Source organism: Chionomys nivalis, chromosome 1 (assembly GCF_950005125.1).
Source record: "Chionomys nivalis chromosome 1, mChiNiv1.1, whole genome shotgun sequence".
Lineage (NCBI taxonomy): Eukaryota > Metazoa > Chordata > Mammalia > Rodentia > Cricetidae > Chionomys > Chionomys nivalis.
In genome coordinates this window covers 142,794,861-143,371,576 of record NC_080086.1, presented here as the reverse complement: position 1 = coordinate 143,371,576, position 576,716 = coordinate 142,794,861, and the positions used below count along the sequence as shown (strand labels likewise).

General features: G+C 44.2%; 1 protein-coding gene and 1 pseudogene across 2 annotated transcripts; one reads left to right on the top strand and one right to left on the bottom strand.

Annotated features, from left to right (window-relative positions):
- Positions 1-66,352: 66,352 nt before the first annotated feature.
- LOC130883440 (60S ribosomal protein L7a-like) lies at positions 66,353-67,196 on the bottom strand (annotated as a pseudogene).
- A 114,735-nt stretch (positions 67,197-181,931) lies between these two features.
- Positions 181,932-497,677, top strand: Creb5 (cAMP responsive element binding protein 5). Of its 2 annotated transcripts, XM_057777595.1 has the most exons (10): positions 181,932-182,003; positions 188,357-188,450; positions 202,493-202,614; positions 253,695-253,867; positions 400,758-400,884; positions 407,012-407,122; positions 478,068-478,391; positions 482,663-482,890; positions 490,260-490,368; positions 491,266-497,677. In XM_057777595.1, the coding sequence occupies exons 1-10, from the start codon at positions 181,950-181,952 to the stop codon at positions 491,427-491,429; spliced, it is 1,506 nt and encodes a 501-aa protein (XP_057633578.1). In that variant the 5' UTR covers positions 181,932-181,949; the 3' UTR covers positions 491,430-497,677. The 2 variants fall into 2 exon arrangements, with proteins under 2 accessions (XP_057633578.1, XP_057633571.1); XM_057777588.1 differs by lacking the exons at positions 181,932-182,003; positions 188,357-188,450; positions 202,493-202,614; positions 253,695-253,867 and adding an exon at positions 371,496-371,557.
- The last annotated feature ends 79,039 nt before the right edge of the window (positions 497,678-576,716 follow it).

Below are 576,716 nucleotides of genomic sequence, written 5' to 3'. Positions count from 1 at the left end.
GGTGTGTTTGGAGAGAGGAAATGGAAGGGGGAAATGATGTACAAAGATTATTATCTCAAAACAAACAAACAACAATAACAAAAACCTTAGGTCTGCTGAATCAGTACTTGCATTTAAGAGAGCTCTACTGTTCAGAGGTGATTTATGCTCCTGATAGAGGAAAGAAAGTATCTAAGTTTCCAGATGACACAGATTTATGTGAATTTTGGCTGACCACAGGTACGTTTTATATAGTTCAGAAGAAGACAATACAGACGGCACATTATTGAACTTGTAAATATGACACAATTGTTAAGAAATGCTTTAGGGGCTGGGGAGATGGCTCAGTCTGTAACATGCCTGCTGGAGAAGCGTGAGGAACCTGTGTTTAAATCCCCAGCACCCATGTAAAAGCCCCGTGTGTTGGCACTTGTATCCATCTAATCCTAGCACTGTAAGCAGGCAGATATAAGGGACAGGAGGATTCTTGGAGCTTACTGGCCACCCAACTTGCCTAGTGATCTCTGGACTGAGTGAGAGACTCTGCCTCAAAACTAAGGTGGAGAGTGATAGAAGTCACCAATGTCAGCCTCTGGTACACACACGCACGCACGCACGCACGCACATGCGCATGCACACGCATAGAGAGAGACAGAGAAATAGGGACAGAGACACACAGATACATAGATACAGGGAGAGGATCTGTTTAGATTTAGCACTTGTTCTTAAAACCTATTACCTTAAGACAAAATATTTTTACTCATTTTCTAAACAGACAAAGTGAGTGAAGACAGAGTTTCGATCATTTCCTAAGGAATTATATTGTAGCTACTTCAGAAAACACTGAGTGGCTGAGTTGGAAAAACTTTTAATTGACCCATTAAGAATGTATATAAATTATTGCTGCGTCAATGAGAAAATTAATTTGATAATAAATGTGATGTATTGTTTAAACTAAATACAGTGAAGTGTGGCTGACATTTCAGCCTCCCAATGTACCACGTTAAAACATTACTTCTCAAGTTTTGAAGCAGCAAATCAAAAGAAGTTGCTCATGTCTCATCCCATGATGGATTTCATTAATAACTTGAGGATTGGTGACTCGAATTTTAGTTTCTATTCAGAAAAAATGCAAACTTCAATTATTCAAAAAAAACCCAGCATATAATTCTCTTTTGTGGACAACACACATTAAAAACTGTTGTAGTTTGAATGTCTCATATGTTAAAGCAAAATAATCTATAACCTTTAATGGTCTTTCGTTTGTGTTTATTATGAACCTATCAAACTATGTAGAATACGATTACAACAGCGCGATTTTAATGAATTCACGGAACTCCTAGCTGGAAGGGATAGTGGATTCTGAATCCAGTCATTTCACTTAATAGAGGAGGAAACAGCCAGAGAGACGTCGAGCTTCTTCCAAAGCCAGTGAGCAGGCTTTGGCTCCTGATGGGCTGGGGCCAAGAGGGGCAGACAGAGGCTTGGAAGTCCTGCTCCCCAGTCTGTGGGGCCCCCGGGATTGGGGGGGCGTTTCTCACCTTCCACGGAGCCCGTCCTCTCTCCAGTGCAGATGAGAGCCTTCAAAACCCTTTTAAAGCCCAGTGTGGAAAACAACTTTAGGAGTTCTGAAAACCACATCTGTTTGGCTTTGGACCCACAAGAATTACAGAAATCACCTCTTCTTTGCCCACCAATTATGGTGATTAAATTACTAGAAAAATCAAACTTGAAAGAGAAGGCGGTTCCACCAGATGATGGCAGGGTACGGGGCTGCCCCCCAGCTCCCCCATAGTTCTGAACGGCTCGTCCCAGTCCTAGAAAGAATTGCAGCTTGCCTTTGTGTTTAGTAAGCAGACCTACGAAAGTCCTTACTGGTTTCGGTAAGTGCCATTAGACTAGCCTGTTGTGCTAAGAGCGGCGGGGCTGCATCCCGGCTCCCAGCAGCCCGCGTGGCTAGCTTAGGCCCTGAAATAATTACACGGAAACTGTATTCTTTTAAACACTGCTTGGCCCATTAGTTTTAACCTCTTATTGGCTAGCTCTTACATATTGATCTAACCCATTTCTAATATTCTGTGTAGCACCACGAGCTGGCTTACCAGGGAGATCTTAACCTGTGTCTGTCTGGAGTGGGAGAATCATGGTGACTGCCTAACTCGGCTTCTTTCTCCCAGCATTCTGTTCTGTTTACTCTGCCTATCTAAATTCTACCCTATCAGAGGCCAAGCAGTTTCTTTATTAATTAACCAATGAAAGCAACAGATAGAAAGGTGACCCTCCTCCATCACTAGCCCAGTTCATAAGTCTGACTTTCGAGGTCACATGAAATTTAGGTCCTCAGATTTTGGCATGCTAGCCAAAACACAACAGAAAAACAAAAGTAGCATGCCATTGTAATTTCGTTTCCCTACCAGAAAGAAGCCATTAAACATTCTTCTAAAATACTGTACCGGTAAATCAAAAGCAGGGAAGTATCCAGCCTTGTTCTAGTAAATGTTCAAACACCTTAATGCTCAGAGCTAGTACCCCAAGGGTTTCCAGCTTGGCGGTATGTAAGAATACACTGACACCCTATAAACGCTCCTCTTCAGATTAGGTCATTTGACACAAATATTTGCATGCTCGCGGAAGCTGAATGGGAATTGTATACTGTGTTGGGGCTTCTATGAGTCTGTAAAAGAATAGGCTTGGTATAAATATCCAATTTGCCTCCAACAGCTAATTTCTCACTGTCTAAAATCTTATGGACAAACTCCAACACACACACACACACACACACACAAATGTGTTTGAATTTAACTTAAGATTATTGAGAATAAGAACCTGAGAAATATGGACCCGATAAATGTTAGCTACATTTTATAATCTTTTTACACAAGTGCTCAAAATAAAATTTAAACATATGTAAAGAAATTACCCATTTAATTTTCATTGATAGTGGAAAGAAATAAACATAGTTCAGAAAATTTATTAAAAATCAGACAATACTGCTAAGCAGCCATTTTTGACCCACCCCTATGTTAATATTCAGAATGGCATAGCAGCTCAAATATATAAGCCGTCTTTTTACAGGTAAGGAAAGCTGAGGAAGACCCAGACTGCAGACTGTTCCCTGCGCTCTGCTTTAATCTTGAAGTCTTCCACGAAAGATGCGAGCACATCCCTTGCTGAGCCAGTGTCAGAGAGGCTTCCTCCAGTAAGAGATGGGAACACATACAGAGACCCACAGCTGGACACTGTGCAGAGAGGGAGAGAGCTTGGGTGTCTCTATCAAATCCTTCCCCTCAGGACTCGGGGAACGAATACTCTGGAAGAGGAGCAGATGGAGCGTAAGAACTGGAAGGATGAAGAACACCGGAAATAAGGCCCTCTAATCAACATGATCAGTACTCGTATGAACTCAGGGACTGGGGCAGCATGCACAGAGACTGCACAGGTCTGCGCTAAGCCCTCTGTGTATTTATTATGGCTTCAAGTTTAGTGTTTTTCTGGAATTCCTGAGTGTTTGAAGGAGTGGGTCTCTGATTCTTGTGCCTTCTTTGGGGCTCTCTTTTCCTTCTGTTTGTTTGTTTTGTCCAATTTGGATGAGTTAGCTTTTGCTTTATTCTATTACAGCTTGTTTACATTTTTATTTTATTATTAGAAAATATGTGATGTGAACACAGGGTTAAGTAAAAAAATAAGTGAAAATCCTAATATTTTTATTACTAGAGTACGGAAACTCTTTATGGTTTAAACACGCATCAAAATAACAGATTTATGAGGAATGAAAATGGCTCTATTTGGCTCCAATCGTGGGTTTATAGCATAAGAGGATGTGTCTAATGACAGCAGGTGAAAACGCTCACCTTCACGAGTACTCAAAGAAAGTTGACTTGAAGAGGATGTTTTCCCTAGGGGAAGACCAAGGGCACTGCTCTGCTAAAGGAGTGTAACAATAAAATGAATCCTTAATGACACTCAGCTTTACTCACAGACCAGTACTGCGCCTTGCTCAGCTTCCTCCTGCAGCCAATGGGAGCAAACACAGAGACCCTCGGCTGGACAGTAGGCAGAGAGTGAGAGGCTGTGCAGAAGCCTGACCCTGTGCAAGTTCCTGAACTTGGTGGCACTTCAATCTTGAGTTTTCTGGTCTCCGAACCCATTTCTACTCTTTAATAAATAATAAATTCCTCTTTAATAATATCAGTCAAAAGGAGTCGCTCAGCCACTGCGTGGCCGTTGCAGAATCCCAACCCAACATTTCTGGCAGTGGGGCTCAGCTGAGGTAGACAGAGTCTGTCATCTTTAGAGCTAAGTTGTGTCCACACGCACAGCTTGAGTTCTGTGTGGCTGGAACCCTTGCGACTCCAAGGTTGTAAGGTTGGTTCCTGATCTCGGAGGCTCACTGAGTGAGGAAGAAGGCAGGCAATGGTGGGACATTTAATTACAGTTCTGTTGACTTGTTCACAGATGGGAGTATGGACTCCCGGGGCATGGGTTAGGAAGACATTGCTTTTGTCGTTCCAGTGCTGGGAATGGGAACCAGCGTCCTAGACAAGTGCTGTGTCACTACCCAAGGACAGCTGCTCTACGCACAGGGACGGTCCCACAGAGGCTCTGAGTCAGGTCAGAGATGTGGGCAAGCTGGCAAGCTTAGGGTCTGGGGGACTCTTAGAGGTAGCTACCAGGTGAGTCTATGCTGAGACCTATTCAGAATAAGTCAGGATACCTTACAGGCCATGGCATGGGTTTGGGGCTCTTTCCTAAGGTAACAAGAGCCCTTAGGTGAGTTTCAACTGGGCAACTGAAGTAGTTTTATTTTGTAAAACCCTGGGCCTGAAGGGTAATTCGGAGTCCTTATACAGTTGGTCCCTTCTTATGTTTCAGTATTTGAAGAAAAATTCAAGTTGAACTTTCTGGAATGCTGAGAGCACAGAACAGAGCTGTTATCGTCCTTAAACAAACACCAACAACCAGTTCCCCAGCACTGACTTGGCGCCAGCCTCACCAGATCTGCCCTGTGCTGGCCAGCCTTTGGCCTGTGGACTGGAGATGTTGCTCTGGCTTTAGATGTTGATATTTGTCTCATCTTAAAGAGGAGGAAAGTGGGGTGCCAGGAGAGGAAGTGGCTCATTCAAATTTATAAACGGTGGGCCTAGACTGAAACCAGGCTGTCTGGCTCCAGGATTTGGACTGTAGTGATTGGCATAAAAGGTCACCCCTCCTTCTTTTGCGTGAAGTGGTTCACCTCTCCTCAGGTCACCAGCACACCTTGTCCAGTCCAGTCCCCCAAGTTCCTGCCAATTCTCTCCTGCCCATTGCAAAAATCCCACCAGGATGAGGACAAGCCTTTTTTCCATTTCTGCAGCTAACAGACACATTTTTAATGTTAACTTGACTGGGCTAGGGGCTCTCTGGTCTTTGGTTAGATATCACGCTGTGGCTTTCTACGAGTTATTCACTCAGCCAGCTTGTGGGGTTGGACCAGACAGGGTCGCTGACAGCCTGAGTAGAGGTCACTTGTGAAGAAGGAGGAGTGGCCTATTATGCTAATCACTGCTCATTTACCAAGACTGAGGCATTTCTATTAAATCAAACTTTCTGTAATCACATTTGTGGGAGAGATTAACACAAGCTGCTTTCCATAATGCAGGTGGGCCTTATCCAATGGGTAGAAGAACTGAACAGAACAAAAGGCTCAGCTTCCCCTGAGCAAGAGAGAACGCTATAGCTGACTATATATTTACGCTGGAATATCAGTTCTCCTGAGACTACTATCCACCTTAGGGATGTTTGGACTTGCCAGATGCCATAGCTCCATAGTTCAGTGAGTCAATTTCTTTCTTTTCTTCTTTTTCTTTTTTTGGTTTTTCGAGACAGGGTTTCTCAGTAGCTATGAAGCCAGTCCTGGAATTTGTTCTGTAGACTGGCCTCGAATTCACAGAGATCTGCCTGTCTCTGCCTTCCGAGTGCTGGGATGAAAGGTGTGTATCACTGCCACCTGCAAGTCAATTTCTTATAGTCCCTATATCTATCTATCTATCTATCTATCTATCTATCTATCTATCTATCTATCTATCTATCTATCTATTCATCCATCCATCTATCTATCCGTCCATCCATTCATCCATTCATACTATTGGTTTGATTCCTCTGTGTATCCCTAAAATACCTCTGCATTCCTTCCATTTTGTCTCAGAGTCCGTACTTGGTAAATATGAGGGGATTAGCCCACCTGGGACACTCCCATACACTGCTGGCCTCTCTCTCCTCTTCTCTCCAGGTCTATCTACACACACACCTGGCTTGCCTGGTGTTATGAAGATCATCTGTCCCAGATTGAAACAATCTCACCAGGCAGGAGGAAGGAAACTCCTAGAACCCAGGAAGCCATGAAACTTACATAGCTTAGGAAGCTGTCAATGAGAGAAGACTCGCAGCCTCAGGCAAGTAGAGATGCTTTGGTGGTGGTGTTGACTGCAAGTTGCATGGTGCTTATGGGCACTTTGGTGATAACTACTGTTTGGGGGTTACCCAGACCCCTGTATGTATCCCTTCACCTATGCTCCTCAAAGTATCCCCAGGAAACTCCTTGGCTCACCACCAGTGATTTTTGTGGACTTAATTCTTTGGTTTAACATCGGTGCTTTGGTGGAGAGGAGCACACATTTGTTCAGAACTCCCTGGAAAAAAGCACACAAAACTTGGGTTTTGGTGTGCACCTGAGGATACATGCTCCCTTTTGTCTGCTGTGGTAGAGGTCTGCACTGGTCCCTGGTTCTGGGCTGACATCCTACTTGTCTCTCATCATCTGTCCATTTGAGGTCCTACTTGGCCATGCCATATCCCCTTTCCCGACCTGACTCAGGTCAGACCAGTTCCCATGTAGCCTTCCCCCTCATAGGCTGATTCTCTGAGATCCTGATTCTCCCAGCAGGAAGAAGGTCAGATTTCTTCTTATACTTGTGAAGCATGCTCGACTTTGAGCTTAGCATCCTGATTTCCTCCTTTACCCCTCACAGAACTGACCGCATGCCCCGTAACAGATCCTGGCTTTGAGTGGGCCTTTTTGGCCTCAGCATCTCCCTATCTCTTCCTGTTCCTCCTTGATGTCTTAGCAATGCTGACATGGAGTTAGGTGTCTGATTATAAAGAAGGGAGGAGGTAAAAGCTAGGCCATAATGAGGCTCAAAATGAGCTGGAGTATCCAGAGAGGAATGAAAACATTTTCTGCTAGAGAAGAGGGGGATTGTCCTATTGTGTTAGACTTTGAAGTTAAATGACGTTTACAGAGGAACTTGAGGTAGACATCAGAGAATGGTGTGGAATGAAGACCTGGACCTATGAAGACTGCTGGGAGCCTGGGGCATGAAACCCTTGGGTGTAGGGAAAGAAATGGAAGAAAGTGAGGGAAGAGGATGAAACTGGAGAGACTGGGGAGAATCATCTAATGCAAACATCTGTCCAGGATGAGTTAATGAGCTGTTAGCTTCTGTAAGATAACCATGGGTGAGCCTGCCTATGCATATTATGTATAGATTTATAGCTATCTAGCATAACATAGGGGCCAAAGAGCAGCATGCTTATGCTTTTTCTGGCTACGATTTGGGGTAGGAGCTCAGACTGGGTCACTTGAAAGAGCTTGAGAGAATCAGGGGCTTCATCTGGGACACAAAGATGGATGTGGTGTACTGGATATTGTCTAATATTCTGTCCAGCCATACAACTTTTGATGGAAATTTTTTGAGTTTGATAAAAAATTTTTTCTCTCTATAATAGTTCAAATAACAGAGTTACATACTTATGATTATTTGTAGGAGAAAATTTTTAATTATAAATTTTCAAGCATACACAAAGTATATCTATCCCCATTGTTAATGTCTTGCCACATCTAACTAGTCTTTTCTTTAGATTGAAATATTTTAATGTATTAAAATGCCATTTTGCCTCTACCTCTTGCAGTGTTCTAAAATAGGAAAATGTTACAAAAATTTCTCAAGTTCTTTATTATGCTTCACAGAAACAACTTTGATCTATTGTGCAGATCAAGATAATATTTTTCCAGTTGTCTTAAGGCTGGTTTTCGACAGCTGTCTGAATCAGGGTCTAGAAAAGGTTCACATGTGTCTTGTTTTATCTTTTTCATCTCTTTTAAAGAACAGATATCTTAAATGCAAACACAATTTTGCTTTTGTGGAACCAGCAAGGTTCAACCTTAGGAGAGTTTAAGAAGACAATGCAGAGGACCTACTGTCTCTCTGCCCCTTGGCTGCCTCCCTTCAGAAGACACAACTTCTATCAGCTTGGATTTTGGTTTATTTCTTATTTGTCCTTTTCTGTAATCATGGCTAGCCTAGAACTTACAATGTAGACTAGACTGGACTTACACTCACAGATAAGGGCTGGCCTCTACCTCCCAAGTGCCAGGATTAAAGATGTATGTCATCACATCCAGCAGGACCTCCTTTCGAATAGCTATGCAGAGCTTAAACGGTAGCTGTTTCATTAAAACAGAAGACACGGGGCAGCTGAAACTCTCTGTAGGACCTTGAATGCACGAGCCTCTCAAGGATTAGTGACTGGTAACCAGAAACAGGCCTTTGGAGCTTTCCTTCTTTTATGAATTTTAAGGCTCCCCCCTGTTGGGGACTGTGGACCCCCAGACCCTGAATTTCCTGTGATCCCCTGCCTATCAGAGCAAACAACTTGTTTTCCTATGTTTGCAGCTGCTCTGAGCAAATAACTTGTTTTGTAGCTGCTCTGAGCACTAGACCCTCAAGAGTTCCTGATGACAGGGGGGTGGTTTCTGGTGGGCTTGCAGCTGAGAGTTAAGGCATGGCCATTAGTCAAGGAGACCCCATATAAGCTTCCCTGGAACACAATAAAGAGAGCATTCTTGGGGCATTATTGGAGGTCTCTCTCTCTCTCTCTCTCTCTCTCTCTCTCTCTCTCTCTCTCTCTCTCTCTCTCTCCAGTACCATAGCACACAGTGTGTAGAGCAGGTGTTGTTGCGCTACAGCCCCTCCCCCAGTGGAATAGCCACTTGATCTCTTTTCACCAATTTCCTGTTGACTTTGATATAATTCCAAGTTAAGACACATGGCTGTAGGAAAACAGGAAGCTAGGAGTCATGGGAGCTGGCCCTGGTTCTGCCAATGCCTAGTCAACGTTTGCTAACCTGTCTGGATTTCTACTGATAGTAGTTGAAGACCTTGACTAAACCAACCAGAGCACAGAGCAACTGATCAGAACCTTCCAAATAAGACTAGATTCCTTGACTCTGGCAGAAGAAAAGCAGGGAGTAGGATTGCACGCTGGAACAGGAGACTTTCTGAGAAAGACACCAAGAGCCCAATAGCATAGGTGTTAGGATCAACAGTTAAAAAACAGGACTTCATGAAACTGAAAAACTCTGTACCACAAAAAACACCATCATTCAAGCAAAGTGACAGCCACAGAATGGTTATAAAAAAGAGAGAGAGAGAGAGAGAGAGAGAGGGAGGGAGGGAGGGAGGGAGGGAGGGAGGGAGGAAGGAAGGAAGGAAGGAAGAAAGAAAGAAAGAAAGAAAGAAAGAAAGAAAGAAAGAAAGAAAGAAAGAAAGAAAGGTCATATATCCGATAGAGGGTTAGTATCTAGACTATACAGAGAACTAAAAAACTGAACATCAAGAAACAAACAACCCAATTTTAAAAAATGAAATATGGAACTAAGCAGAAAATTCTGAAATACGAATGACTGAGAAACACTTAAAGAAGCGTTCAACATCCTTAGCCATGAAGGAAATGCAAATTAATACTACTAAAGATTTCACCTTACCCAGTCAAGAAAACAGGTGAGAGCCCATGCCTCCCCAGAGGAGCCTCTTCTTGTGGTCGGTGGTGACTAACAAAGAGCCACAGCTAGACAAATGCAGAAAGTGGGCGTCTCTGGAGCACTCAGCCCTAAATGGAATATCTTTATCAACCTTCTTCCCTTAAGGCTCATGTGTATGTGCAGAAGGGGAGCTGACTCCATGGAAACCATGTCATCTAGATACAACACGACTGGAACACATATGCACCAAAAGCATGAATAAACCACTCAAGTTCAAGCCAGACACATCCCAGTACTGAGAAGGAGAGGGAGGCATAGAGTTTCACTTCTAATCAAGAAGCTATAGCCATTAGTACCTTCTGGGGAAGGGAATATTGGCTTTCCTCAGTGCTGGTGGCACCAGGGTAGACCCCACGTCAACACAAAGTGGATTCTATAATGTTTTGTGGATTTTTGTTTAAGTAATTTTTTTTTTATTTTTGGGTTTGTTTGTTTCTTTGGTCTTTTTTGGGAGAAAGGGAGAGAGATAGCATTAAGTTAGGTGGGTAGGGAAGTAGGGATCTGGCAGGAGTTGGGGGAGGGAAAGAGTATGATCAAAATATATGGAAAAAAAGGAATTTCTAGAAAATGTGGGTGGTAATCATGTCTCTATCAGAAGACCATTATGACAAATAAATGATAAAATTAACACGATACAACTGATAAAAGGCAGATGGAAACTCTCTTTCAGAAACCTCGGTGAATTCCAGTTTTTTTATTTTTAAGCTCTGTAGGTAATGGCCTGTTTTACAACAGCTGTGAGTACATTTTAGTTTTCTCTGTGAAATTTACAGTGTTGCCTGGGTCAGGACTGAGTGCTGATAAAGCATTTTTAAAGACAAAAAAAAAATGTAGAACAAGACTCCTCTTAGGCTCATGGACTTTCAGGGATGAATGGCCTACCCGTTGGACCCCCATTTGTTGGTTGAATTCTTGTCAAGTTGTAGTTTAGATCACAGCTTCTCCAATGTTTGTAGGTACCAGAAACCCCTAAAGACTTGTTGATGTCCAGACTGCTCATCCTCAGCCCCAGGCTATTTGAATTAGAAGTCTGGGTGGATCCTGAGAATTTTGATTTCTAACCTGGCCCCAGGTATTGTTGCTGTGTGTCTGAGAACCATGCTTGAAGAACATTTGACCTAGGCAAGCCCTAGTATACATCCAGAGGGAGAGAGCGCTCTACCTACTAATCCTTCTTAACCCAACTTTCAAGAGCCTGACACATTCATACATGGAATTAGAGGAAACATTTTTTTTCTTCATATTAGTCTGAAATCTGTATCCCTACCCCGTGGGCTCAGAGGCTCTTTGCCATTACTCTTCGACAACAGAGTTAAGAAATCATTCATCATAGCTTTAAGGAAAAGCATTTTTATTAGATTTGGTTTGTGAGTCACTCCTCTCCCAGCAAAACGGAGACTGACTATAATTGGCACTAAGAAAATATGGCAAAAACCTTAAGCCTTTCTAAGGAGAAAATAAAATGATCTACTTCTGAGATAACAACGTCAATCAAACAAATTCATTTAAGGTGGCTCCATGTGTTTGGGGATGGAGATACACTAGCAACTGTTTCCTTCAGGAATTCCTGGAAAAATTACAGCAGCTTCTCTCCACTTAAAGGACACAGCTATTAAGCAATGGACGAGTCAGTGATCTTCCATGGTTTTACCAAAGCTTTGTGGACCCGTGACCAACGCAGCAGTGAGATGCATATTTTGGCACAGGAGGCACTTGCTGAAGAAATAAAAATTTAATGGACATATATCTGAAAGTTCCTAACACTTTGGGGAGATTTTTGAGATTTATTCTAGCATGCCATACAATGAGTTTTATTGGGAACGGCTAAAATATATAACTTTAATAGGGATAGGTAAGCACAAAACGTTGACACCACTGAGAAAATATTGTCCATGCCAAAGTAACTGCCGTAAAAGTTCTCAGAACATTTCAGAAAAGAACCAGAGACTTTAATAGGGGTTGGTGTTGTGGTGGAGCTACAGCCAGGGTCTCATTGTAAGGAAATACATGTAGGTTTCCAAGGAAAAGCATGCAGTTACTGTCTCCGAAGGGGTTGATCCTGCTTATTTTCGTATGCACACAAGGGAGGATCGTGACTATTTCACCATAAATACTTGATGAGACCTCCCTAATTAACAGTTAGCATGACAACAGCCATATTAAATCAGGTGTGGCTTAGGAAAATACTTTGAGGGGAAACGTAGTTCTCTTCTGCACTCAAAGGCAACAAATCTAAGTATAGTCATATCACTTACTAGTTAGGGTATGTTTTAGAGGTTGTATCATGTATCATGTGTGGTTCTATTGTCATGCAAACAGAGGTAAGACGGCTGCATCACTGAGACCTTCAGCATATGTGCAGCACATCACTGACTGAAATCTCATGGTACATTACACAACTCTGCATTTTCTCCTTGGAGATGGAACTGTCCCCGTTACCCATCATTACCATTCTTTCTAAGCTAAGATACTTGATTTATTTTTATTTTTTTCATATTGATTGTAGGGTACAAATCCTGGAGCTTTAAACCACCACTGCTTTTCCTGGCATTAATATTTTTTTGAGCTTCAATTTCATTGTCTGATCTAAAATGGAAGAGCAGTATCTGCCCCCTAGACCACTGTGATATATAGGATAATAGATAGAACACACTCAGCCCAGAGCCAGCTGAATAACGCCTGTCCCTGTAATGGAGCATGGTGTGGAGAGATGGCTCAGAAGGCAAGGAGCTTCTCGTGCAAGTATGGCAACCTGCAGGTGCTGTTGAGAGGGGCACATTAAAAGCTGTGAACTGACAATCTTTCAGGAAACACATTTAATTTCATTTAACACAGCATTTTCTAACCTTAGTCCAGCAAAAGGTGTTTTTTGTTTTCCTGATGAGACCTTCACGAGGCGTGGGGCATCGGTATGTTCATGGCTCAGCACACAGGCTCGGAGCTGTCGAACTATAGTACCCATTAAACCCTCAGAGACATTTTGACCTTGGTGCTTGGTGTGGTCCCAGCCACCAGAATACAGGGTTGAATATAGGACTCACTATTTATGCCAGCTTCCAGATGCCTCTTACCCAAACAATGACTTCCTGTGGGAGCAGTTTACGCTCAATTCATCACCACAAGCAAGAACTACAGCACAAGCTTTTCACCCATAATCTCCTGTTCCATGTATGTCTGAGCGGACAAATCTGAGGGGTCTCTCTGGAGAAACCACATCCCTGCTGGCTGGCAGCACTCAGGAGCAGAGGCTGCTTCCTCTTTATTTCTCCGATTGGCCAAACCTGAGTACTGGGCAGTTGCCAAGGACCCCGGGGAAGATGCTGCCAGCGAGGGTCCTCTGAGAACTGGGGCTCCAAGGGCCCGCGAAAGGCACTGAATATGAATGCAGGGCCCCCTTCTCCACAGCAGATTTCATCTCCCGTGTGCTTGAATTCCCCGACCTGGCCCCCGGCCCCACACTTTTGACCCTCTTTCTTTTCAGAAAAGGGTACTTTGCCTTTGACCCTCTCCCAATGCTTTGGTAAACTTCCTGCCACACCAGCTCCAGATTCACCTTCCTGCACTGACTTGCCTGGGCAGTGAGGCCACATTCATTTGCAAGCTTTTCTTCCCAGGTCTGCATATGGTGGGCGAGCTATGCATCTCCAAAAGTGTTTCCTTTTGTAGGAAAAAAACGCGCTCTTTCGACAGAGCCGGCTCGGGACACCGAGGGCTGGCTCCTTGGCGGGCTGCCCCAGTGAGATAATCTGGAAGCAATCAGTGGAAGAAAAAGATAACACAGCTGTGATTTTCAGGGAGACAGGTCCTGGTTTTTCTACCTGCCAACCACGTTTCCTCTAAGGAGTTTTTTAGCAAACGCTGTAAAAGAGACCTTTTAATCTTGTTTCAAAAGCCTGGAATCCCAAGTCGTTCCAGATCCTGGGTAGAAAACAGGCCAGAAAGACATAAGAGGCTGAAGAGCTCAGGGTTTGTAAAGAGGAGGAGTGAAGGCCGGCCTGGTGCCACCGCAGAGTCCACATCTTAGCTCTGCCTGTACTTGAGAGGACTTGGTGAACTTGGCTTCCAATGCTCTCGCCCACAAGTAGGATATGGTTTGGGATGGGGGCGGAGGGTGTTGCAGAGGTTGACAGGCATAAATCTGTCAGCGGATGATTTTCAGACATCTGCCTGAAGCCCTTGGAACCAGGCAGATACCTGCCCATGCCTGGGAAAAGCTGAGCAGAATGGTTGCCCTGGAGACTGCTAGGCTAGGGAAGAGGATGTGCCAGTAATGACTAAGTAATTAGTTTATTGTTTAAATGCGGAGCAGAGGGGAAAGGAGAAGAGAGAGAAGAAGGAAGAGGATAGGAGGGGAGAGAGGAGAGGCTATGTTAGGATCTGCAGGGCTGGACAACTAAGGAGTAATTTTTTGTTAGGAGTAATGGAAGCAGCAGAGGCATCCTCCCAGGCCCTGGTAGTGCCTGCTGACTTGCAGGGCATCTCTGATAATTGTTGCTGTCATCTTGAATGTAGCTGAGTGGTGAGGCCTGTGAAGTCCCCAGCATGTAGCTCCAGAAATGTGCATAATGAGTGCAGGTCCTTTAATCTTTCTTCCTATGTCACTGGCAGGCACTTCCTGGTCCAAAGCAGGCAATTTTTGCAGCGAGTGCTGCAACTGACACCACGGTTACATTTAAGAATATTTGCGAAGTTCCCTTGCTAATAGTGTAGAAAGGCCTGGAGTAGAAGACAACCTGATGCCAAGGGTCTCTCCAAACCTCAGGACCTTGGTCTTTACAATGCAATAGCTCGGGGCTGGAGGAATGGATCAGTAGAAGAAAGTGTTTGCTTTCCAAGTATAAAGACCTGAGCTCAGATCTCAGCAGCCCGTGAAAAGCTGGGCGGTGCCATACGCCTGCCTGTAACCCTATCTCTGTGATGAGCAGAGATAAGAAACTTACTGAGACTTTCTGAGTGCCGATGTAGCTCCAGGTTCCCTTGACCCTGCCTCAAGGCAATAAAGGTAGGGGCCCAGCTGGGTCAGCAGTAAACACAGCTCTACCTCTCATGAGGTGCCAGCTCCTCAGACTGGAATCTCACTCAAGAGCTGTGTCTCTGGCCAGCATTGAGGGACATGACCTCTACAGTGATGCTTAGCAAAAGTATGCAAGGGGCCTGGCGTTTGGAAAGGCCCATGCTATCTCCCCTGAGCAGCTTTCTCTGGTGACCATTCACTTCTTGCTGCCTGGGCCTGTGTTGCCGTTTCTCTCAATGGCAGTGTAAATTGGCATGTTATGCAGAAGACATTAAGAGATGCTGTAGAGCATTCAGATGACCCCACTGTCATGTGACCTGGAGAAACCTCTACTGCATCAACCCAGAGCAGGCACAAACCCTGGTCGCTTTTTGACACGGTAGACTTTTGACAGCGGCTTCCCATGTGGCAAAGAACAAATGGCTGCTTGTTTTGCCTGCTGCATCCCATAAACTTCAAATTTCAGAATACAAAATTTCAAACATGAAAACATAGTTGAATTTGGAGGGAAAGATAACTGGTACTAACATTTCTTGGGGTTTCTAGGGGAGCAAGCATGTTGATATGTTACCTGCATTCCTAGAAACGCTGTGGAGCAGAACGTGGGGGCTGAAAAGTTACTCCCCCAAAGACTGGAAGTTTAGCTCGCATTTAACAATGGTGTGGTTTATAGTTAATTGTTAATTTCTTCTTCTTCTTCTTCTTCTTCTTCTTCTTCTTCTTCTTCTTCTTCTTCTTCTTCTTCTTCTTCTTCCTCCTCCTCCTCCTCCTCCTCCTCCTCCTCCTCCTCCTCCTCCTTCTTGGTGTTAGAAATTAACCCATGGCTTAGCTCAAGCACTGAGTGTTTTCTTTTAATTCCTGGCTTATCTTCCTCCTTTACTAAGGTGTCAAAAGAATTAAATAATATATAAAAATATTTAGCATAGTGCTTGGCACATTAGTAAGCACCAATAGATGTTTGTGTCAGTACTAACATATAGGGTCTTTCGTATTCTTGTGCTGTGGGCACCATCCTAGACTTCAGTTCAGCTCCAGCATAAGTAGAAGGGCTGGGTCTCTGTTTATTGAGCTTCACATAGGATTCCTGCATCTAACAGGACACGCACAGTTGATGGCCACTCCATATTGCAAACATTAGTCTCTCATGACAAGGCAAAGTCAACCATTAGCAGAGGAAGAATGGATATAGAATTTACTTAAGGTTCTTTAGGTCATTTTTTAAAAAAAAAAAAAACTTTCAAATACATTTCTGGAACTTTCCAGTAATAACATAAGAGTATTTTAAAGATTCCAATAAATACATATATTTCTAGTGAATTGTTTTCCAGACATATGAAGTTATCTAGTTTTAAAACCTGCCAAGAATTCTTAGTATTTATTCCTAGGATTTTTTTTAAAGGTTGGAATGACTCTGAAATTCCAACCTACCACAGCCTGTGGTTCTTTGCTCTAAGTTCTCAAGGATAAGCCCATTCCCTCAGCTTACGTTACCACAGAGATACTTCCAGTTTGATACATGAATGCTGTACTTTCGATGTAACCAACGTGCAATGTATTGGTCCAAGAACAAACAGCAATAATGCTGCATCAGCAAACAAGATGCAGATGTTCTAGAAACATCCATGCCAGAGAAAAGTGTATTTCAAAACTGAATAGGCACTATTTGCAAGATTGTCAGAAGTTCTAAGTCTCAGAATATGCTCACTGTACTCCTTAAGAAGTCTGTAGATAACATGGAAAGTATAGGTATGTTGATTTTAAAAAAATATGTAGTTACAGACCCATGTCATCAACCTCACAAACTCTGATCCTGTTCCCTTTTTCCAAGAACTAGACTCCACGGCCACACTGAGGGGGTCATGCTCTGGTAGAGCCCCAGAGTCCGTTAGTCCTTGGTTCAGGACTGTGCCATTAATCTCAGAGCTTAATATTGCGCTCTTAGAGGCACAAGACACTATCCAAAATTCGAAGCAGCTCTATTGAAGAGAGGGGCATTTCAAGGTTCACCAAAGTCCATTTACAGCTTTTTTTTATTTTGTTTTTTGCAGATTGATAACACCTTGAAACCATTATGTGGGGAAGAAAAATGAAAAGTACCAGACGTGTTCTCCAAACATCCTCCACTCAACAGATTCCGCTTCTTCCTAACATTCTTATCTGTGACATTTCATCAGTGTAACTGAGGGACGCCAACACATCTGCATGGTTAATATGCTAATTCAGTTGGTGAAGAGACACGTGACTGCATTCCAGCCCTCTCTTCTAAGAAGTTTCCTTTTGGTCGGGGCCTGAACGTACTTCAAACCCTGGTCCTCAGCTTGAGAACGGCTGAGACTATGGTTAGGTCTGTCATACTATGGAGAGAAAGACAGCAAGTCAAAGGGCAACTGGACTGAGGGACTAACTTCTAGACGCAAATGAACTTGGTTTATTCGTTAATCCCCATACGCTTTGTTACTTTTTTTTTTTTAAAGATTTATTTATTACGTATACAACATTCTTTCCATGTATGCTTGCAGGCCAGAAGAGGGCACCAGATCTCATTAGAGATGGTTGTGAGCCACCATGTGGTTGCTGGGAATTGAACTCAGGACCTCTGGAAGAGCAGTCAGTGCTCTTAACCTCTGAGCCACCTCTCCAGCCCGCTTTGTTACTTTTTAAAAAATCTATACACTCACATATACTCACATCAGACTATGCTCAGCCTTCCATGCTGGGAAGTTGCAAGCCAGCTTAACGTGAGAGAGAGCAGAAGAACGCTATCCTGTGAACCCCAGACTCAGTACAAGATTCCCGTGCTAACTCTCTGACTGAAAGAAAAGAAAAGCCTGGACTTCCGAGTATTCATGAAGATGCCATTTCTCATTCTGGCTCTGTTTGTAGCCCCTCCTGTGACCTTTAGGAATTGATGAAAGGGGGTGTGTTTGAGCCCTTCCTCCCACACATCCCCATACCCACCCCAGTCTCCTCAGGAATTCCCACGTTTCCCTGAAAGTACAAAGCCAGCACCATGAAGGTTGGAATGCCCATCCCCAGCGTTTGCTTTCCCATCATCCCACAGACAACCCTTTCAGGTGTCAACCCCTGTGTTTGGGAGTAGGGTTAGTTTATGGGAGTCTCTGGGTTTAAGAGCTAGCAAGGCAGATAGACTGCGTAAATTTTTATTCTCACAGGGAAAATCCTTTTATAAATGGTTTTTACTGGAAATTACATTCTTCTCTTTAAGTAATTTTGGGGGCAATGTATGTGTGTATATAATGTATGTGTATGGCTGCATGTCTGCATGTGTGTTGGCTCACATATGTGTGGAGGCCAGAGGGTGGCACTGAATCTCTTCCTTGATGACTCTTGAGCCCTGAGCTCACCAATTAGTCTAGCTAGCTAGCTTTTCCCAGAGTCTCCCTGTCTCCACCTCCCCAGTGAGGTACTGCCTGGAAGCTGGTGATTTGAACTCAGGCCCTCGTACTTTCATGGTTGGTGAACACTTGACCCACTGAGTCATGTCCTCAGCCCTTTTTAAATTTTGACACGAAATCAAGTTCCTGTACTCAACACAGTCTATAAAGGCTATACATTGCACGAGGAATAAATATTTTCCTTGTTAAAGATGAGGAAATTCTATAGCTGGGACTTTAAAGACTCCTGTAAGGGGTCCTCATTCAGTGGAGCTGGTGGCTACAATATTGAAAGCCAACAGTTGAGAAGAAAATTCTAAAAGGGCACAGGCACTGCAGGAATCTAACTCTGCTTTCTTCCCCACCAAACCTCCCTCCCTGTAAGCTACAGTCCTATCCGTGTCCTGGTGGCCTGTCTGCAAAGCAGATCCCTTTCCAGATTATAGGAAGACTGTTCTCCATGCAGGTTGCAGTCCAAGCACAGGCCCCTGTCCTCAGCCAAGCCAATTAGAGGTGGTGAATAACTTACGCTTGCTTATACTTGCTGCCTGGTGAAGCAGAGACATTTTAAATATCAGCATGCTCTCTTCCCTCCACAGTCAGGTTTGTTCAGCGTTTCTATTAGTTGTGGGTCATTGAAGCAGACACAATCCTTAAATTAAAAAAAATATGAGTGAGAAGGAAAACATAAGCAACAAAACTCATATTATAAAAGCTCTCCATGGAAACAAAGACCCAAGTACCAGTTCCTGTAGTTGAGACACGACACTGAGACATGGTGTGCTAAGCAGTGATGGCCATGGACTCTCCAGGGAAATAGACCTTAGCATCACTACACAACCCTTGAGCAAGTACCTAACCCTGGTGATCCTCACTCTGCCTTTTGTATGATGGTGAGAACAGGAGCACCAGTGATCTGAAAAAAATGGTGGAGACGATTAAGAGTGGGCCACTCATTTTAGTGTCGTAAGCATCTTTATCCATTGCTGGAATCCATCTTCTTCTCAATCACCATTCTCCTCTTTAGCGTTGCCATGATAGTAAATAGGCAGGGCTGGCTACATGGGTAATTCCCCACCCTCTTTCTTCCTCTTCATCTTTCTGGCTTCTTCCCTTCATCCTTTCTTCCTTCCCTCTATTTTCTACTGCCAACCCTCAACCCATCACGAAGTTCTTTGTCATTTGTTGAAATTCTCTTCCAATCAGAGTTATTCCTAGGTGAATGTAGACCTTTACACGTATGTGACTCTCTCCCGGCAGCACAGTCCACTGTGTGTGTGCACACTCAACTCTGTTTATGTCTAGCCTCTTGCCAAGAGTACAGGATGACAGAGATTAATGGGCAGAGGCCACTGAACCCAGTCAGTGAGGCAAGCTTTCACAACTGAAATAAGTCTCTGTGTCATGATTTGGGAGCTGGTTGGTAGCCTAAGGCCTGAGAAAGCTGAAGAGAGGGAGGGAGGGAGCAAGAGAGGGAGGGAGGGAGGGAGGGAGGGAGGGAGGGAGGGAGAGAGAGAGAGAGAGAGAGAGAGAGAGAGAGAGAGAGAGAGAGAGAGACTCTGCCATATAACAAGCACTTGAGTAGCCGGCAAGTTAAGTAAAAACGCCTGAAATCATGTGGGCGCCAGCTTTCTATAACTGGGGTACTGAATGCAACTCTTGGTTAGATGCAGCTCCCAGGTGAATGTCGCTCTCACCAGGCCTGTGGGATGTAAACCTCAACTTTCACAGACCCAGCCAGCACCAAGCTGCTTAGTAGTTTGAGGCTTAGCATACAAGGTCAGAAAAGGCTAGAGACACACAGTAAAGGCAGGTCCAGATGAAAAAACCCACTAAATATGTTACAGTGTGTTTAAAAATCTGCATAGTTTTTGGTTGTGAGCCTAGCCTTTGACAGCTGAGCCATTTGAAAAAGCTGTCTCAAAAAAACCAAAAAAAAAAAAAAAAAGAAAGAAAGAAAAGAAAACCAAAAAGAAAAAGAAAAAGTGCATAGTTAGCTTAAGGAAGAGAAGAAAAGAATGGGGTATAGACAGTCATAGGAAAAAGTGAATAGTTTTAACATAGTAATAAAATCTTTAAAGAGGGAGTAAAGTAATATGAAGGAGAAAAAGCCTTGTAAGGATGGGAAATACACAGGGAGTCTGGATTCTGTATGGTGTTGTGTTGACTTTGAACTTTTTGAATGCTGCTAAGTGAATGACAACTGCTGGGACATGGGATTGATAAAGGGACTGCTTAATTAAACCAGCCTAGATACACTAGGGATGACTTAACTTCAAAATGGATATCAGAAGATGTTTTGCAATGGGGAAGAAATTATGCTTTTGTTTACACAGGAAACAAAAGGCTGTGGATTTCTTCAAGGTTAATAGAGATCAGACTTGTCAGGGGAGACCTGAAAATCCTGACTGCAGACATAAAAAGATAAACCAGGAAAAACCACAAGACAGGTGGCATAAATGCCGATCTGTCTGCGGGGACTGTTGTGAGAGACTCCAGATCTGTAGGGCAAAGGTTGATGTGTCAACATTGCAAAGGAACCTTGGGTGACTGTCCAGGCTGCCAGGTGTCTCTGTCACTTCTATAGTTTCGGAAGTGGCTTGGACTACACTTCCTGTTTACTCAGGTAATATTACATCCTTCTGGGCTTTTGATGGATTTGAAGACTAGACAGTTATAGGAACAGTTTTCCTTAGTTATGACAGAAGGTAAATTAGGTACAAAACTTTGAACTCACCAAGATAGGATAGATAATAGAATAAGTTCTCTGAATTTGCCAAATACAAATGGACTGGATATTACAAATACAATTCTTAACTGTTCTTATTATATGTAGTTTTACCATATTAAAGTTAAAACCCTTTCTTTTTATTTAGACAAAAAGAGGGACATATCAGAGCTCAAAATATGTGGAATTAGTTATTAGTAGGTTCTAACCCGATTTTGGTTGTCAAACAATTCTTCAGTGGGAGGGATATAAGTTAGATTTCATTCTGTTTTGACAGAACCCATGTAAACTGGATAAATTTATTTGCTAGTCTACTTATGTGTAAAAACTGGGGGGAAGGGGAGTCTATCTTAATCAGTTGGTGAACCCCACGGTGCATTTATAAGGCAGATTTTTCATACTCTAAGTGCTCTTCAGACCAAAAGTATTAGACTAGCATTCCTCAAGCATATTGCTTGAGGTAGGGATTCTATGAGGGAAAATTGGGATTCTATGTAAAACCAATTAGTACGTTAAACTCAGTACTAACCTTCATAGAACTAATTTTTCATGTAGAACTAACTTTTCTCTTAACTATAACTTTGTATATTATAATTTTCTAATTAGTTTTCTTAACCTTTGGAGCGAGAGGAAAACTAAGAAAAAGAGATGCTACAAAGTTGAAATTTAATTTCGTAATTAAAGTCAGCTTCACATTTGCTCCAATGAACTAGCCTCTTCCTTCTGCGGCCATCCACTCCCCAGACCACATTTTTTTTGTTGTTGTTTTTAAGCAGTGGCTGTCCTGGAGTTGACTCTGTAGACCAGGCTGGCCTTGGACTCAGAGATCTGCCTGCCTCTGCCTCCCAAGGGCTGGCACTGAAGGTGTGCACCACCACTGCCTGGCTCCAAACCTCATTCTTGATCTCCTCTGCCTTTTAGTTGATCTGAATGCATCCCTAAAATGTCCATTTCTCCCACCTCTAATACTGTCTCTCTCACACATGGTCATCATTTTCTTCAGTCTTATCAACTACGATGGCCTTCCTGACTAACACACTTGCCTCTGTTGTTCCTTATAATCCTTTCTCTACACAGTAGCCAGAGAGCTATTGAAAATGCTAGTCCAACTTTTCCGAAGGCTTCTGATGATATGAGATATAAAACTCAATTTCCTTCAGGTCATAAACTCTCAGTGGTGCAGGCCCTGTAACTTCTCTCTCCATCTCTATCTCACATGCTTCTTCCTGTGTGCACTATAAACATTTCATCCACATCCCTTTATGTCTCCATGTAATTAAACCAAGTCCCACGTAGGTAGAAACAGATGAACACACAGGCACTGAGTCCAGCCAATTGTATCTGGCTTTGATTCTGAAATGCAGAGTGGACATAACCAAGCAAGCCATGCTTATTTCTTACAAATATGCTATGCATTAGCCTTACTCAAGAGTTATAAATTTTGGCTCCAAGAAATATTTCAAACCCAAGAATCTGCATTTTGTCACGTACCTCCGAACAACTTGATGACCTGATTTATAGGCTGCAGTAAAGCACAACGGGCAGCTATGAAGGGAAGGGGACTGAACTGTATAGACCCAGTGTTTGCCTTCGGGCCAGGAATGCTCCCTGCACACAGTAGGTGTTTGGTAACAAATCATTATTCGAACTAAAAGTTTGCTGCCATGGAAATTTTGCATCGCTGTAGCCTGTGTTAAGATGCATTTATCACCTGCATCTCTTTGTTCATCTCCGCCCTCCCCACGTCTACCACAATCTGACAATTCTGTTGCCCTTGCAATTGGATCCCCTGAGAGCTTTTCATTCCTTCTTTCATTTTTCTATTCACTGTGACCACACATCCTGCTGAACGGGCTTGGTGTAAGTATTTTTCCAATACTTTTACCATCTGTAAACATGGGCTCTCAAAAATTTCAGTGGAGTCGTTTTCACACCTCCTCCTGAGAGGGAAAATGCAGGCAGAGATCTGAAAATTGCTTGCTAGTCCTACTTGGGGCAGATAAGAAGGTTCTTTGAGAACTAGTTTGGACATAAATGGGTTTATATTCCATTTCCCCTTAAAGAGAATTCTAGTTTTGTTTAGACCCTATATTAAATTTAGCATCTCTTCTCATGATCCATCAAACTTATTAGCCAAGAGATCAAAATATCAAAATAGATATTCCTGTTTGAAGGCATACTGTTTAAACAACGGTGCACCCTTCCCGCCTGTGGGCCCATCCAGTGTCTGCTTCTGGGGTTTCCTGAAAACCAATCAGATATCCCCCACGTCCAGTGAGCCCCAAGGTGTATAAGGGAGCGAGACACATATGGGGAACGGCCTTCCATGGCCGCTTCACCTTAGCCTGGTGGCTCCCCTGCTTTTGACCTTTCTTTTAATAAACTCCAACTGATAAACTGTTTTCGTAGTCCATCCTGCTGGTGGCTGACCACAGGAAAGAACTGAGAACCACAGTGCAATCAAGGCATTCCCCAAAAAAAGGGATCTGGTTACATTTCATTTGTTATTTTTTGAGTGAGGGACAGGCTCCCCTCTTGAAGAGTTTCAGACATCCTTGACAAGAAAACAGTTTCTAAAGGACATGAATGAGTCAATGAGTAAACACTCCGCATTTTTAAGGTGTGGTCAAGCGTCCATCTGTTTTTCCTCTTTTCCATCAGGGTTGCCTGACTATCTAAATAAGCCTTTTGAGCGTCATTCCGATCAGCAATAACAGCAGAGTGATAGGTGCTGAGTACTTACTATCGTCCACACCCTTCCACTGGTCACCTTTCGCCGCGAGGAGACACTTTACCATGGTGGGGAAGCTGTTCTCCAACATTCTCAGAATTAAGCATCTAGGGGGAGTCTCCTGAATGCACATTGCTTCAGGGATCGGGATGTGTTTAGGAAGGGTTAGGCATTTGATGTTATCACAAGCTCCTGGTATGATTCAGCTGTGATATGCCATCCTTTGAAAGTCACCTTTTAGAATATTGCTACGGGGGAGGGGGAGCTCTTAGATATCATTGTATATCTTGTGGTGTAGGTAATATTCTAGGATATTCATATGCAAATACATCTATCTAAAGGTACTCATGACTTGTTTTTGAACCTTAGAGTTGTGTCCCTGTTCTTCAGCTATTGCAAGTGGCAGGCCTCTGTGAGCAGTACTGATCTAGCCGTGAAGTCACCAGTTCTGGGGAGGACAGTGATTCCGGCAACTCTCCGAGCCATTAATCTGTGTTAGCATACTGGGCAATTTCCTCTCTAGAAAGGAATGCCCATTCGCATCTCACAGAGCAACAACAACTCCAAGTCTTTTGGCTGAAGTCACGTGTCCCTGCATTGCTGGCCCATCCTCACTGTGGATCAGGTTATAATTGTGTTGGTGCAGGGTCACAACCTAGGGGATCTGCTGGTGATTAGCTTTCTACCCTCGCCCTGGCCTTCCAGCTGCTGTGGAGTGGCACTGGCGAACAAAGTCTTTGGATTAAGTCTGTTCCTCTGGGGCTGGCGCTCTGCCCAAAGCTCCGGCACTGAGAAAACAGACCCAGATTCAAAGTTAAACATTCATAAAAATCGGAACCGCGGCAATTTTGACATGTTGCCAACTTGTTTAACCCCCTGATCTCTGTCTCTCTGTCTCTCTCTCTCTGAAAAAGGCTCCCTAGAGTTAGATGTTTCATATACAGTTGGAGCCTTGGGGTGGGCCTCTTTGCTAATGATAGAATTTCAGACCCCTGCCCCGTGGTCATTTCTACCCTTGGCACCGCACCATATGGGGCTAACAGGAGAAGGGGCATAAATTCTTCTAACGTACCTTCAGAAATAGGGCTCCCACTTTGTCAGGCCAGGGCTTCCCATGTGGCTCTATTCTGGGTGAGCAGATGCTTAAGAGTTCTGGAAAGGATGGCTTTGCCAAGCTGTGGTGTCTTCAGGACGCAATTCCATGAAGCGGGTTTCCCGCCCCTTCCCCTGACTGGGCCGCAGCTGCGCAGTGAAGTGGGACCTCCCTCTAGTACCGGCGAAGTTAGGACCACTGAAGAGTGAGTGTGGCCCACCGTGCCCTCGCTTGCCCACAGTTTTCTGAGGACATCTGTAAATCATTGTGTTAAATCCAAAAGCACACTTATCACAGCCAGCCTCTTGTTGAGTCTATTTCCTGTTGTGAAGGTTTTCTTAGCATCACACATTGTTGATGAAATACCAGCTGCTAAGTGGCTCAGAGTTATAGACCCTTGGACCAATTATCTTGCCATTTTACCCAATTTCTACATAATTGAGGTTACACCACCTCCTATGTAAACTCAAGGCTTAATTTTTACCCCTGTTTTGCATATTTAATTTGTTTTTCCAGTGGGACTGTTGATCTCTAAGGCTATTAAACTTCATCAAGCTTTGTAACTGGACCAACCTAGAAATATTGTTGATGACAGACAGAAAGTAAATATGAATTACCCGAGACTCACACTCGATGATAATTCGTTTAATTTTTAGTACTCCTAGCCTCTTTAAAAGCAAGGTAGAGGAGGTCAAAGGACAAAAGTGAGCAAGCAAAATCGGCACTGTACATGATGTGACAGCCCCCGATGATGGGTGGGGTGACGGGACAGGAACAGCAGCTTCCTGAGTGTGTGTGGGTGCCTGTGTGGGTGTCTGCGTGTGGGTGTCTGTGTGTGTATCTATGTAGGTGTATGTCTGTGTGTGTATCCGCGTGTGGGTGTCTGTGTGTGTATCTATATAGGTGTATCTCTGTGTGTGTATCTGTGTGTGTGTCTGTGTATATCTGTGTGTGTGTGTTTATGTGTGAGTGTGTGTATCTCTGTGTGTCTGTGTATATCTGTGTGTGTGTCTGTGTGTATATGTGTGAGTGTGTGTATCTGTGTATCTGTGTATATCTGTGTGTGTGTCTGTGTGTGTATGTGTGAGTGTGTGTATCTGTGTGTGTCTATGTGGGTGTGTCTATGTGGGTGTCTGTGTGTGTATGTGTGAGTGTGTGTATCTGTGTGTGTATGTGTGAATCTGTGTAGGTGTGTATCTGTGTGTGTCTGTCTGTATATGTGTGTATGTATGTGTGTATATGTATGAGTGTGTGTATCTGTGTAGGTGTGTATTTGTGTGTGACTCTGTATCTGTGTGTGTGTGTGTGTGTTTTTTTTATCTTTTTAACTAAGAGTGCCACCATGATAAGCGCTTTCCTGTCTGAGCTACTTCCAACGGGTGGCAGTAGAAAGTCTAGTGATGGTTGAGAGACACTCAGACCCGCAAATGACTGAACTGGTTTGTCTGTCTAAACAGCAAAGCAGCTAGACCAATGTCCAAGAGCGTTCATGGCACAGTGACCTCTGTGTGTCCTGTACTGATCCAACAGAACAAATATTTCTGCCCTAGTCCTGGCTTACTCCTGGAGAAACTCCGCCTCGCTGTTTCTGCCTGAGTGCCTCGCTGTTTCTGCCTGAGTGCCAGGAGACAGGCTGCTCCCTACCTTGCGGGCTGACCTAGTGCTTCCTTGGCAAAGGGCCCAGTCTGTCTCCCTGAAATTTCACCCATTTCCTTAATTACTGAATCAGCACTCGCGGAGCACTTTGCCCACACTGTGCTGACTACACGTGGTTCTTGTTGCGGGGGTCTGGGCTACTCCACTGTTCCCCAGCCACTTTTATTAGTCTTCCTTAAGTGAGCTTTATTGTTTTTCTCCCCCTAACCACCTTTCTATTCCATGAAAACACAAGACCATAGATACACTCTCTATCCATCTATGTGGTGCATGCACTTGTGCTCAGCTTGTATGTGTGTGTGTGCATACGTGTTTTTACATTAAAGGTGTTATACCAAGCCAGGCTAGGTGCTCATACCTGTAATACCAGCACCCAGGAGGCTGAGGAGGGTCACGAGTTAAAAGTCTGCCTATATTTACAGCTGGGGCTACATAGTGAGATTCTGTCCCTAACGAAACAAAACAAGTGTTATTTTATAAAATGATGTCTCAATTTTACGGGGCCAGAGGCAGCATTCTTGCTGTTAATGCATTGTCTAGTTGGGACCTCAGACACAAGCAGTTCATTAGATCTTGGTGTGGATGCCACATGTGTTCTGCCCTACTTCTGTTGTTCCCGCTCACTACACATACATCCAGGGAGATGATGCTTCACGTCTACCTCATTGTCACCTCAGCCATTTACAGTGGGAATGATGGACTGCAATGGGAAAGTCATTGCAGACATCCTTAAGGATCTTGAGGCAATGCTGTCCTGGATTATTCAAATATAACCTAAGTCTTCTGAACAGGCATTCGTATAAGAGGAAGGCAGAGGGAGGTTGATTGGGTCAGACACAGGCAAAGGCCATGTGAAGACAGAGATAGAGACTGGAAACACGTACTGAAGTTAAAGGGTACTGTGAAATGCCAAGCGATGCCCAGTGCTACCACTCCAGTGGGGAGGTTCTCCCTTAGAGCCCCTGCTCCAAGCTCTGATGTGGACATCCAACCTCCAAAGGCTCAGCGTCTGCCTTCCGAGCAGGGAGGATGATATCACGTTGGTAGTGGCTGCATATCTGCCTGGCAAGAATGACTTAGCTTGCCCCCTCTCTGGCTAGGTGGAGAGGAAGCTTGAAAGCCCCTAAGCATGGACAACCATGTGGGCGTCCCTCTTTCCTTTCTCTCCACACCTCCACCTCCTACTGAATCCTCCTACGCCATCCAACCCATTTCTGTGTCCTGAGTCTCAGCTTGGCAATAATCTTCCTTCCCTTCCTTCCTTCCTTCCTTCCTTCCTTCCTTCCTTCCTTCCTTCCTTCCTTCCTTCCTTCCTTCCTCCCTCCGTTCATCCCTCCCTCCCTCTCTCTCTCTCTTTCTCTTTCTTTCTTTCTTTCTTTCTTTCTTTCTTTCTTTCTTTCTTTCTTTCTTTCTTTCTTTCTTTTCTTTTAAGAATTGAGTCTGTGAATGTGCATGCTTTGGTATGTATTCAGAAGTCAGAAGACAATGGCCAGGAGCCAGTTCTTTTACCATGAATTCAGATCACCAAACACCTTGGTTGACTGAGCCAACTTTTGTCCTAAAGCAAGCATTTTCGAAACATTAAAACTTACAGATTCGTGACTTTGTACTAACTGGGTCGAATCCTACAGGCCACTCAGAAACCTACTTGCTTTCTTCATTAACTACCTTGTCCCAGACATTTCTCCACGTCAATAAAAGTAGCTACACATCATCATTTTAATAGCTGCCTGGTTTCCATTGTGTGGATTACTGTAATTTATTTAACCAATCTCCTATTGATGGATGCTAATGTCCCTCTTAAAGTGGGATAGCCATTTTGACACACGGACCCATAAATCTGGCCTTGCCGATACCGTGAGCCTGTTACAGCTTTTGACTTGAATGCTGCTCTTATTTTAACGTGGCTGACATTTTGTAAGCTTTGCAAGTTAGTTGTTATCTTTTTATTTTTAATAGCAGACTGCTAGCTTTAATTTTGACTCTGCCATTAATGTAAACTCCACTCTTAACTTGCAGTCTAACTTGTCACTAGCTACGTGTATTCTTGAAAGGATTCACTTGGGATTTTTACACCAGTGATTGCCATCAGAGGTGGGAGTGACCTTGGTCTGCTTCGACACTGAACTTCCTCATAAATACTTTTCCTATACTGTCGAGTTTCCTTTAATTTTTTGAGATTTTAATATTTCACATTTATCCCTGATATCATTAGGAAGATTAGATTTTCTCCCCTCGTTTTAATTCAGTGAGTGATTCCAGGACTAACCTCTATACTGTACCATAGTGTCATTCAGGCCCAACATACAGACCTTTTGTTTTCTTCTCAGTCAGAGTGCCGTGTTGACTATTTAAGGAGACAGATGCACTTGAGTTGTCAGGATGCCTGCTTCCTGGTAGATACTGTATTCCCTGGAGACATCTTGTCTTCATCTCCCACGTAAAACACCTCTATAAAGGCAGGGATTTTGAGGGCCATTTTGGAAAGGGTTTGTGCCTTCTTTTGTCTCACATCCCTGTTATAGTTAGTACAGTGCCTAGTGTGCATATAATTGGTGCCCCACAGCTCTTTGCTATTTCACATTGAATTGTCCCCAAGAATACAACTTATGCATGGGAGACCCACGTGTCATTGCAACAATGAACCCTTAACCACTGGTGGTTTAGTCAACGCTCTGCTCTGGAAGTCATGAGGGAACAGGAGTCACCCTCACCATACTGTGTCTGAGGATAAACAGTTGGGACGGGAAATCTATGCGTAGGAAGTGGACTTTGAGTTGGCATTGATGGAGGGACATGATGTTGAGGGGAGGAAGGGATGGATCAGGTCGATTAGTCAGTACAGTTGGGGGCAGAGTTGTCCACAGACCCTAGCTTGGACATAGCTTACGTGCGAGGGCTCACAAAAGTCAAGCAGGTGAGGAGCAGCGGGGGAGCTGGTCCTGCTCTTTGCAGAGATTCAACCCAGTGAGAATGAGGCACTCTACTCAATGGCAAAAGATAGCAGTGGTGTGGCCTAGTCTCGCACATGGCTGGCCCACAGGAGCGAGAAAGGAGCACGAGACTGATAATGCTTGTTGAACAGGGCCTAGAGCAAGGCTCTACCACATCCTCAGCCAGCAGCCAGGACCCTGTGCATAGGTGACATGGTCCAACAACGCTGAAGGAGGCATCGTGGCTGGGGCTGGTCTTCACCGGGGTAGTTGTGGTGATGTAGATTATTCTAGTATGTTGGTTCAAGCAGAAACCCAGCCCTGTAACAGCAGAACCGAGCCTCTGGTTAAACTCTGGTCAGATCCAGGCCAGACCTGGCATGACCAGAAGGGGGCACTAGAGGGCTGGGTGAGTGGCACAGCAGATTCTGAGATGGAAGCTGTACACAGGAAAGAAAGCTCTTGAGAAGGAATGGAGAGATGGAGCCCAGCTTTCTTAATCTGCTTGGGTTGCTGTAGCAAAGTGCCTTAAACTGGGAAACTTATAAACAACATATATTTTTTAACACTTCTGGAAACTGAGAATTTCAAGACCCATGGGCTTCCAAGGCTAGCTCCTAAAACCATCACCTTAGGAATTAGGACTACATCGTAGGAACTGGAGGATGGCGGGATAGTGGCGCACAGCCAAACCATAGTGCTGTCTCTTCAAAGGCCTTAGCTGATGCCGTGAGAAAACACAAGTGAGTTCATCTGAACAGTGTGTGTTGGATGTCGGGCAGTGGTAAGGACTTCAGGTCTTTACCCTGTATTACTCAGGCTTGGATGCCAGTGGCTGCTAGATGCACACGAACAGGAGCAACTCTCAAAGATGGTGAGCAGCCGAGGGCCATTTTCTAGCAGCCAGAGAAAATGGGATCTAGGAAGAGCGTTCCCCTACAGTGGACTACCACAAGCCAGGACTGGGGTGTCAGTGCAGGGAGGGTATTCCCCTACAGCAGAACACCACAAGCCAGGACTGGGGGTGTCAGTGCAGGGAGGGTGTTCCCCTACAGCAGAACACCACAAGCCAGGACTGGGGGTGTCAGTGCAGGGAGGGTGTTCCCCTACAGCAGAACACCACAAGCCAGGACTGGGGGTGTCAGTGCAGGGAGGGTGTTCCCCTACAGTGGACTACCACAAGCCAGGACTGGGAGTATCAGTGCCAAATGGCCATGAGTGATTGGGCTTGGAAACCAGAAGGTTGGTCCATCTAAAAGGGGAAGAAAATGATCATATTACATTCCCTAGCATGGGCCTTGAAGGACAGATAAGACGGGGACTGGCCAAGGACATTTTTAAAATGGGAATGAATATTTCCCATTTTAGAAACAAGTTACCCCTAGATTCTGTGGTGGGGGAGAGGGGCTGGGGCTTCATAGGCAAGAGGCTCGGTGAGCGCAGGTGTGAGAGCTGAGGAGGACAGGCAGGGGAGTGTTAAAAAAGGGCCTCTGGGGACATCTGTGGCTTGTTTCTCTCTGCTCATTCTAGCAAAGCCTGTGCATCCCGGCCTTGGAGCCTCATAACACCATAAAAGTAGTCAAACAACCAAATCAACTCAGAATGTGCAAACATGCAATTTTAATTTTGGGGGGAAAAAAGTTCTCAAGGCATTCTGTGCAGTTTGGGCCCTTCAGTTAGTGTTCTTTTATTGGGCTATTGGCCATATCGCTCCATCCATTTTGCATCTCAAGGCTGGAGCAGATGCGTTTACTAATTGATTTGCAAAGTGACCAGCCCCCTTCTGCAGAGCTCAGAGGCCTTTGATTTAACTCCAATTCGAAAGGAAGGTGAAAGGGGGTGCTTACATTGAGTCTGAGACTAGAACATTCTCACACCCCTAAAGCTCCCCCTATAGAAAGAACCAGAGTGAGCCAGTAGTGGGAACACCTATCTGACCTTGCCTCGCTGTCAGCTTCCACGGTGTCCTCACATTTGGCCGAAACTGTGGGATTTCTCTAATTCTTACCAATCTTTAGACAGCTGTTGTTCCTTTTCTGGATAACCCCAATCTTCCTCATCTACACGCCGGCCAGCCCAGGTTTCCAGCGTGACACTTCCATGCAATGGCTTCCACCGGGCTGCAGAATCCCTTCCCCTGTTAGGCATGTCCACTCTGCCTGTGGGGTGTGACTCCGCATGAAATGGCCAGACGTCTGTTGCTTATGAAAAGACTCAGCTGTGATGGCATATGGACAACACACTTTAAAAAATGGGGTTATTTCATAATTGCATCAACTCAGTCCAAGACAAGGGAACACGTTCAAATTCCCTGTAATTCAAACCGTTTGTTAGCAGAGCCTTCCACCCTGAGCTCGGGAGGACTGCGATCCGTGAGGGAATGTTCTGTTCCAAACTGCCCACCTGGCTTGGAAGCTCCTCTTGGACCCAGTGCTCTGACTAGGGGGGCCCTGGTCAGGGGGGTTGTGGGAAGGCAGTGTCCACTGCAGTAGGAAGTGTTGCCCTAGTTTGGGGAAAGGGCTGTCTCACAAGTTGAGACTCCTTGGTCTCTTTTCTAGCACTGGTCAGGTTCAAGGTTTGATCTGGGTAGGACTGCCGGCTACCCATGCAGCTTCTCACGGCACAGGGCAGGAGGAGGGTATGGCTGTAGATAGTGTCACTGAGGCAGAAGGACACAGACTCAGCGCTGGGGAGGACTGAGCCACTAGTTCGGTGATTCTCAACCTGTGGGTCGAGACACCTTCGGGGGTCCAATGACCCTTTCACAGAGGTCGCCTAACACCACTGGACAACACAGACACTTGCATTATAAATCACAACAGTAGGAAAATTATAGTTACAAAGTAGCAAAGAAAATAATTTTATGATTGGGGGTCACCACAACACGAGGAACTGTATGAAAAGGTCATGGCATTAAGAAGATTGAGAACTCTAGTTCATTGCCAGTGCAACCCTAGGTTCAGACAAATCAGATGTTTTCTCTGAACATCAGTTTTCCTTGTTTATAAAGTGATCTTTCTTTGTCTTATTCTCTCTCTCTCTCTCTCTCTCTCTCTCTCTCTCTCTCTCTCTCACACACACACACACACACACACACTCACACCCTCTTGCATGGTGGTAATAAAACCACCCCTTTCTTTTCTGATAGTTTTGAATCTGCAAGATCAACAATAAATAAAAACATTTGCTGAAAATCATGTCTTGATTGAACATGGATGGACTTTTCTTTTAGTGAGTCCTTAAACAATTTAGTGTAGTATAAGAATGTTGGCCTTGAACTGGGTATTATCAATCGGTAATCTAGAGAAAACTCAAAGTACATAGGGGGATGTCATGTGTTATATGCTAATATTATGTCATTTTATATGAGGGACGTGTGCACTTTAGCATTTATGTATCTGAGGGGGTCCTGGAACTAATCCCCCTGGATGCCGAGGGACCAATGTCTCTGTAGGCTGTAAATGTGAGTCAGCATCCTTCTTGGCCCATTATAAGCATACAATACTGGAAGCTATCGTTATTGTTAGCTATTACTAAATGAGGTCCATGAAAAAGGTCTTTCTGTATAATCTAAATTCCCATTATGCTCGTCTTAAGCCCAATCTGGCAGCAAAACTGCTTGCTGACAGCATCCATCTTTCCATTCACAAATCACATGAAATATATGGCTTTTCTCTTAAAGGGCTCCCAATGGTCCGCTCGGTTTCCTGGCAAGAAGACAGTGATTCAAGCTGGTCCAGGTAAAAAAACAAACCTGTGCCAACAGCCACATTCTTTGTGCAGAATGCTCCCTCCCCGGGCCACGCACACGGTGGCGAGTGTGCCAGTCTCTTGGCTGGCTCACCAGGCGGCTGCCTACATTGCCATGAGCATGGAGTTAGGGCAGACCCAGCCTGACTTTGGCTCAGCTCTTGTTCTTATTTCTTAAATGCTAGTAATAGTGCTGGAGAAAGACGTGTGCTCCAGGAAACTGAACTCCACAGACAAACGTTGCCAGCTGCAGGCTCGCTGTGTCATGGCGGCACTGGGCCTCCTGGTTTATCATCAGCTCCGTGATCCCAGTGCCTGGAGTTAATTGCTACTTCACCAGGAGAATGCCATCTTCCACATAGCAACCGCAGCTGACCAGAGAGGAAGGGCTCGATTTTTCCTGTGATTTTATTGTTTTGAGAGTTCTCTGTGGAGTCCTTGAATGGTTTTTAACCTCAGAAGGCTGCAATAGAAAAATGTACCTTTGCCTATTTCCAGTTTCTGCTTCTTGATTTGCTTAACCTCTGAAGACACTGGGGCGGCGGGAGGACACTTTTACTCTTAGCTTCCCTTATTTGCAAGCCAAATTAGCAGTACATTATAAGGCACAACTGAAGTACAATGGGTTTTCTAGCCTTCTGTCCTGAGCTGGAGTCAGGAGCTGGTGTCAAAGAAGAGGGAAAAAGAGAATGAAAATCTTGGTGTTGATGTTTGGAGCCAGAGCCAATAAAATAATTTTGTAATTTTTTGTTTTATCAGAGTCCTTATGCCCCACGAGCCAAGTGAGAAAATCAACCCAGAAGCAGCCAAGTGCCATTATTTTCTCAAGTCAAGTCAGCATGGATGATATTCTGCTCAACTAGGGACCTTAGTTCTAATGGAGGGCATGGGAGGTGCTATATAACTAGGGTATGCTGCACGGTCATTTTTCCTCTTCCCTTTGATCCCGGTGTTTGTCTGTCCTTCATCCATTTGATCCGATTAATGCAATTTACATAGTTTTTCTACTGACTGTATATTAAACACTAGAGAGAGAGTACTATGGATTTTTTTCTAGAGACTCAGGAAAGTCTTCCTGCCCATTGTGAACATATCAATTCTTATTTTACTTACAGGTAAATAGTACGTCTTATTTGCTGTTGATTCTAATCAAGACCTTCTAAGTGACAACTGGGTGCCAGGGAGCAATAGAAAGACAAATGGAAGCATTTTCTTCACAGACAGAGGTGTTAAAAAATCTCTTACTGCTTGTGGTCCTGTGCTAGTTTTGTCTTTCAGAGCCCATGTGGGAAAGCCTACCCTGAAGAAGTAGACTGAGCCCTCTGTGTGAGTATGCATCTATATATGTATCTGCGTCTGTTTACAAAGGGTCGTTATTCACTCCTCTCCTCCCCTCCAGGGTGCCCCATTCCATGTGCACCTGAGAAATGAGAGGCCACCCACTGGGACCAAACAACCTCAGACAACCTCAGTCAAGGAAGCCTTGCTGTCTCCTGCTCAGCACACCTTTCCTTTCCTCTTGTTTATACGCCTTCCTGTTTCCTCTTCCATTTTTATCAGATGGTGAGGAAGGTAGGCTTTTCACCCCTGTTTTCTTAAACGAGAGAGAGAGAGAGAGAGAGAGAGAGAGAGAGAGAGAGAGAGAGAGAGAGAGAGAGAGAGAGAGAGACAACTGGGTGTGGTACCACACCTGTAATCCCAGCACTTGAATCCAGTAATAAGGAAAAATTCTTGCTAGTTTCTGGACATAGATTCCTCTCTCTGGCCATAGAAGCTAGACTGTCTGGTGTGAGAGCGTAAGAACGTAAACCGGATATTTGCTTTATGATCCTAAGAATGCTGAGCTTCAGTGGTGGTGCAAGACGCAGAGGGCATTATGGTAGGATGGAGACAGACTACAGAAGGAAGGCGGAGAGATAGAGGGCGGCTAGATCCCTGCTAATGCTGTTGGAGATGCTCATGCAAGCTTCTATCTGAAGCAAACCTTAACTTGGGATTTCCCAGTTATGTGACATAATCTTTTTCTCAGTTTCTTTTTCTTTTCTTTCTTCTTCTCCTTCTCCCTCTCCTTCTCCTTTTTCTTTCTTTTTTTTTTGTTTTGTTTTGTTTTGTTTTTCTTTTGAAGGCAGGGTTTCTCTGTGTGGCCTTAGCTGTCTTGGAACCCACTTTGTAGACCAGGCTGGCCTTGAACTCACAGAGATCTGCTTGCCTCTGTCTCCGGAGTGCTGGGATTAAAGGTGCATGCCACCACTACCTGGCTCTTTCTTTTATTTTAATTTAGTTTTTATTTAATGTTTTCTGATGGAATACAAAGTTATGGGTTTCACCGTGATGTATTTGTACATATATATTATGCTTGTTATTAATTCACCAATGCCTGCCTTTGTTCCTTCTTCTTTTCTAATAGAGCCCCCCCTCCCCGAGCTTTCATGTCATAAATATTCTGTTACCCTCCTTAGCCCCTGCTTCCCTTAGGCAATCTCCTCACCTCTCCAGTCCCCTTTCTACTTTCATAACATAAACATTCTATATTCATTAAACTTCAGATAACACGTATCTAGGACTGCCTTATTCCACATGACATAAGGGTCTTAGCCGAAATTGAGATTTGCCTGCCTCAACCTCTGAAGTGTGGTGATTACAGCTGAGTGGCACTATGCCTGGTAAACAGGCCCTGTGTTAGCTCCAGCCTGCTTGTGTTCGGTTTTACAGAAGCCCTGGCACAAAAGAGTGCCCAAAGTTACCGTTTACATAATGCCCTCACAAATCTCCATTAGGACCTTCCTGCTTTGTTTTGTGGCGCTGGCGGTTGAACCAGGGCCATTGCTCGTGCTAAATGAGCGCTCTACCACTGAGCTGCGTCTCACCTCCCAGAAAACCCTTTACTGTGACAGTGGAAGGAAAATGGATTCCAAGGTGTACTATGCACATCTCTGCTAAAGTTAACAAACTCTAAAAACTTAAAAGTAGAACTGTGATCAGTGGCTGGAATGCCAAAGGACAAGAACGGAGTGGATGCATGAGTGAAGAAGGCATTTTGGAGTTTCGACATGCAACGCGTGAGTTTTGGAGTCTCTGCCGCTCTCTTTCTGTGTAAATTCATAAAATGATTCAACGCAATCATGTGCGTCCGTACAGAATGGACACACACACACGTACACGCATGTTTTCAAAGTTTTCCACTCACATGGGGTAGTTTCAACTCACACCCAGAGGCTGCCCATCACCTGCCTGTCACCTGCTGGACTACACGAAAGAGAAAGAAAGATGGCCAAGAAGCCAGAGGTCAGCAGGTTGCCATGCCAAGAGCAGGATCTTTTATGTTCTTTGATAACTTTGCAAGTTCCCGTTCCTATTCCTTCCATCTATTAATGAACAAGAACTACATCCTGGCCTTTAATCATCGATATCATTTCATAGAGCCTTTCATATGAGCCTCCCCTCACCCTGGCTCCTCAGAACATCTGTTTCCCAGACCTTCTCTGGAGAATGAGTGTATACATGGCAGCTTTCCCCTTCTCTGGGCCACGGAGCTGCATTTCCTATGCACCTTCAAGCATTAAATAGAAAATTAAGCTAAATGTACCATATTTTGTTATAATTACAGATTCGGGGGAAAATCCTTGTTAATTAGTTATCCAAGAAAGTTATGTGGCCCATATGCTGTGGGGAAATGTAGAGTTCACAGTCATAAGTTTGATAATGAATGAATAGTGATGACTGAAAGGAACAAATGGAAATTAACATCCTCCAAATAAATCAAACAGTTTGGATAATTGGACCACTCGCGGAAACCACGTGCAGCCAGTTCTGGCTGCCACTTTTAAGGTGTCTGATTGTAGTTCAGTTAAAATCATTTTTTAATAAACAAGAGTAATTAGAGGGGTAAATATTCTGGTGCCGTATGATAGGTATAGAATTACCATGTTTGCAATGTGGTAATAACAACACTCTTCTGATTATTCGTCATGAAGTCTTTGGCTTTGGGCTGAATGATGATAGATTTTAAGGAGGTCTTGCTCAGATAAGGTCCCTTTCTTTCAGGAATTTTTTTCTCTATAGCTATGCACCCTGGCTGAGCCACATGGACGACAACCTCATTGCTGACCTGGGAGAATCTCCTGGTTATTAATATGGATCTATACCACATAACCAGGGCTTCTTCTGAGCTGGGTCTGCTTTGCATACCTAGTTCCTCTCATTCTTACAGTCCTCACCACAGTGCATCGCCTAAGATAGTACTGGGATCTACAACTGGAAACCATCAGCCAGGGATGGCTGCCTTGTCTTTGGTACTATAAGATCTGTAACTTGAAAAGGAGCAAGCGTGTATATTCATCATTCGTCACTGTTTCGTCACCTGGCTCAGCTTTGTCCTTTTGTTGAGACATGCTGTATGAGTTTATCTTTGGGTTGGCTCCCTTCAAGGAGGCACGATAGCTTACCCAACCCCAGGGTTGACAGTCTTCATGACAACCCCAGCGGAAGCAGAGGGGATCAAGTTTTTCTTAGCAATTCCCTTTTTATTGTGATGAGGAAGGTTTTTTCTCGGTGGTGTCTCACTGTAGCCAGGAGACAGACATTGCGATGTTGAGTAGGAAGCCAACCTCATCCAGTATAGATAGCTAACACCAAGATCCCATCATGCAGCTGAAGAAACTGGGAATGAGAAGAGCAGTTCTAGCCCAGAGCCTTTCACTTAGGAAGCAGCGAAGTACCTTTAAACAAGGCACTGGGACGCTTACCGCGGCAATAAAAGGCGGCTTGCAGCAAACGTCTTGCTACCCCCAAGTAAAGCTTCAGAGTCAGACAAAGCAGCAGAAATCAACCAAAGCTGTCTTTGATTTTTCCCATTTTCATTTTTATTTTCATAACACTACCTCAATTTCTTCACAAACCCCTGCAATGATTTTGCCCTGGAAAGGTACATACAGGACTGTAAGAGGCACTAAGTGCAGGGGCACCGAACTCCACCTTGGTGCCGGCTTCCGTGATGGTGAATGTTGATCCTAAACTTGACAGAGCTAGCATGAGCTAAAGCACAGGTTATCCTCTGGGGATGCCTGTAAACAGTGATTTAGATTAGGTTAACCCAGGTGGGATGACTCACCCACTGTGCGCTGCGCCTTTCCCTGAGCTAGGATCCTGTACAGAAGGGGCTGAGCACTAATATTCACCGTCCTGTGCTTTCCTGACTGTAGACACAATGTGACCACCCACATTAAGCTCCTGCTGCCACACCTTCTGTAGGCCACACCATGAGACTGTGTCCTCAAACTGCGAGCCAAATAAACCCTTCTTTCCTTAAGTTAATTTTGTCTGGTTATTTATCACAACACAGGGAAAGCAGCTAGTACAGCTTCCCAGAGAAAGTGAATTACATTCTCTACACTGAGAACTCAAAATCAAAGATAATTAGTACGATGAATGAGTGTGTTGCACACATGTGGGCTAGTGTGTTGACAGAGGTGTCCATCACATCCAGTCCTGCAGTCATTCAGTCATTTAGTCATTCAGTTATAAACTGGTTGGCCTATTAGTTCAGGCTCCTTATTAACTCTTACATCTTACATTAACCCATAATTCTTGTCTGTGTTAGCCACGTGGCTTGGTACATTTCGTCAGTGAGGCATTCTCATCTTATGTCCTCTGTGTCTGGGTGACAACCACAGACTTAGCCTTTCTTCTTCCCAGAATTCTCCTGTTCTGGTTGCCCCTCCTATACTTCCTGCCTGGCTACTGGCCAATCAGCATTTTATTAAACCAATACAACTGACCAATCTTTACAGGATACAAGACCATTGTCCCATAGCACTGGTGTTTCAGTGAGGGTTTACCATGCAAACATGGGGGAATTGAATATATTTGAAAAACTGAAAGTAGCCAAATGTCAGTCACAGAGAGAATTAGAATAAGAGTTCTAGAGATAATAAGTGCCAGGGGTTGGGACCATTTCCTGAGACCAGTGTGAGGTCATTCTGGCTTTTTCAGCAGATGAAGGATTTGGTCAGGACGTAATCATAGAGATTTCTGATTGTAGGCTAGAGAATAGGCTCCTGCAGAGTAAAGCTGTGCTGGCATGTCCAGAGGAAGAGGAGGAGGAAGAAGAGAGGGAGGAGGAGGGGAACGGCTCCTCTCTAGTTAATGCTTTCATCCTCACTGCCTTGCAGGGGCTGCCCTGCAATAGATTTTGTTGGTTAGCTCACTGGCCAGTTCCTATTCATTTTCCGTTTACCCACATCAAACTTAAGACGTTGAAAAGTTGATATGCTTGTTTCCCAGCCATTTTTTTGGGATGATCATGTGACAGGAGGACTGTGGACTTCTGGGAAAGAATTTAGCCTGTAAACAGGAGAGATGCACTCAGATACCATGTCAGAATCTGACAACTGGAACCGTTTTTTACCTCAAAGGGTCATTGTGCCTAAGAAGGCTTACCTGCTGAGCAAAGGATGGAAGGACTCCCTGTCCTGGATAACAGCCTGAGTTCCACAGACCATCAGAACCCCAGGGCATCACCAATACTGAGTATCTCCTTAAGCAAGCATTTGTTCTTCTGTTTTATTTCATCATACCCTCCCATGTCAAAATCCATCATTAAAGGAATTCAAGGCAGGAACCATGGAGGAATGCTGACCTCTGATTTGCTTCCATGGCTTGCTTATACCACTTGTTTGGGGACGGCACTGCCCACAGAGGGCTGAGCCCTTCCATATCAATCAATAATCAAGAAAAGGTTCCGCCGGGCAGTGGTGGCGCACACCTTTAATCCCAGCACTTGGGAGGCAAGCGGATCTCTGTGAGTTCGAGACCAGCCTGGTCTACAAGAGCTAGTTCCAGGACAGGCTCCAAAACCAAGCCCATAGATCTGTCTGAGGGATACAATTCTTTAATTGAGGTGTCCTCTTCCTAGGTGACTCTAGTGTGTGTCAATGAGAAAAACTAACACTGAAAGCCCTGATTCACTTCAGAACCATCTTTGCACACTGTAAATATGTATTCTTCTCATTGGTTAATAAAGAACTGATTGGCCTATAGCTGGACAGAAAGAGATTGGGTGGGAGAACCAGACCAGGAGGACTCTGGGAAGAAGATGGTAGAGTCTCCGGGATCTGGAACAAGAAACAGGATTTATAAAAGAATGAGGCAAAAATCCATGAGTCATGTGGCAACATGCAAATTAATAAATATGGGTTCATTTAAAATTTAAGAGCTAGTTATTAACACACCTAAGCTACTGGCCGAGCATTTGTAATGAATAAATAGATCTCTGTTATTTGGGAGTGGCTGGCGGGACAGAGCTGACCAGTGGTCCTGACACAAACTTCCACCTCCACTGATGGTTTAAGCCTGACTTGGTAGTGTTTTCTGTTATGTAAGAGGCATCTGTAGGATAACAGAAGTTCATTCAAGAAGCTGCCATCAGCTACTATATTTTGACTGGGTACAGACTGCTTGGATTCTCGACAAGAGAAGGAAGTGTCTTTATTCCCTACACTATATCGATGGTGGGAGGACAGAGTTCTGATGATTCTGTCCTTTTGGGATGACATTATTTTAGCACCTTCTCTGACACCATAGAAAGAGTCTGGCCAATTCCTTCACCCTCAGCTCATTTGCTTGCTTCGGTCACTTGACATAGCACGGACAAAATCTACTTGGCCTGCAAATACATCAGAAGTACTAAAAGCAATAGGGAGAGCCAGGGTAGTTATTTTTAAAAAGTGTTTTGAAGTTTCAATAACACTTCATATTTGGAGAAAATATTACCTCTACTATGATTTTCTTCAAGCAATAAATGGTAATAGAGTAGTGTCCCAGAGAAAAATTAAACATCAGTGGAACATCTTGTTTTTCTCAAATAGACACAATCCTTTTACTGGAACTTGAATGAAATATATACTCATAAGAATACTCCGGAATCCCTCAGCTCCCACCTCTTGAACATACTCATTGGCATTCACATGTATGGGATACCCAAGCCAACAGCCCCCAATTAATGTGTCATCTGAGATCTGCCATCTCCTGAGAGGATCAAGTTAACCCAACATGACTGCCGGCCTTATTTTTATGTCACAGCACTATTGAAAAGAAAGACATACCTATCAGAAATGTGATAGGGGGGGTTCTCTCGGACCATGGGGCTGTCACCCACCGGGATCCCTGGAGTGGCTTCCCTGAGAGCCTGGCCACTGCAATAACACCTTTTATGTCGCTTTCTGAAGAAATGGGTGGCTGAAGTGTTCCATCCGTGCAATTCCTTCAGGAGGGAGGGTGACAGCTGTGGCGGGTATGAAACAGAGACTCCTTGTTCCACTGAGTGACACTAATTACAGGGAAGAGCTTTGTAAACACTCCTCTCAGTTCAGGGGAAGTGAACAACATATAGTAAAGAGCCGGCACAACTCCAATGACATCTATAAATAAATAGCAAACAAGAGCACTTTTCTAATTGAATGCAGGTAAGTAAATAAATCAGGAGACACTTAAGCCTATGCTGGAGACGACTCATTTTCTACTCCTTTGACTAAATGAAAGAGGGATTGGCTCTTGGAGTTTGCCCAGATGTGGCATGCTGGGAAGATTGCGCTCCACCTAGCCAGCTGCTGCCACGAAGCAAAGTGGTTATATATCATGAGTGTGTCCAGGGCCTTCTTAATTTAGAAATGGGGCTTATTTTACAGCTTCGTTTTCGGCAATGGTGGGTCACTGTAGAAGTAATGTACATGTTAGCTTTTCATTCAAAGCAAAATGTATAAACAAGAGCCCATAGAGACCCCTGGGAAACCAATACACGTTGGGGTATTAACCTGCTATCTTACCTACATTCATCTATTGTGCTAGGATTGCATCCTGTTGATAAAGGAAACAGCTTGGACGAGGTGGAAATTAATTTATGTATCATATAGAGGGACAGACGCGTGGTCCAGAGCTGATATGGTTTTCATGGATCAGGAAACTAGGCGACCTCTCCTGTGTTTCTTCTATGGTTTGAGTGCCCCTCACTCAAAGGTACTTTATTTCTATTTCTGGGAGAGTGGTTGGTGCTTCGTTTGAAAATAGGTAGAGCAGAGCCATGAGAAGGCACAAGCACACTGTTTCGCAAAGTGGTAGGTGACACTTGTTGGCCAGGTTGAGTCTGCCCACACCTCGCCGAAGAGGACTCTGTCAGCCATTCTCCACTCTTAACTTGACTGGGTTTGAAATCATCTGTGAGACACATCTCTGGGTGTATATTTGAGAGATCAAAGGAGGCTGAAACTATAAAGTGGAGACCCACCTTGAATGTGGGTAAAACCATCCTTGTACTTGTTGCTCAGACTAAAACAAAAGGGAAAAAGAAGAGAGCCAAAAGCATCTTGGCGTTCTCCCTTCTCTGCTTCCTGGTCTGCTGGTATGAACTCTGACATGCCTTCTTTGCTGTCATGAACTCTATTTGCTCAGACCATGAGTCCAGATAAAACCTTTCCAAGTTGCTTTTTGTCAAGTATTTGGTCACACCCATCAGAGAAGTAATCAATACAAGGGCTTAGGATGTACCATTCCTGCAGTAAAGAATGCCATCATCATTAGGAAGGTAGCGTGGTTGCCAGGACATCTAGCCACCCTGTCACTTGTCCATGGAGAGGAAGTAGGCTGTTTGCAACATATGCGAGAAGCGTTCCTACTGAATCTCCCACAAAAGCCACAGGAAGACATTCGATGCCCGTCAAGAGCAAACCCCAAGTTGAAGGATATCTCCCCTTTGCAGAGCTGGGTATCAGGAGGGCTGCTCTGCTGGCTGCTTCCCTTCTAAACTTCACTTTGTTGAGGGTCCCACTGACAGCCCAGCTGTCATTTCTTCAGCATCCAGTCTTCTTCAGCGTTTCTTGCAGCTGTCATTGGCTGCAGCGTCCTTCAGCATGGTTATAGAGCCCGGCATGCCCAGCCCTGTGACGTCATAACACAGCAGCATCACCTACAAAGCTTACATCTGGAACTGCTGTTGAGCTACAAAACAAACAAACAAACAGATGGAAATTCTCCCCTGAATAATGTCTCATAATATTTAAAAGAAGTTTATAGTTTTGTGTTGGGTCACAATCAAAACTGTCCTGTGTTCATGAGGCCCGTGGGCCACAGGTTAGACAAGCTTTCCTGCCACATTCTTCTGGGAAAAGCAGTTTCCTCTAGAAACAACTTTAAGTGCCCAGAAACTTTTTATACTTCAACTTGAAATGTTTGACTTTTCTTTAGTTCCTTTTTTAAAAAAGTTATCTGTGTGTGAGCGCGCAGTTGCGTGGGCCGTTGCCCTCATGCTGAGGTCAGAAAAGACCTTTGTGGGGGCCGTGTTGTCCTTTCATTTTGATGTGTCTTCCAGGGACTGAATTCTACTGACTAGGCTTGCACAGCAAGTGCCTTTATCATCTGATCTATATTCTGGACTCAAATTTTCTATTTTTCTGGACCTAAATTTCCTATCATTTCGTGAGAGATGTTTTTATGGGTAAGGAATAAAGGTGGGCCTGCCCTTATAATTGGTTGGCGTGAAGGGAGGCATAACAGATCTATCTGGCTCTCTGGCTCTCTGGCTATCTGGCTATCTGGCTATCTGGCTATCTGGCTCTCTGGCTATCTGGCTATCTGGCTATCTGGCTATCTATCTGGCTCTCTGGCTATGTGTATGGTTTTGTTAGTAGTTTTGCTGTGTTCAGCTACTGGTTAAGAATTCTAGTAATCTGGAGTTTTTAAGGGAGATTTTTTTTTCCATGGGATCCTTTTTTTTTCCATCAAGAAACTAAGAAAAGGGAATCTTTTCCAGCTAAGCTTTTATCTCTCATGAGTTCATACGCATGAATGAATATCAGTAAGCATGTGTTCTCAGAGAGTAAGGGGTGTGTGCTTAGAATTACTCTGTGCAACTGAGCTAAATAAATACAGCCCTGTGCCAGGAGTCTGCTGTGGGAGCAATTGCTTGGAAGAGCATTTAGGACCACTCTCTCCAGTGCTTTAAGTAAAGCTTTCTCGGAAGTGAACGTGGTTCATGAAAGGAAGGAGAGATTCCTTAAAGTTAAAAGAAAGGATATTATGGAGGATTCTGAGCTGAGTGAGATGGGGAGGGGGATTAAACTGACATCACTGCATTTGATACATGCTCACTGACAACAGAGAAGGCAGCTGTGACTGGGGAATAGAGGCTAAGAGGCTGGGGGTTTGGGGTTGATTTTTTTTTCATTCTGCCGTGAATGACTTCGTGGCCATTTGTGTACGTAAGTGTCTTCCATACACACCACTGTCTAGTCTTCACAATAACCTTGGGGAAGCAGATATGATCATTCCCATTTTATAGATGAGGAAACTTAAGTCAAAAATAAACAAAGGGCTATAGCCAAGGTGTACCCACTGAAAGAGTTGAGGGGGGATACAGTAAGCTGATTTACAAGCTCTGTCTACCTCACAGCAGCAGGCTTTGCTCTCAAGGAGACAGAAGAGCTGGGATGTGGTTTAACATGATCACACCATCCTTAGATCTACACCCACAAGTCTGTCCCCCAAAAGTTGCACATTCACTAAAGCTGGGGCAGCTGCTGAGTCTTGACACGGCCTCTTGTGGCTGGATAGGTCAGCGATGATGACTGATTGTCAGCGTCAGGCATGTTAGTGATTCTTGAACGTCATTACTGGTCTCCACTTACTCACAGATGGGACAAGATTGGGAGGTCTAGTGAACAGCCAAAGCGTGTTGTTGTCTATTTAGGCATCTCCTTGGTTCCTGATTAGCCAGGAATTTTGTTTGTATTTTAAGTCACGAAGGTCCCAGCTGTCAAAGCCTTTCTTTCTTGAGCATCTGCAGCCATTCTGCTGTGGACCATGAGCTCATTCTGATCCCTCACTCCAAGCTGCTTTGGATTTGACCTGGTCTTGGCCAGGAGACCTTCAGTGAAAGGCTAAGTGGTAAAGTGGCATTTGTGACTCAGTTTTCCCAATGAGTCAGAAATAAAACGATGCTTCAGCATGCTAGAAGCCATCCTGGGATGAAACCCAAAGGATGTTTCCGCTTTAGTTCTTTCGGGATGCAAATGGCCTTGTTATATATAGGGGGGTCCATTAGTGAGGGTGGAGAGACAGGCTCAGAGCACCCAGATGCTCTTGTTTCCTTCTTTCTGTCTCCCTCTCCCTTGTTCCTTTCCTTTGACTTTTAAAAACTTATTTTAAAATAGTATGACCTAATCATTCAGGGGTAATTTATATTTCTTATTAATATTTTGATCAAGGAATTTATGTCAAAATTTAATTCTACCAGTTAGTAAAATTTGGGAAAAATACCAGGAACCAACTAAAATAAAACAAATAAAAATCAAAGATCAAAAAAACCAAACACAAATTTTTGAGCGCTTTCTTAAAAACCTGAGAATGAAGTGTTATTGGGCCAGTCCAATACTCAGTGAAACTTATTTCATCAGAGAAATGAGAAATTTACCAAATGCTGTGCCCCCCCCAGAAGTGTTGTCTGATAGAGTGACTATCTGTTCTGTGCACACCCACACTGTCATGGTGAATTGGCTTCTGACGACTGTGCCAAACTCACACTGGGAGAAGAACCACTTATTTACTAAAGGATGCTGGGAAAACAGGATGACCACCTGCAAAGGAATGAAACTGGACCCTTATCTCACATGTAATCAACTCGGGAAGAACAGAACACTGGAGTGTACGACATAAAACTGCAAAACTAGCTAGAAGCCAGTATAGGGGGAATGTGATACAGCAATGGAGCAGGCAATGATCGGTAGATTTGACTCCAAAAGCTCAGAAATCAGTAGCAGACGAAGACAAATATGATTGTACCTAGCTTTTAGAAAAGGCTTAGCACAGTAAAGAAAGCAAGAGGGCAATAACAATCCTCAGACAGGAGAAGATGTTTGCAAACCAAGCATCTGATAATTAATATCCAAAATATAGAAGGAACTCAATAGTAAGAAAACAACCTTACTAAACAACTTTTATAAAAGACTAGAAGAAACATTTCTCTAAAGACAACATTCGAATGGCTACAAACACATGGAAAACACCCATCTTTGCTAATTATCAAAAAACTAAAAATTTAAGTCACATTGACGTATCTCCTCCTACCTGTCTATTGCCAACTAGATGAAGCGAAGGGTGAGGACACTCTTGAACATTGTTGGGGGGATTTGAATTAGTCATTGTGTAAAATGGTATGGAAGTTTCTCAGAAAAAACTGAAAGTGGAATTAACAAATGCTCCACTAATCCACTCCTGCATAGGCAGGCGAGGCAGTATGTCAGAGGGACAGTTGTGAGTTCCTGCCTATCGAAGCTAATCCACTCCTGGGTAGGCAGGCGAGGCAGTATGTCAGAGGGACAGTTGTGAGTTCTTGTCTATCGAAGGTTTATGCACAAGAGCGAAGCTTTGTTTACCCCCCCCATCTACGCACGATAAAGAAATATGGTATATGTACACACTATGGAATATTACTCAGTCCTTAAAATAAGAGACGTTTTGCTATTGGTGGCTACATGGATAGACCCGGAGGACATGCAAAGCAAAATAAGCCAGGCACAGTGCCAAGGTTGAAAACCATGCTTAATCTTGACAAGTCTCTGGGTTTGGTTTTTTTAATTGCCTCAAGATAGAAATAATAATATTAGTCCTTATAACCTAGGTTTGCTGCACTATCAAAAAAAAATAATAATAATAACTTGAGTAAACCAGAGCCCTGTGCCTGCCTGACTGTGTAATGTTCCTATGCCTGTTTTAGCTCAGGGTCCTTATACTGGGCCTCTCCAGATTGCTACCAACATGTTTGCAATCAGTGATCACCAGTCTTTCCTAAGTTTACATAGAAGTGTTTATAGCCTTGTCTCCCTGGCATTCCTTCCCCACTTCAGCAGACCCTAAGAAATCCCCCTCCAAAAAATTAGATAAGGTCTTGGTGACAATATAAATCTATACACCCAAGGAATCTGATGGGCCTTTCTTCACCCTCACCCAGTCTGAGAGTGGCCTGTGTTCTGACCTTGCCCCATGGAAAAATCTCTTCCAGTGTTGATTCCTGTGCAGGAGAAGACGTGGGAAAAACAATGCAATATGCTGTCTGGGGTCAACCTGCCGAGTCTGACGCTTGGGGCCCTCTTCCCAGTGACACGCAGTGCTTGGTTGGTTCCTGTCTCCTCAGGCATGTGTTTCAAACACCACCCAAACTCTGTGAACTGGGGGGACTGTACAGCACCTTCACATTTCCAGGATTGGTTCCGTTGACCGCAGTGAACACTCTTAACATGTGACTTAGCTCTGACCTGGTGAGTGGAGCCAGCGCTGTGTGGATGCTGTCTCGTTAGAGGCAGAGTCCAGGACATCTAGCCTAGACAGTAGCAGAACAGGAGATAGCTTCTGGCTGTGTTTCCGAGCCAGCATTGCAGCAGCATTAAATCCCAGACTCTGAGGCCAGTTTCTTTATTGAAGCAAAAGCTGAGTGTTCCTGTTCCAGCCAAGTCCTTATCAATAAATGTAAATTAGTGGAGTGTTTTAGCTCTATCCTGCAGTGAACTCTCTGCATTTGCCTAATAGCATTGAGCAACAATCAGACTTAAAATATTGATTTAAGCAAATTCTCAGAAGTACATGGCATATTTATTGTAAAATATGAAGCCATCTTTTTCTCCCCTCATTTTATCTGCACTATTTGCCAGACCCTGTTTTAATATCTCTGTAGAATGGAAACACGTTTTGTTCCCCATCTGGGAGTAGTCTAGTCAAACAATGACACCAGCTTCTGATAAACACAAAGAACGGTCTCCAAGTTCATTAACTGTTATCTTTAATTTAGCAGATTTCTCCGGAGTGCAGGAGGGCGACTTGTGGAGGAAAGAAATCTGATAAGCTTCGGTTTCTGTTTTGAAATAATAGCTTAATAACAAATTGAATTTGTTTAGTGGCTGAAGAGCGGCCAATTATTTTTAATGTTGCCGACAATGCTGCAGACTTAACTTCTCTCCTTATAGATACAACCTATACAACTCAAGTGTGAGGGAGGCCTTTCTTTCCTAAGGATGGGAAAGACGGTGCTCCAAGTAGGAATGCAGAACGGTCGTTCCTGTTCTTGAGCGTTGTTCTCAGCTGGTAACGTTCACACTCATTCTACGCTTGGATACAAAAATGTTGTCTGTAATAAATATGCATTTGTAAATTCAGATTATGCATTTAAGGGTGGTAGCAGTTACCATCCGTACAGGAACTGAAAAGCACTTAAAAAAAATAGAGAAAGAAGCAAGTTTGGCAAATATTTTAGAAATAAAACTGTTAACTCTCCTGGGAAGCTGAGTAAAAAGTTCAATGTCTCAGGCTCAGTTTTCTCATCTTGAAAGTGGAGATAATAGTTACTTCAATTGATTCTCTCTCTCTCTCTCTCTCTCCCTCCCTCCCTCCCTCCCTCCCTCCCTCCCTCCCTCCCTCCCTCCCTCCCTCCTTCCTTCCTTCCTTCCTTCCTTCCTTCCTTCCTTCCTTCCTTCCTTCTTTTTTTCAACTTGAGAATGACTCCCCAGGCCCTGTACACCCTAAGCAAGTTTTCTATTACCAAACAACATACTTTACCCTCAGCTTGCTGTGTCAATGACTAAATGCACCTATAAGTTTCACATTTGCTTGAAGAAAGGAAGGAAAGATGACTCAGTGATTAAGAGCACTTGCTGCTTTTGCAGAAGACACGGGTTTGGTTCCCAGCACACCCATAGTGGCTCACAATTCTGTAACTTCACTTCCAGGGGATCCGATACCCTCTTCTGGCCTCTACAGGTACCAGAACATGTGGCAGACATATATACATACATGCAGGCGGAACACTCATACACATAAAAAATGAATATAATTGAAGGGCTCTGAAGGGCTCTTTTCCACACTGGGATTTTTCTTTCTTTCTAATGTCTAGGGAAGAAATAAAATTTCAGTGACTGTTCTTCCCCAAGAAAAAACTCAGCTAAACCCTAACAGCAGCCTCTGGTTGTCACTGTGTCAAGTTACGAAGGAAAGTCCTCCTAAATGAGGTCACTAGAACAGTGCACTTTAGGAAGCCATCTGGGACCAAAGAGGCCACTGTCTTTTCCTTCTTTTGTGATATCCTGGCAACTCGCCTCTCCCGGTCACTGCATCTTATTTGCGGTAACACTAAGCAGATGTCCTCGCTCCTGCGATGTGAAGAAAGCAAACACAACCACCCCTTAGTGAGGTCAGACTCAAGGAAATGATCTAAGAGTCACCTTAAGTGACCTAAGTCTGGGCTACTGACCCCAAAGGGAGTGAGAACTACTGAGAACAGAGTTGTGACTGAAGATGTGTCTTCCTGCTGAACTCCTGCTCATCCCTCAAAACCCCTGCCAAAGAGCCACTCTTCTACTTGTCTTTTCCAGGACCTTTGATCATGGATTGACTTTCGCTCACAAGGATTACTGCGAGTGTCAATTCTCTACTAGGATGTAAACGCCTTGAGGATGAGGACATATCATAGCCATAATTTTCAATTCTCTCCATTATCTCTGATGTCCTATACAGGGTAGCTGTGGAGACCAGCAGAATTGGTAGAATCTTGGCATCCTACCGTCTAGTTCCTCAATTTCCCTCAACTCCTTTCTATTTTCTGTGAAATAAGGGAACAATCCTGATGTAAGAGTTGATGACTCTTGTATAACCATTGTCAAACATTGGTTTCTTCTTTGTATATCCTTGGTACACATTGTTTCTGAGTTAACAGGAATCACCTGCATGAAAGATTTCACCTCCATATCCAGAAGAGTGGTGTTGGTGATAATGCTGTCTGATCAAAGCCTGGGAATCTGATTAGGTAGAGATGGAGAGCTGAGGCTAGTTCAAGTGGATACGCAAAGATCCAAGAGCCTCTACTTCTTACGTCTTCTCCATTAATAGCTCAATAGTAAATCCATGCTCCGGTTGACTGTTTAGTTTTCTGTGGGTGGCCTGGAGAGATGGTTCAGTTTGCAGTTAAGTGTTCTTGCTTCTTCTGAGCTCAGTATCCTGCATCCCTGTCAGGCAGCTCAGAACCATCTGTAAATTTGGGCTCCAGGAGATCTAATGCCCGCTTCTGCCCCCGTAGGTACCCACATGTACATTCATACACACAGATATATAAATCAAAAAGTGTCTACTGTAAGTGCAGAGAAGCAATGGCAAGGATGATCGCTATAGTAAAAGACAAAAGTCAGCCTTAGCTCACGATGGTGCTGCCTCTGCTCCCTAGTGGCAGCATACCCAAATTGCAGAAACGTTAAAACAAAAACAAGCCCACATCCCTTTGGAGATGAATTATGAAGATGATAATTCAAAAGTATAATTTCTCTTTGTACACTCCACCACATCTACTGCCTGTTTCTTTCTTATCTCAATGACATGGAACTCCCATACTTAAGCAACCCTCAGTCACCTGGGCAGATAGAGGTACAAGTGCATGCCTCATTGCTGGGTGTTATTGATTTTCTATCAGCGAAAAATGAAGAGGCTAAGAGTTGTGAGAATTTGCCTACATATTCCTTAGATCCCGTGGTGTACTGATGGCATATTGAGGCTGTCAGAGAAAATTCATTCATGAGTGACATCACCACCAGAAACCCAAGCCTCCTGGACCATCACCACCTAGATCCTTCCCCCCTGGGGGATGCTCGTGCTGAGATATTTTGGTGAAGAAAGTGGCTGCTTTCTGCCCTTGTCCAAAAAAATCTGCCTGATGTTAAATTGACTAGCAGCTTTGGTAGAGGAGATTTCCCTATGGTCTAGTTCTGACTGTGTTATCTGGTTATTAGTGACCATGCATGTGCAGATCTGTATGAACTGAAAAAGAACAAGCCACACAAGGAAAAACACAAAACAGACAGTTTGAGGAGGAGCAGGACAGCGGGAAATGTAAGTGGATTAAAGAAAAGCCCGACGCTAAGTGAAATAAAGGAAGTGATGACTTCAGAGAAAGACCCCACTCAGCAAAGTTTCCCACTTAATAAAGAGGAATTAAAGAAAAGTTTAGGGCCTGAAGAGGTGGTGCACACCTTCAATCCTGGTACTCTAGAGCCCAGGAGGGCAGATCTCTGAGTTCAAGGCCAACCTGGTCTACAGAGTGAGTCTCAGGACAGCCAAATTTAGTCAGGGAAGGGAACTGTTGAAAACAGTTAATGCAGATGCAATCAAAGGAAGGGGCCATGTTCCGGGCCCAGCAAGCAGCTTCAGCCATATGGTTCTGGCTTTAGAGTCAAGGATACAAGAAAAGGGTTATGGAATCTCCCTCTGAGACTAAGGAAAGCTCATGAGGACAGGTGTACCCCAGGGGTATCCATGCATGGAAACCTAGAGAACCCATTTTATGAAGCTGTGAAGGTGAAAAGTAGATTGCTTAGGAGCCCCTAGGATGTTGGAGATGCTAGAGCCATGGGATACCTGCCAAGGAGATCTGCTAACAGGAAGTAGAACCAGCCTAAGAGAAAGAAGTGTGATGCAGCCAACAAACCTGAGAGGAGCTGGAGATCTGAAGAGCACTTTGACATCGGACATGGAGGCACAGGGTTTGGACTTTGCCTAACTGTTTTCCATTCTTGTTTTGGTCCAGTATTTCCTCAGTACGCTCCTTCTCTTCCCTTTTGGAATGGTAATGCCATTGTGTATTGGAAGAATGTAGTCTGCTTTTTTATTTTGGTTTTTCAGGGGTTATAGTTGAGAGATTGCCATGAGTCTTCAAAGAGACTTTGGACTCTGAACTTTTAAATGGGGTTGAGACTGAAAGATAGAATATGGGACTTTTGAAACTGAATGTATTTCTGCATTATGATATGACTGTAAGCTATGTGACTGTATGGGGGCCAGGAAGTGGAATGTGGTGGTTTGGATGAAAATGGTCCCCATAGGCTCATAGAGAACGGTATTATGAGGAGGCATGGCCTTGTTGGGTGTGGCTTTGTTGGAATTAATATGACCTTGTTGGAGGAAGTATGTCACTGGGGGTGGGCTTTGAGGTTTCAGATGCTCTAACCAGACCCAGTGTGGCTTTCTCTTCCTGCTGCCTATAGATCCAGATGCAAAACTCTCAGCTACCTCTCCAGCACCATGTCTGCCTGCATTCCCCATGCTTCCCTCCATGATGATAATGGACTAAACCCTTGCACTGTAAGTCAGCCCTAACTAAATGTTTTCCTTATAAGAGTTGCTGTGGTCATGGTGTCTCTTCTCAGCAATGCAAACCCTACCTAACATAGACACCTCTCATTCCTTCCTTCTTATTACAGTGGAAGATACGTCCACAGTCACCTGACCTCCTCACTCTTTCCTAGTAATGCCCCCTTTCTCTCACGCATGCTCAGTTTCACCTTCTGTGGGTCTTGCCTTGAGTAGTCAACGTGCTCTCTCTTTCCTTTGTTGACCTCTGGATCTCAACTGATGCTCTAACTACTACCTTCATCATGCTCATCCCATAGTGAAAGGCACCAAAGACATATTTAATTAACCCTTTGCTCCCCACCTATCATTTTGTTCAAGCCAATCTTACAAGAACCTGGCCTCTGTACTGAAGCGTCTCTCACCAGCATCATGAGTGACAGCCCCGTCCCAATCCCATTGTATTCTTGCCCCTGGCAGTTTTCATTGTGGTCCACTACACTGTCTCCAAAACCAGCTCGTTTTTGCCTTACGCATTTTATTTTCAAACATGTTTGCTCATATCACCCCTAAAAGAATTTATAGAATTTTGTAGACCTTTATACAGTTTTAGAATTGACATCTAAAGTTTTCATTATAAATTTAAGTAGTTTCTAGGGATAGAGTTTCCAGCATTTTATAAATATTGACATTTTAAAAGAAAGCTGTTACAATGCTCTTTCTAACATGCCCAGTGGATTTTAAACACCACAGAAATGTGATACTTACTGTAATCCATTTAGAAAATGCAAACTTCTTTAACGGAATATTTACATTATATCCTTTTTTGTAGAAATAGTGTCTCCATTCTGCGCTGTTCACAGGCATTTTTCCCCTGCTATATTTTATTCTTCTACTGACTTCTCTGCAACTAAATTAAGTTTTTAAATCAAAATTAAAATTTGAAGAATTTATATACGGTTTTATAAGTTAAAACACATCTTTTAAATCAGAATCACCCCAGTTTATAAAAAATGATTTATACACTTGACCATAGCAACACATTGTAAACAACTAATTTTGTTGAAAATTATTTATCTTAAAAGAAGATTTTATTATCAATAAGTTCTTCTGAGTTGGTTAGAGGTCCGATGAGCTCCCTCAGCTGTGGGTACTGATACTGTTGGAGATTGAGTTCTATATCAGTTCTATCCTTTGTTGTCTTAAAGGAAAACATGGTGTTTGTATTTATAGAGCCTTTTATTTCTACATACAACACAAACAAGTTAAAGCAAAAGAAGAAGAGAAGGGTGGACCTAACTATGGCACACTTGGACTGGAACAAAGTTTTACAGAAAATGAATCCTAAAAGATTGGGGGGGGGGCGGACAGTAAGATTAAAAGGAGGGGGCATTTCTCTTCTTGGGAGTTATAAACTTTGAAAACCATCTTTTTAAAAAAAAAAGAAAAGAAAAAAGAAAAAACACTGGCCATAGTCTGTAGTATTTGGAGGTCTATGGGATCTCCCTGGCCAACAGCTTCAAAAGGAATGACCCACTTTTGGCATTGGGATTACAGTCTTGTGTGTAGCAGGGGCGTTGCAGCCTTACTATAAGCTAACTCACTTGTATTCCTTTGTGTATGCACACATTTTAGGAAGCTTCTTTTGTAGTTTCTAAATGTCTTTAGTACTGGTGATCCCTCTCTCTATTCCCTTCTCTACCCTGCCTTCTCATCCTCACTTAACACTTCCTGTTCCATTCTTCCCCTTTAAACTTTACACCACGGATTCTCTCTCTTCTCTCGAAACCCAACTCCCAAGGCCTCTTACCAATTTCCTGACTTCCATGATATTCCAAATGAAACACAAATAATGGATATTGGAAGTTAACATCCACAAAGAACTCCAACTATTACAGGCTGCCAACAATGGTCTTGATCACCCCTCAGAACTAGAGAGGAAGACCCTATTGCTGAAGATCCCACACACTTGAGTTAAAGAGCATGGATTAGCCGATTGGTATGTATAGAAGCTTATTCCCCATTTGAATGTAATTGACCCCCATAATCTCATAGAAAGTGGTACTTTTAGGAGGCGTGGCTTTGTGGAACTGGGCATGGTCTTGTCGGGGGGGGGGGAGTGTGTCACTGTGTGGGTGGGCTTTGAGGTTCCCTATGCTCAGGATAAGGCCCAGTATCTTAATTGACTTCCTGTTGCCTGCAAGATGTACCACATTCAGCTCTAGCTCCACATCTGCCTGCATGCTGCCATGCTCCCCACCATGATGATAATGGACCGAATCTCTGAAACTGTAAGCTGCCATCTCAATTAAATGTTTTCCTTGTAAGAGTTGCTGTAGGCAAAGCTGTGGTGGCTCATGCCTTTAATCCCAGCAATTGTGAGGCAGAGGCAGGCAATCTCTGTGATTTTGAGGCCAGCCTGGTCCACAAAGGGAGTTCCAGGATTGCCCTGACTACACACAGAGAAACCTTGTCTTGAAAAAGCAACAACAACAAAAACGTTGCCGTGGTCTTAGTGTCTCTTCACAGCAATAGGAAACCCTAACTAAGACAATAAATCAAGTTGGTGTACAGTTGGAAGCTTCTTCTCCACTAGATGACTTTCATAATGCTTAAAGGTTCTATGTATGCTACCAGAGGAGAAAATGAATCACATCACTAATCTTATTGAGATGTAAGCCCTCTAGTGCACAACAATGAGCAGCCTGGAAAGACAGGTCCACTGATGCAACAGTGGCATGGCTATCATGGAAGTAACCAACCACTTTCTAATCAGGATTTAAGGCCTGTTCTGTAAATTGAAACTCATACCTGGCACTGTTGCTGGGGCAAGAACCATAGGCCTTAGTGGAGAACTTACTACTACGACTTTGCTAAATAGGCACAATATTAAAACAGATCCTAATGGCTTATTGTTATACCCATAGATTAGTGCATCTGTCAGTCTTCATCAGAGAAGTTTCCTTTTGCAGAAAATGGTGATTAACGTAGAGGCCCACAGCAGAGAATCAGAGACTGAGATTGTTCATGCCTGAGTGATATCTATATCTATATCACAACTGCTCCTCCCAAGGCTCAAGAATCATTGTAAAAAGTAGGAGGGGGGCAGAAAGATACTAAGAGGCAGAAGTGACTATATGATCACAAGATGAATATAAAAATAGCAGCGTTCTTTTGGATGCAACAGAGAAGTTGTACATATGAATTTATAACAGTTCAGAGTGCATCCAACCTGATTAGGCTCAAGTCAGACAAAATTTTTGTATGGAAAGGGGAGATGGGCATAGATTCCCACCCCTAGATAAGGAACTGCTGACAGTGCATAGGTGCTAGGTGGGAGAGAAAGAGCCCGTTTCCTTTAAGGATGCAGTTCCGGATGGTTTGGTCACTCTCTAGTAAAGGCCACCTAACTAAAAGAATAGGAGCAGCACAAGCTGCACTTGTTGGGTGAGCTGGGAAGAGACAATGAATCTGGAAAGAGTCAGTATGATGAAAATTCATCATACAAATTTCCTAGCAAACTAATAAAAAAGGAGAACTGAAAACAATCATTCTGAGTGAGGTAACTCAGATCCAGAAAGAAAAAGCACGTATTTTCTCTCATATGTGGATGTTAGCGTTTAAGTTTTAGATATGTGTATTTCATCTGGACTACCTACAAAGGTTAGGTAGTCAGTTGGTAAGGGGTCATGGAGGAGGTTGTCATCTTTTGAGGAAGAGGAAATAGAATGCAGTGTTATAAATTAGCAAAGTGGAAAAATGGGACAGAAAGAAATAAATGGGATCTGGGAGATCAAGACAGAGGAGGAAATATGGGGGGAGTGATAAGAACACTAAAGACCTTTTGAAAAATTATTATGGAAACCTACAGCTGTAGAAACTTTCTACAATGTGTACAAACACACATATAAAAAGAGTCCGAATGGACTTGTTCCATAATGGGGAGAAAGCATCCCAGCTAAATACCACACCCTATGAAATAAAACCCTCAGTACCAGGGATAGATTACCTCTTTATGATGGGTTCAAAATAGACTTCTCACAAACATTACGAGTTGTTGCCAATGCCCTTGGTTACTCTCTAGAACTTGGCATTAATATCTTATTACTAAAGACTCACATGCTTGAGCCATAAAACATGAGGGAAATCTAGCTGGTGTTTAACCAGAAGTTTTATCCCTCCTGGTAGCTTTCATAGTGTTAGAAAGGAGTGTGCCTGCTATTGCAGAAAAGAAGTAATCACCAATCTTACCCAGCTCTGAACCTTTTCAGCTACCATGACAACCTACCTGAAAACATATACCTATCAGTGCAGTTCTGAACAAAACGGTGCTAACTCAGACTAGACAAAATCCTAAACCCGGCAAGCTCCGACTAGACAAAATCCAAGTGTGGAGGAGGGAAGCAGATATGATCTCCCATCCCTAGCCGAGGAGCTGCTGGCATTTCATTGCTGCTGGAAGAAGTCAGTTTTCTTTAATAGTGTGATAGCTGGTGGATCGACCCAGGAGTCAATAAAACCCAAATTCAGTGGGAGAGAAAGAAAGACAGACAGACTGATAGACACAGAGTTGGAAGGGGGACAAAAAGGAGAGGGAAGATGCAAGGGATCATAAAGTTGGATGGGGGAGATCTGGAAGGAGTTGGGAGAAGGAAAAAGAAGAAGAAGAAAGCCCTAACTTTATAGGCGCCCGGTGGACCCACTTCCCATCAGTGAAGAAAATGACTTCCCGTCCACTACAGCTGCCAAGGCCACAGCTCTTTTAAAGACTCCAGGCCCTAAATCCAGGCATGGTGGTGCACTTGGGAAACTGTGCAGGGAGAATTATCAGTTACATAGTAAGACACTCTTCAAAAGAAAAGGAAGGAAGAGGGGGAAGGGAAAGGGGGAGGAAAGAGGAAAGAAAAGCAACTTGTCAGGAACCCCATTTACACAAGTGAGGAGACAGACTCAGAACCAGAAAGGGCGGGCCATTCTTCCATTTGCTTCTAAATGATGTGTCTCAAATCATAGGCTAATTGATCATATACATCCAAGCCTTTTCCACAGATCTAGCCCAGTCATCAGCCTGTGAGACTCCTAACAGCTCTTAGAAAGAAAAACCCTGGGAATCTTATGGTGCCCACAGCAAGTGCTACCTAAATATTACACTGTTTGTCTTATTAAATGGATATCTGTATTTCTGATAGTTTTTCTTCTTGTGTGCCTAGTACATTTTTTCCCTTTCATTGTGGGGCATAGCACAAAGACTTCCGCTGTTCTGTGGCTCCAGCTTCCGTCTTGTGGCAATGCCTAGCCATGAACTTCCCTCTTCATCTTACTGTTGAGCATTGGCGTAGAAGTGAGGCTGAAGCCACTGGCTAGGGCAAGTCTTAGGTTGTGGAGTCAGTTTATAAGGATTTAATGCTGCCTTGCCACTGCCCAGCTCTAGGGGTTACCCCAGAGCGAGTCAGCTTTCTTCTGGTTCATTTCCACCCCCACCCCTACTAATTGAATTAGTTTCTTTTTCTGTTAGTATAGCAAAATATTGTCAAAAGCAACTCATAGAATAAAGGTTGTCTTGGCACACAGTATCGGGGTGATGTTTCTTGTAATGGGGTGGTCAAGGCCGTGGGAACTTGAAGCAGCTGGTCACATCCCACTCACAGTCAGGAGGCAGAGAGGGGTGAATGAAGGTGTGCTCCCTTTCCTTAATCTGTTTTATGTTGTCCAGGATTTCCTGCCAACAGGATGGTGCTGCTACAGCGAGAGGGTCTTCTCGTCTGAGTTAATACAATCAGGATAATTCCCCATGTGCCTGCCCAGAAACCTGGCTTCTGAGTGCTGCAAGTCAGAAATCAGCACTTGCTATCACACTCAAGCATAAAATGAAAGGGATGTGTAGGCGGTTGTGGTGGCTTGGAAGAGAATGGTCTCCAAAGTGTGTGACGCTATTAGGAGGTGTGACTTTGTTGTGGCCTTGTTGGAGGGAGGATGTCACGGTGGAGGCAGGTTCTAGGGTCTTTTGATTAAGCTCTGCTCAGTGTCTCCATCGACTTCCTATTGCCTGCAAGATGTAGCTAAGAGTTACCAAGACGAGATTGGAGAGATGGCTCAGAGATTAAGAGCAGTGGCTGCTCTTCCAGAGGTCCTGAGTTCAATTCCCGACAACCACATGGTAGTTTACAACCATCTATTATGAGGTCTGGTGCCCTCTTCTGTCAGGGCAGGCATACATAAAGGCAGAACATTGTATATGTAATTAATAAGTACATTTAAAAAATGACCAGGTTGGGGGCTGCAGAGATGGCTCAGAGGTTAAGAGCATTGCCCGCTCTTCCAAAGGTCCTGAGTTCAATTCCCAGCAACCACATGGTGGCTCACAGCCATCTATAACGGGGTCTGGTGCCCTCTTCTGGCCTGCAGGCATACACACAGACAGAATATTGTATAATAAATAAATTAATTGATTAATTAATTAATTAATGACCAGGTTACCTTTGGGGGGAAAAAAGAGTTTCCATGGTCATGGTATCTCTTCACAGCAATAGAAATCCAAATTAAGATGGTGTTACATAGCTCTTCCCTCCAAATTGAAATATTTCCTGCTGGAGGGAGAGGGAGTCTTTTAAGACTCAAGAGGCTAACATAACACAAGGCTTAGGAGGCCCTAAAACTTACAGGATTCACAGGACCCCTCTCTGAGGCTAACAACTGATAGGCAGAGGAGGAGTTGCCAACTAGAATAACTGACCCCAAGTTGTGCCAGGAGCTTTCTGGTGCCTTTGTCACGAGTTGTCACCAGGCTGGGGTGGGCTGTCTGGTGCTGCAGCAGCCCCTGAATCATCCACATTCTGTAAGTAACCTTTCGTCCTGCTCCCGCAAGTCACTTAATACACTCATTGGTCTGCCATGCTGTAGAGAGTGTTCTTGTGTCTTTGGCCTATTGTGGTGCCTTTGGGGATGGAGAGATGTTTGTTCATGTCTGCTCAGGAAGCTAAGCTCAGTAGGATTGTTTTAAGAATTGGGAACAAAGGCTGGATGTGGCCACTTACACCTTTAATCTCAGCACTTAGGAGGCAGGGGCAGGTGAGCATGGGTTTGAGACCAACCAAGGCTGTATAATAAGAACCTTCTTCTCTCTCAAAAAAAAAAAAAATCCACACACCGGGCGGTGGTGGTTCACACCTTTATTCCGGGCATTTGGGAGGCAGAGGCAGCAGATCTCTGTGATTTTGAGGCCATCCTGGTCTACAACAGCTAGTTCCAGGACAGGCTCCAAAGCTACAGAGAAAACCTTTCTCGAAAAACAAAACAACAACAACAACAAAACCCACAAATAAATAACAGCCCCTCCTACCAGAAAAAGAAAGAAAGAAAAAGCAAAGAAAAAGTTAGACTATTTCGTTATCAGTAAGTGTCAGTTATCATTCTACTGGTGGTACTTGTAGCAGATGCCATATGGGTGTCCCATCCAGTTCCCTGGGCATTCAATTGACCGGTCTGTCCCATGGCCTGTGGGTTACAAAGCCTCCTCATTTGTCTCAAGGATAACTCGAGGGAGTCCTGCCGCAGTGGAAGGAGTCTATCTGCCAATGTGTCTATACGGTCAGGCTAATGCTGATATTCACATATTCTACCCTCTTCTCTCTCCTCAGCACCCCTTCTTCATGGGCTTTCTCTGGGGTAATAGATGAATCATAGGGGACAGACTCTTACCATATAACTGCAGAGGGCATTGAAGGCACGGTGGTCCTTTTGCCTCTGCTTTGGAGTACTCGGATAGGAGATGTGCACCATGCCACCTCGCTTTACCTTCTACGCACAAGGCTTGTGACCCTGGAAAAGGAGCTCAATTTTTCCTGTTGGTTCTGTTAAGACCATTAGTGAGACTTGCTTGCTCATACTAAGGAGCACAGGAAGGAATGAAAATTCCATGTCTTTGTATACATACACACACACACACCCCAAACCGAACCCCCCAAAAAATCTAAACAAAGAAAGAAACAAACAATGGAAGAAGTGGCTACATCTATGATTGGAGGAAAATGGGACGTAGTCTAGCAGGTGTTCTAAGGGACTCTTCTGTCCCCTGCTGGCATAAGGCCACAGCAGGGTGCACTTCCTTCTTAGTGACCCTCTAATCAGGTGGTTGCTCCCAGCTGGACAGAAACACCCAGTGTCTCCCTGGCTCGTTTTTGTCATTTTATAAAATGAGAAAATTTACCCAGAGCTGTTGAGTCAATGAAATCTTATATGTGGAAGAACGTGATAATCGTAAAACAGCTCATAAAGGTGAGGTGTGGGGTATAAATGTGACATTCTGGCTAGGTCAGAAACAGAGGGTAAAGGCATTAGGATAATGTACAAAATTATAAGCTACTTTAAATGTGTTGACATAGGGACAGTTGTGTCAAGATGGTCATGTATTTTGTTTATCTAAATTTAAATTCAATTTTAGTGGATAAAAAACCTGGACATATTTATGAGGCACCTTGTGGTACTGGGACATATGTATTCACTGTGTAGTGTTCAAATTTGAGTAAATATGGCTGTCTCTTCAAACATGCGTTGTTTATTTATGGAAAGACGTTCAGATTATTAAATTATTTTCCTCTAGTTCTTTGAAAAACATAGAACATTATTGTTGTCGATGTTACCCTAGGTGCCACAGTAAGCCTACTACTCTCTGACTACAGGAAATTACACTTGTGGAAACCATTTTGTGTTTAAGTAATAACAGAGCGATGCTGAAGCACTGTGTAAAGGTTACACACACGCACACGCACACACACACAGACACACGCACACAGACACACACACACACACTGTTAGAAGGACAAATGCATTACAGCTCCGGTGACCTATGAGAATGCAGGAAAGTTGAAGGAACAGTGTCTCACTGATTTTCTTAACAGTAGAAAATAGACGTGCAACGCGTTCAACCTGTAGTAGGGGCCCCCGGCACTGCCTACATAAGGCTTTAATTCCTTAAAGATTATGCTTTGGCACCCCAAACATGGCCAAATCCAGAAACAAGGGAAGCCAACATGTTTACAGCACTACAGAACATTACGTGCAGGAAACGGCAGGGGCAGGAGCTTTCCAAACACCGGGGGACTCACCGCCCCATTGCGACCTAGCGCTTGGAGACCCACTCCTTCTCCTGAGTGGACAATACTTTCAGAGGACAGAGCAAAGTTAAGTAGGAGCAGGGGAGACAGACAGAGGGGAGGCGGGAGGAGGGAGGAGGGGCTTGGTGGGGAGAGGAGAGATAGAAAAGGCAAAATGGCAGCCCTGGTAGGCACGGAAGTGGACACCCTGCCTGGAAGCAGAATGCTCCAACAAAGTCCTGAGGCTGACTGCCAGTCAACCAAGGGTCACACACTCACTAGTGTCCCCTACGTACAACCAAAGCGTGTCTCTAGAGTCCTTTTGTGTTCTCCTTTCTTATTTCCCTATGTCTAACACCTAGGACCAAGGTTATTACTTCAAAATGCCTTTTCAGGTCCTCCAACTAGCTGCAGGTTCCTCCACCCTGTTCCCTTCTCTTCTGGTAAGTGTTCAGGGTTTGCTGGTCCCCATGAGTTTCTCTAAGACTGGAATGAGAGGGCCTGGGAACTAGGCTGGCTATCCAACTTTAGTGCTCAGGTTTGGTCTAGTATATGCCATCCTCCCAACGGTTAAGGAGAAGAAGGCAGGAAAAACTTTCATCTAGAATTGCCGCGTTTAAAGGACTCAGTACTCAGATGTTTAAAATACCAGAGCTGCAAAGGACCCCCATCTGCATGTGTTGGGAGCCTTTTCCTGGGTGATCTAGTTCTGTTTAGTTCAGAGAGGGAGCGAAATGACAGTCCAAAGGAATGAGTCCGCCGAAGTCCAGCATGGTGAACCAAGATGTTCAGCTGCAATCACTCACAGGAGCTCCATCAGCTTGTAGCTAGATAGCCTTACTGCAGAGGAGGCTGCCCTCGCCCTAGCAATTGCTAAACACTGCGTACCTTAAAGAGGGAAGTGTGGCTTTGTGCACCTGTGAGCCTTCCTCTGGTTCCCCGGGGAATGCTAGTGGGCTCAGTCTTGCGAGGCTCTCTGGGGGGTAATCACAACTGTTCTAATTTAAAGTTGACAGTGGCTGTGCTATACCCGAGGAGCAGAGTTCCACAACAGCATCTGTGTTTGAGTGTGCCAGAGTCATCTCTGGGCAGTTGCAAGCCTGGGGCCGATCAGTTTAGGCTACACAGCTGAGCACGTCAGGGTCATCCCCGCTCCAGGCCTTACAGACGCCATCATGGATTCTTTCCGAGAATGTCATTCTAAAGAAAGCAGGGCAATAGTCAGTAACTGAATGAGAGAGGCAATGGATGCATTTCTAAAAGATGGCAAAGGAGCTATCCTACACTGCAGCCAGGGCCGGGAGAGCATGGAACCAGGGGCTGGACGTAAGTACATTTTCTTTGCTGTATTTGGGGGTGCCCCTTAAATTCTTTTCTCAAGGAGAAAGTAGTCTAAACTAGAGCAGAAAAAATAATCCTTGAATTCCAGCCTCACAAAAAATAAACTAGAGCTTAACCATGTACTTATTCCACTGGAAAAAAAAAAAAAAAACAACAAAAAAACAAAAAAAACTCCAAAGCTCATATTAGTCTTATTCTTCGGGCAGGATGTATCGATTGTTTAGAGGTGGAGGCATTATTTACGTTGCTTATGTTGGAGTAGGGACCATGGCAGGCTTACTCTCGTTTCTCCGGTTCATTGTAGGTGGATAGTAAGGCACAACTATAAAGCTCTTTGAATAAATCATTTTAATTGCCTGGGAAGATGAGTGTTCATGTTAATTAGGCAGATATTCTGCACATGACAGGGAGAAGTCTTTCAAGGTTTTCCTTTGAGAAGGCAATTTTATAAGGTGCCTTTTGTGGAGTAAATGACATTTCTATTATCAAACCGAGGACCTTCCAGCTACTGAGGAGAGTTATGTGGGAGCAGTTAATTTAAAATGCAGAGTTGCCCCTCTGAAAGGGGGCTCTGAATGAGCTGGGTGCATGGCTCACTTACCCTGTAGTAAGCTATGGGCCATGTGCGAAGGGTGCTCACGTGGGGAAGGGGGCTGTGTTGAATTCTCATGTGATTTAACTCCGCAAAGCCACTTTGGGTCTCAGTTTTCTGTGAACTTTGCTCCTCAGTTTTCTCCCCTGCTGGGGGAAGCATTTGGAGCCTTGCTTCTCTCTCTTGTCACATCCTGACTGAGGACCTGGGTGCTAGAGCCCCACTTGGAATAGCAGACTCACATCCCTCCTGATGGAGCATCAAAAGGAACACAGCCCTCTGGCCTTAAGCCCTGTCAGTAGGAGAGGCACAACTTCAGAGATCCCAAAGCCAAAATTTTTCTTTACTCTGGAACCTAGAAAAGTTTTAGAAATTATGTAATTTTTTTAAAAAAAATTGATGCACATTGTATTTAAAATATTCAGAAGTGACAAAGAGTTTTTTATTTATTTATTTATTTATTTATTTATTTATTTATTTATTTATTTGATTTTCGAGACAGGGTTTCTCTGTAGTTTTTGATGCCTGTCCTGGAACTAGCTCTTGTAGACCAGGCTGGCCTCAAACTCACAGAGATCTACCTGCCTCTGCCTCCCGAATGCTGGGATTAAAGGCCTGCACCACCACCGCCCGGCTGGCATTTCAGCTTTTTATGCTTTGTATAATGTCCACGCTTTCTCTAACGAATGGATGCAAGATGCTCGTTCACATCCGTGTGTAGCGTGTCTATTTAGGTGAAAGCACACTTTTAGGAGGAGCACTGGGAGTCTGTGACGTGCCCTGGGAAACCTGGCCTCCACCAATACACCACTGTTTCTTCTTGCTTTGTGATTCCTGCCTTCATAAATGCTCATGTAAGTCATGGTGACAACTGGGTTCTTCAAGGAAAGGGTGACTCAGTAGTTTCTAAGTTCGCTAGATCATTTCTGATCAGGATGCCAGGGATTGACCCAAGATAGGTATATCCCAAACCCTTCAAAAATCACCAAGTCTCCTGAAGTTGCTAGAACTGGCCTTGAACCTGCTCTGTAGCCTAGGCAGTCTTTGTATTTTCTAGATTCCTGCTTCAACCTCCCCACAGAGCTGGAATTGTAGCCTGTGTATTTCAGGTCTGGCTCAGGCTCAGGCTCAGGCTTTGACTTTAATGTCTGTACCACAGTACATTTGAATGGACTCTATTAAAGAGGTGAGTAAGTATGTAGGAAGGTGTTCAAAACTGTGAGTCCTTAAGGAAATGCAAATTAAAACCACAGTGAGATACTGGCAGCATTCAGACACTCCCTTTGGGTATATACACCAGCCTTGATCACAGGCAGTGCCATGTTCCCACTGGGTATATCCACTAGCATGGTCACGGGCAGTGCCATGTTCCCACTGGGTATATCTACTAGTCCCGATCACGGGCAGTGCCATGTTCCCACTGGGTATATACACCAGCCCTGATCACGGGCAGTGCCATGTTCCCACTGGGTATATCTACTAGCATGGTCACTGACTGGGCCATGGTCTGGAATGAACACACAAAAGTAGACACTCTATACTGCTGATACGAACACCAAATGTGCTATGGCTTTGGGAAAATATGGCTGCTATGTGCATGACCCAGACACCTCTATAAGTTCCTCTGTGTAAATGTCCTGAGAGGAATAATTGGCAGTAGCTCTAAACTGGAAACTAACCAACAAGTTAGGGAAAAATAAATGTATTCATATCCATACAAAGTAAGAAACTATTAGCAGGTACAAGAACACAAACAAACTTCAAAAGGCCTGCTCTTCGTGAGGAAACTGTCTCCCCTAAGAGGACACATGACTCGATTTGTGTGGAGTTTGAAAAGGCATATATCTACATGGTTAGTGGTTGGCTGTCTAAGTATCAAATTAGCTTTGACTGTTTAAAACATTTTCAGCTTTAGTCCTAATGTTATAACCTCGGAGAGAGGACATTTTCACGATTGTCCTTCCAAGCCATGAGAAAGTAGGGCTAACGGTGAGATGCTGATGAGGGAGGCCGTGACTCTGTGCTGGACACACTCTCAGACTCAGCCTGGCTCAGTGGTGTGATACCAGACTCTTCGCAACTGCACGTCAGAGCCCAAGTCAGGGTTTCTGAAGGCTGCCTTAAGAGATGGCAGGGGACATTTGGCTCCCGTGCTTTCACAACTTTTGTCCTCCAAATTGCTTTTGGTATCGGTGTTTATCACACTGATAGGAAAGCAAGCTAGAGTAGCATGTTAATCAAAGCATGTCAGTTCATCCTAATATAGAATTACAGCCTAGGGATGAGAGTGGACAAGATAATCTGTTTCTGCCCACACCTAGGTGGGCACCTTTAAATCACCCTTGACACATGGTTACCTAGCCTCAGTGAGAACATATCCAGGGACAGATTGGCTCACTCTGCAAGGAGGTCCACCTGCTTTTGAGTTCTTCCCTCATGCTCATCAATTCTGCCCCTTCTACCCTGGGCAGCTAGAAAGCCGAATTCTCCAGCGCAGCAGCCACTAGCCACAGGTAGTCAGTCGTAAGGCACTTGATGTGTGGGTGGTTTATATGCATGGGAGCTAGTTTGGGATAATTGCAGTGTGATAAAGCGAATTTCACACATATATGTATGAAAATGTGTGAGAGCCCACAGAGTTGTGAGCCTGTTCCACCTTGACTGGAAGTCAGAGAGTTTGATCTTATTTTTGCGCTCTCAAAGTTGTTGACAACAGGTGTGGCTATAAACGAGAGATTCTGACCTAGGGTGTGGTTAACTGGTATTTTGGGTGTAGATGGATCCACTCCACTTGGACTGAAGGTTGGAGAATTCAAGTCTATTCCTTATATCACGCTAAGGAAGTCTATTGCCTCCCCCTTCCCCTTTTGGAGTACAGTATATAAGTGTGTGAAAAATAAACAAGACGGACTCAGTATTCACTGAATGTCCCTCCTGATGCTGTTCTGTGTTTCTGTTTCTTATTTATCTTATACTTCTGTTCCTTTTGCTTAATAATTCTTTTTTTAGATGGAAGTTTTATGATTATATTTATGTACAGAAAACTCAGCAGTACATTTAACCCAGTTTAGTGGCGAGTTCTTTGGCCTTTGCCTTTTCCAGCTTGGCAATTCGAGCCACAGATTTAGAACCCAGGACGTTGCCTCCCCAGTGGCGGCGGATCTCATCATATCTGTAGTTGTAATTGGTCCTGATAGCTTCCACCAGCTTGGCCAGAGCACCCTTGTCTTCCGAGTTAACCTGTGTGAAGGCAACAGTGGTGCATGTCTTCCTGCGGACCAGACGTCCCAGCCTGGCCTTTCCCTTGATGATGCAGTAGGACCCCCGTCTTGCGACACAGGGCAGGCAGGAAGACCACCAGCTCAATGGGGTCTACGTCGTGGGCAATCACCACCAGCTGAGCCTTCTTGTTCTCTACCAAAGTGGTGACTGTATTGACTCCCGCTCGAAGGACAGGTGGTCTCTTAGTTGGGACATCCCCTTTGCCGGCAGCTTTCTTCTCAGCATGGGCCAGCAGCCTCTGCTTCTTCTCCTGCTTGGTCTCTGGCCTGTACTTGTAGGCAAGTTTAAGCAACTGGGTAGCTGTTTGCCGGTCCAGGGCCTGGGTGAACTGGTTAATGGCAGGAGGAACTTTGAGGCGCTTATAGAGGATGGCCCTCTGCCGCTGCAGCCTAATGCAGTCGGGCCATTTGACGAAGCATGTGAGATCTCTCTTGGGCTGGATGTCCTGCCCAATGCCGAAGTTCTTAGGCCTCTTCTCAAACAAAGGATTCACCACCTTCTTCGCCTCCTGCTTCTTCACGACGGCGGGGGCCAGGGCCACCTTCTTCCCCTTGGCCTTCTTTCCCTTGGGCATCTTGCCGGGCTGGAGGAGAGAGAAAGAAAAAGGGGATTGTGGGTAATGTGTAAGCAGCTTTGGAGATCGCGAGTTGCTTAATAATTCTAATCCTCATGCTCTTACCCTGGAATGTGAGAGTTTTGTTGAAGCTGGTTTCTGACAAAATACCATAATTAAATTCATCGTTTTATACAATTACAATACAATTTTCAGCTTTATTTGTGGCAAGTACAAAATGTTTAATGACAGGCAGCCAGCGGATTTCCATTTGGTAATGTTGCTATGCAGGCCATTGCTACCTTACCTCAAGAGGCAGGCTTCAGACGTTTGGAGGATACAAGTTTCTCATCCAGGTTTTTTTGTTTTGTTTTAAGGCAATGCCTTGGTTTCCTTTAAATAGTCTTTATTTAAAACCATCTCCATCACTATTAAGTTCCCAGTTTTTAATCTCTATCTAGTTAAGCTGAACACTGTAGACTTCAGATCATCATTAAGATGTCCCAAGTCCTGTTAGGCTATTATCTCTTATCGTTACATTCTTTAAAATGGCTCATTTCCTGTAGTTTGCATGCCAGCGACTACACTGTTCAAAGATCCTAAGTGAGATGTGTGTGAGCCCTGAGTGAGATGGACCCAGAGGTCCACAATCCACTTGAGACAGCAAACAGTTCCTGACTATGAGAAGGACCGAGATGGTTGCAAAGAGACCTATGAGTTGAAAAGAGTAAGGTCTCTTCCATTGTATAGAGGCTTTAATCACGTAAAGGTCCTGGGATTTCTTTCTACTTCTTAGAATTTTGTTTGGGAGGCTTGTTAAGGGGGTGACGCAGCCCGTGGAGCGCCCCCTGGAGGTTCTACCTGGAAGTCGACTGTAAGTCTGGGCTGAGGAGGTGGCTCAGTCCGCAAAGAGCTTGCTGCTCAGTGAGGAGTGAGAACCTGAGTTTGATGCTCAGCACTTACCTAAAAGTTTTGAACCTTAGCGCTGGGAAGCAGGGACAGGAGGATCCCTGGGCCTTGCTGGCCAGCCACATTAGTCAAATAAGCTCATATTTGGGAGATGGTGTCTCAAAAACAAAACAACAAAAAACAAGGAAGGTGGTTCTTGGAGAGTGACACCTGGGGTTGACCTCTGGCCTTCATGTGCACGCACGCACGCACACGCACGCACACATGCACAGCACACACACACACATATCCATTCTCTAGTTCTTTTTGCTTACCTTGGTGTTTTAGGTCAAATGTACTTTTCTAATTTCATGAGATAATGTCACTGATTTTGTGCTAGAAGGGATTCCCGCTCTGCTTCTTTAACTTACAAGCTGTGTGAACCTGGAAAAGGCCTACGTACCCTGGGCTTTAGTGACTTTTGTCTTCAGAGTAGGATAGCTCTAATAGCCATCTCCCATTGTTTCTCCAACTCTCTCCAGTGGTTGCCTACAACTGGAGAGCACCTGATCTTACATACGTTTCTGTGCTGTACATATGTAAGAAAGTTGTCTTTATAAGTTAAGCACAGTAAGTATAACATAATGAAATTACTGGAATAATATGCCATAGCAAGTTATTTGGATGTGCTCTGTCTCTGAACTGCCGAGGAGTGGCTGGTGCTCACAGTGTGGGGGCCACGAGCACACGGATAATTAGTGCTTTGGATGGGCACTAATTCATCATGTAGGTTGACAATATAAAATTATGCATTAGTTATGTAATTTTCATGAATATTTCTGGAAAGTGGTTACCTATGAATTATTGAAAGATGAGGGGGTGATATAGACTAGCCTTTGTGTTTTCTACTTTATTTAATGTGTGTGTGTGTGTGTGTCTTACAAAGTTGTTTTCAACCTCGATCCTCCATCCTTTTATATTTAACTTTAAGTAGATGATTTTATCTATTCCCTTTAAGCTCGCTCATTTTCACGTCAGCCTGTTAGACACTCTGCCTCTTCATTCATCTGACAGTTAATGAGTTAAATTTCTGTACCGGCTTTGTCCGTCACACCTGAAATTTGGATAGAAACATCTTGCATGTCTTCATCCATCACTCGTTGATGTTTGGGACTGGAAAAGCCCCTGATAATACTTGGGAGGCTGCCATAGTCCCTGCTGCTCAGATAGGCAGTGATTCATCAAACAGTCAACATTCCTAGAGCAGACTGTCCAGCCAGCTACAAATTCACTCATCTCCACTGTCATTCATGTGTTCAGCTTGTCCACAGGATGTCAGATTCTTTGTTAAAATTAAGATAGATTTTGGCCTGTCCTGTTTCCCTGACTCCCAACTTGCGAGCCTGTCAAGGGTGAAAAATCCAACTTGTTTAGTGAAGGAGTGATTTCTCGGATCAGGGCTGGCCCCCAGAAATCTGCAGGGTTTCTCAGGTAGTTCTTTAGAAGATATCTCTGGGAGGCTGACATCAAATTTGCTACATGACAGTTTCTAGAATTTACTTCTCCCATGTTCTTATGTCTTTTGGAAAACCCAAAACAGTTTTCTTGGTAAAGAGTAAGTTAAAAAATTAAATGTACACTGACTAAAAAATGAGAAATAATAATAGGCTTTCAAATGAGCTGAACTAGGATAATAACATGATGATGATGATGATGATGATGATGATGATGATGATGATTGATGTGATGATGACACAGGCCCTATATACTGATCTCACTTGTCAATCCTCCAGGGTCAAGCCTCTTGCCCTCTGAACTGATCAGTTTATCGCAATTTGTTCTGTTCCACTACTTCAAACGAAACACCCGGAGGAACAGTGTAAGGGGGAAAACCCATGAATTCAGCAGGCTCGGTCCACAGTCACTTGTGTGAGCAGAGCATCATGGCAAAGAGAATGTGTGGAAAGGGCTGTTCGGGACATAGCTGACCAAGACAGAATAAGGCAGGAAGCAGTTAGGGATAGTAGGAACCCCATAAGCCTGCTTTCTCTAGCTCAAACCCATCTGCTTAGTTCCTAGAGGCTCCTAAAACTGCCATCACCTTCAGAAAACCAAACCCTGGCACCATGGGAGCCATGGGAGCCATGGGAGATATTGCATGTTCAAACTATGACTTTAATTTTTCTAAGAGTCTGAAAGCCATCTTTGAAAAAAATCTTACATATATATATATATGTATTCTACTAAAAGTCAAACATACTATTTACATATTAAAAAACAGATATTATGAGGCTTGTTCTACTCGGTTATGGAGAAAGCCCAGGCTCCATTCCAAAGCATCTGCTTTCAGTAGTTCCTAATCTTGGGTGCTTAGTAAAGTCACTTGGCACCTTTAGGTTTCCTAAGCCTGGGTCACACCTGGAGGTCCAGACTGAATTGGCCAGGGAGTGGCTGGCCTCAGAAGTGTGGACTCTGTAGAGGATTCTAATGAACAACCTCGGTCACTCTAGTCAATGCCAGCAGCTCCCAAAGTAGACTCCACACCACCAGCAGCAGCACCCGGAGCACAATAGAAATGTGTGGCCACAGACATTCGCAGGGTAGGGAGCTCCAGACATCAGCGTCCTTGCAAACTGAGGTCTGAAAGCCATGCTGCAAGCTTGCTTTCTCCTTGGAAATGGTTGCCCCATCAAGCGACTTTGGAGATGCATCTACTCATTAAAGCCCTGTAGTCGTGAAGGAAGCTCTAGAGCCGTTTTTCTCCCAGTTAGGGAGCTGGCCCCAGAGAGGGCTCTATGGTCTCTCTCACCTAGTATTTCACCTGTTGTTTGTACATCATGCTCCTGGGTCGAGTTGAGGATAACCTTCGACAGAAGCGTTTTCTCCTCCCTTTGCCTGACTTCGTTCCCTTTTAGATAGCCGGTTTTGACTTATGATGGCTGGTGTATGCTCTTCTGAAACAGGACTAGATTACTGCAGACACCATCAAAGCACTTAAAATACAAGTTTTACAGCCATCGGAGGCACTTTGAGGAGTGAACATCAGCAAGGAATTAGAGACGGCTGAGATTGGCTTCACGCCGAGGGTGAGAAAGGGAAGTGGCTGGAGGAATCGCTGGCCCGGACCTGTGACAGTCTGGGGCCGCAGAACCTAAGCCATGCTACAGATCTAGCATCTAGAAAGGCACCGGAGGAACACGGAGGCATTTTTGTCTCCCTTCTGATAGCATGCCCTTGGGTGGCTCACATGGGTTCTTTTCTGGTTACCTCACACGTGAAAACTAAGAAGAACGACACCTAGTTTTCAGGGTTGCCATGAACACTGAAACATTACAGCCTATAGTAGTAGATAACAGAATCTGAACTTCAAATCTTGTCCCGATGCTCTTTTGCACCCAGGCTTCCAGCCACCACAGGTTGCAACAGGAAGCAGCTGATGCATTACTCTGTGGTATGTATGGCGCTAAGCTAAGTTGCTTGGGTTAGAAGCATGACATACATTTTAGACTTAATTTCCCCTTCACAATGGGTTATCAAGTTACAACCCCGTATTCAGCCCAGGCACGTCACACCAGTGAAGGTGTCCAGCTTTTCAGAATGAGGGTTCACTAAAATTTAGCCTTACTGGATTCTAGTTCCAGAAGCTTCCCTTTTCCCCTCAATCTGGGACCTTCACCTCTGTTTTCTTCCAGAACACCTTTCTGTTAACAGTCAGTGGGAAAACAGCGAAGGTCCTAGAGATGACCAAAGCATACATCCTAGAACTGCTCCATGTCCTCCTTTTGTTCATTATGAGGCAATTTAATAGAACTCCAGTCTTTGTGGGCGTTTATGTGTGTGTGTGTTCATAGGTATACTCGTATGTATGTCCCTGGGTATGCACACAGGTATGTGGAGACTAGAGGACAACCTTGAGTGTCATTCCCCAGTAATGTCATCTACGTCCTTTGAGATAGGGTTTCTCATTGCCCAAGAGTCCGCCCATGAGGCTATGGCTGGCCAGGGAGCTTACTGAAGCATTCCCTGGATATAGCCCATGCAGTGACTAAGCATAAACTCTGCTTTGTCACCGGAATGTTTCCTAACCTAGTCAAATTAACAGAAAAATCAACCAGTTCATACCACAGAGATTATGGTTGGTGGTAGAATGTTCTAGAAAATAGTAAGTTTGCACAGTGTCAACTTATCTTTCTTATCCATAAGCTCCTCCTCCTAAATCTTTTCTCCCACTTTTGCCAGGAGAAGCAGTCCCCTGCTCGGGTTCCTTTTGCAAGGTGCTCATTTATAATCTCATTGAACGCCGATTAGCTTGCCTGGCTCCACCCGCCCCACATCTTCTCACCGTGCTTAGCTTTATCTCTTTCTCGTGAATGAGCAGAAGAAAATAATAAATGTAACTTAATGAAGATTGACTACCTGGCTGAAAGAGGGAAGAGGTCCTGAAGAGGGGTGAGGAAAGGGCTTTGAGGCTAGGAGTCAGCCGTGAAGCCGGAGCAGCGTGAAGCCAGAGCAGAAGGATGATGCTTGAGGCTGAAGCACCAGGAACCAGTGTGAGCACTGAGTGAGGCAGAGATAAGGGGGGAAAAAGGTGCAGCCTGCGTCATCTGGACGTGGGGGCATGCAGGCGTGCAAGCAGATACAGATACAGGGCAATCAGTGGGGTCAGGTGTAATGCATGTTAGTGCCGAGAAAGAAAGACTCGGAGGGGCTGAGAGCGTGGCAAGAGCTTCTTTGAGGCTTAAATCATAGGGAGGAGCAACAGGCTCCAAACCCTTTCAAACTAGAAAGGCAGGAGTGGAAACATTAGCTGCCAAAGGCCCTTCATTGGGGCTGGAGAGATGGTTCAGTGGTTAAGATACTTGTTGCAGGTGCAGACCCTGCATTCAGTTCCAGCACCTATAGGGTGGCTTACAACCATCCCTAAGTCTGGTTTTAGGGGATTCGAGGCCCTTTTCTGACCCCCATATATAGGCATGCATGTCTATATACAGGCAGACAAATACACATACAAGTAAAAATAAAAATAAATAAATACACATTTTTTTTTAAAAAAAAAAGAGCTGTCAATTTGGTGAATGCAGACGCTGGTGAGGAGGAATTACAGCACATTTTATGGGTGAATTTTTACCTTTAGAGTGTCAAATGGGCATATAGGTCTCTTAAGTATTTAAATCTTGCCTTTTTCTAATAGCACAAGGAAGGGGTGAACTAACCTGGTCACTCCACATTTTAAGGAGCTCCTATTTTATATGCTATCAATGTGGGCTTTCATTCTCTGTGGAAAATGAATACTCTTCCGGGTCCCATGGGAGCTGTTCCTTGTAGCATTTGCGCAGGCAACCATCTGAGCCAAGGGCTTATTAGATTGGATGAAGTATCACCAAAGGTTAGCAGCCAGACAGCACAGGCCACCCACTGGACATGCTGGGAATGAGAAAGAGGCCAAGGGCCAAGTGTCTTGAACTGGAAAAGTACAGTGTAAAATTAACAGTGGCAACCCCAGTTGGCACCGCTGCCGGAGGGAAACAGCCTATGATATCATAACGGAGTCGAGAGGCGGCACGCTTCCTCTCGACACTCCCAGGGAGACAGCTTTACAGTCGTCTTTCCAGTGTGCTGGCATTAGTCCCCAGTGCCAGTGTTGCAACCGACTATCAGAAACCGAGGGCTCCTATTTCGACCCACACGAGAGTGGGCAGTGAGGCTCTGCCAATGCCCACAGAAGCGCATGCTAGAACTTCACACTTGAAAACTTCATTTCAGTTTTTTAGAAACTGAATCGTGGCAGTGGAAGCAGCTGCCTCCTCCAAACTTAAAAACAAAAATATGTTATTGGTCTCCTGGTTTCTCAGGAGCGGAAGAATAAACGCGTGTGGTGTTGCTAGCTGCAGCCGATAGGGAGGTGTGTTTAACGCCATGCAGAAGAAATCAGGGCTGAAAGCTTGCTGTACCCATGGAAAAGCATGGCTTGAAAAAAAAAAGTCTAGAGAGAAAGAATTTCCCAGTTTTTATTTTTCCCATTGAAATAAAACAAGTGCTAGTCTGAGTTCTGGTGAAACCTTTCATTATTTATTGGAAGCTTTAACAAATTTAAATCCAACTTTGCAAGCATATCCTACTTCTTAAAACTCAAAGAATATATCTAAAAGATTCATTTTCCCTTTTCTTTATATTAATTCAAAAATCTTTAGTCATTGGAAAATATCTGTCAAAGTTTATATATTTGAGTTCTCTTAAAGTGGGTGTGTTCCTGTGACTCCAACCCCAGTGAGCATGGAGAGATTCGAGACCCATCTGGGCTAACAAGTCACCAGCAACGATGTAGCCAAGCCCTTGACTTAAAACAGAAACAAACAAACAGAAAAGTTGTCTCTTTTCTTTTTAAGAAAAACTATGAGAGCATTAACATGAGCTATGTTTATATGTCTATGTATTTTTAATGCATAAGTAAGCGTATATAACAGAGCTCAGAAGAAATCAGATAGGGCCTGGGTGTAGATAATAGCACAGTCCTTGTCAAGTGTGCATATGGCCCTGGGTTCAAGCCACAGTTAAAAGAATCTCTAAATACACAAACATTGTGTTCATTTGTGTAACGGTTAAGTTTTCTGTACTAAAATTGTGAAAGCAGAATTGTGCTTTTGAAGTCATATTTTTTAATCCCCAGGGGTTGAGGAGATGGCTCAGTGGGTAAGTGATTGCTGGGTAAACATGAGAACCTGAGTTTCATCCACAGAACCCAATTTTTTTTTAAAGTCACACGCTTTTGCTCTCAGGTCTGGGGAGGCAGAGACTGGAGGATCCCTGGCTTGCTGGCCAGCCAGCCTCAGCTATGTGGGGAGTTCCAATCCACTGAGAGATTTTATTTCAAAGAAAAAGATGAATGGCACCTGAGGAACAACATTTGGAGGTATCCTCTGGTGTCCACATGCGTGCACACATATGCACATCGGAGCAGCTGAACACACACAGACAGACAGACACACAGACAGACACACAGACACACAGGCACACAATACTGTTAGGAATGGTGCCATAGACTGTATTCCTAGCACTTTGGAAGTTGGGACAGGAGGTTAGGGAGTTCCAGGCTATCCCTGGACACACATCAATACCCTGTTTAAAGAAAAACATCACAATTCAGTCTTGCTCATGAGTGTGCCATTTACTGGCTAACACAGCAGCTACCGGCATGATTAATGGCTTGGCTTTGAAGTTGACCGAAGAACCTGTGTGCGCATGAGACTGAAAGAAGTTGTATGTGGCTTTGTACAGTCCCTTTTTGGAATAAGAATAGAAATATCACTGAGACACAGTGACAGGGATACAGTGTAAGGTTCTTCAGGTAGCAGAGTCTAGTGAGCCCCGCAGATTTCTGGTTACCGCACATGGGTGAGCCAGCTCATAGGAGTCATGGTTTCTTGTTGGAGTTACTCTCAATACCGGAGTAACTCCATTTTATCTGATTTACATATTAACACAAGTATATTTACATCTTTATATGCGTGCCTCCTCCATCGTTCACAGGGCATCACCTTCCTAGGTTGTCACCCCCAGCCTAAAAGTGTAATATACTTAAGCACTACTTTCTTACGGTGTTTGTGTTCCTTTAGACACTGCCATCTGCTTACTCACATGACCTGGGCTGTCTTTTTATAATCCCTATCCCTTCTGAAACCCTCCTTCAACCCCCTCCTCGGAGGCTCCTTTAAGGCCACCTCAGTTTGTGCAGAACATCTTTACTTCATTCCTGTCCCTTTGCTGGATATAAAATGCCAGGTGAACAGAACGGGTTCTGCCAACGTTTTGTAGGCTCCCCCACTACAGGCAGGCTTTTGCTGCTGCTGTCGAGACGTTTGCTGCTGGAATTAAATAGCCATCTTTCATGGATAAACTCCTCCCACCCCCCATAGTTTTACCTCATCGTTATTTTATATTTCTGGTGGTTCTGGGGATTGAACCCAGGACCTAGCACGGGCCAGGCAAGTGCTCTATCACTGAACTCCAGAGCAGTCTCTTTGGGGTTTTGTTTTGAAGTAGTGTCTCACTAACTCACTGAGCATGCTCACTATAGTCCAGGCAGGCCTTGGACCTAAAATTCTCCAGTAGCCGTAGATCCCGCCGACACTGCAGTTGTGGGATCCTGGGTACCGTGCCACACCCGGGGTCTCATTCACGTGAGTGAGACCAGCACCCTGTCACTGAGCTGCATTCTCTGCCCAGCATCATCTTTGGTTTGGTATTTTGCAGCTCCATGGTACTTGGTCTAAGTCTTAGTTTCTTATTATTTATTTTCCTCCAAACTTGTGCCCCTTGACTCTGAAAATTTATATCTTCTGCTTTCAAAACATGTATCCTTACCACTGTATATTACCTAAAATATTTCTTAAGCTCCAATGGGACCTGTATTAATTTACTGCCTGCCCTCTTTTTCTATTGTGGTCTGTCCTTACTATTATTTCTGTTTTGTTCCCACTAGTTTGGTTTACTCCTTCAATGCCATCTCCCAAATTTTACCAATTCTTTCTTTAGTTTTTATGATCTATTAAGCTATCCTGTTTTAAAAACTTTGTTTTTAGTTTTTTAAATATCTGGCATTTTGGAAATATCTTACTTGTTTTTAAAGTATTGGACAACATTCTCATTAAAAAAAAATCTCATTATAATTGCACTAACACTTTATACCTGGTGACTTTGTCTCTCCCATCCCAATATTTAAAATTCCTGATGGCCATGCGCAGCTGCTGTTGTCCCAGCTGACTTGCTCACGTGACCTGATCCTCGTGTATTTTGTGCTTTAACATTTCAAGTTTTTCTTCCACTTCTTGTGGAGAAATCCTCCAAGACCTGCATTGAAGGTGAGTCTCTATGACAGAGTTTGTCTACGTCCAGGTCCTATATGTAGTTCCCTTCTCACCAAGGGCTTTTCTCGGTTAATATCTTGCTTGTGTTTTCTGGGATTGCACAGGTAGTATCAATTTGACCCTAGACTTTTCTAACCAAGACTTCAGGAGAAGTGGAAACATTCTGACACAGAATACAGGAAGATGCCCCTGTTATTTCTATGTAGTTTCTATGGAAGATATGCCCCTTCATTATTCTGGATTTCTGGGAGGTCTCAGTTCCAATTCCCTAGATTGCTTAGGTCCAAACGTGGGCCTTTAAGCCCAAGCGTCTTAGTCATCAAGACTGTCAAAGGCCCACAGGGCAGGGCATCGATGATGCATCTCATCACCAGATTCCCAGCTCTTAACAGCTCAACCATTTGCTTACCCTCCCTTTTTATAAGCTTAGCGATTAAAAAGATGTATATTGTGTTTCATCTAGTCCTGCCAGGCGCCTATGTCTAAGTCTTTTTTCAAACACGAGTTTATCACTAATTGTGGTGATGAAGAAACCAAGGCCCAGAAAGTTGATTATAGAAGGACAGAGCGAAGTGGGGGTCAGCTGGGCATGGAACGCCTTCGCTCACTTCATCCATCACACTGAATGATAATGCTTCACTTCTGGGAACTGGCGTGTGTTCTGTCGCTCCTAATAACTCTTGAGGCATTTCTGAAATTGGAAGTAAATTTTCTCCCAAATCCTGATAACTTGCTAAAAATAAGGTGAGATTAAATCACTGCTACAAGGCCATTTGGTGTGTTACGGCCGTGAGGCCAGAAGCCGGCATCTTTGATTCTCAAGGCTGTGGTGACAAGGGGCAAAAATTTAGTATGGACTATTTCTTCGAGGACCTTCTGGCTTCTGCATCTGGATTTGTAAGTGTGGAGCAGGGAGGGAAACTACCTGTAGAGATGACTTCAGCGTGACAAGTTCCAGGATCTTCTCACCAGCAAACGCCTCAAATCCCGCACATCTACTGCACGCGGGAAAACAGCGGAGACCTGCCCACGCTCAAAACAGTGAGCCCGTTTGTGTTTTAAAGAGAAGTGCCGGGTGCTGTCGTAATTAGGGAACCCTTAGGTCAGGTGAAGCAACGCAATGTTTTAGATACTATATTTAAAAACAAATTAGGAAGTTCAATATTTCTCTCTCAACCCAGTATTAACAGACCAAATACTAACCGCCACCGTACCACCCCCCCACCCCCCACCCCGCAAATGTACATGCACAAACTGTACCCAGGGTTCTTGTGAAACACCGGGGAATTCTAAGCTCCTTGTGAAACTGAGCTATCATTAGCCTTCCAGATATTTCTTCAATTTAATTAATTAATTGTGTTTTCAGATTGTAGTTCACTAGTCATAGCGCCCCGCCCACGCACTTAAGCAAGGCCTAGGTTTCCAACATCCTGAAGAGGGCGCTATTGACATGGTCAACCATTCTAACCCTCGCGAAGAGGGTTCATAAAAAAGGCTTCTGCTTAGGGGTCTTTAGGTGGATATTTGGGAGTTGAATTTAAACCTAAACTCCAAGCAGACTCATAAGTGTTAAACTATTTCATACTTTTAAAACCAGCGTCTCGCTGCCAGCTTGTTTAACAGAGAAGTCTACTGACTCTCCCGCCCTCCCCCTTTTATTATTTAATGAACAATTCCTCTTCTGGTCTGTATTAACAATGGTGCTTGGAACATGACATCGATAGCACACTGTATGCCCCGTTGTGCTGCATGGTGAATGATTTGTGTGTCTTTGAGAAAGTCCAGCTACTCGTCTTAATCTGGTATCCCGGAGGCTTCTGTAATTTACTCCCATAGTTCCTTGCCATAACATATTTCATGTCAAGGAGGGTCTTTTTTTTTTTTAACTCTTAATAGAGATATTTTCAAACAAAGACAAAGGGCAAAGAGGACCTTCCCTAGGATATTAAGTGAGAACATAACCGTAGCTTATTTTTTTCTTTTGTGTTATTATGAGGCAATTGATGATTGCCTGGGGCTTTGCTGATGATGAACCAGGCTTTTAATAAGTTTCGGTGAGAACAGAGTTCGTGCGGATAAGTTAATTAATTGCTCTGTTGTGTGGAAGCTTGGGGGAGATGGCGCTTTAGTCTACTGTGCCGTGTGATCATAAAACAGCACATAATTCTATACCACACTAGTGCTTACCGGGAAACCCATGCAGAGACATTTCACCCTTCTTAAACAGACAGCGTTAATAACCTAGCTAAGCCAGAAGTGAAATACGCCGCTGATTGCTTCCCAAAAACGGCAGAGAAAAGAAATCTGTCCTTTGGGCAGCTCTACCGTCCTGCATCTACTATTGCTTACAAATTCTTTCAGATAACTGGCAGACACCTCCCTCTTGATTACCTTTAATCTCGGGGTTGGCAAAGGGTTCTTTATTCTCTCTGTCACTTGGTTGATTTCAAGCCAGAGTTCTCCATCCCTCCGGACTCTGCCCATGTGGGAAAATGAAAGCATCACTTCAGAGTAGAGTGGGGTTTTCTCCTGATGGCTACAATTTACATGCCAGGAGCCCTCTAAGCCCTCCAGCACTTTCTTGATGCTAGGAAGGGAGGGAAAAAAATCAAACAGTTTCTTAGAGTCTGGAATGCTTTCCCTGGCAATTGACAACAGAGTTCAAGTCAAGTTTGCGATTTGGACTCAGGCTTCAGTTTTCCTTATGCATTTTTAACTCTTTGAAAGATGGGTTGGAGACAACGTGCCAAGTCCTTCCTGCTCTGTTCGCTTTAGGCTGACTGAATTTTGAAGACTCTTCACTGTTAACATGGATTTGTAGGCTTGTTTTAAATATTCGGCAAATAAAACTACTCCCAAAGAGTCTTGCTGCTCTTAAACATTTGTTACAAGTTGCCTTTGCAATTAAACATTATTCGTAGTAAAACAACTACCTTTGTGTGATTAACCAGCTTCCTATTTTATTTCAAATTTAGCATTATGTTTTTATATGTGTCATAGCGTGGACTTCACACCCCCTGCAGACTGTGTGAAGCAGTCGTGTGATCACCCAGAAATTAGGCCTCTCCTTCATTTCTAAGGAGTAAACAAGCACCCTTTAGAGGTGATTTCCATCTGAGGGGCCCAGTGCAATATCTGGCACATGGGCACTCATTAGATGTTTCATTTTTCTCCCTGGATTTCACTTGATTTGATTTGTCATTACTAATCAATCCATCTTCTGCCATAGGATGAATCTATTGGAAAATAATCACACGAATAAATAAGATTAGTATTCAAAATATTCATGTGCTTTCCAATATCATTATAGCTTGTGATAAATAAGAATAGGTCAAGTTGTCACTGAAGATTAACTTGGTGAAGCCTTTGTTTCCAGGATTTTTGCTTCTCTCTCTCTCTCTCTCTCTCTCTCTCTCTCTCTCTCTCTCTCTCTCTCTCTCTCCCTCCCTCCCTCTCTCCCTCTCTCTCTCTCTCTGCAGGAAAAGGAGGGCTTGAAGACTAAAGAGATCTCCTGTGGACACAACACCTCAGCCACACAACTTAGACCTTGTCTGCTACATGTTGCAGATCAACCATAGTAAGGTCAGGTTTAATTCCACGTCAGGACTTCCTTGTTGAAGAACTTGCCATTCTCAGCTAAAGCCATCTCAGCCCACAAAGCAGAAATGTGTTTTGTTAGCCATGAAGCTTATACTGTTTCTGTTGTGTCTGAGTGTCCCTTCAGAGCAACTATTTCCCTAGATCCTGCACTTCATACAGCGGCTACTTAAGGTTTTAAGTTGTCAATCCTCCTTCCTCTCTTCCTTCCAAATCCCCTCTCCTATCAACTGTTTTGGTCACTTCAACAATCTAGTAATTGATCAGGAATTCTGGTAGACTTTATTTACACAGTCTGAGCTGTCCCTTAGTCTCACTGTGGTGGAAATGAAAGCTGACATTTGCTTTCAGTCTGACATGGCTTCGCCCTCATTGGGGCTGAAAGTTAAGAGCTATTGAATAGACAAGAGTTTGTTCAAAATCATGGTAGCAGCAATGCATCAGGTGGTTTGAGCTTTCAAAAAGATGTAGGATCAAAAGAGGTGAGAGCAAGGGACTGACATTCTGTTAGGAGGACCTGGACTTCTTTTGAAATGGTATAGCCTTAAGGTAGATTTATCATAAATCTATAATGTGGACTCCAAGGCAACCGCGAAAGAGTTTTTCAAAGTGTAATCTATTCGTTAAGAAAAAATGTTGGACAATATTACATGTTCCATCAGAAGAAAGGAAGGCAGAGGATGAGGGAGTCAACGAAAAGGAAAAACCAAGAACAAGAGCAATGGGTGTAGAGCATTTTAGAGGTGATATTAATACAATTGTATCAGCCATCACTTTAGTGTGTTGTCTAAATATACTGGTTAAAAACAAGGACTGACAACTGAATTAGAGAGGTAAAATCCATTTCATCCTAAAGTTGTGTGTAGATTAAAGTGAGAGGAAAAGAGCAAAGCTAAGAGACTGCATCGGTTCCAGGCTTCAGACAATGTCACCCTGCGGAGGGTCACAGATCCCGAGCGAGCTTTCTCCTTCTTTGACTTTCCGCTAAGAGGGAGCCGGCCATCTTCCAATGTTACAGCCAGTGGTCCCTCATATGCTGCTGTACTTGTTTGGATTCAGCAATATGTCGTCTCTCTTGACTCTTCAGGTCTGGTTTGTTTCTTCTGAAATAATGTCTCTCCAAAGCCCTTTTGTTTTATCTACCTATATTTTTTGTACAGGAAATATAAAATTGCCACCGTTTTTCTGTTTTACTCCACCGCGTTGTTGGTTGCGGGGCCTTCTTTGTATTGGATTGACTTCCGAGGCTTTGTAAGTGTTCATAACATCTGCCCTTCTGGTTTGAAGGGAAGGAACGCCTCTCTCTGGCAGGGGAAAAAGAGCTTCGGGTACCCTCTGGAGAAGGAAGGAAAATATCTGGAAGTGTGCAGACGAAACTCGCTATGATGCATAACATCTCCATTTCTGGGGGAAAAGACTCTAGACAAAGGCTTCTTTTATACATGAAGCTCTCTGGATGCGATCTGTGGATTCCTTTATCATCTCAGATGGTCTAGCCTGGAGTGTTTGGACCATGGAGTGTTTACTAGGAGGCAGTGGATCCATGTCTGTGCCGCAGAGAGCCACTCCCCTTAGCAGTTGAGGGCGATTTCCTTCTGTTCCAGCTCTGCAGTATGAACTTCCCCTTTGCGCAGTCTCCTCTCCAGCGACATGATTTAGAGTGGGTGAGGATGAACGTTTGTTGGGAACAAAGCTAAGGAAGAAAGAGAGGCCCTGCCTCCTCACTGCCTTCCTGATGTTTCTGTTTTCAATTTCCCTTCACGCTACAATCTTGGTGCATGTCAGGACAAGGCTGGTGTTAACCCAAGTTCCCTCACCCCACCCCCCTTTCTTTTTCCAACAGTCTAGGTTGAGCAGCAAATATCTGACTCCTGCTCTTCTCCACGTTGCAACAGGTTGGTTTACATTACGTTTTACATGCAGTGGGGTGTGCTCCAATTATAGAGGACATCCTAAAGAGGCCTTCACTTTAATAAAGGTAAAGAGTAAACCCTTTTACCTTAGTGGGGCCAAACATCCTAAGCTAAAGAGTGTATTCTATAAAATGGTGGTTTGTAAAATAGGGGGAGGAATTCCTTTCCCTTGGGTTCTTTTCTTTCTCCCTCCCTTGCAACAACTCTAGGCAAATTCCTCAGAAATCAGATTGGCAGAGGAAAAGATAGAGTGGGCTGGACCCTGGAATTTAGGCTTGCTGAATGCTTGCCAGTCCCTTGCCACATAGCACAAATGGGTGCCAACTGCAGAAATCAAGACCTAAGTCAGAAGTGCAATGCAGACACAAGACAATCATCAGCTCAATTACACTGGTTATTCCACAGATAAATTATAAACAGCAGGATTGCCCAATGTCCTCCAACCCTGAAATCTTTGCAAAGGAAAGGTAACTGGGCTTTTCTCTCTTCGTAGCCATACAATGTCACATTTTAATGATGGGTTGTAGATATGGGACTTGGGCTTTATACTGCAACAAACATGATTCTACACTTACTTTTTTAATAAAAAATACAAAAGTTTATATCTGTGTCCAAGAGATAAAGGTCACCAAAGAAACATGTAGGTAGCAATTTCTCTACACTTTTCTTTCCTTTGGGATACAGGGCACATATGCATTAATTGCCATAATAGTCGCTGTCTTTTGTTGGGTTTTAGATGTATTATTGTACCTTTTGGGTATGTTTATAATGAAGTATAAGACTGCCTGGCATAAGTATCTACTTCTATAACATACCCCAATCTCTATCAGTGTCATTTTTAAAAAATTGCAAATTAAACGTATTATTTCATAAGCTAGTAGTACAATCTCTTGGTGTCATAAATATGAAGGTAACATGTTATTTATATAGTCATGATGTCAGGAAGATATTATTTAAGTGCTTAATGGGATCAGAGGCTTAGCACACAGGAAATATATTTTTTTCTGTATGTTTCCGGTGTCTGTTTTACTTAGTTTAATCATTTTAATTACAATTTCTTTTTATTTTTAAAACAGGACTGTAACTCTTAGATGCTATTAATATTTTTTATCTTGGCAAGTTAAGGAATAACAGGTAAGTTTGTAAGAATGAAGTCATCAGTTCTATATTCTTTGTCCCTGTCCTCATCCATCTTTCTCTTTCCTTTGCCCCTCTTTTTCCCCTTTGCTCTATAGTCTGGGCTGTTTAGTCTTTATTCATTTCACTGAGGTTTGAATACCAAGACAGAGGAAAAAGCATGATCCTGATCATGTTGGATACCGATTACTTTTCAAAACAGTTTAAATGCCGCAAGATTCTACAGAACAAATATTTTTCTAAAGTTTTCTTGCTGTGGCAATGAGTTGAAGTATTAAATGAAACATTGAAGACTAATTTCTCAAGAAAAATTTATTCTAAAATAGCAGCATGGTGAGTTGGAAACAGAGAAGAGAGATGCCCACATGAGGACTGGAATGCTGGCCAGTGCTTCGCTTTGGGTACCATATGTGTGGATCTGTAACATCCCTCACTGGGATAAATGGGATAATTTACAGAGTGCAGTTTCTCTCCAAGAAGGCAGCCATGCACCCTTTGAGTGAGTGATGGCAGCTGCAGTCTAGAAGGGGAAAACGAGAATAGGGGTTGGGTGGGCTGCATAAAAAGCTAAGGAGCTGCGAGGGTTCCATCTGCCTGGCGCTCTTAGGCCGGAGCAGCTTCTGGAGTGCTCTGTATCTTCTTCCAGAATGGGGCCCGGAGGGTGTGCAACACACCAGTCCCAGCTCCCTCTTAACCATGTGATTCGGGAGAGTGAATCACTGGTGTCTTCTCAGAGTGGAGCTTTACTGAGATTTCAGACAGATTGAAAAGAGAAGTCATCTCATACATGAGTGGTTTGTATGTTAAAGACTACAACCAGAAGCCTAGTCCACACACAAATCTTGAATTACGGAATTCACACTCATAGACCAGTGTAATGATGGCCTTCCTTGGTCACTGTGACACCTAGTGACATCACCTCTTCCATGCCAGAGATGAGTGAGCTGAAGTGAGTGTGAGGGTGGGGATGGGGGTGGGGATGTAGGTGAGCTAGGAAGAAGTAGAACTGGGTCTCTCTCTCTCTCTCTCTCTCTGTGTGTGTGTGTGTGTGTGTCTGTGTGCGCGCGTGCGTGTATGTGTCTATCTGTCTGTCTCCTTTTCTTTTTTGTGGCAAAACATTCATAATACAGTTTACAATTTCAACAATTCTTAGTGTACAATTCAGTTTGCTAAGTTCATTCACAATTTTACCTAGCTATCACGACTATTAGTTTTTCATAGTTTTTGCTTGTTTATTTATTTATTTTTCATCATCCTAAACAGGAAATCTCCACCCATAAAAAAATAACTCTCTTCTCCCCTTTAGACAGAGGCTTGAACTTGTGTAGCCTGAGGAAAAAGTCCCAGGTTAAACTCCAAGCTCCCCAGGTTTAAACTCTCCAATAGGGAAACCAATTTCTCCTTCACTGCACATTTGAATTAAATCTAGGTCTTGTTGCTTTCTTCTTATATTGGGCTCTATGAATAGGGCCCCTGAATGTTGAGGGAAAAGCAGCCATAGACTATTTCCAGAGCATCAGGGGCATCATTGGCAAAGGGGTGCGAGCTGAGCTCAAATACGGCTCCCAGACGAGCAAGCGCCTGTGACTGACCCAGCAGTGATGCACAATGGCCAAGTTTTTATGTCGCCATGATGAATCAGTTTCTAAAACATGAAACTTTGTTGTTTTAAGATTTATTTTATTTTGTGAATGAGTGTTTGCCTGTTGTATACGTGTGCACTGTGTACACGCCTAGTGTTCACAGAAGCCAGGAGAGGACATTAGATTCCAGAGACAGAAGGTCTGTGAACTGATGTGTGGTTCTCGGAAACGAACTTGGATCCTCTGTGAGAGTAGCAAATGCTTTTAACCACTGAGTTATCTCTTCAGCCCCTAACAGTGAAACCTTTTTTTACCCCAACCCATGGGATCACCATGAACTCCAAGTTTAAAAGCCTTTTGCTGCTCTTATCATAGCCAACATGGAGAAAATATATTACTTTATATTACCTAACACCCTGGGCTTGTCATTGTGCAAGTTTTATTTCTTACCTTTTATTGAAACAGTAGAAGTCTTCATGCCAGTAATGTAAAAAGAATACTTACAAGGTAAACCAACAAAAGAAGAAAATAGAGAAGAAGAAGGAATGAACACAGGCACGAAAAGATGCTCATTGTGATCTCATTTCAGCTAGAATCAGTAAGAGGGGACAATTCACACCAAGGAGACATTCTTTCAGTGATGCCTGATTGGAAAGAGGATGTGGGCAGGAGGATGCTCACTGTAGACTGGGAGTTATTTAGTCTGTCACTCAGAAAAGCAGCAACGCAAGTGCAACAACGTCTAAGACTCAGGCGTTCCTGGATTCAGGAAGAGATTCTGTCCCAGTAAGCCACCATACGTTAGTAATCCACATAGAAGTGCGGTTAAGGGGTTGGCCCGTGGAGCATCCCAGCTGAGAGCACAGCACAGCACAGCAGAGGGGTGGCTAGTGTGCTTGTGAGAGCGATGTTACCTAGAAGCACCGATTTGCTAGCCCAGGCAGATATCAGACTTTCCAGTTTCTACTGAGCGCATATTGCTTCTTCATCATCTTTAATTCCGAAAACCATGCCCAGCCTCTGAAGTGGAAAACAGCTTTATGTCTGTGGTCCAGCATCTCTCTCTGTGAAAGCAGTCTCACTTCTTAGGTACAAGCCCGTGAATAGTTGCCCATTGTGACACTAATTATAATAGCAAAAAATGAAAATCACATGAATATTCATTAGTAATGAATTAATTAAACCCAAACAATGGAAACTTATATAATCATGAGAAAGTGTGATGTCATATTATTGTACACAGATGTCCACAATAAAGTGTAGAAAGGAAAGGGCACTTTGGGAAGAAAATATGTAGTTTAATCACACTTGTGCAGTGTGTGTTTATATGTGCAGTGTGTGTTTATATGTTGTGCAGTGCGTGTTTATATGATGTGCAGTGCGTGTTTATATGATTACAGTATGTGTTTATATGATGTGCAGTGTGTGTTTATATGATGTACAGTGTGTGTTTATATGATGTGCCGTGTGTGTTTATATGATGTACAGTGTGTGTTAATATGATGTGCCATGTGTGTTTATGTGCCGTGTGTGTTTATATGATGTGCTGTGTGTGTTTATATGATGTGCCGTGTGTGTTTATGTGCAGTGTGTGTTTATATGATGTGCAGTGTGTGTTTATATGATGTGCAGTGCGTGTTTATATGATGTGCCGTGTGTGTGTATGTGCCATGTGTGTTCATATAATGTGCAGTGTATGTGTATATATATGTGCAGTGTTATTTCAGGAATGACATTTTTCAAATTGCTAACAGCAGTTCTATATGGGGATGTATGGAGAAATTAGTTTCCTGTTCTACACATTTATTTGTCTCTTGAGGTTTTTAAGCACACTTTTCTTTTATAATCTGTAGAAACAATAGAAACATTCAAAGAATAAAAGGGGGCTGGAGAGATGGTTTAGAGGTTAAGAGCACTGGCTACTCTTTCAGAGGATCCTGGTTCAATTCCCAACACCCACATGGCAGCTCACAACTGTCTGTAACTCCAATACCCTCACATAGACATACATGCAAGCAAAACACCAATGTACATAAAAAGAGGAATCACCACAATTTAAAAAAATAAAAGTGACCATAAAGAGCCCCTTGGCTAACAGAGTGTATCATTGCTTGCTTCCTGTGGCTGTGATAACACTATGACCAGAGCACCTTGGGAAGGAAAGAGCTTACCCCACTTTCCCCTTTCTAGACCATCAGGAGGGAAATCTGGGCAGGACCCTGGAGGCAGAACTGAGGAAGAGAGCCTTCAGGAGTGCTACTTACTGGTTTGCCCTGGGCCGCTCAGCTACTTTTTTTGCATAGCCCACACTGCCTAGGGATGTTACTGCCCACCCTGGGCTGGATCTCCATCAATTAGCAATTCAGAAAATGCCCTATAGACTTGCACCCAGGTCAGTCTGATGGAGATACTTCCTAGTTGTGTCAAGGTGAGACTATCTAAACAGCACAGAGAGGAAGAGCAGGCCCTTGACCTTGCATTACCCTCATATTTATGAAGCTCTGACCAATGCCTGTTATCACAAAGGGGATAAATGGGATCCTCAGGTTCCAGCTTCCTGGTGATAAGTACAGTGTGTCTGTCCTTCCAGGCTCCAGCCCAGGCACTTCCATCTCCTCTGCCTTTGTCCTCTTGTGGACCTTGAGGAGGTCAGTGAAATGACCATCCCACATCCATAACCCCTGATGCCAGGAGGTGGTAATATGCCCAAGTTCCCCAGGATGGCCAGGATCTTGCTCTGTAGGATCCTCAGAGCTGTATCCAGCAGGTCTGCTCCTCCTGGATTCATACAAGCCTACTAATGGATCCAACTCCTAGAAAATGGTTGCAAAGAGATGCCACAGCTTCCTACCTTTGAGTCTACTCATGCTTACAAAATAAGTAACTAACACCCTCCAGGAGTGCATTGAAATAAGAATCACAGCAGGCTGAAGACGGACTACTGGAGTCTGGAGCCCTCATGAGCTTTGGAGTCTCAGCCGGGCTTACTAGCTCTGTGACATTCATCAGTGACCTCGGTTCTGACCTTAATAAAGCAGGGAGGATGACACCTTTCACCTGGGGTTGTTAGGATTAGAGGAGAGAGAACATAGACAGCATGACCCAGAGCCGGTCTTCATAAACAGTGCTGTGCTCTCCTTCCCTTCCGACGTGGCCACGGCATCGAGCAGCCGCAGCAGTTCAGAAAATAGACGGTTTTGCTAAACTACGCAGCAACCTGTGTGTTGTTTACACTGCAGCCTCTGTGTCAAGTGGGCCACTCTTGTGAAAGCCGTGGATAGAAGATTCTAAAAGCAGGCTGGGGGAAGAGATTGGGGGGGGGGGTGCTTTATATTTCCCATCTTCCCCAGTGAGTAACAGCTACGATTCAAAAGAGGTTCAGAGTAACTCTCCAGCTTTAAAACATTCTGTGTCTTGTAAGCATAAGGAGGCACGTGGCTCCATTAGGTTTAAAAGCTATTGAAATTCCCAGGGATCGTTGAAATCAGGTACTTATAAACGACCCTAAAGAGACGGGGCTAACCTTCCACATCAACGGTACATGAGTTAAACATGTGGTTAACTCCGGAAAGAGGGGTGGCACATGAGATATCAGTTCATGGGGGACGATGCTCCATATTAATTTATGGGACATCAATAATGTTTTAGTCTAAATGAACCTCCCTATATATAAAACATTCTTAATTATTGTTAAACCGTTACTTTCCACTTACCATCGATCTTAAGGAAATGACTGGGAGTTTCGGAGTGTGCTGACACAGCGCTGTTCATCGGGGGTCATCATTCAGAGCAGGTGTCAATCTCCTTCACTTAATCTCAAATAGAGCTGATAAAAGATTGAGTGGTTTTCCCTTTAATCAACTCCCTCTTTAAAAAAAAAGAAGAAGAAGGAGCCCATTAAGATAGGCCGCTTTTACAGGGACGTTAGCACTCTAATCCTCTTCGGGATAGTGAAACCTTTGGTTTCCCGCCTGCTTCAGGGGCAAATGTTACATTTTATAAGGTAACAGATGTAACAATTCTAAAAGGATAGGTCAGGACATCAGCGTGAGATGGCCTTCTAGCTGGGGTCCCTGGAGGTTGAACCAAGTGGCCTGTTCCCTTGCAAATCAATATTTGGAGCTGTCATGCACGCTGAGCACTAAGGCAGGAGCAGATTGTCTTCCGGTTGCACCTGTTAGGATTCCTGAAGTGCCTCTCGGAACTCTAGAAGACACAGGAATTAATAGTTACCCAGCCTCCTGCGTGAAATGCATTTCTTCGTCAAGACCAGAAGGGTAAATTTGATGACATTAGCTGGATCATAAGCCTGGAGAAAGCTGCTGTGGTGTCCACAGCCTCAGTAAAGATTACTTTTCTGAAGGCAATGTCTCCTTCCAGCACGGGCAGTTCATACTAAGACTCTGAAATTGCGGTATAAGTAGATCAACTCCATCGTTCGAAACTACGGAGCTTCAACCGTGCATTCACGTGAAGCACCACATAGACAATACTCACTGAATACATCCTAGAAGGCAAGCAGCATGCTAAGTCCTTAAGGGGAATTCATTTATTAAATTCTCCTCCCAAAGCCTTGGGAAGCATGACAGTATCCGTCTTAGTTACAGTTACTTTTGCTGGGATGAAACACATGACCCAAAGCAACGTGGGAAAGACAGACAGGCAGGCTTCATTCCACTTCCACATCCAGATCACAGTCCATCGCAGAGAGAAATCAGGACAGGGAGTCAAGGCAGGAACCCGGAGGCAGTAGCTGATGCAGAGGCCATGGAGAATTGTTGCTTAGTGGCTTACTCTTCATGGCTTGGTCAGCCGGGTTTCTTATAGAACCCAGGACCACACTGCCTCCCCCATCAATCACTAAGTAAGAAAATGCCCTATAGGCTTCCCTACAGCCTAATCAAAGGGAGGCATTTTCTCAACTGAAGTTCCATCCTCACAAATGATTTCAGCTTGCATTAAGTTGGCATAAAATTAGTCACCACAGTATCGAATACTTCTTCCATTGATTCCCATGTGCCACACTTGGCTCTACATATCCTATGCATTGGACCTTGCAAGGGCTTGCAAACGTACAGGCTGATGTTCTAGGTGAAGAACCTGGAGTTCAGGGACATTGAAGAACTGGGGAGCATAGATTAAAGTAAGGCCATGTGTAGTGCTTTAACTAAAAATGACCCCCATAGGCTCACAGATTTGCATGCATTGTTGTTGAATTAAGGAGCAGCAGGCTGCGTTCCTGGCACCTGGCCGCCCGCATGGCTAGCGTTATACGAAATAATTACACGGAAACTGTATTCTTTTAAACACTGCCTGGTCCATTAGTTCCAGCCTCTTATTGGCTAGCTCTTACATATTGATCTAACCCATTTCTAATATTCTGTGTAGCACCACGAGCTGGCTTACCAGGAAAGATCTTAACCTGTGTCTGTCTGGAGTGGGAGAATCATGGCGACTCCTGACTAGGCTTCTTTCTCCCAGCATTCTGTTCTGTTTACTCCACCCACCTAAGGGTTGGCCTATCAAATGGGCCAAGGCAGTTTTTTTATTAACAAATGAAATTAACTCCTCCATCACTTTGTCACCAGGGAGTGACACTATTAGGTATGGCTTCATTGGAATAGGTGTGGCCTTGTTGGAGGAAGTTTGTCACTGGCTGTGGGTTTTGAGGTTTCAAAAGCACAAGCCAGGCCCTGTAACTTGCCATCTTCCTGCTGCCTGTGGATGCTTATGTAGAAGAACTCATCATCTTTCCTGCCATGCTGATACTGGAGCAAACCTCTAAAATTGTAACCAAGTCCCAATTAAATGTCTTCTTTATAGGAATTGCTGTGCTCATGGTGTCTCTTCACAGCAACAGAACACTGACTAAGACACCATGTTATATGCTTTGTGGACCCCATATTAACTAAAAGTTCAGGGTCCCTTTTAAAAATTCAGAAAAGATGTCACTAACACTATGAAACAGAAGGTTTGTTTCTCTCTTCCAGAGCCAATCTCTTGACTATCACAGCATTTTTACTTGCTGCCTAATATCAATCAAGGTAACAAAAAGTCATAATGTTAAATGATTAGCATTAGTTTTGCTATTTACCTTTGTACTGTACAACATATAACTGTACAATGACAGTTTTACTATTAATAGTGTGAGATTATTTAATTTGTATATTAAGTCACTTAAACCAAGCCCTTCTCATTTCATTGCTGTGATGTGCACACTCTATTCTTAGCATGGTGGAAAGGCTCTACCAAGTGAACGCAACCATTTTTTTGTGACTCAGGTTCTGACCACTCTCGGCCCTGTCCACTCGTGGGTGGGTAAAGACAACAAGGGACATGAACGATGGGCTTTCCTAATTTTCTCTTTCTTTCTGTGTCATGGTGCAGTGAACCTAGTTGCCTAGCTTAGAGCCCCAGTACAAGCAAACTGGGGTTCAGCTATTTGTGTTTCTTGGAATGCCCTTGTTTTGTCAGTGGGTCCTAGTGGAGATCTGTCTTGAAAGCCCAGACTCTGAGTGTGGTCAGTAACCCACCTCTTCCCTATCCCATTTAATCACACATGTCAGGAGATCATGGAGCTCTTGATATGAGTCTGGTGGAACTCCTGAGCATCTTGTCTCCCTGGTACTTCGTGTCTATGTGGCATCATGAGCTTGACACACATACTGGGATAGCAAAGACTAAGATGGACATCAAGTATAAACCTCTTCTAGTCATGCATGTGTGCCTTGTGCCAGCAGGCTTAATGTACAAAGCTCAAGTTTAAAAGATGAACGCATGGGGATTTCAAGAGCCTGCAATGAAGGGTGGTGGGTCTGAGCACAAGGTCTCGGGAAACCCAGGCGTTCACTGTTAAGCCAGGAAGATAGCTCTGTCTGAATGGTTTATGGTTAGCCAGTAGAATTTAGGGGGAGCCTGATGCCTTTTCCTCATCCACTCCCTGTTTCTGGCTCATTTTCAACCCTCCTGTTTCTGGAGTCCTCAGGCTGACTTGGGTTCTTGAGTCTCGGGTCAGGCTCCAAGCCAGGTACCAGTGGATGAGATGACTCTCTCCACTCATCCATATTCCAGATCTACAGTCCCAGGAAAGCAATCCTCCTCCCTAAGACTCAATTTCTTACTGCAAAATGAGAATAGTTTGTTGGGAGGGTTAGCTCTTTGCGCGCACATGTAGGCTTTAGTCCAGGACTCAACCAGCAGTCTTGACAAACCGTAGACAACTATGGCATATGGTTAGTATTCTTTACGTTAGTTACTTTTTCCTGGTGCTGTGGCAAAGTACTTGACACAGACAATAGAGAAGAAAGCTTTATTTTGGGGTCACAGTTTCAGAGGCTTCCATCCGAGGTCAGGCGTGTATTGCTTTGCATCTGAGGTAAGCAGAGCACTCCAGTGATGGGAGCATGAAGCAGGGGCTGTTCATCTCATGGCAGACAGAACCCAGAGAGAGCGAGACTGAGGATCCAAGTCCCTCCAGGGCATGTCTTTGGTTAGGAAGAGACAATGGGGAGCTAGGTGATGATGGCCCAGACCTTTAATGCTAGCACTTGGGAGGCAGAGGCAGGTCGATCTCTGAGTTTGAGACCAGCCTGGTCCACAGAGTGAGTTCCGGACAGCCAAAGCCACACAGAGAAACCCTGTGTTGAAAATAAACAAAGAACAAACAAGCAGACAACAACAAAATGAAACAACCTGGTGGAGGAAAAGCGGCTCACCTTGTGGCAGGCTTTAAGGGAAGAAAAGGGTAGAGAGAGGGCGGGAGCAGAGAGGAGAGAGAGTGGAGGAACACTAGGGATGAGCACTGATAATCAAAGACAAAGAGCTTGAGAGTGGAGGGGCATGGGAGGAGTTGGAGCGAAGATACCTAAGCGCTGAGTGGAGGAAAGGTATGGGAGACGTGATGTATTCTATTTTGATTAAGTTATATTTAAAAAATAAACCTATGGGGCAACTGTGGCACAAAAGGTATGGGGCAGCGAATACATTCTGATGTGTCTTAGGGCTCTATCCATAGACAGGGTACTGTAAGTCTGGTCAAGGACTCCCGGCTGTGGCGCTCACATATGAGCAAATCTACTACTACCATTTTGCTAAATGGACATAGTATCAAATTGCCCTCTAAATTTGTATTTTTATAGCCATAGATCAATGCAACTCTCAGACCACATCAGAGAAGTTTCCTCCTACAGTGGATGGTGGTCAACATGAGAAACTCACCACTGGTGAAGTACAGACAGTAAGTGAGCATGGAGTGCTCAGAAATAAGTGGGACATCCTTATCATACCCCGCGTCTCAAGGTTCAGAGACCATCAAAGAAAAGGGGAAAGGAAGAGGGTATGAGCCTGAGGTCAGGGTTGACCAGACCGAAACGGCATCTTTTGGACATGACAGCTGCTGTGGCTGCCTAGCCAAGACCAAACCAGTCAACACTGCAGCACGGAGGAGAGAGGGATCCCGAGACCCACCCTTGGTTGAAGACTTACTGACAACTGATGGCTGTTGGGAGGTGGGGAGTCATTTTCCTTTAACAGTGCGTCCTCTCATAGGTCCATCTCCAGTGAATGGCCCACACCCGTGACTATATGAGTAGTGGAAATTGGACTCATTGGGTTATAAAAACGGCCATAAAACCACAATGTTTGGGGGTATGGGGCGCAGAGGAGGAGTTAGAAAAAGCTAGGAATATGATCAAAATACATTGCATGTGTACATGCGGTTCTCAAGAAGCTAGTAAAAACATTATGATGAAAATTATTAATCCATGTGCTGTTGAAGCCACCGATGAAGTCAGAACCTCTTGATCCAGTCACACTAAAGCCTGTAATCTTTGACAAACCCTTGAGCCTTTGGTGGGCTATTTTCAGACTCAGACTATAGCATTGTCTTCATCAACATTTTTTGGTTTCTCGGTTGGGAATCTTTGTTCTTTCCAGAGAGATAATAAAGATGCCTTGTGATGATCCATTTTAGAAGGGATAGACTTCCCAAGTGGAGCCATAGCTGGGGAGTATTCGGAGTTGATACCAGCAGTGACTTTTATACCACTGTTGCTAGAATAGCTAAGAAAGGCCCATGCAACACCAAGTCTCCAGTAGCAGCAGCACCAACTAGTCTCCGATGAAGCCTTGAAGCACGCCTTGAGATGTGTACACAGTGTGACGAGGTGAGCTGCGTTCTTCTTCATAGGAAGATGCCTGTGTATTGGTGTGGAGCATAGGCGCTCTGGGTCAAGATTTCAGTGTTGCAAAAATAATAATCATAATCATAAACGAAGAACAGCAATAACCAAAACTTCAAAAAGAAAGACTGCATTGGAAAGGAAAGTCATGATGCAAGCACGCCCTTTTCCTGGTCCCTCGTCAGCTCCCTCCCAGTCACTTGTCATGTAAGAACTCTAAAGTACTGTCACTCAATGCGAAAGTTCCAAGGTACTGGTGTGAAAGCCATGATGTAGACTCCTGGGCCCCTTGAACTGAAAGCTTTGTGAGATCAGAACCAAGAAGCTACCTTTGGCATGTTTTCTAAGTTCTTACTGCTTAGTCCCCAAAGTCTGAGGACTTCTGTAGGAACCTAGATACAGGGAAGGAGAGCCTTTTTATTTTAAAGGTTTTATAATTTGGGTATGAGTGCTTTGCCTGTGTGTATGCCTGTGCACCACATGTGTGCCTGGTATCCATGGAGACCAAAAGAGTGCACTGAACCTGGACGTGGAGTTACAGACAGTTGTGAGCTACCACATGGTACTTGGAATTGAATGCATCCTCCCAAACAGCCAGTGCTCTTAACCACTGAGCTATCTCGCCAGCCCCGATCTAATGAAATCTCAGCACCAGGCAGGTTTCCCAACATTCATTTTAAGTTGGACAGATAACTGAACCCAAAATACAGGGCCAAAGAATTTCTTTCAAGGGACTGGGGAGGGGGATGGCTTGTTTTGTAAAGTACTATGTAAGCATGAGAGCCTGAGCATAGAACACTCGGGTTTAAAAAAATACAGGCACACAGCTTGCACCTGTAATGCTAACATTCGGGTGCATAGACAAGAGGATTCTTGGGGTGCACTGACCAGCCAGTCTAGCTGAATCAGTAGGGTCCAAGTGAAAAACCTTGCCTTAAAGACTAAAGTGAATAGAGATTGAGGAAGAATTTGATATTGACCTTGGGCCTACACATCCTGTCTTCGCACACACACACACACACACACACACACACACACACACACTCACTTGTATGAGTGTTCAGTTTCTTCCCAGATGAATCCCTTGGCATTGTTTATGCCTAATATTCAGTGCGTATCAGCAAAACTGTCAATATGTTAAACATGGATTTTCTTTAGGCCTGGGTGTAGGCAAATCCATCACTCAGATCCTAAGATTCTTCCCTTCATGGCCCAGCAACTAAGGGACAACCTCTGGTCTGTCATATGGTCATTTGTCAGTGTACATAACTCTCCTCGCTCCACAGGTCCAACTTTGGCACTAGGCTGGTTTATGTGAGGGGTGTCCTTAGGTGGGTGCTATCCCAGCCAGTTTGGCTTGATTTTAGTGTCAAGGCGCCTGTTTCCACATGTCCCACCAGAGGCCCGGAGGTGAGATGGCATTGTTGGTTGGGTGCTGGCACCTTTGTAGGCAAATGCCATAGGCTGTACAACCACTGCTGAGTTACTCCTAGAGCCCCCCAAGCCCTGCAGTGTTACCTTTATGGTACTTCAGTTCTGAGAAATCATGCAAGAGACTGGATAGAGTGGCATAAGCAGGCAGAAACGCAAGCCACAGCCATGAGGGCTGTTGGTAAAGTCTGATCGATAAGAGGCTGCTTGCGACCCATGTGCCCGTGGCACACACGGAAGGCAGTGTGGGCTGGGGAATGATCGGGGAAACTCTCTTTTCCAGTTACTGGCTAAGTTTACTAGCATCAGTGAATGCCTGCTGACAGCCTTAGCCCCATTACTTTCATTTATAGAAAAAGCGTGGGGCTTTCAGAGTACTCGCCCGAGGCCAGACACATTTGTTAATGCAAGCGATATAATTCTTGAGCTACTGTAAATATTACCACTGTCACATTAAGAAACCTGGATGGTGCTTTCACGAAAACCCATTTGTTCACGCTTCTGTTCATGAAGACTGTGAACCAAATCGGTTAACTCCTTGCAGGTTTGTGAAGCTTTGGGTGATCATCCTGTCTTCGTTTATTTAATTCTTCATTCTTCCAGGAGAAACATCAGCTCTCAGCTTGAACTCCGGGATGTTAACTCTATTCCTCCGGGATCTGAGGACGGGGGAGGTTGGACCCTGCTGTAGGTGAGCAAGCTGTACTGGTAAGTGAGATGGGATGTGGGCACAGAAGTCGTTGCTGAGTGGACTATTGCTTCCTTCCGTAAGCCCAGATAATTGAGCTGTCACAGTCGGCATTTTATTGGTTCAGATTCAGGTTAGGACTGGAGTTTTCCTTCCAGGTCCTTCGGTGCTCCGTGGAGAGAAGAACAAGGGGGGAAATTCACTGTTTTTAGGAAGGCTGCAAAGAAAAGGCAGCTGTCAGCCCCTGTGGTTTCAGGGAACCCGGAAGAGGAGAGGGCCACTTAAACACTTCAAACCAGAAAGGAAATAGAAAGCTCTTGCACTTACTATGTCAAAACCAGCTCAGAAGTGTGACAATACAGGCAAAGCATTATAATTCCTAGCTAGTCTGGTCATGATCCTCTGGCAGACTGCACAGTCACGGCTGTGAGAAATGGGGATGAGAGGTACTATATAAATGTCATATGTTACATAAATGTCAGAAACCATTATTGTTTGTTAATGGGGGCTAAACTGTTCCTAAGCAAAGATCCAGCTCCCAGCCAGGAAGTTCTCGTCCAAGTTCTAACCACCAGTCACCCACCAGAAGAGAAAGAACATCCCTGGTTCTACCAAAGAGCTCAGGTGGGATCTGAAGTTGGACGTGAACTCGAGGGCCTCTCTGCTCACCAGGTGAGCTCCTAGCCTTCTGGAGTCTGCCTTAGCTCGGCCGGGAAATGGGGCTAATGACAACACTGCCACGGGTCTTATTGTGCCAAGGTCTGATGAGGAAGAAGGACATGACCACGGCGGGGCTTCAAGTGCTTAGCAAAGTGTGAGCTGTTGCAGGATGACAGTGGTCATCAGGAACAGGTTTTCAATGCTCCCGAAGGGAGAGCTTCCAAAAGGAAAACTAGCCTTTGGCGGGGATGAGGAAGGTGATAGTGGTGGCAAGTGGCCCACGCTGAAAATGGCAGTCTTCCTTTCCTGCTGCAGACCTGGCCCTAGATTCTGTATTCTAGCCCTGACTCGGCTGCTTCCCAGCGGGTGATCTTGGGCCAGTAACAGAGGCTCTGGAAGTAATGGCCAGGGCCCTTCCGGCGCTGACGCGGAGTCTAAATCCGGCTCATCACTTGGATCTTGGCTGAGATTCACCTTTCGCCTTCAGTAGCTACTCTCTCACAGCTACTTGCTCGCACCATGAGGGTCTAGGGAAGACTGGGGGCTGTGTGTAGCTCTAGTGAGTGTGCCCAAGAAAGAAGTTATGCCCTTGAGAATGATGTGGAGAGGGGCGGCGAAGTGTAGCTATAATGCTGAGAAGCCAGCATGCCGAGAACACTGCAATGAGGTCACAGCTGTCGCAGGCAAAGGAGCTGAGTATCTTCTGGGGGCGGAAAGTCCTGCATTTATAAGTGCAAAAGTCTTTCCTCCATCTCCTTTAGCATACGACTGTCACCTCTCTTGCTCACACCCCAAACCTTACTCTTTCCGCCTGTTCAGGCTCTCCTTGCTGGAGAGCTCTTGTTCTTGTCTCCTGCGTTGTCCTGTCTGAAACCATCAGGATTGTTTCCAAGCTGACTCACACCACTAAAGTCGGGGAGCCGTGTTACTCGGCGCTGGGCTGTGCAAGCTGTTGCTTGCGCGGTCGCGGGCGCCGCCGCCGCGTGCACCCAGGTCCGCTCGAGGGGCGGGGTTTGGGCGGGGCGGGAGCCACCCCCTCGGCGTGTGGGCCCCGCCCATCTTTCCCTCCTTCCCCAGCGGACCGCAATGATTTAGAAGTTCAGGAATCCCACGTGACGTCACCGGGGGGGTGATGTAATGCACTCTAAATAGAATGTATTGTAATCTTTGCTCAGTCCAACGTGGTCCCTTCACCCGGGCTCGGCTCTTGCCTTCTCCACACTTGTTTGGTAAGTTCCTAAAAATACGGCGCGGCCACTTCTGGGGCTTTTGCATTTAGCCACTTTTGCTGCACTTGCCGCGCGAGCCGACTTCGGAGCGTCCTTGTTTGCAGGGGTTGGTTCTCCACTGCAGCCGCGAGGTTACTTGGTCCAATGGGCAGGTCACAGGGCAAGGAGTAGGGAGGATGCGATGCATTTCCCCCCCTTGATTTGTGTTTGTAAACACTTTGGCGGATCAGAGGGAAGTCCGGTCCCAATTGCTGGTGGACTGTGGAGTTGTGTTGTGTCCTGTAGCCACCCAGAGACCCCACGCCGTGTCTGTCCCGGAGCGCGTCTCGGTGGTTGCTGCGCCGTGCGACTGGAGGGATGCTGAGTGGAGCCAGCGCCGTGTCCGACCCCGTGTGCGTGCGTGTATGGGAGCGCGCGTGAGTTTCCCTGATACGGGGAACAGTTATGAATCGGGGGTGTATGTTTGCCTCCAGAGCCCTGGCAAGGTGCGGAATCCTCCAGAAGTGTGGTCAAGCGGCGGCGGCGGCGGCGGCAACAGCAGCAGCAGCAACAGAGACTACGAACCAGGAGCTTCCCCCGCGTCCCCAGTTTCTCAGTGATGCAGCGGAACCCCGGAGAAAGTTTGCCAACTTCCAACCGGTGCGGCAAAGACACCGGGTCACCTAGGGGCGGCCAGGCGAGTGCGCAGGGGGCTCGCTCTCCCCGGGGTGCCTAGCGGCCGCCGCCACCTCTGAAGACCAACTGCCGGCTGCAGCTGGTGGGCGCGCGCCCGGGTAGGGGCGGTTGCCCTTGAAGGGCACTTGACTTTCGCTCCAGGCGCTCCAGCTCGAGAGTGCTCCAGGCCCCTTGCCTTCATGCCTGCAGCCGCCTCCCGCCTCCGGTCCCCTTCGAGCTGGCGCTGTTACCTCTTCCGGGCTGCCACCCCAAATGACAGCTGGGGCCCGAGCCGCGCTACACGCAGGCGGTTCTCAGCACCCTGCGATGGATTTGCCTTTGAGCCAAATTCTCCACCGAACCGCTTAAACTTTACACAAAGTTCTTAGAGGGTCGAGACAAGAAAGAGCCAAGAGAGTTCCCTCCCTCCCACTCCGCCACTTCGGGGGGGGGGACGACTATATCCCCTATATTCCGCTTTTGTGGGGAGGGTTGTCATAGATTTATTTTCAGGAGGTGTCTAGTAGAAAAAGCTCCAACTTTCCCTGAACGAGTGCCGCCCCCACTTGATGCTGGTTCAAGGCCGGGAACTGGAGTGAGCTGCTTGTACATTTCCTTGTCAGAGTCTGCAAAGCTTGTTTGGTTTTTTATTTTTCCCTCTCCCTGACATGTGTCAAAGAATAAAGGCTAGCTACAGGTCCATTACGTCATTCTACTGGCCAGTAAGTGTTTGATTAAGGGCTTCAGATACTCAAGGGTCCAGGGGCTCAGAATGCTGACAAAGCAACTCTGCTTTCGCCCCCCACCCCCAGCCCCGAGCAACTGAGGGTTCCCTGGACACCGTTATTGCCTGCTCTTTCCCGACCCCTCCTTCTCCATCTCTCCCCCGCCCACCTCGTTATCACTGGGCCTGCCCCCGCCTTTTACAGTTTCCCTCAGGGGGAATGCCGTCCCTGGAGTGAGCTGAAGAGCTTCTGGTGTCTGAATGCAGTACCTGATGAGCGCTCAAGCTGCCCTTTTCTATTTATTATTTAAGAAAGGCACTAGCCAGGACCCTTTTCCCGGGCGAGAATGCTCAGCTTAGACAGAAAAACCCGTGGAAAGGTTTAGATACCTTATATGCTAATACTGTGTCCCTGTGGTGACTTAGGACAGCAACACACCCACAGCTAAGAGCCCAGAGTCCGGTGAATGACACAGCCCTAGGGGAAAGATGAAGGAGCTGACAAAATAAGATTTAGCGGAAAGGATCTAGATTAGACGTTTAATATCCAAAGCGAGGAGACATGTCTGGGAGCTGAAGACACCATACAATACATTGCTGCGTGCGGTACTTTCTTGCTCCCAGCCTTGAGTTTCTATGTTTACAGAGGAAGTTAAATGCCCAATTTATAGAACTGGGTTAAAATCTTCCCCACTTGCCCTTTAAATCTACACCGCCTGCGACAACACCACTGTGTGCAGCTTGTTCAGGGGACAGAGAGTGAAAACTTTTGGGGTGACTGAAGGATAGAGGGGAATCAAGCATAAGCAAACTCAGGCACAAGCTTTCGGCTGGAAGGGGTTAGAGACTTGAGTACTCTTTGATTTTGAGATGGAAGAAACTAAATAAAGGAAATTTTATATTCTGAATAGGTGGCATTACTTGAAGAGCACGTGTTTTGTTATAATTAGATCTACTTTCCCCAACGCGCTCTAGCTGTGGAGCAGGCTTTGTGAACTCCTGACTGGAGGCTGATTGACACCCCCTTCCTCAAGTTCGTGGCGGTATTTATTATTTATTCACGTCTAGAGATGAAATAGTATAACTCCCCATGCAATGCACGGGCATTGAAAATGTTAAACTTCTTGTTTGTGAGGCAGAGACCTAAGGGGAAAATGGCCGGGTCATGGGCCCTGGAGAGTGTGATTAATGATCAGTGATTTAGTGATCGGTGATTAGTGGTTTTATTCAAACTGTTACCTCTGACCAGAAGCACACATCAGAGGATTAACAGGCTCTTTAGATAAATGCTCATTAGTGGAAAGGGGCAAAGCAAAGATAATAGGCATGCACCCAGGGACAACTTTCCAAGAAAATCATTCCCGTCTTCAGAATAATAAGCTCTCTTAACAGAAAGCCCTTTTAATTTAAAACTTGCTTTTATCTTGTAAATCAAAGTTAGATGTAAAAGTTTGTGGTGCCATTATAACCTAAATTTTCCCATATCCACTAGATGTGGATTATCCCAGTAGTGATATTTTTTTTATTTAAATAAACAATTGGACCTTTAGAGTTGCTGAACCCTGACAAGCTTGGCTCCCAGGGTTGGAAGGTGTCCCCCCTTTAGGGATGGAGATTGCACTTTGCTAACTAGATGGCGCACTGTTATTTGGTGTTCTGTGCTGCAGAGCACAGGGAGCAGAAACTGAGCATGTAGCTGCTTGTGAGGTGTTCTTCAACACAACCAAGTTCACTCTGTGTAGGATTGGAGGCTAGACAGGGCTACAAGTTCACTCAGTCACATTTTCCATGTCAGTTAAATCTGGGGAGTTGAAGGCTACTGGAAAAATTAGTCTCATTACTAAAGAAATGTAAAGGAGGAGGAAAGAAGGCACCAGCGTGCATGAGCGGCCTCTGAGCTGCCGAGTGATTGGAGTATCAGGTCTGCTCTCTTTTAAGCGGAGAGCTAGCCCACAATCTTCTGGTCTGAAGTACTGAGGCAAGCACTCAAAGATGTGTTTCCTTTCTGATCTTGCTGGCTAAAAGAAGGTTCAAGAAAGAAGGGAAATTTTTGATCTGGTGACTGCAGAAGGCAACACGTCGCGGTTTTACTCTACCAGCCATGGTAAGAGCACGCTCATGTTTGCGGAGCAGAGAAAGCATTTCCCATCAGTCGAGATCAGCCTTATATTTTCCCAGATAGGAGTTAGTAGTGGATTTTTATTTTGCATTTGTATGTGTTTTTTGTTCGTTTGCTGGGATTGGTAGGATTTTGTATAGCTGTGTGTGTGTGTGTGTGTGTGTGTGTGTGTATGTGTGTGTATGTGACCTTTATTTCTGGAATAAAATATGTTCATGAGCCTGTAAACTGCTGTTGGACAGCTATGAAGAACAGCAAGCAAGGTGTCAGGTAAAAAAATCCTCTCCAGAAAGCTTTCATTAGTCACTTTAATAAGTGCTTGAGTTTTAGCAAGACAGCATTCTTTTTAAAGAAACCTAAAGATGAAAGACAAAGCAAAATATTTGCTTCCACATTCAAACTTAGATACAGTCTTCCCCACAGAAGGATGCTGTTCATTAAATATTATTAGTTTATTAGTTCTACTTTAGTTCTATAGTTCTAGGCTAACTCACTGCCTTCTCATACACTTTCTCGGTTTGGGTCGCGGTTATCATTTTTATATCAATAATTCCTTATGTTTGTATCAACTTTTATTGCCAACTTGGCTCAGTAAATACATTGATTCAACTGATAATCTCTCCAAGTCAGACTTTTTTTTTTTTTTTAATTACCTGTCAGTCAGAAGTCATTTGTGAACTTCTGCCTTTTTATACTGATCAGTCAGCTTATTAGATTGATCCCGGGGAAATGATGAAATCTGTGCTTTTATTTCTATCTTGCTTTGATGTTTCAGCTCTTGAATAGGCGGTGAAGTAAATGGTAGGGCTGTTAGAGGTGTCTCCTGTACAGCTTTTCAGTTGTAGAATATTTTTATTGTAACTCTTTGCCTGCTTCTCACACCTGCGTGCCCCCACGCTTGAGAGGTTTTGCACTGAGAACTGAACTGATGTCACAGCCCCAGTGTCCCCACTTCCTACGGTGATTTACTTTTTACAAAGCATAAATCACTGGAGTGTCTGTCTTGAGTTAAAAATGATTTTGTTGGAGTCTGATGGTCCCTGCACCCTCCAGATGTGAGCTTCATCCGTGCAGTTCGCTTTCTCCTGGTCACACTGTTAGACTGAACTTAGGATTTGCGTGGTCTTACTATTTCAGTCTTCTTTTTCTTTTCCCTTTCAAAGCAATGCTGTTAGTCACAAAATTAATGTGATCAAGGCTGGTGTTTCCCATCTATATGCTGCTTTTGCTGCCTGCAAATTGGATTTCTAAGGCAATTTAAGATCCTTTTTTTTTTTTTTTTTAGAGGCTGCTTTCTTGGATGAAGCTGGACAATGATCTCAGTCAATTTATTATCTTGTCCAGTTTGACTGCCGCTGTGTTATGGGAATCAACTAAGGGTTTTAGAAATTAGTGCTTAAACCTTTAAGTTGAGGACTATTTCCAAATTCTGTTTAAGGAAAATGATACCATTGAGATAAGGAGATGAACAGAGAGCAGTAGCTTTGAATATTTAAGTCTGGGAGATAGAACCTCACAAAGGACCTCTTCCTGCTGCTGTGTGAAATGAACGGACTGTTTTGTCACCATGCTTTGTGCAGGAAGCCTGGTACTTTAAAGATGACAGCATGTAACGTTTTTACTACAGGATTATTAGATTTAGTGATAAGGAAAAATTAACAATTAATATGTTTGTTAAATACCCATTAATTCAGTGGTTCGGAATCACAAATGAGAAATTCAACATAAAAGAGCTTTCAGAAAGATGGAAGGCTTCTTAGGGTTTCCCAGGTAGTGATAACACTCTTCCAAACACACCAGGAAAATTTCTGAGAAAAGTTTCTGAGACTTTCAAAGAATTCTCAGAGTTCAGGGAAAATTGCCAAATCCCTGTGATGGGATGCAAGGGGCCAGTTTACTTTTCCTACAGGTTCAATCTATGGTCTCCTCTGCCTTTTAATCTGAACATTAGTCAGGAATAAGTACACTGATTGGAAATAGAATATTTAAATTGACTTCTATTTTCCTAAGGTTCACATTTCTAGTCTCTGCCCCCCCCCCCCCAAATTAACAAGTATGGAAAACTACCGTGTTGGTGTTTGACTTGACCGGATCCTGGAGGGAGTAAAAGGTTCTTTTTACTCAGCCTAGAGACTTTGATGGTGGGTAGGAATACGGATGCTGGAGCCAGGAAAGAGCCTCCTGGTCAACCTCTCCAGTGAGCAGAAGAGCCCCTGAAGCTGGTTATAGTTGTTAGCTTACCCAAGGTCCATGCCAGAGGGTGGGAACCAGGTCTGAATGCCTGGCCTCTGTCTTCAGCTCAGAATTCTGTTGCTGTCAGGCAGGCTACCTAAATGCCCCTATCAGGGACACATGCATCAAAAGCCAAGGCTTTGGAAACTTTCCTCTTTTCAAGCCTTTTCGCCGACAGCCTTTCAAAGATAAGTTTTTAAAACTGACTTGACTGCCTTGACCAAACTGTAGCTTCTAGTCTATATTTGCATGCATATATATATGTGTGTATATATATATATATATACACACATATATATATGAAACGCTCAATTTCCTAATACTGATGTTTTCAAATTTTTTTGTCTGAAAATATTCTTCATGATGATATTAAGCCTTACAAATCTATACTATTGAGACTTCATTTGAGAATACAAACTGGGTGGAACAGAAATGGTTGAAAAGGCCATCTCAGAGTGAAGCAATGATTCTCTTTAATTGTCTTCGTCATCTTTAAGGACAGGGCCGAGAAAAGTCTTAAAGTTTATATTAATTACCATTCTCTTGAAGAGATCAAGTGTTGGGCTCACTCTGGCCATTCGATTTTGCCGGACACCCATCTGCAATATATTATGTTTTCCAAGTCAGCGTAGGAGTGAGTTTGGAGGTAAAAGCTATTCTGTGCAAAATGAGTTGTCTGGAAGTGTGCTCTTTGGGTTTCATTGGCAAAACTTGACAACTTATAGCTAACAGGAATAATTTAGTAGCACAGAGGGCTCCAGAGCCCTGGGCATTTTCTTTCTGATTTAGGCTCTACCCACACTGGATTGGAGAACAAGAGTATCTAAACAGAAACCTTGAATGCTTGCACTGTGTGCGCCGGTTGGCTTGACCCACAGCTTTCCTTTCCAGGCCTTTGCAGTCTACATCAGAATCCAGTCCTCTTTCAATCTTTTATTACAGCGAGGAGCCCCTATGTTGCAAGCGTGATTTCTCAAATGTAACACATTTTGGCTAATTTTATGCCTCTCTCTCTCTCTCTCTCTCTCTCTCTCTCTCTCTCTCTCTCTCTCTCTCTCTCTCTCCTCTCTCTCTCTCTCTTTGCCCAAGGGGGAAAACAGGCAATAATAGCAACAAAAATCTTTGTTTTTCTTTAAATCAGCTGACTATTAGAAGACAGGCGTTTCATTTCCATTTGGTCAGTTTGGTAGGACCATGTCACTTTATTAACAGTGGATTTTTCTCTTTGAGTTAAGCCTGGCTTCTAAAGCTTGAGTTTCAACTTTTGCAACCCAGAGAGTAGAAGGCACCGGGGAGAGAGTTCATTTCTAGCAGAGCACTGAGGTGTGACATGGTGAAGTTTGGAAGAACCCGGTTTGCCTCGTTGCAAGGACAGCCCTGTGACTCCTCACAGTGGAAAGGAGCAGTGTTGTAGTTCTGAGTCAGAAGCAGCTCTCAGGATGCCGGCAACCTCCAGTGTCAGTAGGTCTGGACTGTCTGGTCTGGTCTGGTCTAGTCTGGTTTGTCTTTCTCCCAGGGCCCCATGAATGGTAAGCACGCATCTTTTACTACCCGAGTTATATCCCTAGGCCCAGGGTTATTTCTCTGCAGAAACGTGGCAAAAGCTGTCTCCCTCCATTCTTTGCATTGACTTCATGTTAGTGTTTTGCAAATTCCTCTTTCATAGTCAGCCTTCCGGACTACTTCGCACTCAGGCACAGTCCTACAAGGCTGCAGCACAAATGCAAGCACGCCAGAGACAGGGCTCTTTCTCCATATCTGACCTTTGGAGAGACAATTAGGGAGACAAGATAGAGAAAACCACCCAGCACTCGGGAGGCAGAGGCAGGTGGATCTCTGTGAGTTCGAGACCAGCCTGGTCTACAAGAGCTAGTTCCAGGACAGGCTCCAAAACCACAGAGAAACCCTGTCTCGAAAAACCAAAAAAAAAAAAACAAAAAAAAAAAAAAAAAAAAAAAGATAGATAGAGAAAACCAATCGGCAGTCTCTGGTTCTCCCCACCATTTCTGGTTCCACAGTGACGTGCTCTCTATACCAACAAGCAAAGCGAGGCTAGAAAGACCCCCCAGGTTTTACCCATCTCTGCTGTCTCTGTTTCTTCTGTTCTGAGACAGGGGCTCATTGTGAAGCTCAGGGTGACCTCCAACTCCAGATCCTCATGCCTCAGTTTCCCGCATTCTGAGATTCAGGCTTGGGCTACCTAATCTGGCCAATTTCCTCATTTATGCTAAAAAAGCACTAGCTAAAGGAGGGCGTTGCAATAGAAGAGGCAACTGATGTCATTTGTCGTTTACAGGAGCCACAGTAAGAAGAAACAGAAGTTCATTTTAATAGCTGTTTGGCCCAGTATATCCCAAATATTATCATTGCAAATTTCAACATATAACCAAAAACATCAATGTAATAGTTTATATTCTTTTACTTTTTTTGGTAATGAAATCCTTTAAATCTGGGGTGTATTTTACTATATCAATTTTGGATAGCCACATGTCAAGTGATCAATAGCCATGTGTGGCCGGTGACTACCATGTCCGACAATGCAAGTCTGCACGTGGCTCTTAATCATAGCAACCCAAGGGAAACCACCTTTGACACTTATAAAAAGTAATCAACAGGCTTCCCGTAGACTATTCCTACTTGATGGACGTGGGGTGGGGTTGGGGTCCTGTGTGCTTATAAAGACCCTCAATGTGCAGCAAAACTAGAGAGCCTGAGTTCTAACTGATCATTAAGGTATTTTCTCTACGATTCCATGATTTTTCTTAAGGGAAGTGATTGCAAGGAAGTCTTCATTCAGAGTTTGGGTGCAGCAAGAAATGGGTACATTAATGCTGCACTTTACAAAACCCGTCTAGGAAAACACAATTAGGGAATGTTGAGATGGCTCGGTCCGTCAAGGAACTTGCCACCAGTCCTGATCACCTAATTCTGGTCCCCAGAGTGTGTGTAACAGAAGGAAAGAATTGATTTTGCAGGCTGAACCCCCCCACATACGTGCTATAGCGTGTGCACAGCTATAAATACAACAAAATAAATGAACAAATAAATGCAAAAAATTAAATTGGAAACACGGTGAATGAAAATAAAACATTACAGAGTGACTTGTTTAGCTCTGATTCTAAGGGTCAGACGTGAGCTCTGTTATATGTAAGCTCTGAACATGGCTGTCTAGAGAAACGTGCTTCCCGATGCCTTAGCCTTAGCTTTAAGATGTGTTTACATGCCACTCGCAGAAATTCTCCATTTGGGAAAAGGTCAAGAACCCCACAGTTTGCTTATTTTGCCAGCTTACTTTCCTGCCCCTGGTACTACTTGCCTGTAACTATTTTGGGAGGGAAAATCTTACTTCACTGGAGACATCTGGATCCCCTAGAGTTTCTTCTCTTCAAACACAAGCTTTGTGTCACTGCCTAGGCCAAAGTCACTTAGGGCAAGACATCAGTTGTCAACCCCTGAACTGAAGGCAATCATCCTGTTTGTCAGCCTTAAAAACATTTTAAAGCCCAGTATTTCTCAAGGAACATTAGAACATTTGCTGATATATATCTGTGTGTGTTTTCATACCTGTGGGGTTCCATATGATTTCAGTACATGAATCCACTATAGGATGCAAAGGATAAACAGAAGGATTCCCAAGCTCTTCCTGTATCTGTCTTGTGGAGTCCACAAGCAGCGTTGCCTATGGGAAGGAGGAGAGACCTCATTGTCCATTCTTTGTGACTTGATACTGATGAGAACCTCTGCCTTTCAACTTCCCGGGTCACTTCACCCAGACCCTCTCCTTACCTCCTGTGGGGCAATCTATATCAAAATTCATGTCTATTGGATCACTTGTTTTTAAAACATGTCTTGAAGCCATTAGAGAATTCAGTCTCTAATTATGAACACATAGTTTCAAACCCATTTTATTGATGGAGAAACTGAGGAATGGATAAGGTGAGCACTTTTTTGCTCATTGTTTAAATGGGTGAACAGGACAGGAAACAACCTTAGATTTGTGAGTGCCATGTTGCTTAAATATAAGCCTTTTTTTTTTTTTTAAAGATTTATTTATTTATTATGTATACAACTTTCTGCCTCCATTTATACCCACACGCCAGAGGAGGGCGCCAGATCTCTTTACAGATGGTTTGGAGCCACCATGTGGTTGCTGGGAATTGAACTCAGGACCTCTGGAAGAGCAGGCAATGCTCTTAACCACTGAGCCAGCTCTCCAGCCCCTAAATATAAGCCTTACTCTGCATGACCTGTAGGTGTAGATCTTCCATTTGTTTTTGGCCATTGCCATTGTTCATGTCTCTGCCTTAATACTGTGATGCACCCCCCTACCTTTTATTGCACTTCAGTGGTTTCTATGATTGTAAGCTCCCTAGCTTCGGGCTACGTGTACCTGGATTGATTAACAAACATATAAATGTATACTAACTTCCTGGCACAGGATCTATTCTAAACATTGCAATGAGGCACCTGTTGCAAACTTGTTCTGGTTAGTTTCTAGGGCAAACTTTCTTTAGGCTACTTTGTGATTCACAGAAGTGTGGGTGTGGCTAGGCACTGAGATTAACGATGCAAGTGGCTCATCTGTAAGGAGGAGGGAAGGTAAAGGTCTCTAGCTATTTATTCATTGAGTAAGATAGACTTGGTCTGGTTCCCTAACAATGCTTGACAAAACACTTTAACTCTCGCCCTGTCGATGTGCCATCTTCACACTTGGTCTGGAGTGACCTGCTTTTGAGATCTGGGTTTTGTTTCCTCTTAATAATGGCAGTAGGTAGGGTGTGACCATGGCAGATTTTGTGTGTCTGTATCATCAATGGATGCAGCATACATTGTACTTAGCACTGGGTTTGGTGATCGATGCCAGGGAGCAGTTATCCTGTATCTTCTGCTAAGCATTACGTTAAAAGTTAAAGTAAAGCAACTTTGATCTCTTTCTCTCTCTCTTTTCTCTCTCTCTCCCCTATGTGTGTATGTAGTTATGTTTCTATAAAAACTATATATGAATAAAACCCTTAGGTACTGAGGACTAACATGTTACTAGGGAACATGCTTGCTTGTGAATACAGTCAATCATCTCTTGGCTTTTGTTCCTGTTTTCTTTATCTGGGACAGGGTCTGACTGCATAGCCCAGGCTGGCCTTAAAACTCCCTTGAATTTGGCTTCCCCTGTTTCAACATCCCCCTCCCCATAAGTACTGGGGCTGCAAGCCTACACCATCAAGCCCGACATCATCATCTCTTGCTAGGATGCCCATGAATAAATTGTCCCACATTTTAGGGCAAGTCTATTTGTAATGTTGGTTTAGGTACATACTGTTGACCAAAAGACATTGCTACACCAAAAGAATTAAGATTGCGATGAAAACATCCTCCTTCTTAAAGGCAGCCTGCCTAAGCACACACTGTTTACAGTTTCGTCTTCTCATTTGCAAAGCCAGTGACTAACAACCACCATTCTTAGTGCTGGGCTCCATGGACGTCATAGGGTTGATGGTGTGCGGAATTTTGACACCATGAAGCAGCGTATAATTTGAAGTTGTACTTTTTGCTAAATACCCATGCTAATCTCCAAGCCATTCAAAACATTAAAAAAAAAAAACCAAACAGCAATGTCTGCTGCTTGGGTGGAGACAGTGCTGAGAGATAAGTACACTGGTTTTGTTGTTGTTGTTGTTTGTTTTTCGTGTATTTAGAATCACTTTCAAAAACCAGGAGAAAAACAACAACAACAACAACAATAAAAAAAAAACAAAAAACAAAAACATAACTCAACATGCCCTCTGGAGTGGACCCTTTTAAGGCAGACAACTTAACCGTTAAAAACTGGCTTCATTTTTATTCTTTCCAGAGAAAAAAACCACCTTTTTAAAAGCATAAAAACTCATGTATCTTTAAAAGGAAGGCTGTAAAGTGAATTGTGTGAGTGGTTTATATTTAATGCTTGACACATATTTGAAAAACTCTATTTGGGAAGTCTTATATTATTTTGATTAGTTTTAGTTATTTATGTATATTTTAAAAATAGAAGCTTTTGAGGCTATCACAACACTGGTAGGACAGCACACTTAAAATGCTTAAGGTTTGTTTCAGGTGTGTTCTACCCCAGTTATATAAAAGAGGGGACAAAGTTTGTTTGTACCTGTCACATAGATAGGGTAGCAGAATGTATAGAACATTTGGTCCATGCTAGCTAGGTGTGCTTTGGTGTTTCTACAGGAAGGTAAAGTAAAAAAAAAAAAAAAAAAAAAAAAAAAAAGAGAGGATTTTTGTCATTTCAGACTAATACAGAGAGGTGACATTGGAGATTGTGTGTGTGTGTGTGTGTGTGTGTGCATGTCTTGCAATTTGGAAATGTAGGATATCTCAGCAGTCAAGACTTGGACACAGCATCAGATGCCTGCTTCCTGGAGACTGGCTTGAATCAGGGTATGCCCTGTGCCCTGTGCATTGAGAGCTCGGTCATTCAATTTGGAAAATAACCTTTCGTCTTACTTGGTCACTTTTGTTTGGGTTACTTGATTACTTTTCTTAGCATAAGGATCAATGAGAAAAGTCAGATGTGGTGCTTTTGTGGGCTATGAAAGGGACCAGAACCTCATTCCTCCCAGGGACACTGGCCCGTGAGAAGATTCTCCAGGGACAGTGTGGAAATTGAAAGTTCTGAAAGCTGAGCCTCTGGGGAATGGTCCAGGAAACTGGAGCCGTTTGCCAGGGAAAAGAGAGGCCACAGGCTGGTGTGGGATACCATGAGCATGAGGAGGACCATTTCCCGGCTTCAGAAGACAGTGGGGACGGCAGAAGGGAAGTTGGTCATTGCTGACCTTTAAACACTCAGCCAGACCTTGCAGCCAGCTTCAGGAACATGGCTTGCTGGCATCTGCTCAGAAGGAACCTTGTGGATCCAGAAGCCACAGGCTCTAAAATGGAAACCTCTGGGCTCAGTGACTCGTTAGCATCTTCATAACACTCCAGTCATAGGAATGCATCTGTCTGAAATTGCCATGATCAAATATGAGCAGCTTCATGAGGCCCAACCATGTATGTTTGTAAATATATTACATCTATGGTGGGTTCTTTATCTTTACATTGATTTGATCCTGAGAGGATCAGACATATTTGAAAAAAATGTGCATCAGTACCAAACATGTGAATATTTTCTCTTGCCTTTAATCCTTAAAAAAAAAAAATACAGTTGCTATGATTTGGATCTTGAATGTCAACCAAAGGCCATGGATTAAAAGCATGGTCCCAGCCTGCGCTAGTATTGGGGGTAATGGACACATTAAGAGGTGGGCCTAGTAGAAGGAAGTTAGGTCACTAGGAGAGCCATGACATAAACAGCTTTGCTCCGCCACATGCTTCAGACGTGACTGATGGACTGTCCTACCTCGGGCCCCACAGCGCTGGAACCAGCTGGTCTAGGACTGAAGTCTCTGGAACTAGGAGCCAAACCCCCTTTCTCATCTGAAGATGTTTGCTTTGGGTCTTTTGTCATAGGAACAAAAAAGTGAGGAACGTGGGAGTATAACTATGGCTTACATAGTGTTTGCTTTGTGTTAAGAATTATGAGTAGCCTAGAGGCAGAGTGAAGAATATGAGGACCATAGACTGCATGCACAGACTCTGACGATTCGGGTGTTTACAGGGGGTCTTGATACCATAGAGTCTCCTATGTATATCAAGAAATGGCTGTTAAGTTAAAGGCATAGTGAGTCAATGAACATATGCTTGCGTGTATAGTCAAGAAGGACTATTTACCAGTACTTAGAACTATTAGCATCTAAGTGCTTCTTTGTAAGATCAACTGTCTGTTTACCCAAGAACCTATGCCCAGGCAGCAACTAAGAAGACTTTGGAAATTGCTTTATTTATTTACTAATTTGTGTGTGTGTGTGTGTGTGTGCATTTGTGCATGTGTAGTAACACACGTCACAGGAGAAGAGTGGGAGTCAGAAGACATTTTGCAGGAGGTGGTTTTCTCCTACCCTGTGGGTCCCAGGGAATCTAACTTACGTCATTTAGGCTTGGCAACATCTTTTACTGGCTGAGCCAGTAAAGTCCCCCATTTTTAGGACTTTTAAAGAAATTTCATGCAAAATATCTTATTAGGGTGACATACTGCTGCATGGTGGAACCTGCAGAGTGATATTTCCTTTCCCAGCCCATGGGTAAAGAAGCCAAAATACACAGTGCTTAAGTGGTACGTGGCGTTCTAGACAACACACATACACATTACCGTAATCCCTCGCTGTCCTCCTGGCCTTTCTCTTCTCTGTATCCTTCCTCTTTGCCTGTGTGCTGCACTTGAAATCACAGCAGGTGTGCCCCAAAGAAGAGCCTGAACCCATGCGAGAGACACTGGGAGTTTGCATGTGCTAAAAATAAGTTTATGTTGTCTCCCAGAAAATCTCGGAACAAGTTGTGAAAAGATCGGAGTCCACGTCCTGCAGGCTAAGGACAAAGCGTGTGGAGCATGTTGTTGCCGTCTTTATGTTGTCCTTGCAGTTGTCTCCAGGATTTGTGGAGAGACAGTGACTAAAGGCAGCACCAAGTTTCCACCCGGTGAAGACTATGCTAGTTTTTCACTCTGGCAGGCTTAGCAGCTATTGTTTTCCTATACTAACAGTAACTGACAAGGACAAAATCCGCCAGTCTTCATAAATCACACATATATACCGGACTGGCCATAGCTGTCTCAGAGGGAGAAGAAAAAATTCAAATTTTCTGGCTGTCGATGGACAATTCGCAGCGTGCAGGTAGTACCTCTATTTTTCATAGTAGGAGGAAGATCAGATTCGGAATTTTTGGAATTATATCATGGCAAAAGTTAAATAACAATGAAAACATTTCAAGAGTTGAGTCTGTGTTCCATTGGTAGAGTACTTGCCTCGTGTATTTGATGCCCTGAGTTTGATCCCTAGAAATAAAAATATAAGAAGGTGAAATGCCCCAAGGGGACATTCTGTGGTTACGAGAGGTAAGTAACTGGGTACCTAAGGCTGCAGTGGTGTTGGGAGATTGTAGGTGACAGATAAGTGGTACATGGTTTCTTTAGGGGTTGATAAAAGTGTTCTGGGGTAATTGTGATGGTTGCACACATTTGTGAACCTTAAGGTTATTGGAGTATGTACTTTAAATCAATGAATTTCATGATTTATGAGTAATATTTCAATAAACTTGTTAAAGAATGGCAGCACATCACGGAGGAAGGTCCTGGATGCTAAATTCAGTTGGACTGTACCCTAAGTAGGGTATTTTGGGGTTAGCACTTCTTATATTTTGACAAGAATATATCAAGATGAGGAATGGATAAAGGTTTTCAGATCACACCCTGCCACATGCATTTCAGTGATTCTGCTATTGTTCTCTCCATCTCCAGCTTCTTCTCCATCAGTGATATTGTCCCTTTCCCTGGCAGACATCAAGTTTTCTAGACTTCACTCTCAATGTTCTTTGTCCTTCTATTCTCTCTCTCTCTCTCTCTCTCTCTCTCTCTCTCTCTTTCTCTCTCTCATCAACTGCTCTTATGCACTAAGAATTAATGGGAATGGGATTATTTATCAAGTCTTTCTTGAATAAACTTTCTCATTCCCTCTACCATGTCATCCTTCACAACAAAGCTACCAAGGAGCCAGAATGACCCACTGCATAGATGAAGAAAGTGAGACTCATCAGTCAGGGAGCTTACACTACATAACCTAACCAGTAAATGAACAAGTTGGAGTCTGGAGCCAGTCGTGTCCCTGAGGATATCCTTTATCCAATCTGGTTACCCGGTGAATCTCCCCACTGAAGGATTCAGTGCATCTCAAGTCCCTGATCAAAACCACATTCGGTTTTAAGGACCCTAGGCCAGCCTAGCTTCATCCCTGTAGCTTCTTCCCAGATTCAAGTCAGGCTCATAATAAGCTGTGCTTTCTGTTGGACAACACTTGCTCTATTCAAACTAACCTCTTTCCTTAGCACCCGGTACCCTCTTCAGGACCCTCCAACATACAATGCACACACACACACACCACCTGCTTGGAGAAGCACTTTTCTTCAAGGACATTAACCATTATTCTTTCCTGATCTCCCAAGTGTAAATCTGATACTTACTTAGTTCCTTACTGTTCTTTTCTGCTTGTTTGTTTATATACACAGGATTTCACATAGTCTGGGCTGTCCTTGGGCTCACTAGGCAAGCATTGCGATCCTCCTCCTTCAACTCCTCAAGTTCTGCGACTATAGGTGTGTACTACCACACATGGCTTCCTATGAGCCAAAACATGTGTGTTTTATTAAACTTATTTTTGTGTTTGCAGTATATTCCTTCCCTTAGATTTTGAGTTTAATATGGATACCAGCTGAATCTCTCAGATTAGGTTTTCTCACAAGTTTCTGCATGCAGAGAATGGTTACCCAGAACATGGAGTAGGTAGTTCATTCACGTTGAGTGAATTGATTAAACAGACACTTATATATTATTGTCCTGAATTTCCTTCCACTAACAGGCATAGGAGACTCTTTAGTCCTGTTGACAAAGGTTCTTTCCTCTATGCTTAAAGAAGCATTGAACTAGAGAAGCAACAGCTTTTGCTTAGCATGCACAAGGCCCCAGATTCTAACCCCAACAGAGCAACAAAAGCAGGGGAGGTAGACAGACAGATGGGGGGGTCAGAGATCTAAATTAGGGGCACAGTGTTGATCACATCAACTCTCACCACCCTCTGGAAACATGGGTCTCTCTGTCTCACATTTCCTTGGATGTCTTACCCAGCACAGAACCCAATATTTGAACAGTTTTAATCACAATACGGAGACATTTAAAATGCTGTTTTCTTCACTTAAAAATATACCGCAGACATTTTCCATGTTGTTACACTGTTTGGAAAACTGTGATTAGCACCCTTATCCCAGAGAGTTACCTTACCATAATTTCTTAACCATCCCCTACTTACTGTCAAGTTGGTTGTGGATTTTTTTTTTTTTAACAATTCTTTAAAAAAAAAATACAGGATCAGTCTTTTGGGAGATGCGTGCTCTGAAGATTTTCATCTCTTTCTCTTAAGCTGATTGAACAAACAAACTTCTTTTAGAATTGAGCTTAGACAATTCTGGTCACACAGTGACCAAGTGTGTACTGGGCACCTCTCTACATCTCTTATCCCTTCTGTCTTGCCCTTTCCTATTGGTACATTCTGTTCCCCCAGAGTGATGGGCTGGGCAGCCTCTCCCAGGAATAGGTCTGCCTGCTGCAAAGCCTTTTCTCTTCCCCTGAGTCCCCTTTCTCTCAGTTGGGACTCTAGCTCATGTCTCCTCAGACTGCCAATGAATCTTAGTAAAATATCCAGTGCTCAATGTCTTTGTGTGTTTGTGTGTGTGTGTGTGTAGGCTGTGGGACTGACACAGAAGGATTGTACATTTTTTTTTAGAAGACTTCAGAGATGGGCCCAACAAAGCCCAGTATTAAAGATATCCAGGTTCTAAGCACGTAGCAGTCAGCCAAACACCCAACATCTTTGAACAAGTATTTATAAGTGTATCATGTCACACAACATGTAATCATTGAAAAGAAAGACAAAGCTGGTCACGAGGACAATGTGGACTCCATGGCCTCTCTTATGGGGTAGTCCAGGACATAGAGACCTACTGACCAGAGTCACAATTCCTGAGAGGCAGGGACTGTGGAGTATTCTAGGCTACTGTCACAAAGGCCCCTGTGTATTTCCTCTGTTTGAGGAACTGCAAGGAAGGTGTGTTGAGACTGTGTGAAAAAGTGCCAAATCTACTCCATGCTACAGGCACTGGGCATTCGTCTCAGCAGTCTGAGAAACCTTATACAGCTGCATGTAGAGAATCATTAAGTCCAGTTTCCCTAGAAACTGAAGAATTTTTGCAATGGAGCAGATAACCGCTTTCAAATGATGCAGTTGGTTGAGTTGTCTCCTGGTCATAAGACCTCTCTCATGGGACTGAAGACCAGACTACTCAGGAACAAGGGTGACGGCATGGACTGGGGATTTGTAGGGACGATAGTAAGAGTTGGATTCTGGCTGATAGTAGAACGGACAGGATTTGCTGATGCATTGGCGTAAGAACGAGTCAAAGAAGATAGCAAGGCTTCCAGCCTGAGGCTGGAAGAAGGGAGCTGCCATTGGCCGAGAAGGGGAAGATGTGGGTGAAACAAGCTGAGAGGCGGGGAGACCAACACCTCAGTTCTTCCTGCTTCCTGAAGATTCTTGAAAATAATTCCCCAGGGAAAAGAACTGACTTACAAAGAGAGGGTTGTTATATTGGGAAAAGAGCCCTGGTCCTTTGTCTTTGCCAAAATGGAACTATCTATAAAAGACAGCATTATGTATGAGATGCTGTGTGTAGAGCTCAAGGAGAGGGCTTGCATTGTGGACAAAGGTAAAATTGGAATCACTGTCTTAGGTACCCAGAGCCCAACCTCACCAGACAGCACGTGGACCTTCACTCGACAGGCGACAGGCGTTGCCATGCCCGAGTGCCAGGTCCTAGACAGCCAGGCCTTTCTCAGCACAGGGCCCTTGTACATGTTGTTCCTGTTACCTGTACTTCTGCCTGGAAAACTCCCCATTTCCCACCTTTAATTTAACTTGGGTCACTGCTACTATGCCCTTTTGACCTTACAGCATTTCTCAGTTGTCTGTTTTATATTGTTTTGTATGGTTTTTTAAGTAAATTAAATTATTAAATAAATGCATAAAGCAATTAAAGCTCAAGTTTCCCTAGGATCTGCATTCTACAGTGTTAGGGATCAGACATGTTTTGTTTAGCGTTATTGGGCCAGTATCTGACAAATGAGTGGATGTCTGTTCTTGCATCTCAATCTTTCTTATCTTCCTGCAGTGCACACTGGGGACTCCTTAATGCCTCATGTGCCTGTCCGTGTGAGCAAAGGCTTCTTTTCTGGGGATGGCTGAGGGGGACAGAGTCACCCACAAAGGTTGAGTGATCACTTGGCTGTGACACTTTGCGAAGGAAAAAACTGAAGGAATGTGCCAACGTCTATCAATATCCTTCCTCCTTTTCTCCTGTGGGCGTCTTCATCACCTTTCTCTGGACACCTCTCGCCAGCCTCCCTGGGTACTTCAGAGTGACCTCTGACATACCTATCCCTTACTGCTTGCTTCTGAGCTGGGGCCAATGAGGCCAGACCTGACAGGCAGCCTGGATGGGGGGGATTTCTGTGAGAGCTGAGGGGATCTGGGTCACAGCTGAGGACTTGCATTGTGAGACTTAGAAAGCTCTTTCTCCCTGCATCCTGAAGATTATTGAAAATAATTCCCCAGGGAAGAGAACTGATTGACCAAGACAGGGTTGTTAGATTAGGAAAAGCACCCAAGTCCTTTGTTTTTACCAAAATGGAACTATATATAAAGGAGAGGGTTAAATTTGGAAATGGATTCCTTATGTCATTAAAAAGCCAGTATGAGCACCTCTGTTGTTTGGGAACACAGGCGCTGTTTCCATGAAAACACGTTTGTACATGTTTACACATGTGCATGAGCAGATTGTTGATTGGTTCATGTATAAGGCTGTATCTGTTGGGGATGCTTTATGAAAAAGGTTCAGTGATGTGTGGGAGACATCCGCCAGGCAAGCAGACCTTGAGGGAGGTTCCTGGGAAGCAGTGGTGAGGAGGAGAGAAAAGGTTGTTGTTAGGAGGGAGCTTCTTTGTTCCTGGCTGCCCAGAACCAAAATAATCACACAGAAACTGTTTTTAATTAAATTACTGCTTGACCAATCACTATAGCATATTCCTAGCAAGCTCTTACATATTAAATTGACCCATTTTTATTATTTTATATTTTATTATGAGGTTCTTGGCCTACCGGCAAGGTTCCAGCCCACAGCTTGTGTCTTTCTCCTCTGGTGGCTCCATGGTGTCTGGATGATTCCATCTTCTTTCTCCCAGCATTCAGTTTAGTTTTCCCTGCCTATCTCTATTCTGCCCAGTGTAGGCCCAAGACAGTCCTTTATTAACCAATGGTATTCACAGCATACAGAAGGGAATCCCACATCAGAAGGTCCTTGCACTCATGAAACATAATCCATCTCCTCATCAACAACTGTTTACACACTTCACAGCCTTTGTGAAAGAAATGGTTATGAATGTGGGTACCAGTTAGACTTGTTGAGTGGCTACTATGACTACTGCATCAATATTACTACCGTTCCATTGACAATAAATCCTGCATAAATTATTACTAATTGTGAATATATTCTAGTCTTATACTGTGAAAATGTTACATTTTAGGCAGGCAGATTGCCTTCACTATAATCCTGAAGAGAAGAGAAGAAACTGTCATGTGTATAGTTTGGGTTATAAGCAATTGTTTCAGTTAGCTGTTGCTGTGTAACAAATTACCCCTTTCTGCCCTGCAGATGGCATATGATTACCTCAGAGTTTCTGTGAGTCACGAATCTGAGTGTGTCAGGGTCTCACAGGGCTGCAAACCAGTTATCTGCCAGAACTATAGATCTCTTTTAGCCAGAACTAGGCATGAGCTACTGGTCAACTCAAGTGTGTGCTGCAGGCCGTGGATAATCAGAACCAGACTTACTTGTCTGGCAGTCGTAAGCCTTCACATCCTTACTAGCAGTGGGTGTGTGGCATTATTTCCTTACTTCTGGTGTCTTTCCACAGAGGAGGTCATATTGGCAGTTGGTTTCCCTAAGAAAAAGCAATGGTCCAAAGAAGACAACAGGGGTGGTAGAACTCTTAGTCTCCTTTTGTCATTAAATCTCAGAAGCAAAATCTTATTTCATTACCCATAGTCTTGTTCAGTGGAACCAGGATAATAGGTCTAGCCTGTGCTCAAGGGGAGGAGATGTTGTAAGGAGTGACCAGAAGACAGAGATAGTGAGGAGACAGATGTCTGTCCCAGCAGGCTTGCAATAAGCATCTCAAGCTGATACGTCAGTAACTAGTGTAACACGCTAGTGTAAATTCATGAAACAAACAAAGTCAGCATGAAGATGTACCTAAGTCATGAGTGTAAACAGACAAGGGAAGCTGGGGGGAGGGCCATGTTGATATTCATTTGGAACCAGTAGGGAATCCTGATTCATTCTTAGACTTCTGTCCCCGACTCAGGTTTGGACATCCACAATGTCTCTGTTGAACAGAGTATTTTTAAAACACTTTTCCAATAGCAAAGTGAGCACCGGTCAGTTTTTCCTGAGCAGGAGTAGCAAGGGTGGGAAATTTACAACATGTTTCGGTCACTAGTTCAGGTCAACATCCAGGCAGTATTTTCCATGCATACATGAAAGCAAAGCTGATGTCAATTTAAATATAATGAGGAGGAATATTCCAGGTACAAGACATCCTAGCAGTATGCAAATGAGATATTTTGCAGTGGTTTAAAGGAAAATGGGGCTGACTGACCATAGAGATGGCTCAGCCATTAAGAGCACGTGGCCTTTTCTGCCTCTGTGGGCACCCGCAGAGACATGGTGCACATAAACACGTAGGATTGCACACATATACAGCATCTGAAAGAATTAAAAAGAAACAGAAAAAAGGACCAGGGATCCAGGGACAAATGCCTGGAGACCTGGGCAAACATGTAGTCATGTGAGGGCTGGTGAACCTCGTGAGGTATATAGGTTTCAACCTAAGTGCAGCAGCCAACCGCTGCAGGGGCTGAGGTGGCTGCGGATAGCTGCTCATTTTCTTTACTTTGATTTTGCTGTGGTTCTGATTGCATTAGCTATATTTCATCTGGGGAGCTGTTTTGTTTAACATTGGGTGCGGTAATTACACCACGCACTTTACGCAGCCGAAGTGCTGCGTGCTGCAACCAGCCAACGGCCAGGACCACGTGGTCAATGCGTTTGGAATGAGACTCCCATATTACAAGATTCCCATTATTACGTTAGTTCCCATGACAGAACTTAAAAGAAGTTCATTCAGAAAAACACGGAGTGTAGGCGTCTCTTGGCAGATTCTGTGCATATTTCCTTAAACAAGCAATACCTTCTGGGTTATGTCATTGATGGCTGTGGCCTGCATGCCATCCTGCAGCTCCTTGGCAAGCCAGCAGGCATTTAGGTGATTTGGCTGTGGTCTCCGGGGATTTTTAAAAGAGTGTGCTCCATGTAAAACATTGTCGGACCTTTCCCGTTCCTTCAGATCCTGCCCCTCAAGCATACCCTGAAAAGAAACAACAGGGGATCTACTTTCTCTGAAAGAGTAAAGGGGCAAGGAATGTCCCAAAGTTCTAAACACTGGGAAGAACGGGTCTTTCCCCAAACCTACATCCTGGCGTAGTCTCCTCTGGGTCAAGATATAGGTTTAGGAGCCACCTGTGGTGGTACACACCTCTCCTCCTGGGATGGAGTGGCATAGTGGGGTGTAGGGTAGGGGGAAGGGAAACCATTTTTGCTTCTCTTTTCCTGATCAGTAAAGGTGTGAGGACCCTGCAGAGCGTCCCTCATCTGTCTCTTTCTCCAACTTGCTCCAACAAGTGGATCTTGATGTCTTCATAGCTCATTGCCTCACGAAGTGAAGGCTTTGCCATAGTGTATCTTAGCCCCTGACCCTGAGCCAAGACTTGGAGATTGTTATTAAAAGGGGAAAAATGTCAATTTGTTAGGTCAAACATTGTTTTAATTTAGCTTTTATTTGATTAAAAGGCGAACCAAATACTGTTTCCTGTAATTGTCCATGTCTGTTCGTGTAGTTTTGGGCTGTTTCCCTTCAGAGTATTACTATCTCATGGACATTTACTTTTTGAACTATGGGAAGGTTATACACAGTTAATCTTCAAATTTTAAAAGCAAAAATATAGCACTATGTGTGTGCATGTTTGTGTACATGTTCATGTGTGTATGTGTGTGTCTTTTTTCATTAACCAATGAAAGCAATGCATGAACAGAAGAACCTCCTACACCATGATAGGGGGGAAAGGGGGAGAGAGAGAGCCCTGTGTGGAGGTCAGAGGTCAACTTCGATGATGTTTCTCAGGCATAACCTGGCTTATTTTTGGGGATTGTTTCTCACTGGCCTGGAACTGTGTACGATGACTGTCCTCCATGACCCAGGGATGTGTCTTTCTCTACCTTTCCATCCTTGGGTTAAATGCACACCACCATGCCTGGCGTTTAAAGTGTGGGTTCTGGGGACTGAACCCATGTCTTCCCGCTTGCAAAGCAAGCACTCCCCAAATGAGCTACCTCTCCAGCCCCAACCCTACGCTTTTAGCATTAAAGGGTATTTCGAAGCTTGTTTGTGGTTCTCAAGACCCCGTCTAGGGCTTTATTTGTGACTCTGCATGTACGTCTTTATGTCTTCAGCTTGCTAAAGCTGCAGCACCGTTACTCTCCCTTCTATTTTTCTATCCTTCCTACTACAATAAAAGTTTAGAAAGATCCAGACCTCGACTTATCTCACTTCACTCAACTCCACTGTCTTGTGGCAGCCCGCCAGGGAAACCACAGTCTGAGAAGGCTCGCCTATGAAAAGCGGAAGGGGGCCAATAGCGCCAGTTGGGAGGGACAGTTGGCAGACAAAAAGGACAGCTTCTGGCTTCTGCCACATAAGGCATGACCTTGTCCTGCCAGCCGGGAATGAGTGGGAGGTGCTGGAGCAAGGATCCCAGGCGCCTCCCCTTCTGCCCCTCAGGCCCATCTTAACCTCATCTCAGCTACCTTGTTTTATGATGGAGATAATTGTGCCTCAAAGGTATGCACTAATTAATTATCCTTAGAAACCGAGAATAGAATTACTAATTATAATGATTAGGGCATTAATTTATTCAGTTTTATAGGATTTTAATCAAATTCAGCACCCAGATCCGATTTTTTTTTTTTGTAGAAACTTTTGTTTTCTTTTATCTCCATAGCTTCTTGGCAGTGTTTATTTTACCCCATGTTGGGTGAATTCCTTAAAATACAGAAATTTGAAAATTGTTGGGGGTATTGGGGAATGTTTTGGAATTCTAAGATGAGGGACTGGCAAAATGAATACAGTTTAGGTTCACAATAAGTCGCTGTAACAATAATAAAATCGCTAAATATTTGATTTCATTGTCATTTGATAATGAAAGAGCTAATATCCTAGACAGTTGATTTTTAAACCCCAGTAAGTTCTTGTTCTTCAGTGTGAACCATATAATCAGGGGTAGCTGTTTTGCTGGTAAATAATTATACCTGGCCCTTCCAGCTGACTTAGATATTCACCAGGAAAAAACTGTGAATGGCATGTTCTGATGGAGGCCTGTCTGCTATTGTACTGTTTTAAGTTTGGGACTATGGGTTAATTTGTTAAGATTCTTCTTGTAATCCCACAAAATAACAGAATTAATGTGGCTCTGACGTGGTCATAGTTGAAGAATATATATTTAGCATCTGTGATGCTTCTGGGATACTGCTACCTGATATTTAATTTAGTGTTTGAGTGTCTTATTTTTCTCAATTGGTCATACATGTCTTATAAAGGTAGGAACAAAGTGCCGAGGGCCATAATTCCCCTAAAACCAAGAGGACTGAATGCATGAAAATATTGGAATTATTACCTAGGCCCCTTAGCCTCTCCTCTCCTCTCCTCTCCTCTCCTCTCCTCTCCTCTCCTCTCCTCTCTTCTTCTCCTTTCCCCTTCTCTCCACTCCCCTCTCTTTTTACCCTCCCTCGTTCCTTCTTTTCTTTTCTCTGTGCACCCTGCCTCAACCCATAACTACCTATCTCTTTAGACACTCAGATAGCTGTAAGCTACCTCAGTTGTTCAGTCTGCAAACAGAAGGATAATACCTTCTGTCTGAATTCTCAAACAATAGGAACTCACTAGGATGGAGTGTGTAGTTAAAAAGCCTTGTGTAAGCCAGTAAAAAATTCAGTGTCATTCTGCAAGGATGCCTTTTTTTCCTGGTGCTTGATTGTCAGTGGAGATGTGTTTTGACCTTCCCCCCTCAATTTTTGCGAGGGAGATTTTGCATACTGATAATAGGCAAGAGTTGACTTAACAGAGTTATTATTGGATGTTTCGAGTTTCTCCTGGGCTGGCATTCGTATGAAAAAGGAATGCATGACTACTTTCTTAAATTTAAGTGTCCATAGTATCATCCTCATCAGGAGAAATAATTCAAACATTTATTTCTTGTGCAAAAGGCAAGTTTCAGTACTTGGTTCAATTTATGTCTGAAACGATCTCATTTGCCTGAATGAGGAACAGATATTTATTTTCAGGGTAAGTGGTGGGGTCCTATAATTCTCCCGTGACAGATGAACCAAACACCGGGCTGTAAATTATACTTGGCTGGAAGAGGATGCTGGGGATGAAGCGATGTTTTGGTTGCCGCTGGTTCCTCTTGGGTTGATGCTGAGAGCTGGAAGATTGGTGACTCTGGGATTTACCTAGAAAATGAAAACTATTCTTGATAGAAACCAGAAAGGGGTGAGTAATACCTTATATGTGTGTTTTTGTAAGGAAGAAGAGAGCAGATGGAACCTGGATCTAACATTTCCCTGGATCAGGGACTAAAAGTATCACACAACATGTCAGCGTGGCCTGTGGCATTTCGGTTTATTTTCAAAGACCTTTTGATAACACCATTAAGTTCTTTCCCTTTGTCTTATTTTAAAGTGGCCCTTCACTGGGCTTCATTAATGTGTCACACAGTGGGATTTTTAGTTGTTGTTTCTGTGAGCTTTCAGTCTCATAAAAATTAAATGTGTGCATTCCTGTAACCTGATATTCCCTCTCCAGTAAAAATCAATGCTTCTTGCCCTTGCAGCTTGGCATGCTGAGGTCTGATGCAGCCTGTGTCTGAGGTGCACATTTGCACAGATGGCTTTTCACTGCCCATATTTTCTGATGTTTCTTACACATATTTGAGATGTTGGCACCAGCCATAAACAATCTGTTGACTGTGTTTAGCCTCTGTATGTATTTGCTAAAAAAACAAGGAAGCGTGCTCACGCCCCTACCTTGCCCCGTAGAATGGGTACGAAAGGGCTCAGGTTATTACTTGTGAGTATATTATTCTTTTTATTGCGTGACAAGGACATCTGAAGATGGGTTTCTGCAGAGGCAGCAACATTTAAAACAAGTTAGTTTGTTTCAAACTGATTTGCACATGTTTAGATTCAGTTGCCATCCATCAATCAGATAGAATTCCTATTGTATATATTTTTTATAAATATAATATGAAGTTGACTTTTAGAATTAGGTTCCTAAGTGGATCAAGGAGTGTAATTCTTGAAGATTCCATGTGGGCCAGTCATTGTTTCTGATGGGTGAGACCAGATCAGCCTTCTATATAGTATTTGCTCGTGAGGTTTCAGAATGTGCTATCAGTGTTATGGGAACTGGGTAAACCGTTGATTTTTACTTCCCTAGATACATTATTGAAACTGGAGTTAGGTACTGTGCTCAAAAGACTTTAACTTTTCATGATATTATAATGTATGATTCTTACTACCTATACTCCCAAATCTGCTCCAGAACAGAAAAGAGAATAGGGATATGTATGTATGTAATTCAAACTTGATAACTTTAAGGGTCAGAGTAAATTTACAAAGCACCGATCAACCACCCCCATGTGAGATTGCCCCATTAGTCAGGAGCCGTTTGTGGTCAGGATGCAACGGGAGGCATCATTCATGCAGCAACTTAAGTGCCTCCTGGAGTCATGAGGGACAAAGCATGTGGAGTCTGGCCCAGGACACCCGCTTCAGAGATGCTGTGTTCTCCAATAAGGTTTCCTCTGAGAGGAGATATGGTAAAGCTCTTTCAGCTCATGAGAGCTAACATTTAGAGGTTTTTTGTTTTGTTTTGTTCTTTGACACACAGAAACCTCAAATTAGAGATCTTTATTGTCATTTCAACTAGACATTTTCCCCTAAGAGTCTACTGTCTACCCTAAAGATGGCCAGGGCTGAAATGTGAGTAAGGTGTGTACTGTGTCAGTCAGAAAACGACTTTCTATGTGGGTATGGAGGTGGGGGATGGGTCATTGAGGAGACACCCATCCCAGCTTCGCATCAGCAACCGACTTTGCTTGACCTTGCTTTTTATGTGCCTTCCCCCGCTACTTGATACATTTTAACTTTTTCTTTTCATATCATTGGCTCTTGTAATCATCAATAAGGATCTATGGAAAACATGAGATGGCAATGTTAGCATATAAAACTAAATAATGGCAGCCAACGGTTTAAAAGCTCGGCATTGCATTGGCAAGGGAAGCTTTGTTGTGAGGATGAGGAACTATTTAAATACATGCTAAGCTTTTTGTAAATACTAAAAATGGAACCCATCTTAGTCATTACTTTCACAGACCTCCTTGGAATCCAGAGACCCCCAAGTGGGGAACAACTGAATTTAGTGATTGCTGTAAATTCCCTCGGACTCCTAGCATTCCGTGATTCGTGAACCCCCATTAAAACAATAAAACTGAGCACTTAAAAATGGACTCCCGACAGTGAACTAGGAAATCTAGTTTCAAAGTTTGTGGGCTGGGAAGAGAGAACTACTCCCAAGACTTGGTGAGTTGGGCAAGGACTAGTCAACCTTTGTACGCCCCACAGTTTCTCTGGTGAACAACCAAACACAGGAATGTTCGCTTCTTAACCTTGACCACAAACAGCCCTGGTTACCCGTGAGTCTTTTTAAGCTCAGATTTAAAAGCGAACCCTGCGTTTGATGTTTTCTCTGAATCCACGTGGGGTTTATGCCACCCTTCTGAACCCACTGAGGGCAGAATGAACAGAAAACCTAAGTATGAACATCTCAAACCTCTGATTTCAGCTGCTTGTGGAATAAAGTCTTCTTTGGACTGATATAGAGGTTTTTTCATAATACGACCCCAATCTTCACTCGGTGCTGCTCTGTGTCTGCTTTGGGAAGCTACCTACCATGATGAATTGTTCACGATGGTCGTCAACGACCCCGGATTTGCACGAGCGCGTCTAACTATCTAAAAATGTTCTAGGTTTATCTGTGTTAAACATGTAGTACCTAGTTAAGGTTCAAGTGTGGACGACATCTAGATGCTTAAATAATCTGTCTATAAGGCCCTATTATGAAAAGGAGAAAGCTGGCTCAGAAAGGGCACACAGATTTCCCGAGGTCACAAAGTCCATGAAAGAGCAAGCCTAGATTCCAACTTGTTACTTTAGGCTCCATAGTCTATGCTACACCACATCTCTTAAGATGGCTCGGCCAAAGACAAAACGGTCTCCAAGTCCTCACGCAGCAATGGCTTTAGCCCTCCAGTTCTTAAGATTCTTCATGGTCTAAGGCATCTCAGTAACAGAATTTAGTAAACTACCCTGATTTCCTTGTCCACATCGGAGTGATCTTGGAGTAGTTTTGGGAGGGGAGTCTTCAGCTCTGATTGCCTAGGACCTTGCAAAATGCCTGGGACCTGGCTTATCTTGAGTAGAGACTTCTCCAAAGAGTCAGTGAACAGACCCAGAAGCACTGAACTGTATTGTGGGGGCCTGGGATTATCTTTCTCTTTTGTACTTTTGGGAAATCAATTGGAAGCTACTTCCTTCCTGCACACTTTACCTGTCTCAGGGGTACAGAACAGTCTGACCAGGAAACCTGGTGCTCTCAGCTGTCATCTCCACGTGACAGTAAATCATTGTCAAATCTTGCAAAGGTGCTGGTGAATTCTGCTGAGTAGCCATGTAGCGCGGCAGTCCGACAACATTGATTTATTTAAGTATAGGTTTGGTGCTCCGTGAGAGCTCACCATCTGTTTAAGTTGTGTTTACTTGAAGTAGCAGTCAGCGTTTTCCTGAAGGGTTGTAGAAAAATGGTAGTTCAACTTAATTTTTAAGCAAGGCCTGTTTAAGAATAATTTGTTAATTACTAGTTGGTTGATTCCGTTTCCTTAAATTAAGGGCTTCAGTTAATATCACATGCTCATTGCCAGCTTGCTGGGATCCGCTGCAGGGGTGTGCACAGCCTGGTTTCGTCCATTGCCAACCCCTACCCCTGCCTCAGGTTTTGTGGATTTTGTAAGCCTGGAAAGTAGCTTGATATTTTACAAGCTTTCGAACTGCAGAGTGGACGCTTAATTTAATAACCACATGCAAAACCAGGTTTTGACAGACTGTAGATATTAGCTCTTCAGTATGAGGGGGCTACCGAGTCTCGGGAGCAAGGGTCACTTCTTTGAAATGTAGGGCCACTGGAGTTTACACAGCTTGGGCTGAAGGTGTTTCATCAACTGTACACAAGATGGAATCCAAGGACTGCGGGGTGGCTTGGAAGCCAGCAATTTTTTTTTTTTTTTTTTGCAAGGAAGAAAATATAGGGAACCTATTATTAAGAAGACCCAATGATACAGGCCATGGCCAGCAGAAGAGAGCATGCTGAGATTGGGTACATCAAGATATATAATGACTTTGTGAATGTTTTGGTTTCAAAAAAATCCTAAATGTTTTTATCAATGCGTTTCTCCTTAATTTTTAAACCCTTGTGTATTTCAAAGGATATTTAGTCCATATGTTTTTTTATTCGTTTATTCTTAACTCATCAAATGTTGTTTTCAAGACATTAGAGCTTGATTTAAATCCCTTCCAAAGTGTTTCTCCTTATCTCCTTCTTAAAACTAGAAAGCCATCTACTTCTGGCAGAAACCTGAATGTGAACACACCAGAATTTTGCACTTGGTTGAAAACTCCATGCCCATGAGGCAGATATAAAGATGCAAGGACATCATCCACTCCTGGTCATTTTGAGCAGACACACACGCCAAGAGAGATTGTCCCAAACTGACAACATGGAATGAAGCTTTTGAGACATAGTGCCAGCCAATTATTCTTAATTTTATAATTATTATTACAATTTAATTTATCTTTATAATTTAGGCTCATATTTATCTTGCTTACCTTAAATTATTGGGAAGATCATTGAGAAAAATAGGAAAATACCTTGGAATATACAAATAATCTCACAATTCTTTTTTTATGTAATTATTTTTTGAATGAAATAATCCTCAACTTTTAGTTTTAAAGAATTTTTTTTATTTTGTACATATGAATGTTTTGCTTGGATGTATGTATATGTACCATGTATGTGCCTGGTGCCCAGGAAGGCCAGACTTGTGTGTCAGGTCCCCTGGAACTGGAGTTAAGGACAGCTGTGAGCCACCATGTGGGTGCTAGGAGCTGAATTCAGGTTCTCTGCAAGAGAAGTAAGTTTTCTTAATTGCTCTGCCATTGTTCCAGCCCTTATTTATTTATTTCTCTGAGACAAGGTCTTAACTATATAGTCTCAGCTGACTAGAAATCACTGTGTATCCTAGACTGGCCTCAAACTCAAGAGATCCACCTGTCTGCTTCTGTTTCCCAAATGCTGGGAGTAAAGGCATGTACCATCACTCATGACTATTTTTTTAAAATCAGAATTTCATATAGCTGGAGCTAGCTTCAAACTTGCTATATAGCAGAGGGCAGCTTTGAATTCCCGATCGTCTGGCCTCTATCTCTCAATCCTAAAATTTTAGGCTTTATTTGACTTTAGGTAAATGTTTGTCAGATGTGGGTCATTATGTTAAACACGGGACAAGTTACTGTCTAACCCACACAGTGGCCAAATAGATTCTTTTAATTTCTACATTTTGGACAATAAAACCTTATATAATTTTCCCAAGGTTATATTGTTTATGGATGAGGAACTAGAGTATAAAACCAGTCCTTCCTGGTGTCTGGCCATTGAGTTGAAGTATGAGCTGTGCTTTAATATTAAGAGTTTATCTTGAGCCAGTATCACTCATGACTTTGCTTTCTTCACATCATTAAGATTTCTTAAGTACACTTTCTATTCCATTTCTTATTGAGGAATCAAGGTGGATACATATAGAAATGTGCGCTCTTCAAATATATGCAGATTCGAGATCATTGCATAGAACCATAAGAGAAGCCAACTTTAATTGCACACTTCCTTTGGCCCAGACAGCCCAGAACTTTCTAACTGCTTCACCTCTCCTAATCCTTACAATAATCCTGCAAGGAGGACTCTTGTCAGGAAGTGAGAAAAGGCTGAAGCCAACCTGACTTGCCAGCTAATCAGCCTTCCTCTTTCACAGTGGCAGAAGACAATGAGAGATTCCAGGAGAGCAAGAAAGTTCTCAGATACTCAGGCTGGCAGGCTGGGTCAGCGGCGCATTCTTATCACATCCTCATTTCCTGCTCCTTGAGGGTGATGCGCTGTGTGGGGCCCCGGTGCATGCTGAGCATGTAGAAGATTTGTCTCACTGCCAAGGGGTCCCACTCATGGAAATCTCTTGCTTGCCTTGCAGGAAGCAACATTGTCAGACTTTTACTCCAGAGGGGGATAAGATCTTGGTGAAAGTGGACAGACCGTAACAGTCATCTAAACTGTCCTGCGTTCCCAGGGGACAAGGATGTCTGTCTTCTAAGATGTTTCCTCACACGTCATGTTTGAGAGTGCAGAGCGGGGACTTCCCTTGTGTCGGCTTCTAAGCTGTGCGTGGTGCTGCACACCCAGGGAGGGCCCAACAGTTGTTATCTCTGTCTTGCAAAGGAGTCTGGGTTTAGAGGGATGAAGTCATTTGTTTGGGGAATATATGTTGTGCTCCAGCGAAGGTAAAGGCCATAGAGCTAAAAAAACCGAAGCTTTCGGCCACTCTTTATCTCCTCAGCCATTCAGTCCTTTTCCTCCTCAGCCGTTGTCCCGTTTTGCCTCTCCACCTTGCACCTGCCACAGAAAACAATAATCTGCTACTGATGATCTTCATTCACTACTGAGTTCTCCCTCTGCATCTTGACCCAGTCTTAGATGCCAAAACACTATAGGGCACTTGCCCAAGATATAGAAATAATGTTGATGGAACCTGGTAGAAATCAGAATGTTTTTCAACCACATGGAAGCTGATGGTGCAAGTGATTTAACGATTAGGTTACCCATGAACAGTTTGTTATGGGGAATTTAGTTTTGTTCTCACAAGGCAGCACATGCCTATGGTCCCAGCATTGGTAGATGTAAGGGAACGAGCAGACATCACAAACATTAGTGCTATAGTGCCATAGCTTGGGTGCCATGCTAGCCCGGGGGACTTCCCTTGCCATGAAGTGGAGTCAATTTGTTCCAACATGTTCAGTGATTGTGAAGTTAGAATTTGGGGAGGAACCAATCTAGGCAACAACAAGACTAGAATCATCCTTCCCAAGGTGGCCCTGGCCTCCCACCTGCACTTTCTCTCCGCTTTCTCCATGTGCCCATTCGAGGGAGCCGTGTGGCTAGTTTTCCTGGGAGAGGAAGGCAGAGGTTAGCTTGTGAAGAAGGTCAGCGCCTAGAAGATCAGTCTCTCAGCTGCCGAGAGGCAACAGTGGAACATGGCTGTCCGACTGCTGGCCCTCTCACCCATGTCTGGAAGGGGATAAACTTCTGCCGGCACTTCTCCATCATCGGAGGAGCTGTCTTTATAAATACTGGAGGCTAGATGCATGGCCTGGTGGTATTTGCTTTGCTACTGTGTGTATAGGTTAGCATAACACAGTGAGAAATTCCTGCTGACCCTCACCTCTGTCCCTGAAGAACCTAACGCTATTAGCTGTGTTTCCTGAGCTCATTTCAACTTCTCCTGGTGCCAGAGAAAATCTAATTACCTAAGAATGTAAAGGAAGGCGTCTGAGAGAAAACTCTCCTGTCCTAAATTACCAGAGTGGAGAGGGCCTCCTCCTATGACCATAGTGTCAAGGGGGGTTCTTCCTAGTCACACACATTTACACAAGGAAGTTCCCAGCATCCTTATGTAACAGCCTCTGGCAGAGTAGATGGTTCTGGAATATCCTCGGGTAATTTATCTTCAGTCAGGCTCTCCCTAAGTTGCTAACCAACTAGACTGGACAAGGAGGACTTTTGCTCCTTAGCGTGAAGTCTAGAAGAGCAAGATAATGATAGAAATAAGAATAAGGCTTTACTTAAGAGTGAAACTGGGACCCAGGTTCCAAAACCCCCACAATGTACTTGAGAGAGGAATGGAAGGATTGCTCTTGCTCAGCATGTCCAAACCTGTTGGTGGCAGTGATAACAATCAAAATGAAAATCTAGTGGGCAACCTGTGAAGCGGTATTTTCATAATCCCTTGGTCTCCCCCATCTCCCTCCCACCGCATTTCTAGTAGGAATCCTTGGGACAGACTGGATACCTTTCCTGGGGATGAGCTGAGTAAGATTGCCACAAACATACACTCCAAAGGAACCTGTGGGGCACATACCTTCACCTCACATTCTGCTATCTGCTGTCTCCTTGTATTCAGCTGGTCTGTTTTTTTTTTTTTTTTTTTTTTTTTTTTGAGTTTTCCCTCCCTTCCCAGACCCAGCTCCGATACGCTGTGCAAAAACTGGAGCATTTGGGGCTAACTTGGCAGGATGCTGTGGCTGCTGGCAGCTTCCAAAATATGACACCAGCGAAAACACAAACCAAATGTTCTTCACGCACGAGGGTGTGAAGACTCTGCTGTCCTCCTCTCTGACAGCAGACACATGAAAGTTCCCAGCCATTTGGAGTTTCGGCCTTGGCTTTGCTCCTTATCAGCTGGGTGACATCTTTGAGACTGATGGTTAGACAAGAGTCATCATCTTCACACGTTACACTGCGCTGCTAGAGCCGAAGTGCTCAGGGCACGGCTGTCTGTCAAACAGAGGGTGCTGAAGTAGCAGCTCTGCTCCTGAGGCACGAGCATTTGACCAGCAGGGCTCAGATCTTAGCTTTGTCCCTTGCCAGCCTTAAATTGGCTACTAGACTCTCACCTGGAAAGTGATGATCGGGACAACATGGACATCACCAAATCCTTGGAGAAACCAAGAAAGGTGCTTCAGGCAGCACAGGGCTTAGCAGGCACTCCATGGATGTTAGAAATACTCTCTAAGCTTGCAGCGCAGTGCTGGTAAACACAATCAGACACATGTGGGGGGAATGTATACATACAGAACATGCACAGCATTTTTCTCGTTATACTCTAGACAACAACAATGTATGGAGTACTTACAGCGTGTATGGAATCATAGGCAATCACAAAACAATAGATGGCTGTATCCATGCAAATGCCACAGCTTTATTGTATGAAGGACTTGAGTTTCTAAAGACCAAAGATTCCATTGAAGGGTTTGGAGTTGATCCCCTGTAGACACTGAGGGGTGGGTGACTCTTTTTTCTTTTTCTTTCTTTTCTTCTTCTTCTTCTTCTTCTTCTTCTTCTTCTTCTTCTTCTTCTTCTTCTTCTTCTTCTTCTTCTTCTTCTTCTTCTTCTTCTTCTTCTTCTTCTTCTTCTATATGGTAAGGAATAGTTATCCAGCTGCATATAATTCTATTTCTCCCAGATCTTCTTTAGTCTTTGGATTCACTAACTCATTTTCGCCAGTTTCTAGTGGTCAATTTTGTCAGAACTGGTCCTGGTTTGTGTTTTGTTCTGTGACAAACACCATGACCAAAAACAGCATGGAGAAGAAAGAGGTTATTTGGCTTATAAATCCCAGGCTTAGTCCATCATGGTGCAAAATCAGGCAGGAACTCAAGCAGGAACAGAGGCAGGCGCCATGCGAGGGAACACAGCTCACTGCCTTGCCCTCCTGGCTTACTCAACCTGCTTTCTTATACAACCGTGGATCCCCTGTCCAGGGTTGGCATCACCCACAGTGAACTAGGCCCTCCCACATTCATCATTGATGAAGAAAATGTCCCCACGGATATGCCTATAGCCTGCAGTACTAGTGAAGGGATGGATGTGCTAAGTCCAAGGCAGGGAGGAAAGGAACAAAAAGCTTCCTTCTTTCACGCCTTTATACACACTTCCAGAAGAAGGTATGACCTCATTTTAAAGGTATATCTTCTTACCTCAAGATTTGGATTAAAGGTCTGTGCTTTCTAGGCTTAAGATCCGAAGCAAAGGTACGTGTCTTCCTACCTCAAAGATCTGGACTAGAAGTAGAGTTATATCTACTTCAAACCAGGTAGACAATCCCTCACAGGTGCGCCCTCCACTTCTGGACTGTGGTTCATTCCAGATATAGTCAAGCTGACCATCAAGGATAGTCATCACACAAACTATATCTCAAGTTGCTAGTAGAACTTGGAAGCATCCTCCATGTAGTGCTGGTTTGGCAGACATGCAATGCTAGACTCTAAAGGTCATGAAATCTTTAGCCAAGCATCCAGAAAGCTGCTGAGGAGCGGCAAGGATGGATTCTTAGCAAAGAAACCCGATCCTGAGAGATATTCTGCCTGGACTTATAAAGAAGAGGCCTAGATGTCAGGAGAGTTGCAGATATTAAGTGGAACTGCCCAAGAGAGGTTACATGCGCTGCCAGGCACTAATGCCAAAGGCTGTTGGAGCCCTGCTGATGTCAAGAACCCCAGGTTCTGGGGATGTAGCTGCAGGGTTTGATGGTTGCCCTGCGGTTTTCAGTCTTGCTTTGTTCTTGTGGGGGACTTTCTCGACCCTGAAGTGAGTCTTTTATCTTGACCTCTTCAAGTAGCTTTTCTGATTATCATCTGTGCCTCAAAGAATGAAGGAGCTGAGCTGTCTGGGAAGGGGCCTGGATGAGCCATAAGAAGGATTCCTGATAAGCAAACCTAGACTAGGACTGCATGTGATTTGGTCTTCTCGTTTTACACACTTGGAAAATTGAGGCCCAGAGGGATTCTATGATGGCTTGACGGTCACATCAGTAGGATCAGGGCTGTAACTGGAAGGCAGGCCTTGTGAATCCTTCAAGATTTCCTTTCGTATGGCCACACACTAGCCTTGACTTGGGAAGAATTAAAACCATGACTTCTCAACCAATTCCTAATCATTATCAGCACGTGGTTTCTTTTTTAAAATGAGATTTTCCTGTTTCATGTAGGCCAAGTTTCTTCTCCTTGCCTCTGCTTCTTTTTTATTCTAGATGGTGTGTGTGTGTGTGTGTGTGTGTATGAGTGAGAGAGAGAGAGAGAGAGAGAGAGAGAGAGAGAGAGAGAGAGAGAGAGAGAGAGCACTCAAATAAACCAGATGCCTAAGAACTTAGGGTAAAACACTTCTTGTTGAAAGTTACTGCTCAGCCCTAAGTCATATGCCCGCACCTGTTTGCAGTTAGTACTTCTGCATTGGAGGACAGGGACTCAGCCCAGTCACTCTGCTCTATCTCTGCCCCTGCTGTTCTTGAACGCTCCTTCTTTACTTTGGTCCTCACTGGCTGTAAATTTTATCTTTTCCTTTCTATGATGTGTATGTGTTTTGTCCCAACCCAAACTTTTCATTGTGCTTGCTCTCCAGTCTTATGGTATCAGAAAGAGAAAGGATCATCTCTAGGTTGTGTCTTCAACCTGGAAGGGATCAATGTTAGTCTGTGAAGAAAGTTGGTTTGGTCTCACTGGATTGGATAGGTGGCATCAAGAGGGGTTGTTCCAAAGTGACTTTGGCTTTTATTGCCTCTCATGGCATATGATCTCTCTCGAATGTATTTTAACCGCGTCCAACTATTCTATATAAAGGACCCAGTCTTGGCTAGTTTGTTGTAGCGACACAACATAGACTAACACATCCATCAGTGTCAATTCTATTGCATAAGATGCCATTTCTAGCCCTCGTGAGATGTTTTTCTTACCTGATCATGGCCCTACATTGTGCCGTCTCTGAGCTTCCAGAATGACTCACTCTTCGGGTAATTTGCCTTCACATTCGTTTTGCAACCACAACTAAGTCTTCTGGGCTTTGGGTAAATTTGGAAGTTTGAAATCAGTAAATAGCATTGGTATGTAAAGAACAGATACATTTGTTCCTTGGCCAAATATTGTATTAGGATTCTAATGTCACGACTTGGGGGCCTTTCAAAGAGGAGAATTCCAAACAGCAAAATAGAGCTGACTGACTTTTACAAAGCATTATTGCTTGCTTAAAATCATTCAACTGACATTGATAACTCTATTTCCCATTAGGATTTCTTGTGTGGTCTCCCTTCTGTCTCTCTTATCTCCTCAGCCTTCTTGTCACAGAGAATCAAATTCTGTCACTTACCTGGACTTAGGAATGGCGAGACTTGAAAAGTCTAGTTAGTGAAGTGGGCTGACTCAATAATCGTTTTAATATTTGGATTGCTTTGGAATGTAGGGATGAAATCATACATTCCAGCTAACCAGTAAGAGAAATTATTACTCTGAAGAGTCAGTTCACATTACTGATGAGTTTTAATTTTTTTAACTGTATCTGTTTGTTTTGGGTCTGTCTTTACCAAGGAGAATGCCAGTATAATAGATAACAGATGTTTGATTGATGGCTTGAGACTGATGATAATAATTCTGATGCTTTCTGTTGGACGAAGATAATAAAATGACCACGGGTGTCTATAATATGCTGAATGGGTTTGAAGTCTTCAAGTTTTACATGATGCGTGGCTGGGGACAAATACTGAAGATATAGGAAATCCTGAAATTACCCAGAGTCCCCACTGCTCTAACCTGCCTTTCTAACGCTTGAGTTGTATATCAAGCAGCGATACTAAAAGAGATTATTTACCAGGCTTGTAATTTCTCATGCTGGAGAGAATATGCAAATAGGCAATGCCCAACGTAGACTTAGAAGTGGCTGATGTCAAGCCATAATTTCACCCAGGTAATGCACCACCGCAGGAGTTTGACCTGCGTGGTAGATGTGCCAGGGTCTAGCCTTGTGCATTTTTTATCGTAAGCTGTGACTTTTGCATAATAAAGAGAAACATGGAGTACAGGAGAGCAACATTGCTGTCTACATTATCCTAAGTCTTGGCAGGATATAGACAGAGAATTGTTCTTGCGATCTCTGCAATAAACTATTTTTGAAATGGTAGCTTTTTGTGATGTGGTGAGGAGTTTGGAGTCACTAATAAAGAAACAGAGGAATGGCCCCAATGTACGATAAGCCAGGGGTAGCTTATTCACTGTTTATAGATCTGTAAGAAATTCCAGGGCTGTTAGGAGGAACCAAGGTCTTCCTGGCAACTTGATTTGGACAAAAGTGTCATTGACTTTGCTCAGGGGTACCGCAGGGAGCCTTGTGTTGGAGACAGCCTAGAAAACTCTACAGGGCTGGAGAGATGGCTCAGCAGGTAAAATTTCTGGCTGCTCTTTTAGAGGACCCAAGTTCAATTTCTAACACCCACATGGCCACTCACAATATTCTGTGTCTAGTCCCATGGGATCTGACACCCTCTTGTGACCTCTGTAGACACTGCATGCAAGCGGTGCACGGACGTACATGCAAGCAAAACACCCATACACAAAAACTAGATAAACACATATTTTAAAGAAAGCATTTTAGGGATCTGCAGTGTGTGTGTGTGTGTGTGTGTGTGTGTGTGTGTGCGCGTGTGTCTGTGTCTGCAAGTGTGTGTGTGTGTGAGAGAGAGAGTGGATGGATAAAAGAAAACAGAAGTAAACTTAGGATAGGAGGTGCTTGAAATTTTGTCAGCAGGGTACAAACTAGAGACACCCAGGAATAGGGAACACAAGATTGGCCTGTGGGAAAGTGTGGAGCATTTTCTTGATTGCTAATTGATGGCAGAGGGCCTAGCGTGCTGTGGATGGCAACACCCCTGCCCAGGGTGTCTTAGGTTATATAAGAAAGGGAGCTGAACTTAAGTCGTAAGTTATGCATTAAACATCATTCCACTATGGAGTCTGCTTCGGTTCCTGAATCTGGGTTTGTACTTGAGCTCTCGCTATGCCTTCGCTCAGCAGTGGACTGTGATATGGAAGTATAAAGTGAATAAACCCGTTTTGGCCAGGGTTTTATGGAAGCATCAGAAAGCAAGCTCGAGTGGAGGGCTCCTTTCCTTTGCGTGATCATTACACAGATATTAGTGGAGAGTGACTGTTCTATGTAATGGCATCTGACAGTCTACAGACCCAGACACACCAGCTGCATGGCTCTGTGTCTTTCTGTGGCTTGGGCATAAACAGGCTGTTCCAACAGTTCCAGTCTTGTATAGCTGATCTGGATTCTCATCACTATTCTGAATGCCATTCTGTCATTTTGCCAAAGTGTGTGTGTGTGTGTGTGTGTGTGTGTGCATGTGTTCATGCACTTCCTTATATATGGGAAAATCAGTCCCAAATGGGTGTGGTTTGGGGAGGTACAGCTTAAATAGTTAGATCTATATATAGCTAGAAGTTTCATGGTGTGAATGGTGAGTGTGCACACACACATGCACAGATGCTACTATGTGTATCCAGGGTCAGCAAGAATAGCTTGCTAAATGTTTTGTTTGTAGAGAAGTGTGACCGTCCTATGGGAGCATCATTAGGTGAGCATTGCTATAGAACAGTGGTTCTCAACCTGAGTCATGACCCTTAGGGGTGTCAAATCGTCCTTCACAGGGGTCACCTAGGGTCATTGGAAAACACAGATAGTTACTTGATGATTTCTAACAGTAGCAAAATTACAGTTATGAAGTAATAACAGATTAATTTTATGGTTGGGGTTCGCCACACCTTGAGAAGCTGTATTAAAGGGTCTCAGCCTCAGGAAGGTTGAGACCCACTGATCTAGAACATGTTGCTAACATGGTTTTCCTATTTGGAGTCCAGGACACTTGAAGGTTATACGTGTTTGTTTTTTGTGAAGTTCAGTTGCCCAACTTTAAAAGTAGCCAATGCATGACTAGGGGATCTCTGAGCAATACAAGCATTGTTGAATAAGCTCCACTGAGTTTTCCCGAAGGATAATGTATTTTAAAGTGCATGCATATGTGACGTACGGCGATTTATGGTCATATAAAGGGGCATGAAGGTGTTGCTCCTGCATCTTTCTGATATTACCTGTCAGCGGCTCAGAGCCAGAAAAATCAGCTGCAGCCAGGGTTCTCAGCCTTCCTGCATCATCTGCTGGTATCCAGAGGAACCTCCTTAGCTCATCGCAGACTGGTGATCCTGTTGTGTGTGTTAGACTCACTATGGATCCTCAGCTCTTTGCCAACCGAAAGTTACGCTTTTCTATACTGCGCCTTGATCCTCTCATATTCAAATGAGTCCTCTGTGACAAATGTTTTATAGCAAATATTTATAATGTCACAAGGAATTTTCCAGATAAAGGTAAATGCTAGACACATCATTCTAAAATATGTGATAAAGAAATAGAAGAAATGCAGCTCAAATGGAATTATACGTTTATTTAGCCCTGTGTAGCCACAGATCTTAAACCTGCAGACTCAACTATGCATAGTTTGAAAGTGTTTGAGAAAATAACTGCAGTTGTACAACTCCCTTCCCTAAGTGATGCTGCATACTGTCAATTTTCATGCTGTTGGCATTGCATTAGCCATTATAAGCAATGTACAGGTTTCTTAAAGTATACGAGAAAATGTATGTAGGTTATATGAAATCACTCTGCCATGTATTTAAAATAGGGCACTGGAATTTCACAGATTTGGCAGCCAAGGAGTATTCTGGACTCAACTCCCTGTCAATACTGAAAGAAAACTACATTTATATCAATCAGTATCCTGAAGGGAGCTAACACAGTACAAGAGTTTAGTCAAAAGACTTGAAGGTAAAAGGAGCCAGTGATCTGGGACCAATCAAGGACAGGGGCATCCAGGAAGGAGCAGAAGCTGGAAGTTCTTATCCCTTATGCCTGCAAGAATAAGGAGGCGGGGAGATGGCGAGCCCAGATTTCCATTCTAAGAAGTGGAAGAGACAGGGGAGTACCAGAGACTCTCTCTCCTCATAGCCTTACACCTCTTGCTACTGCCCTTCTCTGGCTGAGCAGGAGTAGCCTGGCAGATACAGTCTACAGCACTCAGCCTCATACAGAGATCAAGACAGGGAAGCCAGAGAATGGATTAGGTTGGCCAGAGCAAATGAAGAAATCAGCACAGTGTGGTGGTCCCTCTTGTCTGAGTGTTCCAGTGAAGAGCTGGAAACAGAGTTAGTACTAAACCCTATAAATACAAGGTTTTCCCCTGCTTGTGTCTACAATAAAGCTTAATAACTTGGGGATTGTGAAAAATTAACTAATAATGAGACTCATAGCAGTAGAATATGAGCTATGTGAACTGGATATTTTAATATCTTATTGTACTATATCATTGCTCTTGTGACTATCTGAGATGGTACAATGTCTACAGGCCAGTACTCTAGGCATTGCAATACAGTATTAATCTGCTACCTGAGGGCTATTTGTCTATAGACACTAATATACTATGACAATTGGTCTGATAACCACAATGGCTATAAGTAATTAATAGGTGGGTGTTGCAAGGAACTACTTATTTGTCCCAGCCACCCAGAACTGAAATAGTCACACAGAAACTGTATTAATTAAATCACTGCTTGGCCCATTAGCTCTAGCTTCTTATTGGCTAACTCTTACATCTCAATTTAACCCTTTTCTATTAATCTGTGTATCTCCACAAGGTCGTGGTCTACCAGCAAAGTTTCATTACATCTATCTCCAGTGGTAGATCCATGGCATCCCCCCAACTCCACCCTTCTGTCTCCCAGCATTCAATTCAGTCCTCCCCACCTACCTAAGTTCTGCCCTATCTATAGGCCAAGGCAGTTTCTGTGTTCATTAATGGTAATCACAGCACACAGAGGGGACTCCCACATCAGGTGGGTAGTATGTATAGCATGGATACACTGGGAAGAAAAAGAGTGATTATGTCCTAAATGGGATAGAGTAGATGGTCAGCTATTTCATCATGCTAGGCACATTGGTTCATATACATACAACTTAGGACTATCGGACACGTGAGATGTCTCAGCAAATAAAGGCGTTTACTGCCAAGGCTGAGGATCTGAGTTCAATCCCTGGGATCCACTTGGTGGAAGGAGAGCGCCTACTCCTGCAAGTTCTGTTTGTGTGCATGCACACACACAATAAGTTAATGTAAAAAAATTAAAAAACAGTTGCATTGTTTATTTCTAGAATGTTTCATTTTCAGACCATAGTTAACTAAAATCATGCAAAGTAAAATCAAAATGATTTTACACAGCAGCTAGGAGCTGCACTACTGGAAGATTTAATAAAAGGTTCCATTCTTGGGCTTCAGTTGAGGGCCATCCTGTGACATCAGACTTCTGTTCCTACCAGTGAACCAGCTCCGAGTGGGTAACTTGTGACGGCAGCAGTGGCTTTTCCTGGGTGGTGAACAACCCTGGGAAAGGTCCCAAATTATACAAAATGCTCTCTTTCCCTCACTGCCAGGTTGCATTTCTAAGTATTTTAGCATATATTAAAAACTATGTAAAAATCTGTTCAGTTCATACTAATAAAAATGAGCTAATTCCTTACATGATTCTCACGTTTCTACATGAATGACATTCTAGAGTCACTAAGAAGGTGCAGGAGTGTCTGCTGAGTCAAGTGTCTTATCTATGTCAAGACAATTGGTATCTCTTGTGCCCACTCACTGTGTGCCATAGCATGCTTCTAAATCACGCTAAAAAGCCAAAAGGTAGAAGTACGGAGACTCTACACAAGCTTCAGGGTAGGCCTGGCCTGCCGTGCATCTGCTGCTCTAGATGCGTCTGGTGGCCTTTGACATCACTAGATGTCCCAGTTAGCTCCACTACAGTTGAATTAATGTGAGCAAAAACCTGACTAGTAAAATGCTGCCATCGCTGCCTTGTTGAATGGAGAGGTTTTTTCCCTTTTATTTAAAATAGATCTTTATCTCATATATCCTAATTGTGGTTTCCCCTCTCTCTATTCCCCCAAGTTTCTTTCTATTTCCCCTCTCATCCAGATCTACTCCCTTTCTGTCTCTCATTAGAAAACTGTTGTAGAAGGCCGCTTATTTGTTCCTGGCTGCTCAGTCCCAAAATAATCACTCAGAAACTATATTATTTAAATCACTGCTTGGCCAATTACTTAAGTGTATTAAGCATATTGCTAGCTAGCTCTTCTCTGAGGGATAAAAATAAAATAAGCTAAAGCAAAAACTAACACAATCAAATTTGGACAAAACAACAGAGGGAAAATCCAAGAGAAGGCACAGAATCAGAGCCTCACTTGTTCACACTCAGTGATCCCATAAAAGCACTAAACTTGAAGCCATAATATATGGCAAAGGCCCTATGTATGCTGTCTCAATCTCTGTGAGTTTATATGTGAGTTGATCTTGATTTAGAGGGCCTTGTTTCCTTGGGGTCCTCTATCTCCCTTTGGCTCTTACACTCATCCTCCTCTTTCAGTGATTTCTGTGCTTCTATGGGCAGTAGCTTGCTTATCACTGACTTTACAGCTAATGTCTACATATAAGCAAATACATACCATATTTGTCTGAGTTCAGGTTACCTCACTCAGGATGATTTTATCTAGTTCCACCTATTTACCTACAAATTTCATGATTTAATTTTTTTACATTTTCCTTATCTATTTTCTGGAAGGAAATATAGGTTATCTTCAGTTTCTGGCTATTACAAACAGAGCAGCAATGAATATGGCTGAGCAGTTATCTCTGTGGAAGGATAAAATACCTTTTGTCTTTTGAGTATATGTCCAAGGTTGGTATAGCTGGATTTGGGGCTAAATCTATTATTCCTGTCTTCCTGAAGAACCACCACACTGATTTCCAAAGTGCTTGAACAAATTTGCACTCCCACCAGCAGTGTTCTTCTTGCTCCATGTCCTTCCCAGCATGAGCTGTCATTTGTTTCGTTGATCTTAGCCATTCTGACAGGGATATGATGAAGCCTCAAAGTAGTTTTGATTTGCATTTTCCTGATGGCTAAGGATGTTGAACATTTCTTTAAGTATTTCTCAGCCATTTGAGTTTCATCTTATAATAATTCTGTTTAGATCTGTACCCCATATTTTAATTGGGTTATTGTCTCCTTGATATATAGATTTTTGGAGTACTTTATATATTTTGGATATTATTCATCTATCAAATGTGTAGGTGATAGAAATCTTTACAGCTATTATCTGCATACATTCTCTGGGCTGCTGCTTTATCCTATTGGCAGTCACCTTTGCTTTCCACTTTCATGATGTCACATTTATTAATTGTTGATCTTAGTGCCTGTGCTGATGATGTTCTGTTTGGGAAGTCTTCTGTGCCAACGAGTTCAAGGCCATTCCCAGTTTCTCTTCTTTCAGGTTCATTGTGCCTGTTTTTTTTTTTTTTTTTTAAGGTCTTTAATCTATTTCTAGTTGAGTTTTGTACAGGGTGACAAGCATGGATCTAGTTGTATTCTTCTGCATGCAGCCATCCAGTTTGACCAAAACTATTTGTTCAAGATGTTATCGTTTTGTTTCTAGTACGTGCAACAGAGATTTATAAATGATTTTGCTGAAGAGGGTCCAGGCCAGGTGGATAACTATAAGAGAGTGGCCTGCAGCTCCTGTTCCTCTGAGCTTCTCTCTCATAGATTCCCCTTCAGCATTTTGTGTTAACCAGTTACAATGGCCCAAGAATGATTAATGTGTATCAGGTTGACCTGAACGTACTCCCTGGGGACTCTAGCAGTGTCTGACTCCTGGCTGCTCTGTTGACATATGGCTCTTTTCCCAGGACTTCCCCTTCTCAGGATTCTTTCTCCCTAGTGGGGACCAAATTGTCCCTTAGTATTATCCACAGTATCTGTATATGCTGCATTTCTGCCTGCGACAAAAGAACTGCTTATATCATGGTTCGTCTACCTGTGGCTTCATCCTTTCTGTGGGGCTAATCTGTCAGCAAGGCAGGTGCTAATGCAGAACACCAGATCCCATTAGAGCGAGGATTCTTTCTAGGGATGGTATACTTTTGTGACGTTTACCAACTTGCTGGGGTTTATAATCCTTGTGGCAGGGAGCCTTTGAGAATGTCTGTGAGTGGTTTCCAGACTGGGTTAATGATGTGGGAAGACCCACCTTAAATGCTGGTATCACCCTTCTGTGGGCTGGGGACCCGGAACAACAAGGAGGAAGGAAACTGAGGAGCATTCATCACTCTGTTTCTGGGCTGTGGATGCAATGTGAATAGAAGCCTGATGCTGCTGCGGCCGTGACTTCCTTGCCAGGATGGACTACCTCCCTTTAGACTGTAAGCCGAAACAAACCTGTGTTCCTCTAAGTTGCTCCTGTCGGGTACCTTGTCTTGGTAAAAAGAAGAGAGTAACTGTGACAGCTTTCTAAAGGACTGAGAACACAGTAGGCACATAATATTTAAAATACAGATGGGTTGATGCGGGTCCTGCTCCCAAGGGTCCTTCATCAATTGGAAGATCTGTCCTACTGTGATGGAGCATATTCAGTGTGGTGCTGGTGCAGCGGCAGTCAGAGGTTTGTGAGCCTGTGGTCCTGGAGCAGGGATCTTGGAGTGCCCTTGACACGCCCACCCCGTGTCGTTGTATGTTGACTCACCTGTGACCGAAGTGTGGGATCTGACTCCCTCTGTGCATATACCAACTTCAGCTCTTGTAGTCAAATGAAGGACAGGAGATTTCCACCTAACATCCAGTGATGTGGGCGGGGCTAGAACCACTTGTGGCGTGTCCGCTAGTCGTCTGCCACATGCTTACTTCCGAGGATTTGAGATTACTCACTTAGCACAGGGCAGGAGGGGTCAGTCAGCTCCAGGAACACTCTGAAAGGTGTCTGACTCCTGGGGCTAACCCCCGGGACTGCAAGATGGGCAAGGCCTCCACAAGCTGCTGCCTGTTGGAATTAGACACATAAAAGTCCTTACATTTAGGACACAGATGGGAAGAGGGGTCAAACAGTCCTTGTAGTGGTGTTTGAACTAAGTCTTGCGGTCATCAGGTACAAAAGGTACCCCATTCCCCCCACAAAATGGCAGTTTCACTGACTTGGTCCAAGATTGACTATAGACCCAGCTCAACCTGGATTATGGGAGGATTTCTGGCAGTTAGATAAAGGCCAGCATTCCTCAGGAACTTGTGAAACTGGTTCCCATCTGCCTAAAGGAGACATTTTCCTTATCCCTAGCAGAAGGGACCTATGGCTCTCCATTGACATGTACCTATGGCTGCATATCAAAGCCCATGCTGACTTTCAGGCTCCTATAGTACCTGTTCATAAATACCTGCTATACATTTCAAAGTCCTCCTGGTCCTTTCCTCTCCACTAGATAATCACCCTCCTTATAACCCTCTATTCTCTACTAACTACATACTCTCTCTTCTCTGCCTAGCTCCCTCTCTTGTTAGCCTCTTGCTGCCTTTTCTCTTTTGCTATCTCTTTCTCTCTCTTGCTCTTCTCCTCTCTCTCTCGCAGAAAGCCCTGCCATATCCAGTCTGCTTTCTTTTCTCTCTGCTCTGGACTCTTACAGATACCTCAGTCTGTTCCCTCTCTTATTCAAAATAAAAACCTTCGCCTTAACCACACCACAGAGCCAGCAGCTTTTTTTAACACTCCCCTTTCATATCGTGATATAACTGGCTTTAATAAACTTGGAAGGGCACTGTTGACGTAGGTAAGAAAAATGCCATTTGTAAATTAATTGCCAAAAGGGTGGCATTGGAGGATGGAAGATGGAGGCTTTTGTATCTGTGAGCCTGGCAGGGAACAAATCAGAGCTGGATCAGAGAGTGTGCCTTGACAGCCTAGGTTGGAAGTCTTGAAAACCAGGCTTTGTGGATCTGAGGCTTCGGTGAGCATTGAGAGGAAGGAGAAAGAGCATACCAGGGCTTTAAGAGATGGACTGGGGTACCATGTAGCTAGCTGGAAATCAGAAAGCAGGGAAGAGATTGGCAGCTCTGGCTAAGAAGTTGTGGCAGAAGACTGGTATGTGCTTGTCAGTTACCAGAGGAGGGAACGTGTGTTTTATTCCTTGGTAAGGACAGAGTATATCTCCATCTCTCACTCTCTTCCTCTCTCCCTCTCTCCCTTTCTCCTTCTTCCTCTCTCCCCACTCTCCCACACTCCATGCTATGCGTGTTACTGATCTCGCCATCTTAATAACCCTGCATTCTCTGTCACTGAGGCAGGGCCACCGAAGGGAGGGGGTGTTGGGGAAGAAGACGCAGTGTAATCTGTTAGAGTGGAATCACAAATGGACTTCAGGTCATTCTTCAGCAGGCTTCTGTTGTAGTCCTCGAGCTATAATTATTGTTCGACTGTGGATGCGTTCGTAGTTTGTGTTGACTTCATTTTCCTAAGCGATAAGCTACAGTTTACATCCCTATATCTAGAAGGAAAAAAAAAAAGATGTTCTCTCTGAAGCATATACTTTTTTTTATTATTTTTATATATTTATTTATTAAAGTTTTCTGCCTTCTCCCTGCCACCACCTCCCATTTCCCTCCCCCTCCCCCATCAAGTCCCCCTCCCTCATCATCCCTAAGAGTAATCCGGGTTCCCTGCCCTGTGGGAAGTCCAAGGACCACCCAGCTCCATCCAGGTCTAGTAAGGTGAGCATCCAAACTGCCTAGGCTCCCACAAAGCCAGTACGTGCAGTAGGATTAAAAACCCATTGCCATTGTTCTTGAGTTCTCAGTAGTCCTCATTGTCTATTATGTTCAGCAAGTCTGGTTTTATCCCATGCTTTTTCAGACCCAGGCCAGCTGGCCTTGGTGAGTTCCTGATAGAACATCTCCATTGTCTCAGTGTGTGGGTGCACCCCTCGCGGTCCTGAGTTCCTTGCTCGTGCTCTGTCTCCTGCTCTTGATTTGGACCTTGAGATTTCAGTCCGGTGATCCAATGTGGGTCTTTGTCTCTGTCTCCTTTCATCGCCTAAATGTTGTGGCGGTTTCTCAGGAATTTCGGGATCCACCTACCCCTGGACCCAGCAATACCACTCTTGGGAATATACCCAAGAAATGCCCTATCATACAACAAAGTATATGCTCAACTATGTTCATAGCAGCATTGTTTGTAATAGCCAGAACCTGGAAACAACCTAGATGCCCTTCAATGGAAGAATGGATGAAGAAAGTATGGAATATATACATATTAGAGTATTACTTAGCAGTAAAATCAATGACTTCCTGAATTTTGCAGGCAAATGGACGGAAATAGAAAACAGTATCCTGAGTGAGGTGAGCCAGACCCAAAAAGAGGAACATGGGATGTACTCACTCATATTTGGTTTCTAGCCATGAATAGGAGACGTTGAGCCTATTATGCGTGATCCTAGAGAAGCTAATTAAGAAGGTGAACCCAAAGAAAAACATTTAGGCGATGAAGCATATACTAAAGAGAAAGGCAGAAAGGATTGATCCCCCCTCAAGGAATCCATAAATATTTACATAAGTGCAAGTTACAAATCTATGGCTTTGAGCTCATCTAATTTCACTGCTTTTACACCTGTGGCACATAAATATCCAGCAGGCACTGTTTGGGCGAGAATGTTCTGCCTTTGGAGCCTTGTCTTCTAGTTTGTTTCTTTCACTCCTGAAAAACCAATCTCCCTTGTGCTGTTGGGCATGGGCTGCCCTTGTTATGGATTGGGAGCTGTCAGCCATGTGACAATGGTCCTTGGTCAGGGCACTTCACCATGATAGACGGCTTGCTAATGGGGGCACTAAGTCTCAGCCCACAGCCTGCTTTTAAGAGCTTTTGGCAGTATAATACATCTCCTCTTGATGCTGCTCTTCTGAAATGGAGGTTTTAGTTAAGGGAGAATAAGGAGAAGAAGGGGAAGAAGAGGAAGAAGGGGAAGAGGAGGAGGAGGAAGAGGAAGAGGAAGAGGAAGAGGAAGAAGAAGAAGAAGAAGAAGAAGAAGAAGAAGAAGAAGAAGAAGAAGAAGAAGAAGAAGAGTAAATCCCTCGTCCCTTGGCTATGAAGATTATATGCTTTCATCATGGGGGTAGGTAAACAAGCTACCTTTAAATATGGTTGTGCATATGTGCTATTTTGCATATGGACAGACCTCACCTATTTGCTATTGTCCTCTCCTTACAGGTTTATGCCTAGGTACATTGGTTAGTCTTTCATTACTGTAATGAAATAATTGACACAAGTTGCTCAGGAAGATGAGGTTTATTTGGCTCACAGCTTCGAAAGGTCAAAGCTATGACCCTGATATCAGCTCAGCGTCATGTCATGGGAACTAAGGACGGTGGGAATGACATGGGAACAAGCAAGTGATTCCATCTGGAAGCAAGATCGGAGAAAGACCAAAGACCAAGCTCTACAAGGCCCTCTGTCAAGGGCAAGGCTGCATGACATGAAGAACCTCCACAAGCCCTACTGTATAAAATGAGAGTTTGGACACCAGGTATATAAACTGAGGGCATGGCTCCTCCAAAGTATGGTTGAGGGGAAAGTTTTCATTGTAGATCTGAGGGAGGGTATAGCCAGTGACATTCAGAAGAGTCTGCAGGGAAAGGAAGCAGCAGGCAGAACATGACCAGGAGACTGAACCAGACTATGAGGCGAGAGAGAGAGAGAGAGAGAGAGAGAGAGAGAGAGAGAGAGAGAGAGAGAGAGAAAGACTGAGAGAGGAAGCTAAAGAGAGAGTGCTGGCTAGAAATGGCAATGTTATATGGGAATCAGAAGCTGAGGAAGGGACGTTCATGAGCTGGAGGTCTTAACGGTAGATGCTGAGGTGAGAAGAGCCGAGAGGTGCCCAGTGCTGAGACCATGCACTGTAGCATGCTCATAGACACCACAGATAGACTTTTGTCCCTTCTGACAGGTAAGGAATTGGCTTATTTGGTAGAGGGCAACAACCCCAGAATTGTTTTTTGGGTTTGGTTTGGTTTTGTTTTGTTTTTTGGCAGGGGTGGGAGTGGGGTTCCTTTGGACCTAACACCTACCTCCTGAGTTTTCTATAACCTCTCAGTAAAGCTACCACATGACCTAGGTTTCAGTGGCAATCTGGCCAAAATGCCATGGGCAAGCCTGGCACACTCAGCAGCTCTTGTTTAGCTATGGGCAAAATAGTTAGTGATGAGTAAAACTTTTGCTAAAATTTTGAATTTTGCCACTTCTAGACTTTGGGCCATCCTGCTGCTTATGCTGAGTGACTTAATGAGAAAGACAAGGGGCCCCACAGGACAGGCAGTAGTTTCTTATTTGCGGATCTAATATAGTTCTTCTCTGTCTTCTTTCAAATTGTTTTCCAACTTGACAAGGTTCTTTACACGGATTGAAAAACTGGGGGGGAGGCTGGGTATATAGATGAGTTTGTGAAGTGCTTGCTACATAAAGAACTGATGTCACCTCCCCAAGCCCATGCCAAAGCCAGGCATGGTGGGGTACACTTGTGATCACAGTGCTGGGGAGTCAAAGATATGGGAGTCTCCTGCTGGCCAGACGGCCTAGCCTGATTTGCTAGTTCCACGCGAGTAAGAGATACTTTCTGAAAAAAAATTAAGGTGGATGGGACCCGAGGAATGCATTTGAGACTGACATCTGGCTTCTACATGCGCACACACTGGCACCCCCTGAAAAACATGCACCCCAACATGCACACACCCTTTTTCTTAGTTCAGTTCCTATTGCTGTGGCAAAACACCATGATCACAAGTTAACTGGGTTTGTTTTCTGCTTACAGTTCCACAGCACAGTTTGTCACTGAGGGAAGACAGTGCAGGAACTCAAGGCAGGAACCTGGACACAGGGGCTGATGGGAATGAAGGGTCCTGCTTATTAGCTTGTTCTCATGGCTTTCTCAGCCTGCTTTCTTACTATACTCAGGACCACCACCCACAGTGAGTTAGGCCCTCTCACATTAATTGTTAATTGAGAAAATGCCCTCCGCAGGCCAATCTTAAGGGGGTATTCTCAACTGAGGCTCCCTCTTCCAATACGGCTCTAGGTTGTGTGACATAAAAAATAACAATATATCCTTGTATGCACATGCATGTGCTTGCGCGCACACACACACGTACACACAAATAAAAATAAAGTGAATTTAAAATCCTGGTGGCAGACAATGCCAACTGACGTGGTTGGGTATGTTAGATGCAGAAGAACTTCAGTGAACAGGAAACTGTCTCTTAGAGAAATGGGTGGTGATTTCTGTCTCGTCATGAGACTCAGTGAGGTATGCCTGGATCACTGCAGAAGTTGAATTGGCGGAAGGTTTGCCCTTTTCTCAGAACAGCATCTTTGGTTAGTTAGGTGGAGTGAAGGCAAGTCAGGTAACTTTGACCTTAATTCATTTGCTATCCAATGTGGGTCCCAATGTCTAGACCACCTCAGACCATGTGGCGGCTGTTAACTGCCACATCAGATTTCCTGCTTTGAGCAGGACTCTAGGCATAGAAAGCAGAGCAGCAAGAGAATATTGTGATACTGATATCCTGACGAGAGAAGAGCCTGTGCTCACTGAATGACTGGACACACAGTTTACACCAGGAGTCGAGACAAAACCTGACATCAGAAACTAAGAGTGGAAGACAGGCTTAGTTTGTGCTTGGGAAATCTTGAGACAGTGTTCATTTTATGGCTGCCATGTCCAGCAAGATGGCTTGGTAATGTAATGTTTCCCAACTCGTATTTTCTGACTGGATGAATCAAAAAGGGTGCGTGCAGGAGTAAGTAGACATTGATAAAAAATGCCAACAGGCTTGGTTGTGTCTGATAACGTCGCTGTGATTTCCAGTGTCACGTGGAAGGTTTCTGAAAGAGGTGGACGGGCAGAACCAGGGCCTTGCTTCCTGGACTGCTGAGCGGATGTGACACGGAGGGGTAGGGCTTTGGAAACATGACCATGCAACACAACTTACAACAAGGTGCATTTTAACTTCACAGAATAATGTAAAAGAGGCTTATCACCACTATCATATGGTTCCCAATATAGGCAGTTAGGAAAAGGCTGTGTCAAAATGAGTCTTTGAGAGAATATGGAGTCCCATCACACAACACAGAGGCTTTTAGCTACAGATGGGTCTCGGCTTGGATCCCAGCTTTGCCAAACACTGGCTATGTGCTCATGGTCAATGACTTCACCTCCTCGAGCCCAACTTAAGTCACTAATAAAATATGGATGTGATTGCATTCTTGGAAGGGATGTTGAGGGAATTAAATACACGAACATAAATTAAACACCCAGGTGGTGCCTGAGATGTGGTGGACCATGGGAGTGGCAATTCCCATTGAGTCCGGAAAGAGCAGGGCAGGGGAGAGGCAACAGCTTGTAATGCCTTGCTGTGGGATGTGCTGGCCCTGCTGCCCTGGCCTTCACTTCTCCCCGAGGGATGTGATTCCTGCTGATGTAATGGGTTGGGCCAATGTCATGCAGATCTGATGACAGGACACCCACACCCTATCGCTCTGCCTGCCAAGAAGAATGTAACCACAGAGTCTCCGCCGCACTGCCCACACCCCTCCACATTAACGCCCCCATGCAACTGGCCTTCCTCCTCGTCCTCTGGGAAAAATCAACACGAGTGTCTCGTGGCGGTCACGTTCTCAGCGAGGGAGTGCAACTCCAGAGCTGGCACGGGGCCACCTCTGCACATCCCACCCTTCCTTTCTTTTGTCCAGTTAATTCGCATTTCCATTTGTCCGTCAGAATTCACATGTGTATGCTGAGTGTCTTTACTGTGTACTGAAGGCAAGACTCGGACCAAGGGCCCTTTTCCTATGCAGAGATTCCCCTAAGAAAATGAGGCTTGCAGCTGACACAGGACTGTGCTTCCCGTTAGGTTTCCGGGGATGATGGGACTAGTCTTAAGTTCTGGAATCCTATCTTAAAGGATTATTTTAAATTCTCTTTCTGCATTTTCCCCATGGCACTCCTTTCCTCCATTGGGAGGCACTGATTCATACCTGATTGGCTGCCACGTGCTGCCGAGAACTTGACCTGGCTGTGTGCCAGGGGGCAGCACTATGAGCAGTGGGCTTGTAGTCCAACTTGTCTAGAGAGCTCCCATCACCGGACCCATGCTTCCAATACATTGTCTTCTTTAACTCTCTGGGCAAACTCCCAGTGTCTGTTCCATCATTCCCATCTGGTAGATGTGGACAGTGAGGCTGGAGTAGACTCGTTAAGTGCATCGTTTAGATTCTGCAGCTAGCTTTCGCCAAAGCTGCACTTCCTATCACTGCTGTCCTGTTTTCCACTGTCACTGCTCGAATAGACTTGTTATCTGCTCATTGTGACTGCCCCGTTAGAGTCATGTGACATCTGCACAGGAGAAATTCTGGAATTAGGTATTTTATAAATGTATATAATTGAGTTTATAAGAAGGAAGCAAAAGTTTACAAGAATAGCAGGGGTATAGGTGAAAAGCATTGCAGAGGAAAAATGAAATGGGAAGTGTTTATCTAGAAATATAGACATGCGTACCATATCTCATTTTATTACTTCTGTTGCTCTATACTTCACAGAAGCTCAGTAAGATGCATATCGCATTAGCATTTCCTCTGATTCACCTGGAGGGACCTGACATACAAGGAGGTGAAGCGGGTATCCATCCTATAGCGTGGTCGTCCTGAACTCCTACTCCAGAGCCTGACGCCTTAATTCTAATGAGATCAGGCTTTGCCGTCCAAAGGATTCCATGGGGTGAGGGGAGAACCAGGACCTATTAGGCCCCACAGAGTGCTCCTAAGTCATTTACAGGTAGAGTGCCCACTATCAAGATAGTGATAGCAAATATTATTTCTAAAGGACAAAGGATGGTCAATAAACAAGACTGGAGGGTCCGGGAAGACGACAGCGGCAGCCCCTTGACACATAGGCAGCTTTCAGTGTGTGCCTCAGCCGGTGTGGGAGCTCTGGAGTTGAGGCAGAGTGGCAGGGAGAGTCAGACTGAAGATCTCGGAGTCTAGCAGACTCAACTGGGCCAGGGGACTTATTCTGCCAGACTTTTATATTCATTAAAAAACAAAAACAAAAACAAAAATCCCTAAGAATAATGATAGCACCTACTTAGTGGGGCTCCACTGAGGACAGGAAGAAATCCAGTTCCTGCAGGGAGTGATACATAAATATTGGCCAACACAGCTTGCGTTGATCTAGGAGCACAGTTAAGCTTGAGAGCTAGGTTTGAAAGGAGAGAAGCAGAGGAGGAGCAAAGGGGTAAATCTAGAGTAGTAGAATTGAGAGGGTCCATCCAATTAGAGGGGGAGGAGAAAGATGGTCTGAGAAGAAGCTAAGCATCAGGAGAGAAGAAGAAAGGATGAGGGGGACTGACGGAGGAAAGAGTAGTAAACCGAGGCTTCAGCACAGTCGCTATCACAGGAAAGGGTTTCCAAAGGCCAAAGAAACATGCACCTGTGCGCTCAATAAATGTTTGTATTGCGCCAGCTAGCGTTAAAATAAGCCATAGTCTCCAGTATTTTCTGAGGGTCATTTTTTGTTATTCAATGTAGAAAGCAGATGAGAGTTGTTTTCCTGCATACAAGTGTGTAAGGAGTCATCATTTCCCAGCACCTCATCATGGCTAGTCTGGAAATCTGGATGTGTCTTTCGAGTAATAAAATGCTTGTATTTGAAGTGAATTGATGGCTGGCATATGTGAGGCTAGGCCTCTAGTATCTTTTGTAGCAGCTACCCCTTCCTATCATTGTAACACTTTCCAAACAGATGCTTTGTAAAATAGCTTAATATGGTTCTGTAGGTAGGCTTTTAATTTAAATAAACAAAAATACAGAAAACTCATGTTAAAACATGTCCTGATTTTTGTGTCATAAGAGGTTATACCTATAGAAATGATCTAGAAAGATCTTTGTAGAATTTATAGAAAAAAATATCAACTTGTAAATCCGTTGCCATTGCCTGAGATAGAATGTCTGGGGTAGAATGTAATGAAACTACTTACATGACTTTCTAATCTCTGTAGATGCTCATATATGCTTTATCGAGGTATAATTTATGCACCATAAATTCTCCCCCATGAACTTCGTAACCCAATGTTATATCATTATACAACTATTACCACTATCTTAATTTTGTGTAATGGTTAATCTTCATTGTCAACTTGCATGTAGGTTATCGTCAAAATACAACTGTGCAGAGATGTTTCCAGGAAGGTTTTACTGAGAAAGGAAGACTCACTCTGAATGTGGCCAATATCATCCCATGGGCTAGGTCACAGATGGAATAAAAAGGGGAAAGTGAGCTGAGCACTTCTTCCTAATGTAACACGAATAGTTGCCTCATGTTCCGGCCATCTTGCCTTCCCTGCCATGATAGACTATATCTTCAAATGCTAAGACAAGATGACCCTTCTTTTCGAGGATTTGTCATAGTGATGATAAAAGTAAATCCTGCAGGAAGTTAGTACTAAGAGTTAGCAGCAGCGAGTGGTATTTGGTGCGATAATCCTGACCACATTGTTCTTAGGCCTTTGCTTTGCAGGAGAAGTGGAGAGGAGTTTGGAACTGTGGGCTAGAGAGGCCCTAGGATGCTGTAAGCAGAGCTTAAAAACCGGGCATTCTGGTGGGAATATATAAGACCAGAAAGTGGAGAGAAGTGCAGACAGTGGAAACCCAGCAAGAAAGTTTTGGAGGGAACAAGATACTCTATTGAGAACTTGGCTAGAGGCTGCTTATGTGACATTCTAGCTGAGAATCTGACTGTATTCTGCCCTTGGCCTGAGAAGCCAAGAAAGGCTGAATTTTTAAAAGTCATAGATCAGCTTGTTTGGTGGAGGAGATTTCAAGATAGCATGGCAGTCAGGTAGTGGTACAATTGAGGATCACTGTTATTATCCAGGTCTATACTGAGAGGGAGACATACAGGGAGCAGAAACATATGAAACACATACAGTTTGCAGAGGAAAGAGAACTCACACATTCAAAGTTTCAGACAAAGCACAGGAGAGAGTAGCTATGATTGAGAGATCAGAATTGTTAAAGAGAGTCCAGTGCTCTGGACTGAAACAATAGGAAGGTTCCTAGGGGCAAGACCCCACCATGAAATTTTCCAATCTGTGAAACTACAGAGCCACCTAAGAGAGAGGGCCTGAACTGAGTGACACTGGCTGAGGGGTTCCCTGCTTCAAAACAACCACCCAGGAAGGTGCTCTTTCAGTTCAGCCTTGAACACACGCAGCGGCCACTGAAGCCATGGACCAGAAGAGCCAGAATACAACTCCAGGCAGCAGCCGATCTTGGCAGTATTGCCCATGTGGTACTGTTTTTTCATTAGAGACACAACATCGAGGGTGTTATGGAGATATATATCAAAATACCATAAAGGTACTGAGGCCAAGTGGTATGTGGCATAACTTTCCCTGTGAGAAGGTCCCAAGAGACTACTGCCTGGGGTAAAAATGAAGCTGAAACTGTAACAGAGACTTCATGATTCTAGAGATGCTCAGACTATAAGACCACCCCTGGGGAATGCTGTAAACTCATGAGAGAGGCCACAAATTCTCTAAGTGGCAGAACTGGAGAGGTGGTGATATCCAAGGTTGTTAGATGAGTCCACTGAGAGCTCCAGATGGAGGTACAGTATTTGATGTTTGCTTTGTTGGGCTTTGGTTTTGTGTGGTCCTGTCTTTTCTTGACATCCTTCCATCCTTTCCTTTTGGATTGTAAATTGGAAGCATACAGCTTGTTTGTTGCTTGCTTTAATGTTATGGAATTCACAGTTAAAAGATTGTCTTGACTCTCGGAAGAGACTTGCAGTGTTGGGACAGTTAAAGGCTGTGGGGACTTTGGAGATACACATTTTATATTATTAGAATGAAATTTTAGGGGTCATGTGTTTGGATGCCAAGTTGTCAAGGGTTTTGTCATGATGGCTCATCTTCATTGATAAGTTGACCTGATTTAGAATCACCGTAGTAACATATCTCTAGATGTGACTATGCAGGTGCAATTTACCTGATTGTAGGTGGTAGCATCTCCTGGGTGGAGGTCATAGATTGAAAAGGAAAACGTGAGGTGAATACCAGCGTTCATTTCTGTCTGCTTCCTGGCCATGAACATACCGTGATCGCCAACCTCAGGTTGACACGCCTTCCACCATGAGAGACTTTATCTCTTCGAACTGTGAGCCAAACAAAAACTCAAAACTGTGAGCCACTCCTTTCTGTACTGGCTAGTTTTATGTTATCTTGACCCAAGCTATAGTCATCTGGAAGGAGAGGGCCTCGGTTGAGAAAAATACCTCTTCAAGATTGGACTGTAGGCAAGCCTATAGTACATTTTTTTGACTAGTGACTGACATAGGAGGGCCTAGTCCATCATTGGGGTTCCACCCCTGGGCTAGTGACCCTGGGTTCTATAAGAAAGCAGGCTGAGAAGACTCAGTAAGTGACACTCCTCTATGCCTCTTCATCAGCTTTGGCCTCCAGGTTCCTACCCTGTTTAGGTTCCTGTCTTGATGTCTTTCTATAGTGGTCAATGATGTGGAAGTGTAAGCCAAATAAATTGCCTCCTATCCAACTCTTTGGTCATAGTGTTTCATCATAACATTAGAAACCTTGACTAAGACACTTCCTTACCTTACTTTGGTCAGGTTTTTGCTATAGCAGTGAATATATATATGGGATCAGCAGCAGCCGCTCTGAATTTTCCCCTCTCCCACACATGAAAAACATCCATCTATTTACTGTCCTTATGTATTTGCTAATTCTGAACATTTCATAAGGTCACACATATATGGTCTTTTATGTCTTCATTCTGTCAATCAGAACACTATTTCCACAACTTCTGTGTTGTAGCCTGCATCAACATGGTTCCATAGGATTTGATATATGAATATACATATTGCCTCCACAATCGTTAGTTGGTAGACAACTGAGTTGTCTCCACCTTTGGTCATTATGAACAATGATGCCATGCATGTATCCATGTTCAAGTTAACAGTTTATGGGATGAAAATAAGTTTTAATTTCAAAAGGGTATAAAGTTAGAGGCACTATTAAAGAGTGCTGGAAATATATACATATATAGTATAATAGTAATTTGATATGTGCATATATATGCATATGTATTAGATGACATCATCGTGAAAATCAAGGACTTGGTCATATAGTGACATAGTCATAAGAAGCGCCAGACCATTGTCCACAGCCATTGCCCCATTTTTTAGCGGCTCCATTTTCTAATCTCACCAACAGTTTCTCTAAAAGCTTTGCTCTCTCTGCATCCTCACCAACATATATCCTGATTTTGACTCATGTGGTGGGCATAAAGTGGCTTTCGGTTTGAATTTTCTTAAAGACTTAATGTTGGTCATTGTATCATGTGCTTATTGTCTTCTTCATAGAAACTTTTATTGGAGCAGTTAGTCCCCCTGTTATTTGTGTTATTTGTCTTATACATTCTGGATACTAGAGCCTTATCATATATAATTTGAATTTTTCTTGTTTTCTGGGTTGATTTTTACTTTCTTGATGGTGTTCTTCAAAGTACAAAAGCTTTTAAATGAGTCAAATTGATGCCATTTTTAAAAGTTCATCTTATTTCTTCTTTGAAAACAACATACGTGCATTCAATTTTTTTTAACTTGCAAGCCCCACTACCTCCCTCATATTTCCCCTAGGATCCACTAATTTGTCTTCCTCATAATTTCATGTCCTTTTATTACAATCTTTACAATTATTATTATTAACAATAACCCACTACTGAGTTCAATTAGGGTTGCCTTATGCAACCTACCAGTGTTTATATTCAAAGAAAAGTGACTTTTCTCCCTCAGCATCCATGAGCTGCTTACAGCTTCTCGGCTTAGGGTGGGTCTCAGGAGGCCCTCCCGCATTCGGGCTAGAAGTTTGGCTGGCTTGATTTTGTTCCGGTTTTGATCAGCATCCACAGCTGTGGCGAGAAGATGTGCACATCGGCTGTGCGTTTCCGGTGCACAGTGTTTCACAGCTTTCTTCCTCATCTTCTGACTCTTATGCCCTTTCCACCCACTCTTCTGTGATGCTCCCTGAGCCCGGGAGGGAGGCCGTCCTTATAGACGACTGGGGATGGAGGCCATGATATAGACGTCCCAGTAACAAGAAACACTCACAGTCATTATTCTCAACACTTGGGCCAGACATGAGTTTCTGCTTTCACCAGTACGCAGGAAGCTTCTCTGATCAAGGATGAAGTTAGCACAACTCTCTGGGTATAAACAAAAACACTGAGACAGCAGTTTGACAATGTGTCCATTTATTGAAACACCACCCGTAGGTTCCCTACTTGGCCCTCTGATCTCCCTAGTCATGGGCTAGTTGTGTGTTATTTTCATTGCTGGTACTTTCAGTGTCATAAGAATTTATTACCCAAGCCGGGGTCACAGAGATTTATGTTATGATTTCATCTGTGAGTTTAACAGCTTCACTGGTTACATTTAGTTCCATGATTGATTAAATTAATTTTTTTTGCGTGCATACATGGGAAGTAGAGATCTAGTTGCATTATTTTACATGTGGCTATACACTTTCCCAAATACTCTGCATTGAAAATATTTTTTCTTCTTTTGAGTGATCTTGACACCCTTCCTGAGCACCAAATGATGGTAAATACAGGTTTATTCCTGGATTCTCAGCTCTACCCCAACACATCTGTCAGCATTCCCTTGTCTTGCTTACTGTTTTTTTTTTTTTTTTTAATGTATTTGGAAAGAAGAACCTACGAATCCCCCCACTTTGTTCTTTTTAAAGCTTGTTTTGTCTATTCTTGTACTCTTGCTTTGCCATATGAATTTTAGGATTCAGCTTGCCAACTTCAGCAGAAAAGGCAGCTGGAATCTGGTTGGGGTTGAATTGGCTCACACATCAGCTGGAGGAGTATCGCTGTCTAGCAATGCTAACCCTTCCCGTTTGCAAGCCTTTCTCCGCATATTTAGCTATTCTTTATTTATTTTGGTGGTGTTTTGTTGTCTTCACAGTACTGCTCAGTGGCAGGATACTTGTCTGGGATAAACAGGGCCCTGGTATTCAAGTATAAAAAAAGAAAGAAAAATATACTTTTTTGTTGTTAAATGTATCCCCAAGTGTTTATGATTTGATTTCGATCATGAATTTCATTTCACAGTGTTCTCACTAGCTCACAGTACCACAGTTGAGTTTTCTGTGTTGGCTTCTATTTTATGAGTTTGCTGAGTATGTTCTTCACTCCCAATGATTTCTTTCATTTCATTGGCTGATTTCTCAGTATTTTCTGAGTTTTGTCATTTGTGATTAGAGGTCATTGTACTTATTGCTGTGGTGGGTCCTCTGACACCTAGCTGCCTTTGCTTTCTCTTCCTCGCCCGGTTGCCCAGGTTAGACCCTCAAGTGAGTGGTAGTGAGAACGGACATAATTTTGTTTGTTTCTTTGTTTCTGACCCCAGGTTAAATCATTTAGTCTTTTACTAGTACATATGTTGTTGGCAGTGGGGTTTTGTTTTATTTTTTTTGTTTCAGGTAGCTCTTGGCTTGAAAAATTCTTTACTTTCTTGGGTTTTTAAATATATTACTAGAAAAAGCTGTGGCGTTTCGCCAGTGATTTGTGTGTGCCTGTGAAGAGTGTATAATGTGGCTTTGTGATTTTATATTAATCCACACTACTTTATTGATTGCTTTATAAGTGTTAAATCGACCTTGCAATCCCGAGATAAAGCCCATTTAGTCATGGTGTATATTCCTTTTTATATGTGGTTGGATTTGGTTTGCCAGTATTTTGTTGAAGGAATTTGTATTTATATTCATAAGAAATATTTATGTGCAGTTTTCTTGGGATGCTTTTGGCTTTTATATCAGAGGATAATGACTCCAAGGAGTAAGTTGGAAAGTGTTTTCCCTGTTTGTTTGGAGAGGGGAGGCACTTGGGAAGAGTTTCTGAATTGGTGTTATTGCCCTTGAATTTTTTTTTTTTTTTAGTTGAATTCATTAGTGAAGTCATGTACATGGGTCTGAGCTTTTCTTTATGAGAAGTAATTTGTGTGTATGGATATGTGTGTGTATGTGTGTGTGTACATAAGCATATTTCTGTGGGGGCACACATATTTGAGTGTTGCATGTATCTGCGTTCATGTTTGTGTGTATGTTTGTGCATAAATGTGTGTTATGAGTACATGTGACTGTGCGAACTTCTATGTACATGACTGTGCATATGTGTGAGTGTGTGCATACATGGGTATGTAGGAATATATGTGTGTGCATATATGTATGTGGGGGTATGTGTGCATGTGACTGCATACACCTTTTTATGTGCGTATGAGTGTGTGCATGTGCATATGTGTTATTAATCCAACCTCTACTTGTTATAAATTATTATTCTCATCATCTGGGAGCAGTTTATATCTTTTCAGGAGTTCTTCTGTTTCATACTGATTATTTGACCTGTTTACATGCAGTTGTTCATCCTATGTGTTTTGATTTTTATGAAGACAAGATTGTTACACGTTTTTAAATACTGTGAGGCCTCTGCAGGACATGGCCCAGCAGTTCTTGTTGAAGCCCATGAAGACCATTGCTCCTAAATGGAGGGCTAGCCGAGTGTTTGATGTGTGTGGTTTGTATCCCAGCAGCCTGTTTAGTTCAATTGCTGTGCTGTTTCAGAAACAGGCGCATAGCAGTCACACAGCTGGAGTGTGACGACAGCAGGCACAGCTCTCAGATAGCCCGGCTGTTTCATCGCTATGATGGTCTCAGTGCCATCCTGTCTAGGCCTGATTGTGGGAAAGGAGGGAAGGAACCTCAAGGTTGCCTCTGCATTTCCTAAAATACAGGAGACCCTGAAGGCAGGCTGCTAAGTGAGAAATGTCTGAACCCTGTAGCTGCAGTCTCCCACGAGTGGCTGGTATTTTAGGAGCTTAAGCAAGAGCGCCATGCCAAACATCTTGCTGCTTGAGTTGTGCGGGAGGTGCTGTCTAGGAACTGGCTGCAGATCTCCAGCCCCCAAGGTGAGAGGACAGTCTGCATCCTTCTTTGAAAGCATCCTGGAGGAGCAGAGCTTTCTAGGACGACAATGTTGTATTGAATACTCAAATTACTTAGATTAATTCTTCCAGGTCTAGAAACACCCCCAACCTGTTGAAATGGCTCTCACTTCTGTGTTGAGAAGATTCAAGTGACTAGGAGCAGAGAGCCCGACTTCAAGTCGTAGCTCTGCCTTTTACGGGTAATAGTGTGACTTCAACCATATGACTCTCCCTCTGAATGTCAGGCTTGTCATCTGCAAAATAATAAGAAAAATACAGTCATCCCATAAATCATTCTAAGAACCAAATTAAATTAATGTATGGAAAATGGCTTTGTAAACTGTTAAGCTCTGTTAAGGTCCACTAATGGCTGTTTCTTTCCCATATGGAAAAGTCACAGGATGAATAATGCTTCTTGTGAGTGTCCATTTATGTCACCCTACTGAGGTCATTCCATGTGGCTTTGAAGTATAGAAGGTGTGACTGTCAGGCTTTCAAAAGGAAGCAGAGAGCCTGACTTTCCCTGGCCTTGGCAGTGGAGCAAGCACAGGTGCAAGGTGGTGACTTCATAGGACCTGTGGCCCCTTGCTGGGACTGAAACAACCCAACAGGGGCAGCCAAGATGCCAAACCCAGGCACACGTAGAAATGAACAAAAACAACCCTAAAGGGTAAAATAGCACCTTCTTTGGAAAAAAAAAAAAAGGTGTCATTAACATAAGTAGGGTCTTAGGTTTTGCTTGTGGTCTTTCTAGTAAATTCCATCTAATTGTCACTCTTGTCTTGCACACGTGAAGGTATAGTACATTGTAAGTTTGGTACAGCCAGTGTAGCCCAAGAGTGTGTTTGTTGCCACAAGGGAATTGACCCTGATTAGTCTGTTGGTGGAGCATTTCAGTAAGAATGAACAGAAAACCATGTTTGGGGTGAGGAGGAACCAGAGGCCTCTGGACTTTGTAGATTCCTTTTCTTCCTACATCTCTCTTTCAAACTGGGTCCTTGGAGAAGTTGTTTTTTTCCTCTTCTCTCCTCTGTACACTGCGAACACCCTTCAGAGGGTTGTGGTGATGGCTAAGTAACCAGTAGTAAGTCTTAGATGCCCTCCCTTCTGTCTTTCAGCTTGAGCTTTTCATGCTGCAAGCCAGCTTTGCTGCACAGAGTATTTCCCAGCATGCCCCTTCCCATATGTAAATATGGCTGTCTGGCCTGGCTCTCCTCTGTCTGTGAGTCCTGGGATGAGAGAGCCACTAGAACAGCTGTCAAAGCACATCTGCACAGTCTTTCAGTTCCTCCACGGGACCCCGGATACCTCCTCGCTTCCAGGAGCAGGCTGTGAAAATCTACGCCATTGTCTGGAAGGTTTAGTATGACACCGATTCCAAGCATTAGAGTATGGCGAATATTTCTGAGATACAGACCACCAGATTTGTCAGTCAGTCTCTTCACCTTGGAAAGGATTGTGAGAGAAAAATGCCCTGAATGAACTTGGCCCAGAGTTGTGATGAGACAGAACAGGGCTGGCCCCTGGTCGAGATTCATTTCAACCCCGGGGGGCTGCAACAGGAGGAGGCTATGGGAAGAGTCAGCCAGGGAAGGTGGTAGTTGTAAGAAGGGAGTTACTTGCTGTGTGTGGCGGCATAGCCAGGGTTACCCAAGTGCCAGCAGGCAGTGCAGAGCCTTTTTAGTCCACCAAGCAAAGAAGTACAGGGATGGCGGTGGATAGAGAGTGACCTTGGAGGAGGAGAGGAGCAGAGAGCAATTTGGAATGGTCTGTGATTATCCAGGAGAACTCACTTCTTGGTGGGCTACCCTTAGGCTCAGCTATGGCATTGCACATACTTCTCTCGACCCCTGGAGCTTCAGAGTAAACCCCACCTTCCACACACAGAGCCATTTCCTCCAGCCTTTTGTTTACTCTCCCAATCTCTTTGAACAGCTACAGTGGAGAAGGTAAGATCACGTACAGTTCACAGACCCTGTTGGCAGTGTTAATTCTGCTATAGGCAGAAGGAGAAGGCGCTTGCAGGGGTGAGGGAGTCACATCACAGCTCCCTACCCAATTTGTTGGAATCTATCTCCCACATGGCTAGCTTCTTGAGGCTAAATGTAAATATTCCCTGGGACCGAAACCTCAGGAAAGCATCACCATCCTAATGTCCTTACTGATCAGGGTCGCTTTGGGAAAGGTGAGGTTCACGAGAGAGTATCCTAAGGGAAGTCCCAGAAGGAGCCTGAAGATGTTGGGGTGTTGGGGGCAGCCTGCAGCATCTAATCTCTGCCATATTGAAGGTGGTGTCTCTTGAAGATGGTCCCAGGGTAGGAATGAGCCTAGTGACTGAAAGTTGAAGGTGGGTGTGAGTCCCTGTGTGCCTAAAGTAAGAAGCTGTAAAGGACCAGTGTGGTGGCGCCTTCTGGTAATCTCAGCATTGGAGAGGTGGAGGTGGAAGGATTCTGGATTTGGGTTGCATAGTGAGCTCCAGGTCAGCTTGAGTATGATGGATAATCGTGATTGTCACCGTCATGGAATCACCTGTGACACATCTTTCTGGGTGTGTCTTTGTGGATGTGCTCAGAGAGGTTTACCTGAAGAGGAAGGACCCAGCCTGAATGTGGGCTGCTGGGATCAGGGAGTACAGCAGGGGAAGAAGACAGGAAGCGGGGTACCTTTCTCTATCTGCTCCCACCACAGTGGGCATTGTGATCGCCTACCCCATGAGCCTGTCACCAAGACAGGCTGTGCCCTCGAACCAGGAGTCTGAGTCCATCCTGTCTGCAGTCTGCTGCTCTTCTGGGGCATTTGCGGCAATGTTTAGGAAATTAGCTGATACACTGGCATGGAGGGCAAGACTCTTACCTCAAAAAACCAGCCCAAACCAAATTAAACCAGTGAGAGCCGATGATGAGTAGCGAGGGGTCTTCGAAGGAACTTAATGAAAGGCTAATGGGGAGTATGAGGGCCGGCACTGCAGCAGTGCCTACTCTCTAAGAGCTCCTGAGTGGCAGAGCTTGCTACCAGAACAAAGATGAGGTCCAAGAGCTACTGCAGACATGCATGAGCACAAGCATTGGGCTCTTTGGTGAGATGGAGTCTACCTGTCTCAGGATGCCTCCAAAGATTCAGCAAGGTCTGGAAGCCGGTGCTGCTGAGCAATCAGAGATGCTTCTGTTGGCGAGCCCCTCCCCCCCCCCCACCACTGCAGATCTCTCGGCTATACCCAGAGTAGGAGTTCTTGTGAAGTTGTTGGTGAACTCAAGCGTTAGCTGTGGGGTTGAGCAATATAACCTTGGACTTCTCATTTAATCAATGACAGCAAGGTTTGGTTGGATCTGGGACTTGGAAGCCCAGGATTTTGCAGACCTAAGGTAAGGCAGATCTACCAGACCAAGGATGCCAGGCAGTGTGGATGGGGCAGACACCAGAAAAGAACAGAAGGTACTAGCTTATTCCACTTTCAGAAGGCCTGAGCACGCTCTCCTCTGTTTTCTTATAGTCTCTTAAAACTTGACCTTGTTCTCCTCCACATGGACCGTAGCTACCAGTTCATAACCACCTCGCCTTGCACCCACAGGGGAGTGTCGACCGTTATTGAGTCAACTCCTTGACAGCTAATTTCTCACTCAGTCCTCACGGGCCATCTATACAGTGATTGTTATTTTCTCTTTCCTAGAGCAGACTAGAGAACTGAACTTCAGAGAAGTTAGTTAATGTGTCCAAACACATTGAGGTCTTAACAGCAAGGAGCAGAGACTTTGGGCAGAGGTCAGTTCTGAATTACTCCAAAGTCCTTGTCTGTGGCTGTCATCCACTTCTTGAAAATGATGACCTTCATTCCAGGAGACATGACCTTAACAAAAGTGTGCTTGATAACCAAATGGAGCACCCTGGGCCCTGTGTGTGTCTGCTGTGGGGTATGGTTGTACAAAGCTCACAGACAGACCCTCATAGAGTCATAGAATTCTTCCAGGCCCTGGAGAAAGAATGGAGAAGCAAAATGATGGCAGAGAAAATGCACACTGAAGAAATGAGCCCAGGAGATTGCGAGTTTGCTACACGGTCTTGAAATTGCAGCTTGTGTTGAACTATATGCAAACAAATCCAAAGATTAGAACCTTCGCTTTTTTGTCCACAGAAACATAACAAGTTCATACATGAGTAAAAGTTAATGTCTGCCAGCAAATGACACTGGCGTGCCGTGTTCTTCCTGCTGGTGATTTTTGTCCCCAGAAAATAAACCACATCACCGTGATTAGGGGGCCATGTGCTTCTCAGAAGTTTTAGATTCCAATTGCAAAGCAGCAGTAAGAACTGGCAGTTACACGCTGCTTACCACGTGTCGGACACTGTTTGAAATCGTCTACAGATGTTGACTTCTCTAATCTCTGCATCCTAATCATCCTCATGAGGTAGGTACTATTCTTATAGGATGTAAGGAAGTAGGCACAGAGAGGTTCGACGAGTTCCCCAAAGCCACACAGCTGGCTATTGAGAGTCAAGATCTGCACACTTCAATACTGCAGACAACGGCTGAGCTATGGTTTACTGAAGACCAGTGATCAAGTTCCTCCCACCTCCACCACAGCCCCTGTGACCAAGAATGGCTTGGCGCATTTCACTGTTGTGAAAACTGGAATTTAAAGGGATTAAGACATTTGTTCAGAGATCAGCTGTGAAGGACAGAACCAGCCCTCTGGACTCTAAGAGGTTCCTCACCATCAGTACACAGAGAAGTGAGGTTCCCTCTCGCAGTTACTGAGTCATGCTTCAAAATGGCAGTGTGGTCAATCGGATGTTGTATCTACAGTGGTGGCTAAAAGGAACTGCCTCCATGGCACCCTCAACTCCCTGGATTACTAGCCTGCATATTCCTTCCTCTCCATCCCTCACCCGAGGACGGACAGCATCCTCACCTTTCAGGAAGTCTGGGTAGGCTATGCGCCTGGTTCATAACAGGGTAAGAGGCTGGTCCCATGGTGAACTGTGACCAGGTCACAGCCCCAGAGTGAGGTACTGTGGCCCTCACAGTTCACCTGAGGATGTAGATCAGCTGTCCTCTTTCAGCCCAGTGTCTCCAGGTGTCTCTTCCTAGAATCACTTTTTCTGAAGACCAACGGCCTTCCTGTTTCCACCCTTGTGCCGGTACACACATGACCTCGGCTTTCCTTCAGTTCCCCAACCACACCAAGCTCTCTACTTCCGCAGCTCTGCCCAGGACAAGCTCCATCTTCTAAAGTTTCATTTGCATACAGCAAATCTCGCTCACAGTCCTTGGAGAGGCGAGCCCCACCTGCTTTGGAAAGCGTCCCCCTCACCCTGTCACCTGTGTTGCTTGTGTGTGCACTTCTGTGACCAACCAGAGCACCTGACGGAAGCAAACGAGGACAGATTGGCTTTGGTTGCCTGTTTCAGGAGCCTTCAGAGAGTGTGGCAGGGAATACAGTGGCTGTCCCTGGGTGGGAAGGTGAGGCAGCGACTGTTCCCACAGCAGTGGGCCAGGAAACAGGGAGTAGACCAAAACCAAGGGCTGACCTCTGACCTTAAGAGGTTCACCTCTAGAGACCCACCTCCTAAAGATTCCGTGCTTCTCAAAACAGCTGGACCAGAACATGCGTCCACGGGGAAAACGCTTCAGATGCAAACTGCAAATATCACCTTTCTTGCTATCCCACAAGCCTCGAATCCCTCTCCTGGCTTTCGTCACGAGCCCTCTGGATATTTTTCTGTGCTGTTTCTCTGACTGGGGGGCTTTTGTTTTTGCTTATGTTTGTGCACTATTTTCTTTCCCATGAGTCTTGTCAGAGCAGAGACATCACTCCCTATTGTCTCAGTCTAACATGTGCTGGCCCTCAGAGGGCCTCAGGGGATTTTTGCTGTGAGATTGCTACATCCCCGGGAGGAGAAGAGGAAAAATGAGGAGAGATGGTTGCTCTCCCAGCACCCTTTAAAATAAATCCCTGGGGTTAGGCTATTTGGTTCTGTGGCAGAGAGCATGCCTTGTAAGTGCTGTGTCCTGGTTTTGGTCCTTGACTCTGAAAAATGAAAATGAAAATGGAATCAAGCCCTATACTGTGCTCAGGGGAGCAGGGTTTACAGACTGAAGGCATCACCCAGCAGCTAGGCTGCAGGGAAGACTGCTGACCCAAGTCTGGAAAGGATGGGCGCCCATCTATATTTCCTGGGAGTATCTCATTATCACTTGGGGGGAGGGCATGGTCCTGGCTTTTGGTTGAGGAGCCTCCTCTGTCTTTTGAGGGTTTCTAAAAAGCACCTTGGGTGTATCTCTAAGTGGCTCTCATGCATTGTTGACTTTGGCTCCTACCAGTCACCATTTCAAGGGACTGTCAGGATCCTGAAAGCCGTGTTTGATTTGCTTTCTCTTCTCTGCCTTAGCCCCGTGGTTCACCAGCTTCAGAGGACAGACAGACAGCAGGACTGAGCAGAGCAGAGTCTCTTGTTACGAGCAGTAGGCCAGGTGTGAGTGGTCTGGGGATACTCTCTGGCTCTCCTTTATCATCTAGAGGGTGTTCTAGATACGTAAGAGGCGACTTGCAGAGAAGCCTGGTTTGTGTGGGAACGCTGGTGCACAAGCCCACTTGGACTTTGGGTGCGTGCTTGGGGACCTGACCTCGGTTTCCTTGGGCAGTGTCTGGTAACTGTTGGTTTCAAATGAGACACAGGAGTCTTGATCGCACCATGTGTGGGATGTGCCCCATGGGGCTGTGTTTTGTAGGCAGTGAAGTTAAGGCTTGCCCAGAAAAATAACATGTTTTCCCTGCCTGGTCCTTGAGCTGTTTGCCTGGTGACTGGCTGATTGGTGGTTTGGGAAGAATGGAGACATTGGTTAACTTGGGTGTCCAGAGAATTTTTTTGGTGTGTTTGTGTGAGAGCTTGTTTCTGTTTCTCTGGAAACAGTCGAGGACAGAGGAGGAAATGATGCTGCTGCTATTGCTACAGCTTGTGTTCAAGGTCCTTGAAGCATCTTACTAACATGAACTAGAAACGTTACTTAAATTACCCTGAAATAATCTAGTGCTTTGAGAGTACCAGAAAGCCCTAATGTCTTCATTGCAAATGTAAACAGGATAGCAGGGGGCTTTGGAAACGATGCACAATATTGCCCTCTTAGCCCCTATTGTTCCTCTGTGGTTCTCTTTACAGAGAGGTACAGGGTGGCAGAGATAAATCAAAGTTGCTGCCGCCAAAGACTTTCTTTAATCCTTGATGGGAAATGCTTTTCTGAAATTAGAAATACCTGACACATAAGATAGGTGGCAAAAGAGAGACATGTTTTCACTAAATTAAAAAAAAAAAGACTACTCCTGAACATTAAAGCATATAGTATCAGTATATTTTCCTCACAGTTGTCTGCATTGAGGTGACTTGTCCTTAGGTCTGTGGTTATTCATCTTTAGCATTCCAGCACCCTGGGTTAGAACATCTTGCTGTCATAGATCCATCTCTCTCCATGCTCTCTCAAGAGGCTACCGTGAACAGCACATTGGTTAAGCTATGGCTTCTGTTTTGTCCAGTTAGCACACCCTTCGGGCATTATTAGGGAACTCTTGTTTACAGTTATCGCATGGGATATTTGAAGAATAAAAAGGAGAAAGGAAAAAGAATAAGGAACAGTGAGAACAAGAACTGGCAATTATCAAAGATGATGCTGTTTACTTGAGGAAACGGGATGATGAAACAAAGCCTGGCTTTCTGCTTTGGTAGCCCAGGTGGTGGTGGGTAGACGTGAGAGGAGAGGCTTGGTCTGGATTAGTCCTCTTTCTTGTGCCTGAGTGCAAGCCAAAGCCCTTGGCAATAGACGGAGTGTGACTATTGGCTTACCCATTGTTGGCAGACCCTACCAGTGTCCTTGATGACTGGGACCAGGACTGCATGGGCACAGCAGGCAGGCACAGAGGAGGGTATGGATGGATTTGATTTCTCTCTCTCTTTGAGGCTGTCTTCTAGTCCAGCCTTGTTCTGCACATGAATATGTGGCTCCAGCCCCTCAGGATCCTCTGGTGATGTACCCGAGATTCCTTAGCTTGCTCAGTCAGAAAGAGCCAAGTTGGATCCTTGGTTCGAGTAACTCGTTAAACCCATGTGTTTTATCATCAGACCAAGAGTGAGTCTCAGAGAAGAACCATGTGCAATGAACAAAGCAAGCACCTAGACAAGCCTAGAGATTAGCAGTGTGTCTGCCCCAGAGTCAGGCTGTGACACCGTGTGTCTGTCTAATCTTGAAGTATTACTCAGTGTTATTTGTCTCAGTTAGAAAATTTGGTAATTATTCTTGATTGTCCTTGAAGTGGTTTAGAATCAACATGGAAACATAGTTTGGGTAGGTCTCTAGGGCTTTTTCCGAAAGATTTAACTGAAGAGGGAAGACCCACACCCAGTGTGAGTGGCATCATCGCATAGGAGAACATGAGCTGAATGCTATCCTTCATCTCTCTATGCTTCCTGACTATGGATGTAGCCCCTGGTCCTGCTACTGTGACTTCCCTTTCAGGATGGGCTTTATCCCCTCGAAATGTGAGGGAAAGAAAACTCTCCCATCCCTAAGTCGCTCCTGTCAGGTATCCATGAAATGCGGATCTCTGTGGAAGCCATGAAAAAAGTAAGTAATCCTGAAAATTTGTGCCAACAGTGGAGCTGGTGCTATTAAAAAAGCTGACAATGTCATCCACAGGCTTTGGATCTGGTCTATGGGAGAAGTATGGTAGAGTTTGGAACTGGAGGACAGAGAAGCCCTATGTTAGAAGTCAAACTTTACAGGCCGTCCTGGGGAAGTTTGGAAAAATAAACTCTCAGGGGAAATGCAGGGAGTCGGGGCCCTGATCAGGAGTTTCAAAGGGAACCAGTTCAATCAGGAGTTGGACCAGAGACCATTTGAGTTACATTCTGACAAGGAATCTGGCTTACTTCTGCCTTTGTTCTGGGAATCTGAGTGAGGTGGAATTCAAGAGTGACGTGATAATTTGCTGCTGGAGGGAATTTCATGAAAGGACAGCACTGGTGTGAGATTCTCGGAGAGCCGTGGCGGGGTCACTGCTCACTGTTCTCCGCTGGTCTAGCGTGAGAGAGGGTGACAAGTGTCACACAAAAGGACGAGAAATGCGCAGAAAGGGGTGACTTTAAAGTGACGGACAAGGCAGGTGCGAAGCAACTGCTGAAGTCACAGGGGGTGGCACTCTGAAAATAAGCCCAGTGAATTAGAAGTATGTAATTGTCTTTTCGTCGTATAGAGGTTCACAGTTTAGAGATTTAGGATTTTTGAATGGTGTTAGGGTTGTTAAGAGCATGGGGAATTTAAAAGTTGGAATGAATACACTTTTGCATTGGGAGATAGCCATGCGCCATGGGAGCAAGGGCCAGAACGTGCTGCAAATAGGAAATGCTAAGCATAGGCTGAAGAATTTGTAGCACTTGGTCCTGAGCCTGGGGTGGGCCTTGAGACGGGGCCTGGTTGGAGCAAATGGGTCTCTGTGGGAAGACCTGGGTATTTCGTATCCCTCTTCTACTTCCTGAAAGTGGATGAATCTGGCTAACTGTGCCCTGCTCCTCCTGCTGCTGTGCCTTCACCACCACAGTTGACTGCATCACCTGAACCCATAAGCCAAAACAAACCTTTTCTCCCTTAAGCTGCTTCCTCTCGGGTGTTTGGTTATAGCAACAAGAGCAGTCATTGGGGGGCTGGAGAGATGGCTCAGAGGTTAAGAGCACTGCCTGCTCTTCCAAAGGTCCTGAGTTCAATTCCCAGCAACCACATGGTGGCTCACAACCATCTGTAATGGCATACAGACAGAATATTGTATACATAATAAATAAATATTAAAAAAAAAAAAGAGCAGTCATTGGTGAAGAAGGCAAAGGAACCAAGGCTGGTGCGCTTCAAGTAAAACTCTCATTGATAGGGATTTTCTTGATAATTGCTGAGCTATCAGAAAAATCTGAGGATTACCCAGCAGGATTTCCTGTGTAGACATGGCTCTTCATGTCATCCCTTGGCAACCCCACATGCACGCACTGTGTAAGAGTGAGAGATATGGTAGCATTGTGCAGTTCGTGAAGTGTGTTCCCGTCACCATTCCCCGTCTCCCAACACCCTGTCAGACACGGTCAACATTGTCTATAGTCTCTCTCTCTTTAAATATTTATTTATTTTCTTACTTTATGTGTATGTGTGTTTTGTTTGCATGTTTGTATGTGCAGAAGAGGGCATTGGATCCCCTGGAGCTTTAATTAGGATAGTTGTGAGCCATCTTGCGGGTGCTGGGAACCAAACCAGGGTCCTCTTTTGTTTTGATTATCCTTTTGTGGGCTTTAGTTGTTGTTTTTTGTTTTTGTTGCTTGTTACTTTTTTAAAAACTGAGGGAGAGAGAACATAAAATTGGGTGGGTAGGGAGGTGGGAAAGTTCTAGAAGTTGAAGGAGAAAAAAACATGATCAAAATATATTGTATAATATTTTTTCAATTAAAGAGAGAACCACCAGTGCTCTTGATTGCTGAACCATCATTCAAATCCATAAAGTCTCTTTTCATAGTGAGGAAATAGAATGTTCAGATAGGTTAAGTGACTTGCCCAAGATCACACAGCCATCAAATGACGAAGTTGGTATTTAATTGTTAATTTTCTAATAAAAACTTTGACCTCCCTGGCCACAATATTAAGCTACCCACAAATAAATGCAGTCTTATTATCTTGCATATAAAATAAAAATCTAGCTGTAGTTTTGAAACAAAGCTAAGAAATACACAAACCCTTACTTCTCAAACAATGAGGAGAGCTCACATGTGTGCGCTAGTGTGCGGGTGAGAAGCGTGAGTGTGTGAGTGTGGGGGAGTGTGTGTGTGTGAGACTGTGTGCGCCAGTGTGGTGCCGACACCTTGTTAGAAGTGTTCAGCTATATGAGGGGACTGTAGTTGATGCAGTTAGAGGAGTGGTCTTGTTTCCTCATAACCTGTGAACGCTCACACAACTTTGTAAAATCTACATACAGCCTTTAGTCATCTGCCTGCCATTCCAGACACCAGGCACGCCTCCCCTCTGGGCTGGATACTAAGGCTCAGACACAGCCGTTTTGACTGGTACTTCATGCTCCCAGCCTGAGGTCTCGTGCTTGGTAGGTGGCTGTAAGGAAAAAGATAAATGAGACCCCCATGTCCTGTGTTTCCTGCCCCGCCCCCATGCATAGACGCACATAGGAACAAGTTCAGTACGGCAGGTGATCAGTCACTGTCCGCTGGCCATTGTCCCTGAAGGAGGCTGAGAACCATGCCCCAGTGAGCAACAGTCTTCCAGTCCCTGCAGAGCACAGTTGAGATTTGTCCCTGGTTTGGGAGCTGGCCTGCCTCTTCTCTCCTTTTATTTAGCTACCTAGTGGCATGTATGACCCCATCTCTGCCCTTCCTGCCATGTCCCACCCACCCCTCCTGCTATGCCCAGCCAACAGCTGCAGAAAGTCTCTACCATCCTGGAAGAGTTCAGGTTCTGGGTGTGTCTGAGAACCTGACCCTTAACCCTGAGTAAAGAGACCACATTCATCCTTAGTGGGAATACACACACACACTGGGTGCAGTTGCTTTTCTGTCCTCTGGGCCCTGAAGGATATAGTTCCTTGTTCATGGTCTAGGCCTTTGATGAATGGGGTCTGGTGCGCTGTTTAACTCTCATGGATTCAAGTTTGTTTTTTTTTTTTTTTAAAGCCCTTTCTTTCTTTCCCCATATTTCCTTCAGGGTGTTTAGTGAGTTCCTTAGGTTTTGAGAGGGACTCTTGTTTAGTTGGAAGTTGAGGAAGCCATGAGCCTTGGGAATGATGAGATGGTTTTGAAAAACACAACCAAGAGCCTCCCCACATGGTGCATCCTGTAAATTAAGATCTAACTTTGGTTCCTTTGATTCATGTTTTGTTTGCTTGTTTTTTTTTTTTGTTGTTGTTGTTTATTTGTTTGGCTTAAAAGCTAGGTATGGTGGTGTACACTTTTAGTTCTAGGGAGATAGAGGACAGGCAGATCTCTGGAACTCACTGGCTAGCCAGTTCAGCTTCCTTGGAGAGTTCCAGGCCAGTAAGAGACTGTCAAAAAAAATGTTTTCCTCTTGCACATATACAAGTGTACATGTATGCATGTGCTCACACAGCCTGAACACACACACACAGTGTATTTCTGCACTTTTAAAATGGACGTAACCCCTTTGTGAAGTGGGCTTGAATTTTTTATTCTGTTCCTGTGACTCAATATACCCCTCAAGTTCCATTAGGCATTGGCTTGAGCTTTAAGTCCGAATTAATTTATGGGGAGTGAAGTGATCTTTCTTGGGGTTCGAATAGGTATTTTGCATATTATATATGCATGTGTTTTTTATTCTGTATACAAAATTAGCTTCTCAATAAATCCAAACAGACCAAAAGATCCATGAATATACGCCTATGTATTTTTTTTCTTCTTTTTTTTGCCTATTAAGGCTTCTTCCCGAGAAGTTAGTTCGGACACATTTTTCCTATAGGTCTCGTCTGAACTGATAGCCAACAGCGACAGCAACATAAAAGAGAACTCAGAGATTGTTGTGGTACCTTTTAAAGTCAGAAAAGGGGAGGGGGCTGCTACAAGACTACAGCTCAAATGTAGTACATACAGCTTAGTATGTAAGATCTAAGGCCCTGGGTTCAACTCACGGCACCCCTGAACTCCCACAAACAAAACAGTGAGAAAACTTGCTCCATCTGATAAATTTTACTCTCAGTCTGCCAATTAGTTTGTGTCAAATTGTCACAAACTGGAGTCCCTTGGGCAAAGGGAGCTTTGATTGAGGAGGAACTGCTTCCATTTGATGGGCCTGTGAGCGGGTCTCTGGGGTATGTTTTTGATTCATGACTGATGTGGGAGGGCCCAGCACAGTGTGGGTGGTACCACCCTTGGGCTGTTCTGGGTTATGTGAGGAAGCAGACTGAGCAAGCCAGGGGGAGTACCCCAGTTAGCAGCTTTTTCCATGATCCCTGCCTCTGCCCCTGCTTGAGTTCCTGCTCTGACTTCCCTCAATGATTGTCTGTTATCAAGACATGGAAGTCAAATAAACTGTTCCTTCCTAAGTTGCTTTTGATAAGTGTTTTAGCTAACACTGTAGCAGGGAGCAAACCAGAGTGCCCAGTGATGAGCAGGGAGGCATCTATCACTAGCGAAAAGACGTAAAGTGAGCATTGTGATTACATTGAGGCCAGGGTTCTGCTTCGGCTTTGCTGTGCCCACACTGCTTACAGCAATGTGGTAATTTACCTGGACACTGGAGTTAGTCTTTTTTTTTAAAAAAAAAAAAAAAACTGTTAATTTATTACTAATCCAAGCCATTTTTTCTCTTCTATAGGTTGAACATGGATATATGTATATGAATATATATATATATATATATATATATATATATATATATTCTATCTTCGCTAAAACATTGACCCCCAGGCCAACCCTCTCTCACATTTGACTTTTTTTTTCTTAGTGTGGTCTTTATACGATCTACCATTATTTCCAAGTGTTTACATGCTTGATATTTGAAACACTGTACACTGGAAATGTGAATCAAGCCTTTGGGTATGTCCTACCTGGTATTTGGCTGATAGTGGGATATGGTAGCCTCTGAACAGAACTTTACGCTTTTTAAAATACCTTCTAGGAATGCCAAGATTTCTGCTGGGCTCAAGGACAATGGGCAATCATTTTCATAGGATCATCTTCATAGTAAATCACTAATAATAAGTCGGCCTTAAGATAAAACCACTCCTTCCAGCCGTGCTGTAAACAGAGCTGGGTATAACTGCCATCGTGTTTACTGTGTTCTCACATGGCAATCATTCAGATTCTGGAGATGTTTGACTACAGTGTTAGCCCACTTTTGCAGGAATCAAGCATACACTGCTCTTGGAGATATAACAACTTATTTAGCAGAACTGTCTAGCATCTGTATAAGCGTGCAGAAAACCAAGTTTAAAACATGCTGATTTCTCAAAATATAAAATAATCACTTTCTTTGAAAATAGCTCAGAGGGACTGGAGAGGTGGCTTAGCGATGAAGAGGACCAGGGTTCAATTTGCAGCACCCACACAGTGTCTCACAACTACCTATAACTCCATTTCCAGGGGATCCAGCACCCTCTTCCAACTCCTGTGGGCACCAGGCATGCATATGGCGCACAGACATGTGTGCAGACAAAACGCTCATGCACAAATAGATATAAATCTCAACAACAACAAAACCTTTAGAAATCAACATATCCCCAAACAGTGACTGTCTGGACATAGAGCGTCCCCTTTGAGAATGCGCTGTTGTATATGTACAAAGAACTACACTGCAGTGCAGGCCAGGACAGGGAAACTGGCTTAGTGACAAGCCACCTTAGACCTGTGGAGAACACACCAAGCTTGCATTTCCTTTCTTTGCTGTTGCAGTTTTTCCTTCTGAAGATTCCAAAGGCCAATTCTTTTAAAAGGCAACAGTGGACTTACTGGAAAAGTGAAGAGGCCTCCCTAAGCCCTGATCACCTCTATCCAGGCCTAAGTCCTGATCACCTCTCTCCAGAATGGTTTTATATCAACTTGAGCCCAGGGTCAAGAGTCATCTGAGAGGAGGGATCTTATGAGAGAAGGAAATGCCTCCTCCATAAGATGAGGCTGGAGGCAAGCCTACATAGCTTTTTTTAAATTAGTGATTGTGCGTGGGGCCACCCCGTGCTCGTGGTCCTGGATGCTATAGGGAAACAAGCTGTGTTTCCTTCTGAGGTTGTATTCAGTCCCATTAGAAACAAGCCAAGTGATTTAGTTACATTCAATACTTCCTTAAAAACCAGAGAATCACCACCCTAGTGTTTTGTTAACCACACACATGTCAAACATAGTTTTCTTGGAGATGGGAGATGTTCTGCAAAAATATGCTGTCCTGGACAGAAGCAAGAAGAGCAAAGACCTGCGTGCACACACTCAGGCGGACACATGCTAGGGCTCTTCTGTGTTGCAAAGCTAATGCTGCCTGCTTGAGCTCAGTGAGTGTGCGCTGAACTATTGAACCCATAGATAGGAAAGTTAGAAGAAAGGATTAGGGAGAACAAAAGGTCCAATTAGCCCATGACTTAAAAAAAAATACCCAAAGAAACATATGGAACATTTAAAAAGAGAGAGGGGGCTCTAACATATGAAAAAGCAATCCCACTAGAATTCTTTCCAATATATGATTATAAATGCCACATATATAAAACCACAAGCCCCTGCAGAAGGCTGGGAGAGGCTGGGAGCCCCCAGCACTCACTCCCTCTAGGGCCTCCTTTAGGGAGTAAGATCAGGGTCAATTTCCAGAGATGAAAGCTGTTTGGAAATCCTTCCTTCTGGGAAAAGCGGCCTTGTGGGAAGGGAACTTTTGACAGTCTCTAGACTGATGGAGTAACTGATAGAGTCCTAGAGAGGTCTCCGGTTCAGCCTGTAGCAGCCCGAACTTTGGAGGACATGAAGGGATGGTGAGCATTTCTAAAAGCAGGGAGTTTTGTTTGGTTTGAATGCAATAGTCCTTTTTTTGTTCTAGGCAAACATGCACAACTCTCCACTCTGGCAAGGAGTGCCAGCTGGGAGCCCTGCAGGGCCACACCCCGTTCATGCCACCTTCTGCCACAACTTGCCCTTGTGAGGGACAGTCTCTCTCCAGGGCCGAGCCCTTTTCTGGTTGGAAAACTTTGCAGCATGCAGGCCTTTCAAGCTGGAGGGCTGAAATGTCACTTTAAAAAGCAGGGTTAAAGAGGTCACACAGCTGCAAACAATACTAGCCCAATGAAATTCAGATTCCGACTGCAGTGCACTTCAAGAATAACACAGAGACAGGAAACGAGCTGACCCTATCCCTCCACCAGCAACGCCAAGCCAGGAGAGAGAGGGAGTGGGGGAGTGGGGAAACACGTGGAGGACAAAGCTCGACAGAGAAGTAGGCATACACAGTCAGCTTCACGTGAAGAAGACACATTGCAAGATAAGGACAGGGCCTCTGGGAGAGACACAAAGACCTATTCATAAAACCAGTGATTTTCTTGGGCTGGAATTCAAGGGCTCTTATTTTTTATATTTGAAGTTATAATATTCAGGTTTGAAAAATCAAGATAGATTGGAAGTTCCAGAAGTTTCGGCTATTTTTTCTTTCCTTTTCTTTCTTTCTTTTTTTAAAAATCAGCTTCTGCCTTTTCTCTTTCCCAGCAGCTCCTCTATGAAGGGTTCTGATTTCAAATGGGTTAGTTACTATGATCCCATTTCACAGATGAGGAAATACAATGAGTTAGAATGCCGGCCTCAAGGAAAGCCTTAGCCCCCAACTGAAGATACAATATTTTTCTGACAGCTAGACTTGAGTGGTTGAGATCCAGCCTGCATCTTTGCTGGGAGACCGAGTTGGGCATTTTAGAATAAAATGAATGTAGAGTGTGTTTGTGCTGGGTGTGTTGGTTTCTTGCTGTGTACTGTTGGGGCCTTATCGTCTGACTAAAAGCAAATTGGCTTTGGCCATAATAAATTTAGTTAATTAAATCATCTTCTTAGAGAAACAGTATTGAGTAGGAGCCTCACTCAATGGGACTTTCTCCCACAAGAACTCACCTTAGGGAGTTTGGAGGGGCAATTTGCTTCTTTGGAGTTTATTCAAGGGTCTGGGAGGCTCAGCAAGGCAGGGACTTGTTTCAGGTGAACTCTGACAAAAAGACTCCATCTAGCCTCTTGGTAGGGCGATATATGCCAGCCAAGGTTTAAAATAAAAGATCTATACTGTACCCTTAATGAGGTAAATGATACCAGAGATGGAGACATGTCAGTAGGTCAGTGTTCACTGACATTCAGTTTGTGTCTGAGACATCCTTGTCATTGTTGGTGCTAGGCTTTCAGATACAAGCAATCCTTTTACTGTTCCACCATTTCAAGTCTCCTACCATTGTGTGACTCAACTGGGACAATTATGGGCCATTCCACTAAGATTAGACTCAACGTTAACAAAGGATTGGCTATGCTGCCTCGGAGCTGGATGGCGAGACATCCTCTTGGGTCAATCATTGCGAACGATGTATTTAGTTCAGTATATGTTTAGAATATATTGTGTAGACTCTCTAAATTTCTACCAGCATTTTCTTCTTGTAGTGTTTACCTTTCTGAGCATATCCTTAATGGCCAGCAAAACTTTGGAATGGATGGGTGGCCTCAGTCATTACGGACTAACTTCCCATTTTAGACTAGGAATTTGTGGGGTCAAACCCCGAACAAAGAAAGAGATTCTAGCTCACTTAGCAGCCAGAGGAATGCAGTGGCAGCAGAGGGTCCGAACTGTAAATCAAGCCTGTCATCTCCTTGTCAACCGAGAAAGCCTCTACTCACTCGGTGTGAGGCTAAACTGTGTGATTAGGATTTTTAATTGTTTTCCAAGAGGTTGAAGGAAATTAGACCCATGAAGCATTCATTTTAGCTGAACAGGGAGTGTGACTTTAGGAAAAGGGCAATTAAGATGGTACTATTTAAAAACTATTAAGTGATGTGAACATCTGCCACAGTGGGACAGCTTCTCACCAGGGCAGCCAAACTCAGGATTTCTTCAAGGGTGTTTTACGAGGGCCATGCACAACCCAGGATCGGTGGGGAGTGCGCATGTACACCCTGGGTCGGGGGTGAGCTGCCCACACAGCCCAGGAATTCAGGTCTTTTCTGTTGCGATGTCTATGATTAAATAAACGGACAGAAACTAGCTTCCTCCCATTTCTCCCCCGCACCACCACCACCACCAAAAAGCAGTTCTGGCTTTTCCCCCCATGAAGTCTGGAGAGATTTTTTTTTTTCATACGACTATACCCAGAGGCAAGAGGAGTCAGTGGCCAGCACGATCTTTTCACTTCTTGAAAACTTGATCCTGAGCAAAACAGTTGCCTGTAAAGTTGAGAGCAGAAGGCTGTTTGGGACAATTTATCATGATTTATCGCCATGATTCAAGATCCATTATCCATTCCACAAAATATTTATTGAGTGCCTACTGTGGATGCTCTAGGCACTGATACCCAGGCTATGGTGACTGCCAAACCAAACTTGGTGTATATATATGTGTATGTGTGTGTGTATATATATATATATATATATATATATATATATATATATATATATATGGTGTGTGTATATACACATATATATATACATACATATATATATTTATATATATATTCATTCCCAGGCAGCAAAACAACTAAATGGGAAATGAGAAGATGAGGCCTTAGTTCTGAGTACCATGGAACAACCTGGCTACAACCCACTTGAATCAGTCGCTGGGGAGAAAAAGACCTGCCCAGAGCTGCAGTAGGGGTCTGAGAGTACAATTATCACACTCTGCACTAGAAAAGAGCCATAACAATGAACTGTTAAACTCAACCATGCCTCTTGACTAATGCATCAAACCAAATCATACCAGTTAATAAAAGTAATGAGGCCTACATGGCTGAGCAATTCCATTTAGAAAATCTATTGCATGCACCTACACGGGAAGGACTTAGCAAGTGAGTGTTGTTTGTGAAGACTGCGTGTGGGAACCGTAGACCGTCAAAATTAAGTGGTTGAGGTTTGTTTATACAGTGTATGCACACCCACGCGCAGGAGACCTCACTGATCCCTTGGAACCTGGTTTATGGTAGCAACGTCTGTGTCCCTCCAGACTCTAATCCAATGTTAAGTTACCAAACAGATTTGCACACTTATTGCATACCATGCAATAAATTGCCACAGGTTCATCTGTGTCTGGAAAGTTAAAAGAATGACAGTAGTAACTCAGTAGAAAGGATTGAGCACGATGTTGTTTGAGAAGAGACCTTGTATTTCTCACGTGATGTCCGTTGAAGTATAAATTCTTTTACTGACACATGTCAGTAGTGATTGAGTGATGTTAATCATATTCCTCTAAACATGACAGCCACACAATATAGGCTCAGTTCCACAGAGTCAGTCTGTGGGACTGGACCCAATATGTATACAAATATGAGCATCAGAATTGTATTGCATTTGAAGTGGGAAATTGGGACTGATGATTAAGGGGGCCAGGACTGTTGCCAACATTGTTAGTCCAATGAAACTGACTTTATAGGGAAAGTCAGCATGTTGCTGAGTCAAGGACTGGGATGGAGCAGCGACTACAGTGGGAAGGCAACTTCTCCTTAGATTTAGCCCCTGACTTTGGCCAAGTCTCTCCCCACATAGGCTTGTTAAACTCTTTAGAGACTTAGCAATAGCTGTTGCTGGGACATTCATTTAATTATCATTAATTACTACCTTCTGATTTCAGTCATAAATGTGCATATATAGAACTCTCCCATTTAACTATCTTGTAATCTTGCTTTTGATTGTAAACACACCGTTCCTTCATAACATTAACAAACGAAGTTCCCAAGTGGCACCCAAGAAAAAGCCACACGGGTAAACAAAGGAATAAATTGGAATTTGTCATTTTACACACAGGGACTGATTCATATTGGAGTGAGTTTTTAGTAACACCCACAAGCTTCTCCCACCTCCAAGGTATCGTCCTCTTCTCCATGATTTTAAATGTCTTCCAAACTCCAAACCAAGTTATCAGATACAGGAACGGTGGGACTGAAGATGGATATTGCCACCCCTATTGTAAAGGAGAGGACGCTGAGATGAGAGGCCATTGTCACGCAGACCAGACTCACGGGTACAGAGGCATTTCCAGGAAAGCTTTGAAAAGTTTCTCCTGTAGTTATTTTTCTAGAAAAATATGGCAGATTTAATTAATGGCTAAGCTTGTTTATTCTGTTTATTCTACTTCCCCAATAAAAATTATTCCTCTTCGCTTCTTGTCGCAGGAAGGAAGGATGCTCTGTGATCCACAAGGCAAAATTAAATAAGTAAAAAAAATAGAAGTTATTTTTGTTGCTCATGACTTTCTTCAAACAAAAGCAGGCAGAAAGATTCCAAATACATTTATGTTTTATTTTTTCTCATAAATAGAATACAGCAGGGTGACCATGGTTTAGAGGAATCTTTTACATACATTATGTCCAAGAAGGAAGTTTGAATTCTCTAAGCACAAAAACACTCTTTAAAAGGAGTAGGGCTAATTACCCCAGTTTGAACATTAGAGGTTGCATAAGATATGCTTAATTTTTACCCTATACTTCACAAATACGTGCCAATTGAAAAATAAAAATTAAAAATATCATCTCATAAAAATATAAACACAGAAAGGAGTTCACGTAATAATGCTTAATTTAGAAAAGTATTAAAATTATGCTAACCACTGTAGCATATCTATCTATATGTGTATATACATATGTAGATACACACATCTACATATGTATATGGACAACCAGTGGAAAGTCCTCTAGCATGGGTTTTCAACGGTCCTAATGCTACAGGCCTTTAACACGGTTCCTCATGTTGTGGTGATTCCAACCATGAAATCATTTTGTAGCTACTTCATAACTGTCATTTTTCTACTGTTTGAACTGCAATGTAAATAACTGATTTGCAGGAGATCTGATATGTGACCCCCGTGAAAGGGTCAGTTGACCCCCAAAGGGGTCACAATCCATAGGTTGAGGACCACTATTCTATAGGAATGAGTGGGGCGTTACTTAGTTGAAAACGCAAGCCATGTCTTCGCGTCTTTGGTTTTTGTTATGTTTTTAGTCTCGTTGTGTCTCTAGTGTCTGACTGGCAATGCTACCGAAGGCAAACATCCTCACTTTAAGTTTTAGAGAGTGAGAGGGAGCATTTATTTCCCTAAAGAATAAGTGTGTGGGGGGTCCTTGGACTTCCCACAGGGCAGGGAACCCTGACTGCTCTTCGGGGGCTGATGAGGGAGGGGGACTTGATTGGGGGAGGGGGAGGGAAATGGGAGGCGGTGGCGGGGAGGAGGCAGAAATCTTAAATAAATAAATAAATAAATAAATAAATAAATAAAAATGTAAAAAAAAAAAGAATAAGTGTGTGGGAAAGAAGGTGTAACCTGTACAAGGTGGGTGAACGCCTTTGCTCCCCTCAGCACAGTGGGACTCCTCCATGATGCCAAGCTGCCATTGTCTTCCTTTCGGAACCACCCATAGGCAGCACTGCAAAGAAACAGGTTCCTTCCTGTGCTCAGGGTAAAGGCAGTGGGTTTTAAAACTCAGCCATCGAACGGATACCTTTAAAAGCACCTGTAATACAAATACAGAAATCTAAAATCGGCTTAAAAGTATTTAGAAAATCATCTAAATAATGTGACTGAAGTGTCCACGGTCCTTCCTGTTTTTGAAAAGAAACAGCCAATAGCCACAGGTGTGCTAATGAGAGAATCATGTAGACCACACTTTTATTGACATCCAGGGTCATTTGTAAAGGTGATTTTGACCATGCTCAGTTTTTGCCTGGTGAACACAGAACCGAAGTTTTCCCTCTGGCTATCCCAACCAGCCAGTTTCAAAGTTCTCAATAGGACTGAGGGGGGTGTGGTGGGAGATATACTTTGCCTTGGAATCTTTTTTTTTTTAATTTATTTATTTATTAAAGATTTCTGTCTCTTCCCCGCCACCGCCTCTCATATCCCTCCCTCTCCCCCAGTCAACTCCCCCTCTCTCATCAGCCCTAAGAGCAGTCAGGGTTCCCTGCTCTGTGGGGAGTCCAAGGACCTCCCACCTCCTTCCAGGTCTATTAAGGTGAACATCCAAACAGCCTAGGCTCCCACAAAGCCAGTATGTGCAGTAGGATCAAAACCCAGTGCCATTGTTCTTGACTTCTCAGCAGTCCTCATTGTCTGCTATGTTCAGTGAGTCCGGTTTTATCCCATGCGTTTTCAGACCCAGACCAGCTGGCCTTGGTGAGTTCCCGAAAGAACATCCCCATTGTCTCAGTATGCGAGTGCACCCCTCGTGGCCCTGAGTTCCTTGCTTGTGCTCTCTCTCCTTCTGCTCCTGGTTTGGACCTTGGGGTTGTAGTCTTGGAATCTTGCTGGGAAGTTTAGGTCTTACCTGGCAGTAACCGCCACCAGCCAGCTTTCCATAGTGAGGCTTTAGGCTCTAGCATCGATATGACTTTTTTCTTTAACATGCACTCAAGAGACCGCACTAGGAACTCAAGTAGGGAGAACCAATAAACTGGGAAACAGGACCCGTATTCATGTGTTTATGGCGATAGAAGGCTCCCTGGGATTGTCTTTCTCATGCATCTGAAACAGAAGAGGGAGATACTCATGGGTTCCTGTTTTCCTTTAATCCTTCAGATTTATGAGGAATCCAAGATGAACTTGGAGCAGGAGAGTCCGTTTGTCTGCAGTGCCCCGGGCTGCTCCCAGGTGAGTGTGTGGATCCTCTGTACTCTGGCTTGCAGGAAATGCGTCTGCCTTGCCCTCGGATGGCATCTCTCATGGAGCCACTGTGTCCAATGGGCTTTTTTTGTTTCCTGAAATACTTTTTAAAGTGTCCCTAATCATCAACATCATGGTTCTTCTCATCTTCACTACTGTTAGATTACACATTATAGTTTGAAATACTTCCCTTTCATCCTGAAACACAGCAGTGTTGGCATGGCCATGAGTAACTTCCTCCGGAAGCAAGTCAGATGCATCCTGCCCACCATTTCCGCTGGGCGGTCATTCAGAAAGGGGAAGGTGGTGTGTACTTCACAGCCGCCAACTGCATACATACTGGGCGTTTTTGATGGGATGCGTCATAGTTGTGAGTTGAATTCTGGATCCCTTTTCAGAATACCCCTATGACTATTCTCAAACTATAGTTCTTAGGCATAGAACTTTTAAGAGGAGTGGCTATCTTGGCAAGCAGGATTGAGTTTGAAGGTCTCTGATAACTCTCTTCAAATGAAAAGTATGGAATTAGATGAGAGATACTGCCTCCATGGTGTTTAATATAGAGTATGAACACAGTAAATGTTCAGTTAATGCCCACTGTTTGTTATCATAGTGCTACTGCTGCAGCGGTGGCTAAATCTGTTATACTAGACCCCATGACTATTGTGTGAAATTAGAGCTTTGTGTTTCTCTTTAAAAACTTGAGGGTGACTTTTTCTGCACTTGCCTCGAGAGTCCATCTTTGGGTAGTATCAAGTTCTAGGGATTTTGGTATGTAGAAATGGTAATTTTCATATCAAGTCTTTATTTTATGGGATATAGGGCACAGTTCAGAGACTGAGCATAAGTATTTTGCAAATGTAGGAAATGGCACTCACTCCCTAATTTTCCTGCACCTTCAAGGGAGCCAAGGTTCATGCCCACTGGTTCATGGGATAGAGTTGGCAGTCCTGCATGGGGCAGTGACGAAGGTCAGGTGGGAATCAGATGAGTGCCCTCCTTATAGTTTCCCGAAGTTCGTGGAGGATTCTGGGAGCATCTAAGAAGGCATTTTGGAGGGACAAAGTAACAGAAACACAAAACTAGTATTATCAGCCGCCAAGCAAACAGTTTGGAGTTTTCAACAGAGGTTTTTGTGGCAGTGTTTCTTTCTAACTTGAGATCAAGAAAATGAGTAGACAAATATTTTGGGACAAACTGGTTTTGAAAGTAATTCTAAAATAGGAAATACTAAGGAATATGGGTAGGTTGCTATGTAACTGGGAAAATCCTGGTAGACAAGAACTTCCCATGGTAAGCGCAGAATACCTCCTTAAGAAGTTAAAACCTGATCCTAACTAAAAGGAAACTCCCCTTTGGTTTCTTCCAGGGGAAGCCTCCTTGGCTAAAGGAATGCAGATAATTGGAGAGGTTTGCTTGCTTAGCCGTGACAATAGTAAACAACATTAAGTGTTTACCACAAGCCACCTAGAAGCTTCCTGGGTACCTACCTGTGTGTGTCTAGGTATTCTAGCTGCCCCTTGAAAACTGCACTTGCTCCAAATACAAGAATCTGTTCTCATAGACCTTCTGGTCTGGGCATCAGATCTGGAATCAAACAATAGAGTCATCAATTGACTAGTTGATCTCCATTTTTCGTAAAGAAGTAACAGACCAAACCATGAAACTGACTTTACTTGAGGTGGGGAGGCAAATGGAAGTCTTCTCTATGGACTGGAAACCTTCTGAGATCCAGCAAAGTATAAGGAGAGGTCAGGTTAAGTTGGGATTCTCAGATATGTCCAGGGTTGGAATGCCAGTAAAGAAGAGCTTCTAGTAATATGTGAGATTCAGTAATTCAGACAGGATTAATGAGTGTAGATTAATATCTACACGTAATTATTGACCTGTATGTCACACACTGTCCCAGACTTGGCATTATTAACATCTAAGGCCAAGTGAGTCTTCAGTGTGGGCACTGTTTTATGTTTGGTAGAGAGTTTGGCAGCACCCATGCCTCAACCCACAAGACCCCAGTAGCGCTCCACAGCTGTAACGACCAAGACATCTTCAGAGGTTGCCAGATGTTCTCTAGGGTCACACTTGCTCTTGGTTGGCAATGCCGACAGTTCCATTTGGGTTTTCGCTTTGCTCTTTTGTACCCCTTCTGTTCTGGATCCCCAACTTCTAACTGACCTCTCCCATGCTATTTCACGCAGTGCTCTAAGCCACATTCCCCTCACTGGAGTCAGGCAGGGTGTAAATAAATCAGTGCCATCGGCATGTAGCCACTGGTGTCCTACACCGTTGGAGCTGGGATCCTTGGACGACAGAGCAAAGGCTGTTGGGTTTGGCAGTTAGTACTTTCAGGAGACGTGGGAGGAAGCAGAGGGTGGAGGCCTGATTGGAAGGGATTAATGAGTGAGTGGGTGGCAAGGGAGCCAAAGTGATGGCATAGAGGAGCCTTTCAGGTCCAGGAGGCAGTGCCGAAACACAGTGATCTAATGGTGGCCTGTGAGGGAGGCAGCTTTGCTGAGGCTAAAGGACAGCCAGGGTGAGTGTAGTCAAGAGTGAGAAGCCAACCAAAGGACAGGAGCGATGCCAAGGAGACAGAGAGTGCAGAGCATCCCGTGGGGCAGTGGGCATCCTCAGTGAGTATGAGCCAAGAGGGGACAGAGAGAGAGTCTGCCAAGTCACATGCAAAGTTTGATGGCATTGAGTGTGATTGACATTTGGGGTTGAGTTCATTGTGTGTGTGGCACTGGGAATTTGAACCCAGGATCTCACATATCCTAGGCAAGTACTTTATCACAGCCTCGTGCCCTGAGTTCTTGAACAGGCCCTGCTTGAATGCCCTTGAATGTCTTGTTGAGGAGGGAGCCATGGTGTTTCTTTAACAAGGCTAAGTAGACTGTGGGGAATGTTGGCTAAATGTGAGAAATTAGGATTTATGTAGGGTCTTGATTTTAAGGGGACAGTTTCCAGCTTTGGATGTGATGATGTACCTGTGAGTCTGTGTCGCCTTTGTATGGCAGTGTTTCTCCTATCTTGACAAGCTGTTGTAATACCTCGCCCATCTTTTAGCTGAATGAAAATGCAGCCATCAACCAGTAGTTCCGAGCATCCTCGCCGTTGGAATATTTGTAACTCATAGACAAGTCAACTGCTGTGATCACAATACTTGCCCTCATGCCGTCCCATAATCTGGGAACCTGCAGAGAAAAGATTAGGGTCCTGCAAGATGGGTAAACAGAATTGTTAGTGTTGTCTTGGAAAAGGCGGTGGAAGGTTCCTCTGCTCCCCTTTCTCTTCTTCAAGAGAAACTTTACTTGGTTGGGGGTGGCCTCTGATTCCTAGAAGATCTTTTAGCATGTAATAGGAATAAGGACCAGCTTCCTATGCTCTTTCTATTCTCTTGGAGCCCAGTGTCCCCACTCTCTTGGAGCCCAGTGTCCCCACTCTCTTTTTACGTTCTGTATTGATTGTTGTTTTCAACTCTCATGTCCATTTTACCATGCATCTCATTTCTTTATCATTAGTTGTGACTTGTCTCATTCAGAAGGAAACGTTAGTCCATACGCAGTGTTATAGCCGTGGACCTGTAATCCCGGCACTCAGGAGGCTAAGCAGGAGAATTTGGGGTTCCTGGTCAGCCTGGGCTAGATAGTGAGTTCTTGTCTAAAAAAAAGGAATATATGGTTAACTATTTCATTCTGGTGTATGGCACTTACTTTAGCATTTAATAGTTTACAGAGTCAAAAAAAATGGCTTTTTATAGACTGGAGAGCTTCTTCAGAGGTCAGGAGCAGGTAATGATGTCACAGAGGACCCAAACTTTGTTCCTAGCGCCCACTTCAGTCTGCACACAACCACTTATAATTACGAGTGCATCTGATGCCCTCTTCTGGCATCTGCGTGTGCCCTTACTAACCTGTCTGTGCCCCTGCCATGTTCATACCCTACATACATGCAAAACATTATTAAAAAACCAACTTATTAAATCTGGAAAGATGGATCAGTAGTTAAGAGCACTGGCTGCCATCTCAGAGGCTTGGGTCAGTTCATAACAACCATATCATAACTCACAATCATTTGTAACTCCAGTTCTACAGGATACAATACCCTTTTCTGGCCTCTGTGAATTTTAGGTTCATCTGTGGCACACAGACATACATGCAGGCAAAACAATCAAGCACATAGAATAAGATAATAAGTTTTTTTTTGTTTGTTTGTTTTTGTTTTTGTTTTTCGAGACAGGGTTTCTCTGTGGCTTTGGAGCCTGTCCTGGAACTAGCTCTTGTAGACCAGGCTGGTCTCGAACTCACAGAGATCCGCCTGCCTCTGCCTCCCAAGTGCTGGGATTAAAGGCGTGCGCCACCACCGCCCGGCGATAATAAGTTTTTAAAACGTCTTACTAACATGAAAGATATTACCATATTGTTTATATTACATTAAATTCTCTCTCTCATTTTTACCAGTGTTTAATATTTGGTGTTAAGAAAATCATGAGAATAAACAGTAAAGAAGCAGAAATACCTGAAGTTATATAAAGTGTATCTCTGTGTAACCGGAAGTTGGGTGCAAGTGCCACTCTTTGCAAACTTTTCAGAATATGATCCAAGCATCAAGTATATAAATGATGCTCACACAAAAACCACTTTCAGAACCGTTCATAGGATTCAGCCTAGTCAACTCCCTTGGTCAAACACAAATCCATTCTACTTGTAGAAAAACCTTTAGCCATGGTGTACAAAAGTAATAGAGATTCATATTGACCATCTTGAGTTCTGCAAGTTTCTTTTTAAGTTACCAAAGATTCAGGAATGTTCATCAGAATGTATTATTTGCTTGTATTTGTATTTGACTTTAACAGATCAAACTTTACTACATAAAAACTTCAATCAGTTAGTTCAATCATTGCAAACATACCCATCTGAGCCAGGCGAGGTTAGAGCCTGCTCAGTAAGGAATTACAGCCAAACCACAAAGCTCATTCCTGTTACTGTTGGCTACATTTTTATGGTAGAATATTTAGGAAACACTTTTTTCTCCTTTAGGATGCAACATAACGCTTGAGAGATTTAGAGTTATTGAGGGACCGCTATATTTGGTGTGAGTCACCTTGCTATCCCGCGAGTAGGGCAAGGGAAATAACAGGGGTCTTACACCAGAGACCAGATGTTTGCCCCTGGAAGATAGACTGTTTCCATTCATGATGCGGGAGAACCAGAAATGACCCCAAATAATTGGAAGCAACATTTTTGGCAACCCTAACACCATTTTCTGAAAATTTCAAATAAATACAGGCTGACAGCAATATTCAGAGTATAGAACACCCCAAATAATTTGTCATGTTGCTATAAGATCATACGTATAATTAAAAGAATTAGATAATATGTGGACTAGGCCTTCATAAACAGAAACATGCTGTAAAGATGTCACGGTGTGCAGTAGTAGATATATTTTTAAAATTAAGCATAACATGGACTTCTTTCCCAAAGTCTGACATAAATCAAAATTCTTTCTATGTCATGCGTTTCTCTTATTTTTGCTTAATCTGTAGATAATGTCTAGCATACTTATCATGCCTTAGACTTAATTTTACACTATTATGTAAAGCAGTAACTATTACAGAAAAGTTCCATATGGTTTTGCATAGTCCCAGTGCTACCAAGATCTCCACCCATTTTTTCATTTTGGATGTTATGCTCTCTGCTGCCATTAGGTACCTGGCAGGACCGCAAGAAGCATTCTTTTCGACACAGTTGTCTTTTCTTAAGCGACTTCCTAACAGAGCCAGGCTCTAGGGTGCAGTGTTTCTTTCGGGTGTGTTGCTCCAGGACCTTCAATGGGGCTCTTTTGCACCTTCTGTTTCACTATTTAGCAAAGGATAAGACAAAGTTCAAAGGCTTTGAACTTGAGAAGTTTTCTTCCCCCTCATGGAAACCTCTAGCTGTCAAGAAACACAGGGTTTCTGCAGTTCCTTGATAAGCCAGCCGGGCTTAACAAACAAGTAGAGGACTTTGGGAAAATTCTGGGGAACTGGAGAGTGACTAGAAGCAGAACCCGCTTATCAGCATCCCCCTGCAGCATAGGCAAGCCTTTCGGTAAACAAATGGACATGATAACGCACATGTTTACATATAGCTGGGAGGACCCCGCCCCCGCCCCAATACCAGCACATGTGTGTAAATCAGTGTGGAACTGTGAGCTGTATTTGCTTGTGTGATAACACTTTTTTCAGAACTGATTTTTCTTGTCTTGCCTGTCTTGTTTCCGATGCTGAGTGTCTTTTTCACTGTGTTGTCAATTATGTGTTGCAAACTAAATATCTCCTGTTCCTCTCTCTATTTCCCCAACAGCGTTTCCCGACAGAGGACCATCTCATGATTCATCGGCACAAGCACGAGATGACTTTGAAGTTTCCTTCAATAAAAACAGACAATATGCTCTCGGGTAAGAAAGCATCGGGCAAGGAAGGTTTGCGGGGTCAGATTAGCTCCACATAAAACCATAAGACACTCATGTTTTGGTGGCTTGTAGCCCAGTGGCAAATCTGTATTTTGAAAGTATATACATCTAATCTATAGCAGAAATATGATCAGCTAGAACCATTGATATCCAAATAATCGAACCGCCCCCTCTTTTGGTGCGTGCATGTGTGAGAGATGGAGAGAGAGAAAGAGAGAGAAAGAGAGAGAGAGAGAGGTCTTAGGTAGCCCAGGTTGTCATCAAACTTAATATGTAGCAAGGATGCCCTTGAACTCTTAATCTCTCTGCCTCCATCTTCCTAATGCTAAGGTTATAGGTATGGGAACTGATACAGCTTTTCATTTTTCTATGTGGCATTGAAACTTGGCTCGCATGGCTATCAGAGGAGGCCTGCCTGTGAACACTTGGTTAACATCAAGGCTCACGAGTGATAGACATCACATGAATGCTGTACGGGGCCAGTGACGTGTGGTTGCAGTAGAAGCAGCCCAGGAGGTGTTGCAAGAAGTTTAGTTTCCTTAAGAAATCACACTTGCGCCGGGCGGTGGTGGCGCACGCCTTTAATCCCAGCACTCGGGAGGCAGAGGCAGGCGGATCTCTGTGAGTTCGAGGCCAGCCTGGTCTACAGAGGGAGTTCCAGGACAGGCTCCAAAACCACAGAGAAACCTTGTCTCGAAAAACCAAAAAAAAAAAAAAAGAAAAAAAAAGAAAAAAAAAAGAAATCACACTTGCCTCTTAACTGGGTGATTAGATGAGTTCATGCATGAAAAAATGCTCAGTGAATGGGAGCAAAATGAATAAGAATTAGTCCATCAGCTAATTTCCATTCCTTCCCATGTTAAAGGGACATTAGAAAAATATTAGTAAAGGAGTGAGGAACCTGGAAGCTAGTTTGGGCTCTGCCTTGACTGTACGACCTTGAAGAAATAATTAAACCTTCCTAGGTCTCAGTTCCTTTTTCCGTCAGACGGGAATGATCGTATCTCTGCAGGGTATTTCACTAACCGAAGGGCCAGTGGGAGAGGTCAGAGTGTCTCACAGGCCCGAGCAGGGTCGCCAGGTCATTTCCTTCTCACGAGAGCTATTCGACCTGCAGTCATCTTCCTGACGTGAAGAAGGAGGTGACACTCCTCTGCCCACATTTTGATAGACCTCAGAAGGGAAACCCGCGGCTCATTTTGTCACACCCACAGTTTATAGGGATTGCATTGCCATGGCCACTAAGCCCTATGCAAATTGACAGTTGATCACCACGAAGGCTACAGGAAACGGGAGCAGCTATCCTGGAATCACCAGAGTTGTGCTGAGGGCCCTCCACCCTTAATGTCTGTGCTGATATAGAATGGACTACTGCCTTCGTCACTAGGCTGTGCCAGGTTAGACACGTGAGCAGATGAATTTGTGTTGGAGTCATTGTGCCTCCACAAGCCACTAGAGGCCTGTTCTGGTGCCGTGCTCTGCGACCAAGAGATCAGTTCAAAGTGGACCTCTTCCCTTTTGTTTGTCACTGCCTGTCTCCACTCCTTACTCTTTACCTCTTTATGTTTTCTTTTGTTTTGTTTTGAATAAACAAACTACTATTCAGGGACTGATTTTGCCTTTCGCGAGTTTAAAGAGGTGCAGAACTCGCATGTGAAGGAGACAGAGACGCCTAGAAGGCGGCTGCCTTGGATGCTGTCACTCACCGAAGTCTGTTAAGGTGCACAGGTTTCAGACGTGAGCATGAGTGCATACACAGTAATTCCCAATAGTTAAGCCGATTGCCTCTTCCTTTATTTTCCCAAACTGGATCCCTAGAATAGGTTGCCTGATGGAGCAGGAGGACGTATTCAAGAGAAATGAGTACGAAGATTACGTGGCTGCAATGGCAACCATCAGCATGGGTGGTGTCTTTCGGGCAGGCTAGCCTGGCTCTGCAGAGAGTCTCATCTGAACAGCTGTAAAACATCAGTCTAAAATATGTGAACGCATGAATGATGGGGTGAGGCCCTTTGTCTCTACTGCCTAAAAAGGGTTTCTGATTAATCTCCTGCCGTCTGCCCATTGTTTGTCTTGGGCCTTTGTTGGCTTGAGGCTCTTCCTGCCAATCATCAGTAGGCCAGGTGAAAAAGAGTTGAGAGCCTAGAAGCCTAATTTTTATTATTGTGAAATTTGTCATGGAGAAAGGGAGAAAGAGGTGAACACAAAGGAAACAGCATGAGTAAGGCAGTGACACATTGTATTTGATCCCCCTCTTTGTGTTGAAGTCAGTATGGAATAATTTCATCCTCCAGCGAAGTGCTCCCTTCAAAACATGTTTCTCACTTTGCCTGCTCATGGTTTCGTGGAGCTTTCTAGGATAGAGAGCTGTCCAGTTTGTGTAGAGAGTTAATGCTGGCTGTGTGTTGCATTCTAGGACTGTCCACACTGAACTAAAATAGCCTTTCTGTTACAAGTTTGGACTTTACTGCTTTTGTTCCCAGAAGTGACTAAGTTGCATATTTATAAAAAAAAATCTAAATTTTTATAATTAAGGGTTTAGCATATATATATATATATATATATTTCTTTATAAATTTGACTGAACTCTTACAATCTATAGCCTGACTTGTTTCAATTCATTTAAAACTTCCCTTGTCACTAAAATTTGTTAGTTAAAATATTATTTGCCTTAGGTCTGTTTTGTGACTCATCAGAAGATGATAATATAAATCAAATAGTAAATTAACATCAAGCAAAACTCTCCAAATTCTTCTTTATCCATTTTCAAACAGTATTTAATTGTGCAAAATTGCATTTCAAATGAAATGGGACTTGCCATATCGTATGAAGAGAAAAATGTGTTAGGTGTCTATTTGTATGGCTAGTGTTCGGATGTCTTGTTAGTCTCTATTTTGGAGCATTGCTATATCTGTCACTGTTTGCAGCTATCATACTAAAGAAGGTGGTACAGTGTCACAGATGCACACTTCAAGAATAAGCTTCTAGAGATGGGTAGATAGCACGGAGCTAGAATGCTTGCCTAGAATGTATCAAGCCCTGGCTAGGTTTGATCCTTCAGTTTTTATCGAAGAATATTATCCAGATCGGAAATACTTTGTTTTTCTGTAAGCTGTATTTTATATAGGTTGAGTAGAGTATATTTGAATGGGATATTCAGAACCGATTTCACTGATCCTTGCCATGCATTTGAGAGTGAATGCAGGTGACAGGTATTTAAATGAATCTGCTCTTCCAAATAGATTAGAAGCATAGACTCTCACTCTAAGTGAGTAGACAGGGACAAGAGCGGGGTGGGGGTTCTGGATTGGAGGTACAAAGGGATCCATGTAGCCTTTCCAGCTAAAGTCTCTCATTCTTATCTGCTCTCTATGGTAACTTTCCTGAGTTCACTAATGATGGTCATCACAAGTCTTGGCTTTGAGTTGTCCTTGTTCAAATAGCTTCATGATGAGGGAAATTGTAATACAGGTTTTTTTTTTAAAGGTTTACTTCATATGTATGAGTGTTCTTCTTGCATGTAAGTATATTCCTGGTGTCCACAGAGGTCAGAAGAGGACACTGGATCTGGAGTTACAGGTGTTTATGAGCCACCATGTGGGTGCCTGGAACTGAACCCTGGTCTCTTGCAGCAACAATAAGTGCTCTTAACTGCAGAGGCACCTCTCCAGTCTTGAGAGACAGAAGGTGTTAATTAAACTGTGAGGAGAGACTCTGTAGAATACAATTTTATTTCATATGCAGATAAAAAAATTATTGGCCATTCCATACACAGACCCATTCAACTGGAAAATCCCAGTGTGATTTCAGCAGAGGTGATGAGGACAGACCATGGGGCTATTTAATTGGGCTATCATTGGGCACTCGGGGATTCTTGTCCCGCCTGCCAAGCAGATCAAGCACACTGTTGTTTTTACAGGGTTCCAAGGTTCTACATATGAAAAATCAAACAGAAACCAGAAAGGGAATCAAAGCACCAAGGTGCAATGTTATTTATAGCCCCCCAAATCAGATAATATTTCAAATGAGAGTTCAATTGGGGGAAGAACAAAAAGGATCTTTTGGAGAGGACTCCCCCACTGTCTTCCTGTCATAAATCTCAGAGCTTGTAAGTTCGGTCTTTCCTGTGGAGACAGGAGGGCAGGACTGTCCCTAAGTCAGGCCTTCAATAAGCACACATATGTGTATGATGGTAGATTTTGCTCTGTGAAAGAGAAGATAAAATGGGAGAGTGTGATGGATCTTTCCCAAAAGCTGAACCCTATGCCCTGGGTGGGAGGCCTGAGAGGGATCCATATGATGTGATGCTTTGAATGTAACTGGCCCTCGTCGGCTCATTGGGAGTGGCACTATTAGGAGGTTTGGCCTTGATGGAGGAAGTGTGTCACTACGGAGCAGGGCTTTGAGGTCTCTCATGTTCAAGAGACTCCCAGTGTCTCAGTTCGCTTTCTAATGCCTGTAGATCAAGATGGAGAACTCTCAGTCTCTTCTCCAGCACCATGTCTGCCTGCACACCACCATGCTTCCTGGCGTGATGATAATGGACTACACTTCTGAAACTGTAAATCAATCTCAATTAAATGCTTTTCTTTGTAAGAGTTGCTGTGGTCAAGGTGTCTCTTCACAGCAATAGAAACCATAACTAAGATACATAGGAACAGGCTTTCAAGTGCCTAACACCTCACAACCAGACACTGTGGCTCAGTTAATGCAGTTAGGACAGACACAGACAAGGTATGAGAAGACTTCAACTGGCTGACCGCCACCATTTCCTCAACTATTGAACGGCTACTAAGTGCCTATCAAGATCTTGCAATGCCAATGGCGGACGTAGGATGCATGGTATTTACTGTATTCAAGTAGTCTGTGGAGGACAATAGGTGACAACTACTTAACAATCTACATACGTAAGTAAGGAAACATAGCTTAGTGCCAGGTGCCATGAAGCTTGGCAATGTGGCAGCAACTATCCAGCAGGCCACCTGAGCGTGTGTCCAGAAAATGTCAGTCTTTGTGTCGAGACCTGGTGACTATTAACATGGGCTCAGAAGTCCTTTCTCCTGCCTTCAGAGTATGGTGGCAATGCGCGTGTGTGTAATCCCAGTTCTGAGGACACAAGGTCACAGGACAGATGAGGCATAACGAGCTGTCTCTGAAGTGGAGACACAGAAGGGAGCCAAACATTTCCTCCTCTCATCTTCCTCCCCAGATTCTCAGCACTCCTCTCTGGTATAAATGATAGTAAATGATAGTTACTGGGGTGGTGCGGAAGAATTGTCTGTAATCTATCAATCATGTTTTAAATAAACGCTGATTGGCCAGGCAGAAAGTATAGGTGGGAAAACCAGACAGGAAGTAGAAATAATGTAATGAGAACAGGAGAATTCTGGGAAGCAAGAAGTTGATTCCTCCTACTCCTGCCCAGATCACCAAAGCAGCAGGATGTGATCTGCCTCACTGAAAAAGGTACTGAGCCACATGGCTAACATAGATCAGAAAAATGGGTTAATCAAGATGTGAGAGTTAGCCAGTGAGAGGCTAGAGCTAATGGGCCAATCAGCTTATAATTTATGGAGACCTATGTGCGATTTTCTTTGGGGCTAAACAGTTGTGGGGTACTGGGCAGGACAAAAACCCCAACAACAAGCAGGCCCCCGTTCATGTTACACTGGGAGCTCAACCACATCTCCAGATAGTCTAGAATCAGCCTATTATTTACGTTAGGTTTACTTCTCATCATGAAGAAAGAAAAAAAAGTGATTTAATAAAGCAGAACATTTGTCTGCGAAGAGTTGATCATAATTATCCAAAGAGTCCCAAATCATAGCTCATGGCTCTTTGAAGAATACTCAACTCAATAATTCATGGGCATTTAAAGGAGTATTCCAAAGGGAAGATCTCAGATTGCTCCAAATCACCGTGAAAATAAGTTGAAACTTAAAAAAATAACTGATGGAGGAAATACATGTGTAAAACACACACACATACAAACACACACCCACACACACACGAAGGGCAATAAATCAAATGCCTGCAAGTACAAAAAACAAAAAAAACCCAAAAGTATTAGTAATTTCTCACTATGTGAGTGGATGAAGCTTTACGGCACACAAAGTGACAAGGACAGCCTGTGCCTGAAGACAGAACATTAGTAGCAATAGCTAGCAATCTGTGCCCTGTCCACTGTCTTCTTTAATCCTCATTCCCTTTCTTTCATGTGACTAAATGGCCCTTTCCACATTCTTTGTCATTTTCTTGGTGTATCTAGACTGTGAGTGACATGCTGAGTTTTGGTTCTACTCTACGCTAAATTTGGTTGTTAATCTAGGGACTACCTTTTCTTCTGTGGGTGCCAGAGCGCTCAGCCTTCAAGTGGCATGAATAGGGAAAGCGTAGGAGGAGATTCTAACACATGAGTGATTCAAGGACCACAGAGACGTGTTTGGAAGTCACACTGTCTCATTCACTGCGGTCAGTAGAAAACTGGTGGCTCTTGGCATTTATGGGGGCTGTCAGTTTCTCATCCATGTTTCCAGCTGGCCAAGAAGTACAGACTTTTGAATCAGTCACAGAAATGAATCGAGGCCTTGTTCTGCAGAATTCTTTTTATATGAAAAATTTGCTCACACTCTGGTTCACCTGGAAGCCGGCTCCTTTGAAGAAAGCATATAGGAGAACTCATACAATTAAGGGCAAGTGGAAATATAAGGATTTAGATTCCTCCATTCAGGACACTTTATGACAATAAAAGCACCTCTTATCTCTTGTTCCCTCGGCTGGCAGAGTCGTGATGTAAAGGTATAAATAACCATTGTGCCAGCTCCATGCCTCAAAGGCAAAGTGAACTCATGGCCCAATTGCTTTGGAGTGCTTGAGGTTCATTGCTGGTGGTGAATCTATCTGGAAGATAAACTTGTTTAGTTTAAGTCAACTTTGAAGCCATACAGAGCTAATGAGCACTGGCTGCAGGAGAAGGCCACACCCATACGTTTTCCTCTCAATTCACAGATACTGGCAAGGCCATCTGGTCCACTAGTTCTTCATGCTGCCAATAAACGAATCAAGAGCATGACAATGTCCCATCTCTGCTCAGGGTCACGATAGCCAGAATTAACTTTATGTATGCCACGACCATTGTCTAAAACCAGGTTCACCCTGCCTTGCCTTGTGATGACACTGTCCCTGGGGAAGGAGGCAGAAGACAGTAATGCCAGGGTTGCTGATAGGTCCTCCTGCTCCTGTGAAGTCATGCTCAGAGGCACATTGGTTTCCAGAAAGAAGCCTTGCTGCACTCCATACAATTTTACCAGATGCTCTTGGCCATTGCTCTTATAAAGTCTGAAAGTTCTTTTAATATTAACTTTCCTAAGCAGATCTTTATTAAAAGGCAGATGGGAGCTAAGCTAGAATATTTTAATAAACACATTTATGTAACTTCAAGAAAGAAACGTTATAAAAATAAAAGAAATGCATAAATTACCTTCCCTTTTAACTTTAATTCTTATTAAAAGAGATATACTAATTTTAATACATTTTGCTACTGATTTGGACCAGATTTTCTTTTAAAAATTTGTTTGTTGTTTTATGTGTATGGGTGCTTTGCTTGTATTCATATCTGTGCAGCATATATGGGCCTGGTATGTCTGGAGGCCTGCAGAGGGCCTCAGATCCCTGGAACTGGAGTTGTGGATGGTTGTGATCCATCATGTAGGTCCTGGGAATTGAACCTAGACTTCTGGAAGAACAACCAGTGCTTTTAACCTCTGACCCATCTCTTCAACCCCCTAAGCCACTTTCTTGAGAAATTCCATCAAGTCTCATTGTATTGTGCATAATTGTGTGTGTGTGTATGTTTGTTTGTGTGTGTGTGTGTGTATGTGTATAAAATTTCTGACTGGAATAGTCATGAGTTCAAAATAGCTACTGAAATCTTAAACTTTTATATGTATCTGTATTTAAATCACATGCGGGCAATGAGAGCTTTGTATTATTGGCGATCACTAATGGTTTGGTACTAAATGCCGCAAAAATTCCTTGATATCACCCTCATCCTTTAGCTAGCTCATGGGTGATAATATAGGACTGTGTGGGTGCCTGAGTCAAGAAGAAAGTGTTTCTCAGAGCCAGCATTCTTCTTTCGGTAGGTTATCTCTCCTGTTCTCTGCACATCATTTTTTAAATTGATGTTTCATCTTGCTTTTAATGGTTGAGGAAATGAAGCAGACAAATATGCAGCTTAGACACATCTCTAGAACCAGATGGGGTAGCAACTTGTATAAGGTTTGCAAATTTAGCTCTGGGTGTGCTGTCTAGGTTCATCTTGTAGTGATCATATTTGCTGGGGATAATGCACTTAGTGACTATAAACTGACGGGAACTCAGAGAGAGAGAAAGAGAGAGAACAATACATTGTGTGGTGTGTTCATGTGCATGCAAAGGACAGAAGATATCTTCAAGCACTACCCACCTTTTTTTTCCTGTTGTTTCTTTTTTGGTCTGGAACTTGTCAAGTAAGCTAGGCTAGCTGGTGGTCACCAAGCCTTAAGCATCCACTATATATATTGCATTCCCATTGCTGGGATTACAAGCATGTACCACCATGCCTGGCTTTTTTACAGGGTACTACTGTACTACAGACTGAGTTTAGGTCCTCATGCTTACAAGGGAAGCACTTAAATGGCCGATCTGTCTTTCCAGCTCTTTGTGGAAACTTGTGAACTCCTTTTAAAAATAGTGTTAGGTAGGTACTTATTGTCTGTCCTACTGATAACATCCACAGAACTTCCTCTGCATAACTGGTGGCTAAATTTCTAGATTATAAGGTCAAGTTTGTAGAACTCTTTCTTGTAAGGCAGAAAACAGAGTCTTAACATTGCAAAGCTCCTTGACTCACTGCCACAGGGATGGAGAGTCAATGAGGACATACCCTGTTCTCAAGAAACATCCAGTAAAAGATCAAGATACTGGAATGTGATAAACTACAAAGAAATTATTTTTATACCCTTTTGTTGCTAACATATAGAAATTAATTGAAAACATTTCATAGATACATATAAACTATACTGTAGTGTGGAGCGGCATGCCGCTTCCCTGCCGCCCCAGCACCCGGCCACCCAACTAGCTTTACACCCGAAATAATTACACGGAAACTGTATTCTTTTAAACACTGCTTGGCCCATTAGTTCCAGCCTCTTATTGGCTAGCTCTTACATATTGATCTAACCCATTTCTAATAATCTGTGTAACACCACAAGGTGGCTTACCAGGAAAGATCTTAATCTGCATCTGTCTGGAGTGGGAGAATCATGGCGACTGCCTGACTTGCCTTCTTTCTCCCAGCATTCTGTTCTGTTTACTCCACCCACCTAAGAGTTGGCCTATCAAATGGGCCTAGGCAGTTTCTTTATTAATTAACCAATGAAAGCAACAGATTAGAAAGAAATCACTCCCACATCACTATACATATTCATAGGGTACTATGTGATATTTCAATTCATGTACCTGATGTATATTGATCAGTCTAGGATAGTTGGTCTACCCATTACATTGAATGTTTAAGCTTTCTTTGTGTAGAAAATATTCTAAATCCTTTACCAACTATCATGTAGTATTCGGTTATTGCGAGGCATAAACATTCTACTGTACTGTAGATTAGACATTATCACTTCTGCCCAACCACACCCTGTACCCTTTTCCCCATCTGTGTCCTACCCCCCTCAGCCTCTGGTAGCCAATATTCTATTCTCTACTTGTATAACATTAACTTTTTAAGCCCTCACAAATGCATACAATTGTGTATGTTTTATTGTAGGGTAACTGGTTTGTTTAGCTCAACTCTTTCCAGATCTGTCCACATTGCAGCAAATGACAGGGTTTCATTCTCTTTGAAGGCAAGTTCAGTAATAAGAAAAGTGATAAAAATTTCCTTCTTGCCTTTGCCTCAGGTGTTTGAGGATTCCCAGCAACCTGTTTTTTGTTTGTAAATCTCTGCCAGAGAGGAACCTGCAGGTGTTTATGCAGCATCCACCCAGGTGTATGAGGGTGATAACCTCAGACAGGAACCTGTGGGTGTTTCTGCAGCATCCATCCAGGTGTATGAGGATGATAACCACAGAGGGGAACCTGCGGGTGTTTCTGCAGCATCCATCCTGGTGTATGAGGGCGATAACCATAGAGGGGAACCTACGGGTGTTTCTGTAGCATCCATCCAGATGTATGAAGATGATATTCACGGAAAACTTTGAAACTGGGTGAAGTACAAGTTCAAAAGGTTGGAGGTTCTCCTGTTTTTTATTCGGGTGCTCCTTGCTGAAGTGCCTAATGAAAGGCAAGCCTAAAGTCTTAAGTGCAGCTCAACATTCCTAAGAAAACCAGTTCCTGTCCTGTGCATGCTAAGTGGGCTGCTTGTTCCTACTGATTGAATGCACCTTGGTACTCACCAGAAAAGCACAGCCACTCTTATTCAGGATACAGACATCACTGGAGTTATAGCTGACTAATGTTCTTGGGTCTAAATAAGGAAGGGATTACAGGCATTTTAATTTACAGCCTTGGGTTTTACCCACTAAGTTCAAGGGATTTCAAGAGAAACAATTACTTGACAAAGGCATTCAATGGCAGTAAAAATTTCTGCCTCTCTGACTTAAGCAACTGAAAAGCTGGGCTGTTCCTCCTTTGAGCATTTGCACACTTCCTGGCTTATTTGGAGCTGGTAGGATAAGAAATCAAAGATGACTAGAGATCCTCTACCGAGTCCGATGAATGTTAGATAAAAGTTGGGTGCCATTTATTGGTTTCTTTAGTAACTGGAAAGAATATGTCATTCACCAAGTTGAATCAAAACTTAGGAACAGTGTCTCTTGTATGTTTTGGATGAGAATATAGGTATTTGGCTATCGTGCAGCACAGAGAATCATACTTGGTAACAGCTCAAAAGTCTCCCTCTGGGACATCTGGGCTCTAGGATTGGGGAAGCCACTGTCTTTGCTTCAATAGGGTCCTATTTGTTCCATGGTTTTGGATTTATTGGTAGAGAAGCCAAGATGCTGGACACTGTCAGCCCCATCCCCACCTCCTTTGTGTATAGGTGTATGCTAATACCTGAGGATCTTTTGCTTTAGCGTAGAGGAAAAATAAAATTCTCTTAGCTTTGCTTAGAGTCTGTCCTCTCTCGTGTCACTTGTGGTTAATACCATGGGCCAGCATGAGGCCAGCACCTCAAGGATGCTGCTGATGTGACGTTAAACACTTACTTCAGTTTGGTTTTCTATTGAAACCAGTTTCTGTAAGTTCAAGGTGCGCCCCCATCACTAGCGAAGGCTGCATCTAAGCTGTTACTTTGAAAAGAGCTCTGCCCGCTCCTATTCAGGGTGTTTCTGCCACTGGCCTTGACACTTGGTTCTCAACTATGACTCTCAGTACTTAGTCTCCTGTAAAGAAGCATGAAGAAATAAGAGGAAAAGCAAAAGCTTGGTAAAATAAACTCCTGTGATAACAAGTGGCCAACCATTCTTCTGTTGCTTGGTGTTTCCTCGGAAACACTCTTGGGACACAGCAAAGAAAAGAGGCTTCCAATGTGGGGAGGTCTATGGAGGTTAAGCAGGATTCCAAGAATGGCTCCCTTTCCAAAAAGCAGGAATTGGTAAATGACTCAATTTGCATATCATGCCTGGAACAAGACTTGATTTCTTCATAAGTAGGACAGGAGAAATAGCTTTTACCTAGCCTGTTCTCTGTGAATATTACTGAGATGGAAGGGAAATGCTCAGCTTTGTGTCCAGTAAGAGACTCCGAGTGGCAGAATCAATGCCGCACAGACAAGACAGATCTGTCTAGTCCCACACTTGGTTTCCCTATTTACACCTCCTACTCGGAGACCCATTATCTGTAGGTCCTGACTACTAATTCCTGGTGCTTCCCTTTGATGGTCCCCCCAGTAGTTGTATATTGCTTGAGCCTATGGGAAGTCAGTGGCTTTTGAAGTTAATCTGAATTAGAATTCATAGAATCCTTAACCTTTAGAACTTTATTTGAAAGATAAGGGGGAGGAAGTCTAGGGAAAGTATTTAATGTTCTCTAAGTCATGCTATTTTCCAAATATGGATTTCTGGATTGTCAAGATTGTTTTACACACATATACACACAATTGTTTTATACACAAAGGGTTTATGAGTCCTTTGAGCCTAGAAGGGCAAATCTTGGGATGTGGACTGAAATGAGATCCTGTCTGAAGGGGAGAGAAGATTTTTAATGAGATGGTCATAGGTTGTGTGGTCTTGTTCAGGAAGATCAGTTGTCTATTTCCAGAATAGAATCTAGCCTGCTTATAAACATATGTGAGACAGCTTAGGTGAAAATCCTTGTGAACCACAAACTTCTGCAGAAATATGTTGTTTTCTATAATCACACAACAGTTATATGAATATCTGAGACACACCAATATCTGTGTGTGCATCATAGTAACTAGTGTGCTAAAAACGTCATTTGCACAAAGCCAAACCTTCATGTAAGTATTTTAGATAAGGTTTGATTTACAGCCATCAAGAGTAGAGAATCTCAGAATCTTGTATCTTGAGGTTAAGAATGGGGAGAACACTGGGACTCTACTGTCCCGGAGTCCCTGCCAGCCCCTCGGGTACTGAAAGCCCCTTTCTCCTAGGCAGTCAGGACATGTTGTCTTTGAAGGGCTGGTTCTACAGAGAAGGGCAGGTCACAGGCCACCTGTGCTTTCTGAGTCTTGGTTGATATTTACTGGATTGCTGGGATTACCTACTCTACATATGTTAAGAAGTAAGCACAGTCCTGATGTCTTGTGATATAGCCATATGTAGCATGCAGGCCCCGCACTGAGTGTCAGCGTAAGGGAGGTCTTTGGATGACACAGGTTGCAGTGACTTCCAGAACTGTGCAGAAAGTGAAACAGAGGCAGTATATAGATCAGGCTGAGCAAAAGCCACAGTCAGTCTCCTGTTTGCTGAGGGCTTAGGTGGGGATAATACAAACACACAATAGAAGAGGCTAGGGCCCTTGCTCGTAACCCTGGTGTCACCACCACCTACCCAGACCTGAAGAAGAATCTCACTGGTTCTCCATTTTTCTCATTTCATGTGCACATGAGTGTGTGTGTGTGTGTGTGTGTGTGATAGCTATGGCCCCTCCCTTCTATTTATTGTATCTTCTGCCTTGAGGAAAAGTATTCTATTCGGTGCTATTCATGTCAACCGTGCCTAATCTGAAGGAAGATAGCCAGGCTTAAGTATAAGTCTTAAGGACAATTCGCTTTCCTCACTTCCTAGGGTCTTCTGAGATTAGAATCCAGAGAATATGTGGGTACGATAGTACTGCATAGACAGCAGCAGATCATGGCTTCATCTCCTCCAGTTTTCTAAGGAGTAGGCTCCGTAGAAAGTCCAGACTATGAAAGAAATTCCTTTCCTTTTACAGAGTATTCACAGAACATTCTTTTGGCCACAGCAAAGGAAAATAAAATCAATAATGCTATATTTTATAAAAGATGGAAGCTGTGCGTGTTTGACTTGGAACCTTTTATCATCTTTCTCTGGTTCTCAAGGGGAGATAAAATTACTGAGCTACTTTTTTGCATTAAGGAGGAATTAGTGGGCCTGTTTGTTTTTTTTTTTTTGTTTTCTATAAAAATATACACTCTTTTTCTTTCTAAACTCCTGAAGTCAACTTTGAGAGTCGCATAGAAAACCTTCTGGGTTGAGTTTAGCTAAATCATTTTATTGCAGATTAAAGTCAAAGGCTCATTCCCCCTACGGTGATGTGTATTCAGATGATACTGACTCTGGATGTTTATTGCTGTCTAGGGGTGAAGGTGGGGGGGAGGGTCAGGAGGGCTGGGATGTCCTTATGTGTAGTTTTTCTCTTCCACACGGCCATTATAGTTGAAGGGCTGGGAGAGTGTAGGTAGCTGTTGGGCACGGGAGGGTAGGAAAGAATTTGTTTCCATCTACCATGCATTGCAGGAAAATCCCTGTTACTGATCTTTGGCCTCTGCTTTTCAGATCAGACTCCAACACCCACGAGATTCCTGAAGAACTGTGAGGAGGTGGGTCTCTTCAGTGAGCTGGACTGCTCCTTCGAGCACGAGTTCAGGAAGGCTCAAGAAGAAGAGAACAGCAAGCGGGTAGGTTGGCCTGGGTGGACCCTAGAGGTGTGGGTCCCCAGCGTCAAGTGGAAAATGTCTGGCGCTGCAATCTGTATCGAGGTGTTCTTAATGTACAATCCCCTGACTCAGTCTCCCCGTGAGGCCTGTTTGTGATAGTGTTTTAATGTATTTGTGCGTGCCTCGTCAACCTTTTTCTTTTAAAGGATTATCTCTGATGGTGATAGCACACAGAGCTGAGGTTCAAGTATCTGAAACATGGAATTCAAGCTTTAGAAAAATATGACCTTATTCTTAAAACCATGTCAGATAAACCGCCTGCAAACAGATATTTTTTTTTCTTTACTAAGTATTTAACAACAGATCTTATATAGGCAGTGTGTTCAAAAAGGATCAGGCCAAAGGGCAAGAACAGGTGATTCATCAAATGGCAGGAAACAGGATTTTCATCTGATTTGGACCCTGCTCGCACCTCTCTGTTTTCCATGATCTTTGGTTGTTTTCTACCAGATGCGAAATCACTTTCTGGTCATCTTTCCGAGCATAGATTGTTGGTGAGGCACACAGAGTAGCTACAACTGTGGGTCGCTTCAGAAAATCCTTCAGACGTTTTTTTTTGTCCATATTATTGTAGTAGAATTTTAAAGCCTACTAACAAGATAAGCAAAGGAGGTAGGGTCATGAGTAAATTTGATATGTGTGCGTTTCATGAATTCTCTGTTACTGTCACAGGATGTCACTGAGGGCACACAGTGTACTGAACATGCTAGACACAGTCCTTGGACAGAAATGCAAAATGTGGAAGATGGTTTAAAGGGTCAAACAGCGAGGTGGCAAGGAAATCTTGAAAGGAACTTTTAAAAGGCTCTGATAGTTTTCTACCTGCTTCCAAGCCTCTGGCTCTTCCTCTGTGTGAAATGACAGTAAACCCTCTCCGTCCAGATTTTTGTGTCACGTGCATACGTTGGGCTAGCTCAGGGCAGGCTCATGGTGGTGACCAGGCTGCATTGCTTTAGCAAAATGCATGATATTTATAGGAGGAGCGCAAAAATCCCAATCATCCCGCTTTACGTATAACTATAAATTCATTTATACTGGCCCTTTCCTATCCTGTCCCCACTTTTCCAGACATCTTCATATCTGTTGTTCTTTGTTGGGCAAATCACTTTCAGAAACACATCACAAAGTCTAGAAGACACAACTAGATTTGATCGGGGTACTTACAAACTTTAAAACCCCATGAGAATAACAAAAGAGAATCCAGGAGTCCCATTCAGTAAATTCCCCCTGCTTGAGTAATGAGCTTAGGTCTTTTGATCGATTTGCATTTGTAGAAGACTGAGGAATCAGTGTCATTCATTTCCCCAAGACAGTCTAAGTGGGTTTCTTTGATTATGATAAAGACGTGGGTGTGGTCAATGCTATCTTCATATTCCTTGCGATAGAATGGTGGTAAGCCCATGCCCTTGATTTTCCTAAAGATCTTTTCCCCCTGACAGGTTCTGTACAGCCTCAGCTGGGGGTGTGGCTTTAGGCGTGCTCCTGGTGAGTTATTCATGACTCTCCACGTGATGCCGGCCGCCTCCTGCAAGCAGTTCTTGCAGATCTGAATTCCAGGAAATGGTTTGCTTCCCCTGAGGAACTTGGGCATTTTTCTGCTGTGGCTAGGAGAAGCATGTACCGCTTGTGTTTCTCTTTTTGCTCTGCCTGCTGGATTATCACAAAGCCAAGGGTACTGCTTAACTTGGAGAGCGCTTTAGACCACTATAATGAGTAACATTTTACTTCCTCCATCTACCAGACTTTCAGTTCTAGTTTATATTTCCTCTGGTCCTCATTTCTAATTAAACAAAAATATTTTCACGCTATACAGGTTTGGTGAATTGCCTTCAATTTCTCGTAGGCTGAGAAGACATGAACTCATTAAAACTTAAAAATTACATAATGAAATAAGCAACACCAAGCAAGAGTGCTGTGGTAAATGGCAGGATCATGTTTTTCTCGTGTTCATGCGTTGCTCATTACCGTGGGATTGCTCATGATGGGTGTGAGGGAATGACCGCAGACGGGACCTCCAGGACACCACCGCAAGCACTGGGAACCAGGCAGCGTTCAGCTTGCGAGGCTCCTTCTTGCTCTGTTTGGTTCAAACCAGAGGGACCAAATCCAGCCTTGGGTGGCCATCACCACAGGAGAGGACTTCTCCCCAGTGACTAATGCACTGTGACTCACTCCCAGCAAAGTGGCTGTGTTGGTGGTGGCCTACCCGCTGGCTTGGTTTAGCAGCACTGGGTGGGGAAGGCACAGAAGCATCAATGTTCCCCATCTGAAGGTGTGCTTTCGCCTCCCTCCAAGAAGGCCGTTCTCCAGCTATTAGCATCCCTATAGCTCCCGCTTCACTTATTCTTTTGCTGCTTAAAAAAAAAAAGTAGAACAAAATCCACACTCACTGAGTTCTGTGTTTTCCAATGATCTTCTCCTTCTGTCCTTTGCTATCCATTCAGGTGCTGATGCATTTTCAGGAAGGTTTTTTTCCCAGGGTTCAGGAGAGGCCTAGGGCTTCATGTATGATAGACAAACATTCTGTCACGAGGTAGATCCCTAACTCCAATTATTTCTCTTTGATTCTACACCTCAGCTTTTTCTGATTTCTTTACTGGAGACTCCGTTCTCTCTCTCCTTTCCCTCCCTCCTTTTCCCCTATGTAGTACACATGTGATCATGTGAGTAAGCATGCCATGCTTGGCTTTCATGTGGGTACGGGGCATCTGAACGCAGGTCTGCATGCTTGCATGGCATCTCCTCAGCCCATTCTTGGCCTAAGTCTTCGAATAGGAAAGTACTTGAATTGCTTCATCAGTAGAACTGGATAAAATGGAAGATGTTTTCACTAGGTTAGAGAACTTGATTTAAATGGTCCTGGGCTTCACCTGTAGATTTCTAGCTGTAAGGTTAGAAAATTCAGATAAGAGGCAAATGATTCTAGAGAATAGATACTTACTAGATTAGATTCCCATCAAAACAATTCTGGTTTTTGTGTTTGTTTGTTTTGACTCTGAATCTGAATCTGACACCCTTTTCCAAAATAATCTCAGCATGTATATGAAATGAAAGGTTATAGCAGGTCATGGCTGTGCAGCAGATAACGGACTCCAACATTACCTCTATTTCCGATACTAATGCTTACTCTTTGCCTCTTCCCAGGGGAATCCTAGACTTAGACAGGGTTACAGCTTTCCAGTAGGCATCGCAAAGCTCAGCTTGCCCATGGCTTAGAACTCAGAAGCCTGTACCCCGAAATGCATAACTTGTTCATCAGCCTCCATTCAGGAAATATTTTAGGGTCATCACAATATATCGAGTACTGTCCAAGTCACCAATGAAGACGCCAACAAATATAAATGATTAGAAAAACAAGCAAGCATTAAAACACCTCAGTCTTCAGATACCTAACTTTTTATGGACCAGACAGATAACACACCAGTGAAAAATGCCCTTGGTAGGCAGGTGCTATGGAGTTATCCCCACGGTGGGCAGGTACTATAGAGTTATCCCCACGGTGGGCAGGTACTATAGAGTTATCCCCACGGTGGGCAGATGCAGTGGAGTTATAGTCCATGGTGAGCAGGGGCTATGGGGTTATACCCCACAGTGGACAGGTGCTGTAGAGTTATACCCCACAGTGGGCAGGTGCTGTGGACTTAATCCCCCATGGTGGGCAGGTGCTGTGGAGTTAATATAGCTGTGAAGGAGTTCAGAATGGACTGGGTGTGGGCAGAGAGGGCATCCCAATCCTGTGAGCCCAGAGACTCAGTAGAAGCCTGAGAAGACAACCTGAGCGAACAGAGAAAGGATGCGTAAAGGCCTGAGGCCAGGTGGTGGGATGTATGTTGGAAAAGTTCTGAAGAGAAGTACAGCTGCAGAAGCGTGTGTGAGAGAGCTCGGTGTGGAGAAGCAGGCCCAGGAGGGTGCTGCAGGCCATGTAAAGGGTTCGGTTTTGACAATGACTCAAAACGAGATGGGGAACCATAAGGCTGTTCTGAGCAGAGAACTGACAGGGCCTGATGCAGTGCCTCAGAAAAGTCATTTGACTGTTGAGTGGAAAGCCGGTGGTTGGAGGCAGAAAGGGAAAATGCTTAAGGAAGAAATGAAAGACATCTAGGCGAGGGTTGGTAGTATATTTGCCTAAAGCAGAGATGGAGGACGTGGCTGGGATCTAAGTATATTTTAAGGACAAAGGTGATAGGTAGTTTTGCTGGTGATAGATGTATTGGCAGCAACAGGAAGGGGAGACTCAAAAAGCTCCTGGCTTTTCACTTGTACTACTGGAGGGATGGAAGAACGGGGTTAGGAAAGGTTGGTGTTTGACTTCATGAGACTGAAGGGACTCACTCCTGACAGGAATGTGTGTGAAGGCGAGGTCTAAACATGGAGCTGACAGAGTTGTCCAACTCTTTCCAGTTCAGACTTCATTCAACCCTGCTCAGAGGAAACTGAGGCAGGAAGAACAAGATGGAGGCCTAGCTCTTTCAGAGATTCTGAGGAGAAAATTGGGGTATAGATTTTGCGGTCCAAGTCAGAAGAAGATTTTTGTTGTTTTTTAAAGAAAAAGAATGAGCCGGGTGGTGGTGGCGCACTCCTTTAATCCCAGCACTTGGGAGGCAGAGGCAGACGGATCTCTGTGAGTTCGAGGCCAGCCTAGTCTAAAAGACCTGGTTCCAGGACAGGCTCCAAAGCTACAGAGAAACCCTGTCTCAAAAAAAAGGAAAAAGAATGGATTATGAATAGTCTTTCACATTTAATTCGTTTTTAGAAAAGTCCGATTAACACGCAGGCAGGCATGTCTTCCACTGACATAACAGCAGCTTTGCACATGGGTGCACACATAGTTTCTGCATGTATGTGAGCACACGGCTTTTGCACATGTTTGCTCTCTCTCCTCCCTCTCCCATTCTCTTTCTCTCTCTCAATCACAGGGGCTAGAAATGAAATCCTTTGTCTTACTGAGAGAAATATAACATTACAGCCTAACATGGCTAAAGACCCCACAGATAAGAAACACAGTACAGGTTACACATTGGGATATTCCCATAGGACCTAAATATTGCTTCATTATGCTGATGCAGAAATAGCAAATTAGGACATCTAGAATTCCTTCTCAAATGATGAAATGTGCAGTCTGTCCCTAGAGGGTATTGACTCTTTCACACTTGGGGAAAAGGGACAAACTCTGGTCTTAAGATCTTGCATCTCAGCTCAGTCGGGGGTGGTGGAACTGGTCATGTCCGGGACAGCCCCAGCTCTGATAGGTCAGGCTGTTTACTCTCATTAAATTCTGCATGGAGCTATGATACCAGATGCCATGGGTTGCTTGCAGAGAGAAGAGGCAGAGCATAGGCTAACGGGGAAGGTGTCTTCTTAGTGTCTTGCTCTTCCGAGCTACTAAGCAGACAAGGCTGCCTTCTGGGGAGGGTCTGGACAGAGTGCTGCTGCATGGAAAATAAGACACCATGCTGAGCAAACTCGCAACAGCTGCATGTTTCCGGGTAGGATAATCTGTTGCTGCTGAGATATTTGTGTAAAGCACTCATACCCTCCCCCAGAAGTCCAGAGGAAAAGAATGTTTTGAAATCCAAACTTGGTTTTATCCAGGTTTTAAAAAGTCTCCCTGTTTGCTTAATCCTCTAGGATGAGACTGTTTTTCATATTTTCCATTTTTTTTTTCTCAGCCTGCCTGAAAGGAAACACCCTTTGACAGTGATAATGGAGATGACAATCCCCCCCCCCCACCACCCCCCAGTGACTGGGAAACCCAAGGCTTGGAAGGATTCCCTTTGTTCTCTCATTTCTGCCCAGGACAAATGGAGGGCACTCTTGCCTTCCTCCTTGCAGGTTACGGTCCTCACTGTAGCTGGACTTTGGTGAGAGGAAGGGAATTTGGCCTGGTTCTTGCATCCCGCTCAGGGAAGTAACCGAAACAGTGGATAACTGGATGCTATTTCATGTGTTTGAGGTCCCTGGACTGTAAGAATGATGAGTCCTGCCCTGATGGGATTAGTGAGAGCTGGTGTCTGCTGCTGGATGTGCGAGTGGATTAGGATGTGACCTAAGGCCTTGCCTCAGTTTACCATGCAATGGGCAGCAAGCACAACATCCATAAGATTGTGTTAGATTTTTATGGAGAGCCTGATTACCTTCAGAGCAGTAAAATGCCCGGAGCTTTGTTAGTTGAAGAGAGTGGACACAACGTCAGATAGGTTTGATGTGGTTGGTGAGGGAAGTCCATGGCTTACAGGGGTGGGGCTGAGACAGGCATTAGATATTTCTTTATTGTCACCCATAGAGACTTCCCTAAAACCCTATCTGTCAGAGGAGAGGGAGAAAAAGTTGAGACTGGTATGTTACCTTTGATTCCTAAATCATTTGGCAGTCAGAAATTCTGTGATCAGAGGGTCGCGAGCAGCAGGAACTGCAGGGCAGCACCTCCAGGCTCTGAGTATTGAGGGTTTTATTTACCTTTTCTGTCACCTGACGCTTGTCAGGGTGAGTTAGAGATAGGGCTCTTCCATCTGGCTTCTCTTTGATCCTAAGTGCAGAGGCTGGAGTCGCAGTTAGACAGGCTGTGCCTTCCTGCTGTGCCAATGACGGACATTGTCATCTGCAGCTGCAAAGGAGAGGAGCCTGGGAGAGGAACGAACGGGACGACGTTAATACTCAGTGTTGCTTGCCATAGGGGAACTCATTCACTTAAAAACCTTTAGTTGGAAATTTGCCAAGGAAATAGTATTTTTTTCTGCATCAATATTTCCTGGTCAGTAGCGACTGGATGTGGTAGTGAATAAAGTAGTCCCATGTTTGCAAAGCCCTTTCAGGCCCGTGTTGTTAATGATAATTCAATTCTCACTCCCTTTCTCCCATTGAAATGCAAGAAAATAACCTGTGCAGACAAAAAAGAAAGTAGACGGCTAGTCTGTGTGGCTCTTTCCTGCCTCTGCAACAATCCCTTTGAGTGTGTCCACCCTCAGGCAGTCCTAGCTACTCTATCTCTTCAGAAAACTGCAGGTCTCGTAGCTGCTAACATCCAGCCCTCGGCTGGAACGTAAAGAGATTAGACTTTCAGGTGCAGTGACTTGAGCTACTGATGTCTCTTTTTGGAGACGCCTCTGTGGTCCCATTTAGCTTACTCACGGCTCTTCCCAGGTTACAGACCCACTGCCATTTATGGCTCCCTTGGTTCTGTCAAGCAAACTCTACCCTCACTGGAAGACTCAACTTTGCTCTACTTGGTTGGTCCAACTAGGAACATTCCGAGGAAAAGAAGTCCCTTAGAAACCAAGGAAAAGAGACCAGGGGTCTATCACCTCAGGCTAGAGCATCTTGCCAGGAAGTTGCTAAGAATCTCCAAAAGGTAATTTGGTCTTTAACACAACTTTAAGTACAGCCGTGGAACTGAGTGCTTCAGAGAGGAAACTAACTAAAATGTGTAAAACCAGAAACCAATTGTTCTTAAATCTTTTTTCCTCTTGCTAATAGTTAGAATATAAAACCAGTATTCAGAAGTAGCTTGAGATCTCAGGAGGACAAACAGGAATTGATTTGGAAGTTATTAACCACAGCATTGTGCAGTGTTTTCCATATGCTGCGTCAATAGGGGCTCAGCCAGGTCCGGGTACTGTAAAACCTATGCTTGAAATATATGAGAAAAGAACCAATAAGGGAGGTAAGGGCCATTAAAACAGTTTTCAAATGAAAAAGAAATGACCAAGTCCTGGGGAATGTGTTTCATCTGCCCTGAGCTGCCTTCCCATCATGCAGTGAGAAAGTGAATGACAAACCGGCTTCTGAGTTTGGGAGGATCCTCCCTAAAGCCATCCTGAGGAAAACAACTTTCTTAGCAGGAGACTTTTCCTCAGGCTGATCTCCCTAATTCTGACCTGGGGGCAGGGGGCTGGATTCTCCGTTTGTCTAAATCCCATTTTACATATCCTGAAGCAGCCTGGCCACAAGGAGGTTTCAATGTATTAACACAGTGGGAATCACAGCACCAAATGGGTGCTCTCCAAAGGAACAGCTTGTAGCTGTGAAAAATACAGGGTTTCCAAGGCAAAAGACAGAGCCCCAAAGCGGGCTGGGCTGTAAGTCTTTGCTTATGCTGTTCTTCAGGCCACATTGCACTGACGCTCTCAAAGGCAGGCAGGAAAATCCATCCATTCTGGGCCAGATTCAAACAAAATGGCTATGAAATGAAGCTTCCGTTCCAGGCAGAAAAACAGCATTCACATTTGGAAAACTGACGAGATGTTAGACCCCTGTGAGCATCTGTAGTGAGGTCGCTTACCTGGGCCCCTCACAGAGATGTGAGAAGAAACCAACATTATAAAAAGTGGAAAGGAAAAGAAAATAATCGTTGCAAGAACCTGCCTCCACCTCCATCGTGCTGTAAAGCCGGATGGATGTCTGGCCCTGAGCAGGTATGGGAGTGATTTGCCAGGGGAATGGCTCAGCATTTGACGGTGGTGATTTCCATATTGATAAGTTGGAGGGCAGGAACTGGGATTCCGAGCATTCCTCCCGTTCATATTCCCATCATGGTGGATGTCAAATCACACCTGTGGGTTAGCATTGGCTCGCGCATCAGAGTCACATAGGGACGTTATCCTTGTTCTTGGTGCAAGGATGCCCGCAGTCCCCAGACTTGGGAAAGTTCGTGAATTTTGCCCTGCACTCGATAGTCCTCATTTTGTGGAGAGAGCTCTTTTGGCAAACTGAAGGGGTTCACAAGCCACCTAGCCTGGAGGTGAGGTCCCTTGAAGTGACTCTCTTGAACAGCTACCCACTGTCACCTGCCTTCCCTGCTGCTCCTTGACAGGGGGGCCCTGTGACTCCATTATTCTTTGCTCTCTGAAACCTTACCAGCTGGCTGTTTTCTTCCATTCGAGGCTGTGGCTCTGTGACTTAAATGGGGCACATTTAATTCTCTCCTCAAGTAGCTCTCAGGTGGCATCGCCTAAGGACTGTGCTCTCAGCGTCACCTGAGCATACCATTTCTGATAAAGCCCCGTCGTGCAGGGTAGGATGAGACCAGCATGCCAGATCACACAATCATTCTGGAGCTGCAAGGTTGATGACTCCCTTATGAGCAAGCCTGTACCCCCAGTCCTGCCTTTGAAGGGAGGGCATCACATTTGGGTTTAGCATGGCTTCAGCCACATGCATCCTTCAGGACTGAGTTGCATGTGGAAAACCCCATCTGCTGTATGAAAACTTTGAAAGCCAGTCGGAGAGCTGACCAAATCCTATCTGAGCTGGTGCCATGCACAGCCTTTTCTGTGGATGTATGATGAGGAGAGAAGCCATTAAAACACTTCTTCCTAAAGAAGAGAAGCAGTTGCTTGGTGCAACTGTGGGTAGAATATCTCCAGATCACGTGGTGCTGCAGAGTGTTCCGAGCCCCAGGATGTCAGGACACCATCTACTCCTTGCTTCCCCCAGGATGATTTGTAATACCCAGAACTTAGGAATGTTCTGGAAGATTTATGAATGCGAGGGATTGCCAGACTAACTGGTTCTGTTGGTCCCATCCACCACTTTTTTGTGAGGGCAACAAGAGCTCAGGATAGGGAGGCCTGAAATCCTTGGTGCTCTGGATTTTAAAGTACTCCAGACCTCTACTTTTGTAATCCTTTAAGTTGGTCTTCTAAATGCTGGAGGGGAACAAGATGGTCCAGTGTAGCCAGAGGCACATCTGTGTCCTGCCTGGTCCTGCAGCCACTTATATAATAATCATTTAGAGGCTTAATATTAACTACAAACTGTTTGGCCTATTAGCTCAGGCTTATTAGTGGCTATCTCTTAAATTCAAATTAACCCATTTCTGTTAGTCTCTATTTTACCATGAGGCTAGTGGCTCCTTGCCTCACATCTTGCTTCCCTAACAGCTGCTGGCATCTCTTTTGGCTCCACCCCTCTATTCAGTTTGGCTTTCTCGCCTAGCTATATTCTACCATCAACCAATAAAAGCAACACATATTCGCAGGCATACAGGACATCCCACATCAGTCCAGAGTTCTGCCGATGCCTTTTTACAGTGGAATGTACCAAGAGTTCTTTTTAAATGAGACGGATTCACATGAAAATGGCCTCCTAACTCACCCTATGTTGCCTATATGAGCCTGGGCATGGGCCATGGAGATGTGACGTGGAGTGTGAGCTGACTTCTTCATGAAAGTAAGAAATCTAAACTTTTCCATCATCCTCTAAAAGTCACATGTGACTTCATTTCCCACGTACAAAACAGGCTTTTGAAAAGCCTGCTATCTGCATATGTAGACTGAATATATTGAGATCTGAAGGCAGAAATCATATACGCTATTACAGCCCTTCACCTAGAATTTCCCTTCTGATGTTGATCCAAAGGAGGTCCTGGACTCAGGCTACACATGAGCAGGGATTGTAACACAGCACACCATTGCTGTTGGGAAAGACATCTTTCTCCTGCGTATCAAGAGTCAGCAGATGACTCCTTACCCCCGGCCTCTGCTAGAGAGCTCTCTTACCTTTCTGTAGCTCAAGAATGCACACAGCTGTGTGTAATTTTAGGCAACGTGAACAACCTAGGTTTGGGGAATGAGGCCTCACCCATTTCTTGGAGGTTCTGACAGTCAGTGGTTATAGCCCAGAATCTCCCGCTGTGTTCAGTTCAACATCAGCTTCAGCAGGCATTAGCTGTCGAACCAGCTGATGCCCTCCTGGAAGATGGCACCACTGTCCTACCCATCATCTGAATGCGCTGGCGTATATTTACCGTGAGCAGTAACGTACAGAACCAAACACATATGTCCTCGCTTGGACCCCCTTGCCACAAGAGGCACATATTGTAAAGACAGCTGGCCCGGGCCAGGAATGCAGCCTGTGATCCCGGGAGAGAGGTGGCACTTTGACCCCATAAGTGCAGCTCCACTAATTGAATGCAATCGTCACGGACTTCAGCCACCACAGTTGCATGCCTGAGTCAGCACACTGCTGCATTTTTTTCAGGAAGTAAAAATGTGCATTAGGAACAGTGATGGAAGATTCCAGTTCACTTTGCAACCCTAAATTCTGTCTTTTGGCAAAATCTCACAATACCACCGCAGACCCAGATTGTCTAACAGGTTTGTTGTTAAAAGATGAAAAAGCACAGAGATGCATTCACACGGATGCTTTAAACCACCCGAAGAGCCAGATGCTCCTGTAGCTCGGGCTGGCTTCAAAGGGATCCCTCTCCATGGAAGTGCACAATATGTTCTACGCCAAAAATTGCTCTGTGGGATGGAGGCCTGTTATCCTCGGGTGAATACTGTGTCCCTCGGGGAAATGGGTGGCTTGGGCCTTTTCAGACATCGGTTTGTGACTTACTGAACCTACTCGTGTTCCCTATGCTCCTCTGTAATCTCCAGCTCATAGCACTGCTGCTCAGCCTCAGGCCTCGGGCTTCCTGAGACCCCTTCCTGAGGCCCCTTCGTGTCAAGGTTCCCCCAGAGACTGTTTGACATCTCAGCCTGCGGGAGAATGAAGTCCAAACAAGAACTGCTAATATTTGCATTCCTCTCTCCTTTCACGGACGAGAAGAAAGAGACTGATTCTTAAAAAGTGATCCCCACTTCCTACAAGCCCCTGGCAGAGGTACCTCTTGCCTGGTGCCAAATCCCTTCCCCAGCAGCTGTTTGGTGATTCCGTGTCACCAGGCTGACGGCAAAATCCGCCATAGCCTTTTAATTACCTGTTCATATTTCTGAAGTTCAGGGCTCCGTGGCACAGGGAGGGGATAAGCCCTCATTGTAATGGACTTTCAGTAAGACTATCTCTGAGATAAGAGTACTAAATCTTGGCAGTCTTTCGGGAGCGCACACTTTGTGATTACACACAAATTCTTGGCTCCCCAGAGCCGTGTTGTAAATGGAGTGTACGATGCCGGGCTGGGTAATAAGATACTGCAGAAATGTCTGAGGGTAAGGTGCACTTTTGCTTTATTTATGAAGATAGACATGCCGGTTGAGGGCTTAATCACAGCTGATAAATCATTTTAAGAAAGCCTATTAGAACCATATGCTGATTTTTTTGCATTAATATGGTGTGTCTGTTTCTAGTCTAAGAAGACAGGGTTTTTTCCTCTTGTGCTCTGTGTCTCTACAGTGTGGACTGTTTATCTGTTTAAGTGATATCCCTTGTGTGGGAGTATTTATCTCTTTAAGAGGCACCATTAATAAAAGAAGGTGAAAGGAAATGGGGACGGAAGAAGGAATGAGGGCGCCTGTTGCCTAGTGCCTCTGTATGTGTGCATGTATGTGTGCGTGAGTATGTGTGCGTGTGCGTATCTGTGTTCATTCATGTTTGCTTGTGAATGCTCACTGTGTGTGTGTGTGTGTGTGCGTGTGCATGTGTACACAGGTATGTGTATTATAGTATCCCAAAAGAAAGACTCTAAGACCTGAGAGCAGGAAACATCTCAATTCGTTTCGGAAGGCCGTGGACCGCTCCTCACTAGGCATAAGGCAGTCATTTCAGCCCAGGTGGCTATAATACTGTAGTAAAAGATTATCTGAAGTTGGGGGCGGTGTACTGACATTTTGGTTACCTCACTTCTCCCCAAGCTAGTGGAGCTTGGCCCCAGGAACAGGTCCCAAGGCTCTTTAATGAGAGCCATATTGGGGCTCCAGATTGGAGCCAAACTCTGTTTATCACTAATTGCAGGGGTTCCTTGCAGAACTTTGCTATTATTTCCTGATTATATCTCTGCTCTTTTTTGTTATCTTGCCAAAATTCAAACAGTAATAATTGCATGATTTATTGTTTATTTGTAACCCTTCTACTGCTTCAATCACGTTATGCAGTAGATTTCAAAACAGCAATTGCTTCTTCTAAATGCGTAATTTCTTTGGCCTTCCCCAGGGAAGTCTGCATGTGTGACCCTCACTTGGAAGTCTTCAAATCCCTTCCATCTCTAGGATGTTATCTTGGACTGTGTTTATAAGGGCTGATGTTGGTGTAAAAGGCTTGTGTGCCAGGAGGATGAATTTTATCCCTAGAATTTTAGCTAGGTTGTGTTATATAGCAGCAAAGTTTCTTTCCAACTTACAGTTTCAAAGACAGAAGCAGACTAAAAGCCTACATTACATTCATTTAGACATGGTGAAGAAACATAACCCCATGCTGTTAGACACCATGACCGTAAACTAGTAAGGACAAAATTCATTGTCGTTCCTCAGCCATCTTGTCAGATACTGTGTTTGAGATTTCAAGCCCCGCCCCCCCTCATGCTCATCACCACTATCTTTCAAGATAGGTGTTTTACACCAAAAACTAGACCCGAGAGGTTTGAAGAATCTGTTGGAATCCACAAAGCTTGGACATTTTAGATCCATTGTCTGTAGAGGCCTCTGTTGGAAACTACGTATTCCCTCATGCTTCGCATTTCGTCTTCCTTTGCTTTCCTGTGGAGCACCTGTATTTTAACACAACTCACCTTTCCCACCAATGTCCAGGGGAAGCTTCGCATACCACCACGGCATGCTTGATCTCCACAAATACATGAAAAGGTCTTGCTAGCTCTCGCTCTGCCCCCACCATCGAGGCTTTGGCAGCCCCTCCCAGTTGAGCTTCACAGTCTTCCATGTTCCGCAGATGTGGCTATGGAAAAGGATGGTTGACTGTGGAAGCTCCACATGAAAGACGGCTTGCTTGTCTTGTGTGTGGATTTTTTTCAAAACTGGGAAAGGTGGTTTACTCCTCTCACGTGAGTTTCCAGTCAGGCCTGGAAATTCTGAGGGTGATCTCAAGTTGTTGTGGTACATGTCCTTCAACACCAGTCCTAGGGGTGGGCTTTTCTGGAGGAAGGTACACTTTTGTGGGGTACAGATGCATCGGGAGCTGATGTCTGATATGCAAGCATGAATGTGCTTACCAAAGACAGCACACACAGCAGGCGGCTGGCGTGGGGCTTCAAGGAAATGACTCGGGATCATGGGCATTGCTATGCCTCATGTATAAGTGCTGGCTATAACCAACTGTGCCACTGGAACCCCACACACTACTGTTCCAGGGTACCACAGATGTTTTGGCAGGCCACTGACAGATAGACTCTGGTGGCTGTTTAAATGCTAGATCTTAAAGGAAACGCTGCCACTCACTCCCCTTCCACCCCAAGCTTCAACCTCTGGGAATCTTTCCATGGTGTCCTCCAAGCTCAGTCCAACAAATGTTTATGGAGGCTTTAACGTGTCCCAGGTGCTGTTCAAGGTGGGCCAGGTGCCAGGGCTACATTCTAGTGGGGGAGCCGCTAGTTGCAGAGGGAAAATTTGGCCTTCTTGATAGGCCTTGCGCTCTTCTGGGATCGTGCTCAGAGTACAAACAGGGATGGGTGTGGCAGCTCACCAGGCCTGCGAATTCCTCCTAATCTGAACATGGCTTTATTTCCAGTTTTCTTTTTCCTTTGTCCCTCGTGTGTTTTCTGTTCCAATAGAGTAAACCATGCTACCCTAGTCCCGCCCATTGCTTCTCTTCCTGGTTCACATAGTCATCTTTTCCTGAAAGATCTTCCATTTCCCCCCATCCTTGACCAAATCCCTAGAAGCTAGCAGTGAGACCCCATGTGACACGCCACCTCTCAGAGGTCCTGCCTGCCCCAAGCCCTCAATTCCACACTGCTCTGTTGGCCTTTAGATGACTCTCTTAACTTCCTTGCTTGTGTGCTGATATATGCTGTGTCAACACAAGGCTATCCCTGCCCCAACTTCCCATCCTCAGCATCATGTGCCGCACATGGAAGAAGGTCCCTGAAGAATCACCGAAACTCAAGAATGAATGAAAGAATGCTCTTATCCTCTGCTGGGAGATGCTTCCAATAATGAGTTAGAAACTGTTTCTCTAAAAACTAGACATACAAAAAAACCAAACCAAACAAAAACCTGATAATTCATGAAGAAGGCAAGGAGGGCACATCTAGTACAATTATTGGTTAATAACCACACTATATGGGAAATTTTGACCTGAAAGCAAGAAGAGTTTGAATAAGAAATTTCTCTATTTCTTTAGTAAAGTGTGTACATTACAATCATCACCATGCAATATGGTATCAATCAGAACACAGCTACTTACAAAAGGTGTGACAAATGTTTGTGCCATTTAACAGGGATTTTCCACCTCAGGACAGCGTGTATGTGTGTGTGTGTGTGTGTGTGTGTGTGTGTGAGAGAGAGAGAGAGAGAGAGAGAGAGAGAGAGAGAGAGAGAGAGAGAGAGAAAGGAAGGGAGGGAGAGAGACAGAGAGAGTCAGAAACAGAGAGTGACAGGGAGAGACAGGGAGAGATACAGAGAAACAGAGACAAAGAGACACACACAGAGAATGGTAGGTATCAGTGTTAGGTACTGGCATGTAGCCTAACATTGTGAACTCCAGTCTTCTAATATGCAAAATAGCAATAATAACCACATATCTTCCAGGATGTGGTTGGCGGTGAATGAAACTCATATGTCAAGTACCTATACGCTGTGGTTTTTGATTATTCCTGCCCTTACTCTGTTCACTGTAAATATTTCCAAACAAACCAGACTTCTAAGATTCCTGTGCCGAATCTGGCATGGGGAAATTGAGCAAACACTGCATGCTTATAGCTTTTCCTAGCTTTTAGATGGCAGTTGCTACTCAGAAATCCCTTTCATCACTGCAGTATGCCCAAGGACTGAAACCTTGCAAAGCTTTTGTTAAAGCTTAGATGGGGGCTCAGCATCTGTGACCCTTAGAACGGGAGGTGATCACTGTGTTGTTACAGGTGATTGTTATATAAATCAAAGGTCCGAGGCCTTCTCCTGAAGTCTTCCCTTCACAACTCAGGTAATGCAGGAAACCCGGTATTTATTTTTTAGGAAGGTTTGACAGATGGTAGCGGGGCCACCTTTCAGAGAGGTAAGATCAGCAAAAAGACTGTTCGAGGATGATTTGTTTAGAACAAGTGAGAGGCGAGCTCATGAGACCAGCAGAAATTAGATCTTAGCGTCTTTGGAAGACATTTGCCTCTCCCTCAGTTTATGCATGAAACCATTTATCCTGTGTGTGCTAGCTTGCTCTGACTGCTTTGACATCTGAGTGACTTCCTGCAAAGACACACTTCCTGATAGGATCTAGGTGTTTCAGATTAGCAGAATTTTGATGGCTGTAGAACATTGTTGGAGGGAAAAATTAAATCCTTGGCTTTAAAAATTCACTGTCAAAGTAGAATTCCACAGTGTAGGCCAGTTTGGTCTGACAGGGAGAAAGCAGTCTGCGTGGACCAGCTATGTAAATGGGCCAAGGCCAACTGTGCACAAAGGATGCGTTCTAGTGCTTCTGGGACTGGGGTCCAGGAGAGAGTCCTGGTCCGCACACAGGCCCCGCAGCGGAGAGCGCAGCTCTGAACCATAGGATTCACTCACCCTTGTTTCTTTTCTCCTGACACAAAGGCTGCAAACTCAGACTGGTCCTTCATTCCGTCCTGTGGCCATGAACCCATTCACATCTTATTACTTCTGCAGTAGGTTCCTATCGTACACTGTCTGACATGAAAGAAATATTCAACACAGCGTTTTCAAAACTTGTCGTTTAACCACAGAAACTTTTTCTTTGTGTGCCACAGCTATGAACACCCCAAAGAGTTGGGAACCTGCGGAAGCAGACAGCGTGTCTTGTGTAGCTCAAGACACAGCTATATTGACAGACTCGCTCCGGCTCTCTCTCGCCCCATACTTCCTCCCCACCATACTGTGAATGTACATAAAGATTTCTCGAAACTTTAGCTGCTAACCTCTACTGCCCATGGGCGATCTCGTTGTCCTGAGAGGACCCTAACAGGGTCCCCTTTCACTGTTCCGTACTCATCAAGAGCAGTACTCCGTGATGAAGAGGAAAGTCTAACAGGTTAGAGCTTGCAGGGAAGAGGTTGACTATAGCTCTGGCTTTCAGCTGGTGGCCTACTCAAGTCATGTTGGGCTGCCGAGGATGCTGGGGTGGGAAGGGTCAGGGCGACTCCCCGAGTGACTCCCTGCAGAGGCCCCCCTGACAGGCAAGAATGGGGGGGGGGCGGGGGAGGTGTCTGTGAACACAGGGAAGGAGCGAGGCAAGGGAAAAGACATCAAGATGTCCCAAGTTTCCACAGTTTTTATCAAAAATATTTCCATGACTCATCTTGTGACTTCTCCCCGAATTTGACACGATAAATCTACTGGTCTAAGCATAATTAAACTCTAATTACCCAAAAGCAAATGGTGCTGCATTTAAATCAGCCCTCTTGACCTTGAACCATGCCATCCCAGGTGGGGACAAAGAGGAGCAGCGGTTGTTTCTCTTTCTGCCCCATTCCCCTGATCTTGGGGGTTGGGGTGGAGGGTACTAAAAAGAAGGCATTCTGAGGAAAGCGGCCCAGGAAAGGCCGGAGAACAGGGCTGGTCATTGTTTCCTTGTTTATCCATCCCTGCCAGGAGATCTAGTGGGCTCTAGTATTGTCACTGCCCTCATTGTGGTAGAGTGTTTGGAACACCTGACAGCATCCCCAGTCGTTTACCAGCTCAGACCAGGTACCATAAACCCTCATTTTCTATTTTTATCACTTCATATCCTCATCATCATTTCCTATCCTCTGCATCACTTCCTATTCTCGTCCCTTCTTAGACTCAGCATCACTTCCTATCACATCACTTCCTGTATTATCATCACTTCCTATCCTCATCCCTTCCTATCCTCAACACTTCCTATCCTCATGACAGCTCCTTGAGTCAGGTTTTATCACAACCTTCTGCTTCACTGATAAAAAATGAAGTTCCTTGTTTAGCTTTGGAGCCTGTCCTGGCACTTGTCCTGTAGACCAGACTGGCCTCGAACTCACAGAGATCCGCCTGTCTCTGCCTCCAAAGTGCTGGGATTAAAAGCGTGTGCCACCACTGCCCTGAAGTTCTTTATTCTTAGTCACTTATGGCTCTGTGTGTGTGTGTGTGTGTGTGTGTGTGTGTTTCTCAGTTGCTGCACTTGCTCTTGACTATTTGAATTAGGCTCTTAGTCTACCTGATCTGGCTTTTTCTTCACCATGTCATAAACAGGCCAGGCCATGCTTGACCTGGAAGTCGTTGAAAGGCCTGCTGCTGTGTACAGTCATCAAAGGGCACAGGTTTGCTATGGCTGTGACCTGGGATGGTGCCGTGGTCCTGTCGGACCCCAGTCCAGCCACTCAGGGGCGGTGGTTTGGGTAGCCATCCATAATGCATGGAGTTGTAGCCAATGTCAAGGGCTCCTAGTGTCCAAGCAGGAAATTGTGATGGAGAAGCTGAAAAAACATATGATCCCATAAAAAGCCGCCTCTGGGGGAAACAAGCCATTAGTCAGCCTTATTTATTTATTTTTCCTTCTGGCTGCAAAGTTCAATACATAGGAAGGAGCTGTGATTATCATATAAAAGGCTATGCAAAATGCTCTCCAAGAAAGCCGCACAAGGGAACTTTACCCTGGCCCTTGGCCACAGTCAGCTTTGTTTGTGTTCTGATTCAGAGTCCTTTGACCACGGTTGAGATGGCACAAGTGTGTCCCAGAATAAACAAGCAAGGCTTCAACTCTCCAGAGGCCTCTCTCATCTCCCTCTGCATTCTGTCCTTTATCTGACACAGAGGCCAGGGAAGAGGACTGCTAGGGGCCCTGGTCAGATAGGGCCAGGGAAGAGGGGTGCTAGCGGCCCTGGTCAAATAGGGCCAGGGAAGAGGGGTGCTTCTGGGAAGAGGAAAACCAGTTTTCTCCATGGAGTGACACTCTCCAGGCAGTTCTCGTGCCTAGGAGCAGTTGGCCAAGGGAGTTGGTTTTCTGTTCTCTTCTGGGGATGCAGGTCTCCAACCCTGGTGGAGCACTTCACCCAAAAGTACCAACAGAGATGAAAGGCTCTCAGACCAACATGCTTGGGCTTCAGGCATAGGAATTCCCAGAAGAAAGCCCAGGGAGCTCTGGTCCAGTTGCCCCTCGCATTGTTGTCTGTCTGTCTAGCATGCTAGAAGATTGCCCACGGGCTCTTGGATCCTTCTCAAGTTGGAGCGCTGTCTTTCAGAAGTTTCCGGACATGACAAAGACCAGGACATCCTTATGAGGCAGATTGTGAGGTCCAACCTTCTAGGAAGGGCAGATGGATGCTCTGGCCTGACACATTAACTCAGTTTTCCCTCCTCCCCCAGAGCCATCTCTGGCTTGGCCAGCGAGGGGAGAGGATGGCAAGGGAGCAGCGTTTTATAATCATCATCTCACACAGCCATCCATTCTGTAATGACTGTAGAACACCTCTGGGCTACATCACCAAAGCACAAAATAATTTTCTATAGTGTATACTTGGAATTTTTTCATACTAGTGTGTTCTTTGCATTTACTTTGCGTGCAAGAGTATTTAAATACCTTCTGAGACAGGCCACTGATGTGTATGTCTTGGAGCTGTACATGGAGCTTGGTGTGGTTGCATATGCCTTTAATCCTAGCGCTTGAGATATAAAGTCAGAAGGTCAAAGCCAGCCTGACTACACAGCAAGTTTGAGACTAGCCTGGACTCCATAAGCCTTGGTTTCAAAAACAAAACAAAATCCAGAAAGAAAAAGGAAAAGAAATGGAGCCTGGATGGCCAAAGACAGGAGATAGTACAGATACTGGGATCCCCCGACACAGTCAAAGTGTGATTTGGGGTTCCCTGACACAGTTAAATGTGGTCTGCTGAGCTGAGTATAAGAGTGACTGAGGCTGGACCTGTTCCGGTCTGTGCAAAGGCAGAGTGGAGATCAACAAGAGAAACACATTACCTTTACAAATCCTGAAAAAGCATAGCGCTGACTTTCTGGGGTGAGTGCGTGTAGCAGGGAGGGACATAAGGGCAGGAGGCTGTCCCGAGAAAGGGGACCTGGATTCCATTCTGAGCCCCCGGTGTCATCCTCAGAGCATGTATATGTCTCATGTTGTCCCTTCGTTTCACATTGAGTAGTCCTGGCCACACCTTGCCTTGATAGAAAGGTCGGTTGAGTAAATCAATGTGACCGAGTTCAAGTAAAATATTTTAAAATGTCACTTATATAAACACCGAGGGGGGATCTGGGCATTACCCTCCCTGGTTTCACTTATTTTAACTGGGCACAGGGCCTCCATCCTGTGTTGAAATCCCTCATGCTGCCATTTCCTCTGCGTATTTGTGGTGGAGCGGACATCATTTGCTCAGCTGTAAATCCTCTACTCCGGGCACTCTCTGAGTGTGCAGAGGGGTATTTTGGTTCTAATGCTCGTATTTTGCTTTTGCTTTAGAGAAGATTTGGGTTTGTAAAGTTTAAAACCAAAGGAAAGTTAGAGGTGGTGATGGACGGAGGAAGTCAGGCTGCCCGCCCAGCTGGTGCGGGTCGTTTGTCATGGTGTGCTAGGTACTGCTATGCGCTTTCTGGTTTTTCTATAGCAAAACAAAACAGGAAACCTGGAAGGCAGATGCTTTTATCTCCCTGGTTTTACACGTGAGGAAACAGGAAGAGAAGGACTCGGATGTCTGCTTGGTGTCACCCAGGCAGTCGACGGCAGTGCTGGGCATTGAGTTCCAGACTAGACGCTGTCCTCACCCACTGTGAGAGAAGTGCAGAGTCTGTATCAGGCTCAGGCATACTCCTCGTTGAAGAAAAGTTTGCTTTTTCGTGAAGCTTACCATACATTTGACTCCTCTAATGTTCAGAGAGCTAGAAAAAACACTGGATCTGGAATTTGAAGACTATTCGAGTCTGGGTTCCACCCATCACTGCCTACTAAAGTTCTGGCCAGTCAAGTAAATGCTTATTCATCAAATGTGGAGGTGCTGACCTTCCTGTGGACACCACATGGGCTGTAGGATGAAGAGAGAGCATTGCTTCGTCATCAAACACTGAAAACCTTCCTGCCGTCAAGAGAGGTTGACAATCAATGGTGAAGGCCAGCATTTTGTAACTGTTTGACCTTATAAGCGTTAGATACCACAGCTCTTCTAGACACCCAGGAGAGTGAACTTGACACCGACTGCTTTAGACTGAGGAGGAAACAAAGAAATCACTTGACCTTGGGCTCTGGTTTTGCGTCCTCTCAGGAAGAGTCTAAGTTAGGAGACTCTTCTGCAAATGATGGTGAGAAATGACAAGTGTTGCTACGTCTTTTAGACAGCTTGTGGATACTTCAAGTGATGATGGTGGTGGTAGTGGTGGTGGTGCTGATAACGACAAAGATGATGATGAAATATGTATACAGCTCCTTTGTAAAATAGCATCACTGGGGGAAGAATATATCTTCTTTTTCTTCTTCTCCCGACTCAGAGTTTCTCTGACTAGCCTTGGAGAAGAGATTAACGTGTTTCTATTTATGAACTGAGATTATCTAGGGATGTGTTCTTTGCAGTGAGCTCTTCAATTTGGTCAAAAGGGATATATTGTCTATGCATTTATTTCTTTCTCTTTTTGAATGTCTGCTGTATTTGTCATGATTTCGACCTTCTCCAGGTGTAACTTGCCCTTCTTTCTGAAGTCATGGATTTTGGTAACTTTCCTTGTCAATGCAAGTATGCACAGCAGTGCCTTTTCTTCTGAGCATGGCTTTAGTGGCATTATACAAACACAGAGTGCTTTACATTTTAAATTATGTGTATTTGTGTGTACGCATGTGCAGATGAGTACAGGTAGCCCTGGAGGTCAGAGGTCACAGTGCCCTTGGAACTGGAGATATAGACAATTATGAGATGCTAGTCATAGATTCTGGGCACTATCTCTGGCCCTCTGCAAGCACATTTTGTGTTCTTAACCACCGAGACATTTCTCCCAGCCTTATTTTCTAATTTTCTCTGTGGTCTCAACTTTAGCACATGGGTTACCTGGGGCCATATTATTTCTGTTCCAAACATTTTAGAATTTTCCAAGCTTTTTCTGTGATTGACCCAAGCTCAGTTCTGCCCTGAGCAGATACCGTGGCATGGGCAATTCTGGGAAATTTGCTGAGATTTATCTTATCATTAAAAACCAATGACCTTCTATCACATCCCACTTTGACAGTTTAACATTGAAATTTTTAGTGTAATCACTACAGAGGTCATTGTATATGTCACCTGTAAGTTGCTTAAGCCTATGTGCCTCAGTTTCCTTTTGAGGAAAATGAAAAGAATAGACGTGTTTTTTATAAGATATGTCTTATAAGCATTTATTTTGGTAATGCATTGGAATTTTTTTTGAATTGTACTTTGCGTAGAGTATTGGGTAAATTTGGTTGTTTTAATTGTTAGTTAATTAATACTGTTATTGACTAATCTGTAGGGTTTAATGTACACATCCACAGCCTGTAAATAGTCTACCTTATCTTTCTACCTTACCCCCTGCCCACTACTGGCCTGGGAGGCATGTCTACTAAATATCACCTCTAAGCATCCCGGTCTAAGAACTCAGTACTGTTGTTTCCTGTGAATTCATGGACAAAGTAGGTAAGAAAGACTAACTGAATGGTTGTTTTTCAAGACATTTTCACCAGTCTGTTCCCCATTCCCAAGAACCCTCCTTATTGATAACACATAACAATCGGCTATTTAAATATTTTGTGGGTGGTGGCTCTGTCAGGTGCTTCCTAAGGATCTGTATGCTCTTCAAGTTAGGGGACGGTCTGCTGCACAGTCAGTAGGCTGACCCAGCTGGCAGTGAAGGCAGAGGCCCCTGGGAGGGAACAGATGTTAAGGCTCTCAGCACTTAACATCGTTCAAAGACAAAATCCGCCTTCGTCATCTTGTGGGAACTGTGCAAATGGTGGTTGATGGATCGACCGTCATGGTGTCAGTTCTGGAAATAAGCACAGACAGTTTTGGTTACTAGTCCACCATCACCCAAGCCATAAAGCAGGCGAAATGGACATTCTTTCTCATTCATTAAGCATAAATTGTTATGGCTACGTCCAAGGATGCATGCTACATGTGTAGCTAGTGAGGGGGTCTTTCAGGGAGATCTGCCATCGAGACCAGAGTCTTGAGAGAAACTTCTCAAGAAACACTGAAGACTTCAACAGATTTATAAAAGGCATTGCCATCTCTGAGGATGCTAGCTTTTCAACCTTGCTTGTAGTATGGAGTACCCTGGCCTCCTGCTCGCTATGAGTTCAAATGGACCAGCAATTTTTCCGAGTGTTAAGCTATTCAAATACCCTGTGATGTTGCAGTCTGAACTTCATCCTTCCAGTGTGCCTCATTGCCACTTTGCTTAGCAGTTCTAATATATAATGCCTTGGGAAATGTCTCTAAGATTCATTAGCTGCCCTCCTGTGGGTGAATGAGTTTATGAGATTACCTCCTGAGACCATGCTTTGGTTTAGAGGAGGTGATCATAGGTAGCTATGATCGCCGTGGGGCCTTGGAGGTGCTGGGTAAAAGAGCCCTGTAGTCTGAGGCTGGGCGTGTGATCTCAGAAGAGGCTTCCTTTTTGGCCCGAGGCTGCATCTGTCTGTGTCTTCTAACCATGTGTCCCAGTGGATTCTCCACAGCATTTAATGCGATAACTGTTCTTATGCCCTCGTAGTAACACCATCGCTGCACGTCCCCAGCACCCATGCTTATACTAAACGTCACCCTTCTGTATGGTCCTTCAACGGGTGCATAGCTTTTTGTTTTTATCTTAGCTTTTACAGTTGGAGCTGGTTTTAAGAGCAAAGAAGAATTAAGAATAAGAAAGTAAAGTGGTGGAATTCTCAGGATAACCAGATCAAACTCTGACAAAGAAAGATGCTCAGGGATGAGAACCAGAAAGGCCTGTGAGTTTTTATGGAAAATCCACAGGTTCTGGTCTAAAGCTGCTTCTCAAAAGTCATTGAGTTCTTGATCTACTATTAAATGTCTAAAGTAACCAGTCTACACCGGAGGGGCTTATGCAGAAAACAAACTCTCAGAATCAGTCAGCAGACCCACACCTAGTCCGGTGTGTTAGTCCTATGTCAGGAGATCAGCGATAGTCAATAGCTAAGAAGAGTTGTGTTAGCAGCACACAACTCTTGATTACAGGTCTCTGTCAAACCAATTCATTTCTCCATCTCAGTGGTTTCTGCTGTCATTATCAAGATTACCACGTTCTCCTTTTTGTTGAGTTCAAAGGGTTCTCTTCTGTGTTCATTCCGGTTTCTCCCGTAAATCCTACTTGACCCGTGGCTTGCTTACAGCTGTTAATCAAATATACTTACGTGATTATATAGCTGGCCATGGTGGTGACCCTCTATAATCTTAGCTCTTAGGCGAAGGATCTCAAGTTCAAGGTCAGCAAAAGGAAAGGAAAGGAAAGGAAAGGAAAGGAAAGGAAAGGAAAGGAAAGGAAAGGAAAGGAAAGGAAAGTCGGGCCTGAGAGATGGCTCCAAAGGTAAAGGCACTTGTCACCAAGCTCTGTGACCTGAGTTTGATCCCTGGGACCTACATGGTGGAAGGAAAGAATCAGCTTCCACAAGTTATGCTCTGAGCGCCGTGTGCATGGGTGGTATTCACATAGAACAGACTCAATTAAAGCTTAAAGGCTAAAGAAGGAAACACTACTATGGATGCTGCGAAGCCAACGAACCTTTGAGGAGAGAGATTGCCGCTCAAGACTGGTCTGAGCATGGCCCCAATGGTCGTGCCCTCAGCGCTGAGAGAGTAGATTCCATTCTCACAGCCATGTTGGAGGTAGTTGAGATCCGGAAAAGGGCGGCAGGCTGCCTAAATAACAGTTTGCAGTTAGTGGAGGGGTGAATCCCATCCAGACGGAACCCAGACCTGATGTTCCTATTTATTTTTAAATAAACTCCTGCCATTTATTTTTAAGAGCCACCAGTCATTTTCCCTGCTTTTAGTATGTTTGTGGTTCCCAACTAGGGGACAGGGGGAACAGACGGATTACCTGCCAATGTTCTTTTATGTCCAGAAGGTGGCAAAATGCTAGCTGTTTCAGAAACGGTGCCGTCTGTGGGCAAGCCTGCTAAATCTATGAAGGAGGCAAGGTGGAAAATACAGCACCCAGGGCCCATGATGAGAGATCCAAAGAGACTTGAGCAGGAGACAGAGACAGAAAAAGAGACAGAGATAGGAAGATAGAGACAGAGCTGGAGGAAGAGACTTACACGCAGAGAGCCAGAACAGACACAGACAGACAGAGAGACAAAGAGAGAGGGAGATAGAGACAGACAGAGGGAGATGGAGACAGAGCGGCGTGCGGATATGCACGCTGCTGTCCTCTGTCCCCGCTGCTCACTAATAGAGAACCGGTATTTTAGTGCCCTTTTGTGCCACTGTGCTTTTAACTGCTGTTAAGATAAGGAATAATGTCCCCCCAGCTGTGCATAATAGTGCTGTAATTCCATCAAGGGGCTTTGATAACTTCATAAACCCTGACAGCCAAGCCTGAGTGGATTTTCATGTCACTGTAACACCGAGATGGAATTACAGCCTTAATTTACTGGGTGTACATTTTGGGGGTACATTACTGAATGTTAAATCCTGTTAAAAACAAATCAGCTGATGCCATCTGGCTGTTCCCATCTCATGGTGGCCTCTGAGCAGCCACAGGACTCTGGGTCCTGGTTCTTCTTCACCCTGCTTCCTCCGACATTGGTTTCTTCCCCCGTCAGAATCACAGATTCCCCCATCATTATCAGCATCTTATAGCCGCCTAACTTAATTTGAACTTCACCAAGGTCTTTTGCACACAATGCTGTTAGCGTGGTGAGGATGTCAGTACTCCCTGCTCACACATCTGAAGTTAGGTTATTTGTGTTCCATGGAGCGAACGCCTGCAGGCTCTTAAGAATCAAAGCAGTGTGTGCGGGGGACCTTTCAGATCCCTATGGAGGCAGCAGCAGCAGCAACAGCATCAGCAGCAGCTGTCCCTCCCCTCCCCCGCCTGTGCTCCTTACACCACTCTCTTCACACAGGCCCACTCTTCACAGTCTCTTTTATACCAATTCAAAATTTTAATTCACATGCCGTAACTTAGAGCATTCTTGAAGGCACGTCACACATTGATGTTTGCCTCTCTGTTCCTCTAGCCACCTCTGTTTTTAAACATCCCAGTGACATTACTGGCCCTATCTTTTTGAAGTACTTAACTGTACATGAGATGGCCTCTTTTCATCTCATTGCAAGTAGCTTTCTGTCATTCTCTGGCACCACCACAGAAGAGTGTCAACTTTATGAAACCATATAGAAGTCCCTTTTCCAAATATGATTCATGTCCTAACCTTGCTGGAGGGAAGCATACCTCTGTGGAAGAGATGGGTTACCGCTGGCCGTCCGGGTTTCAACAGAACACATCTCAATCGAATCTAGCAAAGAAAAAGAGAGAATTGTTCTTTGTGGCTTTGGTGTCATTTTGGACACGGTGTCCTGTGTTCTGTGTTTAATATAAATTTAGAGCAGCTCTGAAAATGTCACCACAGGGACTGTACACAGGGCAATGGGCTGGGGCGGCAGCACCCTGGCCCGGCTGCTTGGTGACCAGGTGCCTAACATTGATTCATTATTGAGTCATTTCTCACCCGAGATGCGCACCCAAGTGCTTGCTGTGATCCATAAATGCTTCAGTCCACTTTGCTGGATAAAGGTTTGGTTTTATGAGTACTATGATGTTGGAAGCCCATAAAGTAACTTCCTTTGGAAGAGACTGTCTTGGGAATAGCCTGTTTTCTTGTAGCTTGGTTTTTAGTGTTGGTCCCTGGCTCTCTTGATTCTAATGTAGAGGCTGAGTTGGAAACTGACCTGTGGGGAGCTGTTCTCTTTGTTATAGTTCACATATCGCCTCATTTCCCTCTCACAGCCTAGTGCATGATCGTGCTTTGTAACCTAGGCCATGCCGAGACACATGGACTTTGGATGCTGGCTTACTGAGACTTTGAGTTAGGAAGTAAGGTCTTCTCTTTCACTTTCCACATCCTACACCATGTCTTCAGAGGCCTGCATGCTGACCATTGCACCATGGGGCCTAACCTGCAACACCCATCTCTATGGGACAGCCTGGTGCAGTCACACGTGACCTTGAAACTTGCCAGTTGCTCTAACAGATTTCCTGTGATGTAGTTAATAGGTGCCCGTTAAACACAAAGGCCTTGGCATCCTGGTCTTGCGTTTTACAGTATGTTAAACAAAAAAGACAAAAGGCAGTAATGTATTTTCCCAAGAGAACAAGGGTCTTCAGAGGGCAAAGCTTTGGGACACAGGAAGAGGACAGGGCCCAGGCTCCTCCCTGCACAGTTATGAGTGAGCACTGCTGTCACTTAGAAAGTATGGTGCCCTGAAGAGCTGGAAGCCCAGATGGAGTGTGGGGGTGGGGTGGAAGACTCCATTAACTTAACTGACGTGTGGAGGCCAGAGGGACACAGGGAATCTGGGAGCTGATCTGCTGAGAATGCCCCCGCAGGAGGGATGAAAAGGAGGCAGGTCTGCATAATGCAGTTGGCTGGCAGGGTCAGACTTGTTCAGGGACAGTAGCCATGGGGATGGTAGGAGGACGCAGATAAAGAATAGGGGCCGCATATTTGTCATGTGATCTGGAGGTTACTTGCACTTTGACTCTGCATAGATTGACGTTACAGACCTGGGGACAGTTGTCTTTAAGTTAGTGACATGCCCCTCTTTGAAATTTTTCTTTCTGACCACTGAGACCTAAGACATCTATTTTCCTCCCACTGCTGGTACCAAGCCCAACCAAACATCATGAGACAAGGGAAGAGAGTAGAGGTTTCCCCTTGTGCCCGCATCTGCCTACTTTCTCTCTACCTACCCGGATGCTGTCTTTGATGCTCTGGGGCTGAGCATTAGCTCTTGCTAGTGTGTCTTTGGTTGTTTGATTTGCATGAAGGCCTTCCCTCATCACCTGTTCATCATGCAGGGAGCATGCTTTCTTTTTCCAAGATAGAAGCTAAGATGTGTTTGTCCTGTTTGACCTGAGCATCACGCTGCCGTGTGTATCCTCCCTGCCCTTACAAGGGGTGGCATATTTTATTACTCAACTTATTCGCAAAAACAAAAACAAAAACAAAAAAAAAAACAGGTCATCACTAAGGCTGCGTATTTAAGTAACAATGCACTCGAGAAGTTCTCTTCTGCTCTATTTTTATGATCTTTTTTCTCAGCTCTCAAGAACATAGAGTTGAATTAACACTGTTAAGTGACTTCCGGGGTTGGAGCGCGTGGTCTTCAATGGTGTGAGAAATGTTCTTTTTTGCTTTCTTTCTTTTCTCTTTATCTTCAATTCCCACTGCGGTTGCTAGGGTACTAAAATGAGAATATTTAGAAATCTGCACACTTCTTATAGAACTCAGGGTTATTTGTATGGGAAGTGTAACCATGTTAGCACCTGAGGAAAAGCCAACAGCCTTTTAAAGGAACAGTAAGCTTTCTGTGGCTGCTGCTATGTTTGAACACCTCTCTGCTTGTGCACTTCAGGCAGGTGGGCCCTCTCAGGATCCCCATTCATAGTTCTCATCCATTTCTTAATGGTTTTGTCCTCTCTTTTGTTGATGCTCATGGTTAGTATAAGCATGTTTATTGAGAGAGGAAAGAAAAAGCTAACAATGTTTAAGTTATGATGAAGCCAAGAAAAATCAATGACTATTAGAAATGACTTAAATCAAAACTAGACGTAGGTGTGTGTGTGTGTATGTGTGTGTGTGTGTATGTGTGTGTGTGTGTGTTATGTGAGGAGGTGCATGTGATTTCCATCAAGGCGTCAAGGCACCTTCACCTGCCAATTCTGTGTGTTCAGAGTACATCCATTGCCTGTCCATGTTAAAATCACTTTTTAAGTCATATATGTATGAATTTCACATGGGTATCACTGAGAGCCACCCTTTACTACTCTGTCTCTCTTTATCCCAGGCACTTGTAGACTAGTGTATGCATAAGGCAGCTGAATCCAGTAGTGATTGGGCTTAGGGGAAGGCTAGTGAAGGCCAGGGGGACTCATCCAGGGAGACCTGTCACCATATTCATAATAATTCTTATATTTTTCTCATGAGTCTAGCCTTTAATGGCTGAGAAATCTATCTAGTCCTTAATCAACTGAGCAGAGCTCATAGGGACTCACCGATACTGAAGCAACAATCAGTGAGCCTGCATGGGTCTGGGTCAGGTCCTTTGCATATGCTATGGTTGTGTAGCTTGGTGTATGTATGAGACTCTTGGCAGTGGAAGTGAGGGTGTCTCTGACTCTTTTGCTTATTCTTGGGACCCTTTTCCTCCTATTGTGTTACCTTGTCCAACCTTGGTATGAGTATTTGTGCCTAGTCTTTTTCTACCTTGTTATGCTGTGTTCAGTTGGTATCCCTGGGGGAACTACATTTTTTACTGAAAGGAAATAGAGGAGGAATAGATCTGGTGGATAGGGGAGAGGAAGGGCTGTGGGAGAAGAATACAGAAAATTATTGTGGAGGTATTTCTTCAGACATCCTCGGTGGCATACTTGGTCAACATAATTTGCTTGAGTCTCCGTTTTGCAAAAAGACTCATTTGAGGTTGTTGGTCTCTTCTATCTTACATTTTTCTACAGTTCCAGAGGCTCGTCTTGCTCTGGGTAATGGTGCTTTATCCTTTTCTAGATAGTGCGGCAGCAAGGAAGTCATTCTGCTTTTCCTTGCTCGCCCATAGCCTAGCCACTGACGCATAAAGCCAACCTTCCTACCTTAGGACTCTGGTTATCTGGGGCACTTCTGACCTATGCAGGTATGCCAATGGTGCCCACATCTTCACACAGTTCAATTCCAACAGATGGTGTTGGCACACCTTTGAAGACAAAGACAATGTTATAGTTCTTATGGGAGTCCTGGAGGAGCCAGTAGAGGGCTATGTGTGTCACCTAATAAACAATTATCCACAAGTGAATGCACATAGAGAGCAAATATATACATTTAGATACCGAACATGGGGGGACAGAGATATGACTCTGCTGTTAAGAGCACTTGCTGCTCTTACGAAGGACCCACTGTCCAGTTCTTAGCACCCACATGGTTGCTAATGATCTGCAACTCCAATCCCAGAGCATCTGATGCCATCTTATGTCCTCCATGGGCACTGAGTACATGTGGTGAGCATAGGTACATGGTTGTGAAACACCCATACAAATATATGTAATCTTTAGTAATGTGCACATCATTCCTTTTACTTCTCAAATATTACAAAAGATTCTAACAAATTCCCTGGATGATTCTTGATTAGAAATTTAATTGAATTAATTTTGTAGCCAGCCAAACATTTCAGTTCCCACCCATGGCGCTGGCTGAAGTTTAAACTCTATGTAACTAACTTGTGAGTTTGGGGTTATTCCCCTGGTCTTTCTCACAGGGTAAACATTTGGCCTTTGGTGAGTGTGCCTGGTTTCATTCCATTACTGTAAAAAGTACCATGGCTCAAAACAACTTAGAGGAGAAGAGGGTCTGTTTTAACTTATAGGGTACATCCCATCGTTGAAGGAAGTCAGAGCAGGTACCCAAGCATGAACTTGAAGTAGAAACCACGGAGGAATGCTGCTTGGTAGCTCATCCACAGGTTCATGCCTAGCCCGGATTCTTATACAACCAGGACCACCCACCCAGGGAATGGTGCCGCCCACAGTGGGCCAGGCCTTTTTACAACAGTTAACAATTAAGACAATTCTTCACAGGACATCCCCTAACCAATATGATCTAGCCATTGAGACTCCCTTCGCAGGCGTTTTTACCCTGGGTCAAGTTAATAAAATAGGACAGTGAGAAATCTTGAAGATGCTTTCTGATACGAGCAGCTTCATCTTCTCTGACCCTTTTTGACTTCCTGTTTCTCACACTTTGCAACAGAAGGCATGATCATATGTTGTGATCCTGGTACCAACTTCGTTAAACTCCAAGAGAGTTTGACTCTGTGGTTCTATTAGCAGACAGTGAGATGCCTGAAGATGTTCTAAACTATTCCATGCTGACCCGATAAGCAGTCGGTGTCCGATGACAGGGACAGATGACATCCAGGTCACCACCATAAATGTACAGTACAATCATAGTAAGATAATGAAGTGTGAGTGCTTTGGTGGGGACCAGCAAATGTGGAGATGTGGAGAAATTAAACATGCAGAAATCTATGGCCCTCGTTCTCGTGTGCATTGAGAACTTTCCAAACTTTAGGGCATAGAAATTCCCATTTTCCGTGACTTCCCAGACCCATCAGGGTCTCGACTGACCTTTAGAAAGTGCAGCGCATTCTTACAGCCTCACAGCCAGCTATCCTAAGACCTAACTAACCCACATGATGCCTTTGGCTGATGAATTTGTTAAATCTCCCCATGAATCATTTCTCTCTCAGTCTTCACTAGGCTAGAGGTCTTTCTCTGCTGCAGATACTGTGTGTGTGTATATATGTGTGTGGGGGGGGCGGCTGGAGATGTGCCTAAACTGAAAGAAATTACCCACCATTCTGCTTAGCAAGTGCTCAGGTCCAAACACTTCAGTGAGTACATGCGTGTTTGTACCAGTTTGATGGAATTAACAAGCAGATAACAGAAGAGCCAGAACAATCGTGCGCTTTCATCCTTTACCAGAGCTGCTTTCTGCTGCCGTGTGCCGTGTCTCAGGAAACCTCAGGTTCAGACTGGGCAGAAGCACACTCTTCCTCTGTTCATGTTTATTTTTCTATGCTATTGCTTTTCTTCATAACAACCACCAACAATCTGGCCCATGACACGTGTGATATAGTCTAAAGACGTGTAGCATGAGGTCATGTTGAAACCCCAGCAACCCAAGCTTGCATAGTGTCCAACAGATGTCCTGCACTGCTGTGTGTTCCTCGGACTTCTTCACCCCATGCCATCCCTGTGAGATCGGTAAAGCCTCTGGGGCACCTAGATAGATATACAGCTTGGAAACTCTAACCCCAGCATCATATGAGAATTATTAGATTCATTATTAAAATCTATCAAATTTCAGAAGAATGGGAAATTCTGGTTTCAACTTAACGTTGGAGTTTTGTGTCTTTTTTTTTCCCCCCCATGAGATCCCGTTCAGCATCCCCACATGTGAAACTTCCTCTCCACTCTTAGGGAACCTGGTGTTTAGGCTCAAACAGTGCTGCCCCTACCTTTGAACTACACACAACCTGCCTTTGTTACAGATCACATTAGCCCAAAGGCTGGTGAGCAGCGTCCCTCATTCATTGGCTTTTCAGCTTCCAGTTTCATTTGCTTGTGCAGTTGCCTGAGTAAGAGAGACCTGCTGCTGGTTGGAGCTATAGGAGATGGCACTGGGTCTACTTGCCCCACCCCTCATCATTTTGATGGTTTACTTCACCCCTTTGCTGTTTGTGAGCCACCGGGTGCATCGCTTGAACTAAGACCTCAGAATCCATCAACCACACGGCTGCAGTCACTGCCCGTCCCCTGTCGCTTCTGTGGCTGGTTAATACCTTGACCTTTGCCTGTTTGCTGATGGGGCCTCATGATGTCACTAAGCTTTGGGAGCAAAGGTATTTTTAGCCTTCTTTCAATCTCTCCTTATTCTGATACAGATGGAGTACCTGCTCTGGCCGCTTCCTCCTCATTCTCTTCCTCTATTCCCTCTGCCCCTTCCTCATCTTCTCTGGCCGCTGGGGCTGCTTTTCTCCCCTTTCTTGGGATCCCTTCTCCTGCTTGCTCTTTGTGGCAATGTTTACACTGTGCTCTGGTTAGTTTGTCAACTTGACACAAGCTAGAGTCACCTGGGAAGAGGGAGCCTCAGTTGAAGGGTTGCCTCCATCAGACGGGCTGGTGGGCAAGTCTATGGGGCCTTTTCTTAATTAATGATTGAGGCAGGAGGGCCCAGCACACTGTCGGGGATGTCATCCCTGGGGTGTATAAGAAAGCAGGCTGAGCATGCTATGGGGAACATTGCCTCCATGGCCTTTGCTTCAGTTCCTGCCTCCAGATTCTTTTGTTGAGTTGGTGCCCTGGCTTCCCTCAGTGATGGACTATAAACTCTAAGAACAAATAAACCTCCTCAAGTTTTACCATTGCAACAGAAGACAAACTAGAATACATTGTTTCCATTGGGATCTTTTGTTCTGAAGAGCTGAGCCCTGGACACTAAGCCCACTGAAAAAGGATGGTAGCTACTAGCCAGTGGTATCCCTGGATCTGAGGCCCCAATCCCTGGCATTTTTATAACAAGAGGGCACATCGAGGCTGAAAAGCGACTGCTACATGGTGCAGGCAGTGGAGAGTAAGGCCGAGCTCCATTTGGCCATCTTTGGCTCTTTCTTTGTTTCCTGGGACAGTGACTCTGAACAGCTGATCCTCCCAGATTCAGACATCTTTCCTTTAGAGTTTTCTCCTCTGCCCATCTGCTCAACCCCCTTACTTCCTCAACTCAGCTCAAACTTTGCCCTCTGCCTTTGACCCCAGCCTGTAAAATGTCTCTGCGGCTGTCACCAGTCAGGTAGATACCCCATAGCTCCATGATATCAATAACTCCACTAGTGAAGCCAATGAGGTAATATTCCCTGCAGCTCTAAATATAATTTAACAAGTTAAACACTGTAACATTGTGGTGAATGCGCTATTAAGGGACTGTAAATTGCTTACATAGCGTCAATAAACACAGTGCCCTCAAGCAAGGTGCTGTTAAGAGTTTATAATCTAAAGCAGCAGTTGAAGTATCACCCCGAGGCTCCAACTCTAAGTCAGATAAAAACAAAGGGGCTGAAGACTTTGCACAGTGCCAAGTGCACACAGGAACGCCACACGCTTTAGGGGGTAATTACCTCGCGAACGCTTAATGTAGATTTGCCAAGAAACACATCTGTTATCAAATTTGCCAATGATTAATTTGAGTCCTCCCTTTCCCCAGAACGCAGGGGAGTGAAGGTGCCAGTTATACTTGGTATATGTGTCCCTCGCCAACCTCCCTTTCATGTCGCCTCCTTTTCTTAGTACGAAGACAAATATTTTCATGTACTCTCCCACGTGGGCGTGCATCCTTTGGGTTTGTGTGCAGCGGAAACTGTTTTGTGTAATTAGTTCTTGCTGGTGTTGCTGAAAAGGATGCAGAGTGTGTGTAAGTTAATTGTATATTTTAGAAGCAAGATAATTCATGTTTCAGATTTGCAAGCCCCCAAGCATTCTTCCCCATCACTGCCTTGTTCTTAGTGCCCCAACCCCTTAGCCAAATCCTTTTACAGAACACACCCCTCTTCAGTCCCTCCCTAGAACAGAGCTGCAGCCAACTGGTGACTAACCCTTTCTGTGCTTTCACTGCCCTCCAGAGTATTTGGTCTGGGGCTTTTGCATTTGATCATTAGACTGGGAAGCGCTTAGCATTTTACAAATATTACCTCATTAATCACCGTGACCATCAGCTCTGATAGTGTTTGCTGTGGATTTGAAAGTGATGGAGCAAAGAGCGTTCTGTGGTCAGGAGACTTGGGCAAGACTGTCTGGTAAAGGGAGAAACGGCAGCGGGAGGGAGCCACAAGCTCAGGTCTCGATGTCACAGTCACCACAGGGAACAGGTTAAGAGAGTGATCTCTTGTGCTTTCTGTGCAATTTGTTATTTCTAACGAGCTAGCGGAGTTACATCTCAGCTCTAAGTGAGGTAAAAGGTTCATTTCCTATTTGGATTATAAAGGCCATCCTGGGATCATAGAAACTTAGATTGTGTTGCTCCTGGTCACTATGTATGTGATGCCCATGTCCTAAAGACAGGTGGTGTCATGAGAGAAGGCTATTTTATCAGAACAGCAATCAAAATATCCTCTGTGACCACTGGCAGACAGTGCCTCTGTTCTCCTGTAATCTGCCCCCTCCATGTGTGTGTGTGTCTATGTATGTAGGTTCATGTGTGGAGTACATAAATAATGCATACATGTGTGTTTGTTTGTGCATGTGCGCATACATGCACACACGTGTGGAAAGCAGAGACCAACCTAAGGTATCTTCCTTTAGGAGCCATTCTCCTTGTTTGTTGAGACAGGGTCTCTTACTGTGACCTGGGGCTTGCCAATTGGACTAGACTGGTTGGCTGGAAAGCTGTAAAGATGTTCCTGTCTCTGCCTCTCCTGTGCTGGGATTAAAAGCAAGCCTGGCTTTTTTAAAACAACAGCAACAGCAACAACAAAACTTTGGTGCCAGAGAGTGCTCGCTCCACAGGCACTCGCTCTACTGACAAACTAAGCTACATGCTTACCCCCCTCCTGCTGCCTTGCCCCTGCCTCGATTGTCACATTCTTCTGAGGACATGTCAGATGTCTCCAAAGTTTGCTTATGGAAGTGTTCCCAGGCTCCATGCTACACAGTTTCTCAGGCAGACAAGGTTTGGAAGATGGGAGCGGCGTGGGAGATGCTATGGGATGATCCACCAGGGACGGCTTTGGTTTGAGGGCCAACTTCACCATTCTTTGTTGTAAAGGATGAGGTAGGCAATTTACAGCGAAGTTTCTTACACATTGGATTACCGAAACCGCTTCCAGCTGGCCGCGGCCTCTCCATTAGGAACTAGGCCGCTCTCCAGGAGATGTTTCCACTGGTGCCCGGCAGCCAAGCCAGCTCTCCCAGGATCTCGGAGTGGGGTGGGCGCCATTCACTTTCTTCCTTTCTTCTCAGGTCTAGATTTCATCCATTAAGACGATCCTAAAGGTGGGCTTCTTTAGTCTGTTGATATGAAAATCCTCAGATAAAATAATTTGTGAAGCAAGACTAGTTCCATTTGTTTTGTTTTGTTTTTTTAAAACTTCGGTTAATTTTTAGATTCTCTAACACTCCAGAAACCCCCTCCCTACCCCCACCTAATTTATTTCATAAAACATAATCCAAATATATCCTGGGAGATACACCATCGTTTTCCTTTTCTTTCAAGTAATGCATTCTTGTGTAAACATGTTGTTTATGAAAGGGCCTTTCTTGGATGCTTTGTGTTGCTTTTGCACAAGAAAATACATTTGAAAGGAATTCTCCCCAGCCTGGCATGTAATGTTTCATTAGCCCACATAACCTTGTTTATTTGCTTTTTACAATTTTATTTGGGAAAGGAAATCAATTTGCACCCCTGACATGCTGCCAGGTTCCTGTTTATAAGCACACAATAGGCAGCTCGGAGGGGGTAAGGATACATAGTTTAGGGTTTCAGCCCTGAGTGTGACACAGTCTGTATATGAAACCGTAGTGGCCGTTGACTTTTCCTGTCCCTGCAGCTGCACTCTGCTATTTAAACTTTTTTTCTTTTTTAATCAGAACATTATCCAGTGTGCACGCAGTAAGAACTTAACCGTGCTGGGCGCTGGAAGTGCAAGGGGGAAGGCCAGCCGAGAAGCATGGACTCTTTGCTTTTTCCTTGCATTGCTTTATCCTGCCGCCGTTCTTTTGTCTTGTTTTCAAGGACACTTTCTGGACCCTTACTTCAACTGACCAGAACTGAAACTCATTGTCCATTGAAGAGAATCCTTTTCCTTCACCCACAACCAGGCCAGTAATGGCCGGCATAAAGTCCCCAGCTTGACTAACATCTTCCTCCGCCCAGTGCCTCTCAGCTTTTCTTCCCCCACAAGATGAAGTCGTTTTTCAGCAGGTCAAACATACAGACGTCCAAATGTCAATAGGAAATAAAAGTGTGAGACAGAATCTCTCATCAGCTGAACAAATCTGCTAAGAGAGTCAAGAGATCCGCCCTCCACTCCTGCCTTTGGGTGGATGTGGCCCTCAGGGCTCCATTTTTCTCACTGCTGAGGCCAAAGTCAGTCCCAAGGTTCTCTTGGGTACCTTCCCCTCAGAATTTTCATTAAGGAGCCTTTAGCTCTTGCAATGCACTTCTTCCTGTCTTCTCAGTGTGTACACGGGCCCACTATGAGATTTACCCATCTGAGGTCCTGTCCCCATTTCCTTGGGTAGCTCCATCTTTTGCCCAGCTTCCTGGGTGTCAATGGCTGCTTCCTGTGTTTAGAGTTTTCCTGCTCCTTCTCATTTTCCTAAATTCCAACCAAAACTGAGCCACTAAATCCTGCGTATTAGAGGTGCTAGAACATTGCAGCCCAACACCCTTTTGGCCCTAGGACTATGCCTGAAGGCAGGAGAACATCCCTTTCCATCTGCCCTGTAATTCACAGGTCAGCTGTTAGCCATAGACTCTCCTCTATGAAGGCAATGGGCTTTTTCAGGTTTTTCAGGGACCCTCTATTTAATTGAACACGATATCAGATCTAGGTATGATCTGTATGTGAATCCAGAATGTTCACAGGAGTCAGGTGAAGGGGCAAGCAGGCTTGTTCAATGCTTGGCTTCGAGGGGGATCTTTGGACTTCGTCTGTGCTACAGGACACACTTAAATAGGTGTAATTAGATCATGTCACAAAAGTTAAGACAGAAGACAATAAGCCTTCTGTCCTCTGTTCTGATCGAGCAGTCCTCACTCTATAGTCTCCCCTGGAGTTTTATGTAACTGGCTTGAAGGCTCCACACACCGCCTTCCTTCCATGTTTTTCATGCCTCCCCGAGGCTTCTCTCCTGTGCCTTCATCAACTGCGGAATTGTGAAAGGATTTTGGAGTCAACGACCCCATGTGCACAGTAAGACATTTGGGCTTAGAACAGCCTCGGCTCCTGGAAGGGCCCCTTCCTAGGCTAGCTAGGAAAGGGAGACTGGGCTTCATCTCTCAATGTTACTGTTCTGTGGGAAAGAAGATGGAGTTGGTGGAAACTTAGCCATCCAGAGACAGCAGCCCCTGGCAACACTGCAGAGCACATTCACAGGCAAAGCTCCATCAGCAGAGGAAAGATCATCCAAGAACCTCGAGTGCTTCGTGGTTCGTTTCTTGCCTGCAGCACATGTTTTACCTGCAGATATAATCTTGGAAATGAATTCTGGTACTCGAATTTTTTTTTTTTGGATTTTTTTTTAAACCAATTTTAAACTTCAAATTCATCTACAAGGCCCTGAAAACCATTTCGTAAGATGACTAGTAAAGTGTAGGAATGTCAAATACGTCGGAGAAACCTATTTCTTCGTATAAAGGTCTACAATTTGTTTATTGTGCAGCAACCAGATGATAAATAATAAACGTACACCACACACACACACACAGGTGCACACACACTCACGCATGCGCATACATACAACACACATTGATCTGAAAACAAGAAGATAAACACACACACATGCACATATATCAGAGAACAAAGCTATGAGTCCCTTGGTCTAACAATTCACCGAAAGCTTCAGCAATGTCATCATGGCTCTTCTTGAGATCTTCAACTTTCCTAGCATGGTTATTTTTGATCTGTAAACCTATCCTATTTTTTTTTTATGTTTATTGAATAGCCAGTAAGTCTGCCCTGTCTTGAGGCTGTCGTCAGAGCATAATGAAATGAAAATGAACTCAGGAGTGACTACAGAGTGTCCGAGTAACTGAAGGCCTATAGCCCAGGTATCACATCACAAAAACGTGAGGTTGCTAAGGGAAGGGTACCTAAATAAAAATCTGTCACGACATTAGCACATTGCTTAGCAAGTCAACCCATATATCCTGGTTGCCTAGGTAGAAACATGCGGTTCTGGATCCCTCCTCCCCTCCTGTTCAGGAATTTTGGCAGAAAAGAGAGTTGTTCTCGGTCTGGCGATGGCTTTATGGTACATAAACACCAGGTGCCAAATTCTTCCTTCTGCGACTCTGGCATATAAAGCCCTTCTTATGCCAAGCCCAATTGTCTTGCCAGCAGGAATGTCAGCAAATAGGAAGCTATGGCCTTAGAGGGAGACCTTGTTTGAAGGGTGTGTCCCTGAGTTCAGAGGACTGATGCTTGTCTGGGCTCATCTCTGTGGGGTGGGGCTGGGTTACTTGAGCACACCACGGGACAGGAGCGCATCTTAACTCTGCCTTCTATTGTTTCTTTCTGTCCAACGAGAAGCTTGAATCATGAGTAAATGAAGTAAGTTTATATTGTTACTATGTGACCTTAGACACTAGGCAATAAAGTTGGATATCTTAAGTTTTTCCGTTATGATGGGTGGGCTGCAGCAGAAAGACATTGTATGGCTGTCTCTCAAGCCAATCTTGCTCTTTTGGGGCCCCTTGAACACAATATGTATATGTATACACACACACACACACACACACACACACACAGAAATCATAGTTTCATTTCTCTATGCAAAAATGATGGGGCCATTTCTTTCCCTCCCATTCATTTTTTTTTCTTGTATTGATTTTCTCCAGTGAGACAGTGTATTACAAATAGCTTGTCTGTGAAATAAAAGTAATGCATAGTTTACTAAACATGTAATTGCATTGGACATTTTTGATTGTAGATCCAAGCCTGCTTCCACTCTGTCTTGAAAGTCTCCCCGCAGACTGGAACGATGATGTGATGGTGTCCTGATGGAGGAGGGGGAGGTTTTAGAAGGAGGTCGTGGTAGCAACAGAGGGCAGGGTATTCTATAGGAAAACAAATTTGTGCTTTTAAAAGGTGATTTAAAAACCTTGAGGTCTGAGGGAGCAAACTCATAGACGACCTTGGTGGGAAAAATAGAGTTCGTTGGTGTTTTGTGTGGTTTTCTCATCTGAAGTCATTGTTTTCGGCACAGGAATCGGAAGTGTGGTGTGTTCAGCTTGGAAGATGCAGTGAGGGTGCCATGAATGGGAAACGATGGGCTGGGGCAATCAGAGAAACAGAGTTGTGATTGTCTGTGAGATGGTCAGGAATCTCATTAGAAGTAGAGCAAGTGCCTGGGAGAGGAGGGAACAGAGCAGGTAGAGGCCACTGGTCCGCAGGGACAGTCGGTGTCTGGTCTCGAGGACATTAGGACAAATGGAATCACAGTGGTCATAGGTGACATCATTCAGGGTCTGGGACATCTTAGCCACACTGCAAATGGAAGCTACCTCACAGGCTCTCATCCACTTTTCTGCAGCCCTAAGGATCTGGAAAATGCAAGATACTGCTGGCAGAAGCATGTAAAATCTGGTCTTAATATTCAGACAGGAGGTCCAGAAGCTTCACTGGGGACTGTTACAGTCAGTCAGTTGTGACTAGTCTTTCCTATGCTGTATGGCAAATGTTGTTTGCTTGCCATGCTCAAGAGAAAAACGTTACTTCACTATATTCTTAGCTTGTCATCAAACATGGCAAACCAGATGTCTCTCTGACTCTGTCTTGCTTTACTCAGTTTGGTTTTGTTTGGCTTTCAAGACTGAACAAGCCAGCTGGCGTGGCAATTGCAAGGCACCTATCTTCCAGGAAAACAGGTGATTGCCAAAATAGAAAGAGGCTGCCGAGTCCAGATGGGTCATTAGACCAGTACCACAGCAGCTCCATTCCCCAGTACCAAACAATTTACAAAGCCAGGCTATTCACAGAGAGCCACTTGACGGGTTCTACCAGCCCCAGATGAAGTACCAGCAACTCATTCTCTATTGTCTCAGAGGAGGAAGCCTTGCAGCGCGCTTCCTTGCCATGGAGGCAAGCCTGTCAGGTTTGTAGTCAGGCCATCGCGTTTCCAAAGGCTCAAAAAGACAGATGCCTAATCAGAGCTCCAGGCAAGGTGGTCTTCCAGAAATTTCTTGGTAGTAGACCAAAGCTTCCCAGCTTTAGGCCAACAAAGAATAGGAGCTGAGAAAGAGGGTCCAGGAGAAGCGGGGAGCAAAGGTGTGACTTCTCTCAAGTCAGCAATATCCTGTGTGGTTTCCAAGAGGGTGTGATGGGTTTTTTTTTCAAGAGTTTGTGACTCTTGTTGGCAAACTGGAGAGCATCAAGCATCCTCGTGGTTGTATGATACATGCTCTTATTTGAGTTGACAAAGTTCTGGTTTGGAAGGAAGGGAAGTTTCCTTGGTAATGCCCAGAACTAGCCACTCACATCTATACCACTGCTAGGTTATTGGCGACTGCTCTCCACTGTCCTGCATGCTTCGCTCCCCTTGTGACATGACCCTTTTGTCCTCCCTAAACCATGATGGTATGAGAGCCTTCCAAGGTCAGGGTCACCATCTGCTTACCTTCCCCACACCTTCTCCAGGACTCCAGATCCTCACTTGCTTCTGATCCATGCCTTTGGATTTTCCCAATCTGTGGTCACTTGAGTTGGTGGCTCTGGTTGAAGCTGATTACAGAGGGTCTCGGGGGAGACTGCTGCACACCGTGTTGGCTGCACGTGCTGAGGTCTTAGGAGGAGGGAAGGCAGCACTTGCCTTCTCTTCCTATTAGGATCTCAGCTTGAAAATGACAATGTGCACAACTTGAGCAATAGGAAGTTGGGTCTTTGTACTTCTGTGGCACTATCTCAGAAGCTGTAACTCATCTGTCAGTTCAAGCAGCAGACGGTTTATTCTGTGTCAGTCACGGAAATAGGTGGCATTGAGAGAAGCAAAGGAGATGAGCGCTTTCCTGGGAGTCACAGTACCAAATGCGCCATGGAAATTGGGCTTCAAAGGACACTGGAAAAGTGACATCCAAGGTAAACCTGGAAAGAGAGAGGCAGGGAGTCATGCTGAGAATAAGGGGTCATCAGAAGAGGGGGCAGAAAGGTCGAATCTAGACACCGTGTCCATTAGGAAAGCTGATGAAGTAACCCCTCTCCCAAGCACTACTGTTTATGTTACCTTTATGTTCAAAGGAAGCAAGGGTGATCATCCTCATTTAGTGTGTGAGAAAATGCTATTGAATAGTTTCCAAACAGTATGTGATGGGACAGAGAGGGCCTCTGAGCATGCTCAAGACATAGTGTGGAGACGACAGTCTTCATATACAGGTTTCCTGGTGGCTAGACGGGAGAGGCTTGAGTGGAGGGTTAGAGTCAACAGTGGGAAGAGTGAGCTGAGATATAAAGTCTTGAGGACAAGGCTAAGAACGGGCTTTTCATAGAAGAGATTCTGAGCTGTAGGCTTTGGAACTGGGAGGAGAACCAAGAGAGTGCAAGGTTATGTTAGTTCATCGCATGGTATGGGAGGGACCAGAAGAGTTACAAACTGGAATGATAGTTTGAAGCTAGAGGAGCAGACAAGGAGACACAGCCTTCTGGAACCAGTACTAAAATATGGTAGGGTGGGTGTTAGAATCATAAAAGCAAAATTGCCAAACTGGAGGCATTAAGTGAGATCATGTGCTTAGCGGTGGCTGTGAGCAGGCCTGTTGACTAGCCTGCTGTCCATCAAAGGGCAGACCGGCGCCGTTGAGGATGCATCTTCGTTTCTGTTGTATGTGCGCCGGTGTTAGATATTCCTCTGGCCACGTGTTTGTCATCTACTCCTTCTCTTCATTGCCTCCCTAACCCATGAGCTACTGGCAGCAGTGAGAGCCCTGGTTTTATTTTTCTTTTCATTTGCACAGCACTAACTGTAGACTTACTCAGCAAATGTGTTAGGTCAAACCCCATCCTTGTCATCGAAGCATTCAAAACAGGAAGGAATAAGATGGCCTTAAAAATAAATGAATGCCAGCGTGTTGCAAGAGTTTTGACAGAAGGATGCAGGGACTAAGGCAGAGAGCACCTTAGTGGTCAGGGATGCGGTAGAGCTGCTGTTATCATTGGTAACCATGGTGATAAACCTAATGATACTTACAATGGAAGCTATAAGGATACTAACTGTAGCCAACAAGCCAACATGGCATTAAGCACTGTACTTACATCGCCTAATTATATCCTTACAAAAAACTTTTTAGGGTAGGGTTGTGCCCATTTCACAAATGAGAAATCTGAAGCACACAGATACTACATCTGTGCTTAAGAACATACGCCACTCACTCACTCACTAACTGTATATGGCCTGGCTACTGAGCACACATCATGGAGACAGGCACTGACTGTTCTTAAGAGGATATGGTTCTCCCTCGAAGTGTGAAGAAGGCAGGGCAGAAGGGCAGAGCGAGGAGAAGCGAAGCAGATGACAGGAAAGGGGCTGAAGGCTCCACAGAGATGAAACACAATCTGAATCTTGAGGAATGGATTGACTACAGAGGAACTACTACCTGCGAAGGTGAAGCTGCAGTCCAGCTGTTAGGAAGCACTGAGTCCTGTGTGTGTGAGTAGGATGGGGAGGATCTGGGAGGGAGCAGGCTGCTGGATAATAATATCTAGGTTGGTGGGGGCATCTTGTGAACCTTTTGGAGGCAAATGCAGAAGGTATTAGATAGCCTACGGAAGTCCTTCCAGGCCACAGTGGAATGAGCAGCTGTCTGGAAGATTCTGAGAACTGAGGAATCCCATCAGTGAGTGGTGACATCAGATCACGTTTGATGTCTTGAGCCTGTTTTTTCTAATACCCTTATGAATCCAGGTACAGCAGCCACTGGCAATGGCTGCGTTCTAATTCTAGGGTGTGAGTACAGCAGAGAGGAGTTTTTTCTTTTAATCTATGGGGATCAGCTCAGTTTGTCTTACTAATAATAAGACAATACAACACCACAGAATGGGTAAGTGATATCTTAGGGGGACTGGTACATTTTTGATTAACGTTCTGGGTGTCCATGGTCAAGGTTGTTGACAGGGTCCTGAGAAGGACCCATGGCCAAAGACAGCCGTGCATGAGCCTACACCCTCTGACATCTTTCCTTATTAAACCACTAGGATTCCGCCACGAGGCCCCATCCTGCACAACTTGTGAGTCATCGTGAAAGGCTCACCTCTAAATATCAGAGTAGGATTAAATTCTGCCTTCTTATTCCCTCCCAATGGGAAGGAAATTCCAGCACATGAACCCTTGGGGGCACACAAACCATATCCAAGTCACAACACAATGCAGATATATGAAGTGGAAACAGTGGAGATAATGGTGAAGGTGAGAACAGACTCAAGGATAGTTGTAGGTGGCTGACTCTGTAACGGAAGGGGTGGGGCCTTTGGGAGACACCTGGAAACTTTCTCACAGTCTAGGGTGGCACCTGAGAAGATGTTTATTGTCTGGGGCATTTTACTATGGTATTAAATGAGTAGCTATAAACTATCCCCAGGAAGAGCTCGGATGCTCCACCCTGGTACTAGGGCAAATCACAGAGATCTGCAGATGCAGGAGAGCGGAACCCTTTGGGTGGGTGAGCGTTCTGGATCATACAGGCTCCAGACCGACAGGACCCCTGAGGGAACCATCTCTGAGGGTTCCAGAAGCCACGTGCAAGCTTTTCTCACTTGCCTACTATAACAGCATCTTCCCCCAGTTCAGAGCAAGCATAAGCCTCAGACGAGGACACTGGCCTTTGGGATAAATTAATGCTGTCACCCCAAGCGTGTCCACGTATGGAGGTGCTGGTGGAGACACAGATCTGTATGACTGGTGCGACACACTGATTCTCAGGATGCAGAGCAGTGTTATCGACCTCTCTGTGATGCTCGTGTGAGGAGCATTGACACACTGATGGTTTGCCATGACCTTTTCCAAAATGAAATATTCTCATCACAAGGCAATTGCAACATCTCAGCTTCCTGCTTGAGGACTCGTTTATAGATCTCAACACCTGGCTGTAAGCCGTTCTCATCAGTCTTTCTGTGCCTCCTTTTTCTCATCTCTAAAATGGGGCTGTTCACATTATCTACCTCTTGGCTGACTGTCAGCTTTGAATGGATTTTCTTACATATGGTTTTGTTGTATAAGTGCTGGCCATTATTGAAATGATTCCTTTGCTTATTAGCCATGGGGTTAGCCATGAGAAGGCGCTTCCCCACTCTGAGCTTCATGGTAATTTACTACAAGGAAAGCAACACGCATTTGCTATCACTAACCATGCTGGGATAGTAGCTATGTCTCACATGCTCCTGGCTGCAAGCCTGTCGTTAGACGGTTATCTCTGTTGTAAATCGAGGATGGTAGGGTTCAGAGAACTAAAATAACACGCCCAAGTGATACAGAGATGATGTGGACATGACCCGATGTCTAGCCAATCTCATGCTCACGCTGCCCCCTGTAACCTTGTCCCTCTTCAAATGCTTCAGCAGCAAACTCAGAGAAAATAAAGCTTCTACTTGCCGCTCCAGGCTGGAGTTTTCCCAGACCCCTGCACTCCCCTCTTCCTTCTCCTTCCTGAAGAAGTTACACGGTGTGTGTTCTCAGCCTGTGCATCCTGCTCTACCCCACTCTGGTGTGGAGAGTGCAATCTAGAGAGAGAGCTATGGAGAGAAAGGAATCAGCCTAGGTGGACCCTGGGGCTTTTCCCATTTTGTGATTCTTCCAATTCTTCATTATACCTCCATCTGCAGAGCAGCCTACCCTCCCAGCAAGATGGCCACCAAATAGTGACAAAGCTACAGAAAGCCCCAAAGAGAAAACCGTGGCCCACTATCGTCTTCCCTATACCCCTGAAGCCTGGTACCATCTAGAGGAATAGAACTGCTGCTATTCTGTGAATGTCTTAGACATCTTTTGGATGCGGTTCATGGACATTTAGCTCTGGGAGGTTCTGGAAGTCTTCGTAACTTCCCCGGGCATCATTAAAATGCAGACAACCCCAAGATTGCACAACTTGGCTTGTAAATGCGCATCAGGATGACCCTGAATCTTTATGAAGAAACTTGTAAAGCCTCCGCACCTGGGCAGTTGGATAGAATGTAGATTTGAAGATAATATTTTAGAGTCGTGTGGGAATCTTCCTTGGTTGGACTGTGCATGCTAACCTTTACTTTCAGTTGTGGTCCACTTCCCCTCATCCTTCATCATTACCACACCCTGAAATTATAGTTATTTTTTTTAAGAACATAGATGCACATTTTTATACACTAAGTTGGTTTTTTTTTTTTTTTTTTTGCATTTTGTGCTCCAAGCCCATACATGTAGAAAGTGAATTACCACTCTACCTCAAGCTCACTGACTATGCAATCAAGACTCATTACTCCCCTGGTTCTCATCCCATTCACACCCTGCATGCCTCAGAAGACCAATGGATGGGAAGCCAAGCCTTTCAGGGCAAGAAGGAAAAAGATGTCAAGGACAAGCTGAGGAGTGTGGGCCAAAGAGGAAGAAAGTTAGGCAAAGACTGTTTTTAGAGTCAGTCTATGGAGCCTCGTCTCTGATGACTGGGAGACAGCACGGTCGCTAGATCCCTTTCATCTGCTGTCATCTTTGAAAGGTCCACTTCCACAAAAGCTTATGGTTATAGAGAAAAATATCAGTTTGTAAGTCAATGAATCACAGCCCCAAATGTCTGTTTTGAATATGTAGTGACTCATAAGATGTAGCTGCAGAGACTTGTGGAGTGCCAAAGCTGGAGAAATAATAGACCATGTGGTCCCGGGGTTGCCTAACTCCTGTCGAATGCTGAAGGTATTGAGCGTGAGGTTGCTGAGTGATTTACCTAGGTTACGTGGCCACTGGGCACCAATGGGCAAGATTGGGATGGGGAAGCCTACTGACTCTCAAACCAGTACAGTTTCAAAGGTAGTATATGTACCTGATCATCTAAAAGATGTCAACCCAAGTATGATCCATGTAAACGAAGGTGCCTTAGCCATGGGAGAGATCTGAAGGTCATCCTGTGCTATCTCCCTCCTGATGCAAGAGTCCTGTTGTGAACATCCCTGACCATGGATGATGGTCATTCATCCTGGCTTACTCCAGGCCCAGGGAGCTGTGTATTTTATGAAATATTTTATTTTGTCTGTGAATATCTCTACATACTAATAAAATCATTCTGACATAAGGTCAATTTTATAGTTTTGAAGTGTTGACTCATAAATTTGAGGGTGTCCAGAGGTCAGTGGCGTCATAGGTGATAGTGACTTTTGCTTCTTAAAATGAAAGCAATGATGCTCACCTTGTAGGATCATCATAACGACTAGCGATGTGGTCTATGAAGTATCGGCCATAGTGCCTGCTTCAACATAGACTCTCAAGTTGTAGTTATAATTGATTTCTGAGCATCGTGATTCCATGTTCTGAAATTATGCCCTCTGGAGCGATGCAGACTGTGTTTAATCCTGCAAATATTTAAAGGCATTTAGTGTGGCCCTCGAGGTCTTCCCTCTCCAGACTAAATATTCCCTGCTTCCTTGGCCATTCTTCCTGCAATGCATTTTGAACTCGTTCACTACCCTCATTCTGTCCCATTTGTCAATTTCCCCCTTCAAATGTGGTGGCCAAATGTGGTCAGGCCCACGTATCCTACTGTGGAAGAATTACTTCCCCTGATCAGGACGTTTCACTTCTAAAACAACCTAGATTTATGTTAGCATTTTTGGAAGCCAGATCACACAGTTGGCTCGAGGAAAACCTGATTCTGCTTTCCAGAACACGAGCTGGGTCTCCAACTTTGTGTCAGCCGCAGATTTGACAAGCACAAGTTTTATATCTTCATCCAAACTGTTGATAAAGATGTCGAACAAGGAAAGGCCAAAGGCCGAACTTCGGTGCACATATCTGATCCTGGTCGGCAGACTGACATCCATCCCGTGTCATCTGTTTGGTGGCGTTGTTTCTCTAGCTTCAAATCTGCCCACCTGCACGATCGACAATAACTTAGATAATATGCTCCTTGTGTTTTTGAAATTGGATGTTGAGTTTATGTGGAGGTAAAATGCTATTCTTTTATCAATAAAGACGGGTTTGAGATCTATAATTGGGACAATATGAGCTCGGAAAATAATTTCACATTTGAATTCCTACGTAATGCTTAAAGAAAACAGTCACCTTCTCTAAACGTGAAATGAGAATTCTTTTGCCAGATTGTTTATTTTCCCACAATGTTTTAAAATCACTCTCTGGGTCTAGGGGAAGAAGGCTAGATATCATGCACACTTTATGTGTGTAAATTGGGAAATAATGAAAAGATGAAAATATAATTCGGGAGTCATCTTACAGAGACCTCAGAGACAAAGAGACTTCTGAAAATTGTTGCCGGGGAAGGATATCAGACTTCTTTCTAGATAGTAGTTATTTTCTATTTATTGCTCCTCAGAAAGGCTTTGGCATCTCAGGGTGAAACCTTTTCCTCTGATCTGACATGCCGTGCTCTTACAAAAGTCAACCATGTTCCTTGGGGCGCAGCCTGAGCCTAGTCTTCCTTGGTTTGTGTGTAGACATAAAGACGGTTGGTTGTTGGTCATTCGTAGCAAAGCATTCAAGGTTCAGATGTTCACCACTCAGGATGCTTTGAGCATCTCCCCAAGGTTTTCCTTTCAAGTGTTCTTCTGGGTTGTGATCTCCTGCCCATGTTTGATCAAGTTCCTTAAAATCTGAAACTCAGATGCTGCCAGCATGCTTTCTGGAAGGTGAGCAGATGAGATGCTGGCGCTCTCAAAAGCTGATTAGTGAACAGAGGTGTGAGGCTCAACAATCTGAGTATCCTGGGAATGCTGTCCAGCCGGTCACTAGGCTGTCACCTGTGATGTGGTGATGGAGTCACAGTGGAGAACAAAATCAGGTTTAGTTTCTACCCTCGCTGTGGTAGCAAGTGATGGCAGGAGGAGCTAATAATCACAAAATTAAGCACATTTATAACCTTTTTTTAAATGATTTATTTATTCATTATGTATAGTGTTTTGCCTTCATGCCAGAAGATGGCACCAGATCTCATTATAGATGGTTGTGAGCCACCATGTGGTTGCTGGGACTTGAACTCAGGACCCCTGGAAGAGCAGGCAGTGCTCTTAACCTCTGAGCCATCTCTCCAGCTCCAGCACATTTATAATCTTTAAAAAAATCCCTCTAAAGGGAGAAGTTCCCATCACTAGGGAAGGGTGGAAGACTTCCCACGGAATGACCAGTCAGAGTTGAAGGTGAAGTCCAAACAAGAGTGTTGGTGTCCAACAAAACAAAACAGCCAAGAAAAATCATATTACAAGGTCTGGTACTGACATGGAGTAATATCAGAATGAGGACAGGAGAATTCTGGAAAGGTGGGAGGAGGTACCAAAACTGGAACAAAGATGGGATTAGATGAACTGCTTGGTAGGAAGGATCCCTCAGCAGCTGGGGAGGGAGGTCACAAACAATGCTATTGGTGTGTTTCAAAGCAAAGAAGCCAAGCAGTGACTGTGTGCAGTGTGGTGGGCTATACATTTTGAAGAAATCTCAGCATGCTAACATGGGAAGGAGGAGGGAGAAGAGCCAGATAGAGTGGAGAAAGTCTGAAGTCTCCCACGACAGGACAGGAGATGACAGTAGTTCAGTTTAGGATTCTGGAAGAAGGCATGGGAATATAGAAAGAGGAGGGATGCTTGGGGTAAACTAGTAGAATTTGGAACTGCATCTGGGCATGACAGAAAAGAGGTGTCCTGGGTAACTCGAGACTTCCCACATTTCATGGTCTCCTCTGTGTGTGTAAAGATGTGCTTCTAGACATCAAATGATACGGCTTTAGTGATCCACTAAATACCATTATAAAGACAGAATCAGAACTCTCCCAGACTTTGGACCTATTATTGAAATATAGGTAACCATAGCAATATGAGACATTTTTGAGTATCATTGAGGAGCTAAACAACACAAAAAATTGCTCACACAGTGTTCTGGAGCTGGAAATAGAAGGGTGTAGGGTGCACTTTTGAGTGAGAAGACCAACAAATGATCTTGATTTTCATCATCATTTTAGTGCTCTTGACGTCTTCAGATCCTGTAAAGGAAAATACAGCAAATCCCTGCCTATGTGGCCACATGACTCTTCACACTTGTCCCTTCGCCCAGCCACAGTGTTTTTCCACGCCAGGAAAACCATCAAGTGTGTTAGAGGGGCCTTATATCGTGTGTGTGTGTGTGTGTGTGTGTGTGTGTGTGTATGCCTTTGGGATCCTGTGACAACACAGTCAGCTCTCAATCTGAGCCAGGTGCCCGTTTCACATCTGGACTCCTTACAAATTGTGTGATCAGGGCTGAGAATTCAGAAACCTGGGAAAGGTGCCACGTGATGGGTGCAGCTACCCCCAATGCCTTCCATGTTATCACCATCATTTAACACATAGTGCAGGAAATCCTGCTCTTTGCAGAAGAAATTCAAAGGACCACTTCACAACCTCCTGGGTAACATTGATTCTTTTTCCTTGCTAACACCGAAGTGTGGACAGATATATCCCCTTTCCCTCAAGTGGATTGCAAGGGACACCCCATTTCTCTCCCCCCACCCCGCCCCGTCTTCAACCTACTATCCAGCTGGTCTCTAGAAGACCCTTACCCTTCTGGACTGAAGGATGGTACCTCCTGCTAAGGGGTCTGCCTCAGACCCTTGCCTGTGAGTGGCTGGCCATGCACTTTCTCTTCCTTTGCTAGGCTCTGACTCTGTTTCATCCAGCCCCAGTGCCCTGATCAACCTTGTCCTTCCTTCAAGTGCATTCTATCTCGTGGTGCCACTAGCTTGCTTTTCTACTTAACACAACCATTTAACCCAATTTTATTTCATCTTACTTCTGAATTTCAAACAACATGACTTCCACGGGAGTCATCAGAAATCAATGCATGACAGTAGTCTGTTGTGTGGCTCAGACAATGTATGTGTTCCTTCTTTAGTTCATCTAGGCAGCAGTGTTTGTTGAAGGGCCACTCTGATCCACACACCACCATTCTCTAGTCTGGAGGGCAGGATCACTGGTCTATATTCTCTTATTCCAATCGGTGCTCAGAGGGAGATTTGTGGAGACCGAGCCAAATGATGCAAGTGTTATCCTTGTCATTGGGCTCCTGGTACTCTGATCTGATCTATTAGGACCTTCCCTCCACACCCCACAGCTTGTTCAGCACCCTGATTATAATCTATGAAAGTCTTGGTTTCCTGGAAAAAAGGATATGTGGTTGTAGTGTTGTAGTACTGAGAACAAGGAAGCCAACAGTCGGGGGCACTGTTGTGCAAAGGAGGATGGAAAACTCAGTCTGTCTGATCACAGCATTCTGCGCCCACCCTATTCTAGTGTCACCCAGTGAGACAGGTATACACTAATCCTCCCGCCCTCCACCATCTGAGCCTGCCTTCAGGATGGCTGGTGGCAGAATGCTCAGCAAATGTCAGCGCATTTCCTCTTGTGCTTTACTCTTTGGTAAGTTATCGTTTGTGTTAACCCCCTCGGAACTATGGTTATAACAAGATCAATGAACTCACACCTTGCCGGAAGCCATAACCTTGTGACATGACCAGATTTCCAACTCGGCTATGGAGGGCTGGGGAGTAGGTGAAATTTTGGCTCCTTCTGATCTTTCTCCTCTGTCTTCTCTGGGCAGAATATCTCCATGCATAATACAGTTGGAGGGACCATGACGGGACCTGGAGCTCACCAGCTGGGCAACACCCGGATGCCCAACCACGACACCAGTGTTGTGATTCAACAAGCCATGCCATCACCCCAGTCCAGCTCAGTCATCACGCAGGCTCCCTCTACCAACCGCCAGATCGGGTAAGGAGACTTCCTCATTGTCTCTGGGGAAGCTCAGGCAATCTTTTGAATATTCTGCTATTTTGGGACTTGGGCCTGTTGTTTTTCCTGTGTGATATGGTGCGGCCAAGAGGTCAGAGCGACACTTTTGATGAGAGGAGGGAGGAGTCTCCATTTGCTGGGAGCTCATTTAATCCTGGATGTCAAGGGGGAAAGCTATTCATTCTGTGACTTCATTTTTTTAAAATAAGATTTCTGAATGACAGGTAGAAATAGTGGGTGCCGACCACAGAAGAATGCTCAGGCAAATATTTGGTACCAACAGAGAGAAGTTCTGCCAGCCCAGGCTCCTCCTTCCAGTGTGCTCCCCTCCCCTTCCTGGGAGTTTTGTAACTGCTTGGGCTAGGTTCACCTGTATACTCCATCGCTGCCTTTCCCTCTGCTCTTTCTTCCTTATTCTTGTTATTCTTTTTTATCAGACCTCACCCCCAAGCCTCTTCATTGACCCATAATTACTTCTGCAACAGACAAAACAATGTAACCAGGCCCTTTTTCTCTTATCTATGGAGCAAGACAATATTGAGACATTGAAGAAGACTGGCAAAAGTATCTTGACACCCATATCACGGGATGGAAATTGTTCTTGCTTCTTCCTATCATGTGACTGGTCCAGCCCCTTGCCATGCAGAGTGTGGTCTGACCATCTGTAATGTGGATATTACCCAACAGCTTCTTAGGAATACAGCATCCCGCACCCCACTTACATCTCTCCAGAATGAGGATGGAGTGTGTTTATAACCTCTAAAGAGTTAAGATGAGTACAAGATGCGGAAGCATGTGGGCTCTTGGGGAGGAGACACTGACTTCTTAAGTGTACCCAGCTAGGTGCTGACCACTGGCTGTCCTGTGTCCCCAGAACTGTCTGCCGAAACCAGAAGGGGAACTGGTTGTGGTGGGTACATGCATCAGAAGGCAGTCTGACTTTTCACCACTGGCTATGGTGACCTAAAACAAATTTAGATGCTTCCTTACAATTTTTCCATGCATTTCCCCGAGGGCAACAGTTTGCACAGGGAGCAGTCTTATCTTACTCCTTGGGTGCTCTAGAATAGGGATCTGTCTCTCAGGAAGGGCATCTGCCCTTAAACCAGAGCTGTGGGGAACGACTCTTCTCTTTGTTATGGGCGTGTTTGGTGGTTCGTTCCAAGCACGGACAGTGAGGGTGGGTGATGGGATGCTTCCTGTTGCTTAAAGACGCTGGCATGGCTGTAGCAAGTTCCCCTGAAAAAGACGGTCTTCTCAAGCAACTTGGAAAGCAAGTATTGCCACTGTATCTAAACCGCAACGTTCTGGAGGGTGATGTGTCTTCATTCAAGGTGGTGTCGAAGTCTCAAGGGACTCCTTCTCTCTTGGGCCCTGGCTGTGGGCAGAAAATTCACAGCTGGGCCAGCTAATTATAATTATTTTATTTTTCTTTCAAGGGGGGAAGCATAAAATGTGCTCGAGTTTACTAGCAGTTTTACAGCATTCCTTCCTCCCCTGCAGCCTCCTGCCTGCCCCTTGTACCCTCACCCACAGCCCTCTCTGAGGCCCTTAGTGGTCCCCATTGTTAATGCAGCCCTGGGTTTTATGGAGCAATCCCTTTAAGACTAGCACTAAATTTTAAGATGGGCATCGACTCTGTCAATAATTTACCCAGCTGGCCCGAGACTGTACATTTTGGGTGACATTCGTAGGCTGTGTCACTCTGCCATTCATCCTGCTTCTTGGAGGCATTGTGGGTCTCTCCTGGTGTGTTCTAGGAGATAATTGTGGCTTTTAGGACTCCGTCTTCATCACCCAGCTTGAGGGAGGCTGTTTCTTTTCTCTAGATCCCTCCCTGTCGTGCTTACTCTGTTGATTCAAGACCCCCACATCCTGTCACTTGCTCCGCTTCTCCATGTGATGCAGCCAAAGCCCTGCCCAGATGAGAGGGAAGCTCAGCAAGTCCCAGCCCTGCCCTTCTTACCAGCAGATTGAGTATGGAACCCTAGGTGGTAACATTCGGGGATGGCTCTTTTATTTCCCTCAGCAAAGAGGAAATGAGTGCTCGTTTTAAAACGCGAGTTCCCTCGGGAGACGGCTGCAAGCGAGCGTTTGAAATTTGCAGATAGCTTTTTAAAAAGTCTAATGTGTGTGTGTGTATGTGTGTGTGTGTGTAGTGTATGGGAGTGTGTGATGTGCATGCGCGCGTATGTGCACATGCACGAGCATACAGAACCATATTGTAGTAATATTCTGATTTTTATCACAACCTCAAATATTTAAGTGTCAAAATCTGGCCAAGCCACCTGCAAATGTTTGTCATGGCTATTGGCCAACAAAAACAGCACAAGCAATGAAAGTCTTCATTCAGGCTCAGTGCTGAAGCTGCATCCAGCCAGAGAGACTGGGACCCACCTGTGCCCACGCATAACACGCTCGTACGCGCTCCTGCAGCGGCCAGTGGGTGTGTTCACAACTGGAACTTTGTAAGAGATGGGACCCGCTGACTCCTCTCCCTGTCTTTCCTTCCCTTTTATTCTGCAGGGCTTTGATTCTGCAGCCATCCCTACATTTCTCTCTCTCTCTCTCTCTCTCTCTCTCTCTCTTTCTCATTAAAGGCCTGAAAAATGGAAGTGGTGCCAGTTGTCAGTGAAGGCTTCCAAGACAAAGGGCATGTGTCCTTGTAAGCGTCTAATTTTTGTACTTGGGGCGGGGGACACTGAGACAAAGCAGACCAAATGAGTGGAAATATAAAAAGATGAGGAAATATTGTTAAGAACGTAGACAAGCAGCAGATCCAGCTCCTATTCTAGTCCATGGTGACCCCTGCTATGCCCTGTGCTCAATTCTCTAAAAGTAGTGCTATTATCTCAATAGAAACTGGAGGGAAGTATAAGTATCCAAGATTGCACTTGGGTGGTTAGGCAGACTAGAAAAACACACAGCTCTAGGGAGTGTGGGAGACATCCCCCAAACCAGTGTCTGCTTGTGCTCAGTAAAACTGGAGATGCCCTGTCAGGGAGAGTGTCTTTGCCTGATTGATGGGGGCATTTTAGGAGATAAGTTTCCCAGATGGGCTTTAAAAAAAGTGAGCTACAGGTTGTGGAGAGACAAGACAGAAAACAAGCATGTGTTAACTAGAGATGAAATCGATTTAGCCTTGAACCAACTATGTGGCACATTCCAACCAGTATCTCTACTCCAGCCGTTTTTATTAGATATCATATAACACGCTCATTAATTCAGGATCAAGACAGCAAAGCCTGGGAAAACAGGACATGAGCAGGTAATGGAATGGAAATCCCATGCACCTCTTGTTCTCCCCCATCACAAGAAGCATTTCTGGAGGGGCCCGTGAGTGGATGAGAGGCTAGATGGGTCTTAACCCTAGTGGATCCAAGTGTTCTTAGAGCAGTCTGTTCCCCTCTCTGGGGTGGGAGATGATGCATGCTGAGCGGTTCCTGAGTAGAGTGATACAGATAGCAAGGACATGGAGTTCCACCACAGTGCTCAACGGTGGGGAGTACTGACAGGTGGTTGGAGGCACCGTTGACCTAGGCTATGGCTCTTCTTCTCGCTTTTTAATATTCTCTGTATGTTGGAGAAATGCATGCTCAGTGATTGCTTCCTGTGGGAGTTTTACAATTTGATGTCAGAATATAAAAGCCTGAAACATTTAGATTGTCAGCCCCCCCCCCCAGATGACACAGAGACTTAATTGTGAAAGCTTGGCAGTTAGCTTAGGCTTGTCCCAGTAGCTCTTATACTTAAATTAACCTGTTTTTATTCATCTACATTCTGCCACTTGGCTCGGTTACCTCTACTCTGTACCGTATGTACAACCTCTACATTGTCTCTCTGGTACCTCCTAGATTCTTTCCCCTCTTCATCTCTTTCCCTGGAAATCCCACCTAACTTCTCCTGCCTAGCTATTGGCCATTTGTCTCTTTCTTAAACCAATCAGAAGGTGTCTTGGCAAAGACACATCTTCACAGTTTACAAATATTCTGCAACTTGGTTCTTTTAGCAAATTAACCAGCTGTACCAGGGAATCCAGCAATACATTTCAACAGAATACATATATAAAGCTGCTTCTGCAGGAAAAAACTCCGATTTTACTCAAATTCTGGTCTAGGGGGTACAAATGTCCACATTGTGTGTAGCGATCGGGGATTAGGTCATAAACTCTGTTCCCATGGAGCTGAAGGTAGGCTGATCTACTTCTTAGCAATAAATTGTACAAAGTATGGTGAAAAAAAAATCTCATTTTCTATAAAAAGGTGTTGTTAGCATGAGTTAGCATGAATTTTATCTGTTCCTGCCCTTGTCTATGCTGCTTCCCCAGTGCTTCTCTGGAAGTCCTAATGCTGTGTCATGAATAACGCATGGCGATGGCTTGTGGGCATACCAAGGAAAACACACAAAAACAAACTCTCAAAAATAAAACGGTAAGTGAAGCTTAGGTGTCAGAGCACAGCTGCTTTTTCCATGGAGAACATCAGGAAGGCGTTGCTGTAGGGATTGCCATTGTCACTCAAAATACCATCAGATGGGGATGTTTGGAGGCAAAGGGTCCTGTCACTGTTTCTCTGGGGGGGGGGGGTGGGAATAAGGAGAGGCTAGGAAGTGCTGCATTCACAGACGGGAAATTTCAAAATCTAAATAATAAGACATCTTCCGGTTAAAGCCATGTTTGCACATCCTGGGTTTGATCCCATCATTAAGGGTTTTCTTAAATGCTTCGACCAACGTGAGCCTCGCTGTGACTGTCACTGTTCACCACAGTCTATGTTGGGGACATTCTGGCCACTTCCTTCTTGCTGGAGGCAGTGGGGGTAGATTTCAGGTTGTCACTGCAACTCCAGCCCCTCAGCCAGGACAACTCGAAGCTCTGTTTGAGTAATTCATACCAGAAGCCATTATTTCCTGCTTTGTGTTTTGCTGAATATCATGGCTATGAACATAGCTTTATTGTTTAAAAATTGCTAGATCTTTCACAGCCCCAAGAACATTTACGAGGGCCCTTCAGGGGGATGCTTTCTGGGAGGGTTGACAGACTTAACCATATGGCTTCCGTTAAATCCCGTGCAGAGCCTTGAGAAATTACCTCTGACAAGGGGGCCAGCAGCCTTCCCCTCATAGCATTTTATGTGTGGAACGAAACATAAAGTACTGATACTTGAGGAAATAGAATGTTTCTGAACATTCAAAGGTTGTAACACCACATAGCATTACAGCCAGATGAAGGGGTGGAGCCGCAAGACGTGAGCACATGGCTCAGTGTCCCAAAGAGTAGAAAAGCAGCCGCTCTTGTTTGTAAACCTGGCTATGGCCTCTGATACCTCGGCAGTTTGTGTCTCAACTGCTCAGCTGGAGTACAGAGGCCTGGTCTCCTTGGCAGAGGAAACCGTAACTCCTTCAGAGGCTTCAACCTCATTGTTAGAAAAATTCTCTGTTGGGAGACCAGTACCAGATAAGGAAGCTGACATTTACCTAATACTTATGATGTGGTAGGTCCAAGGTAGCTCTGTGTGGTATTTCCTATCCTTCTCCAATCAGTGGTTTGAGAAGTAGGCATTATAAATTCTATCCCTACATGACTGCCCAGGAAGAAAAATAATGTGTCCTAAGTCGCCAGCCAGTGATGTGCAGAGTTCAGAACGGAGATCTCGTTGAACTCCAAATCACACATTGGCTGGGGCCATGGAAGGCATGTGCGCATGTCTGAAAGGACAGTGCCATCCACAGGCAGGAGTCTCCTAAGGCTCGGCTGGTCACAGTGTACGAGTGTGTGTTCATCTACCTGCTGGGTGGCCCAGTGCAGAGAGCTGGAGGTTTGTAGCTGACAGCGGGACCCACCAGAAAAACTCAAGCTCCTCTTCTAGATTGGCAATATAACCATTTCCACAACTAGTTTAATATTAGTGGGAAGATCTTCAGGCATTCAGTGCTGTGCACACGGTTGTGTGGGCTTTCCTCTCTAACTTTATTTCTTACTGTTATCCTGCTTATAAAAAAGCCACTTAAAGAAGGGTGTTTGACAAAAATGTTGGGGTTCATTTTGCAGTGGTGACAGTCATGGGTGTGGGAGACTGAGGGATCTGGTCTCATTGCATCTGCCCACACTCAAGAAGCAGAGAGACAGACAGACAGACAGACAGACAGACAGACAGACAGAGACAGAAATGAGTACCAGTCTCTCTCTTGTCTGGGATCCCAGCCCACGAGATGGTACAGCCCAGTTATAATATGGGACTCCTTCAATTAACCCAATCCAGAGGGTTCTCTCTTGGGTAGGTCTGGGTTCTGTGAAGCTGATAGCCAATATTAATTGCCATACTAACCTCATCAAGAAAAATTTAAGAACATGTTGAGAATTTCACAGGGGCACAGAATGTATTTTGATCATATTCTTCCCTCCTTGTCTCATAATTCCTCTCAGATCTACCCCCCAACCGCACCCCTTCCCACCTACATGCCCTCTTTGTGTTCTGTGTTTTATCTCATGGTCCAATGTGTGCTGTCCACATACTTATTCCCGAGTGTGCGTCGTCTATACAATGGAGTGTGGTCAGCCTCCCAGAGGCCACACCTTAAAGCAAACTGACTCAACCTTTCTCTCTCAAAAGTTATCAACTATTAATAGTTCCTCAGTTAGGCAGGTTGGGGATTTGTGAGCCCTTCTCCCTCCATTCAGAATCTGCTTGGCAGACTCCTGGGATGTAGATAATGGGTTCCTTGGATTTTTCTGGTGAATACCACCATATCCCCCAGTAAGGAAAGGGGGAGGGTAAAGTAGGTAGCCTAGCTTTACTTCTGCTTCAGGCCATTGTTAGGACAACCTGCAGGAAGTGAGTGGATCTGTAAAGTGGATGTGGTGATTCCCATGGAATAGAACTGTGTTCAGAATTAATAGGTGGCGGTGGGGATAAACAAGAGGCTGTGGCTACCAGGCAGCAGGAGAGTCTAGAGGCAGGTCTCCCTGGCTTCCCAAACAGGGCATCTCTGGCTGTGTGGACCCTTCCATCCCACTTCTTCCCAGGTACCATTCTGTTCACATTCTCTGGGACACATGGACACACCTGGAGTTCACCTAGTCTATGGCTCTTACCAAACTCATCCTTGGGGCCTGCAGTTTGCATGCTATTACCTCTCACATCTCCAGCAGTGCTACTTAACTTCAAGAACCTAGAGGGCTAAGCAGTGAAGGTAGATAAGTTGGCTAATCCCCACTGATTCTGTTTCTGTATTATGTGGATCATGGAGGGTGGAGCCATTAGATGAACTGGTAAGGTCAATGAAGCCAAAGCCTTCTTTTAAAGTCGCTCTGCAGTCTTGTATTAAGCCATAGTATATTTTTAGTGACAAAGTTAAACAAAACTACAACATTGTGGGTGCATATTCCAAACCATGCCTCTCTAAAACACTGAAAAAATGGCTTTAAAATAATCCAAAATAAACTGCCCAACACTCTTAAGGGTGACTGTGGACTTTTATAGCCCAGGTGCACCCAAATGAAAAGTGTGTATATATATATACACACGTTCCCTAATATTTTGCTTAACTGGAACATAATTTAGGCTCTTTGACGGGTGTGGAGCCTTATTCAAAACAGTTGAAGTCTTTTCCAGGCGTGCCCAGCATATTCTGAACAGCAAGGGTTTGCTCATGTCATGAATGCTCTTGTGTAATTTTCTTCTCACATGATAATAGTCAAGGTGACAAGTGAACATCAGATTCCAAGAGGAAAACACGTGGATGGTGGGAAAAGGAAGCAAAGGCACTTGTTACCAAATGATGACCTGACTCAGTCCCCAAGACCACCTGGGCAGGAGGTTGCCCTCTGATCTCTGTGTATCATGTGTTGTGGCACAGGTTCATCTTCAAAAGGTAAATAAAAGTCATGAAAAGTTTAAGGAGAAAAATAACTGCGATGGATTCAGGATCCCTTTGCTTAAACTTTCGACAGCGCAGACAATTCCTCGTTGTCTAGAAAGACTGTTTTCATGAGGGCTGCTTTTTATGTCCCTGGCACCCCAGGGTTACTGGCATGTGGGAATAGGTACTTGTGTGCTCAAGTTGATGTCCTAGAGGTGGTGACCAGCCTATTTAGGCTGGGGTGGGTATCGACTTAGTAGTAGATCCCCACTTTTGGTAAGTGGGGGAAATGGGCTGTGGAACTAACCAGATGCTGTTTCACCATGGAAGGCTGGAATGTCAGTGAGGAGATGCAGATGGATACAGGGTGGAGTGTGGAGCTGGGGCAGGGCATGCTTCCAGAACTGCCAGTTTATCTCCCTCCCTCCTGTTTTCTCATCTCCACAAGAAAGAAGTTGGAATTAGAAAAGTTAGAGACTTTTACCTCAAATGAAAATAAGGGCACACAGACATTCAAAGATTACATACACCCCAGTCTCCTCTTATTGTGTGGATAGCTGCTGTTTATTTATCTTGGCTCTGTAGTTATTCACTTTGCAGAGAAGCAGAGGAGGAAATCTGTCAAGATTTCTTCTTCTTCTTCTTCTTCTTCTTCTTCTTCTTCTTCTTCTTCTTCTTCTTCTTCTTCTTCTTCTTCTTCTTCTTCCTCTCTCTCTCTCTCTCCCTCTCTGTCTGTCTGTCTGTCTGTCTCTCTGTCTGCATGCATGTGCATGTACATGTGTAGCCTCTCTGTTTTGTCTGTCTGTCTGTCTGTCTGTCTGTCTGTGTTTGGTTGAGATTTATAAAGCCAGTGTGCAAAGCTTTGACTGCCCCACCTCAAGCCACAGACAACCCATCTAATATCGGGTGCACTGCATTCCATAATTATTATTGCCATTAAGAATAATTATTATTTGCCCCATTGAGCTGGCAGTTTGGAGCCTGCCCGAGACTGAGGCGTCTCACAGAAGCCACGGAACACAAAGGACAGAACAATCACCCACAAGTGCTCCAACACGTTTGCACCACACCCCCCTCCTAGTTCCCGTCACCAAGTTTCCTATCCAGTGGCCATCGGATATAAAACTAGTGTGAAAGGGGCCCAACGATGCTTCTGGATTAGCTATGCAAATTCTAGGCTTTTCTTAAACTTAAAGACGAAAGTTGATTGTTTGGGGGCCCTTTTCATGTCTTTATTGAGAAATTCCAAAAGCAAATAAGAAAATGTGTCTGCACTGAGAGGTTAGGCCAAAGGGGCTTAGCCTATATTGTCGGAAAAACGAAAAGGGTCAGAAAAGGGAAGTGGAGAGCCTCTTTGAAGGCAGAGTCTTCACAACATGAATTGTTTATTGTCTTGCTTGTTTGTTTATTCGTGCATTCGAAATTCTGAGACAGAGTCTTGCTGTGAAGGCCTCGACTTTGCACCCTGTCTCTGCTTTCTTAGGTCTGGGACTGAAGTGTGTGCCCCCGCCCATCTTCCTACTTCTCCCTTTTCTTAATTAGTCTCCTTGCCCACAAACACCATAGATTACATATTCTGTATTGTTTCTTGTTCCCTTTGCTGTCTTATATGATGTGCCTGAGCCACAAGCACCCCCCCACCCCAACCCCATGCACTTCTCAAGGGGATTCGTGAAGGTCAGTATAGTCTGGAGAGTCTCTTAACCATCACAGTGTTCACAGCAGATGCTGCATCTGAAGAAACGAACCACCAGACATGGGGGGGGGGGCAGGACCAGGACAAGCCCGTCTTCTAGAAGCAGTGTTTTCAAGTCACTTCCTGGGTTCCCTGCCAAGGCCTGTTCCACAGTCACAGGCAGAGGCCTGTGGGTGCTTAAAGGGAACAGTCTACACCCCGAGTGCGATGTCCCTCTCCTCTCCGTAACCTTTGCCCACCCCCATGGTGAATGGTTGTTAGCTCAAGTTGCTAAAACATAACCTCAAAGAACTCCAGAAAAAAACTTCAGACTCGGAAACAAAACAAGGCTGCAGCCTGCCATTGGCATTTCCGTCCCATAGAAACTGTCAGCTTTGTCTCCACGGACACCCACACGGTCCAGCCATTCTCCAAAATGCCGCTGCCACTCCTGTGCTCACGAGAGATAGGGGTCACCTGGCCAGAGCAAGGGAGGTCCTGTCAGAGTGACACATGCTTCCTAGTCAGTCAAGAGTGAGGTGGCTTGGTTCCTGGGGTGCCACCAATGCAGTGCAGAGGACAGCCTCCCTTGATATGTACACTGAAAAGAGCCCCCCCCCCCATTTCCCTTTGCTAACCAGCTCCTTTTGGTGAATGTCCAGCCCAAATAAGACACAAAAGAAAAGCTGTCGTGCTTTCCAGGGATTTTCGGTCCTGGCTATTATTTATAGAAAAACTGTTTAAGTGGGAAAATATTACAAAGAGCCATTCCCATCTGGGTTTTCATAAAAGATGACAGAGAGCGCTGAGAAGCACCAGAAACCCAGCAGTCACTCCCCAGCATTAAGCCTGGCCTTAGGTATGGTTTCATGGGAGTATAGGGTTGCTGCCTTTTCATTTTTCATTTGTTCTAGGAATTTAAAACAAGGGCTGGCCAAGGGAGAGGGGCCCCCTCAACATGGGGTTTAATAAAACAGAACCTGCCGATGTTGTTTGGCAGTGGTAGCCTTCCCGGGGATCCATCTCGGTGCATCGTAGGGAGTGTGTGTTGTTTAGATCAGGAGTGTGTGTTGTTTAGATCAGGCCTCTGTCAGTTCTTCACCCAAAGGTCCCCGGGAATGGAACCCGCTCCAGCCTGGCAGCGAGAAGTGCTTGTTTTTAAGAGCTGCCTTAACAAGGATCTGTTCCTTCATGTTCTCCTGACAGTTTCCTTGGAAAACAGGGCATTTTCCAAAGTCTGCCTGCTTCTTAAATTGGTTTTTATGGTGATGGTTCTGATTTTTCTTTTATTAAATTTTTTTCTATTAATTGACTTAATTTTAGGTCCTCTCCTCCACTTGTTCAGTGAAGAGAGGTTCAAAGTATTGTTAATTGTTTTGAAACTAGGTGGATAAATGGATTTTAGCAGACTGAGCAAACCAAGGGGCATGGTCAGAGACTCAAGGCAAGTGACATGGCAGAGGCAGACATGGAAGGGTCAGGCACAAATACTGCCTGGATTTGATGGCTCTAGAGTTCTTTCTTTCTCTGTTGAATGGATATTTTTCTCCTTCAAATAAAAACTGACTGGAAATAAATGCATATTTAAAAAAAAAACAAAGTAGACTCCAGGCCATTGTAATGTGATATCTATATGCCACAGAATAAAGACTGATGATTGGAATATGGGCACTCTGAGTCCACTCAACTAGATATGATAGAGCTCGCTCAGGATCTGTCAAAGATAATGGGTACGGGATTAACAAGGTAGGAAGGACACTTACCTCCCAGGCCCCCCTTTCAACCACAGCAGCTCCACATTTGATAATTCTGTTGGTTTTCTCTGGAACCAATTCATGGAATAATGGGTTCTGTAGAGAAGACAATAGTTTGTGAGCTACAGAATGTGGACCCTTTCCCTTCTCTTCCCACTACAAACCATGTAAGTGTGAGTTTGCAGATGAACCGATTCAGACACCCATCCCGAAACCCAGTTTCCCGAAGAAGTAGTGAGATCTTCACCTGTGGAAAGAGGATGAACTTGGAGGAGAAACCTCAGGTTTCCAAAGTGACTGGAGGGTTGGGTAAGCGTGCAAGAGCGTTTAGCATCTGGACATAAAGGGTGCTAAAGCATTAAGGGGAAGATGCAGTAATCTCATCTGAGCCCGTGTATTTTAGTGTTAGAGTCACAGCAAGTAGTGTCAAGGCAGCTCACCCTGTGAGTCAGGACACACAGAGAAACATGGGAGACACTGAGTTCTAGATGAGTGGAGGGGCAGAAGTCACAGACGGAGCATAGTTGGTTCCCTGGCCACAGCCTCCTCTGCAGGCCTCCACTCTCTCTAAGTCTCCAGTATTTCACTGTCATTTCCTCTTTCTCTGTGACTTTACTTCTCCACAGTCCACCCTGTCCCCCAGGCTAGGAGACTATATTAAGGCTATTCCTATAGAATCCTCCTCGCCCTTACCCCAGGACAGCCCTTAAATTGTTCATGGGCTCAGTGAGTACTCCTCCCAGAGGCAAGACTCGGTTATTTGTGATGCTTAACTTTCGAAGGTGTGTTGCTGCAGGCTGAGCTGTGTTCTTCTAAAAGATGCATACTAGTCCTAACCCCTGGCACGTATAAGTGACACCTGACTTAAGATGTGATTCAGGCTAAGACACAGACATGGATGGGCCTAAAATGAACAACCAGTCTCCTTACGTGAAGATGAGGGGACACTCAACACGGGGTTGAGTGTCAGGTGAGGGCAGGCAGTAGCTGAAGTGATACACCCAAAGACCACAGAAAGCAGAGAACTGTGGGCAATATTCGAAACCTGAGGAGAGGCACACACTTGTTCTTCCTCAGAACTCCAGAAGAAATAGCTGGGCCACGCTGCCGTGTCAGACTTCTAGCATCCCAGATAAAATCCACTTGCTGTCACAAAGCCACCCAGTCTGGTAACTTGTCATGTTAGTGTAGCTTCAGGATCTAATGTGCGCACATCCATGGATTATGAACCTGTCTACCTTGGCAAGAGAGCTGTGGTAAAGGATATACTACCCATTCTCCTTTGATGGAGCTGTAGCGGATATGGGGATAAAAAATACTAAAAGGAAAAAAAAATGAAACAAAGGATAAGAGTGAAAGTCCGCTCTGCAGAATGACTGTCCTGCGGCCTGAGCCTCTTGGGGGCAGTCTTCAAGTCCCCACAACTACAGAAGGGGCTGTGAGACCTTCTCCAACCAGAAGGGGCTACTGTTGACATCTCAATGAAGAACTTAGTTCTCAGGACTGCACACCCACATTGTGGAAAACATCCCTCCTGAGGGGAGCAAAGGTGGTTGTTCTTCAGGCTCACATGTTCCATATAGCAGCGACTGTTGGATGCTGGAGCACACGGTTTTTGTGGATTCGGCTGTCTGTTCTATAATCTGCAAAGAAGGGAAGGGCTGTATCGCAAGTCAGTTTAGCGTTTTTGAGCTGGGCCATGCACACGCTTGCAGTAGCACGTGTCATTAGTCCCTAGTGCCTCACTGCCTGGTCACAAATGATGAGGCCATGAGGGACAATTATGAAGGACAGCCCAGAGTGGACTTCATGTTTTAATCTGTGTGTGCTTGTGTTTGGCCAGGAAAGCCTGTGTTCACGGATCCATATGTGTGTAATTACATGTTTTTTACAAGCACTGAATGGAATGATCAAGAGGCTGGTGTGGGCTGTGCCTTTTCCCCCTGCTCTCCTGCAGGCTGATACTAATCTTCAAGGGTGCCCAGTTTGGGCAGCTGTACCCCTTTCACATTGTCTTGAAAAGGGGAGTAGCCTATGTGGTGACCCTGTGGTTTTGATCTGTAGACTTCTCTTAATTCTTTTTAAAGTATCCTTCTACCTCCTTTTAAGGCTCTAGTTGATTTAAAGTCAAATACAATGACAAGCTATTGTATTTATAGACTCCAAGCAGCCTAATGATCTGAGAGATCCATCAGGCACCACTACCAGACTTGTGTGGTAGCTGAAAGGAGCATGAGCTAGTCCCCAGGCTGAGAGCCACATAGGGCTTGGTGTTAGGAACAAAGCGTCACAAACGTTGCAGGTCTGTCAATCACGGGGTGTGGGTTTAAAGTCACAGGTTAATATTGTTTTAAACCCTTGAAAGCCAGTGTTTGCAATCAGCAAAGGAAGTCACTGTGCTTGTCCATAATACGTAAACGAATTGTTTTTCTTGTCTCAGCATCCTCCTTAGGTTTTGAATGTTCCTATCTGTAGGACTTTGCAGTTTCAGGATCCATATGATCCTTCCCTTAATTGGCTCATCAAACCATGATGTCACCTTGATTTCCATAATATTTTTAATGAGCCAGAAAATTGAAGTAATTCTCCTCGCCAAAACCACTGACTCAGTTTGTGGTCCTCACCCTTTTTGGACAGAACTCTGCCTGGGTGTCTTCTAAACACAGGCTCCTCTAGGAGCCCTGGTGCAAGGTCTCTGGGCAAGTGTGGTGACTGCCATTGCCAGTGGATGCAGGGGGCAGATGGTTCCCTTGTTAGCTAACAGCATTAGCAAGGATCCAGGAATGAGAAGAACATAGAGGAATAAGGAAACTTGTTGCAAGTTTCTTTACAATAAGGGAATTTTCCCTGCCAGTTCTCCAGATGCCCAGACATCCCCTACCCCCTCAGCTCTCTGACTGAAGTCCAGCATTGCTTGTTTATCCAGCTTACTCCCTCTTTTTGAGTCCTGCAAAATTCTCATAAGAAGTAGAGAATTGTAGGAGTGAAGAAAAGGGACCAGGGTAAATGTAATCACATTTACCATCGAGCGTTTTCTCTTGGCATAGTAAAGAGAAGCAGGCACACACCATGAATTTCAGGCTTCAAAAAATCATTTAAAAAATTCCAATCTAAATAGAAAACGAGCTCTAATTTAATAAGGCTTCGGAAAGTGGTTTGTAAGAAAGCGCCAGTCATCAAGTTCTGGCTGGCAGCAGCAATTGGGAAAGAGTGGGACATCCCATCGTGTCCTCAGGCTATATATGTCTGTCCCCCACCCCCTGAAGAAAACACTCTTTGGTTTGGCATCATTCTCTCACCTGGCAACGGCTAGGCTCCTGGGGCCGCAGACTGACATGCCCTGGCAGCACCCATAGTCACTGCTGACGGCAGTAAACCAAAGCTGGGGTAGAGAGAGTGGTCCAGCTTCTCGCGCTGTGATCCACCAAGAGAAGATATAAATGTCATTGTGAAAGTTGGGTTGTTAAATTCTTTGGATCTAAGTAGTTTATTTGCTTAGTGGTGCTTGACTTCACTCAAAGGGGTTGGGAGGGATTTGAAGAGATTCCGAAAAAGACAACCCAAGATTAAGAACAAAAGAAACCTACAGGAGAAAGAGTGAAACCGAAAACCACCACTGACAGCGCTTAACACAGTGGCCATCTTTCAAATGAAACAAAATGTCAGGGTCTGTCACATCTGTCTGTTCTGCATGCTTCATACAGGGATCACACACATGTTAAGGGTAAAGCAGTCTGTGCCAGGCACTAGTGTGGTATTCTCAGGGAGGATGCTCCCCCTTCTTCCCATTGATGCCATGAGTCACCAGCCAGTGTGCCGTTCCAGAAAGTGTAGCAGTATTCTTTGGAAGTTTAAAAAAACAAAACAAAACAAAACCCCAAGTTTTGTAAAACTAAGCAGGCCATTGTGGAGCAGGTCCGAGGTAGGGGCCGGGGAGGGTAGACTTATATTAAAACTCTGATAGAAAGTTCTGAGCGATGAGTAAGAGGCTTAAGTACATAAAGAGCAAGGCTAAATTTGGACCAATTTCCTGTGAAATCTCTTGTGTAATATTTTCAATTTGTGCATGTTTAATGTGGTTTATTTTCCTAAGGTTCACAGTATAGGTTTTAATGTAGCCTGACTGCACACATGTGTTGAGAGGTTATACCGAGAACTGGCTTAGACCAGTCTCCAACTGGTTGTCCCATAGTGGAAAGCGTGACTGCCTCCTCAATACCTGAAATGCCTTTATGGGGATAGATCATCTTGAACCTTTTTCTAACTTTTTCTGTCACCTCACTCTCCCAGTCCCCATCTAGCCTTTTTGTGTACCCAAGGATGTCTCAAGGGGCTGCCTACTCCAGAGCAAGGTAATATTGTCTAAATTCTTATGAAAATGAAAAATGAAATTTATGCCTTGGCAATGCTGAAGCATGCATGAACAGCCCATACATGGCGGTTGTTCTGTTGAACTTGTCCATATTGGGTTTCATGGTCTAAGCTGATGAGGACTACTGACCAGGTCTCTTCCTCATGAGGGCACCAGATCTCACTACAGATGGTTGTGAGCTACCATGTGGTTGCTGGGAATTGAACTCAGGATGTTTAGAAGAGTAGGCAGTGCTCTTAACTGCTGAGCCATCTCTCCAGCCCTAAATTTTTGTAGGAAGGGATAATTCTGCCTTTTGAGTTGAAATGAAGGTACCATCTGAGACCCTGATTTGGCCTCAGATACCCTGAGTCACACTGTGCTTCAGATGGGGCCAATCACTCTATGTGATGATGAGATTTTAAGTATCTTGAATGCAGTAGATAGGACCTACATTCTCTTTCTCCATACCGGCTCCTGTGTGACCTCACACGGAGGGATTATAGCACAGATAGATATAAAAGGGTCAAAGAGAGACGTGTGTGCATGATCTTAACTAAAACACTGAAGTCAATAGTGGCAGTAATTTGTTGCCTATTTTCAATACCGTGATCTTTAGTATCTGTTAACAAAATATTCGTTTATTCATCAAACATTTACCTGGATTATGTTTTTTCTATGGCTACTCATTCCTTATAAGCTTCCAAGTCTAGATTCTCAGAATCAAGCTCCAAAGAACTATGCTTGTTCAAATGATAAGTTCCACCTCTTTCTGTGACATCAAATGCAGGGTTAAAGTCTGATGTCTTTTGCTTGTCTCCACTGTATTTTCTTACCGTTCTTTTTTTCCCCGTTCTCTCTCTGTCTCTGTCTGTCTGTCTGTCTGTATGTCTGTCTCTCTCTCTGTCTCACACACACACACACACACACACACACACACGCACACACACTGTACTTTTATTATATTCCTCCTCATTATCCTCCCATCTCCCTTCACCCTTTTGCTTTCCAACATCCCCTTCTTACTTTCCTGTCTTTCTGAGTTGAGGCTTACTGCATGAGCATGGGTTGGGGATTATTTGCTAGAGGAAAAGTCACTCATAGGTTCCCATCACTCCCATCTTGTCCAGGGAATCACCCTTCTGCGAGTTCATGGGTACAGCAAGGCCTGTCTTTCCAGAAGATGGTGTTTTGATTTTTGTTTTCTCTTAGCATGAAAATCTTTTCTGAGAGTGTGAAGCTAGACTTACAAGTGGTTAGTGAGTTACTCCCAAGGCTGCTGCCTTCCTTGAGAGGAACAATGTATTTATTAGCTGATGCTGGCTCTCTTCCCACCTGCCCAGCTTCTAAGTAACTCAAATGTGTCAGGAAACCAGAAGTCAAGAAATAAAACATTTACCTTACAGTCACTTTTCCTTTGAAATTCTACTACGATAATTTAAAAATATGTAGGAAAGCTTGAAGGATTACATATTTGCTACACAGATTCTGTAGTGAACATTTCATTTGTTTTTATCATGTTTCCTATCTAGCAGGACATCAAGCCTTTGTAGCTCCTTGCTATATTTTGAAATAAGATGCATAGGGACAAGAATTAGGTCACTAGCAAAATAAAAAGCCCTCGGTTCTATCTCAGATACTAAAAACAAATTCAAATTAAAATAGGCCTTTCAGCTGCAGTTATCAATAGCTTTACTCTAACTGTTTTAGCATGCAAACCATTAGCATTCGGTGGCTCCATAGTGCTTCTGTTGTTGGATTTGACCAAGAGCGAAATGCACCACTCTTACACCATTTTTTCATTAAGAATACCCTTTTCCTTTCTACTCCCTCGTTATCAAATAACTAATTGTACAAATGAAAAAGGTTCAGCAAAATCCCAAGGGTATTCTCTCTAGGTGGTGAATATTCAAACGCCTTCCCTCCTTCCTGGTGATATCAGTTCCAGGTAGAATGGACCAAGACCATAAAAGGGCCCTGGGAGCTGCCTTCTCTCTCCCTTGGAGACTCTCCCTGGGCTCCACAACCATCTCTTCTCCATCTGTGTCTCTTTGGCCTGTCTGTTCTTCTTTTGCTGAGACCAAGGTAAAGGCAGACTATCTACTGGTAAACAACACTGTGCTGGCCTCAAACAACTTAAATTCACATCTAATGATTCAAAGTTTTGAAAGCTTTACATAATCACTTAGTTTCTGTCCTCTCTTCTGTTAAAATGAAGATGGCATTTCTATCCAAGGTTGTGATGATGCTGAGACAATGGATAGAATTAACTGGCACATGGAAGAACCTGGTGGCCTTAGCTATGATCCTTGTTAGGTCCCAGCTCATGGAGTGGTTAGGAGTGAGTGTATTTATGTTGTGTAGTTAATTTAGAAAGACTGTAACATTTTTTTAGGTTATCTTTTGCAAGTTAATCTTCTGGGCAGTGAATAAACATTTGAAGGAATACTGAAAATGTCTTTTCCTCCATTATTTTCATGCAAATCAGCACTGCTAAGCTGCAAAGCAAATGTCTACTTCTACTTGTGCCATGATGGCCAACAGGTTCCCGTACCCCGTGTCCCACTTGTGTTCCGGGGGTGCTAGCAAGGGAAGCCTAGTTCCAGAGGACGTCATGCCTGCTCCATACAGTCTGAGGTCTTTCTTTGTGGCTTGGAAGCACAAGGTTATTTGTCAATGAGGAATAAATACCATTTGTCAGGAAGCTGGGCTTAAAACTCGGCAGCCTTCTCTGCCTTCTCTCTGCTGTCTTTTCAGTAGAGGATCGCTGTGTCTCTGCCAAGAGCTCAAACTTTCCTGTTGAGTCTAGAAAAAAAAAAAACCAAAGGTATCTGGCAGGATAGGCTAGGGTTGTGAACCCTGGAGGTAAGGGTACCATGTGACCACATGTGATGTTGATGTGTTCCTGTGAAGACTATCTTCATAATTTCTCAGCACTTTGTGTCTGTGACCTGGATGCTCTGTGCCTGCCACACACTTATGGGGACAGCAAGTGTAGAAGCCACCCGGGAGGATTCTGTAGTTAGTAGGACAGCAATCGAGAAGCCCCAAGGGAGGATCCTGCAATTTCCAGCTGTGCTGGGTTGGTAGAGTTGGAGCAGAATAGAGTGGTGGTCCCCAAACCTACGGCCAGCACCAGCTCAGAAACTAGCCCTGAAGTCATTCTGATTCCTCAGTCCCTTTAAGTTTTTCTTATCAGATCAGGTCATCATAGAGCAGACAGACAGGTAAGTCCCTGAGACCTCTGAACCCAATTAAAGCTATACCACAAAGAAATCAAACTCATGTGGTTTGCATTTCGGAGAGCTACATTTGGTGGGCTGTGCCTGTTTTAATTCAGTAACCTAATGCGGACCATGTGAACATTTGAAACGCTTTTAACAGTTAAACCAGCTCAAATAACACAAAACCAGAGCAGCAATAAAGAATGAATTAAAGCTGATTGCAACTGTGGCCAACATATTTTTTTTTTCCTCTTGCAAAGAACTCAGGGGGAATCGAATGCAGAACCCAGCAGGGGAAGAGACCTATCTCCATTTTCAGCTCTGAGTAAGGCAACAGGCGCTTTCACTTCTTTGATTTCTTAAGCAAATGTTTGAAACAGATTAACTTAGAAGGTGTCCTTAAATCTTGAAGGGATTTTGGATGAGAGAGCAAAAGGGGTTGAAGTCCTTTAGAGCTGAAAGCTGGCTAGGCAGTGACCCTGCAAAGCCCCAGATGCATGGGTGCCCACTCAGTGGGCAGAGGTACGGTGCTGAGCCTGCAGGGGTCAAGAGTTCAATGTAGTTGCAGAGATGGGGTAGCTTCCACGCTACAGGAGGTTCCTACACTGCCAGATCCTGGACTTCCCGCATGTCTGAAGAAGAGCCGAGATAACGGTAGTAACAGTTAAAGTGCTCTGTCTGTAAGATGTTGTCCTACGTATGTTCAGCATGAGCTAGAAAATCTAATCACTGGTTTTCTCTGAGCCTCAGTTTTCTTATCTGTAAAGTAGGGACATTATTGTGATTTTTTTTTTTACCGTACAGATGAGAGGTTATTGCTTACCCAAAGTCACACAAGTAACGTGTGACTAGATCAGCAGTTCCCCCACCCCTGTGGCCTCAGAATCCAGCAGCCAATCCCAAGCTGTTGGCTATGAATACTTTGAGCAGAACCACACTCGGCTTTCTAGCAAGCCAAGCCACTGGGAGACAAAGCTGTTTGTTGCTGATGAAAGAAAATAACATCAGTCCGAGTCGCTAGCCTTTTATCAAGAAAGAATGGAGCATGACAATGTCCACTCCTAGGCTTTATCACTTTGTGTGTCCCTAACAGAATTTTGTGTGTCCCTCGAAGATGTCTTCAGGGAAACGCTGGGTGTGCCCTCTCTGTAAGCGGAGAAGTTTCTGTGAGTCGTTCCTGAGGAGATGTTTGCACAGGCTTCACATTTACACCCCGACCATATTTCTAGGTGCTTAGGCGAGCAGCGGCTGTGGAGAAAGCAGGAGAGCCCTGGGAGAGGAGCCACAGGTGATAACTAACTGCCTGCTGAATTTCCCAGAATGTGCTGACTTTGTCAGAGGGCCAAGAGAGGAAGGGAGCGAGGATCCATTCATTTCAGATCCATTAGTGACAGAAAGCCTGCCAAGTGGCAAGGAGGAATACTACAGGAAGAAACCTCATTTGCAGCAGGGAACTGAGCAGCCATGATGGACAAGTGACAACGCTGAGCCCGTGGGTGCCAGTTCCTCCCGGACAAGTGGGAAGCCATGCAGCCTTGTCAATCACTTTGGTAGACAATGCCAAGTTCATTGGCCTGAAATATTCCTTCAACGCTACCGCTTCATGCTAAGAATGGGAATCTGCCTTCCACTTTCTTTACAGAATGAGAGGGTGTGGGTGTGACTTGCTAGAGTCTCCAAACAAAACTTAGAATTAGCAACTAGAAGTGAAAACATGACATGTTGTGCTGGTTTCTCTTTCTTGACCTCAGAGACAAAGTCAACTGGTTACAGTACCTTAGCCAGGTGACTGTTTACACAGCTCAGCTCGGTTTCTGGGAGAGGGGCTCTGTGGATTTAAACACTTGATGAATATGATGTCTGTTCCACTTGAAGGGCAGGGAAGTTGAGTTACCCCCTCCTCAACCCTGGTTTCAAGGATTACAGCCCACTTAACTCTCTTTAAGGCCTGGAAAAATACAAGCTGCCTGTCTCCTAAACATTCCTTGAGTTATTAGTCTACTTTCTGCCAGCTCTCTAGAAAAGTTTTCAAGCCCTCCTGATTTCCCCAGGCTCACTCTGGACTCATTCTTTGGCGTGCCTGGCTGCCTTTTAGAATTCCAGCTATCCAGCTAGGCTACGGGCACACTGAATGTCCGGAGCTTGGTAGGCATTTGGTAGATAATTACTGAACAGTCAGTGTGAAATGGAGCAAGGCATAATAGGATCCTGATTTACATTAAGGATAAGGATGCATTTTGTGTATTGAGTACATGTAGTATATGTCTATGTATGCAGAGACTGATATCAGGCGTCTCCCTCAACCATTCATCCACCTTATTTTTTGAAACAGGGTCTCCCACTGAACCTGAAGTAAGACCCTATTTCAGAAGAAGAAAAGAATGAAGTGAAGAAGAAAGGAAGAAAGGGAGGGAGAGTGAGGGAGAGAGTGAGGGAAGGAAGGAAGGAAGAAAGAAAGAAAAGAAGGAAGGAAGGGAGGATGGAAGGAAGGAAGGAAAGAAAGAAGAAAGGGAGGGAGAGTGAGGGAATGTGGGAAGGAGGGAGGAAGGAAGGAAGGAAGAAAAGGAAGGAAGGAAGGAAGGAGAGAAGGAAGGAAGGAAGCAAGGAAGAAAGAAAAAGGAGAAAAACCTTCCAGAACAAGGCCCCTTATAGGACAGAACCAAATTTCTGAGCCTGTCAGCCTTTTCCCCTTTATTCTTTCTCCCAATTCTATGTTCTCTGCCACCCCTGTGAATTTCTATTTGGGAGACTATCCCAACCACTCTAGCCACTCAGGGCTCCAAAGTCTCTGAACTTGAGTACCATCAAGTTCAAGATCCTGAATTGCCGTTGATATCCTTACATCCCTTAGCCTCTCAGTATATGTCCAGCATTTCTTTTTTTAATAATTTATTTATTCTTGCCAGGCGGTGGTGGCACACACCTTTAATCCCAGCACTCGGGAGGCAGAGGCAGGCGGATCTCTGTGAGTTCGAGGTCAGTCTGGTCTACAAAGGGAGTTCCAGGACAGGCTCCAAAGCTACAGAGAAACCCTGTCTCGAAAAACCAAATAATAATAATAATAATAATAATAATAATAATAATTTATTCTTATTTTATGTACATTGGTGGTTTTGCCTGCATGTATGTCTGTGTGTGAGGGTGTCAAATCTTGGAGTTATAGACAGTTGTGAGCTGCCATACGGGTGCTGGGAATTGAACCCCAGACCTCTGGAAGAGCAGGCAGTGTTCTTAACTGCTGAGCCATCTCTCCAGCCCCCTTCCAGCATTTCTAAACTTAGTCTTTCAGTAGCTATTTCTTAAGTTTCTCACCCTTTGTAGTCTCGGAGCCCAATGTCTATGTGCCCCTCTATGCCTACTATCTATATATGCAGGATTCCCCCTAAAAGCCACAGTGAGCTTATGGAGTAGGATGATACTTACAACTTTCAAATAATCTCAGAAAGGCTGCTGTGGGACAATGGTCTTGAACCCTGTAAAGATTTGTCAGTTGTATTGGTTTAATAAAATGCTGATTGGCCAGTAGCCAGGCAAGAAATATGGGCAAGGCAACCAGAACAGGAGAATTCTGGAAAGAGGAAAGAAAGGCTCAGTCTGTAGTCATCACCCAGACCAAGAGGAAGCAAGATGAGAATGCCTCACTGATAAAAGATACCAAGCCACGTGGCTAACACAGACAAGAATTATGGGTTAATGTAAGATGTAATAGTTTTAATAAGAAAGCCTGAGCTAATAGGCCAACTGGTTTATAACTAATGTAAGCCTCTGTGTGTTTCTTTGGGACTGAACAGCTATGGGACTGGGAAGAACAGAAAACCTCTGTCAACAAAAGGCCTTATTAACTTTCCTCTGTAAAACTCTAGATATAACTCATATTACTATGAGATTTTATGGGTATCTGAACAATAACCAATCAATATCCACCATTCTCACTCAATAACATGCTCTGAGCTCAGGGATTGGGTCTAGACTTTTGTTACTCCTCTATTGTTTTCATAGAACTCAGTCTATAGTCCACACATATTAGGTTCTTGTGTGTGTGTGTGTGTGTGTGTCTATGTATGTGCAGGAATAAATACATGACAAATGATCATTCATTAGCTTAATTTGAAATTGAGTTTTAAAGAACTTAGTGTTTCTTTCTGCTGCTACCTCACCTCCTGTGGTGTCCCTTGATGTTTGGGAAGCCCTGTTTATGTCTTATATTTGCTCAGCAAGCACCTGTGTGTCTCTACTTGCCTTAGTTACAATAACCAAACTTTGGGGGGTAAAGAGGCCTCCCTGCTCTGCCTCCCAACCCTTCCCACCAGCATGGTCTTGATTTCAAAGCTGGTGATGAAGATTGGACGTGGAAGGGTCTGGCTTATGGCTCTTTCTGTTGTCAGCAGCAACCTTGGGAATAATTTAGAGATCACATTTCAGACCCATTTTGCACACCATCAAAGCAAAGTGGATAGGAGCTGATGCTTTTGAAATCGGAGGGCCAGCCTGCTTTTCATGACACTCCCGTTGAAGTTCCCTGGCGTCACCAGCTCAGCAGACAGATGTCACCCACCCACCTCTGGTATGGCGCTCTGGGTTCCTTGGGAAATGTGATCCCCAGTCTCACTTTCACCGTGCCTACCACAGTGCCTTAAGCCAAGACCTCCTAAATCATGACATTGCAAGCCCCTCTACCCAGTAGACACAAATAGGGGGATTTCCATGTCCTGCCCCAAAGGGGGCGACCTTATGACCAGATAGATTTCCCTGGGAAGTATGGTACATTTTTTTTAAAATGAGACTTTGGAATGGGAAGCAAATGCACAGAATATGAAGAAAGATTACCCCTTCAAATTAAACGTGAGGAAGGGGCACTCTTCAGAAGCCCTTTTGCTAAATATTTGGGTAACCAAAGCTGTGAGCTCTGAGACAGAGGTATGGTTTTAAAGCCAGAGAGGCCCCGTTTCAGACTCCGACTTCACTCCTGCAAAGGGCAATGGCTAGATTGCTTTCACTGTGTTGCATATATTAGAGGGACGGTATGATCTAAACTCAGCTCATTTCCATAACAGCACTCTAAGGTCCAGAAATGTGAGTCACAGATGCTGAGAAGCAGTGGGGTGACTGACTTTGAACATTAAATTATTGAAAGAATGTACTAGACGTGTCTCTTCCTCTTTTCCTGTCCAAACAAAACAAGGTTTGGGATTTTGTTCTTGTTTGTTTGTTTGTTTGTTTTCAATAAACAAAATCTTCTGAACTGGTGAAAGCATCAGCTGTAACCAAAGAGACCTGAGTCCAAGCCCTGGTCCTTCCAGTTAATTCCCATGTGACCTTGGACATGCTTACCGCCTCCATGCCTGGCTTACATCATCCCGAATGTGAAGTTAAATAATCTCTATAGCTGTCCTCAGAAATAAATGAGAAACTATCTATATCTAAATGTAGCAGTGTGTTCATTGTAAGGATGAGAACACATTCATCATTAGTGTTTGTAGTATTGTTATTAGCAGGTGATAGCAATTTTCTATGATAAAAATGATTTCCCCTTGTTAATGACTTGGGGCTAATACAGGATAGCACAACACTGCTGATTCTAACACACTGTTAAATTTGTACTGGGAGCATGCTTCCAGTTTGAGGTGCAAGTTGAAATATGTGATGTTTTCGCCTGACTGCGAGAGTGTAGTTAATGGCCAGTGAAGTCTTCTGGAGGCAAACTCAGAAATTACTGGCTCCACTCTCTCCTTGGCAGATTCAGCAATGATTTTTTTTCCTTTCCCAACTACAAAATACATGTTGACAGGACGATCTTGGAACCCAGGGGTCAAATAACTGTGAGTCGCATGCAGTCTTCCATTGATCCTGTTACCACTTTCCAAGAAAGCATAGACACTTTTGCACCAGGAGCAGACACGCTCTCTGGAGCAGTCCAAGAAATGGGAAGCCCATCTTCTGGGTCTGTCTTTCTTACAGCCATTTTCAGCTGGTTCGCGGTAACTCCAAAGGATATGTCACCTCCACTGTGGTCACTACAAATAAACCATGATAACAGTGCTCTTGGGAACTGTCTGGAGGGATTTGATTTCAGAACAAGAAAGGAATCCAGAGCTATTCAGTAGGTCTGCAGGATCTGGCCTCCGTAAGATTTTATTTGACATACAAAATCCTGGAAAGAGCCCAGGTCAGTTTGGAGGCTCTCTGCTTTGATGCTGGACCACACTGAGGATGATGAGTAACGGATTCTCTTAGTACTGCCTGAGAAGCATACCAGCCTCTCCCTAAACACCAGAGCCTCCTGGCATTGGTCTCTAGTGAAGCACAGCATAGGTGAGCCTTGCCCTTGTAGCTGGGGGAAGGTTCCCAAACTTGGTGGGAGGCTATCAACTTAAATAGCAAACAGGTTCTTCAAGGGCGACAACTTTACTTGGAGTACCAGAGCATTTCTGTGGGAGTATGTAACCGAAGGATGTACTCAAGGAGACTGAGACAAGGGAAGTTTCAAAGGGCAAAAGGAGTGGAGTTTCATTCTTTTCATGATGCTATCATCCATGGTCCATAGGGAGGGTGGCATCAACTCAGGTTAGACAGGCTGTTGTTGGGACAATGCCCTTGAAGGACTATTCCTAGTGTGCAATTGTGTTGTCTTTAGCAAGGTTGTAGTTCTGACAGACTCTTTGTGGTAGAATTTTCTGGCTTTATTTATTAATTTACCTTTTCTGTGTTGTTCTGAGAATTTGACAGAACTGATGCCTCTTTGACTCTGACGTCTTGAACAGAGGAACAGGAGAGCAGAACAGGGAGTCAAGAGACAAAAAGACTCCTGATTGCCGTCTTCCAGGCTTGGACACAGCCACATGTGTTCACAGGGTCTGGGTTCTGCAGAGGCAGAAGAATGATATGCAATGATACTTCTGTGGTAAACTGTCTTCCCATAATAGAAAAGGGCAGCCAAGGAGCCAGAACTAAGATCGATTCATTTATGGACCTGAAACTAACAAGATTTCTCATGCCTGAGATGCGTGAAGATGCTCATAGCCATTCTGAGGTCTAGAAGACTGTTTTATATTGGAAAATGATCATTTTCCAAGCTACAATTCACAGCATCCTTTGACACTTGATTTCTGCATGTGTTAGACTTTTCTCAAGAATCACAACAATGTCTTGTGATGTATTGGTATTCCTTTGAGTCCTGTGTAATTACCACTGCTGAGACTATTAACCAAGTATAATATCACTCACCCCCAACCAGAAAAACTGATTGAGCACCCTGTGGGCCAAAGTCCTTTATCCATCATTCTTTATTCTTTGTTTGAGTTGGCCTTGCTCAATTTATATTCCACATGTGACCCTAGACCCTCAAGGGAAGCCTATGAAACAGGACTGGTACATTTTCCTTATAGAGTTTAAAGAGGACTCTTAGTTTAAAGTGGGTCAGGTTATTCTTGCACTCTATATTAAAGAGTTTTAATCATTTTTAGTAAAGGAAGAACTCATATTTTGTTTTATTTTTTGGGTGATGTAGAGGAGGCAAAACAAGACACCACTTTCTGAAAGGGGGCTGGGTTCTCAGCTTCAGCCTGTGGCAGATTTTGATGAGGGTTTTCTGTGAGACGACAAAACTTGTTTCTGTGCAGTATATTCTGTGACATTAGAGACAGTCCCTTTTCTTCAAACTGTGGCAAATTGATCTATAGGCTATGATTGAAGGTACAAACTTGAACTTAATTGTTTTAGCTTAATTTTCTCTCTTAAAGTTTCACTCAAGTTTATTTGAAGTATATGCAAGGTAGATAGGGGAGAGAGAGAGAGAGAGAGAGAGAGAGAGAGAGAGAGAGAGAGAGAGAGAGAGAGAGAGAGGTGGACAGATAGCTACTGAAACTAAAGAAAGAAAACCACAGTTCAGTTTCTAATGTTGTATGGTCACAACATAGATCATTTCTGACACCTGAGAGGTAGAGATATCCACCCCTGCTCCTCAACACACACAGCAAACAGACATCAGCTGCCATTCTGTACAGATACTTTCTGAAGTCCCTCTCTTCCGGGGTAGTTCTCAACTCTCTCTCACACACCCACGGCATCAGGTCCTACAGGCTGAGGGCTCAGTCTTCAAGGTTACCTCTTTTCCTAGTCTTATCACTGACCCCAGGTGGTTTGCCTGGGTTTCCCACCCACCAGCTGTGAATCCCACAGCCCATTCCTTGAGTTTAGTAAATCGACCTGAACAGGTCACAGAACTCAAGAAAACACTTGTGAAACTTGCCAGATTTTTGTGATAAATATTATAAAATGCCACCGAGCAGGTGATGTACAAGGCAGCTGTCCCATGCCTGTCGCAACCTTGTCCTCGGTCTCAGTGGATACTTCATTGCTTGGCACGACTGCTAATGGGCTGCCTGAGGAAACCACAAACCTTTTGCTCACAGTCTTCTTGGCTCTCTGTGCAGCTGTCCTCTTTCCAGGGTCTGAGGCCAAGAACCCGAATAATAAACGAAGACCTATTGATATAGACATATAGATGGTATAGATATAGGTAGACATAGGCAGGTATCATAAAAAGAGAATTATGTCAGATTTTGTTGGTGATTTTCTTTGTCAAATAATGCTAATTATAAAAATGCAAATAGAAAACAAGTAGATGCACTTGTATTTTTACTATTCTAATTAAAATTCTTTCATAAAACAGTCTAGAAATGTTAATTTTACATGATGATATTTACAAGCACTTTGGCCTGCTCATGACATGGCATCTAGAGGACTGGAGAAAGGAACCTTGGGAAGGTCCTTCACAGACCCTTCATTTCTCAGAGACAGGAGCCCCATTTTGAAGGACAGCTGCTGGGAATGACAGCCCCAGTGTGACATACGGACAGCTGTACCTCTGCAGACTTGCCCATCCTTCAATGTGCTGTCTATTCTAACTGATGAAGGAGCAACTCCGATTCTTAAAGTTTCACAACAAGCCTGCCTGGCCGTTCACTTGCTTTATGTTAGCGTGAACTTCTTTGGAGAACCATGATGTCTTTTGAAGCAATCCTCACAGTCCAGAACACCTAATGCAAGGAAATGCCACGCAGTGTTCTTTGGGTTTTGGTTTTGTTGTGCTGGAGTTTGGATCCAGGGCTGTAACCATAGTAACCAAGCGCTTTGTGACTGAACGATGTTCCCAGCACCTACTGTATATTTTATTGAGAAACATGGTCTCATCAAGTTGTCCGAGTCCAGCTTTAGACTCCCTTTGTTCCAGGTTAGCCTTGTGTGTGCCATTCTCCTGCCCCAGTATTCTAAGTGGCTATGCTTACAGCTCCGTGCCACTCAGCCTGGCTACATAGCAATTCTTAAGAACGTTCTGTTTTCCTTTGCCAATGCCACCTGATTTTACCAGAAGTGTCTCTTCTTGTGATGTTCAAAGGAGGTCAATAAGCAAGTGACTAAGAGGACATATGGGGTCCCAAGGAAATGGCTCTGTTGGTAAAAATGCTTATTGCTCAAGCATGGGGACCCAAGTTCAAATCCTCAGCACCCATCTAAAAAGCCAGATGTGGACAAGCCTATGCCTGGAAACTCGGAGCCATGAGAAATGGAGACAGAAGGATCCTGGGACCTTCCGGCCACCAGCCCAGCTCTAGATCTAATGAGATCCTGTCTCAATGAAATAAACTTAAGAGAATTAGAACAGGTCTCCTGTTGTCCTCCATAGGCTTCCTCACGTATGTATGGGTTCATGCCTCCACCTAGACATGTGCATATGCAAAACACACGTACGTACACACATACACATGAACACACACACAGCGCTGTGGCTACACAGAGAGGGTGGTGGGTACCTTGGGTCTTGTACTATAGAGTAGGAATCCCTCCTTCCCTCCTACAGTTCCCTCCTCCACCCTTTACATCCCTGTATCCTGAGGTCATCCTTTCTTCATTGTCCCTTTAGACTTTCTCAACACTCACTCCTTCCTGTGCTCTCTAGTACGTCTTAGAAGCTTGGAGAGGAAATGTCAGCAGACGGACACAAGACGGATGCACAGGGGCCGCTGAGCAACACTGTGTATGCGGAGCTTTTCAGCACGGCTTTCCTGAATCTTTTATGGGAAAACAATGTAACAGGCAAAGACCCAGCATGTTTAATTTAATTATGTGAGAACTCAGGATGGGAGGGAGAGGAGGGAAGAGGAGGAATAGCTGGCTAATGCACAATTTATGGATGAGATCAAAGTTTTGTAGGCTGCTGGGGTGGGGGTGGGGCACTGGGAATCCAACCTAGGGCCTCATGATGCTAGGCTAGGATCCCACCACTGAGCTCTACCCTCAGGTCACAGTTTCCTCTTCCTTTTGAGATACAGTCTCACCAAGTGGTCCACTTGACTTTGAACTCATTACTTGTTGCTTCAGACAGGACTTGAATAGGCAATCCCCCTGTCTCAGCATCCCAAGTGGCTGGAAGACAAGTATGAGAAAGCTTGTGCCAGGTCGACTTTCAAAGCTTTTGTCCCTACCAAAATTTAGCGTGATGGAAAGGCTTTTGTTCCCTCCATGGCACTGTATTAGGAGTAGTAGTCAGGTAGTATCAAACCCAAAGTCATGAGAACGGGAGTTATCGGAAACATTCTGAGCATATGCTAGGACCTTTCATACATGTGCTCATTCTTTAAGGGGCTGTGGGACCCGCCCACTTAACAGATTAACAGTTCCCACAGCCGGCTTTCTGTCTCTGGGCTCTGGAAATGATGCCAGTGAGTTTCATGGGTTTTTTGTTTTCTTTCTGTCCATTTTCCAATTAGACGCATCAGATCCCAAATGAGGGAACAAAAGAACCAAAGAGAGAGAACAAGTGACGTTCTTAGGATAGCCGTCTAAGAAGTTTTTAGATCACAGTCATGTCAGTTTCTCCTGGGGCAAGAGCCTCCCTCAGGCCATTCTTCATTTCTCTTTCACCGAGATAAGAGTGTGTGTATGTGGTGTGTGAGGGGGTGAAACCAGGGCTCTATGCAGTGTGTTTCTATATTTATATGTGAGTATTTGATAAAAGGGAATTATTTAGAGACACAGAAGAAAAAAGCAGAAAATCAAGAAGGCAGGAGCGATATGAGACAAGGAAACAGGGAGACAAAAGTAAACAAAAATCATTTTGGCAGCTGGGTATATAGCACCAAAGTGCAAGGTGTTGGTCGTACAGCGTCAAGGGCCTAGGTTCCAATATGAGTCCCATAAATGAAAATTCTGAACACACCACTTGCTACATATATGGCCAGAGGCAAGGAAGGCATCACGTCCCTCCTCGGTCTCAGGTTCCTCATGTTTGCAATGGTGGCAGGAACGGAGGCAACTCCCAAGGGCATTTGTGATATACGCTGGAGTAAAGTTGCCAGCTCTTGGGCCCGTGTGCTATTTTCTATGCTCTGAGGTGACAGGAGGGAGGACGGCATTTTATACATGGAATTTCTGATTGCAGTAGAGATCTTGTAGAATTAAGCAAAGTAGATAAAAACTGTTCAGCAGAAAAGTGGTACACACCTTTAATCCCAGCACTTGAAAAGGGGAGGCAGGAGGCGCAGAAGTTCAAGAGTAGCCTTGGCTACTTAGTAGGAAATTCCTGCGTGGAGGATACCTGAGACACTGTCTGATAAAGCATGACACATTTGTCTGTACCCACAGGAAAGTATGCTTATACTCACCTTCATCAAGGAAGCTTCTTTTTTTTTAACCAACAGAAGCCATGACAGAAAAGTACAACCCACCAAAATGCAGGGTTGTGGAACCCAGTCCCAATGAATACATCCACAAGACAAGCTCTGGACCTACTGCTCAGGGAACATTTTAGAAGAGGAAGCTGAAAGATCTTAAGAGCCAGAGGACTGGGGAGAGTGAGATTGTTTTTCCTAGTAATGTTGGAAGCTACACCCATGGAGTCTCACCAACATGGCTGCCTAAGCATGAGCTGAACAAGAACAACAATAGACATGCTGAATTAACGAACTGGGGAAAGCGCGCAAAGTCTCGACTCTACACAAAGAATTATAAGCAACTAAAGAATGCTCAGAGTGAGGGGAACAATCCTCCTCTGGGAAGAGCACACCAATTGACTATTCAGTCCTGAACACATACGTACAAGTAACATTTCACAGATGAGCAGGGTGTATTTAGAAAAATGCATTCATATACATATGCATATATATGTTGTGTGTGTGTGCATGTGTATATATGTATGTATGTAGACCAGGAAAGAGAGAAGGGTATATAGATGGGAGAGTTTGAAGGAAATAAAAGGAAGAGAGAAATGATATGATTATAACCTCGAAGCTAGAATTTTCTGAAAAGACAAAAACAATTTTTTAAAAAGACAAAAGCAGACAGCCAAAAATCTATTAAGGAACCGTGGAGTTTATGGCTTCAGTTTTTCCATCTGGAAAACAATAGACTAAACAGGTATTGTTCAAAACATCACTGCAGCTAAATCCCCATAAAACGTCGAAACAAAAATATACTGAGGCAGGAAAAATTTGTTTGATGTTTTTACAAGTAGAAACAAATTAGGACTTATCATGCAGAAATTCATAGCTAACAAAATGTAAAATCCACAGGATGAATCTACAATACTAAACCAATTAATATGAAGTCGGTTGTGGGCTGACACTTTTCCCTCGATTAAGGGAAATTTTATTTCATACAACTAATTTGATCTGTGTCAGAATTCACAAAACAGACTATTTAAAAATCGGCGTATATTTACCAAATATCCTTCAATAGATAACTCTTTAGCCATATGTGATAAAGCACATCATGAATAATATCTAACAATAGAAGTAATGAAATATTGATAAACACAGTGACTTAGATGTGTCTGTGGATGGGGGATTAAAGTTCTCAGAGAAAAGTCAATCTCAAAGGATCATGTACTATATGGTTCCATTTACACGATGTTCTTAAGATTAATAATTGTCAAGGAGGAGCATGTCAGAGTAATATGTGTGAGTTTGGCTTCACCTCTGGGGGTGGTTACAGAAACACATCATGAGGAGCTGTGTGGTGATGCAATGCTCTTGTGTGTTTATTGAGACAACGGTCATTTAGATTGACATGTTCTAGAAAATTCACTACCAGATTTATAAATCCACATACCCGCTGCGACCATTTGATGACAGAGCCTTTGTGTACGGTTAGCCGGACTCTAAAGCCCAAGCAGAATCATTTCCACACACCCTTCCACCTCACCAAGAGTGAAAACATGAACAATTCAGTGTAGTTTTGTTTTGTGCTGGTCATTTGCTGTGGCCTTTTAATTGCATTTGAAGAACTTAATAGTCATTCTTTTGAATCCTTGTTCCATCTGGGACAGCTCTCTTACCACTATTTTGTAAATGTTTTGTCTAAGATAGACAGCAAACCAGGGGTAGGGGGATGTTTTTGGCATGCTAATGATTGTCAAAAACTTGGACATTTCAAACAGGTTGTCTCAGAAACTGTCTTTTGCTAGTGGCTGTTGGTGGGCTGTTACTAGAATCTGCATGTGTGTGACATCCTGGTGTAAGAGTTTTCCTTTGACTTAGACATCCCTGAAGGAATGTGTAACTGCTGAGGCGTGCTATTTTTCTAGGATCTTTCTCCTGTATTTTGGGTCTGGGGGATGGAGGTGTATTTTATATTTCAATTCTTAGTAAATGTTGTGCTTTTACACTATATTCAATCAGCTATTTTATTATAGTCAGTTATACATTTTATCTAGAAAACTGTGTGGGTCAGGGGTATTGGCTCATCCTGTGATCCTAGCACTTGGGAGTCTGAGACAGATAGATCACTGAGAAGTGAGGCCAACCTAGGATACCTAGAGAGTTCCAGGCAAGCCTGGGGAAGATTTTTCTATAGACATAGACTGACAAGAAATGTGTCTTCAAAAGACTTGCTTCATAAGTCTAAGAGCAGTGCTTAAGGAGGAATATGCTCAGCTTTGTAGTATTTAGGGACTTTACATGAAGGGATGCTAATTCTTTGCAACTGTACGGTACTCACATTGTTTCATTAGATGGTTCTGTTTTTCCAAAATCCTTATTCACTTCAATTAAAGAATACAGGGGAAAGCAAATATCAGAAGGATCATGGTTGACTCAAAGTCACTTCTTAGGAAGCGAAGAATCAAAGGCTAATTATAAGATTTTCTTCTTAGTAGTCTTCTTATTATATTTCATGACTTCTGTAGACACCTTTAGTACCTAAGCCGCAGGATGAATTCTGCCCCTATCACATAGGATAGAGATGCTTGAGTGGACCTCTGTTTAGGTCGAGATTTTGCGCTATGTTTTGCTCTCAGTTACTTACAAGGGTGAGGTATGGACTTTGACAAACGTCCACGGAGGCAGCTGCTGATCCTTTCCATGGATGACAAACAAAACTTGTAGTCTCCTTTATTACAGGACCAGATAATCGGCAAGACAGCCTACCACCCAATGCCTGGTGCCACCTTTCCTCTCCTAAGAATCAAGCCTTTGCTCCTTTAAATAATACACCCCTCCCCATTTTCTTGGTTGTATTAGCTTACTTTGTAGTTCTTTTGTTGATGAGACCATCTACCCCCAAAGAATTTCTTAGGACACAGGATAATTTGTGCCTTTTCTCATTATAAATTTCAGAAAGTAAAATTGCATGAGCGCCATTGAAGAATACCAGGAAATAAAAGTTCAGTTATTTGGCTAGTTTGAGTTTTTCTAAGGCTTTTAAAAGAGTCTTTGTGTCTGTGTGTGAGCCTGTGTGTGTGTATGTGCACCACACGTGTGTGGGAGCCCTCAGAGGCCAGAAGAGGGTGTTAGATCCCCAGGAACTGCAGATCCAAGCAAGCAATTGTAGGCCAGCCGGATGGGTGCTGGTAACCAGACCCAGGGCAACTGCCGGAGCAGAGCCCGTAGGAGCAGAACCTGCTCTAACCACTGAGCATCTATCTCTCCATACTCAGTTTGAGTTCTGCTAACACATAGCTGGCTTACAAAGAGAGGACAGAGTCCAAAAGGAACAGAATTCCTCTGCCTGCTCCTAAGAAGGGGAAGAAAGTTTTATTTTGACTTTAAAATGATGGCGGATAAAATAGTAATCAATATGCCCAGGAGAGTTTTACTTTATACCTTGGCAGTGCTGGTAGGTTCAGACGCAGCTCGTGATGATTGTGTAGGTTTTGTTGACTTGTATTCTTCAGATCCCATGAAGAACCCTGGGTGTTCCGTGTGTGCACCATCAGCAGCTCCTTCTGTTTCTGGCTTACATGCTTGGAATCCCCCCTTTTAAAAAAAAAACAAAAAAACAAAAAACAAAAACCTTTTGTGGGGGCATAATAGCACTTGCTTGTGAATCTTGTGCTTGGGAGGCTGAGCTCTGTAGCCAAGGCTTACCTAGAACTCACTTTACAGCCAATTTGAATCACTGTAATAAGATAAAAGTCCGCCTCAAGAAAACAAGACAAAATAAAGCAAGGTAAAAATCCTTAAACAAACAAACAAACAAACAAAAAAAAACAAAATGTATTTGCCAGAAGTCATATGACAAATGCAGGCACAAATGTGTATTTGATGCGACTCCCCTTACAGGAAACTCTAGAACAGGCAGAGGGTTCCACAGTAACATACAGATGTAACAGTTAGAGAGGGGTCTGGCCATGAAAGGGCACCAAAACTTATTGACTATATCATCTATTTTGATTGCGTTGGTGGTTACAGGTGTCTACCTTTGGCAAAATTGAACCTGTGTACCACAAATGGATACATTTTGTTATAAGTCAACAAAGTTGAATTTCAAGTTTAAATTAAAATAAGATTTGAAAATCATTGCTGCCAACTCCTTGTTTGTCCTTCAGTTTTGTTCCCAGTCCAGAGGAAATGGTTAGAACGATGTTTTGGTAGCAGTCACCACTTTTACATTTGATAAGATTTAAGTGTCTATGAAATGCCACCAAAAGACAATTCCCTCATACAGGAACAAAACAGGAAGAGTCTGCACCCCAGTCTTCAAGATCCCCCATGCCCGTAGACAGAACTATTCTTAACTTTTAAAAATTGCCCATTTCTTTGTTTTCCTGCTAGAAGAGTATGAACTGGAGCCTGGTGTGTTGGTTGCTCCCATGCCCCCTTGATTCAAATCACATCTTTGTATGTCCTTCCTGGGACACACCCCTGGCGGTATACCTGCTTGGCCTTGTGGGAGAGTAGCCAGACATCCCTGAAGTGTGGGCTCCTGCAACCAGAACTTGCCGCTGTTCACTTTCCCTCCACCTGTCAACTTTGAACTGTTCCTAACCAGAATCAGGGCCCACTGAACTGACTCTCTTCTTCCACCCCCCTCTTTCTTTCTCTCTCTAGTGAAGGCATCTTATTCCAACAAGATACTATAAATAAGTGCAGATTTCCCCCATGACACATTCTGTGACCCTGTGGAAACCTAGATGGTGCTTTCTCTCGCTGAGCTTTAAAGACAAACTCAGAAGTTGTGCCTTTTCAGCCTGCAGGGCACCATCAGTGTAGAGGTGAGGCCTGGAGCCTGCAGGGCCCTGTCACTGCTGTCTCTGTTGGGCTCCTTGTCAGAAGGACCCACCCAGGCTGTCCCAGGAGAAGGCAGAGTTGGCTTCAGTTTGGATCTAGAGCTCTGTCCGCTCAGTAGGAATTCGGAGTTTAAAGGAAGTGCACTTAGGAACTCATGAGCAGACCAAACAATTAAAGGCTGTGTGGAAAAGCAGGTGCTTCGGTGCCCTCTTCTTATGAAAACCTCTCAACGTAAAGACAGCTGGTTGACTTTCCCCAAAGGCCAGAGCCTATAGGTGTTGCTTTATATGTGCATGCTTGGAAAAATATTATCCTATCAGAGTGAAAGGCCAGATCAGGACTGAGAATCTCTGGAGCTTACAGCAGCATAGTTAAAGCAAACGACTTTTTCTCCCTCTGGCTTCCTCTGTTTTTCTCCAGCCCTTGCCCTTTGAACAAACACTGTGCAGCACAGGACACAGTGTTTCCTGGGTAGGGTCCCGGGCTGTGAGCTCTGCTTGTTAATCATGACACGGGGGCTCTGAGAGAGCTTATATGTTTCCTCTTGTGCCGTAAAGATCTCTCTCTCTCTCTCTCTCTCTCTCTCTTACACACACACACACACACTTTCTCTCACACACACATACACACACACACTCTCACACACATACACACACTCACTCTTTCTCTCTCTCACACACACTCACACACACACTCTCTCACACATTCACTCTCTCTCATAAACACACACACACACTCTCTCTCTCTCTCTGTCTCTCTCTCACACACACACACACACACACACACACATACTCACATACTCTCTCCATTGCCTTCTGTCTTTTCTATTACTTTTTAGAAGGCGAATCAAGAGTGCTGCTCCTTCTTATGTATGTCCCCAAGATTCTTTCTGGCTTCCTTCAGTTGTGATTGTTTGGGAGGGTGGTGTGGCAGTCGATGGGGTAGCGAAGGGAAGACTTCAGTGTAAAAGCCAGAAAGGTTCTCATAGGAACTGTGCTCTATGTTTGCTTTGCACTAACTCTAGGGGAGCAAGCCGTTGCAGAAGTGAGCTAATCCATGGTTGAAGCTGCCCACTGGCCTATGACTGAGTTCAGCAGCTCTGGATGCTGCCTTTGAGTTCAATCTTCTGTCATCCAGGGCTTGGTGACCCTGGCTTCCCCTTCCCTCTCCCCACAGCACATTATATAAGCTGTGGTCCCAGACACAATGACAAGGATCACTGACCTTTAAACAATGGTAGGAAATCACATTTCATTGTTTACTCCTTCAAGAAGATTGTTACTTTTCTTCAAGCCTGGGTGCAGAGGTGCCTCAGGGTCCGGGGTGGCTTGATGGTTTGACAGGTTGACGTGTGAGCAATTCTAGGCCAGTGACCGTTAACATTGGGACCTCAGTTCCATGTAAGCATAAGTATGACTCAAATATGACAAGAACAGGGTCTTAATATTTCTTCTTAACTTGCTTAAATTTAAGGGGGTAATACTGTAATTATTGGCATAAATATTAATCAATAGCAATTAGTTATCAATGATCACTCTACTCTCTGACCTACTTGCAGTTATGCTTTATCTAGCTATAAGAAGGAGGCAACTTTAAATACCTTTGCAAAAATACATTTTCCCATAGTGAGCTAGATCTAAGACACTCACGCAACAACTCACTGAGCTACACAGGAACAATCCACAATACTGAACTTCTGAACCCTGACCCCACCTGCCTTTAGGCTCCATAGCTTCTGAGCTCTTTTCCATGCAGGTTAGCTCAATGGTGTTGGTTGATCCCTGACTTCCCCTTCTGTCCCTTATGTAGCACAGGGATAGGATCAGCCGAGGAAAGGGTACTGCGTTGCTCCTTGCTCCCTCCACTAAGGTCCTGTTTGGGATGAATCCAGTCCCTGCAATGCTTTACTTATTAGTTACTTTTACAATTGTCTGACCACAGTACCTGAGAGAACCAACTTTATTTTGGGCTCATGACTTCAGAGAATTTCAGGCCGTCACCGCAGGGAAGGCATGGTAGAGAGTCAGTTCATGGCAGCAAGATCAGGTGATGGAGGACTCGCCATATCATAACAGACTTAGAAGCAAGAGAGGCCCATGTTGGGGGTCAGATGTAACTTTTAAAGTCTCACCCTAATGACTGACTGCTACCCCATAGGCACTACCTCCTAAACCTTCCTCAGTCTCTGAAAACTGCGCCCCCAGCTGGAGAACAATGCTTAAAACCTGAACGTGTGGGGGCATTTCAGACTCATTCTCGAACACTAGGAAATGCTTTGCAATCTTTAAACCTGTTGCAAACTTTAACCAGCACAGTCTCCCTTTGGCATTCCTAACTTAATTCAGTTTTGTCTTCAGATCACAGGAAGCTATCTGTGAGGAGATAGTTAGTCCTCTCCTCCAGCCATGCTTCTGTTCACAGGTTCACAGCTAGTTGTGGGGAGGAAGTTTGTGTCCTGGTGGTGGTAGCATTGCTCAGTTGCAGAGGTGTGTGTGGCACTTGCTGCCTGAAGCCCTCGGCTGTCCTGCATATTGGCCCGTTGACAAAGCCCTGGCCAGAGAAGGAAATGACAGGGAGGTGGGCCTAGGACTCACAGCAGGAAGTAGACAAGGTCAACGAATGGACCACAGACTGAGTTACCACAGCAGGAGGTGAGGGGACTCCCAGGCCAGAGTGCCAGACAGTGTGATTCAGATGGCAAAATGTCCACATGGCTGTCAGCCAAGGCTTGGAAGCCTCCCAGAGATAACTCAGGACTTGTGACCTTCTAGTACAAGTCATCCTTGGCCTTCTAGTGACTGTGGCCCCTGCTGCCGGGTCTTCTGTGTCTGTCTTTCAGGCCCCAGGGCCAACAAACTCTTCATAGGATCTGGTCAGGCACTGGCCATGTCTCCTGCTCACCTTAGGGTTCTTTCTGTGTCCTTGTGTCTGCTGAGGGTGGGGTCTTCTGGAGGAAGGGGCGGGAAGACCGTGGCGAAGGAAAAGGTGCTCACAGGGTATCTGGCTTGGGTTTTCACAGAAGTTGATAGTGCCGGGCTTAGTGACCACAATTCAATTATAAGCACAGCTCAGCCATCCTGAGTGAGTATATTCTTGCCAAAAACTGCTGTGTAAAGGCGGCTGCATTTTTGTTAGCCCTGCCTGATGGATTTTTAAAATATATTAACCACAGACATTCACACAAAGTGGGGGATTTACTACCTAAACAGAGAACCTTGAATCCCCCAGGCTAAATAAACCCAGTGAAAACACAGGAACTGTATTCACAGGGCCTCCTGAAGATAAGAATACAACCTTTAGAAATTCCTTCAAATGAAAAATGATGGCTGCCTTGCTAATAGGCCAGGAACCTAGGAACTTAACGCCCCCCTAATGTGCAGGGACTTCAGATAAGGTTCACCCTCTCAGGATCGAAAGCTTGTTCCTCACATTTTCACGCGACTTGGGAACCATATACCCGCTGTGAAGCCTGGGACATATTTGCTATTTCTGGATTGCTTCTGGTGAGCACGTGCCTGCGTGTGTGTGTGTTTGTGTGTGCACATGCGTATGTGTGGGGGGAGATAGAGAAAAGGAAGAAGGAAGGAAGGGCAAGAGGGAAGGAGAGAGGGAGTTGGGAAGGGAGAGAGAGAGAGAGAGAGAGAGAGAGAGAGAGAGAGAGAATGTGTGGCTGTCTGAGAGAGAGAGAGAGAGAGAGAGAGAGAGAGAGAGAGAGAGAGAGAGAGAGAGAGAATGTGTGGCTGTCTGAGAGAGAGAGAGAGAGAGAGAGAGAGAGAGAGAGAGAGAGAGAGAGAGAATGTGTGCTGTCTGTTGGGGGGATGTATAGGGCCTGCATGTGTCCCCAGCTTCTTCTCATGTGACAGTCACTGAAGCTGAGAAGCAGGCTTTTCCCTGGGACTTGATGGCAAGCGAGGACACACCTTCTTCTTAATCTTGAAGTATGAGTTTGAAGCGGAGAATTTACTTGAGGGTTTGCCTCTGTGTGTGTTTTTCCATAGATTACCCATTAGGGCAAAGTAAGGCAAGGCTCTCCCTCAAAACACTCTTTATCTTCTGATGATCTTGGGGAACCCCACGTTCTCCTCAGAAACAACCCTCATGTGTTCAGGATATATTATTAGGTGGTTCGTGGGCTAATTTGATGTAAATATATAATATGCACGTGGAGCGAGGAGAGGGACTAGACACAAAGGGGGCTGAGGGGTTCTCAGAGTAACAGGATGGATCTGCCTCTTGCTGTGGTGCTGGATACATGGGTGTGCACGTGTCTTATCTCACAGGACTGCATTTTTTATTTTCTTTTTGAGACAGGGTCTCACTATGTAGTCCTGGCTAGCCTGGTACTCACTTTGCACTCCTGACTGGCCTTGAACTCACAAAGATCCATCTGTCTCTGACTTCAGAGTGCTGGGATTAAATGGGTACACTACCACACCTAGTGGAAGGTTGCATTTTACCCGAGGCAAATGATAACACAGACCCAAAACTTGAAGAGTAACCAAGAAAGTGAGCATCATTTTCTTTAATCCCAATAGTAGTATAGCAGCCTCCTAGTCAGGTAGATCACACCCCTCTCAAAGGAAAGATGCCACATGCCAACCCCAACCTGTGAGCTCATGATGCCAGGGAAGCTGTTTCCGAAAAAGCAGAGATGGTGAGTGTTTCTCTTTTGGGGCAGATGACTTAAGTCTCCAGGTAGTGATGGCCTTGTATGGTGAAGTACAGGTAGGGAAACACCTAACCTCACAGTGACTCACCAGGAACAAAACCATTTCTCTGAATGAGTCAGCATCACAAGTATGTTCTAGGCGTCTCATAGCCCTGCGTGGTAAAAGAACCAGGGCAGCGATTAGAGTACCAGCTTACAGAACTCACCAGCCATAATTGGACAATGCCAAAGGCAACCTGCAGCTCTCTCATTTCCCAGCATGCTTGTGTGGAAGCCAAGCCCGCCCTCCCACTCAGTCATATACCCACTCAGAGACGGGGAAAAGTCATGGAAATGTATGCCATGCTAATGCTGTTGTTTGTTCAGTTACAGTTAACCCCAATAGTGGTTGAGTAAAAACGCTTCTGCACTGACTATGTATTCTTATGCATTAGTGGAAATGTGGTCTGAGGTGTGTGCGTGTGTGGTGTGTATTAGGATACAGTTAAAACAGATTTGGGCAATGTAAAATACCGCAGAAAGTAGAAGTTTCCAAGGAAAACATGGGAAACTCTGTTTGGGAATCTAATGTATGCTGCAGCCTTTCAAAGGAGACATTAATAGAGAAGCTTGCCCTCAAAGGGCAAGCCTGTAATAAATTTCGTGTCAGAAATTACCTGTCGGTAGGATTATGTTAAATAATGTTGAATTGTTATTAGTCGGAGGGGAAAAAGGAGAGCCACTTTCTAAACATGTTCAAAGAGTATAATGTTTCACACACAGATCCCATTATTATTTAACGGGATTTTTGTACTTAACCCTTCTTCTCAAAGACAGATTAAAAACTTTGGCCATTTCAGTTCATTCCCCAATGCGGTCATTATTGGAAACACTCTTCCTCTGCAGGGATCTTGTAGTGGACCCACTCTCTGTTTGTCCATGGGAAAACCTTCTATTTGGTAGATGTAGAGTTGCCCACTGGAGTCACAAAGATAAGCAGATTTCAGAGCCTGGTTCAGGCACTGGTGATGTAGTAGGAACCACATTCTTTCAACTTTTTGTGCTGCCTCTCTCTCTCTCTCTCTCTCTCTCTCTCTCTCTCTCTCGATTTTATATGTATGTATTACATTCATATTTTCATATGCATTTTCCACCTCAAAAAAGGGTTTTGTTTGTAAGAAATTGACTAGCAATTTTTCAGGTTCATTGTAACATGTGTGATGTAAAACTGAGTGATCGAGGTTCTTATAGCCTTGCTCCAGAAGCAGTGGGGTGCAAAATCAAATGGGGACAGCATAAAGCACAATTTAAAGAGACCTGTGTAGTAAGAAGGCCACTAGTTAGTTCCTGAGCACTTAGCCCCGAAATAATCACAAAGAAACTGTATTAATTAAATCACTGCTTGGCCCATTAGTTCTAGCTTCATATTGGCTAACCCTTTCATATTAATTTAACCCACTTCTATTAATCTGTGTATCGCCACATGGCTGTGGCTTACTGGGTAAAGTTCTGGGTGTCTGTCTCTGGCGGGGCTACATGGCTTCTCTCTGACTCCACTTCCTTTCTCCCAGCATTCAGTTTAGTTTTCCCCACCTCGCTCTGTTCCCCTAAAATTCTGCTATAGATTCAAAGCAGTTCCTTTATTAAGCAATGATATTCACAGCACACAGAGGGAATCCTGCATCAGGCCTGTCCATTGTTCGGGGTGAATCCTGTCCTCTTCACAAAGGGCTTATGATGACTCATAACTGTCAAATCATTGAGTTATATCTAGAGAGGAACATCATTTCAACTTTATGTGCTCTGAGTGAAGGATGGTTGCTGAACTGGAGTAGAGTTTTTGAAGGACATACTTGGGTAAGCTTCAGGATTGTTCCATTTAGTGTGGTGTTTATCTCCCTGAATACTGGCCATTATCAACCTGAATCTGGTTTTGGAGTTGCTTATTTGATGTGTCATGACATTTGTGCCAGATATTACCAATAAGTGTCTGCACAGCTGTATTAGATATCTTGGGAAGTGTGCTTGTCCAATCTACATTTTCATAGAGTACCTCTGCAGTCATTTCTAGCGAGGCTGAGTGACTTCCGGTTGAAGATGATCTTTGGAAAGTGTAAGCCAGCATGTCTTTCAGATCAACTTGTAACCCAGATATTCTTCCTTCAGTGGGAAGTTAAACTCGGCCTCAGGAGCATCATGTCATAGAAACTGGGGCAGCAGGGTTCTAAAACTGGGTCCAAGGGCAGACATTTGTGCTGTCCACTTGGGACTGGTTCGTGTGGTTACGAAATGATCTTTTAATTGCCCTGAAAAATGTGTGCTTTCAGAGTGTCCCGTGTTTAGTTAGTTAAAATATGCAAAGCCGTGGCTCTTGATGTCCCCAGTGACTAGAAAATGAGACCAAGATTGCGTGTGTTCATGCTCCTTCCCATGAGATACCAGCTCCATCAGCAGCAGGCGTCAGGGTCCTGGCTGGTCTGGCCTCAGTCACACAGGTGGGCCTTCTGCCAATCCCTTGGGAGAAAGTCCCTAGAGCCTATACACCACAAGAGCTCTGGTTTTTCTAAACTTTCTTGTCTCTGTAATTTTTTTTTTTTTTGGAATTCAGCTTTTCAATTTTTATTTTTAATAATAAAAGAATCTTTCTTTACATTTAAGAATGAAGTTTCTTCATTTCAGACATCCTCTAAATGGAAAGGGTGGAACCCTCAGCACCCACCACTCAACTTAAACAATTATCAATTTACAATAAGCCTCAAATCCAGAGTTGGGGGAAGGTGCGGAGAGTCCTGGAATTCTGTGTTGAAGTCTACCAGTGTAATTCGATATACCTGAGCAAGGTTTGAAAATGCCCCATGGAAAGTCTTATTGCTACATGGAACCAGCATAGAGAATATTTAACAACATTCCTACAAGGAGATAAATCAAGAGAAAAATCTAGAGAAAACTCAATAATTATTAACACAATAAAATTGATAAATTTTATAGGAAAAATGTGGCCACAGAACAGGCCATTCACCCTTGGGTTCTTTTCCCCATGCCACAATGCATAGTAAATGCAAATTTGTGCCTTGGAATCTGGTTTTAGGATAGTTCAGGTTCTACATAAGAAAAGTACATCTCAGGGTGGGACATTGCCATACCTGCATGAGGACGGGAGTCTGAGCCTCCAGTATCAATGCAAGACAATGAGCTCGTAATCCCTGTGCCAGCAGGGCAGAGCTAGGCAGATCCCTGGGACTTGATGGCCTGCCAGACCGGTTGGCAAGCCCTGGAGGCCAGTGACAGGCTTTATTTCCATACAAACGGTGGCTGGCATGTGAGGACAAAAGACAGCAGAGGCTCTCCTTTAGCCTCTACATATACATGCATACTCACATACATGTCTACAAAGACATGAACACATTCATGCATAAATAAATGCATATGCATTTCGGGGCTTTGTATTGCCAGCTTGGGTATGTGAATTAAAAGAAACTCAGGTCTGGGAGATGAGGTGGGGAGAGAAAGAGAAAACTCAGTTCTGAAGCCTGCCATTTAAGTCACAGTGGCTTGTGACAGAAACAGAACGAAAATAAAGCCTACAGTTCTCACCTCCGAGTCTCAGAGCAAATGGGGGCTTCCCTCCATCACAGTTTCACCCCTTTCTTAGTCCCCCCCCAAAGGTGCTGCCACTCCCCTAGCACTTTATGACTTAATCACAGGAGCAGGGAGCGTTTCCTGACAGTTGACGGTATGCAAAGGCCTTCAGGAGTAAGGGCAGAGCGGGGAAGAGAGCAACACCCCATTTCCACGACTTCAGCTTGTCCTGGAGGCCGTGAAGTCTCAGTTCAAGTTAATTATCACCAGCAAATATTTTTTTTATTCACTTGATGAATATTCATCAAGTGACTTCTTTGGACAACATGTGACCGAGGTGACATAGTGACAAGAAGGGATGACAAGGAGCCGTTGCTTACAAGCTGGGAGGGAGAAGATATGGTGCACAATTTAGCTGTGTGTTAAGATAGAAAAGGGGCTGCCTTCTGGTTCCGAGGTAGTGGGACTCAGGGTTTCTTGGGTGGATGTGGAGGGCAACTTAGTAACAGAATTGACAATGGGGTTGACTGTGGAAAATTAGGGAGAACGTCAGTCAAACACGCTGATGAGGACAATAAAGGTGCAGAGTGAGTCGGCAAGGAATGGGGAGCAGCAGTTGCAAGTGGCACCCATGTCTTTGTAAAGATCACGGAAGGGAACTTGGAGTTCATATGTCATCAGTGATAATGATTGGATCGCAACCAAGGAAGAGGAGAGATTTTTAAAGTTCCCTCCATGTCTCCCAAACTGCGTCCTACTGATCTGATCGGCAACGGTGTGCTTCCAACTTGGGGGAAAAATTCACTTTAATTTTTACCCTGAGTCTGCTTCTCTATCAGATCCAACTCTGTCATTAAGATTGGTGTTGCCCTGGGCTCCCCAGCAGCCACCCACGGAGCTCAGACGTCCCGTTTCTAGAGCTCCAGGCTAGCTGTGGGCTCTGCCCAGGTAATCCTGCGAGACTGGTAGCGCTCCACTTCTCGATCTCTACGGAGATACTGTCACAGGTGGCTGGGACACGTCTCTATTCCAGGAAGCGGAGTCTCTACAGGTCTCCCCTGGAGGTCTGGAAGGCCTTGGGTAAGCGCTACTGCTTGCTAGCTGACACCTCCAACCCCTCTGATTCTTGGATATCAAGCTATCAGTAGGGTTAGACAGATAGCTGCGTACAAATGACTGTCTTGACTTAGGGAGAAACAGGAAAGTCTTTGCCTGCGGGAAGGTAAGTATAAAGCAGACAGTGCAAGCCCCTCCCAAGACAGCAGCAGGCGTCTGCTGCATGTGGAGGATTTTATGACTTATCAAGAGCTCAGAGATAGATCTAATTGGATACTTGTTTAAGGTTTGTTGCTTTAACTTTATAGATAAAGAAATAGAGGGGCTTGTTAATTAAAATAATTAAAAATAGCTACTTTCATTGGGCTATTGCCAAGTCCTATACTAAGTGGTTTACATTTAACTTGGTCAAGGCCCCAGTCCTTCTGTGAGGTAGGTAACACCATTATTGTCTCCAAGATTCATGCATAGTCTCTCTCCCTCTCTCTGTCTCTGTCTCTCTCATCCTCCAATTTCCCCTCCTCCAACTTCTCTTCCGTGAACCCCTCCAACACCCTCTCACTCTGAGTAAGCCTGGGAAAGCTGTGTAAACTAGGTGAAAGTATATGGTTAGAGTGGTTAGAGGTGGGATTTGATTTTTTTTTTTTTTTTGGTTTTTCAAGACAGGGTTTCTCTGTGGTTTTGGAGCCTGTCCTGGAACTAGCTCTGTAGACCAGGCTGGTCTCGAACTCACAGAGATCCGCCTGCCTCTGCCTCCCAAGTGCTGGGATTAAAGGCGTGCGCCACCACCGCCCGGCCTAGAGGTGGGATTTGAACTCTGCCCCTCTAACTTCAAAGTTATCCTAAAGGGCCCATAGCCTGGGTTTAGAAAAGAAGTGTTACCCAAGTGTTATCACATAGTAGAGAGGATGTGTGGAACCCCAGGGAATGTCTTTATAGTGAACACCCTTTCCAGGCACATGCCTTTTCTCTTACTGTCTGCTGGGATGGGAAATATTGGCAAGCACAAAAGAAAATCTCTCCTTCCTGATTTCCCTATCATTTTATGCAGAAACAAGATACCCCCCCTCTTCAGTCAAAACACTGCACATCTAGACTCCCTGAATTTGCCCTCAGAGCAGAAACAAAATTTGAGGACCAGCATGGTGTTTCCAGCTGGGGTATGTGGCTTGGTGGATAGAATGGTTTCTTGGCATACAGAAGAAGTCGTACCTTTTCTGAGCCTCAGCGATGTAGAATAGTACAGATTTCATGCTAAAATTTTTATAAGATTATTTTGAAGTATGTTGCACTACTTTTAAAAAGAAAATAGGGTATTAAACTGGCTAGTTTCATGTCATCTTGACACATACTGGAATCATTTTGGAAAGGGGAACTCTAATTGAGAACCCCCTCCCACCAGATTGGCCTGTGGGGCATTTATTTGATTGATGGTGATGTAGGAGGGTCCAAATTAGTGTGTCAGGTGGTCCTTGGTAGTGTCAGAAAACTAGCTAAACAAACCATGGCATACAAGACAGTAAGCAGGATGCCTCTGTGACTTCTGCACCAGCGTCTCTATCCATGTTCACGCCTTGAGTTCCTGTCCTGACTTCCCTGGATAATGAAATCTAGCATGTGAAATAAACCCTTTCTTCTCCAAGCTGATGAACCCTTTCTTCTCCAAGCTGATTTTGGGTATGGTGTATTGTTGTAGCAATAGAAAATTAAGACAGATATGTCTGTGAATTTTTTTGCATCAAGTGCCTATAATTTCAACAAAATGGACTTGACCAAATGACCATTTTTCAAAATAGAAAATTAGAATGAGAACTTGAGATGAGATGTAGGTAACCTAAGAGGTACTCAATATATCTTTTGTACTCTTCTAGATCTTCTAGAAAATTCAGGATAGATAATTCAACCCTTTTAGGTTTCTTTTGAATATTTGAAGAGATTACTACTTGAGGAAACTAAATTTTGCTAAGTATATGAAACAAACACTGTTCAGGTGATAAACTTTGTCTAGAGAAATGTGAGTTCTTCAAATGCCTGCAGTCAGAAGATGTGGACTTGGCTGTGAGCCCTGCTCAGGGGATTCAGATGCTCTTGGCTTCATCTTACCTGGAAAATTGGGAGAACAGTAGCAGTTAGCCTCCCAGGTGGCTAGGAGGAGTAATTGAACGCCACACTAGAAGCCAGACTTTTCTAGATTGAAAATTTATTCCAAAAATTGGGGAATGTCTGATCCCAGTCCTAAACACAAGAAACAAACAAGGAGAGGAGATGGAAGGGAAGGGGCAGAGGAGGGGAAAAGAGATGAGAAGGGAGGGGAGATGATTCTCCAAGTCATCCTCACGGATCTAACCAGTTTTTGATATAAATGAAACCTCCTTGAGCTGAGTGGAGTGTTAAGTGACCTATTGGTAAAGTTCAAATAACAGGTTAACCAGTACTAAATAATTGGGTAGAAATAACAGACATTATTTAGGTGGTCAAAAGTTTTATTTTGATTTGTTACTAACAGGACCCTGATACCTTACCAACAGTTGGTTTTCTGATATCAGGTTTAGGATGGTGCTAGTAAACTCTAGGCTTAGAGCTCCAGGGTCCCTCCATCCTCAACTAAACAAACGCTGCTCAATAGAAGTAGACTCCGATAGAAGATTTTAGGCTGGTGAATTTGTTTACAAACTCCATACATACATATATACGTATACACACACACACACACACACACACAATAAATTTAGGCTATTTCTGCCAGATGTATAGTTGAACACACCAATCGGTAAAATAATTAAAAATTAACAGGGTCCAATATCTAGCTCAGTAGTGTTGTGCAGGTCCAGCATGGTTCAACCACCAGTACAACAGAAAGAAAGCAATTCTCTAGTGGACCAACCAGTGCCACATCTCTGAGTTAGTCTCTGGTACAAAGGTAGGAATAGGAGAAATCTATCCTCTGGGAATGCCAAGAAATTAGCATTCCAGCGTGGTTTATGTTGAGATTGTCATGCCATCTGATGAGGAGACTGACTTGTAGGGAATTCTTTTTATTTCTTAAAGAATTAGGTATACAGCCGGGTGGTGGTGGCACATGCCTTTAATCCCAGCACTTGGGAGGCAGAGGCACGCGGATCTCTGTGAGTTTGAGGCCAGCCTGATCTACAAGAGCTAGTTCCTGGCCAGGCTTCAAAGCTACAGAGAAACTGTGTCTCAAAAAACCAAAAAGAACAAAAACACCCAAAACAACAATAAAAAACTCAAAAATAACAACAAGAGTGAGATCTGCCTGGTCCCACTCCACTTTTGTGATGTGCCTAACAGTGCTGCAAGGGAATTCTATCACCAAGGAACACACTATTTTCTCCATGAGGTCACACACTATAAAAGCCATGCCTCGGTTTCTCCAGATCTTCAGATAGCCCTGGTTTCCAATGAAAAACCACCCTCCTCTCCAGAGTGGATTCTCTCATGTGACAAAGGTGCTCAGACAGACATACTTCCCAGAAAAGTATCGATCTGGCCTTATCACATACTCAGCAAACATTTATACCCTTCCCCTTTCCAGACCTGGCCAAAGCTTCTCCCATTTTGACCTTCTAATTGGCATCACTAGCTATTGGTGAAGGGGAAGGCTGTCACAAATTGGCCTGGATTCAATGATAAACCAATCCAGCTTTGCAATCAGGTGTTGTCTACACAGATTGCAGCGACTCCCACCACACAACTATAATTTTCCAGGAGAGCTCTAATGAGAAAAGGGCAAGTCCGTGATCCAGCTGCCACAGCAGATGTTTGTTGGTGTTGACATATCACAAACCCATGAGAAGTTCCTAAACAATTTTCACCTAAAACCCAGGCCCAAATTTGGAAATAAATTCTAATTCAAAAAGTTATGTTAAATCTCTACTTCCACCATCATTCCAGCGTGATGTAGACATTTCCACATGCCTAATATGGGTAGCATTTCCCATGGGCCCTCAGAACTGGACAACATTCAAACTGTGCAGTGAATCCAGGGCAACCTTTAATGATGCCCAGTTTAGAATCAATCACAAGGTCCAAGGGAGTCTTGACTGGCCTTGGGGACTCAGAGGGTCACAGAGGAATCCCATGTCTCCGGTAGGATCATGTTTGCCAGTTAAGGTTGTTTGCAAAGAAATGTAATTGGCATGTAAGTTGTTGAAAAATATTGAGAGCCAGAAAGTTTGGATTATGATAGTTATGAAGAAGGGAAAGTATTTACAGTATTCCTTGGCCCCAAAATAGATTTTAAACACTATACAACCACAATGGAATGTGTCCATTTGTTCCTAGATGGGTTGTCTCTTGTCCCCACGTTTAGGTCATAGCTATTTGCAGATTTTTCACGTGACAAGATCTTCACAGACTAAATTAAGTAGTGTCACCTTCTGAACTAAGTGGTCACATGCACTGTGGTTTTCCCCTGTCTATTTTGACTGGTTTTGTTTTCCACTGCCTGTATCTCCAGCCTCTGAAGCAAGGTCAGTAGATTGACTTCAACTTCATTCATTTAAAAGACTGACAAATTCATGCCAGCCCATGATCTCACCCCCTTGAGTAACACAATGCATCTATGCTGTACTGTGAAGTCAACCTCTAGATCCGAGTGTTCTGTGTGACCCAGGAACCGCACCTGGGCGGCAGACTTGTGTCATCAGACCGCATTTGCATCCCAATGACAAGTCTGTGAATGAAGGCCAAGTTGGCTCCTGAGGTGACAAGAAATAAAACTGACTGATTTATTGATTTAATTCAAGAAGATTCTATCATCCAAATAAACTATGTCCCCAAGACCCAGGGTGGAATTTCCTAATATGTACAGCCAGTATGTTTGCCAATAGAGGGTTAGGAAATCTCAAGTGGATTCAACTTGTATAAGGACCAAAGTGATCTTATCACTGTGGTAGAGATGGTCAGTGAAGAACACTGTGAATGAAGTCATAGTTTGGTAGGTGCACCTCTTTGCAGTGTGCCAGGTTTACTATCCTTGCGCAGGCAAACCAGCTGCTGCCCTGTGTGTAACTGAAGTTCCCGTTGAAGAAGGCAGCAAATTCCTTTCAACAACATAACTTCTTGTTTCTTCTTCTCCCTCTTCTTCTTTCTCCTCCTCTTCTTCCTTCCTTTCCCCCTCAATCTCCAATCATCTATTACCTTCAAAATATTCTATCAGTCATGCAGCTATTTACAAGATTATAAAGACATGCTCCAGAAATACAAGGAAATCCAAAGTCACACAAAAGAGCAAAGAGGAAATTGCACCATCCTATCACTGTCAGGGAGAACAGAATGGCTGTTGACATTCCTACTGGTTTTATTATGTGTCCTGAATACTTCAGAGGTACTATGTTGCTTAATCCTCTCCTCAACCTCTTGAAGTAGGGGCTGTGTTTATTTCCATTTTATAGAAGAAACTGAGGCTGAGTGATATTGAACGATTTATTTATGTTCACACAAAGCCATTCTAAGACACTGTCTAATACCAGTGTGGGGGAGTCATTTATTTCCTCGTCAGAACAAGTAGGGAATGGGGATCTAGGGTCATAGCATAGCACTGCAATAAGACACACATAAAGCTATGTGTGTGTGTGTGTCCTTAGTTGGTGTTATATAGTTGTAATGAAATACTGTAACAAAAACAAATTGTGGAGGAAAATGTTTCTCTAGCTTACACTTCTATATCACTGTCCATCATTGAAGTCAAGGCAGAAACTCAAACAGAGAAAGAATCTGGATACAGGAACCGATACCAAGGCCGTGAAAGTGCTGCTTACTGGCTTGCACCACATGGCTTGCTCATTCTGCTTTCTTATAGAACCTAAGACCCCCTGCCGAGGGATAGCACCATCCACCATAGTTTGGGCCCTTCCATATCAGTCACTAATTAAGAAAATGACTCACAGGCCAACCTAGAGCCTAGTCTTATGGAGACATTTTCTCAATTGAGATTCCCTCTGCTCAGATGACTCTAGCTTCTGTCAAGTTGACAAAAACCAACCATCCAAATAAAAACAAAAAGCCCACCACCTGGTACGGTATACGTCTATTAGAAGGTCCATATAAACTCTCACGTCAACCTTCTTTTTATCAAAGGAATTGATCATGTGCTAGCCTCTGGCTATATTTCAATGTTTTTACCAGAGTTATAATAAGATTCCTTTTAGAAATAAGAGCTACAGACCAACCCTCCACAATGTGAAAGGTCACTTCTCTGTTTGTGGGGGTTAAATGGTTGTCCCAGTCCAGTGCTCAGTTCACATTCTATAAATGGCTCTTACTCCTCGGTCTGACTCACTGTGTGCCTTACAGCAAAGTCACTTACAGAGGAATTTATTTTTAGAATCTGAAAGAAACAGATTCTGTGGGGAGTGTTTGTCTCTGACTACAGACTAATGTAAGTGAAAACGTATCTTAGTAAGAAACTTTCTTGTCATCTGTTTTCTCTGCCAGTGGTCCTGCTACCAAGATGTCTTCACATGTTTAAGCATTCTAAATTATTCACTAACAGGACAACAACATTCTATGCCAACATCTTATTTGTTATGGGCTTATAAGAGGACTTTTTAGTTTGAATTAAATAATGCAGAAAAGGATGAAGAGTAAATATTCATGAGAAGAAAGATTTTGTTACTGGTGTCTGCCTTACAACTTTGAAATATCAGGACCGGGGAGATGGCTCAGCACGCAAAGGGGCTTGCTATGCAAGCCTGATGATTCAAGTTCAATTCCTAGAGCCCACAAAATAAAACCACATGCAATGGCCTGCCTTTGCAATCCTAGCATTCCTAAGGTGAGAGAGGAGATGGCGACAGACAAATCAGCCAGAAGCATGCAGGCCAGCTAGCCTAGGACCAACACTTGCAAACTGTCCTTTGACCTTCACAAGGACAGCATGACATGCATGCACATTCACACACATGCACATACTTCCCCTCCCCCACCGATACATACACAGTTAAAAAAATCTCTAAGATGTAAACCTGGGAATACCATAAGAATGAGAAAGGTAATGGCAATGATGGCAGTGAAGCCAATCATTACTGTTAGGACCCATCCTGGGTTCATCATCAAACAAATAGAACAGGCTGAATTTAATCCAAGTCAGATAGGCTTACATTCATACTTAGGCCCTTTGAGTAACTGAAGGAATATGTTCCATAAGCATAACATATATGAACTCTGAAGTCTGAGAAGAACTACATTTAGTAACTCATTTTAATTATATTTTTCTGAATTCAAAGAAAAGAAATAAAAAAAATTAGATATGACTGCCTCTAGGTATGGTGGAAGGAAACGTTTATTGTAGATAAAAGGAAGAGGACAGTCAGAGGCAAGGACATCTGGGAGAATCCAGAGCGAACAGGACCCTGAATCAGGCCATGTGAAGAGAGGGAGGAGGAGTAAGACACTAGGAGGGTAAAGGGTAGACCAGATAACCAAAACGACTGGTTTATATAGGGAAGGGCAATTGGAGAAAGGGCAACCTAGTCTCCCAGACTCGAGAACTGTAGGGTAAGGGGTAGGGTATCCAAGCCATACCCTTGTAACAGGTAGGGACTGAGGGATGTTGGGAGAATCTGACAGCTGGGTCATTTTGATATGCTAAATATGTACTTCAGTTAAGCATTTGTCCTGAATTTGAGACCTAACATTTCCAAATTTTTGAACATGTGTGTTTGAGATGAACGTCAGACGCAGGCAGGAAAAATTGAAAATTTGTGAACTAGCTTTCTGCTTAAGCTTGAGAAAGCCAATGTTTATTTGGTTGAGTACAGTCTATTGGGGTTTGGTAGCACATATTTAGTGATGGTTAATAAATGAGGAGTTTGGACGTTTCAGGTTTGTCACTTGAAATGTTCGACTTCAGTATCTTTTTTAACCAGCAGTTTGGGATAGTAAACTAACAGACTTTGTAGAAAGGGAAAGTTTATGAGTCCTTTAACCTACCACTTAGGCCTTACCCCAGCTGACATCCCAGTTATTTTAGGGTTGAAATAAGGCATTTTTCTTAATATGTTCTTTTGTGCTGCCTGGCTAAAGTTAAGAGCCAAGGCGGGAAAAAAGTATTGGGTAAAAAAACTGTTTTGTTTTGTTTTGTTTTCTTCATACCCCACCTAACCCCCAAGTTTACACTAAGTTAGTCTGGCCCAGTCACCTGAATCTCTATTCATTGTTTTTCTTTCTGCCCTGGCTGTTTTTTTAATTACTTGTTTTTGTCAACCTAACACAGTGAGATTTGTCTGAGAAAAGGGAACCACAATTGAATGAATATATATATATATATATATATATATATATATATATTCATAAAATTGGTGTGTAGGCCAGCCTGTGGGCATTTTCTTAATTAGTGATTGATGTGGGCAGACTCAGCCCATGGTGTGAGGTGCCGTCCGTGGGTAGTTTGTCCTGGGGTATATAAAGAAGCAGGCTGAGCAAGCCAGGAAAAGCAAGCTTGTAAGCAGCATTCCTTTATGATATCTGCTCCGGTTCCCAACTCCAGGTTCCTCCCTTACTCAAGTTCCTTGAAGGACAGACTGAGACAAGGAACTATAATCTGAAATAAACCCTTTCCTACTCAAGTTGCTTTTGGTCAAGCTGTTTTATCACAGCAATAGAACACCTGTGACACTAATCTATAAACAAAGGGGTCAACTCAGATGCTCTGAGCACCCTCGCTTCCTGAGATAATGTTGTATGTGTCAGTGAGCACCCAGAGGCCCAGCCTTAGGGCTAAGCAAGCCTGGCTCTTGCCTAGCCCCTCCACTCCCCTACTAGAGACCTGACAAGCAATTTATTTTACACCCTCTGCCTTGCCTCTCTGTCAGCTAACGTGGTCCAACAGTTTCCACCTCGTTGGACAATTGTGAAGGCTCAGGAAAACAGTGCAGTGTGGGACAAAGGGTTTTATAAGTACCTATCATTTAATTCCCATGACTACATCAGAAAGCCCAAGCTGTCATTATCCCCATTTTACAGAGGAGGAAATGAGGCTTACGAGGGAAGCCTGCGTTACCTGGCAAACATGTCTGAAGCTGGAGTGAAGCCAGGTTGAGGCTGTACTTTGACCACTGTGCAGTCCTGCTGGATACACTGGTCCGTGTTCCCACACAGATGGGGAACGAAAACATATACTCTGGTTTCTAAACTGTCCATCTGCTCGCCCCCATCCACCCCACCCCGTCATCCCCATTTTTGCCTGAAGTTTGTGCCTCCAACTACAAGAAGTCCAAAAGGCAAGAAAGCCAGCCTCCTCTCTGTGCCCTTGGTAAGCAGAGGGGACTAAAGAAAAAAGGAAAAAAAGTCACCCTACCCTGAGGCTCTCACAGTTGACTTATATAGTCAAAACGAAGGGGATCCTTGTTAGTGGCTGGAGCTAAAAATCCCAAAGTGCAGTCAGCTGAAACCTCAGCCAGATGTGAGTGTGTGGCCACCGGTCATGCATTTCTCTTTGCTGAATTCCATACAGCCAAGGCAACTGCCTGGCCTCACTGAAGATCCACAGGGGAAAAAAGTTATGTGCACAAGGATGAAAAAAACTGTGTGAGCGGAGTCCTCCGTCGTGGTCAGGAATGCCTGTTTCAGCCATGTTTATTCCATGGGCGTTCCTCCATGAAATACTCCATCCATCTTCTCCTGGGGAAGACCCGCCCTCGTCTTCCTTATTGGCTGTTTGTTTTATTAAAATGACACAGTATCTTAGTGGATAAGCTACCTGGATTAAAAGTTGTGAAATCACAAAAGCACATTTATTTCAGCAAATAAGTATCATTGGTCTTTGGGGCTATTGTAAATCTGTAACAGAATCTTAAGTTGTGATGAAGCCACCCTGTGTCCCTTCCCTCTACTGTCCCAAGCCATCTGGGAACAGGTTGTGAGGAAGATATCCTAACAGGCTTTTGCCATTCTTCTTTAGAGTGCATAGAGACTAGAAGCTCAGACTTTGAGGGGCTCACCTTTGATCTTACAGGTGCAGTTCACCATTCTCTGTATATTCTTATCGCAGACTGCCGGGGTAAAGTCCAGCAATTTGCCCTATAGTCTCTTCTTGGCAGAGGGTACAATGACTTTATCATTTTTCTGATTTGAGGCATGTGCTTTTTAGAGGTAAATGTTTGGGATGACTGAAGTATCGAAGAATTCAGCTTTCAAATAAGACCTTCCTGCTAGGTTCTGGAAGAGCAGAAGGGCTAATGCTCACTGGCTGTGGCGGTACACCCAGCTTTTCGCCAAGTTTTGCATGTTAACCCTTCAGTCCTTCCCCAGATGCTACAAGGAGTGCTGTTAGGACCATCCTGAGTATGCAAACAGGAGCACCGAAGTATGGTTTAGTGTTATTTCTTCCATTCAAAACTAGGCAAGTGGCTGGAGGTGTTCTGAGGTAGTTCTGCCTAGCTTGGGGTAGGTCCTAGGTTAGATCCTTAGTAATGCAAGAAAAAAAATAAGGAGGAGGAGAAGGAGAAAGGGAGGGAGAGTGGGAAGAAGGGAGAAGTAAGTGAGGGAAAACTGGCTTTTTTGTGTTTTTGTTTTACTTGTTGAGGCTTTATGTCTGTTGCCATTTCAAACCATAGGGTGATGGGATAGAACCCACTTGTTCCTTTTATTTCTCTTTTAAATGAAACACACAGCGGGCCACTGACTTTCACCAGGGAGATGATGAAGCCTTATTCAAGGGCTCTAAACAATAAGCCAGAACTTCTTCTTCATGCCCTGTAGAAAGGTCTGGCAAAGAATGCTGCACATAAGCTGCGCTCCCCCTGGTGTCCAGAGGGAGCCCAAGGGGGGCCTTTGGGCAGGTCCAGGGAAGGGGCTGGGGCTTCATTTCCTCTGCTCCTGAGCTTGAGAAATGAGGAGCAGCTGGGAGCGAGCGCAGGACTTCTTTCCTCATCTGGTTTTGCTCTCAGGGCTCGCAATAAGTTTGACACAATTCAGAGACCGGTTGGGACCCTCAATGGCCACAGTTATTAAAATTTCTAATTTCCTAAAATTTCTCCTGCCCCCCTACTCCTGTCCATTCTGCCACACCCGGGCCTTCTGCCAGTGTGTCTGGTTTTTCCACCATTAACGCTACGGTTTGTGTAATCTCTATTTCCCTGTCTTTTATGCTGGCTGCTGGCATTTGTTCTATGTCAGTGTTGCCGTAATACTATCAGCTCAGTTTCTGAGAGCTAACTTTGGTTACTTTCAGAAATGTAAGATCGCCTGGAGTATTCAAGGAACCTGTGCTTGCATTTTGTTATTTGACAATGTTGTACCACCCGTTCGAAGAGTATTTCAGTCATGGCTGCCTATTGCTATCACTTGGAGAACTGAAAACCCATCCCCAGAAAGTCTGAATCATTTCTTTTGAGGTGGAGCTCAGGCATCAGTATTTTTTGTACATGAGGTCATCACTGAGAAACACTGGGCCAAATTCATCTTTTGGCTCAAAATTGAATACCAAAACCCAGAAAGGTCTTAGCTCAGAAATCTGTAAAATTCGTTGAAATGGCTAATTACGGTTCCCATGACATGTCTCTTAAAATGTGGAAAAGAAGTTTTTGGTATGTGGCCACAGTTCTTTTTTTTTTATTATTCTTTTTTACTTAAAATTTCCAACTGCTCCCCGTTTCCCATTTCCCTCCCCCTCCTCCCACATATTGCCCCCTCCCCCCGCTCCCCTCCCCCTATCCCCACTCCACTTCTCCTCCCCCTAGTCCACTCCCCCTCCCTCTCGATACTGAAGAGCAGACCAAATTCCCTGCTCTACAGGAAGACCAAGGTCCTCCCACTTCTATCTAGGTCCAGGAAGGTGAGCATCCAAACAGGCTACGCTCCCACAAAGCCAGTTCATGTATTAGGATCGAAACCTAGTGCCATTGTCCTTGGCTTCTCATCAGCCTTCATTGTCCGCCTTGTTCAGAGAGTCCAGTTTCAACCCATGCTTATTCAGTCCCAGTCCAGCTGGCCTTGGAGAGCTCCCAATAGATCAGTTCCACTGTCACAGTGGGTGGGTGCACGCCTCGTGGTCCTGATTTCCTTGCTCATGTTCTCCCTCCTTCTACTCCTCATTTGGAACTTAAGAGCTCAGACGGTTGATCCAAATTGGGTCTCTGTCTCTCTCTCGATCCATCGCCAGATGAAAGTTCCTGTGCCATTCTCCTTGGTGGCCACAGTTCTTGACAGACTAAGAGGAAGGGTGAAGTTTCATGGTCGTCCCACAAGCAAAACCTTTCATGGCAGAAAAGGCTCAGTTCACCTAGAGCCCAAGCTAAATTAGAGCAAAGAGAAGCGAGCATTTTGAGGACACTGCTGGCCACATCCTCAGTGCTCCAGGCATCAAAATTTGTATGTGGCTTAGGACAAAACAGAGCTGTGGTCACTGGGCTAGTCTGGGGACACATCTGGACTTTCATCTGTAAAGCGGTAACAACTGCCTTGCAGGTCTGTTTACAGTGCACACTGCAGACTGTATGTAAAAACCCCAGACCTGCTTACCCATTGCAAGACGGCGATGCTATCCTTTCCAATGGTCTGGAATGCCCCAGGGGAGTGAAGGGTCCCTCCCTCATTCTCACGGGCAGGTCTTCCTGTACCTGTGGTGCTGGTCAATGTGAAGATTGTAATCTTGCCGAGATGTGGGCAAATGACTCTCCTCACGCCAGAAAGATGGTAAAGAAAAATAGCAATCTGGGGAGTCTGTCATCTGTACTTAGAGCACATAGCACAAATACAGCACATGCGCAGGACTCTTGACCTAACCTGTTTATTTACCAAAAGCCTATCACAGTCAAGGCCATGCAGCATGGGATTCTCCCCAGAAAGCTAGCATCTGTCACTCTCCCTGTCCTTCTAAACCTCATCAAAGATGTTTCTGCATCCAAGAACAACAGACACCCCCACCCCGAGGTTCAGATGCCAGGGTGCAGAACTAGAAATCTGTACTTCAGGAGAGAAAGAAAAAGATAGCGAAACTGAGAACCTGCAGTGGCGGCCATTGACAGCAAGCAAGGCTGGGATGGAGGAAGTAGAAGCTTGGAGAACACCATGGCACCAGGACCTACCAGAGAACTGCAGTCTTAGAACAAGCAAAGGGTGTGGTTAGTCTGGGGGGTGTCATGGAGTCAACAATCACAGCTATGGAACCAGAGGTCACGTGAGCTTCCTGCAATGGCCAGAGTTCATGTGAGCTGCGTGTTATGGCCTTTAATACACTGAGATTTAATCCTCTGAGATTCTGACAAAATCCTTTGTCAAGTCCTTTGCTCTGTGACTTTATTCAGCAATCATTGGCTAAGTACCTATCACTAGCCAGGGGTTTGGAGCTAAGAAGCAGGAAGAACTGCCCTGACTGGTGGACAATACAGTCTGGGAGCTGAGAAGATCATTAAATAGACCCTGGATGTTGGTAGCTTTAACTGTATTCAAAAAAAAATTAATCTTTTTAATTGTACTAAACTCCCAGCACATCTTCCTCCCAGATCCTCTCCTCCTGATTCACCTAAGACAGTGGCGTTAGAAATAAGTCTTTCTGTTTACATAGAGAGTTTACTGTGTCCAGACTGTATCATCTTGCCTAAATAATATCTCAGCTTGTTTAAAATAATACATTAATTAAAATTACAGCTTGCTGCCGAGAGTAAGGAGATAATGCTCGTCAGCTACTTAGAGCCATGCTCAGCAAACAGTAAGCACCCAGCACTGATTAGAATGTTGCAATGGCTGGGCCCGAGCATGGTAAGAAAGAAAAGCTGAGGGTAGATGTGCAGAGGCAGATGCTGTAGAAAAATTGCTTGGCTAATTTATTGCCCTGTTCCCTACCTCCTCCCTTCCCTTGGAGAGTTGTTCCGGAGTTCCACACCCTGTGTGCAGGTCAGCCAAGCTGTTTAGCGGTCGTCAGTCCCTGAATTCTTCTCTCTGGCCTCCATCAACAGAGGATAGAGGAACTGGGGCAGCCAACTAATCTATGTTTGGTTGAGCAGGCAGGCTGGTAAGAAGAGCGTTTTCCCGCTCCAAAAGATATTAAGAGCAGTCAGGGGTCGAACAGCCTGTGTTTCTATCAGTAAACTCATCAGCCCTCATCATGAGGCCTGGAGAGTCTCTTTCTAGGGTAACCTTTTCTTCTTGGGGCTTGTGCTCTTCTTTCTTAACTCTGATATCCTGTCTTGGTTTTGATAAGAGGGTTGCAGCGGTTAATCTTCATTAGAGCCCTCCTAAGCATGTAAAGACTCTCCATCACGCTGACTTCCCACCATCAGTCCAAGAAGCACCAACATTAAATGTGCATCTCTGAATACAGAACTTTGGACCAAAACTGGATTCAAGGGCATAGATTTGGAAGGATGGCATTCTATGACACGGCCAGAAAACACAGGCTTCCAAAGTCGGAAAACACCATGAGCTCTCACAAGCCAACTTTGCTATCTAATGGACAACTTCTAAGGAACCCAAGAGGGGCCCGTCCACCTCCGGGGATGCTGTGGACTTCACAACTCCCACATCACCTGTTTATGCGAGGGCTCGTAGGTGTTTAGAAATGCTAGAGAACACAGTTTCTAGATAATCATGTGCTTTCCTCTGGCATATCCAAACCATAGCCATCACTCTGTTCATCTGGCACAAACCAAAGCCATTTATTTATTTTCCAAAAAGACAGATCTTTTTTATTTCCCTTGAATTTTCTTTTTCTCTGATCCAACTTCTCAGTTCAGTTTTTTTTTTTTAAATTTGTTTTGCCTTTCTTGTGCCTTAAAAATCTATAAACCTAGCAAACTGTTTTCACCCCAGGAAATAGCTGATACTGTCTATTCCTGATGGCAATGGGGTCAATGGGAAGTTCACAGCACAGTTCGGACTATTGGAAAACCTAGTTTTCAAGTCAGTACTTGACTTTGGAGAACTGCTGGCTCCTTGAAGCCAAGTGCTGAAAAAAGACACGTGTTTCCCATTCTCACCTGACACGGCGCATCTTTAGGCACCGTGCTGGAGATGCTGAAGCTGAGAAGCATGAGAAGAATGTCACTGCCTAAAATTACAGCAGCGTAAGGACACATGGCGAAGTGAAGCCAGCAATGCATGGGACGCTTTAGTTTGTAGTTAGGGAATTATAGTCACTCTCATTGGACGGATTCTCATGTAGCAGTGTAGTTACGAGTCTCCAAAGACTTCCAGATATATTTTCCACCATTTCCCACCTTGTTCACTGTTCTGGTAGCAGAGACTTGTTTTTACCCAAAGGGGATACTAATAGGTTCTTTCCAGTGTTTACCCACCATTTTTCTATTGAGAATTTATCTTGTGTTCTTAATAGAGTGGGTCCAGGGCATCAGCACTGTGAGGCCTGAGTGGCAAAAACAAGGAAAGTTGGAAAAAAAAAAAAAAAACTTTAGTAAATTACGCAGATTAGTAGATTACATAGTGGCTAAGTGTTTGGGAGTGGTGTTAGAGCCCAGAGCTCTGTCCCTAAAACACATGATTCAGTTACCCCAAATATTACCGGTGAGGACCAGGCATGGTGGTGCATCTAGAATCCCTACATTCCTAAGTGGGGGGGGGGCAGATGATGAATTTCCGACCATCCCAGGCTGTAGAGCAAATCCCTGTCTCAAATTAATAATAACAAACTATGATGGTAATGATTATGGTAAGGGTAGGATCCAGAAATATACTCACCCTGAATGTGTCTTGAACCACTGCGTTGTCTTTGTGGCTGCGATTCAGAGGTCTTAGTTCCTAGGTGTCAGTGCTTTCGTCTGCCTCCCATTGGGATACAGAGCCGCTCCAGGTTTTTCTTAACAGGGAATGAGTGTTAGTAAGAAGCCTTAAAAGTTAAGCTTAAAAAAAATTGCCTAATTAGAATCCCTAGTGGTGTAGTTTGAATGTAGTTGCTCCCCTCCGCCCTGTAAACTCATAGGGAGTGGCACTATTAGAAGGTGTGGCTTTCTTGGAGGGGGGGTGGCCTTGTTGGAGGAAGTGTGCCACATGGGGGTGAGTTTTGAGGTTTCCTATGCTCAGCATACCACTACCACCCCCATTGTGTTAGGCAACTCCTTGTTGCCTGCAAGATATAGGACCCTTGGCTACTTCTCCAGTAGCATGTCTGTCTGCGAGCCGCCATGCTTCTTATCATGATGATAATGGATTGAACTTCTAAAGCTGTACGTGAGCACCAATTGAATGTCTCTTTTATAAAAGTTGCTGTGCTCATGGGGTCTCTTCACAGCAATTGAAACCCTAAGATACCTCCTGTCCCTTGTCGTTTGTACCTTTGAGTCAGAAGACTTTATGAGATTCAGTCCCTTCACTTGGAAGACCATCAATCTCCCAGACTTGGGTTTTGAATTCTTATACATTCACCAAATTCTGAACATCATGAATGTGCCAAGCATTTGGCAAATTGGTAGATGAAAGAGACTGGAGTAGCTGCCTTTTGTAGAGTCTCTAGGCAAGTATGACTAGGGATGGACTCTCCTAGGAGGGTGTCCAGAAAGGTGAGGGTACATCTGCCAGTTGAAGATAGGGGAGAATTTCAAGCTGGAAATGCCTTCCTTGGAGCTGGAAGAAAGATCAAATGGCAACTTATCATGTATGTAGAGAAGTCACAGTAGGGACAAAGAGAGCTAGCCCCACATGAGAATGTTTAGTTCATGCTGAAACGCGGCACTGGCCGCTTGCAAAGCACAGCTCAGAGCATAGTCTTCTCATCAAAGGCAAGACTCACACCCCAGTCCAGTGAGTCTTGCTCCATTTCCACAAGATAACAGCCTTTATCCCTCCCACACAGTGGCATTCTGGGTGTCTGATGAACCAAACATGTCAGCTGTGTTTCCCCTGATTTCCGACATCTCTCAAGGCACAGACCTTCCTCCCTCTCTTCCTTTTCCATTTCCTCTACCTCCCGGCCTTGCAGATTAGGCAGCAATTTCAAAAAATTTTCTGAAGTTGACTGATGACTGAACATAGGTGTCTGGAGTCTGCCCTGCCTTATCGGGGCCAGGGGGAGGCATTAAATGAAGAGGAGGTGTCTATAGGTTATTGTTCAGTAAGCTCCTTTGTTTCCAATGTTTTGGTCTTTAGATATTTTGTTGACTATCCTTAAAAATATTCCTGGTGGATTAAGAGGCTGTGTAATAATCCCCCACGTTAACCCTTTTGATGTTTCTCAGCAGCTCACCTGAAGATCACGGGGAGGGGGGGTATGGGAACTCTGGTCATGGCAGGTATGGGAAGGAGAGGTAGTTGTTTTCTGTGGCGATTGACACCTGTGTTCTCCTTCTGCCAAGAAGCAGGCTTTCTACATTTGGTGTCCCAGCTCCACAGACTCTTCCTTTCCCAAAGCACCACCTTGCACTTCCTTTGCAGGGAAGAGCCGGTTGCTTGGACCCCATGCACATGAGACCTCTTCAGCACACTTGACCCTGACTGGGATTTAACCTAGGAACCGACTTTATTTTATGTGGGTAATTACATAAAGATGTATAGGAAAAGGGGGTCTGTTTCCAGAGATAAATGAGATAGGTTAGACCCTAGTGCTCTCTTTAGTTTAAACTCTAATTGAATAAAAAAGAATATACAATGTTGATGCAGGAAGGACCTACCATAATGGGATCCTTTGGACATAGAAAACTCTAGAACAGAGGAGACAGAATTGGGGTCTTAGCTCCAAAATAAACAGAGGACTTTTCTGTCCACCAGTTAACTTAGGAGTCCTTTATCTCACTCTCTGTGACATCACCCATTGCTATTTCCCTCAGAGTATTCATCATTGTATGAGACTATGGTGTGTAGTTTTCATGTGTACAATCAACATCTGGTCAACTTTCCCTGGTACCAAATAGACACCTTAAGTTCAAAGCGATCTCATGACGGGCTCAGCATTCTCAGTTGATAGGACAATGTCTGTTGTATACGGAGTGCTCAGTGATCAAATGGAGAGCATTTCCATACATAATGAAAGTTAAACTTTCCATCTCTTTCATCGCGGTCCAGGTACTCTAAGCACTTCAGACACACTAAGGCACTTAATCCTCACGATAAGTACATGACATAGGCATAGATTTCCTGATTAATAAGCCAAGGTAGAGGTGTGCTGCCGCATGCATGTTAAAGTATGGTGATGGAGCAAAATACATTGTGTGCTAACAAATTCATAATTAAAAAGTTACATTAAAATGCCTATGCGGATCAACCAACCAAGGCACAGAGAAGAAAAATAATTTGCCTCAGGCCAACGACAAACAAGTGCTGGTATAAGGATTCCGTCTCAGACTTGCTGGCTCTAGAAACCACATCTTTAGCCTCTATATTGGCATTCCATGTGACATGTTTCTATTCCAAACAAAGTGTTAGCGATGGCACCCAAATCAACAAACAGAACTCTCTCACAGTGAAGCGTGATGGGCTTGGCTCAAGAACTTGAGTCATGCACATATGCCTGTGTGTGTGTGCACAGAAGTAGAGACAATCTGGCAGTGTGGTATTCTCTCATGCGGATCTCTAGGTCCCCAGGAGATGCCCCTGTTTCTGTTTACATCTTCCGCCTCAGAAAATGCCCAAGAAGAAAGCAAAGAATGCATCTTTTTTTATCCATAAAGGCCCTGCCACTCTGTGCACAGTGAGCAAGGCAGATTGATAATTCTGGTCCTTTTGAATTATGACCATTTTGAGCCCAGTCATCAGTGGAACTGCCAGTGTTGAGTAAGGGACCCAGAGCAGGGGAACAAGTGAAGGCTGTTCAAGCTTGCCAGGTCTCCAAGGATTTCTCTTAGAGTCATGACCCAGAGAGGAGGCACTCTGAGCCCCTCTGTGATCCTCTTTGGTCATGCGTCTTCAGGTGTACGTGATAGCATCTTGCTGTTTCCTACTGTTGATAAGAAGTTGTTCTGCCTATAAAGAAACACCAGAGCTCCTGTAGCTAGGGTTCTGCCTATAAAGAACGAGTCCATCACCGTGACACTTGGACCAGGAAGGATTCTCAGACAATGAGTAGGGCAAGGTTATGGATAGCATTGTGGGGACATCATTTTCTCAGAGGTTGATACTGTTTTATATGTGTGGTCTTGTATTTCCTGTCCTATCCTTGTAGAATGGCAGGCAGGTTTCCACATGAATGTCATTTAAGTGTTATTCTCCCATATGACCCCCTCCTGAACAGTGATCAGTTTCTTTTAAAGAAGTCATTTTTAGCAAAACATTAATCATGTTACTTTCCTCTCAGATTACTTGATCAGATTCGTGTGGGTACAGAAACCAAATAAAGTGGCCATTTTTTTAAAATGGGAAGGTCAAAATATATCCATATCTCTTTATTCTATACTTTACTTTTTATTAAGGGGAATGTTATAAATTATGTATTACTATATCATTTTGATACTTTTTATTTTAAAAATGATTCTGAGTTACATATCCATTCTTGTTATCATTTCTTGAAAGTCTTAGATGGCCCCAATTCCCCCCAGCCCGGCTGCTGTAAGTCCTTGTGAGTCCTCACCTGTGAATCTTGTCTTATTGCCTCAGGTGCCTCCCTACTTCTATGAACTAGTTTTTATTTTCCATAGATGGCTAGCCTAATGACCTGACCTTTGAACTGTTTTCTCATCTAACTTTCTTGCTCTGAACCACTTTCCTTTCTGAATTTTAGTCCATCTGCAATATATTTCTTTAATTGTATGTTTCACTTCTTGTATACTTTAGAAGACTACAGTGTCCCTTTCTAGAAGGTAAAACAGTTTTACCCCTGAGCTCTGTGTCAGTCAGAAATGTATTTGCTTACAAGCAAACAAACCATTGATAATAATTTCTCAGTTCAATAGGCTTTTTTTTGTTTTGTATATTTCCTTATGCTCACTTATCCCGTTTCGTACTTTCTTCTCCATGTTGAAAAGGGATCCACGGTTTTGAAAGGGGAGGAAGGGGTAATAATTTGAGAAATAGCGACATGTGTTGGCCACTCCTTGTACACCCAACACTAGGAAGCACTTGCTATCTTCCTAAGCCAGTAAGCAAGTATTGACAACATTTCAGCCATTTTGTCATCCTGAAAAATGGGTCATCTCCCATGCTGGCTAGCTTTATGTCAACTTGACACAAGCTAGACAAATGCTTCTCTAAGATCCAGCTGTTTGGCATTTTCTTAGTTAATACCAATATGAGAGAGCCTCATCTATTGTGGGTGGTACCATCCCTGGGCTGATGGTCCTGGGTTCTATAAGAAAGCAGGCTGAGAAAGCAAGTCAGTAAGCAGCACCCCTCCATGGCCTCTGCATCAGCTCCTGCCTCCAGGTTCCTGCCCTGTTTGAGTCCCTGCCCTGTCTTCCTTCAGTGATACCCAGTGCTGTGGAGGTGTAAGTCAGACAAACCCTTTCCTTCCCAGCTTGCTTTTGCTCGTGGTGATTCATCACGGCAGTAGAAACCCTGGCTAGGACACCTTCTGACTGCTTCAGATGGCGAGCTGTGTTTCCTACTTTAATCAACCATTCTTTCTTCAGATCATTATCGTACTCTTTAGAAGTCTGTCATCATCTGTCTATATTTATTCTGGCTCAGGGGTTTTGTTTTGTTTTGTTTTAAACCTACCCACTTTAGCTTCTTACTCCATAGGCTCTTTTTGCTTTTTTAGAAATCCATTCATTCACGCTGCTTTCAGTTAGAAACACATTGCCGCATTCCAGATCGGTGTACACCAGTTGACAAGGTTCTTCTCTAACTCTTGGCAGCCCACCTGCGAGTTCTAAGCCATGCCATGTTCATCAGTTCAGACCGGTGAGCCAAGCTTTCTGAGAAAACTAAAAGAAAAAAAAAATGTCCAACAACCTGTCAACTAAGCATGCCAAAAGAGTCAAATAAAATCAACAAATCACCATTGAGCAATAAAATCGCAGGATTGCAGAACTGGGTGAAACTTCAGAACCATCTGTTCCCATTTCCTCTTTGCCATTTCTTCAGTTTAATGTGCTATGCTTTTATTTATGTATGGTGGTATTTTTCGATACTGAGATATCCATATGAGTCTCTTTACTGGAGAAAAGAAAATGAAGTGCTATGGCACTCAGCTTGCAGCCAGACACCATGTTTGTGTTGTTAGCTCTCAGCATCCTCACAGAGCCCATGCCAGAGGCTGTCTGCTGGGGGTCAGGCTGTGTGCTTCACTGACCTTGGCCAGGTGTGGCTACGCGTAGCTCAGGAGCCACAGGTTAGACACTAACCATGCCTAGAAGCCTTAGTCTATGAATCAGGTTGTTGCCATGGAGCTTTCTTATTCTGAAGGTCATCTGGTTGAGAATTAGTGTCCATTGGAAGGTGCTGGATGCCTTGGGTTTTGACTTCGGTATTTACAGTTCCATTGTGTATTTTTTCCAACTCATGGTGTATATCTTAAGCATAGAAGAGTAGCAGATCCTAGATCTGGGGCTGAAGAGCTTTGAGAGGGTTTAGAGCTCAGCACTGAATGATCTTATCAAACGGTGGGAACACATCCTTAGTAAGTTAAGTCGTATTTTAAAGCATCTTGTTATTTGCCTCCATCACTATAAGAATTCCATCTTTGGGTGAGAGTATTGATTTATGGTGTTCAAGTAATTGTCTTTCCTGGATTTCTCCAATATATTTTTATATTTTTAGGCTTGTGGAGACTAATAAAAAGGTTCTTGAGAGACATAAGAGCAAAGATATGAACTGAGACTCTATAATACATAATAGCCACTGTAGCATTGCTCATGGTATTATGGTTCTAGCCTTAATTCAAATTGCTATGCTAAAGAAAGAAGCCAAACACACACAGAGAGAGACAGAGACAGAGATGGGGTGAGTCAGTTTTTCATGTTCAACGTGAGAACATACAATTGACATTGTAACTCCTGCATCAAATCATAATTTAACCTATATTTAGTTTAGATTATCTAACATGGAAAGCCCCAAACTGGCAATATATCCGCGTTTTCCTTTTTCTATTTTAAAAATTTGTTAAAAATTCTTATGTATGGGGGTTTTGCCAGCATGTGTGTTTGTGTAGCATGTATATGCAGTGTGCATGGAGGCCAGAAGTTAATTTAAAATAAAAGTTATTATTTATATTACAGTACATAAAATTGAGTTTAGTTTCCAAAACACAGACCTACACTATCAGCCTATAAACATTTTTCTTTTTCTTTTTGGTGTAGTAATAAAAGCGGCGGGGCTGCGTCCCGCCGCATGGCTTATGCCCCAAAATAATTACACGAAAACTGTATTCTTTTAAACACTGCCTGGCCCATTAGCTCCAGCCTCTTATTGGCTAGCTCTTACATATTGATCTAACCCATTTCTAATATTCTGTGTAGCACCACAAGCTGGTTTACCAGGGAAGATCTTAACCTGCGTCTGTCTGGAGTGGGAGAATCATGGCGACTCACTGACTTGGCTTCTTTCTCCCAGCATTCTGTCTGTTTACTCCACCCACATAAGGGCTGGCCTATAAATGGGCCAAGGCAGTTTCTTTATTAAATGAAAGTAACTCCTCCATCATTTCCCCTTTTTTTGTTTAAACAAAAAAGAAAGGCTTTAACTTTAACGTGGTAAAATTACATATAACAAAATGGTTATCAAGCAAGAATTTATATCTATTTTATCTCTTATCATAACTAAGGAAAACTATAACTATCTATCCATTCTTCAACTCCATCAAAGACTCCAGAAGGATATAATATTACCTAAGTAAACAAGAGATCCAAAACTCTAGAAATGACAGAGACATCTCACTGCCTGGACAGTCACCCAAAGTTCTTTTGTACCGTTGGGGCATCCATCTTCAGCCTTCAGGCCCATAGTATCCAGCAGACATTTTCATCAAGCAGGAAATTCCAAAGACAGTTCAGTCACTTTTTGCTGTGTCCTGCAGAATGTCTCGCAGACTCTTTTATGAGTCAGGAACCCCGAAAGACCATCTCACCTTTAGGCAAGTTCAGTAGTCCTCTCTCTGAGGGTTCTCTGTGTCCAGTTTATGCAACAGTCCAGGCAAGAGCAGTTTCTTGCCCAAATGGCTATCAAACTCCATAAGGAGCCTCTTCGATGCCCATCTTCCTCTTGAAGTAGATTGGTGCTGTCAGGAGCAGATGTGTCTCATTGTCACAAAAAGCCCTAAGTTATTAAAACATTAAATGCCATATTCTGCAGTCTTTGAAAGATATGAAGAATGCCTATCTAGCTGAATTATATCTATGCACATCTAGAAAATCTAACTAACATGACTAAAAGCTTGACAATTATTGATGATTATCCATTAACAACCTATATTCATTACATTTTTAAATGAACTATACAATCTCAATGCTTAATCAAGATTAGAAATACATATACATATAACAAAATTGACCTTAAAATCTATACCAATGCAAATTATTCATATCTATATCATTTCCCCCTTTAAATGTAAAAGAACATTTATAAACAATATTTGGGAATATGGGCGCAGTTATTTCTCTCCAAACTGCTTACTGCTGAATGGGGGCGTCGTTAACTAGGTCTTTCATGGTATAACCTGTGTGCCAGGGTCATCTCAGTTGGCAGTTGAGTGAAGTAATTTTTTGAAGGTGTTCACAGCAACCTTTCAGGAGGGCGTGGTCTATCATACCATATTGGTATAGACGCAATCCACAGAGTCTCATCCTCTGTGAAAACAAAAGAAGACCCTCTCCAAAGCATCATATCCTTAGACCCATATTCTGAAATCATAATACCCCTGTATCCATTTTGGTTTAGCTTGGCAGCCCATATAATGAAATGTCTCTCTGTAGTTAGCTCCTTCACAGTCAAAAATTTTAAAGAAAACACAATAATACAAAAAATCCAGACTCTCTGTGAATTCTCCATTTTTACGTGGCTTATTTTTCTTTATTTCTTTTAATCTATAACTATCTGTACTCTGTCTCTTTAAAGACTTTATCCCCCTTTTTTAAGGGCATTAACTTTATTCTCTCTCTATATATATTTTTTCTCTCTCAAGCCTACGTACATTCATCCAACACTGTGACCCATAGAGGTCTTTTATGTCTGAATCTGTTTTATTGTGAATCTGTAATTTTTTTTTTCCAGGAGCATTTCTTAAAATGTTAAGCAGTTCTTAAAAAGTTAAGTTGCACCATGTAGGGGTAATACGGTACTACCTGTGTCCAGCTCAGTCTAAACCTTAACTGCGCTGTTATTATGGTAATTATGGTAGTTCCTGCCTGAGACCAGCACAGTTCAGCATGGCGGAGTTGAGCCACTCCTGCCTCTGAGCCATTTGGTGCCCCTGAGCCACACACAGTTCCAGGCACACAGCAGTCCACATTGCCATCAAGCAAGCCATAGCACTTTACTCCAAATGATCCATTCAAAGACTCTGTCTCCCGCAGGAGCCAGACAGAGATGGCGATGGCGGCACAGCCCAGAAAGCCGGCATTTTAAAACAGCCAGTTTTTTCCTGTTGCTGAGTCAGGACAATTTCTTTGCGGCATGCAACCCACAAACAGCAAAAAGCTGTCTTAAATTCTCTCTCTCTCCTTTTCAAGCCCTCTCAGGTTTTACGTGGAGTTCATTAGCATGCTGGGTGCCACTTTGTTGTAATAAAAGCGGCAGGGCTGCGTCCGGGCGCATGGCTTATTCCCCAAAATAATTACACGGAAACTGTATTCTTTTAAACACTGCCTGGCCCATTAGCTCCAGCCTCTTATTGGCTAGCTCTTACATATTGATCTAACCCATTTCTAATATTCTGTGTTGCACCACAAGCTGGCTTACCAGGAAAGATCTTAACCTGCGTCTGTCTGGAGTGGGAGAATCATGGCGACTCACTGACTTGGCTTCTTTCTCCCAGCATTCTGTCTGTTTACTCCACCCACATAAGGGCTGGCCTATAAATGGGCCAAGGCAGTTTCTTTATTAAATGAAAGTAACTCCTCCATCATTTTGGAAGTTTTTTAAGACTATATTTCTGAAAAGGTGGTGAGATAATAAATAGAAAATACTTTGCAAGTTTTTCTCAAATTTCAGAGAAGTAAAGAGTATCCACTTCCCCCAGAGTATTATTAGATGCGAGGAAAATCAGAAGGCCAACTTGTCTACAATGCATTTTAGCTATGATTTCTTGGTACGTTCTGTGTGAAGTACAATGAGCAGGCATGTCTGGGGCCCATACCTGGCCCTGAAGCCTCATGTTGAGCTTTATGAGACTGCCTAGCATTTGTTTCTTTGCCCCGAATCATGACCAAGCAAGAGATAAGCTTATTGGCTTTGATCTTATCTTTGTTTTCCTCTTAGCATTGTCTAGAATAAGTCTGGTATTCTGATGTAAGCATGGCTTTTCCTTAGAACTTATCAGAAGGCAATGACACAATATTTCTTTAAACAAATATTCTGTACTGATGTCATCAGATAGTCATTTACTCTGTTTTAGGAATTAAGTATTTTAGAACTATTAACATTGGTTTCTAAAAAATTAACATTGAGAAATATATATAAATTCATTAAAAGAAGCATATTTTGACTTTTCGAAGTTCTTGGATGATGGGAGCCAAGACATTCATCACCTCTGAACACTTGCTTCTCATTAGAACTTGTACAATGACCTCAGACGTGGGCTCCAGGTCTCAGCAAACTTCAGGTGATCATCGAGGACAAACAGCAAGGTGTCTCTGAGCAGGCATCTCATCAGCTACGTAGGGTGATGTGGTTCCCTACTTTGTTCAGTGAGAGCACACAGCAGTGTTGCAGACAAGGTTTCTTAGACACCTCAAAGCATTTCCAGTTGAGGCCAGCACTAGTGCTGTAGAGTTAAAATAACTGCCCCTAAGTCCTGCCCAAGTCCACTGGGGCTCCCTCCTGGCTCTCCTGTGAACCTGCTTTTGTAAAAACATGATTCTTCATACACACATGCATGTGTTAGCATGTGTGCGTGCATGTGTGAGCACACACTCACTCACATCCATAAGGATGTCATGAGGATCCTTTCCTGCAATGAAATTATATGGGAGCTTCATGGTTTTATTCTTAAAATCAATGCAAACACGTCCATTGCAGTTCACTTTCAATCAGAGAAGACCAAGAACGTGGTGATAATGATGAAAAGCTGACTTCATGTCTTTCAAAGAACAGTAATGCCAAAATGACCGGTGTTAACAGTCACTAACCCAAACTACAAATGCTTGGCTCTTCATTTGATCACTCTGGTAAAATGTTCTTTTCTGTTGTTTCCATCCAATGAATGCTGGCGGCAAGATAAGCAAAGGAAAATTACACTGAGCTGTTTTACCTTTCTGTCACCCTAAAAAGAGCTATGGGAGCAATTTTCATATACTAAGCTGTATAAATGGAATTAATTACAAAACGAGCCTTAAAAGAGGGGTGTATTCAACCACACACCACCAGCAAGTGTGCGTCATGCGTGTCTTCTCTAAGATGGCGGTTCTTACCCAACTTCCTAGAGAGGCCCACCCATGCCTGAAGTGTCAAGAGAAAGCTGTTTTTCCCTTCGGCTCATCAGTTACTGCAGCAGTAGTCTTGAGTAGAGTTTATTTTTTCCCCCAAAGACTCACTGAGTCTTTTTACATTTTATAGCATTTCCCAGCTCCAAGTCCTTGGAACAGCTGTGTTGAGGTTCCATTCAGATCACTGGTTCCTCCAAATGGTCAACAAGTATCAGCCTATAAAATATCCTCCTAGCCATTGCTGTATCTTGTCATGCAGTTAGGGGTATACATCCAAGACCTTTGTCCTGCTCCTAGAAGTTTGCCATGGACATCTTGGGAGATGGTAACCTCCAGTTAACAATAATTAGAACCTTGGGGAGATTAAATTATCTGCCCCTGATGAGTATCATAGAACCCATGGCCTGATGGTTAAATAGTCATCCAGAAATGAGTTGAAGGGTTGTGATAAATGAGCCCCCATTAGGGGGCCTCTGCAGGGGCCATGTTTGACTAATGAAAGGCGGGCCTTCTATTTCAAGGGGGAAATCATGAAAAGTTGGGCTTAGATGACGGATGTGACTCAATGAAAGAATTTGGGATTAACTTACACAGGCAACATTTTAAATCTCCAAAGGAAGAAAAAAATGGGGAAGAGAGGAAGAAAAGGGAAGGGAAAGGAAGAAAACATGACGAGAAGAAAAGCCTATCAGCTACTTAACTCATTTGTGGGCCAAAGCTGTTGATAAAATTACTTAAAGAACAAAGGGTTTATTTAGTTCATAGTTCCAGGGTGGTATTTCTCTGCTTGCAGATCCCAGCTCCTGGGCAAACCTCTATCTCCAGAAATATTCATATTATGTTTAATAACAGTAGTGAAATTAGAGTTAAGAAGTAGCAACAAAAATAATTTTATGGTTGGAGGTCATCATCCCATGAGGACCTCTATCAAAGGTTGAGACTGTGCACAGGTCTAGGGCATGAAGCCAAACGTGGCAGCCACGGAATGGCGGCAGGAAGCAGAGAGCGGTGACTGTTTCTGCTTGACTAAATTTCTCGCTTTCATTCAGTCCTTTAGTCTGGGATCCCAGCCCCTGGAATGGTGCTGCCTACATTTGGGTGCATCTTCCACAATGAACCTCATCTAGATAATCCCTTACAGTCACGCCCGGGGTGCTCCCCCATTCCAGTCTAACCAAGCTGACAGTCAAGAGTCGTGGGGAGGGCAAAGGAAGGGTGAAGAGGGAAAGGGAGTCTGGACTAGGAGAATTCCATGATCCGGATGGACCTTCTTGGAAAGTCCATTGTTGAGGAAAAAAAAGCAAAAGGATCTAATGGACCCAAAAGGATCTAATACATCACCAACATCACATCACAGCTTTGGGGGGGGCATGCTCAGAACAAAGGCCTCCTGGCTTCCAGCTAAGTCCTTATTCTGCCTATAGGCTTGCCCTCTGACACCGATGGCAAGGCCACAGAAGGGCCGACACTCTTTTCTGTTGGAGAAAGCCAAAATAAATCAAAATCCAAAATTTCCAAATACACTTTGAGTGAGGCCCTTTGTTGCCAGCTATAGCATTTTCTCTACAAGAAATGAAAAAGTAAGTTAAGCTAAGATGAAATAAGAGCCGGCTCGGCACCATCACCTTTCATTCTTATCACACACGATAGTCTGATGCCTTCAGGGTTCTCCTCCATCCTTACCTTCAGTTTTTCTGCCCATCAGTTTCCATCCCATGACTTTTTACAGCTAGACCATGGTGAACCACGAATACACATCCAGAAGCACATCAACCCAATGGGTAAAAAGAAGAAGAAAACATATATATCCGTGTGTCCTGTGTGTCCCTGCCTGTCCATGTCATCACGTGAAGCAAGGCGCAGAGTGCCAGAATTAGTAAGTTCCTCCCAAATAGCTGGGTGCGAGATGGCCTCTCCTCTACCCAGTGATTGTGCTGGAACCGCAAATTAGAGTCTTCATTGTTCTTTGTTTCCTTGTTTTAAGTTCAACATGAAATATATATATATATATATATATATATATATATATATATATATATATATATATATTGCTCTGAAAAATAAATCTGAAAACAATACATCTTGTTCATTGACATAAACTGCTGTCAGTTCCTTGTGGGACCTAAGCTGATAAAAACCAGGGGGAAGTGATTTTATTGGCAATGCAAAGAATTTTTGCCTGTGGAGATTTTTTTTTTTTTTTTTAGTTCAACAGCAGTAAAGGTAGGGACAGAAAGCAAACAAGCCCTTAAAAATCTCTGTGCCCGCCCTAACCCCTTGTCCCAGTCCCAGGTGACGTAATTAAAACACAGAGAGTGAGAAGCTGTTAGTAATGCAACTATTTAGCTTAACTGAATCATGCATTTACCAACTTCGTTTTATTCCATTTTTTAAAAATAGCTCAAGCCGAACATTACTTTCTGTTTCACACACAAAGGCCTTTTCTGCATGGGAGCGCTTTAAGACGGTCTGCCAACCGGCTTGTTAGTGTTCGGCAGGGAACTTGCCGGCCTGCATGGGGCAAGACCTACTGGGCTGCTTGACACGCACAGATGTGAGCTTCATTCCTTCCATGGAAAATGTTCCACTGAAGGGCTCATATATTAGCCACAAGTCAAGCCTGGTAAGCAAGCATCTGAGCTGGTTCACACCTCCTTTGCAGAGTTTGGAGGAAATCAGAATAAAGACTGGGGCAGATGTGAATGCACCCATGGAACAGCTAGCACATGCATTGAGGACAGCAATAACAAGCAGGCCTCTATGGTTCCTGGGGCTGCAGATTTATTTCAGTCCAGAAAGAGCCTGGGAGGGGGAAGCCTGACTTTAACCTTAGCCTTTCATGTTGACACAGCGCTGTCTAGGAATGGGCTTCTTTCCTCTTCCCTCTTAAGCCCCTCATCCCACACACCAAATATACCATTGCACCTGGCTGGCACAAACATTTTGGTGACTTTGCGGAAAGGATTTTTATTTCAAGATAAAGTTCTTAATACTCAGGGCCCAAAGGCTTTGCTCCAGCACCTGCGTTGAACTTGGAGACCATATCACTTTTCTCTGTTCAAGTAATTCTGGGAGCAGTGTGAATGCATCCAAGATTCTATTGAGCAGAGTTATAGATTTAAGCCCTGGAACTAGCCTTCCTGAGAAATGCTTGTGAATTCCCAAGGGACCCTTTGGTTTAAGATTAGGCATACTCGTCTAAGGTCACCAAAAGGCTGGAGCATATGAGTTGAATTTCTAGGTGTCTGTATGCCTGTCACTTCTCTTCCATTCCAAACTGGTGAGAGAAGAACACCTAATTTTCCATTGACTTTTCATGTTCACCAATTCCCATATGACCTGTGGCCATGCTCTTTCCCCTAGTCCCCATGTCTGTGGACATGGTCTCTCTTGGCTGAACAAAATGGTGTGGCCTTGAGAAGGGTACTTACACTCCATCTATGTCTGTGTATCTACACTGTATCTGTGGATGATAGAAGTGTGTACTTCACAGCCTGATGGGAACCTCTGCATGTGACCAGGCTAGATGGATCCAGAATGTAGGAGGACTTCACTTTGCCATTACTAGGGTCACCAGTTCAGCTGGAGGCAAGTCTCTGCAGGGCGGCAGTTCTGCCCTTGGCTGTTCTGGTGGCATAAATGAGGACATTGTGGAGGATGTGCCTCACTGGTCTTTGGGCTGAACAATGACCCAACATCTTTTGTAAAGCTAGAGACCCTTCCATTGAAGCCTTTCCTCATTCTCTCTGGAGTCGTGCTAGAGAACAGAGATGCTCTCGGTCTTCCAATGGGTTATCAGATTGTGCTCAAGTGAGTCACTGGGGAAGGGGGAAGGGTTTATCAATAATCTGCTTTCCGTGATGGCAAAACTACAAACTTGGGTTTGGAAATACAACCCTTTCTCAGGCTCCTAACATACACCCTAGTGCCAACCAGGAAACAAAGGATCTCATCTAAAAATGAACCTAAGGGAAGGGGTGGGGACAAGAGATTAAAAGGTATGTTTCAACTTGTAACTTTATTGGCAGATCTCAGGGATGACTAAAAACAAAAGATAGGTATAAGCCAGAAGGTTTTGAATGCATCTAAACTATTGATGTGTTAAAATTAAGAGTGCCCACTGACTCTCTAGAACTGTTTTATTTTCCCAAAGAATGGCTTGTGTCACCCAAGCCACACCACTGCCCAGCAGTCTCTCCGGATTCCTCTGCCTTGATGATCACTTAGCACAGCAAACGGTAACACCAAGCACACTTCGTAGCATGTTTCGGCTCTAGAGCAGAGAGTGTAGTGACTTGGGTGAGAGCACTCTCAGCTGCGTGCAGCCACTCTGTTTTTAGAAGTTCCCAGGACAATTTCTAGATAGGGCCTTCCTGTTGCAATTCCGCTTCTAGCCTCATTGCTGCCTGCCCTGGAGTGGGATGATGCTGTGGGAAGGTGGGTGGCTTTAAAAATAATCTCTCTCTCTTATCCTACAAACTGTGGATCTCTTTGTATTATAATTGCTGCTATGATGAAATCCTAATTACCCTTTGATCTTTATTAAAGAGAAGATTGTAGCCTACAACCGGAATATCCCAGGATAACGGTATGATTTTGCCCCTTTTCTGAAAACCAGATAATGTGTCTGGTTTGTGTGTGGGTTTTAGATGTAAGTGTTTTTAGCAGGCTGTGATATTGTGCCTGACTTAAATGATTTGTGTAATCTCTGGATCTCTGGAATGTTGGCACTGTGTTTTTGCAAGTACCTGAGTAATAGAGATTACAATATCTGGAAATGCAGAGGAAAAAACAGAATACACTCATATTTATGACTACTTGGAGAACCCACCCCCTGTTAAGAATGAGAAAAAGAATGAATTCTGATGGTGGATATACCAGGAAGTAAGTAGACATGCAAAGAAGCTTCTTATATTTGAAGAAAAATCTTTGCCAGGGCTAAGGTACATTTTCTATGTTGGCTTGATTGGGCTAAGGCAGGCCCAACAGCTATCTGATAAAGTATTTCTTCTCAGTGTATGCCTCTGTCTCTAGAGGACACTATCATTTGCATTAGCAGGCCGAATAAGAAAGACTCACCCAATGATGGGCTTCAGCATCCAGTCCATCAAAGTCCCAGATAGAACACAAAGGCACAGGGAGGGTAATTTGTCATTCTGAGTGGAAGTATCCATGGTTCCAACCTTGGAGCATACATTCTGTTCCTGGGCTTCCAGCTTGGGGCTCAGCCTGGCCCTTATACCACTGACCTTTAGGTTGGGGCTGAACTGCACCATCATCTTTCCTGTTCCTTTTCACTTCGTCATCCCATGGACCACTTGCCAGGACTAGATATTTCCAGATCTAGTTTGTTTGTCTCTTCTTCAAAACTTTCATACATTTATATAATGTATTTTGATGATAGTGTACCCAGGTTTCCCCTTCAACTTCTCCCAGAACCTCCAACTTTATATCCTCATTTTTCCCTTTATAGATCACAGAGTCCAATGGTTGGAAAGGTCATTCTAGAGGAAAGCTTGCTACTGTCATTTTGCTAAATGAACATATCATCAAACTACCTTCATTTACCCTTATACCCAGAGATTAGAAAAGCTGACCAAGTGTTCGTGTATATAAGGCCATCCATTGGAACATGGGCAACATATCTGAAGTCCCACCAGGAAGAAAACTGACTCTTATCTAGCAACCACTAATTGTCGATAGCTCCACAGTTAGGGATGGGGCCTCATGAGCAACTCCCCCATCCGTGATAGAATGTGGACAGGCCTGATTTTGCACAGGACTTACACAGAGAAGCCCAACTGCTGTGAGTTCCTGAGTCCAACTGCCCCGCCACGGCCAGAAGATCTTTTACTTCTGTCCTGCCTGGCCTCTGACTCTTTCCCTCTTTTTCTACTTCATTCTCTACAATGTTCCCTAAGCCTCAAGAGGAGGGAGTAACCAAGATGTCGAATTTGAATCTGAGCATTCCATAGCCATGGAGTCTCTGTATTTTGACTGGTTCTGTGTCTCTGTTTCCTGACATCCCCTGTAAACAGGCTTCTCAGCTGAGGGATTAGAGCTTGTCTAACCTTTGGGTATAAAGGTGGGTATTTTGAAGGCAGTTTGATTATATGTCCCCATTTAGCAAAACAACAGTAGCAGGTTCCTTTTTAGAATATGTGACCTCTCCAGCCAGGGGTTCCTGGCCAGATTTACAGTACCAGGTATGGGGTCCGTCCTGTGGGTGGGGTCTTAAATCCAATCAGAAAGCTGATGGTTGCACTATTAATGTTCATGCTACCATTTCACTGCTAGATATGTGTCTCCATGCTGGTTGGTACTGTAATTCCCAAAGTTCACAGCTAGGGCAAGTTGTTGATGACTCCCATCACCCCCTGGCAGCCTGCACAACCCCTTCTAGCACTATGAAAGCTAGGCAGCAGGAAGGATGCTTCCAGGTCAATATCAGCCTGACTTTTCTGTACCCTGTGACCAAACTGTATGTTGTCTTCCACAATAGGATCTTACCATCACGTTTTTTGGGCAACCAAAGAGCAATCGGAATAGCCCATTTTGTTTGGGGAATCTCTATTACTCCCCTAAGCACACACTTGAAGGGAGGTATCCTGTACCTGGCACTGGACTTCTTTTAATAATAACCTAAAAGATGCTGTTTCTTCTAAATGTTTAAGAGTCACAATACACAGAAAGATAATATTCATTCCAGAAATCAAAAGTTAACAAGGTTTGTTATTTCTAATATAAGATGCATTGAATATGGATAATTATGTCAGTGGCTAGTGAGAGAGCTGGGAGGGTCCTTGTCAGAGGTCATGCTTTTGTATTGTGACCATTTATGTTGAGGATAGACCACAGAATAGCACCTCCATTTCTGATTTCTCTTGGTACTCTTTCATTTGAAGAAACATTCACAGGATGCAATCTCAGGGAAAAAATGTGTGTCTCAGCCCACAAACTAGAGCACTGGCTTGGAGAACGACACCACATTGCCCTCGGGGGTGGACTTCTGGGAGGATAAGGGGAGTAATATGATGAATACACTGGGAAGATACGAGTAGATATTTCAGGATCAAGAGTTACTAGGCAAGGGCCATGGAGATGGCTCAGAGGTTTAGAGCCTGCGTTGTTCTTGTAGAGGGTCTGGGTTTGTTTCCAAGCACCTACATGACTGCTCACAACCATCTATAGCTCCAGCTGCTGGGGATCGGATGCCATCTTCTGTAGGTGGATTTTTCTGTCTCACCATCCAGCTTCCAAGTAACGACATGGAGACTTCTTGTTAATTATGAAAGCTTGGCTGAACACTTAGGCTTGTTTCTAACTAGCTCTTATAATTTAAATTAATCCCTGTTTTTATTAATCTCTGTTTTACCATGTGACTTTTACCTCTACTCCGTGTTGTGTGTCCAACTCGTTCTACATCTGGCTGGCTTCTGCATCTCTGCTCTTCTTCTTCCCAGCATCCTCTTTGCCCTCAAAATCCTTTCTAGCTATTGGCCATTCAGCTTTTTATTAAACCAATCCAAGAGACAAATTTTGACAGTGTACAAAAAATTTAAAAGATTATTCCATAATACTTTTCTGCCTTCTGTAGGCACCAGATTCACAGGTCATGCACATATGTGCACACAGATAAAACACTCATGCATATTAGATAGATAGATACATACATACATGATAGATAGATAGATAGATAGATAGATAGATAGATAGATAGATCCAGTACTTTTTAAGGGATTCCTAGCCAGACTTTATGGCTCATACTTATAACCCCAGTGTTCAAGAGAGGAAAGTACTGAGACTTTGTATCAAAAAGAAAAGAAACAAAACTAAAACTAAAATATCCCTGTGTATTTTCATCATATACCTGATTTTTTTTCCTTAAAAGAACACAGGAAAGGGAGTTAGCGGCTTGCTGGAGTCCCTCTTTCTTGCTGCCTCTCTAATACATTAAATGCTTCTGATACACCTGTACAGCCTGGCTGCTTTCAGAGAGTGAAGGAAGCGTTATTGGCTGGCAAGCAGCATCAGCAACTTCCAGCAGTTCAGCTTTCCGAGGAAAGAGCCTGCTTTCTGCTCTCGGGAGGGGAGCCCAGGCTGGTCTTTCAGAGGCAGAGACCGTCAGGGTGACTTCTTCACATCTTTTGCTGAAGGCAAGCTGTACACAGAGCAGGCAGTTAGATTCCCATTACCCCTGCTAATTAGTAAGATTTTCAAAGAAAAAGGAGAGTCCCCAAAAGTTCTTCAACCTTTGGCAACCTGATGCAACTTTCCATTTTCATTGTTTTTGCTATGCTTTTCAGATATAATCCTCCAAATGTGGCCAGAATTGATACTGAATTTAAAAATTTTTGCCTCAGCCTCCGTACTGCTGGTGTTACAGGTGTTTTTGCATGGTCTATCACTTAATCATAGTTTTTACATTTTTTAGTGATTGAAAATAAATCAAAAGAATAGTGGCGTTTTACTGCATTTGCTTTATTTACGAAGTCTCATTTATGATTTAGCTTAGCTGACCTTGACTTTTGAGACCCTTTTCCCCCACATCCCCGGTACTGGGCTTATCCAGTACATCACCACACCTGAGCAAGAACAGTATTGCATAGCATGGGCAACTGACACCAATACAAATTTGAGGGTCTACAAGTAAAGCTCTATCGGAGCAAAGCTCTATTGGAGCACAGCTAAGCCTGTTGCTGATATGTTTTCTACAGTACAGAGTAGGGTAGTTGCTGTAGAGGAATATGATATGTAAAGATAGAAACCTTAAACCACAAGCACTGTACGGAAAACGGTTGCTGCTCCCTGACCTTAGAGGTGGTCAACGCATAGTGTGGGCCATCCTGAAACCCTGCGATGATCAGACCTCATGAGATGTCTTTGGCTCAGTGTCTGGTACTTTAGCCTTTTCATCTGACACTTTGCAATTCTTCCATTAAAATTTTTCATCTCTTTGAGAGACATAAGTCACAGCTCATATCTTCTGTACTTCATTGATGATTGCTTGATGATAAAATAGTCCTGAGACAAATTAGTTACCCTTTCATTTTTGCTGCACGTGAAATCGCAGAATTATGACGCCGTCATGAGCTAACCAGCTAACTAATCGCTAAAATAGAACAATGCTTTTTAAGTCGCAGAAGAAGCTATGTTATAAAAGCCACCTGGTTGCCTTTTTAAATAAGGTGCTGGCCGAAGATCACGTCACTCAGAATGCCGTCCCCATGTGCTCCCACTCTTAGTGTGATGCTGATCATGTCTAATCCAATTCAATCCCTAAACGTTTCTGTCCTCAGGGTAAGGACATCTGTTGTGTGCACGCTGACCTGGGCAGTTCACTTGCACCTGGAAAACCAGCTTCTTTGGAAGGAGGAGAATAAACTTTATTTGTTCAATAATTTTAGTTTGTTTATCCAATTGATCATTTCTGCTTGGGAAACTAGAGTCCAGCTTTTTGTTTGTTGCCTTCATGAGAACTACTGATTGCCCTGGTTAAATCAATCATGTGGCCATTTCCATTCTCAAATCATTTGGTGACCTGAGCTGATTTCTTTTGCGGGACTTAGTCACTTGCTTCGGTCATGCAGACCAGACAGCCTAAGATTCCTCCAGTGGAGGCTGAAGCACCATAGACTCGGCCACTCAGAATCAGCCCTATTACACGTTTCCCTATTACATGTCCAAGACGAATGTGAAGGTTTCTGTTCAATGATGTGAAGCAATTAAGAAGTTTCTAGAACAGATATTTCTTAACAACAATAACAACAAAACGGATACCAAACTATTCCAATAAACCCACCTGTACCAATAAACACACCAAGGAGCAGACGGCCCTGGAGATCTCAAGTTCAGTTGTCTTCTTCTCAAAAGGGAAAGCCCACAGTGATTTTTCTTACCTTTGACAATGGGATGGTACTATGGTATGCAGAAGTTTTCCGGTGTGTTCCCTGCATGTGCATAAAGATGGCAAGAGTCCGTGCCCTAGAAAAGCACAGTGCCCTGATTTGCTGTCACGAAATCCCTTCTGCAGGCTATTTTCAGCTGTGGCAGCCACCCAAAGCTGGCAGTGGTAGAGAACGGAAGAAGGGGGCTAAAGGCAGCTTGTGGCTGGAAGACAGCGCTCTCGTTGTTTGTTTATTTCTATTTTTCCAATTCATTGGGAAAGTTGGTCTGCACCTCTTGGAAGATTAACCCTTAATACACACGCATCTTTTAACAGCATACCAGGCAAATTTTATTGAAAGTAATAGAAAGAAGAGAACATTTGGTGTCAGTGATGGCTGTACGCAAGGACAGAAATAGCACAAAATCTGTTGAGGGAAGGAAAGTGGGGGGGGCGGCGTCTCCCAACAAATATATTCTCAAGTAGCCAAGATTAACACCCTGCCAACATCATGGCAGCATGGGTGTAGAACATGGGGAGTAAACCCCAAGTGAAAGACATTGGGAGCTGGGCACTTGGGGAGGTTGAGGCAGGAAGTTCATGAATTCCAAACCAGACAGCCACGCACACCAAAACTCTGCCTCAAAAAACAAAACAAAACCCTTTGGGACTTTCCTCTCTGTTTCTAAGCTTTTCTGGTCCTCCTTCCCTCGCTAGGTATTCAGTGCCAGCCCCATCATAATTAAGCTGTAAAGCAGCTTCTCTGATTGAAATGCTCCTACTGTGGCCATTGTCCATTTTCTCCACCCTTCTACCCCGCATCAGCTGGAATCCTTCATTTTCTTGTCAGAAGTATGATTTTTTTTTTTTTTTGGTCCCATGCCTTCACTGTTTCTGATGCTTGTAAGTTCTGCATGGTAAGACTTAGAAGGTACTGGAAGGGAGTCATGGAAGCTGAATTTCTTTTCTGTTTCTGCTGTACTCGCTGTACCTGGTGGTACCACCTGTGAAACAGGACAAATGGCATTTGATCTGGCTGCTAGTAGTTAGAAGTGGAGACAATAATGTAGGCAGACTCTTTGTCCTGCCAGCCCACTCCCAAATAACCGTTCAGAGACTTATTAATTATAAATGTTCAGCAAATAGCTTAGACTTGTTACTGACTAGCTCTTGCATTTTTAATTAACCCATATTTCTTATTTATGCTCTGCCACATGGTGGTACCTTCTTTCAGTACAGCAAGTTCATCTTGCTTCCCTCTTCATCTCCTCGTGAATCTTAAGACCTTGCCCTCCTCTTCCCAGCTTCCTCTTAGTCTGGTTCTTCTATGTAATCTTATCCTGCTTAGCGATAGTCCAAGCAGCTTCCTTATTAGACCAATGACCGTGACATATATTCACTGTAGAAAGAAATATCCCACATTTCCCTCTTCTTGTCTAAATAAAATAGGAGGGATTTAATTTTAACATAGTAAAATTATATACAACAAAACAGTTATCAAGTAAGAATTATATATATACTGTCCAGTCCTTTTGTTTGTTTGTTTTTCGAGACAGGGTTTCTCTGTAGTTTTTGAAGCCTGTCCTGGAACTAGCTCTTGTAGACCAGGCTGACCTCAAACTCACAGAGATCTGCCTGCCTCTGCCTCTCAAGTACTGGTATTAAAGGTGTGCGCCACCATCATCCTGCTGTCCAGCCCATTTGTATTTGGCATATTTGGAGAAATTACTCAATTATTTATCTTATATTGTGAGTTTAAAGTTTTATACCTAATTTACTTTTTATCATAACTAAGGAAAACTTTAAGTCTAATTATTTAGTCTTTAACTACATCAAAACTCCCAAAAGGATGGACTGTTACCTAATGAGAGAAACATTTGACTGCCTGGACAGTCACCCAAAGTTTTTCTGCAATATTGGGGCACTCAACTTTGGTTCTACAGGCATAGTATATCTGACAAACATTTTTGAGAAACAAAGAATTTTGAAGGACTTACCTACCTTGTCTTGCAAAGTTTGGCAGTTGCTTCCTTTTGTGGCCTGTTGGTCTGGCTTACACAGTATACTGTCAGAAACTGGGACAAGGACAGCTTTTCGTCCAAATGGCTAGAATTTACCAAAAAGAAAGCAAACTCCATATGAGGTTCTTTGGTGCAGATCATCTTCTTTTGAAGTAAATTGGTATTGTCAGGAGCAGACGTGTATCATTGTCATGAAAAGTTTTAGGTTCTTAAACATATTAAATACCATACTGCTTTATGTGGATATAGGTGTCCCACTATGGAACATCATTTATGGCAGACTTTTTGTTCCGCCAGCCTGCTCCTGAATAACGGCTCAGAGACTTATTAATTATAAATGCTCAGCTGATCGTTTAGACTTGTTACTAACTATCTATTACATTTTAAATTAGCCCATATTTCTCATTTATGCTTTGCCATGTAATGGTACCTTTTTGCAGTATGGCGACTTCATCTTCCTTTCCTCCTCATCTCCTCTGGACTCCATAGACCCCGCCCCCTTCTTCCCAGCTTCCTCTTAGTCTGGTTCTCCCCGCCTATCCTTATCCTGCCTAGCTATAGGCCAGGCAGCTTCTTTATTAAGCCAATCATAACGGCGTACATTCACACAGTGTATAGGAATATTCTACATTTTAATATCATTATTCTACAAATTAGTGCAAATAACCAAGGCATGTTTTGAAGTAATATCTTTTTCTCGAAATACTAAATAAATTTGTTAAGATGAATGTCTATATGCAACATTTCAAAGTTTATGCAATTTGTCTAATCTAATATACTAACTTAATGTCTTTTTCTAATATCAATGTTAGTAGCTGTATGTAAAATTGCAGCAGCATTTCATAATTCATAATTTCATAACTTCACTCATAACACAAACATACTCATGTTTAAATTGCTTTAAAACTAAGACAGAAACAATGACTCATGTGATGGTTTCAAAGAAAAATATTCAGAAACCTAAACTTTTAATGGCTCAAATTTACAAAATCTCTGGATTATAAGTGCTCATAGACAGTGGGTATAAGTGGGAGAATACTGTGTGATCTAGTTCAAAAAGGATTGTATTGTGCCTGCCACTATCGTGGGAACAAGCTAGACAGAATACATATGAATTCTGTCTCCTCCGCTTTCTGCATGGCCTCTCTATTTCTTTGAAGCTTAGTTTCTCTATCCATACAATGGGCTCGCACAATCTCTTGCAATGATGTTGTGAGCACAAGAATGAACACAGGGTGTCTTGGAACAGTTTAGATTGTGACTAATCTGCCAGTATATAACGCTTCTAACCACACACACCCATGGGATGGACTCTTTGAGGCTTGTGTGTCTGTTTCTAGCGGGTCCCTTACAATGGGTCATTATGATGTGACCCAAACCTGCCACTGCATCTCATGCTGGCATTTCAACACAAGGAAAATCTGCTTCAAGAGAACATGGCTGGTATTCACCTGTCTTTGCATACATGTCCAAAGGTTTAAAAGAAATCTTGCTGACGGCTGCTCCAAGTTCAGTCTTGTTTCTTCACTCTATGGAAATCTTCACTCATGGATAGCCTAGAGCTGTGTATCCCAGACAAGAGTGAAACGAAAATTAGAAAGAAAGTGATATTAGGAAAATAGTGACAAGTTGTGTTTGATTTGGCAGGGATATGGAGTGATTACTTTGGATCATTTCCATATAAAATCTCAACATTGAATAGAAAATATTCTTTTCAATCAGGAGATATGAAGGTAGCTCTTAAACAAGGGCTTTTCATAAATACTTAGACCATGGTTGGCAATCTAAAAGTAGACACGGTTGTATTCATGAACACATTTTATGTGTGTTTGTGCCTTTTCACCCCTTGAAGCAGCTTTGGGTGATAAGTTTTTGAGGTACCTATGTTTCTTGAGATGATTTTTTGAGGTACCTATGTTTCTTGTAGTGTGTCAGGGCTCGACGCCATGCTCTTTCCTGACACCGTCCTCTCTCTCCACACCATGCCTCTTCGGATGTCCATAGTGAAGAAGAGTGCTGTTTTATTGAGCTTGGATGAATGTGGTTGAAAACACTCAGTATACATTTTCTTTGGAAGTAGTTATGTCTTTGCTAGCCATCTCCATGTGACTCTTTGGGAGCACGCAACTTTCCCATCCATCATGAAAGCAGGCTAGATGCAGCCTTGCCTTGTTTACCTATTGTTGCAGTGACAATTTCCCTTGGAATTGTCTGTTCTAAAGGCAAGTCTCGGAGTCCAGCAGAAGCAGATTCAACATAGGAAAGAGAGAATGCTCAAAGTACGCTGTGGACTCGTATGAAAATATCTTCATGTGATTAAGTACCACGTGCAAGGAAAGAGATGTTTAAAGGGGCTATAGTCACCTGCAGAGGCTCTCATCCGAATGCAGTGTCTGCTATAAAGCTAATTCCTGGGAGACAGCAAGAAGGGAAGCTTTGATCTGCCGTGTTTGCTCAGTGTTACGTGTGAGTGCATCTGCCATGGTCCATTTCAAGTCATCCACAGTTCAGTAACCTGCTGGTAGGCTGGAGGAGTGGTGCAGTGGCAGGGTACGCACACACACATACACACGCACACACACACACACACGCACACACCACACCACACCACACACATGTATATATGAACCTCCATCCTATTTGCTAATCAGACCTTGGTCCAAGTGGCTCTAACAAACTATTGCCTTTAGGCTGTGTTTTAAAGGCCCCAGCCCTGACCACCTGAATTTCTGTTGAATCCAGAGATGTTTGAACAAAGCAGTCAGGTGTCTGTCGCTAGAATCTGCAGCCGAAGCTTGTGGCTTTTCTCATTTGCTTGCCTTCGCTGCATTGAAACCATCTTTGGTTCCCAGTGGCCTGATAGTTGTGAAATTACAGACACAACATCCCTCTAACGAGAACACTGATTTACACAAATCAAAGACCGTTTCTCTGGCTGCCTGTTAAAAACCTAAGACCTCCTATCACACATAGCCCCCATGCAATTAGCCAAGGCCTTAATGCACCCACACAACTCGTTTTTTGCATTTTGCCGATACCACCTGACTAACTAAGACCCCTAACTGGGCCTCTTCTGCCTGTCAGTGCCTGACAGAGAGATTCAGCTCCTTTATGTGTGTGATATAGTGTGGCACTTTGGGGCTTGCAAATGGCATTGTTTAAATCAATACTCAGTGATTTAGTACATATTGTGGAGTGCTTATAAATATATTATGAAGGGCCAGCGCACAGCAGCCTTGCAGGCTAGAAGTAGTCATAGGTGAGAGCTCTCCCCATTACCCTGCAAACGAGGCATCCTATGATCCGGACAGCTCCTTTTCCTTTGTTGTGCCTCAGTGTGTACTTTGTGGACTTGGGGCTAGGAGTGATTTGGAGAGAAGAGACAGTTCCGAAGTGGTGCCATCTTGAACTAGACGGTCACCGTGGTTTGCTCACTACAGTAGAAACACCTAGCATGATGATGGGAGTTGTCACAGAGGAAAAGTGAGAGAGGTTCTTGCTTGGAACCTGGTTTTGTTTCATGTAGCCATGAAAGGTTTTACTGTGTTACTCTTTAAATATTTTGCCTGTCTGAAAAGTTATAACAACAAAAAAAAGGCTCTCAGTAAAAAGAAGTTGAAACAATTTTGGTTAATTTGAACATTTAAAATGATCGAGAAGGTGAATTTTATTATTTTTCTCTTTTTTTGTGTGTATATATATATATACACATGCATGCATATGCACATGTATGCACACACACATGTGTGTGTACGCACATATGGCGCCCCATGGCTGATGTCAGGCGTCTTCCATGATAGCTCTTCACCTTATTCATTGAGGTAAATTCTCTCAGTTGAACCCACAGCTTGTCAACAGGTCTGGTCTAGTTAGCCACTTTATTCTGGGGAGTCAGATGGTGGTGGTGCACGCCTTTAATCCTAGCACTAGGGAGGCAGAAGCAGGTGGATCTCTGTGAGTTCAATTCCAGCCTGGTCTACAAGAGCTAGTTCTAGGTCAGGCTCCAAAGCAAAAAAAAAAAAAACTAAAGAGTCTATGCCAATTGTGATGTGTGTGGTTTCCGTTGTTTTCACATTCAGAGCTGAGTCCGTAGACATTCTCGGTTTTGATCTTTGTTCTGTACTCAGTATATCAGTATAGTTTGGGGAGCTCTAGATGTCCTCAGCCACCCAGTTTTGTGCAAAAAAAAAAAAAAACCATAAAAGAAGTAACAGCTGGTCTCCAAATGAGCCCTAGCAAAGCCAACAATGTCTTAGCATATTCTAAAAACATTTTTAACATCAGAAGCTTAGCTCATTAATTTTCTATAAATGAAAGGGAATCTATAGAAGTACATTCTGGTATTTATCTAAAATTCAGCCCACTGTATCCCTTTGTGGGATGGGCACATAGAAATATAATAGTTATTCACAAAAATATCCAAAAAGGCATTATCAACAAAAACACAGCTCTAACTGAACATAAGTTATATTTTGTATTATTTTTCAGCTAAAAATAGAAACAATCAAAAATGTTGAAGAGGGCAAGGCAAGAGAAAATTTGTTGAGATAATCACTCTGTTCTTTTTAATGGATACATTTATTATTATTTAGGTCTTTCCACCTCTTTTTCTTTAACTAGTATTGTATACACACGCACACGCACACACTCACACACATTATAAATGCAGCCTTCTGGGTCCATAGTGTTGCATATGTATTTAGGGTAGACCATCTGATATTGGGACATCAATTATAGGGCCTATCCCCGATGCTTTCCCAGCAATCATTAATATCCTGCAGCTGTTTATCAAGGGGTGGGGCCTTGTGAGATCTCAACCGTCTACTGATCTACTCTTGCCATTGTGCAGGTCTGGTGTAGGCAACCCTTTGACTGAGTTTTCCTGCATGCAGCTTCCCTGTGATGTGTAGAAGATACTGTCTTGCAGCCGATGTCTTGTCTTCTGACTCCTAGACTCTTTCCGCCCTCTCTTCTGCAATGTTCCCTTAGCCTTGGATTAGGAGCTGTCTTGTAGATCTATTGGCTAAGGGTGGGCACAGTTGTTTTTTGTTGTCAGTTTCTCATTGCAGTTTGACCAGCTGTGACTTCCTGTAGTGATCCCCATGCTGGAAAGCACAGGGGCGAGAGCTACACTCATCCATGGGTATGAGGATAAGTATTTAGAACGCAGAAAAGTGGAGGTAATAGGTTCTCTTCTAGGGCCCATGACCTCACCAGCACAAGGTGGTTGGCTAGGTTTACAGTACCAGGCACGAAGTGATTCCTATTGAATCTTAAGTCCATTATTCATCATTATACTTATTTTTTAAAACATTAAAGAGTGTCGTGAGCATGTAATTAATCATTTCCGGAGTCAACAAGGTAATATGCCATTTAGCCTCATGCAATATTGCCACATGGGGCTTTCTTAACACCCCAAAGTCCACCACTCTCATTCCACTGTAACTCATTCTTGCCCCTGAACCATTTCTAGTATCAATCAGATGATTTTCCCAGAAGCTTGGTGGATACATTGCCATGGCCTGAATCCAAAGAGTAAAACAGGGAAGCAGTATCCCAACAAGACTAGTTGAGTACAGTGTTGAATCTGCACCTCAATTCTCAAAGGAGTGGCTCACCACCTTTTCCACCTGCAAGAAGAAGCCAAGGAGTAGTTGACCTGGGGTGGGGGGCATGAGCCGCTGCCCAGCAGCGCTTTCCCTTAGCAAGGGATTCACACTTATTCCGGGGCAATTTTTTACAAAGTGCTTCTCCCAGTTACAGCAATGCCATGCGCTGACCTGTGCTCTACGTCTGTCTGCTTTGTTCTGAAAAAAAAAAAATAAATAAATGACAGTAGCCAACTCAAGAATGCACACAAGATCATTGTGAAGGAGTGAGAACAAGGGGAAAGGGCTCTTCAAGAGAGAGCATTTCAATGATGGAATACTTTTCTGTGCAGACCGGATCCTAGACATGCATAATCCCTTCTGAAAACACGTGTAGCCATCTGTACGGCACCGAGCCCGTTGCTCACACCTGCCGAGTGCATAAAGAGGCTAGGTGTGTGGTAGATACCATGGTGGGAATGTTCTCATGGTATAGATTGGAGAAGCAAGTGACAAGTTCAAACTTTCAAAGACGATGTCTCTAGACAATGGGTTTCAAAATGTGTCAGGAGGGATTTGAAGTCCAAGCCAGGGCCCACGGTGACAACTCTCAGCAGTGGCATTGAAACTGCACTGATCCCTGTTGTCCCCCTGTCTCTGCAATTCTCCTCCTCATTATCACTGCCCCCACCACTACCACCCTGCTCGGTGAGGTTGCTCCAAAGCTTCTTGTCATCCTGTCTTCTTTGTAAGGTACAAAAACCAATCAGCCGGCCCTTAATGCAGCTGCTTAGGTGCATGCCAGCTCTGTGCATTAGCATAGAGCCACAAACCTACACATGGATATGATCTGGAGCATTCTCCTTACTGTGTTCTGCAAGTTCAAATCCCTTTCCACACAGACAGCCCTGACTGAAAGAAATAAAAAATGAGGGGATGAAATTCCCATTTCTTAACTGCTTGCCAGGGGAAGGACAGATAGACACGGAGTCAGTCCCGGGCTACTCCTCTCAAACAGTGCGTTTGTGACTGCATATCATTTACTCTGCACCCTTTTCCCATTTTTTTTAAAATTATGTTGGGGTTTGGTATGAGGGCGCATGCACCCACCCAGGCGTATGTGACGCCTAGAAGTCAAACTGAGCGTCTCCGTCCATTGTTGTCTACCTTAGTTTCGGAGACAGGCCCTCCTCTCATGGAACCTAGATCTTGCCTTCGGCCTAGACTGACTGGCCACCAAGTCCCTGGGACCTGCCTGCCTCTGTACCAGCAACTCTGAGGTTCTCAACACACTCCACTGCCAGATGTTACACGGGTGCCTGGGATCTGAACATGGATCCTCAGACTTCACACACTGAGCCCTTTACTCACGGAGCTATTTCCTCCACCAAACATTGTTTTTAATGCACAGCACGTGCTATAAATAAATGCACTAATGGGAGAAAATGGCTGAACTTGAGGAAATCTAACACCAGACAAATGATGTTTTTGTTTGTTGGTTGGTTGGTTTTAACTATTTCTCCTGTGTATGAACCAGGCTTTTGTTTTTCAGAGACAGAGGTAGAAATTTTCAAAGTCAAGAAGTAAAACTAATTCTATTCATTTTATGACCAACAGCCTGGAACCAGAAAGAAACACAATTGGGATGTGCCTCTGAACTGACTAGTGTGTTTGCTTTATTTCAAAGGCTCTGTTAGGTTGACTCTATTTGGAGTTTCAGGCAGGCGGGAGATACTTATACATTGGAGGGATGTAAACGCCACCGGTATCTTCCTTGCGAGAGAAGCCGGTCCTTGCAGCTGCTGCAGGAGCCCAGGCATCCGGGAACAATGCACGTATGCACTCAGGTTCCAGAAACACGAGCGACACTATCAAATAGACAGCTTACCCAGGGCTGGCTGAGCGGCTGTCCCAGGAGGACACAGCCTGGTGTTCTCAGACTCTGAGCTGATTAAAGCCAGGGGTGACCGGAAGGCCATGTTGAGTCTCCATTTTGGGGAGGGGGGATCAACAAAGGGCTGACAGCTGCAACCCAACTGTCGAAACCCCGTGAGGAGTACAGACGCCTCCTGTTGAGGGGAAGTGGCATGGAGCTGAGCGAGCTTCCAGTTCGCCGATGCGTTTTCCATCAGCTCTTTTTTTTTATTGGCCAGGCCTCCCATCTTTAAATCTTTGCTCTAAAGATGATACATGTGTCAAGATTTATCACAGGTCCTCATGCGGAGAGATCTGCAAAAGGAGAACAAACGGTTTGTTTGCGCTTTGGCCGCAGAGCCCTGACCCTACTGACTCACCCCTTTCACGGCCGCGGATGAGAATCGATGTTTTAAACAACCTACTCGAGAAAGAGGACTGGGCGGATGGGATTTTCCTGTTTATTAGGCACGCCTGAGTAAAGCCTTTGCAGGCAATTACCGAAGTCTGGAAACTCCCCCTCTGCAGCTGGAACTGGTTCCTGTGGCTCTTCCGAAGATGGGAATGGTGTTGGGGCTACATGCCTGATAGGATGTTGTGTGTTTTAAGCAAAGGAGAACAAATCAGACTTCCAGCAACACAGCAGAGCGCTCATTCTGTCCACCAATGCGAAAATGGCAGATGTTAGGTGCAAAGCATCCTTCCTCCGCCAGGCTCAGGAACTCCTCTAGGGTCCTCTCAGGGAGTCAGGGCTGCAGGACTTGCATGCAGGGAACCCAAAGTCCCTAAGCAACATTTTGTTGTTAATCCTCACGGCACAGTTTGGCAGAAGGAGCTAGAAACTGAGTTTTATAAACACACAATATTTTATGACCACATATTTTGCAATTATTTTTAGTTTTAAACGACCTAATTTAAACGCACAAGAAATAGTTTCTATGTGAATTGCATTAGGCTAAATGAAATTCAGCATGATTGTTATATATTTTTTTTCTTTTTTCTTTTGGTTTTTCAAGCCAGGGTTTCTCTGCCACTTTGGAGCCTGTTCTGGAACTACCTCTTGTGTAGATCAGGCAGGCCTTGAACTCACAGAGATCCGCCTGACTCTTCCCTCCCATGTACTGGGATTAAAGGCAAGCGCCACCACTGCCTGGCATGATTTATATACTTCTAATGAATGATGAGTTTAAAATATAAGAATGAAGTACAAATATAAGCTCATATGTCAGGCTCCTCTCTTTGGTTCCCCTGGAAGTAAAGGCAGAGACAAGTGTACGTGTGTGTGTGTGTGCGCGCGCGCGCGCATTGGGAAATAGCACTGAGTATCATTACTAGATCTGAAATTTTGAGACTAGATTCTAGAAGATAAATTATAGCAAATGAGAAAACATATAGGAAATTGTTGCCCAAGTCACAAATGGAAGCTTGCCCACCTCCCTCTTGTCATACTCAAAACCTCAGTGTTCTGAAAGTGGGGTGTGGCCTTGAGTCAAAAATCCCCTAGAGAACTGTATTCAAATTAGTTGAGACTATTGGCACCTCTCTTCTCCAGTGTAAATAATATTTTAGTCCCAACAATAATACCAAGAAGATGCTGTACATACAATGGTTTGGCTACTACTTATAATTTATCTGTAGAAAGAAAGACAACATTCTGTAAGCATCTAGAAAAAGAAAACAAGATTACAGGTTATCAATGAAAAAATAGGATTCCGAATAACCCCAAATTTCTTGGGAATCGGCAGCATTATTTTCTAGAAAACCAAGAACAATGGCCTTTGGAAACACCGAGACAGCTGTTTTAAACCTTGAATTCTTCCCCAGTCACACGGTCATTCATTCATAAAACCATTTTCTTTAGTACCTATGGCATATTGCTTAGGTACTCAAAACGCATAGGCGTTCTGCTATCCAGAGATGTGTGCACCAAACAATGGGCCCTCTTGGAGTTCACAATCTACTTAGGGAAGTAGATTGTAAATAATTGTTCAAGTAACTGAAAAAATTACCAGCAGGAATAAATTCTATCACCCAGCATTGTCCACACTGATATGGAAATAAACAGTTACTTATTTAGAAAGAAAGAAAAATAATGAAGAAAGGAAAGAAGAAAGGAAGGGAGGGAGGGAGGACAGCATGGGTAACTGTGTTGAACGTACTTCTTTACTTTACTTGCATCTAGAATTATCTTCCTTTTTCTCTCCTTCCTCCTCTCTCTTCATCTTGCCATTCTTGTTCTTATTTTAATGTCCTATGGGATAGTCTTAAGTCAACCTTCCCTGTAGTCTACTCTGGGAAGTGCTGGAATGGTCTTCAAGGCTTTTACAGTTCAGCCTCAGTTTACTAACCCCATTTTCCATCTCCAGAAAGCTTGCCTTCAATGATCTTCGTTGTTTTCAGACCTTGAACATTCCAACTATGTCAGCCTCCTATCTGGCTCTGCCATTTCCTGGTACCTACTGCCTGCCTCCCTCCCTCCCTCCCTCCCTCCCTCCCTCCCTCCCTCCCTCCCTCCCTCCCTTCCCCTTGCTTTTTTCCTTCTTCCCTTTCCCTTCCTCTTCTTCCCCACTCCCTCTTGTTTTTTGGACCAGTCTCATTATGTAGCCCAGGCTGGCCTTGAATTCACTGTCCTGAATACTTCCCCAGCATCCATTCACTAAGCAATCACCAAACTTCTTTCCCAGGAGTGGGCGGGTAGGAGACAGATGAAAATGTGGCTATTAGTTAAAGGATCCCACCACTTTCTACACGTGGAGTTGTTTTCCCTGACATCCAAAGCCTAGTTCACAGGCTGGTGCTCACACATCCTCCTCATCCCACTCCCATAGGCCTTAGCATCCAGCTCAGCCCAGCACCCAGCTCAGCCCAGCACCCAGCTCAGCCCAGCACCCAGCTCAGCCCAGCATCCAGCTCAGCCCAGCATGATCCCATACCGCAGAGCACACAAGGACTCTAGGGCTTCTCTCCTCATTCTTGCCTGCTGCTCAGGTTTCTTGAACTTAAGTAGTAAGTGGGAATAAAGATTTCCCTGCGAATGTTCTCTTTTGCTGTCTTTCTTTCTCCCTCCTACCAAGCCTCCATACCCTCTGACTTGCATGGATCCCAGTCTCAATATGAACATGTCCTAAGGGATACCATGAGCTCCTACCCCCACCCTGCCCCTGCCACTTTCTGCATAAAACCATCATATTTGCAATGTTTCGTGTTTACTCTGGGTTATTTGCATACTGATTGGCATCACATTATTTCCCAGGCTTAGAAACTAAGCTCCATAAATAAAATTCCCTGTCTTTATTGAAACACAGTCACAGAATCCAGGCAAGCTCTGATATTTTCTGAATTTTACTTCTAAGATAGTGACAGTTGGCTTTTTGTTTGTTTTTGTTTTGTTTTAGGGTCTGGCTTTCTAGAAGGTTTCCCATTCATTTGCTGCCTGTATGAAAAGTTTGAAATGTATTATTTTGAAGGGGAAGATAGCAAGGATTTACTATGAAAGCCGCACACAAATTGTAAACATCATAAATGACAAGAGTTCTTCCTGCCGCAGTAGGCGAGCAGGCCAGCTGTGAAGGAAATGGACACTCTGTTCTGGGGCAGCAACATCGTGTCAAAGGGAAGCACAGTTCTTTTGTTTGGACCCATTTCCTATAAGTGCGTTTCGTACTAGGTCCGTGCATGCCAAACACCCAGGGACAAGGTAGCTGTCCCCAAAGGAACAGCAGGACAATATGCCATTCTTCAACTGCCTAGACTCAGACATCCAGAGAACCCTGAAAAGTTACAAGGGGCAAAGGGAGCAGATAAAAGACAGCCAGGTTATTACTTTCCCAACCAAAGGAATTGGCGTGGTACCTTACTGCTCCTGGTTGACCACTATCCTTTATTTAAAAGGTGAGGGGGAAAACAAGGCAAAACAACCCCTAAAGCAGTTTGGACACGATATTGAAGATGTCTGGACTTTTAGAGACAGGGACTTCAGAGTACCTTAAAGCTCTCATGGTAAGTGCCCTCACCAGGTGGCTTCACCGCAGCTCGGGATTTTATGCCACCTCCTGGAGTTCCAAACCTGGTGTGGGTTAAGAGCACTCATGCTCGCCTGGGCAGGAAATGGCAGTGGTTAAACTTGGCCAGCTCAGACCTGTTCAGTCCAAAGCTGTTGATTTTCGCTCTCCACAGTAAGTCTTTTAGGGGGGCCAGACCATACAAGCCGGCTTGTCAGCTCTCTCCCCAAAGCTTGATTTAAGTACTAGCCCTCCTCCACTCCGCCGGCCATCCCACCCCCTCATCCTACACCGCCCTCAGAGATGGCCTGGGATGCTAGGATGGTAGAGGACAGGGTGGTGTGAGCGAGTTTCTCTGAAGCCCTTGCCTAGATGGACAGGGGTTGGCTCAGCGCCTCTCAGGAAGGATCATGGAGGAGCAAGAAAGCCTTTGCTTGATGAGTTCCATCTTACACCTTCTGCTGGACTCTCATGCTTACGGTTTGGTACTCACCGACTGCTGGGGAGAAAGAAGCTTGGGAGCGTTATTGGTAGAGTGGAAAGATGGGAGACTCCCCCCTTGCACTTACACCTCCTTCTTATGTGGGTCAACAGACTGAGCAAGATGTTGCCTAGAGGAGCAGCCAGCCCCTCCTGTGTGGGCGTGGGCTGGGGGCAAGGGGTGGGGAGGGCTGGGGGCAAGGGGTGGGGAGGGCTGGGGGCAAGGGGTGGGGAGCATAAGCTCTGGGGAAGACTCCATTTTCATTGTGATCAGTGAAACTTTGAAGCCTCAGAAACAGAAAAGTTCTCTTTCCTGCAGCCCTGGGATTTCTCCTTCCAAATCATTTTGCATTTGTTTTTCTTCAGTGTTTTCTAATCTTAATCCATGATAGGAAGATGGACAGATGAATTCCTTTTTGTCTGTGTTTGCGTTCCTGCGTGCACATGTTCTGTGCGCTTCTCCAGTTTGCTTAGACCAAATAGGCTCTTCTACACTTTCTCTTTTATTCTTGAATGTTCTTTGGCACTACTGCTATTTTCCTGTTTCCCGGGCTATATTTTATATTATTACTTCCTTAAGTAATATAATAATAAGGAATATTATTATATTCCTTCTTAAATATAGGCTACATTCTTTGGGGGAAGATTATTTACAAACGTCCTCAAATATCGCACAAAGAATGACCTAGGAAACAATTACAGACTCCTCGACCCCATTTTCGCCAAGAATCTGCCTCACAGGTACCAGGAGGGCTCAGGGATACATCTGGCTGCTACTGGCTCTCCGGAACTGAGAGGAATCCTCCTAAAAAACCGTTAAGCTGGTTTTCAACCATTTTCACTGGTGTTCAAGAGACGTCATTTCTTTCTTTGCATCTCAGCTTAGTCAAGAAAAATAGAGAAAAAGAAGCTGAACCTAGAGGCTGAGTTTATATTCTCATGTCCCATTTCTGCGCCAAACCAAGGTACATTGAGCTCATTCAGCCTTTTGTGTAATCTTGAGGATGTTCAGATTTTGTATCTTTTCAGTTTCAATTCCTTGTAGGTACTTGTTTATGAAAAGTGGAAATGCCTCCAGTTCTGGTCTCCCTGTGCTCGTTCCTTCCCTTCTCTTCCAAGGCTGAGGGCTTGAGTAAGATGCATCTCCCTGTTTCCTTCTGCTGAGTCTTGGGTCTGCTCGTTTTCCTCTGTAGTCCCTATGTTCCCAGGGAAGAGTAGCAACGGCGGTAATGATTTCTATTCCGTTAGCATTTTCTCAAGCCTGGTGATGGATTATCTTCCTGAGCTAGGCCATAGAGGGCTCCTACTGCTTGCAGATGTGGTTTTTACCTTCCAAAGATACAGCAAAGGGAGACAAGAAAATAAGACCAGGACCTGGCTACCATTCATTAAGGCCTGTCCTTAACAAAGTGCACACCACTTGCCGGTGGGCGTGGGAGCTGACTGTGGCAGAACAATGCCAGGAAGAAAAGAGAATTTTAGAGACAGCATGCTCTCCCACTAAGCCACAGAAAGGTACAGATAATGAAGGTTCTGAAGGAAGAAAAGCCTGACTAAGTACTGCTTCAGAGAAGTCTATGACCTCAGGCTCTGTCTGGTCATGACAGTTCAAAGCCTTGGTGACAATGGAGTAGTTGTGAGCCAATTGGTAATCCTGGCTTCACCCAAAAAAAGCCTAAGAAAAGAACAAAACCTGGGAAAGATCAGAGGGCATGCAGAGTTGAGACAAGAAGGTTATTTCATTTTCCTATGGAAGCTTCGTATAATGCCTCGTTTGACCTCTGCTAATGGAGAGTGGGTTTGGGGGAAGGGAAATGGGTGGGGGAGAACTTTTGGGGAGGAAGAGCAGGGCCCGTGTTCAGCACTGCCTAGATCCTCTCAGTCCGCTACAGGGGCCGGGCAGAGCTGGATGAAACTTGGTTGGAAAACTCTGCTTAATGCATTAGAGAAACAACTTGCAGAAACATCTCCCTCCCTTCCTTCCTCCCCCAAACAGTAATGAGTCCAAATTGCTAATAAAACATAAAAACTCAAAGATGTTGTTCATGGGCCATTTTTTCTGAGCTGGTTATTTTTTATGTCAGTTTTCCCACAGCTGTGAGCATGCTATAACTATCAACTTACCAAATGCCCCAGTTTAAATGAAACTTTAAAAAATATATTTAGGGATTTATACAGAAAAAGGGGCAGAGAAGCAAGACTTATTTTTTTCCCCTCTTTTGCTGAGAAATAAATTTAGCTAAGATGTGGTGGGAGTGGGGGCTTGAATTGATAAGTCCTGACAAACAGCAGTTGAAAGCATAAATAATTATTTCGTTTATTTTTACAAAGTCTGCCTGAAAAGTGCTGCTGAGCTATCTGGTAGTAACTCCTGCATGTAAGAATGGCTTCATTTGGGGGTTAATTTATACACTGGGATGTAGAGAAAGATTAGACAAAGAGCATTTCGTACACATAAGGATACAATCCCACACAAAGATCATCCTACCTATGAAGATCGAGCTTCCTAAGGGAAAGCAGGAACTAGGAAATAGTTCTGTTCTTTGCTGCCGTCTCATCTCAGAGTGTAATAAAACAGCAAACATTCTTTGGGGAATTTGTGGTTGATGAGTTCCAAGAGGTGATGGCGGGGAGTTTAGGTAATAAATAAAGACCAGGTGTCCTTGCAGGGGACACTTGAGTGTCAAACCTAGCATCAGAAAAGGAGCTGCTACGCTCAGTCTCGGCTGCAGCACCCATGAGCCAACACCTTGGGGACATTTCATGTTCGGCGCCCACCCCTCATAAATGGACATGACTCAATATCCCCAGTGACTAGTATGGCTGGTGGTCATACCACCTTGGGCTCAGCTCTCAGAAATTGCACTGGGTTGGGCTAGGACTTCATTCTTATGAAGACCTCTGAAGAAGAACCATAAGCATCAATGACAATAGCAGGGATCCCCTGCCTTGAGTCGGTCCCAAATGATTCTCTTTTCTGATGAATGGGTCTTTCACACTCATAGATGCAGGGTTTTGAGAATCTGGCCAAAGCTCGTTTGCTTTAAAAAAAAATTAATACCAAAAAGAAGTCAGGGTGGGGTTAGCTGAAGGGAGGAAAATGGAAGGGGAGGAGAGCCATAGACACAAGAGGAAGGTAACCCTTTGTGGGCCAAATCCCTCTAGTCACTATAGCAGAGCCAGCATGCCCCAAATTTTACTGGGATCAAATAAGGTCTTAATGTTAAGATTTGAGAACTTTCGTTGTAAGGAGGAAAGCTGGGCTCTTGGAATTATAACAGAAGCTCTTATTAGCCCTGAATAATCTGCTCTGAATAAGTTTTGAAGGCAGGTGCCTACCGAGGTTCTAATCTGCTGTCCCTGGGTGAGACTGTTCAGGCTCACTGTGAGGGTGCCCACTCCAGTGACAGTGGTCAGGGATAGCTCCCTTGGAGTGTGTGTTGGCCAGTTGCGGAGACTGTGGGTGAGCATTGGCGTTGACTGCTGTTTTGAAGGTACCCTTCTTAAAGATGTAAAATATTTGAGTTTTACAATAAAGAGTAAGCAGCTGTTGCTGTGGCAGCGACTTGTATCTACAGGTTCTTCTACAGATGAAATGCACTAGGTCTACTTGTGTCTTACTCAGGAATGTGAATATATCTCCAAGAATGCGCCATTTGGGGCATGGGCCATTCTCTACAGGGGTCCCATTAAATGGTGTTTTTTAAAAGTGGATGAGCGAAAAGAAAAATAATGCAATGGTGTGAAAAATAGCCTTTCTGTTATATAGAAGAATTTGTTCTGTTTGTAAAGAGATGTTTTTTAAATTCCCCACCACACCTATCATCAGGGACATGCGTGCCATCCATCTTCTTGCCCACCATTGCCCAGGCCTGGCGTTTTGCTCTTCTCTGACGGCATGAAGGTTCAGTCTTCTGTGGGGGATAGGCAGAGACTCTTCGTGAGAAAGTTCCCACCTCAGAGGAACCAGGAATGCTTCTTGGAAATAGGAACGTCAGCTACAAGTCCTAGAAATGGGCTGGGACTCTGCAGAGTTGTGGGAGGTGTTTCAAGTTGAGGCAGCCACAGAAGTGTGGATGTGGGAAAGGTCAGACTGGATTGAGAGAATGACGCATGTCCAGTTTGGCTTACCCAGACGTTTTAGCCTATGTGTTAGTGGATAGTCACAGACAACACTAAAAATACAAGATATGACCAAAAAAATGGAACAGCATTTGTTTTGGTTAGCAATGAGAGCTTGTTTTTGAGCAAGAAAATAAAATGATTAATACTCCATTATGTTTGTATCCTGGGCTGGTTCCTGGAAAAGAAAAGAAATTCTTGAGAAAAAAATATTCAGTGCAAATCAAGCCTGTACTTTAATTCATAGCATCCTGGTATATCTCCATGTTAATTTCTGTTTTGGTAAATGAGCAGCATCCTATGAAGTACTAGCTTTGGGGAAGCTCAGGAGGGCGAGCACACAGGAAGGCTATGCTCTCTCTTTGCAACTCTTCTGAATATCAGAAATTAATTCAAAGCTGAAAGCAAGAACAATACACAACCATGAGCTTCTGTCAGGGGCAGTGGTGGACAGTTTGGCTGGGCTACAAGTCAAGCTCATCCAACTGAAACGTTTGTTGTGTGTTTCCTGTGTCAGGATCCCTGTTCCTGGAATTCCACCTACTGCTGTAGCCACTTTTGCCCCGGTGCATCATGGAGATGGGGCTGCCAGCTCAGGCCAAGGGTATATCTGGATGCAGATACATACCAGGTACAGCCTGGGAAACTGGCTAGCCGGGGCTTCATGCCCTCTTTCTTAAACAGTTCTTCTGCCGTTGTTATCCTTCTTGAACATTCTCAGAGTATTCTCTGACCTAGGTGAGACGAAGTAAATGCTTTTAAAACCAGTAAACAAGAGGCTGAGGCAGGGGAACACCATGAATTCAGTGCCACCCTGAGCTACATAGTAGATCCAGGTCAGTCTGGGATAGAGTGAGAGCCTGTCTCAAAAAGAATAAAACAGCAACAGAATGTGAACAGCAAGTTCAAAATCAGGAACATGCGTATTAGAGTTCACTGTCTCTTAGTGGCTAATTTTAAGGTCTCTTTTTAAATAAATCACTCACCTCAATTTGAGTTGCTAAGTTTCTGTCTATAGAAATATTTTCTATTTTCCTTAATGAGCAATAAGAGAAGTTAATAGTTTATAAAAAATATAACATTTTATGTGAGAGTGCTTTATATACAAGAGCAACACAGGAGGGAATATATAGATTATATGGAATAATTGTTTAATCTTGTTTCTGATTCCATGTATCTCTTGTGTGCCACCTAAAAAATGAGACTATAAATAAATACAAATCAAGTCAAGAAAATTTCACTAATATAAAGGCATTTATGTATGTACCTGTTTATGTAATATGTGTGCACTATACCAATTCCTAACAATCTACAGCTAAAAAGCTAGGGTAGATCGGTTGAGCCATTGTCTTAGTTAGGATTTCCATTACTGTGAAGACTTCATAATCATGGCAACTCTTATAAAGAAAGCATTCAATTGGAGTGGCTTGCTTACAGGTTCAGAGGTTCAGTCCATTATCATCATGGCAGGAAACATGGTGGCGTGCAGGCAGACATTTGGTGCTGGCGTAGTAGCTGAGAGTCCTACATCTTGTAGGCACCAGGACACTGGGTGGTATCCTGAGCATAGGAAACCTCAAGGCCCACCCCCACAGTGACGCACTTCCTCCAAAAGGCTGTGGGAACTCAACAAAGTCACACCTCCTAATATGGTCATCTCTATGAGATTATGGGGCCAAATGCATTAACATTACCATAGGCATGTATGTATATATAGTGTGAAAGGAACACACTTAGACATGTGTCCCCTCCCTACTGTGTTCTTTTTTTCAGGTTTAGATTCTTTTAATTTTTTTTTTTTTATTTATTATGTATACAACATTCTGCCTTGATGTATGCCCACATGCCAGAGGAGGGAGCCAGATCTCAGTACAGATGGTTGTGAGCCACCATGTGGTTGCTGGGAATTGAACTCAGGACCTCTGGAAGAGCAACCAGAGCTCTTAACCTCTGAGCCATCTCTCCAGCCCCTCAGGTTTAGATTCTTATAACATATTTTCATACATGCATGACTAGAGGCACATTGAGCTATCCTTTTTAAGAGTAACATTATTATTAATTCTTTGAGAATTTTATACAATACATTAAATTTATCACTTTCACCCCTGAACTCCTCCTAAATCTAGTCCCACCACCTTACCCATTCAACTTTGTGTCTTTTTGTTTCTCAAGTTTGTCAAATCTAATTTGTATTGCCCAAGTATTTCTGGAGTCAGGTGGCCCTACCAGGAGCCACACCCTTACAGAAAACTGACTTTCCTCTCCTGGCAGCCATCAGATACCAATAGCTCCTCTGCTAAGAGCAGAACTTCGAGCTCCCCTCCCTGCTCCGTGCTGGGATTTTGTCTGGGTTGAGTTTATGTAGCCCTTTTGCGGGCTGTGACAACTGCTGTGAGTTCATATGTGCAACTCCCCTGCAGTGTCTGCAAACACTGTTTGGTTATAGACGTTCACTGCCTCTGGCTCTTACCGTCTTGTCTTTCTGTGCCCTCTTCCATGACCATCCCTGAGCCTTGGGGAGAGGGTGCTATAGAGGCCCCATTTAGAATTGGGCATGCCACAGCCTCTTCTTCTCTGTACCTTGATCAGCTGTGGGTCTCTGATGAGGGTTTAGAGATGCCCTCACCTAGGGGTACAGAGATAAGTCATCCGATGTCATTTTATTACTATGTCCATTTAGCAGAGTGACAGTTGTAGCCTTCTAGGATCTGTGACCTGTCTATTCCCAGACTCTTGGCCCCAGTGCTTCTTTCAGGTATGGGTTCCATCTTAAAGATCTTTAAGTATAATCAGAAAGGGGTTGGTTCCTTCCATAGCATCTATACCATTATTGTGCCCATAGGGCTGTCTTGTCAGGCCAGACATTACTGAGGCTCCCAGAGTCCAGAGCTAGCTACGACTGACATACAGTTCTCCTGTGGTGGTGCTCATAGCTCCTTCCAGCGCTATGAAAGCTAGCCAATGGAGATGAAACTTCAAGGGTAGCTCCAGCTTTATTTCTCCATGTTCTGTGGCTCAAATGTGTGTAATCTTCAGCAGAGGGGTCTTAGTGGCATGTTCTAGAGATTGACTAAGAGTGATGACAATAGTTAGGTTTCAGTCTTTGGGGTCTACTAGTCAACAGCTCCAGAAAAGGTAGCCCATTCTTAGCAGTGGGAGTTTTACTTGCTCGTCAATGTAGTAGGGGCATTGTCCCTGCTATAGGGTAATTCCATTTAAGTTCTTTTATAAATGTATATTGATATATATTTAGGGAGTTTTTACAGTATTAAATTTCTATATGACTTTTTCAAAACATTTTTAAAGTCAGTTATCCCTCCCTATGCATCCTCCTCTACTCTGCCCCATTTAACTCTTCCTGTCCCATGGAATGGTCCTCATATCACACCATTTACCACTTTGCTGACCTCTATAGGTTTTCCAAATGAAACACACCTATCTAAGGGCTCCAAGCTAACATCCATATATGAAAAAACATGTGACATTTGACTTTTTGCGTCTGAGTTATCTCACTTAGAATGACGGTTTCCAGCTCCATCTATTATCTAAGAATTTCATTTTTCTTAATACTTGAATAGTATGCCATTGTATAAACATACGACATTTTCGTGTCCATTTGTCAGATGATGGGTATTCAGGACGTTTCCATGCTCTGGTTATTGTGAATAACGCAGCAATGGATATGGATGACCCAATATCTCTGTGATGGGATGCACAGTCCTTTGGTTATACGACAGGGCCGCTCTTGAATCTTGTTCTTTAAGGTCAGAAAAGAAAGATTTTAATTCCTCAGGTTGTCGGAGAAGACTCTCCTGGAGGATATGGGTTTGGCTCCTAGTACCCATGTCAGGCAACTCACAACTGCCTATAGTTCCAAGTCCAGGAAACCCAATGGACTCTTCAGACCCCCCTGGGCTCCCGCACTGATGTGCACTTAACCACCCACCGCATCCACATAATTCAAAATAAAATAAATATTTTTGAAGGGAGAATAATGTAGATAAACCAAGAATGAATTGAGCTTCTCCGTTTCTCTTGGTTTGGGTTAGTATATCTGAAGAAATTGCAGGGCCGCGTGGTGGGTTGGTGGGAAGCTGGGCAAGTGGTTTCAGCTTTTGAAGACTATTTCCTCATCTGTAAAAGAAGAAGAATGTACCTGGCTTAGTTCTAGCATTTAGTAAGGCAGTGTAGAATAACCCAGGCCATTATTGGAATTTAATAAGGATTGCTTAGTTAGCTTTTGTTTTTATTATAATTAGCATTAGAATTTTTTTTTTTAAAAATCTTTCTGATATCAAAAGTTTTATCCCTTACCTAATGGCACCTGAAACTATGCTTTAAAAGGTCACAGCATTAAATGATTGTAAAGTAGATTCTATGAGGGCTAGGAGCGGAGAAGCTCAGTGGTAGGGCAGCCTGCCTAGTGCATGTCCTGGCCTTGATCCTTACCACTGTGAAAAAAAAATATGTATATTTTATGATAATTAATGGGAAAAAGTTCCAACCAAATGCAAAAAGCACCCGATAAGGAGAATGATTCTACTATGGGGGAAAAAAATCACTGGATGAGAGGTGGAGAAACTGGATCTGGCTAATAACAGCACACTGGCCAAGCCTGCTGCCTTTCTGATCCCTGCTTGGTGTTGGGACTGGGTGAACAGAGTTGACAGACAAAAGAGATTGCTTTGCAGTGCATATAAATTGGCTTTATCGGGGCCAGAGCTTCTATTGCCTTTTATCTGCTTCTAAGACCAGATCCAGGATGTTGGAAAGAATTGCCGGAAAAGGGTCCTGTTCTTAATGCATTTATTTGGTTACAGAAACACCAGACCATTTAATAACTGCTATGAAGCCAGCTCTGACAAATTCTGATTGGCAGAGGCTGGCTGACTTGGCCGAGTTAATGGGAAATGCCCTGGGCCCCAAACCTGTGGCTACTCAGGGCACCACCTCCATTCCCAAGAACCCAGAGCTGTGGAAATCATTGGCAGGACTGACACCCTCCCCAGTCCTGAGATACCAGGCCTCTCAGGAGTGTAACTGAAAAAAACAGGAAAGAGACAAACACCCTAGGAGATCTGCGCCTGCGACTTCTTGTATCTTAGTCTTCACTTACAAAATGACAAAAGTCAGACTTCAGAATCTTTCGTGCTCTAATGTTCTGTGAGATCATATTAGCAAAGTGCTTTGAAAATTGGAGGATGCTTTTGTTCCGTCCCCCTGACTTTGAAGTATCCGTAACAGTGTCTGGCCTCATGGGTGTCTGTGACTCCCTGAGCCCCAGCAGCCACCCACCCCTCTTTCTCCTTCTAAGTCAGTACAGACTGTCTCTCTGGAGGGACAGACTGGCTCTGGCCTAATGTTACTACTCAGAAATATATATATATATATATATATATATATATATATATATATATATATATATTTAAAGAATTTACCCATAATAGTAAAGGAGCTTTGGTAAACATCTGAAATCTTGCTCTTAAATTTTTTTGTTTATTATTTGGAGTGATGAATTTATCATCATTTGATTCAGGGGTCCTGGATATGATTAATATGATGAGTATTGCCACAAGTTCTGAAAGGGTCTCCACATTTAAAAATCTGTCTTAGGGACTCGAGAGATGGCCCTGGAGAGGTAAGAGCTCTTGCTGCACGAGCATCAGAACTTAGTTCAAATCTCCAGCACCCACATAAAATGTCCACCCGTAATCCCAGTACAATGTGGGGTCAGAAACAGGAGGCTAGCTGGGGTTTGCTGGTCGCTAGCTTAGGTCCAGAATCATTGGGAGACCTTATTTCAAGGGAATAGAGCAGGACCTAACATCTCCCTCTGCCCTCCACGTGTGTATGTGTATACCATACACATATCCATGCATGCACATTCTTCTGTGCGCTCCGCACATGTGTATACACACACACACCACACACATATCATACATGCACATGCTCCTCTGCCCTCCACACATGTGTATACATACACCAAACACATATACATATAAATATAAAAATTTAAAAATGAAATCTATCTCAGAATGTCTGTGCTTATTGATACAGAATAATCCAAACAAACTCTTCTCCCCGTTTTTACTCTTTATTAGGAAGCAGCTCTTGGGGCCGTTTCATAGACTACATTCTCCCCAGCCATCCTGGGAACTCTCAGAATGAACTTTTTCATAGGATAACATACTTAAGTGAGGTTTCCAGGTTTTGTTTTGTAAATCTTGCTTCCTTACTGTAGAAACTAAAAGAGGTCTCTATCTCGTGCTCATGGGTAATTCTAATATTATCACTTTTGCCAGGTCTCAGGGTGGTAAAGAATAAAGCAGAGCCCTGCTGACATGAAGTTTATCTCTTGCTAATAAAAACCACATATCTCTGTGGAGGTGCTGGGGCTGTGTTTTAACTTCCCCGGAATGACAACCAGAAGGCAGAAAGGGGGCCAAGGCATTGGGACCTCTCCTGGGTAGACTGTAGTTTAAAACATCCTATTTTTTATTGCTCGCCAATCAAAACCCTTTATCTTTTCTGCATTATGGAAGTTTCCTCCCCAGTGTGCTCAGGCATGGAGAAAGGGGGCACAGTAGTAGAGGGAGAGGGGAACTGAGTGCCTTCTCAACCTTCTCCTCAATAGACCACAGCCATAGAACCATATCATGTTGGTTCTCCCATCTTCCTAAGTCTGTGACCCAGACATGGCATCCTCGGTCTATAGCCAACATCACCCTTTCTGAAAGGATCAGCCTCAATCAGGGCTCTCAGGACTCTCTCTGGCTCCTTCCTCACTGCTGCCCACCCCCCCAATTCTCTTTATCCTCTGCCCACCTCTTACTGGAAGAGTCTGTGCATGACTCAGTCCTGGGCCCTGCCCGTCTACTTGTAATAGACTGTCCATCAGAACTGATTCCCAGTGGACGGCTTCAGCCCTGGCTGCTGTGCTGAGCTCAGATGTTCCTGTTGTCTGCCTTCCTGGCTTCTCCATCTGTATGTCTAATAGGCATCTCAAATTTAATATGCCCAAGGCAAAACTCCCGACCCTCCAGACTCATCTATGATGACACCTTTCTCATCGCAGCCATTAGCGACAGTATTTACGCACCGGATGAAGTCACAGCACAGAGTCATCCTTGCTTCTCTTTTTCCCCACTCAGTGGCATTGGCTGGCTCTGCTGCCTCTGTTCATTTTGACTCTGCCCTCTTGTATGCTTTCTGCTCCCCACCCAGTATAAGTTTCCATGGCCACTTATTCAGACTGTTACGAAAATCTCTGAACAGTTCCCCATGCTTAAACTTTTTCTCTGTGACACAATGGTTAGTGAGATTTCCTTAAACTAAAACCAGGAGGCTGGAGAGAGATGGGGAGGCAATGAAGAGCATATCTTGTTCTTCCAGAGGACCCAGGGTTGGTTCTTACCACCCACATGGCAGCTAACAGCCACCTATAACATCAGCTCCTAGAGGATCCAGTGCCTCTGGCCACCTCAGGCACCTAAATTTGTTTCATATGCCCACACCTGCACAGCACACACACACACACAAGATTAAAAATAATAAATAATAATAAAAATATTTAAAAATCAGATGCTACAAGTCTCTTCTGACTGTATAACATCTTATCTCTGCAAGACCCCATCCTTCTCTCTCTTCTCATCTCTTCCTTCCTTCCTTTTCTCCCATCTCATCTTTCCCTCCCTCCCTCCCTCCCTCCCTCCCTCCCTCCCTCCCTCCCTCCTTCCCTCCCTCCCTCCCTCCCTTCCTCCCTCCCTTCGTCCCTCCCTTCTGACGGTGACTTCCTTCCTTTTAAGCATCACACCCTGTCACTTTGTGCCTATTTATCTGGGTGGTTTCCTCTGCACCCCACTCTTCCAAGACCTCGCTTGACTCCTTCTCGCCATGCAGTTCCAGGTAAGCTGTGGCATCTCCGTGCAAAGAAGACGTTCTTGCATGTCGTATCTAGAGTAGTTTCCCCTCCGAGCACCTCACCTCCTGTTTTCATGTTATTTTCTTTGTAGCAATGGTCAGTGAAAAAAGATGCTTTGTTATGTGTTTGTCTGTGTGTGTTTCTGGCTTTAGCCTTTGCAACTCTTAGATCTTCTTTGTTTTGTTTTGTTTTCTTATGTGTTTCTGAAACCTAGGTTGAGAATTCATACATACATACACACATACACAGACACCACACATACAACATATGAACATACAAAAGACATACACATAAACACATAAAAAACCATATATAACACACAAAACATATACACACACATACACATACCCATACACAAAAACACACAGCTCACATATACACAACACACACACACACCAGCCTCTCCTGTCCTGGTTCCTCAAATACCATCATATGACCCTCTGTCTCAGGTTTTCTTGACTTCATAACACGTACAATAGGGCAAATTCACCTTTTCAACTAAACCTTTTGAGAAGTGACTTGAAGTCAGCTAAGAAAAAGGTTTTGGGCGCCGGGCGGTGGTGGCGCACGCCTTTAATCTTAGCACTTGGGAGGCAGAGGCAGGCGGATCTCTGTGAGTTCGAGACCAGCCTGGTCTACAGAGCTAGTTCCAGGACAGGCTCCAAAACCACAGAGAAACCCTGTCTTGAAAAACTGTCTTGAAAAACCAAAATAAATAAATAAATAAATAAAAGGTATTGGGTAAGTGGAGTGAAAGGGGAGACCAAAAGAGAAACAGAAGGATCTGGATTTTGCTGAGGTTTGCCAAGCCAAGAACTATCAGGTAACAACCCACGGCCTCTGTTAATGTAACAGAAACTGAGGAATTAACACGGAGCAGCCCAGAGTGAATTCAGGGACCTGCTAGGCTCAAAGCTGCCTGACCTTCAGCTTCTGTCACCCCAAAGCAGCTGTGATTCAGGGATACTGTGCAGCTTGGGATAAGGGACCCACACACAGTGACAATTTGCATTTGAAAAGGGAGAGGTTTGCCATAGGGGGTCAAGTCCGAGGATGCCCCTTTCCCCCATCTCCACCAAATGGCAAAGGCAACTTGCAGGCAGTTAGTATTTAGTTCTGAGTGTACCCAGATCATTAAAAGGGATTGCTCCCCTAAGACTCAGACGAGAGTCCTCAATGCTGACCCACATCTCTTCATCTCCGAATCTTTGACCCTGGACCTTCTGGCAGCATGCTTCTCTGAATAAAGGGATAGTAATGGTTTTAGCGCCTGTCAGAGTTGAAAGCGGCTTGGTGGCCCCGTGCTGGAGATGTCATAAGTACCAACAACATACAAAAGCTTGAGCAACTTCTGGGTGTGGTGACACCTGCCAGTCCTCCCAACACTTTGGAGACTGAGGCAAGAGGATCTTGAACTGGAGGCTTCCCTGGGAGACACAGCAAGACTGACCCATATCTCAACAAATAAATAAATTTAAATAAAAGAAAGAAATGTGTCAAGGTCTCTGACTTTCATAATAATGCTTGTCTTTCGGGTGTCCCAGAGACCGCACCCAACCACTACTGTCTAGAGCCAGCACAACTGCCATGCCTGTGCCTAAGTCATTGTGCCGTTACCACTCGTTTGCCCCTTCTCCTAGGCATTCAGCGCCCACCAAGGTTTTCCATGTGTCTGTGCCCTCGCCTTATATAGTGATATCCATTTTAATAGCTGTTTCTGTGGTCCCACGACAAAATCAGTATGACAAAGAGTTGGTCTAACAGAAACTGTACAAGGTGGATCATTATAATTCAGACACTTTAGTCTCACTGCTCAGCAAATGGAGGCCTTGATGACTCACAGGTTGTGATGCTATTCCCCTTCATCAGTCACTCTTGAGTTCTGGATGTGGAAAGACGGGCGCTTTCTCCTCTTAAGTGCTATGGTACTTGACAAGGTTAGGGATAAAAGGCTTCTAAAACATGCTTTTAAGAGCCTTTAGGACAAGTAGGGGATGAAGGACCCTAAAGACAGGAACCCTGTACTGCATTCCTTAGGACCCAGAACCGCAACCATCTTTGATGCTCAACTACATTTCAAGGAAAAAGAACCATCTTGCTGGGCGGTGGTGGCGCACGCCTTTAATCCCAGCACTCTAGAGGCAGAGGCAGGCAGATCTCCATGAGTTCAAGGCCAGCCTGGTCTATAAGAGCTAGTCCCCCAGGACAGGCACCAAAAACTACAGAGAAACCTTGTCTCGAAAATAAATAAATAAATAAATAAATAAATAAATAAATAAATAAATAAATGAAAAAGAAAAGAACCACCTTATGTCCAAGATCCAAGGTATAGTGGACTAAGACCACGAAAGAGTCCTCTCACCAAGACCCCCCACCCCACCCCACTGCAACAGTCACATTAGGAGAGAAGAAACATTGCAAGATAAACATCTGGAGGCATTGAACGTAAACAGAAGGGGAATGCCTCGCAAAACTAGTCATAGGTCAGGAAACGGCAATCTTATCCGGGGTCCTGGAGGACACAATCCCACAAAGTATGTAGATGGGTGTCAGGTTGCTGTGAACAGGCATGTTTTCTTTCTAGCCACCATAGGCATCCTGTTTTGGAAGCAACATGACACTGAGTTCCTCGAGGGTTGGTCATTTGCAGACAAATCACTGTGTTCTTTCTACCTTAGGAAATAGAGAGTAGAGAACAATCCTGGGTTCCTCAAAACACAGAGACAGCAGAGAGAAATGCACAGGAGACTTGCTTTCTTTTGTTCACTTTACTCATTCAATTCCCAACCCCCTTGTAGTATTGAGAATACAAGGACTCGAAAATGTTGAGAAAGGGCTCTACAGCTGACCTGTGTCTTTAGCCCCTATTTATTTTATTTTAAAACATGGTTATTTTTTGTGTGTTGTTATTTTGAGACAAAGTGTCGCTATGTTGGTTGCTCAGGCTAGTCTTGAAGTTCGTGGCTTCAGCAGTCCTTGCCTCAGCCTCCTGAGTGCCTGAGATTATAGGCACAGGACACGGGGCTCTCGCATTCATTTACAGTTTCTGTGCTCATAGGCTAGTCATCTCAAGATGACTGTCTGGAGTTTAATCTTGCTCATAATTTAGTGTAGAAATAACCAGCATTAAAACTCTGGGAGTCTTTACTTTTAAAATACACATTCTTCAGCCTCCAGTTTTCTTTACCGTAGCAGTATCTAAGAAAATAATCAGAAATCTTCATTTTTATTTTGTAGTCAGATACTTTGAAGCACAGGGAATCTGAGAATCACTGAGAATATTTTTCAAGAGAACATAAAGTGGAAGGGAAGCTCAGTGGGGAGTGCTAGGGGACCTGCAGGAGGCCAGCAGTGGAAGGATGGGATCAGTGAACTTTGGAAAAGTATATGGAAGTTTCAAAGAATAAAAGTATTCTTTGAAAAAAGGAAATATCAGAGACTGCATACGGGGATAAATGCAGATGGACCTTGGTTTCAATTTCCTTCCTATTTCTATTAATGTCAGAAAAATGCTCAAATTTGTAAAGAAGGAGAAGTCTGGGAACTTTTATATGAGCCCTCTTGGACATCATAACTAATCTGTCTTCCCTGTCATAGGGAAAAAGCTAAAGCATTTATTAATCACGTTGTACTGTGCTTTTGGAAAGACTAGAGCATGCCAATGCACACACACATGAGAGAGGCATCACAATCATTTGCTCAGAGCTCAGAGGCCAACTTCATTGTAGGGCGGGATTAACTGCACCTTTCCTTCCAGAATTCTGGTGTAAATACAGAAACCACAGTCATGTACGGGCCTGAGAAGGACAGCAGAATGTGGAAGTGGATTTGGAAACCAAAATATTATGTCAGCAGTTTCTCTTTCATTTACTGTCCGTTATCAAAACCAACATTTTAACCCAGGGGCCCAGTTAATCAAAACACAGATAATTTCATTTGGAAGGCCCAAGGCTTGAGGTTTAAAACGAAAAAAAAAAAAAAAAAAAAAGAGCCTTCCCATTCATGCAACAGAAATGTTAGAAATCTTCCTGCAGAAACCCTCTTAGTCGATCCATGCTGGGACACCACCACTCTGTTCAAAGGGAGGTCAGTTATAAGCTGCACAGAGTCCACAGCAGGGTTCCTAGTGAATGGAAACACAAGTACATTTCCATAGTTTAGCCTTCCTTAGTATTCTCAAAAGCCGTGTGTGTGTGTGTGTGTGTGTGTGTGTATGTATGAATAGTTTTAACAATAAAAACAGACAGCAGAAAATATCCTTAGAATTTTTGTTCTGACAAGTCATTACTGCATAAGGATACATGTGCACAGGTTATATGCCAATGTGTGTGTGTGTGTGTGTGTGTATGATTTATATGTGTATGCATGTATATATTATATATATAGGATTTGAACATATTCGGGTTCTGGTACTCACAGGTGTCCTGGAACCAATTCCTCACTGGGATCAAGGGATGATTAACTACAATGTACAGTGGCAAGGAATTTGGAGGCAGAGGGGCAAGATGATCCACAAAGAGAATAACTCAGTGGTTAGAATTTAAATGTGCAAATTCTACTCTTTTTCACTGATTTTGAAAGTCCCTACTAGCTGAGTTGCCAAAGATGGTTAAGTTCTGGTAGGCACGTGTTTGCTTGGGGGATAGTGAAGTGGGGACAGGAGAGCTGAAGGTACGGAGTCTGCAGTGTTGGGACAGAGTGTGGCCCTGATGATACTCGGGGATATGAAAGAGAGGTGGCCAAGCGCATGTGAGGAGCGTGAGACCCTCAGGACCAGGGTGAACATCTTTCTCATTTCTTACTTTTTGAGGTTTTGCAACAAAACTCTTCTTCCTTTCCCCATCTATGCCAAGCCTGTCTCTTCGAACAGTTCTCTGGGCACAATCATGGCATTTGGAAGAGACGGCTGTCTTCATACATCCTCTACCATCCTTGCCAGGTCAGGAGCAGGGCCGATAGCCTTGATACAGAACAGTGTGGGGAAAGGATAGTAGTCATGCTCCTGACTTAGTGTTTGAGCACTAGGCATTCATTTTCAGCTCATGATGGTTAATGATCATATCACAGATGTGTCCGATGACGCAAAACAAAAGAAACATTACCACTTGCACAGTTCTGAGGCAGACTGGAGAGGACCATAATTATGTTCCATACAAACAACATCATGAAGAAAGTGATTAGGAGTCTGAAGGATGTGGGATTGCAAGAGGGAGAGCTGATAGGGAATAACTCGCCAGGGAAGAAGTCCCGACTGTGGCAGGTCTTGCTCCCTCTCCTCAACTGAGCACCATGACTTTGCTGAGCCTATCAATGTTCATGGGCCTTTGGGCAGCTGCCGTTGTCAGCATGGGTCTAAATTTGTGGGTGCCAGTAGGAACCTGCAGCTTGGTATTTCGCCTACCCCTCAGTGGTCTGTCTATCCCTGGAGTGAGTGTCTTCTTGGCTTTTATAACCTGCTCGGGTGCTTTGGCCTCCGTAACTCAGTCGCAGCACTGGGCCTGAGTGGAAAGTGGACATCTGGTTGATCATCTCCTATCATCGGGGTAGCCAACCAAGCCACAAGGGCTTCTTTTTCTCACTTTGTCACATGCCCTTGGATTAATTGCTCTGAGCCAATTCTGGTGACTACTGGGCCGTATCCTGACTCCACTTGGCATGAAGACCTGAATGCGGTGGAGGCTAACAACTTCACTGGGCTCCAACCCTCTAAAATCTCTCAATGAAAGCATGCTTGGCTCATCTGTTCTGTCCCGGTCAGCTCATCCTAGCCAATTTTTAGCCCCTTCTACAGCCCCTCTCATGGGTTGCAGAGGCTTTAGTTAAAAAAGACACAACCACCAATTTTGGCCTGAGTGGTCCTGGTATCAGTCTCCCTTTCCTTGGGGTACCCAGAAAGCCATGTGAAGAGCCCCAGAAGGGGCTCCTCTGGGTCTCCTCGCCTCAGTTTTCAGTTCACAGGCATACTCTAGTTTCGGTTGCTCCTTGTGAAACGCCACTGCTCATCTTCCACGTGCGCCTTAGGCTTCATGAAAAGGGGTCGGGGGACCTGAAGGCCTCTGAGGAGAAAGTGCAGAGCTCAGAGGAAGAAGACCCACCTGCCCAGGCCTGCAGGCTCCCTGGAGTTTTCTCCTCATCCCAGACCTTCCAGGCCCTAAGGGATTTACAAAACAAAACAAGAAAAACAAAAAAGTGTACCAGGGGGAGCAGGACCTTCTAGGGAGGAGAAGTTCCAGGGAGAGCTGGGCAGCCTGGGCAGCGACTGGCGGGGATTCAGTCAGATTTCTTGGGGCCTTACTCCTTATGAGCCAGATACCTGCCAAAGGCCTAGGTTGCAAAAAGAAAGACCTGTAAGAGAGGAGCAGCGAACAGCTGTTGAGAAGGACAAGCACGGGAAGGTACTCTCTAGACCTGACCTCTCTCTAAATCAGACAGCCTCGTGTCCAGGGAGACAAGCATAGGCCAGGTAATCCCAGGACTGCCGTGTGGGTTCATCTGTTCCATCAACAGATACTCAGTAGGGGGATCCACGTGCCTTTGAGAAAGTATGACAGCCTCCAGTGACACGAGGGTGTCTGTATCTGAAGACTGAAGTAAACATTTGGGGAAAGAGGTAATCAAATTCAGTTGTGATATTTTAGGGCTAAGCAAAGGTCTCTCTCACCTGACCTCCCAGTACCTACCCACCCCGAAAAATGTCTGCCGTTAGATGATCCTGCCCCTTCTCACAGCATTGCCTCTTCAGGACATCGCACGTGGCATTTGACATGAGAACGGCCAGTCAGTTGCCTGAGGGTTCTTGGTGCCAGGCTGGAGGAGTGGCAGTAGGTACCAGACAGGAGTGATCAAGGAGAAATCACTCAAGGCCTTACTTTCTTCTGGGAGAGCCCAGGGCTGGCATCAGCAGGTCCACTGGCCTGAGCCTCCTGGTCCTGCTTGCACATGGTTGAGGGTACGTGCCACGGACACCCCTCCGCCTCTGTCCACTGTGAAAACACGGGACACCCAAGTTGAAAGGAATGCTGAGTGACACCATGTGGGTGTGCAGCGGTCTGTGACCGGAAGGTCCGCTGGAAGCAATTTGCAAAGGGGGTCCTTGGAAAACCACCTGGATGGTTATTGTAAATTAAAAAAGGAAGAGATGCCACATTTGGGGGAATAATTTTTAATACTAGGTTTATGGCTGATTACATGTGATAGTCATTACAGCTTGTTTAACTCTGAAATTATCTGGCCTCTCAAGTTCCCCAGGGACTAGAGGAATCATGGGTTAAATTTTAAAAACAATGTCTGCGAGAAGATGACATGCTTTGCCTTGAGGGGAATCGATGAAGCTTAACAGAAAACAAAACAAAAATCCCGCCGGCTTTCTCTAGGAAGGGTCCTTACTTCTTACATCGTCGTCCGTGTCTTCCATAAAGTCATGGAGCCCAGAAAGTCACCGGCACAGAAAGCTTCCTCTCCTTGGTTGTTGGGCCTTTCAGCTCCTGCAAGTCCCGCTGTGCCTTTTCCAGCAGGGTGTTTTGGAAAGAATCCAGAGGGGCTCAAATCTCAGAGGTTTCCTCTTCTTTGGGGCCGATCGTGTCGTCAGGAGCTGGGAGGCTGAATGAGTTACACGGAACAGCTGTGCAGTACCACCACCCTCTCCCCAAGGAGGACGGCTCCACGGAGGACAGTGTTGGACGCCATCCTGAGCGAGCCGGCCAATCTGAGGGCCTGGCCCACTGGCCGGGGCTGCTTCAGTGAAGGTCCCCACCAGGATTACAGCCCTGTACCCGTTCCCACCACTGAAAGCGGGCTCTCCATGGAAGCAGCCTGAGCATGGAGGGACAAGAGTGGGGGCCAGCAGGCAACATGGGTGAAAAATGAGGTCTGGAAGAGAAGTGCCTGTGGGAATTAGGATAGTCTCTCTCCAGTTAGTTGCACATAGGAGGGAAACCAGGATTCCCTTTCCACAGTGGGAGACGCCGAGCAGCCATTCTTTGGTTGAAAAGCAGAAGAAAGGAAGATGATGCTTCAAGCAGAAAGTGTGAAGAAGAATAAACACTCAGACCTCTTTGAACTCTGCTATTGGTCTCAACTCAGTCCCGCACTGCAAAGCAGCTGTGTTTATTTGTCTGTTTCTCCTGAAGAAGCTCTACTGGAACTTGTGAGCCCTGGGACAGTGGAACCCTGGTGTGCCATCCCTGACCAGACAGCGTAGGCATCTCTGGGCCCTTGCAGTTTGTGTGAGTTCTGGAAACACTGAACTCCTCCTGCATATGTGACTCTGATCTGAGGTTCACTTGTTCTCGCTAGACCCCTTGTGCTTGGAGAACCGCGATGCCTGAGGACCTCAGTGGAGGTGTTGGGCAGGCTTTGGCCAACGCTGTCATCTTTGCAACTTTCCAGGGAAAGCCCAGGGAGGGTCTCTGGGTGAAATGTTTATGACAACTTCACTCCAACACAGATGAGGCCCATCATCCAACAGCTTAATCCGACCCCTATGATGTGGGATAAAATAATCCTAGGCACAGCATATGAAGTTTATAGGAAGATGTCAATTTGGAAAACCCCACCTCATAGACCATTTCAATATCCCTAAAATAATAACACCAAGACATTAAGTATGGGAGCTAAGACAAGGAAGGATATTAGTGGATAGGAGAGGACAAATGGAGAAAATATAGTAAATCTCTTCTAAAAAGGCGAAAGTCATTTATATAAAATTTTGCCAAGCTGACTTGGAATTATAGCTTGTAGGAGCTGTTGAAAATTTTGTGTTATTTATTCCCTGCAGTAGAAGAAAAATCAATGGCTGCTTGGGCAGTGAGACAAAAGTGAGTTATCTAGGCCACTGACACGGTGGGCCACACTGTAACAGCCACATTTGCCGCTGTCAGGGCGCGGGCTTCAGTGGCGCCAGCTGTAATTCTGGCTCATCACCTCTAATTCAGAGCTGCCTGCCTTGCTAAAGGTGTCACAGGGAGCCACTGCGGCCTCAGCATCGATTGAGGACATTGTGACCGGGGCAGCTTGTCAGGGAGTGTGGGGGCAAATCCTGAGTGGAGAGATAGTCCCTGGAGCTGAGTTAAATCCCAGCGGATCCCGATGAACAGGTCCGGACCTTCCACTGTGGGTATCTTTAATAAGCTAAGTGATTTCCCCAGAACTAAAGGTCCCTCCCTGCTTTGTGCTATGTGAAGAGACATTTTTATCAGGTACCCCGATTCCCTGGCGCACAATGATGAGACTGTAGTCAAAGCTGTGATCATGTATGGGAGGGAAATGCAACCTCACGCCTTTCTTCTGCTTTTGTGGTTTAAAAAAAATCCTAGTGAGTTCCCTTTTTCAAAAATTTACTTTTTATTTTTTGATAAGGAGGAGGCACAAAGCTGTGATGGGAAACAGTAAAAGTGGAATAAGAGAGCTGTGCTAACAAAGCTGCCCAGAGTCGAGACTCTTCCAGGTACCCTGTGTACGAAGTGAGAATTCAGCAATTAAACGGGCTTTGCTATCGTTTGTGAAGATAACGTTTGGTTTCTCCACCGCTCCCAAGCTGTTTTTGTCCCCCTGTAATTAAAAAGTAAAGAGAAAAAGACATCCACACTGTTTGCTCTACCTGAACACTCTTAAAACACGTGGCTCCACCCCAGCGCTCGTCCCATCCCTGCAGCAAGGTGACAAATGGGAGGCTTGTCTTTTGTTCTGAAGGGGCCCGGCATCATTTCCCTCAGTTGAGAGCTAACCTCAGAGAGACAAGGTTTCACTCAGCTCGCAGAGGTCCTTTCTCTCAGCACGGTAAAAAGCCCCTGGAGCGGCCCATGAAGGGAGAAATGACTTCGATTTCACAGTCCTTGATGATTCCAGACACAGGCGCGTGTTTGGACCAGAAGTGGTTTTGCCCTTGATGACAGGGAGGTCAGATATGAGAAGTGGGGGGGGGGGCAGGGTAACGGGGTGGCATTCTGCAGAAAACCCCATGTAGCTCCAGGAAAACGTGTCCACGGCAGTGGAAACCCTGTCACCTGGTTCTGAGCTGAAGCCCTTCGCTTGGTAACTGGAGTTGGCTTTTGCTGCTGGGTGCTTCTACCTGTCCCCTCTCTGGTATCGGTGTTCCCATCTCTTCATTGTCGTTACCCTAGCTCCGAACTTAGGGTGCTTACCAAACCCAGTTTAAAGATTCATTTATTTATTTCCAGCAGAGGAACGCCACCCCTAGTCGCAGACCCTCGGGGGTCCCTCTCTGAGCTCGGACGGCAGCAGCTGTAGGCCATCCCGGACAGCACTGTTTCCTCCTCTGTTTACTGGTTTCTAAGGGCGATTGCACCACGAAGGCCCTGAGCCTGGAACTGGGCCTGGGGCTGTTTTGGTTACATTGAAGTTTTTGCTTCAGTTCTGCCAGATTTAAATGGTGACTTCACCAGCACTGAGCTAAAAAGGAGAAGGGGGAGGAGGGCGAGCCCAGGAGAAAGAGAGCGAGCAGAGGAGCCAGAGGGAGAGAGCCAGAGCAGGGCGCTAAAGAAGGGCCAGCGCATTACATCATCGCTTGGCCTGGAATCAAATGGGAAGGATATGAGTCACTCAAGCTAGTTAAGCTTTGGCTCAAATTCTACACACAGTCATTCCACAGCTCTCATGTTCTGCACCTCAGGAGGGAATTCAGCCTCAGTGATGGCCATGAGGTTGGTTTGTAATTTTATTTTCTGTTTCTTGATTTTAGAGCTTTTGGGGGCCCCTACTGCTTTCTGTTCTGGAGCCTTCCTCCTTTCTCTCCCCTTTCTTGCCTTCCTACCGCCTTTGTTTCCCTTCTTCTCCCCTCTCCCCAGCCCCTCCGCTCCTCTTCTTGCCTTGAGAGGCATTTCTTTTCACTTTGATCAGAGTTGGGCTTTTTTTCCCCCTGTCCTCGTATAGAAACCTGAATGAGTTTAGAGGCCAGGCAAGAGGGGGGAAATCAGTCAAGCCAACCGAAGCCACGGGAGAAAAAAAAAAGCCACAAATACAAAAGCAAATCGAGAAAGAGCAAACTCCGGAGAAGTTTCTTTGCTGCTGTGTTGCTCCTAATCGGAGGAGACAGGGAGAGAGTTAAAACGCAGGGACCAATCGCTGGAATGGTGATGTAATGCGAGAACCACAGGGTAGTTAAGTAACGTGAGAGGGGGGTCAGTGTTGCAAAGCATTTACCTGCTCTCAGGGGGTTTTCAGTTTATTATCAATTGCAGTGACTTTAACTGCCTTCAGGCTGCAACCTCTAATTATTCGCAGGCACCCCTTTTTTATCTTTTATTATTAAAAGTAAAACTATAGTTTGGTATTTTAAAAACACAGTATTATTACAGCTGTATATTATTTTCCTCCACCAGAATTCATTCTCTCTCTCTCTCTCTCTCTCTCTCTCTCTGTCTCTCTCTCTCTCTCTGTCTCTCTGTCTCTCTCCCTAAAACAGTTGTCTTTTCATAAAAGGTCTCAGTGATGGGGTGGTGGTGGGTAGGGTTGGGAGGGCTTTCTTAGTGCAGAGGGTGAACTGTTAACAATTGGGACACTTTTGCATCCGTGGTGCTGAGGAGGAAGAGTTCACGGTTGCGATGTTCTGTCTGTTATGAATGCAGGGATGCGTTTAAAAAGGAATATCTGATGATGCGCAGAAGTAGCAGCGGTCTCCCGCTGTCATTTCAGCTACCGTTGGCAGTGAGTGTGTGTTTGCTTCAGCATTCTAACTCCAGGGTGTTCCACGTGGCGCTGGACGTGATCTAGCGCTGTCTTGAAGACACTTCTTAAGTTAATTTTATACACTGGGAGAAGTGGGAGGGATGATTAACAAAAACCTTTGATTTGTTTTAGAAACAAGTTAACAGTAGGGTAATGGATTGGCGCTAATACACGGTTAGGGGTAATGATTCCGTTCCCGATGCTCTCCAGAGAGGCAGAGAAATAGAGATGGCGGCGTTCAAAGTCATCACCACCTTTCGGTATCATGTGGGTTTGGTGTTGTATATGTTGTAAAAGCCCCCAGCAGAGAGAGCAAGGCCAGCTCACCCTGTGGGGCTCTGCCCTTCTCCTGGCTTATTTAACCGGGTTTATCGGGCAGATCAATGTGAACAGAGGCAAGGGGTTCATCCCTGCAAAGTGTTTGCATATTTTGTGTGAAATTAATCACGACATGCAATGAGCCTTTCTCTTCCCTCCTTTCTGGCCAGAGGTGAAAGGGGAATGGAGGCTGGAGAAGTGCTTTCTGGGGGGAGGAGGGAAGGGGAGGGGTCACAATCTATCCCTGAGCTTGCCTTGTTGGGTGCAGCAAGCCTGTGTTTTAAATGTGAGTGATGGGACTAAGCCCCTCCTCCTGCACATATGAAGCCTACCTTTTACCATCACTGAAGTCTCTTCTTGCAAAGTTTTCCAGCAATAGAGCAGGTGCAATTGCTGTGTGTGTATGTGTGTGTGTGTGTAGATGTATAAATACGTATATATACCTATATACATGCATACATATATATACACACACAATGATGTGTGCTGAAAAGCATTGGCATAACTTTTCAGAAAAAGGTGTGTTTTACACTCCCCTGGCATTAGAGCTCCTGAAGAAATGAATGGAGAAGGGTGAAGAGGGACTTGCCTCTACGTGCTTGGAAAGTTGCTTGATTTTCACCCTGCTTTTGGAATGAAGGCTCCTTATGAGATGCGATCTGTAGTTTTCTAGCACTGCCCAGGAAAAGCCAGCCTTCTGCGTCACATAACTAATGAGGCTTGCCTGTCAAAGAGGGGCCCAAGAGACAAGAGAGAAGTTCTTTGTCCCACAAGTGGTCCTGATAGGTTGCGCACATCCTTCGTATACATCAGTGGGGCGAGGAGCACGGTGCTACCCTCGCTTGCATGGGGAAGAACGGTATTTACAAGAAGCAGATTCTTCCAAAGTCTGCGTCTCGCCTGGATGCATGGCATCATTTTCTTACAAGTTCAAGTTCATACAAGTTCCAGAGATATTCTGTTGGATCTTGTTGTTTGTTTCAGTGCGAAGGATGTATGTATGCTTGACAAATGTTCCGAGGCTGAGCACTTGAGTGTCAAGTTTTTAAATGAAATTGAAATATAGAGTTTTAAAGGTTATGCAAAAGTCCTAACTGCTGGTATTCGTTCCAGAGTTTTCCCTGAACAAGACTTCTATTCTCTGGTCAAATTCCAAGTAGCAGGTTTTCCTCTCTCTCTCTCTCTCTCTCTCTCTCTCTCTCTCTCTCTCTCTCTCTCTCTCTCTCTTCCTACTGGCTAATGGTAAAGCACGTGCTGTGAGTTTATTGGAATCAGCTTCACATCGAAAATAACCATAAGTGCCCATCTGTGAGTGAACTCACCCAGGGTGAGGGTCGTAATTAGTCCCCAGTCACCATGCAGAGCTCAGTGGGCAAGGGGTGTGCTGAGGCCTATAGGAACAGAGAAGGTATACTTGCTTTTTGGTATTTTTTTGTTTTGTTTTAGTTTTATTTTTATTTTTTTGAGTTAGAGTTCTTGTTGACCAGGCTGGGAGCCGTATACCAGTCATCAGAAATGCCTTTTTTTGTGTGACCCACAGAGAGGCAGACAAGGGGCCCTAGCTCACTGCACCCTCAGTGACACTAGATACCTCTTCTCTCATCATTTGATGGCTGTTTTAGTGTTTTGGGGGGATGTTCAATTGCTGTTTTTAAAACTTTGTTCAGAAAATTGTTGATTCTTATGAGTTGAGGAATCCATGTTGAGAGTTGCCATGATACATTTGCCTCGTTTCTCCTAATAGCAACATCTTGGAAAATGATGGTATAGATTCCCAGCCAGGACAGCACTATAGCCCCGGTCTGCAGGCGGCTCTTCCCAGGCTTGCACTGGTCTGCATATGTTTTTTTTCATGTAAAAGCAAGTCGTATTTGCTAGTCCAGGACCCTCATGCCAGCCTTGACCAACACCCACCTCCATCAGGACAAGTAACTTGGTGGCAGAAGAGGTTCCAGGGTGGTGCCTGCCTCTGAACACCGTCAGGTGGTGACTGAAGGGGTGCTGGTGGCATTGTCCTTGTTTGACATTCGGAGCTTGGCCTCAGTGGACACTTTGGTTCCCACAGGGGACCGTGGGCCGTGTTTTTATGCCAGGGGGAAGGAGAAGACAAGGCTTTGGAGACACCAGAGAAGAGGCACAGAGCAGGGCAATGTCCAATCTGTAGCTGTTGTCACTCTCACCCATGATAAGAAGGAAGGGGGTGGTATTAGGGAGCTGGCATGTCCTGGTACTGTGGACTCTCTTGCAAAGACTGTGGCCTTTGGGATTCTAGGGGCCTGGGCTCAAATCACTGTTTTATTTATCATCTGTGTGACTTTGGAAAGCCACTGAGCTTCTCTGGACCATCTGACCTCTTCTCTCTGTGATGAGGGTCCCCACCTAACAGTGAATTCACAACTGCATACCAGTGACTACAATGGGAGACTCGTCCTGGGGGCCCCGGCCACTGCTCTGGCTGCTGTTTCCAGACTCTAGGCTGAATCTTGTTCTCAGGAGTTCTTCTTCCCTCAGGCTTTCTTTCGTGACATTGTCCTTCTTTTTACTTAGGAACTAAGCACTTGAGCTGAGGGACATCCCCCAGCCCCCCACATATGGGAACTCATAGCTCCTCTTAGATCAGGGTGAAGCCGAGACCACAGACTTAGAAGTGCACGGACCCATGGCACAGGAACGGGAACCAGGCACTAACAGCAGGGCAGTAAAGACAGAATGGAAGGGAAAATGGGGTAAGGACCGGCCCCATAAAACTCGCTGGCTTTCCCTGGCCTGGGTGAAAGGTGTACGGCAGGGCCATGCGATTTGGGGAAGGGACCTGGGTAGCCCAGCCAGGCACAACTGAGGCTTAGTAAGAAACTGAAGCAAACCCGTGGCAGTGGCAGTGTTCACCTTTAATCCCACACTTCTGATCCCGCCCGCCACTTGGGAGGCAGAGACAGGCAGCTCTCCGTGAGTTTGGGGCCAGACTGGTCTCCATAACTAGTTCCAGGACAGTCAGAGTTACACAGAAACCTTGCCACAAAAACAAGCAAACAAACAAACAAAACCATGAGAACTAGTTTCAGTTTCCAGCAGGACTAAAATTTCGCATCTGCAATCACACCAATGAGTGACTTGCCCTTGCAGCTAAATGAGGCTGCCTTTACCTAAGTGGTGAAAACGCTGGTAAATTTCCCCCGCGGACTGCAGGTGATGCTCAGCGATATGCACTGCATGCTTAGCATGCTTAAGGCACTGGGTTAGATCCCCCAGCACTGCAATCAATCAATCAATCAATCAATCAATCAATCAATCAATCAATCTAAATAGACTTTACATAGAGGTCAGGTCAGGGTTAAGGGACAGAAATTAGTGTTGAGAAAGAGTCTTGTCATGTGCCTGGAACTAAACAGGGTGAGCAAAATCAGGTTCTGTACTTAACGCTGCAACAGCTGGAGTTGAAAGTGGGGTTTTTTTCTGCTCACTCCTGTTGGTTCTCTGCTCATTTAACTCCCTGGCTGGGGAGTCACAGAGCAGGAGAATAGCCACAAGGAGGGAGGAATTGGGCAGCATTGGAAATTCAAATCCCAGCCCAAATTTTAGTTTGTGATTTTTTTTTTTTAACATACACTATTACCCTAGTGAGGTGGCTGCTGCCACCGGGGTGTTCAGAGGGCTGTGTCTCACGGATGGTGGTTACATCGGATGCCATTCCGTGAATTATACTCTTGAACACTGAAATTAGCTTGGCTTAGAGTCCACCACATAGTAGACGGACGGAAGCATCATAACAAGGCCGTACATCTTTCCTTCTGAACCTACTCTTGCAGGAGAGCTTATTAGTGATCGATGTGGCAGTGCAGCACCCAGGAAAAAGTAATCAATAGTTTGCTATCATTCCAGAAACCAGAATGTTAGTTAGATACTCTCCAAAACCCATCTGGACACTTTGCTCTCTCTCCAAGTGATACTTCAAATTCTTTATCATTCCTTACTTTTCCATCTGAGTTACTGAAATTGAATAGTTTTGTCCCGCCCCCATAACAACACAATCTACAAAAACTGTCAGGCAATCTGCTAGTCATGCATCCGTTGGAATGAGAAAGTGGTCCCAAGGGACTGCGCTGCAATATCCTGCATGCTCACGTGAGTTACTAGGAGCCTGTGAATCTCTAAAGAATTAAAATCATGTTGGGCTGTACTCATGTGCTGAGATAGCCCTGGCCCTTTGGTTGCCTGTGGAGCCTACGTACCCACTCGACTGTGCCCTCTACAGGGCCTACATCACTGTTGGAAAAAGGCATAAGGGACCAACTTATTGGCAAAGGTGGAACCTCCTTGTTCATCACTATGGTCCAGTATAATTCTACCCGGGAGTGCTGCTAGAGTCAGGCACATCTGGGTTCAAATCTGGCTCTGCCATTTGCTAGCATGATAATTTTTGACAATCTACTAATACTTGCTAGGTTCAGTGGCTTCACCTAAAAGATAGACTCTCTAAAATGAACCTATGCAATTAGCATAGAAAGTGATAGGTAAATGTTAAGTTATTTACTCAGGAAATCATTGGGCTTTGTTGAGAGTTTAGATGGTGATATATTTTGGGCATCAATAATATAGAGGCCTAGGAAGTTGGTTCAGTGGGTAGTACAGTTTCTGTGCAAGCCTGAGGACCCGAGTTCGAGTTCCCCGGAACTCATATAAAACCAGATACAGTAGCATAAGTCTGTAATTGTAGCACTTCTATAACAAGATGAGAAGCGGAGACAGGCAGACACCTGGAGGCTCTAAGGCGGGCAGCTAACTACATGGAGACCTTGTCTCAGTAAGGTGGAGGATGCTGAGAGTTGACACCAGATATTATCTGCACACCCCATGTGCACTATGCTTGTACTCACATGCATATACACGCATGCATGTTCTACACACACACCAACAATAATAATAACAATAAAAAACAAATAACCGTGCAGAGAGAAACATTGTCATTCAGTGTTCCTTTTCAGGAGGGTAAACTTGGTCACAGATTATAACCGAGGCCACACACAGGAAGGGAGATGAGACAGACCGAATCGCTAGCTGTAGGCTAAGTGATGGCGTCTTTAAAGATTAGAAGGTGAGGCTTAAGATTGCACTTTACAGTTGCTTGGTTTCAGTTCCAAGAGAAGAGCCAGGGTATTTGGATCCCCACCCTTTGCTGTTAGGAGAGGTCTTTCTTTCTCATACCGCACAAAGTTTTTTTCTTGCGTCTGCCTCTTCTTGGCCTTCTTATTTATAAGAATGCTTCAGTCAGCTCGACGACACTGTGTAAGAAAGAGCTGATCCCGTTTAATTCCTCTGGAATTAATCATAATGGCAGCAATTAAGATAAACTCAGTTAGTATAAATGTGGACGTAAATTGCTCTCGCTTTACGTTTCCCCTCCAGGGTTGCTCTCACCGGCATCCACCCTCATATGGGCCAAGGCCGTCCTCCCGATAGGTGACTTTTCTGAACCCTGGTATTGCTCATATGTCACTGCTTTCTGCCATTTCCTCCCTCTAAGGGCAAAGGGGAAGCTCCAGGGGGCAGGGCACCAGCCATGACATTTGATTTAAATTCTACCCTCACCATTTGGAACCCCCTTTGCAAGAGAAAAATAATCCTATAATTCTAATGTACTCACAGGCGTCTTTCCGTCCAACCAACATGCTTCACAGAATCAGAAATTGAGAAGATCATTCTAAACTGTAAAGAGAGGGGATGGAGAGATGGCTCAGTGGTCAAGGGCACTTACTCCTCCCAGAGGACCAGAGTTCTCTTCCCAGCACCCAAGCTGGGTGACTCACAATTACCATGTTGATTTCAGCTCTAGGGGCTCTGACATGCTCTTCTGGCCCTTGAGGGAACCTGTGTGCACTTGGCAGACACACACATACACACAAACAAAAATAATGAACAAAAAGAAATCTTTATAAATTGTGAAGAGAATGATCTGAGGTCAGAAAGTGATTTTGTAGCAGTCTGGGGACCATGCTGTAAGGCAGAACAGCACAGACTTCTATCTCACCAGGCTGTCTGCTTTGCAGCCGCTGTCTCTTATTAATGCTTCTCTCTGTCTCTGTCTCTCTTTCTCTTTCAGCTTCTGAGAATGGAGGGTGAGGGAAGAAACCAAAAATTTAGATGATGCCCAGGGCCTCAATAGTAAGCTATACCTCCGGAAGCCGGGGACCATTCAGGACCCTGGTTATTAAACTCCACCATCCAAGTGTGGAAAAAGCCTTGGGAAGGTACTTGGGATGGTATATAAAATAACCTGCTTTTTTTTTTTTTTAACCCCCAACCATAGGGTCCTCGCGGTCTAGTTAGTGGGTGGAACATGGTGTCCTTAGGTTCAGGAGTTCCAGGCCACACATGGGATGGGATAAGTCTTCCTCCCTCTCCTCTTTCCTGCCTGCCCTGTGTGAGCCCGACACACATGGAGTAGATGTCCAATGAATTCAGAGCTAGAAGCTTCCCCAGCACCATCACCCACCCACCTGCAGGATGCAGCCTCGGACCTACATCCTGTAGTTGGGATGTAGTTGGGAGCAACTTAGACTACAACCCCCAAAGAGCCAAGCTTTGTACTGCAACCCCATAGAGAATCCTGCACTCCATGACCACAGAAAACATGTCACTTCAATACCAATTCTGAAAAGACAAGCAATAGCAGCAACAGAAACAGACCCGAGGGCCATTCTCAGTTTTGTTAATGGCCCCTTGTCCTTTGCCACAGCGGCAACTTTTCATTCGTTAGGTTCAGGCTGCCTGCGCTGTCTGACGGTGCCTTTGTCATGATGCTTTATGGTAAGATGTGGCACAGTCAGTTAACCTGATTCACCTTCCCATAGCCATTACCCAGCAGCCTTGGATTTGGCTCGCCCACGAATCCCCATGGCTCCTTGGTGTAAGATGAACTGCTGTGTCTCCTGACCTCAGAAGGGCGTTTCTAACTAATTAATGATGGATCAGTGCCTGGAAAATGCACACGGCGGGTCGTGCTTGCCTGCAAGTCCTAGTCAGTGCCTACTAGCAATGTGCCCTCCCTGCTACCCTGTGCCACCACCCATTTATACCCTACCCATTTCCCCAAACTCTGGGTGAAGCCTCCCATAGTAGACTAGGCCAGTGTGCCATAGATCAGACACATGCCCATGTGAAAAAGATCGTGTGACAAATTGGTAGTGTCATTGGTAGAACCGCCATCAAGAGAAATGTGGTTTCTGTGTGGCAACGTGGTTTTGAACCTTTAAAAGAAGACAGCATTATACGTAGCAGCAATGAGAAGTTGATTCTTATCACCGTTCCTTAAGCAGTACAGCACCATGACTCTTTACTCAGCATTCACACGAAATTAGGCAGCATGGCCCATATCTAGAAATGATTTCAAGCAAAATGGGATCGTGCGAGTAAGTTACACATAACTATCGCAGCATTTTGAGCAGTTGTGTGTTTTGCTTGCCCCATGAGACCAATTCTGTGACTACAGTAATGCAATGACTGTGTTCACACATGCGTGTGTTCATACATGCATACACGCACTATGCCTGCTCTTTATGGACTAGTACCCTACTGAATATAAGGTTTTTCGGGTACCTATTCTGTCTCTAAAAGACTGGTATCAGGTTGGACTGGTTTTACCACCTTCTCACTGTTTGCCCACTGTGGCATTGCATTCAGGCTTTGGAAAGCACTGGCAGAGTGAACTGTCCTGGTGACGCATAGTGAGGACCAGGGATCCTGGGCTGTGCCCCACCTGTGTGCCAACACCAAGATTCCTTGCTGGGGCATCTATAGCCTTTTACAAAATGATGGTGTTTATCTTCAAACTAAGATACCCTTAAAGAGCCTTAAGTCCACCTCTCTGAGAGTCTAGCCTGGGAAACAGAGCCCCAGCTGGTCCATACTCACTGCAGCTTACCCTGCTACCACCCGTTAGAGATCTGTGAGACGGAATCCAGACAAACACGGCCTGAGCAGAACTTTCGCTCAGTCCTTCCTGGGTCTAACATTTGATGGTTATTGTACTTCCCTGGCAATGCGTTCATGGAACAAGATGCAGCAGGTCTGATTTCTGCTGATTTGGAGGTGGGAATCTCAATTGATCCAATACAATAGCCCTAGAATCAAAAAGAATTCTTACCGCTGAACTGAACTATGCTGTTTCCTGCGTTAGTTCTTAGTGTGTGGAAGGGGCCTATTCGGAGAGGGCATGGGTCTGAGTTGTCTTCCTAGATGGAGGAGCAGGCAGGCATGGAAGGCCGGCTATTTATGTCATTGCTTGAGCTAGTCTTTTGCCTCTGATTTCAGTGTTGCTCCTGAGCCCAGCTCCAATCGTTTGGCTTACAGCTGGGAGATCCCGTCTCCTGGTTCTCAGAAAGTAAGGCCTCTCAGGGTTGTAAGAGAGGGAGAGACACCCATAGGACTCTGCACATCAAATAGTTGGTACAAAGCACCATTTTGATGAGTTAAGTGTAAATGAATTAGAAACATACGGATTAAATTCCCCTTGAAAGACACATGGGTTTAAAAATTAAGGGGGAAAGTGCTTGGCAAGATGGATTTCAGCCCTGTGCCAAACCTCAAAATCTTTGAAAAATGGTTTCAGACATTTTTACTGAATGCAAAATGCCATGAGGTTCCCTCCTCCCCAGACATGGCAGTGAATCTTTTAACAACAATTATCTGAAGAGAAGAAAGGCCTATGAGGGCTCAGCATTTACTTGCTTCTCCTTTAATTTCCCTACCGCTGGAAAAGAATACATTCGCAGGTTTGAAAGAACTGTCTGATTGAAAAACTAAAATTTAGAGGCTGGCAATGACTTGAAAATAACCCTCAAACCCCAAAATCCCCGCTGCCCCATGTCAATCACTGTCTCCTCTAAGTGGGATAATACACTCTAGGGAGATGTGGTATTGGGTATCCTTTATTCGCTGGTGTCTAGAGCCAGGCACAGTGGTTCTAGTTGTTTGTCTGGCATTATGATGCCAGCCCCTTGGAGGAAGGGGAGGGGTGGAAATTGCATGACCGCAGACCGGAGGGAAAACCTACTGGCTTATGGCAGCAGCTGCTGGACAAGATGCCGTGTGTTCTGGAGGCGGTGTAGGGTGAGAGCTGCAGGTTGCTGGGAAAGCCGTGGAAGCCGGAGTCCTGCTTCGCCCCTCGATGGAATAAGCCACCAGTACCTCCTCCACACCGTCAGAGTCTTCCTGACATGTGGAGACTCAGGAGCAGCATATTAAGGATCAATTATCTCGCGACTGTTGTGCATGGGCCGTAGTAAGTCGCCTCCAATTATTTTTTACTGGCTATTCCTGACAAAAGCAGGCTGACACTTTTACTGCCTCATTTTTTTCCCCTTCATATGCACAGGCAAAGGAGTGGGTGTTGAGAGAGCCACACTGAATACTCAAAGGAGAACGGTTGGGTGACCAGGGGCCCGGCTGGGCTGGGCCATTTCTGGGTGACGCCATCTTGTTTCACTTTCATATGTTAGCCAGGATGACCAAGGTTTGCTTGCCTGCTTCCTTCCTTCCTTCCTTCCTCTCTTCCTTTCATTCCTTTCCTTTGAAAGAAAGGGTGCATTCAGTGACTGCCAATATCAGCTTAGAAACCAGGGACAACAGCGAGTTTTATCGAAAGTTTTCAAGCCAGTGCAGACCCCCTTCCCTCTCAGACAGTATCTATGTTTTTATCTTTATTCTACAAGTCATGGGGAAACTATTGTTTTGTCAAGACTGTGTTTCACGTGACACTTTGTGCTTCCCAAAGGGAATCAAAATTAATTTGTTGCAGAAGTCCCCTACAGTGAGACAATGTCACAGAAAGCTACTTTCGGTGTTGCCAGTGAAAATCTCACTGAGCACTGACTGTTAAGACCTACTCCCTGGGTAGCTTATGTTTGTCTATGTGTTTTGAACTGCAAATAAAAATAGATGAGCACTAAAAATACTGGAGAAAACAAAAACAACCAAACATACCAACTTTCTATCTCGGAAAAGGCTTTAGGAAAAAAAACAAAAAACAAAACAGTTGAGCTGAACCCTGCCTGGCTCAGTTTATCCTTTATCACAAGCAACTTCAATATAGAACAATTGGGGTCAAAAGAAAAAACAACCATGTTTTTGACTCTGAAAGCTTCCCTCCCTCTCACTCCTGACATCACCCCTCTCCCCCATCTCAAGTCACAGCTACTTCATTTAAAGCCCTAACAAGTGCTGTCAAGTGCTTCTCTTCCTTGGTGACTTAGTTACCTCCCTGAAAAACTGAGAAATTAGTTGAAATGAATTCTCAACGCCCATAAGTGTTCCCAGTCTCTCATCCTTGGGGATATCCAGGCAGTGGTGCACGTTGGTCCCACCCTGGGGGCCATCTGTAGGCAGTGAACGCAGGTTATATGGCTTGTATTTCCAGGTGAGGTTGCTGTCGTTCAGAGGATGTTTTCTTCCTGCATGAAGCTACGGGCGGTGGGAGCTATTTGCTATCTTCTGCATCTTCACACACACACTGTAACAACTCACCTGTGGACAGTTAATTACGCTTAAGGCTTCTGCAGCAACCCCCACCCACCGCACACACATTCATGTTTACACACAGCCCCCACATGTGCCTGCAGTGTGAGATTAGTCTTTCTTCCCTGGAGCATTTCCTGTGTCTGCTCTCTGGGTCCTGGACCCCCCATGGGTGTTAAGTATCACTGGGGAGGAGGGGATGTCTCCCATTACAGATGGGCTCCTGTGCCTCCTCTCTTTCCCTTGATACATGATGAGTTTCTTTGGGGGCAGAATGATCTTCTATTCATGTTAGACAGGGAATAGTTTTTAAAACACAGCCAAAGCTAAGTAACTGTTTGAATCATAGTTATAAAATATTTTTGCTGTGTTTATTGAACCCCGCCCCTCACCACCACCAAATGATAGTTTGGGATTCTGCTAGCAGCCGATGGGTTTAGTCCTTGTAGACAGTGTGAGAAAGGAGCGTGGTACTGGAGAATTGGTGCCCGAAGATGAGCTCTCTCTGGCTCGCAGCTTACTCCTCTAACCTGTGTTTATCTAAATGGTCTTATTTATATCTATTTCCTTTTGACAAAAATAGCTCTAAAAAGCAAATCTACTGTGTACAAAGAGACAGTCCTTCTGACTCTCTGTGGTCCCATGTGCAGGGGAATCCAGTTAAATGTTCGTTTTCTGAGTCATCTGACTTCTGAGTTTTCAGTTTTCTAAAGGAGTGCAATTGAGACAGGAGGTTCCCAGGGATTTTTTTTTTTTTAAATAAGGCTGTGAGTAAGGCAGACACACTATAGGTTGATGCCCATATAAGGAGTATGTGGGCACCCACCCAAAGGGAGAGCAGCCCTAACAGCCATTCAAAACCTACAGGGATGTCAACACACTTTTGAGGAGGACGCATTAGGGATGCAAATGCGTGGTGCCTTCATTATGATAAGCACTGGAAAGAAAACAGTGAAACCCATTAGAAGGTTTTGGGAACTGCGGAAGCCGAGTCTAGTTTCTGCTAGGGCCCAGCATCTTTTCTAACTCTTCTCTACCTCTGACCCAACAATTGTAATGATTTAAATGCTCCCCCCAAATTCCTCCTATTTTGGATAAAGCCAATTAGTTCATCTGTCAAAGGGCCAACTTTGTAATTTCATCTATGTCAGATACGATTCGGTTTAATGAGATCCATTCTCTGGATTACTGGCTAGAAGTAGCCTTCCCACGTGGAATGTGTTTGGGGCTGTCCAGGTACTTCACTTTTGTTCTGAGAGGTTGATTTTGACATGAAATCCATGGTTCTTACTCGATAGTCTCCTACACACGGACCCACAGAGAGGCCTATTTAATAAATGTGTTGGGTCTTTCTATGGAAAGGAATCTATCAGGAGGACCCCTTTAATCATGGCCATCTGAGTCACTCAAAATGCTGTCAAGCGATAGTCATCGTAATGAATAAATTGGCATGTAATTCTTTTTATAATCACTCTAAATTTGAAAAAAATATATAATTGATTTTTTCCATCTTCCTTGATCTTCAGGGAATTGTATTAGAATGTCATGGAACAAAATATTTAAAGTATGTTTCAAATAATGAACGAAAATTACTTCACTTAATAAAGATGTGGAATTCATTTATGAAGACAAACACTGGCTGTGGACCAATGGACCAAGGAGGTTGCCAGAAGTTTGCAGTAGGCAGCCATTCTCGGATGTTCACGGCTCTCTGCCCCTCCTAAGCTGGCTCCATGTTAGAAAAACAAATTCTCTCATCCATACTGGACTTTAAGATAGGTACTTTTATTTATTTTATTTTTGATACGCAAAGAGAAAAATCACCATACACATTTCTTCCTTACAAAGAGGGCCATGACTCTGAGAAGCAGTTCTGAGGACTGAAAGCCTTATTTATGAAAAGATTACGTGGCTGATGTGTTTGATGCTTGAGAACTGAATATAAAAGTTAAATTTTTTTGATCTTTCTGGAGAGTTTCAACAATTGAAACCACTGGCAAAAATGGAAAGCACTTAATTCTCGGGAGAATAGTTGAGTGGTTTGGCATTAACCTAAAGGGAAAAAAATCAAAAGTCCTGGTGCAAACCATTTGTCATTTTCCCTTTTGTGCTTAGAAGAGAAGGAGTCACCAGCAACAGGCAAGCATCTTGGTGTTGTACTGCATGAACTCTCCTCATTCCTGCAAAAGTTGTGGCTCTTTTCCGGTGTTCTCTTTTTACCTCCTTCCAAAGGGGGCATCATGAACTGAAAGCAAGCATGAACTTTCCCAGTGGCCAAATCAATCAGAATAAGTATCTGTGACTTATTCTGTATATGTATCCCCAGTTATCATGGACTATGGATCTAAGGCACGAGGCAGACATTGAACAAGTGAGCATATCTGCAAGTGTATTACGATATATCTCAGTGAAGCATGGGAGGATATGACTGCTTAGATTAGACAAACCTCTAATTTAGGACTCAAAGAAAATTTTAAGAAAGTCATATTTAAGCAGAGACCTAAATGATGAGTAACGGTTGCTCCACAACAGAGCAGGTGTCTAGGCATGCTAAGCATAGGCCAAGGGGTTGTATCAAGGCCCTAGAATGGGAAAGAGCTTCTTACATTCTAGGGCTGGGCATATCAAACCAGGTAAAAAGTAGTGCTGCATCTAAAAGATGTAGCATTTAAAAGATTGATTCTTTCAGAAAAATGAAAAATCCTAAATGCAAAAAAAAAAAAGCCATAGAAGAATATTGAAAAACAGGGAACTATCAGTACTAATCTTTTGTTCATGAAGATTATTCTGGAAACAATGTAGTTAGACTACAGAGGAGCAACATGAGAGGCAGGAACTGTTGCAGAAGGCCAAGTAAGAGAAGATAGTGTTTGGACCAGAATCTCAGCAGTGGGAATAAAGCCAAACGGATACAGCCCAGGGTCATTTTGGAGGAGGAGGCAAAGGAGCTTGGTGAACGATTGGAAGTTACAGTGTTGAGAATCTCATTTAATTTATCAGGTCTTGAACTGAAAGTGGAACCAGAAGGTTAAAAGGTCTGGTTTCACAGAATCACAACCACTGTGAGCCAGAGGCCATCTCTACCCATGCACCCATCCTTGCAGCTTTTTCTTATTAGCTTGCTTCTCTGACGACCCCTGACTAGTGTTCTGTGTCTAGATTCTGCTTCAGAGAAAGTATCCCATATTACTTTACATATATTCAGTAAGTGAACTAATAGAGGCTAGGAAGTAACACTGTTGGAAGAAATAATTTTGTAATATAAGCATTCTGACCATGTTTAATGGAAACTCAGCTAACCTCTGCCTTTCAGTAGCATATAAAATGTAGCTCTGACTTACAAAGTATACTTACAAACTCACCATGAATTTATCTGGATATAACTCCATTGTGAGGAGAGGACTACCCACCTATCCATCCACTACCCATCTACCTACCCTACCGAAGGAATTAGCTAGCGACTCGGATTGTCAAAGAGGCCCCACGATCTGCTGTCTGCCAGCTGGAGACCTGGGGGAGCAGGTGGTATAAATTCTTGTAGAAATCCAAAGGTTTAAGAATGAGAAGCAGCCGGGCAGTGGTGGCGCACGCCTTTAATCCCAGCACTCAGGAGGCAGAGGCAGGCGGATCTCTGTGAGTTCGAGACCAGCCTGGTCTACAAGAGCTAGTTCCAGGACAGGCTCCAAAACCACAGAGAAACCCTGTCTCGAAAAACCAAAAAAAAAAAAAAAAAAAAAAAATGAGAAGCAGCCATGGAATTTGTCTCTCACTAAGATCAGGACAAGCAACCGGACAGAGAGACAGCACTCCCTTCCTTTGTTTGGGAACTTTGGTTTCCTCCAGGCCTTCAGTGGGTTCCTTGATGGGCACTCAGTTGGGGAAGGTATACTGCTTTACTAAGTCCACCTATTCAGATGAGACCTCCTTCCAGCAGCAACCTCACAGACACACCTAGAAATAGCATTTAACCAGATCTCAGGCATCTATGGCTATCATGTTGATGCTCACGACTTTCACAGGCACCGTGATTCAGGTAGACTATCATCCACAGCTCAGCCCTTAAGGAATGTCATCCTGGCTTTTTAGCAGGCGGGTCAAGGAGCCTCTCATACATGATATCGATCATGTTTCCCTTCTCAGGTTTGAAGGATCTTTATTGTTCTCAAAATGCAGGTTTCCCAGCCAATCCCACTGGACACTGCATTGGAAAGTCAGAGTTATTCATCTGGGAGCCTGTCCTCACACTCTCCAAAATGTTATTCTGCTTAATCATAAGTGGCAGATACAGATAAAAACATGAGAGTTAAGCCTTTATCTTACACTGTGATTGTTCATACGTGAGAAAAAGTTGTCCGTTCTCCTGCTCTCCAGGACTTGACTTTTCTTCCCTGCTTGGCCTGATGTCAGCGACACTAAGGAACCAGGGAGCTGTTCTGTTGTCGTTCAAGAAAGGTGATGTTCTAGAGCATCCAGTGAAAAACTGTTCCCAATTTCCCCTGACTTTTAGACAAATCTCTTTTTAACTGGTGGATTGCTTTTTTGAAACACATCACTATATATCTCTTCCTAAATCGGATTACCTAACAATGAGGACCGTATTAACTCATGAAAGGTCTGTGGGATTGTTGGTCAACTGTTTTATTTTATACGTGGAGCAATGGAAACTCAGGCTTTGAGGACTTAGCCCAAGACCCCCAGGCGAACGAGTGGCTGAACCAGTAGTGGCCTTGTGGGGTATTCATACTCAAAGCCAAGCCCCCTCCAACTTGGCTATCTCTCTTTGCCATTTGATTTCAGACTGACACATCCAGAGAAAGTTCTGCTCAGCCTTTCTGTTCTGGATTACAACTTAGAGTTCTGAGGAGAGACTCCATTCTCATCACAGACCAGTGTGGGGGCTTCTTAGGCAGCAGTTACTTCCTGTGAGCAAGCCTCACGTGGCATGCACTCCAGTGTGTTGTCAGTCACTTTCTGTTTCTCTTTCTATTACAGAGTTACTCTCTGTAGCTGTAGCTGACATTGACTTCGCCTGTAACCCTACCACAAATTAAAATCAGACCCCGAGTCTGTCTGGGAAGATGTTTATGAAGCTGTAGGAAGACATCTAAAATGAGTCCAGATTACAGTATAAACGTGAAACCCCAAATGCCACATTCATTTAAGGGCAGGAATAAGACTGTCTGGAGAGTAATTTGGGACAGTCACCCCTCTCTGGCACTCTGCAGGGCCACCAGGGACGAGAAAGGAGCCCCTGCAAGACTTTCCCCAAAACACTACGACCTAAAGGACTTTTGTTAGTTTGCTATTCAGAATGAACCTAAAAGAAAACAAGCATTTTAAAACTTGCTGTAACAGAGGTAGACATTGGCTTTTAAAAATTGTATGTATCCATTTGTTTACTCTGAGGCTTGTTTGTTTTACTGTTTGTTGAGACAGAATCTCACTCTGTATCCCAGGCTGACCTCAACTCTGGGACCCTCTTGTCTCAGCCTCCCAAATGCTGGGATTATCGGTGTGGACCACCATGCCACTCAACTTCAAATGTACTCACAAACAAATTGAGAAGAGGCTGGGGAAAATAGCAAAGTAAAACAAGTCTAAAAATATCCAACCCCAGCGCTGGCAAGTGGATAAAAGCATTTACCACACAAACCCCATATAACTTGGGTCTGGTCTCCAGATCACACGTTGAAAGGAAAGGCTCATGCCCAATGGCCAGCCTCATGCACGAAATCACATCCACACACATGTACACACAGACACACGCATACCACCAGTCATCCACACACATGCATGCATGCAAGCACACACACACGTGCTGATGATATATAAAAATAAAATAATCATGAGTTCCAATTTTGACCCAACTAATACAGCCCCAATATATCCAAGACTAAAAGTTTTCGTAGGGTTTTTTGCCTTTTAGTGTGGATTTACCTGCTAGGTTTGTATGTGGGAAGTGTGTTCACGCACAGAAAATGGCAGTGGTCTCGTCTCCACCTTTTCACTCCATAACAGAAGCAGCCTTATCCCCACTGAAGCTACAGCCATGGCCTGTTGCCTGTGTGTCCAGTTCGTCTGAGACTGAGAAGGCCTCTGAGATCCTTGGACACAGTGCAAAGTAAATATCAAGTGTCCTAATTATGAACTTTATTGTTGCAATTTGACTAATGTTTCAGATAACTATCAGTTCGGTTTCATGGTGAGTGTTTTTGCAACGTCAGTGGACTGGAAAGGTAGCTCCAAGAGGCTACCCAAGGGTGTGGTCACAGTTTCCTAGAAACTCCACCCTGCTCTAATGTCCCCTGCTGAAGACAGCGCTAAGCTGACCTGACCACGGTGTCCCTAGAAATCAGAATGGTACTTCAAGTTACCATGGTTCTTAAAAAATGATAGGGAAAAATAATAATAACAGACATGGAGTCGGTGGCGTGGTTTAGGGCTACAGCTGCCGGGCTCATGTGAGGATCTAGAGACGGAATTTAAAATAAAAAATACCCTTGTCACAAAGAAGTCATAGAAGTACAGCTGTGAGGAATTGAGAGACAGGACAGGGTCAGGTAATCTCATTAAGTCATTCGAAACTGTAACTGTAACGTAGTTAATTCCAAACTCGGCACTCTCTGACACTCTCCCTCCAACGCAAGGGAATGACTGACACATAGGGTAAGAGCCAAAGCAGGGGAAGTCTGTCCTGGTCAATTCTCCCAGAAGAAGATGGCAGGCACTCCAGGCACCCCAACAATGTAAGGGACACACAAATCCCTCAGTGTGTTTCTGGATCTTTCTCCCGAATCCCTTACCTCCTACCTATCAGAATATGATATTAACTTGTTTTCTAAAATGATACTAGTGACTATCTTTTTTTCTAAATCAGATGCATCATCTCGTGCGTAGAATATAGGTTGGCATCCTCCAAGGATCAAGACAGTTGAAACACTCTCTCAAATGTCCGTCTCAAATGGCCATCCCCGTAAGTTTGACATCACAGTCGCATGGCTCTGTTGAAGAGAAAGGGGCAAGGTTGAGTGGATTGTAGGGAGTTCATGCTCTCAGTCAGCGGCAGAGCGAGGAGGCAGCTGGGCCTGTCAACTCAGCCGGTCCTGGCTCTGTGTTCATGTTAGAGACCAGATACGGCAGCCTGCACAGCTCTGCATTCTCTCTGGACCACCCTGCCTGGAATAACTGAAGATAGATCTCATTTAGGATGACGAGATCTGACATCTCTCCTGCTCCTCCTCCCTCGAGCCCAAGCAGGACAAAAATGCAGCTATGCTTTAAGAGCCCTACAAGACTCAATGCTAAAGCTTCAGTTAGCCATTCATTTGATTTCCTCTGTCTGCTCTTGGGGCACGCTCTTCTCTGACTTTTGTCCCACGCTGTTCGTTTCTGGTTACGCTGCTGCCATTCTGCTTCAGCTGGAGTTGAAAGTCACTCTGACCACTGAGTCAAGGCATCTGGAAATTGAAGATTTGCCTGGCACCTCCCACACTTTTCTGTTGTGTTCTCTCTTGAGTGAAACCGGTTCAGACCTGCGTTTCCCCCTTTAGGTCATCCTTCATTTATTTTATGTATTTCTGGAGCCTTCTCCCAGTTCTCCACTCTACCCCACCCCTGCACTGTGTTCAGCCTTGACCTGGCCAGGGTTTCTTCAGCACCTGGGGATCCTAGGGCAACTTGGTTGGCACCTCTAAGGCTCAGTAATGTCAAGTGAAATGGGATGGGATGGGAAGGAATAGAATCGATTAACAGAAAAAAAATGAATAGAATAGAATAGAATAGAATAGAATAGAATACTATACAATACAATACTTACTCTCGGGAGATGAAGCTTCTAGCAGCTGGTTGCCTAGGCATATATGGTATCCCAAAAGCTACTCCCTTTAGACCAGAGACACATCCCCTCTTCTGCCAGTATACCCACAGAGCAATGGATTCTGGCACCAACTCCTTAAGGGTAGAAAGGTCCTGGTGAAAAACAAGGTGGAGAATGTCATGAATTTGACCTCCCTGGTGATGAACCTGGAGCGGGGGCAGGGGGGCTGCCTAGAGTTTCCAAAAGAGGCTGGGTAAAAGTGTTAGAGCCTGCATCAAGCCCAGGAGATCCACAGGCTCGTGAAGGCCACGGAGAGATGCCCTAGGCATTTTCTAGTCCCTGCCTCCACTGCAGCTTCTTAGAGCTGAAGCCTTTCAGGGACAAACTTCAGTTGTAAATTTGGAGTCTAGGCATAGGGGCTTGCGCCAACGGCAGTTTCTACCAGAAAGACTCAATTAAAAGATACTGACTGACAAGCTGCAAAGCCAGGAGAAACCTAGGCAGAGTGGCTGGCGGAGAGCTGGGGTGGGGGTGGGGCACTGTATGCTCTCTAGGAACCCAGGGAGCTCTGGGCCTCTGCAGAATCTGCAGGCGAGAGTGGTGGTGAATGCTGCCATGAATTATTCATTTCTGGGGGACGAGGAAAACAGCAATCTCATGTAAATGACGAGGCTCCGAATCACAGGCCCGCTTACTCGCCTTTAGGAAGCCAGGAGGCTTATTAAGAGGAAGAGGTTGTGCTTAGAGACAGGCTTCTAGAAAGGGAGGCTTTCTGCCCACCAGTGAGGTGTGCACGCTTCTGGGAGCCACATTCACTGTCTTTTCTGTCTGCTGCTCTGCACTGGTGTGACTTTCCTAAGTGTGACTTCATGAATGATTGACGCGACGTGAAGTTTGTTGGTTGACTGAAGCACCATTATCTTCCTGTGTGAAAGGCTGACCCATGGCCAACGCCAAACTGCTCAGGTATTTAGAATCTTTTACAAAACAACAATAACAACAAAAATCTTTACAAAGATCTGTTAATGCTTTACAAGGAAAAAAAGAATATCACGCTTTGAAGTGGATTTCTTTTTTTTTTTTTTTTTTTTCTGAGAATAGAACATCAGAACCGAATCTAGCCGTGTTTTGGGTTAGCTCAAATGAATCAGCCCAATGGCAGGACTAATTCAGATTAATGGGGCAGAAATCAGTCATTAAAGAAGCCGGGAGGGGAAAAGCTGATTTAATAGTCTTAACAGAATGACCGTAAACTTGGGTTTCTCCTCCTATTACTCCTCCATCTGCTTAAAGTGCATGAAAGCCCTAATAAACCCTCCTCTGCGAGTGGAGGCCCAGCGTCTGCTATAAAACCCTCGAAGGCCCCAGCAGGATGCAGATCACGGGCTGTATTGCTATTATTATTATTATTTTACTGCCATTGGCTTTCTCACAGCCGGGCCTTCACTTAAAGAGAAAGAAGTTATGGTTTCCAAGACATCAGATACGATGTCTATAAAATAAAGACATCAGTAGTATCTGGTTGACTAACGCAGAGGCCCAGATTTAGACTGTGTGGTGAACTGAGCTTCAGAGGCTCCTGGCAGTGATTATGTAAATTGACCACAGTGTGGGGTAACTGGTACCTCAGCAGAGCTTGGGGTGTTATGCAGGATAACACTATGGTCAGGCATGCATTCAACTTGGGAGCATTACATAGTTTGGAGACGCGGGTGTGGAACTATTCTTGGCCTTTTGCTATGAAACGCCTCAAATATCACTTGATATAGGAATTGGTTCAGTTGATACAAAACCAAATGGACCTATTACTCATCTGGAAGCTTGAGTTTAACTTAAGGGGCACAAGTAAAAAGTGCATAGAACCTAATGTTTCTCATGACTGGAAATGGAAGATTCTATGTTCAATCTCCAGTACCAAAACGGAGAACCAGAGATGGGCTGTGTGAGTCTGTTGATGAGACCTGGAGTTGGACTTATTACTTAGATTCAGTTACGTTCTTTCCAGAATTTAGCAAAGGTAATTGTTTGAATACTGTTATGCAGTAGCCGTTGCCAGTAGATATGATCCCGTGTATCTATGCTTTCATTGATTCCAGATGTATTTGTGAAAGACCCCCAACGTGTTCTACGCCCCCTAAGCCTTAGAAGCACCTGCCACAGTAGATAATTGTCATTTATATCTCTATACAAGGGCAAGGAAAGATTCTTCTGGTCTCTTTCCCCTACACAGTAAAACCCAGTGAGGGCCTCACCTTGCTCAGAAAGCCTTGTAAACCTGAGCGAAAATCACTCAATCTGATGAACTGTGATGAGAAAATTGAAATAGGAAACTTCAAGAGACACCGGAACCTGCTTAATCTCTTGTTGTTGTGTGCATCGCAAAGGGAAACTTGTAAAGGATTTTTCCATCAATGACCCAAGAAAGCAAATCATTCCCCTCCCCGTGGGAATGTACAGCAACTTGAAACACACTCACCACTAGGTGGATCTTCAATGAGTGATTGACAGATTAATTGCTAGATTAAGTATCAATAAATACTAACATGAAAAGTACAGGGTGTATTGAGGGCATTTTTAAACAGCCCCAACCTAGTGGGATTGCCCAGAAAGGGAATAAGAACAACTCAGGTCGGAGGTCTGTGATTGGAAGGAAGGTTGTGCTTCCTGGAATGGAGCGAAGGCTGGGCACTAGAGGTAACAGAGCAAAGTTATGGGAGTGGGTAGGCAGAAGCCTTAGAACTTATTTGTGTTCTGTCACAGGGAGGTGGACTTACAAACCCCCGACAAGTTAGAGAGCAGTGCTGTCGACATTGCCATTTGACTTTTTTTTTTCCAATGGAAAAATAGAGCTTTCTGTCGGGGCAGAAAATAGGATATAGATCCAAAGGCAGTGGTCTCTAACTGAGCACCTGAATGTCTGTAACCAAGAGACAAGTATGCCAGGGACATCGAGGGTAGGGGCAGCTCCTTCTCATCGAGGCCCTTGAAGTTAAGCCTGCTTGGAAAGGGAGATGGCAGGCTTTCATCGAAGTTGCTTTTCCTAGAGCTAAATAGTTCTAGTTCTGTGTCTCAGAAATGGGAAATACTGTTGTATTTCCCATCTATCTTCAGGACCTTAATAGTGAGGCATTGCAAAGTGTGAGCTCACTCAAAAAAGTTGCAGGTAACAGGGTAGTTCACCTATTTTTTAATTGAAGCAATATTTATATGATTTTTTTAAAAAAAATATGGATTAGAAACCTTACTTGTTTTCCCAATTATTGCTTCTGTTGGCTTTAGTCAGGGAAAAAAACAAGACACCAAAGACTGATCTCAGGGGAACTAGTTTGGTTCCATTTGAGGAAATATTTGTAAGAGGCTTTTCTGAGAAATGACGTGATGTCATTCTGCAGTTCTCTGAAGTTATGAGTGAGAAGGGTCCACTTTCCTCTGGAGAAGGGCTTGGGACTCTGAAGGTGGTGGACTGTTAAATAAATAGATATGCATGGAACATTGAACATTGTAGACTGCTATTCCTTAATTAAAGCAAAGGCTCCGGGGTCTCAAAGATCTAACTGTAGATCACAATTAGTCAGTGGAAATATGATTGCCCTGGTTAGTTTTGGTTAAATTGGCACAGCTAGAGTTATTTGGAAAAAGGGTATCCTCAATGAGAAAATGCCCCCATAGGCTTGTGGGGAAGCCTGACTGACATGGGAGGGCCCAACTCACTTGGGTCAGTGGCACCCCCTGGGCTGGTGCACCTGGGTTCTATAAGAATGCAGGCTGAGAAAGTCCACTTTCCTGCCTTGAGTTCTGGCCCTGACTTCTCCTGACTTACCTATCAACTCTAACCTGTGAGCAAAACAAATCCTCTCCTAACCAAGTTGTTTTGGTCATGGTGTTTTAACACAAGCAAAAGAGACCTAACTAAGACAGTGATGTTTAATCTGTTGCTTGAGCAATGCTTCAGAACAGTGAGAGAAATAACACCTATTTTCTGACTTAGTATATTTAATGAATTAACATGTAAGAGATCATTTAATACTATGAGGAAAGATCAACCCACTTATGATAGTTGATTTTAACGTCAACTTGTTATCAATTATTATTGCCTCATCAGGGATCTTGAGCTAAGGAATTGTCCTGAGTGCTAAAGTGATGTAGGAAGAACCACACCAAATGTGGGCTGAACCTCCTATTCACAGCACAGATTTTAGAAGGCAGGGCAGAAGGAAAAGGCTTGCCTCTGTTGGCTTGGCCTTCCCTTTCATTGCTGAGCTAATTTATCCTGCTGCTAACCCTGAGGAAATCCTTAGCAGAAGATTTGGAGATGCGGGTCTCTTAGTCACAGCTGATGTTCCAGCCCCAGCTAGTTAGCATCCATTGCCCCTGTAAGGCAGAGCTTTCATTTCAGAGGTACCAGTCTCTTGTTAATCACAGCAACTTCTTCAGCTTTGCTTGACCAGCAACCATGGATTCTCAATCCAATCCTGCACAAATAGCCCCAATGGAATTGTTTTTGTTTTTGTTATTTTTCCCTCTGAAACTTCACAAACTGGGTCTCCATCGTCTGCGTTTCTCTCAACTAATATACGGCAGAGACTAGTTTCCTATCTGGCCAGCCTAGATCCTGAGCCTCCCCAACCCTGTGTGTGTGTGTGTGTGTGTGTGTGTGTGTGTGAGAGAGAGAGAGAGAGAGAGAGAGAGAGAGAGAGAGAGAGAGAGAGAGAGAGTTACCCTCTTCCCTTTGGCTCCATAGCAGATCTATCCGTACTAGTAGTCTATAAGGAATCACAGGGTACCATGGATGGCTAGAAGGCCTGGGAAAGCAGGTCAGTCTACAGAGTCCTTCTTTAGACCTCCCAGACCGAAGGCCTGGCCCACAGCTACTTAGATAGAATGAGACAGACTTTGGGCAAGGGAGACTGGCAGCCACATCCTGGGCTGTTCAGACACCCCCAGACTGGAAAACATCCTTTGGGGGGAAAAATGAGGACATGAAACCTCTTGCTACGGTACCTATCACTCTGCTAAGGACAGTGAAAACACAGTCTGTCATACTTGACATTTTAATTGGGAGAAAAGCTTACATAGATTGCAGCCGTAAGCGGTGTGTTTATACAAGTGCATAAAGAGGAGTAATCTGTCAAGTTGGAAAACTCCTAATGCGGCCTCAGTTCAGTAATTGAACAATCCAACATGAGCTCACACATTTACCTTGTTCCATGCCTCAATAATTTTTAGTAGAAATACTTTACCTAGAGGCATATGGTTATTAAAAAGGAGGCTCAGCTTGCTCAAAGTCTGGAATTACTAGCTCATGGCAACAAGCCTGCACTGGAGGAAAGACTGTCGGGGCTTTGTTTTCCCAACACCGCTGCTTTCTTGCCATCTGATTTGCAGAATCTAGTTGATGTGTTGTTGAGAAGGTTTTTCATTTATTTACTTGTTTTGTTTTTTTTAAAAAAACAGAAAATAGAATTTTACATGGGTGAATGACCTCTCGTGTTAGCAGTATCCTGAAATTTCACTACTTAGTGGTGAGTTCAGAGAGTGATGTGAACATCAAAAGAAATGGACCATGAATTTATTTTATCATAAAAATCAATAATAACTTAGTTACAAGAACCACGGAGGTGCGAGGGAAGGGAAGCTCTGCTCCCTTCCATGATGCGTGTGACTGTGGACAATTGAGAACTGTATCTAAATTCAGTTTACTCCTGAGTACCAGGGAACAACATGACCCTACCGTACTGCATAGCTTCAGGTCGCATGAAAACAGGACATGAAAACATTCTGAAAATTACTTGAAAATAGCAACTTAAACATAGGAAGTTTTATTTAAGAGTTTATAGATTAAATACAAAATTAATTAATTAATACATGCAAAGGGAATGAGATGATGCCTGCAACTGTTCTGGCTTCAGTGGTGTGAATAGCCTGGATAATTGGATGGTTTCTTTGGACCTATTGACGGGGACAATTCTTCATGTTTGCTGTGCAGGCTTAACTCAGGTTTAACTCAGGTTCTCACCCTTGCTAAGCACACTGCATCCAGCAAAGCACATTCCCAGCCCTGTTTATTCTGTAAACCATGATGGTTACATACAGATCTTACTGTTTTCACTCTTTATAGTCAAGTAAAGAACCCAAAAACTCCGTTGGCTTGGTAGAACAGTCTGAGGAGCTAATTTATAAAATCTATAGAAAACAATATTGTGGAAATTGTTCAGGATTCAAGCAAACAGGCATCTTGAGTAGTCTTATTTCCTTCCAAGCGTACATAGCTAACTGGGCTGATTGGCATCTCTTGGAAACTCTTCTCATCCCTGGGGAGCCAGGTCCCCTGAAAGGCTTTCTTAAGTAAAGAGGAAATACTTGATATTTTAAAATCTAGTAGGTCTATGGAGGGTGTGGAAATAACTAACCTAATTATTGGATTAAATGAAATATTCCGTTCCCTAGTGATTCAATACACTTGGGAGTTTCCAGCCTTCGGAGAAGAGTGAAAACTCATTTTAAATTGAATTACTTTGCCATTTCCATTCATATCCATTGGATTGCTTAATTAAGTTCCTTCTTTTAAAAAAAATCACACACACCAATACCATCTGGTGACTAAGTCCGTTTTTTAACATTATCAGGTTAGAGACGGAAGGTAAATGGTGGTGAGAGATGTTCTGCCCTCTCCTCTTGAGCACTATCTTGCAGGCCAGTACAACAAGTAGAGAGATTTCAACCGTCTTCCTCTTAAGGGTTTTTGTTTTCTCGGAGCGGCACTTGGAGCTTCCTCCTAGTGACCAACTTGGTGACAGATGATGTCCACACATGGATAGAAGTTTGGATAGGGTTCTGCTGGGGCGAATAGAGCTGGTTGACAAGTTTTGTAGAAAGTTTGCTCTTGGTGAATGTTGCCTCTTCTGAAGCTGTAATTCAGATGATGAACTATGGACCTGAGGGAACTACTAATGAATTGTTTTTTATAAGAGAATTATTTATTTTAATTTTATGTGTAAGAGTGTTTCTTTTTTCTGCATGTATGTATGGGCACCATATGTGTGCCTGCTGTTCAAGGAAGCCAATAGAGGGAGGGTATCAGATGCCCTAGGACTGGAATTAGGATGATTGTGAGCCTCCTTGAGGGTATGGGAATTAAACCCGGGTCCCCTGAAAGATCAGTGAGTAATTTTCCCCACTGAGCCACCTCCCCAGCATCGAATAACTGTTCGACCTGCAACTCTTTTCAGCAAAGTTCCCAAACAAATATCAAAATGGAGACTTCAAACAAGTGTCGTTTATTGACCAGGTTCCATTCTGTACCTCTTGGGTTGTGCTAACTTTCTCTAAAGAGACTTAGTGATGGAGTAAAGTCATAACCTCAATCAACAGTGGTTCTCAACCTTCTTAATGCCGAGACCCCTTAATCCAGCTCCTCATGTTGGGGTGACTCCCACCCATTGCATTATTTCATTGCTGCTTCAGAACTGTATTTCTGCGACTGTTATGAACTGTAATGTAAGTATCAGATATGCAGGATAGTCTCAGGTGACCCTGTGAAAGGGTCATTCGGCCCCCAAAGGCATTACCACCCACTGGTTTAGAACTGTTGCCCTGTAGTGTTTGGGGGCAGCTAGACCCCCAAAGCCTGATGAAACCGTGGAAGCCTAAGGACATTCACACCTAATCTAGTCCCCATGGTCGGGTCTACTCTGCAGAGGTCCACAGGGCACATGTTAAGAAATAGCCTTAGTGATATATTTGAAAATACTCAGTCCATTGTTGTAAGCTTTCTATGCTAACCTACTTCAGTTTCTTCTCACTCATACCCTATTAGTGCAGCCCTGCACATGCGTGCAACTTCTGTGCTGTGCTTTGTCTGCCTTTGTCTTCACATATGTACTCCCTGTGCATTTCAGTCTTGACTAACTCCTGACTAATCTTTCCAGGGTGCCTGCAACTGTGATAAACAGCTATATTTTCAAAGAGAGCTCTCGGGCAAAAACAGTGGAAAACTTAATCTTCTTTGGAATTTTAACAGCCATGTGAAGGAAGAGCCTGCTGGCACTCTTGTCCCATCTCGGCCCCTGATTCTCTTTGAGTCACTAAGTCACCAGAACTTCATGGAAGAGTAGCTGCTTCCACTGCTCAGCTGTGACCCTAAACTGAGCTGTAGCATCCTGACGGCTCCACAAAGTGCCTTGGTGCTGTGATGGGATTCTGGACTGGGTGTGGCACTCTGCTGAGGCCCTCATGGTACCATGATGTTCTACCAAGGCTCCAGACAGTGCCATGTACTCTACCGGGGCTTTGGACAGGTTCATGGGGCTCTCTGGACTTTGCTGCCATGCTGGGCTAGGATGCCCGGGTTAAACTCTAGCCAAAGCCTTGTGCTCTCCTGGGGCTGTGGAGGGACCAGGGTTCTCCATGTTGAAGGAAGGCTGTGGCCTACACAGAACCCCTTTAACTGTAACCTTACCCAGTTTTTGGCAGAATGAATCACATGATTTATTATTTCTAGAAAACTCACCAATTCTGGAAGTGGGACATATAGGATTAAAGGATTGAATATAGAAGACTCAGGGCCTTTTCTGTTTGCCATTTACTTTAATTTCATGACTTGATGTTTATCCAGCTCCAGAGAGCTGACATACGAGGAGATTGCCACAAGGTCACTTGTTTGCTATTTTTAATAAACACAAATAACCCCCTTTTCCCCTCAGCTCCACATTCCTTGGCTCATTAAATCAATTTCAGGTTCTTAATTTTTTTTTTTTTTTTTTGGCAAGTTGAAGTGAAATTTTCAAACTATGCACTCCCCTGGGAAATGCTGACTCGAATCCTGCATATCAGGTCCAAATCAGTTTCTGTCAAACAGCCTAACACCTCACATTATTATGAAATGAGAGATTGGTAATAGGGGGCTGAACTCTGGACTTCTCTAAGAAAGGCTGAGTTCAGTGCCAAGCCCCGTGGTCCAGCTGCATTTGTTTGTGCCCTAACTTTGTTTTTTTCCACTCGTAGTGGAACTACAAAAAAAGAAAAAAAAAGTCAAGGAGTATTTCTGCCAGGAATACATGAATGGAGCTTGCTCTGTTACTGTGGAATGAACTTGAACCTGGAGCAAAGTCAGGCAGGCTTCAGGGCAAAGGCGTGTGCTAAAATACCAGTGTACCCAGACTCTCAACACTAAGACACTCCAGAGGCTGAGCCTGGAATAAACTGGGCAGTCTGCTACAGTTTCTTGCTTAGAAGCAGAGGCCATTGGAGACACACCAGCATATTTCCAATGAACATCAGTTAGATAACGGGTCAGGAAATGAAGTAGAATTTGATGTATTAACTAGGAAGCAGCAAAGGAAACCAGGCATGTATTTTATTTGTTATTATTTCCCTAATATCCTCAATTATGTGACTCTCCCATCAGAGGATCTGATCTGTTTGCCTGTGATGTTGGTGTCCCCGTCGGTTTTGGATGCTGGGTAACAGACCCAGGCCATCAGGAATAATGTGTTGTTTTTGTTTTTTGTTTTTCTGTTTCTCTTTGTCCCCAGGCCTGTCCCAGGCTCTCTATCATCTCTGCTCCATCTCCACAACAGACAGAGGCAGCCCCTGCCGGCCTCCATGCCTGGGACCCTGCCCAACCCCACCATGCCAGGATCTTCTGCCGTCTTGATGCCCGTAAGCATTTTTGAGTGGGGGGAGCTTATAGTGATTCCCCGTTAGTACTGAGGCTCTGGAGAGAAAAGTAGATGCTGAGATCTGAGCTTCCGGGGAAGAAGGCAGTGGCCTCTGAGTGTGTTGGAGCTGCGGGTCAAATTGCACATTGTAGTCAGGTGCCCACCCATAGGCCTCTCTGGTCTTTTGGGGCTTTATCTGTGAAGCAGGGTCTATTCCACCTGTTGGGGGCAAGTGAGCCCGCCACACCCAAGGAATTTAATTTGTTCAAAAAGATATTGCTTTATAGCCATAGTCAGCCCTCTACCTGTGATTCCACACTCAAAATTCAGCTGACCTTGGACTGAAAATATTGTTTAAAAATGCATATTTTTAAACACCTACAGACTTTTCTGCTTATTATTCTTCAAACTTGGTTTAGCAACTTTTTACAGAGCATTGCTATTGTGTTAGGTAGTGAAATATAATACAGAATAAATTGGAGGGACATGCAGATTATATGCGAATTGTGTACAAGGGACTTAAACAGTCTCAGTTCTGGGTACCAAGGCAGAGGCTGGTGTTCTAGTGCTACTTTCCAAGGACACCAAGGGATGACTGCAGTTCTGTGTCCTCATCATGAATCATATACAGGGGCATCCAATGGATAGTGATGGTTCTAGATAGAACCCAGGGCACTGATGGAATGATCACATTTGCTAGCTGGTAATCTGTATTCATGCACTTCCCGTTCTATGAATGGTATCAGTTTCCAAGTGCTTATTACATGAACTTTGTCAGCACACGAAATGGCCCTGTAAGGAGGTCTGTAGTGGTTCCTACCTTTTGAAAGAAGAAAATTAGGTCAGTGACTTGTTCATCCAAGAAGCAGAGATCTGGATTCTGAAGTCAGGAATCCTGGCTCCAAAGTCTGGTCTTTCAACTACCAAGTGATGGGTGCATTCTCTTTTCCTTCCCAGCACATCACTGAGGGACGTACTTGTATACTGGTGTCACAGATGAGAAAGAGGGGACTCCCAGGGTTCTGCCTCCTGGCTAAGGGTATACATCTGGTGGGTGATAGTCGAGATCTAAATCTAAGAGTCTGACTCCTGACTTGTTGATTTTTGTTTGAAATAGGGTCTCACTGTGCAGCTCAGGTTGGCCTTGAACTCTCGTCTCAACTTTTGGTGCTGGGTCACAAGGCACGTGCATTCCACCTGACCTCAAGCGTTTCTACACTCAGCATGTTCTATGCATTTTCTATATACTGCTTCCCTTCTGCATGGGGAGACGGAGGGGAGCAGAGGAAGACTTGCTCTCTTTTAGGACTCTTCCCTCTTTCCATCTTCCTCATTGTTCCTTGCATTAAGCTTTAATAAACAGGACCACAGGAACTCTTGTTTTTTGTTTGTTTGTTTGTTTGTTTGTTTGTTTTGAGACAGGGTTTCTCTGTGGTTTTGGAGCCTGTTCTGGAACTAGCTCTTGTAGACCAGGCTGGTCTCGAACTCACAGAGATCTGCCTGCCTCTGCCTCCCGAGTGCTGGGATTAAAGGCGTACGCCACCACTGCCCGGCCCACAGGAACTCTTGAAAGCCGTAGAAGCAGTCTGACAACCCAGTTAGCAACCCTCCCACAACACACTGAGCATGACCCTTTTAGCATCTTAGGGTGTTGTCAACTGGATTGTGCCACTTTGTGCTCATGGTAACCCCAAGGAGATGAAGAGCTAGAGAGCAAACAATTGAAGGCTTAAGGTCTAAAGCAACACTGTGTGTGAGTGAAGAGTGTGAATGGAACCCAGATCTCACTTCACACCAAGCCGCTCAGATTATCTCCTATTGAGCCATTGGCTCAGTTAGTGGGGTAGGCTGTGGAACAGAAAAGATCGTGTGAGCGCAGTTCAGACAAATGGACCTGCCCACTACAAATGCTTGGTGGTCCAGGCTGGAAGCCCTTCGTACACTCGAGCTAGAGGATAGGTGGAGGATCTGGTTATTTCTCCTGGACTGGTTGACCAAGGAGAACATCACTATTAATACAGAAATCCCTGCTTTCATTCAGTTCAAATTTCATGGAGATTTTGACCAGGCCTCACTCAGCTGCTACGTCCCACTTGCCCAAAGTAATTTTCTTCTCAGTATTTCCACACAATACCTAGAAAAATGCCACTCCAGAGATCCTTTGTTTCTATATAGTTAAGCTGTCATTTCCAGGATGATGGGAGCTGAAAACCCTGAAAATCTAGCACCCCTCTTTCTACTTTATCCTATCCTGGCTTGATCCACTGCAAATGCTTTAGGATAGAAAGAAGCAGAAGATTCAGGTAAATGGTCAAGAGCCAATGTAAACAAAAAGTCAGGAGCATGTCCCCTACAGAAGTTCCCAAACCATAGTCCATGGAGGAATATAGCTGTCCTGGCAGCAGGTGTCATGCAGAGCAGTGATGGACAGTAAGGGTGGGAGGGTCATGTTGCCTCTCAGGGGAATAGTAGGCAATGTCTGGAGAGAATGTTGGTGTCATAACAGGAATGGAGTGCCAAGTATGGTCGGTGTTTAGTGGAGAGGAGCTAAGGATACTGTCAAGTGTCTCACAATATACAGAATACTCCCACAACACAGAAGTATTTGACTCAAAATACCAATAGTGTCATGCTTCGGGAAAGCCGAAGTCATTCGTGAAAATCGAAGTAAAACCTCAAAGAAATATCCCCAGGATCCCCAGACCCTTGAAATCCAGGTTCTTCTTCCTTAGTCACGTTACCAGCTCCTGTGCTGTGACTCTGTCTTCTGGACTGTCAGTCAAGGCTGCTCCTTCCCTGAAAGTCCCTGCCTTGGGAGATCTCGAGGACCCGGGCATCCAAACTGAAATTAGATGAAGGTGGGATTCTTAATTGTTTCACGATAAAATGCTTCCAGGCCACGCCCTTCGCAAAAGTTAGATCCAAAGTACATGATCAATCTGTCTATCTGTCTATCTATCTATCTATCTATCTATCTATCTATCTATCTATCTATCTATCTATCTATCTATGTACTTATCTATGTATCTATCTATCTATGTACTTATCTATATCTATCTATCTATCTATCTACTTATCTATGTACTTATCTATCTATCATCTATCTATCTATCTATCTATGTACTTATCTATCTATCTACTTATCTATGTATGTATGTATGTATGTATCTATCTATCTATCTATCTATCTATCTATCTACTTATCTATCTATCTATCTACTTATCTATCTATGTATCTATGTATCTATGTATCTATGTATCTATCTATGTATCTATCTATCTATCTATCTATCTATCTATCTATTATCTATCTATTCATTCTTTCATTCATGCTGCACACTTCCTGTGCACCAGAAACTGCTAGATGCTAAGGCTCCACCAGGGAGTGCAAGGCAGGTGCTGCCTTCAAGGACTTCCCAAGTAGTGATTTCATATTATCTTGAAAGTCAAATGACTCCACAATTTGGGGAAATGGGCACCCATTTATCTTTATAAGAGCTTCCTAACTTGTGGGTACTCCAGGTCTTGCTTTCCAGAGTGAGAAGAGAGGGAATCCTTCTTATGGGTGCTTTTGTGCAACTGGAGATGGGAACCCAGGCCTCCTCATGTTTAGGGGGCTTCTACCACTGAGCGACACCCTAACCCTTGCTGAGTCATTTAGTCACAGTGGTAAAATGCTGCTGGGCATTCAGCAAGGCCGTTCTGTTCCTGTCAGCTCTCTAAAGTCAGGCTGTGGTGCAGGCAGGCCACTGGCCCAACAAAGCTCCGGGTGCTTGCTGTCAGGTGACGCTTGCTCACACTCTACCTGGTGGTAGTCAGCAAGATGGAGAATCCAGGCTTTCCTTTTAACGGATGCAGAAGACAGCCTGGTCAGAGCCAGCATTTTGTGTAACAGAGCAGTAACAATCATAGACAACTACTTTAAAAAAAAAATGAGCAGGATTGTTGACTTCTTGCCAGGAATCTGTAAGCAGGCTACTCTCACCCCTGTGTAGATGGAATATTTCATCCTTCTAGAATTGGAAGGCAAAGCTCACCTGGGCTTTGATTTCCCTCCCTAAAAGATCCTCATTGGAATAAAGGGACTAATGCAGCTCCATTCCTCTGATTGCTTGGCCTCTGGGGGCAAAAGGTCTAAGTGAAGGTGCATTTCTTGAATTCTTCACAACTTAATTACAGCCTGTGAGAATGTTCTTAATGATACTCAACTCAAGAGCTCTTAAAACGGGTTAAATGGTAAATTTTATGTTAAGTATATTTAATCACAACTCAAATGATTTAAAAGTAGAATACCCACGCTGCCTAGAGAGTTAGCACACATGGGGATGGGTGTTTTATTTTGCTGAATTGTCAAGGCCTCAAGAAGCTGGCCTTCATTAACTTCTCTTGACACCGTTCCCCACACCCCTGGGGGATAACAGGCCAGCTTATCCAGGCTAAGGAAAGACTCGTATCCACCTTAGAAGAAAGTTTTCGGCTGGCACCACCCGACTGCTCAAAAGAGCATAGTAACCGGGTGCCTCTGCCAGGGTCAATACCAAAGGAATCACAGCCACTGAAGCTCAGCCTCCTAAGCGGCCTTTACAAGATCATCTCACTCAGACTACTCCAAAACTTGCCCCGGAGTGGGCGGGGAGCTTCCACACTCCACCTTGACCTTCATGGATAAGAAACTCTCTACTTTCCAAAATCACGCAGGCTAAGTCAGAGAATGGAAACCCCCAAATTTCTAAGCACATCTCTATTTTTTTGGGAGAAATACACTGAGGCATCACTGTGTCCCCAGCAGGCAGCCTGATTATTTCCTGCGTGATAGAAGTATATTTATTTCATTCTTCTTTGAAAGTACTATTTTTCTCCGTAACACACAGTATTACTGACCATATGTATCCTTTCGGTACTGACACAGAAATTACGCTATGCAAGTTGATTGATCTGTAAATCCAAAATCTGAAACCTTTTGGGGGCAAGGAGCACTAAGACTTAGTATATCAACTATAGATTGTATATATAAGCAGTACATGAAATATTAATGTGTTTCATGTTTAGAAATCGATTCCATCACCTGAATTATGTACATATAAATGTTATAAAATCCTAAAACATCTAAAATTGAGAAACGACATTTATTCCAAAGGAGTCAGGTAAAGTGCCCTCATCCTGTGATTGCCTATAGGATTCCCTGAAGATGCCGGCTCTCTGTTTATAGATTGCAGCGCTATTAATGGCAGGCAATGGTAGCCTAGCAAGAGGACACATACACTAAACTGTTCATCTGTGATGTGTAATCCCCGTCCCCCAGCCTCTTTCTTCCTCACAGAAAGCCTAGTCTGCTGTGGGGCCTCACACTAGAGCTGTGTGGACTCATGGCCAGGTTAAGGGTAGGAGATATTTTAGGGTCAATTAGTGTGTGTGTGTGTCGGGGCGGGGGATGGCACTATGGTTCTTTGTTTTGTTTTGTTTTGTTTTTGATATGGGGTATTACTGTGTAGCTCAGGCTGGTCTAGAACTCGAGTCACTTAGGGTGACCTCCAAGTCATGATCCTTCCTCCTTTGCCCATCAAGTGCAAAGATAACAGCTTTGCCATCATGCCCTGGGCTGTGCTGACTATGTTAATACCCTATAAAGGCAGAGAGAAGCACTACAGGAGACACAGTTGCTTTAAAATTTTCTTTTTTGTCTTCTGAATAATTCATGTTTACTATATAAAAGTTCAGGTAAATTAATGCCCAAGGCATCCTAAGGTAACCATTTGGTACACTGTATAATCTTTTAACATTGTATGCATCTATTATTCTTTATAGCAACAAAATTAAATATGACTGGAGATGGTTGAAGTGTGTAGCGAAGCAGAAACATTTGGTGGTTTTCTTTGGCAACATCTGCCAGACCAGGCAGTTCCTCTTGGCATGGGGAATCTTCTAGGGAGCACACAGAACTGGGTGATTCTTTGATGTGCTCAGGTTCAAGATTCAAGAGAGCATTACTCCCTGCACCAGACCTGTGGTTCCTCAACTCTTCAGGGAAATGCTTAATGACCTCCCCAAACCCCGACCAAAGTGCAGCTTCATCTGTAGCCTCCGCTGCCCTGCTAGGCTTCTAATCGTGTTACCTCCCTTTCTCGCAGATGGAGAGACAAATGTCGGTGAACTCCAGCATCATGGGCATGCAAGGCCCCAACCTCAGCAACCCCTGTGCTTCTCCCCAAGTCCAGCCAATGCATTCAGAAGCCAAAATGGTAAGAAAGAGCTTCCGTCATCTATTCGTTACATTGCTCGTGATTGTGACGTTGAGTTCTGGTCTGTTTCCAACCCTCAGTTAAGAGAGCGCTCCGTTCTTCATTCTGGTGAACAGGGATTTCTCTGGAAAGGCGATTGGAGAGGCTGACTTGGTCTTCTAGATATTTGTTATAGGTTTCCTGCATCAGATAATCATTTCCCAAGCCAGGGCTTAGCATTTGGTGTTAAAGAAAGGGTGTTGAGAAATTTGGGGAAATACATAGGAGTTAGGGTATAATATGCCCCACTATTTTTTTATTTGCTCATTGTGTGAAATAACAAAATATTGTGGAACTCTATAGCCTAGCTACATCTCTGAAGTCACTCTTCTCACCCAATGTCATAAAACAGACTTTCAGTTCCTACATGTCCACAGTTATAGGAAAGCTGTATTATTATTAGTTATTATTTTGCATAGCTCTTACATGTGACACTGGTTTGAAAGGATGGGTGTCTTCTTTTCTGGCCATCTGTGTGGCATGACCACACTTGACAACCTCCAGTGACCTTTAACCTCTGATGTTCAGGGCCAGTGTGGCCAGTCTTCCGAGATAGATCTGTGCGTCTATATTCTACTAAGTCTTAATAAAGGAGGTTCTTGTCTCTCAGCCATGTAGAGTCGATTTTCTGACACGGTTTAGCCGAGTTACAGGAAGCAGCCATTCTCTCTGAATATAGTTATATTCCAACAATTCCCATCGGATGGCCAAAACGCCTTGCAGCATGGTTCTTCTGTTCCTTCTCTTTTGTATCTGATGAGGGTGGTACTCTCTAGAAGTGGGTGTTTATCTTGTATGCTGGTAGACAGCACTGATGGTGTGTGACAATCGGTGTGACGATACTGTGGATCATTCTGAAAGTTATCCATCATGTACGTGGGGGTGGAATCTGCCCTACTCCCTCCCCCAACCTGCTTTGGGGAAACTAACCCATTTGACCTGTAATTGCTTGACCCCTAGAATCAACTAAACCCCAGTGCTGGCTCCCCTGGGCAAATGAAATCTGTGGTCGAGAGAGCTCTCTTTGCTCCACCACAGACCCTGTGATGTGCCAGATGGCACGGCGTCCGCAGCAAAGCTCGCTAAGTCTTTTTGGAATCGGCAAATATTTTTCAACTCACGCCCCACAGAGCCAAACCAAATACTTGCTGGCAAAATAAAGTTCAAACTGGCATCTGTTTTGGAGACCAAAGCAATGCCATCTACCGCCCCCCTCCTTTTTAAAGGAAAATAAAAATGAACTATAAAGGTGCTTAAGAAGAAACAAAATTAAACTATTCGTACGTGTATGAGTAAATGTGTCTGGTGTCTTCTGTCCCCAGCTAAAGGATCCTGCAGTCTTCTTACTTGCTATGAGATCCGTGACCTTCTTTCGGACCAACTAGAGACGGGATGTAAAATATGATTTCAAACCATGTATCCCTGACAATTGATTTTCGCTGGGTCTTAATGACACTCTTCAACTAAAAAGAAAAAAAAAAATCCCACCTCTCTTCTTGCTGCCAAATAAGTACAATGCTTCCAAAGGTGGCACAGGTCTATGGTAATTTACTCACATGAACTGAATCACATGATATGGCTAATTAGTTGTGAGTAATGTTAGCTGGGAACCAATGAGACTTGGTCTGTTCTTAAGAGAACGGTGTTACCCCACAAACGCTCCCTGAGTTCAAGGCATGAAGTGAGCACGCCACTCTGCTGATTGATGTTCTGAGTGAATAAACCTTTCCAGGCTGGTGATATCTGGACTCATGAGCTGGATCTCAGCATCGGTGCCTGGGAAGTGCGGCTTTTCTCTTGGCTCCCAGCGGTCACCTCTGTTGCCCCTGTTATGACCAATACATTATTCCAAAGGGGAAAACAGCAGCGTTGGCTGCTAGCATTTGGAAGAATAGCATCCACTGTGCAATAGCAGCTTGGAGAAGGGTCAGGTGGACTTCACCACATCAGTCAGTGTTTCTGTCCTGACTCCACTCACTTTGCTGATGGCTCACTTGGCTACTGCCCTCTCTTAGCCGTACAGTATTTTCTACCAGCTTCGGGGCTGCACAGATGAAAAGACTTTAGGAAATACCAAGCAGTAAGAAAAAAAAAGTCTTCCACGATTTTAATGTCAGATAGAGCCTCCCCAGGTTTCTCTCAACTGCGGGCTTTGTTGTTCTTTGCCTAATTTTCTTCCTGTGTGAGACTGGAATGGATTCCAGATTTCAATGGAGACTCTTGTTTCACTGTTTTCAAGGACTTTTCCTAAGGTCACACGGGGGCCTTTGTGATGCTTGTCCTCCACAGGGTGTGTTCTCAGAGCACACTAGCAACCAGCTACAAGGAGGAGCTGCCCTCACCTCAGCCCTGCAGCCCCACTCTCCCCAGGGCCGCTGTGTCAGAGGGTTCATTTCAGATTCCCCAGTGGGCTCCCGACAAAAGCCACCAACCTGAGTTTGGAGGTGGACAAAATTTCAAGGTGGGGCTTATTTCAATGCACGACTTTTCTAGAGGCTCACTGACCGGGAATTGCCCTTTAGAATGTGTCTGCTTCCCTTCCTGAACATCATCAAATTCTCTGCTGAGAGAGAAACCTGGGGTTCTTACCAGACTCAGAAGTGCACTAACCTGGGACTTCTTAGCTAAGGAGCATGGATGCTCATCTTTGATTTATTGTACCTACCTTTATCGTAGTGCTGACCGGTTATCAGTTAAAAGTTGTATAGATTCTTAGCTGGTGCAGATATTGACTTCCACTCAGGGCTCACGAGCAGACTCAAGTCACTGTCCTCAGGGAGGAACAGGCTTTCTCTGTATAGTCCTGGCTGTCCTGGAATTCAGCCTATAACCTAGGCTGTCCTCGAACTCAGAGATCTGCCTGCCTCTGCCTCCTGAGTGCTAGATCAAAGGCATGTACCACCACCACCCGTGTGTATTGGAATTTTTGCCTGAGTGTATGTCTGTGTATCTACCATTGAATCAGAAGAGGGTACTGGATACCCTGGAACTGAAGTTAGGTGCAGTTGTGAACTGCCCTGGAAGTTGCTGGGAATCGAACCTGGGACCTTTGTAAAAGGAGCAAGTACTCTTAACCACCAAGTCATATCTCTAGAGGTGCCTCCCCCCCCCCCGCTGCCACCTTTCCATCTTTCTAACCACCCTAAATTATAAGATCTTCCTCAGATTCTGGGTTCTGGATTAAGTGACTCCCACAGTGTAGATGCTCGTTCAGACGAATGGTGGCATAGGACAGACCGTTCTTTAAGGTTCTGACTGCTCTGCTGTTTTTACCTTCAGTTTCAACAGGTTCGTCTAGGCTGGAGAACGTTGCTTTTGGGAGAAAGGCTGTGTATGGCTGTGTCTGACTCTGTCCCCAGAAAGCACATGACAGAAATATTGCCCCTACTTGTTAGCCAAATGAAGAGATGTTTAAAAACTAGCTGAATGACATTATTTGACAAAACTAGTCTCCAGCTTCATTGACAAAGATATTTTTGTTTTAATTTTGTTTGACAGCGAGTCTCATGTGGCTGGCCAGCTGGTCTCAGGTTCTCTAGGTAGCCTGGGTAGCCAGGGAGATGACCTTAAAGTTTGGGACTTCCTGTCTCCATTCACCCGAATACTAGGATTATAGATATGTACCACCCTACCTGATTTATACCATGCTGGGAATTAAACCCAGGCCTTCGTGGATGCCATGTAACAAAGCTTTTGATTATGACACTGAATTTGAGCCTAAAAACACGACAGAGCTAGAGGTGTCAGTACTGTGGATGAAATCATTCTTTTTAATGTGCATTAATATGCAGATGGTGGGGACAACGTTAGTTTGGACCTCCAGATCAACATGACAGAGTTAGAATGTCCCCATCCATCCATCAAGTGCGTGGTAGACTCCCTCGCTGGTCCAGCTCTGCTGCTGCCTCTTCTCCAACACATCTTGTCTCCACTTTTCACAGCTTACACGAACCTCTCCCTCACTTGATTGGCTGGCAGCTCCTCAAAGAGAATCTCTGAACTATGGAGGCTCCTGGTACTGTAAAAGGTCCTTGAATGAAAAGTGAATTTGACTAGGCTCTATCAAGTGTGTTTTAAACCATGCAAGGAACCAATGCTACTAAGGAGATGGAGCTAGTAGAAAATATGGATAGGGCTGAGAAGGAGTGAATAAAACTAGATCGATTCTGGCTAAGAGAGAAACTGGTGAAGAATAGCCAATGACCTTTCATTTTTTTGGAAGATAGCTCAACATGCCCATCATGTTTTTCCTTGAGAGAAAAGCAGTACATTTGTCCTTTAGAAAACAGAAGCTGGAACGTCATTCCTCTCCTAGGAATTGAAGGCAATCAATAGCCAACGATGTTTCTTCCCCTTCGATGGCCTGGTCATGCTTGATTTCAGTCTTTCAGATGAAGTCATGAAGATTGTCAATACTTCATCTATAGGGGTGTTGGCGGCTAATTGAATAAATGCTTGAATATGTGTGTGGGGGGATGAACACAGAAATAAAAGACTGGAGGGGTAAGACCTTTAGGGGATGGGGGCACAATGATTGGCTCTTTCCTCGAGCAAGGAGACCACACCATTAAAAGGGAGACCCAGTCATCACTAAAGCACAAAGCAGGGAGGGCTCCACTCTGGGGCCTTCATTTTTCAACCTGGATTGTGCTCGTGGAGCCTGGCGCCACGGATAAATCACCAGCACTGCTGCCGATGGCTACTGGCTTCCCTGCCGACTGCAGACAGAGAATTAGGGGGGTATCGTGAGCAAGTCTTGGTTAAACACTCACTTTGTTTTGAATGTCAACCTGGGTGTGTTTCTGTTTGCCTTTCCCCTCCCTAATTATCAAGTGGGATGACTGGTCGCCCCGTGGTGCCCCTTGACCACCCACTGTCCCACAGATAAATCACAGGCAGACCCGGCTCTCTCTGGAGCTGCCGGTTGAGTTCATGCCCATGAAAAACCGTCTCTGGTAACATCTCTCTGGCACGCCCCCAGCGGGCAGCACTTCGGGTTGCGTTTGCCTGTTGACTTTAGCCAACCCCAGCTCCGTTTCCTAAAGTGAAGGAGCGAAAGGCAGTAGATGACACCCTGTCTGAGCGCAGAAGCTTTGGCTGGGCAGGAAGTGCTGCTGACTTGAAAGAAGTTCTCATTAACTTTTGAGTCAGGCTAGTGGCCGTGTATCCCTGCAGCTAGTAATCAAAACACGATGATGGACCGGACTAAGTGGCTATGTATATTTTCTCAGAACCCTCCTGCCTTGCTGCTCTAAAAACCACTGCCCAAGGAGCAGACTAACAGGAATTATGTAAGATTCCATGAGAATGTTTTTTTGCTAATATATCCAACGTGTCTCATTTTATAGGCAATTTGCCTCTTTCGAGCGCTGTGGTGGAAAACAGTAATTGTCAGCGTTAATTAGGCACTTATTTTGCATGCGGTGGGAAGGATGGGGAGCATGTTGTAATGTCTTCGCATTTAACCCTTCAACGGTCTGGTTAGTGTGAGTCTGCGAGGTTTGGTAAGCCAGGCCGCCGACAGAATATGGTACGGGCATAGGAGCCTGTGATGCTGGCCTTGTCTGTGTAGAGCCGTTTACAAACTGCAGGGTGTTCTCAAAGGCATGATATCATTGGAACCTCCCAGCAACCCTGAAAAGTCCTTATGTTACAGACGAAGAGTTTAAGGGACCTTTCCAGTGGCACACCACAGGACCTGTTGAGGTACTATCACAGGCCAGGGTTCGGGTCTTCTTTGGTTTTGCCTTCTCCCAGCTATGTCACGCTATACCTTGTTTTCCTGTGACAACTTCTCTGAAAAAAGAAAAAGCAAGCCTTCATTATAAGAGAGAATTGTGGTATAAACCACGATGCAGCTTAGGCTCAGCAATTGCTTAGCTTACACCTGTTCTATTCTGCAGACCTCTCTAAATCAGGAGAAGAGGCTTCTGCATTGTTCTGCGTTGTTCTGCGTAGCCCAGACAAGGCTGGACCTTATTATCTACTGGTATTAAAGAAGTAAACAGTAACTGCCTGAAAGCCAAAAGCTCCTTTCTATTGGCTGAGAGCAGGGCCTCATCTCCCCATGATACAGTGGGGAGAGTGTGCAGGGGTGCATCCTGTCACTTGTCAATTCAAATGTAAACGCCTGGATTCTGAGGCCATTGATAACTCCACAGTAACAGAATGTGTTTCTATAGCGTTTGTTCGCTGTGGTCAGACTCCCCGGCCTGCTCTTGAGAAGAAGAATTAGAAATTATCAACATATTCCTAAGCAGGACGGGGCTTGGGAATATGTTAGGAAAAGCCTTCCGTTGGAGAAACAAAGTTCTAGGGTTCAAGTCTATAGCTTATCTAAGGTCACAAACTGTCATAGAAGAAAAGCTTGGCCAGGATTCCTTATTTCCAAGTTGAATGAAGCCTCCTCTCTCTGGACTAGTTTGGAGCTGTCAGGACAAGCCAGTTGCTGGCTATGTGTAGGACACTTTCCGAGGTGCCCTTAACTTGGAGTGCTTGCTATGGAAGGTGATGGTGTTAAGGACATGGTGAATGGAGAGGGTGTGCTTCCCTCCCATGTTGCCGGGAAACAAAAGAAGGCATCTCATTTCCCGAAGAGACAGACTCAGTTGGTGGAGAAGACCTGGGGTTGTCAGGTTATCCCAACTCGCTAGCCAGCCTAGGAAGCTGTGGTAGATATTTTATCTCTTGACATTTGGTATAAATTGCCTAGGTTTTGCCAACAGCAGTCCATTTCCCCATGTCTCATTCATATCTTCCTAGGCTTCTGTGGATCTAGCGTGGTCTTTGGAGTTCTGAACTGTGTTGGGTACAGGCTGTGTCTACTGAGCATGCAGGCATGTTGAGAAGGAGCTAAATTTACCTCTGCATGGTGGCACACACTTGTTTCAGCACTAAAGGGGCTAAGACAGGAGTCTCCCCACAAATTTGAGGTCAGACTAGACTATGTAGTGAGGTCCTATCTCTGGAGAAAAAAAAAATCTCAGGCCGGGAGAGCTGTTTCGGAGGTAAAGATCACTGGCTGCTTTTCCAAAAGACTCAGACGTGAATCACAGCACCCACTGTGGCTCACAACTGTCTGTAGCTCTGGTTCTAGAGAATCTGACGCCCTCTTCTGGTTTCCATGGACACCAGACATGCATGTGGTGCATAGACACACATTTAAGCAAAACAGTCATACTCAAAATCAAATAAGAAAAAAAAGAAAAAAAAACCCTCTCCCACAGATTCTTCTCTTTCCTTCTGGGTTTTATTTCTTCCATTTTCTGCCAGTATTCACCCTGGTTTGGTCACCATGACAATAGATGAAATACAATCCCCATTGCTCATGGTCTCTTGTCATCCAGCCCAGCACGTGCATTGCTGGGTCTTGTTTTTGTATTAGTTCAATGTTCCTGGGCCCGAAGTCAGATGCATCTGGACAAGGAACGCACAGTCTAGCTGGGAACATTCCCCGTCAAAGCTTTCGGGTGTGTCTTCCCTGTGTATTTGTGTACGTGTGCACACATGTGTCTCCTTGTCTGCTTTGGAACATTGTGTGAACAAACTCTGCTTGTGTCCCAAGACTCAAGGAGAAGAGGGAAAATGGAGAAAATCTGCTTACCAGCCAATTCTGCCTTGCAGAGATAGAGTTCAGTCTTTTATTTCTAGGAGTGGCTATAATTTACCATCTCTTAGAGTTTGACCAGAACAACTAATAACAAAATTTGCTTTGTACTTCAGTGGTTTGTGTGTGTGTGTGTGTGTGTGTGTGTGTGTGTGTGTGTGTGCTAAAGGCAGTAGGACTGTCAGAAAATTCAGACTTATGGGTGATTGAAGCTATGGTGCTGATTTTAAACATAATACATAATTTTTTTAATGAAGCAAAAGTCTTCAAGTCCAAAACAACGGAGTCCATTTTCCCCACTGGTATCATTATAACAGTCTCTTTGTATCCCATTCATTTGGAAAACTAGTTTAAAGTCCTATGTGGTTTATCTTCATCTTAGCATGAACTCAAGACATCACAAGGTTCTTGAAATTAAGTCCCACCGATATAGGCCTACGTCAAGTGAGTTCATTTCCAAACTCTCTCTCGTCACTAGAGTGGAAGGTGTGTTTAGATGCTTCCACAGCTGTGGCTTTGTGTACTCAGACAGGCAAGTAAGGAACACGCTTACTCACTTACAGGACCTGAGGAGCAAGGAACACACAGGTAGAATTTCAGAGACTGCAAAGTGTTTCACTTGCACTGTTTTGTGGGACACCCTTCTGTTGGCACTGCAGAGAAGCAGGCTGCATTGTGTTCCCTTAGCATGGTGTCCTTTGTGCCTATAGCCCCCTGGGTGTCTTCTTATCACAGTCAGCTCAAGTAGACCATCTCGAGGAAGGCTTTTCAGCTGCCCAAGAGGGCAGAAGTCGTGCCTTCTTTGAGGATGGACTCAGCTTGGCTCTCTTTCTCTTTTTCTAACCAAGATTGCACCCCTCCCCCCCCCGCCCAACCCAGTACTGCCCTTTACCCTCCTCAAAAGCAAAGGCCAATTTGACATTGTTCCAACTCCGAAGTTAAATATCTTCCTGCATACACTGGGTTCCTAGTAAGTATTGTTTAATAAAATGGAGGGGAATGTCTGATTAACTTCAAGTTATTACTGTGACCTAAGATGTCATCCAAGATGGTGGCTGCCCATTTGCTTGTCTATTTTATTTTCTAATTTTTAGGCAGAAGGCAGTCTTTTGACTTAAGGAATCGGTCCCTAAGTAGTAAACTTTCAGGGCCCAGGTAAGCCTGTGAAGGGAGATGTTTGGCCTGTCTTTGCCACAACTCCCCGGATATCTGCCTGAGTACCTGGGTTCTGCGAACCACAGCCAAGAGCAACACTGGCCAGAGAGGCCTGAGAGACACCACCTGTAGGTGAGGGGGCCCGATGTCAAGTGCATTGCCACTTTAGTACTGAAATCTCCTTAAGACAGAATTCAAGGGGGGGAAAAGCCACATGAATTCACAGACTGAAACATAACTTGAGTTATATTTAATATGTGGTAGCAAACTTCTAGAGACATGTTAAAATTAAATTTTCCTTTGTCTTGTTTTCCCTTTGTGTAAAATCGGCATCACATTGCATAGTTAATAGTCTGCGTTTAAGGTTTTTATGTTATGAGTGTTTTCTCCTTTCATCAAGTATCTCTCAAAAACACTTTAATATTTATATAATTTATACCATGGACATCACATAAAAACGAACTGTTCCCTTAGTTTCATCTCACGTTATTTGGATTTTTTTCACCAGAAATAGTTCTTTGATCAGAAAAGTAAAACAAACAGCTACCCTGAAACTATTTAATTACCCCTTTGATTATTTCCTTAGGAGAGAGTCCCAGGATTGCAATTAATAGATCAAAAGGAATATAAAGTTTAAATACTATATGTGCTTGTCAAAGTTCTTAAAATTTATACCAAGTTTGATTCCTTCCTGTAATGCATGGGGACATGCCACATGCCTGTCTTACCGCCTTTAAGGAATATTAAGCATTATTATTTTTAAAACAAAAATCAGTTTCCAGTCCCTTGACTAATGTCGGTCATCATTTTCTGGATTTGTTCATTTGGCTTTCTTCTTGGCTAAATCTATGTTCTTCGCATTCTCCCCCCTCTCTCCCTGTGCTGGAGATTGAACTCAGGACCTTGCTGTGTTAGGCAAGCATCCTACCACTGAGATGCACCCTGCTATTCTGTTTTCCCGCTTCCAGACACATTCTCTTCTATCTTCTTCCCCCTTTTTCCTTCCTTCCGGGCCCCTTTCCTGTTACCTCTCTTCTTTGTTACATGATTGTATGGACTAGGCTGGTCTTGAACTCTTGAACTCAAGTGATTCTCTTTCTTCAGCCTTTCTAGTAGAAAAAAACATGATGTTCCTTACCTGGATTTGGTATTGGCATTCTGAGGAGTGGTGACAGAGAAATCGGCCTTGCCACGGCATTTTTCAAACTCTGATTAACCCTCATCCCTGCCTTACTTCGCTGCTTCCGTTCCATAAGACCAAATACACACCTTCAAATATGATTTTAGTAGGTTTTTTTTTCTCCTAAACATTTTGTTGGTTTTTACCTCACTCTTTTTCTTGGAAGCCATGTTTTGTGGTTTGTTTGTTTGTTTTTGCTAATCTCTTTAAGCTTTCTGATTTTTATAGTTACTTTGACGATTTCCTGCAAAGCTCTTGGTTTCCTCAGTGTGGCTCTGCCCATCTTCTATGCTTACCTCACCAAGCCTGCCTTCAGAGATACCCTGACCTCAGTAGCTTTGTGTTCATCTCCTTCACAGTGACCTGAGTGGGATTAAAGAGCTTCTCTCCCACACATCACAAGCCAATCTCTGGCCATGTTCATTTCCCTCGTTACCATATGACCGTATGAATTTATGCTAGCTAAACGTCACCGTCATTCCCGGAGGGCTAAATGTTGCTGAATCTCCTCTCAAACAAAAACATTAAACAGGAAGCATGAGTAACTGAAGCCTCATGGGTGAGGTCGATTATTCTAAAGTTGAGTAAGTCCTCTGCTAATCTGGCTCCAGCCTCCTTTACCTGGTTGGCTCCTTGAAGGGAAAGATCTGAACACCTGCCATATACTTGGCACCAAATATCTATTCATCTAATAAATGCACACACGTTATTAATATACCACCATATCAAATATGCACTGAATGTTAGTGATGGATCCTGTTACCATATGCTTTCTGTGTGGTAAAGATTCACTGACACACTGCATGGAAAATACATGAACCACATCTTTCCGTGCATTGTGCTATTTAATCCTCTGGCATAGCCCTCTCATTTGTACAGGCATATGAACTGATGGACAGAGGACAATGCTCAAAGCCAGGTAGTCAGCAAATGGCAGTCCAATGATCTGGGCTTCAGATATGGGCCTTAGAGGTGACCTCCTAATGGTGAATGTCTGCTCTATGACCTCCAAACAGTGGGGGATGGGATTGCAGAAGCACCAGGAAGGTAGGGGTGACAGTGGCCCCTTGTTGACTACACCCTTCAAACTTTGTGTGTGTATCATCCCTATACCCCAGAACAAGTAGGGATGTGCTGGGACCACATTCCAGTCATGACTATGATGGACTAGGCCATAGAAGTTGAACTTATTATTTTTATTTTTAAGATATGAAAATCCCCTTCCTGGAATTTTCAGTATTTTCAAATTTCAAACATGCAATTGTCATATGCTTAACTAGAATTTAGGGATGACTGATCCAAGTTCCTATTCGTAGGAATGTAAAAATATCTTCTCCATTAAACATTTTAACATTAAAATAAATTTAGGACCAAACCCAGGGTCTTGTGCTTGCTTAAATTCCCAACCTCTAAAGACTTGAAATCTTGAATGCCGACTCAGAAAACATCGTTTCCGTGTCTTTAACAGTAAATCAAGCTTGTCTTTTAAGATCTAGGGGACATTTTCATACTGGCCATTAGGCTAGTCTCAGATAGGAACCATTGTTTATGTTGCAATTACGAGCAAGGTGGAGGCATTTCTCTCCTGAGAAGCAAGAAGCAGCACTGGCCAGAGTCAGTACTGCCTGGTTTAGCTACTTCATCCCCACCTTTTTTTTTTTTTTTAATTTTCCATCTAGAACATGGGGATAACCAACAACAGGGCTTCCTTTATGAGGTCATTTTGGAGGTTAAATGATATAATAGACTTAGAATATAGTAATTTGTTTCTGCATATTTTTCCCTTGTCCTCCATTCTTGATTCAAAGGATTTTTTTCTGTTGCTGTTTTAATTTATGTTTGAAACATGCCTGTGTAAAATCTATAGTCTCCGAGAGCAGAAAGCTTGGGCTGTAGAGATAACATGACTTCCTTTCCATCACTCAGCAAAGTTGTGAAGAAACTGGCCACAGAGTCTGGGTCCTAGCTCTAGCCACTCACCATGGTCCTTATGGAGACATGGATATAGAAGCCCGTAAGGTTCACATAGCTGTTATTTTGATTTTGCTGATAAATTGAAATGTGGAAAATAAATATGACTTAATTCTTTTCACATAGTTAAAGACTTGCTTTAGAAAACACCTTTAGGCAGAGTGTTTTCAAAGTTCAAATAGGCCATTCTTGTATGCTTAATCAGAATTTGGGAATAATTAATCTGAGTTCCTAATTTATGAATGCAAAAATATCTTTGCCGTTAAATATTTTAATGTTAAAATAAATGCAAAGGATAAAATTACACAGAAAGCTAAAGGCTCACAAGCAATCTGTGTTAAGTTCCATTGCTTAAGATAGACATTTACTGTGGCTGCATGAATTGCTTTAAATTTTACAGATCCTTGAAATGTGTCTGTCTTTGAGACTGAGACTCAACTACATACTCAACAACACATGAGTACCCCTGTTCCAACTAGGGTGGCTTTCTTTCTAACATACTTAGAATCCTTCTTGGTTCAAATGAGAGCTTCTCTTAGACTCTGAAAATAGGTCTGGATGAATTGCTAGCAACAGAGACGTTGGTCTCTGGTGCCTTGAACTCAGGTAGCTGTGTCTTTAGGAAGTTTTCAAGAAGGTACTCCGCTAGCAAACCCTTTGGAACGACTCTGATCACGGGACATAAAAGCTGGCTCTCTTCAAGCGATGAGTGAGTTCAGCTGTTCTATAGAGCAGTGTGAGACACCTAAGAATACAGGATCGCAGCAAAAGCATGCTCGCTGCAGCAGACTCCATCTCCTGGGAATTGTCATGAAGAACAAGTCTGGGCAGAGCCGTGGCTTGATGACCCAAGTTGTCTAAAAGCAAGTTGCTCCAAATTCCAGTTCGGCATAAAACAGAGTATGAGTTTGTAGGGAAAGATAAGTTAAAGGGCACTGTCAGCTCCTCAGGCAGCCAGTTGTCACATTGTTACCAAGATTGCCATAATTCATTTTGTTGCAACAGAGCTGTGTCATAGATTTGCTGTAAGGAAATGTCTCCAGCAGTCTACGGAGCAATCAGTTCACTCCTTCATCCGTCATTTACCCTAGAGATCTCTATTGAACACTTTCAAAGTGCCATTTTCACTTGGTCGTTGGAAACACATTGTATAGAACACTCACCTAGTGTGGGGGAGACCTTAAATTCAACCCCAAATACGAGGGGAAATAAGAAGTGTTATGAAGGCACACTGGGATTGGTGTGTGTGTGTGTGTTTTCAGGAAACATTTCTTGTTGTCTTTGTATGGCAGACTGTGGTTTTACACCAATGCATAAGGCACAACCCCAACCTTTAAGTAACTTACATGCACTACTCTCAGAAGGCGCGGCTTATTTCCTTGAGTTTGTTACTTCAAGTGTAAAGACGTGGGTATGGAAAGGGAGAATTGAGTCTTCAGGCTAGTTTACACTCTCCGTGAAACTGTTTCTGATGCGGTCTTGAGAATCTATTAGGATTCAGAAGGGAAGGTGGAATTAAACCCTTTACATTGTTTTTTTTACTTGAAGTTTTACCCAGCTGGTGCAGCTTTGGAGTCCAGCAAGCACGCAGAAGCTGAGCCTCTCCTACTGGCATATTCATGAATGTCTTTCTACTAAAACCTCTCTCTGTGCAGCAGGGAGCTGATTTGGCTCTGCCAACTTACAAGGGACAGCCTCCCTTCTAAATGGGGTTAATGTGGATTAGTTCAGGGAACCGGAGCCAGGTCTTGTTTGCACCGGGTGATTGAAGAAAAGATTGGGAAAGGGGGAGTGTTTTGGATTATGCAAATCACCGGCTGATATGTAAGTTAGAAGCTCTAGAGATTATACAGGCAGGGTTTTTTTTTTTTTTTTCTACCTACCTACCTACCTACCAACTGGTCAGGGATCTAGCTCACATTTCTGGAACTGCAGGGTAGACAGCTTATACAGATGCAGTGCCAGTGTTAGTAAGCAACCACAAATATGTGACGCTTATTTTCTGGGTCTCTTAAAAGTCACCCCTGGCGTGTTACAGACTGGTTCCTAACTAGCAGAATCTGTCAACAACCACTTCCCTTTTCCCTGGTAGTTTAGTTCTGCTAGGAACGTCTGGCACTTAGATCTTGGGTACCCTGCAGCCGTGTGGCCTTCCATGGGTGGTGATATTCTTTGCTTGAACACCAGCAATGTCAGACATCCTGCTGAAGGAGCGCTCTAAGTCATCCCGGGAAAGATGAACTCACTAATGAGAGCTGGCTCCTCAGTAAACAGTGCATGCAGCATGCAGGGAGCCCAGAGGACAGCAGGTCTTTTGAGATCATGTGGGAGCGTGAGTGAAGTAGGAAGCAAAACAGTTTGCCGTACTTCCGGTACTTCCGTTGACAACCTCCTTTCAAAGGAATTCCTGAGGCTTCTCAATCCTTTCCAGTAGAAAATTCTTCAATATCTGTAGCCTTTTGGAAGACCAAAGGGCAACAGGGAAGATGGCCTGAGTGCTGTGGGAGAGAAAGACATGGTAATTGGCCATTGTTTTTAGATGTGGATTTCCTAAACTTCTAAATGTGAGTTACATGGAAATTTACTCTTTGTAGAAGAAACTCAATGGCTCCTCCTGTGTTCTGCTTCTCAGCACCATGAGCTTATAGCACATCTTACCAGGTCACATTAGGATTTTTACATGCTTGGCCACTGAGCTGGTTTCGACTTGATTACAAGGTCTTGCATTACCCAGGAACTTGCTGAGGAACGGAGCACATTTCAAGTGGCTTCTCAGAACTTCCCTCCGGTCTTCCTGGTGGTTCTTCTACAAACAGCTCCGGGTAACATAGTTCCCGATTCTCACATACATGGGTGGTGTTCCCACTGTGTGTTTAAAAGTCATTCAGAGCTCAAGAAACGCTTTTCCTCTCAGGACTTGTCAGAGATAGTGACTTTCCCAGGCCTGCCACAAAAGCCCTTTCATCCCACATTGTACCTGAGAGCTCCATACATGTGGGCAGAAGAGTGACGCTGGGGGACCACAGTCCTCTTTCCCCGTCCCCAAGGACAGTGCTTGTATTTGCTATGGTGGCTGCCACCTGGACATTGGGGTGGGGAAAGGAAAAGGTTTCCGTCCGAGGAGAATTTGGTCTGTGCAACCACCCTTAGCACAGATAACCTTTGATACAGGGAAAGATGTACTATTTATTTGTAAACAGAGGTTTCTCTTTCCCACCACTTCTAAATAATGACTCAGAGGCTTAATATTAGTTACAAAATGCTGGGCTGAACAGCCCAGGCTTATTACTAACTAGCTTTTACTTCTAAATTAACCCATTCGTATTCATCTATATTTTGCCATGTGTCTCGTGTCTTTACCTGTTCTCCAGCACATCTTGATCCTCCTATGGCTGGCTGGCATCTCCCAGCTCCACTTTTCTTTTTCCCTGTATTCAGTTTGGCTTTCCCACCTAGCTATATTCTGCCTTGCTATAGGCCAAAGCAGCTTTTTATTATCAACCAATGAGAGCAACTTATATTCACAGTGTACAGAACAGTTATCCCACAGCATTTATTTGTCAGATAAGATGCATTATCTCCTCGTTTTGTGTTTGGGGTGCTGGGAATTGAACCCAGATCTGAGGCTTGCAAGTCAAACACGCTTCTCTACTGGGCTACACCCCAGCCAGAGATATTAAGACATCTCTGTTCTTCTGAAAGTAAGCGTATCTTGAGTTTTCTCTTCTTTTGTCATTGTGAGGCCCATTATGGAAATTCTGCACTGTTCCTTGATTTACAGACTGTAGGTGCAATGATCATAAAGCAGCAGAAATCAATGTTCCTGGGATCCCATTCTAGCAAGAGCACATATCTCCTACTGTTTTAGGAAACTGACATTTTCATAGGCCTTAAAAATAGCCACAGTGAGCTGTTCTCACATTCAATTGACGTATTGTCACTTTCTAATGTCAGAACAATTGATTGGTTCTTTTCAGTGTCGAAACCGGAGAGATGAATCATGGCACTGGTCTACAGAATGATCAAGCCTACTGCTGTGAGGGCTGAGCTCACTGGGACAATTCTCTAGGCTTGCTTCACGCTCAAATAAGAGCAATCATTCACCTTTTCCTCAACTTTAGCAATTCCAGTGTGGTCTGGCTAACATTTTTTTTTGTACACCTGGAGGATGTATTTATAATCCCTGAGAACATCTGTCATTCCCACCAACTCCCATACCCATACTACCCATACTGTGATGTGCTTGGGAATTTTCCAGCCACTATAACATACTATTTCTTTTTCTGCTGGGTTTTTCCTGTGTGGGAGTGGAGTTGGTGACAATGTCCCAAGAGGGAGAAAGAACACATCAAGGGTGGGCAAAAGAACCTGGAGAGATGGGCATCAGAAAACTTGTGAGGATTACTCTAAGAGAAGCACCACAGCTGTGTGGTTTAAACAACAGACTTTGTTGCTGAATGGCTGTGGCGACTGGAAGTTCAAGGTCTATGCATCCACGGGGCTGGTTCATTTGGAGTACTAGGGGAGAAGCCTCTGTTGGAGGCCTTTCTCCTTGGTTTGTAGAGAATCATTTTCCCCTATATTTTTACAAAGTCCTCCTCTGTGTGGTGTCTCTTCCTCCCTTTCTCCCCTCCTCTGCTCTTCCTCCCCCACTCCTCTTCTTCTTGTGATCCCATTTTAACCTTAAAAGTTCTATCTCCAAACACAATCTTTCTCTGGAATATTGATAATAGGAGTTCAGCACATGCATATGAATTTGAGCAGGAGGCAGACAAGAACACGAAGCTTAGAGAAGCTTCGAAAAGCAGATCTTTAAATCTAAAACTCCTAGCCAGGGGTTGGGGAAGGGGCTCAGGGGGTAAAGAAGCGCTTGCTGTGCAAGCAGGAGCAGTTGAGAACCACATCTACAAAAGTTTGTTATGGTGGTTTGTGCTGGCTATCCCAGAGCTGGGCATCCAAAGACAGGAGGATCTCTTAGGCTTGCCGGCCGGCCAGTCTAGCAAAATAAGTGAGTTAAAGAGTGACGGAGCAAGGCAACTCAGGCTTGTGCATGAGCATGTAAGGCTTTATGTGCAAATATGCATGAACACGTGCGTGCATGTTCATGCATGCACACACGTGTGTGCACGCAGACACACCACACACACACACACACACACACACACACACAGCCAGTAATCTCTAACCCCTGCTTTCTTTTGTAAAATCAAGTCCTGAATTCCAGAGGGAGTTTTGCGGGAATCTGCGAAGCCCAGCTTTGCTGTGCTGGTCTTGCCAATGACCAGTTCTTCCTTGATCTATGCAGAACCTAGGAATGGTCTTTTTCTAGATCTGGAAGGCAGGGGAGAGAGGTGTGAAGCACACATGTTCGAAGCTGTTTTTCTCAGGCAGACACAACCACAGTGGCCCTGGGTGCTTTTGGAAGACTCTGAGAATGGTGTCTCTTTGTCCTGCCTCATCCCTGCACACTGCCGAAGAGGAAGAGCTATTATAGCGTAGTTGGACCTCTCAGCCACAGTTTGCCAGACACCTAGGGCTCAGGTGTTCTTGGAAGGAGAGGCAGTGAGCGAGGGAGAGAGAGAGAGGAAGAGAGAGAGAGAGAATATGAATTCGGGTTCTGACCCACTGACTGGCCATTAGGTTAATACTACATCCCTTACCCCAGGATGTTTGCCCTAACCTTGGGTGTTTTCAACTTTGGAGAAGGCAATAATCCATAGAATAGTGGGAATCTGGATAGAGGCTCTTTGCAATCAAGTCCATCGGCAGCTACTCTCTGACTTACACATTCTGTTTGAGAAGTCTTCGGTTTCTAATGAAGCTTAATTGATTAGTTCTATTTGTACAAAGCTCAGGCCCTAATAAGCATGCTCCCACCGGTGCAGAGCTAAATAGTTTATGAGGTAATTTGTATTTTAATGTCTTTCCTAATGAGTCCTTTCAGTAATGAAACCCCCCTGAGAAAACTTTATTGCTTCATAGACATTTCTTAGGATACCAGGGCAGGAAGGCTGGGCAGGAAGCTCTCGGCTCTGGTGGAGAAAACAGTTTTCAGGTCAAAACAAATCATGGTCTTTGTTTTCTCAAAAAAAGTTCAAATATGAACTTGTTCTCTAAACTCTGGCCTCCACTGCCATTTTTCATACTAAAAATAAGACTTTCTTGTCTGAGGCTCTGTAATCCATGGCTTTGAAGAAAGCAAATCATACTAGAGTATCCCATGCGTAATCTTATATGAGCAAGAAGGTGGTTGGACAGGAAAAAGAGACATAAGTACTTACATCTGAACACACACACATGCATGCACACCTGAAGTCTCTCTCTCTCTCTCTCTCTCTCTCTCTCTCTCTCTCTCTCTCTCTCTCTCTCTCACACACACACACACACAAATACCTGGGTCTCTCTCTCACACACACACATACACACCCACTTGCTATGTGACCCAACCTTCTCTGTGTTATATCCTAGCAGCCTCATTCATTTCTCCAATAGTTAATAAATGCACCAATCACTCCTTATTACAGCTAAAACCAAAAGGATTTATAACAAGGAAACACTTGAGATATGCAAAATGGCTGAGAAACAAAGCAGCCACTTGCAGACTCTAATCTAAGAGAGTGAAGTCTAACTCCCTTTAAAAGAATGAGAAAGCAATGTCCTGGGGTTTTCTGTTACCTTGGGACCTCCATAACCTCTTCGAGGGAAGGAACTCACCTTCCTTCTTCTAGGACTGAACGGAAAGATTCATAGACCCCTGAATACCATTTGATTCCTGGTACTCAAGCAGGCAGGGAATATCAATCCCAGTAGGTTTTCCTGGGATCCTTTTCTGGGGAAACGCCAGGTTAGATCCTCAGATGGCTTAAGCTTGCCAAGGTGACTGAGTACTTGTGGCCTGTTCTACATAGCCTGGGATGCTTGGGAAAAACACAGGGATCAAAGCCTCCAGCAGGTTCTAGATGCTGAAGAGCAACCTTTGTTTACCAGTGCTCCTGACCTTTGGTCTGGTAGTAGCATCCCTTCCCCCATGAGAACAGCTTTCTCAGGTGGACAGAGGAGAGCTCTGAGGTCATCTTGAAGATGGTCCATGAGTCCTCTGTGGAGTCACCTCTCCCACTGGTGCCTTTGTTCCCTGAGGAGAGCCAACACAATACGCCATGTCAATAAAGAGACTCCTCTTGGGCCTGTGGCCATGTGTCTGACTTCAGATTACCGTTCATTACTTGATGACTTTGGATAAGAAGGATAGAAAAATAATGACTTAATAGGATATGAGTTTTAATAACATATCTGTAGGCCACTAGGAACAAGGACAAGGAATGGAGTTAGTGTTTTTTTTTTTCTTTTTCTCACAAGCAAGATCAGAGTTGCCTGATCTGCACAAGTCTCAATCTACTTGGCACCCAAAGTGGGGCTATTTTGCCCCCGCCCTGGCACAGGGGGTTGCAAGCTCCATCTTTCCCAGCCTTTGCGAGCAAGCTAGTTACCGGAGCTCAGGAAATGCGATTGGGTGAGCATAGCCTGATAGCTTTCACAGCGCGACTCCCTGACTCGGCTGGGTCTTGTATTAATCTGTTGCTTTCATTGGTTAATTAATAAAGAAACTGCCTAGGCCCATTTGATAGGCCAACCCTTAGGTGGGTGGAGTAAACAAAACAAAATGCTGAAAAAAAAAGCCGAGTCAGTGAGTCGCCATGATTCTCCCACTCCAGACAGACGCAGGTTAAGATCTTTCCTGGTAAGCCAGCTCATGGTGTTACACAAAATATTAAAAATGGGTTAGATCAATATGTAAGAGCTAGCCAATAAGAGGCTGGAACTAATGGGCTAGACAATGTTCAAAAAAATACAGTTTCCGTGTAATTATTTCGGGTAAAGCTAGCTGGATGGCGGGACGCAGCCCTGCCGCTCTTATTACAACATCTACTAAAGCCAAATGTACTAAGTAAGTCATTTGACAAGCAGAGTGGGCAGCTCTGGTTTTATATGAGTGATTCAAACAGATAACCACACAAGAAACCTTTGAAATCCTTTATAACTCTTGTGTCATAAGAAAGAGTGATGTCAAATTCTTACCCCAAGGGCAGAACTGCTAATCTTGGGAGGGACTGCATCCTTGTCACTGGAGCTGTCAGGGTCAAAGCCTTGGGCTCTGGCAGCCCTGACTAGCTAGGTTCAGCCACCTGTCCCCAGTAGACTAATTGGACAAGCTAAATAATAGTGAAAAACAGAGAAAGATTTATTCGGGATGGTAATACTGGGAAAGGAACCAAATAAAGACTCCTAGGTTCAATTTTGGGGTCCTGACTTGAGGTTTAGGTTTAAGTAGAAGACAATATATTGGTTTGGATAACTAAGCTATCCTGGTCAAGGTATGCTCCTGTCCACCCCTGAACCATCATTGTCTAGCTTCAAGTCCCTTCAAGTTGTCAGAGATGTGAGAAAATCTCTTGCCAGGAGACCGGTGTCTCTTGACTGGCACCAGACTTCAGCCTTGTCCTTTCTCCAGTGTGAGATTCCTGGAGAATTCTGATCTCCCAGGGATTCCCTGTCTCAATACTCTGGTGGCTAAAAGAGGGTACAAGTGTCTCTCTGTTGAAAACTTTTTTTCTTATGAATGGTGGTTACACTCTGATTAGGAACACTCCATTGACCTAGTGGTGGCAGCGTATGCCTTTAATCCCAGCACTCAGTAGACAGAACCAAACAGATCTCTGCAAGTTCGAGGCCAGCCTGGTCTACTAGAGCTAATTCCAGAACAGAGTCCAAAGCTAAAGAGAAACCTTGTGTCAAAATATCAAATTAAAAATAAAAAGGAACACTCTGTTGAGAGTATAGAGAGAGTGTTTCTGAAAAAGAGAATGCCGGAGTGCAGAAGGGAACCAGTCGAAACCTCCAGGTAGGCTTTGCTGGGCACCTTCATCTTTTGGAAGTGAGAATTTAGCATATGTGAGACAAATTGGGCTAAAACTTGTCCCTTGAAAAATTGCTAAGCCAAGAATCTTCTACTCAACCATCCTCCAACAACTTCGGTCCCATACTTGTGAGCAAGGGCCATGGCATGTGACTAGGATTGTAGAATTGTTTGTCGATGTTGGCTTTGAGACAGTGAATTCTGTGTCTCCATGAGTTTCTACCTGGGAAAGGACATAGCGGCCGAGGAGAGGGGATCTCACAGCATTTCCATTCCATGAGTTGTAAGTGTAGTGGCTGCTTTGCACAGGAACAGAGAAAGTAACCAAGAGTAGGCGAATGGTATTTATGTATTTGATCATTTCATTTAACAATTGGTGAGTATCTCATGCCACGGCAGGCTCATGATCCTATCGAAATGACCTTGTGCCCACTCTACCTTTGTTTTGTGGAAGCAGAGGGGCCTTTCTCAGCAGAATTCTGGTCTTCCTGGGCACATGCCTGGCCCTTGCTCTGTGGGGATCTCCATACCCATGAAAGTGAAAGCAGAAAGCTCAACATGAAGGTGTAATTTCAGTGACTTCTCCAAACAGCGTGCTGGGTGAGACAAGTCAGCTCCTTCCCACTTACTTATGAGTTAATTGGTATTTAAATGCAAGTCTTCAGGCCAATGATTTATGTTAATAATATGTTAGCCCCATGGCAGGCCCATGACTTCATGACTACAGTGGTGGGGAAAGGGCACACCGCCCTGACGGATGTCTCAGAGGCTGATTTACAGGGTGCTCTTCTCGTCTGAGTCACGCTTACCTCCTCAGCTGTAGGCCCCATTGAGTGGCTCCCAGTTGTTAGAGCACCCACCAGTGTTAGCAACCGTTAAAAGAAGTGTGTGGGCAGAATACAGCTTGCCTGGATGAAATTGTTCTTGAATAAGAAATTACTGGACACAGAGTCATGAGGCAATGGCATAATGGCCAACTGTGACCGACGTCCACACACCACTATCAAAACAGAAGACTATGGATGCTGGCTCTAAATCAGGCTTTATCATTCTGGCGCTAGTGATGTATACCCACACAGGCCTTACTATAGTAATGTCCATAGTGATGGGGTCAGCAGATTTTTCAAGATCATCGTAAGGATTTTTCAGGATGATCTTGAGGATTATTTTGTGTTGATTGAGTTGCCAGGATACCTAGTACATCGGTATGAGGGGAAGTATTTAATGACAGATTTTTTTACACAAGACAAATAGCTTTATGTGTCTCAGAAGTAAAATCCAATTGGCGAAGAAGTTGGCCTGAAGCTGAAATTTACATCATGCTTGGCAACTAATAGGTTTCTTTTTTTTTTTAAATGTGCACAATATAAAAAGTGTACTATATCTTTCCTAGATATAGTGTTAGGCTGAAAATATAACTGTTTATAACAAGTCAGCCTATATAAATGGCATATGATACAATAGTCATTCCTTATTCACGGAGGATTACAGCCCAAGACCTGTGACTTCTAACCATAGATGGTGTTGAACCCATAACTGTCTTAGCTGAGGATTTCTCATATGTTGTGTTCATAATATTGTAGTATTTTCTCCTTTTCACAGTCTCAAAGACAAAAACCCATCTTACTGTGAATAATTGCAACATCAACATACATTTTTCTTTATTCTTTTCTTTCTTTCTTTTTTCCTTTCTTTCTTTCTTTCTTTCTTTCTTTCTTTCTTTCTTTCTTTCTTTGTTTTTGTCTTCTTCTCCTTCTCCTCCTTCTTCTTCTTTCTGTTTGCTTATTTTTCAAGACAATGTTTCTCTTTGTAGTCCTGTGTCCTGGAGCTCAATCCATAGACCAGACAAGGCTCCAAATTCAGAGATCCACCTGCCTCTGCCTCCCCAGTGCTGAGATTAAAGGTAGGTGTTGCCATGCCTAACTGTTTTTCATTTAAGTTTAAATGAAGGATTTTATAGCTTTCTTGGACAGATTTGAATCAGTAGCATCAGCTCTCTTGCTCTTTTGGGCCATCATTAAGTCAAATAGAGGTTACCTGATCAAAAGCAATATACCCAGACAATTTCTCTTCTAACCAAGATGACCGTACGGCCACCAACAAGCAGGTAGCATGTAGAGAGCGGCTACGTGGGTCAAAGGCGTGATTCACACCCAGGGTAAAGAGAACAAGACTGCATGAGAGCCTGCCGTGCCACGTAGAAGAGCAATTGTAAACTTAGGAGTCACTTATGTCTTGACTTTCCAGTTGAATATTTTCATATCATGCTAGACCATGTGTAACAGACCCTCACTGAGAACGAATGGGAAGCTCAGAAGAAGGTGGAGGACCCCACGTTTCCTGATAACTGTGGGGCATAGAAACAGTTAAATGTATTTTCTTCTCATCTTTTAGAACTTTTGATGTGAGAATGGATGTAGTATATGTGTATGTTATATAGCAAGTAACTGCAGTCCTAGAGCAAGGTTGTCAGCAGTCATTGGCCAACCAGAAGTCTGCTCCTGCGTTCTCCTGAGTCAAGGCCTCTCATATCCTGAAATCCATGCTCACCATGCTTTAAAACTTGTTTTTATCACATATGTCCATGTCTTAGTTCAGGTTACGATTGCTGTGATGAAACATTGTAACCAAAACTAAACTATGCATACTTTAACAATCTATAGATAAATTTTGATTTTTGAGCTTCTAATGGATGCTCTGTTTATAGTCTGGAGTCACTTTTTCATCTGGTCTTGTACGTTTCCATAAAAAGTTGCGGCTTTCACTTTCAGAAGGAGAATGACTGCGTGTTTTAGTCACCTCTTTGTCGCTGTGACCTGACAGTAAGCAAGTTAAGGGAGGGAGCGTGTGTTTAGGCTCACAGTTGGAGAGGTAGCACACATCAAGGGTGCTCAGCACAGTAGGGTTAGCTTCAGAGCAGCAGGAAGCGAGACCCCTGCCTACTCACATCCGTGCGAATCAGGAAACAGACACAGGACAGGAAAGAAGGCCACGGTACAGATGTCATCAAACCGCCACTCAGAAACTGCCCTTAGTTAGGTGTCATCCTAAAGGTTCCATAACCTCCCAGAGTGTCATCCCCAGATGGGGACACATGTTCAGACAGGGGAGCTCTGGGTGTCATTTTCTATCAAATCATAACAATATGTTAATCATGTCTAATCTTTATCATAAATACTTGATATATAAGAAACAGGGCTTGAGGCTCAGTATAAAATACATGACCCTTCTCCCAGTTAAAAAATCCTTATAGTTTCCATATTTGTTACATTTTGGTTAGTAAAGGATGATTAAAACACATACAACAAGTCTTATTTTTCTGTTTTTATAATGTGGTAACTAAATCCAGAGAAAGCATCGTTTATATGCTACATTTTAAAGCCAATTATCATCTAATAATTGTCAATTAAATATACATTAATTTTCCATTTAAATATGTAATTGAGTGTCATGAGGTGAGATGTGAAATCTCACTTTAATGGGATGAGTGTGTCAGGTAATGAAATTTCAGGTTTCCGTTAGCTTCATACTGGGCTAAACATAGGCCCCATTGGTCTCATGGAGGCTTCAGTTCTCAATGGGCTGAGTACAGACTTAAAAACAATGTTTTGTGATGAAAAGGATATATTTGATCACCTCATCAAAATTAAGTGATACATTCCAGGGCGTAGAGAGTCCAGGTAGGTCTCTAGGCTTCTTCCAAACAAATAACAAAACATCTTTCCTTTCTGTCCAAGAAAGGAAACCGTTTGCGTGGTCACACACTGGGAAGCGCAGGCAGTGCAAGCCACCTGAGCATGGGCCACTTATGGGGAAGGGTGACATGCAGGCATGCCTAGCTCTCTGGGTGCCCCTTATTTCCACTGGCAGTCATGCCCTGCTTTGAAGACAACCTTGGCTTGGCTGGAAGGGGTCGCTTCTGCCATCACTTTATTCAAAGAGAGGAACCAACATGTCTAGGATTTGCATGCTAAGTTCACGGAGTCTCTTAGGGCCTTCTCCCTACAATGTTCTCAGATTTTAGCAAAGAATAGCTTGAGCAGACATTTCAGTTACAACGGGTTTCTCCACTATTGTGGGTATATTTATATGGTTGATAAAAATCTAGGATGTGTTCTTGCTAGGTAAGACTGAGTTATTTAGCTGTTGTATAAGGTATGTGTGTGTGTGTTTTGTTTTTTAAGACAGGGTTTCTCTATGTAACTCTTGCTGTCCTGGATCTCACTCTATAGACCAGGCTAGCTTTGAACTCAGAGATCTGCCTTTCCTCTGCCTCCTGATATTAGGGATTATGTACCACCACTGCTCAGCTTTCTTTTTTAAGATTGATTTCATATTTATTCACGTGTAAGTGTGTGTGTCAAACATATGAGTGAGCCCACAGAGAGCAGGAGAGGCTTCAGATCTCCTGGAGCTAGGAATACAGGCTGCTGGGAGCTGCCTTGTGTTGGGAATCAAACTCAGGTTCTCTGGAAGAGGAGCCAGTGCTCTTAACCATGAGCCATCTCTCCAGCTTCCCTATTTTCTTTCAATTATGGAATGCTGCAGTTTATCTTGAACTTTCATTTTGAAACAATTTAGACTTGCATAAATGTTGCCAAAGTAGCACAGCCGGTTCTCAGATTTGCCAAGGCTTCTTTACTAGTAAAATCTTACATGTCCTTAATATAATCATCAAAACCAGGAAAGTAGCATTGATGCTGCTTTTCACTGAACTGTAGAGCACCTCCATTTGCCTGCTTTGCCTGCACGCAGCTCTGTTCTACTGTCCCAGCATCCAGAGCCACAGTGCATTCAGTTGTCAGGTGTCCCTCTTGGTCTCATCCAACCTATGACTAGTTTTCAGTCTTTTTCCTTTATTGCTTTGACTTTTGAAGTTACATTGGTTTGTATTTCCTCATGACTAGACTGAGGTTAGCAAGCGAATGCAAGCTTTAGAAGATTTCAGGAGTGATGATGAGTCATGACCAAGGACAGTAAGGGTACTTACCACCCTACTTACCATACTAGTGCCAGAGTAGACCCACTGAGAAGGTGTCACTTACACCTTTTACACGTGGCCCTGCTCTCCGGAAGACAGCTTGGCAAGAGGTACCAAGCACCTTCAGGACGGCCTTGAGGACATCTGTAACCTCCAATTCCACCCCAAAGAATCCACCCTGAAGACAATAGTCACGGGTGCGGGAAGGAGGCTGCATTCCCTGCAGCACTGGCAGCGAGCACTGTGGAGATGGCTTGGGAGAGTAGAAATCGTTCAGCATCTGATAGTAAGGAAAGAGTGGTTCCAATGCAACACATGATCACAGCACAACACTTCATTGTGCAGAAGAATAAAAACTGCCTGTACGGCTTGAGAATATCTTTCTCTTTCACACACACACACACACACACACACACACACACACACACGCACACCTGTTAGGAGCACCAAATATGAGAAAGCTGTCATTAAGTGTAAGGATCATGCCTTGTCGTTATTTTCTTCCCTTCGCTGCTTTCCTGGTTCTTCTTAGAAATAGTGTCCAGGTCTTCTAAGAAACTAAAGCTAGCAGTCACCCTGCAAGGATTCTTTAGGAAGTTTGTTGAACTGTCTTTCTGATTCCTCTTTTTAATGGTAGCCATTACAACTTCAAACGTAATCAAACAGCAGTTTTGAAAATTGATTTTGTGTGTTTGTGTGCATTCCTGGGCATGCAGACTCACACTGCAACGAACTGCTTGGTTAAAGAAGCCAGGAATTAAATGCCCACACTACTTATGCAGGGATCTTTTTATTGACAGAGATTTGTAAGTGGAATCCACCTCTTCTCTTTATAAAAACCTCCCCTGGCATATTTCCATTTGTAGAGGGTCATCTTTCTAAATATCAAAATTATTAAAAATATGTTTTAGTTCAACAAAATATGTTATCCTAGTGACCCATTTCCATTGAAATAAAAGTCTTCCATAAATTTTCCTTAAAAAAATTATTGTATTTGAAGAAAAAATTTAATATATGAATTGTTCGTGATTGCTTGTAAAAGTAAGTCCATCTGGGGAAGCTAAGGACTTGATAAAATAAAAGATAAGAGAAGGCTCACCTGCCAGGAAATACAGATTCTCATTTAAAGAAAAGTTGGAAGATATAGTTTTTTTTAATTTTTTTTCAAAGTTAGTCTTTGAACTTAAACTCAGGGGGGAAAAAGAATCCCTTCCTCAAGCTCATCAAATTGCAAAAAGTCAAATATCTATGTTTCATTTTTAATCAAACAGGCTAAATATTCATGTTTATGTGGCTAAATGAAGCTTTTGTGTGCAGTGCTCCAGTCTGTCTGCATGAATAGTAGCATTGTGGCTGGGTGAGGTCACGGCAGGGGACAGCGAGGGAAGATCGCAGCTGAGTCCACAGGCCCCTCTGCTGCACCGCGCACCAGCTTTCCCGAAGCCAGAGAGCTGCCGCTCACCACCAAAGGCCCTCAGTTTATTTGTGCCGGGCTGCGGCCCCTCTTGCCTGTGTGCAGTGATGGTACCATGTGCCATGAATAATTCAAGTGTTCTGTGAGGACCAGAACGGCAAGGAGGAGCATGTGTTTGGCCAGGACTGCGGGAGTCTATGGTTTCCCCGCCTTTACACATCCCTGGTGGCCACCTGCTCTGGGATGAAAGACTGCGCCTTTCACTGCCTACGGCTCTGTGACAGGATCCGTGAGGGATGGCTGCTGTAGCTGCGGGACTGTACCTTGATGCGCTTGCCTCCCATGCAGTGACAGGCTGTCACCCGTAGATTCATTAAGGATGAATGATGGCTCATATTTTACCTACACTTCCTACTAACCAGACAGAGGAATGAGTCGGTTGCCAAGAGCAGGCTGGCAAGCAGCCCCTGGCCAACAGTGTTAGCACTACGAGAACACGAGAAAGGTTCCCTCTGTTTTCCCCTTCAACAAGATCTCTGAGATTTGACCCCCCTCTCTCCAGTGCTACGGGACCCTTCGCTCTCCACTCGGTACCAAACGGAATACAAGTTAAGATAACAAGATAGTGTCAAACACGATGCCCATTGCTCGATGCCCAGCCTTTGCTTGTGTCTCCCCTGCAGTTGCCGCAGAAGCAGGGATATCAGCTTTTAATAGCCCCTTGGAAAACTGTCTTCTGCATGGCCGAAGCATTCCAGAACTGAGCCCTCTGTCTACCTTATCTGTGAGGATGGGAATGAGGGTTTCTCAGTCTGGGCTCTGTCAATTACATCTTGATCGTCCCTACTGGGGACGAGCAAAAGATGAGGCTGGCTAGGTTAGGCAGCAGCAGGTGACTTCCATGATGGATCTGGCCAGCGTGTGCCTCAGTGGATTCGGAGATCAGGACGTTAATGCAAAATGGTTTATGATCTGTGTTCCACAAGCAAGGTGTGGAGAGAAAGTGTTCTAGAAGTTTCTGGCAGGAAAACAAGCCTCTGAACTTGGGCAGACATCTTGGGGGAGAGAAGCCGGAAGTGAGCAGGTCATTGGAGGTGTGATAGGCGTCTGTCTTAGTTCATCGTGACAGAAGGAGGAGGAGGGTTATTTGGCCTTGCTCAGATAGTTCCTGAAGACACCAGTTCTCCATCAGGGCAGACTTACTGGGATGGAAGATGGGTTGGTGAGAGAGAGAGAGAGAGAGAGATTAGAGCCCTAGGTAAAGAGGCACTATTAGTTCTAAAAGTCAGGGGGCTGTGGAACACCAGCCAGGGGGAAATGGCCATTATCTTTCAAACAAACATAAGTCATTGGAGGATTAGGGGCAGGGAGAGATGTGATGAAATTAGTTATTTTGGACTATAAATCTGGAAGTGTTGTGTAGGAGCACACATCAGCTCAGAATAATAAAGGAAAAATCCTCACTTAAGTTGGAAGTAGCACAGTCTGCTTTGGGAAATGTGCGACATGGACTAAATTGTGACCCCAGCTCCTTTCTGCTGAATGCTAATCTTGATGACTTCTCACGACGAAAGGAATGAACACTGTCAGCCCAAGGCCTACCTGTTATTGTTCAGGTGGTCCCTAAACTCTACATGCACTGGAGACTAGAGATCACTTCAGAAGCGTCTCCTAGCTATTTGTTAATTCACTGATTCTTTTCTTGGACATTTGTGTGAATGTACTGTGTGCCAGGCATTATGACAGGCCCTGGATGTGAGCGGAGAGAAAAGAAATCAAATATACTCCATGTTCTATAGGAATATGTATATCAATTTGCCGTAGATGGTGAGGCCCAAGAGAAGAATGTGTGGAACAGAGAATGACTGACATAGACAGACCGAAGGTGTGCAAACCCTCCTACCCAGAAGGGGCTAGGGCACACTTGCTGGTCTCTGTGGGGTTCGTGACTGTGTGGCTCTACAGGTAAGACAAGCTCTGTGTGGGCAGGAAGGCAAAGCCAGAGGAAGGACCTGCCTTTGTCAATCATTAGCTGTTTGTCACTGCTGTGACAAAAACACTTGATACGAGTAACCAAGAGAAGAGAGGGTTGTCTTGGCAGGTGACTTTGCAGGTTTCTGGCCACAGTGCCCAAACACCATGGTGGAAAATGTGTTATGTGCTATATAGCAAAGCTGTTCAACTTGTGGGAGAAAAGAAGAGGATAGGATATGGGAGAGAGAGAAAGAGATAGATAGGAAAAGAGGGGGGCGAAGAAGGGAAAGAGATGGAGGGGAAAAGGGTGGGAGGAAGGAAGTGAGGAGGAGGAAGGGAGGGAAGAAGAGGGAAGAGTGAGGGAAGGAGGGAGGGAGAGAGAGGGAGGATGAAAGAATACGTCTGGGGACAAGATGCACCCTTCAAAAACCAACTGTTAACAACCCACTTCTTCCTACTAGACCCCACGTCCCAATAACTCACAACTGTGAACTTAACAATTACTTCATTACCTCATTAATAAGGTTAACTCTCTCCTGATGTGGTCTCCCCTCAATGTTGCCATCAGCTGAGGACCAAGCCTCCGACAATAAGCTTTTGAGGGCATTTTATATCCAAACCATAATACTCAGTAAAAGTAAATTATATGTAATGGCCCCTGCATGTCTGTGAGATAGAGACTCACACTGACTTGGCATTTAGACAGGAATCTTTTCTCTATGTTTTAACCCTGGAGCCAAACCTTCCACAACCACTATGGTGGGCTCCAAACTTCTTGTTCTCCCACATTACCGTGGTTATCCATGTCGGTCACAACCCAACACTCTGCACCCAGCAAAAGTTACAAACAACTTTCAGAGCTATCTGCTGGGAGTTGACAACATTTTTCAGACAGAGAGACAGGGACTGGGATCAATTGGCTGTCCTTGCTTGGTGCATCAATCACCAAGGAGAGAGGCTCGATATTTTCTTGATAATTGATCCAGGCACTCACCTTTCTACGAGTGCATAATCAAGCATTAATAAATGAGTTTTGACAGTCTGTGGCTGTTGGCTGGTACCAAGTGAAAGACAGGCACTGCCCCTTCATGTTGCATTATCGCAGTTATCAGTCAGCCTGGCCAACCTTTGCAGCCTGCTGTTCATAGAATATCTCTCCAAGACCACCGGTCGTAAACGCTTTATAACACCAGCACCCTGAATTCTTAGCTGGTGCTTCTGTGCCAGCAGTAGTGCCTGGAGAGCAGAGGTCGTGATGAAAATGGTGAGTTTCATGGTTATGTCCCAAGAGGAGTGAAGTAGCCAGAGCTGGCAACGCTGTCGCTGTCGCTCTTGGGGCCATTCTCTCTATTCAGAGAACAGCGAGAACAAATGACCAGCGGTGGAAAGAAATCTGTGCTCACCTGTCACTGAGTCTATGGCCATCCAAATAAGATGTACACAGAAGCCATGGTCACCAGGCTTCGCTGTTTTGGTTCTGGTTTTAGCAATGCTACAACGAGCTGGAATTGTAGTCATGCAGATTTGACTTGCGGTTGTCACTGTCGTTAATTTGATTTGACTCTGTCCTGTTCAGACCATTAGTGTTTGTTCTGGGGGAACTAAAAAAGTCAGAGACAGTCTGGGTAGAGAGGAAAGTCCACAGGGGAGAGCCAGTCAGATTAGCTATGAGTAAACTAGCTTGTGGACCTGGCAAGACAGATCGACCATAGCCTCACACTGCGTGTGCCGGGGCCTGTGCCACCAGGCATCAAGGGTCACCCAGTCATGCCCCTGTGAAGTCCCTCAGCGACTCAGTGCAGTAAAGACTGATTAAACATGTTTATATATAATTTGAAAATGGTTCTTTCAGGAAGCGTGTGGTTCTTTAAAGTCATTTTAAAATGTGAGATTTTACTTTAGTTTATTTATACTCTAGCCAAAAAGAGCCCCAAATCCAGCGCAGAGGCACATGATGTATGGAGTCTTCCATGAGAATTGTCAGAGCTGGTTTATATATTTCACTCCATCAATATGCCCTTTCACAGCTCCTAATTCGTTTTGTTAGTTGACTTACAGAAAAGTGTATTTAAAGTGAGCCATCAGGCATTCCACCGAGGGACCAACATTAATGAAAAGCACACACTGTTGGGAGGCCAGTTGAAGAGCAAACGGTTCAGTCTCAAGCACCCCTAATTTGTACTGGGGGTGATTATCATCCGGGTTAGAAAACACTTCAGTGGGCAGCCGTGGCGATTACTTCAGCAGTGAGGAGCTGGATTTGTGGGTTAACATCTGTGCCGTGGCTGACTTTGGGCTAACTCCCATGCCTAGCAAAGAAAAAATGGCTCCCAAGGAAAGAGAATAATCAATAAACTATGTGTTTGCACAATTTTGGCCTTCCCTTTTGTCTGAGCTTGGTTGGTGTCCTTTACGAGGGACATGTATTTGAAGGGAAGATCTTCCCGTTTTGTTAGCTAGAGCAGGTGTGCGTCCGCTCTGCAGCTTTACGGTAGATCTGTGCAGTCTACCAGAAACTGCGGGTGCACAATTTGATCCCGACAGTACACACATTCATGCCAATCAAACCATGCTCCTTAAATGAAGGCTGCATTTGCTTTAGCTCCTGCTGAATTTCCAAGCAGGGACCCTGGCTGCCAGCATTTCTAGCTGAGTGGGTTTCGCTGCAGAACAGCTCCCATTCTTTCGTGCTCTGGTGAGGATGGAAGGTCTCTTGCTTTGGCGTGGAGAATGCAAAGGGGAGTGTCTCCTGTCGCTCTGGTTTGTCACCGTTCTACAGTGAGAGCTTCAGAGCGAACACCACACAACTTCTCTCAGCGCCAGCCGCGCTCAGGTGTCGGTTTGTCTGTGGTGCACGGTGGCTGTTTATTATGTGGAAGAAAGGGAAAGCTTGCCAGCCCGCTTCACTCATGCGAGCTTGACTCATGACATCAGCAGTAAACTAGAACGTAGCTTCTAACCGCATACAAATAGGTCTCCGGTTGCTGGCTACGCTGTGATGTCAGTCCCGATGCCCCCACTCCCCGCTCCCCTTCATTAGCCGATGCATCCCCTGGGGGGTAGATGCCAGGAGAAAGAATTTGGTTTTGTTTTCCTAATGCACCAAATATGTTTGGAACAATAGGAATACTTTTCTATCAACAGTTTTCTGGCCTGTTGATTTCCCAACTCAGTTAATTAGACCTCTGCGTCTGTATTTCCAGGTCTTTATTAGAGCTCAACATTACCTACAGGAGAGTTGATTTCTAAATCAGATGGCCTTTCCACACACACCTCGCTCCTCTCCCAGGAGGCTTCATTCGGTGTCTACATGCAGCAGCAAAGCCAGACCAAGCAAATTACTGTGCAGTGGGGAGGCATCTCTGCAGGTTAGGACAGTAGCCTGGCTGGTGGGGAAAGGTGTTTACAAGGACCCACTGATGATACCACCCGGAGAAGCCCAGGGCATGACTCAGACCTGCCAGGCTTTGCTTCAGACCAGGCTGCCTCTGCATGTTCGTGTTCATCTGATGGGCAGTCGCACCCCAGCACACACAGGGCAGAGATTAGTATGCGCGCGGTGTCGCTATGAATCAGCATTTACCTTCTCAGGAGGCTCTCGTGTGATGCATGAAAGCCTATTTATGAAAAAGCGCTTCATTCCAGAATGCAGCGCGGACTTAGGAATATGTGTTTCCTTGGGGCCAATCTGTATTTAGAGACCAGAAAAAGTAATGAAAGAACAGAAGAAAAAGCGGCAAGGACGGGAAAGAGAGGAAATCCACATGTGACCGGCTTTCACGGCAATGACTCTGTGAGCTTCACAGCTATTTTCTTGGCACAGAAGCACATACAAATGAAATTGTTGCTGAACATATAAGAGAGAAATTTAATTAGGTGTAATCACAGCACTTTTGATTTTCAAGCCACTTTGCAAATGCAAACTAATTAATCTTCCATTATACATCCAAGTGGCAAGGATATATATCTTTCTGAGGTATCAAGAGGAGCACACACACAGGGTGCTGACCTCCCAGGGTGCTCTGAGAGTCTTTGTCTACGTGCACTTCTGCTGCTGGGCACACATTTAAGCCAAACTGAATGACAGCAATGGGGCACTATGGCAGGATGCAGAACAGTACAAAATTGACAGGCTTAGAAGAGAGATGGAAGCAAGGGGCCCGAATAGGAAAAAATTTATTCTAAATCAGCACATGCTGATTTAGATCACAAATTGAAAGAAACAGAACAAAATAGAGATTTTTGAAAGAAGCAAATCTTTTTTTCCCTGCGAACTTGGGATCCAGGGTTCAAATTCATGCACTGTGGAGGATATTTTACCAAGAAGTGAATCTTAATACAGAGTTATTGGCTTACGTGTGGGATATATTCCTTAAAGCACAGAAGGGCTTCATGTTAGCCAGTAATGGGCTTTCAGGCAAGGCCTTAACAGTTCTGCAGCCCAGTTTTTCTGCCTATGGGTTGGAGTAGCTGTTTCCTGGGGGCCCCTTTGCTCTGAAATTCAGGTTTCTGTTCAGGGTAAGGGGTGAGTCAACAGGCCAGCTCCTTCTCTGAGAGGGGTCTCTGGAGACCGTTTACTGAGTGGGTGAGCTTTCAGGGGCTGAGGAGGGACATGGGACAAATCTACACACAGTACATCCATCCAATTAGTTTGGAACTGCAACCTTAATTAAAGATTCCTTTCTCCCGACACTATACCAATATCACAAATGCAAACAGAGCAGGGGCTTTTCAGTTGGAGCAATTCATATAGCTAGCATTTTGTAGGACTGGAATCAGTCCAAATTCCTCCCTGTGCGTTGCCACGTGAAATACTGCAAGGTGTGCATGTTTGTGTGTGTGTGTGTGTTCATTTGTTTTATGGAAATATTTGTGGGGATGGGCCAAGTGATAATTTAGGATAATCAGCCAATTATATAAGCCAAGATAGGAAAGCATTTCTAGGATTCCTTTTATATTTGAACCATTTTAAAATAGTGTGATTGTGGTTGTTTTTAGAAGTGGAGTAATTTTTTTATGAATGGATGCATGATATGAAGATAAAGCAGTCTAACAGCGGGATCCAAACTAAAGCATACTCAGCTGGTAATATAAGTTAGAGGTTAGTAAAGATGACCAACTTCCTGGCCATGTTATCTAAAGTTAAGCTGTATAGATTTCCTTGGCTACACAGGCAGCATTTACAACGACACATCCGTATTGGGGAAAAAAAGAAAGAAACAAAGAAAGACTAAGTTAGTAGTGTTATTTGGAATGTTATTATTTTGGTTGTCAATGTGGATTAATTAATATAAATCCCTCTTATTTCAAAGCAAATATCAAGGGAAAAAGTGAATTACTTTACTAAAACAAATGTCATATTAATGAAAAGTTAGAAGTTAGTATTTGCAGGTTGCACACATTATAATACTTTTTGAGGAATTTTCAGTTTATTGGAATTGGAAGGGTGGATGTTCTGGCAAGCCTGTCCTATGTAACATTACTAGTTCTGTTGCTGTTGTGGCTAATAGTGACAAGGACTTGAAATTGATGAACAGAACTGAACACAAATATCCTATTATGATAAGCTAGTTCCATGAACTTAAAAGCAAGATCATGCTGCGGTTTGCTTTCAGTGGCCTTGCTAATTGTTTGTATTTCCATGTCTCCGTGCACCCAGAACCTTGACAATCCCTCACCCTTGGCTCTGTGTCTTCATATCTACCAGCAGGGATTCAGGTCCTAAGATGCTGTGCACATGATCTAAACACGATTTCTTCTTATGACTGCTATATGCTATTTTAACAGGAGTCCCCATTTCTTTCTGTAGTTTGCTTTTAAAGACAGATTACCATTCCTTAGAGGTTTGGGTAAGTAAGACAAACAAACAAACAAACAAACAAACAAAAACCCCCTGTGTTTTAGAATGCAAATCCCTGGGATTGTTGTTTAGTGGCATCCAGCCTCAGTAAAGTTTCCCGTAAAGTTAAATGCCTTCTCCTGGTATCTTAAGTTGCCTGTTTGTCACTTTTGTTTCATTCTATGTTTTCAGAGAAGCTGTCAATATATGTAACCAAGATTGGCTTCTCACCTCAGCCACCCCAATGCTGAGACTACAGGCATGTGCCACCATGCCCAGATGCCTGTCACATCTTCATCTTTAAAAGGCAGATGTTTTCAATGTACCACTCGTCCTGTCGGCCTTGCTACTCATAGCATAAGCCTGAATATGAGGAAGCTCTTTGAATGTAGTCAGTGACTCTTAGCATTCTCCCAAATTATCTTGTTCTTATTCAGAGATTTAACTGATTTGTGGGAGGTATTTTTCCATTGGAGATGCCTCCTATTTTTTTTTTCTTACTGATGAGATTTGAAAGTGTGGTGTAATAAGGGTGTGGAGATTAATTAATGATAATCGTGTAGTAATTACATCTGTGAAGCTGGAAAAGTCTCTTTCAGTGACCACCCAATGGGTTGATGGCATTCTTTGTTTGTTTGTGACTCAAATTCTTCCCTGAAGTTTAATAACATCTCTGCTTATCATTTATTATTTTAAAATTTCCAAGTTCAATGTAAAAGCCAGAATGCAAGGTGCGGGGCGGGCAGAGGTGAGTGCAGGAGCGGAGGCGGTGCTGAATTCCTCTGTACAAAGGCTCACAGAGAAGCTTATGCTTACTTTATTCACATACCCCTCTCCTGCACTGAAGTTTGTACTTCTAATATTTAAAAGTAGCCTTTTGGGTTTTGGACAGCAAACACAACACTTTGCCAAGCCATAAAATTCATAATGTTTAAGAGGAAGATCAAACTAAACGAAGAGTTTATATGCGCAAATATTTGCTTAGTGGAAATATTCAGGTCGAGGGCCTCCCGCTCTCTGATTCTGGTGCGTCGGATGAAAGGCTGAGCTATGATTTGTTCTCTATTTTCATAACACACTTTTCCAATTTTCAAACGTTTTCAAAGTTATTGCTTTGTAGAGATACTATCTGTCTCCCTGTGACTGACTGGATTTGCCTTTTTTAAAAAAAATAAATAAATAACAACTAGGGTTAATTTTATGTTTTCAAAGTTATCTGACGACGTAGTCCTTTCTCCTGAAGTCTGATTGTAAATGCTATAGTTTCGGTTTCTGTAGTGGTCAAGAATTAATTCCTAGGGATGATAAGAGTTTAACAGGACACTTTGCTGGCATCTCATAAATCAGTGTAGCCATGCCTTAGCCTTACCTGCCCAGTTTGCCTTCACACAATCCTTTAGAGATAGACATCGTGGAGTCTAGAATCAAATCTCACTCTTACATAGCCATGAATATTGTCATCAAAATAGTGACGAAGAGTTGACCGACTCACTTTTATTTATGTGAGGGACTTTTTTCTTATTTGGAGTTATAAAATGTTGAAAAGGATCCCAAATCAGATTTTCCCATCAGCTGGACTTGGATGTGCCGTCTCTGGTGAACGAGTGTGCGATGGTCGAAGCTGTGTGCAGCGTGGAGGGAGTAGTGGGTGTGCACGTGAATATTTAAACATCTGGTTTTGTTCTTTAATTGGTTGTTCCTTTGTCAAGTAGTGCAGATGTCACAAAATCACATTTCCCTGACCCATATCTTTGTGTCTACGTCCTTTATTTATTTGTTTGTTTCTCTCATGGATCCATGTCATAGGTAGATGAGACAAGAGAAAAAATAGTAAGTTGGGGGGGGAGGGGCAATTAGCACTGTCAATGAGAAGAAAGGGAAGGTGTGGAGAGGCACAGAGGGTTAGAGGAAGGGAGTTTCTCTGCTTGATTTTCAAGGCGTTTACTTGCAGCGTGACATCTGTTGTAGCTTGCTCCAGCATGTGCCCTCCCCCCCCCCCAAGTAGTACTCATGGTAGACACAGCGATGTGTCCTAGGGAGTCAGATGGATGAAGATGGAACATGTTTCTGGAAGGGACCGCTACTTTGTGTCAGACCCCCTCCCTATAGAAGTGTCAGGGGGTGGCCGCTAATGGACTGTACAGGAAGTTGGCTGCTAACTTGCACGATAGTGACCCTTAGCTCTGAACATTTTCTTGGATAAGAATCACATCGGGGTAAATTCAACCACGGTTACTTAGACCTCCTGGGATCACAGCTTTCCAGGATGTAAAATGGAAGTCCATATATATATATATATATATATATATATATATATATATATATATGAAATAAATATTTATGTGTTTCAGTCCCTACCCACTGCATTATAAGAATCTCTGGGTGTTTGTTTAGCCACTGTGCTGTGTACTAAGGGTTATGCACCAGATCTCTAAAATTATTAGAAAACCCAGGGCTGAATAAACAAGTAGTCTGACAAAAAGAAAATGTCGTTTTTCCATACCCCAAGACTTTTTTTAAATCCGCTTTGGTTCTTGGTAAAAGGCTCACAGTCCTACCAGGTTTGTCTGACTCTATATCCAGAAAGCACAAAGGATAAGTCGAGTAGCAGACAGCTAAGGTTTGAGCACTGGGTAAGTCTCAAGCTTTACTTCCAGATGACGTTCAGCAATAAGACAGAATGGTCTCTGTGGCTACCCGATCCTAAAGGACTCTTTAGGGAGGAAGATGTCCTCGGGTTCCATGTTAGCCAGACTGTCATCCACAAGTACCCACTGAGAAATGGAAGGAAGGCCAGGATCCCTTAGCGGAGTTCTAGCAACAAAACAGAGCATTTTCTGTGCTTTAAGCATTGATGGAGGGGAAGTTAGCACAGTGTCAGTACACAGCCACACTCAGGAATGGACTCAGAGCTTCTTTTTAACCCCTAGTCTACTTCCCACCTCTTGTTGGTAGATTGTGTTAATAAAGGACAAGACACACTCAGTTCCAATCATGTGCGTGGAAAAAAGTCCTGAGAAAACCATGATGAACTCTGCATCCCAGGACAATGTTTACAGAGCCAGACGACGTTATTCACCACGTCACCTACCCCATGTTCACATTCTTGCTGCCCTGTTCCACCAGGGTGATTCTTTTATTCTCTATTTTCACTGCAGCTATGTAAATTAGACTGGCTGTCTGCAGTACATCACGGACAGGCTTCCCAGTGAACCAAGGAAAGAGAATGAAAAATCTGAGGTGCATAACGGAAGCAGCCTCTTACTCACTGAGAGTCAGGACGTGATTGTCTTCTTGTAACTTCCATCTGTTCTTCCAGGAAGTTTTCTATTGGCCAGATCTTAGCAAAGTTGGGTTTAGTTTGAACTCAGCAGAACTTCTGCTTAGAGATGTTACAAAATGACCACCTTACCTAACATGTTCCTAAATACCCGAACACGAGCCTGAGGATTTTAGCAGAGATCTCTTGGGATTTACACCCTACAAACTACCCCACAGCCATCCTGCTACCCTCAGTTTTGTTTCTCCCCACATTAACAAAGGCTGCTAATCTTCGAATGCATAGGTCTCTCCCGCTTCTATGCAAAAGTGACCAACTCTGGGTTGGGGAAGAAGATTCTGCCCATTTGCCTCAATCTTATTGAGAGTAGTTCCAAGTGAACAAAGTTTCCCATGACCCCTCAAAAGCCCAATCCCTGGTAAGGAGATCTCGAATCCACTTGGGTTGCTTGAAAATAGAATACAGTTTAATTCTAGTAAAAATAGAAAAAATAAAATTGGGAAAAAACTTTTTTGAGAAAATGTGTTTAAAAAGTCTTTAAAATGCTTGAAAACCGATGAATTATCTCCCTGTAAAGACAGAGATAGTAAAGCTTATAGAATCTTGGAATTTAACCATCAGAGGACCAGTACTGGTTACTTTTCTGTTACTGGGATAAAACACCATGGCCAAGGCATGCATAGAAGAATTTGTTTGGGTTTGTGGTTTCAGAGGGATAAGAGGCCACAAGGTGAGGAAGCCAAACTCATGGTGTCAGATCTAGCAACTAAAGCAGCAAGCTTAGCATTTACATCTTAAATCCGGAGCAGGCAGTGGAGACAGCCACTCAAACGGCATGTATATTTAAACTCTAAAGCCCACCTCCAGTGATATATATTCTCCAACGAGCCACATGTCCTAAACCTCTCCAAAACTGTGCCACCAACTGGGCACCAAGCTTCCAAATGCATGAGTCTTTGGGAGACCCTCTCATTCAAACCACCACAGGCCCTCGAGGGTCAAAATGGAGAGGAGACTAGATTCTGAGTTGTATGTATCATGGGAAGGGTGGGGTTGGGGTGGAAGATTCTGGAGGTGCATGCCAGCTAATAGGGGGATAAGTGCCCGAGGGACGGGATATCTTTCCTCCTATACTCTGAAAGGAGTAAGCACAGGCTAATACAGAAAACGTACTCATGGGAAGTGAAGGGTTTGAGACCCAGAAGTTTCAAGAAGATGGCAGTAGTGACGATAGCACTTGTAGCCAGTTTACAGTCTTCTAGTCAACATAGCAGTGAGGTGATACTCATATTTTTACAAAAATGAATTACTTATTAAAATTATTTGATTTGTCATGTGTGTGTGTGTATGTGTGTGTGTACGCATGTGTGTAGGCAAACACATGGCATGCTTATGTACGGAAGTTTGGAGGACAACTTGGGGTATTGGTTCTTGCTTTGCACCACGTTCTATGGTTATCATCAGAGAGCACCTTTACCCACTGAGCCATCTTGCCCAGCTGAGATAACAGCATTGAAGAAACTTTTCCCCCACCAAACCCTGTAAAGAAGGCAAAAGATTCCTAGAAGAGCCCTCGTCTCTCATCTGAGTTATAACAATTTCCCTGCTGCTTCAGAAACTGCAGTGTAGGACTGGCAGTTGGATTTCAGGAAAGCGAGCAAGACTTTCCTGGGGTAGAATGAGCTGTTTCCAGCCAGTGAGCTCTTCCTGGTCAGAGGATGGAGGGGTGACCTTCTGAGGACGGGCGTGACTGTTGGAAGCAGAGCACCTGCCTGGGTGCTCTTCTAACGCTGGTCTCATGATTGACTGTAGAGCACTCACTTCTTGGCAAGTGGCCAGAGACAGTGTTCTGTGTCCTACAAACACTGACATTTGGTTGTAAGTCCAATCAAGACCCACCATTTTTGATGCTACAAGGAGAACCCCGGCCCCTGTCAGTTGCTAGCCATATGCCATCTTCTTCGAAGGAAGTGGCTTCCACCTACTGGTAAGATCTGAACACAGCAGCCTCCACTAAGGATGGTCTGCAGTTTCGCCCACCTCCCCAGAAATGTCTTGCTTCTTCCAGAATATTCCAAAGATTTGATCCTACAAACTTAGGGCATGCTCACCTCTAATCATGAGCACAAAGTCAGCCCTCTGGGTCATGTAAGCAAGCATGCCCGTCTTTGGTTTGAATGATAATGATTTAAAATATCATATTTTCCCGTGCTTTTATTGAAATTCAGTTGGGAAAATCAGACAGAAACTGTGCCCTCATGCACCAGATTCATGCTTGTTTGTAAGCCTTCTATGCATACAAAAACAAAACAAAACCAAGCCAACAAACAGAAGTATATGTCTGTGGAATTAGTGAAATAGTTTAGCTGGCTACATTTACAAGGCTAGAAGCAGTCCTCAGAGCTAATTCCTTATTAAAAAGCACCAGGGACATGTCCTGGGGGACCTCACTGACATGCAATTTTCTGGTCTCCGTGGGGATAATTGAAGGATAACCCTGGCCAAAATAAAGAGGTCCGTTATTTGTTTGAATAGGACAATTCAGGGAGATGGAAATTGGATGGAACTTAAAGGATCAGTAGGACGATTGACTTTTCCTTCCAGCCTAAAAGTCGTAAGTTTCCACTCCACACAAGAGGCCTGTTGGCCATGGTGAAAGGGCACCAGGCAACAGTGTGCCCAGAGACAGTTATCACTAGCCAGGGACCAAAGGGGACCTGCAGTTTTTCCAGGTCTCCTAACAGCCCCATTCTTAGCCCCACTCGAAAGATCCTCAAAGAGGCAAAGGCAGTGGAAAAGCATCTGTGGGGAGAAGGTCCCAGTGGATGGAAAGAGGGCAAGTCCAGCTAACACAATGGAGGTTCAGCTTATACCTAGTCCATTCTGTCTAGGTAGCGTGGAGGAGCGAGCTTTCTGATGATCCGTGAGAGCCTGTTATCTTGGGATTAGAAAGCTTCACCCCATTACAAAAGCCACTACAGGGGAAGTGAAACACCGCACCTAGGAGCTAAGGGTTTGCACATTCTCCTTGGCCAGGTGTCTGATTACCATGCACGAGATGGAATGAAACCTTTCTTTTTAAAGGAGAGAAGGAGCTTTGGATCCTCCACAGTGATCCATTTTTTATTCCTTAGTCTACTTGCTGCTTTGGTTTTCATGACAAGAAAAATAACCAAGTGAAAGGAGAGAGAGTCCAACTATGGAAAAGACGGTCACATCAATATGATGCAGGAAACTCATCAGCCGCTGTTGGTTTATGAAAGTGGAATTAAAGCCACGCTATTAACAGTACTTTTTCTTTCTTCCATGATATCTAAGTTGTCTCTCATAGAAGGAAGGAAAGAAAGGAGGGAGGGAAAAAGGGAAAGAGGGGGCAGGAAAAGAAAGGGGAGGGGACGGGGAACGGAGAAAAAGGGAAGGAAAGGGAAGGGAAATGACGGAGTAGTTCAAAGGGAGAGAAATTCAGGAAGGAGTGTGTGGAGGAACGAGCACAAGCTGACAATGGCGGTGTGAGTCATTTCAGATGGCCGTACCACATGACTAGGGATTGACTGTGTACTTGCAGTGTGTGCCTGTGTTTTCACAACACAACAAACCAAAGCGGGGCAACTGGATAAGAAGTTAGCTGGTTATCTAATCTTCTCATAAACTAAGTGCGTGTCAAAGTAGCCCAGTGCGCAACTGCAATTCATACAGTTGGGTTTGTAACTCCTACTCCAGCAGCACTGGCAAATACTGCCTGTTTCTTTAAAGAATTGGCTGCTCACAGGGCTGAAAATGAAAGCTCTTTCACTGAGGAGTTCATGACTCTGGATCTATCAGCTACATCCTGATTTACTTTCTGTCCTGGGAGAAGATCAGATGAGCTAGTCTCCACGGTCCTGGTGGAGTGAAGCCTGGGGTCCTTCCTTTAGGGGAGAAGTACAAGCTCGGAGAATTCAAGATTGCTCTCTCCTAGACTTCCCAAGGGAAAAAGTCAGGGCCAATGTATGCTCCTTGTCAAGGGAGCCATGTTGGGATAAGAGGCTCCCAGAAGAGGTTGGTGTTGCCTTCTGAAGTCCTCCTGATGGAGCATGATGCTCACGTGTGACTCTGAACCAGTTGTCTATCCCGTAAGGCCCCTCCCTCCTAGCTGGGAAGATGGTGACAGCTGCCTTGGGGAGTTATACATGAAATGGTTATTGGGCTCCCAGTACGTGCAAGAAGTCTTTCTCATACCCTGCTGTCTTTGTGTGGGTGTTTCATGTATAGCCCTTCCAGAAATTTTTCTGTGTATTTTTAAATGGTAACTGCCTAATTCAGCAACAAAAAGTATCTGTTGGAGGCCCGGACCTGGAACTTCATAACGTTTAAAACATCAACTGCCAATTTTCTGTGCCTGTAATATCTAATTTATAGCTCCCTCGGGTGTGTGGGTGTGTGGATGAAAGGCTGAAGCTAATCTCTCAGGAGAAGACTTTTTTTTTTTTTTTTTTTTTTGAAGTTGTCACTTGTTTCTTTGGTCACTTGAGAAAGATTTCAGTAAGTGTGTTCTTGGAGTGAGAGAATGTCCCGGCCCAGCTCTACGTGGATGATGTGTGAGTATTTTCTTTCCTCCCTTCCATAAATTTCTCAGGAGGGAAAAGTCACCTTTTTCTCCTCGGCCTGGTAAAAACTAGACAGCAAGAAGCAGCTGGCTGTCCTCTGAAGCTCGCCCACACTTTGGGGCGGCCGTCTGGCTTGGCGGCCAGGTCCAGCTGTGAAGGGATCCAGGGTGGTTTCACTTCTAAAAGCCACCTACTCTAAGGGCAGACTGCTGGAGTCTCCTGAATCTGGCAGACTCTTTTGAGAGGGTCTCTGCTTCAGACAGTGAGTTGGGACCTGGGGGCTCTCACTTAAATCAAGTTCCAACTAATAGAAGGTTCTGGGAGCAGTGATGGATGACCAGTCAGACAGCAGTGTGACAGGGCAGGCCAGACTGATGGACAACCGCTGGGGTAAAACTTGGGGACACACAGCAGGGTACCTAGGACAGCTGCAGAATGGGGTGCCCAGGCCAGCAGCTGCCTTAGGGGTGTTGGGCACAAGTAGAAGGCTGTGCCTACCCATGGCAGAGCTTACCCCCACATAGGAAACTGCCTGTCATCCTACCAGACACCTGAGAAGAAGGGAATATAATTTGTTAGGGAGTTCAAAAAGGACTCAATTGGAAGTTGAGCGAGGCCCAGCTCTGCTGAATACCATTGCCAGTTGGTGATCATCGGAAGGTTTCTTAGCATCACTGGTCTCAAGCTCACAGTATTGTTGACAACTGGAGATATTCCTAAGAAATGACGTGTTAAAGCAGAGGTGAATCAATATTTCTGAAAATATAGTCATATGCCCATATAGTCAATAGACCAGGCTTTCCAAGCACCAGTGTCTGTAGCAACTACCCGAGTCTCCCAGCCACAAGCAGTACCTGAATGAATTGACATGGCTGTGTCCCAATAAAGCTTTATTCACAAAGGTAGACAGCTGGCCAGGTTTGACAAGAGGTATAGTTTGACAACCACTGTCTTTTTCTCTCTTTGGAGTTGTTTTAATTGCCAAGCCATGATGTCCCCACAGTGCAGGACAGTCCCCAATAGGCTCCACTTGAATGAGTGACTTGAGGAACTTCAGGAGGCCCTGAATTCAGGGCTAAGTTCTAATAAGGGAAGTTGACCAGCGAGAGCCTGAGTCGCCTAATCTTTCCTAGCATCTTTCACGTCAGTCCCCAGATGCCAGGGCTTTACAGTGTGTAGACTGAGCATGAAGATTTAAGCTGGAACCTTGCCCAGGTCATTTCTCACACTTAGGGGTTATTCATTAACTGATAGACTTATAGAGGGGACTTTCATATTCTTGACAACTGAGAAGCGCTTTCATCTTTCGCCCCTTTTATAAACAGAAAGGTCACCATCGTGAGTTGTTTCTTATGTTGATTTAGTTTCTAATTCACAGTCGCTGTCAAGAATCGGAGGGTTTTCTGGTTTCTATCAATAAGTCATTTTCACATTTCTAGAATTGTGGGTAGAGCCCATGGTCACTGTAGGTAGTAGTCTACGCTGAGCAGAGACGATAAATAACTGAGTTCGGCCCCCACTCTTCCACGTTCATTTGTCAGGACTGTGTCACTCACTCACTCAAGCCTTCATTTCCTGGGCTATAAACAGAATTATCAAAGGCCAAACATCCTTCACCAAGCTGTCTTTAGGTCCTTTTCAAAGGCAAGCCTTGCCATGGCCCTGCTGGAAGGGCCTGTGCGCTCTTCCGAGAACCCTCCACTCGCGGTATAGACATTTGTTATTCCGAGGCTTGCCCTTACCATATGGTATTGCATAATTATTTTCCCTTTAGGTGTAATTACGGAATTGCCAGCCCCTTGGCTCTGTTTTGCATTATTTCACACGTATTTTCTCGTTTTGATTTAAGTCTCTGCGTGCTGTGCCATAAATCAGCAGAGCGGGGGTGGGTAACGAAAGGACATCAAAACACAGCCCCCACTGCTATAGAAAGTTTCACAAGTGACACTCCATAACTCAAACGCCACAAACCACGGGGTAGTCAGAGCGGGGCAGTGTGACAGTATGAGCTGTTTTCGTTAATAGAGATGAAATTATGGGTGTGACTGGCTGGCAGGCCTCAAACAGACTTCAGCGGGCTGTTTACTCAGCTGTCCTCGGCAACAACTTAATACTTTGTGGATAAAATTATTCTCCCAGCATCTCCAGTGGTATAGTCCAGGGATCCCAATTTGTTCTCACTACTAAAAGCAGGAACAAGTTTGCAACCTTCCAATCGCAGCTTGAGACTCTGGTTGTGTTTTGTTTTCAATGTATCAAGCTTTCCACACCACGATTCTAGAAAATCTCGTTTTCTGTGTCTGCCTGGAGAAAATCCGCCTCTGTGTGACTTAAAGAAACTGTATTCCCTGTTGCCAAGGCCTTGCTGTTTTTCTTTGCCTGCACTGTTCTCTTTACCAGAAACCCTTGCTTCTTGCATGTTAGGATAAGGAGTCTCTTAGACTCGGCTCAGACAGACACCTCCTCATAGAAGTCTTCCTTCAATCTCTAGCCTCTTCCACCAGAAATGGTGGCTTTGATTACTTTCCTCTAATCCACTATTTTTCTTAGTAATCATGCACAGTTTAAGCCATGCAAAACTGCACAAGAGACAGCACAGTAATCCTCCCCCGCTTGTGTGCTGCAGTGCAGAAGCGCCTCGAGCTGAAGTTGGCTATTTTCCCTTCTCAGGGACATCTTCACCTTCTCTGTTATATCTGCATGTTCTTGAGTTATTGTAACTGTTTATAACTACCTTTATTCTGTGCATATTTTGCTGATCTTGTGCATTCACAACATTTGTCAGATTTATCATGCTGATCAGAGCCCTTCACCCATCGCTACTATCATAGAATTCTCCCATCAAAGCCTACCATTCTCTTGGCATGCCTTTAAAATGTTTTCATAGATGCCAGATGCTTTTTCTTTCATTTTCACTCCTTTTTACTGATTTTTTAAAAACTAGCATACAGAACGGTGGCTTTCATCGTGTCAATTCCATACATGGAATGTGATTATTTGACTCACATACAACCCTTAGCTGACCCCCATGACACTTCCTAGTTAAGCTGTAGATTAAAACAGTCGCCTGCATCACTTCCCCTCCGTCTGCCACCACCCTGTGAACCCAGTAGGTGTCTGTGCGCATCTCTTCTTTTGCATTAAATCCCTACAAGATGGCAGCAAGCAATGTTACCAAACCGGGAAACTGAGCACAGCCGATCCGTAGCTAATACAGATTCGTACATCAGATCCTGTGCATCCCTTAGCTAGGTCATTAAGAAGTTCTGCTGGAAACTTTTGCCAACTTCCTAGCACAGACAAGAGTGATTGCTGTTTCCATCTAAGTGTTTAGAAGACTGAATCTTTTTTATCTGAATTTGAGACTTCTTCATGATAACTTAAAAATCATATGATCTCCGTCCTCACTCGTGGGAGGAGTGTTATCAGAAAGCCAACTGCAAAGCTTGACTCTTTCAAACTGAGATACAAGCATACAATTCATCTTTTTAAAACACACTGTTCTGCTTTAAGATATCCACAGAGTTGTGCAACTCACCATCTTCTCGAATTCTAGAACATTCTCGTGGCCCCCAAAGAAATCTCTTGCTCATCAGCACTCACTCATCCTGCCCCTCTAGCTCTCCAGAGCCTGGTAACTGCTACCTAGCTTTTGTGTCTGTGCCTGTTTGGGAAATCTGGTGGAAATGGAATCATAGCAAATGGGTCCTGTTGGGACAGCCTTGCTTACTGGTCTAATGGCAACATGTGTTAGTAGTTTACCCTTTTTGTTGTCACATAGTATTCCATGATCTGGCTGGGCTACATTTGATTCATGCTTTTTTTTTTTCAGTTCATCAGTTCACCATCTGGCTTATTTCCATTTCCCTTTTGGTCTGTTTCAAATAAGGCTTTAACGTACAAGTTCTTGTAGATGAGGATTTTCAGTTCTATGGGGCTGTACCCAAGTGCAGAATCGTGGGCCATGTGGTAACTGTATTAATGTCAGAGTCCGAGGCTCTATTGAACTGTTCACTAACAGCGACTACACCATTTTTACCTTGTGCAGTATTATGAGAAGCTCAGCAGTCCAAAGCCTTCTTCACTGCCAGCATTATGGTCCCCAATTCTGTTCTGGGTTTGTCTGACCCATTTCTGAGCTACGATTTTATTTCCACCCTGAAGCCACGCCCCCTCCCCTAGCAAGTCCTTGTCCACCCCTCCATTTTGTGAGGGAGCTAGCCTGGCTCTACATTACATCTGAACACAGACTTCAGATTTAGAGCATCCTTGTCAGGGAAACCCTTCTAGCAATGCCCCTCTGAAGTTTGTTTGTTCTGCCCAAGTTAAACAACCCTGGTTAAAAATATTACTAGAAAAATACCACCTGGCTTAAAAATATAGAACTTTCCTGTAACTACACTGCCATAAGAAGGCAGGTCATTCCTCACTGGACGAGAGAGAAATCAAGACAGTGGGAGTCTTGCAAATACCCCAAAAGACAATCAGCCAAGGACAGATTGGTCTGCAGGCCAGATGTCCGCCATTGGAAGTTTCTGGACTTGTGAACTGTCACAACTTTGAGGCATTTTTATTGCAAAATATAAATCTTCACAGTGTTTCTTTTGAACCTTTTGATGCTTGGTAAATTTTAAATTTTATACTTTTAAAAGTTTTTAAAAATTATATATTATTTGCAAAACCATTTTTGGAAGATACTGCAAAAGAGACAGAAAGATAAATAAATATAACCAGGTGACTACAAAGTTAATTATTTAGAAGGGACTACTGTCTACAAAGTATTTGGTGTTTTGTCTATGCATCAAGGATGTCTGCAGACATGGCTGCTCTGACTGAATGATACATTGTCACAGAGGTGTGCAGTGATTTATGGGGCCATCCCCCTGGCGGAGAACTGTTTGTTGATCTTTTCTTTGTGGATGTTTCCAGGTTACAACCTAAGCACGTGATTTGTTTTCCCCATGGACAGAAAGAGGACACAGAAATACAGAACCTACCAGACTTCCCCTAGAAGGTGCAGGCCACAGTACAGTTTCTAACGAACATACAAGAACTTGTAATGACTTGAACAGCATCTTCACCTGTGCAGTGTTTTCTAGTGATCTTTGTCACTTAATTGCAATTGATAAAGCATTGATATTTATATGCACCACCAACAAAGCAGTAACATTTGCTTGAGAAGCAGGCAATGGCTTGTGCAGAATCCAAACCACACTTTAAAAGTTTGAGTGCTTTAAAAGGCTCCTGGCAGAGCGATGGGGATTTGTACTCTGATCAGCAGAGTTCCCATTTATGCATCTGTGATCTCCATTCATACTGAAGACACAACACCAGCTATGCTTCATAAGAACAACCACGCTGTTCTTCAAGAAGTCCATTTATAGGCAAGAGGGCTATTTCCATGGACATGCAAGTCATAAGGAATAGGACATGAAATGAATTCAAATAATTTTTATTATCCTTCTTGGAAACTCCTGATGGAATTAGAAAATGTTCTAGTATAGACTGCCAAGAACAACAACAAAATGACCAGAAAGGGAAGACAAAGATCACTCTTATAATTAATTGCTGTAATCCAGAGTATTCACTTTTTGGTAAATAGTTTGAAAAAAGCTGAAAAGCGAAGTTAGTAAGCTTATTTCAAAATGAGAACTTCTCATCAACTCTTTCTCATGAGTGAGACAGCAAATGCATTTTAGTTTATGTTGGACTCCTACAGCACACACACGCGCGCGCATATATATATATATATGCGTGCGCGTGTGTGTATACTTATATATGTGATTATATGTATATATTATATATATTCACCTTATTCACTCTGAACTGTAAAACTGATCGAATTTTCCCATTGTTGAGGAACACCAACCTTACTGAGATAGAGTTCGTCCTTCGCAATGTATTTGCAACTTTATAAAGCATTTCCAGTGACTCAGAAAATCCCATGCACCAATTTTCCAAATTGGATTTTATGTGATTAAAAATAAATTTAATTCCAGCAGAGACCTCGGTGTGCTTCTGAAAATTCCCACGTCAGGAGTTGGCATGCGCCAGCCATGTGTAGGTGTCTGTGTGCTCCCTGACACTGAATGAGCACTTGGGACCTCATTTGAGGAGCCCTTTCCTGGAAGAAGAGCAAAGGGTACTATTCTGGAACACGTCCTGCCTTGGCCAGTCTGCCCGGCAAGAGAGTGGGAGAGCCACACAAAGGACAGTTTGAAAATGAAAAGAAAGCGGCTCATGGGATTTGTTACCCTGGCATATTTATTAACTAGAGTTATTTGCTTTTTCGTGGCCCTCCCTCAGATCAAGGAGAAAGGAGGAAATGAGCATAGATTCCAACAGCAAAAATAATACATTTCTCTAAATGACGCTGGCTCCCTAGGCCAAGCCAGGCTTCCTTATGGTTAGCGATGATGAACTTGCGTTTCATTTTGCAGATGAAATTATCAAATGTTTGAACTGCTTTTCTCTGGAAGGGTGGACTACATAGGCAATAAGCCCTCAGGGTCCCTAAAGCAAATCCTGAGTCCTGGCAATGAACCAGAAAAAAGAGGAAGGGAATTTCTGAGAAATTCTTGCCATCTGTACAAAGTCTCTGAGCCTTGCTAGAAACTCACGATTTGCTCCCCTCCCCCTCTTACCTAAGACCCAGCTGTGCGCTCCTAGCTGAGGATGGCCATGCTGGACACTCTGGGTGTCCCCAAACTCCATTCCCTTTGGCGGTCACTTTCTGTCCCTTACACTCATTTGGCATTTCTGTTACTTAAATTGTGTATCTGTAGTGTATATTTTTATTTGTCTTCCTAGATAGTCTGTTTAGGGCAAGAAGCATTCCTGCCTGCTTCTGTCCCTTACTCTTCCTTAGACATTATCAGTCCTTTCTGATTCAGAGTCTCAGGCAAGGAACCTGTAAAAACTCACATGTCAACACTCTACACATAAGGGAGGAGAGCTGGAAGTTAACAGAATTTCCAGCCAGTAATTTCTGTCCAAGATGTACCACAAAACACCATCTTCCTTTCCTAAGGATAGTAGCCTTTACCTTTGGTGACTTTCGTCAGAAGAGGCAGCGTGCAGTTCAAAGCACAACCAATGTTGACCTTCTGAGGGACAGTAGTAAATGAAGGCTTCTGAACAGGTCAGGGCCCCTTTGAGGATCCTGTTCAGAAAAGCACTCTATATGGGGAAAATACCCAGAGTGGCCCTGTAAGTGCCCTCTGTGCCTGATGGGTAAGCAAATTCAAAGTCATGTTGGCAGTAGGCTGTAGTGGAGGAGGGGAACTTAGATATTGGCATGGGCTCTGCACTCTACGTGTTCAGTTACCAGACAGTGGTCCCATTTCCGAGGAATTGTGGCTGGAAGGTAATTTAGGTGCAGCTGTGAGAGCTGTGAGAGCCTTCTAGAAGCAAACTGAGAACTACTTATGTGGAAAGTCAAGTGATATTCCGGAGAAACTGTTAACACCAAACCGTCAGAGCTGCGGTGACCGGCACTTGCCCACACAGGGCATTTCCCGTGCTTTACAAAAGGGTTTTGAAAGGAGTTGAATTTGGCTGTGATAACTACAAAGAAGTTTATGAATTCTTCTGTAAAGTTTTTTGTCGATCAAGGAGTTCACTGTTTAGCATGAAGTTATTATTACTATTTTATTTTGAGAGAATGCTTAGACTTTGCTGTGGTAGGGGGTTTCGGTTTCTTAACAGTTTATAGACCTGAAGATGAGCTATAAACGCTGAACCTCACAGGAGACGCTGGATCCCAAACACACAAGGCTCACTGAATCCAAAATGCATTAGAGTATGAAAATGTAGTTTAATCCAGCTATTCTCTTCCCTGGAAATAAACCTCTCAACCAAAAAGAAATGCACTTCCTTTCCTGTCAACCTAGCTGCACACGACTGCAAATGCCCATGGGAATTTTTGACCCCACACTGCTGAAGTTTTTTTAGTGTTTAGAAACAATATTTTGGGGATGTGAAGGGCTTCTAGAGTGGGTCACTATATTGGTCTTGCCATCACCAGATACAATTGTCATATAAAGTTTATAGAGTCCGGTGTAGAGATCCCATCAGCAGAAGCTTCCAAAGACCTCACCTAACTAGATAACTTGAACATAAAGAAAAAAATTATAATTTTGAAACAGTGCCAAAATATGTCAGCTTCAAAATGACTTGATTTTGGTTAAGTTGATCTGAAAATTAAAAGCGGAAATAAAAGAATCACCAGTGTATCACCATCCAACGCCCCCTTTCCTTCTTGAAACAGAGGCTTCTAGGTGGTGGAGTCTGAAAACGCAAAAGTTGTTTGTATGAAAAGACATTATTCTGTTTGGTTTTACCTAGCTTAGTGGACACAGTGTAAGGTGTTAGAAGCCAAGTGTTGGGTGTATAGCCGGGAGGAGACACATTAAAGATGTGATATTTCTTGGGACCTTCAAAAATTAGCAAACTGTCAAGGGAGAAGTGCCCTTCAGCTACCAGTGAGCAGGAAGCAAGGGCAGCGGGGTGGAGGCAATAAAGGAAAGGAGGGAGAGGGGAAAGAGAAAACAAGATAATTATGATGATTTGAGACATTTCCCCAGGCCTGGAGAGATGGCTCCTTCAGAAATGTGCTTGCTGAAAAAGCATAAGGACCCAAACTTAGGCTCCCCCTTCCCCCAGCACTCATGGGAAAGCCAGGTGTAGTAGCACATTAGTAACTTACAAGAGGGTCCTGGGCCTTGCTGTCTTGCCAGCCCAGCCAGATCAGTGAGCTTCGGGTTCAGTGGAAGACACAAAAAATATGGAGAAGAGTGACTGAGGAAGACAGCAGTCATCCTCTGGCTTCCATATACATGTGCACACATACACATGAACACCTGAACACACACACACACACACACACATCATTAATGACAGATAGGGAAGAGAGTCTGCTTCTCGGGATATAATCCTGATTGATGGGTAGAGAGAGGAGGGAGACTCTGTTCTCGGCTGTGTACCCACTCGTCACCCCTCCTAGCTCCAAGAGATAGTTTTAACCTAATGCTCACACAGCAGGTCTTAAAGAGTCTTGAGTCCCAGACAGAACTGGTGGGGGTGGAGGAAACGGGAGGGAGAAGAGTGGAGTAAGGGAGGATGGGAGTGAGAAGCAATCAGAGCTCACTGCATACGCTTCATGGAGCAGCATTAATCAATAAAGAACGAGAAAGATCGCAGTGCTCCTGAATACGCCTCGCTCTCACCAAGGTCAGTGACAGGACTCTGTCATTGCCACACCTTAGGTAACACACGCACCTTAATTAATGGGTTAATTCACCAAAATCTTATCATATTCCTACGTTAATATTTTTCCTTTTCCATTTGCAGTCATGATGTCACTTGCTCTAAATTATGTGTGAAATTAATGTACTGATATCTGTATTCAGAACTCCCTTCCCTTCAAGTCTTTAAAACTTCTTATTTGTAGTTTCTGTGACAGAAGTTGAGATGAAAACAAAAATCAAATATTGCAACCATCTAGTTATAATCAAGTTAAATTAAACAATAATGACACCTCAGCTCTCTCTCTTTTCGCCTCCTTTTCTGTTTATCTCCACAGGTTTAGAAGATGTGTGGCCTAGGGCCACCAAGTGCTTGGGTCAGCCTAGAGCAGAAAAGGGACAGGCGATGACATGAGGCCTTAGGGAAGACCTGGAGCACACTGACTAAGCCCCTGGGCCTTAGGGATCTCACCGGCATGATGACTGCAAATCTCGTTCATTGCCTAGGGACTGCTGGCTGTACCCAAGGTAAAGCCACTGCAAGCAGTGAGCAGGCAGACAAGACAACCAAGATGAGTGACAAAAACCTAAAGTACATGGCATTGTGTACGAGAGTCACCCGTGAAGGGTGATAAACACTAATGACTGTCATCACTCGAACAACTTTGCCATGTTTAGAGCATCCTCCCACCCTAGTATTTCATTACAATTGATGGGCTTCCTTGTCACACTCTAGGTGTGACACACACAGCTCGTGTGACACTTCACATCTCAGGGCTAAGCATGTGCGTCTCCATGTGCCTACAGGGCTTGTGAGCGACAGCCCAGACACAGGCATCCCCTGGTCTCCGCACTGCCCCTGCTAACCCAGCCCTGATAAATAAGCCAGCTAATTGAATTAATAAACAACTCCTTCTTATTTTTTTTTTTTTACAGCCAGCTGGCGTACGGTCAAAATGTGTGATAAATTATCTGCCCCAGCTCTAACCACAGCAGGGGGAAAGTGGGAAATTAGCCACTTCAACCTTTTCTCCCTACTCCCCACCCTCCTCTTTGGTCTGCTCGTTACAGGATTTTTCCCCCCTCCTGGTCTTCTCACCCTGGCTGAGGGCCAGGACAACATAGCTGTGAGAGGGAGAAATGTATTTGGCTGCCCTGGCAATGGATCCTTAAACCCCAGGATTGTGGTGGGCTGCTGACATTCCATGCCAGGTTGTGGGAAAGCAAGACTTGTCTAATGCTCTGGTGAGCAAGGTTGGGCTGGGAGCCTGTGATCTGAGCCCACAAGACTCTTGTTAAGAGATGGGGTGTGATGTGGTTCATAGCTGAAGACTCATGATGTCTGCTCCCTCTCCTTCTGCCTCTACGGTCGAGCAGCTCTGAGCCGTTTGCAAAAGCTCCCAAGACTCCGGCATCGAAGCAGTCGTTCACTTTCCACCCATTCCTTCACCTTAGTGGCTTCCTTAGTTTCTCACCCCGCCTTCTTTTTCTCCATATCCCAATATTTCATCACAAGTCACCGCTGCTAAAGGTATTGGCTTTTACAAGCTGTTTTTCAGGAGGGTTCGCCAGAATCATATGACCCTATAAACAGTTCTGTACAATTTAAGGAGGCCTTTCAATATTCGTTTTTCTGATGGTCTCCAGTGTGGTTGCTTAGAGTCGGAAAAATAAACAGTCCCCAGCAGGGTAAATCCCCATGTAGATACCATGAGGCCTCTGATTCTGTTCGCTCTGTGTTATGGGGACCTCTCAAGGATCACTGCTTCGGGAGCATCTGGATTGTTTCCCCTCATTCTCTTACTGGAGCTTAAATGTTGTCTATGGGATGTTATACAAATCATGTACAGAGAACAGACCGGGTGAAGGCAAGTTCTTGGCCTGCTCCATTCACGGCCTTCCATGTACAAGCCCTCCTCATTCTTAGAACCAAGCATCTGACAGAACAGCTTCAGGGAAGGGTTCATTTTGGCTCATGGCTCAGAGACTATTGGCCCACCATTTCAGGGAAGGCAGAGCAGGAGGAGACAGGAGGTCACAAGGTGTCAGGTAGAAAGCAGATGACACCTTTAAGGCCCACCCCCAGTGACCCACTTTTCCAAGCTGGGCCACATTCTCAAATGGTCCACAACTTGCCCAGATAGCCACACCATCTGGGACAAAATGTTCTCACACCTGAGAACCAGGGGTAAGACACAGGTTACATTCGAACCGTATTTCTTACGTGAGCCCTGAGCTGATGCCAAGCAAAAGTGAGGACTGTGTTCCTTGTTAATAAAGTTGTGTTCTTGTACTAGAGTGTTTCTGATGGACTTTTCGTGGTAGTGGTTTTGGTGTGTGTGTGTGTGTGTGTGTACATGTGCACACACATACATTTTCAGTCTTGGTTGTACCATGTTCTCTGTCTCTGACTCAGTAGCTTCTTAATGGGCCCAGGGTGTGGCACTTAGCAAGGAATCCAGGTTGCTCTGAAGAACAAAAGGAAGCATTGTGCTCATGAATGCAATGCCAGGGCATTCACACCTCAGAGGGCTGGCTGCCCTGAAGAATGCACTGAGCTCTGTGGGGCCCGAGCCAAAAATTGTGACAAAGGACTGCATGAAGGGCCATAGGAAAATCGCAGCACAGACTACATGATTTCTATCATGCATGCAACATGCAAACACACATTCTCTCTCTCTCTCTCTCTCTCTCTCTCTCTCTCTCTCTCTCTCTCTCTCACACACACACACACACACACACACCACTGGCATAGGTGTCATTCTTGGTCATAGGGCAGTTCCAGTGATATCTGGGAGACTTAGGGTAGGCAGTGTCCAATAGAATATTAAAGATAATGTCGGAAGACTGAATGAGAAGACAGCCAGCTTGTAGTCAACTTTGTGGCTGCCTATTTTATATGCCTGTCCTCAACCCTTTAAATGAAAATTAGTACATTAAATATGAAATTAAAACTTAGGTCAGGCCATGTGGCATAGGCCTGCATCCCAAAGAACCAGATACTATGGCAAGTGTAAATTTGAAGACCTCCCTGAGATACAGAGTGAGTTCAAGGTCAGCTTGGGCAGTGTATTAAAGCTGAGTCTCAACATAAACAGAGAGTTGAGCATCTTTCTCAGTGGTAGAGCACATCATGAGTGAGGCCCTTGGCACCTCAGAAACTAAAATAGAACATTAAAACATAAAGTCGATTTTCACATAGTCTATATTTTACAGAAGACCTGAAGAGAGATATTGAGGGGATTTATATAGATGCTTTAATTGTCTGTTTCCAGGCCCACTCTTGAAATTCTTTATCAAGGAATGATAGGCATGGAGCAAGCTGGCCTACTTCTACTGGATTTTAAACCTGAACTAAAAGGCCACGTGTTTCTGGGATCTCTAGACTTGGGTTAGCTATTTGGGAGTAAAGGAAGCAACTGGTGCCATGCATAACTCAGGGCCATAATGGCCACTTCTCAGCAGACACATGCAGGCTGTCTAGACCTCTCCACCCACCCAACCAGCCAAAATCCATGGGCAAACTGTCACTGGGAAGACAACGTCAGGTTTCAGGCTTTATGAAAGTCATTTCAAAGGCTTCTACATACTTGAATTATTTGCAAAATAGCAGAACACATTCCCATAACCATTGAATTGAACTGACACATTCATTTATCTTTAAGACAGGGCCTCCCTATCTTGCCCAGGCTAGCCTTGAACTCACAAGTTCATCTGACCATTCTGCTTCAGCCTCCTATTCACTAGAATTACAGTCAAGGGCCCTCACATCCATCACCGGCAACCCTTATCTCAGCTTGCTTTCTCTGCATGCCCTTGTAGCTACACCCCCGTAGGAATCAGAAGCTGGGCACACCATTTCAGGGAATCGCCTGCTGCAACTAGGAAGGCAGACACCTTCTTTGTAGTCGGTCCTCCACCAACCAACAGCTCATGCTGTCCCGTTGGCTCCAGACAAGAAGCAGCCCTGCCTCAGAACACATTGACTCTCCGTCACCAAAAACACACCGCACACGGCTATTGATGTTTGCATATGTCATTTCTCTTTTTTATTTACTATTCTGGGTGCAACTGAGTGTCACACTAGTCCCTAGGGTAGCAGAGGAAGTCTGGACCAGCAGTTGGGAATCCTAAGTTCCAGTCTTAAACTTGTCACATGACCACATGGGCCTTTTATCTCCTGGACCCTGTTATCTCTCAAATAAAACATCTTTGACATATGGGAGTACCCAAACTCTTCCCCTTATCAGAGCCTGCCGTTAAAGGCAATTAAATTTTCTCTTTCTTAAAAAAGGATGTAAATTTATTATCTATGTATTTTTATATGTGTACATGTGTATGCCTGAATGTGTATACATGTACTACGTGCCAACAGTGTCAAATGAAGCCAGAAGAAGAAGTCAGGTCCGTAGGAGCTGGACTTTACAGGCAGTAGTGAGCCACCATGTAGGTGCTAGGAATCAAACTTGGGTCCTTTGCAAGAGCAATACACAGCTGAGCCATCTCTCCATCCCCAGACAACTAAATTCTTGATGTCGCTATGATCACTCACTGCCTTTCCAAGCCATATCACGTGATTGGCGGTGTCTCTGTAGAGAGATAAAGTAAGCAGCCTAGTGACCAATATTATCAGCCCGGATAGCAAGGTTGGAGACATTGACACTCCTGAGTTTGGAGCCGAGTCATCCTTCACTGCAGACACTGTTTAGACCCAAGCTAACCACAGATATTTCAAAGGCTTGGGTCTAAAGATGCTAGTTAGCTTCAGGACTTCTGCTCTCTTTCCTGAACTCGGCAACCTGAACTTGTTTCTCAATGGAAATCCCTACAGTACCACTGTATCGCTAGGCAGCGGAGTTGCCGGCTACATGTCAAGCTCCTGGGCTGGGAATGGGAAATGCTGTGTCATCCAGTTCTGTTCTTCCTGCATACAGAGAACGCACTCTGTGGTTGTGTGTTCAGAGAATGAGGAGTGTCCCCTCAAATGCCAGGGCAGTGCTGAAAGCAAGGCTCCCTGCCAAGCCAGTCATTCTCCGTGATCCCTACAGCACCAGAGGAAATGAAGCCAGTGTTTGCCAGTTGGAAAGGGCGAAGGAATCTTTGGGAGGTAGGCTGCCGTGAGCCCCGCTCAAGTGAAGCCAGATTAACTGTCTTACGGCTCTAAAAGAGAATCATGGAACATTTCATGGGAAGCCTCAGTCCATCAAGCTCCAAGCTGTCCATCTGTGCTTCACTGAGCACGGGCACGGAAGGCAAGCCACCTTAGCCCTCTTCCCTATTCCTAGGTTGGCACGTATTTTGGAGGTCCTGGATTATGGAAGTCTCAGGTGTGCATCCCATGTGACTTTAGACTGACTTTAAACGTTTCTGTTGCCTTGACAACAGTTTTTTTTTCCTCAGAATAAACAGATTCCACCCATATCTGTCTATAGATGCTTGGACTATACTGATTTCACTTGCGTGCTTGATAGTTTATCGGTGTTTCTTTGGATCAGCCTTAAAACTTGGAATAATATCCGTCTGCTTTATCAGTCTCTAGGTCACAATGCTGGACTTCATCTTTCTTTATTTTGTTTATTTGTTTTAAAGCCATCATAGTCAACAAGAGGGTGTTGGTCTCTTACCTTGGTAGTTACTGTCATTTGGGATGAAATCAGCCAAACCCAGGCTGTACGATATATTCCGGTTCCTTCCCTTCTCCCCCTCTAGAGCTGCTAGTTCTGAACCAGGCTGCCTGACTGTCCATGGCTTCAGAAACAAACCTCCTGAGTAAGGAACTCCTCATGTGGCATACTTCTGTTACTATGCAGACTTGTGATGCTCCAGTTTATTCTTTTCTATCTGGTAAAAAGGCCATACGTGTTCAGTAGAAACCTCCAGGTTTTGAACTTGTATGTTTTCCTGGACTAGCAAGTCACAGTACCTCATTGTCTTTTGAAGGTAGGCAGTAGCAGCGAGACACCATCCAGTTACAAGGTTAAAAAGCCTGTGTTTATAGTGTGCTGTGTTGCTATGCTACAATATCTGGTGGGTTAAAAGTGTTGACTACATTTTCAACTTACATCTTCCACTTAGGATGGGTTTTACCTGGACACCACCCCACCATCCACAGAAAAGCATCTCTGCTTAACTGATGACTGCTGCTAACAGAGATCTGAATTCTATCTGAAATCAAAGTGAAGCACATCTAGGCATGGTGGTGCATGCCTCTAATCCTCGCATCAGAAGGCAGAGGCAGGAGAATCATGAGTTTGAGGGTAGCCTGGGATACTAAGGGAGACCCTGTTTTATCAAACCAAGAGTTGGGAACTATAATTCAAAGATAGAGGGCTTCCTTACTATGTGCAGGGCCCTGGTTTCTATCCCCATGCAATCTAAAAACAAAGCAAAGAGCAATACACTTGGAGAGCTTATCCCTCCGCACAAATCCAGGCTTGAGTGAGAAGTATAACTGCTGTTTCAAGCAGTCAATCTATGTCTGGATGGTCAGCATAGATAGGGTACACACTCCTAGGCTTCTAGAGCTGTTCTGCTATGTACACTTGTCTGTAAATGAATATACATATTATATTTAATATATGATAATATACAATATAATATATGTATTCAAAACCTGGGGTAGTAGAAGCAAGGGACTTGTATGCCTCTATTTCCACTACTCTTCCTCTGCCTACATCTCTCTAACATTCCACTCAAGAGCGCCCATTGCTTCCAAGAGAAGCAGTGGTGGGTACCCAGACTTAATTTAGGCTTATTAAATAGAATCAACAAAAGCACTTAGATGTATTTCTCATATTGGAATCTGATTTTAAACCTGTTTTCTTCTTAGAGGAAATAATTGGAGTCATTTGCATAATATTTCTTTATTTACAAATTGGATTTTAGTAGCCATCCCTCCTGTGTTCAGAAAGGACTTTGAGCTACTAAATAATAGAACCAAGTGGGTTCATTTAAAGCATGGCTCCACTCAGAGCTAATGGTGCTTTTACTATAATAAGTCACGGATTGGACTCTCAACAGTTTTTCTTTTTAGCAAAGTATATAGTATGTGGTACCCACCAAGGAGGCTGAGTAATGATGGATTTCCTTCTGTTTATAAGCTTTGGAAAGAAGTCAAGGATAGTTTTGAGTGGAAAAAAAGAGAAAAAATAAGTAGCAGAACTGAAATAATACCAAGAAAAAATATTAATATTTTTCTCTTTTGGGAAAGATCCCTAAGACCAACAATGAGGGTTCAGTGGGTAAAGGTACGAGCCGCCAAACCTGAAGATTTGAATTGAATTCCCAGGACTCCCATGGTGGGAGGAAAGAAATGGGCTCTGAAAGCTGCCCTCTGACCTCCACATGTGTGCTGCGACTCCCACACATGCACACACATGCATATGGATGTGCACATCCACTTGTACCGGTATCACTGAAAACTGAAGATAAAAATGTTTCTACTCAGATAAGCTCGGTGTCACTAGGCAGATTAGACTAGGTAGCAAGCTCAGTGAACATGAACACGGAGGAAATATTCTCACCCACCCAGAGTGCAATCATTTCCTGACTGAAGAAGTCCTCTGAACTCTGTTGACTGCAGACCTGAGCGGTCTTCTTCAACACGATGCCATTCTGAAATCAGCCGGGGGCTGGGCGGGTTGGGATACATTCAGAAGGGCAAGAACAGCTCTTCGTTGCTAGAACTGCCATCGCTGCTTCCCATGGCTTAGTGACTAACAAGTTTGTGAGCCATTTTGTTAGGTTCTGGTTAACAGTATATGGTTTGAAATCCTTACAGAAGTGGGAAATTTTCTTTTTTATTTCTTTTTTCTTTTTTTAACTTTTTTTAAAATTTTTTTTAAAAAATTTTTTTGGAAATTTTCTAGTATAATGTTCTCCATATAAAAACACTCCTACAGGATGCAGCTTCTCCCTATCCATCATAGCAAAAACAGATTTTCTTGCCCAAATATGGAGAAATGAAGAATTTCCTTGATAATAACCTTCTGGTGGTGAATTAGTCTTGAAACTAGGGTGGAGCAGACAATTCTCCAGAAATGGGGGTGGGTTGAACTTGTTTCTGAGTGTAGACTGTGTTGACTCAACCTTGCACTCACTTCTCCCTTTCAATGTCCCGACTCCTCCCTGCACACAGGTATCACACCCTCGAGCAGAAGGTATTTTCTATCTGTGGTAGAAGCTTCCTCCCTCCCAGTCCTCTTGCCTCCCTTCTGCCCTGTCCTTGCCAGCCTTGTTCATTATGTTCTCTGTCTTCCACTTTTTCTCCTCTAACCATGCAAGGGCCTCACCAAGCAACCTGCATCCTAGAGAAAAATCACCAAGTTTCTGGCCTCTTTTATTAGCCTCCAAGCAGATGGCTTAGTATTTCTTCATGAGAACTTTTCTTGTCTCCAAATGTGGGGGTTGAACTATGCCAACCTGCTTCGTAGCTTGGGAACCTTCAAGGAGCCTTGACTCTCTTCAGGAAGTTAGTGGCTAGCCCGGACTACCCCCAGTCCCCTGTAAACAGTTGCTCTAGCAAGGAGGAGCCAGAAAACTAATGACCTGGGCTAGAGAAGACTGCAGATTGTGAAGAGACGAAGTCCAGCTTGTGACTTCTCGGAGGGGTCATTTTCAATTCATCAATGAACCAGAAAGCCTTCTAGGAGGCATGCGTAGAATGGTACTCAGGTGTGACGATGATTTAAAGAGATGGTGGCACAGTTCCAACCCCATCGTCTGCCTTGCCTGTGTTTCAGGCGGTAGAGCAGTAGGCTTAGATCTCTGGCTCACTGAAGTAGCTCCATGGAGACAACAGAATCGGGAAGAAGGAAACTTAGCTGAAGCTACAGTTGTTGTAATGTGCAAATAAATGACTCTGATGCTGTCACCTGAGAAACAGAGGCCTGAAGAACTCCTAAAAGACTCAGTGTCTCATAATACTGGTACTAAGTCAGTTTTAAAATGGAGGAGAGATTCACAGGGATCTGGATGCTGTCTTCTTGACCATAGTTTTAAAGCTTTATTAAGAATACCTTTTTGCTGTATACACATTCAAGTGTGGGTTCTTCATAAGCTATGAATCTCTGCCATGCCCACATTTGAAATGCTTTAAATTGTATGCATCTGGGGTCTCTCTCTCTCTCTCTCTCTCTCTCTCTCTCTCTCTCTCTCTCTCTCACACACACACACACACACACACACACACATGAAGGTTGCATGTGATGGTGTCTCTAGACATTGTTGACTTCCTTCTGGATCTCTCTGCAGGCTTTCCCTGCCAAGAAAGACCAGGATGTTCACAAGGACAGCATGTGTAGAGCCATGGGGCTAATGCCAAATATGCATTTCCTCAAATAACTGCTGAGTCAAGAATCAAAATCTAGACCAGAGAGGGTGGGCCTGGAGTTCTTTAACCTAAAGATAGAGTCATCTAAAGTTAGTTTTGTAACTATTGGTTGGACCACTAATACCCCTAAACCCAAAGAGTAGTTTGTATGGTACTTTTGTATCAACCAGAGTCTTATCATCTTCCACTCTCCTCCCACATCCATGAATATCAATGACACAGGCTGGACTGGACACCCAGCGCATGTTAATAGCCTTGGGTGTGGACACCGCCATTGACTCCAGAAAGAAAAGGAACACCTGAAGGGCCCTTGACCCTAACGACCTTAGCAGGACCTTTGACCCAGTCATATAACTGGATCGAAGCCAAAAGATGATGCTTCGGAGTGTCGCACCATGGTCAGTTCTCCCAAGGGTTAGCCAGCGACATGTCCACAAAAAGTCCTTCTCCAGTTCCTCTGGCGCTCGGGGACAGACTTCACAGTTAGAAGTGTGGGTGTCATAGTGGTTGGGGTGCCCTCTGGGGACGGCCTGAGTGCACTGCCTCCTTACTGATGGAGCTGTCCTCCCAAGAGCATGGAAAGTGATCCACGGGAGAACCAGGTGATGTGGTGGCAGTTGGCTGTTCCACCCAAGTATCCCCCGCCAAGTCCTGCACCCCCAGCATCAGACATGACAATGGTATTATTGTCACCTGCTTGGGCCAAGGAGTGCATTTAAAGGGTACGACGTATGGAAAGTTGTACTCTGGCCATCTTGCTAGGGATTATGGGAACTTGAGCAAGAGAGGGAAAGGCTTTTCTTCTTTATTCATTGCACCTCCTTTGCCAAATCATTAGATCACAACTCAGGAAAGGCCCTGGATGCATATGTAAAATGAAGTCCTTGGGGAAGTTAACTCTAAATTTCCCGATTTCTGTGCAGCTAAAACTCTAATCTCAGGGCTGTGTGAGCATGGCGTTTCCATGGTGAATTACAAACGCAAAGGTCTGCTTTTTCTCGTGTACGTTACTGCCTGTGATCCCTAGGAAGACTTCATCTGAAATAACATAACAAGGGGTTGCATTTTTCCAATAGCAGTTGCTTCTATAAAACTCAGGAGTGAGCCCTCTCCTAAAATCATCTAGGTTTGCAGGCATTGGGGTTTTAGGGCGAAATGGTGTGTGCAACAAGACAAAGGGAATGTTCTCTGACGGTTGCCTCCTGAAAGACCCTTTCTATGGATAAAACTTCAAACCTTTGTTTGGACTACTCAGGGGGACTGGCAGGCAGCTTGCTGACAGCCCACTGTGTGCTCAGCACCTTTAACATCCACAGGGAAACTGGCAGATAACTACGTTCTAGGGAGCAAATTACTGCCAAGGTCATCTTCTCGTGTTTTTAGGCTCAGTGACTTAAAAGGAGCAGAGAGCTCTAGAGCTATGCGATCTCACCAGGTGTCCAAGCAAGAACAAGAAAGGGAAGTCCAAGAACAGGCATTTTAAATGGAAAACTGAGATTGTGAGATGTCTTCCTCATTCCTTCATGCACGCGTGCACACACACATACACACACACACACACACACACACAACTATTAGCTCACCACTGTCTCTGCCTTGCTATTGAACATGGTTAGATGGGTCAACTTATCAATTAAAAAAAAGGAACGAATGCTTGAATCGGGTAAATATGCCCGGACATGTGAACCCTGGACACCCATCCCAATCCTACGGGGGGTGGGGGGGGATGAAGCCCACATGATGCCCAGATAAAAAGCTGGCACGCTCCCCAGAGAAAACTCCACTAAGGGTGGGATATGATGCTACCATTTGAGGGGGACAGCCAGAGAAGGAAACCTGGACTCATACACGTTGTGACCATGTGTGAATCAGGGAAGAATCAGGCTCTTTCTGTCTAGCCTGAAGAGCGTCTAGTCCAGTATGACATGTAACTGGAAAACTACCTCGGCTGATTCAATGACTGTATTGCGCAGGGATGTTTCACAACTCCCCGATCTTATTACACACGTCCTTGTGCCACACTCTGTATCCCTCAGACTGTTTTAGACAGTAGATTTTTTTCTTTGTTTTGTTAACCAAGCATAGGTATTGCTTCACTCCTGTTGAATTCCCCTGGGTGGGCAGTCTTGTAGTACTGGCAGCCGGCATATCTAACCTTCTATTGGCCCTCTATCACCAAGTTGGGACCATGTCTTCCTTTTAATTTTAAGCCAGCTAACAGATGACTGTGTCGTAAGCAAAGGAGGGGTCCAGTTGCTTGCTGAAGGGACAAAGTCCTAGGAGACAAACACTGGAAACCTGATGTGGACTGTTGGCATTCTAGAACCAAGCGTCGTCTGGCTCTCTTCTAGACAGTGTTGTGCTTCCGTCAGAGGGAAAGAGATTCCCGTTTAGCTTTGACTTTAACACTTTAGCTCTGTAGTGCTGAGCTTGTGCCTTAGATTTCTATTGCTGTGCTAAAACACCATGACTAAAATCAACCAAGAAAGGAGTTTATTTCACCTTTGAGCTTGTAGTCTATCATCCAGGAAAGTCAGGGAAGGCTCTCAAGGAAGGAACCTGGGGGCCGGGACTGAAGCAGGGACCATGGAGGAGAGCTGTTTTCTGGCTTTGCTCATCGTCTTTTCTTATAGCACTGAGGAGTACCTACCCAGGGGTGGCTATCCATAGGAGGCTGGGCCTTCCTGCATCAATGGTCATTCCATAATATGCTCAGTAGTCCTCATTGTCTGCTATGTTCAGCGAGTCCGGTTTTATCCCATGCTTTTTCAGACCCAGGCCAGCTGGCCTTGGTGAGTTCCCGATAGAACATCCCCATTGTCTCAGTGTGTGGGTGCCCCCCTCACGGTCCTGAGTTCCTTGCTCGTGCTCTCTCTCCTTCTGCTCCTGATTTGGACCTTGGGATTTCAGTCTGGTGCTCCAATGTGGGTCTTTGTATCTGTCTCCTTTCATCGCCTGATGAAGGTTACTGTTCAGGAGGATGCCTATATGTTTTTCTTCGGGTTCACCTTCTTATTTAGCTTCTCTAGGATCACGAATTCTAGGCTCAATGTCCTCAAGAACAATGGCAATGGGTTTTTGATCCTACTGCACGTACTGGCTTTGTGGGAGCCTAGGCAGTTTGGATACTCCTCTTAATAGACCTGGATGAAGGTGGGGGGTCTTTGAACTTTCCACAGGGCAGGGAACCCTGATTGCTCTTAGGGCAGACGAGGGAGGGGGACTTGATTGGGGGAGGGGGAGGGAAATGGGAGGTGGTGGTGGGGAGGAGGCAGAAATCTTTAATAAATAAATAAATAAATAAAAAGGGAAAAAAAAGAAAAAAAAATGCTCAACAGCTTGCCCATGGGCTCATCTGATGGGGTGTCTTATCAGCTGAAGTTCCGCCTTCCCAAAAGACTCTAGCGTGTGTTACAATGGCATGAAACTAGCCAGCACAGGCTGGAACCCTGGCTAAACAAGAGCTCCGTTACTAAGCCACAATCCCAGCCAGTTGCATTATTATTTTTTTTAATCTTTTTCAATTTGAGACAAAATTCTTATAAAATTAACCACTTTATAGCACGCATGTCACTAGCCCTTACGTCATTTGGCAGACTATGTAGTTGCCACCACTGCACTTCCAACGTGTTTTCCACTCTCACAGGGTGACCCTGTGCCCCTTACCTAGGCCCTGGCCACTTCTAGTCTGTTCTCTGGCTTTGCGTGTATTAGATTCATCATATAAATGTGAACTTCTGGGTCTGGATTTTTAAAATATACTGTAATGTTTGTGACATTCTATGTTACGGTATAATCGTCCCTTATGTCTTTTAGTGAATTTTTAAATTTTTAAAGCAAAACCGCAGTATTTTATTATTGAGGAAAAGGGGCTTTGATGAGAAACAAGTAGGATTTTAGTTAATTATCTTCATAACAATTCTGGGACATACGAGTTCTAAGAATTAAGCTCATACAGTAATTTTCAGTAGACACTCTGATGCCCACATGTGGACTCGGATATTAAAATCTGCCGTACATATGATGCTCACAGCTCATGTCCCTTTCCGTGCCATCCCCTCTATCCCTTACTATTCTTACCTTAGAATAAATCTAAAATCGAAATTAGTTCTTTGTAGGTATTAAAATCAGTGACTAAATAACTGACTTAATTTCTGTTTATTTATGTGAACTAATTAACTATGTTCACTTCAGAAGTCCTTGCAGGTAGTGGACGTCGGGAGTCTTTAGTACTAAAAGCTCACATCTAACAAAGCCTTTGGTCTCACACCACTGGGCACCACCGGCAGTTGGTACTAACTCCTTCCTTGGCACCACTATGCGGAAGATGCCAAAGAAAGAAGACACTGCACCTTGAAGCAGTGTTTTGAAAAAGCCAGTCGTAGCAACAACTGTGGAAAATGTGAAACAGAAATAGAGATTTTGCCACATTTGTAATAGCTAGCTTGTTCCTTGTGGCCAGCCCAGGAACTACATTTCTGTGTGATCACTTACAAAGGGCAGTTTATAATTACAGGTTTTCTAGAAAGAATGTTCCCACCTTCCCCACCTCCCACCCAATTGAATTTCAAGTAAAATTTAATAATCTAGCTTGGCTTTCCAAGGCTATGAACAATTCCAAGGCAATCCACCCCACTGACGGAGCTTTCATATGAACACAAATGTTTCTAATTGGCCCGAACAAGTCGCTAATGGGAGAAAGACTGCCTGGGGTGTGTGTGGGTGTGTATGTGCCATGCTTGTGTTGTGTGTGTGGGTGCGTGTGTACTCACACAAGCACACATTCCCACATGCTTGTGAGACTGACGACGTGAGAGTTATCTGGGGTTCACACAAGATGTGCTGTGATAAAAAAAAAAAAAACTGAGCTAACTGCAAGGGGGGCCTGGCACCCTGGCACTCAGCAGTGGCACCCTGAAGCGGAGAGGGGTGGATGGCTAGTTCTACTGGGACTCAGTGCCAGGGCAACAGGCCCACGCTCCCACAGGAAACAGCAAACAAGCAACTGGTGAAGCAGGCTGATGGAACGAAGACGACCTTTAATTGACTGAAAACAGCTGTGTGCCGGGGTCCTCCACGGAAAGCCAGTCCAATCTTCCTTTCTCCCTTGTAGCCTCGGCTCAGTCACAGCCCTCGTTTTTAGAGCTGGAGAAAAGTATCTGTTTATTTGTTCATCCACGTCCTTCTCACACTCTTGTCTTCTGGCCTGTGACAGTGTATCATTTCAAACAAGACACCTCTCAGCTCCACAAAGAAAGCTCATTCTGCAAAGCACAGCTCGACCTCAGCTTCACAAAGAAAGCTCATTCTGCAAAGCACAGCTCGGCCTCACTTGTTGATCATTCATCAGACCTCAGAGAGTGGCGTGCATTTATCTAAACTGGGGGTATTTTGTTGGTTCGTGGAGCACGTGCTCCCTTTGGCGGGCGTGGCAGCACCACACCGGGGAGCAGCAGTTCTGTGACTGTCAGAACCGCCCCAAACTGGTCTGAAGTGGCACTGGCGGCGTGGGAAAGGACTTGTGCAGGGCAGCTGAATGATTGGTTGTCTTCAGCTGTGCTGGAGGCCCAGAGCTGGAGGATAAACTCAGGCGAGGCCCAAGGTTTTCTAAAGGGAGTCAAAGTCCTCATTGCCGTACCGGAGTGTAGTTTTTCTCCACTGAGTCTTAAAAGCCCTGGTTTGATGTATCTTCCATTTACTTCAGACAGCAAATAACAAAGTGCCCAGTGCCGTGCTGGCGTGGAGTCAAAACCTAATAAATATTTGCTGGGTGAATAAATAGTTAAATGGAATGTTATTAGCGTTGCTAGTGTTATTGCCTTGGCTTGGAACATACAAGAACAGACTTGAGGCAATCAAGTAATTTCCCTTCATCGGTACAAGCTAATTATTCGAGAGATGAAGATCGGGTGCGCGGTATGTATTTGTCAGGCTCCATTTGCTCCTAATTAAAGGTGGGAAAGGCAGTCCAAGCATTGAGGAGACAAGACGATGGCCCACTCCAGCACAGCTTTTTGGGTTTTCCATGCCTTGATTTCAAAGAGAAATGAAGATGAATTTATTGTGCCCCCCCTCAACCATTTGCTTCCTTTTTTCTCTGCCATTTTCTAGAGGGTAGGCTGGGTACTGGGGGGGATAGGTCCTTTAATATCACTTTTAGGGGTCAACTGTCTCCATGACTTCTGCTAACAAATATATCATCCTCCCGACAAAAATCGTGTGTGGTGTTCCAAGACAAAAATGCTATGTCTCCACTCTAAGCCTTGGAATTACCTTGGAATTCATTCATTCATATATTAATTTCATATGCAATTATGTATTAGTTTCGGTACTGAAGCTGCTAAGTTAACACTTAACAAAATCCAAAAATGGTTCTATTCTCATGACCCGGTGATGAATCAATACTAATGGAATAACCATCCTAAAAGTTATAGGGCAACATATGCAGTATTTTTCTAAAAGGTGTATGACTGTACTGGGAACAGACGTCATTGGGAATTGACTCTGAGAAGAAGGCAGGGAGGATTTTACTAGTGAGCAGCCTGGAGCTAACCGTTATATCTTCAAAATGTCTGAAAAAAAAGGAAAAGCCAGCTCAGACAAGAGCCATCAGACACTGATGTGGCCGTGTGGGGAGAGCAGGGCCTGGCTAAGGCTTACCATATCCGTTTTGGTATGAGTGGATGTAAGGATGGATTCCTCAAAAATACAAGGGGAGAGATGATGCCCAACCCTGGATGTTTCTGTGCGGTAGCAGACCTCCTAGAAATTCTCGTCAGTCACCCCCCTTCCTCCTACATGCAGAGGGCCTTCCATCCCCAGCTGCCTGCTGAAGTACCAGACGCACATGTCTGCTTTTGCAACCTGCAGCGTGACCGCTGTCTTGTCAACTCTACAAGCTCTTCCTTTTTGTGATGGGGAAGTACCATGACACAACTAATCCTGCTTCCGGGAGAGGGTGAATGACGTGGCTTCCCAGACTCACTTTCCCATTCAGAGGGGGCGCCTGCCCCTTACCAGCAGCCGTGCCTGCACATATGCCTTATCATGTGTATTATCCATAGAATATTAGCATAGAATGAGGACAAGCCAGGGATCAATTAATGCTTGATTGTTCATATTAGCTACTTTTATGAATATAAAATGAGTTAAAGTAACAGAAAAAGTAACATATTACAACCTTCGTAGAAATCATTGTTTGAGGGCACATGCCAGCTACAGAGGAAGGCGCGAGGGCACAAGGCAAATGGCTCTTACTTTTTCACACAATACTCTGGTACCAGTTGGATTTTTTAACTGTAAAACTGCATGCAAATATATGTGTGCAAGCATGTCTGCATGCAACCCAGGCTGGCCTTGAACTTGAAACTTTCCTGCCTCATCCTCTTCAGTGCTAGAATTACAGGCCCACTATGGTTTTATAATGAAACTTGGGGTTCATCTAGGTATGATGCAGGAAGTCAACTCAAAACACAACTTCAACATAATCTCCTTCATTCATACTTTTTTTTTCTCTTTTAAATTTGGAAAGAGCATTCAGAACCTTTCCGGTTAAGGGAAACAGCACTATCTGAAGTGATTCATTCCATTTTCAAGCACTCATTATGACTTCTGATGTTCCAGTCATCCCACCTGCTCCTCCCGTTCTCCGTGTGCTAACGCGGGCTTCTGGAACGCTGCTCACCCACTGCTACAAGCAATACACTGGCTCCAAGTGGCTGACTTCATTCCACTCTTAAGCATGGCTTAAATTTTTTATAATGAACATTTTTGTTTTGTTTTGTTTTTAGAAAAACAATGACATCACCTCTCAAACACAGAGCTGAGGAGCGTCAGTTCACATTCCTGTTTAGTAGTAAACACAGGACCCAAGGCCTAGGCTTTGCCAGGGTTAAAGAAGCTCACCTTCCTCCTGATTGTCTTTAGCAAGTTGATGCTGCCCTCGCCATGGTTACTGCTCATGCAGGAGAGGTCTAGTGGACTTCCTGGTTGCTGAATCGAGATACAGAAAGTATCTGTAAGATGATCGTGTCCACACAGCATTCCGTCCTGTCCTCCTTTGGAGGTGCTTTATGTGTAAGATTCGGTTAGCTGAGCTGGTTAAGATGAGTGGTGTGCTGGCTGGAGTAGCCTGGTGTCCGTTCCCATCTGAAGGCTGGTCTCCATCCCAGGGATGCTCAGCACTCTCATCTGATAAGAACACAAATCTGGAGAGAACTTGAGCCCCCTAGCCTACCTAAAGCTAACATGGGCAAGCTTGCCAGATTCTCATATCCCCCCAGCAAACATTTCCAAGCAGTAACTGCATTGTGGGGTTTTAGCACAGCAGGGACCTGCAGGATCAGGACAACGGCCCACACAGAAAACAAGGCTAAAGGAACTGGGTTACTACTGACAGCCGACTGACCCCAGCCCATAGGCCAAATGGCACTTTGTGCTCTGACTTTGTACATATCATAAGCAAAGAATGATTTTGACATTTTAAGCGATTGGGCATAAAAATAAACAAAACAAGAAAATACTTGATGTTGTGACTGTTATATGAAATGCCATTTTCCTATACACAGTAAAGTTGCATGGCAGAGCAGCAGGTGTGTTCTCTACAGCTGCTTGGGAGTTAGGATGGCTGACCTGAGAGAGTGAAGTCCACAGTGGGGCTGTCTGAGAACGTGGGCTGTCTGAGAACGTGGGCTTGCCGCTGCCCTAGGTTCAGGCGGGAAGCTACTGGTGTTCTTGCCTGTTTTGCAATGAAGGACATTTCTTGGTGGGCATGCACCTTGGTGGCCGTCACAGAAGGTGATGTGCAGTACCACAAACCGTTCTATTTTCCTCACTTCATACTTAGAGTTAGAAGAAAGTTACAGTGTGAGAAAAATACGGTTTTCAGGAGCGGTGGCGAGAAATACCATGACAAAAGTATTTCCCGGTGCCTTATGGATTGCTAAGGCTGATTTGAACTCTCGAAATAACAATACTCATTTTCCTGCATGCTAACATTTGATGTGATCTCTTCCTTACATTTGAGAAATCTTTTGAGAGACAAAATGTTTTATACTTGTGGTTCCTGCACACTAGTGAGAATGAGACCCCTCCACTAATGGCATTATTATATGAAATGGTTTCATTTGGTTTGTACTTACATTTTGCTACCAATAGGACATGATGAGTTCAGTAGGAAATGCCTTTTGGTAAACCTTGATAGGATGTCTTATATATTTGATATAACAGTTGAGTTAACAGAGCAGACAGTGACCCTCTACCTATCAAATATTTTTTTAAAGTGAGATTCTACAAAGCTACCCATTCACAAAAGCTACCGTAATCATAGCACCAAAAATATTATAGAATTAAATGTATGAGTCGTTTTGCTTCAAAATCTCCACCGTGTACATAAGTGACCTCGGTTTCCCTCCCCTTTTTATCGTTTCAGAGGTTGAAGGCCGCGCTGACCCACCACCCCGCGGCCATGTCGAATGGGAACATGAGCACCATCGGACACATGATGGAGATGATGGGCTCCCGGCAAGACCAGACGCCGCACCACCACATGCACTCGCACCCGCATCAGCACCAGACACTGCCGCCCCACCACCCCTACCCGCACCAGCACCAGCACCCCGCCCACCATCCCCACCCACAGCCTCACCACCAACAGAACCACCCGCACCACCACTCCCATTCCCACCTTCATGCACACCCGGCACACCATCAGACCTCGCCACACCCGCCCCTGCACACCGGCAACCAAGCACAGGTAGACTTTCACCCGCATTTCTTCCTTCTTTTCCGCATGCCAACCGCGCAAGCGCTAACTCCGCAGCCATCTCTTGCTCCCTTGTTTGATAAGCCTAGGTAGGTTCTTCAGCTGATGTGCTGGGGAGCTCTGTCTGTTTCCTAGGAAGTGTCCATGAACGATAAGATGCGATTGGGTCATAATTTCTATAAATAATGTGGTAAATTTCCGCTTCAGTCTCTAGGGAACAAATGAAAACTAGAAGTTCTCAAAACCCTGTATTTTTGCAAGTGTGTCACAAGGTTTGTCCTAAAAAAAATAGTAAATATTGATAGGAGAATTAAAAGAAACTTAAACAGGGCTAGAGAGGTGGCTCAGCGGTTAAGAGCACTGGCTCCTCTTCCAGAGGTCCTGAGTTCAATTCCTAGCAGTCCCACATGGTGGCTCACAACCATCTATAGTGGGATCTGATGCCCTCTTCTGGCATGTAGGTATACATGCAGACAGAGCGCCCATACCAAAAAAGAGGCAGGGAGAGAGAGAGAGAGAGAGAGAGAGAGAGAGAGAGAGAGAGAGAGAGAAACAGAGACAGACAGACACACACACACAGAGAGAGAGAGAGAGAGAGAGAGAGAGAGAGAGAGAGAGAGAGAGAGAGAGAGAGAGAGAGAGAGAACAGTTAAAAGGCTGGAGAAACAATGAAGAAGCTTGTCAAGGGATGCTAGGGTCCAAGGTGCTGTTGAGATGGTGAGAAGTGACTCACCCCTGACTGGGAAACACTTTGGAGGAAGCAGAGAGGCAGCCAAGCTCCGCAGACAATCAGACCAAGAGAAAGGTCAGCTCCCAGGGGTGCAGTCAGTAGGACTGACCAGCAAGACGACAAGCATGCAGACTGCCCTTAAAGAGAGTTGGGGGACCAGGCAGACGTTATGTCACCCAGGCTAAGAAGACAAGCAAGTCCCTGTACAGAACTGGGTTTTCCTAAGTAGCCGAAGGACTTGTCCAAGAGTGTGGTGAGCCCTAGCCACTTGGGGCTTCGAGCAAGATGACCTTCGGTGTCTCCTCCACCCATTCCTCTCTGCCCAGTCCTAACCAGCTGGGTCAGAATGGCACTGGAACCAGGGTCTGCCAAGGAATGCTTATTCACTTTCTCCTCCGCTGTCTGCCTCTGAAGAGACACAAGCTCTCAGACCAGGCAAGGTTTTGAACTCTTGAGCTCCCTGCCCTAACAAACCCAAGCCGGGAAAGGTAAAGGGGTGGGGTGGGGGGCGACCGTCACAGGCAACTTCCTAACCAATCTGTTAGATAAACTTAATTTTGCAGAGACCCCTAGTGGGGCTCTGCATACTGAGAAGAGATGCGCTATGCAGCACAGAACCAGCTCTTTCCTTGACTGACTTTGGAGACTATGAACAGAGATATAGATTAACGTCCCATAAACTTTGGCTTTCCCATTTGCCAATGGGATGAAATAAACAGACTCTCATGATTATGAAGCCACAGAGACTCTGAAAAAGTTTTCTAAACAAGTTATTCAGGATCAATTCTAAACTTTAATGATTCAAAAGAAGTTTAGTGAGTAGTTCAGTAACAACAGGTTCCCCTAGACTGTATTTTTATTTACATTTTAGTTAACTGATGTACTGGGATCTGCATAAAAAAAGAAAGAAAGAAAGAAAAAAGAAAAGGAAAGGAAAGGAAAAAGAAAAGCATCTCAGGCAAAGGCAATCCTTACACTCTGTGTTTGTTACTGAAGTATAAGGACATTAAGGTTTGGGCACCTTTCTGGGCACGTTATTTCAGAGACAAGTTTAACAGTTCTTTTTTAAAATATGAAAGCCATTCATTAGCTAAGTGCCAATTAGCCAACTGCCCTGTTTCAAGTCAGTAAGTGCCCAATTGTATATGCAATTAGCTAATTGCTATTGTAATTAGCTACACCCAGAGTTTCTTTTCTAAATCCTATTCTACAGAGAAAGACTCCATATCTGGGGATCGTTTAGACAATATTCTACACTCTACCACTCTTACGTTATGTGGACCTGGCTGATCACTGAGCAGATTTTGTCAAGTTCTTCAATTATTTGCTAGTCTGAACAGTAGATACAGAAATCTCCGGTCATCCTTTCAAATCTGAGAGTCGAAGTTAATTTGGGACAAATTCTGCTTCTTCACATGGCCATTTATTATATATATATATATATATATATATATATATATATATATATATATTTCAATCAAAATTTGCCAAGCAGCTCTGCAGAGAGACTTCCATCTTGAACATAAAACACACTGAGTCACGGTAGTTAGCAGGAACACAGATTCTGGTTTTAGGCCGTGTCTTCAAATCCTTCCGGCTGACTGTGATTTCCATGCCCAACATAGGCGTGAATTTCAGAAGGCAAGTGACACTTCATGGTCACCAGGAAGATTTCTTAACCAACATTCCCCAGGCCAAGTCCTGGACCCATACTGGGTCTCAACTCCCCCTCCGTTAGCACACAGGGTAAAGGTACAGGAAAGATATCTGAGCATCAGTTTGATTGACATCAGGGGAGTAGCACATGGCATTGAGAAGTCTTTGCTCTGAAGAATAAAATCCAGTTCTGCTTAATTTCATCTTGGGTAGTAAGAGATCTCACAAGAGAAAAGCAGACATGAAAGCGGCTGGCTGCAAAGAGCCAGCCTGCTTCCTCCTGCTGCCCGGCTCCGCAGGAGCCAGCTCAGGGGTCAGCGATGGAAATGACACACTTTGCTACATCTCAGCCAATGGCAGAGATTATGTCATAGGCAGCCACCCCTGTGAGTAAGACCCTAGACAATTGACTTACTTCATGAACCCTCTGTGATTGGGCCGAAAGGAATTGTCAATAAAGAGTTTCAGAAAACATCTTTGCTTTAGATAAAATTACTGAGATGCTGTTCAACCGACCTCCAAAGCCTGATTCTTTTATAGTTTAGTCATAGAAGGTTTGACAGAGTTTAGGGCTGAAATCCATCCCCATCGGTCAACTGATGTCAACCCGCGGCCACTATTAGTGTGATTACAGTCATTCTGATTGATTTCAATCATGGATGCTGGAATGTGTTAGTAAAGGGTTTTGAGCTTAGCTTTTTGAAAACTTTTTGCCTGTTATTTCTGTAGGTTAAATGTCTCTTGTAAAACAACTTTATAGGTATTACAACCGTAAACCTGGGTGACTGAGAGGCAGGAGCGGGAGGAAGGAGCAAAGTGCATTAGCAAAAGCATTAGGTGTCCAGACATATAAAGAGGAGTTGTAGAAATTTCACAAGGTACCGTGTGTCTGCTTCTTCCAGGGAAATAAAGCTGTCTGTGTGGGGGTCTCCAACCTTCCCATGTTGTGGCGTCCCTCGTAGGCCTTACAAGGGGTCTCGAAGCTTAGTAAAACTTTTTAATAAAGTATGTGACCACTCCTAGTGTTTCCTTATAATGTAGGTATGTGTGAGGCAACCTGTCCTCACTGTCTAACCCTACAGTGTACAACAGAGAGGAGGACTGGCCGCAATTACGAGCTTTCTAAGACCCTGTCCTACCCTAGAAAACCCTCCTGAGACCCCCCTCTCCTTAATTAGAACCCTGAGGACCTTGAAGACCACACTCACCTGGAGGCTGTAAGTCCAGTTAGTCCCAGGTACTAAAAATGGAACAGGACCCCAACTGCATTCTGCATTTGCAAGGCTTTTCTATAGGAGTCTAGGGGTGACAGTGACAGTGTCCCATAGGTGTGCTGCCCTGATGTGATTTAAACTCATTTGGAATCGAAGGAGCCCACAGCCTGCCCCGAGATTTTTCTGCAAAACAAAACAAAAAAGAAAACGCTGTCATGGAAATAGCCTTGACATCATCTGTTTCAGCCCAGTAACTGCCCAGGACCAATTTAATGTTTTTATTTTTTTTCTAAGATACAATAGCACAATTTAATGTTCTTTAAAGCATCTTAAATAAGACACTTTTAATACCCAAAGGAGAAACAAATGTTCCATGCCCTACCCCCATCCTCCAAATGCCCATCTAGAAAATAATTCCCCTGCTTGGGTCCTTCTGTTAGTCCCACCTGTATCTGGCCCAAATCCACAGACTGCAGTTCAGCGACTCTGGTCTCACACATGTGGTTTCACTGTTTATTTCATTCACTGAGAACAAGTTTCACATGCTTACTAAAAAGCAATGGACTTCCTAAGCTTTGCTCTTGTAACACTGGCTCGGAAGTCTTCCTTACCCAACATTTTCTTTTCGGTCCCCATCACTTGCTCCCTCTCGTTCCCCTCAGGTTTCACCAGCCACACAACAGATGCAACCAACCCAGAACATACAACCGCCCCAGCCTACAGGGGGACGCCGGCGAAGGGTGGTGGATGAGGACCCGGATGAGAGGCGGAGGAAATTTCTGGAAAGGAACCGGGCTGCTGCCACCCGTTGCAGACAGAAGAGGAAGGTCTGGGTGATGTCACTGGAAAAGAAAGCAGAAGAGCTCACCCAGACAAACATGCAGCTTCAGGTGCGGTCCCCAATCCCTTCCCCAAGCCTTGTCAGGGTTGGCATTTCCTGCCCTACAGCCGCTTGTTGACCCACGCATCCTACCACACACCTCGCCTCAGAGGAACCCCAGGCCTTCTCATCCAGCATTATTAAGTGCCTCGGTGCCATCGGTCCTCCCACAAGAGGTGAGGGACGCACGGGACCAAACACAGAAGCATGGCTTCAAGCCTGGGTTTGGCGGCTTACTGACTGCGCTAAGTTTTCTGGCTCTCGGTTTCCTCGTGTGTAAATGGGGAACAACTTTAGAGTTGGGGGAAAGATGTGAGCTATTGTCCATGATGCAGTTAGAATGGTCCCTGGCATGGAAGGCTTTTCATCTGGAAGCCATTTGGAACCACCAGGCTGAGGGTACCTTGGCATATACCCGGTTGTCTGTATTTCTGTTTTTTAATGGCAGAATATTTTATATGTTTGGTTGTTGTTAGCTTTGTGTGCTCTGAAAGTAAAAACCTGTTTTCATCTTCATTCCAAACTCAGCAAGGTTGGAATCTCGTGTGATTTTTGCTTTCCAGGGCTGGCATAGCTAGAGACATCTGTAGAGAAGCTGTTTCTGGGGTTGTCCTGGATGATGAGGAAAGTAACCAATGTGTGGGCTTCTCAGGAGGAACCCAGCAGGCCGATAATGCCATTCAGACTGTTGGTTCTAACATCAGGAAGGTTCTCAAGAGAAAATGGCAATTACGTTGATGTATGACAAACACCTTCAGGGACCTTGGGAAGTGTTTTAGATTCAACCAGTCCTTCCCAGAGTTGAGAGGGACCCATGGACATAAAGAAGGGTGTAAGGTTACTCAAAAGAAAGACTGTAACAACTTAGTAATTGATAGTCTCTCCAGCCAGTCTCAGAACACCTATAGGTAGGCTTTATTTGTTTGTTTGTCTGTCTGTCTGTTTGTTTGTTTAGAGACAGAGCATTGGGTAGCCCACACTGGCCTTGAACTTGCTGTGTATCTAAAGATGACTTTGAACCTCTGATCCCCTTGCCTCTAGCCAGAGAGTGCAGGCATTGAAAGCATGTGACATCACACTCAATTTTATGTGGTGCCAGGGATCAAGCTTCACTGATGTTAGGCAAGCTCTCTGCCACCTAAGCTTACATCCCCAATCGTCTGTGCATCCTTTCAAAGGAGCACTTGGGATGACAAACCCCAGTGTCTTTGCATTGTGAGTTTCATTAAACAGAAAGGAATCATGGCATCCAGTGTAAAAATCAGAAGTATACAGAGGAAGATTGGTGTATCTTCCTGAATTCAATAACTTATATTCATACCCCCCATCTAAATATATCGCCCTTTTTGTGACGATATGATGAAGTTAGAAAATGCACAGCTTACATAAAAGTAAGATCGAATGCCAGTTCGTGCACACATTTGGTACCATATCTCACTGCACCTCCTCCCTATTGGCTATTCCCTATTCTAGCATAGGACCTACTCAGGGTTTTTTGTTTTTATCATTGAACAAGCTCCCTGTCTCTAGAGTGTCCACAGGCTGGCGGCCTGACCAACTAGGTTTGATTGCAGAGCGTCAAACCACAAAGCAGTGTCTGGAGCTAGACACCTTCAAAGCCACAACTACACCCAGGCTGGGCAGAATAGTCTGTGAGGAGCTTTTAACAAGAGCGTGGATAAGCATTTTAGTATTCATGGCTCCATTTTCACTTTGACACGTGTTTAAAATGTTACTGAGGGATGGAGAAATGGCTTAGCAGTTAAAAGCACTTGCTGCTCTTCTAGGGGACTCAAGATTGGCTTGCAACACCCATATAGAGTGGTTTATGGCTGCCTGTACCTCCAGTTCCGGGACATCCAATGACCTCTTCTGGCCCCTTTGGAACCCGTATACACATGACATACATTCACACAGATATACACAAATTAAAAAAATGCCGAAGTATAATTGGAACCTTAAATCTATAGTTTCACAGGCACTATGGGTAACTCATTTTATAATAGATTACATTGTACAAATATGTTAAATGAGTGAACGCTCCGGGCTGGGCAGACCCAGCACACATGGTGGCATTGGCTAAGGAACGAGCGAAGCAGGAGTTACTTCCTAGCAGTTCTGAGCTCTACGAGAGGATGGTGGAAGCCCACGGGGTTCCCAATTTGAGAACCGTTGACTCTGGGAATCTTTGTTACATCCTGTGAATATAAGCTGTTTCATGGCATCTTCTGCTTCTACAGACTAGAATCAGGAGAAAGTCCCTCCCTCAGTTGCACAACTACAATGTCTCCAGACATTGCCACTTGCTTCCGCCCCCGGTTGGAGTAGAGAGTGTGGTGGTACAAAAATCAGCTTCAGATGAGCGCAAGTTCTTTAAAACAGAGCCGTGAATAGCCGGCAGACACATGTCAGATTCAAAACTTTAAATCAGTGTGAATTAAAATGAGTCCTTGCGGGTTTTCTCTGGGATCTTTGCTGCGGAGAGTCACAGCAGAAAACTGCACAGAAAGATGCCCTGGAGTCTGAGGTCAGATGCGTTTGGGCCTTGACATGTACTTATTTATGACTGCTTTCAAAAAACATACAAAGTCCATTTACCCTTTGCTGGGCACTAATTTACTGTGTGTGTGTGTGCGTGCGCAGGCTTAATATTTTAGAGCCCAAATAGCTAAGACGGCCAAGAAAAAGAGGTACTAAGTCCCAAGAACAGAGATTACAAAAAACAGAAACCTCAGCCCTAGAGAGTCTATGCAGCAGACACTGGTAATTTTTGGTTACAAAATCAGTATAGGGAAAGCAAAAAAGCTCAGCAAGACCACTTACTGACCGTTCTCAACCACGGCCTGCAGCACTGGGGCCAGAGGGACAAAAGCCACAGCAGCCCCGTGTTCTCTCTTGTACTGTACGTTGTGTGTCATGCCCTGTGGTGTGGGGGAGAATGTCACAGCCTCTGCCACCTTTGGGTGACCCTTTTCCACTCACCGTCAGAAGAAAAAGGTGTCTCTCTTGAGACTGGTTCCATGAGCCAGATTTTAAGTAAACAGAAATAGAAGGTGCTAAACAAACAAAGTGCAGCCAGATGGAATAGCCAAGGTCCGAGTGGCCAGCTGCCACCTTTGAGTTGTTTTCCAGAATAGAACCTTCTGGTCAGGCTGCCGTAGAGCTCTGGGTTGGAAAAACAAGACCTGGGGAAACAAAAAGCAGACCCCAGTCTTCCTTGCCTATTTCACAGCACATCTTTGCCCAAGAGGTCAACACAGGTGTAGGACTTAGAAAAAGTTAGAAAAAGCCTAACCTGACATTTTACTACATGGAGAAACTAAGGTTTGGGGAGATCAGAAGTCACCCCAATGTCAGATTATCAGTAAGTATCAAAAGAGTGAGTGAGGACGTGGGCAAATCACCTGTGGCCCTAATCACTGCCTTGACATCTTTCCCTTCTAAGAAGCCCGTGTGCTGAGGGGGTCTGTGTCCGTGTGTACTGCTGTGACCGTTCACTGCTGCTGTGGCATTCCTAGGTCACTTGCGTTCTGTGGGGATATGGAAATCATCTGGTCACCCACTAAAGTAATTGCTTTTCCTTTTTAGTGCAAAGACACATGGTCTAAGTTGATGCTGAAATTTTAGACACACGAACCCAGGTCTGGGACTTGGCAAGGGAGCAGGCCAGATGGAAACTGTTGCTTGACAAATTGAAAGTCCTTTGTTTCTGAGGGGACCAAACCTGCCCTCAGCTAATCTGAAAAAGGGGGGGAGGGGTTCTGGGCCCTTTGTGGCAATTATGTTTTTGGCACAAACTCCAGCTTATACCAAGAAGCATTGTGGATTTATCATATAACAAAATGACATTACCAAAGCCCCGAACTGTCAATGTGCCTGTCAGGGAATTTTGAACGTGCCATTTAAAGGATATTATTGAAGTGTGGAACACCTCGACATGATTGCTACTTCACCCCCAGGCAGATTTGTGGATTAAAAACACATCAGCGTGACAGGATCCCGCTCTAACCATCATTATCTAAATAGCTAACTCCTTTAAGAACAGCAACCTCAGAATCATTCCACAGCTGAAAGCAGAAAGGACTGACTTCAACCAGAGGGTGCGTTTATTAGTTATACTTTGTTTTTAAAAACTGTTTTTCTACAAGCACCAAGGTGAACTTCAAAGGTGAACTTTTTCCTCAATTCATAAAGTGAGTTGATGCCTCACACGGTTCTGGCTTTTATTTCCTCGCTGAACTTCTAGGCCAAAATTGACTTCTTCCATGCATTTTTGAGACATTTGCTATCTGGTTTTTCTCTTACAAAATGAATTCAAGGTGATTCTAGTCCTCTTACCTTGAAAAAGATTTTGACTAGAAGCACAGTCTAGTGAGTGTGCATTCCCTGCTTCCGTCTTCTTTGGATGCAGAGTCCTTAGACGCCGTGTGTGTAGAGCATCCCATCTAGGACAGCAGTCCAGTCTCCCTTCCCCAGTTCAGCGGCTCTTGCCCTTTGTCAACTTAAAGGGCCTTTGTGGCATCTGATGAAGGTTCCAGACACTCTTTCTCAGTGCGAGTGCATATGTGCACATACATGCTCTCTCTCTCTCTCTCTCTCTCTCTCTCTCTCTCTCTCTCTCTTTCATGAAACTATGGCTATGCACTGTGTACTGTTAGCATCTGATTATCCAAAGGGTGCTGGGGTTGGCTTCCTTGTGAGACACAAGGCCTGGAATATAAGCACCTGAGAGAATACCCAGAGTAGTTCACTGGCAAATGAAGATCGAGGTCAGCTCCTTCGTTTGATAGTTAGGTAACTGGCTTTCTCAACAGTGAGGCAACACAAAAATCCCTCTGGAATAAGAAGCTGTCTTTCTGGGAAGAAATAAACCAGTCCAGCCATCTTGGTTTGGATGTGGGTGGAGTGGTTTGAAAAGTCAGCCCCTACTACTGTCCTTAGAAGTAGGGCGTCATTTTGTTTGACTCTCGGTGCTAGAGAGGCAGTCCAGGGTCTTGCCCTTGCCAGCAGGCACTGTACCACTGAGCCACCCCTTCAGCCCCCACCCCTTCGGTCCCCACACCTGATCATGCTGCTCAGCCCTAGGAAAGAGCTGCTTTCCCTGTGGGTGGCTGTACGAGAATTCCAAGGCTCCCAGGCTTTTTCTTATTCCCCACAGCATCAGAGTAATGTGTATTGAAGCCAGGGCTGCTTACTTCTCTCTGGTGATGTTCTTAACTGGTATTCACTTCCCAGCTATGACTGGGCCAACTAACACAATTACTAACATGAGAAATATGTACAAATTCAAGTATATCCTTAAATGATGGTCAGTTTTTCCCAGCACTCTGAGTCCCTACTTCATTTTTAGATAGCTTTTATTTTTTTTATGTTATGTTTTTTTTTCCTACATGGATGTATATACACTATGCATGCATCCAGTGCCCATGGAAACTAAAAAGGGCATTGTTGAATGCCCTGGAACTGGAGTTACGGATCGTTGTGAGCTACCATGTGGGTGCTGGGAACCCAAACCAGGTCCTCGCAAGAGGCCTGAACCATCTCTTCAGTCCTTGTTCCTGAATCCTTACAGAACTTTACACCACTCGAGATCTCGGTTTTTCTCCTTACAACACATTAATGAACCAAACGCTACTGAGGCTTAGTTTTAATGAGAGGCCTAAATGTGTGCTGCTTCATAGTGCAGTGGCTCCGTGGAAACGGAAAATGTGTCGTGAAAGAGTTTAGGATGCGTTCCCACCAGTAATGTGGAAAGTTGGCCAGTGGCATTATGGGTATTTCAAAAAATAGCAATGGACACACCCTGACCAGAGCTCAAATCTTGCTCAGGACACAGTGGGGGACAAAATGGAACCTGCCTTCACCTTCTCCAAGTTGGCCAACGACCTTCAAACATGATTTATTTCTAATTCAAGAAGTGTTAAGAAAGCAAAATGATAAAGTTTGGCTTTGTTTGCTAATTTTAAAATTACTTAGTTTATTGTGAGGTGTGTCTGTGCCCGGTCACACATGTTGAGATTGGGGTAACCATGGAAGCTGATTCTCTGCCTCACCATGTGGCTCCTAGGGACTGTACTGCAGTCCTCACTCCTGGTGGCAAGCCCCTTTGCCCACCGAACCACCCCCATGTTTGGCCTTCATACTTTGCTAGTTGTTTTCTGCGCCACAGTAGAAAAGGGGTGGGGTTTTGTGCCATCTTCTAAGTGCCATTGCCTGCATCATCTGCAGCTAAACATGTTGCTGGGGGCACAGGTGTCAGGACATGTGTGTTCAGAAAAAACATCATTGCTAAAGTACACAGGTAGTGGGACATTTCATCTTGATGTGTGAGCGCGAAAATATACACACGTCGGAGTTCTCCGTTTCAGTTTGAGTCGTTTGATTTTATTTTTAAACAGGTTTCTAAGAAAAAGTCTATATAGTAGTCTAAAGGTGACTCTTTCTGACATATTATTTTAAGGAGAGCTTGGTCAGGGGGGCATACAAAGAAGGTTATTTAAACATCGTAATTCAGGTAGAGTTCAAAGAAGAGCTGGTTGATGACTGATGGGAATTTCCCTGTAAAATAAAGTTGCCCCGAATCGCCAAATGTCACTTTGGGCGATGGCTGGCCCCTGTCAATTGTACTCACTGGAAGTAGAAGGTACCATTTGCCTTCATGAATGCTCTCAGATTTAAGAGCAATTTTCCTGTATCATTAGGTGACTTATTCATATTTAGGTGAATTTCTCGTTATTACCATTTTTGGAAGTTTGAAGGATAGTGGGGAAAACTTCTGCAGTTGAGACATTTGTTACTTCATTAGCAATCTGTTCAGCGTGCAGTTGAATCCAGTGCTCCAAATGCATTTACAGGTGGGAGATATTCTTTAGAGGGAAAAAAAAAACAGTTTCAATTTTTCAAGTAACTTCTATACTTCTAGGAATGTTCTTCTCTAGTTGATTTTTGCCTGGAAAGTCAAATTTGTGTCCTGGGTGTCACCAAGCTCATTGTATGTTATACTATTTCTGAGCCCATCTTCTAAATGCTAAAAATGAGGTTGGTGGAGGATGACCTAATTGTGTTTTCTCTCTCGGGTTGCATGGTCAGTGAAGAGCAGGGCTTCTCACCTGTATAACCTGGTTCCAGGGCCCATCACTTAAAGGGGATAGTCTGTTTTTTAAGTAGGGTTCAGTTCCTGGGTTAAACTCTGGTCTCTTCAAAAGACCCATAGCAAATTGAAGGAAAGCTACAAAATTCAGATCCATCTCTCCAAATAATATTCTTAATGCCATTTAGACACAAACAATAAAGTTGGAGGATTTTGTGGTTGAAAGTGGGTGGGACTTTGCACTTGCACTTTTTTGCCTTCTCAACACAGTTTTAATGTGTCTTTCCAGAATGAAGTATCCATGTTGAAAAACGAGGTGGCCCAGCTGAAGCAGCTGTTGTTAACACATAAAGACTGCCCAATCACAGCCATGCAGAAAGAATCACAAGGATATTTAAGTAAGTCACCGTTTCATTCTTTAGAATCCACATTTTTTTAATCACTAATTTTGCACGGCATTTTATTAAAAGGGAAAAATACAGTCTAGGTTGCACACGCAAGAAGATATACTGGAAAAATTGAGTGATTACAGGCCCTCCTGCCGGGGAGGGGGGCAGTCTTTCCTGACGTCTCCAACACCATGCCCACCACTTCCTGATAACTTCTGGCCGTACTTTCCCTAGCATTTCTGCATTGCCAAATTCCAGCTTTGTAGCCAGGAAGAAACTAGTCTGTGGGGGTCCAATTACCAGCGGCCTGTTGATCCGGCTGAGGACTCTGCAGGCTGGGAGGCAGCACTGGGTGGATCACTTTTAGTGTCTCAAGAGATGCCTCCTGTTGCCCACCAGTCTGGCAAGTTCCTGGGCTGTTCGAGTTTACCAATAGGCAAAGTGGGGCCCCTTTTCCCATCTCCACTTGCTGCAGTATACTAAAGGCTGGTTGTATAAGGGATGGTGAGAGGAAGAATGATTCATAGGTGAAGGTCAATTTGTTTTCAAATAATTTTTTAGATTGAGCAACACAGATTCTCCCACCATATGTGAGTATTTTTCCACATTTAATATACGAATGGCTGCTATCTGAAAATACAAGATGAGGAAGTTCACACGCAAAGACTCAAACACAAGGAGTCATTTTTTACTGATGGAGAAAGTATGGTTTTACACGTAGCTATAAACCCTGGAAGGATTAGCTTTGTGGTTTCGGTTTAAAATGAAGTTTTGGCGGTACCTTCCAGAAGAAAATGTGTGAAACTCTTCTACACGAAGTAAATGTCTAATAACGTTTTTATTTGTTCCCAAGGAGTTCCCACAAGAAAGAGCTATATTTGTGTGTGTGTCTGTGTTCTCTTCTAGGTCCGGAGAGCAGCCCTCCCGCGAGCCCTGTCCCAGCATGTTCGCAGCAGCCCGTCATCCAGCATAACACCATCACTACGTCCTCCTCCGTCAGCGAGGTCGTGGGGAGCTCCACCCTCAGTCAGCTCACAACTCACAGAACAGACCTCAATCCTATTCTTTAAAAGGCAGTGGTCAGACCTGGCCCCCCGAGAAGAGCTGGACCATGCCATACATCCTTTCTCCAAAGGGCATTTTTAGAATTCACTCAGACCAGGAAGACGCCTCAGCCCTTCAAAGACTGGCTTTCCTTTTTATAGTTATTATGGAAATGTTGTCTTTTATACTTAGTTATATAAGAAAAAGGGAGTTATGCAATGAATATCTATCAGCTTGGGAAGCAGGCTGGTGCTTTTCTCCGATTTTCTGGTACCAGTTTCTTGTTTATAAACGGAATCTTTCCTGTATATAGCCATAGTTTCAATCTTACCAGTCCAACCCTTTGCCTGGAACAACGAATCTTGTTAAAACTACAGCTTTTAGCCAAAATGAGGTATACTTCGATGTCAAGTGCGGTGGATCCACAGGAACTGGGTGGGAAATCTGGTGATGTCATAACTCATGTTGAGTTTGTGCTGTGACATCACCAGAACCTCAGATAAACGCATGGGCTTTCCTGAGTTTGTTTTCGTGCTAGAAAAAAAGAAAGTATGGTCCATCGTTGTCCCAAGAGAGCCACCAAACATCTCAGGCCCTCTCCTGCTCTTGCTCACTTGCTCAGATTGTCCAATATTCTTCTCCACTGCCACTTCCCTGGGTTCCTTATTCACTCTTGGCTTGCCTTTCCCCCTTTAGCTTTGCATGTGAAGAAGAAAATAATGTCTAAAGAGGGAAAAGAGCAAATCTTGAGAGTGTGGACCTAGCCATTGCTTCACTCGACTTTAACCCACAGCTGGAGTTCATTCGACTCTTGCCTTTCACAAAATAGCAGCCGGGAGATGTTTAATGTGCCTGATTTAATGTTTTTAATAACCAGAGCAAATAAAAAGCGATTTGGTTATAGGTGAAGCCCTATTGAATGCCAGCTGTGGAGACACTGGGGAAAGGAACTTTGTAAGCCCCAACTGTGAAAGTTCAAATTAGGACGTGGGTTCTGACATCACACCCTCAAATTACAACCTGTTTCTATGGCCTGTCTATAATGTTGAAACCCCATGCACTATATAATAGTTCAGAAGGGCTCTGTTCACTACACAGATTACATTGTTCAATCATCAGCTGCTAATAGCCTAAGATTTATTATTATTATTTTTCCTAAGCCTATGGAACCAGCTCTGCTATTCTGGTGGGCAAAAGCAGGCTCACTCCTGGAGACAGAGAGGGAGAAAGCAAGGCCAGTGCTTCTGCAGGGTGCTTGTAATCTGTCAGACAGACAGACTCTCCGGCTGCCAATCAAGTTCCATGGAGGTGGCCAGGCTGATGCGCTCTTATGGACGGTTCTGATTCATATTTTCAGCAACTTCCATAGACCTGCCCATGATGAAAAGCAGATCAAACCCACACCACAGTTGTGCCTCCTTGAAACAAGCCATTCGACTGCTCTGCTGGTGTTTTGGTATCATGTGTTTCTCACTAGCAGTCTAGGCGTATGCTGGTGTCTCATCTCCGCCCAACTACTACTTCACCTCTAACCTGTGTGTGGGTGTGTGTGGGTGTGTGTGCCTGAGTGCGTGCGTGCGTGTGGAGACGTGTGTGTTTATGAACAGTATAGGTTTTAAAAGAACAGTATTTTACAGAAGCTGTCACTTTTATAAGAGTTCAGTAAAGGAAGGATGTACTTTTTCGCTCATTATAGTTTAAAAAAATCTATTTTAGAGGAAAAAAAGAAACTATGAGGGCTCTGAAGCATGACTTTTATAACTAGGTTCAGTTTTATCTAATAACTTACTTTTAAAATCAATATTTATCAACAGTTTTTTTTCCATGTATGCTGTGCTTTTGAGAGACAAGTTTGACTGTTCAATAAAGCTTAAGACTTGGATATATGACCTAAGAATAAGAAAACAAATGCAAAAAAAAGTAAAAAAAAAAAAAAGAAAGAAAGATAAAGAAGAATGAAAAGGGAGGAGAGAGGATGGGGTGAGCAGGATTTTCTGTTGTATTTTAGGGGATGTAAAGTGTATCATTTTCAAGTATTTTAAATACTGAATTCATATTGTTATTATTTTTTTTTTCTGAATTCCAGCAGTAACAGAATGGCTTAACCTAACTGGCTTCCTAGAAATGTTTAAGACTTACATTTGAAAGAAGTTAATATTCATTGCTGTGGTTTGAAATCAAAGTAATTTTCTGCAAAATTCCATCCTTAGACCATGTAGACATTTTGCTCCCCTCAAAAGACAAGGGGGCAAGTCGGGGTGGCGGAGCTAGTAGCTAGTATCTTCCATTTGCTTTGAGTAAGCAAGACCCTTTCCTGCCTGCATGCATAGCACTTGAAGGAAGGGATTTCTTTTTTAAAACCACTGGTAACACCACAATGTCCAGGGAGTGGCCTGCCTCTGGAATGACAATTTTTAGTTTACTTCTCTCCCACCTCTAGGCTGAAATCCTTAGCTGTTAAACAGGCAGGCTTTGCAGCTAAGAACTTGCCTGCGTTTTCTGAATTCAGCGGCTCGACAGCTTGACTGATGTGCATTATTTATAGCTCAATTATGTCTGTTTTTTATGCTAAGTAGGCAAGCCACCACACACAGCAAACCTTTCTCAACATATAATTAGAATAAACTGCCTTCTTGCTACGTGCAGGGCCTGTAGGTGTGTTTGTTTGCAGCAGGGAGATCCTGCAGAGAGGGCTCCAGCTAGTCAGTACTCCCTACAGTCCCGAAGAGAAAAACTTCTTTTGGTGAAATCTAATTCCTGGTCCATCCCTAGTAAAGTTTCCACATAAAGGTCCAGACTTCATTGGATGGCAGAGCCTTCCTGAAACGACCCTGGCAGTGACTGCCACACACTGGCCACTCCAGGAGAGCATCCTTTAATGCCATAATCTTCTCCCAGCCAGTTACGATGTCAGCCATGCAGACTCTTGGTGAATTGGAGATAATGGTCTTTGGAGTCCTCCAAAGGACGGAAGCCCCAGCAACACTGCCTCTCCTAACTCCTGTGTGGCTGCATCATCACAGGATCTGCTTCTAAAGTCCTTGCCAGCCTCCTGGGCGCTTCTCCAGTCCCTCCCTGCCTGCTAAAGTACCAAGAGCCAGTAACTTAGTTCACCCCAGAGCACTTCTGCCAGGTGGCTTCTCACCAGATACAGGCTTTGTTTCTCTTTGACGCCTTCCTTGATCTATGATTTGGGGGGAGGTAGATTGAAAGCCCAGCCCCAGATGAAGGTACTAATCTCAAAGCTAGATATCGAGTTATGTGTGGTCCCAGGTGATCCTTTCCTACCCTTCTGTCAACAAGTGCAGGTCGCCATAGTAACCCAACTTGTTGGAGTAGTATGTGTGCCATCATGGTGTGTGTATCATGAGAATGTGGGTGACTGACTCAGCCTGTGCTCCTTGGAGCTTATCTGGTCAAGAAATAAAACACAGTGCACGTTCCGAGAGAGCTGTCGGTAGGGAGTGTTCAGGTGTCTGTTGTCTGCTAGTAAAGCAAATTGTAGTAGCTTAGAGGTTGCCGTGAAAACCATAAACCAGCTTCAGAAAAACAGCAACAACAAACAAACAAACAAAAACAGCCCTTAGCTGGAATTATTTAGAAGCACCAGTAACTGCTCTAAAACTAGCCTTCCAGTTAGGGTAGAATGTCCTTCTCTTTGAGTGATGAAGCCATCTGAGAAAGTATGTATGTATGTATGTCTATACAGTGGGATTCAAGGACCAAAGCAAAATTTGAACAGGAATCTATTAATTTAGAATTATAAGATATTTATTAATAAATGTTATTTTAAACATTCCATTTCAAAAGTATTTTTCTGTAGGGTCTATGTGTCTGGAAAGCGTTAGTTCATAATAAACTATCCTAGTGAGGGTGCTGTTTTCTTCAGGGCTGTGGATGGCTGTTTCCATCCCTGGAAGCCCGTGCTTAGACCTCTGTGCGTAGACCTTTGGAGGCTTGTTTGCTGCTCTGTGAGTTATCGGTTAATCTACATTCTGAACAAGGTTGGTTTTTTGTTTTTTTTTTATTAAGTATTTCTTCTTTTCATGTTTAAAGTAAGTGCTTTCATGTAGGAAGCAAATTCAACTGAAGGGCATCGGTAACAAAAACCAGAACAGCTATTTTATTTTATTTTATTGTATTGTATAAAATGCCTTCCTCCTCCTTCTCATCACTGCACAACTATCTCCAAGAACACCTTGTACTACTCAGCTCCCTGCAGCAGCCTGGGTCCTCATGAACAGTGTGCAGTGGCTTCAAGTCTTTCTAGCTCCATCCCATCGCCATACCTGAAGGGGAGGGAGGTCACCTGCCCTGGTGAAGCCGTGCCTATGCCGCAGCAGCGGTTCAGAACCTCTCTTCTGCTTCGAAACTAATTTCTATCTTAAAGTTGCACTTTAGCTCTTTGATCCCTTCCCCTTCTCTGCTTCTCCCCCTAACCTTTCTTGATCTTCGACTTGCCTTGGCTCCACCCTGTACAAGTGTTCTCTGAAGGCTCCATGATGCACCATTTCAAGTACTTTATAGAACATTTAGACCTGGATCACGGGTGCGCACTCATTCTTAGCACGGCTGAGCGGCGCTTCTCGCAGCCTCCTGAAGCCTGCTCCAAGAATGTCAAGAAGAGCCAGTACACAGTATGATTTATCCCCCTTGATCTCTTTCTTCTTTGCATGGTTTTGAAAATTGCTATATTATGCAACAGATGTGGGCAGCAACTAGCTATGCTTACGATTTTCTATCTCATCCTCCGAACCAAAGTGTCCTGAAAAAGCCGGGAGACTTCTCCGCTGGTGTGCCACGACGTGCACACACCACTCTTGCCCATAGCCTCTGTCACTAGCCAGAGTCGTTGTCAGGCTGTGGAAGCAACAGGGGCCCTGTCCTCTTATTCCTCAGTCTCAAAAATACAATGTTGCCTTGTAGCATGATCAAGGACAGCACCTCTGTTTTATAATCCCAGCCTACGAGGGATCGGAAGACAAAGGAGCAATAAACTTTCGAGTAAAAAAAAAATCCCATACCAAAACACACATAGAGAACTTCTCAAATCAGCCTAGCTCATCGTGTTGTGATCATAGAAATATGTCCCCATGTTCAAAGTCTCTTGCTATTATTATTCCTTGTGGAACTTTTCAGTGATGTTATGCTTGTAGCCAAATTGCTTAAAGAGTGTTTATATATTTTTTCTTTATAAATCATCTATTTTTTGAAAAAGAAAAACCTATTTAACTGCAAACTAAAGATAGAATAAAGCCAAATTGCCAGCATTTGTTCAAACATTAATACCAGTAAGTGGGCCTCTGATGCCTTTCCAAGCTTATCATCAGGAAGGAATCAATAATCAACCGCTATATTTAAACCAAGTTAAAGCATCTAGCTCATTAGAAGTCAAGACTTAGGAATTCCTTCCTAAGCCATTTAAGGTTTCCCTACATTGGGGTTTATATTGTAGAACTTTATAGGGATTTTTTTAAAACATAAAATCACTTCACCTCACATTGGAGAATGTGGGACCTGAATAAATTAGCTTTAACTACATCATTAAAATCTTCCACACAATCAATGCATTAGATTCTCATTTGCTCCTTTATAATGCCCCACACCGCTGAAATTGCAAGAGGAAGTAGCAGTGCCCCACAGTGGGAGTTAAGGGAAGGGACTCCTCCCAAGCAGCTGCAGGCAGGAAGACCTTCCCATTCCTTCCTTTCCAAGACCTTTGCTAGTCTCATCTGCCTCGCAGAGAGGAATGCTGCCTTTTGAAGATTGTCTCTGAGGGGAAAAAATGCTTGAAATGTTCTCTGAATAGACCAACAAGTAATGGCTCCATTCAAACATGATGTTCTAGGACAATTGGAATAGAAACATTGTCCAAAAATGTAATAGAAAAAAAAAGTTTAGCACTGTGTAAAGTATGTGTTGGCTGAAAAAGCCCCCCACCCCCCAAAAAAGGTGCCGTCACTTTAAGTTCTGGACTTGGGGTTGTTTGTCATTGTAAACAGCAAAACCTTTGTGTTTGTGTGTCTGTCTGTAAAGCAACCACCTTCCAATTGGAGGGAGAAAAAAAAAAACCCTGGGGGGTGCATATGTGTAAATATTTGCTGCGGCATTTTAATGTGTTTAATTCTCTGTTTCGCTTTTTGTTGCATTGTGAACGCATTTATTGTTACCAGTGGACACTGAGTTCATTGAGACTGTTCGACTAGGTCAGATTTTTACTTCTCTTTCTAGCAAGAAGAGACAAGATTTTGTGCATTTGTACAAATGTTAATATCACCGCAATTCCAATACAATAAAGCACTCAAATGCAAGTCGTGTGTGGGGCATTTGCATGATGGAATTTGGGCTCAGAGATTCTGCATACAGTCTCGGGGATTCTGCATACAGTCTTGGGACCGCCTGGTGAACCAGGACTTGTGCCCAAGGTCGCTGTTGTGTGGGGAAAAGTCAGGGAGAGGGTTTCTCCTTCCCAGAGCATCTCTGCATGCCTCCTTTTCCACCCAGCTTCTCAGCAGAGAGCGCTGGTAACAGATTCTTATTGGCCTGGTTACCCCTGTACTTTACTAAGGATGGCGAAGCTTTGCTGATCTTAATGCCAGACATATTCTGTTCATGTTCCAGTTATGTTGAAGAATCAAGAAGCCGTTATTGGCCCCATGGAAGTTCTTCACTTGACCCCTCCCCGAGTGTGGCAAGGCTCCTTGAGTACCCTAGATGGTTTCTTCCTCCTCATTTATGGTGTTTTTACTCCTTTATTCTTTTTAAATAATTCTCTTTCCTGGTTTTCTGATACTCTGTCATTAGACCTGTGGAAGACTGAACTGTAGGCACCATCAGAATTCTTCCGTAAATTCCTTGAAACCGGCATTACTGTGGTTCAGTCCCCTGAGACTCTGAAAGGTTTCCTAGGGGCCACTTCTACTTTCCTGTTCTCAGGACCAGAACTGCTCACTCGTTCTCTTCCTGAGTAAGTAGGGAGATCTTAGTTCACTGATAGTTTTCACTCAATTCTCATCTAGTGAGAAAACTGATAGTTCATACTTTATCTGGGTATCATACTGTATCCATCACGACTGCATTCGCATTAGCTTCAAAGGAGCATTCCTTATGTATACCTGGTTTGTCAGCTTTGATCTTCATTTTCCTCTAGGCAGATTAAGTTTGCTTAAAGAGGAGGAGCCCTGCCAGGAAGGCGAAAGGTATTGAACACCATCAGCACCCACCGGGTCCTGTACCAGTTCTGATCAGGAGGCCTCTGGGAAGACAATACTGTCGGTTCTGTGTGTGTCTCTGGAGTCTGTGTTCTCGTTCTGTGACCTACTTTGTTTGCTCAGTCATTTCTATGGCTCCACCACTTTTGATGGCTTCACCCAGCCATCTATTCAGAGTCTCTCAATGCAAACCTCCCAAAGGAGCTCACTGTGCCTCCATCTTTCTGTCCCTGGTCCCTAGGAGAGAGAACCTGCTGACACACGGTGGACCAGGCTTTTTCCCCATTAGCTCTATCTGGGGAAGCTGGGGGATGGGGGATGAAACCTCTGACACCTGAGATGGAGAGGATTTCCCGAAATGGAGGACAGAGAAAAAAGGTGACTTTGTGAGGGTCACTGCTATGTCTAGATGTACCTTGTAGGAACCAGGCCCCCCAGCTATCAAGCATGTCATGGGGAGAAAGCTAAGTGAGAGGACAAACACAGCATCATATGCAAGGCAGATGTTAGCAAACATTCGTCACATGAACGCATGCATGAACTAATGAATGATGGATTCTTTCTGTACTAAAGCTTGGGGCTGAAACAGGGCGTTTATTGAAGATTAAAGACAAGGCTGGGGAGTTGGCTCAGCCATTAAGAATACTTGCTGCTCTTGCAGAGGACCCGAGTTCAGTTCCTCACACACACATGGTGGCTCATGTCTGTCTGTGACTCCAGTTCCAGGTGATCTAAAGCCCTCTTCGGGTCTCAGAGGGCACCGGGAAAATTAAAGTTTTATGTACACGCTCATTAAATTAAAAAAAACTTTTTAAAAGTTTGAAATAATTTTATATAGCTATTTTTTCTGTATGTCGTGACTCAGTTTATGGGCCTTGATAAAGATAAGAATCAGCCCTCACTAAGAGATATTTTTGTTTTCTTGGGTATTATAATGGTTTTCCACTCTTTTGCTTTGGAATGATTTTATACTTTCCAAGAAATATCATTGTCACGTTCTTTTTGCAATCTCGCAGGTGTTTCTAAGGGTACTAGAATAATATCTTTGAAGGTAAGACTAAGCCACATTCTCTTTTTTTAAAAAAAATTAACTTTTTTATACAAGATAATTAGATAATATTCTTTTCCCTCCAGCTCCTCCTAGATCCTCCCCAACCTCCACCTCCCCTTCTCAGAAAACAGCAACAACAAAGAAACAAATCAAAACAAGTTAAGAAAATAAATAAATAAAGACAAGCAAAGTAAAACCATGGAGTCCATTTGCGTTGGCCAGCTACTCCTGAGCATGGGACCCGTCATGGAATGTGGTTCACATATACAGGAACACTCCTTTGGGGAGAACAGATTTTCCCTTTCCCAGCAGGGATCAATTGTAACTCACCAGAGGTGAGACTTTGTCTTCACTTCTCAGTGCTGAGTTTCAGGACACATTCTTGACCCCAGACTCCCTTCAAGCACTCTAGAGACCAGCTTAAGAGAAGTCTTTGTGACAAGGAAACGGGACAGGTTTTTTCTCAACAATCCTCCAAGAAAGCAAGAGAAAAATGGAACTGAGAGTTAGGGCAGGGCAGAGCAGGCTAGAGTAAGAATTGGTGGCTCTTGTGTTAACATCACAGCCCTAATGCTGTCACGGGACAGAAGCTCACCTCTGGGTTTTATACCCATCCCTTGTCATGAAAGTACACTCATGGGGAAGTGGCCTAGCTCCCACAAAGAAGGCAAAGCTCCAAAGAAAGACAGGGTCTTATCTGCGGAAAATTGATCTTCTATCTCCAGCCACCCGGTGCCTCAAATCAAGGTCCCTAGACTAACAAGCTGCTGCCACTCCCCCCACCCCTTCCCCCCCATCCCCTTTCCTTAGCCTCCAGTTTACAGAAGTATAGTAGGTATTTGCTCCACCCATGACCTTGAACTATCTGGCTTGTAGAGGCCATGCTTCTTGTGACCCCTTATAAGGAAGGATAGAGGGTAGTCATGCTCTCTTGGGTGGTGTGAAAGAGCCTGTCATTGGTCCCCAGATTTCCAAGGACTCTACAGCTGAATTTACTGTAGTGATATTTCATTTGTATTTTAATAAATAGAGCTTGCCTGAAGATCAGAAAGTAAAACAATCACCCTGGTCAGTCTTACAGATCAGGCGGTGGTGACACACACCTTTAATCCCAGCAGCCACACTAGTTTGCCATAGAAACCAGGAAGTAGTGGTGCACACTCCTTTAATCCCAGCTCTAGAGAAGAATATAAAACTGGAGGAAACAACTCTCAGTTAATCTCATTCTGAGGATTCCTGGAGGCAGTATCGCCATTTCAGACTGAGGTAAAAGCAAAAGTCAGAAGCTGGCTATTTTCCTTTTCTGAACTTCAGGTTGAACCCCCAATATCTCTCTCTGGGATTTTATTAATCATGCTACAATTTGCCATATCCTGTATTCATGAATGTATTTCCTCCCTTTTATATCTTAATAAATTCTTGATACCCCTTAAACAGATGCGCATGAATTTCTCATAACGCAGAAGAGTGGTGGACCCCAACATTAGAAATAAAGAACCTAGAATGAATTCTCCCCTTATCTCTTTCCTCTTTTCCTCTCCCCTACATTCTTCCCTTTCCACCCCTTTCCTCTTATTTTTCTCTGTGTCCACTTCTCCTTTCTAATAAAAGATATAAAACTTGGGATCAAGAACCATGTCTCTGCCAAATGGAACTCAGTGGCTACTAGGGAGAGACATGAAAGCACGGGTAGGTAGTTTAGAAGCTGGGGATGGAAAGAGAGGCCTGCAAACAGTAACTTCCCATTCTGAGTTCTGCCCTCAATCATGATGCTGCCGGGGGAGCCTAGTCAGTGTCCATCAGATAAACAGCACCATTTGTCTGTCGTGGTTCAAGTGGGCTTCTGACACTTGGAAGCAGAAGAGGCCTAAGCAAGGTTCTAGAACTAATGCTACCTTGGAAAGCCACATTCCTTTGGGTGGGTGCTACAGCTTTAATGTCGCCCTTCAATGTGAGCTGGCAAGACTCGTCGCTCCATGGACCAGGGCTTACCAGGGTAGAGGAGAAAGTGGGCTAGAGGTGGCTTTTTAGTTGGAATAGCTTATATGTCCCACACTAATTTCACAGACACCAAGTCTAATTTAAGTCTTACTTAAACCATGCTTACAAAATTAATATTCTGCTTGCTCAGGAATGCTGTCTTAGCACCTTGGTGAGGGAAAGGAGGGGGCGTTGAGGGTTCGACCAAAACTAGTGATCTATAAAAGAGCCTTGAGGAAATCTGACAGTTGGTAAGCTAATTAAAAGTAAAACAAATGGAATGTTTGGGGTGGGGAGATGGCTCAATGGGTAAATCATTTGCTGTGTAAGCATGAACTCACCTTCCCAGAAGTGACAGAAGTCCTTTTGGTAGCACATACATTTGGAACTCATCTGGAGTACCCCAGTACTCCAACAGTGAGGAGGGAGGCCAAGTCAGAAGATGCCCCAGGAGCTCCTGAGCCAGGCAGCCTGGCATATGCAGCAGCAGTACCACCTGTCTCAAACAACCAGAAAGGAACGACCGACACCCAAACTTTCACTCTGACCTTCAGGGGTGTGGGTGTGCTGTGTCCAGGATCTCCCCCAATGCACACAAACACATACAGACAAAAAAATTAATAAGTTGTTTGAATGACTATACCCCTAGTGCCGTAGACTATTAAATAAAGTCTCCAACGCCAGGAGTTGGTGACTGTCCATGAGTTGTTGGTCATGGAGGCCTCTGTTGATATGGGAGTGATTTCTTTCTAATCTGTTGCTTTCACTGGTTAATTAATAAAGAAACTGCCTAGGCCCATTTGATAGGCCAACCCTTAGGTGGGTGGAGTAAACAGAACAGAATGCTGGGAGAAAGAAGCCTAATCAGGTAGTCACCATGATTCTCCCACTCCAGACAGACGCAGGTTAAGATCTTTCCTGGTAAGCCAGCTCGTGGTGCTACACAGAATATTAGAAATGGGTTAGATCAATATGTAAGAGCTAGCCAATAAGAGGCTAGAACTAATGGGCCAGGCAGTGATTAAAAGAATACAGTTTCCATGTAATTATTTTGGGTAAAGCTGCCGGTAGGGTGGCAGGAAGCAGCCTACCGCTCCACACAATACTCTGTTATCCCTAAAACCATATAGGCAATAGCCACTGCTGTTGGTTAGCCAGCAGAACTAGATTGTTGAGGGAGCTGCGGGCCTCTTCCCACAGCCCGGCTCCCACATGGTTAGCTTTATACCCAAAATAACAACACACGCATTGTATTCTTTTAAACACTGCTTGGCCCATTTCTATTCATGTGTGTAGCACCCCAAGGTATGCTTACCGGGAAGATTCTAGCCTATGTCCATCCTGGGTCGGAGCTTTATTGCGTCTGCTGGGGAGAAGGGAGCATGGTGTCTGCTCCAGAGAGCAGAGCTGTCAAGTCTGAGCTCACTTCTCTTCCTCCCAGCATTCTTTTCTATTTTCTCCACCCACCTATGTTTTAACCTATGAGGGCCAAGCAGTTTCTTTATTACTTAACCAATGAAATCAACAGATTGATATATGACACTCCCACATCACTTCCCCTTTTTCTGTTTAAACAAAAAAAAAAACTTTAACATAGCAAAATCACATATAACAAAACAGTTATCAAGTAAAAATTACAGTTACAATATTTATATCTATTTTATCTTTTATCATAACAATGGAAAACTATAACTATAATTAACCATTCTTCAACTCCATCAAAAACTCCAGAAGGATATAATATTACCTAAGTAAACAAGAAATCCAAATTTCTAGAAATGATAGAGACATCTCACTGCCTGGATAGTCACCCAAAGTTCCTCTGTACCGTTGGGGCATCCATCTTCAGCCTTCAGGCCCATAGTATCCAGCAGACATTTCCATGAAGCAGGAAATTTCAAAGACAGTTCAGTCACTATCTGCTATGTCCTGCAGAATGTTTGGCAGACTCTTTCATGAATCAGGAACCCCGAAAGATCATCTCACCTTTACGCAAGTTCAGCAGTCCTCTCTCTGCAGGTTCTTTGTGTCCAGTTTATGCAACAGTCCAGGCAAGAGCAGTGTCTTGCCCAAATGTCTATCAAACTCCATAAGGATCCTCTTCGATGCCCATCTTCAAAGTAGATTGGTGCTGCCAGGAGCAGACATGTCTCATTGTCATGAAATGCCCTAAGTTATTAAAATATTTTAAACGCTATAGTCTGCAGTCTTTGAAAGATATGAAGAATGTCTATCTAACTGAAATATATCTCTATATATCTAGAAAATCTAACTAACATGACTACAAGCTTGACTATTGATGATTATCCATTAGCAACCTATATTTCCTAATTATACATTACATTCTTAAGTGAACTACACAATCACAATACCTTAATCAAGAGCAGAAATACATATACACATAACAAAATTGACCTTAAAATCCATACCAATGCAAATTATTCATACCTATATCTTATCCCCCTTTAAATGTAAAAGAACATTTACAAACAATATTTGGGAATATGGGCACAGTTATTTCTCTCCAAACTGCTTCCTGCTGAATGGGGGCGCTGTTAATCAGGTCTTTCATGGTATAACCTGTGTGCTAGGTTCCTCTCAGTCTGCAGTTGAGCAAAGTAATTTTTTGAAGGTGTTCACAGCAACCCTTCAGGAGGGCATGGTCTATCATACCATATTGAAATAGAAGCAATCCAAAGAGTCTCATCCTCTGTGAAAACAAAAGAAGAAACTCTTTTCCAAAGTATCATATCCTTAGATCCAAATTCTGAAGTCAAGGTATTTTGAAAATATCTATCTTGGATTAATTCAGCAGCATTTATAAACAAATATCTTTTAGCATCTGTTGCTCCTTCCTCAGCATTAAAACAATTCAAAGAGAGCATAATAGCATACAGTATCAAGATTCTCTGTGTATTTTCCATCTTTGTGCAGCTTTATTTTAACTCTATTTTGTTTACTTTTACTTCTATTTTATATTTTCTGTATATCTTCGTTCTGGAATAACTCTTTAGACCAGGCTGTCCTTGAACTCACAGAGATCTGTCTGTCTCTGCCTCCCAGGCAGTGGGATTAAAGGCGTGTGCTACCACACCTTGAAGTCTCAGAGATCAATCTTCCTCTGTCTCCCAAGTGTTGGGATTAAAGGTGTGTACTACCACACCCAACTACTTCCTTATTTTTGTTTTTTCACTTTTAAGAACTTTATCTTTCAGCCTGCATATATTTTTAAACACACTGTAAATCATTTAAAGTTTTCTTTGTCTTTGAATCTCTCTTTACTGTATCTCTCTCTTTTCTGACCACACGAGCCTTTAAATTACTGAGCAATATGGGTAGGATTAAAGCCGTGGCTTTGCCAGCTAGATCCAGCCCATTCCTTAGCTTTCCAGCCTCATGGCGGAGGTACCTGCTGTAGCCATGTTTATCACCACAACTCTGTGGCGTTTCAAGGTTCTTGCCAGCAAACAAGCTACAACACTCAAATGCTCTCTCTGTAGCTGATCTCCTGCCTCAAAGAGTCAGAGTTTGCCCCGGCAGGATAGCCCAGAAAGTCAGCATTTTAAAACAGCACAACCTTTTTCCTGCTACAGCTGAAAACAAACAAGCATTCAGTCAGCTTTTATCAATACCATTTAAATGTTTTGTAGCAGGACCTCTTAAGAGCTGCAGGGTTTTGCCCTAAAGCTGAGTCAGGAAGCCTCTCTTAGATGAGAGCGCTTGCTTGCCTCTAGCAAGCAGAGCAGACCCGAGAAATTGCTGCTACCAAGAAAACATGCTTTACTCTATTCTTTCCCAAGCTTTCTCAGGCTTTCTGTGGACTCAGTTGTCCACGTGGGCGCCATTCTGTTGAGGGAGCTGCAGGCCTCTTCCCACAGCCCGGCTCCCGCATGGTTAGCTTTATACCCAAAATAACAACACACGCATTGTATTCTTTTAAACACTGCTTGGCCCATTTCTATTCATGTGTGTAGCACCCCAAGGTATGCTTACCGGGAAGATTCTAGCCTATGTCCATCCTGGGTCGGAGCTTTATTGCGTCTGCTGGGAAGAGGGGAGCATGGCGTCTGTTCCAGAGAGCAGAGCTGTCGAGTCTGAGCTCACTTCCTCTTCCTCCCAGCATTCTTTTCTATTTACTCCACCCACCTATGTTTTAACCTATGAGGGCCAAGCAGTTTCTTTATTACTTAACCAATGAAATCAACAGATTGATATATGACACTCCCACATCACTAGATGATAAGCTCATGTTGCTGAAGATATCCTGATTTGTGGTCACAGGCCATCACAAGATCAAGCTGGAATTTTAATGCAAGTTTCCTCCCAGCTGGACCCCACAGTGGTGGAAGGTGCCATGTGTAGGGTACTATTGCTGTCACCAACAGACTTAGTTGTGACCCCTGAATGCCACCAGTAAGGTGTCACCACTGGTGCCATAGTGATGAGTCTGTTGTCTGGGTAACCTTCCAATTTCTGGTTGAACTGTATGGTCTATTGATTCTACCGGAGGATGGGCGATTTACACCTGGTACTATAAACTCAGTCAGAGTCCTGTGGCTGACCCAGTCACAGGCCTTGTAAGGAAGCGAGGACGGTAGTTTTTCTAAGTGGATGCGATGTGCCTATTAAACTGCCTTCTTAATTACAATGTTCATGCCCATAGATTAGTGCCGCTGTAGACAGTTTGGTCAGACAAGCTCCTTTTGAGTGCAGTCAATGGTAAGCACAGGCTCAAAACTGGTCAAAATGCTGGGGATAAGTGACGATTGAAATGGCAGCCACAAATGGAACCTCTGCAGCACCCCCTTCAAGACTCAGGAAACATCTCCATGGAAGAAGGGGCAGAAAAAATGGAAGAGCCAAAGGTAAGTGGACGGAGCCCAGACTTCCGAGCCATGGCATAGTGGCTGCTGTATCCCTGAATTCACAACAGCTGTAATTGTTTCCACAAGACTGGGCCCACAGATACCTGGTCATGGAACAGGGAAGGGCTCATGAGGCATTTTCCCTCCACGGGGATTGTATAAAGCTAACGGTTGCCAGGGAAAGGACGAACAATTCTTCATGGGTGTAGACAGTGGTAGGTATTCACCCACCTGCCGTTTAGCATCTCTTTCCCGTTACTATCCCCTCACCCACTCTCCTGTGATCAACCCGAAGGAAACTCTTCAGCTGATTATAAAAAGAAGACGTAACAGTAGAAGAGGGACTAGCTGGGAGGAGGAAGATGAGCAGAAGTGAGAGGGGGATGAGAGAGTTGCAGGGTGAATATGGTAAATGTATACTGTATACACATGTGAAATGTCATTGTGAAATCTACTCTGTAAGATTAATATATCCTAATAAAAATAAAGGACAAAGTAACTACCTCGATGAATGGAGAAAGGGCCTAATTTAATGTCTTTCATCTCTTCACGTGTATTGAAGTACTATATAATGTAAAATAAATGTACAATGAATACAGTTCAGTGAAAATGATACCACTGCTTTAAACAAATAGGAGTTTGATTTTCTTACATAATAAAGAGTCTGGAGCTGGAGTCCTCGGCATTGCCTCTGAAACTTGCTGTCACCACCAACAGTTCTGCAATGCCTGTCACCTCCTGATAACCTCACAAAGAACTACCGGGGTTCTTGGACATGCATAGATCAAGACAGGGCCAGAGAGCATCAGGATCAAGAATGTCCTCCTCTCTCAGAAAAACAAAGAACAACTCTCATCCCTGGACAACATATCTATGTTTCGGTGGCCAGGGATGGATCATCTGAGTATTCTTACCTTAGAAAGAGACTGGCATCATGGGAGACAGGATCAAAGTATATATTTAGACCTAGGTTGGTTTTCGAACTGATGGGCTGTTGATGCCGTCTACAGGGTTTAGCTAAGCCCTGTAAAACTGGCTCCCTGTTTCTCGTGAGTCTGGAACCTTCTGATGGGTGTTTTATGACTGTAAACATGCCTTTTCTGAGCTCATTGGAAGCTGGCTAAATAGGGTGGTGTCCAGCGCTGTGCTCTGTGGTTTCTTCCCAGGAAGTGAGCATGGGAGAAATACCTGGCTCTCACTGGCATCACGGAACATGTGGCACCAAGGTGCAAACTCACAGCAATGCACAGGGCATAGAGTCTGTGTCACTGGCGAGCAACTGACACACCACTCCAGAGACATTCAGGCTGTCTGAAGGCCAATTGCGCTTTGAACATCAAAGCTTTCCCACCACTCTGGCCCACCAAGGGGAACATTTTGCCTGGACTTCAGACACAGTCACATCATCATGCTAGGTTTTTGGGATTACATTTGTCAAAGAAATGTTAGATTGCACCTTTTGAATGACAGTAAATAAATTTCAATTCTCTCAGTCACCCACTTGAGTGAGCAAAACAATATTGGTTACCAAGAACCTGAAGAAGCCATCATTTGGAAGCTGTTGCGTATGTTTATGATGCTAAAGGAGGTTTAGCTACCTGGAGTCGGGTGTAAGGACAAGACACAGCAGTGGAGGAGTGACATTGCTCAGGATGCTTCCTGACCTCATTACCTGACAGGGTCAACCAACTCGTTCTGAAGAAGGAAAGAAGGAAGGGAGGGAGGGAGGGAGGGAGGGAGGGAGGGAGGGAGGGAGGGAGGGAGGGAGGAAAAAAGGAAGGAAGGAAAGAAGGAAGGAAGGAAGGAAGGAAGGAAGGAAGGAAGGAAGGAAGGAAGGAAGGAAGGAGAGAAAATAGTGCATGAGAAAGGCTAGGGAGTAGCTCAGAGGCAGAGCACTTGCCTGACATAGGTAAGGCCTGGGATTCCATCCCTAACTCAGGGAGAGAGGGACAAGGACTGATGGGGCCAGGATCTTTGAGTCACTGCTGGTCAGAGAGCTGCCAGGAGAGCTGACTGATCAGACAAGTTGGTATTTGCAGGACCAAGGCCACTCCCATGTCATTAAGTCCTTGATTTGTTTTTATTTGCTTGTCTTTGTTTTGTTTCTTAAAAACAGCTGGGAGCCAGTTTGACTAAGGACAAGGGAATGAAGGAACACTGACTCACATACTTTGTCAACTAGGGCTAAGCCATCGTGGGCAAGCAGGAGTCAGAGCTGGCAGCAACCTGCAGAGATCACCAAGCTGCACTTTCTCCTACCACAGCAGGGAATAGGGGGCCCATGGCCTTAAATGACTCACCCAAGGCCCACAGCTGAACGTGGATGCCAGGCCTCCAGATGACTAGGCCATGTGTTTTGTTTTCTTTCGGTATTGGCCCAACAAATTGAATACACTACAACCATTGAAACTGAGTCCTTTAAGTTAAAAAAAAACAAAATAAACAAACAAAAAAATCTCTTGCAAAATAATATAAGATCAGGATAAAAAAAAACATTTTCCCAAACCTCAAAAATAAGCTAACTGTTCACGTGTGGGTGGTTTTGATGCATTCAGAGGAAACCATCTCTGTTGTCCAATCACACAGCTACTTTGTGCCTCTAGGTGAACAGCTTGCTCAGAAGTTCATGGGAATGTGCTCTGGGAGACCATATTCCTACGGGGTCGCCAAGTCCAAACCCTGGGCATTAAACATTAATGATGGAATTATGATTCTCAATTTATTGTTCCTGGGCTGTTTTTGATTAAGTTAAAGCATCATTTACTAATAAGAGATTAAAATATTTAGAGTCACATTAAAGAGTTTCCACAACCAATCTCTCAAAGCCACTTAGTTGTATTTATTTTTAACTATTTTAGAGTTCTTCTGAAAACTTAAGTGTCATACAGATTCATCAAGGACAGTATAGAAATAAAAACTGCACATGCATAATGCGTTAACAAGCATTCTTTAAACGTATAAACCCCACGGATGACTAGAAAGACAATGAAAGTTCATGAAATTGGCCTTCCCAGGTCTGAACGCTGGCTCTGCTCTCGGATGTCTCACTCGCAGCTAACCTCTAAAGATGTCAGTTACTGCACCTGCAAGATTAGACAACCATACTCTTCTCTCAAGACGACATGGCCTGCCAGGTGTACAGAGTGGGAAGCATGTTGATACCAGTTAGATGCGGAATGCCTGCCACAGACTCGTAGGCTTCAACCCTTGGGCCCAGCTGGCTACAGTGGCTGGCTGGGTCATTGGAGAAAGGCCTCTGAGCGTTCTGGCCCATCCGATATCTGCTTCCTCTTCTTTATACCCACATGTTTCTACCACCACCGCTTGACGATGCCTTCCCCACAGGGATCAGTTGTAACCCTGAAGCCATGAGCCCCAGATAAGTCCTTCCCAGAATACCCCTGCCAGGGATTTTGTCACAGCTATGAGAAAAGTAATGTATGCAGGTGAACCAAGTGACTTAGACTTTCCTCCATGCCAACTGCTAAACATAGTCACTGAGTGGGACTGTCCATGCCCTGAAGGGAAAATTTGGGGAAATTGCAAATTCTGTAGTAGCCAGATCTGTATTTCCAATGACATTGGTGCTGAATTGGGAGGTTCTTACAGAACCAGAAGAAACCCTGCCCGGCCACCCTGACTTCTATGGAGTCATTGCTAATGATGATGGCTCGCCATGTCCTTCAGTTACAGGTCACCACTGCTGTGACAGTATTTCAGTTTCTCATAAGTGGATCCCCTTTTTGTCTACGTTTTAATTTAGGGTTATAACCAACTTAAAAACCTAGACTACTGTCCTCATGAGAGTTTTGAACACACAAGAGTGCTCAATAAAAATTTATCGAGCCGCTCTGACCAGCTGACACTGGGGTAGCTATCATATCAGGCACTGAGAAGGATTGAAATTATTCGAAAAAAGAATCTTCCATGCCCTAGGCGGGGAGACTACATAGCAACCACAGCAGTAGTGATACAAAGGCAGCTATAGTGATCTTTGCAGAGTTCTTCCTCCCCAAATCCAAGGAAGGGAGCCACAAAGCAATTGACTTTAACACACACACACACACACACACACACACACAAATCAAGTTATAAGATTCATCTAAAAACCAAAGACAGATTAACAGTTTAGTACAGGAGAAAGGTCTATCTTACAGGGATTGGCTAAGTAACTTCTACATCTGTCTCAGGGTCACTTAGATCAAAGGAAGGAAAACGCAAAGCCCCCAGCTTCATATGTGACATGGGCAGCAGGGACATGGGTCAGTCAAACACTGTTGGGATGGTGGGCGATAAGAAGATGCAATACAATCAGAAGGTGGCAGAGGGATGCTTGGGGACCTTCCTTTGTCCTGTACAGGTGACTGCACTAGTGCATGTCTCTCCAGCTGCCCCGCATGTGGGCCGCACTAGGCATGCCTATGGAAGCTGCTCTGTATGGTTGGTGGTACTAAGCATGACTTCCACTATTCAAATTTTTGAACGGTCCCCTTCTTAAGGGTAGAATTCAGCCTTTAAGGCTGTGTTGCTCCTGATGTATTTACTTGATGCACATGCATCTGGGGATCCTGGGAGATTCTGTTTCCTAGCAGAGAAGAGGCAATTTTATGATCCATAGGAAACTGAAGCAAATTTCATTTTTCTTTTTTTGTTCTTATGAGAGAAACCACCCTTATAGGCATTTGATTGTCTGAAGTGGCTGACTCGCCTTGGGAATCACTGCATTCATCACACGGGAGGGTCACAGGAGGAGTTATAACCAGAAAAATAAATAAATAAATAAATAAGAAGAAAAAAAGCAAAGAAGAGAGAACCCACGAACACCAAGTCTGGAGTCATTATAGCGCTTATGGGATAGCACACAGCACCGAACAATGTGCGGAGGCCCCCTCACCTTGATACAAAAGCATACACATGCATCTTACTAAGTAAGGAAGTGAACGGTTCGGAGAACCAGAAGCAATAAGTTCATTGGTTCTCAAAGTGTGGTCTGGAGAACTTCAGCATCATCCTTGCCTGGGAACCTGCCAAAAAGCAGCATCATAGGTTCCATGAGACATTTTACACTGGGTGGGAAACGCAGTGAGCCCTGCTCTAAAGCGCTCAGGGTGACTTGGATTTGAAAACTACCAACATCATGTAGGGTCAGTTTGACCCGTCAGAAAGTCAGAGCAGGTCACAGAGCTGAGGAAATTTCCTAGAAAAACTAGAACACAGTACAAGTGTCTGACTTGAATCATTGCTCTTCTACGCAAGGCAGACAGTCAGAGGCAACGGTTGAGAAATTTAATTGTTTAAATATCGAGGAAAGAACTGGGGCTATAACTCAACAGTGGAATGCTTGCCAGCATGTGCAAAGGCTCAGGCTTAATTGTCAGTGCTGCAAATAACAATAATAATATGTTTTTAAACATGAAGAGCCAGAGAGCGGGACTGGAAAGATGATTTAGTTGGTAAAGGCCCTCCACACAGTGTGTGGACCCCAGCTACCCCTAGCACCCATGTAAAAAGCCAACATGGTAACATGTGCCTGAAGTGACAGGGCTAGAGAGGTAGAGACAAGGGGGATTCTGGGAACTTGCTGGCCAGTGAATAGTGGCAAACTTTGAGCTCAAAGTGAAGTGAGAAAGCCTGTCTCAAGAAACAAGATAGAAGACACCTTTAACTCCCTAATGTGCACGTGTCTATGTGTCTCCCCACAATCAACCTGTATATCCACATATACCCTCCCATATGCATGAACCCCCTCACACACATACACACACATCCAAGAAGATAGAAAGAAAAAGATAAATTTTGCTTCTTAGGATGAATCTAAGCAGTGGGAAGCATTGAAATATTTAGTGATTTGCTTTTCCAGGCCATGCAGACACCACACATCTGTAAAGACCCTAACTGTTTGCAGAGACACACATGATGCTTCTCTTGTTCCAAGGCCTACAAGATAGTTCTGCCACTGGGCTTTCAGTTTACGAAGCCCTTAGTGAGAGGAGTGCCTCTTATTTACCCTGTCGTATATTCAGCTCTTTCAACTAAGGGATGAATTTCTACTCCCTTTCCGAGTAGTCACATATAAGATGCATTGGGGTTCCTTTTTGTATGCAAGCAGCCAAACCATACAACTAGACCTCCTTGCCCACTTCTTCAGACCAAGGGGCCAGAACAGACATAGGCAGGACTATGCAATTTGTGTGTTCAGGAGTCCATGAAACCAGTTGAGGGAGACTCACTTAAGTGAAGTGCACTGTTCTTTAACACCTGGCTCTGCCACACAAAGAAAATCAGCATTGTGACCCCTCCCTGAAGCCTCTTTATCTCTTGAATAGAACTTTCAGTAACAGAACCAGTTTTCAAGTTCTGTCACTTAAGACAGACCACGGCCCTCCTTTCTCCTTCCTTCAGGGTCCCGTGGTATAATATGATAAAAACTACCTTTAAAGCTTATACAGTAGTGGTGACGTGTCCTGATAGTGGCGTGTAGGCCAGTGTCAAGAAAAGCCTGACTAGAATGGACCTGAGCAAGCCAGTCTAAGAGGCCTGAGGAAATAACCCAGGTTCCATCTAAATCTAAATGCTGAGCAATCGGATCCAGCAGACTTTGCATCTAGGTGGATCTCACCTAGTAATGATTATTGTGGTTGTGAAAAGGGTGATGAATGGGTGATGCTCAGGTAAAATATCTTCCAGGAGCCGTGAGAATGCACACATGCACCACACATGCGTCCTTCCTGCTGCTTTTTAGTGGGGGAACCCTGGAACAATTGTTTTCATTCTACTAAGTGAGATGTTGAGGGTGGAAAAGCCCCCAACACAAGGTTTTCTCTTGTGGATCGGCGTCTTCCTTGGTGAGTCATTCAGTCCCTTTGAGCAGCCAGCTCTTGAAGAACAGTTCCCTCCTTGTAACCTAGAACCTAACCACTCTCATAATCTCTTGCCTCCCGTCCCCACCAAATACGCCTTAGGCTTCAGTTCTATCCAAGCGCTCATTTGCACTTACGTTAACCGATGAATACACAAACCAGTTCCTCTGCCTCCCTACTTCGAGTATGGCCTCAGGATGTGGGGCTGGTGTGGCAGAGGTCCATCCTTGGGTTTCATACCTTCAATTTCCTCAGATTATCAGTTCTACGAGACATCAAGGCCTCGTAGTTTTGTTCTGAACATGAAACCTGAATCTGCCGCTGTTTGCCCTCTTCCCCTCTCCATAGCATCTTGTCACCTCAGAGCTAGGCGACTGTAGCACCGAACCTGCTCCCATACTGCCTTTCATTTCTTCTCCTGCTGTACTACCCATCACTCCTTCCTCAAACACAAGCATCTCTGTTTTCTCTTGATCAGGACCAACAAGTCACAGGCTCCAGAAGTGGAGGAGCAGGGGATCAGAAATAATGAAGAAGATAGGAAGTTGGGGTCAGGAGATCTTGCATAAGCTACGACTTATGCTAAGCAAGTTTATTAAAAAGTCCAGTGTCACCGCGTAGTGGTGGCGCACTCCTTTAATCCTGGCACTCAGGAGGCAGAGGCAGGTGGTCCCGTGAGTTTGAGGCCAGCCTGGTCTACAGAAGGAGTTCAAGGACAGACAGGGATACAAAGAGAAACCCTGTCCTGAAAAACAAAATCCAGAACCAAAAACCAAAACCAAACAAACAAAAGTCAGTATCTTAATGTTTGTAGGGGAAATAGAACAGGGTCAGCAGAAGGCTATCCTACAAGGGGACAAAGTCAACAGGAAGCTAATCAAGCAGTGTTGCCCAATGGAAACATAGGATGTCATAAGTGTACCACAGACCAAATGCTTAGTGGCCTTGGGACTGATAACCACAGCCCTTCAAGGGAGAGAAAAGTCAGGTATCTGGGATCTAGAACCACAACTCCTCTAAGGCCACCCCAGGCCGATACTGGCCTTGTCATGCATGTTCTTGGTTTTAGACATGGAACTCAGCTCTTTCTCCATACATCAGGACCTCAGGTAAAGACTTAGACGGGCTGAGGCCAAAACACTCTCTGCTTCCCTTTTGTCTTCTTATTTTCCCCTGACAGGCCCGCAAATATTTACACAGTACATGTATGTGTACAGACACGAACCCACTCATGTACAAATACACACCTCCATTCCTGCCTTAACCCACGAGCCTTCTTCACTATACTCCAGGCAAAGCTCAAGATTCAGGGACTTTAGTACACTGAGATAAAATTCTGCAAGTTCTCACCTCTACTACTTCCTCTGCATCCTTCCCTACCTTAATGCTTCATTCCGCCATCCCAGAGCAGATTGCCACTTGCAGAACTGCCCCTTATCCATGAGTGGTTTGTTTATAGACATTCCTCTGCCCAGAGAGCCTCCCGACTCTTCCACTCTATCGGTGCCTGTCAAGTCCCCACGTTCTCCAAGCCCAGGTCCCCTGCCCCTTTCTGTGTATTGAAATGGTGTCTCCTGCTTTCACAATGCTTTAGCGCAGCAGGCTTTTTCTTGCAGGCCTCCAACCAGTTACCAAATGATGACACCGAGACTTATTGTTAGTTACGAATGCTCAGCCTTAGCGTAGGCTCCTTTCTTGCTAGCTCTGATAACTTAGCCTGTTTCTCTTCATCCACATTTTGCCTTGGAGCGTTTTACCTTTCTTTCCTTCTGTATATCTTAGCTTCACTGCTTCTGCTGGTGGTTGCCTGGCTTCTGGCCCCAAGTATATCCCACTCTTCCTCGTTCTCTCATCCTTCTCTCTTAAGCTTAGATTTCCCCTCCTACTTATTCTCTTTGCCCACCAGCCCCACCTATCCCTCTCCTGCCTAGCTGTTAGCCCTTTAGCTTTTTATTAGAACAATCAGGTGCCCTAGGCAGGCAAGGTGAAACGAACGCAACACATCTTGACGTCATTAAACAAATGCAGCACAAATATAACACATCTTTACATCATTGACAAAGGCAGCATAAACAAACACAACACATCTTTGCCTAGTTAAAATAATATTCCACAACACTTTAATCATATGTTTACCATGGTACTATCACATGCCAATATTTACATGTCTGTGTCATTCTCCTACTAGACTATCACGTCTGTGGAACTGTACTATAACTTACTCATTTCTGCTATCCCATATGGTACCCAGTACAGAACTTGGCACTGAGAGAGAGCTTGGGAATGTATTTGAGTATATGCTGTTAACTTCTATAATAATGTCAACAAAATTCTCTTTCTCTCTCTCCCTCTCCACACCTCTCTCTCTCTCTCTTTCTCTCCTTCACACACACACACACAACCACAACACAAAACAAAACATAACTATAACAGTCTTATTTAAGAGTTTTGGTAACCACTTGCACAGGTATCTCTCCTAATGATGCAGATAAGTCCCTCACTTTCCCCGTGGAACTTCACAGATAGTCCAACAGTGAAGAACACATAAGTTGAAAACCCTCAGAAAAGTTCTTAGCCATTTTTCTTTGGTTACCACTGACCTTGTCCTGGAAGAAAACCATTGATCCAAGAGTCTATAAGAGCTCTCCACCCTAAGAGAGATGCACACATCCTTCAGACAGTCACATGGGACTCCTTAACTTGCATTAAACTCAATGGTACTATGGCCCATTTAATCCAGTGGGTTCCAAATTGGCCATTTTTTTCTGACCTCATACCCAATAGTGGCCTTAGGGCTAACAAATTTTACCGGATATGTGTATTAAGTGTTCCAGAGGTTGGGAAGAGCTTTCTAAGTTGCCTGTCCTATTAGGCTCTCTTGTCATCCCTTAGTTGCTGGTTTCAGGCCCTCTGCTCAATCTCAGCTTCCCATTTAGTCTGGGCCCTACAGTCTGTTTCCGGGCTAGATAAGAACAAACATCTGTCTATATTTTCCTCAGTGTAGCTAAGACACTTTTTGATCTAGGCATTGTAAAAAGCTCACAGGTGACAAGCTGCAGAAATGCAATCGAAGCCCTAAAAATGTACGTTAAATTCTGAACAAAACAAATAAGAAAGGACTAAATAGACACTGGGGAGCTGGCAATGGGGTTTTTAAATTGTTAAATAGGAAACAAAGTTCTTTTATTCTATATTCTCCCAGATGGTTCCTTCCTGAGACACAGTATCTGGAAGCCAGAACAATTCTAACCCTTTGATTGGCAAGAGCTGTTCAGGAGACTCTATAATCAATGCTCCTTATTTTAAACAAACCAAGTTAGCCACTCTTCACAACGCTTTGATGTCTCTCTTCTATGTGGCCCCATCTGCTGAAGGAAGCACAGAAAACACCTTGCCGGCTTTAGCTTCAGATTTTCTTTTATTGGCAAAATACAGCCAGACAAAGTTGCACACATTTCCTGTCCTACAGTAGGACCTAGATCTGCGAACTGGGATGGGAAAGCATTCTTTAATTCTTTACAGTCAGACGCATGCTGCTTGCCAGTGAAGGTGATCCTAATAAAGTCACATTAAGGCAGCATCTAGCTCACGCCTTATCTCGGTTTAGAGAAACGCGGATTGGTGGATTGGCTGACCTGCTGATTGATCTTTCTATGTATCAGCATATGAGGGGGCTGAATAATAGAAGTCCATTTAGGTCCCTGCAGACCTATAGCTACATTCAGATACATTCAGATAGGAGCAGTTATCAGGCAGCCACAGCAGTTTGAAATGGTGGCCAAGGGGGACAATGTTGACTTCCATGGTTTTACAACTTCTTTATCCCCATCTCTTTGCATTTGAACATACAAGTTCTGTAAGTGACTTGTATAGAATAAAATGCCCCGTGCTCCCCGCCTACCACCAGTGGCAGCACAGTGTCTCTAGTTCTTACTCTTACCGGACACAACACGATGAAACAAACCTTCAGGAGCAAGCTCTGCTCAGAGCAATGTTGGTCCACTTATTAGGTCCATTGACTGCTGTAACTGAGATTCAAGAAAAGAAAAAGAATGTGTAACTAGCAGTAGAGCTTGTAGTTTGTATATGCAAGGCCTTGGGGTTTGATCTCTAATCCCTCAAAAGGAAAGAAGGAAAGGAAAGAGAGGAGAGAAATGAATTAAAAGCAGTAGGGATTTGGGACTGAGGTATAGTTCAGTGGCAGAGAGCTTGCTGGGAAGGGTTAGCAGTTTCATTCTAGTCTATTCCTAGACCAAACAAGTGAATGAGTGAATAAATAAATAATCCTAGAGATAAACGGGACCTGGCTCAGTGGCCATCTGCCTGGCTTGGGCCTTCTTGACAACAAGTGATCATTGAAGACCCTACGTTTTGGATAGTTTGTACAGCAAAACTGTTACCAGACACGGAAGTAGACGTGCAGTGCTGGGGAAGCTGAGCCTAAAGGAATCTAATGAATCTGATGAAAGGAATCTAAAGGCCTTTCTGTTCTCATCTACTGTGTATTTGTACTCCATTCCAGGCCAGGTCTTCCTCCTCCTCTTCTTCTTCTTCTTCTTCTTCTTCTTCTTCTTCTTCTTCTTCTTCTTCTTCTTCTTCTTCTTCTTCTTCTTCTTCTTCTTCTTCTTCTTCTTCTTCCTCCTCCTTCTTCTTCTCCTTCTCCTCCTCCACTTCCTCCCCTTTCTCCCTTCTTCTTCTTTCTTCTTCATCCTCCTCCTCCTCTTTTTCTTCTTCTTTTGCCACATCCAAACACTGTAGATTCATAATTCTCTGCCCCACACTTATAGGATGTCCCCAGAGATGTCACCTTTCCTGGGCTCTGCTTCTATATAATGAGTGACTTCAGTGTTAATCATCAAGTAACTATGAAATATTATTTTGCTTATTTTTCATATAAACGTCAAAGATAGAGTCCCACACAAATGAATAGAGTCAAGTCCCTATCATTCTCTTGATCTCAAAAACTGTGTTACCTTCCCCTAAATGGTTTAAAATCTCCCAGAAACGCCATTGGGCCACAGAGAACAGACTCGCTGGAATCATTTACTCTGTATCTGTAGGCCACTGCTCCAACCTCAAACTGAGGTGCCCCCCAGAGGTTTCTAGAAGGCACTTACCTCACCAGCACATTAAGAAGACATTAAGGCCTGCTGAATATCCACCCTTACCCCCTTCCTCCTTGCAAACCTTACTGCGCAGCCCCGCCCGAGACCAGGATTCATGGGCTCTGACTTCATTCGACTTGGAAACTAGCAAATGGTGAAACTGACCAAGAAACTTGTCATCAGGCAGGGCCTTTGTGAAATGGCAGTCTAATTAGCCATTTCATATTTTTGTTATTTCTTTTGCGATTCACGTTAAAAATATGTTCCACGAGTGGCCGCCCGCTGGGAGCAAGGAGCCCCTGTCACTCAGCAGTTGCTCGGTGAGCTAATAAATATCTGTGCCAGCCGTCTCGCCTCCTGCCTCAGTTCCCTCATTCCCGCCCCACTGCTGTGAGGCCCGACCCTCACAACAGTCTCCAAGCTCTGCGGGGTCATGAGGATTACCAAAGCAGGAAGGGAACATCACCCACCCGGGAGCCTCCACTCGACAATTTTCCTTCAGAGGCCTCTCTTCCTCGGGTCTATGAGGTCACCCCAAGATGGGTGTGGAAAGCTATCTTCAAGGACACGTTATCATAAGCAGCCAATCTCCTGAGAGAATTTCAGCCTCCGAGACTCCTAACGGGAAAACACCATTCAGTCCACTAAGCCACATCAGCTGGAGCTGGGAGGCACCCAGCTCACATCTGCGGAACAGCTTGGACCAGGACCGTATGTTCTGTCAGCGTTTAGGTGGGGCCCACTCTGCAGCCCTTGCCAAAATTTCAGCCGGGTCCTCCCTGCTCCCCACCCTGGCCCACGCTCATCATCTTTACTGAGCATCTCAGGAAAGAAACAGTAACCTCCCCTAAGTGGCTCACCCATCTTCCTCTGCCTTAGGAAAACAGGCGGGAGCCATCAAAACATTGACAGGAGAAGATGCTGTTCCGGCAACCAGCCCTCTCATGATGCGGCCTTCTTACCCTGTGGGTTGCTAAAGGGAGAATGAGCAGCCGAGAGAGAGACTGGCCTGTTCCTCCCCACAATAAAGCTGCATTTTTGTTTAGAACCAAGGGTCGTAACTCAGCTTACAACTGGAAATTTCAAAAGAAAGACTGCAGTGGCGGCACTAGACCCTCCCTCAGGCTGCGCTTGGGGACCCAAGCACTATGTTTTTCCTAGAGCTTCCTGATAGATTTTTGCTAAGCGGGGCTATAGTGGTATATTATTTGTATTTTAATAAATAAATATTGCCTGAGGACCAGCAAAGCTAAGCCACTAGAGGCCAGGCAGTGGTGCCACACACCTTTAATCCCAGGACTTGAGAGACAGAGGCAGATGGATCTCTGTGAGATCAAGGCCACCTGGGCTACACAAGACCAATGCAGAAACAAATCCAGGTGGTAGTGGCCTACACCTTTAATCCCAGTACTAGGGAGTCATACGCCTTTAATCTTAGCACTAGAAGGAATATAAAATAAGAAGAGAGAGAGGTTCAATCTGCTTGGTCTGCGGTTGCCCAGCCTTGGTAGAGGTAAGGTTGCCTTACCTCTGGTAGAGGTAAGACTTCTCTAGTGGCTTGACTGCCTTGCTTTTCTGGTTTTCGGATTGAGCCCTAGTTTCTGTCTCTGGGTTTTTATTATTTGTGCTACAAGGGGCCATTGCTTTTTGTCTATTGCTTGTCACACATATCTCCAGGAGCAGATTTGGTGCTTTTAATTGCTTAGAAACCTAAAAACAAAGTTGGTCTCTCTGTCTGCAATAGGCGAATGGCAAAGAAGACTGTCACTACAAAAGATGGCTTGTGTGACAGGAGGTGACCGGAGAGGGAAACGGAAGCTAGCAGTGTGGTTAGCCCTTCAATGCTCCCTTATGTTTTAGCCAATGATGGTTGAATCTACAAAATAACAATCACACTAAAGACCTTTATTTCAGTAATGAAGGGCGGAGTAAACAGGCTTCTTAAAATCAGTGGTGCCGCCCAGACTTGGTCTAGGAATGGGATTTGCTTGCAGCAGTAAGTCTCCATAGATGCCCACACATAGATGTCCAGATTATCAGGCATTCGATGTGCCCTGGGAGAGTGGTACCCTTGACTTTTCTAACTCGTGGGGAATGTAGGAAAATTCCACATATCTGTTTACGTTCTTTCCCTCACAGATAAAATGGTAGCTAAGGAAACCAATTTACTTTAGAACAATTTATGCAAAGCCTTGAGAAATAACCTAGCAAGGAAGCGGGAGAAAGACCCTAGCAAGAAAGTGTGATGAACTAACCTAGCAGGGGAGCGTAATGAAGTGATGGCGCACAGGCGCTTGATGGTTGGGATGAAGCTTTCTAACCTGGTTCTTGCTGGGTAGAGAGGATGCAGAGCCCCCCACAGCCTAGTACATGGTCAATGAGCCCTGTACTCGGAGCTGAGCGTCTCTGACCCCCTCAGTACTATTTGTAATTTGTGATTTCTTACGTAAACAAAATGAAACAGAACACTCTAGAAATACAAAGGATAGTTTAAAAAGTGATTCTCTTTATGCACACACACAATGGAAGTCTCCAAACTTTTAAAATTACAATAATAGTTATTAATACTAAAATATGCTCCAGTGAAAAAATACTTCCAGCTACATCATAAAAATCAGAGCTTCTTCAATTTTTCCACCAAAATCCCATTTGGTCCTAAATTTTTTTTGAACAACTCCAAGTATAAGCATATATAAAGTAAATATACAAATCAAACACTAATAAGTCACAAATCAATTTTATAGGCATTGTATTTGGTATATACAATGTTACTATTTATTAAACATGTTGGCCAATTCACATTCTAATAAGAGGAATATAGTTTAAATTTAAATAAGGAATTATATCTTTGCTTAATATTCCTACTGTATCTTCAAAGTTCTTCAGAAGTGATCAACATTTTGATTTTATAAACTGCAGTAACAAAGATGCCCTTTATGTAAATTTGTAGTTTAAAATGGCAGCGGCACCTTTAGTGTCGTTTTAGAAACTGCTGGAAAGTCTGTCCTGTCCCCAAACGAAAATTGATTTGAGAATTTGTTTCTATGAAACACAAATCAATAGTTTAAACGGCAGTTTTTAAAATCAGGCGTTCTAACAGACTTCAATCAATCTGTAGACATTCTAATGTGATTCTTCCATCCTGCATATTGATGAGAGAAAATACTAACTCTATAACAAAATACTTCTCCGTAACGAAACCATCACGTTTCTATTTGAGCAGAACACTTGGGATGTACAGTAAGGAGCCCTGCGATTCATGACTTGAAACAGCCTTTCTTCTGAGCCAGCAGATTTCAGGCAGCGTCCCTCAGCTTGGTGAGGTGCGAAAACAAGATCAGTGCATATATTGTGTGCTGATTTTCTGGGCTCCAGTAAAATCATGTGGTTGAACTCACACATGCTGCCAGAAACACCCCAGATTCACTATCTCCTTGATTTTTTTTTTATTAATTTTAGTATTTTATGTTTTTAGAAAACTCTTGGTGTTTCCAAAATTTTTGCAACACCCACATTCTATTACATGGCCTTTGGGATCACACCCCTATACTTGAAGAATCTGTGGCATGGATACATACTTTCATTTTTAATGAACACACACATACACACACACACACACATAAAGAAAAGCTGTTTGGACAGATATATGTCCGAATGGCAACTGGCTAGTCTTGCATGTAGGACAGAATCATCAGGGAGATTTAATTTTCTCTTCATCCTTTTCTGTGTGATGTGACTTGAATTTTAATTTACAACACCCATTACTTTAAATTAAAAAGAAAACCATTAGGGTTGGAGAGATAGCTCCACCTCTCTTAAGAGTATGTACTGCTCTTGAAGAGACCCAAGGCTCATTCCCAGCACACATATACAGCAGCCCACAACTACCAGTAAGCCCAGCACCAGGGACTCTCTGGTTGCCATAGGCACTTACATACCTGTGTGTGGGCACACACACATACATAGAAATAAACATAATCAGATAACCTTTTTTTAAAAGAAAAAAATATAAGCTGGAGAGATTTCTCAGTGGTTGGGAACACTGGTTGCTGTTCCAGCAATCCTGAGTTCAATTCCCAGCAACTACATAGTGGTTTACAACCACTTACAGCTGTAGTCTCATGAGATCTGATGCTCTGCTCTGGCATGCAGATATAAATGCAGACAAAACATGTGTGTACATAAAATGTGTAAATAAATAAAACTTTTAAAAGGAAGAAATAGGCTTTTCAATGAAAATATTTTCCCTGACATTGCACATTTCTGAACTGCATTGGCTCATTCGTTCCTCAAAGAATAAAAGGCCAGAAGGTCTTGGTCCTCAAAGGACTTTTACAGAGAGAGGAGTACAAAAGTATCTGATGTAAGTGACAAAGATGTGTTCAATTGACCACATCTAAGATGTTCTAAAATCTCAGCCTAAGTAGTTTTTGGAAATATTGTGGGAGTACATTATTAACTAAAACCCCACACATTCAGAGCTTACAAAATCTGTGTAAAAATTATTTTTTTGAATGTTAATAACTATGATAGATTTATTAAGCAGCAAATAAGCTGAACTTCAGGATGAATGTTTTATTTCTGAGAGCCTCAGGATGGAGCCTCCCAGGAGCACGGGACGCTGTTCTTACTCCCATGGAGACCCACTTCATGCGCAGCCAGGCACGCTACACTTGCTTAATAAGAACAGAAGTGGGCACTTATTATTGAATGGCTGGATAGTGCGAAGCTTCCATGCAAATGAGAGTTATCAAAGGTCTTTGGAAGTTACCTTAGCGAAGGCGTTCTCTTCATTCTTAAAACTAATATAACTAGCCATACTAATTAATCTCTTACATATCACCATAGAACCTTCATCTGGCTATGGATCGAGAGAGAGACAGAGACCCACGTTGGAGCACTGGACTGAGCTCCCAAGGTCCAAATGAGGAGCAGAAGGAGGGAGAACATGAGCAAGGAAGTCAAGACCGCGAGGGGGGCACCCAACCACTGAGACGATGGGGCTGATCTAACGGGAGCTCACCAAGGCCAGCTGGACTGGGACTGAAAAAGCATGGGATAAAACTGGACCCTCAGAATATGGTGGACAATGAGGGCTGCTGAGAAGCCAAGGACAATGGCACTGGGTTTTGATCCTACTGCACGTACTGGCTTTGTGATAGCCTAACCTGTTTGGATGCTCACCTTCCTACACCTGGATGGACGGGGGGAGGACCTTGGACTGTCCACAGGGCAGGGAACCCTGACTGCTCTTGGTCTGGAGAGGGAGGGGGAGGGGAGTGGGACGTAGGGAGTCGGGGGAGGGGGAGGGAAAAGGGAGGTGGGGAAGAGGTGGAAATTTTTAATATAAATAAATAAATACTAATATAACTGCATTCTTCTCAGGTTTTGAGCTACGTCTCTCTTTCCTTTGATTAGTGTGTGAGAGTAGCATGTTATATAATTTCAGATTTAATTAATAGAGTGTAAACTGACATGAGAATGTCAGGTGAATAGTAATCAAAGACATTTCACCCAGAAACTGGGATTCTGGTACATGCTCTGCTTTTGGATTCCCCCTGTCTTATTTGAAGACATGGATGGCCTCCAGTCATTTCACTATAAAATGTCTTTTCTCCCACACATGTGTTCTTTGGCCTCGCATCCTTTTTACAGGCAGCCTCTTAACAAGCACGGGTTGCTGCTGTCATTGTGCTTCTTTCCGCTTGCAGAGGTATTTAATTCTGCAAGGAAAGAGCCTTGGGAAGCTCAGAAAGCCAGACGTTCTTCACAGGTTTTCATCAGACGATGGCGGTGAGCTTCCACAATAGAGTCAAGTGTGTAGGTACAAGTTTCTCTTTAAACTCCATAGGTGAAGGGGTATCATTGCACCGGTAAGCTGTCTATTATCCCCTTGACATCCTCCACCACCGGGGAATAACTCAACGGTCTCTTAGAGCTGTCACCGATTTGAAATCAGAAGATGATTTCTGTACATAGTCTCCATCTTTGACATTTTTGAATTTGTTGAGACTCAGACAGGAGAGGAGGAGAGCATGCAACGTTCCAGCGCAAATGCTTGATCGTGCTTCCTCTGCGACAATGCACAGATACACAAAGCAATGGGCCACTGTGGGACCTTGCCTTGCATAGATAGTGTGGACTTTGGGCCCTCTTCTTGCTGCTGTCTGGATTCTTTCTCCCATGGCACATGCATCCACACCTGAAGTATCACAGTCGGTAGGAATGTAACCAAGCATAGCGACAGGAGCATAGTCCTCAAACTTAAGTCATTCATAAGAATGGATTGAAATTGTGCATTAGAAAGACCTAGACTCAGACCTCAGAGTCCACGCATGAGGCTCTTCCTTGAGGGCTGTGAAGTCAGAAGTCTGTCAGCGGTGAGTGACAGAGGCCTAGCCAGTCCTTGTGGTAGGTATCGCGCCGCTCCCGTCATGATTACGGACTGAATTGAGCAGTGATGCTCTTCTAGATATGGAGCTCATAAGGGAGTAATGGGGGGGGGGGCTAATTCCCGTAAGCCTGCATCTTATCTTCACTGTTGTTGTCTATTAATGCCTTCTAATCCGGTGACTAAATGCTGAGTGACGATCAATTACAATATTCTGAGAATTAAAAATTCAACCATTTTAATTTTGTTTAAAAAATAGACATTTTCTTTCTTTTTCTTCCCTCTCATTTGTTTATTATATTTTGGTAGAATGTAGCATTAACTATAATCTTCCCAAAATATTTCATTGGAGTAAAACCTCCTTTTTTCCCCCACAGGATTATTGGTTTGAACCAGGAGAAAGGATGGGATTCAAGTAAGAAAAGGACATTGCTCCCAACTCTGCCTGCCGCCAGGCTTTCATGGAGCTTGCCTGCTTCTCCGGGTAGGAGAGGGTTCCTAGACTCTGCTTTTCTACACCTAATAACTCACCCTTCCAGTCCCCAAGCACGTGTTTATCAAGGTGGGGACCTTTCTTTCTTCCAATTATTTAAAATTCTTCACTGCCTTTACTTCCTGTGAAACAGAGCAGGGCTTTCATTAAGAATATTTATGGGAAATAGTGTATTGGCGGCGTTGAAGGCATTACCTCTTTTGCCAAGTCAGTTGTCTGGATGCGAATGTGCAGGTACAGCGTTTATCAGCAACACTCACTAATGGAAAGTACTAATCAAAACTTTTCTACAGCAGTAAACTTTTATATTTTTAACCACTGGATTCCAATTAAATGTATTCAATATAGCAAGCTTTGATTAAGCAAATTTAAAAAGAGATTATGTATACACCCCCGTGGAAAACAAGGCCGGTTAGGTATGCAGACACTTGTATATTCTTAATAGAAGTCTTTACCTGAAGGTAAAACCCAATAAATTGTAGCCTATAATGTGCCTCGGACTGTGTTGATTTACCTGTATTACACAGTCGGTAGAAACCAGCATTACCAGGTACACACCACACTTATATATTTCAGGCGTATAAAATGCATATAAAAGATCCTTTTTTCTTTTTATAAAGAATTACTGAATTTCATTAGGGCACATTTTACTCTAAAAAAAAAAGTTCTTTGTGGACCGTGGAACATACTGACTGCAAATAAAGGGTGACAAGTAGTGCCCATGCCTGTAAAGGGAGGCAAACTCACAGCGTGGCAAAAAAAACCCAGAAATACATGATTTGCCCATATCCTAGTATGCAGTTAGCAAGATCTTTAAAAACTTCTCCCTGCTTTCACTAGTATGTAAATATTTTCCTAAAGGACTCAAAAAAGATATTATGTTATTTAATTGAGTCTGTTAGGAGAGGGCTGGGAATAGACAAATGAAAATCATTTGGGACTTTATTTCATTAAAAAAATGTCATTTTCCTCGTCTGAGGATTTAAACACAACATCTTGGCAATTTCCAGTGGAAAAAAAAATCACAAGTCGTCCCCCCCCCCGCCCCGTGCGCGTTTAAGTTTTAGGATTAGTTGCAGCCTTAGAAAAATATTTAATTCTCTTTATTCTGTGACAAGGCATAATGAATCCAGGCTGAGTGTCTAAGGAAATAGAAGAAATCTCTTGACAAGCGAGAAGTCTCCCAGACACCAATTCCTGTCAGGGTTTTCCAAACCCACCCATGAGCAGGGACCACATCTGAGGAGAGGCGAAGGGCAGGGCTTCCCTGACCTTTGTGGGGTTTAAGTAAGAACTGGGCTCATTGTGAGCACAATGAAGACAGCTCCGATAGCACATTCTGAATGCAGAAACGCTCATTGCTTCTATCTCCTTTGCCTGTGTTCATCGGCCACCTTTGGCTGGTTGCAAAAAGTCATGCCAGTCTTTTTTGTCTTTTCTTTAAAATAATGTCAGTACACGAAAATCTTTGTAGGCGTCCTATAGTGAAAACCCACGCTGCCTTTAAAGACGTCCCAGCAAGCACTGCCTGTCTAGAGCGGAGAAGGGAAAGATGAGGCGGGCGACAATACTCATCCTTTCTAATCTCAAAATTTAGAAAGTAAAAACTTGTCAGAAAAGACGTTTTTCTTGCCTTGGGGTTCTAACTATAGACGAAAGAGGCTGCTGTTGGGGGGGGGGACCTCCATTTCAGAAATTATGATGGGAAACTGAAACCCATGGGGCTGTGTCCCAGGGAACTCTCAAGACTCAAAGCTAATCCTGACTTCAATATCCAATATCAACCTAGTTTTCCAAACCCAGGGCAGTGGGAGAAATGATCCATGTGTTTCAAGAGTCAGGTAAGGTTGATAAGTCAGTCACGGAGTGCCCAGGTGTCCCCTCCATGGCCTTGGAACCCCCATCTCCCCGACACCAGCCTCTCCAGGGCCTGCAAAGGAAAGCCTGTAAACCAGCTATTTGCTCCCAGGAATCCGACTGCAGTCACAGAGCATTTAGGTTAGAGTCAGCCTGTGTCAGTGTCCCGGAGTAAGGAAATCACCCTGCTAAGTTCCTAGCCTGAGGGTCCCTACTGGGTCACCTGCAGGGCACCCCTAGAGATCGTTTCCTCAGCTCGGGCGCCCTCTGGCGCTGCCACGGGGAAATTCAGCCTTCTTAGGTGCATGCTGGGGGAGGAAGGGGAAGAGGAGAGGCCCGGGTGGCTGCTTTGACCCTGGAGGAAGCAGAGTTGGCTGCCACCTACCTAAAACACTTACTGGGCTCCGTCCTGAATTGTGGTTCTTGCCGGAGTGTTTCAACACCGCAAAGCCTCGCGACACAATATCCGCAAAAGTCTCTCTAGAGAGATGATACTGCTCCTCCTACTCCAACGCGTGCCACCTAGTAGTCTCTAGAATTCGCCACCCCAGCCCCACCCCCATCCCCGACTCTCAGCCCGCACTCCCACCACGCCTTACCTATTCTTTTGTTTATATTAACCAGGGGTACACTGTTTAACGTATCGATTTGACAAGCTGAAGTCCCCATCCCCCATCAGACACTATTCTAGAGGTTACTTGCAGATGCCATTGAAGTCACTATCATCTGGCTTTAAGTAAGGGATATTATCCTGGATCACGTGAGTGGACCTGAAACAGTCCATCTGAAGCTGTTCAAAGCAGGCTTGAAACTTCCAGAGGGGAGAGAAGTGTGGGCACTAGCTTCAGCCTTTCCCCTTACAGTCTCTCTGTCTCCCATCTTCCTTCTTGAGGCTGCTCAGTGAGGCACAGACCTGCCTTTCCAGCTCAGGCATAGGACAAGCGCTTCCTTCCTCCGTCTGGATGGTACCTGACAAAACCCACTCAGCCCAAGTCAGGAAAAGCATTAAGAGAATCCAAAACACCAGGAGGTTCCACTCATCTCTTCCAATAGTTAATAAGTTCTTTTTGAACGTCTGGTGGTGGGTACAAGGTACTGTGTGCTTTGGAGATGCAACTAAGGACGAGCCACTGGGTTCCTTCCTCACCGGGGCTGCAGTAACCCCTGAGTTAGGCACAAGGAATTAGGTTCTGCATGAGAGAGACGGTGGCTGGAAAGGAATGGCTGGGAAGGCTTTGCATGTGTGAACACACAGAGCTCTACAGGGCACAATGGACCAGACACCATCTTTAATTGATGGCTTGTTGTGGGCACCGGTGGCGTGTTTGGAGCTTTATGAAGACCCTGTAAGAGGAGGAGCCGGTGAGAGGAAGCAGACAGTAGTCTGCCCTAAGGGCCCTCAGTCTATCATCACTGGAGGTCTAATACTTGTTTACCCACCGCCAAACCTCCTGAGTCATCCGCCCCCACAGGGCTTTTGCTTTGCACTTGCTGTTTCTGTGTACGCCAAAGGGGTGACACTTGCTGATAATGGATCAGAGCTGTAGACCCTTGGCCACAGCTAAGGCAGCCAGACGGGGGAAAAAGAAAAGAACCTCCTAGTCAAGTGAAAGACCTCATCCCGTCTCTAACATCTCTTCCCCGCACCCATGGTCCCCTGCACTAAGGACAAGGCTAACAATCAAATAGAGTATGCCAACCCAACACACACGTAGTGAGTCCCTGCCTTGCCACCAGCCCTCACCCTGTAGCCAGTCCCCCACTGTTTTCTCGCCATCATCATTGATCTGCAAGTGGATTGCAGCATCTAGGGCTGACTTCCATGTAACTGCCTCCATGGATATTTTCCTTGACAGCCACACCTTCCACTGGACCCAGCCACAATTGGATGTCTTTCTGTATATCACCATTTCCATGATTTTGAACAAGGCCTCTTAAATGATCATCCTCTTGCCCCAAAGTACCATGTTTCTCAAGAGATGAGCAGCCTTGGACAACCCCCATTCTTGTGTCAGTGGCATGAACTTCTCTCCAGAATGGATTGGTCTCTTGTATGGGCACTTGTACAGATGGTGAGCATCACCAAAATGAGAAGTCAGCAGCAGAACTGGGCATCCTCTTCCCTTTGCTTCTAACCTGTTGCCAACCCAAAATGCTCTTGCTGAGTTAATGATACCAGAAACCAGATACCAGGAAGAAAATAAAAGGCCCTCCTCGGGACCTATTCCAGGAACCATTCTTAGCAGAACCTGTGCCAAGACTCCATGGCTGCAAGCTGGTCCTGCTCTCCTCCCCATGTGGCTGGCATCTAAGGTTTAAGGTGGATCATAGAACATCACCACTCTGTTTTTCCTTGTTCTCCTGCTTGTGTTCTTCCTGGACTTCCCTCAGGAATCAACCAAACCAACTCTTTTCCCGTAAGTTGCTTTAGCTCGGGGTGTTTAATCCCAGCAGCTGACAGGAAGCGAGAGCAGTTATGCACGTATTTTCAGGGAAGGCCTTGCTCTGTCTTTCAGGCTGACCTGAAGTTGCTATGTAGCTCAAGCTAGCTTCAGCTCATGGTTCTTCTGCCACAGTTTTCCGAGGGCTGTGATGTTAGGTGCGTATCACAATGCCCTGCCTCGACAGAACTTGAGATTACACCCTTGGATGGGTGTTGATTGTATTACCTGTGTTCCAGGGTAGACTTTAACAGATTTCCTACTTCTCAAATACATAATACTGCATTTGCAATCAGGGTCCCATTGACAGCCCCTCAGCAATGGCTGTCATCAGAAATGATATTTGCCACTGCTAGATCACAGTATTCCAAAGTGGGGCTGGGGAGGGCTGTGAATGGCCAGCTCCCCCTTTCCCTGCTGTGAAAATTGAAGCCAGGTGTTGAGGAGCAGAGACAGAGCATGCAAACAGTATGCGTGGTTGGGGTGCCGCACGCAGACGAGATCTCTAAGGAGGGTGTGTAATAACCACTCTGTTAAGTCTGTGAGGACTTGATAGTATTGATGGTTGCTGTGATCTGGCTTATATAACATAATCACTTTCATTTCTAGTACGGCTTCAGTTATCAATATGACCAGGAGCCCAAGTGAGCTGTGGCTGATCATCTCTCTAGAGATGTGGATTCAATGAGGGGCCAGTCCTGGAGTCTAACAAAGAAAACCACTGGACCCAGAAATGGTGGCTCAGGCCTAGAAATTTTTAGGTAATGACACATGAGGATTAGGAGTTCAAAGTTCACCTGAAATACATCACAAGATGACTGTGTCTCCAGAAAACATGGAGAGGGTCTTTGAACAGCCAATAGGAAAGCCTCTCCATGACTTTTGCAGGTCAACCTGAATCCATGCACTCACTCACAGTATTTATTGAGCTTGGAGCATAAAAAAAGCACAGACTTCCTGGCACTAGAGATAAGGGGCCTCATGGAGAACAGGTCCGTGGTCATACGGTGATGAAGTCTAGAGGGGTAACCAGGGAGCAACATGAACAAATAAGATAAGTTCAGACGGTGGCTAAGTGCTGCTAAGAAAATCTCTGGGGCAGCATGGGAAGGAGCCTGGGCAATCAGGAGAGGTCTCCAGTAGTGAGAGATACAATAAGCGGTAACAGCAGAAGCAGCCTTGGCAGGATCTGCACCAGAGTCAAACAGAAAGAACAGCAGCTGGAAGCAAGGAAGGGGCTGAATCCTTAGATGGAGAGTTTGTGCTTTCTGCTGGAGAGAATGCAGACTAGCCAGAACAAGGGGAGTGAGGCCAGGAGGGAACGAAATCAGAGCCCTAGGCGGGTCCTCCAGGGCTCTTGACGGCACTGGAGGGAAGGGGGGTTGGATTGGATTATAAGAGCAGAGGGAGCCATTCCATGTTACCGTGAGGGAAATCATAAGGTTTGATTGACGATGGATGAGCTGGAAATTATGGCAGCCAGCAACCTGGGAGAGAAAGGAGGGGCATGACAGGGACCTGGTCTGAACAGAGTGATGTTGGGAGGGAGGACAAGAGAGGGGAATCAAGCTAACTTGGTCATAGCTTGTGTCATTGCTAAGATGGCAACATCAAGTACTGGTTGGGGTTTTTTGTCAGCTGGACAAATCTAGACACATCCAGGAACAAGAAATCTCAGTTGAGGAGGTGCCTTCCTCAGACTGGCCTGCGGGCACATCTATGGGACATTTTCTTGATTAATAATTGATGTGGGAGGGCCCAGCCCACTGAGAGCAGTACTGTTGCCAGGAAAGTGATTCTTGGTGGAAAAGAAAGATGGCTGAGCTAGCTCCGGAGAACAAGCCAGTAGGCAGCATTGTTCCATGGTCTCTGCATCAGTTCCTGCTTCCAGGTCCCTACTTGGAGTTCTTGCCCTGACTTCACTCACTGATGATGTCCTGCGATGTGGAAATCCCGTAAACCCTTTCTTCCCTGAGTTGCTTTTGGTTCTGGTGTCTATCACAGCAATAAGAAGCAAATAAAAAAAAAATCAAGGATCCTAGCTTTGACAATTTACTACATATATACTAAAATAAATGGAAAGGGGAGGGTTCAAAAGCTCAATACTTAAACTAATTTAAAAAGTTTTAAAAGGTACCTATGTAAAGAAATACTAAATGTCCTGACCTAGTCATGGTACATTGTATGCATACGTGTGTCTTGGATCATTGCACTCCACCATGTGTCTCTGTGTGCAAACATGTAGTTCTTATGTTTCCACTCAAAATTAAAAAGTAGAAGCAGAATTCCGAAGAGAGGCTGCAGGAGAGAAACAGGTGGAGTTGCAGGGCAAGGTTAGACCAGAGTTATAAATCTGAGTCGCATCATCCGTTTGCCGGTGTTATTTAAAGCCACAGAGCTGAATGAGCTCACTCAGGGAGAGAGTGTAAAATACAGACAAGGTCCCGGGACTGGGGCTTTGGATCCAGCATCGATCTGAAGGTCATCAAGAGGAAGAACCATTCTTCCAGAATATCGGGACCTTTTCCATTCCAAAGGGCTGCTTGTGTTTTGAACGCTACCCAAGGACGTAAAATTTCCCACATATCTTAGTAATAAACGCCGTGGCACCGTCTCCTGTGAGTTTTAAGTCATCCTTGTCACTACGGGGAAGAGGCTGCAGGAGGATGGAAAGTGCATGTCACTGAGGGTCAGGAGACCCTGGAAGCTTTCAGACACTCTGTCTGCCACTCACTGGTGCTATGAGGAGCATAAGTCACAGCCAGGCAGCATCCCATTTTCTCCTCTGTAGCTTGGAAGTCACGACGCCTCACTTTGGGGTACTATCAAAATTAATTAGGGAAGAGGTAGGATCGGGCTTTGTGCCCTGCACGACCATGCCGCTCACTGGGAGCCACTCGCCATAAGCCACTTAAGAGGAAACCCAACTACACATTAGGGTCTTAAGACTAAAGAGACAAGATGACTAAAGGCAAGGTGGAAAATAACAGTGTGGAGGCCGGCGCAATCCAAATAAAGCTGCAGGCAAATGAACCGGTACTGCGCACTGTGTCAGCAAGGTACCGCAGCGCTGTGTCGAGGCTAATTCCGCCCTTGATTCGTTTGGACAAGGGAAGGGTGGGTGGGAAACTCTGTATGTGCTCAGCGAAAAGTGAAAGAAAAATCAGTTTCTCAATCACATTCATGGCACATCTAAAGTCCCTGCCAGGCACCAGCCTCTGAGCACTTCTCCTTTGGATAGCTTCCATCAGAGCACGGCATTCTCTCCGACGGCGCTGCGTACAGGATTAAACACATATGGTTATGAGTACAGCATCGTACACTTTGAGTACAGCGCCATGGGAGCAGCTTCAGTGAAAGGGTGCAGGTAAAAAGCAGATGAAGAAATCAGTCTGCCCTCTCAGGCCCGACCAGCATTGCCTCTCTTTGGATATTCTTCTGTCTGTCAACATGGGATGTGGCTACACCAAATGACAGGTCTCCAAACGGCCATTTCTCAGTTCCCTACCACAGTTGGATCTACCCTGGGCCAGCACACTCAGCCTCAATATGGACACTGGAAGTGCATGTGGCGGCCAACGACCACAGTCTGCTAGTCAGCTTGCTAGCACATGGGTTTTTAGGGTTTGATAGTAGAGAGGAGCCAATGGGAAGTCGTCTTTTAAACATGAGGTGCATCTGGCTTTATGCTAAGTTTTTATTCATGCCTTCCAGTTTTCCAAAGAGAATTAACTCAGTCTGTACAACACAGGAGTTTGGAAAGCACAGCTGACTGTTGAGTTTTCCCTCTTCATACCCAACGGGGCAGTCAGTAGCAACAAATAGCAATTTCAACTCCAGATCTCTGAGCCAAAGCTTGAGCATTAACCCGTGAATTTCCCTCAAGTTGGTTGATAATGATATATGCTCTTTCTGCTATTGAGAGGGAAGAAACGGAAGCATATTCCACTGTGGAGAGGAAGAACTTGCCTCAATGGAAAGTTCCTTTCTTACCAGGCCAAACTGAAATATTGACCAAAATTGTTTAGTTTTCTTGACATTAATAGCTAGTTAAGTATGGCTGAAGTTTCTGTGTCTGTTTCTTTTTTTGCAACTTGGTCTCAGTATATCCCAGGTAGACTTGGATTTGCTTTGTAGTCTAGGTTCACCTGGAACCCACAATCCCTCAGCCTCAGCCTCTCCAGTACTGGGGGTCCAGGTGTGTATCATCAAGCCTGCACACGTATTTGAAATTCTGATTACTGGCTAGCTAATTATTTTTATTTTCTTCACATAAAATATACATCAGTTAGGGTTCTTGTTTAAATCTAAAGTGTGTTTGAAAACGAGAATCTTTAATAGTAATAATCACGTACACATAGTACCCAGGATTTTCTTTTATGGTTTAATATAGCACTGTATGAAAAGCCCCTTAGATAACTACTAGGACTGTTCATTGAAGCTCAGAATGAAGAATGAATTATCTGTGCCCAAGCAGATATGAGATTATATCTATACCACACATTAAAAGTCTTTAAAATTGAAAGACAGAGGAAGTTCCTGGAGAACTTTAGGCACTGATGGCTGTGCTACAGATCTTTGGGTGGTTCCCCTGAGATTCTTTCAAAGAAGTAAGGTGCAGACAGCCAAGGACAGTCAACCCAACCCAGCCAGATGGTGACTTGCATGTGCATAACTCTTAATGTTTAATAACAAAATATTGTTACGCCTTAGAGCCTACTGCACCTAAAGGCCAAGCTCCCAGTCTATGAAGCTTGGGGGATGTGGTAGGATCATAAAGAGGTGGCCCCCATGGGAAAGAAGTTAGATAACATGGGCCTGGCCTTGAAAGGAATGTTGAGAGCTCTGGCTTCTTTCTTTGGTTCAGATGGGTGCATCTTCTCTGCCATACGCTGCCACTGCCATGACGTTCTATGCTCCCACAGACCCAAACAGTGGCCCCTGAAACTCTCAGTCATTTGAAACTTTAATTCTTTTTTAAGTTCATTGCCTTAGGGGTTTCGTCACAGCAGTGGGAAACTGACCAGCACAAGTAGTCTTAATCCGATTGTATCCAGGTATAATTTCTATTATTTGAATTACAGACATGCTTTCAGTGTCTAGGATGGCCTGGAACAGCACAGTTGGTGACTGGTGTCCATTACTGCCTTGACTTGAACAGCAAGCAGTAATCCCCAAAAGGCCTTGGGCTCCCAATACCATATTTTCAATAAGATGAATTCAATCCAGGAACAAAGGAATAAATGACAGGTGATGGTGACTGGGCTTAATAAATGTTGCTTGGACACATTAGTAAATCTCATAACAGAAACTGTGGTGCCAATAACCAGCAACAAGGTTGTACACATTAGTAAATCTCGTTATAGAAACTGTGGTGCCAATAACCAGCAACAAGGTTGTACACAGTGTTAGAAGAGACACTTTCTCCTTACAACTTTAACACCAATGGTCGGAAACCACGGAACACACACACACATCATTCATAGAAGAACAAGAGGCTATTGTGTTTCCTCAGCTGGGCCCTTGCATTCTAGGTGCCTCTGGACCCTAAGTTCTTATCTAAAATTTAGTAGCCAATGCTTCGAGCTGGATCTTGTAACAACCCTCAGGGCTTTAAAGGAATTTTTTCAGCCTTTTCCAAGGTACAAAGAAGACACAAACATTTCTCTTTGTTACAGTATTTGAATTCATTTTAACAGCCTGTCAGACAATTACAAAGGCCAGCGGCCCGTCACTCTCCCCTCCTCCACTGTGGCCACGGTCCTTTCCACCGCCCCTTAGAAATGATTAGTTGCGTTTGTTAAACACCCAATGACCATGGAGCTGCCTGCTATTTTATGTGTCTTGAGATTAACTGTGTCTTCCTTAGACACATGCAAACATCCATTGCATTCCAGAGGAGAGACGAAAAATACCCTGGGAGATTCCAAAACTCGGAGAGGATTACTGCAAATCTGGGAGGAGGGGATGTCCCCCCTCACTCTCTCACCTACTGAAGTGTCATTCAGAGAGGACCTAGGAGCTACTGAGGGCTCTGGTTGACCTCCCCAGGAGACTTGGGATTGCTGAGGACAGAGTCAGGTTCAGGGTTCTAACCGTGGAAATGTCCTTTCCAGGATAGGACTTAAACACACTGAACAAAGACACTACGTGTGTTTTAGATATCAGAGTTCCTGAAGGGCTAGCTCTTCTAAGTCTACCAGATGGCACCAACGGCTGCTCAGATCAATTCTGTTCCAGGATCCTAATGAACTAAAGGGGCTCACAGATAGGTGTCTGGAACACAGGGAGCCTGAACCCAGCTCAGGTTATCCCATCTGCCCCAGGTTAGCACCACAACCAAGAGAGGTGATCCAGAAGCAGCTGGACAAGAAGCAGAGCGTGTAGCAGAGAAACTCGGAGGGCACCAGGAGAGAGGGCAGGTGTGCAACTCTTCGGCTTGGGAAGGAGTACAAGAGGAGCCTGCTGGCTTTTCCTGACTTATCCACAAACACTCAGCTAACCTGGGAGTGTCCATCTTGTTGAGCCAAAACTTGTATGAGTTCTGAATGAGTAAGAAAACCTCTAGGGAAATCATACTGACTAAACTTGAAGACTCATGACAGCGCTCTGTGTGTATTTGGACAGAAGACCTTAAATGTTTGTTGTCTGCTCTGTGATGAGTTTCATGTCTGGGTCCTGGTAGACTGACAACTGGTTCCATTCTTTTACTCCTCCCTGGATTCATGCGTTTTACTGGGCAATTGTGTTTCACCTCTGTAGAGGTGGAACAGACATCCAGGCCCCTGGGTTCGGGTTCAGCCATGTGACTTGCTTTGGGCAGTGGGTTTAGTGGATATGGTTAGCAGATATAATGCAGAGACTTGCTCCACAGGAGTAGACTATGCCAGTGATAGACTTCTGGTCCCAGAAAGGCAAGTGTTCCTTCGAGTAGGTCTGATTTGAACCTGCAGCCCGCAATCAGAGTTAGAGATGTGAAAGCTATCTATAGTTATCAAAGTTATAGCCAGCATGGAGATGTTTTGTGGTTTTTTCTTTTTTAAAATATTTATTTTATGTATATGAGTGACCTCTCTTCACGCACACCAGAAGAGGGAATCAGATCCATTACAGACGGTTGTAAGCCACCATGTGGCTGCTGGGAACTGAACTCAGGACGTCAGCCCTTAACCGTTGAGCTATTTCTTTTTGTGTTTTAAACTGCCGTGCTTTTGGGGATTGATGTAGGGTTATTTTGATGCCAGCTGATCAGACTAAGCATTACTACAGCCTTTTAAGAAGCATCAACTAGGGCTGGAGAGATGGCTCAGGGGTTAAGAGTACTGATTGCTCTTCCAGAGGATGGGGGTTCAAGTCCCAGCACCCACATGGCAGCTCACAACTGTCTGAAGATCCAGTTGCAGGGGATCTGACACCTTCACACCAATGTACATAAAAAAAAATAAAGTTAAATAAACCATAAAAATATTTTTTAAAAAAAGAAGCATCAACTATTGAAGGTCCACTTGGCTATAGTGATGGTTTTTACTACCACACACCGCCACCATCCCACCAACATCACTGGCAGCTACCTCCCATTGGGGTTTCTGGATGTGATGCCAGCCTCTGCTCCAAAGCATCTCTTTGAACCCTGGGCAGGTGATTTCTTCAAGCCTTACCCAGTCACCTGTATCTATCTACTGCTTAGGCATACCCGATTCTTACCGACATGCCACAGCCACTGACGAGTCCTGCAATGGAGAAGCCTTCAATTTCTTCAACCTGGTTTTCTCCAAACATCTCTGACTTCCAAATCTTTATCCCTTACAAGACCTCCAGGGATATGCTGGTAAAGACCACTAACCTCTAGTTTTCAATCAGATGTCTCCTTTCTAGAAATGACCAAGGCTAGAGATCTTGTACCTTTGCCACCACTAAGCTTGAGTGGTTGCTGCATCTTGTAAATTTCTCCCTGTTCTGTCCTTTTACCAGGCTTCCACTGTTGCTTCTGCTATGGCATTCAAGGTCAGGAGAGGCAAAGTTCTCCTGAAGGGCCAGACTGTAGATATTCCAGGTGTAGGGGCAACATACGGTCTCTATGGTAACTCCCTCTGTCTCAGGCTATATTTTAGAAGCAGTCATAGACAATATCTGAAGAACAGATGCAAATGTGTTCCAATAAAACCTCAGTTACAGAAACAGGCTGAGGAAAGAGGAGGGAGGCTGTTTACTCTCTGCTAGCCCTGCTACAGGCCTTTGTAGCTTCACAGTTAGAAATCACATCTGTCTAGAGCAGTGGTTCTCAACCTCCCTGATGTGGCAACCCTTTAACACAGCTCTTCATGTTGTGGTGATCCCCAACTATAAATTATTTTCGTTGCTACTACATAACTGTAATTTTGCTACTGTTATAAATTGTAATATAAATATCTTATATTCAGGCTATCTGGTATGTGAGCCCTGTAAAAGGGTCATTTGACCCCCAAAGGGGTCACAACCAACAGACTGAGATACAGAACACTGATTTAGAGTTAGAGAGATGTGTGTGTGTATGTGTGTTTGTGTGTGTATGTCTGTGTGTGTTTGTATGTGTATGTCTGTGTGTGTGCATGTGTGTGTGTGTTTTGTGTATATATGTCTGTGTGTGTTTATGTATGTGTGTATATGCGTGTATGTGTGTATGTTGTGTATATATGTCTCTGTGTGTTTATGTATGTGTGTATATGTGTTTGTGTATATATGTGTATGTGTGTGTGTGTTTGTGTGTATTAATGCCACAAAACTTCCAGACATTCAACACTGTAAGTGTTGTCTTAACAGAAGAAGAAGCTGGGGTTTGGAGAGATGAAGTGATGCCCTCAAACTCCTCAGACAGTAAGTGATAAAGCCCGCCTTCAACCTAGCTTTTTCTCCAGAAAAATCTAATCCTCTGCCCACAGAACTGCTGAAGGAAGCACCATCTGCCCAGTGACGTCCAGTTATTCGCTTCCATTCTTGACTCCCAAAGCCCTGTGCATCCTTGCCTCCAGATAGGAGGGAAGGGAAGCTGCAGCTAACAGGCAGATGAGGGCCTTCTGGAACCAGCACAGTCCTGATGAACTTCGAAAGCAAGACTCTGTGGTCAGGCCTTGGCTCACACATCAGTGGGTCAGTGGACGTGAGCTTCTCGGGAAGGGAAAATTCCAGAAGGAACTGGAAGCTAAAAGTCACGTGTCATCAGCAGCCTCAGCAGCCGGGACGACAGCTTCATTGACATGTTTATCACAATGGCCACTCCATCAGCCACAGATTAAATTTCTTTATAATCCTTCAATTGAACATTTCTTCCGCAGTTTACTAAAGTCTGCTTTGTATTAGCTTTACCGTGACTTAGGTTTCCATGTTTCCACGGTGTTCTAGAGACCTTTCCTTTGTGAGCCCTCCTTAAATGATGCAGGGTGGAAAGAGCCTGGCTGACAGAGTCAGAGCCACTGCCAGAGTCAGAGCCACCTGGTGTGAACCCCAGCTTTGCAAACTCCTATCAGCTGAGTGAGCCTGGGCGAGCCCCTCAACATGCCTGGGCTATGTTTCCCGGCATAGAAAGCTCTAATACCTTCTTTATATTGTCATGGGATCACAGGAAGTGATAAGTACAAAAAGCTTGGCTTGTACAAGTGCTCCGGAAATAGTGGTTTCCTCCTTAGAAAGAGGAGAGATTCACCTTGTGTCCCCTAAAGCAACACTATAGTGCCATAAACATTTAAGGGACTCAACTCAATGTGTCTTTGCTGAATTTGATCTTTGTAAGTTTAAAAACCAAAACAACTCATTCCCACTGCAGATATGATTTCCTCGTGTACAGAAGGCCCATCTCTTTTGTTTCTAACCTAGAGACTTTGGGAAAAAAGAGACAAAGGACAGCATGAGAGGTGGCGGGGTGGTGGGGAAATGAAGGACCTTTTAAGCTTTCTGTGTTTGCATGGGTTTGAGTGTCTGTAAATGCAGGGGCTATTGGGACCACTGGGTAAACACTTCTTGAGTGTCTCTCTAGAAGCCCACTGCTTGAAACCATCTGTCTTGAGAGCCACAGGGCAGCAAGAGAATCACAGGGGTTGAACCCAGACCTTTGTTCTCCTGGTTGGCAGGGGTAATGACAGCTCTAGCCCTCGTCTTAGGTTGTAATCTCTTTTGCAGCAAACAGCAGTAAATGTCAACTCTGAGAGCCACCCAGTTTGGCAATGAATTATTTAAGCACTAAGGGTGACAAGGAGACTATATTTTATCAAGTCATTTGGCCGACTTCGAGGGCTTCCTTGCTGGCCTTTAATATCTGATGGGCAAAAGTATCCACAGTAGCAGATGGGGGATGTCAGCCTGGATATATCACATTAGATTCTAATAAAGGTTAAATATTGTAACTGACTTGCTATATCTATTTAAAAACGTTTTTTGGGGTATCCTCATATTTTAGCACGATGTGGCTATTCTAGAGACTGGTGACACCCTTGTCCCAGTGAGAAGCTAAACCTGCACTCTGAATGCTGTCACTTCGAACTTGCAATGGAACTCCTGAATTTGGGAGAAAAGTCTTGATTTATGTGAAAATTTGGAATATTAATTGATGATTTTTTTACCTAAATATTTCCAAGCAGTGAAGTGTCCGGTCCCATGATGCCTCAAGATGCCTCCTTTTTAATTCCTTCAGTGCTGTTGCTTGAACGCAAAGCCACAGACAGGGTTATGGAGATAGGGAGCTGCAGAAAGCGCCTGCTGAGGTAAGTGGGGGCCGAAAGCTAGCTCAGGTTCAGAAATGAGGCTGTCCGCATCTGCCACCAGGAGAGCACCTTGTTCAAATAGGAGACAAATTATTTTCTTAAGTTTGTAATTATTCATCAATAAAGTTAAAAGAAAAAAATCACACACACCCCAAAAAAACCCAAACAACAACAACAAAACCAACACCCTAGAGGAGAGAAAGAAGACAGAGAAGCCAGTGGTGGCACGTGCCTTTAATGCACTTGGGAAGCAGAAGCAGGAGGATATCTGTGAATTCAAGGCCAGCCTGATCTATAAGAGCTAGTTCCAGACACACCCCAAAGCTACAGAAAAAATCCGTCGAGAGAGAGAGAGAGAGAGAGAGAGAGAGAGAGAGAGAGAGAGAGAGACTGTTTCAGAAGGCCAACCTGGGCAAATCTGCAGTGTTGAACGTTTTCTCTGCTTCAACTGTAGCAGGACAGTCTACACATGGTAAAACTACATTGTTCTCAACACATATGTGATTGCATACAAGTAACACAGGAACAAGATCCCTATTTACCAATGTTCATAAGATACTTGATATATTGCCCTAGAGATTTTCAAAAAGTTTAAATATTCAAACTATGGGAAAATGTGTGTGTCTCTGTGTGGTTCTGTGCACGTGTGAGTTCAGGAGCATAGGAGGTCAAAAGAAAGCATCTGATCCCTGGAAGCTGGAGTTACAACCGGTTGTGAGAGACATGGGTGTTGGGTACAAACTCTGGTCCTCTGGAAGAGCAGCAAGTGCCCGGAGCTACTGAGCCTTCTCTCCAGACTCTGTCCTGGTTTTTGCACAGTTGTGTCATTGGGATCTGCTAGGTCAAGGCACACAGATCTCTGTTGTTCCCTTGCCGCTGTGTGTGGATTCATTATTAGCTGAAATTCTAAATGTCATAAAAATATTTATCACACAACAAGCAAATAAATACCTTTTCGTTTGTGTTTGTTTGAGATAGGGTCTCTCTATATAGTCCTGGAACATAGACCAGGCTGGCCTTGAACTCGCAGAGATCTGCTGGCCTCTGAGAAATACCTTTTGCAGGGTGGTCTTTTCCTATTTCTGGAAGTCTCAGATTTCACAGTTAGTGGGAAAGATGAATGAACAGCCCTATTTCATGAATAATAGCATGTCTCAGTTGAGGACTGGAGGGACATGATCCTTGATTACTGGCTGGATGCGTTACAAAGACCTTATCAGGAAGATATTTTTCCATTGACATTTAAGAGAGAATATAAATATGGGTGCACGTGTTTTAAGTAAGTCCCAAGAGGCGGGAGCCTGAGCTTACAAACCTTCAGAAGTGTTTTAATAGTCTGTCAAATTCAGTTGACAATGTTTTATCCATTATGGGAGCTATTTCCATAATGATAAAATTAATGGTTTAGAAGAAGAAGGAGAAATTCTTCGACATCTAAGCACAGAAGTCATCCCAGGGGCTTTAGAGATAAATCAGCGCCTGCATTCTCTCTGCTAATGAGGAAAACCCGTCGCAAGAGCATGTCTCCGTTCCAGAGGCCTCACCAGTGGGGAAAAAGTAGCAAATTCATGAGAAAATGTTCCAGGGTGTCAGACAAAAGGCAGTGCTGCTCAAGAAGATATTCACTACTGAGCATGGTGAAGGGAACATCACAGGAAATGCGGGCCCCGTTGATTCTGGTTTTCATGTTCTGCCTTCAGTTTGGATGACGGACTTCAATGGGAGAGAGAGAGAGATCGAGAGAGAGATCTCCCCGTGGAGAGAATGTGCACTCTCCTATTTTCCTTTTCTCCATTCATTAACTGCTGTACACTCAGCACACACACACACATACACACACATACATACACACACATCCACATACACACACATTCACACACACACATCCACACACAATCCAAACACATCCAAACATATCCACACATCCACATACACACACGTACATACACCCATACACACACATACATCCACACATACATCCACACATACACACATATACACATCCACACATCCACACACACACCACACACAATCCACACATACACACACATACACACACACCCCTTGTTCAGTTCCAGGCAAAACAAAATGTTGGGCACCTAAATTCTCAACACTTTGAAGAGGCTGCACAGCCCCTGAGGAACCTGTACAGCCCTCTCCTCTGTCCACTGCCTGCCTCTGCTTCCTTCCCTGCATGCCCACTCTCGGGTTTGTTCAGCAGTGTTCCACCCATGGTAGCAGAAACCTCAGATGGGTCCTTCTTTCATTAAGTGGACTTAGTAAATCATACCCAAAATGCACATTAAATGGCTCAGATACTAAAACAATATTTAAAAAGATTTTCAAACCAATTCACAGAGTGATACCATCCTTTACATAGAAGGGGCTAAGCGCTCTTGCGTTTTTACCAGAAAATGCATGGCTTTGTTTATTATTGCCAGTACAAGCAATACTTGACCAGTGGGTTTTACTGGATCAACCAAACCCAGGCTGTGTATGTGCACACATACACACACACACACGTACACGCACAAACACACACACACACACACACACACACAGAGGCACACACACAAAAGGAATGAAATACAAAGAAGAACCATGTTCAGTGGTAGAAACAAATGAGAAAAAAAGACCCAGTTCCTGCTTGACGTTTTTGTTTACAAGGAGATATCTAATACATGAATTGGTCTTAGTGCCATCAAGAAAACTGCAGTAGGGTGAGAAGGTGAGAGTGTAGAAGGTTCTCCTTCAGACATCAGTTAGCAAAGGCCTCTTTGATGAGGCAGCCCAGAGCACAGACCCAAGGCCAGGGATGGGGCTGGTGAAACCTGGAGCTAGTGGGCCAAGCTACCTGGAGGTAGCATCTCTGCTCTCTGATTGTTTGAAGCTCTAAAGGCCCCATAAGTAGGAACTCTGGAGACCTTGTACCTGATTCATCCAAAGTTTGACTTATTTGCCACTTGCCTTTCTCTGGACCAGGGGAGTGGGCCTGGATGTCACTGAAAATGACATCCAGTCTTAGGAGAACTGGTATATCCATTGTGAGTGGGCGTGACAACCCCTGAGCCTTCCAGGACAGTCTGGCTGAAGTTCAAAGGCATGGTCAACTGGAAAGGTAGACAGCAGGAAACCAGCAAAGAGGGAGGATAATGGGAGGGTCTTGGAGATGGACTCTGAAGAGGTTCCCAGGGGAACTCAGGCATAAGGACAGCCAATTTTCTGTGGGACACTTATGGCTCTGACCTCAGAGAGGAAAGCAATGATCTCCAAAACCTGTTCAGTGATTGGGTGGTGTGGGTGTGGGTGTTGTGTGTTGCATGTACATGCATACAAGAGTATCTGCAAACACTTGCAAGCATGTGTTATCTTGTTCCTTCGAGGCAGGGTCTTTCTTTGAGCATGGGGTTTCCCATTTTCCCACTAGGTTTGTATAGTTGAATCCCTCCCACCTTGGGGCTGTACATGCTAGTGGCCATGCCTGGCTTTCACATGGGTGCTGAGGACCCAGGCTCAGGTCATCATGCTTGCACAGCCAGTGTTCTTTCTTCCCAGCCCCTCTTGTAAGATTCTTTGATCATAAATAAGATGATGATGAAGTATCTATCCTTGAAACAAGATAATAAGCCCAGATAACCTTTAGATAATCATAAATGACCTCCTCATCCAAAATAAAAACTCGCAAGTCCCTCCTTCTCCGTTATTGAAAGGAGCCACTTCTCTGACTGTCTTTGTTATGGTACTTCTTTCTTCCCAACTATCACACTGCCAAGGGAAGGAGGTTGTACTACTGCACAGATCAAGATTTATTATTCTGAACCAAGACCATCCCATCCCAAATTACTCTGACTTTCTAACAGGTCTTAACGTCAAGTAGGATTCCTCTTGTGACTGGGCTAGAACAATCTAAGAGATGGAATCGGGCTCAAACCTTTTAATTAGGAGACTAAGAGAAACGATGTTAAGCATTTGACTCACCATTTCTCAATGGATAATACACTCTAGATTCTGCTCCTTGGGGCTGGTCTAAGGTAGTCTCATTAGACATCCACAGTCACCAGCCTGGCTGTTGTAACTGTTCTATCACCAGGTGAGTGAACCCCTGCTTGAAAACCATACTGCGGTTGCAGTCTTCTCAGTGGCAGATGAAGACTGCAAAATTTGGCTTTTCTGTTTTCACTTCAAGACGTTCACTGATACTCTGTAACGCTATCATACAAATAAAGACACATTAAAGTGTTCTGCTCGTGCCTGCTTTCACCTTTAGAACATATTAATTGTATAAAACAAATGGTTTCATTATGACCTTCTTTTTTCTACGTGCAGGTCACCTCCTTAGCTATTCGGAGGGCGCTTGAAGGTCAGCACGTCTTTGCATCTCCTCGGCATTATTTATACAGGGCTTTTTGTTCGTGAAGTTAAGGCAGGGTGACTGGGTGAGCTGGGGGCTCTCCTGGGGGCAGTTGGGGCTTTGGGGGTCTCTGCTATAAACTCTCTTTTCTCTCAGTGGACCACACATTTTATAACTCATTCTGTATAAACAGCACAAATCTTTGGAGCATTTTCCATGCAGTGAATGTTGAATAAATTCTATTCAGCGGTGACAGTGGCTCCTGAGGCTATTTCTTCGGACTTCCTCAGTGGAGATAGACTTCTGCAAAGCAAACAATCTTTTAAATGCGGTGCCTGGGACATATTGTAGCTCGTGTTTATGAAAGGAGTTTTATATTTTCTACGAAGGTAGAAACAGGGAGACTGTAGAACACACGGGTAGAATGCATGGGATTCACAGGTTGGTCTACACGTGGCCAAAGGCACTAAAAGTAACCCCAGGCATTGGAACTGTGTGCCGTGGAAATGCACCTTTTCAGGAGATTTAAGAATTGATTTTAAAGAAATATTAAAGCTACAAAGAATTGACAATATGTATTTCAATATATATATTCAGTTTCATTTACTTGACAGAATGTGCAAAAAGGCTACAGAGAAGAAATACCTAATTTACTCTAGGGAGAAAACAGTCCGAATGAGAAAGATGAAATATGAATAAGAACCACAACTCAAGGATTGGGGCTACAGCTCAGTGTATGCTGCTAGCTCAGCAGACACAAGGCCCCGAGTTGGACGCAGCAGCAATACATGTGTATTCGCACATCAACCTGCTATGTGTCTGGTGTATGTGTATGTATATCTTTAGACAAGCGGACTTATGAATTTTAAAAGAAAGTTTTGGAAGCAGAGTTAAGAGGTGTTAAAACAATGTTTTGTTTTGTTTTTCCCAATGAGCAGCTGAAGAAGGGATTTAGGTGTTTGCTGTGTTTTTGCATTAGGGGTAGCAGGAAACTGCCTTCTTGGAAGACTGTGTTGAGTGCTCCCAGCTTCCCTGCTCCGGTTCAGCACCTCTGTCCCCACTCATAAAACCTCCTCGAGGCCACACTTGCCTTGCTGCCCTGGCACCCATGAAAATACCTTCATTTTCATTTCATGTAAAATCTGCATTCAGGCCACAATCCCTCACAACAAATTAGAAGGGCGTTTTAAAGGAAAGAAAGTAAGTAGAATTTTTGAAACTAGTATGTGTGTGTTTATTTTTGCCTTCTGTTTGCTTTTTTAAGTCAGGGTCTCACTATGTAGCTCAGCTTGGCTTTAAACTCCTTAAATTCAAAGTCTTCCTGTATGGGTGAGGATTACAAGCCTGTACCATCATGTCCAGCTTGTGCTGGGCCTGGAGAGATTGCTCAGTGGTTAATAGTTCTTACAGTCTTTGCAGAGGACCAAGGTTCAGTTTCATGAATTCACAGGGCAGCTCTCAACCACCTTTAACACCAGTTCCAGGGATCCAGCGCCTCTCCTGACCACCAGTGACCTGCGCACACACATGGAGTCATGAATGAATGATAGCTGTGCTATCGTCAAAATTCTTCAGCGTCATTTGTGAGTTTACAGTCGCAAATTTATAATTGGAATAGAATTCTCAGATTTAGTGATGCCCAAACAAATAATTTGCGTTTAAACAACAGTTCTTTCACTGAGCATGCCTCAGGCAATATTAGGAATATAGAAACAAGAACAAAAATCCTTATTGTTTATTTAACAATCAAAGTGAACTGAACGTCCGGCATTTTCTTTTGGCACTTCAATGAGAAGGTCTTCCATAGAAAGCACGAGCATGTCTGGCCCACAGAACAATACTCTACAGACCCTCTTCTTTCTCCTACCCAAACCAGACCCCCCCCTCCCTCCCCGCGGCCTTCTGGCTTCTGCATCCTGCCCTCTTTCACACCTTCCTCCAGTCCCATAGCCTGCCCTTCCTCCACCCCAGGCTCAGCTCAGCCCCTCCTTTCTTGCAAATGCTCACGGGCCCTTTCTGATGCTTTCAAGTATTCTCTCTCTCTCTCTCTCTCTCTCTCTCTGTCTCTCTCTCTCTCTCTCTGTATGTGTGTGTATGTGTGTGTGTGTATTTATATGACTTTCTGTCTCTCGTCTCTGTGTCTGTCTCTCTGTTTCTCTCTGTGTGTATGTATATTTATGTGAATGTGCGTGCATGTGTGGGTACACAGATGTGAAGGTACACGTGTGTGGATATGCAGGTATGTAAGTACATGTGTTTGGGGGTGCACTGTGTGAGTACATGTATGTAGGGGTGCACAGATGTGGATTCACATGTGTGGGGTGCATTGTGGGGGGTATACAGATGTGTTGGTATACCTGGGCCGGCGGGAATGATGCATGTGTGGGCGCATACATACATGCATCAGCACATGCATGTGGAGGTCAAGGAAGTCTTGGGAGGAGCTCCTCAGGGCTCCTCCATCTTCTATCTGTATAGGATCTCACTGGCCTGAAATCTCACCATGTAGGCAAGGCTAGCTGGCCGGTGAACTGCAAGGAATCTGCTGTTTCTGTCTTTCATCTCTCTAGTTCTGGATTACGAGAGTGCCCTGGCATACCTGGCTTTTCATGTGGACTCTGGGTATCAGAGATCAGGCCCTCATACTTGCAAGGTGAGTGGTTTACCTGCCAAGCCGTTTATCTGCCAGAGAATTCTTCTTGATGTCGCACATGTCCGTAAGCCTGCAAGGGTTAAGAAGTTCTCTCTAAGACATAAACTCCTTGCGTCTTCTTCTACCAGGCCCCTTGGATGTTCTCCATCCTTCTCCTGATCCCTAAGTATTATCATGGATACTGCAGGGCTCTGTGGTATGCTGTTCTGTGGTGTGTTCAAGGAGACTTGCCTTAGGGGTTTCTCTGTCTTCGAATGACCTGGGATGGCCAGTCCTGAGTACAAGAACACTGATGTCCTCTCTCCTTGGCCACTAAGGAGGGAAGCAAGTTTTTCAGTACTATGTTAAAGATAGATTTCTTTTCTTTCTTTCCTTTGAAAGTCCCTTTCTCAATATCAAGTTTCCTTTCAATGTCTAGTTTGCTAAGAGTCTTTATCAGTTGCTGTTAGTCCAATGTTTCCCAGCCACTGTTGGTGTTAATCAATGGGGGTAACTTTTCTTCTAAAGGTGTGACCAACTGCATTGCTGCTTCAAAGGTGAAAACAGCTGTCCTAGCTAGCGTTAACTGATAAGTCAACCTGGCCTGAGTCATCTGAGAGGAAGTCTCTGCTGAGGAACTGTCTAGATCAGATAACCCGTGGGCATATCTGTGGGGAGGTTGTCTTGAATGTGGGAGGGCCCAGCCCACTGTGGACAGCACCATCCCTAGGCAGGTGGATCTGAGCCACCTAAGAAAACTAGCTAAGCATGAAACACTCCAGAGTGAGCCGGGAGCAACGTTCCCCGTTTACTTTCTGCCTGAGCTCCTTCCCCACTTCCCCCAGTGATAAGCTGCAGGCTGGAAATGTTACTCAGATCAATCCCCCACCCCCCACCCCAGGCTGCTTTTGGTCAGTGTTTTGTCACAGCAGCAGACCGAAACTAGAAAACCACCTTTAATACATGGAAGGGGCCCAATAGGTCACACAGGGTAACCCTTTCCATATGTGTCTGCGTTCATTTTCTACGGTTCTATTGGAGATTTTGAAAATGTACTTTTATTAGAGATCTAAGCCTGCAATTTTTCCTTCCTTGCAGTATCCCACTATGTTTGTGCTATCACAGTGTACAGACTTCATGGTATGAGCTGGGGATTACCCTTACATTTCAACTGTCTGCAGGACATGGCTTAAATCTGATTTTGTTTCTTTCTTGAACTTATGAGGTTTCCTCTACAAGTGTCAACTTTTTCATGTCCTGTTTCTATCTATCTGTCTGCCTGTCCATCCGTCCGTCCGTCCATCCATCCATCCATCCATCCATCCATCCATCCATCCATCTATGTATGTATCTATGTATGTATCCACATATGTATCTATCTATCTATGTATCTATCTATGTATTATGTATGTATGTATGTATGTATTTATCTATGTATCTATCTATCTATCATCTATCTATCTATCTACCTATCATCTATCTACTATCTATCTATCATCTATCTATCTACTATCTATCTATCTATCTATCTATCTATCTATCTATTATGTATGTATGTATGTATGTATGTATGTATGTATGTATCTATCTATCTATCTATCTATCTATCTATCTATCTATCTATCCATCCCCTTCTGCTCTGTCTCTCCTCTCAATGTTCTTGAATAATATCCATAGAAATTTATTGGTCAGAATGAATATTTTCAAAGAATTGACTTTTGACTCTTGGTTATTCTCTCTCTCTCTCTCTTTATTTCTTAGTACCTGGATTTTGCTTTTTATCACTCCCTTTCACTTCCGCTGAGGCTAATTACTCCTCTCCAGACCACTAGGCTAGCCGGTGACTGTGTAGGCTGTGCACTTCCCTCTTCGCTCCTAACACCTAGATTTAAAGCTATGCACATTTTTCTAAGCACATATTTAACTGGGCTCTACAAGTTTGATGTATTTTACTCTCACCATGCAGTTCAATTTCTTACTTAAGAGTTCACTGTAATTACTTCTTTACTCTGGGCTGCTCGGAAGCACTGATGCTTACCGAACTGTAGGGACTTTTGCACAGTGCTCTTTGTTACTCCTGCCTTTATGCTTAGTTCCACTCTTGTGAGGTAATACAATGTGCGATTAATATTTTCAGATATTTCTGTAAAGCCAAGAATGTGGTTCTTTTGGTAAGCGTCCCAAGTATGTCACACAGGAATGTGTCTTCTACAGATTCTGACCACAGAATACTTTGTATATAAACTTTATTAAGTCTGTTACTCTTACTTTCAATTCACATACATGTTTGCTGAAATTTTTGACTCTTACTCTATGGAGAAACAGAGAGATTTGCTAAGAATCTACAGCTATGAGGAGAGATGTGGTTGTCTCTGATTCTGTCAGGTATTTTATTTTCACATAATGTGAGCTTATTTTATTTGCTGCACATAAATTAAGGCTTGAATGTTATATGTTTTTTATCACTATAGCAAAGTCTTTTATGTTGAAGCCCATAGTTTCCATCCCATTGTGCATTTTATGTATTTCCCATTTTACTTTTAATATTTCTATAACCCTTATATTGAAAGTGAGCATTGTGTACTTGGGCTGTATTTTATTATCTACTAACAAAATGTGCCTTTTATTTGTAGGCTTTCACCTCATTTGTACTTAATGTAATTATCAGCATTGGATTTTTATGACTTATTGTCATTGTTTTCTACACATTCTACATATTATCTGTTATTTTCTTTTCATTTTCATTTGGGGGGTTAATAGGGCACTTTAAAATCTCTGATTTCCCTTTCTAATAGACTATAAATTATTTGTTTTATTAGCTTTCACTGTCTTCTATAGAAGCTCTTGGGTTTTTTTGTTTGTTTGTTTGTTTTTTGTTTTTTGTTTTTCGAGACAGGGTTTCTCGGTAGCTTTGGAGCCTGTTCTGGAACTAGCTCTTGTAGACCAGGCTGGCCTCGAACTCACAACGATCCACCTGTCTCTGCCTCCCGAGTGCTGGGATTAAAGGCATGCACCACCACCGCCCAGCTAGAAGCTCTTGTTAGATGATGCTTAACTGTATCCCTCTAACACTTATCAGCAATGTCTTTGAAAATACAGATGTATCAACATCTCTAAATGAAAACAAGAAAACATTTAGTATGAGATATGAGCTCACATTAGACTTGAGTGGAAAAAGAGGAAGCCTTCCAGTAAATATTGAACCAGTGTGGTTTATAGTCTCATTTCTGAACAGTCAGTATAAATTAGTGTAAATTTGTAATTAACAGTATTAGAGGGGGAAAACATGTGTGGAGGTAGACGTGAAGAAAAAGTGGAAGAGCTACTTTTCTAGGAAGTGGAGATAACCACAAAGATGGAGCTTATAAGAAATGACCATGTATACGGGCCCCTCAGATTATGTACGGAGAGGAGGGAAGAATGTACCGCTGTCCCTTGGGATCTAGAAGGGATCAGGTCTCTTAAATAAAACAGTGTGGTGTTCATGCATAATCAACCCACATTTTCTTATATACTTTAAGTCAGTTCTAGAGAATTTACCATCCCCAACACAGCATAAATATTCCGTACATTGATGGTACACTGTATTGTTTGGGCCATAATTCCCGCAAAAGTCTGTATAAATGAGATTTTTAGAAATAGTTTTGGTCATGTTTCTTTGAATCCATAGATATAGAACCTGGAGATGCATAGACTGGATGATATGTAAACATCTGGTCCCTTTCTCATGCAAGGGCTGTCCCCAGGCTGTCCTTTCTGTGGATAGCCCTGTCTACCTCCTCCTCTCCTCAGGAGTGTGTTGTGAGACTCCTCGGTCCTTGAGAGGTTTGCTTCTATGAGCAGAAATGGTGACGTGATAGAGCTACCTCTGAGAACTATAAAATCCTCAAAGTGAGATGTTGGAGAACACTCACTCCTCTGGTGCCTCTGGCTCTTCTCCCTGTACAAAGGAGGTGCCCGTCTAAAAGACCAAAGTCTTCATAAGTGTAGAATTCACAGGAAGTCTTGTCAAAGGCTGGCAGTGCCTTGGGATGAGGTGTGACTCTTGTGGAGCCCCCATATAGACTTCCTTCAGGGGTGTCGCACATCTGCAGAAGGAGGCCCCACGGAAAAGTTTTGTGAACTCTAAGGGAGGGGGGAACATAAACCAAACTCTCAGCACAGCTTCTGCAGCCTGGTTTGTGTCCATACATATATGCATGCATCCCTCTGCCTCCTTTTGTCTTTTTCCCTCTCTTTCTCTCTAACCCTGTCTTTTCATCCTGTCATTTCTAACCTGGCTTTCTTGCTGCCCTAAATTTCATTAGACTTTCAAACTAGAGCATGCCTTGGCTAGCGGCCCATACAAGGGAAGCAGCACTTCCCCCCCCTGGACAGTGTTCATGTTCTGACCTTTCCTCTGGGGCCTGTTATCCCTTCCCTAGACCAATGTTGCTTTCATTATCACCTAGCCAGGTGTCTTTCCCTCTCGTTCCCTGGATGAGACAGTCTTGTTTCACCTAAACGTATTCAGAATACGAAGGAGAATATATCCAGCTTCATCCAACTGGATTTTTAAAAATGAAATTATCAGAGCTTGTTACGTATCAGCTAAAGAAAAATTTTAACATTCCACAACTGCATTATGTGATTCTAAAATTATAATAAACTGTTTACAGAGATAAAGTTTAAAGTGGTGGGACATTCTAATTAGATATCAGACAGTATGACAAGAAAACATTTTATATCATTAGTATTGGACTCTATTCGCCAACACCTGATTTGTTACTGATTCTTAGTCCATACATATTCTTGAACTGATCCATAAATTTCATGTAATTTTTTTTGTTTGGTTTGGTTGAAATTTTTAACAGGTCTCATTATGTTGCCAAGACTGATCTTAAATTCATAGTCTTTTCACCTAAGCCTCCAAGCTAAAAGCAATCTTAACCAAGACGAGAGCAAATATTTCGTGGGACTGACAAGCTGATCTTTAAATTTATATGGGAATGCAAATAAGCTAGAATATCTAATGTATCCTTCAAAAGTAGAGAGCTACATATGTCAACACTTTTTAAAAATTACCATAATTAAAATGAACGATGTGACCCAAAGAAACAGCGTCTAAGGGCTCCAACAGAAAGTCAGCTGCTTGATTTACAGCAGTGCACCATGGGAAATTATGGTACTGACAATAAATAATACTGGACTTGTTGGATATTCGTAGAACAGAATGACTAGAAACAAACAAACAAAAACAGATAAAAAAAAATACCAGATCCAAACTAATCATAAGAAATCCAAAGAAACAAGGCTTCAAGAATCTAGAAGATATCAGCATGTACCTTCAAGACTTTAGGAATAGAGAAAAAATTCTTAGCTAAAGTCTAAGAAAATAACATCAATAGAGAAACGACTAATGAGATAGATGCCATTAAAATAAAACCCTGAGGTTCCTGGATACTACGTTAGGGGCAAAAGATACAGCCCAAAGTGAAGAGCTTGTAGCACATATGCAGGAAGCATAACCAGTGTGTGCAGTACAAATCTTTGAGAAGATCGAGAGCTGGAAACTATGCAAGGACTTGAACAGCAGTGTTACAGAAAGGGGGATCCGGGCAGCTATGTGCATGCAGAAAGGATTCCCATGCTTCTAAGCTATTCTTGTTAAGATAACCATAGTACTTTCTGCTGGTGAAGATGTGGATTTTCCATATGCTTTGTATGTATTCGTCAATAGAAATGCATATGAAGGGCCCTAACAGTTTAGGTCCCAAAATGAAAGCAGACTTCAGTATTGGTTTCTGCAGTCATGCAACGTTATACTGTACTCTACTAAACAATTATCTAAAAGAATTGCTGCCTCGGATACCAGCATGGATGGTTGCTACAGGCGTGTTGCTGAATGAAAGAAGCAGACGAAAAACCTATTATTGTGCTGTTTTATGTACAGAAAGTTTTGAACTGGGAAAAATTAATTACGTTGGTAGAAGTTTGGTAATTGTTCCACTTAAGGAGTGGTGACTGTGTTACAGGGAATCAGCTGAGATGACCTCTCAGACATGGTGTATTGCCAATTGAAAGTCTTTATTCCAGTCAGCTGGCTGGGACTCTACGCAGGTATTCAGCACCCAAGTGTCGCCCTGAGCATTTAAAGCCAGGGACTTAGAAAGACAAAAGCCACATCCTGGCATCTCGCTTGGCAGCTGCAGGAGAAGGCTGGCACAATCAAGCAGTTTGGCAGAAGCTAAAGTAGGTGGTTAGCTGGAGGGGAAAGGTTTGTACAAGCGGGCACTTTAACAGAAGCTAAAATACTTCAGCCAGGGTAGCTTTTTTTGTTTTTAACTTTCTTTTTATTCACCCTTTGAGTCTTTCACATTGTGTCTCCACATCCTGTCTCCCTATTTCATTCATCTCCCTCACCCCAGGAAATAGAACAAAATAAAATTTAAAAGGAAAAGTGGGGAGGAAGAGAGAGAGACAGAGAGAGAGAGAGAGAGAGAGAGAGAGAGAGAGAGAGAGAGAGACTCTCATCATGGAAGCCGCAGTGTGACACAGTAAGTCATGCAGTGAACCCCTTTTTCCATACATCTTTACATGCAGGAGTTCATCCCAAAGAATCTTGGTCTGGTTCGAGGCCCCTGGTCTCTGCTACACCATAGAGGCTGGGCTTTACTGGGACTCTTCCCGGACCTCCGTTGCTGCCCTGTGTCATGGAGATCCTGCAGCTCTGAGTCCATAGGACCACCCCCTCCCATGCTCCAGGAGATCATTGATGGGATGGCTGTTGGGGTGGGCCAACATATAACCCTGGTTCTGGGCCTGGGTAGTTGCAGGGTTAGTTAGCCTACCAAGCTGGGGTATTTTGATCTCAGGTTCCTAGAATAGAGTTAGGTAATTTTGCATGGAATTCTCCATCAAGAGATTAAATTCTTACTGGAATGGCCTCAGTAAGAATACAAGATGGGGGAACCTCTGCCCTGTCTTGCCCTGTCACATTCTCCACTGGTTTTATGCATTTGTGTCAAAAAAGCCGGTGCATCCTCTTCCAGGGGCGCACAGTAGGTCCTAAGGACCACTAGCTGAGTTGCTCATGCAGCTGAGGAAGCAGGGTCTCACCATTAGCCCAATCCGAATAGGAATCAAGTGCCAGCTAATGCTGATAGTAAGGTGGTCAGCTGTGGGAGCAGGAAAATAGAGGCTCACACTGGTTATCTCATGTAGGCCTCCTTTCTTTGCTTTCTTTGAGGTTTTCCTGACCAATTACTACTGATTGGCTGGCATAGAAACAGCAAGTTGCTCCTAAGGCCAGGGACTTCTTCAAGACTTCAAAGGTCCTCTGCTTGGTCTCAGTGCATCCCATAGGCTGGAGACCTCTGGTGCTGGCATAGAGGGGCTTGATTATCTCAGCAAGCCCCATTATCCACAGCCTGCAGATTCCAACCACCTCCAGACATTCCCTCACTTGGTTTTTGTAATGTGGGAACTGGGATTTGCTGGATGGCTGAGTTAGGGCCATCGGAATACGTCAGCTTTTCTTCCTCTAGGTTGTAGCCTAGGTGTGTGACCTGAGAGACGCACAGCTAAGGCCTCTTGGCTGAGACTTTGTACCCCATGACTTGGAGGGTTTCTAAAAAGCCTTCTGTTGCCAATCTACATTCTTCCTCAGTGATCAAAGCTATGAAGAGGTCGCCTACCCATTGGAGCATGGTGCTTGTGAATTCCAGCAGATCTGCGCTCAGGCCTCCCCAGACAGTGCTGGTGGTAAGCTTGCGAACCCTCTCCCCTGATCTGTTTTCCCCGTACCCTCTCTTGTCTGTTTCCCTAAGGGTAGCGGTCACTTCACAGGACAGTTTCTTTCCCTGTTTGCCTTTGGCTGAATCTTGTTTTCTGGGCAAAGTTGAGACCTACCCGTCCCTTCAAATACCTCTAATTTCTAGAGCTTTCTCCTTATGTCTGGGGCCGACTGTATCACAAAGGCAGTATGAGTGGCTACCTGGTTGTGGGGGGGGGGGGGGACATAGGTCTGTGAAAGTAAATACTGGATCTGCCTCACAGAGCCTTTCTGGAAACCCAGCAAGCAACCCATCAGGTCCTTGAGTGACCTGACCTACCTTGGGTAAACTGGTGGTTTTCTGATGTTGTTTTTAATCCTTCCAATAACATTTGCAAAAATCATATCCAACACCCTGTTGGATATGTTGATAAGGATCTGTGCCTTCGCTGGAGAAAAGGAAGGGTTTGGGTCTTCCGATTACATGATTTACGGTAGCACTGAACTTCCGCTTTTACTCTGGATGCCACTTGGAGAACTAATTTCCCCTTTTCCAGAAGCGGCCAGCTGCTTAGAACAGGCTGATGAGGGAGAGGGAGTGTAACAGAAATGGGGGACACTCTATCTTCCAGCCTGCAACAGGGCTGAAACGGAAGAAGCAGAAGGTTTTGATTTCTCTGGGCAATCAGACATGGCAGGGTCCCCAACAAGAGGACAGGCACAGGTCTTAAGAACTGGTAAGGTGGGAGGGGAATGGGGTGTAAGAGAGGAGGCAGATGCTGGAGAAGGTGTGATGTGGGGGCTGAGGGTATGTTTTCCACCAGAGAAAGCCATTACAGGGAAACTGGTGACTGCCTCGGAGAGCCCACTGGCGTCACAAACAGGAGAGGAGCACCATGGCCAAGACGGGTGGCCTGTGAGCCTGCAGGAAATCATGTGCCATCTTGGGGGCATCGGCGGCTGCCACCTTCTTCCATGGGTCCCTCTCTCTTAGCTGGGCTCTTAGCTCTCCCTTAGGTGGTCTTCAAGGCAGCATCAATTGAACCAGCCAATTATCTATGACTGTTCTTATTTAAACTGGTGAGGCTGGTAATGGCCCAGACCCACAACTGGATTGAGGGGTTTAAAGAATGACAGTTTACTCCAGGGCATGAAAGAAGAATGCTTAGAGCTGTGAAACATTGCCTTGCAGTTGGGAGTGGAGCTTTCTCTTGCTGAGCCTTAGACAGAGCTTCCTGACTGGTAGGACGCAATGGCCTTCTGCTTCTGAAGGTTTAGCACTGGGCAAAGCTGCTACCCCTATCGGCTTATGGACAGTGCCTGAGATCTCAGGCAGAGGACAGGTGGGTGGTAACGGGAAGGGAAGACGGGAGTGGGAGTGCAGAGAAGACCACAGCCTGGCTCCAGGTGCAAGCTGGCCACATCCTGGGTGAGACCACCCTAGACACAGCTGACAGCTACGTTCCCTAATCCCCCCTTTACACTTCACCACCACCCTGCCCACTGATGCTGCTGATCACGACATTCGTCAACTAGATGTCCCCATGAAATATGATTTCTTTCTCAGTCTGCTTATCATCTATTTAAAGGAGAGCTACTAATTTTTTGAGTTAATCCTGTTAATCCTTTAATGTAGTTATCCTGCGACATTACTAAAGGAGTTTATGAGCTATTGGAGTTCCCTGGTAGAAATTTTGGGATCACTTATGTAATACTATCATATTATCAGCAAATAGTGAGAGTTTGACTATTAGAGACTGGATTGTGTCTTTGAATTAAGCCCTAAGTTTTGATGCCTTCTAACACTTCATAATGTGACTACACTTAGAGGCAGGGTCTTTAACGAGGTAATGGGTACACCCTTATCTAATAAGACTGTGAACTTCTAAAAAAAGATGATCAAGACATAGGCACTCCAGAAAACAAACAGGAAAGACAGAGAGTAGCGGTGGCTGCCTGCAGACAAGGATAGAGGGCAAAGGATGAGCCTACCACAGAGACCTTCAACTGCAGGCTTCAGCCGCATGAGGATATGGGTTTCTGCTGTTCAAACTGCCTGGTCTGTGGTACCCTGTTGTGGTTAACAGCCCGGACTGTACATGGGCATGTGTGTGTGTGTGTTTCATTGTGCTACATGGAGAGAAGTTAAAATCCTAGTGAACTTTTATTATACTGCTGGATTTGCTCTTCAGAAATACTCCACTATAATTAGTTTTTCTTTATTTTCCAATCCTCAACATTTAAATCTTTTAAAAACTTTTTTCCAATGATGAATAGAAATTGAGATTTCATTGATTTACTGAATTTTTATTAAAGCTAATAATAGTCAAATCCACCGGCCATCGAAAGCATCCCTGGTGTGAATTGGCTTTTTGTTTCCACTGCCCTTTCTGCTGGTAGGGTTTTTTTTTTTTTTTTTTGGTGTTTTGGGTTTTTTTTTTTTTTGATCATCTATTATTGATCTGTATGGTGCTTTGGAAATATGGTGATTTGGAAATCATAATATTAATCCTTTGTCTTCTGTATTCCGAGTAGTTATTTCTTCTCAGTGTACTGTATGTTTCCACTTTATTTTGATATCACAATATACTATTGATATCTGAACTTCCTTTTCCTGTCTTACTACGTTGGCTAGCTCTGTGCTAAGGGGGTGCTGGATTATACAGTAACCATTAGTGTTTCCCCCCTTTTTTCTATTTTAACGGCAATGTTTCTAATGCACGAGTCAGTCTGCGGCGATTTTGTTCTCTCCTGGGTCCCTGACAGCTGCAGCAGCTTCATCATTATGCTTGCTATTTCCATTTTGTTTTGTGGAGCCAGGACTCAACTCCAGTAGAATTCAAACTGTTTTCTTACTCTGTCCTCATTTCAAGTAAGATTTAAAGCTTTTAAACACCAACAAAGGTGAATAGAAAGAGGCTTGGGTGGCCGGAAGGTCTCTCCAGTCACAGATGGTCTATCAGATTCATCTACAGTAAATGACAACATTTGGGACATCTTTATAGAGTTTACTTCAAATAAACATTTTTTTTTTTGTAAATTCAGCATCCTATACAGCCCAAAAGGCATGCATGCTCTAATGTATGGAGTAGAAAACATTCCTGTATTCTCCTCCCGCTTCAGACTTCTTCATGCTCCCATCACATACTGCCTCTTGAATTCTATTAAAGATACACGAAAAGCCCTATGTTAAGATAGGATTGTCTGTACTCTGCAGAAGGGTGTGTGTGTGTGTGTGTGTGTGTGTGTGTGTGAGAGAGAGAGAGAGAGAGAGAGAGAGAGAGAGAGAGAGAGAGAGAGAGGGAGAGAGGGAGGGAGGGAGGGAGGGGGAGGGAGGGAGAGAGAGAGAGAGACAGGAGGGAGGGAGGGAGGGAAGGAGGGGGAGGGAGGGAGGGAGGGAGAGAGAGAGACAGGAAGGAGAGAGGGAGGGAAGGATGGGGAGGGAGGGAGAGAGAGAGAGAGAGAGAGACAGGAGGGAGAGAGGAAGGGAAGGAGGGGGAGGGAGGGAGAGAGAGAGAGAGAGACAGGAGGGAGAGGGAGGGAAGGAGGGGGAGGGAGGGAGAGAGAGAGACAGGAGGGAGAGGGAGGGAAGGAGGGAGAGGGAGGGAAGGAGGGAGGGAGGGAGAGAGAGAGAGAGAGAGAGAGAGAGAGAGAGAGAGAGAGAGAGAGAGCTGTGCCATGAGCCTGCTTTAGCACTCAGTCATGAGCAGAGAGCTTCCACTTACTGAATGCGTTCACTTTTGGTGTTTCTCAGAGTCCCCGGGAACTAGCTCCAGGCAGACAGATGAAGTGGACAGAGCCATTTGTACATCTATCTGCCACTGCAGGTTTGTTCCATGTTCCTTCAGTTGAACCTGAAGTTGGCAAGGCCTGGATAAGTCCAGATAGCACTTAATTGCGACTAATTCTGGAGTGTCTTGGCAGCCCAGAACTAGCTGAAATGAAAAGCAAGCGTATTTATGTGATGAATAATATTAGGACCCGGGGGGCCTTTAGAAGACGGAAAAAAGGAGTGGGTTAATTTTGAACCATTTTCAATTTCCATACCAGTCATTACCCACATTAGTGGATTTATTATGTTCTTTTTCTTCCCCTAATAAGAGCCTTGTAAAACTCAGCGTATCATCAAGCAACCTAATAATTACTGTATTTAAGGGCAAATGTTAGGTCCTAGACAGAGACTATTTATTACGTCCTGTTCCCTAAAGTCCGACTGAATAGCCATTTTTCTGCTTCCTCATTAATAATTATAATAAGTAAACTGCACAAAAAGAGGAGGAAGGAACTCAGCAAATCAAAACCTAGAAAACTGGAAAGGCCAGGGCAGTAAAGCATCCTGCCATGACTCACAGGCCGTGCGAGATATTAGAATCATGATTCTTCATTTTCATGGCCAGAATTCTGAAGGGACCAAAAAGTGGCACCAAATGAATGCACTCAATTAATGTGGGTGCTCAGATGGGAAGGAGTGAAGTAAATAATCCTGCAAACCTGCCCTTGGTCACCTTGAGCCCCAAGCTGCAGGCCTCCCTGGAGAGCGAGGGTCACAAAACAAAGCTTACTGTGAGCAGCAATGCTGGGGGTTTGCTAACCTTCTGTCCTTTAGACCCTGTGCAACAGCCGTGATGCAGCTGCCTCGGCCAGCCTTGCTCTTGGCGATGGCCTAGACAGTCCGAGCTACTCACACAGCTTTCTCCCTTCCTTTCCTTTCTCTCCCTTATCACCCCTTTGGTTTTTTCTGTCTTTCTTTGTCTTCCCTCTCTCTCTTTCTGTCTCTCTCTCCCATTCCCTCTCAGTCTGTGTGTGTATGTGTGCATGCCTCTCTTTTCCTCTCTCTGCCTCTCCGTCTCTGTCTTTCCACCTCCCTCTCCCTCCTTCCCTCTTCTCTCCCAGTTTAAAATCTCTTCTGTTTCTTTGGACCTCCCCTTCCCTGTCTCTGGGTTTTTCTTGCTGATTCCCCCTGTCTACTACACATTTAACAAACTTATCCCTTGCTTTAATTGCAGAAGTTTCCACCGATGCCTAACCTCTAGCACAATACAATTACAGGTCAAAGAAACCATTCTGAGCAATCAAATAACAAATAACCCATTCCTCCCATGATTGTGATTTTTCCCCTGCCTTCTCATTTTCTCATCCTAAAGTGAAACCAAAGGCTTTTTTCTTTTACAGATCTCTTCTCTTCTGCTAAGATTGGGGCATTTTGAGGGTGTTTAGACACCTTCTGTAAGTATTCCCCGAGGTAAAAGCAACAAGAACTCGTTCTTTGTTTTTGAAAGCTTAGACCAGTTGGAAACTTTGGAACAACCACTTAGTGCCAAGTCGGCCCTTGATCTTTTCTTTACAGCTCATGGGGTTTACACTCTTCAAGCCAGATTCGGTCCCCTGGGACCTCTGCTGGGGAACACAGGAAGAATTCTCCGGTCTGCAGGGAGTGATTTCCGGCCAGAATGCATAAACCATTGAGAACATCTCCCGTGGAGTCTGCTGAGAGGAAGACAATCTATTACCCTGCAGGCAGTTGGCTGGGGTGGGAAGGACGAGGGACCCGCCTCCAGTGATACAGATGGGAGCTGCGCTTGGAAATCTCCCCAAAGCCAGGCTCTCTTCCCCCACAGGTTTTGTATTCCTCAGAAAGCAGAGAGGTAAAGAACAGAAATACAAATCGCAACCTTTAAGGAAACATATAAAATCAGAGAATGAATAAAAGCCTTCTATTTCCATAGCTGCAGCCGAGTCCTGTTAACTAAACTAAGAGTCCACGCAGCTGCATGAAGTCTTTCCCCGATGGCCAAGTTTCACCAGCCTCCAGGACAGACTCTCCAAGTCATACTTCAAAGTGAAGCACAGACCCAGACCAGCTTTATCACCACAGGATTTGACGGGAATCCAGAAAAAGGCAGAGAAAACGAGTTAGGGCCTCCTTCAACGCAAAAGGCTGGGTGTATACACTGAGCTGAGGCCCCAGCATCGTTGAGGGAAGCCTGCAGAGAGGCTGCCAGGACCAGCATCCACCACTCACAGCCCTTTGGGGAAAGACAGATCTCCTGTGCTTTTAAACCCCAGTCACCACAGCACAGGGCTAATAAAAAACACTCTGGAAGTTGGATTGTCCCTAAGAAGCAACGAGGGAGGGTTTGGAGGGCATCTGTGCAAATGGAGGACTTTACCCAGAGCTAAGGGAAATGCTAAAACTGCCAGAGCGGGGAGTCAACCCTCAAAAAATCGGCCGTGTGGTCCCCAGAGGAGGAAATAGAAACAGAACACAACTATGCAGAAATACACCTGAGAACAATGGCAAGTCAAGAAAGTCGAATTAGCAAAAGGTCAATTTTGTCACTTAGGAGACAAGGAGAAAATGACCTGGAGCACACAGGCAGAGAAAAGGGATGTACCTCGCCACACACTGTGGGATGGGCCCACACACTGGTAGATATTTTGAACACACACACACACACACACACACACACACACCACACCCTCACACACCACCACCACTATACACAGAGAGAATCTGGCAATGTTTATCAGAATAAAAGCACTATGCTTATCCTTTGACCCCACAGGTACTCTTCCTAAGAGTCAGTGATGGGTTTGTGCTCATATAGAAGGCAAACATGCACACAACGGCAAGGTTTTAATACCAGAAAGCAATCTATTATAACTATCACACTGACGATGGCACATACATATACATATATGTGATTGCATATAAATGGAAAGATACATAATAAATTGCAAATAACCACTGCCTCTGGGAAGTGAGAATATTAAAAACTTTTGTTTGCACTTTGTAAAGTTTGAAATATTTTAGCACGTAACCTGGTTATTGTTACTATCGTTGAGTATGCAAAGATGGTCCGTGTGAAGACTGTCACACAGCACTTGAGTATGAGTGGCCAAGAGCTTGGACTTGGGTGAGGTACTGTTCTCTAACGACCTGAGGGAGGACGAGCTTTATCATGCACGTCCTTTCCTTCTGCAAAGTCTCTCCTAGGAGAAATTCCCTAGCCCGCATCTCTAATGGATGCCATGTGTGTGTAGAAATGGTTTCCACGTTCAGAATCCTGTTTAAAGATCGGTTCGACTTAAATGTTTTCCCAGCTTTTGTTTCTCCAGAAAAGTATTCATTTCAGCAGACATTGTTACAGACACACTTGCCCTGTAGCCGGTTAGCATTTCCATGCGTGTCGACTAATATCTTCAATTGCTCGCTGCCTTTAATTGATCGGCTAACTCGGCGGATGTCTGCTGAGTGCTCAGCTTGGGAGCATGCGGCCTGTGTTCAAAGGCAAGAGTGATGGCTCGCAGACGGCCAGACTTCAGGTTTCCATAAGGAAACTGCATTTGATGGAGCACGAGGCTAAAACTTTCCCGTGAAAACGTGGTGTCCGTGTTGGACCAAATAAATACCTCACTCGTCTCAAACATCAACCACTGGCAAACCCAGCTGGCTACCTTGAATAACTGGATTTGGAAATATCAGAAATGAAATCGAAGGAAAGCTCTCGAGACACAGGACTATTACGGAGCCTCGAAGAAGCTCAGAGAAAAGCAACAAGGGGCAGAGGTGTGTGAATAATTGACAGAGATAACTTCTAAGACATCCATTGTCCTTGACTTCATGTACAAGCGCAGGCCAGCAAGTAACCCGGCTGCAGCTCTGCACTCACCACCCCTCCAACATCAGTGTGGACTCCATGCTGTTTGCTTCTTCCACTACTGAAGCAGAGACTCCTGGGTTAAAGAAAGATTTTTGTTCCACTCTAAGGACGTGACTCACAGCCTGGCCAAGTTTACCAAAAGCAGCCCTAGTTCACCACCACCATTCTTTTCATTATTATTAACAGTGGTCCTTTCTGTTCCCAGAGTGTCCTTGTTCAGATGATGATTTACATGGCTGTCCTAAGATCAAGTAGATCTCTGTGAAGTCTGGGGCATTAGGGTGCCTTCGATTGTGACTGCCATGCTGAAATGCTTTTTGACTGGATTTTTTTAAAAAAAAAATTCTTCTATTTTAAAGATTTACTTTGCTATTAAAAAATAAACTTGCAAATAAATAAAAACATCACACACCAAAATGAACCGGGCTCAAAGGCTATCTATCCATCTCAATGAACTATGCAAGTCCTTCATCTGTGAACTACTCAATGCTTCTAGCCCAGATCTTGTTACGGACCACAGATGATACTGTGTGGGCTTCTGCTTTCCCTCTCTAGATTTGTCTGGGCTTAGGGCCTCTAAAACTTCCATATAAAGTGACAACTGACACATAGCACTCTAAAGCCTCCACATCCAAAACAGGCTGTGTTATGGGAAATAGGTGTCACAACTGGAAATTGAAGTCACAAAACCCTGAAAAGGAAAACCCGAAAAACCATGAAGATTTCATTGGGTATATCCTATATATATGTAACATATGCATATTACATGGGAACACCCACTCTCTGTGAGTTACACAGCTTCAACACCAGACCTCAGTCAAGACGAGATTTCAAAGGGGGCAGGGACAGGGGTAGCAGTCTTCAGCTAGCACATGAGGATTGGGATGCTCATCAAGGCGACAGAGTTTTCTCATTGCCTCTGGAAGGCCCTCGTGACCAACACCACCATCACCGGGAGCTGTCTTGAGTGTCCCGTTGTCTGTCTTAGATGTGTCAGAACTCAAAGGCATTCTGGGTTGCAGAAGGGGCTTTATTGTTGCCTCTGTCTTTCATGTCTTTGGGGCAGAGACCAAAAGCAACAGTATAGCAAATCTTTTTCTATGCCGCCAACTCACAAGAAATAACACAGTGACTTGTTATTTATTAATTAAAGCTCAGCCTATAGCTTAGATTGTCCCACTGGCACTTATAACTTAAATTGACCATTTATATTAATCTACATTTTGCCTCGTGGCTTTTTACTTCTCTGCCATCTTGCAACCCCTGTTTTCCTGATCGCCTGGCATCTCTCCTGTGCCTAGATTCATACTCCCCCCACTCCCTTTGTCCGGAAGTCCCACCTACCCTCTTCCTATCTTACTATCGACTATTCAGCTCTTTATTTAGCCAATCACAGTGACACATCGCCACAGTGTAAAGGAATATTTTACAACACTGCTACCCCTAGATTCTAGACCCATAGCCGCTAACAGAACACATGTGGGGAGGTTAAGGGCCTGGAGTCATGATGGATATTTAGGTAACTATTGGGTCCTATGCGATACTGGGAACACCACCTAACTCTTTCTGAGCCCCGTTCCCTTTCTGCCTAGAATACAGTGTGTGTTCTATTGTAACCAAAGGCAGATGTGAAACAAAGGGGTTGGGAGAGATGATGGCCAAGATTCTGACTCACAAAATGACTTGGCATGCTTTACTTAGATTGTGGCACTGTTGGGGTGGAAAGATGGCTCAGTCCTTAAAGCGCTTGCTGTGTAAGTTTAGGGACCAGAGTTCACATCCTCAGAATTCACATAAAACCTGAGGGGAAGTAAGGACCACCAGCAATTCCAGCCTCAAAGGGTGGAGACAGGGATCCCTAGAGCAAGCTGACCAGCAAGACCAGCCCTATCAGAGAGCTCTGAATTGGTCAACAGACCTCACCTCAGGAATGAGGCAGAGGGTGGAGGATGCTTCCCCATGTCAACCGCAGCCCTCCACATGCAAGTGACAGCTCTCAGTGAACGAAGTTAAATGCAGGTCTATTCACTGTCCCCTCTTGCTGGTTTTTTCCATTTTGAGGGTATATTCATAAATTACCTTAAATTCTGATTTATTTTTCAAACGAAAGACAGTTCACCTCAGCACAGAGGCTGCTTGGTTTTTGAAGCAGTCCTCACCCTTTCTTGTTTTAAGCATAGCCTGGCATGTGGGTGTCTCTGCAGCCTTGGAGGATCTTCAATACCTGCAAATGCCTTTGATATAGGGAGTCACGTATCCTGCTGTCTTCCGGTAGAGGAATGTGCGTTTTATGACGACAGCTCACCTGGCTCCAGTGGAACACCTGGCTTTCATCTAAAGGCGAGGCGCATGTGGCCTGGCCTGCAGGCTGCATTTCCCGTTGCCTCCCTCGGCTTCCCGGGTGGAATATTTTCATAAATCTGCAGGTCATTTCCAGGAATCCCTTGTACTAAAACATCACAGATCTGTTCTTCTGGCCTTGCTTTCCTGAGGATCTGATTTTGCTTCCCGTCAACGAAACAAGGAGTTTTAGACTGTAAATAATGTCTTTGAGGCTAAAAGTGTAGATTCCAAAAAGTGACATCCTAAGATTCTTACCCATTCTACTTTTAACATCCAAAACAGGGGATGGAGAGATGGTTCAGGGCTTAAGAGCGCTCGCTGCTGGCACAAAGGACCAGTGTTTGTTTCCCAGGAACCATGTTGGGTGACTCACAACTGCCTGTCACTACAGCTCCTGGGGTCTGACAACCCTCTTTTGGTTTCCACGGGCACTTGCACCCATGACGCTTACACACAGAGATGCACATGGATGTGTAGCTGGTCCGGGAGAGATGAAGATGTTCCAGAGACACACTTGAGTCTCTCAGTCTATCAGAGTATTGAAACAGTGAACCCTCAAGAAATAGAAATTCCAAGGCATTTCATGCTGGGAGGAGGAAAGGGGGGAATGAGACTCCACACAGTTCGAACAGCTTCTCACGCCACCTTCCAAGATGAAACTAAGACCCAGATGGTGACAAGGGTCACACCATGCTGCCAACTGCTTAGATGCGCATATCTTTGACTTTCTATTTAAACATGGATGTGACTCCAGGACCCTGAAGACTCAGAAGGACTTCTGGGTCTTTCTTCCCAATGTGATCACATTGAACAGATCCCCTTGTGAGGCTTCCCACTTTTAATTGTTTCACTGAAGACACAAGGTTGGACCTGACTCAAGACATGAGCTGTGACCCCTGAGTTTGATCATACATAGACATAATTTAAAATAAATCTTTAAAAACAGCTTTTTGCTTTATTGCTTTGTTCTACAAGGAGTCATGCATACGGTGAAAGAGGCATGCTTCTATCCTGAGGCCTTGTTGATTTTGTACCCATGACAACCTCCCAACACTTAGCTCCAAACAGTTAGCTGGAGGGAGAAAACCTGGTTCGGTTGAGCAGATAAAACATACAACTTCACTTACATCTGGATTTTTGGCTTTCTGTGATGGCTCATTGACCTGTAAGCTTTTTCTTATGATAGTATTGCTAAAGGAACTCCTTTGGGTTTATACAAGCAAACAGAAATAAATACTACATAGAAATGTCTCCATTCTTAAGCAGAATATAGAAAAAAATGTTACAAAATGTATACACATGAAAAAAAGAAACTATAAAACCATATCTTATAGCATCAATTTTATCTCTTTTTTTCAGTTACTTATCATTTCAGAGAATTTAATAGTTCATCCAGACCTAGAAAGACAAATGTCACATGTTCTCATTCATATGTAGAACTTAGTATCAAATCTTTAGATCTGTGTCTTTTCACATAGAGTATCTGCAGAATACAGAAAAATAATAAAGGGAGCATTAGTGGGAAGGGAGAAGATCCTAAGTGACAGGGTAGTAGAATATGGGCAATGTGAAGGGGAAAGGGGTGAGAGGGGAGTGGGGTTTAAGCGAGGAGAAAGCTGGGAGGATAGTTTGGAAGAGGAAGTGGGAGAAGCCATCACTAGCACTAAGGATATTTGAAAAGTTCATGTGGAAACTATTATTAAAAGATTCTTAAATGTCTGTATATCCGTACACATTATGCTCAAAAATGTTCAATTGGAGCTATCCTCCACGGGGTAGGTATGATGGCATCTCAGAAGCCACGGCTTTCCAGATGAAGAGGCAGTGCCAGGTGTGGGACACGTCCCTTCCGATTGTTAGTCGTGGGTGTCCTGGAAATCCATGCAATAGCTAGAAATAGTACAAGCTATTGATATTGCTCCTGATTGCCCAACAGAAATCAATGGTAAGACACGGCTGCTGAAGCCCCCCCCCCCACACACACACACTGGTCATGGGTCATGGAGATATTGAGTTGATACTAACCAGAAAGCTTTCTCCCTGATGGCTAGTTTTTATAGCTAGAACTTGAAGGCGCCATATGGGATGTTGGAGCCTGCTCCAAAAAAGCCAGCTAGGGTTCCTGGATTGGGGGGATGCTAAGGCTAAGCAAATGTCAGGTGAAAAAAATTGAGACAGAGAACCCAGGATAGAATCGGGAGGTCTGTGTGGTCATGTCAAAACAGCCAAACAGCCCAGAGTTTATTTATTGTGGCAGCCCACGTGTGACTCAGTTTCCATCTGGAGCCAAGATCCCAACCTGGAGGGGAGGTGCTTTCTAGGTCCCACCCCTTCCTGAGGAGCTACTAGCAGTTGACAGCCTTGGGGGTGGGGGTCCTTCTTTCTTGTGGATGTGTCCAGAGAGTGCAAATCTGCCATCAAATCAAATCTAAAGGTGAGCGTTCTTGTTCTTCGTGGTGGCCTCATGGGCTATCACTTTGCTGTCACAAAGCATCGTGTTTGCTCGTATCCAGTGTCATCCTACTTAGCCACAAGCTCAATTGCAGCATGGGCACCTGGCCTCCCAAACTGTAGGCCAGTGGAAGGCTTCTCACTGCCTACAACATGGCAGAGGGAATGGCATGGTGGAGAGAAACCGCCTGCTACCCTGGTCTCTTTTCCTTCTCATATAGGACTACTAATGCCCAACTCAGCCAATTTCCCCTAACGCTAATCACCTAAAGGCCGCATCTGCTACCATCAACATATACATTTGGAAATTTAGTTTCCTTAATCTTTTGGATTTGGGGGCTACATGATAAAAGCAGCAACAACAAGGAGAAAGAATCTAGCCAGGGCTGATCCTAGAAGAACATCGCAGAACCAGGAATGGTTCTCACCAGGCAGAGATGCCATGTGCTTGGACCCGCCACCACAATGTGCCCAAAAGAGTGACTGAAAAGACGTTGATTGATTCTTGTAAGCCTACTAGGTTTAATTAGAATGACTTTGGTTTTACAGCTGCATTAGAAAATTATTTGACACTATTTACTCGGTCTGAATGTCTGTGCATGCAATTTATACAGCAAATTGAATTAAGTTTTATATCCAACTAAGATGCACATGTGCCTGAAGCTTAGGGAAAGAATGTTTAGAATGCTCATAGGGGTCTGTACAACCAGCCCAAACTGGAACCAGCCCAGATGCCTGCTCACAGTAAAAATCAATGTGCTGAAGGGAGCCAGTGGAGCCCCGGGCAGGCGAAACCTGGAGAGATGGTGTATTGTCTGACAAGAGATGAGCCGGCCGTGCCAAAGGCCAAGGAATCAGGCCCATGGGAATTTGGCAAAGGCTTTCCCCACACGGGTCAGACTTGGAATACCAAAGCCTTCTCTCTGGTCCAAGTATGAGTGTTTATTAATGACTGATCAGAGTGTACAAAAACTTAGCAACTGCAGTACTAACTTCCTCCCAGCCGCCGGAGCCTGCTCACCTACAGAGACCTCCTACTGAGACTGGCTGATGTGCTGAAGCCTCAGTTGCAGCAGAAGTGGGTGAGGCTCCATGAGAGTGTGTGTTGTCTACTGGAACCCAGCTTTTCTGAACCTTGGTCTGCATTTGTCCCGTCTCCATCCACTCACTACCCCAGTCAGGTTTCCAGATCCAAGCTACACAATGTACCCTGGTCCATCCACGTCAATGAATTTCCATCCACAAATGAGACTGTGTGCTCTTCCTGCACCCCAGCGCATACATAGCTACTGCAAGCAAAGGAAGAAGTCAAACCGAGCGGAGCAAACCCAGTGACTTCGTTTCTGTCAGATACAAATGCTGTGCTGTTAGAAACTGACTTAGTATCTCTTTGGAGCGGAGTGTGGATGAGAAGGGGGCTGGGGATCCCTGCAGGGCTCGTGGTTTTCTATTTCTGGGTGCGGGATCTGGTTACATTGGGATGTCCACTGTAGGAAATCCACCAAGCTACGCCTTCTCATTTCTGTATGAATGTTATACTTCCCTCTGATGCTTTTTAGTTTAAAACTAATTATTCTCTGGGAAGCCACAGGCTGCTCCAGGCAGCTCCTCTAAACCCAGCCACCCAGTGTCACCCCCAGCTATGCAGCAGAATGCTGGTTACAGCTTCCATTCCCCCACTCATCTGCAGCAGATTACAGATCTTCCCCTCCTAACTTCCTTCCACCAGCCATTGCTTTAGACCAGCTCCCGACTCTATCAGGCTCTGCCTGGGAGCCCAGAGGCCATTCCAAGCAGGGAGGCTGACTGAAGATCTTCTCTTCCCCGTCCATACCTCAAGTCCAAACCCCCAGTCTCATCCCAACTCTGTACAGAGCACCCGTGGTGGCCTCACATCACTCTCTGCCCCATTCCCAGGGGACCAAGCAGATCCTGGTGGGACACCCTGCTCTCCTCCTTCCTGCGGACACCCTCAACCTACCTCTAGCCCATCCCTATTCCTAAGTGTCAGCTCCCAATACCTAGAGACAGGTTTTACCTAGAACCCCCCGCCCAGTGTCTACACCTTTCAGGATCCCAGAAGAATTTCCTACCAGGAACCATACAGGTTAAGAACCAGAGAGGGCAGCAGAACCCACAGAGCAAAACACCCACCCAACAAAGACAAGAGCAGATATCAGCACTAGAATGACAGTCTTTCTAAACCCAGATGCCTAGATGCTATCACAGAAATGTAATTAATAACAACCAGGACAATGCCTAGAGCCTGGCACCCTACCACTGCAGACCCTGGATATTTTAACACAGCTGAAGCACAAGAAAAAGACCTTAAAATGGCTTTTGTGAATATGATTGAGATCCTTAAAGAGGAACTGGATTAATCTCTCAAAGAAATCTATGAAAATACAAACAGCAGAAGGAAATAAATAAAAAGTTCATTATTTGAAGGAAAATCTGGAAATGCAAGATTTAGGAATTCAAACAGGAAACTCAGAGGCAAGCCTCACTAACAGAATACAAGAGATGGAAGAAAGAATCTCAGCCATTGAAGACACATTGAAAAAAATGGATGTTCTGGTCAAAGAAAATGTTAAATCTAAACAATTCCTGACACAAAATATCCAGGAAATCTGGAACACTATGGAAAGACCAAATCCATGAATAATAGGAATAGAGGAAGAAGAAGAAACCCAGACCAAAGGCACTGGAAATATTTTAAAAAAAAAATCATTGAAAATTTTTTCCTAACATAAAGAAGGAGATGTCTATCAAAGTACAAGGATACAGAACACCAAAGAGGCTGGCCCAGAATAGAAACTCCCCTCAGCACATAGTGATCCAAACACTAAATATACAAAACAATGAGCAAATATTATAAGCTGCAAGGGAAAATAAAACAAAGTAGCATATAAATTCAGATCCAGTAGAATAATTCCTGATTTCTCAATAGAGCCTCTAAAAGCCAGAAGGACCCAGACAGACGTTCTTGTGGACTCTAAGATACCACATCTGCCACCCAAGCCTGAGCAAAGCTTTCAATCACATTAGATGGAGAAAATGAGATATTCTGTGATAAAAACCAATTAAGCAATATCTATCTATAGTTGATTGTTCTCTACAACCTGAGAGCAAAGCCCCATTACTGAAGACACCACCTATACAACTCATTATGCATGGAGAAGTTTGAACTGATACATAGACCTTCGCTCCTATGTTCCAGCCTCTTTAGTACAGGAAGGTACTCCGCAGGCTACCAAAGGAAAAATATAAACATCAACCCATCCAAAGAACCTTTGGTCTATAATGGTGTCCTGCCTGCAAGATAAGCAATAGTGGCACAAACCTTGAGGGAGTAACCAACTAATATCTGATTTGACTTAAGTCACCTTCTATGGAGGCCCAAAAATGTAAGCCTGTTTCCATGGTGACCAAAGGTCAGAGAGTTGGAACTGTTCCTTCAAGGTTATCATGCTTCTACCTCAAACAAAGTTTCCACCTAGCTATAGATAAGAGAGCTTTGCTCTCCCAAGTTTATTGTCAACCAGCCTGACTAATAGCCCAACCTTGCATTTCAAGAATAGAGAAGTAGATCTGTTTCTACCTCAAACAAAAGTCAATGAATCCAGCTAAATTTCAGTTCCCTTAGGGAGATAACTCTGGATTCCACCTAGGGAGTGGTTTGCCTACAGAATGTTTTGGTCTAGGGTGTGAGCGTGACTTGCTTTGTTCTAGCAACAGAAAGTTTAACTATGGATGTAGCCCACGATTTTCAACTGGCTTGTTCATTTCCTGATATCATGTTAATGAAGCTTTTTTTTTGTCTTACTCCTACCTTTTGGGGTCAGGGGTATTATAAGCAGTTGGAAATTAAACACCAGTGAATTTCAGTACTCACTGGAACTCCCTCCCGATACTATCCTATATGTTTCTCCGTTTTATTGTTTTCATTTGCGTCTTCATATTCTTTACTATATTTCAAAATCCCCACCACAATGTTACCCTGGCAAGAGGTATTTTTGTCAAGGCTGGTCCCCGACAACACTCCATGAGCTAGAACCAGTACTCAACATTGCTTGGGTGACCAAAAATCTGACACTAGCTAGTCCAGGGACTTGGGGAAAAAAAGAAAACCAAAAAACAATTTTAAACATTGTTTGCTAGAAAATGTATTGTGAAAGAAGTAAAAGTGGTGGCCACAATATCAGAAAGGACAATTCCATGGCCTGATGTACTGTGAGAATCTCAGAGTGTTCTACCATGAGGGTTATCAGCTGCCCCATGCCTCAGGTGAGCAAGCATCAAATTACAGAGTATTTAAAAGGGGAAGTGGTAAGCATTTAGGGCGTATATTAAAATATGCCACATAGTTGTCCCACTCTAAACACATATGAAGCAACCTCTGGTGTGGAGGCAGAGCCCACGGAAGCTTGACTTAGGCAAATGATATGATTACTGCCTCCTTTATTAAAAGTCCCATAGCCTAATGTGGCCCTGCTCCTCATAAGATTATCCAGTGACTTTATGGCAGATTCAGTTTATGGACCTCTTCCAGAAAAGTAATATTTCCTAGCTGCACACGGTACATTGGAGATGGCAGGTGACACAGAGAGGTGTAGGTTTCTCAGATGGGCCAAAGTGGGATGGATGGTTTCTGAAGTCCTGGCAGTGCTGACTTCCAACAAGGCTGTCCCTAACCGCGGACCATGTATGTGTGTGCACTTGTAAGGCTTATTGCCTTCTAACCCTGGTCATCTGCTCATGTCCAACACTACCCAGTAGGGTCACTAATTCTGTTCTTGTCTCTACTCCTCAGCTTCCCACTGCCTCCACCCACCCTCACTTTGGGCTGGAATCTTCCTGGGATCATCACCCCGCTGCCACCCCACGTGGAGCAAAACTGTGGAGACTCAGGGAACAGCAGCGCCTGTGTTTGTGTGGGCACTTAGCCTAATTTTCTTGTGCTGTCTGGGAAAGGAAATCTGGAAGGTTCCACCTACACAAATTCACAACTTTGTTTATTTTCCTTTCAAGTCTGTTTCTGAGGCCAAGAGTTGCTGAGATGAATAGCCCATTTACTGCCCTGGGTTAGGACATCGCAGTCGGTCATTACGCAATGTGTTTTTATGTGTGAACTTGGGTGCTCAGTGAAAGCGCTCCACGGAGGAGGCCGGGGGAAATGACGCAAACAAGCTGCAGAGAATGAACGGCCTGCTTGGAAGACTGACTTCGAAGGTTACCAGGTCGTAATAGACGGGACCCTGCATCTCAGTGGGCAAAGAGTGAGAAAATAACCAGGCTGGAATAAGTGTGTGGCAGGAGCACCCGGGGAGTCCTTAATAAAGAGACAATGTAGCCTGTGGGGGTTCATGTGGGCCTGAGTTTTCTCTGCACTGCTGTCATAAAGACCATGTCCAAAAGCAACTTGAGGAGGAAAAGGTTGATTTCAACTTAGAGTCTCTGGTCACCCTCCATCACCAAGGGAAGAAAGGCAGGGACGTAAACTGAGGCCATGGAGGAACACTGCTCGCTGGCTTGCTCCTCCTGGCTTGCTCCTTTTTCTTCTGTATACACCCCAAAACCACTTGCCCACCGGTGGCACCACACTCAGTAGTCTGGGTCTTTCCACACAATCATCAGTCAAGAAGATGCCCCACAGACCTGCCTTCAGGCCAGTCCGATGGAGATAGTTTCTCAATTTCCGCTCCTCTTCCTAGATGACTCTCAAGTTTGTGCCAAGTTGACAAAACCAACCAGTATACTTGGGGTCTCCACTTGTCCACGACATATTAGAATACACAGGGACCAGTACAGGAGGTTAGATGGTATTGCCTTGTGTGGTTGGACCATTGTTACATACGAGAGTAATGGGGCCCAGGTACCCAGAGGTTGTTCTAAGAGAATGAAACCTTAATGCTTATTCTCTATGTGGGGGATGGGCAGAACTGTGTTATAAACACACTGAGGCAGGGAAGAGACCCACAGACCCACTAATGGAGAGGTTGGCGGGGGTGGGATCAGAGCAGAAGTGGCACCAGGGTAAGGGGGTATCGCTACAGTAACACTTCTGAGGCTCAAGAGCTGTGAGAATCCCGCTCCCAACCTTGACCTGCGTTTCCCAGCACCCAGCCCTTTCTCAGTCTTCCACTTCCCGGGGCAGAATGAGCATCTCATGTTTAGCCAGAAATCAGCCAACTGAGTACGTTCCCCCCTCATCTCAGTAGCCCAGAAACTGTTGCCCCCTATCAGATCCACCTGTGCCTTTTGGAATTTTGGGACACCTGAAATTTTCTGCTTCCTCTTTGTTTCGTTGCTGGTAAACTCCAAGGCAAAGCTCTGACTCACCTTGGTCAAGCCGACTTTTCAGCAGAGCCCTGTATGAACTCGTCATGTTTGGTTTACGCTCCTACCCGTTCTCACCCGGCCTGAGCGCTCTCGGCCATTTAGATTTTATGTAATTTCTTGTACTGCTTGGAGCTTTAAATATTCTAACACAAAGGACTGTTGTTCATAAACGGCATCTGAGTGACTTTTAATACACGTGTTGTATAAAACACGGCTGGCCTTCCAGTATCAGCTTGGTAACTCACAGACGGACTTTTATCAACAAGATCGACAATTGTAGAAATAACGAAAAGGGAGCAAGGGGCTTCCGGGTTCTTTCCCTAACGGTTGCTCCAGCCTGAAGCAGGCAGCCGACTGCACAGGTCTGTGCTCAGGCAAGTGCCTCCAGTTCCCTAATTCAGGAACAACAGAATTACTGCGAATTCTACCACAACTTTAAGAAGGGCTTTTAGTTGACTGTAGGATGGTAATATTGAAAGTGCTTCAAAGTTCTAACCCACAAACTACAATGTAACACATCCTAGCCTGCTTATCACACGTCAGAGGCGTGTTTGCTTCAGATGGGCATGTTTGGTTTTATATCTGTTTATTTTGCTTAAGATTGTTTTAATACAAAAGAAAAGTAAATTAATGCTAGAAAATGAATGGATGATAAATGCAAGGGCAAATAAAAAAAAAATCTCCATTCTCCTGCTATCTTCATCTCAGTCCCCAGGGATTGTGATATTAGCAGTTTGGCGGCTATTCTAGACCTTTCTACATGCATGTAAACACAAGTCGTGTGTACGCATCTGCATAGCACATCACAAAACGAAGCTTTCCATTTTAAATGAACCCAGTGAATATTCCTCCGATCATTACCCCCATTTGCCATCCAGCTCGTGTTCACAGTGTTTGTTCCTATTGTCTTAAGATGGGAAAGAAGCCTGGGGCTTGGGCTCTCCCTGCTCAGCACTGCCGATTTGGTGCGCCTGAGCCCCGCATTTCAAATTGAATCCTAATACCCTTGGTGAGTGGATCAGAATTCTCTCACGACTTTATGGACACCAGTGAACTAATAAGGACAAGAATGATTTAACTTCACTGGTCACACATTGAAGGTCTCAGGCTATGCACTTGCCAGTTCTCCAAGGGAGTGCTGGTCTTCCTTACATTTAATTTGGGCTAAATGTGCGAGCGCCCATAATGACCACCAGAGGGCGCCAACTACTCTGTGTGGCTCAGATATAGACCCTCCAGGCCTGCTGAGCACCGCTTGGTTCCTAGCTTAAATTTGTGCAGGCTTCTATTGGTTAGTACTTAAAAAAAAATCCTACCATAAATTTTAAAAGAAACATGCAGGCAAAACACTTTAAATGTTTTTGTAAACAAAGAATTATAGTAGATAGAAAGTATAGACAGAAAGACAGATTCATCAGTTAACTGATTTTTGAGACAGGGTCTTGCCATGTAGCTCAGGCTAGCCTTGAATTCATAATGCCTCAGCTCCAATGACCACATACCAGGTATGCCTGTAATAACTAGCTGTTATTATTGCTGTCATTCACACCCTATTTCTTTCTAAAATAAAAATTAAAGGGCCCACCCTTCACCCACGATGTCTCCCAGTCCTTGCCCTGCTTCTTCTGCTGGAAAGCAACATCCTCCCAAAGTCCCTCCTCTTGGAGTTGCCTCATTACTCCCAACATAGGGAGTTCAGGCTAAGCCCACTTTTTAAATGCATCTCTTGTTTGTGAGAATTTCTCATGAAATGTGATCACATCTACTCCATCTGGCTCCCCTTGAGACTCCATTGGTGAAGACGCTGCACACTTTGGTTATAGGACACAGAGATGGCAATCTCAGACTGATTGGAGAGCTTCCTCCTTGATGCCTAGCTCTCCTAAGCGCCCCCTGTTGGAGAAAGATAAGGTCTTCTCAGTGTGGGACCTGCAGCCTGCAATATTGATCTTCTAGGCAAATCTGTGCACTTCTGCAATAGTGACATGGCTGGTGTGAGGTAACAAACCACTTTGATCAGTACTGAAGATGTTACACAGGAGAACATTTCATGCCTGTTACTGCAATCCTGTCGAAAAGCCCATGGCCTGGGAGGTCTTGTGTTATTTTCACTAAATAGTTATGCTTTAAAATTGTTGACTTCTAAACATTTTTGATTTTTGCATCTTTAGATTAGGGCTACTCTCGAGCTGGGTTCATGGTGCTTCTTTTGGCAGTGGGCAGCAGTCAGCAGAGTGATGCTGAGCTAATCACAGGGCTGAGAACACAAGACTACATGCTCAGCCCTAAGCAGGACATCTGTATCAACCACACCACCTCCAGGACGGCTCAGGGAACATTGTGGAAGAGAAGGCAGAAAGAGTATAGGAGCCAGAGGATGTATGGGGGGAGGGGATTGCTGTGAAATGCTGTCTTCTGGGTGGGACACGGACTCACAGCAGCTATGGTTGTCTGCACAAGATCTGCTCAACATCAAACCAGCCAGAACCCAGGCATAGATGGGCTGGGCGATCTCCATCCCCTGCCAGTCAGAATCCTTCCCCTTAACCAGGTGCTGCAGGGGGAAAGAAAACCATTCTCTTTTGAAGATGTGGTCACAGGTAGGTTTCACATGCCCCAATGGATGCCCACACTCATGCACTTACTTTGTAAAATGTATTCTTATTTTTTAAACTATCTATTTAAAACTATCTATGTTTTCTCCAATAATAGTTATTTCGTGAATTCCTCGTGTGTATTTTTCCTTAGGGGATTAGGAAAGACATCTTGGAAAAATTAGAATTTCTTATC

Bases quoted from the DNA above. Each gene is read 5' to 3' on its own strand.
- Creb5 (XM_057777595.1), top strand. From the start codon at position 181,950: ATGAACTTGGAGCAGGAGAGTCCGTTTGTCTGCAGTGCCCCGGGCTGC. The intron at 253,868-400,757 runs GTAAGGAGACTT...CTTTGTCCCCAG, and splicing joins TCTACCAACCGCCAGATCGG to GCCTGTCCCAGGCTCTCTAT. The intron at 482,891-490,259 runs GTGCGGTCCCCA...GTGTCTTTCCAG, and splicing joins AGACAAACATGCAGCTTCAG to AATGAAGTATCCATGTTGAA.